General features: G+C 33.8%; 72 protein-coding genes, 1 non-coding gene and 2 pseudogenes across 93 annotated transcripts in view; 34 read left to right on the top strand and 41 right to left on the bottom strand.

Moving 5' to 3' along the window:
- The window catches only part of LOC125811939 (subtilisin-like protease), a 2238-nt gene extending 1209 nt beyond the window's left edge, over positions 1 to 1029 (bottom strand). Inside the window, exon 1 of the mRNA XM_049491483.1 lies at positions 1 to 1029. This exon is cut by the window's left edge and continues 1209 nt beyond it. Within this exon, the coding sequence (XP_049347440.1) occupies positions 1 to 1029 (1029 nt within the window).
- Positions 1030 to 2730: 1701 nt separating this feature from the next.
- LOC125811720 (uncharacterized) lies at positions 2731 to 9696 on the top strand. Of its 2 annotated transcripts, XM_049491258.1 has the most exons (8): positions 2952 to 3092; positions 3765 to 3858; positions 4533 to 4760; positions 5076 to 5149; positions 6859 to 7018; positions 7164 to 7283; positions 7395 to 7503; positions 9264 to 9696. In XM_049491258.1, the coding sequence occupies exons 2-8, from the start codon at positions 3841 to 3843 to the stop codon at positions 9443 to 9445; spliced, it is 891 nt and encodes a 296-aa protein (XP_049347215.1). In that variant the 5' UTR covers positions 2952 to 3092; positions 3765 to 3840; the 3' UTR covers positions 9446 to 9696. The 2 variants fall into 2 exon arrangements, with proteins under 2 accessions (XP_049347214.1, XP_049347215.1); XM_049491257.1 differs by lacking the exon at positions 3765 to 3858 and having other exon boundaries at positions 2731 to 3092.
- Positions 9697 to 12919: 3223 nt separating this feature from the next.
- LOC125811938 (uncharacterized) lies at positions 12920 to 15285 on the top strand. Its single transcript, XM_049491482.1, has one exon. The coding sequence runs from the start codon at positions 13169 to 13171 to the stop codon at positions 15110 to 15112; it is 1944 nt and encodes a 647-aa protein (XP_049347439.1). The 5' UTR covers positions 12920 to 13168; the 3' UTR covers positions 15113 to 15285.
- Positions 15286 to 18287: 3002 nt separating this feature from the next.
- LOC125811937 (protein FAR1-RELATED SEQUENCE 5-like) lies at positions 18288 to 19671 on the bottom strand. Its single transcript, XM_049491481.1, has 4 exons — positions 18743 to 19671; positions 18602 to 18665; positions 18426 to 18500; positions 18288 to 18338 (listed from the first exon to the last, which is right to left on the bottom strand). The coding sequence occupies exons 1-4, from the start codon at positions 19669 to 19671 to the stop codon at positions 18288 to 18290; spliced, it is 1119 nt and encodes a 372-aa protein (XP_049347438.1).
- Positions 19672 to 19831: 160 nt separating this feature from the next.
- Positions 19832 to 22262, bottom strand: LOC125811936 (protein FAR1-RELATED SEQUENCE 5-like). The gene is made up of 5 exons (XM_049491480.1): positions 22205 to 22262; positions 21806 to 21895; positions 20590 to 20964; positions 19942 to 20528; positions 19832 to 19840 (listed from the first exon to the last, which is right to left on the bottom strand). The coding sequence occupies exons 1-5, from the start codon at positions 22260 to 22262 to the stop codon at positions 19832 to 19834; spliced, it is 1119 nt and encodes a 372-aa protein (XP_049347437.1).
- Positions 21755 to 29716, top strand: LOC125811624 (uncharacterized). 5 transcript variants are annotated; one of them, XR_007441928.1, is made up of 4 exons: positions 21755 to 21909; positions 23849 to 24308; positions 26374 to 26497; positions 29345 to 29716. XR_007441928.1 is itself a non-coding variant. In XM_049491148.1 (3 exons), the coding sequence occupies exon 2, from the start codon at positions 23872 to 23874 to the stop codon at positions 24280 to 24282; it is 411 nt and encodes a 136-aa protein (XP_049347105.1). In that variant the 5' UTR covers positions 21755 to 21909; positions 23849 to 23871; the 3' UTR covers positions 24283 to 24308; positions 29345 to 29716. The 5 variants fall into 5 exon arrangements, 3 of the variants coding, with proteins under 3 accessions (XP_049347105.1, XP_049347106.1, XP_049347104.1); XR_007441927.1 differs by having other exon boundaries at positions 26334 to 26497; XM_049491148.1 differs by lacking the exon at positions 26374 to 26497.
- LOC125811623 (UDP-glucose flavonoid 3-O-glucosyltransferase 6-like) lies at positions 26716 to 29714 on the bottom strand. Its single transcript, XM_049491146.1, has 3 exons — positions 29285 to 29714; positions 27890 to 28584; positions 26716 to 27393 (listed from the first exon to the last, which is right to left on the bottom strand). Exons 1-3 carry the CDS (start codon positions 29625 to 29627, stop codon positions 26977 to 26979), a joined length of 1455 nt encoding a protein of 484 aa, XP_049347103.1. The 5' UTR covers positions 29628 to 29714; the 3' UTR covers positions 26716 to 26976.
- A 1199-nt stretch (positions 29717 to 30915) lies between the features above and the next one.
- Positions 30916 to 32804, bottom strand: LOC125811837 (putative pentatricopeptide repeat-containing protein At3g15200). Its single transcript, XM_049491389.1, has one exon. The coding sequence runs from the start codon at positions 32776 to 32778 to the stop codon at positions 31309 to 31311; it is 1470 nt and encodes a 489-aa protein (XP_049347346.1). The 5' UTR covers positions 32779 to 32804; the 3' UTR covers positions 30916 to 31308.
- Positions 32805 to 60255: 27451 nt separating this feature from the next.
- Positions 60256 to 70715, bottom strand: LOC125811682 (uncharacterized). Its single transcript, XM_049491210.1, has 10 exons — positions 70053 to 70715; positions 67740 to 67817; positions 67024 to 67065; positions 66832 to 66937; positions 64095 to 64159; positions 62492 to 62530; positions 62308 to 62412; positions 62116 to 62203; positions 61797 to 61843; positions 60256 to 60592 (listed from the first exon to the last, which is right to left on the bottom strand). The coding sequence occupies exons 1-10, from the start codon at positions 70602 to 70604 to the stop codon at positions 60515 to 60517; spliced, it is 1200 nt and encodes a 399-aa protein (XP_049347167.1). The 5' UTR covers positions 70605 to 70715; the 3' UTR covers positions 60256 to 60514.
- Positions 70716 to 72004: 1289 nt separating this feature from the next.
- Positions 72005 to 89970, bottom strand: LOC125811654 (serine/threonine-protein kinase EDR1-like). The gene is made up of 16 exons (XM_049491178.1): positions 89567 to 89970; positions 86566 to 86769; positions 84830 to 85021; positions 84415 to 84668; positions 84057 to 84176; positions 83810 to 83899; positions 82315 to 82410; positions 78072 to 78149; positions 77164 to 77284; positions 75503 to 75719; positions 73831 to 73954; positions 73726 to 73745; positions 73444 to 73600; positions 73050 to 73338; positions 72868 to 72940; positions 72005 to 72286 (listed from the first exon to the last, which is right to left on the bottom strand). The coding sequence occupies exons 1-16, from the start codon at positions 89816 to 89818 to the stop codon at positions 72204 to 72206; spliced, it is 2370 nt and encodes a 789-aa protein (XP_049347135.1). The 5' UTR covers positions 89819 to 89970; the 3' UTR covers positions 72005 to 72203.
- Positions 89971 to 98246: 8276 nt separating this feature from the next.
- Positions 98247 to 102269, top strand: LOC125811789 (uncharacterized). The gene is made up of 3 exons (XM_049491332.1): positions 98247 to 98416; positions 100278 to 101310; positions 101437 to 102269. Exons 2-3 carry the CDS (start codon positions 100303 to 100305, stop codon positions 102262 to 102264), a joined length of 1836 nt encoding a protein of 611 aa, XP_049347289.1. The 5' UTR covers positions 98247 to 98416; positions 100278 to 100302; the 3' UTR covers positions 102265 to 102269.
- A 3208-nt stretch (positions 102270 to 105477) lies between these two features.
- LOC125811935 (uncharacterized) lies at positions 105478 to 109763 on the bottom strand. Its single transcript, XM_049491478.1, has 4 exons — positions 108644 to 109763; positions 108477 to 108577; positions 106490 to 106715; positions 105478 to 105767 (listed from the first exon to the last, which is right to left on the bottom strand). The coding sequence occupies exons 1-4, from the start codon at positions 109761 to 109763 to the stop codon at positions 105478 to 105480; spliced, it is 1737 nt and encodes a 578-aa protein (XP_049347435.1).
- Positions 109764 to 110559: 796 nt separating this feature from the next.
- Positions 110560 to 119678, top strand: LOC125811433 (sec1 family domain-containing protein MIP3). The gene is made up of 7 exons (XM_049490915.1): positions 110560 to 110772; positions 112822 to 112965; positions 113644 to 113793; positions 115758 to 116267; positions 117318 to 118853; positions 118926 to 118994; positions 119410 to 119678. The coding sequence occupies exons 1-7, from the start codon at positions 110725 to 110727 to the stop codon at positions 119536 to 119538; spliced, it is 2586 nt and encodes an 861-aa protein (XP_049346872.1). The 5' UTR covers positions 110560 to 110724; the 3' UTR covers positions 119539 to 119678.
- An 896-nt stretch (positions 119679 to 120574) lies between these two features.
- On the bottom strand, positions 120575 to 126149 carry LOC125811934 (uncharacterized). The gene is made up of 13 exons (XM_049491477.1): positions 126124 to 126149; positions 125813 to 125910; positions 124795 to 124907; positions 124466 to 124703; positions 123967 to 124193; positions 123718 to 123873; positions 122876 to 122942; positions 122630 to 122739; positions 122388 to 122534; positions 121941 to 122096; positions 121187 to 121303; positions 120893 to 121090; positions 120575 to 120724 (listed from the first exon to the last, which is right to left on the bottom strand). The coding sequence occupies exons 1-13, from the start codon at positions 126147 to 126149 to the stop codon at positions 120575 to 120577; spliced, it is 1803 nt and encodes a 600-aa protein (XP_049347434.1).
- Positions 126150 to 128139: 1990 nt separating this feature from the next.
- LOC125811599 (protein yippee-like At5g53940) lies at positions 128140 to 131381 on the top strand. Its single transcript, XM_049491120.1, has 5 exons — positions 128140 to 128320; positions 129648 to 129691; positions 130749 to 130857; positions 131047 to 131102; positions 131215 to 131381. The coding sequence occupies exons 1-5, from the start codon at positions 128225 to 128227 to the stop codon at positions 131291 to 131293; spliced, it is 384 nt and encodes a 127-aa protein (XP_049347077.1). The 5' UTR covers positions 128140 to 128224; the 3' UTR covers positions 131294 to 131381.
- Positions 131382 to 132814: 1433 nt separating this feature from the next.
- LOC125811803 (PRA1 family protein H) lies at positions 132815 to 137621 on the top strand. Its single transcript, XM_049491346.1, has 4 exons — positions 132815 to 133447; positions 133796 to 133932; positions 137018 to 137089; positions 137185 to 137621. The coding sequence occupies exons 1-4, from the start codon at positions 132990 to 132992 to the stop codon at positions 137271 to 137273; spliced, it is 756 nt and encodes a 251-aa protein (XP_049347303.1). The 5' UTR covers positions 132815 to 132989; the 3' UTR covers positions 137274 to 137621.
- Positions 137622 to 140692: 3071 nt separating this feature from the next.
- On the top strand, positions 140693 to 142310 carry LOC125811933 (FK506-binding protein 4). Its single transcript, XM_049491476.1, is given in 2 exon segments — positions 140693 to 140943; positions 142297 to 142310. Coding segments are annotated over 2 exon segments (231 nt in total). The 5' UTR covers positions 140693 to 140726.
- A 2703-nt stretch (positions 142311 to 145013) lies between these two features.
- On the top strand, positions 145014 to 146927 carry LOC125811835 (early nodulin-like protein 2). The gene is made up of 5 exons (XM_049491387.1): positions 145014 to 145329; positions 145428 to 145670; positions 145829 to 145858; positions 145990 to 146115; positions 146228 to 146927. Exons 1-5 carry the CDS (start codon positions 145161 to 145163, stop codon positions 146701 to 146703), a joined length of 1044 nt encoding a protein of 347 aa, XP_049347344.1. The 5' UTR covers positions 145014 to 145160; the 3' UTR covers positions 146704 to 146927.
- A 6715-nt stretch (positions 146928 to 153642) lies between these two features.
- LOC125811931 (protein RALF-like 19) lies at positions 153643 to 154008 on the top strand. The gene has a single exon (XM_049491475.1). It carries the CDS (start codon positions 153643 to 153645, stop codon positions 154006 to 154008), a length of 366 nt encoding a protein of 121 aa, XP_049347432.1.
- A 5110-nt stretch (positions 154009 to 159118) lies between these two features.
- On the bottom strand, positions 159119 to 176053 carry LOC125811716 (uncharacterized). Its single transcript, XM_049491252.1, has 12 exons — positions 175759 to 176053; positions 174032 to 174096; positions 173442 to 173540; positions 172884 to 173016; positions 171646 to 171705; positions 170506 to 170565; positions 169918 to 170040; positions 162555 to 162626; positions 162341 to 162478; positions 161781 to 161936; positions 160592 to 160699; positions 159119 to 159227 (listed from the first exon to the last, which is right to left on the bottom strand). Exons 1-12 carry the CDS (start codon positions 175981 to 175983, stop codon positions 159192 to 159194), a joined length of 1275 nt encoding a protein of 424 aa, XP_049347209.1. The 5' UTR covers positions 175984 to 176053; the 3' UTR covers positions 159119 to 159191.
- Positions 176054 to 178054: 2001 nt separating this feature from the next.
- LOC125811712 (origin of replication complex subunit 3) lies at positions 178055 to 189542 on the top strand. The gene is made up of 17 exons (XM_049491244.1): positions 178055 to 178111; positions 178213 to 178395; positions 178513 to 178693; positions 178991 to 179160; positions 179268 to 179398; positions 181248 to 181521; positions 181663 to 181740; positions 182182 to 182273; positions 182367 to 182457; positions 183276 to 183475; positions 183781 to 183850; positions 184493 to 184578; positions 185186 to 185275; positions 186775 to 186850; positions 187693 to 187820; positions 188781 to 188948; positions 189273 to 189542. Exons 1-17 carry the CDS (start codon positions 178055 to 178057, stop codon positions 189376 to 189378), a joined length of 2181 nt encoding a protein of 726 aa, XP_049347201.1. The 3' UTR covers positions 189379 to 189542.
- A 441-nt stretch (positions 189543 to 189983) lies between these two features.
- Positions 189984 to 196899, bottom strand: LOC125811797 (uncharacterized). Of its 2 annotated transcripts, none has more exons than XM_049491338.1 (10): positions 196726 to 196899; positions 196005 to 196159; positions 195762 to 195893; positions 195610 to 195683; positions 195409 to 195514; positions 194041 to 194109; positions 193694 to 193758; positions 193498 to 193596; positions 192131 to 192230; positions 189984 to 190588 (listed from the first exon to the last, which is right to left on the bottom strand). In XM_049491338.1, exons 1-10 carry the CDS (start codon positions 196886 to 196888, stop codon positions 190526 to 190528), a joined length of 1026 nt encoding a protein of 341 aa, XP_049347295.1. In that variant the 5' UTR covers positions 196889 to 196899; the 3' UTR covers positions 189984 to 190525. The 2 variants fall into 2 exon arrangements, with proteins under 2 accessions (XP_049347295.1, XP_049347296.1); XM_049491339.1 differs by having other exon boundaries at positions 190405 to 190588; positions 196050 to 196159.
- A 785-nt stretch (positions 196900 to 197684) lies between these two features.
- On the bottom strand, positions 197685 to 203001 carry LOC125811839 (proton pump-interactor 1-like). Its single transcript, XM_049491390.1, has 8 exons — positions 202938 to 203001; positions 201004 to 201414; positions 200348 to 200542; positions 199955 to 200134; positions 199654 to 199848; positions 199177 to 199275; positions 198315 to 198908; positions 197685 to 198241 (listed from the first exon to the last, which is right to left on the bottom strand). The coding sequence occupies exons 2-8, from the start codon at positions 201355 to 201357 to the stop codon at positions 197954 to 197956; spliced, it is 1905 nt and encodes a 634-aa protein (XP_049347347.1). The 5' UTR covers positions 201358 to 201414; positions 202938 to 203001; the 3' UTR covers positions 197685 to 197953.
- Positions 203002 to 205855: 2854 nt separating this feature from the next.
- On the top strand, positions 205856 to 207951 carry LOC125811642 (beta-glucuronosyltransferase GlcAT14A-like). The gene is made up of 4 exons (XM_049491166.1): positions 205856 to 206453; positions 207035 to 207110; positions 207205 to 207320; positions 207443 to 207951. The coding sequence occupies exons 1-4, from the start codon at positions 205856 to 205858 to the stop codon at positions 207940 to 207942; spliced, it is 1290 nt and encodes a 429-aa protein (XP_049347123.1). The 3' UTR covers positions 207943 to 207951.
- A 343-nt stretch (positions 207952 to 208294) lies between these two features.
- Positions 208295 to 216005, bottom strand: LOC125811808 (protein SPA1-RELATED 4-like). Of its 3 annotated transcripts, none has more exons than XM_049491353.1 (7): positions 214877 to 216005; positions 214609 to 214766; positions 212579 to 213587; positions 212355 to 212501; positions 211913 to 212224; positions 211013 to 211072; positions 208295 to 209067 (listed from the first exon to the last, which is right to left on the bottom strand). In XM_049491353.1, exons 1-7 carry the CDS (start codon positions 215606 to 215608, stop codon positions 208879 to 208881), a joined length of 2607 nt encoding a protein of 868 aa, XP_049347310.1. In that variant the 5' UTR covers positions 215609 to 216005; the 3' UTR covers positions 208295 to 208878. The 3 variants fall into 3 exon arrangements, with proteins under 3 accessions (XP_049347310.1, XP_049347311.1, XP_049347312.1); XM_049491354.1 differs by lacking the exon at positions 208295 to 209067 and adding an exon at positions 210763 to 210907; XM_049491355.1 differs by lacking the exons at positions 208295 to 209067; positions 211013 to 211072 and having other exon boundaries at positions 211940 to 212224; positions 212309 to 212501.
- Positions 209934 to 259248, bottom strand: LOC125811821 (stem-specific protein TSJT1). 2 transcript variants are annotated; one of them, XM_049491370.1, is made up of 5 exons: positions 258968 to 259204; positions 257789 to 258032; positions 257343 to 257463; positions 256777 to 256970; positions 209934 to 209946 (listed from the first exon to the last, which is right to left on the bottom strand). In XM_049491370.1, the coding sequence occupies exons 1-4, from the start codon at positions 259171 to 259173 to the stop codon at positions 256777 to 256779; spliced, it is 765 nt and encodes a 254-aa protein (XP_049347327.1). In that variant the 5' UTR covers positions 259174 to 259204; the 3' UTR covers positions 209934 to 209946. The 2 variants fall into 2 exon arrangements, with proteins under 2 accessions (XP_049347327.1, XP_049347326.1); XM_049491369.1 differs by lacking the exon at positions 209934 to 209946 and having other exon boundaries at positions 256612 to 256970; positions 258968 to 259248.
- LOC125811825 (metallothionein-like protein type 3) lies at positions 218034 to 219974 on the bottom strand. Its single transcript, XM_049491378.1, has 3 exons — positions 219848 to 219974; positions 219170 to 219211; positions 218034 to 218348 (listed from the first exon to the last, which is right to left on the bottom strand). The coding sequence occupies exons 1-3, from the start codon at positions 219895 to 219897 to the stop codon at positions 218249 to 218251; spliced, it is 192 nt and encodes a 63-aa protein (XP_049347335.1). The 5' UTR covers positions 219898 to 219974; the 3' UTR covers positions 218034 to 218248.
- On the top strand, positions 225591 to 231769 carry LOC125811809 (uncharacterized). 4 transcript variants are annotated; one of them, XM_049491357.1, is made up of 8 exons: positions 225591 to 225741; positions 227618 to 227720; positions 228647 to 228736; positions 228858 to 229985; positions 230065 to 230128; positions 230339 to 230478; positions 230623 to 230934; positions 231310 to 231769. In XM_049491357.1, the coding sequence occupies exons 1-8, from the start codon at positions 225701 to 225703 to the stop codon at positions 231607 to 231609; spliced, it is 2178 nt and encodes a 725-aa protein (XP_049347314.1). In that variant the 5' UTR covers positions 225591 to 225700; the 3' UTR covers positions 231610 to 231769. The 4 variants fall into 4 exon arrangements, with proteins under 4 accessions (XP_049347314.1, XP_049347313.1, XP_049347315.1 ...); XM_049491356.1 differs by lacking the exon at positions 225591 to 225741 and adding an exon at positions 227050 to 227120; XM_049491358.1 differs by lacking the exon at positions 225591 to 225741 and adding an exon at positions 227050 to 227218.
- On the top strand, positions 233010 to 235382 carry LOC125811824 (uncharacterized). Its single transcript, XM_049491377.1, has 2 exons — positions 233010 to 233310; positions 234950 to 235382. Exons 1-2 carry the CDS (start codon positions 233085 to 233087, stop codon positions 235261 to 235263), a joined length of 540 nt encoding a protein of 179 aa, XP_049347334.1. The 5' UTR covers positions 233010 to 233084; the 3' UTR covers positions 235264 to 235382.
- On the top strand, positions 236429 to 238953 carry LOC125811822 (E3 ubiquitin-protein ligase RMA3-like). 4 transcript variants are annotated; one of them, XM_049491372.1, is made up of 2 exons: positions 236429 to 236547; positions 238145 to 238953. In XM_049491372.1, the coding sequence occupies exon 2, from the start codon at positions 238150 to 238152 to the stop codon at positions 238900 to 238902; it is 753 nt and encodes a 250-aa protein (XP_049347329.1). In that variant the 5' UTR covers positions 236429 to 236547; positions 238145 to 238149; the 3' UTR covers positions 238903 to 238953. The 4 variants fall into 4 exon arrangements, with proteins under 4 accessions (XP_049347329.1, XP_049347332.1, XP_049347331.1 ...); XM_049491375.1 differs by lacking the exon at positions 236429 to 236547 and adding an exon at positions 237735 to 238023; XM_049491374.1 differs by lacking the exon at positions 236429 to 236547 and adding an exon at positions 237735 to 238027.
- Positions 243177 to 246734, top strand: LOC125811820 (vicilin-like seed storage protein At2g18540). Its single transcript, XM_049491368.1, has 8 exons — positions 243177 to 243705; positions 244699 to 244744; positions 244997 to 245046; positions 245168 to 245209; positions 245449 to 245562; positions 246145 to 246223; positions 246325 to 246396; positions 246475 to 246734. Exons 1-8 carry the CDS (start codon positions 243185 to 243187, stop codon positions 246520 to 246522), a joined length of 972 nt encoding a protein of 323 aa, XP_049347325.1. The 5' UTR covers positions 243177 to 243184; the 3' UTR covers positions 246523 to 246734.
- On the top strand, positions 250499 to 252206 carry LOC125811815 (mannan endo-1,4-beta-mannosidase 1). Its single transcript, XM_049491365.1, has 5 exons — positions 250499 to 250816; positions 250910 to 251104; positions 251179 to 251301; positions 251384 to 251586; positions 251677 to 252206. Exons 1-5 carry the CDS (start codon positions 250499 to 250501, stop codon positions 252029 to 252031), a joined length of 1194 nt encoding a protein of 397 aa, XP_049347322.1. The 3' UTR covers positions 252032 to 252206.
- LOC125811814 (protochlorophyllide reductase-like) lies at positions 253400 to 255933 on the top strand. Its single transcript, XM_049491364.1, has 5 exons — positions 253400 to 253552; positions 253847 to 253942; positions 254055 to 254583; positions 254930 to 255288; positions 255631 to 255933. Exons 1-5 carry the CDS (start codon positions 253499 to 253501, stop codon positions 255784 to 255786), a joined length of 1194 nt encoding a protein of 397 aa, XP_049347321.1. The 5' UTR covers positions 253400 to 253498; the 3' UTR covers positions 255787 to 255933.
- Positions 259249 to 260755: 1507 nt separating the features above from the next.
- On the top strand, positions 260756 to 331306 carry LOC125811818 (NAC domain-containing protein JA2). The gene is made up of 4 exons (XM_049491367.1): positions 260756 to 260763; positions 328621 to 328803; positions 329458 to 329729; positions 330275 to 331306. The coding sequence occupies exons 2-4, from the start codon at positions 328623 to 328625 to the stop codon at positions 330863 to 330865; spliced, it is 1044 nt and encodes a 347-aa protein (XP_049347324.1). The 5' UTR covers positions 260756 to 260763; positions 328621 to 328622; the 3' UTR covers positions 330866 to 331306.
- Positions 263769 to 266757, top strand: LOC125811813 (monooxygenase 2-like). Its single transcript, XM_049491363.1, has 6 exons — positions 263769 to 263898; positions 264330 to 264476; positions 264619 to 264684; positions 265212 to 265377; positions 265523 to 265754; positions 266082 to 266757. The coding sequence occupies exons 1-6, from the start codon at positions 263822 to 263824 to the stop codon at positions 266618 to 266620; spliced, it is 1227 nt and encodes a 408-aa protein (XP_049347320.1). The 5' UTR covers positions 263769 to 263821; the 3' UTR covers positions 266621 to 266757.
- Positions 271596 to 274490, top strand: LOC125811930 (receptor-like protein 6). Its single transcript, XM_049491474.1, has one exon. It carries the CDS (start codon positions 271596 to 271598, stop codon positions 274488 to 274490), a length of 2895 nt encoding a protein of 964 aa, XP_049347431.1.
- Positions 274849 to 302469, bottom strand: LOC125811816 (mannan endo-1,4-beta-mannosidase 1-like; annotated as a pseudogene).
- On the bottom strand, positions 303782 to 304843 carry LOC125811817 (ethylene-responsive transcription factor ESR2-like). Its single transcript, XM_049491366.1, has one exon. It carries the CDS (start codon positions 304841 to 304843, stop codon positions 303782 to 303784), a length of 1062 nt encoding a protein of 353 aa, XP_049347323.1.
- LOC125811823 (uncharacterized) lies at positions 308059 to 310112 on the bottom strand. The gene is made up of 3 exons (XM_049491376.1): positions 309932 to 310112; positions 308482 to 308687; positions 308059 to 308404 (listed from the first exon to the last, which is right to left on the bottom strand). The coding sequence occupies exons 1-3, from the start codon at positions 310019 to 310021 to the stop codon at positions 308140 to 308142; spliced, it is 561 nt and encodes a 186-aa protein (XP_049347333.1). The 5' UTR covers positions 310022 to 310112; the 3' UTR covers positions 308059 to 308139.
- LOC125811812 (ABC transporter G family member 9-like) lies at positions 313753 to 317079 on the top strand. Its single transcript, XM_049491362.1, has 4 exons — positions 313753 to 313851; positions 314703 to 315498; positions 315764 to 316101; positions 316423 to 317079. Exons 1-4 carry the CDS (start codon positions 313753 to 313755, stop codon positions 317077 to 317079), a joined length of 1890 nt encoding a protein of 629 aa, XP_049347319.1.
- LOC125811811 (ABC transporter G family member 9-like) lies at positions 318131 to 320997 on the top strand. The gene is made up of 4 exons (XM_049491360.1): positions 318131 to 318257; positions 318875 to 319670; positions 319906 to 320243; positions 320331 to 320997. The coding sequence occupies exons 1-4, from the start codon at positions 318162 to 318164 to the stop codon at positions 320985 to 320987; spliced, it is 1887 nt and encodes a 628-aa protein (XP_049347317.1). The 5' UTR covers positions 318131 to 318161; the 3' UTR covers positions 320988 to 320997.
- Positions 331307 to 334738: 3432 nt separating the features above from the next.
- Positions 334739 to 335515, bottom strand: LOC125811589 (uncharacterized). The gene has a single exon (XM_049491110.1). The coding sequence runs from the start codon at positions 335513 to 335515 to the stop codon at positions 334739 to 334741; it is 777 nt and encodes a 258-aa protein (XP_049347067.1).
- Positions 335516 to 338522: 3007 nt separating this feature from the next.
- LOC125811590 (uncharacterized) lies at positions 338523 to 352526 on the bottom strand. Its single transcript, XM_049491111.1, has 14 exons — positions 352385 to 352526; positions 351237 to 351776; positions 349041 to 350234; positions 348612 to 348939; positions 347776 to 348031; positions 347475 to 347691; positions 346670 to 347022; positions 346034 to 346573; positions 343977 to 345171; positions 343428 to 343769; positions 343063 to 343300; positions 339836 to 342501; positions 339254 to 339399; positions 338523 to 338799 (listed from the first exon to the last, which is right to left on the bottom strand). The coding sequence occupies exons 1-14, from the start codon at positions 352499 to 352501 to the stop codon at positions 338523 to 338525; spliced, it is 8409 nt and encodes a 2802-aa protein (XP_049347068.1). The 5' UTR covers positions 352502 to 352526.
- Positions 352527 to 355993: 3467 nt separating this feature from the next.
- Positions 355994 to 370344, bottom strand: LOC125811929 (uncharacterized). The gene is made up of 15 exons (XM_049491473.1): positions 370228 to 370344; positions 368282 to 368821; positions 366726 to 367919; positions 366290 to 366617; positions 365606 to 365861; positions 365306 to 365522; positions 364234 to 364586; positions 363625 to 364137; positions 361740 to 362934; positions 361191 to 361532; positions 360826 to 361063; positions 357560 to 360243; positions 356983 to 357128; positions 356260 to 356528; positions 355994 to 356019 (listed from the first exon to the last, which is right to left on the bottom strand). The coding sequence occupies exons 1-15, from the start codon at positions 370342 to 370344 to the stop codon at positions 355994 to 355996; spliced, it is 8418 nt and encodes a 2805-aa protein (XP_049347430.1).
- Positions 370345 to 373392: 3048 nt separating this feature from the next.
- Positions 373393 to 379156, bottom strand: LOC125811660 (peptidyl-prolyl cis-trans isomerase CYP37, chloroplastic). 2 transcript variants are annotated; one of them, XM_049491185.1, is made up of 12 exons: positions 378954 to 379156; positions 377769 to 378029; positions 377573 to 377662; positions 377040 to 377135; positions 376581 to 376688; positions 376214 to 376263; positions 375757 to 375859; positions 375211 to 375264; positions 374451 to 374609; positions 374235 to 374357; positions 374088 to 374137; positions 373393 to 373986 (listed from the first exon to the last, which is right to left on the bottom strand). In XM_049491185.1, exons 1-12 carry the CDS (start codon positions 379098 to 379100, stop codon positions 373872 to 373874), a joined length of 1356 nt encoding a protein of 451 aa, XP_049347142.1. In that variant the 5' UTR covers positions 379101 to 379156; the 3' UTR covers positions 373393 to 373871. The 2 variants fall into 2 exon arrangements, with proteins under 2 accessions (XP_049347142.1, XP_049347143.1); XM_049491186.1 differs by having other exon boundaries at positions 377769 to 378037; positions 378954 to 379091.
- A 1221-nt stretch (positions 379157 to 380377) lies between these two features.
- On the bottom strand, positions 380378 to 382484 carry LOC125811662 (protein PLANT CADMIUM RESISTANCE 12-like). Its single transcript, XM_049491187.1, has 4 exons — positions 382370 to 382484; positions 382217 to 382288; positions 381240 to 381449; positions 380378 to 380478 (listed from the first exon to the last, which is right to left on the bottom strand). The coding sequence occupies exons 1-4, from the start codon at positions 382446 to 382448 to the stop codon at positions 380399 to 380401; spliced, it is 441 nt and encodes a 146-aa protein (XP_049347144.1). The 5' UTR covers positions 382449 to 382484; the 3' UTR covers positions 380378 to 380398.
- An 826-nt stretch (positions 382485 to 383310) lies between these two features.
- On the top strand, positions 383311 to 383434 carry LOC125811998 (U11 spliceosomal RNA). Its single transcript, XR_007441948.1, has one exon. It is a non-coding gene; the product is annotated as a U11 spliceosomal RNA (small nuclear RNA).
- A 672-nt stretch (positions 383435 to 384106) lies between these two features.
- Positions 384107 to 390228, bottom strand: LOC125811771 (PAP-specific phosphatase HAL2-like). Its single transcript, XM_049491313.1, has 4 exons — positions 389866 to 390228; positions 385512 to 386196; positions 384665 to 385026; positions 384107 to 384212 (listed from the first exon to the last, which is right to left on the bottom strand). The coding sequence occupies exons 1-3, from the start codon at positions 390029 to 390031 to the stop codon at positions 384723 to 384725; spliced, it is 1155 nt and encodes a 384-aa protein (XP_049347270.1). The 5' UTR covers positions 390032 to 390228; the 3' UTR covers positions 384107 to 384212; positions 384665 to 384722.
- Positions 390229 to 406229: 16001 nt separating this feature from the next.
- On the top strand, positions 406230 to 406436 carry LOC125811928 (uncharacterized). Its single transcript, XM_049491472.1, has one exon. The coding sequence runs from the start codon at positions 406230 to 406232 to the stop codon at positions 406434 to 406436; it is 207 nt and encodes a 68-aa protein (XP_049347429.1).
- A 3526-nt stretch (positions 406437 to 409962) lies between these two features.
- LOC125811784 (uncharacterized) lies at positions 409963 to 414709 on the bottom strand. The gene is made up of 4 exons (XM_049491326.1): positions 414522 to 414709; positions 412870 to 412940; positions 411000 to 411089; positions 409963 to 410198 (listed from the first exon to the last, which is right to left on the bottom strand). Exons 1-4 carry the CDS (start codon positions 414646 to 414648, stop codon positions 410193 to 410195), a joined length of 294 nt encoding a protein of 97 aa, XP_049347283.1. The 5' UTR covers positions 414649 to 414709; the 3' UTR covers positions 409963 to 410192.
- A 765-nt stretch (positions 414710 to 415474) lies between these two features.
- LOC125811778 (uncharacterized) lies at positions 415475 to 418489 on the bottom strand. The gene is made up of 2 exons (XM_049491320.1): positions 418146 to 418489; positions 415475 to 415858 (listed from the first exon to the last, which is right to left on the bottom strand). Exons 1-2 carry the CDS (start codon positions 418420 to 418422, stop codon positions 415590 to 415592), a joined length of 546 nt encoding a protein of 181 aa, XP_049347277.1. The 5' UTR covers positions 418423 to 418489; the 3' UTR covers positions 415475 to 415589.
- Positions 418490 to 421199: 2710 nt separating this feature from the next.
- LOC125811777 (uncharacterized) lies at positions 421200 to 422080 on the bottom strand. The gene is made up of 2 exons (XM_049491318.1): positions 421716 to 422080; positions 421200 to 421534 (listed from the first exon to the last, which is right to left on the bottom strand). The coding sequence occupies exons 1-2, from the start codon at positions 421999 to 422001 to the stop codon at positions 421200 to 421202; spliced, it is 621 nt and encodes a 206-aa protein (XP_049347275.1). The 5' UTR covers positions 422002 to 422080.
- A 1058-nt stretch (positions 422081 to 423138) lies between these two features.
- LOC125811779 (uncharacterized) lies at positions 423139 to 423788 on the bottom strand (annotated as a pseudogene).
- A 330-nt stretch (positions 423789 to 424118) lies between these two features.
- On the bottom strand, positions 424119 to 425168 carry LOC125811927 (uncharacterized). The gene is made up of 2 exons (XM_049491471.1): positions 424838 to 425168; positions 424119 to 424391 (listed from the first exon to the last, which is right to left on the bottom strand). Exons 1-2 carry the CDS (start codon positions 425166 to 425168, stop codon positions 424138 to 424140), a joined length of 585 nt encoding a protein of 194 aa, XP_049347428.1. The 3' UTR covers positions 424119 to 424137.
- A 393-nt stretch (positions 425169 to 425561) lies between these two features.
- LOC125811782 (histone H2B.3-like) lies at positions 425562 to 426077 on the bottom strand. The gene has a single exon (XM_049491323.1). It carries the CDS (start codon positions 426032 to 426034, stop codon positions 425600 to 425602), a length of 435 nt encoding a protein of 144 aa, XP_049347280.1. The 5' UTR covers positions 426035 to 426077; the 3' UTR covers positions 425562 to 425599.
- A 1268-nt stretch (positions 426078 to 427345) lies between these two features.
- On the top strand, positions 427346 to 429102 carry LOC125811786 (uncharacterized). The gene is made up of 2 exons (XM_049491327.1): positions 427346 to 427578; positions 428677 to 429102. The coding sequence occupies exons 1-2, from the start codon at positions 427351 to 427353 to the stop codon at positions 428734 to 428736; spliced, it is 288 nt and encodes a 95-aa protein (XP_049347284.1). The 5' UTR covers positions 427346 to 427350; the 3' UTR covers positions 428737 to 429102.
- A 3817-nt stretch (positions 429103 to 432919) lies between these two features.
- Positions 432920 to 433945, top strand: LOC125811926 (F-box protein At3g07870-like). The gene has a single exon (XM_049491470.1). The coding sequence runs from the start codon at positions 432920 to 432922 to the stop codon at positions 433943 to 433945; it is 1026 nt and encodes a 341-aa protein (XP_049347427.1).
- Positions 433946 to 443129: 9184 nt separating this feature from the next.
- LOC125811781 (histone H2B-like) lies at positions 443130 to 443723 on the top strand. The gene has a single exon (XM_049491322.1). The coding sequence runs from the start codon at positions 443138 to 443140 to the stop codon at positions 443570 to 443572; it is 435 nt and encodes a 144-aa protein (XP_049347279.1). The 5' UTR covers positions 443130 to 443137; the 3' UTR covers positions 443573 to 443723.
- An 89-nt stretch (positions 443724 to 443812) lies between these two features.
- LOC125811776 (chlorophyll a-b binding protein 13, chloroplastic) lies at positions 443813 to 512891 on the bottom strand. Its single transcript, XM_049491317.1, has 4 exons — positions 512886 to 512891; positions 444965 to 445108; positions 444553 to 444714; positions 443813 to 444401 (listed from the first exon to the last, which is right to left on the bottom strand). The coding sequence occupies exons 2-4, from the start codon at positions 445088 to 445090 to the stop codon at positions 443892 to 443894; spliced, it is 798 nt and encodes a 265-aa protein (XP_049347274.1). The 5' UTR covers positions 445091 to 445108; positions 512886 to 512891; the 3' UTR covers positions 443813 to 443891.
- LOC125811780 (60S ribosomal protein L18a-like protein) lies at positions 446193 to 448880 on the bottom strand. Its single transcript, XM_049491321.1, has 4 exons — positions 448589 to 448880; positions 447587 to 447668; positions 446605 to 446719; positions 446193 to 446423 (listed from the first exon to the last, which is right to left on the bottom strand). The coding sequence occupies exons 1-4, from the start codon at positions 448836 to 448838 to the stop codon at positions 446376 to 446378; spliced, it is 495 nt and encodes a 164-aa protein (XP_049347278.1). The 5' UTR covers positions 448839 to 448880; the 3' UTR covers positions 446193 to 446375.
- LOC125811775 (persulfide dioxygenase ETHE1 homolog, mitochondrial-like) lies at positions 449352 to 452689 on the bottom strand. The gene is made up of 9 exons (XM_049491316.1): positions 452477 to 452689; positions 451230 to 451358; positions 451017 to 451124; positions 450532 to 450666; positions 450344 to 450385; positions 450180 to 450239; positions 450043 to 450096; positions 449681 to 449705; positions 449352 to 449588 (listed from the first exon to the last, which is right to left on the bottom strand). The coding sequence occupies exons 1-9, from the start codon at positions 452687 to 452689 to the stop codon at positions 449500 to 449502; spliced, it is 855 nt and encodes a 284-aa protein (XP_049347273.1). The 3' UTR covers positions 449352 to 449499.
- Positions 453960 to 460364, top strand: LOC125811769 (C2 domain-containing protein At1g53590-like). 3 transcript variants are annotated; one of them, XM_049491310.1, is made up of 13 exons: positions 453960 to 454027; positions 454168 to 454346; positions 454441 to 454515; positions 455372 to 455515; positions 455751 to 455846; positions 455937 to 456068; positions 456957 to 457109; positions 457196 to 457237; positions 457481 to 457529; positions 457893 to 457988; positions 458060 to 458249; positions 459069 to 459192; positions 459419 to 460364. In XM_049491310.1, the coding sequence occupies exons 2-13, from the start codon at positions 454218 to 454220 to the stop codon at positions 460346 to 460348; spliced, it is 2160 nt and encodes a 719-aa protein (XP_049347267.1). In that variant the 5' UTR covers positions 453960 to 454027; positions 454168 to 454217; the 3' UTR covers positions 460349 to 460364. The 3 variants fall into 3 exon arrangements, with proteins under 3 accessions (XP_049347267.1, XP_049347266.1, XP_049347268.1); XM_049491309.1 differs by lacking the exon at positions 453960 to 454027 and having other exon boundaries at positions 454110 to 454346; XM_049491311.1 differs by lacking the exons at positions 453960 to 454027; positions 455372 to 455515 and having other exon boundaries at positions 454141 to 454346.
- On the top strand, positions 471611 to 473923 carry LOC125811768 (pentatricopeptide repeat-containing protein At1g53600, mitochondrial). The gene has a single exon (XM_049491308.1). It carries the CDS (start codon positions 471684 to 471686, stop codon positions 473847 to 473849), a length of 2166 nt encoding a protein of 721 aa, XP_049347265.1. The 5' UTR covers positions 471611 to 471683; the 3' UTR covers positions 473850 to 473923.
- On the bottom strand, positions 473978 to 475057 carry LOC125811925 (glycine-rich protein 5-like). The gene is made up of 2 exons (XM_049491469.1): positions 474748 to 475057; positions 473978 to 474021 (listed from the first exon to the last, which is right to left on the bottom strand). The coding sequence occupies exons 1-2, from the start codon at positions 475055 to 475057 to the stop codon at positions 473978 to 473980; spliced, it is 354 nt and encodes a 117-aa protein (XP_049347426.1).
- On the bottom strand, positions 480659 to 481087 carry LOC125811783 (uncharacterized). Its single transcript, XM_049491324.1, has one exon. It carries the CDS (start codon positions 481085 to 481087, stop codon positions 480659 to 480661), a length of 429 nt encoding a protein of 142 aa, XP_049347281.1.
- On the top strand, positions 493341 to 495447 carry LOC125811770 (cationic amino acid transporter 8, vacuolar-like). The gene has a single exon (XM_049491312.1). It carries the CDS (start codon positions 493428 to 493430, stop codon positions 495282 to 495284), a length of 1857 nt encoding a protein of 618 aa, XP_049347269.1. The 5' UTR covers positions 493341 to 493427; the 3' UTR covers positions 495285 to 495447.
- On the bottom strand, positions 496331 to 498636 carry LOC125811772 (interactor of constitutive active ROPs 4-like). The gene is made up of 3 exons (XM_049491314.1): positions 498392 to 498636; positions 497727 to 497797; positions 496331 to 497625 (listed from the first exon to the last, which is right to left on the bottom strand). Exons 2-3 carry the CDS (start codon positions 497738 to 497740, stop codon positions 496620 to 496622), a joined length of 1020 nt encoding a protein of 339 aa, XP_049347271.1. The 5' UTR covers positions 497741 to 497797; positions 498392 to 498636; the 3' UTR covers positions 496331 to 496619.
- A 5339-nt stretch (positions 512892 to 518230) lies between the features above and the next one.
- Positions 518231 to 526076, bottom strand: LOC125811773 (polyadenylate-binding protein-interacting protein 8-like). Its single transcript, XM_049491315.1, has 10 exons — positions 525301 to 526076; positions 523483 to 523593; positions 523352 to 523396; positions 521196 to 521268; positions 521005 to 521117; positions 520763 to 520822; positions 520522 to 520569; positions 520383 to 520451; positions 519449 to 519510; positions 518231 to 518552 (listed from the first exon to the last, which is right to left on the bottom strand). The coding sequence occupies exons 1-10, from the start codon at positions 525631 to 525633 to the stop codon at positions 518495 to 518497; spliced, it is 972 nt and encodes a 323-aa protein (XP_049347272.1). The 5' UTR covers positions 525634 to 526076; the 3' UTR covers positions 518231 to 518494.
- An 8443-nt stretch (positions 526077 to 534519) lies between these two features.
- Positions 534520 to 544233, bottom strand: LOC125811767 (ethylene receptor 1). Of its 2 annotated transcripts, none has more exons than XM_049491305.1 (7): positions 544046 to 544233; positions 539017 to 539934; positions 537230 to 537598; positions 536821 to 537087; positions 536562 to 536689; positions 536222 to 536419; positions 534520 to 535161 (listed from the first exon to the last, which is right to left on the bottom strand). In XM_049491305.1, exons 1-7 carry the CDS (start codon positions 544073 to 544075, stop codon positions 534807 to 534809), a joined length of 2265 nt encoding a protein of 754 aa, XP_049347262.1. In that variant the 5' UTR covers positions 544076 to 544233; the 3' UTR covers positions 534520 to 534806. The 2 variants fall into 2 exon arrangements, with proteins under 2 accessions (XP_049347262.1, XP_049347263.1); XM_049491306.1 differs by having other exon boundaries at positions 534520 to 535152; positions 544046 to 544134.
- Positions 544234 to 545467: 1234 nt separating this feature from the next.
- Positions 545468 to 546877, top strand: LOC125811594 (glutathione S-transferase U25-like). The gene is made up of 2 exons (XM_049491115.1): positions 545468 to 545868; positions 546227 to 546877. The coding sequence occupies exons 1-2, from the start codon at positions 545548 to 545550 to the stop codon at positions 546563 to 546565; spliced, it is 660 nt and encodes a 219-aa protein (XP_049347072.1). The 5' UTR covers positions 545468 to 545547; the 3' UTR covers positions 546566 to 546877.
- Positions 546878 to 547642: 765 nt separating this feature from the next.
- Positions 547643 to 548670, top strand: LOC125811633 (probable glutathione S-transferase). The gene is made up of 2 exons (XM_049491158.1): positions 547643 to 547978; positions 548347 to 548670. Exons 1-2 carry the CDS (start codon positions 547664 to 547666, stop codon positions 548668 to 548670), a joined length of 639 nt encoding a protein of 212 aa, XP_049347115.1. The 5' UTR covers positions 547643 to 547663.
- A 649-nt stretch (positions 548671 to 549319) lies between these two features.
- On the bottom strand, positions 549320 to 550774 carry LOC125811641 (probable glutathione S-transferase). Its single transcript, XM_049491165.1, has 2 exons — positions 550451 to 550774; positions 549320 to 549854 (listed from the first exon to the last, which is right to left on the bottom strand). Exons 1-2 carry the CDS (start codon positions 550766 to 550768, stop codon positions 549510 to 549512), a joined length of 663 nt encoding a protein of 220 aa, XP_049347122.1. The 5' UTR covers positions 550769 to 550774; the 3' UTR covers positions 549320 to 549509.
- Positions 550775 to 552676: 1902 nt separating this feature from the next.
- On the bottom strand, positions 552677 to 558444 carry LOC125811787 (kinesin-like protein KIN-14Q). Of its 2 annotated transcripts, none has more exons than XM_049491329.1 (18): positions 558278 to 558444; positions 558124 to 558201; positions 557971 to 558021; positions 557314 to 557882; positions 557051 to 557219; positions 556871 to 556932; positions 556574 to 556775; positions 556422 to 556498; positions 556238 to 556340; positions 556045 to 556143; positions 555785 to 555961; positions 554975 to 555254; positions 554568 to 554729; positions 554271 to 554486; positions 554149 to 554186; positions 553903 to 554066; positions 553680 to 553805; positions 552677 to 553590 (listed from the first exon to the last, which is right to left on the bottom strand). In XM_049491329.1, the coding sequence occupies exons 1-18, from the start codon at positions 558363 to 558365 to the stop codon at positions 552769 to 552771; spliced, it is 3483 nt and encodes a 1160-aa protein (XP_049347286.1). In that variant the 5' UTR covers positions 558366 to 558444; the 3' UTR covers positions 552677 to 552768. The 2 variants fall into 2 exon arrangements, with proteins under 2 accessions (XP_049347286.1, XP_049347285.1); XM_049491328.1 differs by having other exon boundaries at positions 557971 to 558025; positions 558125 to 558201.
- A 1292-nt stretch (positions 558445 to 559736) lies between these two features.
- LOC125811413 (chlorophyll a-b binding protein 8, chloroplastic-like) lies at positions 559737 to 561336 on the top strand. The gene is made up of 3 exons (XM_049490890.1): positions 559737 to 560027; positions 560458 to 560519; positions 560594 to 561336. Exons 1-3 carry the CDS (start codon positions 559884 to 559886, stop codon positions 561207 to 561209), a joined length of 822 nt encoding a protein of 273 aa, XP_049346847.1. The 5' UTR covers positions 559737 to 559883; the 3' UTR covers positions 561210 to 561336.
- Positions 561337 to 561659: 323 nt separating this feature from the next.
- On the bottom strand, positions 561660 to 570673 carry LOC125811412 (elongation factor Ts, mitochondrial). Its single transcript, XM_049490889.1, has 9 exons — positions 570538 to 570673; positions 568569 to 568891; positions 568299 to 568471; positions 567426 to 567506; positions 566930 to 567104; positions 566351 to 566535; positions 565656 to 565781; positions 563055 to 563143; positions 561660 to 562181 (listed from the first exon to the last, which is right to left on the bottom strand). The coding sequence occupies exons 2-9, from the start codon at positions 568867 to 568869 to the stop codon at positions 562136 to 562138; spliced, it is 1176 nt and encodes a 391-aa protein (XP_049346846.1). The 5' UTR covers positions 568870 to 568891; positions 570538 to 570673; the 3' UTR covers positions 561660 to 562135.
- Between the last annotated feature and the right edge of the window lie 597 nt (positions 570674 to 571270).

The following is a 571270-nucleotide window of genomic DNA, read 5'->3' as shown; positions in this document are numbered from 1 at the left end:
GCCTTGAAACATTTCCTTGTTTCCGAGTACTGCAGTAGCCTTGATATTCCTATCAAGGGTACTTGCACCAACAGTGAGAATCCATGGGGCTTCATTTGCAACAGATTTAGGAGTTGGACCTCTGTTACCTGCAGAGCAGCTAACAAAAATCCCCTGTTCCATTGCACTATATGCACCTAGTGCAATTGCATCATCATGAAAAGATTTAGTACTTCCACCAAGCGAGAGGGAGAGGATATCGACTCCATCTTCAATTGCAACATCCATCGCAGCCAATATATCACTCTCCGAGCAACCAACACTAGTACATACCCTATAAATAGCTAAGTGTGCAAGAGGTGCAACACCAACCGCTGTGCCATTAGCATTTCCATAAACATTAGCATTCTTAACAAAACTTCCAGCAGCAGTACTCGCGGTGTGAGTACCATGACCATCATCATCCAATGTTGTACCCTTTCCAAAGCTAAAAGACCGCGCTCCAATCAACTTGTTGTTACAAGTCGTAGAATTGAACTCACACTTTCCCTTCCATTTAGCAGGAGGAGGAGGCATTCCTTCATCGTTAAACGAAGGATGATCATGAGCAATACCAGTATCCAATACACCTATGATCACACCTTTTCCATAGTTAGAATCTCTCCAAAATCCCATATTTTGTTGCAAACCAAGAAAACTCGGAGTATGAGTAGTGTGCAAAGACAACACCCTTTGAGGTCGCGCTGAAATGAATCCTTCTTTTTTCTCCATTTCTTTCAATTCTTCGTCTGATAATTTAGCTGCAAAACCTTTGATCACATTGTGGTACGCGTAAACCATACGCGTATCTTCAATTGAATTGGCAATAGTTGTTGGCAAAAATGAATGGTACCAACTATCTAAATCCATTGTTGATGTCCTATGAGTAGAAATTTGACTATTTGGAGATTCAACTTGAACAATGTAAGTTTCCAAATTAGTGGCCATTGTTGAAAATAAAGAATTAAAGAATATGAAGAGTAAAAAAGGGATTCTAATTAGAAATTCCATCTTTAATCAAGAATTGATGATTTTTGTAAATATTATGTATGAACTAAGAAATTTTTTGTTGGTGGAGTTTGAATTTTTTTAGCTAGTATATATAGTGTTTGGCATTTTAATTAACGCGGTAAATCCACCATCATATAGTTTTAATTGGTCAATTAATGAAACATTCTTAGCAAATTAAACATCATTAATTAAAGTTAAATGGAAGAAGTCTTCTATAGAAATAATATAGTATCTATATATTACCAGGGTATGCTTCTTTTGAACAGCTCAAAATTAGAGGGAAGACAAATTATATGAATTAGTAGTAGTCTAATTGGATTTTCTTAGAGAAACTACATGTCATTTCTTGTTTTGATTTATAATGTATCTTTATTTTGCATTTTTTTGAATTTGTTTGTCATACATGACCATTTCTTTGAGACTATCGGCTCTAAGGGTATATTTGGTACGGAAGAAAATGCTTTTCTCGAAAAAATGTGTTTTTCTTGTGTTTGGTGAGTAAGTAGAAAATATTGACGGGAACATGTGGGGACGACGGCTATGGAGGGTGGGGGGAGTATGTTCCCGAAGACATTTTTATCATTTTTAAAGAACACGTGTTCAGCGCAGACAAAAAATACTAGGTGATTCTTTCCATCTGTCCTAGCCTTGGTGGTTAGAGTTACCAGATATCTATTAGGATGTTACTTGTGGAAGGTGATATATATCTCGTGAAATTAATCGATGTGCGTGAAAGTTGGCCTGGACACCACGATCATAAAAAAAACCATGTTTTCTACTAAAAATAAATATTCTCTGAAAAAAAGTTGACCAATCATGAGAGAATTAGTAAAACATTTTTTATTTTCCTCCCTACCAAATACACCCTTAAATGCCTTGTTTGATTTCTTTTGATTATTATATTATAAGAGTATTTGACATAATTTGAACATAAGTGTTATTATTATGAACTAATGTATGTTGAATTATTTAAAAATCTAAGTAGTTATAGTTAGACTTTTATCCTTTTCATTCTTGGTGGTCGTATGAGGTTGACTGAGTTGTAAAATTGACATTTGGAGTTAAAAACTTAACCTTTACTAAATCAGTTGATAAACTACGAAATCAACTTGAAAATACACAGAAAAATGCTTCGATCATCGGCAGAAATACTTATGCAAATGGAGAAAACGAGATGAAAAGGATGAATTTTGGGTTTCTTACGTTTTTAGGAGGGAAATGGAGGAAAACCAAGAATTGGGGGTTGAAGTGGGTGGGGGACCCGCGCGTGCAATCACGTGATACAATTTATTTGGTTTATGTGAACATGTCAGCGTGTGTAGTAAATAGAGAAATAAAATGTTCAGGGGTGATAGAATACCCGTGCAGTTGAAGTGTGTAGTTGAGATTTTGGATATAGGTTGGGAGGTTTTTAGACCGTTTCCTCTTAGAAAAACACACAAAGAGGATTAAAAAAGAATTACAAGGCTTATTCATATAAAATTGAAATATAACTCTTTAAGTTAGTAATCAAATTAAAAGTTTAAGCCATAAGCATTTTCAACCATCTTATTTTTAATTAGAAATTTTGAATTCTAACCATGTTCGGTGTTAGGAAGGTTTTATTTCTAATACGAAATAAAAGAGAAAAAGACAAATAAGCCCCTAGGTTGCAATACTAGCACTTGTGAGAAGCAGCCACGGTGCCAATATTTGTCTGTGCGGATAAAATAGCAGACACGTTCACTTCACTCTCCCCTTTTTTGCATGTACACTCTTTTACTGAACATTGAACAATATGCATCCATTTTCCCCAAATCACTGAATTTGCTGTTCAATTTCTGTGCAAAACAATGATCCGATTGATATCTCGGAGGATTGAGATTGGTACTGGTGATGGAGGAATTTCGAATTTAGGTTTTGACAAAAGAGGTATTGTTACGAGCTGTAGAGCTGTGTTGTTGCCGCGATTTGGTGGACCGGAGGTGCTTGAGTTTCGTGACAATGTAGCTGTTCCTGATCTAAAACCTAATCAAGTGCTTGTTCGTGCTCGTGCTGTTTCAATCAATCCACTTGATACCAGAGTTAGTTCGATTTTTTTATTTTCCAATTTCATTTGTTTATTCTGATTGGTTGGAAATGTAGAGCGAAATCGACCTGTAGTATAATTTCGTGTTGGTATTTGGTGCTTATGTGTTTTTCAGTTGAGAAATCGACTTGTCTCGTTGGGATAATTATATGAATCCTATCTAATTTAGACTATTTTTATGTTGGCTGTCATTTGCCTCAGCCTATAGTTAGTGCAATTGTCATTTGAGTGAATGGTCAAAAACACACCTAAAATATTGAGTTTTTTTGAGTTTCATAACTATCACCAAATGTTTATTGAAACACATCTCAGTAATCCGTTGCACTTTTTCTATTTGAAATATCACCATCATTCAGGTAGGAAAAGTGAAAAACTGATAGTTGAGGTGTGTTATAATAAGCATTTGGTAATAGTTCAAGTAGGGAACTCACACGCCTAATAGTTCAGGTATGAAACTCAGAAAGTCGTTTGACCCTTCTGATTAGAAATGTTGCCTAATTGACCTATAGTACAATTCTTTGGTTGTAATTGGAACTCAGTGTGTTTTTCAGTAGATATGTTTAATCCGTTATACCTCAATTTCTGTCTGGTTAGGATGATTATATGAATCATCTCTTATTTAGACTATTTTTTGTGCTGGCTGTCATTTCTGCTTTATTTTGCGTAGGACCAACTATACTTTTGAGAAACTTAAATAGGTGGAATTGTCTGACAATCTCAGAAAATTCAGGCGTGTCCATACAATGTGCTTGAGGTTGAAGGTGAATAGAGGAAAAGGGGATATGTGAGAAAATTGTTCAAGTTAGGGCAAAATTTTATGCCTTTAAGACCTAGCGATCTATGGTTTTCATTTCTTTCTTCCTTTTGTTTTTCTCTGAGAAAGCATAGAGACTTCCATTTTAGAGAATTCTTGAAGAAATGATCTCTTAAACATAGTGGAGCATCTTTGATCTATGTTATTGATCCCTTTATTTCTTTGTTTATGCTCCACATGGCAGTTGTTGAATAAGTAAACTGCTTCTTAAAGTTGATTATGAACAAAGATTTTTCTGATCATTCATTTATTAATAAAAATGAAGCTATAAGAACTTGTTAAGTGAAAACCATGCTTCCGGATGAATACAGTATTACTGTGAAGTGAATGCAATGCAGATAACATCTAAAATAAAATAAAATGTGTTATATTTTTTTTCTCTTTTTTTACAATGGAAGAATTTTTTATACATGCGTCAATTCAATGTGGATACGATATTAGTTTGACGGATACAAATTTTTCTTATTATACTATTAGGAACAGATAATAGTTATAAAGCTCATGCAAATGTTTCCTCTAAATCTATTGGACTTATTTGTTCCTGGGAAGCTATGTCATAGAAATTGTGATCATCACATTATTTTGCATTGAGCATTTAGTAGATGCTTTAATATGTTTCAGATGCGATCAGGATATGGACGTTCAATTTTCGAACCACTTCTACCATTGATTTTGGGCCGAGATATAAGTGGTGAAGTTGCAGCTGTTGGAAATTCTGTCAAGTCACTTACAGTTGGGCAGGAGGTATTTGGTGCTCTGCATCCAACCGCTGTGAGGGGTACTTATACTGACTATGCTATTCTTGCGGAGGATGAACTTGCTCCAAAGCCGGGATCACTTTCACATGCAGTATGTTTTCTGTTTGGTTACATTTAGTCAGACCAACTTCCTAAGAATACTTTTCTGCTCTTAAAAATTTTTCTGGCTATTTGTGATCAATTATAAAATCAGCGTCTATCTTGTTTCCTACTCCTTATACTGTTACTTTTATTAGATGCCCTCCCCACCCCTCAGCCTGCTGATTAAGTTATCAATTTCTGAAATTCATTGTTGTTGGATTAATATCCCTGTCAATTTTCACACTTGTTATCTGCATCCTGTCACATCACATATCTTGTTTTATTACTACTTTAGCATGCTAAGGTTCTATATGTTGTTCTGCAGGAAGCCAGTGCTATCCCTTTTGCTGCGCTAACTGCTTGGCGTGCGCTAAAAAGTACTGCCAGAATAAGAGAGGGGTATGTTTTTATCAGATAGGTTAGATTTTTTCATCAGTGAAACGGTTTTCTCTTTCTCCCTCTCTTATCACCCTTTGTGAAGGAGAGGCAGGATGGAAATAGTAGTCTGTACTTCTACATTCAGTACTGGAGATGTGCTTTATACGCGCAATGTATGAATCTGAATTCATCAGTTAAACTCGAATAATTACCTCTGAGAAAAAGGAACTGGAAGTTGATGACTCAAGAGGGTTTCGCTATGGCCTATGCAAGTGTTACCATGCCATGAAACTAGTAATTTAAGAAGGTTTTCCTCTGCAACTATATTGCTGAGTCATAAACATTTTCTAAAATTGTTGTACATTTAAATTCTGAATTTCTGTTTTCTTGGTTTTGGCAGCAGACTATCTCCACTTATAAAGAGGTTAACAGCTTCTAGTAAATTATGATCATTGAACTTTTTAAGCATGGTATGTGAGTGAGAAGTATTTAAAGGGATTGAAATTTTAGGACTCTTTAGTGTTTTTCTTTATCAAATTATTTTTTTACCCTCAGTTTTGGCAAAATACTGAAGTGATCAATAGATAAAGTTATTTACTGGGGGCCTATGACCAACATTATATTCTTTTGAATGTAATTGTGTAATAATGATTCTTCCGTTGGAGCGTATATAAACTTTTGTAACTTGGAAGTGCATAAAGAATTAAGTTTCAAGATACATTTATGTTGGCGTAATGGAAAAACATGGAGTTGCTCTAAATTCTAATGCTGCTGAACAAGATTATTTTGTCTAGAGATGAAAATTGGTCAAAAAGATGGCTTTTCCTTTTTCTTTGAGAAACAGGATGTTGATTCATATGGATTGAAAACCTTAGCATATAATACTTGCTATTTATTGCTTATGTATATATAAAAAGATATAGCAGCTTACCTATTTATTGGGGGTGGCTGTTCAGTTCTTAGGTGTTTCTAAAACAGTTTTCTCGGTGTGAGTGAGAAATAAAACATCCTTATTTGCTCTTTTTTTAAATTTCATGAAGCTGGAAGAATAGATGCTTAAGCTACTCTTTGCTAATATCAACTATGAGTATGATCTTTTTGTTTTTGATCTCCCTTTCTTCATCATCGACCCAATCTATGCACTAGTACTGTGATTTTAACTGTCTTGATGAATGTAGAAATTGCACTATAGATAGGAGTTTTGACAGGGAAAAATTGAGAACACCATTATCGTGCCTGTCATTTGATACTGGCAACTGGAATACAATTAGAGCCCCATCTTGTCATCGGGAGAATTATGTACCTTCAGGTCTATAGATACCTTGAGGATTCTGAAGGAGGTTAATCATGATAAGAAGAATAAAAATGAAGAAAACAAGAAGGAAAACAGAGTTGGTATAAAATTCAGTTCTTCGGTTTACTGAAGAACTGCAACCTTTACACCGGACCCGAAAGACCGAATTTTCGGGGAAAAAATCAAAACTGAACCGAAGAACCGAATTAGTTTGGTAGTGTTCGGTTTTTTCGGTAGTCATGGCCATCTGAACTCGTTAATCCTATTTGAGAGGTCAAGGCACATTTAGATAGTATTCCAACTGTATCCTTTTACTTCATATTGAGCTCATGATAGTGAATATATGTTGATTGGAAGAGAGATAATATGATATCTCAAAATGATATCTGTGTTTTGTTTATACTGATATCATTATTTCTCAATCAAATTACTTCAGGCATAGGGTATTGGTCATAGGTGGAGGAGGAGCAGTAGGTTTCTCTGCAATTCAGCTTGCAGTGGCTGCAGGCTGCCATGTTTCTACTACGTGTGGAGGAGAGAGTATAAGTCGCATTTTAGCAGCCGGTGCTGAGCAGGCCGTTGACTATACCATTGAGGTGACCTTGCAGTAGTAGTTCACGTGTTTATCCATCATGTTATTTTATTTGAACATGATATGCTTGATTGGTTTTTTTAATGGCGTTATTGGGGTATTCTGCCCTCTGTCCTTTTGCCAGGGTTGACATGTTTGCTTGTTTACAGGATGCTGAAGTAGCACTTAAGGGGCATTTTGATGCTGTCTTGGATACAATTGGTGTGCCAGATACAGAGAGAATGGGTATTAGCCTTTTAAAGAAAGGTGGACACTACATGACGTTACAGGTTAGGAGCTGTCTTACCTTCGTAACCGTGAATCTTCTACTATTTTTTCTTATAAATGCCAAAACATTTGCCGTGCGGTCTTTATCAAGATTTCCTGTTCTTTGCTCATAGGGGGAGGCTGCATCGGTGACTGATAGGCACGGACTAGCTATTGGTCTTCCTATGGCAGCAGCCATCTTGCTGAAGAAACAAATCCAATATCGATATTCTCATGGAATAGGTATGAGATCTTCTGAAGTTTCTATGAACTGTTCGGCAGAAATGGTTTTTTCCTGGGTATTTATGAAAATTTTAGAACACCCTTTATCCAAAAACAGTAAGGGAAAAAAGTGAACATGAAATTTTAATTCACCCCTAACAATATGAGATTTTTTTTAAAAAAATTTCTTCTTTCTCAAAAAAATAGATATGTTCTTCCTATATGGCAGTGAATTTCAAAACATAGAATGCATAACAGGAAAAATAGAACTGTAGGTGAATTCGTAGGTACCATCTCACTATTAGGTGCAACTCCTACAATCAGATTGCTGATTTAGAGCCTGTTTGGATTGGCTTATTTTAAGTGCTTTTAAGCACTTTTAGAGTATTTGGGTAAGTTAAAAAAGTGCTTATAAGCACTTAGTTTTAAGCTAAAATTTCTAGCTTATGGCTTTTGGCGTACAAGTCAAATGAAAAGTCAATCCAAACAGGCTCTAGCTTGATTCAAGACTTTTTGTTGCATTATCTCATAGGTTGGTTGTTTCTTGTACTTGGACTATTGGTTGAAAAGGTAGGCAGAGGTTATTATCTGAATAATAGTAGATAAAGCAATTGGAGAGCCGTTTTAGATTGACCTGGATTGTTATGTTAACACATCTTTTAAGGCAAGAGGTAAACCAGGGGATGATACCTTCTTCATCTATTTAAAAAATTGAGATGCTCTTTTCAAGTGTATAGTATAGTCAATTCTGATATGGCCATGACCTTATTTTTTGGAATAGTGTAAATATTAGCATATTTCATGCATATTGACAGGTTTTAGAAGGACTTTTCAGTGAGAATGACATACAGATCACTGATCTTCATTGAAGTAGATAAGATGAAGAAACCATCGTCCATTTAGTGACATCATATACTTTATTTAAAGTAGACGGTAGAGTCATTCTGATATTGTATGACCTTAACATTTAACAGGTTTTAGAAGGTGTAAGTGAGAATAACATAACAAGCCTGACCTCCATTCCTTGTTAATTGGGCTCTCTCTCTCTTTCTCCTCCTCCTCCTTCACAAAGGTTTTCTACAAGGAATAACCTTTAGGTAGTTCAGGACAAATTCCGTATGCATATTTGTTAAGGTGATTTTGGTCCTAAATCCTATTTGATAGTTCTCTATTTCTTCTGTTGATAAAAGCAATTAATTTTATTGATATATTAGGAAACGGACCTGCTGAGTGGACGGAATCACTATGATTGATAATTGTCTAATATATTGTTCTCTGGAGGAGATAGTCTAGCTTTGACCAATATCTAATCTAGATTCCATTCAAATGAACTGCTGGGTGGACCGAATCAGTTTGGACTGACCTTGGTCATCTTTTCACATTTTTTAATTTATTTTAGAGATATTGATCTCTTTATTATGATAGGCTAATAAGGATAAAGTATGCCCAGGGTAACTCTCACTTTAGGTTTCAAAGTGCAGAAACTTCATTCCCTTGTAGCGTGTGATCACTTTTTTTAAAAAAAAGCATGTGACTGTGTTTAGAATGCTTGGTCGAGAGTGGCCGTAGTGATCACCATGAGAGCATCCTACTACTCATCTGATGTTTCAGTTGGAGAGAGAGAAATGTCTTTTTTTGGTCATTCATGAGTTAAATTTTGTGGCTTGTCTATTATTTGGTATTTATTATTGTTAATAGCGTGAGACTGACGTGTCAAAAGCTGTGCTATTGAGCCTTATAGGTGCTTTAACTATTGCATTTCTTGTGTTTGCATGATACAGAATATTGGTGGAATTATATGAGGGCTGATGCTGAGGGTTTACATGAGATACGCCGGTTATCTGAGGCTGGGAAGCTTCAAGTCCCAGTAGATAAAACTTTCCCAATTTCACAGGTGAGAGAGGCTCACAAGGCCAAGGATAGACGACAAATTCCTGGCAAAGTGGTGCTAGAAATTGACTGATTTAACTGGACGATCTTAACCAACGGGACTTGGATTCAGTGCACAAGGCTATAATGTCCCATGCAATCTGGTATTGCACTGAATTCTTGATGCCTATTGCCTCGTATACGTTATCATCTCTTTGCAGAATAACCAGACCCAATTTACACACTGTTGGAATATATAGGATTCAGAAGAAAACTGTGCAACCTGTAAATTCTCGGGACATTCTCATTTTTTTTCTTTTCTATATCTATCCGTGATTGTTTCTATGTCTCGTCTCGTCTTTAACCGGTAGCCATGTTGAACTTTTAGGGGTTCGTTTGGTGTGAGTTGTTAAAATAACATGCTGGTGCCATGGGATATGGTAATACATCATAGGAGATGTTTGTTTTTTTGGAAAAATAGATTATGATGTTCTGAACTTAATTACAGTTTTCAAATATACATACTGGTGAATTAAGGGTAATTGCTCAATATCCAAGTATGTGCATAATTTGTCTATTTCTAAAATTGATTAGATCTTAATTTAACAAAAGTAAATAAATCTGTTTGTTTTTATTGAATGTAATTACTTTAAGATCTACATTATTAGTTGTGCTATTACAAGATATCCTTTCCAACTTGCTCTAAATAGAAGATCCCTTTTCCATGTGCTTTTTTTATAATTGACAATACAACAAATGTTTCAAGCTGTCACTTTTAATATTTACTTGGCTTTTTCTAGAGATAATAAGCATTTCACTGTTTCATTTTCCTTCTAAAGGCAAAAGTAGAACCTTTTTTTATTTACGTGAAATAAAGGGAAACAAAGTGCTTTTGGTGAAATATCTCTTTTTCTTTATTATCCTATCATCAATCAATGGTGCATTTGTCCTTTTCTGAAGTAAATGTTGGTCAAAGTCCTTTACTTACTTAAACAAACTCACTCTTGGTAAGGCCAAAAGCACTCTCATTACCCCCACTTTCTCCCTATGCACGAAATATTTATTTATTTTTAGTGAAAATATAAAAATATTATATCCATTAAATTTAACTTTTGTATCCACCTATGTCCCTCCCTCTTGCCCTATAAGGCAACTATTATTTGAAGATTAAAGACACATTTTTTAATTGACTAATTGAACTTAAATATACCTTGAATTTGCAATATGAGTGAAATATACTCCTATATTCTAGGGATGTTTTAACACTTCTCTCAACTTTTAATTAAGAGCTTTATGGTCTGAGACCACTTGTTATATTATGTTGTAGATCAGGGGTGATTGAGGGTGTACCTAATTTTAGTTAGTCAAGTAATTTTAAGCTGTCAATAATTCGAAAACAAAACTAATAATTCGCGTCAAGTTTAAGAATATTTTCAATACTTCTCTCAAAATTTTTAGATGGTCTAACTCCAAAAACATTCTTATAAATTACCCACTACTAGTGAATTCTTAATGCATATACCAAAGATAGACTAAAGTTATTGAATTCACGTGAACTAACATTCTCGATCTCTCCCTAGAGCCTAGAGGTGATTAAAATTTATAACGGATAATCATAATTCACGCGCGGTCTAATGCTCACCTTTTTATGTTGTGCATAGAAGCATCTAGCTCAGCTAACAAGTCAGACAACGAGGTACTTGTTTTAGTGAAAAACAACTCCTACTCTCATTTGAGAGCGTGCTTATTCTTATTTTCTCGTTCGATATTAATTTGACACATTTTTCAAGGAATAACAAATAAAATATATCATATACTAAATTTAATAGTTTGAAAATTGATTGTAGTTATTAATAAGGGTATTAAGAATTTAGTGAAAAATATCTCTTGATTTTTAAGTTAAAGACGTAAAATTTAATAAAGTGAACAAGTAAAAGTGAACCGCGTAGACGTTGCCGGCAATTGTAGTGCACGGTCATAGGTGAAGCGTGAGACACAGTTATGCTTCTTTTAGAGAGGACTAGCAAAAGTCACGTGCACTCTTGGATTCTTTTGTTTTCACTTCCTTCTTTTTCCATGTGAGCTTCCTTCAAATTCACCCCAAAAATGCCGTTTAATCACGATTATACCACTGCCACGATGACAATACTTACCATCTGAATAACTCTCTTTTATCACCATACGAGAATTGACTCGTACATATATGACCTTTATTTATTACTCCCTTTGTCCCAAGTTATATGATTTATTTTTTCTTTTTAGTCAATCTAACAAAGAATAATATATTTCTATATTAATAACAATTTAATTTTAAGATGTTTGAAATGATTTATACTCATACAGACATTCATCATTTATTCACACCACAAGTTTCATCAGTCCTTTTATTTTAAACTTTATGTCAAATCAAACTAATTCATATAAAATAAAACAGAGAAAATATTATTATTATTAATATACTCAAAGTTGACCATCTTCTGATCTAGTGAAATATGACAACCAAACTTAGAAGCAGCACATGCTATGCAAGCTAGACTGAAGAGGACGTTTTAATGTGCTATACTAGTCGGGGCCGGAGCCAATATAATGTAAGAGTTGCGGGTTTATGGATTTTGGCTTAAATTATGAAACCACAACTCATAAATTAATAATTTTGATTTCGTTTTTGGAAAATTACACTTTGTATTGTTTGTGGGATGAGAATGATGAGAAATTAAATTGAGGTTGCAGATTAGAGTAGAAAATTGATAGATAGGGGAGTATTTTCTTACTTTTTAATAGAATTTAGACTTTGTGATAGGCTGAAGCATTGTATCTATCATAGTATAAACTTTATTTATATGATTTCTTACTTTAGTTATATGTTGTTTATTATGTTTTGGTGATTGCATTATTTCGTTGGTGTAACTGTGTGAATGTTTTTTTTTTATTACTTGTCATGTTTTCTTTATTGATGTTTTGATATTTGTTACTATTTTGATTTGCGACACTTAAAATCGAAGATTCTCTGAAAATAGCCTCTCGCTAATGTTTATGTGTTACACTCTATTGTTGTTGGCGAGTTTACCTTTGAGAGACCTCATGTTATTTACTTAATCTCTCTAATTATGGCTAATGTTTTGGGCTTTGTTTAATCGATTAGAGTTCCCTTTTTGTCATTACTGTGAATCTGGCAATATTAAATTGTACATTAGGCAATTAGCCCTACCCCATCAATCATCTAAAAGACAAACAACATTTCAATCATTTTCCGTATGGTATGTTTAAGATCATAAAATTATATGATATTTTGGTGTATTTTTACATATTTTTAACTTAAGAACATAAGATTCACCAATTTTATTTACTTTCTTAAATTTTAAGTCAAATCAAAATACAACATACCTAGTGAAGTCTCACTAAGTAGGTCTGAGTAGGATATAATATACGCAGATCTTATATTACCTCATGGACGTAGAAATATTATTTTTGAAAGGTTATTTGTGTCATGTCTAGACGAAAAGAGTATTACATTGTACATTAGACAATTAGCCCTACCCCAATAATCATCTAAAGACGAACAACATTTCAATCATCTTCCCATTTTCCCCCATAGCTTTTGCTTTCAACAAACTCCACACGCACATCTCCTTTTGCTACATTTTCTGTTTCTTCTGCCACAAAAAACACAGCTTTTCTACACTTTCAAACCCCACATGGATCCCCAATCCATGGCTACCTACAACAACAATGTGCTGAATACAAAGAAACCATTATCCCATTACTAGTGAAAACTCTTCATCTGTTTTATTGTACCCTTTCTACTTCTTCTTCTTCAATGAAACTAACCAAATCCATGCTTAGTCCTAGCCATGGTCGGCATGATCCACCTCTTACTCTTCCCACTTCCCTCAGCCGGAGGCTGAAAGCTAATGGCAGCATTAAAGGTGGACAATCCCCAGCTACTTTTCCTACTACCACCGGAAAGAAACGAGGGTCGGGTTTTGATAACCCGGAACCTTCGTCTCCGAAGGTGACTTGTATTGGTCAGGTGAAAATGAAGACGAAGAAGAAAGTTAGGCAAACACGGAATTTGTCTAATAGAAGGAGTGATATAAGTTTCAGGAAGTTGGAAGAAGAAAGGGGAGTTTTGATTCAGAATCAGAGGAGTTCTAGTGTGCATTTACAGGCGCAAGATCAATGTGCTGCGGCGGTGGCGGTGGCGCATAGAAATCAGAGATGGGTACATTTGCCAGTGACGATATATGAAGCTTTGAGAGAGTTAAGCTGTTTGTTTCCATGTCGGTCTTCGTGTTTTTCGAATGAGAAAGGAAAACAAGAGGATAAAGTTAATGGATCTAGAGAAGTTGATAATAATAATGGGCAGAGGAGATGTGAGGATGTTGTTGCTAGATGGCTAGTTGCATTGCAAGATGGTGAAGCAGATGAAAAAACTAGAGGGATTGAGTTGGTGGTGACGAATAATGTGAAGGAAGAAGAAGAAGGGAAAATGGAGGAAATGCAAAGTACAATGAGAAGCTCAAGAAGGCATGTGTTTGAAGGTATTGAGTTTAAGGATCATGATGATGAGAGTGTTGAAATGAATGAAGAGAAAGCCAGAGTTAGCATTTGCATTCCGCCTAAAAATGCTTTGCTTCTAATGAGATGTCGATCTGATCCTATGAAAATGGCGGATATTACTAATCGATTCTGGGAATCACCTGCTCGAAAAGAAACTAATGAAGAAGTTGAAGTAGATGAGAAAGAAATCGGAGAAAATGCGGATGTGGAAGAACTAGTAGATACAGAAAACACCGAATGCAAAGTACTAGAGGAAACTAGTTGTGTTTCTGTAGATCTTGTGGAAAATGAAGAGAATGCAGAAGCAGAAAGTAGTAAAGATGAAGAAAAGCTCAAATGCCATGAATTAACACCAGAAACAGAGGAACAAGATGAAGAAGAGAGTGTGATAAAGGCACTTGTAGCAGCAGTAGCAGTAGAAGTAAACTCCATTGTTGATGAAACAAATAATCAACCCCTTGAATCAGAGAAAAAAGAAGAAGAAGACAGCAGCATTCAGAGTTTTTCCTCTTTCTCAGAAAACGAAGAAGATGAAACATTGGACGAAGAACAAGAAGAAGAGAGATTCAAATCAATTATTAAAAAGGTAATTGAAGAAACACTTTTGTTAGAACACATTGATAGAGCAGATGCAAAACAAATTCAACACGAACACAGAGAAGAAGAAGAAGCAAAATCTGATGCAGCATTTTCAAACAATGAAATCGAAAAAGAATCGCGAAAACAACAGAACGAATCAATTCTTCCAGATTGCTTGCTACTAATGATGTGCGAACCCAAACTATCCATGGAAGTTTCCAAGGAAACATGGGTATACAGCAGCACTGAACTGAAACAAGCTAAAACAGTGACGAAGAAGAAGAAGAAGAAGAATGAAATTCCCGAGGATCCAAAGAGAAGGCGAAGCATTGACAAGAGTAAACAACAACACCTCCTTCTACAACCACCAAGGTCATCGTGTTCTTTTCCGGCGACCGGAGTTTCGCCGGCCATGTCCATGGCAACGATGATAGAGCAGAAACTGGTAAACGCAGTGGCGTACGAGCCGTTAGTGTTGACAAGGTGCAAGTCGGAGCCGATGAGGACGGCGGCAGGGGTAACGGCTAAGCTTGTGCCGGAGACTTGTTTCTGGAAGAATATGAAGATTGAGCCACATCGACGAGCTACATTTGGGTTCGGGGCGGCTGGAGTCGGGTTTTGAGCTGACCCGAATTGTTCAAGAACTTACGCTGTGATCAGTTGTACTTGCTCATTTACTCAGGTTGTACATTTTATTTTAAACCTTTAATCAGGAATGTATTTTTAGTTTTTGTAGAAGAAGTAATCCTTTTTCAGTTTTTTTTTTTTAATATTTCATGATCTAATTCGAGATTATCCATGATGTTTTTTTGTAATTTTATTTTTGCTTGTAATTTATCAGTTCTAACAAATTATTTTTTGTTCATATGATTACAGTAGATATTTAGATTTTTTTTAATTAGAAGCGTCACCTTAGAAAAAAGTGTTAAAGTGTAGCATGTAGCCTCCTTTTTTCATACTAAAAGTTAAATGTTTCTCAAAGAAATGGACTTAGGCTAGAAAATTTGACCATATCTAAACCAAGCACTATTAATTGTATTATTTCTAAATGGAATTAATATTAATCTATAGTTATAGATGCGTATTATAGACATGTGACACAGCCTGGTTTTGTGTGCTAATTAGTGGCTTGTTTATTAGTGTGTCATGTGACACAGCCAATTCCCAACTAAAAACAGATCTAGAATTGGAAATTAATACAAGTAAGATGAACAATGTGTCTTTGTAGGGAACTATAGATTTAAACGCTTGGACTTAAAATTGATTTCTCATGTTGTGATATCGTAGGCAAAAGATAAAATGATAATTCATCATCGAAAATGTATCACATACGTTGATTGTAGGAGATTATATATACTTGTTGAGTGGTTTAACAAATTAAGTCTTATATATTACTGATTCAGCTATAAAATACATTATTAATTAAAGAAACATCGATCAATTCAAGTATTAAATACGTTGATATTACGAGGTAATCAATGTCTATTACTATATTTGGAGATTATATATATTAAACTTTATATTGATAAACCTCTGTTAATCTATATATATTATTTTAATTAATAAAATTGACCTCAAGAGGTCGGTATATTAAAATAAATTAATAAATGACCTTTTGAGGTCGGTATATTTAGATTATTATTTAAACAATATTGATTTCTTGATGTCCATATTTATTAGAGTTTAAGTTTTGTGCACTGTCAGTGTAGTAAATTTCTACACCATCATGTAATTTTAATTTCTCCCTAATCTTTTTTAAGAAATATAAAATTAAAATTAACTTTTTTTTCTCTCTCTCCTAGAAATTAAAATCCTGTCTTTATCCCTCTAAAATAGCTGATATTCAGCGGCAGTTACTCCTTCTTATACGCATTTGACCTACTTCCTCTTTATGCTTTTTTTTTCAATCTGCATATCACATTTGACCTACTTCCTCTTTATGTTTTCTTCCGATCTGCATATCTTGATATTCCAATTTTGTTTGTTTATTCGTACTCATGGAGGGTTATGATTTTGTTTTTATTTTATCATTTTTCACTCTAATTAACTAATGGTTATTTTATTGATTAGTATAAAGAAAGCATTTGCAGGTGAATTTGCAGAATCAAAGTGTCAAATTCAATAACCTATTTTGCTATGTGAGTACAGTAGATCTATGTTAGTGAAACTATTCTCTCTTTATTAATAATTTAATTTTAGAATTATTATGTGATTAATGTGTCTTATTTGCACAATCAATTTACTCTAATAGAATTTCATTGTTTATGAGTAATTCATTCAATCTTCCTATAGATGATGGTGCTCTTCATACCATTTATGTGGGCATAATTTATCAATACCCTGATCTAACAATAGATGGGAAGAGAAAATAGAATTAAGTTACTAATCCTATTTCTCTGTAATGCTTTCAACTTTAAGAGACATAATTTACCTAAATTATTTTTGGACAGATTGATCATATTCTGAATTAATTTTATTGTTATGAATGAGTTACTGATTCTCTTTCTGTAAATTTTCACGTAAGGAGTCTATTGAGTTTTGTTTTTTGGTTGGTTGGTGGCTCATGGAACATGATTTATCGATGCTCACGGAGCATATTTTTTCATCATCCCCGAGTGGCGTCAGAACACCAACAAGCTCCTCGAAAAGCCTTGCAGAAATACTTGCATTTGTGAACCCCTTTAGTTCTCAATATTGGGAATAATTGTGTTCTGTTCCACAGTGAGTTGAGCTCTCATGAACCATACTAATCAGCCAAATGAGCTAAGATCATTCATGTCGTCTGCTTTGACACGACTAGCAGGGATATGAAGATCAATAAAGCTATAGTCGTTCTGCTTCTGTATGCACGCCAAGGTAACCTCTTCTTTCCCATTGTTTCTGAACCAAGTCATCCGAAGATGCTCCTTCTAGCTCCTGCTGAGACATATTTCTATCTTCACAATGATCGATAACGATGCATATACAACTCCTCTTGTCCACCCCAAGCAACATATATACTATATGGGGTAAAAGGAATGGAAAATGCTTCGAAAAGAAAAGAGAGACGCTTTATAGTAAATGTATTTCACAATTTGTACTATTGTATGAAATTTAAGTTTCATTCTATGTATGACAAACTTGTTGGACTTGTTAGAATCTAAATTCTAATATAAGTTCAGATTCATGTATATCATTCTGATACTATTTATCAATAAAAATTTATCGAATAAGTGATTTTAATTATATTTATGATCTTTGACATATATATATCTCAAGTTTTACATCTTTGAAACTAAGCAATGAAGAGGAAACTCATAGACTCATGATGCTATTAACAGCTGGTTGGGGAGGAGGATGAGGTAAAAAGTTCAACCACATCTGGAGCATCATATAAGTTTGCATATCGTAAAGGAACAAGTTTTCTACACCACCAGAAAACTATTTGTATATAATTGTATTATGGCATAGCTAGTTTTTATTAAGGTTTTCGACAACACATGTTATAACATCAGCTATTTTTAGAGTAAAATTTGTTGATTTGTAGAGGAATCTTACATTTTACGCTCATTTTCGAATGATATAAAGTGCATCTATTTTCACACGTAACAAAAAATATAATTGATTTGACCCAAAAATAGAGGACAAACTGCAATACAAGCATATAATTTTATCCCATATACATGTCAAAATAAACAATGAAAGTACTATTCAAAAGTTAAAAAATTTCAAAGAAAACTAATAAACTAAAATCTAAATAACTGCTTCCTCTTATTTCCTATATTCTCAAAGCTCCAAATCCTTCATCTTCTTACTCACTAACTAGGATGGTGTTGCTGGAATGGAGTTGAAGCTGCTTTCATCAACTCCTGAAAGGAAGAGTTATAATTCATCAACACACACTTTAGCATGTACATAATATATAAACGATAGAATAAAAAATGAATAGTTCTTACCGTAAATGATGTGGCATAAGCACAATCAGTGTTCTCAATAAATCCTTGATAATATTCTGGATATCGTTGAAACTGCTGACAAATTAAATGATAAAATTTGAAAGAATTCTGTTAGTTGAAGAAGAAGGTATATGAAAAGTAAGCCAACTGACATAAGCTAGTATACAAAAAATTACCATTGAATGAGCCTCGTTAGATATTGTTGTACCATTCTGCTCGACTTCGACATTATAATTTGAACTGCACATAAAATGTTAGAAGTTATAACAACAATAACTCGCAATAGAAATAATATTTATTGTGTAAAGTGAAATTACCTTGTTTCCTTTCTCTTAAATTTCATACTTTTCGTTTGCCTTTTTTGCTTCTGAGAAGTAACTTTTTTGGTCTTTTGAGTAACTTCCAAAGCACCTTTCATTCTCAAAGATCTTGGACGCCCTTTAGTTGCCGCTACTGGAGGGTCAAGCAGAGTAGTATCTTGACTTTGTTCACATGATATTATTTCACAATATTTTTCACTACCTGGACCACCTGATACAACACAATCTTCCTCTGATTCATAAGGAAGTTCATCAAGTTCTTCACACAATCGCAATAATCTTTGATGTGCAAATTGATAATGTTTTTCAGACTTTGTAGCTCGTTCAGATAGCCCAATAGAATGTATCATAATGTTATTAAACCATAAGGTAGAAGATTTCAAATTTTTTGTTTCATTTGGTGGATCATTAGCTCTTTCTTTGGTTGCATTTCTACTCCATCGATCTAATAAATAATATGTCGGAAGTGAGTGAATCTGCTTCTTTATAAATACCATTAGTACATGTCTACATAGAATTCCCATGAACTCAAATTTGTGGCATGAACAAACAGCTCTTTTCAATGCAAGATCCAAACTAACGATGTATGTCGGCTTTTGTCGTTGAAGTTGATGCACTTTATAGATGTTTCTTCCGTCCTTAACCTCAATCTTTTCAGAGATAAATTTTTGAGATTGAATTAGTTCTTCTTGAAAAATCTGAAATATCTTTCTTGTATATTCCTTCGCCACTTCATCCTCCATAGGATACAAAGTTTTCAAGATAGGCCTTGAATGTTTTGTCTTGTAATCCTTCTCTCTTACTTTATCATATCTAGCGTCAATAGCCTTATCATATTGCACCACAAATATACTCATTGGAGTACTAGAATTCAAATAATCTTTAAAAAATTTGTTCATACTCTCACTTCTTTGACTTGTTGACATGCCTGCACAAAAAGTAGTACGCACATATGCTGGTATCCATTTTTCACGAATTGCATATATTCTCTGCAACCAACTATTTTCTCCTAAATTATACATCTCCATTATTTCTATCCACATTGTTTCAAATTCCTCAGGAGTGGTTGTACCATGAATACACCAACTAAACTTGCTACTAAAATCAACATACTGATGATAAACATGACTTAAATATTCTGGAATCTTCTTTGTTATGTGCCACATACAAAAATGGTGTTTAGTGTTAGGAAATACTGTTGCAACTGCATTTGTTATGGCAGAATCTTGATCTGTTATGATTGTATGAGGCGCAACTCCGAACATTGCCTCTTGCCAAGTACGAAGTAACCACTCAAAAGTGTCTTGAGTTTCATCCCAAAGTAGAGCACAACCAAACAAAATAGACTGATAATGATTGTTAACTCCAGTAAATGGAACAAAAGGCATCTTATATTTATTTGTCAGATATGTAGGATCAAAAACAACTACTTTCCCAAAATTCTTATAAGCAATCCTAGATCTAGCATCAACCCAAAAACAATTAGCTAAATGACCATCTACATCCATTTGAATTGCATAAAAGAAACCTGGATTTTCAGATTGACGCCTTTGGAAATATTGTAGCATTAATTGTGCATCTCCTTTTTCAAGATTTTTTTGTCTTCTAGTTTGCAAATAATTCTGGATATCTTGACTTGTTAAATTCAGTCGATCTATACCCCCAACTTGATTCATCAACACTGATGCTATTTTACTTGGACGAACTCCAGAGTTATCAAGTAAATCAATAAGATTCTTTTGGGGCATCAAATTTTTTTCTTTTTGATCGCAAGAATTTTTGACTATTTGGAGATGCAAGTTCATGATTGTGCTTAGCAACAAGCCTACAAACAACCCAATTACCTTCTTCTTTCTTTGACATATATAACAACACTTTGCATCCTTCTCTGGTTTCATCTCGTGGTTTATTACTTTCTAAATTTTTCTTTGAACGAAATCCTTGCTTTGAACAGACAAACTCTTGACCAATTATTGACTTATCTTTTCTTGACTTAGTCATACGACCTCGACGTACACTAAAACCGCTACGATGAGCATATTCGAGATAAAATTTAAATGAATCATCAAGTGACTGAAACTCCTTACCGATATAGGGGTCTCTCGAATTTCCAACTCCTATTTCGGAAACAATCTGTCTTGTTTCTTCCCTATCACTTTCTTCTAATGAAACTTCAACTTCTGTATGTTGCTCATCTAAATTTGAGTTTTCCATTGATGCTGCAAAATACATTTATGAATGTTAGATAACTTAAAATTATGAATATGTCTATTTATTATTCAACACTTCCTTTGGAAAATATATTCAGTAGTGGAAGTTAAACTAATAAAATTTCTTCCCAATAACTTGGTGTAGAACAGAAGAATTAGAGACGATATGACAATACTTTAAATGCAATATTCACCTCTCTCGACGCTATATTCACCTATTTTTGGTACATTGAATTATTTTGCTAATGAAGATTTGTTCAAAAGGAGTTTTTTCATGCTTATAAACAAGAAAATATAAGAAATTTGTTCTCGCGACATACCGTTGAGTAGAAGAAGCTTGTCAAGTTTTAGAATGTTTGAAGTTCTAAAAATTATTTCTTACTAGGTTCAGAAAGTATGATGTTTGAAGAATTACATGAGCGATGATCTTAAGGGAAAACCTACGATAAACCTAATTATTGTATTAATCTTGGAAAGAAAATAATTTAATTACGGAATTATATTTGGTTAGAATCCAAATAGGACTCAACTATCGATATTCTTCTTCTTCTCTTTTTAGTAAATGGTTGATATTATTTTCTTTTCTTTTTTATAATTATAATATTTTATTAAAGTAAGTTACCTGATGGTGTAGAAATTTACTACACTGACAGTGCACAAAACTTAATCTCTATTTATTAAAGATATTTAATAATTTTAATTGATAATGAGGTCGATATTTAATATATATATATATAAAAAAAAAAATTTTAAAGAATTTATTTTCCCCTTCCCCTCATTAAAGTGTTACTCAGGTGAAACCCGTCCCTCTTGAGTCTCAGTCTCACGCTGCTCCCAACTCGCAACTCACAGCAGGTCGCCGTCGCAGAAGCAGCAGTGCCGCACGTCGCCGTTGCAGCAGCAGTGGTGCCGCACGTCGCAGCAGCGCCGCACATCCATTCTGCAATTTCAAAGGTAATGAAAGTAGTTAACTAATTTGTTGGATCCAGAGACTTCAATTGCAGTAGTTAACTAATTTGTTGTGAAGCTTAGCCTCAAACAAAAACTTATTCAAAAGAGTTAAACCAATTAGAATTTAGAAGGGCATTTTTTTGATTATACAAGTGTGTATCTTTGTCAATTAGTTTTTTTTTTGGGCTAGTGTCGTGTTATGCTCTTTTGATTCATCATCTGTGGATATACTAATAATTTTTTATGGGTGATACAGGATTACTCTACTTTAATAATTAATAGTATGTCTTTATCCAACTTAAATAGATCTGAGGCAAAACTAAACGAACTCCACTGCATTCATTCATGTCAGTCATTTTCACAAGAGATTGAAGTAGCTAAAGAATCATATGAGCTTCATATATCACAGTTGTAATTGTGTGTATTACAGCTTAGTCTATGCAATGGTAAATCTTGTTTCATAAAGTTTGTGTCTTTTAGATGGTTTTTGAGTTTAAATTGATGATTTTGGATCCTCTCTGACTTTTCGTGAATTGGGTTTCTGTTTCTTGGTAGAATAAGTATATAAACATTGAGGAATTGTGTAATATTATACTGGGAAATTCTTAGAGTTTGTATTACGGCTTATGCTATGCCATGGTAAATCTTGTTTCATAAAGTTTGTGTCTTTTAGTTAGTTTTTGAGCTTCCATTGATGTTTTTGGATTTCTTTTTTGATGAACTTTTATTGACTGGAGTTCTGTTCCTTAGTAGTTGGGATTTGAACATTGAGGGAGTTGTGTGATATTATACTAAAAAATCGTAGAATATGGACTACTGCTTATGCTATGCAATGGTAAATCTTGTTTTATGAAGTTTGTGCCTATAAGTTGGTTTTTGAGCTTACATTGATGGTTTTGAATTGGTTCTTGGATTTCCTATATTGGGTTTCTGTTTCTCAGTAGTTGGCATTTGAAATTGGAAGTTGTGATATTATAGTTGAAAATAACATTCTATTTCTGATCAATTGACGCCTTCAACCATGTTTAAATACTAATTACTTCTATATGCTTCAAACAATAACCTACTATTGGGGTAATAGTCTCAACAATAAAGTATGTTGTTTTCTTCTTTCTTTCTAATAGAGAGCCTATGTACTCCATGCGTTTGATAAAATGCCCTAGGAAAAATAGTTTGTCATTAAGGGATCCTTTGGTAGCTGGTTAGAATTATGCAGGTATTAGTAAAATATGTATAAGTTATGCGGGTATTAGTTATTTCATCTTCTATCCTTAACAAAATAATATACAAATTCCCTCATACCTTGCATATCAAATGTTATACATGAATAACTTACTTCCTAACTTGCTACCAAACATTGTATAACTTAATGCATAAATTAATACTTGAGTAAATTGCTTCTTTACTAGCTACCAAACAACCCTTGAGTGCTCAGTTCGATTTGACCCATTCTTTCTCATTATTAGTAAGAATGTAAGTCCTTTAACAAGCATGTTTATTTGATGCCTTGTATTCTTTATATGATTCCTAGACTTGGTTTTCAAGAAATATATGCTTACGTATTACACTTCATGCTAGAAATTTAGGCAAATCTAGGGAGGAGGGTGTCCTTGTATTTGTTTTCTAGATTTTTTTAGATGGGGTGGGTGACACATAGCTAGTTATTTGGACCGTAACCAGTAGATGAAGGTAAGAGTATATGGTTGTTAAGTGATGGTTGTGTTATCTTCTTTAAGAAAAATGAGTGAAATGCAAACAATTTTTATAAACAAAATGTACCTTTCAAGCGATTACATATTACGTAATCAGGAGAATATAGTAAATATGACCAATACATAGTGAAAAAAATCATTAAATTTCTTGATTGGAAAAAGAGTGCGGAAAAGTTAAATTTTTTGTTTGCCTGTGGTGATTAGGACAGTTTGGAAATTTTTGGTTGCAGATATTGTATCAGATTGTCAAAGGATGCAGTTTCTAAAAGACATCGTACCTGCTGCATTGAACAATATAAACACAAAATTTATTGTTTTGGACAAAGGGAGGATAGATTTAGAAGGGCAACACAAGACGTGTTTGGCACTAGTTGCAGATGAGACAGCTGCGGTTCACTTTCAAATGTGGGGTGATGAATGTGATGTTTTTGAGCCTGGGGATATCATCCGGTTAGAAAATGGCATCTTTTCTTATATTCGCAATAACCGCAGTAACCATGTACTAAGGGCAGGTAAGCGAGGCAAGGCAGAAAAGGTGGGAGAGTTTACCATGGCCTATGTGGAGAAACCAAACATGAGTGAGATACATTGGGTCCCTGATCCCAAGAATCCTAAGATATATTTGCCAGTGGATTTTACTTCTCACATTTCACCAACACATTGAGTATTGGGCAAACTTATATCTGACAGGTACTCTCCTTTAAACTCTCTTCCTCGATGGTTGCTTAAATATGATTCAATCGAGTTTATGTTAATCTATTCAGTTCAGATTCTTTGAAGGGTCTTATGATGCAGTATACTGATGATTGTGGGGATTGGTTCCTGTGGTTTGTAGAAAGCAATGCCTCTATTTATCTAGTTGGATTGACCTGAAACTCATATTGTGTGTGATTGTTTGATTATTATCAACTTCTCTGCTTCAATGTGCAAACAGATGAGAAAAGAATCCTTATATTTAGGTAAAGTTTTCCTATCTTGATCAAGAAAAAAGTTAATAAGTATGGATGAAGGGAAAATAAATACATAAGGAGTGGGAAAGGAAACTTGGTTAAGGCAATGGAAGGTTAGGCTGATCACCCTAGTAACCGTTTACGAGATGGCTTGTGCCCGTGTGCCTAATATTTCTGTACAAAGAAGATCCGGCACTGAGAAGTAAGTTTAACCAGTTGAAACTTTGTTCTTTTCATAAGTCAATAACTGTAAGTAACTTGTAGCTAAGGCTTTTTGTTGCTGTTTCTCCTCTTCATACACTACTCTCGACTTAGTAAGCTAACTTTACATCGTGGTTTACAACCAAATTTACCCTTTGTTTCTATCAAATGTATTCAACCAATTTTTCCCTTTTGTTCTCAAGTGTCTGAAATCCCTAATGAGACTACTGTCTCCCTTAGCTTTTTTTGTATGGTTACTAAGATGAATATATTTGTCAACTAATGAACAATGAAAGCACAAACAACAGATGTGGAAAGAAAAAAATACCTCGTAAAAAGTTGTGGCAATAAAGTGAAAGGAAGGTATTTGTCATTTTTTTTTCCAGATATGACCTTACAATAGTGGTATCCATTTATGAGATGACATTCGTGGCACATCTGTCCCTCTTACGGAACAAAGGAACTCTTCTCCCTCTTGAAAATGATGATATACCTTGATTTTTACTCCCATATGATAAAGTGACCCATAAGTGCTTACGAAGTGTATCCTCTAATATAATAGCAATGTTCAACACTCTAAAGAACCCTAAGTATTCTCTTGGACATATCAAATAGAAATGGAACCACTTATAAAGGACCAAAAGATGATATTGAAAGCCTACATTGAATGGAACACATTTACCTGTTTCGATTGGAAGATGCAATTCTCCTACTAGCACTTCTAGCTAGCCATCTTTAACAAGCTTAAGTAAGCACAAAATCTGCCATTAACTCATGATTTCCGTTGTTGATCATTAATGATTATTGGTAACGTTTGTTTATTTTTTGACCTACCAAAAAGCCTAAACTAATATAAATTAACATGCTTCAGCTGACAAATGGAAAGCTCATATGAAACATGCACTATGAAGAATGATTAGAAAGTAGATTCCTTGGCAGTAACTGTCAGATCAAACCACTGCATAGATTTGATGTTTAGAAACAATTAGATGAACTTAAGTGGAAGGGGGTATGATGAAGAATCAAAAATGAAAGGAACTATGTGTCATTTTCATGCAAATATTATAGAAACAACATCAAGCTGTAGATTTTCAAGGAAAACCAGCAAATTATACAACTTAAGCTTCTGCTATGTAGTTGATAAGAAATCAAAAGTAGAGCAACTTAGAAAATAGCTTCTTTTTTTTAACCATTAGACTTGGCTCTTTAAACTAATACTATGCAATAATTCTTTAGTATAGCCTGACATATGTATAGTTATTGGATTATATGTAAGGTCTTGAAATTAAAGAATGTAGTAAGAATTCTACCTCATCTCTATCTTCGTTTTGTATGTCCGTGGAAACTGAAAGTGATGACACATCAAACCATTCATATGGTTTAACCAGACCCATCCATTAACTTGTAAATAAACTTGTTTGCTGAGTTGCATGCCTTTGCAGATACTTCTTAATTGTAATATAGAAGGCTTGAGAAGACCATTTATATAGGTACAACATAAATATCGAGATCAAGTAATTAAAAGTTATACACAACAATTTTAAAAGCACAAAGTTTTTTTCAGTTAAGACTTGGAAGTAATATCAGCTTGATCATAACTACAGAGAGTAGAGATTAACTACTCTTCAACAGAAAGCAGGCTGGAACATCGGTTGAGTTGCTGCTTTCATTTGATGAGCTGATTCCATGACAATTACAGCTTACAAAAGAAATTTCACTCTTTCTATGGTGAGTTCTTCTTCTCTCTTTCAATTTTGTTCACTCTTTTTTTCTTAAATATTTTGTTTTCTTGTTATTTTCTGTAACACTCTTTTAAGTGGGTTCTTCTTCCTCTTTTCTTTTTTTTTTTGCTTAATTTTTCATTTTGAATGGGGATGCTGATCTATATGTGCTTGGGCGTGTGAGCTAAAAAATATTTGAAATATTTGTATGTCATGTGAAACAAATTGAGCTAAAAAAAGATATTATAACAACTAATACAATCTTGGTCGTGCTCAGCACGGGCAACCTTTACTAGTAGCTTAGAAACGAGGGTACAGAGCCAACTTTATTGATCAAATTACAACAACAACAACATACTCTACGTAGTCCACAAGTGGGGTCGGGGGAGAGTATAGTGTACCCAAACCTTACCCCTACCTTGTAGAGGTAGAGAGGTTGTTTCTGATAGACGCTCGGCTCAAGGAAAAACATAGCAAAGCAGCTAATCATTGAGTATTCTCCATGATACTCTGGATGAAACCTCCAATAGAAGTGTAAGAAGAGCCACCTTTCATGGTTGTTGCTCTGCTCTTCTCCTTCATCTCCGTTACTTTCATCCGGATTTTATTTTCCGGGTCCATAAGTTCCCTTATTGCTTTCTCAATCTCTTCTGCTTTCACTATAACTTCTTGGCCCATCGTCCCTGCCGGTTCCTTCCTGTAATCCATCTTAATCTCGACTGCCATTTCCAAATCTTTAACCAACTGAAATGCATTTGCTTGCTGCTCTGCGTACATTGGCCAAGTAGCCATTGGCACTCCAAAATAGATGCTTTCCAAAGTCGAATTCCATCCACAGTGCGACACAAAGCCACCCACTGCTTTGTGAGATAAAATGGCCAATTGAGGTGCCCATCCTATCACCTGTTGAAAAATTGTAGAGATGGAATAATAAGATGCAATGATTAGTAATACAAGATAAAATGAAGTTAATGGTACACTATGAAAGGTGTTGTCTTCAGAGTAGATTTTATATCTAGATAACAAGTGACAATGTACTCCTAAAATACAATGCATCATCCAGAAATTTTGTAGTGTATACTCGAATAGAAGTTCGGGGAACTCTTAAATCTCTCAACTGTTATAGGAATTTGGAGTGAAAAAAAGAAAGAACAGGGATTCTTGAAGAGGGTGAGAAAACCAGGAGCCAAAAGATAAAATTATGAAAAATTGGATATGTTTTTTTTTTTTTAAATAAAATAAAATGTTATTCTTTTTAATACGCTAGGTTTTAAATCATTCAAAATAAAATCAACGCGCCTCCAGTCTTAACCAAAGGTTTCAGGTTCGAGCTTTGAATATGGATTAGGGACCTGGCTCTATATGAAAAAAAGAAAAGAAAGAAAAACAACAACAATACCTTTCCAATCCCTTGTGTTCTTTGCAAGAATCCTTCTGGCAATACTTCTTCAAAATTTTCATAGTCACCTGGAAGTCTTGCATCTTTCTGTGGTGGTTGTCTCAATGCCCACAAAAACCGACACCCACTATTCTCGAGAGCATATGTTATTTCCTTAACTTGCTCTACCGTAAAACTTCCTCCGCTACCAAAACAGAGGAACACTACAGATGAAGGGGGTTGTTCATCTAACCATTTCATCATGTTCTGGTCTGATGAACTCAAGTTGTCACCTTGAGCATTATTATTAAGGTTCAACACCGGTCCCACAGGGTAAACCGGTGGTATATTCTTGTCTCGTGAGAGGGAGTTTATCGCGTGAGAATCCAGTTCAGGAAAGGTATTAATCATTATACCTTTGGTTTCTCGAAACCTTCTTGTAAGGTCAAGACACATGGTGGAACCTCCTTCCTTATCTAACGCGACAGAGGGCAAACATTTTGCAGGAAATGGATTGAAATATGTTGTTATAGAAAGTTCTGCTTCAGGGTCATCTTTATAATTAGTAATATCTCTTCCAAAGTCATCACTAAGGCTCTGTATATGGAACTGAAGACCAAGAGTTGCTGCACCACAGGTGTAGAAAACATAGGTTGGTAGCTCGAATTCATTGGCCACGTCTATCATAGAGGTGCAAAATAAGTCGATGACAATACCTGCACGTTAATATCACATATAATTACTAGAACTTTACCCATCGAAAGACTAAAATTTCAAAACTGTCATTGTAGCATAAAAAATAAAAACTAAGCTTTACTCTACCCACAATAACAATAAAGTCATTGAAATACTTTTTCTAGTCGCGTTAAATTGAGAAGGTTGGTGTAGTGGCGCAACACCCCTTTCAACTTAAATACTCCCTCTGTCATAATTTATGCGGTATCATTTGGATTTGGATAGTCAAACTTTTAAAATTTGACCATAAATTCGGGTATAGAATCTTTAAGCTTTTGGAAATAAAATTCATATTCAAAAATTACAACAAATCATAATAATTAATAATTTTAAATAATTAAAAGGCACATTAAAATATCATAGTTAAGAAAAACTATTTGGCTCTCGAAATTCAAGAAGTATCATAAAGTTTGGATGGAAGGAAGGAAGTATCAATTTTATTTTTTTTTGGCAATAGTGGTCGAACTCATGACATGCATCTAGTCTATAAATCACAAATTGTGTGCTGATCACCTATGCTGCTCAAACTCTCCCAAAATTTATATACATTACTTTTGAAGTATCCGACACACACCCGCCAACATTTTTGAATTGTCTAAGTAACATTGCTTATTACTGAACCAAAGCTTTGGACAGATAAAGTTAAAATAATCATACATGGAATGAATTTGAAATATATACCTGCTAGTGTAATATTTGATTGTGACTTGATAATTTCAGCTACAACATCTCTAACTGCAGGCTTATGAGCAGGAATAAAGGAGGTGAAAAGGTTACTTTTGAGTAGCTGCAAAACAGTGTCATCTTGAGGGAGTTGAATGAATTTCAAACTTGAGCTGAAATTGGTTAATGATTGAATATAAGAAGGGAGTTTGTTGTCATGAGGTGATTGGATAATGAGAACTGTAATGGACATGTTTTTTTCTCTAGTTATGAGAAGCTTTGCCATTTCTACTGTGGATACTAAATGACCAATTAGTGGACTAGGAATGAAGATCAACTCTATTTTCTTGGTACTTGTCATTTTTTCTTCTTTTTTTTGGGTACAAACTTGTACTTTTGATATTGCTTGAAACTTAAAAGAGGAAAGTGGAGTTTGTGAATGGAGTGTAATATTGGTATTGATAATAATGACCCTTGTGATTGGTTATATATAAGGCCAAGATATGTAAGAAGTATGTGGGGACAAAGAGTGAGTTGTCTTGGTCATCAAGAGTGAGAATGATGGTGCATTTGATGTATAGCCTAATGGTCAATAAAATTAATAAAAATAATGTAGATGAGTTTTAAATTCAATAGAGATGAAAAAGGAAAAAATTAAGACTTGCTTAAGTTTTGGTGGATGATGTTCAAATATATAATTGAAATGCACGTAAATTGATTCGAATTGTTACCATTATGAATCCCAAAAAGAATGATAATGATGAACATTAGGTGGTTCTTTTTATCTGTTCTAAACTTGGTAGACAGAGTTATCATATCTCGTGAGATTAATTGAAATGCGCAAAAGCTGATAGGGACAGCACAATCAGTAAAAAATTTTTGGCAATGACGTCATGGCATAGGTGGAAGAAATTTATTGTATAAGATAAGAATCTAGAAGGTGTTAAGACACTGGAAGTATCCAAGTAAGAGGATTGGTGAAAGAAAAAGTGGTTTTGTCGTGGTGATCAATTAAATGATGTCATGGCTTTGCTGATTTGTCTTTTGGATATGAAACATTTGTTTTTTATTTTTTTCTAGCGTTCGATCATAGATTTAATTGAAATATAGAAAAAAGAAATATGATAAATTTTCAAAAGTAATCGAATTTCATGGATAAACAATATTTTTAATATTATTTCTTTTGAAATTTACTTTTAAAATCTATGATCAAATAAAAGTTTTGTTTTGTGTTTATGATTTTACTTCCCAAGAAAAGAGGATTTTGGCTGTTGATAAAATTTATTGATATGTCATTATCATTATATGAGAAATATAGTTGTAACGTGTAGAATACTGCACCAGATAACCATTTATTTGACAAAAAATGATTATGTTAAAAAAAAATTACTGTATGGTTTTTGCTGATCAACAAATTTCTTCTCTCTCCAAAATTGAAGCTCAAGTAGAAAATTATTTTAAATTCTATCTGTGTTTAATTAAAATGTGGACGTATGTATACACACTTTCCATAGGTTATAACTCGTTCTATAGACCTATCGTTTGGTCTACAAACAAAATTATCTCAGAATTATAGTTTTGAGATTATAATTATTTTGTACAAGTGCATTGCTTTAAGAAATGACATGATAAGAAGGAAATGCTATCAAGTTTTCATGTCTCCAAGTTTATTTCAACATATATCAGCATAAGAACACAGGAAACTTGTTACAAGCCAAAAGTGCACTCCAAATTCCTCATGGCCATTCCCGAGCCCCTGACAAACCTTGGAAAAACTTTATTACGTGCCTCACACGATTGATACTAGCTGTGTGAGGCTTCGTTTTATCTCACAAAAAAAGTGAACCCAAATCTTATACTGTTTGGTCCACTTTTTTCACAAAAGCCTCACACGACTAGTGTAGTCGTGTGAGGCACATAACAAAAAAAATTCCTGACCTTAGTTTGCTAGCATTCCGAAGAATCCCCTCCAAGTGCTTGCATTTCTCAGTTTAACGTAAACACATAGCATGCCAAGAGAAAAATAATTAGCTGAGCATGTATTAACCAGTATTCTTGGCCTTCCTTCCCCTTTTCGTTATTTCCATCTTCTTCGATTCCTTTCCTTTCTCCTTTAACGTGTTCATAGCATCCACCAACTTGTTCGTCTGTGGCTCGGGCACCATACTCTTTGATATCATCTCATTAAAATAAGACAAAGCATCCTCTAATCTTCCCCCATCATAAAGACCGTGAATCATAATTGTATATGATCGTTGATCGGGTCCTAGTCCACTCCTCTCCATCTCATCCCACGTACTCTTTACTTGATCTTGATTATCCCAGCTCATAAACAACCTTAACAACAAATTGTAAATATCTCCAGTCATCTTACACTGGTTTTCGTTCATCCTTTCCAAAATCCCAATAGCTTCCTCAGGCGTCTTGGCAGAATTCAACAAGTAACCATAAGTTCTAGCATTTGGCAAACAACTCTCTCCCTTCGTTTCCATCTCGTCTAAAAGCTCATAAACTTTCTCCATCCTCCTAATCTTGCATAAATTTTTAATCAACGAATTATAAGTTACAACATCAGGTAAACAATCTCTCTCATTCATTTCATGAAAAATCTCAAGAGCTTCAGGAATTCTCTTCTTGAAACACAATCCATCAATAATACAATTACAAATTGCAACATCTGGCTTACACCCTTTTTCCCACATTGTCTGGAACAACTCTACCGCCCTGCTTATTTTCCCTGATTTACATAGTGAATTGATGAATATCCCATATGTAAATTTATCCGGCTTACATTTTGAAGTTACAATATCATTCCAAAACCTCTTCGCCTCTCGTGAATTCCCCAAAACACACCATCCATTCAGAATAATATTCCGCGTTTTAATGTTATCCTTAAACTCATTTATCTTATTATGGAACAAGAATTCAGCATCTTCAACATGTTTGTATCGGCATAAACACACAAGAAGAGTCTGAAAAGCAATAAGATCAAGCTTCAAACCAAAATTTTTCCTCTTATAGAAAAACTCTTTTGCATCTTCAACTCTATGAGCTGCAGCATATCTATTAATCACAATACCATAAGTTCTTTCATTAACCAAATTTCCTCTCTTAGACATTTCGTCGAGCACTTGGTTGAGTTCATCAAAATGTCTCATACGACCAAGAATATCGAGAATTTCATTGAAAGATTCAGTATTTGGTGAATACCCACTTGGATTTTCACCAGCTAATACCCATTTGAAGAAGGTAAAAGCTGGTTTCCAATCAGAACGGTGCCGTTTAAGCACGTTTGGAATGAAATCTTCAGATAATGTGAAATTGCAATTACTTAGAGATTGAAAAATGTCACTCACTGATTTATCTGCTTTATTCTTGAGAAGGGTCTGCACTTTCAACGCGCAGTTTTCTTCGTCGGATATTGTGTGCATTTGGCGATGAAAGTGACTCGCCATTTTGGGTTGAAAACTGTACAAACGCTGAATTCTCCGGTAGAGTTCTTTAGTTGACATTCCGATGAACTTTCCGGTGGAACGCCGGGAAAGCGGATTTTATAGGAAAGAAAGCCAGAGCAAACAAGAGTGAGTCATAGTAACTTATAATTTGACTTATTTTATTATTAGTAAAATTATCCGCGTATCGCGCATAAATTTAATATCATGAAATTTATAAAATAGTACTTAAAACATATCCGTAAAACTTACGTAGTATAAAACATTAATAATGTAAATGAAAATAAAAATTATAACATCTTATCATTTATCCTTAATAACATAAGCATAAATTAATTACTATAAAAATACATATCAGGATCTGTGACATAAGTAATGGTGTCAGTGAGCCACTCAACGGGAGAAAATTACACGAATATTAAATTGTGAAAAAAAAGGAGATTTAGAATTTTTGTTGTTTAAAATAAGAGGAAATCTCTCTATTTATAGACAATAAAAGGTAGTGTGAATAACTGTTTATTGTACCTTATCGGAAATGTTACAACTATTTGAAAAAGTTGCAATCCTTCAAAAAGGTCACAACCTTTCATAAACGTCACAACTTTTCATAAAAGTCACAACTTTTAATAAAAGTTGCAATTTTGCATTAAAGTCGCAATTTTTCATAAAAGTCGCAACTCCTAATTAAAGTCACAACTTTTCATAAAAGTCACAATTTTTATGAAATGGAAAGGCTAGTTTTGAAAATAAACAAATTAAAAGGGAATCTTGGTTTGTGGTGGCGCCTCGTAGGCGAATTTAGGGTTCTCTTTTATATATACTAGGTAATTTACCCGCGCTTTGCGCGAGCATAAATAATCTTTCTAAACTATTGAATAATTTTTCCAATAATCGACTGTTAGTAGGCTTTAAAAACATTTCATCAGAAATTAAATGATTTGATATTATCACATATCTAAAGAATTGTAAATATATACTGAATGATTAAAAATATCTTGAGATCTAATCATTTTTATCTTTTACATAATTTATCATAATATATGTTTGATGATATAATTGTGTTGTTAAAACAAAGTGATGTTTTTATGCAGCAATTAAACATAATTTTTTCTATTTTTTTGTACATGAAAAATATAGAATCTGATAATTTTATGACTAGAATAACACCTTGTGAAAAAAAAATATCGTAAACATTTTCGATAATCAATATTAGTTATAAATAAGTTAAGACCGTTAAAAATGTACACCACAACTACATAAATAATTGTTTTTAAAGACAATCTATTTGTCTGAGGTCAAACGTTCACTACTTTTCATTATTGTTACTTTGTTACTCTAACAAAATTTATAGAAGGAGAAAAATTAATTTGAAAGAACAGCAAAATAATATTGTTGACCTTTTTAGAAATTCATTCTTTATTAAACTGCTTATTTGAAGGCCCTTCTAGATGCTTCATCAATGCACCTTTACAACTTTTTCAGAAATATGTATGTATAATTGTTGCATTATAAAAGTACAAGTAGATCAAAATGTTGCATTCTAGACTCATGTTAAAGAAATATTCTCAAATATTAAAAAATTAAAAATGAGTCTAACCTAGATAAACTCAAATGCTCAGCAATAACTTGAACAGAAAAGACAACAAATCTTCTATGTTAATAGACATATCTTTTGTAGCTTAAGATATTACTTTTATTTAAAGTAGGTTTTGTTTTATATTCTTCAAATTAAGCTTGCCGAAAAAAGTCATAACTCACACCGAAAATATTTAGAAGAGTTGAATGACAAGGAAAAAAAGAAAAACATTAAAAGGACGAAAGTTTTGTCCATCTTGTCACTAAAACAAACTATTAGTGACAACTATTATCGATATTAGCAGCAGCTAATTTTGCCACTAAAACATTATTTTAGTGGCGACTATTATAGGCCAAAAATCCAGATCACAAAAAAATCCATGGACTATTGCATACGAAAATCGGTAAAACGGGGGATTTACCTGCCCCACAGCTCGTTTGACCTTGAAAATGGGCCAGTTTGCCCGTTGGACCAACTGACTCCGTAGATAAGGTTTTGAAGGACGTTTATGAAAAATTTATGCTAAAATGACGCCAAATATCTGGATCACCAAAAAATCCATGGAATATAGCACACGAAAATTGTCAAAACGGGGAGTTTATCCGCTCCGAGGCTCATTTGACCTTGAAAAAGGGACGATTTCCCGTCGTGACCAATCGGCTCCATAGCTAAGGTCTTGACGGACGTCTATGAAAAAATTCGGCAAAAATAACGTCGAAAATTCGGATCACCAAAACATTTATGGACTATAGCACACGAAAATCGGCTTAACGAGGAGTTTACCCTCCCGCGGCTCGTTTGACCTATAAAATGGGCCGATTTGCTCATCGTGACCAACTGGTTCGATAGTTATGGGCTTGATGGATGTCAATGATAAATTTTGATAAAAATGACGTTGAAAATTCGGAACACTAAAACTTTCAAGGACTATAGCACACATAAATCGGCAAGTTTGGGGGTTTACCTACTCCGGGGACCGTTTGACTGAAAATGGGCCGATTTTCCTGTCGTGACCAACAGGCTCCATACATAAGATCTTGACGGATGTCTATGAAAAACTTCAGCAAAAATGACGCTGGATATCCGAATCACCAAAACATTCATTGGATATAGCACACGAAAATCGGTAAAATGAGGGGTTCACCCGATACGGGACTCGTTTGACCTTGAAAATGGGCCGATTTACACATCGTGACCAACCGGCTCCATAGCTAAAGGCTTGATGGACATCCATGACAAATTTCGGCTAAAATAACATCGGAAATCCGGATCACCAAAACATCTATAGACTATAACACATGAAAATCGGTAAAACGGGGGGTTTACCTGCTCCGCGGCTCATTTGACCTTAAAAATGGGCCGGTTTTCTCGTCCGAACCAACCGGCTCCATAACTAAGATCTTGACGGACGTCCAAGAAAATTGACTATAGCAAAAATGATACCGGAAATCTGGATCACCAAAACATCCATGGACTATAGCATACGAAAATTGACAAAACTTGGGGTTTACCCGCTCCGGGGATCTTTTGACCTTGAAAATGGGACGATTTGCCTGTCGTAACCAATCGACTCCATAGCTAAGGTCTTGAGGGACGTCTATGAAATTTTTTGGCAAAAATGACATCGAAAAATTCGGATCACCAAAACATCCATTGACTATAGCAACCGAAAACAGGCAAAACGGGGGGTTTACCCGCTCCGGGGATTGTTTGAACTTGAAAATGGGCCGGTTTGCCCGTCGTGACCCACCGGCTCCATAGCTAAGGTCTTGATGGATGTCCATGAACAATTGTGGCAAAAATGACACCGGAAATCCGGATCACCAAAACATCCATGGACTATAGCACATGAAAATGGACAAAACGGGGTGTTTACCCACTCCGAGGCTCGTTTGACCTTGAAAATGGGTCGGTTTGCCCGTTGGGACCAACCGGTTCCATAGCTAAGGTCTTGACGGACGTCTATGAAAAATTTCGACAAAAAAGACGCTGGAAATTCGGATGATTAAAAAATCCATGGACTATAGCACACGAAAATTGGTAAAACGGGGGTTTACCCGTTTCGGGGTCGTTTGACCTTGAAAATGGGCCGGTTTGCCGGTCGTGACCAACCGACTCTATAGCAAAGGTCTTGACGGACGTCCATGAAAATTTTCGGCAAAAGTGACGTCGAAAATCCAGATCACCAAAACATCCAGGGACTATTGCATACGAAAATCGGTAAAATAGGGGGTTTAACCGCTCCGCAACTCGTTTGATCTTGAAAATGGGTTGGTATGCCTGTCAGGATCAATTGACTCCATAACTAAGGTTTTTACGGACGTCCATGATTTTTTTTTGCAAAAAGACGCTGGAAATTCGGATCACCAAAATATCCATGGACTATAGCACACGAAAACTGGCAAAATGGGAAGTTTACCTGCTCCGGGGTTCGTTTGATCTAGAAAATAGGCCGGTTTACCCGTTGTGACCAACCAGCTCCATAACTCAAGTCTTGACGGACGTCCATAAAATTTTTTGTCAAAAATGACACCGAAAATCTGGATCACCACAAAATCCATGGACTATAGCTCACAAAAATTGGCAAAACGGTGGGTTTACCTGCTTCGGGGCTCGTTTGACATTGAAAATGGGCCGATTTGCTCGTCGTGACCAACCGACTCCATACCTAAGGTCTTGATGAATCTCCATGAAAAATTTCGGCAAAAATGACATCGAATATTCGGATCACCAAAACATCCATGGAATAATTCACACGAAAATTGGCAAAATGGGGGGTTCACCCGCTACGGAGCTCGTTTGACCTTGAAAATTGGCCGGCTTACACGTCGTGACCAACCAGCTCCATAGCTAAAGTATTAATGGACGTCCATGAAAAATTTCAGCTAAAATAACATCGGAGATTCGGATCACTAAAACATCTATGGACTATAGCACACAAAAGTTGGCAAAACGGGGGGTTTACCCGCTCCGTAGTTCGTTTGACCTTGAATATGGGCTGGTTATCCCGTCTAAACCAACCGGCTCTATAACTAAGGTCTTGACGGACGTCCAAGAAAATTTTCGGCAAAAATGACATCGAAAATCTGGATCACCAAAATATCCATGGACTATAACATACGAAAATCGACAAAACTTGGGGTTTACACGCTCCGGGGCTCTTTTGACCTTGAAAATGGGTCGATTTACCCGTCGTGACCAACCGTCTCCATAGCTAAAGTCTTGACGGACGTCAATGTAATTTTTTGGTAAAAATAACATCGAAAATTCGGATCACCAAAACATCCATGGACTATAGCACACGAAAATGAACAAAATGAGGGATTTACCCTCTCCGGGTTCGTTTGACCTTGAAAATGGTCCAGTTTACTCGTCGTGACCAACCGACTCTATAGCTAAGGTCTTGACGGACGTCCATGAAAAATTTCGGCAAAAATGACGTAGGAAATTCGGATCACCAAAAATCCATGGACTATAACACACGAAAATCAACAAAACGAGGGGTTTACCCGCTCCAGAGATCGTTTGACCTTGAAAATGGGTCGGTTTGCCCGTCTGGACCAACCGGCTCCATAGTTAAGGTCTTGACGGACGTCCATGAATTTTTTTAGAAAAAATGACATCGAAAATCCGGATCACTAAAAAATCCATGGACTATAGCATACGAAAATCGGTGAAACGGTGGTTTCACCCGCTCCGAGGCTCGTTTGACCTTAAAAATGACCCGATTTCCCGATAGGGACCAACTGGATACATAACTAAGGTCTTGACGGACGTCCATGACATATTTAGGCAAAAATGACACCAGAAATTTGGATCACCAAAAAATCAATGGTCTATTGAATACAAAAATTGGCAAAATGGGGAGTTTAACCGCTCCGCAGCTCGTTTAATTTTGAAAATGGATTGGTTTGCCATTCGGGACGAATCGACTCCATAGCTATGTTTTGACGGACGTCCATGAAAAATTTCATCAAAAATGAAGTCGAAAATTCGGATCACCAAAAAATCCATTAACTATAATACACGAAAATCGGCAAAATGGGAAGTTTACCCGTTTCGGGGTTCGTTTGACCTAGAAAATGGGCCGGTTTACCCGTCGTGACCAATCGGCTCCATAGCTCAGGTCTTGATGGACGTCCATGAAAATTTTCGTCAAAAAGGACACCATAAATCTGGATCACCACAAAATTCATAGACTATAGCACACAAAAATTGGCAAAACAGTAGGTTTACCTGCTCTGGGGACCATTTGACCTTGAAAATGGGCCGGTTTACCCGTCGTGATCAATCGGCTCCATCGCTAAGTTCTTGACGGACGTCTATGAAAAATTTGGCAAAAATGACAACGAAAATCCGGATCACCAAAACATCAATGGACTATATCACACGAAAATTGGCAAAACGGGGGGTTTACCCGCTCTAGGGCTCATTTGATCTTGAAAATGGGTCGGTTTGCCCATCGTGACAAACTAGCTTCATAGGTAAGATCTTAACCGACATCCAGGAAAAATTTCGGCAAAAATGACGCCGAAAATTCGAATAGCCAAAACATCTATGGACTATAGCATACGAAAATCGATAAAATGGGAGGTTTACCCGCTCTGTGGCTCGTTTGACCTTGAAAATGGGCCAGTTTGCCCTTCGTGACCAACCGTCTCCATAACTAAGGTCTTGACTGACGTTCTTGAAAATTTTTGGCAAAAATGACGTTGGAAATCTGGATCACCAAAACATCTATGGACTATAGCACACAAAAATCGGTAAAATGAGGGGTTTACCCGCTTCGGGGCTTGTTTGACCTTGAAAATGGGATGATTTTCCCGTCGTGACCTACCGGCTTCATAACTAAGGTCTTGACGAACATCCATGAATTTTTTTGGCAAAAATGACCTCGGAAATACGGATTACCAAAACTTTCATGGACTATAGCACACAAAAATCGATAAACAAAAGGGATATACGCAATTCAGGGTTCGTTTGACCTTGAAAATGGGCCGGATTACCCGTCGGGACCAATCGGCTCCATAGTTAAGGTCTTGACGAACATCCTTGAAAGTTTTCAGCAAATCCATACAACCAAAACATCCATGGACTATAGCACACGAAAATCGGCAAAACATGGAGGTTTGCACGCTCCAGGGATCGATTGACCTTGAAAATGGGTCAGTTTTTCTGTCGTGATAAATCAGCTCCATAGCTAAGGTCTTGACAGATGTATATGAAATTTTTTAGCAAAAATGACGACGGAAATTCGGATCACCAAAACATCCATGGACTATAGCACGAGAAAATGGGTAAAACGGGGGGTTTAACCGCTTCGGGGGTCGTTTGACCTTGGAAATTTGCCTATTTTCTCGTCGTGTCCAACCGGCTCCATATCTAAGGTGTTGACAGATATCCATGAAAATTTTTGGCAAAAATGACATAGGAAATACAAATCACCAAAATAACCATGAACTATAGCACACGAAAATCGGTAAAACGGGAGGTTTACCCGCTTCGGGGCTCTTTTGACCTTGAAAAAGTGTCGGTTTACCCATCGTGACCAATCGGGTAAATATCTAAGGTCTTGACGGACATCGATTAAATTTTTTGGCAAAAATGACGTCGAAAATCCAGTTTACCAAAACATCTATGGAATATAGCACATGAAAATGGGTAAAACGGGGGGTTTACCCGCTCCGGGGATCGTTTGACCATGAAAATGGGGCAGTTTGCCCGTCGTGACCAACTGGCCCCATAACTAAGGTCTTGTCGGACGTCCATGAAAATTTTCGGCAAAAAATGACGCCGAAAATCCGGATCACCAATAGCACACGAAAATCGGCAAAATGGGGGGTTGACCAGCTCCGATGCTCGTTTGACCTTTAAAATTGGCCGATTTACCCATAGTGACCAACCGACTGCATAGCTCATGTATTGATGGACGTCTATGAAAATTTTTGGCAAAAATGACATCGGAAATCTAGATCACCAAATAATCCATGGACTATAGCGCACGAAAATTGGCAGAATCGGGGGTTTGCCTAATCCAGGGCTTGTTTGACCTTGAAAATGAGTCGGTTTACACGTCGTGTCCAACCGTCTCCATAACTAAAGTCTTAATGGACATCTATGAAATTTTTTTGGCTAAAATAACATCAAAAATTTGGATCACCAAAACATCTATTGACTATAGCACACGAAAATCGGCAAAACGGGGGGGTCTACAAAGCTCCGCGGCTCATTTGACCTTGAAAATAGGCCGGTTTGCCAGTCCGAACCAATCGGCTCCATAACTAAGGTCTTGACGGACACCCAAGAAAATTTTCGTCAAAAATAATACCGGAATTCGAATCACTAAAACATCAATGAACTATAGCATACGAAAATCGACAAAACATGCGGTTAACCCGCTCTGGGAATCTTTTGACCTTGAAAATGGGCTGGTTTCCCCTTCGTGACCAACCGGCTCCATAGCTAAGGTCTTGACGGACGTCCATGAAATTTTTTGGCAAAAATGACATCGGAAATCCGGATCACCAAAACTTCCATTGACTATAGCACATGAAAATCGGCAAAACGGGGGGTTTTCCCGCTCTGGGTGTCGTTTGAACTTAAAAATGGGTTGGTTTACCTGTCGTGACCAACCGACTCAATAGCACAGGTCTTGACGGAAGTCCATGAAAATTTCGGCAAAAATGACGTCGAAAATTCGGATCACCAAAACATCCATGGACTATAACACATGAAAATCGGCAAAACGAGGGGTTTTACCCGCTTCGGGGATCGTTTGACCTTGAAAATGTGCCGATTTGCCCGTCAAGACCAACCGGCTCCATAGTTAAGGTCTTGACGGATGTCCTTGAATTGTTTTTTAAAAATGACATCGAAAATACGTATAACCAAAAAATCCATTGACTATAGCACACGAAAATCGGTAAAACAGTGGTTTAACCCGTTCTGGGGCTCGTTATACTTAAAAAATGGCCCGATTTTTTGGTATGGACCAACCTGGTCCATAACTAAAGTCTTGACGGACGTCCATGAAATAGTTGGGCAGAAATGACGCCGGCAATCTGGATCACCAAAAAATCCATGGACTATTGCATACTAACATCGGCAAAATAGGGGGTTTAACCGCTCCGCAGCTCGTTTGACCTTGAAAATGGGTTGGTATGCTAAAGTCTTTGACAGACGGCCACGATTTTTTTCGGCAAAAATGACTTCGGATATTCGGATCACCAAAATATCCATGAACTATAGCACACGAATATTGGCAAAATGGGAAGTTTACCCACTCCGGGGTTCGTTTGACCTAGTAAATGGGACGTTTTACCCGTCGTGACCAACCAGCTCCATAACTCAGGTCTTGACGGACGTCCATGAAAATTTTTGGTAAAAATGACACCAAAAATCTGGATCACCACAAAATCCATGGACTATAACACACAAAAATTGGCAAAATGGTGGGTTTACCCGCTTCGGGGATCGTTTGACCTTGAAAATGGTTCGATTTTCCCGTCGTGACCAACTAGTTCCATACGTAAGGTCTTGACGGATCGACATGAAATTTTTTGGCAAATGTGACGGTTTGCCCATCTTGACCAACCTGCTCCATAACTATGGTATTGAGGAACGTCCGTGAAAATTTTCAGCAAAAATGATGCCGGAAATCCAGATCACCAAAACATCCAAGGACAATAGAACACGAAAAAAGACAAAACGTGGGATTTACATGCTCCGGGTCTTGTTTGACTTTGAAAATGGGTCGGTTTTCCAGTAGGGACCAACCGGCTCCATAGCTAAGTTCTTGACGGACATCTATGAAAAATTTCATTAAAAATTACGTCAGAAATTTGGATCATTAAAAAATCCATGGACTATAGCACATGAAAATGGGCCGGTTTGCCTGTTGTGACCAACCGACTCTATAGAGAAGGTCTTGATGGACGTCCATGAAAAATTTTGGCAAAAATAACGCCAAAAATCTGGATCACCAAAACATCCATTGACTATAGCACACAAAAATTAACAAATCGGGGGGTTTACACGCTCCGAGGATCGTTTAACCTTGAAAATTGGCCGATTTGGCCGTCAGGACAACCCGACTCCATAGCTAAGGTCTTGATAGACGTGCATGTTTCGGCAAAAATGACGCTAGAAATCTGCATCACCAAAACATCTATGAACTATAGCACACGAAAATAGGCAAAACAGGGGCTTGATTTGCTTTGGTGCTCGTTTGACCTTGAAAATGGGCCGATTTGCCCTACGTAACCAACCGATTCCATAACTAAGGTCTTGACGGATGTCCATGAAAATTTTCGGATAAAATGATGCCAGAAATCTGGATCACCAAAAAATCCAGGGACTATAGCATAAAATCAGCAAAACGGGGGATTTACCAGCTCCGAGGATCATTTGACCTTTAAAATGGGCTGGTTTACTTGTCGTGACCAATCGGCTCCATAATAAAGGTCTTGACATACGACCATGAAAATTTCTGCAAAAAAATATTGAAAATCTGGATCACCAAAACATCCATGGACTGTAGTACACGTAAAAAGGCAAAACGGGGGTTTTACCTGCTCCAGGGATCGTTTGACCTTGAAAATGGGCCGGTTTTCCTGTAGGGACCAACCGGTTCCATAGTTAAGGTCTTGACGAAAGTCAATGAAATTTTTTGGCAAAAATGACCCCGAAAATCTAGATCATCAAAAAATCCAAGGACTATAATACACGAAAATCAGCAAAATGAGGGGTTTACCCGCTCTGGGGTTCGTTTGACATTGAAAATGGGCCGACTTACCCGTCGTGACCAACCGACTCCATACCTTTGGTTTTGGTAGACGTCCCCAAAAATTTTTGGTAAAAATGACGACGGATATTTGGATAACCAAAACATCCATAAAATATAGCACACGAAAATCGGCAAAACGGGGGGTTTACCCGCTCCGGAGTTCGTTTAACCTTGAAAATGGGATGATTTATCCGTCGGGACCAACCGGATCCATATATACGTTTTTGACGGACGTCCTTGAAAATTTACAACAAAAAAGACGTAGGAGTTTCGATTCACCAAAACATCCATGGACTATAGAACACGAAAATCGACAAAACGTGGGGTTTACATGCTCCGGGGATCGTTTGACCTTAAAAATGGGTAGATTAGCCTGTCGTAACCGACCAACTCCATAACAAAGGTTTTGACGGACGACCATGAATTTTTTTTGCAAAATTGAAGCCGGAAATCCGTATCACCAAAACATCCATGGACTATATAGCACACGAAAATGGGCAAAACGGGTGATTTACACGCTCTAAGGCTCGTTTGACCATGAAAATTGGCAAGTTTGCCCCTCGTGACCAATTGGATCCATAACTAAGGTTTTAACAAAAGTCCATGATAAATTTCGGCAAAAATGACGTCGGGTTTCGAGATCACCAAAACATCCATGGAATATAGCTCATGAAAATCGGCAAAACGGGACGTTTACCCGCTCCGGGGCTTGTTTGACCTTCAAAATGGGCCGGTTTGTCCGTCGTGACCAACCAGCTCCATTGCTAAGGTCTTGACAGACGTCCATGAAATGTTTTTGCAAAAATGTCGTCAAAAATCTGGATCACCAAAATATCCATGGACTATAGCACATGAAAAATGGCAAAACGGGGGTTTACCCGCTCCGGGGATTGTTTGAGAATGAAAATGGGTCGGTTTTCCCGTCGTGACCAAACGGCTCCATAGCTAAGGTTTTGATGGACGTCTATAAAAAATTTATGCCAATATGACGTCTGAAATACGGATCACCGAAACATCCATGGACTAGAGCACACAAAAATCGACAAAATAAGGAGTTTACCCGCTCTGGGGATCGTTTGAGCTTGAAAATGGGCCGTTTTTCCTGTAGGGACCAACCAGCTCCATAGCTAAACTCTTGACAGACGTCCATGAAAAATTTAGGCAAAAATGACGTCGAAAATCTGGATCACAAAAAAATCAATGGACTATTGCATACAAAAATTGGCAAAACGTGGGGTTTACCCGCTCTGTAACTCGTTTGACCTTGAAAATGGGTTATTTTGCCCATCGGGACCAACCGACACCATAACTAAGATTTAGACGGACTCCCATGAACAATTTCTAGAAAAATGACTGCGGAAATCTAGATCACCGAAAACTCTGTGGACTATATCACACGAAAAATTGGCAAAACCAGGGGGGATTTACTGGCTCCGGGGCTTGTTTGATGTTAAAAATGGGTCGGTTTACCCATCGTGACCAACCAGCTACATAGCTAAGGATTTGACAGACGTCCATGGAAGTTTTGGCAAAAATGACGTCGGAAATTTGGATCACCAAAACATTCATGGACTATAGCACATGAAAATCAGCAAAACAGGGTGTTTACGCGCTCCGGGGCTAGTTTGACCTTGAAAATGGGTCGGTATTCCCGTCCTGACCTACCGACTCCATAGCTAAGGTCTTGACGGATGTCCATCAAATATTTTAGAAAAAATGATGCAGAAAATTTGAATCACCAAAAAATTCATGGACTATAGCAGACGAAAGTTGGCAAAACGGGGGGTTTACCCACTTCAAGGATTGTTTGACCTTGAAAATGGGTCAGTTTTCCTGTCGTGACCAACCTTCTCCATAGCTAAGGTCTTGAAAGATGTCCATGAATAATTTCTGCAAAAATGATGCGGTAAATCTGGATCACGAAAACATCCATTGACTATAGAACACGAAAATCAATAAATCGGGGGGTTTACCCGCTCCGGGGATTGTTTGACATTAAAAATGGGTTGGTTTGCCCATTGTGACCAACCGACTCCATAGCTAAGGTTTTGACGGACGTCCATGAAAATTTTCGTTAAAATGACGCCAAAATTCTAGACCACAAAAACATCCATGGACTATAGCACACGAAAATTGGCAAAACAGGGGGTTTCCCCGCTCCGGGGCTCATTTGACCTTGAAAATGGATTGATTTACCCGTCGTGACCAACTGGATCCATAGCTAAGGTCTTGACGGACGTTCATGAATTTTTTTAGTAAAAATGACGCTGGAAATTCGGATCACCAAAACATCCGTGGACTATAGAATAAGAAAATTGGCAAAACGAGGGGTTTACCCTCTCCGGAGATTGTTCGACCTTGAAAATGGGGCGTTTTGCCCATCGTGACCAACCGGCTCCATAACTAAGGTCTTTACAGATATCCATGAAAAATGTTGTCAAAAATGACTTCGGAAATGCGGATCACCAAAAAATCTATGGACTATAACTAACGAAAATTGGCAAAATGGGGGGTTTACCCGCTCCGGGGTTCGTTTGACATTGATAATGGGCCGGCTTACCCATCGTGACCAACCGGCTCCATACCTAAGGTCTTGGCGGACGTACATGAAAAATTCCAAAAAAAATGACGCCGAATATCTGAATCACCAAAACATTCACGGAATATTGCACACAAATATTGGCAAAACGGGGGGTTCACCCACTTCGTGGTTAGTTTGACCTTGAAAATGGGTCGGTTTACCCATCGTGACCAACCGGCTCCATAGCAAAGGTCTTGACGGATGTCCATGAAAAATTTCAGCAAAAATGACGTCGGATATCGGGATCACCAAAACATCCGTGGAATATAGTACACGAAATCGGCAAAACGGGAGATTCACCCGCTTCGGGGATCGTTTGACCTTGATAATAGGTCGGTTTACCTGTCGTTACCAACGATTCCATAGCTAAGGTCTTTATTGACGTCCTTGAAAAATTACGACTAAAATAACATCAGAAATCTGGATCACCATGACATCTATGGACTATAGGACACGAAAATTGGCAAAACAGGGATTTACTTGCTCCGCAGATCGATTTACCTTTAAAATGGGCCATTTTTCCGGTCCGAACCAACTGGCTCCATAACTAAGGTCTTGACAGACGTCCATGAAAATTTTTGGCAAAAATGTCGCCGGAAATCCGGATCATCAAAACATCCATGGACTATTGCACACGAAAATTGACAAAACATGGGATTTACCCGCTTCGGGGTTCGTTTAACCTTGAAAATGGGTCGGTTTACCCATCGTGACCAACCGACTCTATAGATAAGTTCTTGACGGACGTCCATGAAAATTTTTGGCAAAAATGGCACCGGAAATCCGAATCACCAAAACATCATGGACTATAGCATATGAAAATTGACAAAACTTGGGATTTACCCGCCCTGGGGTTCTTTTGACCTTGAAAATGGGCCGGTTTGCCCGTCGTGACCAATCGGCTCCATAGCTAAGGTCTTGACGGACATCAATGAAAATTTTTGGCAAAAATGACATTAAAAATCTGGATCATCAAAACATCCATGGACTATAGCACACGAAAATGGACAAAACGAGGGGTTTACCCACTCCGGGGTTCGTTTGACCTTGAAAATGGGTCGATTTACCCGTCGTTACCAATCAACTCTATAGCTAAGGTCTTGACGGACGTCCATGAAAAATTTCGGCAAAAATGACGCCGAAAATCTGGATCACCAAAACATTTATGGACTATAGCACACCAAAATAGACAAAACGGGGGGTTTACCCGCTTCGGGGATCGTTTGACCTTGAAAATGGGCCGATTTGCCAGGCAGGACCAATCGACTCAATAACTAAGGTCTTGACAGACGTCCATGAAATATTTAGGCAAAAATGACGCCCGAAATTTGGATCACCAAAAAATTCATGGACTATTGAATACAAAAATCAGCAAAATGGGAAGTTTACCCGTTCCAGGATTCGTTTGACCTTGAAAATTGGCCGGTTTACCCGTCGTGACCAACCGGCTCCATAGCTCAGGTCTTGATGGACGCCCATGAAAAATTTCCGCAAAAATGACACTAGAAATCTGGATCACCATAAAATCAATGGAATATATAGCACACAAAAAATGGCAAACCGGTGGGTTTACCCACTCCGGTGATCGTTTGACCTTGAAAATGGGCCGGTTTGCCCGTCGTGATCAATCGGCTTCATAGCTAAGGTCTTAACGGACGTCTTCGGAAAATTTGGCAAAAATGACGCCAAAAATCTGGATCACCAAAACATCAATGGACTATATCACACGAAAATTGGCTAAACGGGGGTTTACCCGCTCTGGGCTCATTTGATCTTGAAAATGGGTCGGTTTGCCCATCCTGACAAACTGGATCCATAGCTAACATCTTGACGGACATACAAGAAAATTTTTGGCAAAAATGACTTCGAAAATCGAGAATAACCAAAACATTAATGGACTATAGCATACGAAAATTGGCAAAATGGGGGGTTTACCTTCTCCGTGGCTCGTTTGACCTTGAAAATGAGTAAATTTGCCCTTCTTGACCAATCGGCTCCATAATTAGGGTCTTGACGGACGTTCATGAAAAATTTTAGCGAAAGTGATGTCGAAAATCTAGATCACCAAAACATCAATAGACTATAGCATACGAAAATCGGCAAAACGACGAGTTTACCCGCCTCGGTGCTTGTTTGACCTTGAAAATGGGATGATTTTCCCGTCGTGACTAACCGGCTCCATAGCTAAGGTTTTAACGGACGTCAATGAAAATTTTTGGCAAAAATGACCTCGAAAATACGGATGACCAAAACTTCCATGGACTATAGCATACAAAAATCGATAAAATGGGGGGTTTAGACAATCCGAGGATTGTTTGACCTTGAAAATGGGCCGGATTACCCGTCGGGACCAATCGACTCCATAACAAATGTCTTGACGGACATCCTTGAAAGTTTTTAGCAAAAATGATGCAATAAATCCAAATAACCAAAACATCCATGGACAATAGCACACGAAAATCGGCAAAACAAGGGGTTTGCACACTCCGAGGGTCGTTTGACCTTGAAAATGGGTCGATTTTCCTGTCGTGACAAACTGGCTCCATAGCTAAGGTCTTGATGGACGTTTATGAAAATTTTTAGCAAAAATTACGATGGAAATCCAGATCACCAAAACATCCATGGATTATAGCACGAGAAAATAGGCAAAACGGGGGGTTTACACGCTTCGGGGATCGTTTGACCTTGGAAATTGGCCTGTTTTCCCGTCGTGTCCAATCGGCTCCATAGTTAAGGTCTTGAAGGATATCTATGAAAATTTTTGACAAAAATGACATAAGAAATACAAATCACCAAAATATCCATGGACTATAGCATACGAAAATTGGCAAAACGGGTGGTTTACCCGCTCTGGGTTCGTTTGAACTTTAAAATTGGTAGGTTTTCCCATCGTGACCAACTGGCTCCATAGTTAAGGTCTTAAAAGAAGTCCATGAAAAATTTGGCAGAAATGACGTCGGGAATCCGGATCACCAAAGCATCCATAAATTATAGCAAACAAAAATTGCCAAAACGGGAGATTTACCTGCTCCGGGTTCTTTTGACCTTGAAAAAGGGCCGGTTTACCCGTCGTGAACAACCGGGTAAATAGCTAAAGTCTTGACGGACATCCATAAAAAAATTTGGCAAAAATGAAGCCGGAAATCCAGATCACCAAAACATACATGGATTATAGCACATGAAAAAGGGCAAAACGGGAGGTTTACCCGCTCCGGGGATCCTTTAACCATGAAAATGGGGTGGTTTACCCGTTGTGACCAATCGGCCCTATATCTAAGGCCTTGTCGGACGTCCATGAAAATTATTGATAAAAAATGACGCCCAAAATTTGGATCACCAAAACATCCTTGGACTATAGGACACGAAAATTGGAAAACGGGGGGTTTACCTGCTCTGAGGCTCGTTTGACCTTCAAAATAGGTCGGTTTACCCATCGTGACCAACCGGCTCCATAGCTCATGTATTGATGGATGTCCATGAAATTTTTTTGGCAAAATTGACATCGGAAATCTAGATCCGCAAAAAATCCATGGACTATAGCACACGAAAATTGGCAAAATCGAGGGTTTGCCTGCTCTGGGGCCTGTTTGACCTTGAAAATGGGCCGGTTTACTCGTCGTGACCAACCGGCTCCATAGCTAATGTCTTGATGGACGTCCATGAAAATTTTTAGCCAAAATAACATCGGATATCCAGATCACCAAAAAATCTATGGACTATAGCACATGAAAATTGGTAAAATCGGGGGTTTACCTGCTCCGGGGCTTGTTTGACCTTGAAAATGGGCCGATTTACGCGTCCAGACCAATCAGCTCCGAAGCTAAGGTCTTGACGGACATTTATGAAAAATCCATGAAAAAAATATGTCGTTGGAATCTGAATCACCAAAACATCTATAGACTATAGCACACGAAAAGTGGCAAAACGGTGGCTTTACTCGCTCTGGGGCTTGTTTGACCTTGAAAATAGGCCGGTTTCACCGTTGTGACCAATCGATTCCATATCTAAGGTCTTGGCAGATGTCCATGAAAAGTTTCGGCAAAAATTATGCCGAAAATCCGGATCACCAAAACATCCATAGACTATAGCACACTTAAATCGGCAAAATTGTGGGTTTACCCGCTTCGGGGTTTCATAGATAAGGTTTTGACAGACGTCCCTGAAAACTTTTGGCAAAAAATGACGCTGGAAATCTGGATAACCAAAATATTCATGGACTACCTGCTCCGGGGATCGTTTGACCTTGAAAATAGGTCGGTGTGCCCGTTCTGACCAACCGACTTTATAGCTAGGTCTTGACAGACGTCCATGAAAAGTTTTGGCTAAAATGACGTCGAAAATCCAGATCACCAAAACATTCATGTACTATAGCACACGAAAATTGCCAAATAAGGAGGTTTACTCGGTCCGAGCTTCGTTTGACCTTGAAAATGGGTCTGTTTGCCCGTCGTGACCAATCGGCTCCATAACTAAGGTCTAGATGGACGTCCATGAAATATTTCGGCAAAAATGAAGCCGAAAATCTAGATCACCAAAACATACATTGACGATAGCACACGAAAATCAAAGAACGGATGGTTTACCGGCTCCGGGGTTCGTTTGACCTTGAAAATGGGACAGTTTGTCTGTCGTGACCAACCGACTCCATAGATAAGGTCTTGTCGGACGTTCGTGAAAAATTTCGACAAAAATGACAGTGGAAATCCGGATTACCAAAACTTTCATGTACTATAACACACGGAAATCAGTAAAATATGGGTTTACCTGCTCTGGGGCTCGTTTGACCTTGAAAATGGGGTGGTTTGCCCATCGTGACCAACTGGCTCCATAGCTAAGGTCTTGACAGACGTCTAAAGAATTTTCGACAAAAACGACGCCGAAAATCTAGATCACCAAAACATCCATGAAATATAGCACAAGAAAATCGGCAAAACGGGTGGTTTACCCGCTCTGTGGATTGTTTGACCTTGAAAATGGGCCAGTTTTCCCGTCGTGACCAATCAGCTACATAGCTAAGGTTTTAACGGACGTCCACGAAATATTTCAACAAAAATGACGCTGAAAATTTGGATCACCAAAAAATCAATGGACTATAACACACGAAAATTGGGAAAATGGGGGTTTTACCTGCTTCGAGAATTGTTTGACTTTGAAAATAGGCTAGTTTTCCCGTCGTAACCAACTGGCTCCATAGCTAAAGTCTTGAAAGACGTCCATGAAAAATTTCGGCAAAGATGATGCGTGAAATCTGGATCACCAAAAAATCCATGGACTATAGCACACTAAAATCCAAAAAATGGGGGGTTTACCTGCTCCGGGGAGCGTTTGACCTTGAAAATGGTCCGGTTAGAATGTCGTGACCAACCAGCTCCATAACTAATGTCTTGACGGACATCCATGAAAAAGTATGGTAAAAATGACGTCAAAAATCTCGATCATCAAAAAATTCATGGACTACAGCACACTAAAATTGGCAAAACGGGTTCTTTACACGCTCCGAGCTCGTTTGACCTTGTAAATAGGCCAGACTACCCGTCGTAACCAATCAAATTCGTAGATAAGGTCTTGTCGAACAGTCATGAAATTTTTAGGCAAAAATGACAGTGAAAATCTGGATCACCAAAACATTTATGGACTATAGCACACAAAAATCAGCAAAATGGGGGTTTAGCTGCTTCGAGGTTCGTTTGACCTTGAAAATGGGCTGGTTGGCCCATCGTGACCAACCGGCTCCATAGCTAAGGTCTTGACGAACGTCCAAAAAAATTTAGGCAAAACTGACGCCGAAAATCTAGATCACTAAAATATCCATGGACTATAGCACACGAAAATTGGCAAAACGAGTGGTTTTCCCGCTCCGAGGCTCGTTTGACCTTGAAATTGGGCCAGTTTGCCCGTCGTGACCATCCAGTTCCATAGCTAAGGTTTTGACGTACGTCCATGAAATATTTTCAGCAAAAATGACACCGAAAATCTAGATCACCAAAAAATCCATTGACTATAACACACAGAAATCGAGAAAACGGGGGTTTACCCGCTCTGAGGATTGTTTGACTTTGAAAATGGGCCACTTTTCCCGTCGTGACCAACTGGCTCCATAGCTAAGGTCTTGAAAAACGTCAATGAAAAATTTCGACAAAAATGATGCGTGAAATCTGGATCACCAAAACATCAATGGACTATAACACACAAAAACTAGCAAAATCGGGGGGTTTACCCTATCCGGGGATTGTCTGACATTAAAAATGGGCCGGTTTACCCATCGTGACCAACTGGCTCCATAGCTAAGATCTTGACGGACGTCTATGAAAATTTTTGGCAAAAATGACGTCGGAAATTCGAATCACCAAAACAACCATGGACAATAGGATAGGAAAATTGGTAAATAGGGGGGTTTACCCGCTGCGGGGATCGTTTGACCTTGAAAATGAGCCGGTTTGCCCATCGCGACCAATCGGCTCCATAGCTAAGGTATTGACAGACGTCCACGAAAAATTTTGGTAAAAATGACATCGAAAATATGGATCACCAAAACATCCATGGACTATAGCACACGAAAATTGATAATACAGGGGGTTTACTCATTTTATGACTCATTTGACTTGGAAAATGGGCCAGTTTTCCCGTCGGGACTAACTGACTCCATAGCTAAGTTCTTGCCGGACGTCCATGAAATTTTTTAGCAAATATGACGCCGAAAATCTGAATCACCAAAACATTCATGGACTATAACACACGAAAATCGCCAAAAAGGGGGGTTTACGCGCTTCGGGGATCGTTTGACCATTAAACTGGGCCGGTTTACCCGTCGTGACAACCCGACTCCATAGCTAAGGTCTTGAAGGACGTCCATGAAAATTTTTGGCAAAAATGACGTCGAAAATCCGTATCACCTAAACATCTATGGACTATAGCACACGAAAATTAGCTAAACGAGGGGGATTACCCGCTCCGGGGATTGTTTGATCGTGAAAATGGAACGGTTTACCCATCGTGACCAACCGGCTCCATAGCTATGGTTTTGACGGACGTCCATGAAATTTTTGGCAAAAATAACGCCGAAAATCTGGATCACCAAAAAATCCATGGACTATAGTACATGAAAAATTGGCAAAACGGGAGATTAAACCACTCCGAAGATCGTTTGACGTTGAAAATGGGCATGTTTTCCCGTTGTGACAACCGGCTCCATAGCTAAGTTCTTGACGAACGTCTATGAAAAATTTCAGCAAAAATGATGCCGAAAATCCAAAACCAAAACATCCAAGAACTATAGAACACGAAAAAAGACAAAACGGGGGATTTAGCTGCTCCAGGTCTTGTTTGACCTTGAAAATTGGTCGGTTTTCCAGTAGGGACCAACCGGCTCCATAGCTAAGTTCTTGACGGACGTCCATGAAAAATTTTGGCAAAAATTTCATCGGAAATTTGAATCATTAAAAAATCCATGGACTATAGCATACGAAAATTGACAAAATAGGGGGTTCACCCGCTCCGGGGGTCTTTTGACTTTGAAAATGGACCGATTTGCCCGTCGTGACCAACCGATTCCATAACTAAGGTCTTGACGGACGTCCATGAAAAATTTTGGCAAAAATAATACCGAAAATCTAGATCACCAAAACATCCACTAACTATAGCACACGAAAAATTGACAAACCGGGGGGTTTACCGGCTCTGGGGCTCGTTTGACCTTAAAAATGGGTCGATTTGCCCATCGGGACAACCCGACTCCATAGCTAAGGTCTTGACAGACGTCCATATTTTGGCAAAAATGACGCTAGAAATCTGGATCACCAAAACATCTATGGACTATAGCACACGAAAATAGGCAAAACGGGGGCTTACCTGCTTTGGTGATTGTTTGACCTTGAAAATGGGTCGGTTTGCCCGTCGTAACCAACCGACTCCATGACTAAGGTCTTGACGGATGTCCGTGAAAATTTGTGGAAAAAATGACACCAAAAATCTGGATCACCAAAAAATCCATGGACTATAGCATACAAAAATCGGCAAAACGGGGGATTTACTAGTTCCGAGGATTGTTTGACCTTTAAAATGGGTTGGTTTGCTCGTCGTGACCAATCGGCTCCATAATTAAGGTCTTGACGGATGTCCATGAAAAATTTATGCAAAAAACATGCTGAAAATTTGGATCACCAAACATCCATGGACTATAGTACACGTAAAAAGGCAAAATGGGGGTTTTACCTGCTCTAGGGATTGTTTGACCTTGAAAATGGGCCGATTTCCTGTAGGGAACAACCGGTTCCATACCTAAGGTCTTGACGGAGGTCCATGAAAATTTTCGACAAAAATGACCCCGGAAATCAAGATCACCAAAAAATCCATGGACTATAACATACGAAAATTGGCAAAATTGGGGGTTTACCCACTCCGGGGTTCGTTTAACATTAAAAATGGGCCGGTTTGCCCGTCGTAACCAATCGACTCTATAGCTAAGGTCTTGACGGACGTTCATGAAAAATTTTGGCAAAAATAACGCCAAAAATCTAGATCACCCAAACATCCATTGACTATAGCACAGGAGAATCGACAAACCAGGGGGTTTACCCACTCCGGGGCTCGTTTGACCTTGAAAATAGGCTAGTTTGCCCGTCGGGACAACCCGACTCCATAACTAAGGTCTTGACAAACGTCCATGAAAAATTTCAACAAAAATGACGCCGGATATGGGGATCACCAAAACATCCGTGGAATATAGAACGTCAAAATCGGCAAAACGAGGGGTTTAAGGTCTTGACGGACATCCATGAAAATTTTAGGCAAAAATAACGTCAAAATTTCGGATCGCCAAAAAATCAATGGACTATTACATACAAAAATCGGCAAAACATGGGGTTTACGCGCTCCGTAACTCGTTACATCTTGAAAATGGGCCGTTTTGCCCGTCGGGACCAACCGACTCCATAGCTAAGATTTAGACGGACGTCCATGAAAAATTTCTACAAAAATGACTGCAAAAATTTGGATCACCGAAAACTCCATGGACTATATCACACGAAAAATCAGCTCCGAGGATCCTTAGACCTTGAAAATGGGCCGATTTGGCTGTCGTGACCAACTGACTCCAAAGCAAAGGTATTGACGGACGTCCATGAAAATTTTCAGTAAAAATATCGTCGAAAATCTTGATCACTAAAACATATATGGACAATAGCACACGAAAATTGGTAAAACGGAGGGGTTTACCCACTCCGGGGCTCGTTTGATGTCGAAAATGGGTCAATTTTCCCATCGTGACCAACCAGCTACATATCTAAGGTCTTGACGCACCTCCATGAAAATTTTGGCAAAAATGACACCGAAAATCTGGATCACCAAAACATTCATGGACTATAGCACATGAAAATCGACAAAACGAGGGGTTTACCCTCTCCGGGGATAGTTTGACCTTGAAAATGGGCCGGTATTCCCATCGTGACTAACCGGCTCCATAACTAAGGTCTTGACGGACGTCTATTAAATATTTAAGAAAAAATGATGTAGAAAATTTGGATCACCAAAAAATCTATGGGCTATAGCAGACGAAAGTTGGCAAAACGGGGGGTTTACCCGCTCCGAGGATTGTTTGACCTTGAAAATGGGCTAGTTTTCCCGTCGTGACCAACCTGCTCCATAGCTATGGTCTTGAAAGACGTCCATGAATAATTTATGCAAAAATGATGCAGGAAATCTGGATCACGAAAACATCTATTGACTATGGCACATGAAAATCAGCAAGCCGAGGGGTTTACCCGCTCCAGGGATTGTTTGACATTGAAAATGGGTTGGTTTGCCCATCGTGACCAACCGGCTCCATAGCTAAGGTTTTGACGGACGTCCATGAATATTTTTGGTAAAAAAGACGCCAAAATTCTGAATCACAAAAACATCCATAGACTATAGCACACGAAAATCGGCAAAACGGGGGGTTTCCCCGCTTCGGGGCTCGTTTGACCTTGAAAATGGGTTGATTTACCTGTCATGACCAACTGACTCTATAGCTAAGGTCTTGACGGACGTTCATGAAATTTTTTAGCAAAAATGACGCTGGAAATTCGAATCACCAAAACATCCGTGGACTATAGAATACGAAAATCGGCAAAACGAGGGGTTTACCCGCTCCGGGGCTTCGTTTGACCTTGAAAATGGGGCAGTTTGCCCATCGTAACCAACCGGCTCCATAGCTAAGGTCTTTACGGACATCCATGAAAATTGTCGTAAAAAATGACTTCGGAAATGCGGATCACCAAAAAATCCATGGACTATAACACACGAAAATCGGCAAAATGGGGGTTTACCCACTCCGGGGTTCGTTTGAAATTGAAAATGGGTCGTCTTACCCGTCGTGACCAACCGGCTCCATACTTAAGGTCTTGGTGGACGTACATGAAAAATTTCGGCAAAAATGACGCCGGATATCCCGATCACCAAAACATTCATGGAATATTGATTATAATGTAACTTTTCATTTGAGGTCTTTCCACTTGTAATATGATACATGTTTTATTATTTAATGATTAATTAAATGATTTATAATATTATGATTTAGTGTAGCATTTTAAAGCTTCCTACTTTGGGCACGTGTGTTGCACATGTACTCCATAACGATGTATATGAATTATTAAAAATCACATAATTTGTTTTAAAATTGTGTTTGAGTTGCAACAAAAATATGAAAAGTAACATGATAAATGTTTATAATGTATCGTCAACTCATAAGAAGAAACTCTTTTGTATTTAGTCATCCCCTTATTATAATTTCAATATATAAATTTTATATTTATTTTAAAAGACAAAATAAAGTAGCAAAAACAAGCATATAGGCACACTACCTTATGATTAACTTTCTTAAAATATCTCTCTTGTCTTATAGAATAGAGTAAAAATATTGAAATTAAATTAATAGTTATACATTTCAGGAAGATAAAATGTTTTAACATTAATTAGTAGAAGATGAAATTCTTCTTATTATTAAGTAGAATGCAATTAAGTAATTCAAATTTATAACTAAGGAAACTTAATTAGAAGGAAATAACTAAAGAATTTAAGTGTAACAAAGATGACAAATTTGTATTTGGTAGTGGTATATATTGATTTAGCTACAACTCTTCATATTCTTTAATTTAAGATTAAAAGAGGGAAAACCTTGATTCATGTACTTATTTAAAATTCTTGAAATCCTAATTGACTCTTGTTCTTCCACATTCCTCTTTTAATAAATAACTTACAAGTCAAAAACTAATTAAAATAATACTATTTAATTAATTAGAAAAAATGAGCAAACCTTGATTCATGTACTTATTTAAAATTCTAGAAATCCTAGTTGACTCTTGTTCTTCTACATTCCCTTTCTAATAAATAACTTACAATTCAAAAAATAATTAAAATAATATTATTTAATTAATTAGATGTTTAATTTAGTCTATGGGTAAAATGGTAATCCAACTTTTCATCTTTGGAGCTTCCCACTTTTAGTAAAACTAAATGTGCTTTGCACATGAGTCCTGTGAAAGGTAAGAATTACTGTCAAAATCACATTTTAATCAGTATCTCAAACTATTCAAAAAAATACTATATAATTTATAATAGATGAACAATCAATGTATTCAAATAACTTCTTTGTTGTATGTCAAATGATTAGACATTTGATGAACCTGCAAAATTTAGTTTGGTAACTAAAATAATGAGCTACAAGTTATTAGGTCCAAACATATGATATATTAGTATGTGCAAAAATGAATAACAAAAATGATTAATGTTTCTCATTTAAATGCAAAATTAGAAAATTTCTAAATATACCTTAAATTGATATCTATGCTTCAAGTTCAACACCCATACAATTTTGAATGCTTCATGAAAGAAAAATTATATAATGACGAAAGAAAGCAAGAACGAAAAGTTGAAGATATTGCAAAGAAAGACATCATGCTCTGAAAAGAAAACTTTGTTATTGTTAGAGACAATATATCAACATAAAATTGTTCACTGTTTAATACTACACATGTATTAAATTTACTCTCTTTTTTCGCTGCTATTTTTTCTTCTTGATTACCAATTTTCAGCTTTTTTTTGGTTATCCACACTTGCAACTTCTAACTCTCTCATCTTCTCATGTTGAATTGTGCAATTTCCATAATTTGTTTTTCTATTGTGGGCTTCCATTTTTGTAAGTTGGTTCTTAAATAGCATTAAGAAATGACCCTTTAAATTCAAATTTTAATTCTGAAATTGATTTCTACATTAAAATGATGAATGACTTTCCATATCATAACTTTACAAATTCTTCCATTATGAGATTTATGATTACAATTTAAAGCAATATGAATGTACTCATTTATCAAGAAAATGATAATTTAATTATTAAAGGGCTTAAGAACTTCAAATTCTACCATTATATAATTAAAATATTTATATTTGATCAAATTTTAATTTAGTAGAGGGGCAAAATGGTAATTCAAATATTTGTATTTAATTAAATAATGAATTAAATTTTAATTTAGAAGAAGGGCAAAATGGTAATTCAACTTTTTACTTTGGAACTTCCCACTTATAATAATACTAGTTACACGGCACGTGCGTTGCACGTGTGTATCACATATATAGTATATGATGTTGTAAAATAGAATTAATATTACTAAATTAATGTTTTGTGGTAAATAATTATAATTGAAAGAACATGGGACCAATTTTTAAATGATTAATACATATTGTCATAGAGTTACTTGTATTTTTAGATCATATTGACCAGATATCATTGTAACATTTCAAAATACATTCAGAATTTAAATATGGTGAGAAAGTAACATTTCTTTAGTAGTATTATTTTTACTTCACTCAATTTTGTAAACAAATCTAATCAACAAATTTATTTATTTTAAAATATCAATAGCCTTTCTCCTTGAGGTTATGAACATAAATGATGGACACCATTTAAGTATAATTATTCTCTTAAAAATTCATACTTGAAATTTAGTAGGTGCATGACACTAAGAAGGATTACCATAAATATTTCAATATTTTATCTTTATACGTATATTTTTTATAAAATAGTATTACTCAATAAATATTTGAGTAAGACTATCATAGAGAGGTAATTTTACAAAAAAAAATAAGAGAGGGTACTTTGTTGTTATAACGAATGATGGTTAAATAGAGGCTTGAGTGTATGTCAACTATTTAGTTTGACCAACACTTTGTTATATATATACATTTAAGTAGCATAATTTAATTTTAATATATGAACATCATCTTTGGTGAAAAATATTTCATTTCATTAAGTTTCTATCTTATCTTTGTACAATTGTAGTCTTTTCATTTTTTCTGCCGCATACATATCATATAGTTCTGGTCTAATGAAACTATCTAGTATCTTATAGAAGTTTTATCGTGATATAAAATATTTACTTTTTTCGATAATAAAAATTAAATGATGAATAAAATTTAAAGTGTTATTTATAGAATCCTTAATTTGATTTAAGAATATTTTATGACCAATCACTATTTTCTTATCTATTTTTATATAACTATCAAGGAGTATATCTTGTGACATAACATTTTCTAAAATTAAAATGAGCACAAAATAACAGGAAATTCATACTTAAAAAATTGCATACTCAATAAAAATATAAAAAAGAAAAAACATATGGAACAATACATAGCCAATGAAGAAGGAAGACGAAAATATATGTTCATGCACATTCACTATAGTGTTCCATTTGATTGAAATATCTTCCCACCAACACATTACTTTCTCCGTTCATTTTTACTTACATATGTATTCAAAAATAATATAATTATTATCATGATTATATTATCATATTATAAGTAAAAGTGAAAATCTATTTTTGAAATAGTGGATGTAACATCAAAACTAATAATTCAATGGACTATGTTGATGCCCGTTGTTTTAGTAAAATTAGAAAGAAACTCCTTTGTTTGAGTGTGAAAGAATAAAAAATGAAAAAAACAAAGAAGAAATATCTACCCAAATCATGTGACTTTTTTCACATTTGTTTATTATTATTGTCTTTCCCACAACTTTTCGTCACTATTAACTCATGAAAATCGTAAGAAAAAATATGAGTGGGAATTGATGAATGATTTGCTACAGTTTGTTCACAGACTCTTTCTTATGTGATACCTCAAATTTCGTTGAATTTTTAACTTAATCAACTGTCCAAATAACCCTTTAGTTTTATTAAGAAGAAGAAGAGTAGAAAACTTAAAAAATAAATCGTAGTTTAAAAGTGAGAGGAAACCCTCTATTTATAGCTAACAAATAGTAGTATGAATAGGTGTTAATTGTGCCTTATCATAAAAGTTACAACCTTTCGAAGAAGTCATTGCTCATCGGAAAAGTCACAACTCATCGAAAAAGACACAACCCTTTGGAAAAGCCACAACTCATCGAAGTCACAACCCGTCAAAGAAGTCACAACCCTTTGAAAAAATCACAACCCTTTAATGTGAAAAGGTATTTACTTTTAATATTATTAAATAAATAAATAAAATAAATTGATTTTTTTTAATTGGGGTATTATAGTAATTTAACATTCAAGTTTGGAAGTTCATGCTTTTAAGGTAGTATAGATATATGATATATGATGACAGAACGATAAAAATGTAAAGCAACAGTAGTGAATTTTGTGTTAAAAGGAGTTTCAAGCAGGGCTGGGCAAAGATCATTACAATAAAGGGGAAGAAACAAAAATAACTAGGAAACACCCTTTTCTAATGTGGGAAAATCAAGAAATTTAAACAAATGAGTACAACAAAGTACTAAGTTAAAATTGGATCTATTAAGAGAGGGTATCAAGTCAATAAAATGTGATCTTCTACTCAGATACTATCATTGAACATACTTCCTTGCATGGCGGTCTGCTGCAATCGATAACGACTGTATTGTAACAGGAAATGATGGACCCATCTGTAAATTTCAAGAATCATCATGCAATTAAAATCTTGAACACGAAAGAACACCAGGTACCAAAAGGACTAACATATTCAAGCATATCAACATTGCAATGCATCCCCCAGATATGAAAATGGCATATGGGTACCAAAATGGAGAACAAGAGATTACAACAACATATACACAATGTAGTCCCCCACTTTGGGGTCTAGGGAGGGTAGAGATTATGCAGACCTTATCCCTACCTCAGAGGTAGAGAGGTTGTTTCCGATAGACTCTCAGCTCAAGAATGTTGAACAAGAGATTCTAAGATTCAAATTGTTTTTTTGAGAAAAAATTTCAATTCTCTACTACTAGGTCTCGAGAAAGAACAAGTGCAATGTAGAGCTAGGACGAGATTTTTGAGCTCTGATGCACCCAAAATGACAGATCTTTGCATCCCTCCGGCTCAAGGTAATAATGAAATTCAGGCCACTGAAAGATCATTACATGCCTTGTCCACCATCAATCCAAATAATCAAATGTCAAGGACAGATCTGCATTACACTTCTAGTCTCATCCAAACGTGGAATGTAGCTATGAGGTTTTGGGAACAGCAGATCATTGTCAAAGCATATGAGGAAAAATCACTCAACTACAAGCAAGAACAAGAGAATACCACATGTCTCTTTTATGATTCCCCCACCTACCACAGTTACAGCCAGCAACAGAAGCCTAGATAGGTAAAAGAGTAAATGAAGTTGCAGTCGGTTCTGATGATTATGTAGTTTCAAATGGCGAATAAACTGCAAACTAGCCAATTCGATGGTTACGTACCCATAAAGATATGTCGATGGAACTATGAAGCAGATCATACTACCTAAAATTAAGCATTGAAAATTCCTACATCTTAAACCAAGCTGTAGTACTACATGACCATAAATTTTGAGGTATTTTTTTGATAAAAGTTTTTTTAGGTATTTAATGAGGGACCTTCGTAAGCCATACTTTACACAAGTAATGTAGGCATAAGCAGCTTGAACACTAACACCAAGATATTTAAGTATAGTCTAAGTAGGGAATCCCTCAAACGGGAGAGCGACAAAGGGTCTACCAAGAGGCAACATTTGAAAGGTTATGGTCCGTTATCTCACATTTCTATTTTTAGTTTATAAATGTACTTGGAAATATATTCCTGTGAGGCATCAGATTTACGAAGAACGTAAGTCAGGGAGCTCACCGTACTGCAGAGATGGACTGTATTCACATAACCAGCATATTTTGAGCCTGTATCACAGAAAGAAAATTGTTACCGACAAGTGTAGATGACAAAAAAGTTGCTGCCACAAAGTTAGATGACACTCGTGTATAATAATGTGTACTTTTCCACATACAGGGTAAAAAAGACTTTTGGACAACCACAAAGTCATGGAAAAATATAGTTTTGCATACTTTTCTGACAACTACATGAATCCTAAGCGGGGGAGAAGAGGAAGTAAGCAGGATTTGTTGCTGACATTCCAAACAAATCAATAAGGATATAATTAAGAGTTGCTTACTCTTTTTTAGACCAGCAGGCTTCTGACGCAAAAGTTCATGTACAAATGCACCAATGTTTTCACACAATGCCTCTTCTTGAAAACTTACCTGCAGAACAGTGTTTTCAGGAAGAAAATGTCAATAGGTGCATTCCAGTAGTTTATATCCAATGAAGCTTAAGAATCTCTGCATGAAGAGAGACGCAAGTGTACCTTCCCAATTCCTACATGCACAATTGCAGTTTTATCTTTTTTGAAAGGTACACCTCGCTTAGCTTCTTTCACTGCTTTTGTGATATCTTTGGTAACAGTACCTTTCTGCATGCATTATGAGGAAATAAGCACTAATTCCTAAAGAACAGCCTAAATTAAGAGCCGAAAGATGCAGATTACTTACCTTAGTATCTGGCATCAATTGCCTCAAGTACTTCGCAATCTGCAAAATCATGCGATGTTAGTCACGGAGAAGCACTAAAGCATACTTATGTTTTCCCTCCCCGCCTTTATACGTTCAACTTTTACCAGTCGTCCGATAGGGCTCATATTAGCATCAACCTATACTGGTATTAAAATTGAAATTAAAGGACTGCAATAGCCTCCCTTGTTACAATTAGGGTGTTGCTTAGCAAATGAACCTTGTACCATGTGTCATGGACTTCACTATCTATACACACCCTCTATTGAGATAAATGCATACTAGGGTATGCTAACTAATTCAACCCTCCATCCCTTCCCGGCCACCTTCACCTCCATATTTAACTAAAAAGATCAATTCATGTATAATTATTTTTACATAATACTTCCACACAGCTTCTTCAATAACACTTCATAACTAAAATTATCCTAGGATAAAGAGAATGTCAATCACTAGGAAAAAACTATTCTTGATGTAAACATTAATCACAGCTGTCAATCCTATATAGGAAAAATACAAAACCATATTTCTTGACCAAATACAAAATATAGGAAGACTAAAATACAACCTGACATCCTAATTACCCTTGTCTGTCCACATAACAATCGTAGCATATAAATTGTTGCCCCCAAGTGTTCTTTTACTTTTATTTCAGAAATCTTTCCCATGTGACTAGTTTTTGTAGTTTCAAACATCGAATCTCCAATTCATCAACTTCTATTCATATGTCTGTTTAAAAACTTTTGAAGAAAAAAACTAGTCACTCTTTTTTTTTACAAGGAGAAAAAACAGTCTCTCTTTTTCCTCTAATTTTCACTTTCTTCCGTCGCTTTGTTCTGCTTCCACAGAAGGTGTTAGCTTGGAAAGAGGAAGCAAAAGCATAACAAAGAAATGATGTGTCCGGCAGCAAGCCGGAAAGGATATTCTCCCCTCCTAAGTAGGAGAGAGAAAAATCTGGGGATAGTGCCTGAGAGAATTTTTAAAAAGAGGAACCCGTCTTATTTGATATCAGATATATCATCAGTTTTTCATTCTCTTTTAAAATATATATCTACTTCCATGAAAATGACTACTTCTTTATTTAATGAAGTAAGAAATTTTATTTAAATTTCACTTGAAACTGACTACTACGTTCGCATGAAACTTTTTATTTATTTCTTACCCTCTTTTTTTTATTAATTAAAACCCATCTCTTTTTGTCCTGAAAAGTATAAGAACTCACATAATCACTCCTATTTTTTAATTAACTTTAATAGAATAGATATCTTGATATTCTTTTTAGAATTGAAAGGTAGAAATGTACATAACTTTGTGAGCCAAATGCCAGCACTACACCACTTAAAGGGGGCTATATTGCACTCTTTTCCATGTTAATCTCTTCAAGTTCATATATAACTTAGAAGTTTCAAATCTTAAAGGACTAGTGGGGATCCAATACGGGTACCAGACACCGGGTGGGAAAACCAAACCAAAAAAATCTTTCTAATCCACCTTTACGCTAGTAGCAAATCAAATGACCTCTGAATTTACGGTGTACTCGCGGAAGAGATGTCAATGAAAAGTATGGATAGTCAATTTAAGAAACCTGTCTCAAGTTTGGCATCATTGCATGAGTGGAAAAACATTTGTCAAAATCAATCTTCACATTTCCTGCATGTATAATCACATTAAAAATGTTAAGGACATGATAATCAATGGCAATAGAAAAAATCAATCTCAAAGGAATAACATTGAAACAACATATCTTCTTGAAGGGTTAGAATAAACATGTTCAAAAGAAAAGAATGGTCTCAACAACATATCTTCCTGAAGGGTTAGAATATACATGTTCAAAAGAAAAGAATGGTCTCATCATCATCCCCAAATGTGTGGATGAAATTGCTGATCTTTTTATTTCAGAATGAAGTCCTCTAAAACCAGATTTAATCAGCATTTGCAAGGGAATAACTTAAATGGTCATTCAACTATAACAAATTATTCACTTAAGTCACTTTCGTTTATTTTGTATCAAAAAAGTCACTCAAGTAATGCTAATTTATCTACAAAGTCATTATAGCCAAAACACTAAAGGATAATTACATAAACATCCCCTCAAGTTCGACTTTGTAACACTTACTTCCTTGTGGTTATGCTTGCCCATCTTATTTTATTTTTTAAAACTAATTATTATAGTCACTTATGTTTACTTTGTATCAACAAAGTCACTCACGTTATGCTAGTTTATCTACAAAGTCATAATAGCCAACAAAACTAAAGGGAAAATTACATGAATGTCCCTCAAGTTTGGCTTTGTAACACTCACTTCTTTGTGGTTTTGCTTGGCCCTTTTATTTATTTTTTTAAACCTAATTATTATAATTTTCTTTTAATAATAATTAGGTTAAAAATATAATAAGAGCAAGCATAACCATAAAGGAAGTAAGTGTTATAAAGTCAAACTTGAGGAGAGGTTTATGTAATTATCCTTCTACTCCCTACATACACTTTTACTTGTCCACTTTGGACATTGCACGCCCCTTAAGAAACAATAATTAATATGAGTATTTTACCATAATACTCATATTAATTGATGTATAGTCTTAGATCTTGGAGAATGATTTGGAGAATAAGTAATTATGTGGAGGTACAACAGGAAAAAATAATAGTCTTCTCTTGATATGTTAAAAATGACAACTTAAAATCTATTTTTGAAATACTGGACAAGTAAAAGTGAACAGAGGGAGTAGTGTTTAAGCTATAATGCCTTGGCCTGTAAACTAGCAAAATTAGAACGACTTTGTTGATACAAAATAAACATAAGTGACTTTGGTGAAGAACTTGCTATAGTTGAATGACCATTTACTCCCTCCGTTCATTTTTCCTTTTCCAAAATTTCAAAAATAGTTTTTCACTTTTACTTGTTACTTTTAACATATCAAAGAGAAGACAGTTATTTTTATCTTTTACTGACAACATTAATTACTTATTTCCCAATACCAAAGACTATACATCAATTAATATGAGTATTGTGGTAAAATACTCATATTAATCATTGTTTCTCAAGGGAAATGCAAAAACCAAAGTCGGCAAGTAAAAGTGAGCATAGGGAGTAAGTTTTTCCCTCCAGCAATTGCCTAAAGCTAGTCCCATCTTTGGCCCCTTGATTTTGAAAAAAATTAGGTCAAAATTCTTCCAATGCTACCAGGCCAAGACAGTGTAAACTTTACGAGAAGTACAAAATGTATTTGAGTATTCATCCAGCCTCCCAGAAGTCTAACCTAATATCTTCCCTTAATTTGTAAGTAAATCTAACCTGCTATCTTCAAAGAGGGATATTTTTTTACACTAAAATACATATATATGAAACAAAGAGCATTTGACTGTCAACAATGGATTCACAAATCTTCGAGATGTTTACTATACCTTTCCCTACAATCATCCAGAGCATACTAAGAGGGACTTTCATACATATTCCTCTCACTAGCTCACCAACTCATCAGTGCTTCCACCACCATTCTACGAGAAGCCCATAATAATAGGAAGTATACTGCACAAGTGCACGTTATACTTCTGGGGCGAAAGTAAAGTATAAGGTCTTTTTTTTGGCTCACAATTCATTTAAGCCCCTAACATTCCATGATATTAATTTGAGCCTCATTCAACAGATTGAAGACTCCCCTTCCCATTAGATCTATCACCATTACTTTTGAATTTAACATCAAAAGTGATCAGATTTTCAACTTTTGTGTGCCTTTGAACCTAGGTCTTTTAATATCCATGGTTTGTTCCATTCTTCTCGGTTTCCTACATGCATCCACCTCCAAAAAATAAAGTAAACTTTTTGCAATTCCAAGAATTAAGTTTTTGATGAAATACGAAGGATATCATTAACAAAAAGCATCAAGAAGATGCAAGCATTACAAAGAGATTATCAGCTCCTAGGAAGGCAAAAAAAAGCTATCACAACTATCAACATAGATCTATGGAGCTGATAAATTCTAGGAAAGATTCAACAGTAATTACAGAGGAGTGGTTGACCCAACTAAAAAGACCAATCAAACATCTAGCCTAAGAATTAAGTTGAAAAAGAACATTGGCTTCTGAATAAGAAAAGTCTGCTTGGATGAAAATTTATCAGCTTCACTTCACTCCATATGTGGAAGAAGGCTATGAATGTAAGCCTCCGAAGTGGTTATGAATGTAAACCTTAGAGAGTTTACAGACTGGAAGGAGTAAATTGACCTCATAACTTGCACCATTTACAGCAGCATGTAAGTGGACATAAGAAGTACCATGACAGTTATAAATAATTGCAAACTTAAATAAGGAATTTAGTGGCATACCACTCTTGATATTCTCTACGAGCTCCAAACCACCAACAACATCAGCCCCTGCTTCTCGGGCTTCATCAGCAGCAGCTCCTTCAGCAAAAACAGCAATGCGATATACCTGAAAGGAAAATATTTAGTCAAACAGTATATCTATAACAGCATATGATTATCTAACCTTAAACTTTATGAAGAATGCATTAATACCTTTCCAAACCCATGAGGAACAGCCACTGTACCTTCAAGCTTCTGCAAAAGAAAGAACTATGAGCTAGCACTAGCAAACGAACGAGATTGCTTTAGACTAGGGTCAAATTAGCTACACTAGAAGAGGTCAATCAAAACGGAAGAATTGGTAATGAAACGTGATTGTAATCTCACTCTGCTTATACCACCTGTGCAGGAGAATTTATATTTCTTGAGGCTTGCACGGGCAATATTCCAGCAAAGAAAAGGAAAATTCACTCTTAATTAGGTGGCACTAGGAGCATGATTCTACCAATAAAATTTGCTCTATACACTCACGAACAACAAAAGGATGTGGAATCAGCAAACCCCTAACCAAACCGTGATAAGGATATAGAATGTTGGAGCTTGGTTTTAAATATAAATGAATTTTCTGTCAATTGCTAAATCTATGAGACTGCATGCAGAGCAAATTCTGGAGAGTGCTCCCAAATGTTCAGGAATTGAGATTTAAGTTTGAAAGGTTTAAGGCCCTCTATGCTCTCATGATTTATGAGCTCTTTCTAAGCGCAATTATTTAATACCCATTCACCATCTGATGAATAAGCTTTAGACATATAAACCAATAACAATAGAGTGATAACAAGAAGTTTTTCTGTTCAAGTATCACGTGACGAGTGACGACAAGCTCGGATGGTAAGCTTAATGTGGGCCAGAAAGAGGACAAAAGCACGCACCAGGTCACTTCGGCGCATATCAGGAGTCAAAACAACATGAGCTTCCAGAGTTTCATCAAACCTCTTCTTGGCATTAGCCTGCATAATCACTAAAAATACAATGAATCATGACTCAGTCTGTAACCTCTGAAGAAAACATGACTAGATAGAAAGACAAAGCACCAAGGAAAAGCACACAAGAAAACCAACTAATGGTAAGCTACAGCTAAGAGTCACTTAGATTATATACTATATATAGAATGACAAAGCACCATGCAAAAAGCAGACAAGCAAACTATCTCAGGCAAGCTATGCTTAAGAGTCACTCAGATTACATAATATGGACTTTGATCCATAATCACTATTTTCAACTTGAATAGATGAATAAAAAAATATAATGAGATTCTGAGGAAAAATAAGAGTTGAATTTTTGAGTCATGCATATGACTACCCCTAATTGATGGAAAAGTTGAACTTGTCTCTATCTTTCACTGTGATATTATCTATAAACACTTGAGACTCCTCAAGGAAGAAGCCTAACAGTTGAAGAGATGAAGTGACAACCTTGGGAACCAAGAGACAACACCACGTGGATTTTTTCCACTAGCCTAAGGCCCTAAGTGTTGGTGGATAGAGTTACCCGATACTAATGAAAAGTAATAGGTAACGACGGATTAGCAGGTTCCGACACCACCACTATCCTAAAAGAAAGCAAAGACAAAAAGAAACAAAAAATTATCTAGAAATACGACCCTAGAGAGTGGCCTAGTAATTAATGGAAGACAACTGTCTGAATCTAGCATTGTCAAAAAAACAAGATGATTCCTTTCTATCTGCTGAAATGTTGATGAGGTACCTTGATGAATGGAGTTATATAGTACTTGTATTAGTGAAAGGATGCAGCTACATGGTGGAACAGTTGAGGTGCACGCAAACAGGCTCCGACATGATTATTATCGAAAAAGATTATCTAGAAATACCTTGACCATTAACTTATCTAGAGATACATGGAAGTTATCCAAAATATCCTCTCTCTTTTTTGAGAAAGGTATCCAAAGTATCCTTAGATGCACTTTACTTCAGCATGTGACAGCAGCTCCTTATGGAAGGAGGTTATGCAAGTATTTCTCATTATTAACAAATAGTCTTTAACCTAGAGAATATATTGGACCATTCCTATAGTTTTTTAATGATATCCAATTGAGGATGTGGGACATACCAACAAGGTGCTCCAAATAATTTAACAAAGCAATAATATTTTTTATAAAGTTAATTCTTCACCAATATGTTGAAGAAAACCACATTTACAGACTCTAGACAAAAAGACAGAGATTTTTACATCAAAACATGATAAACTATGGCGAGCACCCAATCATCCATGTTCACTAGGATACCATATCGACTCCAAATTAGTAATGTAAGCAAATCGTGAGTATCACAACAAGGTTATCTAAGTATGATATTTTTTTACCTTGAAGGATACACTGTAACTTATGAGAAGGTTATCCACATGAAACCTAAGTAAACTGCTAGAAGTGTATTTTCTTCAGTTCTTACTTTTATTCTTTTCCTCAACTCCCTATTTTAGGGCTACCTTGAAATTTCACTGTCCACTTGAAACAAAGTTATCAGACATGCAAGTATGACGATGAAATAATAATATTCCAGATATTCTTTACTACATTTAGAAATCCAGCAGAAACACATCCTGTGATTGTTTTCTTATATTATTACTATTATTTAACTTTATAACAAGTCAAAATTTCGTACAAGAAACAAAAAATGCTAAAAAGAATTCATATAAATGACCTCAACTAATTTGGGATCTCTACACACAGTTGATTGAAACAAAAAAAATCTGACCTTTACAAGCCAAATGGCCTCTTTAATGGGAATCCTTTAATTGTTTTCTCCTCTATTTTTCATTTAAACTAATAATGGGCATCCTGTTATTGTTTTATTCTTCTTCTTTTCAATATATTATCCAATTACTACTGCCTTTTAACTTTACAAGGAGTCAAAATTTTGTACAAGAAACAACAAATGCTAAAAAGAATTCATATCACCAACAACAACAATATACCGGTGTAATCTCACAAAGTGAGGCCCGTAGAAGGTAGAGATACTCAAACCTTACTACTACTACCTCACAGAAGTAACTCTTACCTCAGAGAGGTAGGTCGAGAGGTTGTTTCAGATAGACACTCAGCTCAAGAAAAACAGTCCAAAGCAGTCCAGCAAAAGAAGTATCAGAAGTACAAAAAGCAGCAGCTAATAACAGAACAGAAACTCCAACAAAACAATACACAGTTGATTGAAACAAAAAAATCTGACCTTTACAAGCCGAATGGCCTCTTTAAGATCATAAACAGCTTTTTTCTTCTTTTCATCACTCTTCACATTAATCAATGTTGGAAACGAAACCATTTCCTCTTCAACATTCATAACTCTCCTCATTGCCGCCCGTTTTTGCGCCTCGATTCTTCTCCTCTCTCTCTCCATCTCCTCATCACCCATACCTTCCACTTTCACTTTCTCCTCTTCCGGCAAATCCTCCGGTAACGGCGCCACCCTTGTCGGATAAGAAATCGGAGCTATTTTCGGTGCATCCTTCAAGTACCGCAGATCCTCCCGGGTCCACAACCCACCATCCGCTTTAACCCCATCTAGGTTATTTGATTCGAGTCGGGTACTACTCTCCGGCGGGTTCTTAGGGGTGTAGGAGACGGGTTGAATTGGACTTGGGTTATTCGGATTCGGGTTTTCTGATGATGAGGATGAGGAGAGTAATCTGTGAAAATGAGAACGAATAAGAGGAGAAAAGTGAGATGGGGTTCTGTATGAGCAGTGACGACGAGCTTGGTAGAGTAGTTCAAAGGCTGCCATTGGAGCTCTTACAATGGTGAAAGGTGACTGATAGTAGTTTTGTTTGCAAGATGTAAAGAGGGTTTAGGGAAGAGAGAAGAGACATGAGGGCTTTAGCATTTTTTTTTTTCCACTTATATGTCATTTAAATTTTTTTAAGTTTGGATATGAAAATTATCAAAATTAAATAAAATTAATTCTTATACAATCTTATTGAACAATAAATTATATTTTATTAACCAAAATATTAGAATATTCTAAGATATCTTATTGAATATTGATAAATAGTATATTTTTATGTTTCTCTTGTAAATAAATATTTGCGATTACAAGATTTTAAAGATATATGGTGTTTATATAAAATTACTAGTCAATAATAATAGTAACTAGTTATTCTTCTATATAATTTTTTCACATGGTACGAAAAATTTCTTCACGCTAGCAATGAGTCTTTTTTTGCAAAATTTAAACTGATAATTTTTTTTTACAAAATATAAATTTTAAATTTACGAGTCAAGTTGTATATTTTAAGAAAAATAAAATCATGATTTGAGTTCATAAATTCTGATTTTTGTTTAGAGAATTTGGGATTTGAAATAATGATCTCTCATCGCGTGTCCAAATGCTTATTTGAAATCATAATTTCATATCATATGTTTAAAGCCTAAGCTTACAGTATATTTGTCGTTACACACCTTCGTATATTCTCTCTATAATTTATTTTTGTTTTGTAGTTTATATGAATTTTTTCAATTGTCGTAAGTTTATAATTTCTTTTGGTTCAATATATTAATTTAGGACTTTGTTAGAAAACTACTAAAATACTAACCAAAATGTTTTTCTCTATAAAATCAATTTATAGATACGTATATATAGTGAAATAGATTGCAAATACTTCTTATATAGAAGAGGATCACATTGGAGTTGAGTTCGATTTTACAGTATGATTTTTGACCTGCTCTAATTTGGAACATTATTATCCACAACCCTATCCATAATTAACTACATCTTCCGATTTAATTTATGTGAACTTATTTAACCGGATATGAAGTTCAAAATTATCTTTTTGGGGGAGGGGGAGGACAGAGGGGGTTTACAATGGGATTCAAACCCACACCACTAGATGAAGGTGCGAACAGCTCACCAATTATGGTGTTTCTGATATACCCTCAAGCTCAAGAAAACTCACGTTTCTATCCTTCAAATGATACACATTGCACAAACTGTACAAAAAAGGTTTCCATTTTTTATTTTACTTTTCATTTGGTATCCGCATTGAAGTCCAACCCGTCCAGATTCGCACCGCATAGAATCTATTTCTACCAAGGATTTTTTTCACATCAACACTCGAAACCAAAATCTCTGATTAAGAGAGGAACAACCCCATCCGCTCCACATACTTAGAATGTGACAAAGAGATCATTACTTCTTATCATTGCTTGCTGGTATTAGAAATGGGTAAATGATCCCAATAAAAACAGGACTATTTCTATATTTTGAGTACAGGCAAAGCATACATGTTTTCTAAACTAGAAAATCATATGAAAGTAAAAACTTCAGCCGCACATCAATTAACGCCTCTACAATGTATTCCACTATACAAAGGAAAACTGAATTCACTTAGCATAGTGAGTATTCACAGTCAAGAAGTCGAGAGAAAATTTCCTCACAACTAGGTCTTTCGTTTGGCTCTGCCCAGCAATCTGCAAAAATAAGTTTATGGCTAAACTCATCACAAAAAGAAATAGTGTAAAAAATATTTATGCAATCACATCACTTAGGTATACGTAAGCCGTATAAGTATTGGGGAGAGATGATTAGACCAAACATGACACACCTACAACTTACCAAGAACATCATACTAGATAGAAGGAATGGGGGTCGAGAATTAGGGTACAAGGTTAGTAGGTAGTCGAACTTTGTCTAATTTTTCTAATTAGTCTTATTATTATTACTCTCCTAATTTCTTTGGAGATTCTCATAGAAGCATGTGCTAAAATCCACTTAGCTACTTGCTACTCACTCAACTTAAAATAAAAAATGAAATGGAATTCCCAGAAACGGTGCGTGTCAAATCCTCCAAAAGTAGTGTATTTTTGGAGGATCAGAAACAGGTGCGGTAACATCTTTGGAGAGTCCAAGCAACACAGATAATAAGTAATCTCTATGATAAACATTAATTGATAACCTGGTAAAAGTGGTAACTAACAGGTTATCAGCTAAAATATATTGATAGTGTAAAAAATCTATAGGGTGAATGTAACTTATATCCAACTGCGATTACCTACTATTAGTCTGCCGAGGGGTCCTTCAGGTATCTCTAACCTTGATCCTTCATTGGCAACAGCATAAACGACCTAAAAATAAGCACAATGCATTACTAGATGCAGCAACGTAGAAATATACCAATGTCAATTTTCTATAGCTAATTAACCTGTATCAAGTTACAAGGTCAAATTAACATACCCGATTGGGTGGTATACCCTCCCATGGTCTGTTTAGGGTACAAAGCTCCCACATTATCACACCAAAGCTAAAAATGTCACATTTTTCTGTGAAAGGCTCATTACGAATGAGTTCTGGAGCCATCCATTCAGGAGTACCAGCAGACGTTGAGTCTCTCATAGATGCATCTGTCATTATTCTTGAGAGGCCAAAATCACAAATTTTGACAGTCCAGCGCTTATTCACAAGACAGTTTGCACTTTTTAAATCACGATGGACAATCTTCATTCGATGTAAGCACATGAGCCCTCTTTAGATCCAACAGAAACATGAATCAGTTAATATTATCATAAATCCTGTCAGGGTATAAGTAACATGTCAGGTGTATTAGTTTCAGAACATTTGGTAAACCAACCTGCATATATCCCGAAGCATATTGAGCTTCTTCTGCCAGCTAAGCCTGTTCTTTTGACCACTTACATGGATCAAATGATATAGAGATCCCATCTCCATGTATTCAGTAACCATTGATAAATGTGGGGGGTTTGCACAGGCACCCAGGAACAATATAACTGTGAGGAATAGCATTAGTTAAATCACACTGGCCTAAATCCTAATTAGAAATATCATACTTCTAAGCAATACTGGGAGTAAAACTAAAAACCAATACTTGAAACAAACAAGAAGAGAGATGTACCATTTGGATGTCGAAGTCGGCTGGGAAAAGTGACAAGAAAAGAATACAACAAGTTAGAACTATATAAAGCTCAAAGTAACAAAACCCATAAAGCAGATACAACACCTAAGGATAGAGATCTCATTGCAGAAGTCCTCCATATTTTCAGCAGTAAGATCTTGCTCCAGAAAAACTTTAATAGCAACCTCAGTTCCATTCCACTTGCCACGAAAAACTTCTCCAAAGAACCCTAGAAATATAACCGGAGTGTTTGAGAACTCAAATTTTAATATAGCATGGGGTGGTGGAACCAGATCTTTCATTAGAAAAATAGAAGTCAGCGTCATATTCTAAAACTCACATTGATTCTACAGGTCACTGTACAATCATTTCTTTGATACAGATGAAGTGAGTTAACAAAATGTAAAAAAAAATACATATCTGGTCTTTGATCATTGAAGAGACAAGTGACTTTATTTCCTCAACAGGTTATGTACAAAAATTTCCTATATGTCCAATACAAATCCTTCTGGCATCTATCTGTATCCATATCTAGTGTATCTTTCCACTTCAGTGACATGACGCAATTTGCTTCTTATTTGGGAAGGGTGTTAAACACTGTAAGGACCTCTTTCTAGTACAAGAGGACTGTATAGGACACGTCATCTAGTGAACATTCAATCTGCAAGATCCACATCCAAGTTTCATAGATTTTAGTTTGCATCCTTGTCCCAAGATCATCAGATCAGTATAAGCTCATAGCAGAGGCTCATGTATGGAAGAACAAAAAATATTATTAGAGATGTAAGATTTAGATAGGAATCACGAGATTCTGTTTGTTATAAATCTATATTGAAGTCGAAACGACTGAATACTTTTAAAAAGATTTTAACGGAAAATGGGAAATTAGAGCTGATAGTCACAAGGGACAGAAATTAAAGAAAACAAATAACCACATCTCCATTTCTGGTGCCATTTTTAGTATGTCAGAACCATCAGAAGAACCTATTTCACCCCAATGTCCACACACTAGTGTTCTTTTCTGCCATAGAAAGCCACAAAATGTTGTCCTTTTGTACATGAGATTCGGGAGGAAAACAATTAGCAGAACATCTCAGGGTCAATACTAAACTCATCTTTCACATAGAGGTGCAAAAGCATATTGGACTATTGGAGAATCTCTGATCAGTGTAGCAAAACCCAACAGGACACATCGGCAGATCAGTAGATATCATCATTGTGTTCCTAATCTTCAATATGGTCCACTTTCTTGTCTTCAACTCTTCAAAGATGTTCTAAACTTAATATAGACTTAGGCTAAATGGTAATTTAGATGTAATTTCCTTCCCTCCCTCCCTCACACAACACATATGAACCCACATTTGCCTAGTTTTACTTGGATACGGTCCCCAGTTAGACATCCCTCTCTGTAGAATCCTCCACGGTCTTAAGTGAAGCAGCTAAATCCAAGTTTAGTTGATATCATAATTTTGATGACAACTTAATATCATAATTAAAGAACAATAATCAAGATTTCATGAACTATTATGATGAAAAGGATAAACCTGGCTGCCTGGGTTGCTCCTACAATAAAGTTGGCAGAGCATGATCCACCAGCAATAACATTCTAGTTTACAAAGCATGAGACCAAGGAGCAAAGGGAGCAGACTCACCTAGCTCATTGCAGCCCTATAAGTGGCACTAAAGAATATCTAATCGATGCACTTAACAAAGAAAGAAAGAAAAGAAGCTGAAATACATCAGCATTACTACAAAAATGTTTAAGAACAATGCTTACCTATCCCAACTCGAGTGCCAACAGTCAACTCTGAGAAGTCTATATTCCATTCTTCAAAAGGTAGAAGAGGCTTATTCAGATACATATGTGATTCTAGAATCCTGTTCCAGGTTGAGACCAATTCATCATTCATCCTGTCTGGCCCACTTTTTTCTGGAACCTGTCTCCTCAACTCGTGGGGAGATGAGGGTAATGACATTGATCTCTGTGAACTTATCTGCTCGCTTGAAAAAGCAAAACAGTTAGAATGCAGATCCGACATTTCATCATGGTCATCATGGTGAAACCAGGGACCTAAAAGGGACTCTAGTAAGTAATGACTGAAACAAGTACAGATTCAAACAAGATATTAACTTTCACAAATTGATGAGTTTTGGGTTCTAAACTTATTTTGGATGGGAATATGACAACCTCTTGATTTAAACCTGAATTGGAAAACAAAAAGATAATGCCTTTTCATTTATTTTCCACAATTAGAGTCCCCACAAATCAGAGTTAAGAAGAAATTTCAACTAAATCCAAAATTCAATAGTGTTACATGGGGAAAACATCAGTGTTCTTAACACATAGAAACTATTTTAACACAGCCTAAATATTTTTATTTTTTTTGATGACCGTGGTGTCCGGGGAGCTTTATCGCACCTCGCCTAATTCCACAGATACCTGCCACCTCCCACCAGTAACAGGTAACAGTTTAAATATTCATCCTCTTACAACGCATTTGCAACAGTTCTCTTCCTTCAAGTTCACCAGACCACCACCAACCGCTGACATCCTCACAGAAAAGGCAGAAAGAAAATAGAATATTTGATTACTCAAGTATGAGTATCATGTGTGTAATTATATACAACTAGATTAAAAGTGTTGTAACTTGTTCCCTCCAACATTTGATAAAATCTATCGTTTTGCTTTACAAATAAAAGTAACTTTATTTCAGAGATGGCACCTAGCAGGTAAAATTATACATGGCAAATATTTAGAACTTCCCTATTTCAAACATCTCAGGTCTGAGGAACTCATATACATCTGTTATCTTACACCAGAAAGCCGAAATACAAGGATCTGTATCGAATTTTATGTACAGGGCTTAGGTAAGCCTTCAAACTATCTTCTGTTCCACTCCAGCCAAATTGTCCAAAATATGCATGCCGGGATGGACCGATGGTGCATGTTTCTTACTCTATACAACTTAAAATGATCAACTTCATCAACATCAAAGCTGATATATGAACTTAGAAGTTAGAACTAACAAAGTAGAACAATTATTAATGTTTGAGATCCAAGTTATTATTAGATTTAAGAAAAGATAGTCTCCTATCTATGGTCACACTAGGGGTTTGTATGCAGGAAACTTTCAATTTCCTCCACGTTAGGTTGGTCAAAATGTTTTGGAAAACAACTTTCTTCCTTGTGGAATTGGAGAAAACTGTATTAAGACCACAAGATTCAAAAGTCTTATATACCTTCTTAAACTCCATATCAAGTCAAACCAAATAAACAAATTGAAACGGAGGGAGTATTCCTTTTCATTCTAAAAAGGGGGAAACTGAAAAACATAATTTTACCGACCACTGGTATCACGCATAAAACCTAACTGTTACCAGAGCAAAAGATATCAAAACTAATACAGGTCCTCAAACCAGAGAGAAAAGGTAACATACATCTTTTTTCAGATCTGAAGCACCATCTCTGTTGGTTGAGGCATGATGATATGAACTACTTTCTTCTTGCTCTTTCAAGAGTCGGTTCTGCTTGAATGCTTCATTCATAGCTATAACAGCCCTGGTATGATTATGACCCAAAGATGAAATAAGTACACGAAAGTGGCACATAAAAAGTCTTTTAACAATCTTCAGGTCAACACCATATTATGATAAAGAACTTCCAGGAACCCTTTCTAGGTAAGATATTCTTTTTTTAGCTGTAAGTGGCCCTAAGTGATGTTTGGATAGTTCTATATAAATGTATATTGTTATTCATAAGTTTGTTTTATTTTTACCATACCACCCATATTATTACTTTCACCACCATTATCTAAACGTAATAACATTTTCAATAAAATAATATGTATTAGACAAATGAGTTGGTAACTAGCAACATTTAAAAAAAGAAGAGTATTGAAAAAATAACTAAGCTCAACAAGAAAAATAAAGTTAGAGAAAACTTTAGGAAACTTTAAGCAAAATATGGAAGATAAGTACTAATAGAATAAGATAAAGAATTATTGCAAAAAATTACAGTGAAATGGACGGGGAGGAACGAAAAATTAAAATTTCTTTAAATTTCAGAAATAAGGATCAAAGTGGAATCAATGACATCTTGGTTTTTTTGGAAAAAGAAAAACACTTTTTCCTTGAAAGTTATCAAACAAAACGCAGCTGAGAAACTTCTTGAAAAAAATTTTGAAACTAAGAAACTTCTTGAAATCTGTCAGGAAAATAGATATAATGACACAATGGGAATCAAGCAAGTTCAACTTTGTACAAAATTAATACAGGAAAATATGAGCCAATGTATAGAAGTGCTATAGTAAGGCTGTTGATATGATTATTGTAGTAAAAATATTGACCTTACGACATCATCACCAATTTCTGGAGTTTTTCTTCTTCGTATTCTCCGTGTTTCTGATGTCGGTGCACCTTCTGACCTGTGAAACAATAGGAAACTCAGCAAACATTTGCACGAATTTTATTTATATTTGAAAGTTTTGAAAAGTTAATTCAGTTATTAACAGAAAACAGAGTACATCTTAAGAGTATAGAAGACAAGAACCTGCACATATTTTAACTTAGATGCATGCCAACATTTTTGGTATTACCTATCTACATAAAAATATGGAAGGGTAATGCAGTTTCGTTCAGAACACCAAAGATGAACAAACTGTACATATTTTTTCCATTTCAAAGACGGGTTAAATTTTATTCTGAGATGCTCTGCAAAAAGGGGTAAATAAACCGAATTAGTGGAGCATCTCATTGCAAGAATATCACCTACTGTTTCCTATTAAGTGGCTTGATTTAGCTGCAGACTATCTAAGAAATAAACTTTTCCTGTTAAGATATTACATGATTTGCATTAACCGGGGATCTGATTGGAGATATAATTACGAGTTTATATTGCAAGTATACATTTGCTGAAATGTAAAACTGTAATCTCTATAAATTTCCAATCAAGCTTTTAAGTAATCTATACTACAATTTTTTTCATGATATAGGGAGAACCCCTGCTTTCTAAATATTTCTGAGTCTCTAAAAAGCTACAGTGTTGCCATAGGGATCTCTTCACTGCTGGAGTCGGATCTCTCCTTATTAGGACTCTTCAAGTCTCACCTTACACCTCGAAAGATTCACAGACTCCTGGCGATCCTTCCCTGAAAAATCTACTGCCAGAAGACCAGCCATTCACTCCCATATGCTGACCCATCTCGCTACCTGACCCACACATCCCCACATACCACAATTTCCCGTGACCTTTTCCGTCGAATCTTTTATCTACAGGATTGCTAGAGAAAGGACACTCCAGCCCAGAATATAACACTATCCGAATCACTTCCTTTCACCTTCAGAATCCAACTCCTTTACTGTCAACCAGTTGAACCTACTGATCCGGGATCCTTTCCACCCATATCTGGTACAAGTAGCTCGCCTCAAGTCATTAAGCCATCTAGGTTTCAGGTTACTGTTGCAAGTTGTTTTTTTATTTTTTGGTTCTAGTATTTCCTCTTCTCGTCATAGAATCATACAGAAATAGCAAATATGACAGGGAAAGATGATTCTTCAAACATAGGTGATATCAAACCTCTTTCCATCCATTTCAAATTCTTCCACTATTACCTCAGTGAAATTGGAAGGCTGTAGTAAACTACATGTTATGGTCCGCTTCAATTGAACTATGGTTTATTGACCAAGGTCCTGATGACCACGTAGTTAAGAATACTAGTGTGACATCTGTGGGACTCAACCTCGCTTGTTCAAGACTAGACATCAGAAGCAGAATTTTGAGCTATGGCTCTTGCAACCTGTGAACTTATCTGGTTAAACAACTTCTCCAAGAGTGAAGGTGTGTAGAAGTAAAGCAAATAAAAATATGTGACAATCAAGCTCCCCTTGACATTGCCTCAAATCTTGTTTTTCATGAGAAGACAACATATATAGGTGGATTGTCATTTCATTAGACAGAAGATTGAGTCTAGATGCATCGCTACTAGGGGTGTCAAATGGGCGGGTTGGGTTAACTATGGGCTGGTCAGAGTGGGTTGGTACAACAAATGGTCGTGATCCAACCCACCCAAAGGATACTAAGTTCAAGATGGGTTGAGCAATGGGTTATAACCCAACCCGCCCAATTCTACCCAATGTTACAATTACTTTTCCTCCACCTCGTTTTTTGGATTATAGGTTTATAACATAGATGCATCCTTCATTGTGATATAAAAAACCATCAGTCAAGATTTTATTATTAAGTCAGAATAGGAAATACTTTCAGATTTTCTATTTTAGTTATACATATACTCAGTATTTTTTGTGCAGATTATTTGAACTCTAGCCTTTTTAGGTCTTATTATGCATAACATATGGTGATTTATGTGTGCTTCTCTTTGACATAATAAATGAACTTCTCTCATGATTTGTCAAAAATCAAAAACAGCCAAAAAAATCAATTGAATGATACTAATCTAAGTTGCTTGGACTCTTCACTTTCGGTGTCGCACCTATGTCGAATCGATGTGGGTGCGGGATCCGTACCCATTCTGGTCAACTGATTTTGGTTACTTTGATCAAAATCAACAGAGAAATCCCGGACAAATTCAATGATTTCTGTAATCAAAACAAAAGCTAAGGTGAAATTGAAGAAAATGGTTACCTTGTAGATAGAAATTTCTATGTCACTCCTTTTCCTTTATCTCCTCCAAGGATTCTCCTCTTGATCAATATTTTCTCCTCAAGTTGTCCACATAAGATCTCATAATTTAGATTTCATAACTTGATTTTTAGATGTTCAAATTATTTTTAGCCGAATCCCCGCACCCGTATCCATATCTAGATGCATATCCCCGAATCTTAAAATTTGATCATGAAGGATCCGACCTCTAGATCCGCACTTATATGGGACACCTCTAACCGGGCAACTTAGATACTAATATCATTAGCTAGACAAATTTCCTCCATCAAATTGCTATAATTAATAGTATCAGATAAATAAGGAGACTTTGTGAATCATCCAATTGTCAAATGCTTTCTCACTAAGCTTTGGGTCCTCAAACTCTGTGCCAGATATTATTCATTTGCTTTAGAACAATTTCAACCCAATGGTTTGGGTTGTCTACTAACCCGTTGAGTTACATCTCTCTAACCCATCCTAACCCACTCTTTCCAAGGGTCAAAATGGGTTCTACACATTTTGACCCATCTGCTTATTACTCTTTAACCCGTCTAATCTTTACTGGGTTGGGCGGGTTGGGTTCAGAAACCATCTCTAATCTCCACCAGCTTTGTTATCTTAAATGATCAGTTAGAAGATGTTCTAACTAAATCTCTCAAAGGACCTCGGGTCTAGTACATTCGTTACAAGCTCGAGCATTATGATACGTAAGTCCAGCTTGAGGGAGAGTGTATTGTATGGTTTGCATTAATCAGGAATCTAGTTAGGATTTTATTTTGTAATTATACACTTACCAAATTGTATACATTGTAACTGCTATAAATTCCCAGTCAAGCTTTTCAGCCAAGTATTCCCAAATTTAGGCACACTCTACTGCCTCCATGCCGGGATTCTTAATAATAACTGCTCTTTCCATGAGTTGCAGTTGTTCAATACCAATACACTCCATCTGCAACTGAACTCTTGAAAGATCCTTCAATTTTGTGAGGGTCACCACTCATGCACAAAGGAGATCACTAGTTCAAGATGAATATGTTACTTTATCAAATGCAAATCTTTGTTACCTTTGGCTGCTGGACAAGAGCTCCTCTATAAGCTATAAGAATGATGCATCAAAAAGGAGTTTATTAACTATGTAATTATGGTTTCAGCTTGTAACTTTTTGGAGGTAGCCAGCATACCTTTAATGCTGAAGAATACAACTTTAACTTTTATAAAAAAAAAAAAAGGAGTTTATTAACTCACCAGTTCTAGCTTAGATAGTTTGTATAGTTAGCCAGAGATTTTTTGTAAGCTCAAATGCCATATATTGTAATTCTTGCATCTTCTTGATGTTGTTATTAATACCACTTACTTTATCCAAAAAAAAAAAAGAATAATGCATCAAAACACTACATCCATGTAAAGCTTGTGCATAGAGAGGTTGTTTCCGATAGACCCTCGGTTCAAGAAAAACATTTTCCATAACAGGTTTTGAAAATTAGTGTTTGTCCATGAAAATTCCAAATTCAACTTGAAGTTACATTTTTTTTATTTGCAAAACATCTTTTAACTTGTTTTCAAACTCACTTTTCAATTTTGAAGTTGTATTTAAGTACATTCAAGCATGAACGTTATTCCAAGTATTCATTGCAAAAAGTATAACTAAAAACAATTCAACTCCATAAATTCCTTTAAAAAAGTGAAAAATATTTGGAATCTAAGGACAAATGCCTACTAAGATTCAGAACTTTTATGTAAGCATCATTGACCTCTTTTATTACTTTTAGCCTAAGAGTGTAAACTGGGAGCCACTAACCGTGAATGAGAAAAATACCTGATATAGATGAAATCATGGGAAGACCAATAGTAATAATATCATTGATTCACATATGTAAATCATTAGCAGTTATACTATCAGAGGAAACAAAAAACAGGCCTACATGAGATACCTTGAAGTAGAAACATCATCTGAATAACCTCTGAAAGTTCTGTTATCACCACTAAGCATGGACCGTCCATGTGCTCTAAATGAAGGATGCTCAGGACTGAAAGGATATAAAGCAATTGAAAAATGAGAAAAAATAACACAGCTACACATTAAGATATTGAACAGCTCATTTCAAGTAAATGTGGATAAAAGACTCACTTTGATGTTTGCTAAACACAGATTAAACATCTAAGTCCCAATTAATTCATTACATGCATTAAAAGAAATTCTCCAAATAATTGTCAGGAATTGAAAACAAAAACCATGACAAGCACTCAAAAATATATACATACTTATTTCCATCTATGGATCAATAAGTTATATCCAAATCTCACAGGTGAAGATAAAGTAGAAATATGTGAGAAGTTAAAGTAGAAACTAGTCATTCAGGAGGTACCCCGAATGTAAGCTCCACCATGAGCATGTCAAACACAAGTAGCAACTTAATGTATTGTAACTTGTAACCATCATTTGTCCAAACAAAGCCTGGAAATTCCTTTCTCAGAGTCTTCTTTTAAACTAATTCAGGGGGTAAGTTTTTTTAGCTTAGCACTTTCACATAAAGGTACAATTGTATTCTTTCATGTATGCTTGTCCAATTGCAGAATAATTCCAGAGAAACCAGAAAATGCGTCACCAAATAAGATTCTGCTTTTTCAAACTCAGAATAAGAACTTAGCAACAGCACCAAGGATCACAACGTCCTCATCTTGTGCCAAGTGATTTATCGTATGGAGTAAAAGACAATAGTATAATACTGTCTGATATTAAAATGGAACTAAGTCATATAAAGCCGAACAATCATATCTGGAAACTTTTCAAACTCAGAATAAGAACTTAGCAACAGCACCAAGGATCACAACGTCCTCATCTTGTGCCAAGTGATTTATCGTATGGAGTAAAAGACAATAGTATAATACTGTCTGATATTAAAATGGAACTAAGTCATATAAAGCCGAACAATCATATCTGGAAACCCAACATTATGCAATGTGCAATACAGAAAGTACCTTAATCTCAAAACACAGACCTCAAACATTCTGTTTCAAAAGCATGTTGTCCTTTACGCTCAAGCTACCCAACATGATGAATTTGTGTTCATCTTATGCCCTACATGGCCTGCTTGGCAGCATTTTTCTGATTATCCAATCAAGGATATGTTCACCAGAACAAAGTTTGGTAACATTGAGTTCCATTAATGTTGAGAAGCGATGAAACCAGAAAACCTTACAAACTGAATACATATACATGTGTCTGTTCCTTAACCATTTCTATTACTCACACCCAAATTCATGTAACATACAGAGACATGTGCAAGCATGAATAGACCCTAACATCACAGGACTTTGAATAAGTGCATTATTAGAAGTCCAAACGACTGAAAAACTTGTAAACAAAACGAAAAATATGTCAAGGAAAACATCAGAATAGGAGTCTGTGCCATCAAAAAAAAAAACCTTGAACTTGCAGTCCTCGGTTCTGTTATAACTTTGCTGCGACCTCTTCTCCAAACCGTTGTAGCAGTATTAGGCGCACTATGCGAGAAACTGGTACAGAAATGATTTACTAAAAAGCAAGCAAAATAACCTTAGTTTTCAAAAGTAATCTGACAGACGGACATCACAATGTCTTACACTCAAAGATGGGTCTTTTAACCATCTTTCAAAAGCTAAATCATGGCTTTAAGGATGAGCAAAATAATACCCCAATTTTCTGTCAATTGAAGTGTTAGCGCGCAACATCGTATTCCTCAATGAAGGTCCTGCAGCATTTGAAGAAGCTTCAAATCTCCTCTGATACTGGAGGATGTCATCTTTCTCAGAACTGTAGAAATAGAAGATTAGTTAAAACAAATATGTAAGTAGGCAACGAACTGTTTCTCCACCAAAGAAAAAAAAGAAATTTCTAGGGGGAGATATAATATGTCTATGAAGATTCTCATCACACAACAGAAGAAGAGTACAGAAACCAAATGGAAAATACTCATCACACAACAGAAGAAGAGTACAGAAACTAAATCGAAGTTGAATATATTAAAAATAAATAATAATTTTCTTCTAACCTATCAGTATCATTTCTCTCTGAAAACCCATAGAGGGGGCTGTTAGGCTCCAGAGGCGAATCACAGGAATCATTTTCTGCAGAATCACTCTCCCCAGCAGCCATGTGGGTGAGGAAAATCGCCTTGGTTGTTCGTGGAATAAGTTGACCAGGAAAACGCATAAGGTCAACAAGTAGCTCCACAGAATTTAGCACAACAAGTATAGACATGTGCTTATAAGATTCTGCACACTCAGACCCTTCAGCAGGCAAACCCTGATTTGAGAACCATAAATTTATAATAAGTAAAATATAAGTAGGTATGGAAATGAAAGAAATGGTAGCAACAATTCATAGTAGCAAGCAGCAAGATGATTATTAGTCCTAATTTTAGAGATAAACAGAAAAATCCAAGCAAAAATAAGCTTCAAGCTCACCACAACCAGCCGGCATTCAAAACCTACAGTATCTGCAAGCAATTTGAATAATATTGCTCGAGAACGAGATGAGCTATGTTTTATTTGACCCAACATCTGGACACCTTGATTGTCAGAAATCTGAGAGGCTTCCTCAAGTGCAGCTTTAGCATGACTTATTTCCGAGTTTGGTCGCTTGTAAACATCCGACACCTGTATAGGAAGGCATGCAAGCAACGGGAGAAATCACAAATGTCCATAGATTAAACTTCAACCTTTTTCCCTTTTATAACTGTACAGTTCAAAGTGAAAAAATACAGACATCATATGCTCCACTAATTTGGCACCAAAAATATTTCAGTTTGATTGCTTATGCTGCCCCATTTACTACGTAATTCAGTAAGTTGAGTGACCATATGAGGAATTATCTCTCAAAAAATTCGAATAATTTCCTCTTTGCTGATTTTTGAAGATCCACTGGATGGAAATTCAGCATCACAGACAAAAAAGATTTGAGGATGTTAACCATCTCATGGAGTATGTACTATGCCTGGGAGAGTCATAGAAGCTCTCCTGAGCTGGGAATAAGCAGGTACACAGACAAAGGATAGGATTAGATGGAGAATTGTCCCAGCTAGTATCTGGTGGACAATTTGGAAGGAGAGGAACCTTAGATGCTATGAAAGTAAACTGAATAGTATGGAGAAAGTCAAATTGAATTGTACCTTGACCTTATGTTTTTGGTATAACCAGTTGTATCCCAATGATACTGTCTCTATCATTGATGTTTTAGATGAATACTCTTGTAAATATGGTTTCAGTGCATAGGTTGCACTGTTTTGGTTTATAATAAATACAGAAACTGGTACCATTGTCCAAAAAAAAAATGAGGAAGTCAGCAGAAAAACATGCAAGTTACAAGAGAATTTTGCAAACAAGGCATATTTTGATAAAATATTATGGATGTCAACATAGTGTCAGGAACTTTTTCTTTTTAATAAGTAACACAAGTTTAGGAATGAGAAAGGAGGTTCGGTGACTAAGTTAAATCAGAGGGAAAGGTAACTGTAATTTTATAGGAAACATAAAAATCACATACAAAGGGTTTATGAAGCATACATAACATAGTTGAACTCAAATGAAAGAACAAAATTTGGGATGAACTGCAAAGACAAGAAAACAAGGGGCAAACTAAAAAGTACTAATCATCTCTATACAAAATCCCAAAACCAGAGATCAATTTTCACAGAGCCACCAATAATGCAATATCCCAAAATCAGAGATCAATCCATAGAGCCACCAATTAATATATAAAAAATGAAACAAACAAGAAATAATTACAAGGGAAACAAATTGCTACACAGACATCAGGAAAAGAAAAGGTCAATATGTATGTCAACTACGAGTCACTTCCAAATTAGTTGGGATAAGCTACATGACATTATTGTATCTACATTGCTCCACAGTCCTTATCATTTTCAACTGTAAAGAACTTTAGTGTAATGGCCTGTTTTGACAGTAGAACGGGAGAGGGGGAGTCATACCCATTCTTCTGAAAGACTAAGACTGGATATCTGAATTGACTGTATTTTAGGCAACCATAATCCTGTCTAATCTCACTTTGTCTGTCTGCTTATACGGGCTAAATGTCATCCTTATACCATTAATTAACTTATCAAAAACTAGGGCAAACAAGTATGGACTCAAGGAACAAGTGATATATATTGGGGGGGGGGGGGGATATATAAGTCACCCACCAATCCAGCTATCTTTTTTATCATTGCTGCAGGACTTGCGTTCAAACCTTTCACCAGTGTAATAGTCAGTTGCTTTAGCATTGTAAGCTTTTTGTCTTTCTTGGCATCCACAAGTATAACATCTGCTCCAAAACCCTCAAGCTCTAAAGCATGAAGCTCATCCAACGTAGGAATGTCTTCAAAACGTTCCTTTAGCCTTTTCTCCTGAGCCAAAATAGGAGAAACAAAAGAGTGCACATTAAAATTTTAGCACTGCAATTTCCTATCATAAATTTTTTTGAGAAAAGGTAACTTGTATTATAAACAAAGGAATACTCAGGACGTATTCCAGTAATACTTACAATCAGAAATACAAAAAGTGTTGTTGTTTTCCTATGAACTCGTTAAGAATTCTAAGATACTAGGATATCCTCATCTTCATGAGGATATTCATGTTTACACCAAAAATAGAAAAGAGCTATAAACAATTCAACTTCATCTTCTCCATAGAGCAGCTCTTGTTCTCAAAACATCTCTGATTCCTTTCCAGCCGAATAGTCCACCAAATGCAGGATGGGACACTATCATAATTTTGTAGCAGCACCCACATTAGAAGATCTAAAAAGTAGGAAGGGCACTGGAAAGATAACACCCAGAGAAGTGTGTCCTTGACAGAATGTAAAGGTTGATTTTAGGTATATTCCTTGGGAAATATAAAGGGCCAGATTATTCAAACAAGTTATAATCGAGGCAATTGATGGACCTTGAGAAGACTGTAATCATACGGAAATATATACTCTAGATTAGTAATTACAATAGTGAAGTTAACAAATATTTGCCATTCATGCAACTAGCCAGTGCAGTAACTTCCCTCAAAAGAGGAAACATAAGTTAATAACAGCTTAAGAGTAGAGTTTTTTCTAATAGAAGTAGCAGTGTAAGAGTTTTTTTGATCAAGTAAAAGGTTTGTCATAAAGGATTTAATCACATTGACATCATAGAAGCTCATGGAGAGACCATCGCAGATCCAGATAGAATCAAGGAAGAGATTGTGGATTTCTATAAGAATTTATACTCTGAGACAGTACACTGCAGACCTTTAGTCAACTTTCAAGAAGGCTCAATAATTAGGGAAGATGATAATGATTGATTGCAGAGAGAATTTGAATAACAAGAGGTGTTGGAATGCTTAAAGTTATGTGCTGCTGACAAAACTCCAGGCCCAGATGGATATTCTATGGGATTTTTCCAATGCTGCTGGGAAATTGTGAAAAAGGATGTGATGGACACTATCAGAAACTTTCACAGGAGTGATAATTTTAAAAAGAGTTTCAATGCAACTTATGTTGCCTTGATTCCTAAGAAAAATGGTGCCAAAAGTCTTAGAGATTTCAGACCTATAGTCTGACTGGGAGTGTGTATAAAATTATCTCTAAGCTCCTTACTGAAAGGCACAAGAGAGTGATTGATATACTGGTGGATAGACATCAAATGGCTTTTATTTAAGGCAGACAATCATGGATGTGGCATGATAGACAATGAGTGTGTGGATTCTAGAATCAAATAGCAGACCCCTGGTATTCTCTGCAAACTTGACATTGAGAAGGCTTTACGATCATGTTAGTTGGAATTTCCTCCTAAAAGTTCTAAAAGACATAGGCAGGATCTATTTAGCTTACTATCACACATTTACTTGTATTTGAGGATATTTATCCACCTCCTGGGTAATTTAACCTTTTCCATAAAAGAAAATGATCATTTTCATCTCACCCTTAATCTAAAAACTGACGTTCTAACTTCTAAGAGCCTTCCTGAACTCCTTACCAGCTCTAATTAACCTCCAAAGGTATTTAGAATTTGTAACATATGGATCAAACACCACGCACAAAAACTTTTATATCCATTTACAACAAGGACCATATATCCATTTCTCAGACTACAGAGAAGTTCAGTTTTCTATTTATGAGGTAGAACACATGAGAAATTTTAATCTCACTGTTCACCTCAAACCTTCTATAACATGAAAAACTGGAGAAATGGAGCACAGGAACTAACAGCTCCTATTTGAAGTTTATCAGACGTCACCGAAGAAACAGCATAGAAACAAACAGTTAGAACGCATTTTGTTGGAAATTAAAGAGGTGTCGACGCACTTGTTTTGGAATAGTCACTTCAATCATATTACCATAAATCTAGGAGTTCATTTATATAACTATGTCTGTGACCATAAAATACCCAATGAGCTCAAAGTTTGATTTTCCTTTGATTTCATTTTTTGCCAATTTAGGAAGTAAGGCAGTAAGCAGCAATCAAAACAAGGATGAAACCACCAGAATGGATACACATGGCAGCTACTTAGCACTTCTCACAATCAATGAAGACACAATTTATTTTCCAATTAAAAAGAAAATCCTACAATCTAAAATCTAAGTTGTTGTTTTTTCTAGAAACTGGGATTTGACCATAATTTAAATGATATAAAGCCCTTAGACATTACCAAAAAGAATTAAAAGAGTAGGATTATGGCATGATATTGTTCTAACTATTTTTTCAGACTGCAAGCTCTTTATACCCCCTTCAAGCTTCCTTTATCAGTGTGATCTATTCAACAATAATAAATAACCTAGATCAAGTACTTGATAAAAGAACCTCTTCAGCTACTCACAAAAATGAGGTAGATAACTTGAAGATTTCCTACGCCTCAAACGAATTTAAAAACGAAAACAGGAAAATGGTTAAGATGAATATACCTTTTATCAATGGATAAAATAATATAGATGTGGAAGAACTACTGAGAAATCTGCCAATGCAATATTTCTTTCTCTCATCCTATCCTTCATGGCATGTAAGTTACCGATTTTAAGAAAACTCATATCATAAGTGCATCTATTATTAGAAGTGCATCAGCTGTATGCGGTTAATATCCAATTCATTCAGATCTTAGATAGCAAAAATAGTTTTTAATAAAATGAATATCGCAATACAAGCAACAATACAAAGAATCATTAGTTTCAGCACTCACAGGAACAACAGAGTAGAAACCATTTGGTATTGGTTCAGAAAGTGTTCCAGTTTTCCAGAAAATCTGGGAAGCAGTCTGAGAGGACAACGCATTATATTCTCTTTCAGTTAGTTCCTGATTCCTCATGATTTCTTCTTTGCCATCAAGTGAAACGGATCCAAACTTCTCAGCAAATTCTGAAGGCCACCATGCAGTACTGGGGTATCTATGCTCTAGAAGCCCAACTTCATCTGGTATCTCTTCCATTTCCATAGATAGTTGAATTTTAATACCATCTCATACCACTCCTACCCCATAAAGGAGCTTATAAACTTCACATATGGTTTAAGACAAAATATCATGATCTAACAGCTTCCTCCACTTGATCTGTGCAAAGCTGATGTCATGGACCTGCGAAGTAAGAATTGTTTGACTCAAATTGATGTGTTTCTTCAGCGAAAGACTATCTATAATTCCTTTTAATGTATTGCATGCACTCAAAAGAACCAGGGGAGTAGCCAGGAACGCTGCAGAAGAACTCACTAAAGCCTTGGACACACCCTTCCCCTCCAAAATAAATGTAGAAAATAGGAAAATGAAAATAAGAGAGAAATAAGGGGCCATAACAAAAGTAGAGAATTAATCACTATTTCAAGTATCAGATTACTAAAACAGACGCTCTACTACTTATGAAGAGTAGTCCTTATAAGAATAAAATTGGCAGATCCACAGCAATCAAAAGCTCAAAACCTACATAATTCAACACGCTTTTTCCTAACCAGTACTATGAAAGCAATTAAAAACTCATAACCTTATACTTTTAATGTGATTTTCAGGACGACTAGAATGGAAGTGGAGTATAATGATCCCGTTGTACAAGAACAAGGTGATATCCAAACTTGCAACCACTATAGGGGTATCAAGCTACTAAAGCACACTATGAAAGTTTGGGAGAGGGTCATAGAGATGAGGATGTGGGGTATGGTCATCTCCGAGAACCAATTTGGATTCATGTTAGGGTGGTCATCTACAGAAGTCATTCATTTACCTTGTAAGGTGACCGTTGGAGCTGTACAGGATAGGAAGAAAGACTTGCATATGACAAAGTCCTAGGGAGGTTCTATGGAGATGTTTGGAGCCTAGAGGTGTACCAGTGGCTTATATTTGGGAAACTAAGGACATGAACATGTATGATGGTGCCAAGACCCATAAGAACACTGGGAGGTGACTCGGAATACTTTTAAATTGTGGTGGGGTTGCACCAAGGTTCAACTCTTAGCCCGTTTCTATTTGCCTTTGAGGACGTGAAGATGTGGGCGCTTGCACCAGTGAGGAGGTGTGAGAGGTTGGCTATAGCGAGTGCTAAGAGAGGTAGAGGTAGGTTGAAGAAGAACTGGTGGAGGTGATATAGCAAGACATGGCACACCTATGGCTTACTGAGACATAATCCTAGATAGAAAGGTTTGGATATCGAGAATTAGGGTAGAAGATTAGTGGGTAATTGACCGTTGTAGCACCTTTACGTGGCAGAGATAGGGGGCTATCTCTTCCCCTTTTCTCCTTATCAGTAGTATTCCTATTTAGTACTTGCGTAGTATCTTCAACTTCATTTTTATTGGTACCTGTTATTTCTTTGCTTGTGTCTATCTTGCCACTTCGTTGCCGTTCTCTTTTCTCTTTCTAGCATGTCTTGGTATCTTGCTTTGTTTCTTGCTATAGTGTTTCATATTATTTTTTTCTTGCAACCCTACTTAGATTTCTTTTTTCTTTTGAGCCGAGGATCTATGAGTAACAGCCTCTCTACTGCCACAAAGGTAGGGGTAGGGACTACATAAATCCTACTCTCCCTAGGCCCTACTTGTGGGATTAAGCGAAATGATCATGTTTGAATTATTTCTCTATCTACAGATCTTGGTACTTTTTTGTTCAAGTAAAAAGGTTGGGCAATGTATTAAGAGGAGAAGGACCTAATCTAGGTGAAATGTATTAAAGACAAATCTCAGCAAGTGTTGAAAGGAGATAATGAGATCAAAAAGAGATAAAGAGGCTATTTTGATTAATTGTTTAATCCGGACCACAAAAACAACATTTTGGATCTCCATACATCTCACTGACGGAAACATTAACTACACTCACAGAATTAGGCCAACAGAGTTAAAGGATGCTATGAAAAATATGAAGATTAAAATGCAATGTCCCAAATGGAATCCCCATACAGATCTGGAAGTGTCCCGTGAGAGAGTGGAGTCGGACGGCTTACTAAGTCATTTAATGTCGCTAAGAAATGGTAGGGTGCGAACAAGTGGAGAAAGAGTACCCTGATTCTATTTTATAAGAACAAAGAAGACATTCAAAGTTGCAAGAATTATCACGGCATTAAAACTTTGAGCCACACAATGAAACTTTATGTGGCGATAAAACATATATGTAGGGACACTAAAAGAGTGAAAAGAATCTGTTTGGATCTAACCTAGGTATATCTACAACGAAGTCTATATTCTTGCTAAGAAGATAATGGAAATTTATCTTGAGAAGAAGAACGATCTACACATTATGTTCATTAAATTGGAGAAAGTATATAATATAGTATCAAGAAAGGTTCTTTTGTGGGTGTTGGAGAATAAAGTAATTCATATTAGATATATATAAAAGACGAGTCAAAAAAATAACGAATTACAATGTGGATTTATATTATCATTTCTATTTGACAATCTAAACTGTTGCATCTGCATTCAAGTGCTTCAAGAACATGATTACCAAAAAACAAGAAAGATCAACTTCCAACTTCCAAAAGACATCTGAAATTGCAACACTTAACTGTGAAATGCACCAATATTAACTCTCACTATCTGCTGCTCCTAACAATTCGTACAATTGCCTACACCAACTTGATCAAACAATTGGCAAACCAACCAGTTTACACGTTGAGCAACACAAAACACCCTCATGCTTAGTTTTATAAAATTCACAATCAATAAGAATATATCCTTCCTAACTAAGAATTGCCTAAAAATCGCCACACCAAAACAAACGACTCAAACAATCAACTATACCCTCAGGCTAGCGGTTTCTAGCTAGGCACATCGAAATTACTACAGTGCTCAAATGTTTTATCCCATTGGATTACTTTTACACTGCTTTTTTGCAATTTTCAGGACCCTAGCAAGAACATCAATTTCCTAATTCAAAATTTCCCTCCATCACCAAACTTAAGATCATCTAGGTTCTAACTTCAAGTGCTGCACACAAGCTAACAGCTTGATCACCAATTCATTTTCCACAAACTGGCATACAGTAAATTTCAGCACAAATACAGCTGTAATCCAGACACTAATATATATAGACTAAGGGGTCACTTGGTAACTGGTTTGGAGGTGAGTTATGCAGGTATTAAATCCTTCATAAGTAATACTACTTTTGGTAGCTGGTTAATAGGTAAGTTATTCATATATAAAATTGATACAGTGGTTGGTTTGCAATTTAGAAATCCGCATAACTAATACATGTATGAGTTATGAGGGAATCTATATATTATTTTATGCACGATAGAATGAAATAAGTAATACATAAATAGTTAAACCCTACATAACTAATATCTACATAAAATAATGCATAGATTCTCTCATAACTAATCCTTGCATTGCTAATACATACATAACTCTAACCAACAACCAAACGACCCCCGTTTGGTAGCTAGTAAAGAAGCAACTTATTCATGTACTATTTTTTGCATAAGTTACACAATGTTTAGTAGCTAATTAAGAAATAAATTATACATGTATAAAATTAATATGACTTTTGATTTGTAATTTAAAAAATTTCATAACTAATAGATGTATAAGTTATGAGGGAATTGGTGTATTAATCTTATGCAAGGTAGAAGATGGAACAATTAATACCAGCATAGCTAATATGACTTAACTAACACATGCATATTTCTAACCAGCTACCGAACAACCCCCAATATTACTCCCTCCATTCCAATTTATGTGGCATTTTTCACTTCCAAAAATTCAATTTGACTAATATTTGACGCTAAATTAGATTTATTTATTTTTATGACAAGGGAAACCCGCAGCAGCTACCTTTGGGTGCGCATAGGGTAAAATCCCACTCCTATACAATAGCTCACAAACCACGTAGGAGAGGTAACATGCACTAAGAAAGCCCGGTGCAACAAGCTCGACCCAGAAGGTGTTACCCTTGCTTTCACTGTCAAGGGGTTTCGAACTTGAGACCTCCAACATGGAAGTCCCAAGCCCAGTTGCAATTTTTCTAATGTCAAATAAGATAAATTATATAGTTCGAATCTCATAAAAACACAAAATGTCACATAAATTAGTACGACGCAGGGGAGTAGCATTTTAGCACGCATTGCATTGGGGAAATATTACTCCCTCTGAAGCTAATACTGTATCAGTTGGGACGGAGTAACATTTAGCAACAGAATTATATAAAATTGAACAAAAACTGAGCTACAATATACAGAAATGCTCGCATATAATGTAACTATTTACGAAGAAATCGAAGCAAGTAAAAGTAATTAACAGAAGTGTGCTCGGAGACTTTACCGGAACTCAGCAGATCTTAAGGAAGTGAAAATCTGCAGGTAATAGAGTAGCAATGGGCAAATAGCATTTGAATCGCTATATATCGTGAAGAGTGAAGAGAGAGAAATAGAGTGATGCAAACCAGGCAAACTGAAACGGCAGAGGAAGAGAGAGAGAGAGTAATACAGTACTCCGAATAGTATTTTTGTATTCCGACTATCCGCTTACGTATGTTTTTTTTTTTTTTTTAGTACTCCTACTATATTTGAAATATTTGATTTATGAATTTTTGCTTGTACTATCACTAATTATTTAATTCGAAATTTTCAAAATTGATTAAATTAATAAGTGTTTGAGAATAATAGTCAAAAAAATGCATGACAATTTTGTTTACTATGAAAATAGTATCGTTGAATTTATATTAAATTCAGGAAAATGTGTCTTAATTTAATTCGTTATTTTTAATTTTTATTGGGGGTTGCTCCTTATCATAATATATAAAGTAGTGAGTTGATTAAATATAAAAAGCTTGGATAACAAGAATAAGAGTGTGTTGCTTTTGTATTGCCTAGTATCAATGTCTAACAATGGTGTTAAAACTATTATTAATAGGTTACACAAATAAATGTCTAACAACCAATAGAAAAACTCGTTCACATGAAATTATTGTTAGTAGTGTCAGCCAATATTCCTTTGTAATGATAGGGGATTGCAAATGTGTGTGGCCTACAACAACAAGAACATCAATGACAAATAATCACCCGACTAAGTATCTTTATGAATAATATTTTATGTGCACGGTACACCCATAATGTATTTGTAGGGGGAAAAGATATGATGAAGAAGTCCCTGCATGTCAAGCCGAGGGTCTATCGATCCCAACATGTACCCACATAGATAGGAGTAAAATTTGCATATATTCTATTCTTTTCAGAGTTTACTCGTGAGATTCCATTAAATATGTTATTGTTATTATATTATATCCCAAAAATGAATTTATACACATTAATTAAAAGAAAATGACCAATTCTTTTAGTAATATAGTAAAACCTCACTAGAATAATATAGTTGAGACTATAAAATATTATTATTTTGTAGAGATATTATTTAATCAATAAATTAATATTTATTAATTTAAAGAGTATTTTGAGATTCAACCTTATGATACTGGGATAATAAGAGCTTACAACATGTATTATTGCAATAGATTTTATTGTAGTATATTAAAAGGCTATAAAGTAGGATAAACCAATCCATAAAAGATTAATGATTTGGTATGTTATCAAGTTTGCAATCCCGACTTGGACGACAAATGTTCAACAAGAGACAATATCAAATTATTTTCGACACTGCAAAATTTGTTCGAACTATGAAATCTCAGAGAATTTGAATGAATCCACTTGTAAAAACGTCAATCATGAACTTGAAGTCGTGATTAATGATTTCGGTTACCCCAATAAAATAGACGACAACAACATATTAGATTACCCAGGTGAAAGTGATACATGTTAAGAGATTCAGAGCATAGAATAAACTGTGGATATCATAGAAAAATAATGTTGAAGATGATACAATACATTTGAAATCAGTTACGCGTAAGAAAACACTTATCACATCTAGAACTCTTCACAATTTTATGGTGCAGTTCGAAAAGACAACTCTGAAACTTTTGAATGCAATAAGAAAATGTAGAAATGAACTTCAACTAGATTTAGAGTTTAACAGGACACAATAACATCACATTTCACTAACTTGTTTTAGATATATTTTTTTTTAAAAAAATTATTCATTTATAATATTAATGAGACCATATATTTATATAAGGGTCTTCTGAAAATATATCATCTTATTATTTTATCAAATTAAGTAACTTTTTTCATTAATCTAAGTCAGGATCAGAGAAAAATATTATCTTAGAGAAATTATCAATTATCGAGTATTAATTTAGTGAGGTTTTAATCCTGTCTTTTGGATCCCACAACTCATTTTCTTCTATTTTCTTGATCTGTCAAATCTTTGGTGACGACTGACGAGGTAAGACTTCTATTCCTTTTCATTTTCATGAAAATGACATTCAAAAAAACTTTCAAAATATTAATAATGTATTACTTTCGAAAATTATCATATTTTGCAAAGTCATTCATTTTTTCTAATTTTTCATTCGGCGTGCATACCTTTTTTGAGGTCCTAATAATTTAGATCTGTGCCGAAGAGTATTATAAGAAAACTTAATTTTTGAACATTTTTGTAACAAGTCTATTAGATATAAAATCAATAGCAAAATTTAAAAGTGTTTTTCTAATTTAAAATATTTATGTTAAAAAATTAAAATATTTTATCAGGCCTCAAGAAAAAAAAAGTGATTTCTTAGTAATTACAACAGAAATTGAATTTATCAAATCGTTTGGTTGTGATTTGTGAATATTTGCTAGAATCAGAATGAATCTATAGAAAATCATTAAATTATTCATGTTAGAAGGTGGGTTGTAATATATTACCCCAAGATTATAATTCCTAATATTTTTTAAAATTAGAATTAGTGACCTATTTCCGGAAAGAACCCCATTTGTAACCTATAATGATCGTTGAGATGTTGTTGTAACATGTGGTATTCTAATTGATTATTTTTTTTTACATTTTTTAAGTTGAGTTCATCACACTGATTTACATAGACGATTTATATCTTTTATTTGATTCACAAGCTATTGCACATGAGCAAAATTATTTAGCGTATACTCAAAACATAGTGATAATAAAATTTTCTACTGTATAACAAGATCTCAAAAAATTGGATAAAATCCATTTTTAAGGCAAATCATATGCCTTAATCACCGACAATATTCCTACTTTTTTATACTCTTAATTTTAAACATCACAAAACCATGTAGGTAGATGATGAAGTATTCATTTGGATTTGACAAACTCATTAAAAATATTTATTGATATAATTATTTTATGATGTTATCTTTATTAATTGATATTTTAGTTAGATATTAAATAATAATATGAGTAATTAATGTAAGGATAAAATATATTTAAAAAAAATTATATTTTCTTGATATATTAAAAGTGACAAATAAAAATGATTTTTTTAAAAAATAACAAATAAATAAAAAGGATAATATATAACATTAGAATTTAAAAAAAAAATTAAATTATTATAATAAAATGTCGTTATGACGAATAATTATTATAAAGAGGCTTGTGGATAAAAAGATGACCTTTTTATTTGGCAAAAAGTGTTGTTATTACACAAAACCATGTAGAATGATGAAGTATCCAAAAACTCAAGAATAACACATTTATGATGAATATTAGTAATATATCAATGATTAAATGGACAAGTTGGTGAGTCACAAAAATATCAAATTACTAGGTAGGATGACTTTTGTGAGGATGAGGGCCCTTCTCCTCCCATCCCCACACTCTTTAAATAAAGAAAAAGATTTTATAATCTTTTGGTAATTTTTTTTAAAATATAATTCAACATCCTTTAAATTATTGTTACTAATATTTAAATGCTATCTCTTTTCTAATAGTTCAATTTAACATTCTTTCGTTAAAAAATTACATTATATAATTGAGTCCATAAAGTTGATAAGGGGTAAACTTAGATTGTTTTTCCCCCCTCAATGAAGACAATTAAAGTTTTCCGTTTCATGTTGGAATTTTGCTAATGACAAAAATAAATATGAGATAATTTTATAATTAAAAGAGTAGAAATGGACAAAAAATATATAACATGAGGACAAAATTGAATAACTTTGAAATATTTTATCGTTAATATTTTTCTTCTTGTGAACTTTTTACTCATAATTTTAAAAATGTTTACCTTACTCCTACCTCTTACGTCGTAAAAATAAAAATGTTATTTCTCAAATATATTCAACTTAAATAATACAAATATATTATTATATTATCATAGTAAATTTAGATATTTTTGGTCAAATAAATGTTATCACATGATTTAAGCCTATTAATCACGAGGCAAATTGAAATGCATAATAACTGAAGTAAACGCTAGTCAAAAGAAACGTATTGATTCTTCTTATATAACTAACTACAAGACTTAATTATTTTATTAAAAAGAGCAAATTGGATTTTTTCCATTGAAGCAAAGCTCAAAACTTGTTCAATTGGAAAATCCAAAAAAACTTTATTCTTTAACTAATCTCTGTTTCTCTTTCTTATCTCATTTCTCACTTTTTTTTTTCTTTTTTTCTGATATTGTTTTTTTTATATAGTTATTTTAAACACTTAAATTCAATCATTCAGCCAAGGAAAAGAATTATTTCAAGTCAAGATCATCTATTTTCTAAAGGTACACTGTGTTTTTTACTCAGTTTTAATTTTTATTTATGTTATTGCATGTGTTGTTTTTCTCTGTTTTTTTTTTTTAGAATTTTTAGAATTCTGCTGGATTTATATGCTTATTACCGCTCCATTGGATTTTTTTTTTTCTGGGCTTATGTAGCTGGATTTCAAGAATTCTTCAAGTTTCAATCTTTCCAACAAAGTTTGTAAAGATTATTTTTTTTCCTTTCCAGAAAGTTTTTTTTTTTTGGAAAAAGAGGTTAGTACTATCTTCTTAAAGAAAGATTTTACAAAAAAAAAAAAAGAATTTGAAAATAAAAAGGTAATTTTTTAGTTGAATTTCAAGAATTCCTCAAGTTTCAATCTTCTTAATAATCAAGCTATTCAAGGAAAAGTTACAACAAAGTTTGTAGGAACATTTTTGGGTTTTTCTATAAAGTGTTGATTTGAACTTCTTTTTTTTTTTGAGAAAAAAAATTACTACCTCTTTTTGGAAGATTTTAAAAACCTGAGTGTGAAATCTTGAAAAAGAGAGTAACTTTTTTTTTTCCTTCAAAAAACAGTTGAAACAAACACTTTTTTTTAAAAGCAAAACTAATTTTTGCAAAAGCTCAAAATTTTCTTTTGTGAGTTATGTTGTGCTAGGAAATAGAGGTTATGGAGTTTGGAGAAGCTGGCTAGTTATTTGAAGGAAAGTTTAGATTCTAAATGGCTATCCAAATTAAGTTTCTTGATTTTGCCTATGAAAATTGAAAATTATGAAGTCTCTTTATTTATTCTGGTTAAAGATTTGTAATGTCAATGTAGTTCTATGATAATGTGAAAGAAAAGCCAAAAGTATCTAGTTTTGAAATGAATTGGACATGAATAGAGTGAAATTTTGTATAATGAAGTCATATAGTTGATTCTAAGTAATTCGGAACTCGGGCTACAAGTCATGTAGAACTCAGTAGTTTTGGCTAGACCTTGTATTTGTGTATAAAAATATACTTAATATGTATAAATAATTTATACAAAATCTAGTAAGTTGCCTTTTCTAGAATCTAGACTCAAAATCCTAGCTCCGCTTCAGGGAGCACCTTGGTTGGAAGTTCGAGTCAAAACTATCAGGTAGGAAGTTTGGCGGGGTGGAGTTTACCATAAAAGATTTATCTACTTGGATCACGCCATCAAGTCGATCTTGATATTCCGAATATGAGAAGTGTCTTAATCGCATTGATGAATGAATGATGTCCTCAAGATTTTATAGTTAGGCATGTAAAATGCATGTTTCTCTTCACCTGCTTTCCTCTTCAATCTTACTGTTCTTGGCCAATGGAATTGTTCTGAAGACCGACGTATGTTGCTTGGACTCTTCTGCCGGACCTGTATCAAAATCTCCAAAAATGAACTACTTTTAGAGGAACCGAGATACACTTTCCGGTATATTTGAAGAGTGTCTTAAGCAACATAGTTGAAGACACTCTTATCGATCTAAAGTGTATTTCACTTTGAACTATTTACCCAAGGTTTCCCCATAAAGTTCTCCAGAAAAATGTTTCTGATTTTTGTTGATAGTAATTGTGAATAAGCAAGTAGGGGCCGAGAGGTTGCGAGATTTCAGGAATAGGTTGACTTTCATTCATTTTGTTATGAAAATGAAAGTGGTTTCGTTTTTTTAAATCTGTATCTATTTACATAGAGTTGATCTAAGCTTTGAAGACGACACAACATCATTTCTATAAGGACTTAAGTGATCTTAGTTTTTGTTATAGTTAAAAATGAAGGCACTGGTGTAACATCATAGATCAGCTGTCCCCTGTTACGTTATCGTTTTGATGTTGTCATACATTGAAGAAATATTCACAATTTGATTGTTGAGTGTGCAGAAATAAGGCGGTATCAAATCATCTCATGGAGGGCAAGCAATTGAAGTTTAATCAACCTCTTTTGTCAGTGAGACGAATCTCTCCGGCAATGATTTCCCAGAGAGATGAGAAAAAGAAATTTGACAATTCCTTTCCCACTATGACACATCCTCCTCATTACAAATCAGAACTGAGCTCAGGCTTAGTGGTAAAGCCAGGAACTGTTCCTTTCCTCTGGGAACAGACCCCCGGAAGGCCAAAGGATGAGAGCAGACCACAAACTCATTTCACGGAAAAACCTCCTACCGCACCAAAGCTTCCACCTGGGTGGAAGTTAAGAGATAACCAGGATTTCGATCAAACAGGAAAATTTCAAAATACCATGCTGAGTTGCACTTCTTCTTTAGATGAAAATGTAAAGAAGATGGGGAGTTTTGACAGCTCAAAAGAGATGATGCACGATAAGGAAAAGATTGAATCGGAGGATGACGATGAAGCCTATTTGGATGCCTTGGATACACTTTCAAGAACTGGATCATCCTTCCTAAATTGTAGTGTAAGTGGCTTAAGTGAATTTGATGTGCCGAATGCAAAACAGTTTCGAACTTCTTCAACGAATCCGCAAACTAAGGATTTCATGATGGGTCGATTGCTGCCAGCAGCTAAGGCAATGACTTCAGACAAGACTTCAGAAACACCTTACTATGTCCGCAAGAAGCAACCACCTGTCGAGGATCAACGAAGACAGACGAAGAATATAATAAATGGGGATAGACAGCCTCAGTTGCGCTACGGACCTAGTTTTACACTTTATCATTCCCAAGCTCATGATTATAAAGAAGAAGAGGAAGAAAGTGATGATGACTGTTATGAAAGAGGAAATTTATCTACTAATATTTGTGGATTGTTGCCTCATTTTTGCTTGAAAAGTTCTTTTCGTCTTCTAAATCCTGTACCTCCAATGAGTGCTAGACCTCGAATACCCGTCTCTCCTGTCAGTAGAACACAAACTGGATCCTTTTCTACTACTTCTTTTAGCGGAACAGAAAATGAGGTATGAACTTCCATTCTTTTCTTCCTGGCACTCATTTCTTTGCTTGATCCACTCGCGTTGTGCTAACTTTCTTGTCTAGATTTACTTTGACTAAACTATAATTATAATTTTTGTTATCTTTTACAGCGGTCAACATCTGATGTAAGTGAGCAAAAGTCTGTCGTTGGATCCATAACAACTCAACTACATGAGGATAAGAACAATGTTAAGGGCAGGACCTATTCAACTTATGCCAATGAACCTTACAATAATATGACAATGCTTGGCACGAACGCGGAAGAAAATAATCCCGAGCTCAAGTGCTTGTCTGATCAGAACAATAGCAGGGAAGTAGATGTTTTAACTCCTTGTGTAGAGAAAACTCTGTACATAGATATTGTGCATAAAACAGATTCATCAGTTAAGATATCATGTTCTCTAGATAAAAAACCATCTAAGTTACAACACGAGGACGTTGAGATACTTGAACAGATGATAAAACAAAAACCATTTGTAGATTCTTCACTTTATTCGTCTGAGACTTCATTAAAGCCATATCTTCAAAGGAAAGCTGACTTCAATCCACCACGTTCAGCGGAAAAACTGAACAATGGAAGGGAGATGAAAACACAGACATCTACCGGTCAAGCTCAAGATTGTTACCAAGATGCAATGACCTTAGAAAAGTCTGACAGTGATGGTGAAGAAAAAAACAGAAAGCCAATTCCGAGAAGAGAAAAGTTAGAGAACTCATGCAAAGTGCACCCAGAGTTTCTTGCTCCACCACCTTTACCGAAATCTCCATCAGATTCCTGGCTTTGCCGCACTTTGCCTTCTTTATCCACAAAGAATGCATCTTCACGGGCTTATATCGGGACAGGACTGAATCCTAATAACCAGTCTTCTAAGCCACTACCTAGTGATTCCAAGTGGGAAACAATTGTTAAAATGACAAAGAAGCAACAGCATCTGTGAAACTCTTGAGGTAAATTCTTTATTTCTTCCAATGTACAAGTTTATGCATTTGTCTTCCCCCTCCCCCTCCTGGAGTTCTGAAAGAGTCCCACATCGCGGCCCTTTAAGGGATGAGTGGTCTCTTCAATTTGACTAGGGAAATCCTCACCTCTTGAGCTAGCTTTTTGGGGTTGAGTATGGTCCAAGATCCATTTTATTACGAGAGTGAAGGGAATGTGTATGCTGATTGTCTGACCCCCCCCGACCCCCCCCCCCCCCCAATTCCAGTGTATGTGGCAACATTTTTTTTTTTTTTAATCTGTTCCAATAACAACTTTCTAAACTTAGAAACAATTCAAGTTGAACATCCGTTTTATCCTTGATGTTATAGCCACACAAATATCATGACATGTTTATGATCACAAGCCTCAACAGTCTTCATTTATTTCTTGAACTCCGTGCCTATTCTTTAAGTGTTCCTTAATTTTTCCAGTTTCTTAGTTTCTCTGCTTAGAATTTCACCATTCTGTCAGGAACTGGCTTGGACATATATAGAAGAAGCTCAGTAGAAGATGTAAAGGCTTTTCTGAACTCCGCTGGTTTATTTCTCATGCTTTCTTATGCATATCGAAAAGTAAGATTGGCGCGAAGGTGGCCGATCATATATTGTTTGCTGTATAGACTCTATACTTTCTTCAGTTGTAATGGCTTTATAACTGCAAACTCATATCCTGTAATTACATGATGGAATAAGAGTTTACTGTACAGATGATCCTAAAATTCAATGTAAACTTTAATCCCTTGCATGTTGGGATTTCTTGTTTCTGAGAGAGGTAAATGTATTGATATTTGGACGAAAACTCGAAACTTAAGTGGAGAAAGGTAGAGGGACGTAACCTTACTCCTACTTTTACTTTGTGAAGGATTGCCAAATGGCACAAATTGCCAGCATCTGTCTGATAAGAAATCATAATGTGGATCTAGATTTGAGTATCATATTTTCTTTCTGTACTGACAAGATATTAATATTCATCATTTGTCTAGTTATCAATCTTCTATATGTAATTTAGTTATCTTTAATGCAAAAGTATTGAGATACATAATTCTGCAAGAATATGTGAACCAAAAACTCTTGTGCCTTGCTATAGTCTAATGATGAGAAAATTAAGATCTCACAATGTATAAATTTCCTTTCCTTTATTTCTGAATGAATCCATCACTGTACAAGGTCCTATATTTATACAAAATGAAAAGCATCTATTCTGTAACTAACTATACAACTGTCCATTTCTTATTGAATGAAGTGTAACTAATTGCAAAAATAAATAAAAGATAAGAGGAATATTAGACTTCCATATTATCTTCAACATTGGGCCTAATCCATTTGATATCAGCTCAAACCTGAGCTCAGGCCCAAAGTGAGAATGAATATCTCAGGTCCAATGTGAGAATGAATGTTGACACCCTACCTCGAGTTGGAGGGTTATTAGAAACACCCAACTTGCCAAGAAGATTATGATGAACAGGTCCTGTAAGAGATTTCGTAAAAATGTCGGCTAGTTGTGAAGTAGATCGAACATACGACAAGGAGATGAGTCCGGCTAGGTATTGTTGACGGACAAAGTGACAGTCAAGTTCGACGTGCTTCGTCCGTTCATGGAATACCGGATTCTTCGCGATGTGTATAGCTGCAAGACTATTCGAATGAACAGGCACAGGTACAGAAAGGTCTTCGAACAGACGAACTAACCAGGTGAGTTTAGCAACAACCCTTCTCATTGAGCGATATTCAGCTTCAGCAGAACTGAGGGAAATGGAGGATTGTTTCTTCGATTTGCAAGAAATAGGAGAAGTTCCAAGAGAAATATAGTAGCCACTAACTGATCTGCGTGAATCTGGACAGGTACCCCAATTGGAATCACAAAAAGCTGTCAGCTTGAAGGAGGAGGATGAGGAGAAAAATAGACCAAGACCTGGATCTTTCAGCAAATAACGTAGCACCCTCAAAGCAACAGTTAGGTGTGGCTGACGAGGATCCTGCATGTATTGACTTAGGTGTTGCACAGTGAAAGAAAGATCAGGCCTTGTATTAGTCAGGTAGTTCAATTTACCCAATAAATGTCGATAGAAAGTTGGATCGGTGATAAGCTCTCCATGATTAGCCAATAACTTGATAGTTGGATCTAATGGACAAGAAACAGGACTTAGATGTAGAGAATCAAATTCTCGCAAAAGATCCAATGTGAACTTCCTTTGTGAAATAAGCAGACCTTGAGGTTCTCGAACAACCTCCATTCCAAGAAAAAAATGTAAAGAACCAAGATCCTTAATCTTGAATTATGTGTCTAAGAAACTCTTTAAACTGTGTAATTCTGCTTCATTATTTCCTGTCAAAAGGATATCATCCACATAAACAACAACAATAGAAATAGAATTGTCTGATTTTTTAACGAAGAGTGAATAATCATTCAAAGAATGACGAAATCCTTTGAAATTAAGAGCAGCAGTCAACTTAGCATACCATTGTCTGGATGCTTGTTTAAGTCCATAAATGGACTTCTTAAGCAGACAGACATGGTCAGAAGTAGGAGGTGAAACACCTGGAGGAAACTTCATATACGCCTCTTCATTTAAATCACCATGTAAAAATGCATTGTTAACATCTAATTGGAAAATACCCCAACCATGCTTAACTGCTGTAGCTAAAAGACACCTGATAGTAGTCATCTTGACCACAAGTGAAAAAGTTTCATTATAATCCACCCCTTCCTTTTGAACATCTCCTCTGATCACCAATCTAGCCTTTAGTCTTTCTATACTGCCATCAGCATGTTGTTTTACTTTAAAAACCCATTTAGAAGGTAAAGCTCTTTTACCATTGGGTAAGACAACAATATCCCAAGTTTTGTTAAGCTCCAAAGCTGAAAGTTCATTGTCCATTGCTTTCTGCCAACCTGGATGATGTGCAGCCTGCATATAATTGATAGGTTCTTGTATACTAGAAATGGAATTGAGCATAATTTGATTGGTAGAAGACAAATCACTAAAAGATAAGTGCTCAGGAGTAACAGGACTCAAGAAACAACTAGAAGAAACATCTGTAAAATGCAGAGCATTGCAGACATATGATTCTAAATAAGCAGGCTTCTTATGGTTCCTAGTGGATTTTATTAAAAGAGTCTCAACAATAGGTGAAGGAGTAGAAATAATAGAAAAATTATCATATGAGAAATTCTAGGAATCAGAAATAGGAGGATCAGGAGACACATCCTCAGGAGGATCACAACTATGATTAGAAAGTATAGCATTATCAGTAAGATCTGAACAAGGATTAACAGGAGAATTTGGAGGGAAATGAAAAGGAACAGACAAATTAGGTAAAGAATTAGAGGGGAAATAACTGGTAAAAGACACATGTTTAGAAAAGGGAAAATACTCTTCATGAAAAACCACATCCCTTGAGACTGATATTTTCTTAGTTTGAAGATTCATGACCTTGTATCCCTTTTTCCCATAAGGATATCCTATAAAAACACAAGGACAAGCTTTTTGATCAAACTTACTTCTGTGAATAGGTAAAGTAGACACAAAACAAAGACATCCAAAGCATTTTAAGTGAGAGTAAATAGGTTTAGTTTTAAACAAGATTTCAAAAGGTGTTTTGAAATGTAAAACACTAGAGGGAAATCTGTTGATGAGATAAGTTGTTGTTAGTAAGCATTCACCCCAATAGCTAATAGGAAGATGAGACTGATATAAAAGGGCTCTTGAGGTTTCCAACAAATGTTTGTGTTTTCTTTCTACAATCCCATTTTGTTGAGGAGTGTGGACACAAGTAGTTTGATGGATAATTCCCTTGGAAATGAAAAATTCAGATTGTATTTTACCACTACCCAATTCAAAAGCATTATCAGTTCTAATTATTTTTATTTTTGAATTGAATTGCCTTTCCACCATATGAATGAAAGATTGAAGGATAGTAAAAGCATTAGACTTGGTGCTAAGAAGATTGTCCATGTTGCTCTACTATAATCATCTACAATGGTAATGAAGTATCTAAAACCATTATGAGTAGCAGTTTTATAAGGCCCCCAAGTGTCAACATGAATTAGCTCAAAAACAGAGGTAGTGGAAATATTGCTAGATGGAAAAGGTAACTTTGACTGTCTAGCCATAGGACAAATAATACAAGGAGAAGAAAATTTGGAACAAGATGTAGAAATAGGAAAAACTTTCTTCATATTACTCATTGGCATATGGCCTAATCTATAGTGCCACAACTTTTCTTTTACATTGGAATCAAAATAGCTGGAACTAGAAGTAAAGACATCTGCTAGAAAAGTAGAAAAAGAGAAACTATTAAACTTGGAACTGGTAGGATTGTTTGTAGCAACAACTGGATCACTGGTCTTGAGAATATATAAACCTTCTTTTTCCTTACCAAGCACCTGAGGGCTCTTCACTGAAGGGCCCTGCAAAATCAAACAAGAATTAGGGGTAAAAAAAATGGATTTCTGTAGTTGTCTGCACAACTTGTGAATGGATATAAGATTGAACTTAAAATAGGGAATTGATATACCGTGAGTTTACGGTATTTCTAATACATTTCATTTACAAGTTGTGTGTGTCTAGGGCCTTTTTATATTGGTTTTTATGTATTTTATCATGTTTTGCAGGAAAGGTGTTCAGGCGCGGAAGTTTAGAGACAGCTGAAGGAAATGCAGAAAAAGGCATCCACGGAGGTCATCTACGGACCGTAGGTCCATTCACGGTCCGTAGGTGATGACCGTAGATCAGCAGGAATGTGTTGAGGACAAATCAGAGAAATCTGACCAAGTGTGGAACCACGGTGCCCATTGACGGTCCGTAGATTGATCTACGGACCGTACTGTTGATCCGTAGAGTGAGACTGCGAGGGTTCCAGTACCTGATTTTTGAAGATGTTAAGTATGGAGCTACGGAAGGGATTGACGGACCGTCGGTCGATCTACGGTCTGTGTTGCTGGTCCGTCGTTTGCTTCAGAGAAGCTGATTTTTGGATGCTGAAATATTTTCTAAGTCCCGAGTGACGGAAGGGACTTACGGACCGTAGATCAATCGACGGTCCGTAAGTCAGTCTCGTGGATCGAAGACGCGTACCTGAACAAAACTTTCCTTAATTTGTTTCTTTTTTTATTTAGGATTTGTTTTCTATAAATAGGACATGTAAACTTCGTTTTTGGGGGTTAGAGACTATTATTCTATTTTTGCTTTGTAACTTTGGAGATTAATTTGCAACCCTAGCAATTATTGATTTCCCAAGTTCGTTTTTGAAGATTTTGGCTTTGCAATTCAAGTTAATTCTCTGGGTTTATTATTCTCTTTACGTAAGTTCATGATTTCTCCATCTACAATTATGAATTGTGTTCTTGCTAATATGAGTAACTAAATCCACAACTAGGGTTGTGGGAACCATGGTCGATTAACAAAGTATGAATAGTAAATAAGCAATTCTTGACTAGTATTTTGCATGCATCGATAATTCTTTCATTTAGAAGTCTTTTTAACGGTGGCCAACATTAGAACTCGCCTTGTTACTACTTGCCGGACCAAGGAGGTAATTAACAAGAAAAGAATTATCAACATAGATTGAGTGTGATACTATCTAATAGGCTAGTGTCGATTGGTGCGAAGTAATAACTAAGCCAAACATCGATTATGATGTCTAATATGAGGTAAAGGTAAGGGTTAGTAAATTATACACACGTAGCCGGACCAAGGTGCGGGGTGAAATTCTCTAGATGCCGGACCAAGGATTTAGAGATACCTAACTTATCACTTTGCATGTAATATACTAAAAAAGGATTGCTATTACTAGGATTACTGCGTTATGAAATTATGGGGAACACGTGTACCCTAGTTATTTCTCTTATATTGATAACAACCAAAGTTGAATCTAATTATTGATTACAATATTAAGTCTTGCTATTTGTTTCACACAAGCACAACCCCCCTTTTTATTACCTGTTTCTGGAAATAATTTGACTAATTGAATATAATTGTTGGTTAAAAGTAAAGTCTAAACCATTTTCCTCGTGGGATCGATCCCAACCTACAAGTTGGGTTCTTTACTTGATAACGATCGCTTATGCTTCTGAAAGGAGGTGTAATTTGAGCGTGTCAGGAATATAGAGCACATTTTCTAAAATAAGATCAGAAAATAGTTGGACAGAACGTGTATGAGTTACACTAACTTTATGAGAATTAGGAAGAGTGACAATTATAGATTCAGTAAGAGGATTAATGTTAGAGAAGAAACTTCTATCAGAAGTAATATGCTCAGAAGCTCCACTATCTAGTATCCAAGAACATTTATCAATTTTAAGTAGACAAACATGAGATTTAAGAGACTTAGTTATACCAGAGGATATCATATTTGCAGATGATTCAACTTGATCTTTTTGATTCATCTTTTGCAGCAGTCCTAGTAGTTGACTAACATTTTCTGGTGATAGACTGTTCAAAGCTACATGATCATAATTTCCTTGTTGTGATGCTTCCCCTATGCTAAAAACATTTCCAGCAACAGGTCCCTTTTGGTACCTCTTAGGTTTAGTAAACTTAAAATCATCAGGGAACCCATGGATCTTGTAGCATTGGTCAATAGTATGTCCTGTTTTCTTACAGTAATTACACACCAATGAAGATTTCTTGGCATAATTTCCTTGATTAGACTTATACTCATTGTTCCTCCTTTCCCTTGCATTACCTACTAGAAATGATGTTGAATCTCCTGGATAAGCAGGAGCAGCATGGATCTCTCTCTGTTTTTCATCCTGAATTACAAAAGAGTAAGCTTGACCAATAGTGGGTAAAGGTGTAGATAACAAGATATTGCTTCTAACACCTAAGAAAGTATCATTCAAACCCATTAAAAACTGGAGTAGCCTTTCATCTTGATGAGCCTTAAATCCCTTTTCCTTTGCACCACAGGTACAACTACAAGAACAAGCAGAAAAAGTGCTTAAAACATCTAGTTCATCCCATAAACTTTTCATCTTAGTAAAATAAGCAGATATGCTGGAATTTTCTTGAACAACAACATTAAGATCCTTTTGAAATTGAAATACCTTAGCACCATTTGCTTGACCAAATCTATCTTCTAGATCTGACCACAAAATTTTGGCACTTTGAGAGTACAAAACTGATTCAACAATTTCTTTTGAAAGAGAATTTAGCAACCAAGACAACACCATATCATTGCATCTTGGCCAAGCTTTTTTCATTTTCAGGTCTGTATCAGCTGGAACTTCTAGAGATCCATCAATGAATCCTAGTTTGTTCTTAGCTGAGAGAGCAATAATCACAGCCCTTCTCCAACCACCATAGCTTCTACCGTCAAAAACAGTAGATACAAGGTTCATGCCTGGAATATCTGAAGGGTAGATATAGAAAGCATGTGAAGCATCTACTGTATTGTTTACAATAACTACTTCAGAATTTTCAGTAGTTTGAGAAAGAGGTATCTGAACACCAGTCATTATTCAGAAAATGAAAGGAAGAAGAAAAAGGAAGAGTGAAGACTACGGGGAAGAAGAAAATATCACATCTGCTCTGATACCATGGGAAAATTTAGAGCTCACAATGTATAAATTTCCATTCCTTTATTTCTGAATGAATCCATCACTGTACAAGGTCCTATATTTATACAAAATGAAAAGCATCTATTCTGTAACTAACTATACAGCTGTCCATTTCTTATTGAATGAAGTGTAACTAATTGCAAAAATAAATAAAAGATAAGAGGAATATTAGACTTCCATATTATCTTCAACATTGGGCCTAATCCATTTGATATCAGCTCAAACCTGAGCTCAGGCCCAAAGTGAGAATGAACATCTCAGGCCCAATGTGAGAATGAATGTTGACAAATGAACTAACAGTGATTATTTGTGAAATGGAATACAAATTCTGCGTAGAATCGTTGAAAATCTTACGGAATGTGTGTGTATATATATATATATAATAATGTTGATACAAAAAAGTATACATTATAGATCGATTTTTTTCAATCCCAACTAGTTCAAATACCCTTTAAACAGTTCCAAAGTCTAGATGTAATCTCCTCTTAATATTTTGAGTCTTTTGATTTATTATTCATCCGAAACGGTTCAAGTTTGACACGTTAATTTTTTAAGTCGATTTTTTGTCTAATTTTCCGTTACTATATCCAACTTCGAACTTGTATATCTAAAGTTTGAAACTTTAGACCAATTTGATTTTTGATGCGACTAAACTTTAAAAACTTTATTAAATTTGGCTATTAATTAAATAGAGCATCTTTTTTCCACATCACAAGAGAGAGCCCACTAGAAGCCCAGCGGGTCCGTCATTATGCTGCCTTCACAATCCAGTTGATCCGGGCCATCGAACTGTGATTGAAGTGAAATTCGCCGGAAATATATCTTGCTCCGGCACCGGCTACATCGCGTGAGAGGAATTATGGCGACGGTTGATGTGATCAAGTGTTGTATGGATTCCATTAGACAAGTGAGTATTCTCTCAATCCCGGAGTATTTTCCCGTTAATCATACATTGTTCAATTTATTAAAATTGTCAAGTTTGAATTGTTTACTCAGTTCTACTACTGATCAAATTGAGCAGTCGCAAATTTATCTGCTTTGAAGGTTGAACTGCATCGCTAGAATTTAGGGAGGAAATGATTTTTAGGAATTGATAGCTAAGTAGCTAAGGAGTTCAGGCTAGTGTCTAACCATGCTAAAGAGATCACGAATTTCTTTGTTTTATGAATATTTTGGTTATATCAACTGTGCTTCAATCCCAAACTAAATTGTATAGGCTACATGATTCCTCTATATCCATTCTGCTCTGTTTTAGGCCCAAAGATTCTGAGATTCATCATAATATGTACATCAGTACTCGGACCGATAGTCGTTATGCTTTTCTCATAGGCAGATATAATGCTCCAAAATCTTTTTTTGAAACATATATTTTGTTTTATTGATTGACATTCAGTCACTCGACTATCCTATTGGGTACCCTGATCCTCCCACTAACACCAACAAGGTAATTTACATGCAGAAAAATCACCTAAATTCTGGTTTTGTTGGGATTCTAACCATTTTCTTTTGTGATCCTCATTCCAGTCTTATCAACTGCGAAGCCACACACATGGATGTTAATAGTGCCTGAAAGTTTTATAATACTTTGGAGAATAGATTGAGGGAGAACTTTGAATTCATGACATGTAGATTTTACATGTTCTACTTTATGTTATGCTTGTGAGGTTTTCTATTTGGTCGGTTGACTACGTGATAAATAAAATGCAAGGGAGGAAGAAGGATAATTTCGTGTTAATTTGTGATGGTAGATTATATTGGTAGAAATAGCTAAACTCAACAATCACTTCTCCAATTTTATTATTATTGTCTTCTTATGTTTAAGAAGGAACAACGTTGATACCCTATTTTTTCCCTTTCTAATTACTGAGGAAACTCCAGGTTGCATATACTTAAAGCGAAGGAAAAAGGTCATATTCATTTAATGCCGTTTCTTTTCCGATAGAATTTAGAAAAGAAACATATCCCTATAATGAGCGTTACATAGATTCAAATGATAAGATTAATGGTTGATCATACAAGATTAAAAAAGATTAAAGTTGACAATATTTGTTGGAAGGTGCAAGTAATACACATAGATCACTTGAGGTGGTTTAGTCATGTTCTACATTGGCCTCTGGAGCTAAAATTACATGGAAGGAAGTAGTCTCGAAAGATTCACAATCTCTTGGGGTCCATGCAGACCTAGCGAAAAATAGGACTAACATGGAAGAACAAGATCTATATAGGCGATACCAATTAGTTGGTATAATTGTTGTTACACTTTAGGCATGCTAGTCTATTTACTTTAGGTCCAATGTTTTTGAGGAGTCTTAGTCTGGTCATCTATGGAAGAAAATATTATTAATAGTGCTTCTTAATTTATTTTTAATCTAATTTTTATGTAACATCATACTTCGATAAACTTAAATGGAGCAACATGGGCAACGAAGATTCATATAGCCGATCCCTACTTGTTTTGGGTTGAAGCCTCATAATTGTAGCTCTTGTTGTTGTTATTATGATAGATTCTAGAATGTGATGAAAATTTAATCTAGTCTCTTTACCTTCTCTTCTAATAAAATATCCAGAAAATTAGAGAATTAGGTCAACTCTACTTTTATTGAAGGCAAAATAGTTTATATGTTATTTCTCTTCTGTTTTTCCTCACCTATGTACTTTTTTTCTAAAAACTATTTTATTGCACGGGGGGAAGGAGGAGGGGAGGAAAGGGGAAGGGAATGCTATCACTACTGGGGTTTGAACTCTCCACCTCAACTGTGGAAGCATGGAGCTCACCAAGTGAGCGAGTCCTCACCTGTACTAATCTATATAATAAGAAAAAGGCACTTCTGTACTTGTGTAGTTACTCGAACTTTTCTTTGAAGGCAGCATGGTGAATGGTTTTAACTTGATTTTTCTCCTGAATTTTGGGGAGCAATTAGTCAACTTAAAACTTTTTCTATATTTTTTTTTGCAGATATCAGATGAAATTAGAGATGCCATAATTTATCTGGATGCAGGGTGTACCGAAAGCTTTGAATATGTTGGAGCATTCTCTCTGTTTTTGGAGCTTGGTGCACATGCCATTTGCAGCTTGGAGAAAATGTCTCCTCTTGATAAGGTAACAATAGTTATACTTATTTTAGTTGAGTTGGAATTTGTTGCTTGAATTATCTTTTAGTTAATATCATGATATAGTTTAAGTTGCATAATCACAGATGAGCACCATACTCCGTAAGTAGTAGGCTAGTAGCTTCACTTCACATTGGAAAAGGAAACATGATATGCTTCCACTTCAGGAGAAGTAGTTTGTGTTTGAAAACTGCATGTTATTGTTATGTGTCTTAAATGTAATATGATTGTAAATATTTAGTTTGAATTGTCATGAAGAATTCCTAACTCAGCGTTAAGAATTGCTTGTGAAAAAAATAAAGGAAGTCCTCATTAAGAGTTGAAAAAAAAGAAGCTGTAGGCTTTATTCTCTTTTCTCTCTCTCCCCCGTCCCAAAAAAAAATAAAATGAGAGGGAATACATTGATTGATTTTGTATTAACAAAAAATATCTCCTTGAGAATAGTTAAGGAACGTATCACTTACTGTGAATCATGCACATGGCTAGCGTGTAAGCATCTGCAGTAGATTATTGGACAGAATGTTAAAGTGTTCATAAAATTCTTACTACGAAGAAAAGAAAACTGCTATATATATACACAACCACAAAAAAGGAGCCTCTTGTATTGATTCTTTTCCAGTTTTTGATCTACTTTTGTTTGAACCAGTCGTCAATGTCTTCCTTGTAGGTGGTTGATTGGAATTTGACTTCTGGGCCTGCAAAAAAAATTGTTGTCATCACGTCACGTCTTCTAAGTGATGCACATAGATACATTTTACGTTGCCTGAGTGCATTTCAGACTCTCTGCAGCTGTGCTATATTTACATGCATTTCAGAGGTACTTTTTGTGCCTGTGGATAAAATGTTCTTCTGAGATTTTCTACTCATTAAATTCAATAATGATACCTGATATATATTGGTTGTATTACCTGTTGTTTTACTTGCATCAACCACATTATTCTTTATTAAAAGATAATATACATATATCCATCCATTACGTCTGAATCAATTTTAAGCTTTAGGAAAAATGGGAGACATGCAGATCTTTCTTGGTTGGTACTCAGTATATATGTCTCTATGAAGATAGAATAACTTACTGTAAGATTTTTAACTTTTATATGTATGCTCGTCCAGAATTTCATGCAGATTCTCTTTCCTGTTCCTTTACAAGAAAAAATGACAACAACATACCCAATATAGTCTCACAAAGTGGGGTCTAGGGAGGGTAGAGTGTACGCAGACCTTATCTCTACCTCAAGCAAGGTAGATAGGCTGTTTCTGATAGACCCCTGACTCAAGGAAAAAGACAATAGTAGCAGGAGCAACCCAAAGCAGTTCAGAAGAAGAAATAATGAAAGTACAAGAAACAATAGAACAAGAGTACTATTACTCATATGATATAATAAGCTACACAACACTGGACTACCCACTAACATTCTATCTAATCCATGTCCTTCATATCCAATCTAAGGTCATGTCCTCAGTAAGCAGCAGCTGGGTCATGTCCTGTCTAATTACCTTTCCCATTACTTCTTCAGTCTACAACCACCTCTCCTGAAATCATCCATGACCAACCTCTCACATCGGGACATCCGTACACCTCCTCTTCACATGCCCGAACCATCTCAGTCCTGTCTAATTACCTTTCCCATTACTTCTTCAGTCTACAACCACCTCTCCTGAAATCATCCATGACCAACCTCTCACATCGGGACATCTGTACACCTCCTCTTCACATGCCCGTACCATCTCAGTCTGGTCTCTCACATTTTGTCCTCCATTGAAGCCACTCTCGCCTTGTCCTGGATAGCTTCATTTCTAATCTTATCCTTCCTAGTATGGTCAGACATCCATCTCAGCATATTTCAACCACTTTCATCTTCTGAACGTGATAATTCTCAATTGACCAACACTCCACTCCATACAACAATGCCATTCTAATTAATTGAAGGCGAGACTACTAGATGTTATCTCAAGATATATTTGTCATTATGTACTGATTGTGAATGAAAGGATAGTCATATTGTTATTGAAATGTGTTGTGGCCAAGGTTAGTTTGTCCTCTTGGTCTTAGTAGGACAAAAGAAAGCTTCCGAGCACTGCTAAGTGAAGGTACTGAGCATATTACCTTCACTTAGGGGGTTCGGCAGAGAATACAGGATGGATAGAAAAGTTTCAATGGAAATCATTTTCTTTCATCCACGAGTGGCTTCCCCATTCTAGATGAGATTTGCTGGTCACCACAACTATAACTTAATTTGTTTAGTTTCACTGAACTCAGTGTTAGACTATTTGTAAGGCCATGTTTTCAAGTTAGTTACAGATATAATGGAAAATTACTTCTTACCAGGATAACGTCTTTTTCTTCTGACCTTATTTCATGTTATTGATGGTCTGTCTCTTTGTAATCACTGTGTCACTTTTCTATTAGTTGCGAACATAGGTCGTCAATAAATCCTGATGAAGCTAATGTATCACATAAGTTCAATATTGGCACTGGAGTTGCTTGTCATATCAAATACTCTCTGTTCACCAACAGAAATATCTCAATCAAAGAAGGCTGCACTGTGAACTGAAAGTACTTTTATCTGTTTTAAGAAATTTAGTCTAGTGCTTTTGGACTAATGTCCTACTGCAATGATTTCGAGGTTGTCTATTTTACTGGTATATGTTAGGTCTTAAATATGTCATTGGCATTCCCACCCAATGTACATAGGAAATTGTCACTTAATATCTTCTTGTAAGATCAATCTGCAATGTCTTACCTCAATTTAAGTGTATGCCCAAATTCACTTATTTCAGACAGGTCACTCAGCATATCCTGAATCACCTTTAGGACCGGATGCATATCGTGAATATGAATCTTTGCTTGTCCAAGATTATGAGGAGCTTGCCAGAAAGTTTCTGATGAACTCTAGTCATACCGGAGAAAGCATACTAAAGGAAAGTACGCCCGCTGAAGATGAAGGATGGTCACAATTAACCACCAGTGAAGAGGAGCCTTTTAATTTCAGTTCTGTTGCAAGTGCACAAAATTCATATGAAGACAGTGTAATTGACCGGACCGAAGATGTACGGAAAAAGTTGAAAGTTTCTGTGCATCACTTCCCTTTGGTCTTGTGTCCTTTTTCACCTAGATTCTTTGTCTTGCCTTCAGAAGGATCAGTTGCCGAAGCGTACCTATCCGCTGAACATGATAACTCTATAAGCTTTGGGTTACCTCCAATAAGTACTGGGACAACTGCCGATGGTGAGGATGTCCCTCCTGGGGCAACTCTTACCGCTCAATTTCTTTATCATCTGGCGGCAAAGGTAATCATGCTTTCACTTGTCTGAAAGTTTCTTTACCGATTTTGAATGTTCTCTTCTATCGTGATTCATATATTGAAAATAAAAAAGATGTCCACCAATTGGCATCCTTGTTATCCAGAATGGTAGTGAAATTTGACTACACCTTCTCACTAACAATGTGTTTAGGATGGCATATCTCTGTCTTGGTACAAGCCTCTGCAATGCACCATTTATGTGTATTGAATACTACTTGGATTATACAAAAGTACTATATAATTGGTAATTTTCTTAAAACAACACACACACATAACAAACACTAGTTGTTGGATTCCATTATAAAAACAAAAAACAGCAGTTAGATTTAAGGATAACGGTCATTTAGCTGTAAAGTTGTAAAAAGGTGAAATTCCTAAAGGAATAAACCTGCTTTCCACTGAATATTTAATTTTAATAAACAAGATTAATTAAATTAATAATAACAGATGAAAGGTACAACTAATGTTCTTTAGTTAAAAAGGGAGAATTTACCATGTATTATGCGACATTGAGCAACTTTTCCGTCTATCGGATTTTTTGTCTAATCTTACCCCCGCGGCCTTGCCATCAGGAAAGTCTCATTTTTTGCCCTTGATTCTACAGAGCTCCAATCTGAAGTTAATGTTAAACCATAGTCAATTCAGAGCTAAATTTGGACACGTGGAGGCCACCAATTTCATGTTGGAGCTCTGTTAATGGCAAGAGAGTATGAGACAATTTGCTAATGGTAAGGGTATGAAAGGACCAAAGGTCTAGTGGAGGGAAAAATTGAGCAATTTCTAATAGTATTTATAGGATCAAGCTTGGACCTTTTCTTCTTTTAAAAAACATGAGGATAAACACAATGTTAAGCTCTTTGTGGAAATAAAAGGTAAATAGTGGGACATTTTCATTTAGAAAGTAAAAATGTATCGCAATAATCTATTATGGATTTTGAACGACTGATATATTGAATTGCAATCGTGTTATCTATGTTTTTTTTAGATTTTGCCTCATTCAGCCTGTATTTTGAAAGCTAATATATTCAATTTGTAGATGGACCTGAAATTTGAGATATTTTCCCTGGGTGATGTTTCAAAAACTGTTGGAAAGCTTCTAACAGACATGTCAAGTCTTTATGATGTTGGTCGACGTAAGAGATCTGCAGGGCTATTACTCATTGACCGCACTCTTGACCTTCTTACTCCATGCTGTCATGGGGATTCACTTGTGGATCAAATGTTTTCATCATTGCCTCACAGAGAACGGATGGCATCCTTAAGTCAATCTAAAAGCTCCCAAAGCCAGGTTAAACTTGGCCCTGCTTACTTGCAACGTTCTCCCCTCACCGTTCAGATACCACTCAATAATTTCCTAAGAGAGGATACTTCAAGTTCTTACAACTTTCAGCTGGTGGAAAGCGTTGAAGCATTTCTCCGTGGTTGGAATTCAAGAGACTCAACTTCTCAGATGGTTGAGTTGGTGAATTTTAGCACTAAACTTAGTGGTGAAATGTCCTCACAAGATTTTCAGAGTGACCTTTGTGGTTCTTTCGTCTCTACGGAAAATTTTCATGGAACACCGTACCTAGAAGCCATACTAGAGCGAAGAACAAAAGATGGGGCTGTGCTGATCAAGAAATGGCTGCAAGAAAGTTTACGTCGAGAAAATATATCATTGAATGCAAAAATCCGTCCTGGTTATGCTTCAAAATCAGATCTGCAGACTATGGTTAAGGCATTAGCTAAAAGCCAGTCATTGCTGGCGAAAAACAAAGGAATTATCCAGCTAGCAGCAGCAGCACTATCTGCATTAGATGAATCACATAGTGCTAAATGGGATGCATTTAGCAGTGCTGAGAAGATACTGAACGTAAATGCTGGGGACACAAGCCAAAGTCTTGCTGCTCAAATTAGTGATCTCATAAATAAAAGTGCGTTAGTTAGTTCACAGGGTAATAATAAGATGGATGCTCAACCGGGGCTTCTTACTCTACAAGATGCTCTGCTACTCACAGTTGTTGGATATATATTGGCAGGTGAGAATTTCCCATCTTCTGGGACTGTTGGTCCTTTCTCTTGGCAAGAGGAACATTTTATGAAAGAAGCAATTGTTGATGCGATTGTTGAGAACCCAACAGTTGCTAAATTAAAGTTTCTGAAAGGTTTAACTCAGGATCTAGAAGCCAACTTTAACAGAAAATCAGAAGAGAAGAAGGAAAATCTTTCTAATACCGAAAGCATTGATTTTGATGATGACGATTGGGGTAGTTGGGGTGATGAAGATTCTGGAAAAGATAAAAGAAAAGAGCAAGTGTATGATGACATGCAATTAAAGTTAGAATTACGTGATAGGGTGGATAATCTATTCAAATTCTTTCACAAATTGTCCAGCTTAAAAAAGAATGTTTCATTCAGAGAGTGGTCACAGGCTCTGAGTAAGTTCAATGATGATCCTTACTCTAACAAAGGACTGCTTTATAAAGTGCTATCAAGGGTGTTAGATAAGCATGAAGTACCTGGCTTAGAGTATCATTCATCTACTGTTGGCCGCCTATTCAAAAGCGGTTTTGGGAGATTCGGCCTTGGGCAGGTATGATTCAATTAGATATCAATATTTTCATTGCTAGCCTAAGTTGCTGATTTGATTCTGGAATTTTTGCAGGCTAAACCAAGTCTGGCAGATCACGATGTTATTCTCGTGTTTGTTGTGGGAGGCATAAATGGTGTAGAGGTTTGTTTTCCTTGAACTCTTAGTGCATTTCATGTTTCTGCTTTCATATTGGTTTAATGAATTTGTAACACATATGCAACAACGGTTAAGATATTAGTTAATAAAGCGAAAAGACTATAAAACACTGCTAGTATGCTCGTTGATGGGCAACCAAGAGTGTGGCCTAGTTGTCAATGAAGTGGTTGAGAACCCTGAGGTCTTAGGTTCTAAACTCATCGGAGACAAAAAACACTAGGTGATTCTTCTCATCTGTCCTAGCATTGGTGGACAGAGTTACTTGACATCGTTGATGCTATATGAAATAACAGTCCCTCCTTGTTCTATCACTATAAAACACTGTTATCCTTTCTCTTTCAATTGAAGTATGCTCGTTGGTGCTACGTGAAATAACAATCCCTCCTTGTTCTATCAATAGGTTCGAGAAGCTCAGGAGGCATTATCCGAGAGCAACAGGCCTGAAGTCGAATTAATTTTAGGTGGAACAACTTTTCTTACACCTAAAGATATGTTTGAACTACTGCTGGGCGATTATTGTTGTGTTTAAGGCTGTGTAGTTTTCTAGTTTTGTTCTGTAAAATTTAAGGTGAAAAGTTCTGTCTAATGTCTGATATTTAGAGAATACAAAACATATTTTTTCCTTAATGTAAACAGTATTGCAATTTATATGATTTTCAATATATTTTTTCTTATATACTTCCTAAATAAAAAGGAAATACAATGGTTGTCAACAAAGGAGTCAATTTGCATCCTATATTTTATTATCTCATTTGCATCCTATATAACTTTAAAGATGAAGAGATACACTTATTAGAATATTGCGATTCATAAAGAAACAAATTGTTATTTTCAGTCAATTCAATTAACTTTCCCTATATTAAGGTAAAACTCAATATAAAATTTCAGTTACAAAATATTAGTTATTGGAAATTTTAGACACTTTTCACTTGAAAAACGAGAGAAGAAAAAACACGAGAAAAAAGAGATATAGGGTCACCTTCCTTGATATGAAATACAACCTTATTTGGTACGTATTGTATTATTTTAATGAAGACAATGTTTAATTAGATTGTATCGTTCTTTGTCGTTATATAATGTCACACATTCATAATTTGAATGATAAACCTATGGGAAAAAGTAGGGTACGGGGTAGAGCTACAAAGAAAAGGTAGGATAAAAGATGATTATTCAGCAATAAATAAAGACAAAATGAGAAAGAAAATTTTAAGGTAACGATACGATCACACCAAGTCGATCGTTACATAAAATGGGTCTTTTCATCATTACCTAATGATGAATTTAAACAATACGATACAAATAAAATTTAAGTAACAATCCAAACAAACATTGTAATTAAATTACCAACACAATCCAATCCAATGGATAGCAACCATCCTAACAAGGGGTAAGTTATTGATGCAATTTTGATAAGAAAACAAAAATACTCTAAGTTTTGGGTCGTGGATCGCTCATGTGGACCGACCCAATCCAACTTTGAAGCAATTATTTTGATAGCAAAATCAAAAACTTCTGCCTCAAGGTACACAAGCCATCGATTTTGCTCTCAATTTCTCACAGATACATTATGACCATATCTTGATCCATCGATCATGACTCACTGAAGCTATAATACCTTTACCACGTAAACCTGCTAATGAAGAAATTATACCATCATGTGCTCTATATGATGAAGTTATGTTTGCTTTACACATTGGATTCCACAACTCCAAAACCTGCAAAAACATTTGACATGTATCAAATAGGGTGAAAAATAATAATCAAGAACTATACAATAGTTACTTAATCTGGAGATCTAATAATCCTAAATTTTCCTCAAATAAAAAGTTATTAATTCTTCGAGAGGATTTAATATCTAAAACATTCTAAGGTTACGAATATACCTTATTAGAACCAATCACCAACGCTAGAATTTGGCCTGGGTGATAAATGCAGGATTGAAACTTATTCACACCAGAGAGCAATTCAAATATCCACATTCCTTCACGAATAGACCAAATTCGTGCGCTATCTTCGCTCACAGATGCAATGTATTTTCCAGTTACGTCCCAACAGATTGAAAGAATGTTTCCATCGTGTCCCTATAAATCATAGAAAATGAAATCGCAGTTATACAATATAGTTATGCAACATGTAAGTTTGACTAAGAATGAAGAATATATATATAAGCATTTTACTTGTAATGTTTTCTGGATGGTTTGAGTCTCAATATCAAAAATATTTATGATATTATTGGTAGAACTTGCCAAAAGGCTCCCAAGTTGAGGTTGAAATCTAACTTGTCTACTCCCTCCCTGCATTGACACGGAGTTTAAGAATAGAAATGCGTTAATATTTTTGGGACGGACTAAAAAGAAAAGTAAATCATATAAATTGAGACAATGAGTAGTTAATTCTCTACAAATCACTATATTTCGAAAATTGTATAGTATATATGTTGTTTAGTCTAATAAGAATATTGGTTCAAATCATTTTATTTTCTAAAACATCTTTTTGCATGTATATTCACATAATAATCCACTATGAATGTTTAAAATCTTGAAATTGCTTGGAATGAATAAGAAAGAATGGTAAGAAAACTATTTACTACAATTAATCCAGGAATTTATGAAAAAACAAATTCAACAAGATTTCAAATCAGTCAATTAATAAATCTCTAAATTTAAATATAAACAACAAAAGCAGATAACTATCAAATTATGAGTCTCCACATGTTAAATAGAGGTAACGGTCTATCCCGCTAGTGATATTACTCAAGACCTGCACGATTTTAATACGCGTCACTAATTGATAAGACATGCTTACTTATATATATGCCCAACATCTCTCCTATATTTTTATTCATATGAAACCCTTTGTCTTAAGTTGGAGCGTTAACATTTTATGAACATCTAAAATAAAAATAAAAAGGAAGAAAATAGAGATACCAACCTTAAGACTGAGCATGCAATCACCCCCATTGACATTCCACAGTCTAATCTCATTGTTGTAATCACAAGAACTGAGAAGATCCACCATTGTTGGATGATAATCAACTGACATCACATGCCCATGATGTCCTTCAAGGTTTCTATAAGTCTTTGTTGGCTGGATAATGATAAAATGATGACAAATGTACAATATCATGGTTGTAATAATATAGACAATTTTTAAAAAAAATGGAAGAATATAATCAAACACATAGTTTACAGAATCATTGAATTTGTTTTACTAGTCAGAAAGCATAATCACATACAAATTAAAGACGAATTATACCATGTAAAATCACAATCTAAAATCGTACCTTGTTACAGATTCGTTCCAACACTCTTCGGAAAATAAATCTTCACAAGAACTTTAAGCGAATAATTTTTTTTATTATGGAAATAGAGATTGTACCTCAGCTGCATCCCATATTTTCACAGTTTTGTCAAGGGAAGATGTTGCAAACATTGTTGAGTTTGGTCTAAAACGAATATCTGTAATATCCTGACTATGACCTTCTCTACTACTAAAATCGTTATTTCCCAAATTCCAAATCATAACCTAAAAACATAAAAAGCAATACAAATTAATTAACAAAAAAAGTTAGAGATTAAAAAAAGTGTTTTCCCATTTGACAAAAAGTAAATAAGACAAACCTTATTGTCATGTCCACCAGTAGCCAAAAACTCTCCTTGTGTATTAAAGTGACAACATAAGAGCTCAATATTTGTAGCACGATAGTTATGAATATTTTTTAGAAAAAACCCTGTAAAGTAATATAAAGTCAATTATATTGTGGTTAATTTATTTCTTCAATATAAGAATATTAAATACACAACATATCTAGGTGAGTATTGACCCTAACAAAAAAAGTATGTGGATTAACTATTTTTGTTACATACCTTTTTGTTTATCTTTTTGCGTCGATACGACGATTGAATTATTTGGACCTCCAATTTCTTTCTCAACCTACAACTCAGGAATATATATTATATATATGCAAGAATAAAATATTTGAAGATTTTATATAGAGAGACAAGAAAAAACTAAGAAAGGGAAGTTCATTCTCAAAAAAAAAATGATGATGTATGTTAATAGGGATGGCAAACTAATGAGTCGATTCAGGGTCAGATCGAAAATGTGTTATGTGAAAATAAATAAATTAAAATATCTAAATTGACTCATATTTTATATGGATAAATCAAATAGATATCCATATTATCCACTCTTTTAGTATGTAAACAAATAATTACAAGATTTTTTTTCTTATACCTTTTCTCTGTTTATGGTGGTTGGTATGAAGGAAAATATTTCCTTCTTTTCCTAGAAAATATTTTTCTGATTTGACAAAGTTTTGAATATTTTTTTCCATACAGTGTAGAAGTCATTTTTCTTAAATTAGAGGAAAATATATTTATTTTTTAAAAAAAAATTCCAAAAAATTAAAATTATCTAAGCATGAAAAAATTTGAATTTTAAAAAAATAATATATTTCTTCATACTAAACACACCCTTATAATAAGTGTACTTTTTAGAAATTCTTACACCCTTACACACTTAAGGGGAGTGCAATTAATGAATAGCCATGTATAATATGGATTGATCCATATTTAATCGATCATTTAAAATGAATTGAATCGAACAGATAAATCATAAATTTTACTCATTTTACCACCCCTTTATGTCAATAACATAGCAAAATGAAAACACAATCACATGAAAGGATTCAAGAAGTTGTTCTTACTAATCCCAGAGAACTCAATGGAGATTTCCTCTTTCTTCCTGCAGTCTCCACCATAGGTTGTTTTCCCTCTCTTCTCAAAATTCTTTCAGGAGAATCCATTGTTTGTTGTTCTGCTAATTCATTCCATGAGTTTCTTTGATTTGTATCACCAAACACCTATCCAAAAAGAGAACAAAAATAACTTCTTAATCAGTATAACATATATTTTGTCTCTTAAATACTTAAAAACGAGTATTATATTCAACTTACTCCTGCATGGTTTCCACCTTCAATGTGACTAGGAAGGAAATCTCCAACACTTGTAAGAGCATGGTAGAGCTTATTACCATAGTAATATTCAACTGCTCCCTCAGGTAAAACTACTTGTCGCGGAGATGATACAGTAGTAATTCCCGGAAATTGTTCCTCTTGAATATGCATTGTTACATTAGATGGCCATTCTTGATGAAATGCTTGTTGAATAGATGTATTATTCCCTGTACGTAGGTACAACACAAAAGAAGATCCTTATTGCTATAAGACTAAATAGTACTAAAGAAAACTCTTCGTTTGGTTGGAAACAAGTTATCCCAGGATTAGTTATCCTGGGATTAGCTATCCTGGGATAACTTATCCCACCACGTATATGGGATAAATGGTGGGATATTATATAAGTTATTCCAAACATGGCAACCAAACCAGATATGAAAATTTTATTAATACTTGTGTCAAAGTAATTATTTTCATTAAAGCTAAATTAGAAACAAACCTGCATCTATAAGTTCTGGTGAAGCAAGCAAAGCATTTGCAGGTCCTTCAAAATCAATCTCATTCATTCGTTCAGAAGCCTCTAAAATTGGTTCTTTTTCCAGCCACTCTAACATATCAGGTGAAAGCGGTATGTCCATCACATTATTAGATGTATTTTCCATCGTATGATCATTAGAAGCATTTAATTGATGTGTATGAACGTTGTTAGTAACGATGTCTTCCACTACTAATGATACCTGGAAATACAAAATCGAGTATTTAGTTTGGAAATAATATTTTGTATCAATTTAAACATGAATAAGTATAGAAAAAGTTCTTGGGTAACACCTTATCAACGGATTCAACATTGAGCATAGGAACGTTTGGGTACACAAAGTTATATGTTTCATAGAATTTATTCCACCACATTTGCAGAAATGCTTCTTGAGAAGAATTGACAGCTGAAATGAATCAAAAAATCAAACAATTATTACATCAAAGTTTGATATCACATTATCACATCACTTTTTTATTCCACATGCATTAAGAATTTATTATTTCACATGTATATGAATAATAAAGGATAGTTAACACACTAAAAACCTGTTTGGATTGACTTAAAAGTTGGTCAAATATAATTATCAGTCATTTTTAGCTTTTGATCAGACTGTTTGACAAAGTTAAAAATAAGGAAAAATCACCTAAATTATTTTACCCTATTCTCTAAAATTCTCAACCATTTGAAAAAATTACAAAAAAATATATTCTAGTCTCTCCTATTCTCGGAGATATCACTTTACGCGATATATCGGCCGGATACATCACTTTACGCAATATATCGATTAGATACATCACTTCACACAATGTATTGGTTGGATATATCACTTTACGCAATGTATCGGGACGTACACGATGTATCGAGACATTGAGTGATGTATCCGAAATCGAGACACTGCTAGATGTATCCGAAATCTGGATGCAATGTATCGAGCTGTATCCAGATTCCACCAAATTTAATGGGTTTTTGTAATTTGGAAAAGAATAGGGATGAGATGGCTCTTAACACTATCAGATCTGTGTAAAATAAAATAACTTGAAATGACTTAAAAAAGTTTTATAAATCAAAAATAGAACCCTCCCTACTTTTTATTTTTTAACTTAAAAGTCATCTAAATTACTTTTTAAAAACTACTTTTTTTTTTCCAGTCAATCCAAACGGACGCTAAGTACCATATATTCATATGTAAGAATTATCAAATAATTTAAGCATACGAATATATATACAACCATTTTAGTAAAAACATCCATTACTAAAAACACATATATAAGTTTTTACTAATAAAATTCATTAAAAAGACTTTCTTACCATAAAAATTTTGATTAGCAAAAACTTCACGGCGGAATGTCTCTATAGTCTCATGTAAACCTTTTATAAACATGTAATCAAGAATGACTTGATCAAGTCTGAAAAAATACAACCAAATTAATGGATAAACATGATTAAAAATAGTCAAACAAAAGGAAAAAATTCACATACAAAAAAAATCAAAACAAAATTAGGGAAACAAATATAATCTTCAAGTGTATCAATCATCATTCATATAAGTATAAAATAACACTAAAGTTTAATAGCTTTTGCTATAAATAATTGGTGATATATCACACATAAACACTTACAAGCGTTGAGCCTCCAAATTGGCCATATGATCATCAAAAGCAAAACCTTAACTTATCATAAAAGAGAGAAGAATTGAATTTTTGAGCAAGAACAATTGGGAAAAATGAAGAACTTTTTTATTTTATTTTTGTTATATATACTCTATTTATTATTAAAACAATCAGATTTCAAAAAGAAAAGAAAGGAAAGGAGTTAATGATCAGATACAAAAACGAGAATAAAGTTGAAATATTTGATATAATGTAATCTATTTTAAATTTGCTTTTGATTGTTCCACCAACTTACCATATATTGATTTGTCAATTTTTTTATTTTAAAAAAAAAAGATTAATCCAATTACTTAATCTCATTAGAAAATGAGAAGCATTTCAAAGAAATTAAGGGCTTTGAGATAATGTAACTCTTATTACCAAAAAAAAAAGAATGCAACAACAAAGATTTGATTTGATAATATAGTCTTGGTGAGAAATTAAATTATTGTTGACTAGATACCATTTTAATTAAGTTATTGGATTATCTACTAAATATCAGGGGATTTGTTGATATCAAACGGTAATTTAATAGTTGTTAGAATGGTCTAGTCAAGTTATAATAACCCAAGACTTCATTAGCTCCACTCATGCATATCATGAATTTAGACATATATGATAAGTTAGTAATATAATACACTGTCTTTTAATTTGGTCTTACGTGATATTTATAGACTTTCATGTTGGGTTTGTATAACTTTAACGTTTTAAATTTGTATAAAATTAAACAAGTAGATACATGTGTTATATGTGGCAAAATACATGTAAGACGCTTCGTAGAATGTCATGTAGAACTCCATGTAGGACGTATGTGTTTATTTGTTCAACTTTATGATAGTTTAATAAATATTTATTTTTACACACCTAAAATTAAAGGGCATAAATATCAAATAAGATCCAATTAAATGCATGTTTCTGTATGCCTAGTGTTTATATATACTATATGCAACTTTTAAGAGACTAGAGAGTAGTTTTGTTGAAGGACCATAAACTATCCATGACTGATAAATTACAGTCAAAAGATTAAGGCATAATAGATAAATGTGTCTTTTAACTTGACTTCAGTTTGTATGTATGATCTGTAATTTTGAACATAAGTAAATACTTAAACTTGTATAATGTTGAACAAGTAGACATACGTGTGCTATATGGCGTCCTATGTGGCGTCTTATGTGTATACGTATGCAATTTTATTCAAGTTTAAGTATCTACTTATGCATATTCAAAATTGGAGGACATAGATGTCTGGTGCAACTAAGTTGAATGGAATAATTATGTATGAGAAACATTTTTTTTTTTTAAAAAGATCAATGAACAATATTCGGTTTCTTAAATTTATATAGATTTATAATTGTAACATCCCGCAACTTCTAATCAAAGATTCGAATCATCCCCAGCATGCGTATAGGCCCAACTTGATGATTTTTAAGTTGTACATATATGTTAAGGTCCTTTACTAAGTGTAGTAAGTGTATTAGATGTGAATTAGAGTCATAAGGAACCTCTAACACCAAGTCAAGTTCAAAGCATTTCTATCGGCTAACTTTTTTAATTTTATTCAAATACTACAAAACTACTTAAAATAATTTAACTTTAAAACACGTAAAATAATAGACTCTACCATTTTTTTTTTAGGAAAAATGGGTAGAGGCTAAAAAAAATACTATCTCTGTTCTTTTTTATATGTCATCCTTACTATAAATAGTTGATTCATAATACTTGTCATTTCATAAAATTAATGCATAAATCATAATATTTTTTTCTATTTTACCCTTGTGAGTTATTAGCCTTGAAATATACATTTGACCAACATAGAAAAACTAAGTGAATAATTCATGTTAATTTATTAAATTAATTAATTAAAATAAATTAATTCATATTCATTAATTGAACAGTTAACTTTGAAAAAATTTAAATAAGAATAAAATAATAAACTTACTAAATTAATGCATGGAAATAAAAAATTGTGACATAAACGGGAACCCCAAAGAGTCCTCCCACAAGCTCACTATCACAACTGACCAAAAAATTCAATTCTTGTTTTGTGGGTTTTGTTGATTTTCCATTGAAAATGGGAAGGATATTTGTTGTAGATCTTGAAGGCAGGATTTACAAGTGCAAATTCTGCAAAACCCACCTTGCTCTTGCTGATGACCTTGTTTCTAGGGTAACCATTTCTTCAATTTCCCTTTCTAGCTAAGTTTTTATAAATAAAAATCTTATCTTTGTTATAGAGCTTTTCATTGGGTTTTGGCCTTTTGGGGCTTGTTGTTTCTTTGAGTAATTAGCTTTTATTTACTTGTTTTTGCATATTAGATGGTATTTTTTTGTTTTGAGAAAGAATACTTAGATGGTGTTTTCTTGTTTTTGCATAATTAGATGGTACTTTTTTTGTTTTGATATAGAATAATTAGATGGTATTTTCTTGTTTTTGCATAATTAGATGGTGTTTGTGCCTACACATCCTCCAAAAGTATAACCAAAGGAGAAAACAGGGCAACTAGAAAGAAAAGAAATGTTCTTGCATGATCATTTGCTTATGCTAGTTTTTTTCGGCACGTGTATGTCAAGTCATGTAGAACGTAGGCGTTTAGCCATTTTCACTGTGAAATTTAAAAAAGAAGTGTATTTTTTTTTTCAAAGTGAAAATTGATATTGTTTGGCCATGAATAAAAAATGGAGTTGTTTTTGATAATTTAGAGTGAAAAAAGTGATTTTGTGTTCCTGAAGAATTTTGTGTCCAAAAAGTGACTTGAAATTCTAGAATTCAACTCAACTTGAAGTTGAGTTCCTGAAGAATTTTGTGTCCAAACATGTTTTTTGGAGTTCAACTCTAGTAAAAAAGTGATTTTTTTTTAATAATATATGGAAGAATGTGTGGAGAGTAGTTATGCTTTTTGCTTTGTTTGTTTGTTTCGTTCTGGGCTGTGAAGAAAGTGATTCAACTTGATAATTGGAAGACTAGGTATGGACTATGGTATTCATGCTTATTACCCTTCAAGTTGGAAGTGATTTGGTTTCTATCATTAGTTATGTGATCTGTACCAATTTATAATAAATGTCACCTAGCTTAATTGTTATTTTATATGGCAGAATAAAGTACATTTTTGTGTGGATGATCAATGCGGAACAAATCTTGTAAATGGATTTAAGATTTAGCTCATTAGTTAATTTCTACATTTTGAATATAATTATTGATTATCGTTCTGTCAAATATGTCTATCCCTAAAATCAATTAAACTCAAGTCTTTCTCTTAAATAGCTATAAATGGTGACATGCCATTTTCATGCAAGTGTTTATAAACTTGAAGAACACAACGTAAAAAAACATAAAGTTAAATTACCAAATGCGCAAGGATTAGGCTTGGAGAGTGATTCAACATTTTAATCAATCTTTATCCTTATGGAAATTTTCTGCCACGATTTCTTATTCATAATATTGCACTTTTGGCTTGCTTGGTTTGTAGTTTTTTAACGGTTAGTTTTATGGCCAGGGATTTCATTGCCGCAGAGGAAAAGCCTACTTGTTCAATAAAGTGTGAGTGCCTATTAATTTCTGAACTACACATTGAGCATAACCAGTTTTGTTTTATGACTTGATCTGCTTGTTTCACACCTGAATTGACTTTGTTGATAATCATGCATTCATTTGAGACTGATATCTGTCACATTCTTTTTATATCCTATCTTACTAGTTATGGTATTGGGAAGAGGATTGAGATTTATTAGATTTAGTCACATAAATTGGGATAGAGGGAGTAACACGTTATTTTATTAAAAAAAAGATATTTTCTGTATTAACTTTATGTCTTCTCTCTGTATGATATATTCATGATTGTCAGTGTTATGGAATTGATCTATCCTTCATCCCTTGTATCAAATTCTCAAAATTTACCATGTCGACGTGTCTGCAACTAATCATATGCATTTACATCCATCTTCATACTTTCTAAATTGTAATGAATTGAGGAACTCCCATTGTATGAACTGTAATATAACTTTAACCTCTAGACAGATGTTATCTGTAGAAGAAAAGACTTCCTTTCTAGCGACAACGACTTATTAGTGAATCCAAAAGAGTTCCCAATTTCAATATTGCACTCATATAGATTTCACGTAAACTGAACAATTAAATGCTAGCAACAACATCCAACTTAACCGTACCACTTGAAGGCACTAAAGATCAGCAACTTTGATTTTATGTATTGAACATTGCTGTTGAGCTGAAGATGTATTTGAATAGAAATTAGTGTTTGCTTTTTCTAGTAGTGGAACATGTATATTTTCTCTTATTCATCCTATCTTATAGATTTGGGTTCCCAAGAGGTATAACTAATAAGAACATGTATATTTTCTCTTATCCATCCTTAGTTCTTTGAAAAGAAAAAGAAATCCATTTTACAGATCAAGTTGGTAAGGACTAAGGATTACCGCTTCATTTCTGTTTCTATGGTCGATGATCATAGAAGCCTTGGCAGTGTAATAGATGATATATCTACTAACATCATTTTCTCTGTCTTCCCAACACTTTGCAATTGTGCACCATTCGATATATATGCAGAGGTCTGACTGGTCCGCCTGATTTTGTGATTCAGGGTGAACGTAACTGTTGGACCTCAGGAGGAGAGAGCGATGCTTTCTGGGATGCACACAGTATCAGATATATTTTGTTGCTGTTGTGGGCAAATTGTTGGCTGGAAATATGTATTCCTTTTCGTTCTCTCTCTATTTCTCGTGCATGTAGAAATAGACACCAAAACAAGCTCGCACACTAAAAGAGGAGGAAAATAGTTACTCCTCTCGCCATATAAATATGTTACCAATTGCACATGCATGATATACCTACACCGGAAATTTTGTTAACTACTAGCACTCTACGTTTCTATCATGCAGGAGGCTGCACATGAGGAAAGCCAGAAGTATAAAGAAAAGAAGTTTGTTCTTGAAAGGTGCATCTTTTTTCTTGTTGATTTCACATTCGACATGTATACTTGAAACCATCCATCTGTTTTGAATCTCTTCCATATAACATTACATGCTCTTCTGGTTGTTTGTTAACAGGGGGAGGATCGTTGACGGAGTTGACACTGAATTCTACATCGATACTCGTCCAACTATCAGTGATACTGAGGATGCATAGGCTTTGTTATGTTATGTATCTATCTAAACATGTGTGATTGTTGTATCTTGTAAGTTTAGTTTGCTAGTATATAAAGAAGGTTATGCATAAGTTTTTGGTCTACAATACCTGATTTTTTCATGATGTATAGGAGCTATATGATTATTAGCTACCAAATTGGTTAAACTAAAAATAACCTGGTAAGTATTCACTCATCCTTGATACGGAATCTTTAGGAAATGCTTCAAATATACAATTCGATGCAACAAATTTTTAACTCTTTTTTTATTTTTATTGTCTCTTCAAAATTTATCTTTTGTTTTAATTTTTTAAGAATAAAATAAACAATGAAAAAGTAAAAGTGATTTGGATTCTATTCATTTTTCGAATATAAAGCTACAAAAGCAAAGAAAGCATAAGATGCTTTTCGAATAAATAAAAGATCCAAATTGTTCCAATGTCAAAATTGTTTTTTTTAAGTAGATATTTTATTTATGGCATAATACATAAATGTGCTCTTTAACTTGACCTCATTTTACGTTTATGTCCTCCAACTTTGGATATGCACAAGTAGATACTTAAATTTGTATAAAGTAAAACAAGTAAACGCATGAGTCCTACATGGCACAATACATGTCGGACACCGTAGGATAAAAAATGACATTTTACGTTTATGTCCTCCAACTTTGGATATGCACAAGTAGACACTTAAATTTGTATAAAGTAGAACAAGTAAACACACGAGTCCTACATGGCACAATACATGTCGGACACCATGTAGGATGTCATGTAGGACATGTGTGTCTATTTGTTCAACTTTATACAAGTTTAAGTATCTACTTGTGCACACTCAAAGTTGAAGGACATAAATGTGATTTAAAGCCAAGTTAAAGGGGAATATTTATGTGTTATGCCTTTATTTATTCATATCCTTGTTGTTGAGATGATTTTACTATTCTAATTTCTAATTGTACAAGCTTGCACAACTAATTCTTTCATTCTTAATCAAACTTTGATTTTGAGTTTGGGTAAATCACATTATTATAGGTACTAATTATATGTTAAAACAATACGTTTTTTAATTATATATTTTTAAAAAAAATTAGTGTTCTGAATACATGTATTTTAGATATACGCAAGTCAAATTAGGTGTAATTTATTTCAAATACATTATATTCAAGCTTGATTCACATGTATTTAGAATACACCGACTTTCTTGCTCATTCACCCCCCTCTCTTTATGTATTTGTATTTCAAAATGTATCTGAATTTCACAAAATTTTATATATCTATGTTCTCAATGTTTCTTTATATGTGATCTAAATTTCATCCCATGTATCCAATATCAATTTAGTGTTTCCGCATAGATACATGTAGTATCCAAATATGCACTGATACATTCATGAGTGTATTCGTATAATATACATGTATTTGATATCAAAATATACACTGATACACATCATAAACCGAGCAAAACGAGGAAGAGATCAATATAATCAGAGATGTTTGTTAAATTAGGTAGTTTTTCCAAAAAAAAAAAAAAAAAGCCTTGTTTGGAGTATTGAAATGAACCTGACAACACACGTAAATCTGAATTTAATCGGATTTTAATCCGAGTTTCTAACCTACCATGAATAACCACAAGCTCATATGATTTCCCACCAAACGCTACAGATAAATACCTGAAAACAGATTCCTTTGAAGAAGGTAAATAAAAATGGCGTTCTCAGCTAACCCGTTATCTCTGAGTGTACCCGAACCCGTATTCGAAACCTGGCTCCGAGATACCGGTTACCTCGAAATTCTCGATCAACGGACTACCGATCTCCACCGCCACTCCTCCACCACCGCGGCGGCGGCGACGACCGCTTCCTCCGACACTGCTGTTACTAATTCTGCCGCAGCCGCGGTTTCAATCTCAAATGGAGTCTTCGTTCTCATATTTTCACGTATTGGAACCTTACTGTCGCTTTTAACGCTTAATCCGTTTGCAAAACTCACCTCTGATGACTTTTCCGGTGATACCCCGTCGTGGACCCTCCAATTCGTCGGGTCATTTGATTCCTACTCATTTCCTTCGTCGCCGTCTCAGGCTCGGCTTAGAGTACACGAGAATGTGAAACGCTATGCTCGGAATTATGCCTCTCTCTTCGTCCTCTTCTTTGCTTGTTCTCTGTATGTTCTCTCTCTCTACATCTATACACAATGACATATTCTATATGTATGTATGTGTATTCGTGTCTGCAAACATGTATATGAACATTGGCATGTATCTGTTATGCGATTAGAATTATTAATAATTAACTTTTGAACTTGTGCAATAACTTGAATGGTTGGCTTTGTTTTGAACACTATCTGCTAAGGCTTAGTATGAAATGAACCCGAATGGAGTGGATTAAATATACATTATTCATATAACTTACTACAGCTAATTTAGCTGAAGGATTTCGATTTCAGTTGCTTGATTTTTGTGCTATTTGATTGCTTTGGTATTGATTGCATTTTGATAAATTTGGGTAACAGGTACCAAAAGCTGTTTGCCCTTGTTGGTTTGATATCATGTTTAGCACTTTGGGATGTATTAAAGTTATGTGGAGATCGCTGGGGATTAGAGCAGCGCCCAGTTATCAAACAAAGCTTGATTCGCATTGCTCAGTGTGGTGAGTCAATATTCTTGAGTACCTCTCCCCGCCCCCTCCCTCCCTCCCTCAAAAGTATAAAGACGCCTAGGGTGTTGCTCTCTTAAATGATTCAGGTCCAGCATTCTATCAGTGTTTTTGGTGATGGATGATATGATCATAGCTTTGACTGTTTTATCATTTGCCATATATTTATCCTGTGTATATTGTAAAAGTGAACACCAGGAAACAACAATTGGCTGATCCCTGATCTTTTAGCTTCTAGTTAACCTTTTGAATATTGTCTATACTAGTGTTCCTTTTCATAAATAGCACTCTGCACTCCTCTAGATTGGAGGCTCTTATGCCAACTTTTGGTCGAGGCAGAGAGTTTACGTTCATACCAAATGGAGACACTTAATAGCAGGACATGTGTAACTTAAAAAGTATTCATATCTATAATAACACTTATGAGACCTATGTGTTATAAGATCAAAGAATTATATGGAACAGTTGGCTGGCTGTTTCTACATCCAACTTTATCCACGTCATCATTTGTTCTAATTATAGTTTTCCTCATGTTGGGAGACGTTCATTACATCCTAAAAGTCCTGCTCCTCTTTTGCTTTCTTGATAATCTGATCTATAAGATCGCTACCCATCCATCCAATTTGAGACCAAATGTATTTTCTTTCTTCCTATTGCAAATTAGATGCTAGAACATCAGTAAAAGAGTTTTGGACAGCATATCAGTGGCAACGGATGTAGATTCATGTGATGGTCTAAAGAAAAACATTGTCAAATAATTGCTTATAGAACTACATACTCAGGAGTCAGTCAGGACTATCCAAAACCATCATATGCCAGTCTGTTGAGGTGTTGGATGACCACATATTTATAGGTTACTGATATTCAGAAACATTGGATTTGCAATGGATGCTCTTAAGATGTTTCACCAAAATTACTGGAAATCAGGATCAAGGACAAATGATCCAACAACTAAGCTAAAGTATATAATGAGTTGGTACTACAAAATAGATGCAGATGTGAGGAATTACATACAAATTGATCATGGAGCAGGGATATATGATTTGACTATATTGTTCCCTAAACAATTGTACATGCGTATAAAATGCAGTAAAAAGTTCATATATTAGCTGCTTGCAAGACAGTGAATGCATATTTTGTAAAATCTGTTTCTTCATCATTAGAGAAGAATGTCATGTCACTATCTCAAATCAATTTTTGTGTTCAAAGTTTCACAAGTTCTCACAATGATAGAACCCCCAACCCAATTTGGAGAAAAACTGAGGCGTGGATGGTGTGGGGATGATGAGGAAGGTACTGTATCTTTACTCAAAAGTATTATAAATAAGCAAAATATGGTAGAAACAGCTTAAATGCTTTAGTCCACAGATATTGTAGTGTCGATGGGCTTGAAAGGAAAAGAAAAAGGTGGGGAATATTTGAGTATATTCGTTTCCAAAAGAAAAAAAGAAAAGGGGAAGTAGAACAGGCTTATGATCTCTCCATTTCATCCTTTGTTGTACCTGCACCTTGTCTTTTACTCAAATATTGTGAAGAAGCAAAATATGGTGGAAATAGCTTTAAATGGTTTAGCCTCAGCCAGATTAGTGTCGATGAGCGTAAAAGTAAAAAAAGTGGTAAAGGATTTCTGGGAAGCTCTTTGGCGAGAAATTAAAAGAAGAGGGAAAAGTAAAAATGGAAGGTTTATAAACCTCCATGTCATCTGTTGTAGGAAACCAGTACCAGCAAAGTTAACGAGATATTGGTATCTCTTCTCCATATCATCTTTTTGCAGTACCTGCGAAGTTAATTATTATACATTGATATCTCTTACAAACAACGTAAAGGATGCTTCTGCGATAGAAAAAGTTAATGGGCTGTAGTTTCCCTGTCCCTTAGCACGATCTTTTAACCAAACATAATTTATGAGATGGGGTGAGTTCTACATCTCTACCTTCTTGTTCTCAGTATTTCTAGAGGTTACTGTTTCTTCACAAGTGATGTGAAGGTACGGATTACGACTTCATAGTTGAAGTGATGCGCTTCTGAGAAGCGCGTTCTTCAAATAGTGAATTGCAAAGTAGCTATACCTGGTATTCAGGTATTTACTTCAAAAGAAACTTGTGTGGAACTACCTAGTTATAATCCAATTTCGGCAGAAGATTGTTGATTGAAGAATCTAACTAGAAAGGATGAGAAAAAGGAAAAAAGGAGGGGAAGATAGGTTTCTTTTGGGTACTGGGATACTAGGACTACTCTTACATGCATGTTTCAGCATTCTTTCTGTAGTCAATGTCTTCTTCCACTTCTTGAGTTTATAATACTTCTTGACTTCTCTTCTACTCTGTTAGTAGAGTTCCATATAAAAAAGGATAAAGGGGATACTTTTTTATGGTAAAAAATTCTGTCATTTCAGTTATTTCTCAAGAAGAAAAGAGGGGATCTGTTGTACTTAAGTATTCAATTCACCATCACCAATAAGATATGAAGGCTTACTTCACATTTAGAATTTGCACAAAAACGGACTATTTTCTACAAACTATAGATGAAGCTAAATGCAGACTATTTTCTACAAACTATATATAAAGCTAGATGCTGTGGATTGATTATGTTTTATGGTTGATTAGGTGAAACTGAATAATCATTCCGTGATTGTATGTTATGTTTTCAGTGTTTAGTTGAAGTTACATTTCAAGATGTTTATTGTTAGATTAATATTGTCTGAGATTAGATGTTGAAATTAGAATTTTCATTGCAGGAAGTACCAATTCAACAAAATAGGAGTAGTAATTTTCATTGCAAGCTTTTTATAAGTTCATGTATGTTAGATCAATTTTGTGTCTCTAGTTATTGTACACTTTGTTTCCATTTTCCAGTAAGCATGCATGTTAAATCTTGATTCACAGTTTTTGTATAAAGCCCAAATGATGTTGTTGCTGTTTTTGTGCTTCTAGTTCTTAGAGACGCTTCCCAGTCTTTTCAAATGTATATTGGACAGTTTTTGTTTCCCTAGATAATTTTGAGCTCTTATTTATTTTGGCAAGCAGAATTTTTCTGATACTGTATAAATTTGCGAACTGAGTCAGCCTTTCTTGTACAGCTACTGCAGTTATTCTCTTCTGTACCAATGTTCAAATGGCTCTCTTCTCAGCTCTTGCGGTCAGTTATGTAGGTAGGTTATCTTTCGTGCCTAATTTGTTATCTTACTCTTTATCTTCTGTTTTATTCCCAATTTCAAGAGCTTATGGCTAATCGATGCATTTGCAGTGATGATTCTGCATGCCTCATTTAGGAAGCTGACCCCCTCGAAACAATCAACTTCAAAAGATGGAAACAGAAGGGTCCTGAGAAGTTGATGAGTGGTTATTATTGTCAAGTCATACAACCACATAGTCGTCGCCTGGAGAGAGGGTAAACCGTGTTTACAAACTATAGCATACGAGTCTTGGTTCATGAGTACATCTCTCGGTTTGAACTCAGAAAATTCTTCGAGTTACAATGTAAGAAAAGCTTCTTCTTATTTCTTATTTTAAGTATAGGTTGTATGTATAAGTCTATACAGTGGAGAAAAAAAAGACTAGATAAGATTTTAGATGGCTGTAGAACCCTAAAAGAGAATTGGCACTGCTAAAGGCGTTGCTATTTTGCTATATGAATTAGTATTAGTAACACATTTGTTTATCTTCGACTGAATGATTTGCTTTCCTTGACATGCCATAATTAATACTTAATAGTATAAACTTTGTCTTTGCACTTAAACAAATGAGCTAATATTGCTTTAATAAATCATAGTTTGTGATTGGCTTAATACAAGCCCCTTAAACTTGTTAGGATATTTCATTTAGACATTCGAACTAAGTAATGTTTCAATTGAACATCTCAACTCCTTCTATGTGTTTTAGTTAGATATTTTTAATTCAAATTTTGAATTATTCTTTTCGTGTATATAGTTAATCACATAAAATATATTATTTCCTTTAATTATATGCATTTGCCTCTATTAGCTATAAAATTTCAAACATTTTTCTACTTGAGGTTGATGCTTATAATTAAAGGAGTTGTTATATTTTATGTGGTTAACTTAATTATCTAATAGATAAATTAAAATACACGTAAAATTTGAAGCAAAAATGTCTATTTGAAACACTTTATCAGGAGTTGAGGTGTTAAGTTAGAACAAAGCTCAGTTCAAATGTTGAGGTCTTTTTGAATAATAATAATAAGGATTAAAGTGTTTTAAGTTACTAGCCGCCCATGTTGACTCCCTCCCACCGGGGGCGGATTTAAAGGGTCAAGAGCGTGTTCATCCAAATCTCTTTGATAAAAAATTATATTGTATATACAAGGTAAAAAAAAAAAATTAAACATTTCAAGTTTAGGATTGAAATTTATTTTGATATTTCAAATTAAAATTCTTCGCACTATATTTTTATTTTTCAAATTCTTTCTTGTAATCTATTCAAACACCTTAAAATTATGATTTACTATAGTATGTCCAGGTGCAAACCAAGAGCAGAAGATCATATTTGGTGTAATTTTTGTTATATTGTTTGTACAATCTTTGCTGTTGCCAAGGTGACTTTTTGGTGCCAACTTTAACTTTACTTTGAGATAATGCATTGATTGCAAGTAAAAAGACAGAGGAGTTAACAGTGAACTTTGTCTCTTTATGGAGTACCCCACGATGACTTTTAGGACAATTTTGCTATGATTAAAATGCTAAATGATGATTTCCATTTCAACTTTTTAATTTTACTATATAAAAACTATTTTATTTTGCATAAGTACTATAGAAAGTTTATCTTTTTGAAAAAAGTATCATGCCTAGATAGTTATCTTAAGCTAAATATGTCAATTTTGAAAATGTACATCTAGACATCATAACTTAGTTTAAATTGTTCGGTAAACACACTTTCTCGAATGTGTTTTCTCAATGTTGGAGTGTTAGCTGAGCAAACTTAAATCAAGTTAAATTTACCTAAAAGACATGTAATCTTTTTTTGGGTAACAAGCTTAATATGATATTCTAAAATACTGTGTTATGTTATAATCGATTAGATTGTGTTAATAATATAAAAATTATTTAACTTAAGTCCATTTTTTATCAAATGTGATCATGATCAGACTTAACTCTTGTGCTTGCCAGCCCATGACATCTATTGAGTGGGGAAATATGTAAAAACTAGACTTCCTTTTCAATACAAGTGGCCAAAAAATATATGGTCCCATCCCATTAGCAATAGTGTAATAAACATTGCCCAATCCTTAGGGTTCAATGACTCCATCTTTTTATACTGTAATTTTTCAATAATTTTGTTCATAATTTGCAACTACGTTGTTTAGATGGTGGGATAAGAATAATAATTTTATGATAAAATATAAAATTATTTTATTTTGCATTCGGTTACGGGTATTAATTAGTCGCAAAGTTGTTTTTCCTTGTTTTATTCCACTATTTAAATTAAAATAATGGAATTAATTGTCCCATATAGAAGATAGGACAACTAAACCCAATTTATAAAATATCCTTATTTATCCATCACCAATCAAACGACCTAACTTACTAAACTATTAAGTTTTGCAGGGGCGTGAGAAAGAGACAATTAATTTGAAATACTACTTGTAAAATTTATTTTCTCTAACCTCGATTGAGGAGGTCATTTTCCTCTTCTTTTTTTTGAATTAATCTTATTTTTCCTAAATAAAATGTTCTTAAAAAAAATTGAATAACCAAATATGAAAAGATGTTTTCCTTTGTATCAAACACACTATACACTGTTATATGTATTCGACAGAATTCAGTAACATTAATTCAAATCATATAATAAATATTTAGAAATTCACTAATTAAGTTCCTATAATGAATTGTGAATCCAATAACATAAAATGGGTTAGAAGTTCAACAACAAGCGAGGAATCTAAAACACATGAAACTTAAATTTTAAATCTGCCTCGACAATGTATATACCGAAAACTTAGAATGCCCCACCTCACGTTTTTATGCTATATACATCTTCATTATTGAAAGTGATTGAAATGGAATCTGTGAAAGAATTATTGCAGCTTTGTTCATTTCAACAAATAAAACAAATAATTGAGCAGAAAGGATGGCAAAAAGAAAAGTTATAGTACTATAATAAAGCGTATATTTTTTTATACACAAACATAGTGGACTAATTTAATCTTGGGTTGGATTAGTTTCCCATATGATCACTCTACTTTTATTTTACCACACTAAGATCAAAAATTAATTTTACTATTAAAAAAAATATTCAACTTTTTTCTTAAATAGCACAAAAAAAATCACTTAACTATTTTCTGTAAGAACACAATCACTCTAATATGCCCAAGTATCACAAAGAGTCACTAAGCAATTCATTCATAACAAAAGAAAAATCACTCAACTTGTTTAATTAAATATCATATAAAATATATCTTTATTTTTCCCTAATGAGTAATTTCAGCGATACATAACGAAGTTAAGTGATTTTTTTATACTTTAATCACCTAATTTGATTTTTTTTCGTCATGAACGACAATTTAATGACTTTAGTATGATAATTTAAAAGTTCAGTGATCATACATAAAACTAATCTTAATTATGTATCTGTGAAAGTGGTCACTACTGCTTACATTAAGATAGACTATATTTACATCACTCCTTAATATGCAATATTTTTCAAACCCTACTTGAACGTGAAATACTTTGTACATCAGACTGTCTAATTCCAACTACTAGTAGTTCTTACTTATTTAAGACAAGTAGAAGGGGTGAGGTGAAGAGAGAGAGATAGAGATAGAGAGAGAGAATGAAGTTCTTGTTCCAATGTCCATGTTGTTCTTGTTTTTGCTTCATGAAGCCCCAAAAAGGTAAACCAAAAGCCAAAGAAGAACCTAAATCCAAAGTTGAACCAAAACCTGAAGACAAGAAGGTGGAAGAAGCAAAACCAAAAGAGAAGGAAGAAAGCAAGCCACAATGAAAGAAGAGGAAATGGGATAATGCAACTATATATTATTCTAATACAAGTAATATTGTTCTTCATTTACTTAAATTTACTTCTAGTTTGAAATATTTATTGTGTGCAATTGCAATCTTAACTCTTTGGAGAAAAAACTCATCCTAAATGTATTTTTATAATAAAATATTTGCACTTTATTCACTATGATATGCAAACCTAGTCTTCATTATTAACTATGTTGCTTAGATCCTTTGAATATATCGTCATCACTCATGTCAAATTCTAAAAATATGTATAACTTTTAAATGATTTGATGTACGTACATTCAAAAGAAATTTTGAAGGATATGAAAAACATAATGAGGTTAAATTTCTCTGAATTAATTTCTCAAATATTTATCGAACTTGGAGTTTTTTCTATATAAAAAAAAAAACTATTTTTTTGTCGGTGTAAAGTCACTCAACTTAAAAATATGCTCTCAGAAAATAACTTGACCCAGAAAAACCATATAAGCAAGCCAAAATACCATGTTTGTATATACGAGTGATTATTATTTTTATACAAATCAAGGCGATAAAAGGCACGCATTAATATTTAGATAAATTCAATTAATTTATTTATATAATTAAATTAATTTAGATCAATTTCAATTAGTTTTTTTTTTTGGATATTACTCTACACTAAATCCTAGTTCATGCCTATTTAGAGGTAATATATTCCCTTGAAAAAGGCATGCATTTAGAATATTTATTTTTTGGGTATTCACAAAGAGAGCAGGAAGATATCAAATTTTGTCTTTCTCAAGGAAATCTTGAATATCCCATAAACTCTGGGAATAGTCCTAAAGATCATTTCAAGATGTGGTCGAACTCTTCTTGACAATCAAATACTTCAAGAAGACCCACAAAATCCTTTCATGGAGATCAAATATTAAGATATGGTCGAATTCTTCTTGACAATCAAATACTTCAAGAAGATCCACCTTTCATCGAGATCTAATAAATCTTAAGGAGATCCAAATTTGAGAAATACACTATTAAAGCCATCGATTCACGGAGAAAATTCAGATAGGAGAATCAAGGGAACAAATAGATTTGTAATTATATTGTTTTATCAATAAAACTATGTTTCTTGATATATATTTCATTTGTAATTGTAGTTTATTTTTTATCACTTTAAAATTAGGTGCAACCAATAATCTTTCCACATAACGAACTATCTCCTCGCATTTTGAATATGAGTCTTTTTTAGCAATCATTTTAGTAATTAGTGCTTACAATTAGTTTTTGTTTCAAATTAAGAGTTATTTTAGCAACAAAAAAAACTCAAAATAATTATCACCAAATATCAAAGATAAAAATTAGTATGTTTCTCTTACTAAACTATTGTGCTTTATCTTTTTAACGGTGCTCAATTTCAGAAAATATTTATTAGATAGAGATGACTTAGTAACTTATATATCATATTTATTAATTTTTTGATAAACATAATTGTTTTGAGAATAATATTTTGGGACGGAGAAGGTATTGAAGAAAGAAGAAAACAGGAGAATAATCACATTTCGATTGTTGTGAACAACTTTTTCAAATGCCAACAATTTTGTGGACTGTGATAAACACACCAATTTGAAAAATTCAAAGCCCAATTTTTGGTGGGTCTTCTAAAATAAATTTGAGTTCACCACTCAAGTCCAAAATAAAAAATCTCAAAAGCCCAATTTATGAAATTTTTATATATATCAAGTAATATAAGTGAAATATGGGAAAGAAGAATAGAAAATAAAAAGTATGATAACTAAATGAATAATGCTAGAAAATAAATGTAAATGTAATAAATAAATTAGGCGGGAGAGCAGATCATGCGTTAAATAAAGCAAATAATTAATTAAAGATAGGTGCTAGTACCAACCATATGAAATAAAGGCAATAAAAAGATAAATTCGTAAAGAAAAAAATAGTTTTGAAATTAAAATTTGATGCTATTATCAAATCAACTTTAAAGACTACAAAGAGGAGAGCAAACTCTCACCAAGTTTTCTTATGAGAGAGAACGTTGTTTGAAAGAAAAATAATGTGTCTTATTATAAAATAGAAAGGAAGGCTATTTATAACCAAAAACTATTACAATAAGTTATAGTAATGCTACAATATTACCCACAATAATTTTAGTCCATATTTGTTATTGTATCATATGACATCCTTGTGATATCGAATTAGCCTAAAATTTATATCTTCTTTTATCCTCATACTTCGATTTCTTCGACTCCTATGAATGATTGTTAGAGAACTCAACTTTGATTTGTTGGAGAATTTTTCCGGTTATTAGATGAAATCTCTTTTGCTACTCGAGCTAGCTAGTTGTGCAGTTACAATTGATTTGTCACATAAGCTTTCGATGGATTCTAACTCTTGTACCATTTGTAAATGACATTGGAGAGATAATCTACAAACTTTTGAAAATATATCCATGAAATATGAAATCTATGTAGATAAATCATTCTTGTTCACAATTGAGATTTGTACATATATATATCAAATAAAACAACAATATCTAAGATGATAATTTGTTGACTATTATGATTATACTAATATGTTATAATTGTTTGAAACTTAATATGCACATGTTAGTTAAGTAATAGCCTTTTAGGGTATTTAATTGATCAAACTTAATTTATTCGAGATGTTGAATATAGTTGAACTCAGTTTTCCATCATATTCAATTCGAAACTTAAAAATCGATTATACATGCCGTTGATTGTTTATTCTTTATGGGACGAGTTTTAGACATGATCAGTTGACAATTTCTTAAATTTCAAATCTCATATAAGATATTTAAAATAATATATATATATAATTTAAGACCATAAAATTATATATTTTTATTAAGTTGAGTAAAAATAAACAAATTAAAATGAATATTTTTTTTAATATTTATAAATACCCATAGCACTATTTTTTTTTTGATAATATTGTGGATAACTTTTGTCCAAGTAGATATTCTATCCATTTGATTCCAAACATACTCTAGAACATTGCAATTGGTACACACCTTATTGGTCCTCACAGTTTCCCAAATTGTTTTTCTTATCCTACCTTCGCTTTTCATTATTATTGGGATAATGCAAAAAAAAAAAAAAAAAAAAACCATTAAATAAGTTTACTGAGTAAATAATATCAAAACAATAATTTAGATGTGCAACTAATAATTTCACTATTATTTTGGAGTATCTCTATATCTTATCCCTTTATTTATTTTACTTTTCGTTTAGTTTTATCGCTTAATCTAATTACACATGAACTTCAAAAAATGAAGAAAATAATTTAGGATTTATAATTTTAAATATTTCATGAGATTACTATGATTATAAAAGTATTTAAATTATTTTAAATATAAAAATGTAATTCTTTTTAAAATAGAGTAATAAGAATATAATGTAATATAAAATAGATTAATAGAATAAGATCTATTGCCTTACTTAGCTTCAAATTTCAATTTATATGACATAATTTGAATCAATAAAAAATTAAAAGTTTTATTTAAAATCTGTAGGTTTAAAATATCAACATTTATTTGATGATAAAATATTTCATTAAGAGCCAAATAAGTGTAAAGTTAATAGAGTCCTTAATATTGTTAACACAAAATATTTTCTTTATTTTAACACAAATTTAATTATTTGCTCTATTTCAATTTATGTGAGCATTTTTTTTTACTTTATCACAAAAAAATAAAATAACTTATACTTAATATTTTACTATCCTAACTTACGTCACACACATTTTTTTAATCTATTCAAAATAATGACACATTACTATAATCGAAAATAATTTTATTTTGAGATTTGTTTTGAACTATAAATTTCAGCCACCGCGTTCATCCTTTTTATAAAAACTTTTTTGTATCACTTAAATAGTGTCACATAAATTAAAATCGAAAGAAGTAACAATTTAATTTTAAATTCTCATTTAATCCTTTGCTAGACATAATAATTGAAGAAAATAATATTTTGGAGCAGATATTTTTTCCTCATTACAACGGTAACCATTATCTTAAGTAGTGCACAACTGCACACTGCACACAAAGTCTATATAAACTTTGTTGTCTCCCTTTTAACCTTTCATTTCTTTCCACTTTTTGTTTTTCTAGACTTCTCGTGAAGAACTATTTCCTTTTCTTTTTTTTTCTATTTCTCGTGACTCTTTTTTAGTGTATACTTTTATCACCACACAAAAAAAGAGTCATATTGAACTCCATTTTGAAACAAAGAGAAGAAAAATACTGCCCATGGCTCAGCAAAGACATGTTGTAGTGTTACTTGTGTTGGCTTGTTTGTTTACATCTTCATATTCTTCTCAATATACTGTTGGTGGCAAAGATGGTTGGGTCCTTAACCCTTCTGTTGATTACAACACTTGGTCTCAACATATGAGATTCATAATCAATGACTCTGTTTGTAAGTCTTCTCCTTCCTCTCAAAAGTCAAAATACTGTTATTTTTGAAGAGTCCGAGCAATAGTATTTGATGATATTTGTTATTTTTTGTGTTTTTAGTGTTTAAGTATAAGCAAGGAGCAGATTCTGTGTTGGAGGTGAGTAAGGATGATTATGACAAGTGTAACACTGGCAATCCAATTAAGAAAATGGAGGATGGAAACTCCATTTTCACGTTGGATCGTTCTGGTCCTTTTTACTTTATCAGTGGCAACAAAGATAACTGTGATAAAGGCCAAAAGTTGCAAATTATTGTTATCTCTGTTAGGAACCAAACTCCGGCACCGGGAGTTGCTCCACCTAGTAACGGATCAACTACACCGTCACCCACGGGTTCACCACCATCTACTGGAGGTATGCGGGATCAGAATTTTAATTTTATTCGTTCAATTTTTTAGATTCTTAGTATGTTACATGAGTCGATTGACCTTACGAGATCAATGCAGGCTCCTCTCCGGCAGCTTCTCCGCCTAAAGGATCGTCTACACCTGGTACACCGTCACCCACGGGTTCACCACCATCTACTGGAGGTACGCCGGATCAGAATTTTAATTTTATTCGTTCAATTTTTCAGATTCTTAGTATGTTACATGAGTCGATTGAACTTACGAGATTAATGCAGGCTCCTCTCCGCCTAAAGGATCGTCTACACCTGGTACACCGTCGGCACCTTCAGCTAATGCTCCGGCAGGATCATCTACACCGGGTGCGTCGTCACCTAATGGGGCACCAGTATCTACTCCTGCAGGTAAATTATAAATGAATTTAGAATTTCAATTTGATAGATTCAATGTTTAATTTCGTTCGATTTTTAACGTATTGAACGTAAATTGAATCATATAGTTTATCAATCTGTTCAGGTAAATCACCAACCTCATCACCTACACCTTCCGGTTCAACCGCATCTCCACCAGCACCTGCGACCGGAGGATCCGTAGCTCCGGCAATGTCTCCGGTAGCAAATGGACCGTCAACTAGTACTCCAGGTTCTTCTTCACCGGTGGCAGGCGGACCATCGTCTGGAAGCGGTATTGCACCGTCGGCAGGCGGACCATCTGGAAGCGGTATTGCACCGACTGCAGGCGGACCAGCTGGAAGTATGTCACCGGGACCATCGGCAGGAGGATTAGCAGGCGGACCATCGGCGGGAGCGCCGGGAAGTAGTGCTTCAGGTTCCGGCGGCAGCAATACTCCGGCGGACATCAATTCGCCAGCTGGTGCACCAGAAAACCCAAATTCATTTGCAGTAAAGGCATTTACTCCATCAATTGTCCTTGTGTCAGCCGTTTCACTCGTTTTGACTGTGGCTTTGGGAGAATTTATTATTTTACCTTAGGGTAAAATTACTGGATATTACTATATTTAATTTGTGCTTTTTTTTCTTCTGTATTTTGTTTTAAATTTCTTGAATAATTCGGAGATTATTGGAGTGTGTTTAGATATACAAGAGATGTATTTAATTTTTATTTTTATTTTTTTGCTTTTAATTTTTGTGGGTGAGACTTAAAATTTGAATTTATGTATGTATGTATCAGTTTAATTCTAGTTTTTGTTTTGTGATGTTTTTTTTTTCAGAGAATTTTTTTTATGTTGCTCAAAACATGCACAAATATAACTTATCATCCTTCTTTAAAAAAAAAAGTCTATTTAAGTCTTGACTATCGAACTACGAAGCTATCAAGTGTTTCCTCCTTCAAAAAACTTGAATTGTCTATCAACAACCCAAAGTCTCTTGTGAAATTCTTAAGCGAGACAACTCCTTCATTTTTATTGCCAAAATCAAAATCTCGATTCACATCGTCATAATCTCCCTGAAACATCTATTAAAATCTCTTCTAAATATCTATTGCTTCAAAATTGAAGGAAAAGAAATAATTTTTAAAATAATATCAAAGAATATAAATAATCCTCATATAAAAAATTAAAAATATAATAGATTATCTGAGATGTGCGTAAAAAATATTGCTTAATCGACAAACGATCGTAGTACAACTACTTCCCCATGGGAGTTGTAGAAATTCGTATAAAGTCAAAGTCATGCAATACGTTCCAATATAAATTCATTAACGTACGTAATTTTTGGTGTAATAATAATAAGATGACTTGACTTGACTTGAAGTGGTTATTTCCATTATCTTAAAATAAATAGAGGGAGTATAATTTTTTGTTGACTAGCCTTCCAAAAATTAATGTGATTTATTGCTGATATAAATGGTCCAACTACAACAAAGGTGTAGTATGAAACTGCTCCATCTGTCACAACGTTTTGGAATTTAATTCTTCTCGAAAAAATTAAAGTGAACATTGTGATTTTTCTTTCAATTTTATCGTTAAAGTTATTAGCCTTGAAAATATAAATTTGATCAATATAGGAAAATTAAATGATTAATTCATAATTACCAGTCAATTTAATTAATCAAAATAAATTAATTTATGTTCATCAATTGAAAATTTGACTTTAAGAAATTACTAAATAAGGGTATAATAATAAACATACATAAATTTTTTTTAAAAGAATTAAAATCTAAAATAGTGACATATAAATAGAAACTGAGAAAGTATTAAAAATATTTTGCTGCTTTAATTAACCAGCCACTCTAAATTTAATGTTGATTAATTGCTCACATATGATGTAGCAAAAAATAAAACGGTGCAAGAATTACTCATATTATTTCTTCCTTGTACTCCTTCCTTTTCATATTATTTGAATTATATTAAAAAAGATATTTTATTTGTCTAATTTAAAAACTTAAGTAAATGTTACTTATTAATATTTATCTTTTTACAAGTTTTAGCATATATCTTTTCTTTTTATCCTTAATATTACATAAAATACTACTCTTTTCGTTCATTTTATATGTCTATTATATTTTTATTTGTTTAGTTTTAAAAATTAAGAGATAATTTATCATTTATTTCTTAATTTTATTTTTATTATTAATTATAATTATTTATCTAAGCATTGAATTTATTATATTCAAATGGTGATATGATAAATTGTCTAATTGATCCTCGAATAACGTGTCAAACAAATTGGAAGGGAGGTAAAACTTTTCTGATTTTCTCCATGGAAGGTGCTTATCAATTTTTCCATACCACACACTTGTTAGTTGGTAAGTAGTAACATTAATTAGCCTATACATTGATTTTTTATTAAAAAAAAATAAAATTGATGTCTGATATTTATATTGGAGTCTGACTATTTAGAAGTCGTGTCATGTAGTGCTTCATTCGGAGGGAAGCGTTCGCTAACAATATTTTTTTCATACCTAGAACTTGAATTTGAGATCTTTGATTAAGAGAGAACCAGTTTCATGATTCACTATACCACATCGTTTGGTGGTATGTTTTTTGCATTCACTTCTCTACTTACCCTATCTTACTATTGTATGAATTGATGTATTTTGCTGTAATTTCCATTTAGACGTAAGAAAGTACATTTTAAAAAAATTGGTAAGTAATGTGGTTTATAGCCTAGGTTTATATGCAATGACGGATCCACAAATTTAATTAAGAGGGTTTGAAAAGGGATTTCTAGATAATTTTTGAAATTTCTAATCGTTGAGACAACATTATATATATAAATTTTAAAAATTACGTCATATATACAACGTAATCTCTACCTAAATAACTTTTTTATTTTTTATGTTACACGAGGAAGGAGAATATATGCTACTTGTATATAATGGAATGATATTCCTACCTTTGTGGTGGAACTTGGATATCAACTCAATATTAATATGAAATTATCTAAAAAGAATTATCAAATCCTTGAAACTTGACAATTCAAGGGGAATCCAATTCTCTGCTCTATAAAAAGGTATTACAAAGCATTTATAAATGAAAAAGAATATTTGTTAATTAAAAGTTAAAAAAAAAAACATTTTTAAAAAAGTAAGTAAAAGTCTAAAACATTTACTTAACTTTAGCAGGGAACATAAGTAAAAGTAGAAAAGCACTAGAGAAATACCATTTTTTCTGTATTATTAATTGTCTCAAATGAAAGTGGGTGCTAATAAGATCTTTTCCAAAAATATAAACCCCCACCTAACACCCTTTGCACCAAATTTGGATTTCAAAGTGTATTTATTTGGGCTGTCTATCGATTCGATTTTGAAGTTTATCAATTTGACTTATCGGTTATTGATTTGTAGATATACTAAATTGTTATAAAATTATTAAGATATTATTTCATCGGTTATTAGTTATTTCATCTTTTATCCGAGATAAAATAATACATAGATTTCCTCATAACTTGTACATATATAAGTTATGAGGATTTCTAAATTGTCAATCAAACATTGTATTAATTTCATACATGAATAATTTATCTCCTATCTACCTACCAAATATTATAGATATTAAAATTTTCAAATAAAATAAAAAAATGACCAAACGTCCCCTAATAAACATTTTGAATATAAAGAGAACTAGACAAACGGCTCATATTTATTTATAACCAGAAGCAATAATATCTTTGTACTCGACATGCATCCTTTCAATGATTTGGACATTGCAATGGGACTGAGTTTGTTACACATGGTAGCAACAAGGTCCATAGAATTACTAATATCAACTTTACAAGTGGACAAATATAATTTTTTTTTAGCTAATTTCGAAATGAATTTTAGAATAAATTTATTCCACATTTCACAAAGATAAAATTACTGAATAACTTATTTCAAGATTATAGTATTATTTTTATTTTATACTGACAATGAAATAACAATACTTGAATAATTAATTTCGAAATAATTCAACGTAAAATAATTTATTTTCGACCAAACGAGCCTATGGGTAATAAATGGGGCGTCTCGACTTGACGAATTGTCATAAATGATACCCTTTGACGTGTTCCTTCCTATTTGAACTGTCATACACTATTCATTCATCTATAACACAAAAAAACAACAATGGGATGTGTCAATCAACAAGAGGTCCATATATGAAAGGGAGAATGCTTGTATATATGTAAACAAAATGACAAAAATGGTACATTATGTTTGAGGCATGTTTTAAGTAAGTTACCTAATTATAAGTTTGATAAAAAATTTAGGTGTTTAGAGACGAAGGCGAAGCCATGAGGTTTATGAGTTTAGAATTCTAGATCTTTTAAAATAATGGCCTCTAAATTAATAAATTAATTATGAAATGAATTTTTAAGACATGTTTGAACTAAACATAAGTTAACCTAGACACCCTCAAAATATGTATTTCATAGAAGAAAACAAATTCACTAGAACTAGAATACTGATGTGATACTGTATTAATTAGTAATGAACATTATTGTTTACTAATTAACTTAATAGATTAAGAATGATAGTTTGCAAAAGCCTTCACAATAGTTGAAGATGAAAAGCTTTCGTAAAGAAAAGAATATAAAAACCACCAAATAATGTATTGCAATATATGAGGCAGCTGCTTTCTTAATAAGAGGTTTCAGGTTTGAGACTGAAGTATAGAAAAATTACTGATACGAAATACTTTCCTCCAAATTAAGGTCCTATATATTACGAATTTGAATTAATCAAAGCTTTAATACATATATCAAATGAGAAAAAAATAGTTCCCAAAATAGTATATAAAAAAAAAAAATCATTTTCTCAAATATGTGGTATTGGTTAGTTCACAAGAAGAAAATATCTCAACTTAAAGTAGAACTTTCCACCCACAGGTCACAGCCACACAACAGTGTACGTGACCACGAGGTTTTTCTTTTCCTCTTCCATCTTGTTTTGTTGTGCCAACGCAGATTTTGCGAGTTCAGTAGAATTTAATATATTTTTGATTGACTCATATATTTATATATAGTAGTAAATAGACAAATTTGATTGAATTTGAACGAATCAAAAAAAGGATATATTAATGAACTCAAACTTAAACAAATTGAACGAGTTATAATTTCATATCTATTTTTGTCGACTATGCTCAAATGTCTTTACGTACCTACTAAGTTTAAGTTCAACGTGTATATGCATTAAATTTGGAAGTGGGGACGATAGAATATGTTGACTGCTGACTAATTGTTTAATATTGACAATTTGGCAAAATCTAAAAGTTCTTGCTGTCGGTAAACCAAATAATTGTGTATGTATGTGTTATTATAAAAAGAAATTTTTATTTTTATTTGATCTTTAACAATGATAGTATGAGACATATATTTGGGTTCTTGAGATTAAAAAGATATTAATTTGTAGGGTTCGATATTCATTCCCTACTCAAATAGTTTGGATTGTGATAAAAAGGTCACAGTATCCATGTAAATAATATAATGGAAAAACTATATAAATTGGACATAATCCAATATATTTATTCTGATTGAAACCACAGCCCAAACTATTTACATGTATGTAACCTTCTGCTATTGGTATCTATATACTTTGATGATATTTATAACTATGATAGTATCAAGCAGTAATAATTGAACAGTCTTTACACTAAAACATTGCATCTTCCTCCTTGATGCCATTAGAGTATATATCAAGGAGTAACTGAGTAGTATGTTCACTGAAGCACTGCATTTTTCTTTTTGATGATATCAAAAAGTAATAGTTAAAAGTCGAAGGTATGAAAATAAGGAAGGTAGCCGCTTATAAATAGTTTTCCTTTTTTAAGTACAAGTGTGTTTTTCCCTAATATAATTGGATTTATTGTCTAATCTCAAACATATTGGGCTAGTCCATTTTACAAAAGATGAGCCCACTTTATTTGTCTAAAATTCAAATAGTTATCAGTCCATTTTAAAGTCCAAATTTATGTCACGTGTTAAATAATGTGGTAATTTATTAATTAAATGAGCCATTAAAATTATATCACGTATCAAATGAAGTGGTAATCCAAGTTAAGTTAATAAGCCGTTGAAATCATATCATATGTCAAATGATGTGATACTCCATATCAAATAAATGAACCAATGAAATCATGTCAAGTGTGCAGATGACATGTTCAGACCAATCAAATTGGAGCTTGTCATTGAATAAATGTGTTTGGCAATTCAATCTTCAAACCGATCAATCAAACCACACAACTACACCACTTCCTACAACTATAAATAAGGATTCATAATTCACAAAAGAGGAGAAATTAAGAACAAGAAGTAAGAGCCAAATACTAAAGTTTAAAATAAATCAAATCACGTTTATAAAAATATGTTCAAATCATTACATGTGAGATTAAGAAAATTGGATCCTTGTTATTTACTTTCGTTTTGGCTCCAATATTACTAATACGAAAAAGGTAGAACAATAAACAAAGGAGCCCCATTTATCATTTTAAATGTCATGCTCTAGATTTGATAAAAGAATGTGGTTTCATAGGAAAAAGGGGGTCAAGCCATGAGCTTTTACCTAAAGGCAAAAATAATGAACACATCATGTGCCATGTAAAAAGAAAACCTAGAAAAAGATGACAACACGATTAGCAATCTATGGTGTTATTGGTCAAAATCTACAATGTAATCTACGAATTTATGTAAATTTACTATCTTTTTATTCAAACTTTATAATGTGTTAGGAAATTTACTTAAATATCTATAAATATTTAACTGTGAACAAGTTCTTGACAGGGCTTTAGCACGTAGGTCAATAACTTAGGAAGGTTAATTAAATTCATAAAAATATATTTCAATAGAGAAAATTTATACTAGGTAATCCATGAAGTAGTTTAAAGAGACGTGGCGCTTCATTTATATTATGTTAGGGACATCATACACATAAAGAAGAGTGGTTACTTTAGTAGATTCTTTATACAAAAATCATTTAATTGAAATAATATATGTCCAATGAAGCTTTAATTATGCTAAAAATATAAATGCACTCAAATTATCCTAAGGTAAATAAAAATAAAAGGACCATAGTTGAGTATTTATATTTTGTCTCGATTTCTCCAATTATGAATATTTTACATTTATCGTTTTGAATCTTACTGATATTTTCAATAGAACCGAGACCGCCCATTAATTTATCCTTTAGCCCATACTTGCACATTTGCCACCTCGTTATACTTACGTGATTTACTCTACATCACATAAATTCCCAAACCACAAGTTTGTAACTTAAAACACTCATCATGCCACAACAATAAACTTCACCCTCTTTCCTCTTTACCTTCACTCTTCCTTCCTCCTTTCCCAATCTTTCACCTCAAAAGGAAAGGAGATAGAAAAAAATCCACAAAAAAAAAGAAGAAGCAAAACAAAAAAAACTCTCGATCGAGTTGATTTCACACCTCTTTCCATCGCACTCACACATTGTTCCATTACAATCCGGCCTAAAAGATGGCTACTAGGTCAAGATTGGCGGTCGTGCTCCTGTTAACCCTGGCTATGGCTATGGTAGCAGAGTCATCGTTCTCACACTTAGACTCTACCACCATGGCCTTTAATGTCCAAGGGAGCAATGACAACAACATTGGACATGTTGGAGACATGTTGTATGAGGATGAAGAGATGATGATGCCATCCGAATCAGCCCGTAGAACACTCGATTCGCGCGATCACATCGCTTATAGAGCGTTGAGGGCCAATAATATTCCATGCAACCAACGTGGTGCGTCTTATTATCAATGCAACCGCATGTCAAAGATTAATCCTTATAGACGTGGTTGTCAAAGAATAACTAATTGTGGACGCACAAATAGTTAAAATTAATTAACGCAAACGCATGCATAGAATTAATATTCTATGCATGCATGCGTTCACATAAAATATATTTAGAAAACATGGGTTGGTAACTTCTTTTTGATAAACTAATATATATATTTTTTTCTTATTTTAACTAAATTCGTAGAGAATGATATATTAAGAAGATTACCAACAACAAGGAAATAATTAACTTTTTAAGTGTTTTATTTCCCTTTCTGTTGTTTAAACTATGCTGTATACCATCATTGAAGATGATTTTTGTAATTAAGTATATGGTGAAATAAATTACAGATTGTCATTTTACTTTGTTATTCCTTTCGTTTATTTTCAATTTTGTACATCTTATTTAATTTATTATGTGTATATATGTTTGATAGACCACCAGATCGGTCAGTAATGGAAGAAAATATACAATCATCATATCATATATATATATAAAAGAGAACTTTATGCCCGTCTACGTGGCGCCACCAGAATTCAGGATTTCCTTAATTTTAATTTATTTATTTCCAAAACTAGTCTTCCCCTTTAATGAAAAGTTGTGACTTTTATGAAAAGTTGTGACTTTTTTGAAGACTTGAGACTTTTATGAAGAGTTGCGATTTTTATGAAAAGTTGTGACTTTTATGAAAGATTGTGACCTTTCCGAAAGGGCTGTGACCTTTCTGATAAGGCACAATAAATATTTGTTCACACTACCCTTTGTTGTTTATAAATAGAGAGATTTCCTCTCATTTTAAAAGAACAAAAATTTTGAACTACTTCTTCTTCTTCTTTTGCACAATTAAACATTCGTATACTTTGCTCCTATTGAGTGACTCACTTCACCGTTGTTTTTGTATCAATAAACTGGTGAATATAATTGTCCTATCATGAAAGAATATATTCCTTTAAACCTCGGGTATTATAGGGGAATCATTTTTGTAAGGGTACACTATGCATTTAGTAAACTCGATTATTTATTTATCTCTACACCAACGATTATTTATTTATTAGAATATTTAATATTACCATTTGATGCATTTGATTCCTCAAAAATATCGAATAGTAACACTTGCTGGAGCAAAATGATAAATTATAAAATCAAATTAAAGATGATTGATTGAAAAATAAATAATAAGATGTTATAATTATCACTTTCTTTGTAGTGTTTTACTTTAAATGACTAATATGTTTTAAGTATTATTTTATAAATTTCGTAATATTAAAATTTCACGCGAGGCGCGAGTAATTTTACTAGTATATATATAAAAGAATGTTTTAATGGCAACATAAGTCGATGCTAATACCTATAAAAATCACCACTAAAAGAATGTTCTAGTGGCAACATTCATCGCTGCTAATATCCATAATAGTCTCTACTAATACCTATAATAGTCGCCACTAATAGTTTGTTTTAGTGACAAGATTAATCGCCGCTACTACTTATAGTAGTCGCCACTAAAAAATGTTTTAGTGGCAACATTAGTTGTTGCTAATGCCTATAATAGGCGCCACTAAAAGATTGTTTTTGTGACAACATTAGTCGCCGCTAATGCCTGTAATAGTCGCCACTAAAAGTATGTTATAGTGGCAACATTAGTCGCTGCTAATGCTTGTAATAGTCGCCACGAAAAGCATACTTTAGTGGCAACATTAGTCGCCGCTAATGCCTATAATAGTCGCCACTAAAAGTATGTTATAGTGGCAACATTAGTCACTGCTAATGCTTGTAATAGTCGCCACGAAAAGCATACTTTAGTGGTAACATTAGTCGCCGCTAATGACTATAATAGTTGCCACTATAAGAATTTTTTAGTGGCAACATTAGTCGTTGCTAATGCTTATAATAGTCGCCACGAAAAGTATGTTCTAGTGGTAATATTAGTCGCCACTAAAAGATCGTTTTAGTGGCAACATTTGTCGCTGCTAATTCCTAAAATAGTCGCCACTAAAGACTGTTTTAGTGACTATTAGTCGCCGCTAATGTCTATAATAGTCGCCACGAAAGTATGTTTTGGTGGCCACATTAGTTGCCGCTAATGCCTATAACAGTCGCCACTAAAAGAATGTTTTAGTGGCCACATTAGTCGCCGCTAATGCCTATAATAGTCACCACTAAAAGAATGTTTTAGGGGCAACATTAGTCGCTGCTAATATCCATAAGGCAACATTTGTCGCTGCTAATGCCTATAATAGTCGCCACTAAAAGTATGTTTTAGACTCATTTTTAATTTTTAATGTTCGAGAATATTTCTTTAACATGATTTTAGAATCCAACATTTTGATCTACTTGTGCTTTCATAATGCAACAATTATACATGCATATTTCTAAAAAAATAGTAAAGTTGCATTGATGAAGCATCTAGAAGAGTCTTCAAAGCAGCAGTTTAATATAGAATTAATTTCTAAAAGGGTCAACAATATTTTTTTGCTATTGTTTCAAATTATTTTTTCTCCTTCTATAAATTTTGTTAGAGTAACAAAGTAACAATAACGAAAAGTAGTGAACGTTTGACCTCAGACAAATAGATTGTCTCTAAAAAAATTTATTTATATCGTTGTGGTGTACATTTTTAACGGACTTAACTTATTTATAACTAATATTGATTATCAAAACCTTTTACATAATTTTTTTTTCACAAGGAGTTATTCTAACCATAAAATTATAAGATTCTATATTTTTCATGTACAAAAAAATAGAAAAACTATATTTAATCGCTACATAAAAAATCACTCAGTTTTAACAACACAATTATATCATCAAACATATATTATGATAAATTATGTAAAAGATAAAAATGATTAGATCTCAAGATATTTTTAATCATTCAATATATATTTACAATTCTTTAGATATGTGATAATGTCAAATCATTTAATTTCTATTGAAATATTTTTAAAACCTACTAAAATTTACTTTTTTTCTTCCATCATTGGAAAAGTTATTCAAAAGTTTAGAAAGATTATTTATGCCCGCGCAAAGCGCAATTAAATTACCTAGTATAAACTAAAAGAAGATGATTATATCATTTAGGCGGAATACTTATCAGTTATTATAAACATCCTTAAACTTGATCGGAATAAATTAGACTATTTGATAGTCTTTATCCTCTAAATGATGCAATCCGAGGGAAGTGGTATACACACACCTGCCATGTGGAATGTTTTCTATGTGACATTTTTTAGGAATAATAATAAAAATATTTTATACCTTTTTAATTTTTCTAATTTTAAAATAATCTTTTTTGGGGGTCGATTTGTAAAAACTATTGTAAAGATCCGTTCAATTATTTAGAGGGCTAGGATTCCTTTCCTCTAAAAAGATATTTTTCATAGGTTTAAAATGTGATTTATGACTTGTGGAAATGAGTGACATGATTTTTTCGAGGCAGTTGAATGTGTATCAGAGAAGGAAATCTAAAAGTAGGAATTTGAAATTTATGAGCTCAGAATTGAAGTTTGACAATTCCAATAGATTCAAAGTTGATTTATGACTTAGTTGGATAGTTTGTTCCAGGCCCAAGGGGCTCGGAGGAGTGGTTCAGTCACTTGAGTCGGTTACTGGTCAAAGTTCAAGAATTGAAATTGAACATGATCAACAATGCGTCAAGATGACCATGGATCAGTATTTTTAGCATTTCAATAGATTTGTAGTGTGCTTCAAGAGCGAACACACTACATACTTTCAAGTTTTAGGGATGTTGTTCCTATTTCTCGCATTTTATGGCTATTAGTTTGAATTTAGGATTGAGCTTGAAACAATATTTCCAGCATTGTAATAGGTTTGTAGTGAGTTTCAAGAGTGAACACACTACATACTTTCAAGTTTTAGGGGGTGTTGTTCCTATTTTCCGCATTTAATGGCTATTAGATTGAATTTAGAGTTTCTCTTATATTTTTCTCTTAATCGTTAATAATGGACTAAAATTAGTTAAGGTTCACCTTATCGCCTACCAAGCTTAGCTACCTCATGATTTGTAGATGATCACCTAAATAACATTTATACGTAATTGTCTGAATTAGTGCTGGTAAAATGAGCTTATTTGGTAATCCGCTCAATCTATCTATATTTTAATGGGTTGGGTGAGTGATCTTTAACATGAATAAAATATGATTCAAACTCATATTCAACCCATAAAAATATGGGTATTCATGAGTAAAATATGAATTAGTCAAATTGATTAAACTTTCAACTTTATTCACTTAAAATTCATGATATCACTAAAAATGTTGCAACTTCTTTTCTCTTTTATGTTCTTCAGCAAAACTAATTATTCTTCTCTATAATTAAAAAGGTGCCCACCAAAAAAATATTATTTATTTTTAAATAATAATAATTATTTTTTAATTTGTTTAATTTTATATTGGATAACAAATATTTGTAAAGCATGAATTAGTATTGATATTGCTTAAAGTGCATTAAGTACATTTTACTCCAAAAATGCAAATATTTATTTACTTGGAAATTAAGAATATTTTACCTTTGTTAGTACACAAATTTATTTATATTGAAAAGTTATAGGATTTTTTTTTTGACTTCTATAATACAATAAAACTAAATAAAGTATTTCTACCATTTTTCATCAAAAAAAAAAACTAAAATATTTTCTCCAAGTTGAATTCCAAAGTTCAGTACTATTTATTCATGAAAATATGGGTAAATATGGATAAACTTATATTTTACCCTACCCATTTGTTACCCAATTCATTTACCCATATGAAATATGGATGGGTTGAATCATTACTCATTTTATGTTGACCAATTTTCAACCTGCCAATTTGCCGCCACCACTTGTCTGGATGAAACTTGTTGGAATAGAAGGATCACGATAACAAATCAAAACAAGTATAAGGGTCTCTCGGGTCATTCTATCGAATGAAAATACTAGCCAACTTTGAAAGCCGTCTATGTTTTTCCACTTAAAAACAACAGCAAAACAAAGTGTGAATTGAGCCCCATCAACCACTTGTTGAATCTTAATAATAATCTTAAACATTTGTTGTTTTGTATGGTGACATAAGATAAATAGGGGGGACAACTTCTCTCTGCAACGTACAACAAACACTTGAATAGAAGAACATAAAGGGGAAGGAAAACTAAAAAGAAAGAGACTTGTGCAATCTACAAAAAATAAAGAGCTGCTATAAGCATTAGATTTCCCATGAGTCTAGTAGCAATTGTACTGGCAAAGCAAATACAATCAGAACAACCACCATCTCCTTCGTCCATGCTTTCTCTGCACATAAAGTTAATATATATTCTTTAAGTGACTGCTTTAGAAAACGGATTATGGGACATGAAACAAAAAGCTACAAAGTGAAGTGCACAATTAATTTGGGTGTGCACAGATTAAAACCCCCGCGCCTATGCAATAGCTTGCAAACCACACAGGAGAGGTAACTCTCACTAGGCAAGCCTGATGCAATGAGCTAGACCCAGAAGGCAACATCTTGCTTTCGCTGGCAAGGGGTTTCGCTGGTGGGCTTGGCATCAGGAATCTGAAACACCAGTGCAAAGCCCTGAAGATCATATGGCTATGGAGATATGCACAAGAGCCTTAAACCCTATGGAGTAGTGTCATAAAAAGCAAGTATGAGGAAGAAGATTGTTGGGTATCCAAGGAGGTCACCACTCCATATGAGGTCAGTTTGTGGAGATCCATCAGAGCCTTCGGACCTTTTCTTAAAAAACACTCAATGATCAGAGTGCACAATGGAGTTAGGACCAGGTTCTGGAAAGATAAATGGATTGGGACAAGGTCATTGCAAGAACTGTTCCCAGATCTTTTTGACCTTGCCCAAGATAAACACAATACAGTAGCTGAGATGTGGACTCAACAAGGATGGGATATGAGATCCCAAGAGTGGTTGAACTATTCAAATAACTAGAGAGCTTTCAGGGGATGCAAGAAGGTGTAGATTGTTTGTGGTGGAATGGACACCCTAAAGGACTTTATAAAGTCAGCTCAAGGTATAAGTTGTTGAATCAGATAGAACCAATGAATACTTTTTGGCCTTGGAAGAAGACTGAGATTCCTTATAAGGTTGCATGTTTTACTTGGCTTCTAGCTAAAGAAGTTTTCCCAACTCATGAGAATTTGATCAAGAGGAGGATATCACTATGCTCAAGATTTTTTTTATGTGAAAAGGAAACTGAGACAATAAATCACTTGTTCCTACACTATAGTATCACAGATCAGCTATGGAAGATTTTCATCAATCTTAGAGGCATAGCATGGGCAATGTCAAGCAATACTCTTTTTGGCTGGGAGGAAGCGGGAGCTGGAGCCAGTATCAGAGAGAGATGGAAGATCATCCCTTCATGTATATGGTGGACAATTTGGAAAGAAAGAAATGATAGATGTTTTGAGGATAGGTGCAATTCAGTACAAAAGATTAAGCTAAATTGTATTTTGTTACTTTGCTTTTGGTGTACTAAATTGTACTCTGGGGATACAAAATCAATCCAAGATGTGCTAGATACCATTTAGGTTTGATTAGTTTTTGGCATACTCTGTATCTAATCTCTCTTGTAAATATGGTTTTTCAGTACTTAGGATTCAAAAAAAAAAAAAAAAAATTCTCAAAGAGGCAAAAGTACCTTTTGATCCTGATTCCTTTCTGACTCCATAACAATAGGTTGAGGAAGTACAGTATTGTCGATATTCTGAATGTACGGTCGTACCTTCTCCTCCAACATTTTGTTAAGCTGAGATATAAACAGACGATCACAGAGGAGAAAACATATCAGCAACTAATATCAGTAATATAGATGTTTATTTGTCCAACAAAAGATATTGGGAAAATATATGAAATAATTGTTAGTTCAATCACACAAAAAATATGAATCAAGATGCATGTTTCAGATGCCAGAGAAAGCTGGTACCCGTACCACACATACAGTATTGTCAGTCATCTGCATTCCAGAGATAGAGCTTTAAGGGGTCGTTTGGTAGAATGTATTAGCAAAAGTAATGTATGCATTAACTCTGTGTATTAGTAATATCTTGTTTGGTATATTTTTTCATGCTATGTATCATTATACACTCTATTGTGCATTAAGGTGTGTATTACAAATACCATGGATTTCTAGGTATTAGTAATGCAAGGGGTTTTAATGCATGCATTAGCATGGTTAAAGACCCCATTGCTCCTAAAATTACATCTTTTCCGCCATAATTGTGAAGGGTATCTTTGTGAATAAATATTTTTATGCAATGCATGCTATTTTTAATACACCAAACCAAACAAAGCATAAGAAATCTATGTATAATCAATGCAAACATTACTAAGCATTACTAATACACTCTATTTAGCATTATTCTTATAGACTCTACCAAATGACCTCTTGAGGACTGCATGTCTAGACACTCTTTAAAACATTGACCCAACCATACTTTACAAAGCCAGCAAAAAACCAAAGCAGACAGCGGGTAAAAAATATTCAGAAGCCGCATACATTTATGGATCTTTGAATTTTTTTTAATGAAACTGGAGCCATACATCTAATATGTTTTTTTGTGCTTCTGTGATTGAACAAGAACATCAAATTCTATCCTAGCAGTTTTATCAGTAAAATCATGAGGGAAACTAAAGTGTCCATGTTTATGGGAGAATGCCAAATTTGTCCAGATGAACAGGGTTAAAAAATAGTCAGAAACCCATACGACATTTTTTCCCTTCATAGCTAGACAAACAGCAACTAAGCCTTCGTCTTAAACAAGTTGGGTTGGTTAGAAGTTCTCTATACTTTCTACTGACATTTCAGGAAAAGAAATCTCTGGGCCAACCTTTTCTTCTCTCCATTTCGCTTCCCACTGAGCATCCAGCATCTTTTCAGAAATTTCTCTCTGTGCATTAAGAAGAACTGTCATCTCATAGAGCTTTTTTGGGTCTTTGAGGTCCTTCTCACTCCAAGAAGATGCGTTTAATGGAAGGTTCAACTCCTGCAAATGGTTGTATTATCCCATATGAATAAGGAAAATAACAATAACAATAGAAGAGCAAGAGAGAACTTCCTGACAAATCAACAGCATGCTGCCTTCCAAATTAATCACTTAAACTAAGATGCGGAGAAAATTTTAATACACACTTAAGACAGCCAATATAAGCAGAGCTTTCCTGTCTTTTGCTAGCTTCTTTAAGGGGACTTTGTCAGAAAAACAAGTCATCTAATGTACAATGGTTATTCACAATAACTCCAAGATAAACTTCTAACATCTTTCCAATTTTACTTCACGATTTAGATAGGTTGTTGGTTACAGACTGATGAACCATACAGAAAATAGCGGGCATTTAAACAATAATGTAACCAGAAATAGTACAAAACTCTAGCAAAGATAAAACACACCCCCCAATTTTGAGGACGCGGCGGAGGGTCAAGCTTCATGACTTCTGCCTCCAGAGCTTTCTTTGCCTTGAAGTAAGGAATGTTCTTCACAATAACAGGATCTTCTCTTGCTCGGGCGGGATCAATAGAGACCAAGGCCTGTAAGATAATTTAGTCAAGAAAGTTGATCTGGCTATTATTGAGACATATTTACCACAAAAAAAATATGTCATACTTCTTGCAAATACTCCCATCCAGGTTTTCTCTTGGCCACCACATCTCGAAGTTGATCATATCGCATAGATTCCTGGAATGCAAACATGACTACATAAGCTGTCAGCGAAATCTGGCTCACAAGTGTTCTAGACTTCCAGACTGTGTGAAACCCTCAAATAGGTAAAAGATGAAATAAAATAAGGCAGTCTATGTCATCTGTCATTTTTCATAAAAGCAGATGCCGATGAATTTAGTTTGAATAGATTGGATCTATATGTTGTCTTTTGTCAATATATTTTACTTGTGAAAATGCTAATTTCTCAACAAGAAGACAACTTCAGAACTTCATTATAATCATAGACGAAAACTGAAAAGTCATCTCTTCAATGAGTTTAACAGTTGAAATGGCTTTTCTCTGAATGTCACAGCCAATTGTACAAGACTCGTATTGTGAGATTCCTCCATAGCTAAAAGAACTTTGATTATGCAGATTGAAGGGAATTGAGATACATTAATCCTTAAAAGGAGGGAAGAGGATGGGAAAAACAACAGAGATGTCAATAAAAGACCTGATTACTTGACATGGAGTGGCGGATGTTTGTAGATAAATCTGAATAAAGCAAACGGGTTCCTGACTTCCTGTATCCGAACCCAGCAATAGGATAAGGCTGACTGGTGACTTAGGTTGAAACTCTACCACAGTTAATCTTTGCATAGGAATCTTGGGATAAAATAATCATCTGAATAGAACATATATGATTATGAAACATTAACTTCTTTGCCATTTATGGAGCCATGAACTATAACAAAGAGTCAAAAATGTAAAAATGATTTTTTATCTACATTTTCCACTACACTGGAAGCTTCTTTTTTTCACAGGGATTCGAAAAGTTATATATATATATAGAAACATTGCTTTTATCCTATTGCGTAGAGTAATTTTTGGATGAAGGGGATTCAATTGAATTCCCTTCTTTACACGTGGCTCAGCCACTGTTCCTTACCAATATATCATTGTTCAATTTTTACCAGAGTGAACTTAGATGAAGCACGTTTCCACAGAAAGAAAAAGAATATGAAGCATCCTTGAAAATCAAACAGCACAAAATTGAACTCCCGCCATTCCAATTTATGTGGCAAAGTTTGAATAGGAATGGAGTTTAAGAAAGGAAGATTTTTGAAACCTATGATCATAACCATGTCACAACATTTACGATATGTGTGGCTATAAGGCTTTAGAAGCCTGTGGTTTTAAACATTCCATAACATGTGTGGCTATAAAATCTTCTCATTAAGGGTAAAATTGGAAGTATAACTTCAATCATTTCCTAATTTAGAAAGTTGTCATTCTTATAGGAACAGACTAAAAAGGAAAGGTTGCCGCAGAAACTAGAAGGGAGAGAATAGCATTGATCACAGGGCATAGGTATGTAGCTCTATGTACAAGTCCTAGATTCACAATCAACTAGATGATGAACTCTCTTGATGTTAAGCTGATTCCAAAATTTACTTTTGAGCATTAAAAAAGAAAACCAAAAGAAATCACGTGACTTGAACTTGGATATTTTGAGAAGATTCCATAGATTACTTTCAATTTATGTTGCTTGGATTCTTCAAAAATGTCGACGGGTGCATGTTGGATTCTCCATAAGTAGTGTATTTTTGGAGAATCGGACACGGGTGCTGCATCGAAAGTGAAGAGTCCGCACAACTTAGCTTTCAATCTTATTGCTAAGTTCAGAAATTTCCTGTGTATACTTGTGCTCAAACTTCATTCTACCAATAGAGTGAATTGTGTTTGAAATTTTTGTTAGTAATTGGTATAAATTGAGTTCGATGAGTTCTGTGTTACCCCTTCCAATCTTGCAAACTCTTTTTTTAGCATTAGGGATATAGGAAGCCAGAAGACAAAAATAAAAAAAAGGTATACTTTGGATTTTGGTTGGATAGCATTGGTTACTTAGAAGTTCTCTGGTGCACTACCTAGAGGAGTGGCATTAGGAAGTAGAATTCAATTATTAGTGTGAGAAATATATACGAAAAATATTATTGAATTGTGTATCTAAATAGTTACATTGAGACCCTATTTATAGACACTACATTGGAATCCTTTTCCAACTAGGATTCCTATTCTTATTCCTATCCTATTCCTATTCTTATTTCTATTCTAAGTAGGAAATACTTATTTCTATTCTAACACTCCCCCTCAAGCTGGTGCATACAAATCATATGTACCTAGCTTGTTACAGATGTAATTAATACGAGGACATGTGAGGGACTTGGTGAAGATATCTGCAAGCTGATCATTTGACTTCACAAATTTCGTAACAATATCTCCCGAGAGTATCTTTTCTCTGACAAAGTGACAGTCAATCTCAATGTGCTTAGTCCTTTCATGAAACACTGGATTTGATGCGATATGAAGAGCCGCTTGATTATCACACACAAGTTCCATCTTATCAACTTTGCCAAATTTTAGTTCTCCCAGCAACTGTTTGATCCAAACTAGCTCACAAGTTGCTGTCGCCATTGCTCGATATTCTGATTCTGCACTAGATCGAGCAACCACATTCTGTTTCTTGCTCTTCCACGACACCAAATTACCTCCTACTAAAACACAATATCCGGATGTCGAACGTCTGTCAGAGGGTGATCCTGCCCAATCAGCGTCTGTATATCCAATGATATGCTCATGGCCTTGATCCTCAAAGAGTAGTCCTTTACCGGGAGCTGACTTTATATATCGCAGAATACGAACAACTGCTTCCCAATGACTATCACAAGGGGAAGTCATAAACTGACTTACAACACTCACAGGAAAAGAGATGTCAGGTCTAGTCACTGTGAGATAATTCAACTTTCCAACAAGTCGTCTATACCTTTCAGGATTACTAAGTGGCTCCCCCTGTCCTGGAAGAAGTTTAACATTCGGATCCATAGGAGTGTCAACAGGTCTACATCCCATCATCCCTGTCTCCTCAAGAATGTCTAAGGCATACTTGCGCTGAGAAATAACAATACCTGATCTAGACTGAGCAACCTCAATACCTAGAAAATACTTCAATTTGCCAAGGTCTTTAGTTTGGAAGTGCTTAAAGAGATGTTGCTTCAAATCGGTGATACCATCTTGATCATTACCGGTGATAACAATATCATCAACGTAAACAACCAAATAGATACATCGACTTGGTGCAGAATGCCGATAAAACACAGAGTGATCAGCTCCACTACGAGTCATGCCAAACTCCTGAATTACTGTGCTGAACTTCCCGAACCAAGCTCGAGGAGACTGTTTTAGACCATAGAGTGACCTGCGCAATCGACATACAAGGCTACTAGACTCCCCCTGAGCAACAAAACCAGGTGGTTGCTCCATATAGACTTCTTCCTCAAGATCACCATGCAGAAAAGCATTCTTAATGTCCAACTGATGAAGAGGCCAATGACGAACGGCAGCCATAGATAGAAAAAGACGAACAGATGCAATTTTAGCCACAGGAGCGAAAGTGTCACTATAATCTAGCCCAAATATCTGAGTATACCCTTTGGCAACAAGGCGAGCCTTAAGTCGATCAACCTGACCGTCTGGACCAATTTTGACTGCATAAACCCAACGACAACCAACAGTAGATTTACCTGCAGGAAGGGAGACAAGCTCCCAAGTACCACTCTTATGTAAAGCAGACATCTCATCAACCATAGCCTGCCTCCATCCAGAATGAGAAAGTGCTTCACCTGTAGTCTTAGGAATGGAAATAGAGGACAAAGACGACACAAATGCATAATGGGGTGATGATAGACGATGATAACTTAAGAAGGTATAATGTGGGTTAGTATTTCGAGTGGATCGTATACCTTTTTGAAGTGCAAGCGGTTGGCTAGGAGGAGGCAAGTCCGCAGTAGGAGCAGGGTCTGGCGCATGACATGAATCATCTGGGACTAGGGTTGGACGTGGACGGCGATGATAAGTTAGTAGTGGTGGCACTACAACTGGAGATGTAGAAGTAACCGTAGATTCCACAAAGGTTGGCACAGGTAAAACCTGAGGTATGGGTAAGACCATAGAGACATCAGGATGATCAGAAGATGTATAGTAAGGCTGAGACTCAAAAAATGTAACATCAGCAGACATAAGGTATCGATGAAGATCATGTGAATAACAACGATACCCTTTTTGGACTCGAGAGTAACCAAGAAAGACACATTTGAGGGCACGAGGAGCTAATTTATCTTTTCCTGGGGCTAAGTTATGAACGAAGCATGTGCTCCCAAAGACACGAGGAGGGATAGGATAGAGATGTGACTGAGGAAACAGTATGGAATGGGGAACCTGATTCTGAATAGAAGAAGAGGGCATTCTATTTATCAAATAACAAGACGTAAGAACTGCATCTCCCCAAAAACGCAATGGAACATTGGATTCAAGGAGAAGAGTACGAGCGGTCTCAATAAGATGCCGATTTTTTCTTTCAGCTACACCATTTTGTTGAGGGGTGTATGGACAAGTAGTCTGGTGAATAATGCCTTGGTGAGTCATAAACTCCCGAAATTGGGAGGATAAGTATTCTAAGGCATTATCACTACGAAAAGTACGAATAGAAACACCAAACTGATTTTGTATTTCAGCAAAGAAACTTTTGAAAATAGAAAATAACTCAGAACGATCTTTCATTAAGAAAACCCAAGTACATTTTGAATAATCATCAATGAAACTAACAAAATAACGAAATCCTAAGGTGGAACTGACTCTACTAGGACCCCAAATATCAGAATGAACTAATGAAAAAATAGACTCTGAACGACCCTCAGTACTACGAGAAAACGTAGCACGAGTGTGTTTCCCAAGTTGACACGACTCACAATCTAATGTGGATAAACTAGACAAACTAGGCACCATCTTTTGCAGTTTGGATAGACTCGGATGTCCCAAACGTTTGTGAATTAAATCTGGGGAATCTGTAACGGAGCATGCTGCTAAGGAATTTGAAGAGGTAAGATAGTAAAGGCCTTGTGATTCATGTCCTGTTCCAATCATCTGTCCCGTACTGCGGTCCTGCATGAGAAAAAAATCATCGAAAAAAGTTATGCTACAATGTAGGGCTTTCGTCAAACGACTAACAGATGCTAGATTAAAAGGAGAACCAGGGACATAAAGAACAGAGTCTAGGGTGACAGAAGATAGGGGTTTGGCTTTTCCAACCCCTTTTGGTTTGGTTTGGATCCCATTGGCTAAAGTAATAGCTGGAAGAGATTGTGAATAAACAATATCGGATAAAAGTGATTTATTACCAGAGATATGATCAGAAGCCCCAGAGTCCATGACCCATGTTCCAAGAGTACTAGATTGCGACACACAAGCAAAAGAATTACCCGCAACAGAGACATCAGGTTGTGCAACCGAAACTACTTGTGGAGACGTTTGCTTATTTGCACGATACTGAAGGAACTCATCATATTCTGTCTGAGCAATATGAGCATTATTGGATGGTTGATTAGGTTGAGCACCATATGCTACTGGTGGAGATGTCTGTTTACTTGCGCGATTTCGAAGGAACTCATTATATTCCTTTAGAACAATAGGATCATAACTGGGTGGTGGACCATGCAAAATATAACATATATCACGAGTGTGTCCAGGCTTATGACAATGACTACACTTGGATCGAGGTTTCCCAAAACGCCCTCCTCCTCGCCGATTCTCCATAGATTGATATGTACGCTTTTCAAAGGTTTGAGATGCAAGAATAGATGAGTCAACAGTGGGTGATGAAACTACCTTGTGACTGGGAGGTGCCGCAAGACGAAGGAGACGAGAGAATAATTCATCGATTGTAGGAACTGTAGGGCTAGCTAAAATCTGATCACGTACAGAATCATGATCAGGAGGAAGTCCAGCAAGAGTAAGAACTAGAAACAATGTTTGTCTGTGTTCTTGTTGTTTTTCCACATTCGTAGTAACTGGCATTAATGTGTCAAATTCCTCCATGACTGCCTGTACCTGTCCTAAGTAAGTAGACATATCGGATTCTTGTTTCTTTAAGTTGGTCAATCGAGATATCACATCATAGAATCGAGATATGTCATTAGTGTATAAAGCACGAGCCTTTTCCCAAACTGTATAACACGTCTGGAATGGGCGAAACAAGGGCATCAACTTGAAATCAATAGAACGCCATAGGAGACTACATAATTGAGCATCTACTTTCTCCCATTGTGCTTTGGCTTTTGCATCTTCCTCACTAGTCTTTGCCTTTACATCTACCTCATAAGCCTTGTTCGTTAAGTGATCTTGGACACCTTGACCCTTGCACCACAACTCAACCGAGGAAGCCCAAGATAAATAGTTTGAACTTCCCAATAAAAGTTCTGAAGTGATTATAGGGCTAGAACTTCCAATCCCCATATTTTTGGAACCAAAAACATCACACCCAAAAGACATTATGCTAAATTTGTCTCGGAAAATTCAAATCTCGAAGAAAAGTCGCCGGAAACTGCCTGGAAATAGCTGGAACTCTAATTCCGGCGATCGGATCTGGTCAAAAACAGTATGGGCCTGGTCGGATTGGCTGGACGACCCCAACTGTCAAAAAAATCTCAAAAAAATATGATCAGAAAAGCCCTCACGCGCCGGCGCGTGAGACAGATCTCGCCGGAAACTGCCACCTCCGATAGGCGCGTGAGAGCGCGTGGGGTGGTGTTTTCCGGTGGTTTTGGCTGGGGTTTGGTCGCGGGGGCTTTCCGAGCCTCGTGGTGGTGTTGGTTTTCGCACAACACCCACAGAAAGAAAAAAGTATAACAAAATCAGACCCAACAGTCACCGGAAATTGACATAGACATACGGTGACTTGTTTGTTCTCACCAATGCTCTGATACCATGTGAGAAATATATACGAAAAATATTATTGAATTGTGTATCTAAATAGTTACATTGAAACCCTATTTATAGACACTACATTGGAATCTTTTTCCAACTAGGATTCCTATTCTTATTCCTATTCCTATTCCTATTCTTATTTCTATTCTAAGTAGGAAATACTTATTTCTATTCTAACAATTAGTTTCTTCCTTTTTTTTAGCATCTCATCCTTTACTGATGTGAGTAACTTCCATAATAATCAAAGTTAAATAGGTTGCTAACCAGTTCAAGTTTGTTTCTGGTGCACTTGAAATAGGGTGAGCACATTTATCTGATTAATATAGAGTTTGCCTCTTCTTTTTATTTCCTGTTTCAATGTGTGCACTAACAGAGTTCAAAAGTTACAGATATTTAATTTAAGCATGTGTTATGGGCTCTGTAAAATGCTCAACATTCTCAAAATAACAGAGCAATTATGAATAGCAAGAAAAAAACCGTCTTTGACAACCATAAGATAAAAGTAAACCTTATATTGCCACCAAATCTTCTTCTTGACATCATCATCATATTCAAATCCACCCACAATCTGAGGCAAGGTAAGCAACCAAAATGCAGCAATGCTGGGGTCCTTCATACTATCAACAATATGCTGTAACAGTAAAGAAGAGGGAAAATGATAAAGTGCAAAGTTGTAAGGGGCTTCTTATACTTGACTTTTCTATAGAAAATATTTGAGAAGCCACACACTTATAAGCAAGACAATCTGGTGAATAGGATGATCACTGACAGCTATTGGGAAGTAGGCAATGAATAGAAAATGAGAATTTTCTCTCCCAAATTTGGCTGTCATATAAAAGGAAAAGTAACTAGAAAGAAGAAACATATTTCCCTTGAACCCATTCTCCATAAAAAATAGGAAGGAAATCAATTCTTCTTTATTTAAAAATCCTTGTCCCACTTCCCAACAGCATGAGAATCTTTCCTCTCATCCTTTGACATATCGAACAAAAAAAATAAATCAAGCAATGATGGACGAGATGCAGTGAAAAAACCATATTATAGTAAGCAGTTATCCATTGCGACAAAATAGAAACACGGATGACAAAGCACTAGCCTCGTAAGGATAATCCATCTTTCTCATGATATTATAAGCTTTCCAAGGAGGCTCCATAATCTGTAGCATTGAAAGATTACACAGACATGAGAATGACTAAGTAAATCAAAACTGAAAGAAAAGGGGGAAAAGAAATTCTTCCTAGAATGGAAATTCATGACATCAAGAATACAAATGGGGAAAAAGGACATTATCTAGTGCTCATTTTATTTGCCATTCCTCTTTACCATACTCCAGAGTGTAGAAAATGATTCCTGGTTCACTAGATTTCTAGGTTTTCCCCATGGATGCGTTTTTGTGACTCATTACTGACTACTTCCTCTCGTTTGCAGATACCTATATTTTTCCATACTCCATTTCAACGGCATTAATCAATATAGTGGAACAGATTTATGCCCAGAGAAACCATTTAAATGAACATCTATCAACTGCGAAGAAATTAAGCATAGATATCGTTCTTGTTCATACACTTTTACTTTATTTAGAGGCAGATGAAATGGATGAGCGAACCAAGTGAAATATTTTGTCAAGATAAAACTCCTCACTTATGGAAGCAGACATCTTGACAGGTTGCAGGTTTTCACAGTCTCTAAGTCTTAGCATGAGTAGGAAAGGGTTATGACTAGAATTCTAAGCAGTGTCAAAACTATAATCAAAATATCACACACTGTTTCTATGAAATGACTAGAAAATGAAAAGATCGGGAAGTTGCATTTAAAAAAATTATTGAGAAGTAAAATCCACTGCCATTAGAATTCTTCTTCCTTTTATTGTTTTTGTTAATAATGGTGGCGTTCGGGCCTGCACCTCGACTATTCCGACGGATACCTCTCACAAGAACATGTATTGGGTAACTCTGTCCGTCAAGGCTAGGGAAGATGGGAGATGAGCATGTAGTGTTTTTTGCCTCTACGGGGATTTGAACTATGGTCTCTAAGGTTTGCAGTTTGCACCCACTTCATTGACCACTAAGTCACTGCCGTTATGATTCTAAAATAGTACCAAATATATTTGCATGATGTTAGAAATAACTCTCAATGGTAAATATATTAGCTTAATGTAAAAAAAAAACCTCAATGGTTTTTAAACAGTAGAAAAAGAAATTGGAACAAAGAACAGTAAAGACTGGATAGAACTCACATCATCTGCAGATATCCTTATTTGCAGCTTGTCTTTGCATTCCGGGCATTTCATCACACCCTGCAGAATAAGTGGTATCATTAGCAACAGCCATTGCTAAAGTTTCAAAAAGTTTGGAGAACAGTTCTTACTTAAGAGTTAAGACCAGGCCTAGGTGGATATGAAAGATCATGTGAAGCATAATGACTGCATCCATCTTTAACACAATTGACACAAATCCAACTAAAGGAAATAATGAAGCTGGTGTGTGCAAGAAAGAAATACAGTTCTTAACTCATAACATACCAGATGAAAAGGAAGCATCATGCATCGTTCAAATTCATTGATATAGTATCAAAACAGCCTCTCTTTAACAAGATTACTGAATAATAGGATGAGCTCCACGTCTACTCAGGTGTGCTAGATTTCCATCGTGCATATCGAGGTGATATCAAAGCTCAAATCAGGTTTATAGATAAAGGTCTAGTTCTAGATTATCTGAAAACTATCTTCATGAGCTAGGGCTATGGGTTCTTTAGCAGGATTCAGCCTATTTACCTAAGTGATTGAACTTAGGTGCTTTTAAGTCGTCTTCGAAGTCAATATCATCTGACAAATATTACCTATTACCTAGTAGAAGCACAGGAAAATACAGTTAAAATCAAATGAAAAAAGTGTTATCAAAGGCGAAAAGTACAAAAAAGCTTAAAGGTCAGTCAGATATTTAAGCATAAAGAAAAAATACAATAATATATGTGTAGTCAAAGACTAGTAATTCTGAAGCACAAATAACAAATCAATGGACAAAGAAATTAAGATAAAGTAAATATCAATTGTTTAATGTTGCCTCTTCAGGATAACACTCATTGGTAGGGAAAAGTATCAAGTATGCCTTGGAGCCTCAATCACTACACCGAAGCGCCCACTAAGCGAGGCAAAGTGCTCAGCATGTTTTGTTCGTCGCTTCAGGTCTTAACACGCTTCAGCCGAGCCTTTGACAACACTGAATGAAAATACATATACATGCCACATAAATAACATGAGCCAAGTTGATTTCTGGTTAGGCTTGGCTTTACTTATTCAATAAGCCCTATTCTCAACTTGGCTTTCCATAACGAATGAAACTCTATTTTCTTTACCTTGGCATTTTGGATAGTTTCTCAAGCCAAAAGAACTACCGGCATGACTCACTCAGTTCATTTTCAGCCTTTAAGAAGCTATATTATGAAAATTGAATAACTTCCCAAAACAGTTCTCACCGATCCATCACAACTGGGACATTCTTTAGATGGCAGTGGCAAGTGAAGGTCCACTGTGGTAGGAAGGTGCACCAACTCAGCTCTGTTATCAGCTATCGCATCAGCAATGGATTCAGCTGTGGCTTTTTCTCCCCTGTAGCAGTAGTTTGGAAGCTTTAAATAGATATAAATATTCAGTGTGTTTGACATTATCTTCCTGTCCTAGAGTAATTTATGATTTTTCACAACTATGATGATTAATAACATAAAACAAGAAGGAGGTGGCTCAGTACACCAACATGATGATGGTGACACTTTGAGCTACCAACAGCAATTACACGAGCTACTGTCATTGCCAAATCCGAAATAAAAAACCTGAAGACTAGAGTGTGTTTTTAACAGTCACATAGGACGTGGGAGAAGAAGGGGGTGAAAGCACCTCAGTGTATCTTTTAAGAGTTTGCAGTTTAGACTATGACAAAGACCACAATATTGTTCAAGAAATTGGATTAATACATAAAATGTGAACATGATGTTCATTTTAACAGCAAGAGCACAAGTCTATCAATGATTACCAACCTTTTCAATGTATAGTTTTTCACTTGGTAATGCACTTTGCCTGATCCTTTGCACATTGTGCACTGTAACGCCTGCCATCCACTGCATGTCTGGCAGTCCCTGCAGTCAATGAACCAAGCATCTTCTTTCAACTACACATGTCAAGACATGCCAGTTGACTATAAATTTAACAAGCATTTCAGCTTCCCCTCAGTAGGGACAAATAAGATGCTCTCTTGCTTTCACTTCAATTTGTGATTACCACATCAGCTTTTGCATAAGGACACGCGACCACCAATGAGCACAGAAAACAAATGTCTGATATCTTTCAAGCTCATAGTCCATTGTAAAGTAAAACATGGATTGACACACCAAACCTATGAAGGAATGTGAGCATCCAAACCTATTCCTTAAGGTAATGGATGGAGTGGCCCCAATACCTTTATAAATCTTTCGATGACCTTTTACGCACAATGTGCATAAATCAGCAAAAAAACAAAACTTTTGACATGGACGATTTATCAATTTCATTATTTCTAATTTAAGACACTTCAACTTCAGGAATATAAATTCTAACAAAAAGTAAACATGAGCTGAGACTATAAGGGCACCTCTGGCTGATCACCTTCTTTCCGAGCTCCATTGCAATGTCATAAGTACCCAGAGTAGCCACCACCTGCAGTAAAACACCAAATATCTCTGTTAGGAGTAACCTTCATTGAACAAATACTTTCAGCTTAAAAGTCCTTGTATTAATCTCAGGCCATCACCTCTCTTACATAGACTCAATCCAGGGAATGCTGGAAAAAAACTTCCTATTCATGGGCTCCTAGTGATATATGAACAAACATTTAAAGACACAGTTCTGAAAAATGGAAAAAGAAAAGGGTAGGCTTTCCAATTTATAGCCTCACAGTTGACATATGAGTAAACCAGTTGAAGACCCAATTCAGAATTTTTTTAAAAATAAAAAAAGCCAACTAGATTTCCCCAGTGCCTCTCTGTGGCATATGAACAACTAAATTAACGCCCCATTACATAAATGATAAAAAACTGACAATTGGCTCCCCCATTCGAGGCCTTCCAGTGAAATATGAACATATATTTAAACACCCAGTTCAGAAATTTTAACAAGTAGACTCTCCCATTCATTCAAGGCCTTCTGGTGAAACATGAACATATATTTGAATACCCAGTTCAGAAATGCTAACAACTAAATTGTCCCATTCATGGTCTCTTAGTGACATATGAACAAAGACCCAATTCAGGAATAAATGCAGACAATTATGCTTCTCCAATAATGGACAATAAAGTGTGGTGAGCTTACAGTGACATATGAACAACTAAATTAATGCCCCAGTTCATAAAACACTGACAATTATCTTCCCCGTTCGAGGCCTTTCAGTGAAACATGAACATAAATTGGAAGACCCAGTTCAGAAATTCTAACAAACAGACTGTCCCATTCATGGTCTCTCAGGAACATATAAACAAACATTTAACAACCCAGTTCAGAAAACACTGACAATTAGCTTCCCCATTCAATGCTTTTCAGTGACACGTGAGCATATATTTGAAGACCCAATTCAGAAATTCTAACAACTATACTGTCCCATTCACTGTCTCTCATTGACATATAAACAAACACTTAATGTCCCATTAAGTAAAAAAAATGCTGACAGTTACACTTCTCCAACTTAATTAACACCCCAGTTCAGAAAACACTGACAATTGGTTCTCCCATTCAAGGCCTTTTCAGTGAAACATGAACATAAATTTGAAGACCCAATTCAGAAGTTCTAACAATAGACTGTCCCATTCATGGTCTCTCAACGACATATGAACGAACATATAAAGACCCAATTCAGGAAGAAATACAGATAATTATACTTTTCCAGTTATGGACAAGAAAGTGTGGTGAGCTTACAGTGACAGTTGCACTTCTCCAACTTAATTAACAACCCAGTTCATATTCATAAAACACTGGCAAATGGCTCCCCCATTCGAAGCCTTTTCAGTGACACATGAACATTCATTTGAAGACCCAATTTAGAAATGCTAACAAATAGACTGTCCCATTCACGGTCTCTCAGTAACATATAAACAAACACTTAACAGCCCAGTTCACAAAACACTGACAATTACCTTCCCCATTCAAGGCCTTTTTCAATGAAACATGAACATAAATATGAAGACCCAGTTCAGAAATTCTATAAAACATACTATCCCATTAACAGCCTCTCAATGACATATAAACAAACACTTTACGACCCATTAAGTAAAAAAAGCAGAAAGTTACACTTCTCCAATTACATACAAGAAAGTGCGGTGAACTTACAAAGATGGTCGAATAAGACAGCTTAGAGATGAATTCAGGTACACCGAACCCCCTCGGAGCAGAGCCGGCAATGTCATAAGCAAGTGTAATAGGTGAGAGAACAAGCTTTATTGGAAATTCGAATATGTCAATGAGTTGCTGTCCATAGCGGCTAGTGAAGTACTTGTACTGAAGGTCAGTAAATTGCTTCAAATTCTTCAGTAACCGATCAGTCCCTCGAGACATTGCTCAAACATTCAACTAGTTGAAGAAGAAGAAGATGAAAAAATGATATAAGAGGGAGATAGGCGTATTTCAAGCTGGGTTGTAAAGGGATAGGATTTGGGGGTATATTTTTTATTTTCTACTATATTATTAAGAGGAGTCTTGGAGCAACCAGTGAATTAACACGTCACGAGTTTAAGTCGTGAAAATATTTTTTTGTAGAAATATAAGGTAGAGGTATTTATATATAGTTGCATGTTGAACGTTTTTATGAATACAATTTCACTACACAATTTAAAAATATTGTAGTTCTCACTTCAAATATTTTGCGATTTCTTATTTTAATAATTTTTTAAGATAAATGATAATAAGGTAAGAGTTTATGTATATGAGGAAAGTTAAATTTTACATGAAATTGGTTGTATGAGATATAGTGATCTTATGTAGTGGTATAATTATTTTTACTTATCTCACAAATATGAACATTTACCAAAAAAATAATAATAGAAAACAATGGATATTGATGATCTCGAAAAATATAGTGATTATATATGATTAATATCTCTGAAGAACATTTCATATTAGGCGTAACTGATATTTGAAATTGTGAATCTTATTTTTATTCATTCGTAGTTTTGAAACTTTTACTAATCGCACCGATTAACAAACACTTGACATGTTTGGTTAGTAGAACGATTTCTTATTGTTTAAGAAACAATGAGTTTGATCTTTGTGATACAATTTTTTTTCCAATTTGAATATAGATTCTTTAAAGGTAATGTCCAAAAACAAATTATGAAAGACATGACCCGCAATCGATTGATTTTTCTAACTTGGCTACACAATTTGATGACTTGTTTAAAATAAACTATCAAAATTTTTCCGTCTATGTGAATAACAATGTGTATGATTAACAATATCCCTCTCCGATGAAGTCAATATGTAATAAACTTATATTTTAAATTAAACTAATTAACATTTATTTTATAAGGTTATGCATAAGGCCAAATATTGTAGAAACTATATAAAAAAACATAAATATATCAAAAAAATGTAGAAATTTCAATTCAATTTTCTTTATCCGAAAATTCAGTCTTCAATGTAAGGATCACAATTCTTCGATGCAACGAATAATCAAAATTTTATTAAATATATTTTAAATTACATTTAATTATATATTTTGACCCAAAAACATTTTAATTTAAAAAACCTAACCCATTTAAGATTTAAGTTTAACCCAAGCCCTATTTGCATTAAGAGAAAGAACTCATCTGATTCACTTTTCTGTTCTCACTTCTTTTCGCGCGCTCAGTAGCAGCCAATAAGAGCCAACAACCGCCTCTCACTCTCACCGGAGCAGCAATCGCCGGTGACCAGCAGGGCAGTGTATCTCTCAGTCTCTCTTCTCAGTACAAGTAGGAAGAAATTGTGTTGCTACCTGCTGGATTGCTGCCTGGTAGTGTTCTTTTTTTTTGGATTGTGTTGTTGAATGATGCTACTACTACAAGTTATTGATTGTTGGCACTATTGAATGTATTAGTTTCATGTTAAGTTAAACATTATGATAATTTTATTCTCATTTTATTTCTCACTTGCACCGAAAAAAGTTTGAACTTTTACATAACCGAACCGAAGAGCTGAATGCCCATCCCCAGCAGAAACCAGAAATTGCCACATTTGATTTTTGTGTGTTGTTAGTTTCTGTCTTCTCGCTCGACTTGATTGTTTGAATGTTCATTGTCGTTTTGTTTGTGCACAAAGTAATTTCACAAAGGGAAAAACCGAATAAGAAATTGCGATCCAAACTTTCGGTTAACATTTTCACCAACCGAAAACTGAGAAACCAAACTGAACTGACTGAATGCCCAGTCCTAGCAGTCACCCTTCTTTCAAGGAAAAAATTGTTACTTGATAGCTCTTTCCTTTATTAATATTGTATTGAAAATCATTACTTGTTATCGATTTTGTTTGGTGGTTGTTGTCTAACTTGTTACTTAATTCAGTAGTTGTAGCCTTGAGGTCACTGTTAACTATAGTAGACTTTAGCCAGCTTACTCTAATCCTGAATACTGATGTCTACTCTCTTTCAGAAATGTATTCACCAAATGAACATCCTCATACAGTCCCACTTGCAGAAAACAATCTTCAGGTTTATAGCAATACTACTTATCCAATTTCCACTTTTTTTTGTAAGATTTTGTTTAGAGAATGTAACCGCTTTTGGATGTTTGCTCCTGTGGAAATTCATAGCCATTCTTCGTGCTGCACAAGGCATCAAAGTCTTCAGAGTCTACTGCAATATCTCCTGGAAGACCCACCAAAAGAAGACTTGACTCTTCACCAAAAGTATCATTAAACAATGAAAACAAGAATGAGAACATAAAAATGGAAGCTTTCCAGTGTGTATGGTCAAAAATTGAATCCAAGATTAAGGTTCTTCTTCCCCAATTTTGTTTCCTGAAATGTTATAGATATTTTCGTTAGTCCAATTGAGTGTGAATTAAGTGATGCTAAATTGCTTGTTTCTTGTTGTTTGAGAATTGAATTTAGGATGTCTTGAGGAGTATAAATGCTGACGTGTTTGATGAGATAGGACAATGGGTTCGTGAATCTTTTAATGAAATTTGTTCGTGTAGAGGGCCTGTTGATCCATCAAAGTCAAGTCTTCCATACCCTTTTGTTCATAATGGTGGTTTAGTTAAAAAGCTCTTCACTGGTCTGGTCTTCACCAGTAAGTTCATTTTTCATTTCTTTTAGATGTTTAGTTTGCAAATATGAAACTATGCTGATGGTAACCAATATCTGAAATCTTCTATTTTGTTTTTCTAAAAGACTTCTTATCTCAACTCCTCCCATAAATTTGTCGTGTTTCTTTTCAAGAATGTTGTTCAATTGTGTGAATTATGGCCTGACCATCTAACCCTGATTTCCTATTCCCAACTCTACCTGCACTGTTCCTGTTGATAATATTTTATCAACGGGTAGTAGTTCATTCGTGTTGATCAGTACATTCTTGGACTTTTTGCAGAGAATATTGAAACTGTCGATGACATATTAACTTTTGCTGAACTTGGTTTAAACTTGAAATCTCGTGGATGCTATGTGGCTAATATTTCCTCCTTGGATTTTTCTACCAAGAATGGCATTGGGGGCTGTCTCAGAGCGTTTCTGAGACAATTGCTTATGGTTGACATTGAAGTAAGTAGACAATTTAAGTCTATAATTATGCACATATTTAAGTAGAACTAAATCTTGTGTGACATCTTTATTGTTATTCACTATCATTCTTGTTTTTGATTCTTAAGGCAGCTGATGTTTCGCTCTTAGCATCATGGTATAGTGACCATGGCAAGTATGAGAAACCAGTGGTTGTAATTATTGAGGATATGGAGAGGTGTTCTGGGGATCTCTTATCAGATTTCATCAATATGTTAAGGTACCGTCATATATTGTCAGCATATCTCCTTTTTACACCATAGCTATCTACTTTTCAAGCATAATTAAAGCAAGAGTTGCACAGAACTTCTTCGAGATGGTGTATTTTACAATTTTAATTACGGAAAAGGGTCATATTTTCCCCTTTACTTTCAAATTATTTTCATACTTATCCTCCGTTTCACTATTATACATATCCTTACTGTTATGCTTAGAGCCAATAATATCCCTTATCGGCTTATCCATTAAATGTCCGGGTCCCAGCCTTCAAATAGACACGTGGAGATTTGATATTAATTTAAAGGACCCAGATCATTTTGCCCATCCTGCTTTTGTTTTTTAGTTAAAATTTTGTTACTAGAATCTGGTTTCTGCAGGTATGTCATTAGAATTTTGTTGCTGAATTTTGGAACTTGGAGATCTGATTCAATTTTTGTGAAAGTTTTGTTGGTTGCTGCCTGTAAGGTTTCTCTTTCAGTATTTGTTTTGGCTACTGTAGATTTGTTTAAAATGGTGGATAACAAGTCTGTGTGTCAAAAATTACAGAATATAGACTATATGGTTCTAATTATTTTCAACTAAGACTTAAGTTACCAATTGCAAAAAAAATAAAATTGATTGAGATGAAGTAAGACTATTGGGTTTATGACCATTTGGTTGAAGGCCACCTACAAATGAAACTAAGAGCCTGTTTGAATTGGCTTATTTTAAGTGCTTTTATGCCAAAATAGCTTTTAAACACTTTGGTAGTGATTGGGTAAAATAAAAAAGTGCATATAAGCACTTGTTTTGCAGCTGAAAAGACAAAAATAAGCCAAAATCTATAAGCCCATCAAACAGGCTCTAAAATAAACACAGATGAGAGATGATGCATGATTACAACAACAACAACATACCCAGTGAATTCCACTAAATCTTATTGATAGTGAAGTTGATTTGACTATGCATTGTGAACTTCTCAAAGGATTAATGGATTATTTGGAGTTTGTATATTCTAACAAAGGGAATGCGTCTCGAGTTTATGTGTGCAAGAGTTTCTATTGTGTTGAGAAAAGGGGATTAATATGTGACGGCTTTTTTCATGGACTTCTAGAACTCCTATGAGGAACTGATGTTGATTGTCATTATTCTTGAGGATATTCCCATTTGCTACATAAAGACAACATAGCAACTAGTTGATTTGTTCACAAAGGTGTTGATCAGAACTCAAGTTGATTACTTTTGTAACAAGCTGAGTATGATCAATATTTACGTTACATCTTGAAGGGGAGTGTTCTAGATGTATGTATACGTCCTTTGGTATAATGTACATAGTAGCAAATATTAGAAGATTCAAAGGATTTGTATTTTTAGTCTTCCCTTAGTTAGAACCCAGTATCAACTTATTTATACTGTACATCTTTGAATAAGAAACAAATTATTCTCCCATACCTTGTCTACTACATTTATCAAAGCTATGTGACTGGCAATAATATATACTCCAAATTAAAAATGGAGTTTTCTGCTGCAGTGCTGACAAAAGCTGGAACAAAAGTATGAGGCATCAAATCAGAGTTATGCATAAATTATCTCTAATTTTGATGCATTTTAAGTACCTTAAGAAAGGGAAAGACCTTTTCTTAGTTTGGTCAAGGGAGGAATATGCTTGTTTTTGGGATAAAGTTGATTTAATTGTACTTGCTACAAACAAATTATTTATGGTGTGTACGTATTGATGCATGATTTTGTGCCTGAGCTTTACCTCAATTTCCTTTCTATTTTAAAGTTCATTTACCAAAGTATGTAGCTGTTCTGACATATAAAACCACTTTTGTATTATGATTCTTATAAGTAATGTCTGCTTTTATCAGTGAATGGTCTGTTAAGATTCCAATCATCCTAATTGCTGGTGTTGCTACAAGTGCTGATGCTCCCAGAAATGTGCTCACTGCCCGTGCACTTCAATATTTGTCTACATCAATATTCTCTCTGAAATGCCCAGCTGAAAGGTTGGATGCAATCATTGAGGCTGTTCTAGTAAAAAATTGTGCTGGCTTCAGTGTTGGCCACAAGGTGGCGACTTTCTTGAGGAGCTATTTTTTGAGACAAGATGGAACAGTTACTTCATTTGTTAGAGCCTTAAAGGTCTGAAACATATTTTTGTTTTCTTGAAATTATACATTAGAACTATACCCATCATGTGTTTTTCGGCTCTGCTTGATTAGAAATCTGAATGTACATATGTACCCAATCATATACTTACAACTAACATAATGGTTTCTCCAGATGGCAATAATCCAACAACTTTCCATCGAGCCTCTTAGCTTTGTGCTCAAGCTTTTAGTTGATGAGGGAGATAGTAAGGTGAGAACTACTTCTCAAACTTTACATTTGCTTGGTTCTATTATATTTCTGTTTGGTTGGTGTCTTTATCTAAATGGGGGATCAAATATTTCCTTGAAAGAGATAAACTTCCGTACTCTGACTTCTATAGGATTTACTCCATATTTTTTCCTTGTTTTTCAAAGTGCCTTCGTAGTTGTTGAGATTGAATAGGTGAAACATCCCAACTTGGTTAGAATGTTTCAGGCTGTGACCTAAACCAACTTACAATTGCAGGTTATGTCCATGATGTCAGATACTGTGGAATGATAGTTAGGCCATTTTGCTATTGATATTCTGCTCTAACACATATTATTTGTGGTTTTTACATTAACATGGTTACCATGTGAAGATCAAGTTGCATCATATAAGTGACAACTTTGTATAATTATTTTTTTCCCTACGATTGTTAATCCTTTACAGGGGTCATGGTATGAGGATCTTGCTAATTTGCCAGAGGAATTGATAAAGCATTCTTTTGAGCTTCCATCTTATAGGAAATATTCCTCAAATCGGTTTGTAACATTATATGCCCCTTTTTAATGATTAAAAGTGTGCTTCATATTTGAGGAGAATATCTCTAAATAGCTCATGAATCATCTTACCAGGAATAATCATGTAGAACTAAATGCAATGAGTCTAGGCCATGGACTATCAGAAATGCAGAGGCTGCAGGAACTATGGAGATCTCGCCTTATGGTAAGATTTTATTATACATTGGGCCTTTACGATTAATGTAGTTCATACTGGTTCCTAATTCAGGCGATGACAAGATTTGGAAAATTATTCCACAACTTTTCAATGCTCCATGTCTTTTTGTAGGTTACTGTTTTGGTATACTTCTTGTATACGGCCGACTTTGGCCTTGTGAATAATGAAATTGTTTACCTGATAAAAAAAATGCCCCTGTTAAAATTTCTCAATAACCTAAAGGTGGAATGGCTTCATCATTTTTTTTTATCAATAAATGTAGCTAAATATATCTGGAAGTAGAAACTGCTTAGTTCCTTTGCAGCTCTCAGTGTTATCAGTGAAGTTCTCCAAAAAGTTATGATGTTATCCCACAGTTGCCCGGTGAACATGTTATCTAATACCACAGTTATGGAATTGAAACCCCATTCTATATGGTATTAGTTAGTTATTGGTTGAGTTCTTCAAATAAATGGCTACATCTTTTTTGAATTTTCTTTAATTTTCTCTAGATTCTACTGTTTGGTGTTGACAGCCAGAAGAAAGATCGAAGTTTGCGCTTCTTTCATTATTTCTTCCTTCAAGACTTGCCACCCCCTCAATATATGCTATCTCTTCTTCCATTTTCTCTTCTTAGATTGTTGGAGTCTCTTACAAATTTTAAGGTCTGATAGCTAATATCTAATGAATCTCTTTGTTTTTCTACAATTGTTTCTATTTGCTTCCTGAATATTATAGACATGCCAAATTATGGCATTGAATGAAAAAGCTAGTTATTTGTGCAATATGGGGAAGATTTCTATTTCGTGACTAAAATATTATTTTAGTGTTTATATGAAGCTGGAAGGTACCATAAAGTTGCATTGCTGGACTTGTATTTGGAGGCATTAGATCCTGAGTTATACAACTCCAGGTTATCTAATCAAGGCTGTGATAGTGCAAAAGATAGGAGCTTGTTGTCAAATAATGATAAACTTTTCAAGCTACAAAGGGCTGAGGTTACCAATCAAGTCATCCGCAAAATAAGGTAGTTGCAAGTCTTACCCTTATTTCTACACTCAGCATTAACTTGTTCTTTACTTCACCTGGAAAGTAAACTAAGAAATTCCATGCAGATGGAATTTTATTCCAGTACTCTATTCTTTATGGCTGTAAGGAGAAAACTACTCCATCCATAATTAGATTCTTTAGCGAAAATGGTGTTTGCAGAAAAACTGAAAAGGATTCAGATGATTCCTTGTGTTAAAAGTTCCTGTATCTTTTGTCTTATTCCTCCAACCCTTCTCCTCCAACCAAATGTTGCGCATGATGCTTGAGTTTTTGATGAACCAGGGATCTACCAGCTGTGAAGCTATCCCAGTTGCTTAAGAGTTGGGAGAGGCTCACCAAAGGGACAATGGAGGTATAATCACTGCCAGTTCATTTTAAGCGGCAAACCCCTTATAGCAGTTATAGGAAACAATGCAATTTGGTTGGTGTTCATATGGATTTTATGTTTATAGGAATAAATATGGAAAAATGTAATTGGTCAATGAGACATGTTAATACTTAAGAAAAGGAAAACTAAATGCCCACGCACTAAGGGAAAAAAGTTAGAAAATAGAAGCAGCTAACCAAATGTACTGTCATCAAAAAGCATATGAAGAGGCAAACATATTTTATTTTGGAGTTGAAGGAACTGTTTTCATGGTTAGGAAACGTCTTCAAAAGTTTTCCCAGGTCATGCAAGCCTTAATGATCTTTTCTTTCTATCCCATCTTTCCTCATTGGTGATTGAATAAGATTTCAATGATAAGTAGATTATTGAATTGCCTCTGGATGGAAAGGATACTGAGAAATCTCATCTTACATCAGAAATCAGATATTTGGATTAACTTATCTGTTTGATTTTCCATGTTTATCTTGTAGTGAATGGCCTAAATTTTCTGATGCTTCTGCAGCAGTTTCATCTTACCAATTTTACTTGATGCTGCAGCTTACATCGAGTGAGTTCTGATATACTGCTGTGCTCAGTCATTTTATAACTCTCTGGTCATTGCTTCAGGTTCATGAGAAGATTATGGAGCTACAGTCTCAAATGGTATCAGAGGATGTCAAAAGTCACAAAGCAGAATTAACTGATATATCAAAGTATGTGGTGAATCCATAACTGTATGTGTTCTATCCTTGCGGCATTGTAAGGATAACTTGACACAATTTGTTGAGTTGTAAGATTTTGTTTCCGCTTTCTGGCATGTCATTTGTCCTTGGGCTAGATTTAATATATAGGAGTGCCACTTATTGCTAGATAATTGTATTAAGGTTGTTATAGCCAATGAGTTAGCATCTCTTGTAATTTTATGACTGCGTGTTGGAATGCTGTTCTCCTGCCAAAAAAAGTTTTGCACTGTGAAGTCCAGATGGCCAATTTAAGTCCATTAATCTGCTCTATAGATTTTGGAACCTTATGGGTGGTGACTTGGGGTGAAGGTTGTGAGGAAAGTTATGTGTATAAGCAAGTCAAAGAGGAGAGAAAGAAAAAGTGAAGGGGTTAGTACCCTCCATGTCAGCTTTTCCACCCATTGGATGTATATGCCTTATACTCCACCTAGGGAGGTAAATGCATTAATTTCCTCCTTTACCCTTCCACGTTATGGAACCAAACAAGTAGAGATACTTCGGTACAAGTAGTTGTGATTCTTCTGAATATATCTTAAATCTTTTTCTTCAATTTACGATGTTATGACTTGTGTAACAGGAGACATATCAATCGACGCTGTTTAAATGTGGAGAAAGATGCATGCACATCAAATGACAAAGCTGTGACTTTAGCAGGTCAAATGATAAGGTAGGGAGGGGCACATAACCTGTATTCCTCTACCTTTCTGTCATTGCTGTGCTTGATAATGGGAATAGCGGGGATGAATTTCTCCTTATCTTGCTTTCCTTTCTGTCCTTTGGAGGAAAAAGTCCTTTGTCTAACTACATCATGGTCCCTTTCTGTGATGGCGTGCCAGATAGGAAAATATTCTTCTTACACTTCTTTTTAAGCAGAATATGTTTTTTAGCCAGCAAAAGATCGTGAATCTGTATGAATTTACCACATGTCTGCTTTTAGACGATGTGTCGGTTATAATGCAGGTTTTGTAAAGAAGCATTAAGAATACTTTCTGATCATTTGACTAGAAGGCATAGGTGCTTGAATCATGTCAGCCATGAACATAGACATAGTGATACTCTAAGATTAAACTTTTGGGGCATGATACAAAGGAAATTAAAAATTCTATATTTATGTTTTTATCTGATTTATGAAAAAACATTTGAACTATTTAACACTACTTCAGGTACATACTCCGTCACTTTCATAGGTTGTAAAATAGCTCTAAGTGCGGTAAAGAGTGAATACATGTGTAAATCTACATAAGAGAATTATCCTCCTCTGCTCTCTTATTTAGGACTTGTTAGAATGGTAAATAAAAGATAGGGAACTTTGTGTTTCATGAATGTTGTGTACTATTGTTAGAATATCATGAGAATTATTTGTAAATGTAGGCTGCAATTGTCTAGATTCATTGTTATCAAAATAGAAGAATATGTTTAACGATAACTCATATGATATTCTAGAATACTCTTTGCTTGATTGTTCAGAAATATTACTTTGTAGATTAATACTCCTATATAAAGAGTGTTCCTTTTACAAGAAAAACTCCTTATACAGAGAATCCTTCTTGAAATAGCTGAACCTGCCTTTTACAATAAAGATATATAAAGAATCCTTGTAATGTCAACAACTAAGTCGATAGAGGTCCATCGAAAACTACATCTCTACCCTCACAAGGTAGGGGTAAGGCTAGTACACCAACTTCTCACTACTCCTCGTACAGTTTATATACCGAAGGTTTTCATTAAAAATAAAATTATATTCCTTATCAAGAAAAAAACTGTTATCGACAGTAACTTAATCTCTAGCGACTTCTATGATGTCCTTCACCACTGTTAACTGTTACAGCTGTTTAACATCATTTGAAAAAAATGAGCTAGTTGCTTGCCATAGTGGTGCTTCTAAATCTAAGTCTCAAAGTTTTAAATTTTTCGAGTCTGAAAGTGCTGCAAATTATATTTTGAAGTCTTACTAAGATATTGTGCTGAAGCATTAGAATCTGGAAAATAAAGAACCCAAGAAGTGATGTTATCATGTGCCTTCGTGTTCCAGACCATGCTTGATTGTCCTTTGCCTGTATCTGTGAAGGTTTATGACTCAATTTTTAGGATGATGATTCTTTTTCAGCAGATAAAGTTAAGTTTCTTCACCACTACTTACCTGTTGTTGAATTGCTTACGAAACAGGGACACCATGCAGCCCATTGAGTGTATACCATTTCATGAACTTATTTGCTTCAAGGATGTTGACAATCTCCAATCAGTTAAGTTCCCTGATTTTCATTTAAGACATGACCGATCACAGTAGTATGCTTCTATATTTATCATCTACACTTCAATCTAAAGACATGCGTGCTTACTTAAGGGTTTCTGGTAATTAAAATTTCCTTTGTGCTTCATTCACCTCAATCTTTTTTCCCAGCAAGCACATGGTTACCTAGTAAGTATACTATTACTATTTGAAGTGTGACAGTTCTTGTAACCTGGTAAAGTTTTTAATGCTAATTGCATTATACTATGTTTAATAGATATCTTAACTGTAGCTATCAACTTTGTAGTTAGTCAGACCAAGTTTCAGGAATACCTTTGTATTTTGATCTCATATGTGCAAGAAGTTAGATAGTTCAACTTATGGTACTATCGGTAATTCTAAAATGATGTGTTATTACTTGCTTTGCATTTTCCATAGTTTTCTTTTCTTTTTCTTATTTTCTTGTCGACGGTGAACCAGAAATCAAGGTTATTAAGATAGGGTAAGTATGATGTTTTTGTGAATTTATAAGTCAAGATCAAATTATTTTGGCCGTAATTCTTTGATAACAAGGGATAGCCTAGTGGAAATGAACCTCTACCTCCAATCACAATGCTGGGTTCGAGTCAACAAGAGAGCAAAATGGGAAAGAACCAGCCACCCAGATGAGACTCCTGCTGAAAAACTTTCTTTTTCCGGGGAAAGAACCAGTATTTGGCTCCTGCCTTGGGGGGTATGGCTTTGCCATGTCACCTATGTATGCAATTCTTTCAGTGGTATTTAACATCAAAAGCCTTATTGTGAAATTACAAGTTGATTCATGGACTTACAGTTGTTTTTATGCTTCTATGTAGGCTTTGGCTGGTGATCCAAGAAGAAGAATTCAAATTGATCTCTTGAATTTCTACAAAATTCTCAAGTGTGGATGTTGCAGCAATAGTGGTGGTACACTATCACCATCTATGCATGATACCTCAATAATGTAAGACTGCTCTGAGCACCTCTACTCATTGTTTACAATGATGCCCCATTAGAGCTTTTACATGCCAGGTGGCATGTTGCCTAAGTTTGGTCACATGATCATATACCAAATACAATGCAGACTAGTTTATACTTTTTTTCCTTCATTGACGTGCTATCATTCTAATGTTATACTCATCCTGATTTACTAGGCTACTTAGATGGACATTTCGTGTCCCTTTTCCAATAATATTGTATGCTTTCCTGCCAATGAAAGAAGTGCTGTGAGTATTCTGGGTCTGTAGTCTCTTGCAGGGGAAAACATTACCTGTTCTATTCTTTTTCTCTGCATGCATCAGATAGACTTTGTTTCTGAATATGCATAAATGACTTCAGTTAGGAAAATTTCTCACTGATGTGAGGTTTACATGACTTCTTTTTTGGTGTGCACCATTTGGGATTCAAGTCATACCCAGCGCACCACTCCTGTTATGCCAGTGGGCTTTTTTTTTTACATAAAAAGGTTTCTACAAGTACAGTGGAGCTTAAATCATCTTTCATAATTTACCACATCCAAAATAAAGGTGTATAATATACCAAAAATGTGCCTTGAATATTTGGTTTTAACATGCCATCTCGTTTGGTTAAATTGGAATGAAAAAAAAAACTAACTAAATATAGAAGGCGGCGTCTTTTTATGGACAAACTTAAAAATAAAGTAAGAGAAATTGAAATGGAGGGAGTAGTATATTCTTGGGGAGAGTCAAGTTCATATAAGGTTAAGTACTCTGATGGCTGAAGTCAACTTGATATTATATATTGGCACCATTTGTAACTTCGGATTGCATATTTTTTTGAGTGATGAAGCTGCTATGCTATATTTTTCTCATTAGAACTAGTTTTTATATTCAAATGATTTTTATTTTTTGCATTCACATGGCTTAATAGGAGAGCTGAAGTTGTTTTGAATTCTCTCACACAGGTATACACTGGCTCAAGAGCATGGCGATCTCATTAATCTTCATGACTGGTTTCAATCTTTTAAAGCATCTATTTCAAGCTCAGGAAAGAAAGGGTTGAAGAAGTTGGCTTCACCGAAGAAAAGAAAGGAGAACACCTCTTCTCAAAACAATTCTGATGCATTGTTGCAGTATCCTTTTATCTCTTCAGCATTTTCTTGGCTGTTAAAACAGGTGCCATATTGATGTGGTTGGTATATAGTCCTCTTGCTCTCTACCAACAATTTCATTGGATGCTTATCATGATTCTTATATGGTTTTACATCATGTTAGTATCCCTGGTTTATGTTTTGTTGTAGTTCTGTATAAATTCCATGAAGCCTCTCATTCTCATTTGCTGGCAACAAGTGTTAATATACCATTTAGGTTCATTCAGGAATTGTTTGTTTCAGATTTTGTTTCATAATTGTATGTTATTGTGGGCTATTCTGGATCCTTGACTTAATGTTGCATAGAGCAAGATTTTGCAGAGCTGTGATGGAGCTGCAGATTACAGGGTTGCTTCGTATGCCAAGCAAACGGCGCCCTGATTGTGTGCAGAGAGTGGCTTTTGGAGTGTAATCATATTATATTAAAACTGGAAAGTTCATTGGATTATGTTTTTGCCCCTCTATAATTAAAATGTTGTAAAACATATAATTATATTATCATTTGAAATACATGAATCTGTAATGATTTTTTGACTTCATTCAATTAATTTCTAATTTGATATTTTATTACATAGAAGGGTGAGTAAACAAAAAGTCATGAAGTTAAAAAGTTGAATTATGTACTCATAAAAACTGGATCAACTTTATACTCTTATAACCCCAACTTATTTCTTAAACAATAACAAACAAAATGCAAATTAAAAAAGTTTGTTTAGAAATTTTAAGTTTTGTATGTCATTGAACCAATAATATTTTCGTATAACCAAATAAATATATATCTTACGAAGTAATAAATATTGTCCTTAGACATAAATCTTCAAGATAAAAACATATAAGAAAGTAAATGGTACTTTATGGTGCAATAAATAAATAATATTGTACTCAAGTCTTTTTATCTACTTTTATTGGAATTCTTGAAGACCAACTTACCAAAACAAAGACAGAGAAGTACTTTATGGAGTAACACATTATAATATATTTCTCTAAGAAGAAATTTGACGGCTTTAGCTCTTCAGATAAAATTAACAAATAAGGATATAGTTTTTTATACATATTATTCTTTAATCTTTAACATTTAAAACAACAATAATGATACACAAGCACATTTAAAAGATTTCTTCCTAAAAAATAACTATCTCATAGATTTTTCTGAAAAAATAAAATTTAGTGCTAGCTCACATGCTTGCCCGCTTAGAGCTCAATTGAACTAGTATTTTGGAGGACCTTTCAAATGAATAGTTGGGTTGAGCTAGGCCGTTGAAATCTATAGCCCGCTCAATCCGAGCCAGCCCGTGTTAATAGCTCAACTCCTTACACTCACATTTGTTTCAAAGATCAGATGTCTAGGCTTGAATTATTTACATCTTAAGGTAACAAATGAGCAACAAGGATTGTGGTGGAATAGTAAGTACTTCATCCTTAATCAAAGGTCTCGGGTTACCCCTGGTACGAAGTTGCCTTTGGTTAGGGAGTGCGGTGGCATGGCAAATGAGGGCTTGATAAGTATCAATAGCAGCCTTTAAGTTGTTGGAATCAATATCGCCAAATAACTTCATGCTTTACAAATACCGGATGAGTTCAACAGCGAACTTTCCCTTCCTTGTGGAGCTTATTTCTCCAATCTGTAAATGAGAGATCCATTAGTGGCAGAAACAGCAATCTCATTTCATATTAACAATTCTCTAGAGGATGTAAGACAGGCCATTTGAAGCCCCAAAATGAGCTAGCATTGGTTGACTGCATATGCTAGTTTCGCGACAAGTAATTTTCACAACATAAACCCCCACACCTCCAAAATCACTGAACATACTCTTATTCATACTAACAATATCATAACACCAAACTTAGCAGGAAAATGAAGTCATGTCATCAATCACACTAAGCATTTATCTGAAGGAAGTCTTGATAGACTCGATAAAAATGAGAATTCTTCAACCAAACCTAAATATTGCCCCAACTAAAATTCTCTAACAACAAGAAGTTCAATCCCAAACTAGTTGGTGTCTACTATATGATACCTCACCAACCATGTTGCTCTATTTTTGTTTTAATTTTATTTTGAATCAATCAAATATTTGAGGATTTAGGTTCTCGGGCACTAAAAGTTCTCTATATTTTGTATTGGCATACACATCTCTAGCAAGATAAAGGCTCCTTGCAAACTAATCACAACTAGTTAGATCACCTGTATGGATCTTTTTCTTCTATTGTTCTATATATTGCGCTAAGTCTACATGGATTCCAAGAAGATGTAGGTCTATAATTTATTCTATCTAATTTTATGTCTACCTTGTCCCTTTTAACAACTTAAATTACCATGGTTTCACACCTACAAATTGATGTGTTAGAGCATGACTAATCTCGGGTGACTTGTTTTTCATTTTACCCTCCATGTGTGCTACTGCACCTTCAGCCAAATGTGATAATTCCTAATCTTGTACCACCGCACATCCATCTTAACAGACACATTTCTGCAACACTCATCCTATGAATATCCTGAAGAAATTCTCTAAATTACAATCACCTAATTAATCTAAAAACTATAATAACAAAATTGGCATTATAGCAAGGCATCCAAAAATTTAAACCAAAGCTTTACTATTTGACCTTTTTCTCTAGTCACTTTTTATTTGCTAGCTTTGTTTGTAGGTTAAAGAGAACTTTCAAACTTGAAACAGTGTTTTTGGTTGCACTTAGTTGAGTGATAATATTGGCAAATGATACTCCAGTAGTTAAGGAAATGGGAGTTCACATTTTAAGTGAAGTCCTGAAAAAATGGAATTTCAACGTCAGAACTTATAGGAAGAGATAAGTATATGCCCTTTTGGTCGGCCAACCAGAGGCGGATCTAGCCCTGTATCTATGGGTTCACGGGAACCAGTAGCTTTCACCCAAATCTTGTATATGTATGAAGAAATATTCTAAATATCTATTCATATTTGATTGTAGGAACCCATAAGCTTCAAATTCGTCTCTGCAACCAATGAGCCAATGAGAAGAGAATATTTAACTCAATACTGAAAAAGCATTATAAAATTTAAAGCAAAAACTACTTCTATCCATAGGTTATTTGTTGTGTGTGTGTGCATGCGATATGGGAGGGGGGTTCATTCTGATTCATTCACTTTACCAATTATGGAAGAATTTTATGAGAAGTAACTTACTTTAAGTCTTCCTTCTCCGCTAACTGATATCATGTCTCCAGTCTTAATGGTAGTATTGCTTTTTGTCACGGTGCTCCAATTGACACGAACATCTCCATTACTAAAAGGCCAGCAATGTAGAGTGAGACAGTATCAACTTAGGCAACAACGTATTCGGCCAAATACATCTGTATTATCAAAGCAGTAAAAACATATAGAAGCTGTAACGAAATCAACACTTCTTTTTATGATGGTAATGTGTGTGCTAGCTTGCGCGCAGCTCAACTATTCCACCGATTACCTGCTACCTCCCATTAGCACAGGTACTGGTAAAGACTTGCAGGTGGAAAAAAACCACCTAGTATTTTTTGCTTCCTCTAAGATTTAAACCATAGACCTCATGGTACTCCTCCTACTTGTTAGTGATTCATTCAATTTTTGAGACTACAACAGCAAACCTAAGTTGCTCGGACTCTCCAAATATGTTGCCACACCCGTGTCGGATTCTTCAAAAATAAACTATTTTGGAGGATTTGACACGCACCCAAGAGTGGATAATATTTTGATTTGTACCCATGACTATGTTTTTCGATAAGTTACTGGATCTTTTTTTCTTTTCGATTTCTTTTTTAGGAAGTGATTAACAAATAACAACTTCCTTCAAGTTGTTAATTATTCACCTGATCTTCTACCAGTATAATGCATGAACTAATCTATGTCTATGGTTGTGCATCCTTTCCTCACACAGAAAGCTTCTTCTAGAGGCATCGTCCATTTATAATTGCCGTGGAGCGAGCATCTACTTCGAGGAGAAATAAACCCTTCCTAACAGCCAACTCAAGCAGTACACCATAGCAAGAGATTCTTCAGTCCCTTCAAGAAATTAGTTTTGCTTTTATGAAATAAGGGAGAATGCACAGCAATGCAGTGAGATTCCCTTTATGGCAATTGTCATAGTTGTTGAACCTAGTAAAGATTATGGGTTGTGGATCTTTTCAATTACCTCGCTCTTTTGCAGGTGACAATCAAAATGAAACCCAAATTTAAAGCCTATAGGGTATAGAGAAGGCCTAAACAATGTGGGAATCAATGAAATGTTGAGGAAATTTCATAGAAGGGACCCATTTGAATACCATATATATAATTTCAAGGTCATACTGTACTGGAAGGACAGCTTATCTGCAGATCCTTTGTTTTTGGTAAGGATAGCTTATCCACCAATCTATGACAATGATTACGGATAGCATGTGGTTATTGAGGCAAGAACCATTTTTAATTATCCATATACGAATAACTAATGTAAGGATCATTATGTAGTCATTCACCACGCAAAGCACACATCAAGCAAAATATTTTGGACAGAGAAAACATATACAAAGGGGGATTACCTAATCAAACTGGCCATTTTAGTTCGTGAAACTTTGAATCCTGCACTAGCTACAGCATCAAGTCTCAATGATGCCTCAATGGATTTTGAGGACTTTGTACTGGAAAAAGTAAAATAAAAGTGGAAATTTCCTAGATCAAAATGTGTTGCGTATGAAGGGAAGAAACCAAAGGAACTATAAGTGTAACACTTTCAACCTTGGTGGTTCATATTCAAGGGCAAGCAATGGAATCTTCTTGCAAGAGACAGAAACATTTCCAACCTACAAAGAAAATATTAAGTGGAAAGCCTTATCATTCCAATTTTTTTAAAATTACGACTGTTCGCTCCTTTGGGATTTCTGTAAACTATTTTTTACGAAGAAAATCCACGCTCAGTCATTCTCCAATTCAATGTAATATCATGTGATAAGTGGATGATGGCAGTGAGTACAGTATTTGTTGATATTCACAATAACTTAGAATTTCACTCTAATTGGCTAGTAGAAGCTAGTGGAGAATTGGGAAGATACTGTTAGAGGAAGCAATGAGCAAAGTACCGTTACCTTGTCCAATGCTGATACAAGGAAGTCAGAAAGTTCTGGAACAACAAGAACATGAGCTCCCTTTTCACCCTAAACATCAGAAAGAGATGTTCAGGATAACCCAACACTTCGAAGAAATGGGAAGTGGAATATGTTACAACAGTTACACAAATACGCACATAAGACCAACACCATGAAATTACTCAGAACGTGTGAAAGAAATTAAGAATAAAATATAGTTTAAAAGAAAAAAATAATTCAAAAACCTTAAATAATCTGAAGCGTAACTTTGATGTTAGTTTAAAACAGCCATTTAACAATCTCCAAAGAAGCTCAACCATTGTTCTGTTTTAGGAGGCAGTTTGCTTTTAGATAGTAGCTAAGCAAGGATTCTTTGTCATGCTCTGGTTCTTTTTTTTTTTTTTTACGACGGCAGCATTCAGGCCAACTTGTGGGCACCTTGACCATTCCATCAGATACCAGCTACTTCCACCAACACAAGTATCGGCTAACTCTGACCCCCAAGGTTTAGGTAGATGGAAAGAGATCACCTAGTGTTTTTTGCTTCCGCTAGAATTTGAACCTTAGACCTCATGGTTCTCCTCCCACTTTATTTTACACTAGGCTTACACAATTACATGCATTGTCATACTCTTATTTTTTATGTGCCTAAGCTAATTTAGTGGTATGTTCTCGGTGCTGAAGGGATATTTCAATAATCTATCTTGGATGTTGCTTCATTCACCAAGCTTTGTGCTACTTCTACATTTCGTTGTTGGTGTTTGAATCACCACTTCCACACTAAAACAAAGGACTCATTAGATATCAAAGTATTGATCAACAAGTTTAGTTCTTAACCATACACTACCTCCACATATAAGTTCTGACTCATCTTTTATGTTCCATTGTACTTGGCCCTTGTTGATTTGACATTTCTCTTGAGAAACTATTTATTAGGAGTTTGTTTACTAAATTATCCTTATAATTGTACTTTAATAATCTAGGTTTGACAACTATTACTTCATATACTTATCTAATGATAAGGACATAAGGTTAATATGAGAAGAAAATAATAATCTCTCTTGATTTGCTAAAATTGACAAGTAAACAAGAAAATCTATTTTTAGTATAAGGGTCAAGTAAAATGGAACGGAGGGAGTACATAATAACTCAGTTACAAAGAGGTGGATCCTCTCTTAGGTGTAATGCCCACAACTCTCTGCCCAAGAGCCTCTATTTGATCAACAATTTCTCACCCTCTGTCACTTCTATCTTTCTTTTACATATTTTTTTTTGTAGCTGAACAAACGATGAAATCAACTAGATGTTGCCAAAACTTGCAAGAGAGAGATAGAGAAAACCTCCAAAAAAAAAATTAAAAAAAAATACCTGCAAGAGTATATCTCCCAGCTTATTCCTTGCAATCCCTGTACCAAGGATTGCACCAAGGAAATCACCGTGAGAACAAGGTTGAAATGAAAAGTTCCCTGAAATACTGGAAAGAGGATCCCTTTTCACAATAATAAAGAGGATTTTTTGATTGGTTGATTTAAACAGCAGACATAACTAAACAATGACAGGAGGACCTACCTCAAGGCTGCAACATTATCTGGATCACTTGTTAATGCCTCTGCGTGTCCAACTGAGAGTCGACATCGTTCGGCCTGTTTAAGGAGACAGTAAATATAAATTCAAGCAGCTTTATTGCTCAAACAAGTTTTGTAAAACAAACTGTGTCCAACCTCTGGGTATCCTCCTTGTGCAACTGTTTTGAGATCAGCTAACCTTTCTAAGACTAGCATTGACTCTTTTAAGACAGGCGGAGTCAGAAAATCAGTATGTAAAACTTCTCGTCTTAATGATGCCCGTTTTGCCTGAGAAGAACACAAGTGAAAATCAGTTTAGATTAAGACTTAGGACAATGTTTTGGAGCTTTTTCTACAACAGGGACCAAAGAGGTGAAAAACTAGACAAGACTTTTCAACTGTTAATTGAGAGGAGAGTGATTGGTCTGGTAGATGTATAAGTACCAGTTCAACAATACGTTTCACATCTTCAATGGTGTTCTTATCTCCCACTCCTTTCAGTAAAATATCAGCATCACCCTTAATAGCCTGTGGTAGGCTGCATATTCCAAAAGCTGTTTTGAAAGAGGCCATAAATATACCATTTAGCTTGGCCTTTATGCCAATGTTAGCTGACTTTGAGTGTGCACAAATAAGCACTTAAACTTATATAAAGCTGAATAAGTAGACACACACGTTCTACGTGACATAATATGCCAATGTTAGCTGACTTTGAGTGTGCACAAATAAGCACTTAAACTTACATAAAGCTGAATAAGTAGACACAAACGTTCTACGAGACAAAATACATATAGGATGTCACATAGGATATGTGTGTCTACTTGTTCAACTCTATACAGATTTAAGTGTCTACTTGTGCACACCCAAAATTGGAGATGATACCAAGTTAAATGAAACATTTATGTATTATGCGTACAAATTATAGAACTCAATAACTAAACAAAAGATGACAAAAATCAAAGCTTCAAATTCTGTTTCCGCTTCTGTCCATAGTAGATACACCATTTAACAAGTAGTCAGGTATTCACATTGCACTCAACTATTTCAGCTAAAATTACCATACAAATTGACACAAAATCATCAAAATGTAGACACGCAAGAAATAAGGAAATTTCCATACCTGAGGGGTGTAGAGGTGTTCGGAGGATGAGGTTTGTACCGGAAAAGAAGTCTCCGACGACCCTGGTGGGGCGAGTAGATAGAAATGAGGGAACTACTCTTCGGAGAATCGATTGTGCGGCAAAGCCAGTGGCAGCCATGGCCGGTACACGTAGTGCGCACATTGGTTCGGGATTTTGGGTAGTAAAAAATAAGGCAATACTTTGGATGAATGGAGATAATTCAATATTGAAAAATCACATTATGGAAAAAATAATACATTTATTTAGTTAAAATTTGGAAGAAAAAATGAATTTTTGAATTTGTGTTGAAAATTAGTTTTTGGAAAGGGAACTTTAAAATATTTTAAATTTTCGTGAGTCGAGGCGAAACTTATTAAAATCTGAATTTTTTTTCCGAAACTAAATTTTATGAACAAACAATATTTGATTTTATTTCAAAAAGTAAAAAATCTACTTTCAAAATCTATGAGTCAATGGAAGTGTTGAGCTATCAGGAGCTACGTCGTTGATCTCAAAATCTATGAGCCAACATTCAAGATTATATAGTTTTTGGGTGATCAAAAGTGCTTATAAAACGTATTTTTAAAAAGTTGAATGTTTGACCAAGCTTTTGGAAAAACAATAAATATTTCTAAAGAGTATTCGAGGCTGTTTTTTAAAAGCCAAAATGTAGTTTTTCCTCAAAAGTACTTTTTTTTGAAAAAAATACACTTGAGAAACAATTTTAAAAGCTTGACCAAACGGCAAACACTAAATTATCGTGTATTTCTTAAAGTTATTGGTCAAACACAAACTATTTCTCAACAAGAACACTTTATCAAACCAACACGAAGGCAAACTAGACTTCGAGTAACATAGCTTTCTTTTCTATGCAAACCAACATGAAGGCAAACTAGAACAATAGTCTAGGCATACTTAGCTTCACTCAACATAACAGAGAACATACTTTGTTTCAATGAACAAAATGTAGGCAGATCATAAAGAACTTAGATGTTTACAATTAATGCCAAAGATGAAAATCTTTAAGCAAATGTCAAAACTTGAAACTACTACACCAACCAAAAATCAAACATGCTTAGTTACTCTTGAATGCCTTATCTAACCAGCAACATTATGACTGTGAAAAAAATAGGCATGATTTGAGATTACAAAAAATAGACCTTGATATTGCAACACTCTAAGCAATACCAAGTTTTCCCCCCTCTACTTCTTAACTTTCATATTATCCTAGAGAAGATGTGAGAATGCTAGAAGAAGTAGCGGAACTACAAGCGCAGCAGGAGCAGCCAAAAGCCAATAGTTAAACGCCTGTTTGCGCTTAAGTATAGTTTTAGGAATTTCTGTGCTTTTTGCTCGTGTTGCTCGATGCTTGGCAGCTTTCCCTTTAGGCTCCTTAATCTTAGGTGCAGCTGATGTTTCAATGTTTTCCTCTAACTTCTCTTCTTCAGCAACTATTTCAACTGGTTCCTCAGTAACTGAATCCCCAGCGTTCTTCTTCGCCATCTTCTCAAGTTCCTGAAATGAGTAAAGATGTGTTATAAGTCCACAACTAATGTAAATGTAAATTCTACGACGTAAAAGCAAAAACAAATGGTAGAATGATAAGAATAATTTCCTTGAGTTTCCTCTTTTCAGCTTCTTTCTGAGCTTTTATTGCTGCTTTAGCAGCTGCTTTCTCTTTCAACTTCTTTTTCCTCTCCATTGCCTGTCGATTTTTCACAATCTCCTCCTCTCTCTTCATTTCCTTCAATTTTGCCTCATCAGATTCCTTGTGTTTTGGTTTCACATCCTTGGGTTGCTTTTCTAAACCATGGATCTCCTCTTCAACATCAAAGATGTAGTTAGTTTCCGTAACTTTGCTACTTGCATCTTTCGGCTTCTTGGTGTTCTTCTCTTTAGTATCTGTAACGTTGCTACTTGCATCTTTCGTCTTCTTGGTGTTCTTATCTTTGTTTACTTTCTGAGCAGGCAGTGATTCTTCCTTTGTCGGTTTCACAGTAGCTTTCTCAACAATCTCAGGCTGTGAAACAGTCTGCGCCTGTGGTAACACAAGACGCTTCTCATCAGGGTTCCTCATCCTGCCATCCCTGCTCAACTGCCTTATATCAAGTGATGCCAAAATTCTCCTCTCATAGTCATCCCTAAAGGGCTTGCCACTCCATAGGGAGATGAATTTATCAACCTGAAAACAAACGAAGTTACTGTCTGCAAGAAACATGCAAAACTTCAAATTTAGCAACTAAAGACAGATCTAAGGTCTGTCTAGCCTTTGGTCAAGAGTCTCGCTTTGAATGGCATTCACACATGCCTTCTAGTATTTTTTGGCATGCTGCAGGAGATGTTATTGGGATCTTATTCGACTGCTTAGTTTCAGACTAGTTGATGTTTTAGCAACTAGTGTCAAAATTTTGATATGTTTAAATTCAGCAACTAAGACAGATCAAAGATACCTCAGTAAGTGAGAGTTCTTTAAGGGCATCAACATCCTTCTTGTCTGCTAGCAATTTTGCCTTTTGCAACAGTGCAACATTTTTGTAGAAAGGCGCATTCTGAGAAAAATGAAACGACATTGATTATAAAGACTTTCAGAATGCTTTGATTTACATTTGAATAAACCAACTACCATCTAGAAAATGCCATGTAAAGTTGGCCAGACAAGTCTGAAGGTAAAGTACTTGTTCTGAATAACCAATTTACACAACGATATCACTGGGAAGTTCAAACCTTTGTATCAGTAGGAGATGGATGCTTTTTCAGCTCGTGTTATGGAAATACATAGTATTGAGGTGTTTCATGACCAAATAGATCTATTGACCATTCAACAACGGAATAAATGAGATTTAATCAGATGCATAGCATATATATATCATAATTTCTTATCTAGTAAACTTAAGAATAATGCAATTGACATGGAAAGAACATCATACCGCTTCTTCGCGTTGATTTCTCAATTCCTGAACGCGTACAAAAGCAGCGTCCCTCTTTTTTGTTATTTCCTTCAATTCCTCATCCAATGATTTAATCTGGCTGGTATTGGCATCGAGCTGTTCATCTAGTATCTTCCTCTTGGCCTTAACTGCCTGTTGCTCCTTATGAACCCCGTCAAGTCCACCACTTATAAGCTATAGTACAACAAAGTAGTGAGTGTTGTTAGTTAACAATGACATTCTAGGAAAATGAAGTTAATATCATCATTTGTACATGTATACGACAAGATCTGACCGTTACCTTGACTTGCTTTTGGATCGATTCTTTTTCACCCATTGAATCCTGAATCTGTGCCCTCAGAGCTACATTTTCTTTAATCTCTCCCCTTGTTCCTTCAAGTTGTTTAATTTCTCTTAGAATTTTCTTCTCTTCTGTCAGAGGAATGCTTTCATGCTGAATGCGGTACTGCAGACTCTTGATCTAAATGATTTCCATATAAAAAGTTAAACAATGAACGTTAGGTAGTTCTCAATTACCGAGCTGATGAAGAAACGAAGAAAATGAAGGATATGCACCTCTTCAGAAATGAAAAAAAATCGATCTACTTTCATTTGGTATTTTGGCCTAAATTCCTTGACTCCTCGATAGTAAGTAATCGTAAGAACTTAAAAGAACAAAGAGACTAGAGCTTACAAGATTATCAAGCTCCGCCTCAGATGAACACAGACCAGCACCTCCTTCTCTCCCATCTTTCCTAGGACCACGGAGCTTTCCCAAGGCATCCTGCAGAGGTTTCATTTCCTTTCTCTTCCCTTCGATTACTGTCCAAAACTCCTGATTCTCAGCACTCACAGATTTCCTTTGACCAAACAACTCTGATCGTTCTGCCTGCCAAAACACAAGTTTGGACACATCCAAATAATCTTTTAAAGTCCTTGATAAACAGGTAGCATCAAACTACCACTTAGATATGAAAGTTCTCATCATTAGTGTACCCGAACTTTTAAGTCAAATCAATGGTTCGCACAGATAAAGTATATAAATGATGCTTACAGGAAATGTGCACGCGTTCAACGCAATGCAATTAACCACACCAAAGGAAAATAGTATATCTAGAATGCTTATGTGCCTAATAAGCAAAAGACAAGACAAGAGAACAGGATGATATGATTAGAAACTCTTCAACTCATAAGAAACTGAAAGGAAAAGGCTTCTTGACTTGATTATAGCTCTCTAAGGATACCATAGCCTCTAACATTTTCTTGTTTTAAATTTCTTCTAAACACATTAAACAGAACAACGAACAATGTCAACGTTCAACTGAAAGAAGATTTATAGACAAAACTTACCCTCCTGGCTCGCAATTTTTCAATAAGCTGAAATCTAGCTTTGTTCATTTTTTGTAGCTCTTTTTCTGCCAGATCAAATTTGGGCTTCAGGTTTTGGTCTTCAAATCTCCGATATCTTACAATGTAGAAAGAATGGATCTGCTTAGGTTCAGGCCAGTCCTCAACTGCATCCTTCCGGAGGGCGGTAACAGGAACTTTTTTCCCTTCCTCCTTAATTGGTTCTTTAGTACCATGAGAGCCAAATTTAATAGGCTCATTAACCTTTGCACCATTATTCATCTTCTTATTTTCCTTCGGAAGGTTCTTCTTTTCGCTTACAGTTTCAGCTGGAACACGAGCTGACTGAGATGCCATATCTCTACCAACAATTCACTGAGAAACAAACCAAACTCAGCCTTCAACTCTAAAATCCTGAAGCAAGCGAACACAGAACATATTAGCATAAGATACATACTAATTACTAACTCATTGGATAATAAAACTGTGCCCCGGGGACACAGAGCACTTAATGGAGAAAAGACAATGTGAACAAAAGTTTCTAAGTAACAGAACCTATTCACAACAACAACATACTCATGTGTAATCCCACAAGTGGAGTTTAGTGAGGGTAGTGTGTACGCAGCCTTACCCATACCTTTGAACGTAGAGAGGTTGTTTCCTATAGAGCCTCGGCTCAAGTAAAGCATATCAAAATCAAGTATGGAAAGGAAATACAATAATGAAGATAACAATAATAATGCAGGAGAGTCATAATAACAATACAAACGAGGGAAACTAGAAAATGCTCGCAAACTATACTAACCTTCTACCCTAATCCCCGACCTCCATATCTTCCTATCTAGGGTCATGACTTTGGTAAGTTGCAGATGAGTCATGTCTTGTCTAATATCCTCTCCCGTCAATACTTCTTCGGCCTACCTCTTCCTCTCCTTATACCCCACCATGATAGCCAACCTCTCACGCCTCCTCAATGGGGCATCTGTGTATCTCCTCTTCACATGCTCGAACCATCTTAACCTCGCCTCCCTAATCCTATCTCTCCTAGTATTCTCATACATCCAACTCAACATCCCCATTTCCCCTACCTTCATCTTCTGGACTGCAATTAAGGTCTTGACCGGCCAACATTCTGCCCTATTCACACTAAATTTCATATGTAATATTTGTTAGTTACTACATTCATCTACAACTAACTATGCCAAACTCTAAGGACAATACAACAACTACGGTGGTTCAATATCTAGCAAGTTGGAATCGGCTAGCTGAATCTTCACTTATCATGTCGGTCAATTAGGCTTATCTTAGACCAATATTATAAAAAATTAAAATAAAGATGAAACAAATACTAGGAGTTTTCTATATCTTTTATATGTCTTTGACATGACTAAAAGACATAGGACCTACAGTAAACATACTTATGTCCCTAACACATAATTCCAACTAATTGATATATCACCTATGTATCTTTTTCTTCCATTGTGCCTATTTTCACTAGGTTATATGGAATGTCGTTTATAGATCCTTCGAGTCAACTTTTTTCCATATACATTTATCTTATCCCATTTTAACACCTCTAGTCACCATAAATTTTCACACCTACAGACCGGAGCATCTAAAAGTCGAAAACAGACATGACCAAATCATTTCAAGCGACCTTCTCGTATTATCCTCAATGTGTGTAACTTGCACCTTCTAACCAAGTCAATATCAAAAACTTCACACAACCATATATCATTATGCTACTTAAATAAAAATTGTATAGATCCCATAAAAACCTTAATGTATTTACGAATCACATCGTAAATAACAATAAAGATTATATATATACATGCATTAATGCAAAACTAAAAAGATTGATAATATTGTTGTCATTCAATAATGTTACATTCCAATTTCCAAATAAAATTCAATTGTCAAAAAGGTACGACGATCACCTTATAAGATCAAGATCAACACAGATTGAAAGTAAAAAAAAGGAAATAATCAAACACCAAAAGATTTTTTTTTTAATTTTTTAATTTTTTTTGCTTTTTTTTTTTTGTTAGAAGAAAAAAAAGAGAAAAATGTGATAGGAGTGAAGAAAGGGAGAAATGAAAATGGATTTAAAAATGAAGCAATGTATAAGGGAGAGTGGAAGGGTAAAATGAAGGTAGAGATTTTTAAAGAGAGTGTACCTTTCATTTGGAACTAAATTTTAGAGGGCCATTAGAAAGAGAGATTGTGAGAGAAACAAGTGACACCCCCCACATATCTTCACCCCCTCCCCCACCCACCCTTCACTTTTTTTTTTTTTAATATATCGTGTTAAGATATATGATATCTGAAATTAGATATAATAGGACATTAGTTATTTTATCTTAAAGTCGATCATGTTTATCTCACTTCATATATCAACTTTCAAGACCAACCTACTTTAGGCTCCAAAGTATTGATGTGCGCTCAAAATTTTATTCTTGACTTATTCATAGGAACCCTTATTCTTAATTTCTTTTATACATATAGTATTAGATATATTCAACATAAATGTAAGATCGACCTTGATAATAGAATACATAATTTATAAAGATTTATAAGATAGACTAGGGTACCTATTTGAGCTATTGCAAATTGTAGAATGGATTAGACCTTCTACTTTATCTTTATTACCCTTATCGTTAAACTTAGGGATAAGAGTTTGAAAAATACCTCAACTTTGGTTGGATTTGCTGTTACGATACTAAACTTTCATGAGAACTTATTACCTCCTTAGGCTATTTAATACCGTATTTTTTACCCCATGAACTATTTAATAGTGTATTTTAAAGGTATATATGTGCCCAAGTGGACACATTACTATTTATAATTTTGCATTATTTTTTATGTCCACGTGGGCAAATATATATGTTTAAAATACGGTATTAAATAGTCTAGGGAGGTAATAGGTCCTCATGAAAATTTAGTATCGCAACAGCAAATTCGATCAAAGTTGGATATTTTTCAGACCTTTATCCCTTAAACTTAAAAGAGTGTCAATGACACAACAATCTCACACTCTCACATGTCTCTAGTGAATAGCCAAAGAGATGCTATGATTAGAGGAGGAAATCTAGCTGTAATTTATTGAAAGAAAAATTTCTTGGAAAGATAGTTTTTAAGACTTAACTACATAAATAATATTTTAAATATTACATATATTAAAGTTATTTTTTTATATATAGAAGTTTTAAAAATCAGAAAATAACTATAATCCCTAATTTAATGTTATAACAAATTATAAATCTACCTTAAATTGAGGAATTATATTCTTGTCATCCTTTAATAAAATATCATAAAAAGAATATCAAATTTTTTTCTCTCTCTCTCCCTGTATTTAAAATATTCTAACCAATATTTTATCTCTACTACTATCAATATTAATAGTAGTTATTTTAATATCACTTCTTATTTTCATGTAAAAATAGTATTAATAATAATATTACATATTTCAATTTTCAGTGTAACTGATCTTTAATTTCCTCCGTTTATAAATTGTTTTTGGTTACAAAAGCAAATAGTTTATTGTTATATTTGTTATTTTGATAATATTGCTGTGTTTGTAATAATTTCTTTAAACTGAGCTACTTATATTTTTGAATCTATTTATGTATATATAACATGAGTTGAATTTTTTAAAATATTTTTCTAATCTTATTCTCCACCCAATGACAATTCAAACTCAATTAACTTAAAATCTTAAATGTATTATAATATTTATATCATTATGCTGGGATTAATAATTGTATTTTTGTTATTTTACATACTTTATTTTAGAATAAAGGGATAATTAATCTCAGTATAATTATTAATCCTCAGTAAATTATTCCATCTTTGTAACTAAACAAATAATTAAAAACACTTAAAAAAATTTTGAGATTAACTATTCTTATCCCTCCTATCAACCGATCGGAAAGTAAAATTGCCGTCTTGGGTCCAAACTAGAGGAAAAGTGATTTTGTCTTTTATTTCAAGAAGTATACACACATGTCAGCTCATGGCCAATTACAATTTTCAATTATTTTTACTCTCCTTGATCTAAGTTTTTATGTTTTCGATAATTCTAATGCTAAGTCTGACTTTTTCCTTAAAATAAATTAATTATATAATTTATAGTACTATATACTTGTCTTTCTTTTCGACCTCTCTTGTATAATTTTATTAATATTTTATCTTATCTCCAATTATACATTTTATATTGTCTTCTCTTTTGTAAGTACTTAATAAATATCAAATGATATCTTAAATATACTATAATTAAGAATGAAAAGATCTTTCAAATTTATTTATTTTAAATATGTTGCGAAAATTTGTCATCAAGAATAAATATTCCCTTTTTTAGATTATTATTTTAAGTTGTGTGAATAATATCGTTTTTGGGACTAACAAAATATTAGATTATCATTTTAACATATACAAAAAATTTATATCATGATTTATTATTTTCTCATAAATTCTCAATGTGTTCAAAAGGGATATTTAGAAATATAAAAAGATGACCATTTACTAAGCAACCACGAAAAAATTGTGTAAAAAAACTTTACTAAACTTTATATCTATAGCTTTTGATTGAACAATTCTATTAGAAAAATCAGTGAACTTTTAGTGATTATAAAAAAAAGAAGGGAATATTGTGAGAAAATATTTATGTCACATAAGTTTGTTAGTCGATTTAATCATCTTATATTTGTGTATAAATGCCTTTCATATACTATTATACACTTTTATATAAGGTCAACATATTATGTATAAGGCTTTTCCTCAGATATAATATTATATATTGAACTACGTAGCGATGTAGATAGGATTTCCTATAAAGAACTCATGACAAGGTTCAACAATGGTATCTTTGAACATGGAGAAAACATGTGCAAATCCTCTAGCTATAACCTTTCTTATTTGTCTTTTCCTTCTTGGTACCTCTTTCAACATGACTCTTATTTTCCCTTTCCACACAATCACTTCAATAATCTTCTCAATATTCCCATCTTATATTACTATTACAAATAATCAACATAGTAATTCATACTTTGTTGAATCAAAAATCAATCAATTATCTCAATATCCTCCTATTATTAATAATAATCCTTCGATACCGCGATTCGCTTACTTGATTTCGGGATCAAAGGGTGATCTTGAAAAGTTATGGAGGTGTTTGAGATCAATGTATCATCCATGGAATTACTATGTTGTTCATTTGGACTTGGAGTCAAATGTACAAGAGAGATTGGAACTTGCTTTAAGATTGAAAAAAGATGAAATTTATACACAAGTTGGAAATGTGTATATGATTAGTAAAGCAAATATGGTGACATATAGAGGACCAACTATGGTTGCTAATACACTTCATGCTTGTGCTATTCTACTTGAGAAACATAAAGATTGGGATTGGTTTATCAATTTGAGTGCTTCTGATTATCCTTTGGTTACTCAAGATGGTTAGTACTCTAGTCCTTTAGCACACTTTTTATTTTTGTAAGCGATGTTCACATAAATAGTCAGACAGATTTACTGTTTACTTTTTTAGATGATATACATATATTATACATCTGCCAGTTGTTTTAAATTAAATCAGTTTGATGGATGACTTTTTATTTTTAGTTCCACCCTAGTGAAGGGCGGAGCTATATTTCATGAAATGGAATTCCTTAGTCGAAAAATAATATTGTATAACATAAATTAAAAAATAAATTTAGTCTGTTTACTAGAAGGATGGTCGTCCAATTCGAGGTTTCTTCTGGAAAGTTTCAATCTTGTTGACTATGTTTTTGTATCTATATAAATTGTTAAATTCGGTTGATATGAGGGAATCTTCTATATAACTTAAATAAAAGTGGTTTAAAAGTGTATAGATTGTAAGTCCAAATTTTGGGAATTAAACGTTAAGGACTGTGTACACTCTACTATTCTTCTCAGACTCTACTTGTGGGATCACACACTAATATACGTTATTGTTATTGTTCTCTCTAACAACTTAAACGTTTAAACGGGATATCTCTGATTTTCCTTCTTTATACAGATCTACTCTACACATTTTCTGATTTGAAATCAGACTTGAATTTCATTGAGCACACAAGTGAGCTAGGTTGGAAAGAGTATGTGTCTAACTTAATCCTCTTGTGACTATGAATAATTCACTATTCAAGCTTTACTTTTAATGTCATTTTATATTTTATTATCAATTTGCAGGGCCAAAAGGGCAATGCCAATAATTATAGACCCAGGGTTGTACAAAACCACAAAGTCTGATATATTTTGGGTCACACCAAAAAGACATGTTCCCACAGCCTTTAAACTCTTTACTGGTATTTTGACTTCATAAAATTTACTTGTAGTTACCTTTATAACTGATTTGATTGTGTAAATATTACGCACGACTTCGATGCATAGAAGTTGAACTCTAAAGCATGTTACAAACATGACACAGGTTCAGCTTGGATGATCCTTTCACATGCATTTGTGGAATACTGCATATGGGGATGGGACAATCTCCCTAGGAACCTACTTCTGTACTACTCGAATTTCGTGTCCTCTCCAGAAGGCTACTTTCAGACTCTTGTATGCAATGCACCAGAATTCACTTCAACTGTTATTAACCATGACATGCACTATATCTCCTGGGATGTTCCTCCAAGACAGCATCCACATACACTTACCCTGAATGACACTGCAAATATGATAGCAAGTGGAGCAGCGTTTGCGCGCAAGTTCAAGCAAGATGATCCTGTTTTAGACAAGATTGATATGGAATTACTTAGTAGAAGTAATGGTAGCTTCACACCTGGTGGTTGGTGTGCTGGAAATCCTCCTTGTTCTAAAGTTGGAAATCCAACAAAACTTAGGCCAGGTCCAGGGGGTCAAAGGCTTCGACGTCTTATTGGTAAACTAGTATTGTCAGCTAAATATAGTCAGAACCAGTGTAGTTAGATTTCTGTTGTATTTTCATCCATGCTGATCCACAAAAGCAGGAGGGGACAAGAATGTAACATTAAAAGAGCCAGACAAAAAAAATATCAACAGTGAACTCGGCCATTTGTCGAATAAACAGGCCAGTAGATAAGAATATAACACTATAAGATCACCACCACCAACTGATTTGAACAAAAGTTTAACTTCTATGCACCGGCAGTGTACAAGTTCTCCACACAGTCAGGTAAATATGACCTGCAATGATAGGTCTGTCTATGGTATATATAGTTTGGTAACATAATAAACAGTCTCAGACTAGAAACAGAAAATAATCCAAACATGTCACATTAGCCATTATCTCTCACTGAAGTGATGGAAAACTTTGTATTCATAATTTTGCAGGTTTTTTTCTGTCAAACAAGTTGGCTAGTCATGAACAGCATACATATCTTAGACAGAATGTACTCGAAAGTGAATAATCTGAAATGTTACCTCTGCCTCCTTGCACTCGCGTGTTTAGCAACTGATCAGATCAGTGTGAACTAAATGAGATACAGCATGGATTCTAAGACACTGCTTGTATACTTCTACTTACTGTCATCAGGCAAAGATATAACATTCTGAAATTTTCGTTAGAACTCAAAATTACAGAATATACAAAGAGAATAACACTTGCATCGCTTCTTCCCACACCCCCTAACCAATATCTATTTACAGCACATTCCACCATGAGAAAAATCTCATGCTTCCATTGAGCTGCTTCCGCTATGAACTAACTACAAAAATATTTGTTTCTTGATGGCAACTTCCTTGTTACCATGGCATCGTATCGAGTTTATCTCTTCTACGACAATATCTTGGTGTAACCCCCTCATGTACATTTACCGAACTCTTCTCCTTCACACCTTTCCTCATCTTGAAGTAACTAGTCAACCTTTAGGGAATTTAACCACATCATACCATCTCCAAGAGCTTGATATTTCCCATAGAATTTGCGGCAACTAAGGTAGGGGACTGACCACGCCAACACACAGATGAGATGAACTGTGCACTGTCATCCACTTCATCACCAGAAAGCGGATCTGTGCAGTTAAATTTAAATGACAATGCTGGCATGGGAAAAGCTTTGTGGTAGATGACAACCTGCAGCATAACACAAAGTACCAATTACACATTAATAATGGAAAATTGAGCAGCGATCAGCACTAATAGTCACCAGAAATGGCATCAGATGGTGGAATATATTGTTCGGACTCTTTGAAAATATTGACGGGTGCGTGTAGGATCCTCCAAAAGTAGTGTATTGTTGGAGGATCAGACATGGGTGCGGCAACACTTTTGGAGATTCCGAGCAATATACATATAAAGTTCAAATGCTTATAAGATGGGGACTCCAAAAGAAACCTGCCTCAATTCAAAGATGAACTACACATACTTATTTATTTCTTTTGCGGTGGGGATTGTGGGAGGGGAATGATTACAGAAAAATCACAACCTTTTCGAACCAAATTTTCTTTCTCTGTGTGTACATTATGTGAGGAGAGAACCAGATTAAAAAGAACTACTCAAGATACAGGATAAGAAAGTAGTTTCTTCCTGTTGGCAGACTGTTAAATAGTTAAGGTTTGGAGTTGGAGGTCGATAGTATGGACCGAAGCTTTTCGCACATAAGGTATCTAGAGCATTATCTAAGTACTAGATATTCTGCTCTGGGATGTACCAGTCTATCACTTCATCTCTTTGTATAGTTATATATACTTCAAAAAAGAATGAGCGCTTCATTCTTCAAAGGATCAATAGAGGCTCAACAAATACATGAATCAGATTATAAATATATTTTTTTGATCAAGTAAAGGTATTTTCATTCATAAACATGGCCAAACTGGCCGTATACATGGGGTATACCAAATTAAAAGGTGAAGATTCTACAAAATATGATTCTCTACAAACTCCGCCCAATCATCTATATAACAAAGAACTTTCTATTTACACCAAAAGAAAATAAGGGAGCGGAGACTACTCCTCAACTGAGGGAGACTCGACTCTACTCCTTCAAAAGCTCTCCTATTACTCTCTCTCCAACCTACCCACATTAATGCAAGTGGAACCACGTTCCAAACCCTTCGTCTTCTCCTCCTTCTCCTGCTCTTCCAACTGAACATCAAATCTTTAACAGTTCTTGGAATTGCCAAGGGAGTGTGAAACCACTTAAAACATATCAAATCATATATATATATATACTTCCTCCCTCCCATTTTATGTGGCACCGTTTGACTTGGCACGGTATTTAAGAAAAAAAGGAAGACTTTTGAAACTTGTGATCTAAACAATCCTTAGATATTTGTGTGGTTGTAATATTTATGTGAATTTAGAGCCATAAAAAGTAACTGAAATCCTTTGGTTTCCTCTTGAAGCCAAGGAGAACATCGTCTGCAGACTGTCTATGAACCTCCTTGTGCAAAAGATCAACTTAAGGTACCAACTGACAGTCTGAGGCAAATAAATGATAGCCATCACAAGGATACATGTAAGGATTAATTGTTTGATTAGGGCTAGTGAGCCTATTGATGTGCACATCTCAATGCCGTTTATGCACAATATAATCTAAAGACAGATCTATACATGTCTAAATAACGACGTGTAACATATTGCACAAGTGGCAACTGGCACAAGGTGAACATGCTCAAGACCCAACGTGTCGTCTAGAACATGCAGACTACACCTAGTGTTGATGGTGCCAAATTCCATTCCATAGAAGTGAGTTTTGACCAGTTTGTACTTTTTTCATATTGTATTTCAGTATGACTGGTCATATTGTATACCTTCTGGTAAAAAAATTCATTTCATGATAGTCATTTTGAATTTTTAGCATAAAATACTTGCTTTCTGTACCTTTATTGTAAACAGCTATCTGGAACTTTAAACAAAAATTGCAGCCGCATGTATCTTGATGCTCAAGGAACCAGTTCTAGTCAACTATTCCCTTTAATATGATGTAAACATTTTCGGTGCAATTATTGCTCATAACTCATTTAAAATGCACTCAAGTACGCAAGTACAGATTCAACTTTGTGGTAATAAATGATACCTCATTTGTCTCTGAGCCCGTTGCTATGTAACCATCAGATACAGATAGGCCAACAAAGTTCTGAAACAAAGAAATTCTTTCATCAGTCGCAAAGCACATTCAAGCACAACTACATTATCACGGGAAAGGGAAGATACAAAGCACAAATCAGGAGTAAGTTGTACGCAAAAACTAGAGACATGATTTGGTTACTTTTGGTCATGTCTCAAAAAGAAGAAACTGGTGACAGTGGCTGAGAATTACTTTGTAGATGCATAAGCTTCTATGTACTTATATAAGTTACGTGTCAATAATCCATCATTTGAATAACTACAATATAGAGAGAGTGAAATATGACATAAGAATGCTTGAAGACATGTCTAATAGGCTAGACTGGAACTTGATTGTCTACCTATCCTAGATAAGCTTGAGCATATATATTAAATTTATGCAACATGTACACATATTTAATCCCTTCCTTTCTCTGTCCACCTCTTCTTCATCTATTCACTCTGGTTTAGTCCCTGTTGCTGCTCCCACCCTACTTTTTTTTTGTAAGCCTCTCTCCTCTCCATTTCTTTAACCCGCAATAAAAGCTATTCAAATTCATTTGCACTCAATCTTGATTTCACAAATCAGGTGAATAGAATTCACAAAACATAGAAGATATAGCATTTTTTGGATATCAGGGGTGTCATACACCTAATTTTTCATTTTTTCCTAAGAAAGAAAAATTAGAGAAAATTGAACTCCCGGAGGACGGAACTCAGATAGGATTTTAGAATAATGGATTTAATTAACTGTATGGGCAACTTAGATCTCTCTTAACTATATCACTGAGAATGTTACAAGACAACACACTGTTCGATGAGATCACAGAAGCAAAATCTTTATTCAGGTGATAGGATCAAAGTATGATACCTTTACATTCATATGTCCAGTAAATGACTGAAGAGGAGAATCGAGAATACGAGACGTGCATGTTGACAGATCCCACAGCTTTATTGTATTATCCGTAGACGCAGACACAAGAGTTGTTGAATCTATGAACTTGACATAGCTCACTGTCTTGTTGTGCCCAATTAATGTGCATAGAGGCAACTTTGAGTTTCGTAGGTCATAGTAATATATCTTATGATCTGCTGAACCAAAAGCAAGGGCCCGTCCTGAATCAACAGGGAACTGAACACAGCAGACATTGGCTTTTGTTTTTATGGTTCCAACACTGACTCCCTGTGGCAAACAGGTAAGACAAACCAACTTATTACACATCCACATTCAATTAACACAGCAACAATAACTAGATGACTGTAGTACATTTAGTTTTAAAGCTGACATCCACCAAGTGCAAAAGTAGAATTGCCTGATTGATATTCCAAAGCTTCACAGAACCATCATCGCTCCCGCTTGCCAACATGGTTGGATCTGCTAAAGAAAAATCAACAGACCAGACGCGTTTCTCATGCTCTCTCATCTCCATGAAAAGCTGACTTCTTGTGACATCCCATACCTGTATTATGTTTCTAAGCAAACGTCTTTCTGCTACTGCTAAATAAACAAGATTGAATGATCATGCATTTGACGTACCTGCACCACACCTTCAAAGTTACTTGAGGCAAGCTGGCTTTTGATATAGCCATTCCAGCATATACTGCTTAACTTTGATCTATTAGCCATTTCAACGACTGGATAGTGTATATCACGATCCGCATTTAGAATTGAGTTATATTCAAAAACTTTGATCTTCTTATTTACACCAGCAGTTGCAAAAAATTCACCATCACGATCAAAGCTGAGAGAACATACAAGATTGGAAGGGTTTAGAAGATCCCCTTGCTTTAAATCTGCCTTCACTTCTAACTTGCTAAAAGAAAAGTACTTGCATAGACCCTCCAAGTACGAATTGATCCATCCCCTCTGTCTATCACCATTGCACCCTCCCTTTGATGACATATTACTAAGAGAACTCCTTTCAGTAGCTGTAGCAGAACTTTTACATTCCAGACTTGTTTGACAGTTTCTACTCATAGATTTGTCCCTTTTAATAACCCTGCGTCTCGTCATGAAATAAGCTGCCTCCAATTTTCTGAAGTTTTTCATCAACCGGGAACTTTTTGCCGAAATGCTGCTTTTATTTTCAATATGCCTTTCGAATTTCTGGCTTTCATCTGGATGGCCATCAGACTCCTCACCTGTGCTGGGCCTAGACCTCTTTCTAGATCCAGAGCTCCCTGAATCATGATCTTCAGTAATATTTGTCCTCCGAGAATTCAAATGCTTAGCTGGTTCTAAGCTTGAGCCTCCTTTCATCTTAAGGGGTGTCTGCATCTCAGTGGCCTCTTCTGCTGGTTCTACGCTTGAGCCTCCTTTTAACTTGAGGGCTGTCTGCATCTTAGTGGCCTCTTCTACATCAGACGATAAAAAAGACACGATTTCGTGCAAATTTTCCACAGCCTCCTGCTTTTTCTGTTGGATTAGCAAAAGGAACTCCAGCAATAATTCCTGCTCATCTATTTTTTCTCTAAGCTCTATTGCTGCTTCACGTTCTTCCAAGTCATGTCTTGGAGTTTTAAGGAACTCACTTTCTAGCAACTCACTGTCATCAATTTAAAGTAAGGAATGAGGAAAAGAGTGGCAAAGAGTCAAGGATATTGATGTTAAGATGATCAATTGCATAATATTCATTTTAATGAAAACCAGCTGAAAGCAGCAGAGGAAGTAGAAAGTTCAGGAGAACAGTGAGATGTCTGAAATGAATTTCATGAATAGATAAAAGGGACTCATTCAGTCAGATAGTACTCATTTGAAGATAACTTTTATGTCATTACTATCTATTTCATTTTACCATCAATATTAGAATCATTTTCCCTTACCCTCCTTTCCACTACAGATGTAATTAATAAGTTTCAAAGATGGAAATTGTCAAGGAAATCAGCAATGATATTGCAGATTGTATTGAGACAAAGCTTTTAGAACAGATTGCAAGATGCTGAAGAGGCAACCATGGAACTGCAGAATCAAGCCGTCCGCAGAGGACGATAGAGCTGCTTATTGGTTAGCTAGTTATGCATGAAATATAATGCTGTCCATTATATTGATCATATATAAACACCCTCCCCTCGGTGGATGTAACTAGTTTACTTCTTACAATGAAAATGTTCCTACTCCCAAGGCACTAACCTAGATCCATTATATTGATCAATTCTTAATTAAGAAAAAAGGATACTGCTGTTGCAAGACATGTACTATTTTTTTTTTCTAGTTTAATAGCAAAAAGATAAGTTCGCATTGCTGCATTTGCCTTTGTTCCTGCGGCTAGAATCTTCATTCCTGCATAACCTAATACCCATGATTCTTCCCTTTCGAGTTTTGTGCCACACAGGGAAATAGATACTCTAACATAAACCTTAATAAGTAAACACTTCGGAAATCAAGAATTATAGGACCACAATCAAGGTTCTCAAGGATAATGTTATATATCAGTAAGCATTACTCCTAGAAGACTTCAACAACAAACTGATCAGATTGCAGACAAATAAAAACTGGCATGCCTGAAGGAAAACTCTCTTTGGCAAAAACGAATAAACCAAGTGGAAGTAAAAAAACAGAATGCTCACCCCACTTTTGGCCGACTACTTGGATCCGGATGTAGTAACCATAAGCAAAATGAAGCTTCCTTAGGCCATTTCAACAACAACTGTGGGGGTAGGACACGATGTCTTAGACATGACATATTTGCAATTTTCGCATCTGATGAGTTGAAGGTGCAGTATAGCTGCTCACAAATTATAAGCATCATTAAGACAGCATCATCATGGAGGATACAGTAAAATTTAACTGAGCACACACCTCAATGCCACGGAGTTGCTAACTATTGCTACTAACCTCAAACAGAAGCACTCCGAGTCGATAAATGTCTGAAGCACAAGTGCCTGGAGCATCATTAACCTCTTCTGGACTAGTATACCAATTAGTTTCCAAGTGCAATATCTGTTTCATTGGAAAAGTATGCTTGTTGTTTTCCTCCTCTTGTCTATTCTTACTAGCTTCCAAAGTCTGCACCATATGACCTGAACTTGACTGCAAGCAACTGCTTTCAGATGCTATAGCAGAGTCCTTCCCAGGAATCATCTCAAGTTGCAAAGGTGAAGATGAATTGTTTGGTTCATCTTCACATGAATCCGATCCCGAATCAGAACAGGAAGCAGATTCAATAAACGCAACACGGTTAAATGAAGACATAACAAAACATGATGGCCGCACATTATGAACAGCTATCCCTTGAGTATGTGCGAGTTTTACAATCTCTACAATTTGAGTAAATATATGCATACATTCAAGAGCATCAACAGTTCTCTCTGGATTATCCAACCAATGCCTCAAACTAACATCTTTACGATCGATTCCTCGAACCCCTTGATCTTTAAAGCAATTAACATCAGATGACTCAATTCTTTCCCACTCTTTTGAAACAAATCCAGAATCATGAGATGCATCACTAGACAACCTGATAGTACTTGCAGAACGAAATCTTGAATTCCAATTCACAACACCTGAACTATTCAAACCCCTTGAACTCTCAGACCTCTCCATACCAGACTGAGATGAACCTTCCATTACTATCCATATAGGACAATGCACATAACACCCACACAATCAAGAAACTGGAAAATCCTCAAACTCCTAACACAACCCCTTACTTCCAACATAGCCATATTGAATCAAGAACTCATTTTTACAACACAAAAATATCAAAACATAACCTCACACAACTCTACTAGTATCACCTTTCGAAACACCAACCTGTTTTCCAACATAAGATATCTGAACAAAGACTAACAGCACCGCTCAAAATAATATCAACAGAGAAAAAAGCATTAACCTGAGCTTGTATATCAGCTAAAGAGCAAAAAAACAAAGAACCACAAACCACACAACAGATAGTCAGATACTGCAGCTTTAGGAAATATACAAAACAATAGTATATACTAATACTATATTTTATTGTAAAACAAGTACAACCTCACAAAATTGGTGATAAAAATCAAATCTTTTTCCTCTTTAAACAGGATGTGTGAACAGGAAAACGGAAAATGAAAAGGGGATTTTACCATTTAACATTTCCTTTTAAGGGAAAAAGAGTGAACTACTATACATTAATTTAATGATGTCAATTGATTTTTCTATTGCTTAAAGGGTCCACTCATTATCTACAACTCATTGATTTTTAGGTTCTATTACATCTCAGATACGTGGCACGTTCACATCCTCAAAACACTGAGAGTAAGCAGAGATGCCAAATACTCACTAGTAATGTAGCTCATCTTCCTGTGGACCAAATACCAAGAAAAAATGTACTTATATAAATAATTCTACAGAAAAAACATCTACAAGAACAAGGACCATTGATTTCCAAGATGACAAACTACTCATTTATTACCTTGACTATACTTTCTACTTTAAATATTATTATATAAAATAAATAAATTCTTTTAGCCACATTGCAACATACCAAGCAACTCAAAAATAATATATACTCAAAAACATGGTATATAAAGATTAAATTTTGCTTTAATACGCGGTTGTAAAATTCCTTTAGGTTATATGTCAAGTCCTATTAATCTCATAATTATTATTTTTACTATAATTATTGATAATCTTTAATAAAAATTTCTGAATTCACTACCTAATACAGTATATGAATTAAAGATTAGAAATAAAGTACAAACCTTAACATCATTTCAAAGATGGGAACGTTACAGCCACTTGGAAAAAAAAACCCCTAAAGTTGACGTAATTCGGAATTGATTTATCATTAATTTAAACTGAAAAAAGAGTCTCTTTTCCCTCAAAAACGCTTGTCAGCAAATTAGGGCATTTAGAATGTTTACATAACTTCAACCCAAAAATCGATTCTGAAGTTAGGTTTGAACCCTAAATTGGTCCAATTATATGAAATTGGCCCAAATTATATAAATTTCTTTCATCCTGGAATTTCTGTAAAAAAAAACACATTTGCTCGTAAAATTCTTAAAATGTCAGAATTCTTAAGAGTTTAAATACTAACAAAAAGTTTTTTTATACTAAATTATTCGGAAAAAGTAAAAACTAACTTCGATTTGTATTTATGATGAAAAATAAAAACTTTATTTTTCAAGATCAACTTTTACTATAACAATAAAGGTTTACATTTTTTTTTTTAATTTCACAATGAAATATAGTTAAACGCCCATAAAGATTATGTGGAGATGGATACGATCGGACTATAGAAAGTTGGAGACATCAGATTGGGGACACGGCCAGTTTGTGATGATGGGTTTATTTGAAAAAAAATCGATGAAAAATTATATTATTTATACATAGTTAAATATATATACATAAAAATTGTTGTAAATAATATGGATAACTCAGATAATTCTTATGGGCCATTTATTTGGACAAAGGTTGGCCAAGTTGTTGGGCCAAACCATAAAGAAGCCTGATAATTAGATAGGGAGCATATCAAAATTCCACTAGTTTAAGATATTATTATTTAGATACACTTTAGTTTACAATTATGAATTTTATCAGATTTTTGAGCATTCAGATACGTCCAGATATATGTATCTCGAAATATATGAGGTCAAAATTAGGTATAAGTTATTCTAAATACATTGTATATTTGCATATATTAGAAATACATAACAAAATTCGTTTGTCTCCCTTGTCACTCTTTTATGTATCTAGTATCATAAATACATGTGAATCATACCAAATACATATATCTAGTGTGATTCTCATATATTTGGGATATATGACTATCTTACCTCCCATCTCACTGGTCTTTCTCTATTTTAGTATATTTCGTAGCAAAAATGCATATATCTAGGTAAATCTTTTTCAATATATGATATTAAACTCTTAATTAATGAAAAGATACGGAGTTATTTGAAAGTATAGGTGGAAAGGTGACATTAAAGAATCATTTATAAGGGAAATAGTTATTTTTTATGAAGTAGACTAAAAAAATTTAAGTAGGTTAGATAAATTGAAACGGACGGAATAAGTAAAGTAGTAGTAGTAGTAGTCTATTTAACAATGAAAACTTGTGCTACAAACTTGACCAAAGAAACAAGACACTAAGTAGAGTACTAACTCCTTTACATTTTGTGTTTAGCACAAGGAACTCTTATTTCACCATAGATAACAAAGTAATATTGTTATTTTATTTAAACACATATCACTCATATAGTTTTAGATAAATTGCTCTTGACATTCTTAATGAGCACAAGTGCAGTTCACACAGGCACAACTACTGCCACATTTGCATTTTCCATCATGTTCTTCAGCTCCAACATCCATCATCACCACCGTCTCGCTGTGTTAGCAACATAGGCGAAGTCAGAATTTTAATTGTATAGATATTTAAAAATTTATATAATGATTATTTTAAATAGTAATAACTGTATTCTAAATTTGATATTTGAATATATTTAATAAAATTCTTATATAAACACATTTTTTGAGTAAAAGTTAATAAATTTGACGAATTTATATTCAGACTTGTAGCTCCACACCCCGGACTACAAGAGGAAGAAAGACAAAAAGACAACGTATACAACAACAAATTTGATGACAATTAAGAGGCAAGAATTTCATAGAAAGAATTAAGAAAATAATCTACTTTGCTCTCCCTTTGTTTCAATTTACAAGCCTATGAAGTTTTTTCCATTACGAATCAATAAAAAATTGTGTGACGAAATATAATTTTTTTTCATTTATTTTTTAAAATCACTAGAAAAGAGCATGGTAAAAATAGATCTTCATTTAACTATTTTTTTAGTGGCAAATTTTAATGAAAAAATAGTGACTTTTTTTAATAGTGTTTTGTGTTCTGATTCGAAATATGAGAGTAAAAAATCAACTAATTTTGGGTGTTAATTCGGCAAGTATTTTTTTAAAAATTATCATAAAATAAAATTTATATATTTATAAACTATCTAAAAAGTTTTAGAAGTCACAATAATTAATAAATCATGATTAAAAAAAATCATTTGACTTTGGAAATAGAAACATCAATAGTTAAAATTTAAAATATTAGTACATAAATTTATCTTTTGGTATAGAAAAAATGAATCAATATATAGGGGTAATTTTGTTTATTTCAAGTTATATTCTTGTTTTCGGGGAGTTAATTACCTCTTATCTACGATGATGATACCATATTGGTTTTCCTTCTTCCTGCAATATTTACAAACATTAATTTACATCGCTATACGTTATTTTTTATTTGAACTATATATAATTAAAAAATTTAAAAAAAATCAAAATATATAGTTATATGCATTGACATAAATTGTGATAAAGAATTAATGGACGTGGTAGTCATGTTTGTGAGATACAAGTATTACGGTATATCATTTGTGTACCTTTTTTTAGTTTGAGTAAAATTTATGAGGTTATTTCTCTCAATATTTTGTACTCGTTTTTATATAGTGGATTACTCATCTTCTCTTGTGAATTAGATCGATTGATTGGACCACGTTAAATATTTATTTCTCTATTGATATATTTCTCTTTTATCTTCTTACGTATTGTCTTTTGATGCTTATTTTGCTAGCTTCATGACACCTAATTATCTTGAACAATGTTTCACACCAATAAACTTAAAATATTAAATCCACCTCTACCTTTTTCGAAAGTGGAAAGGCATTTTTCTCTTAGATATGATTATACACGAAACTTAACTAATATTAGAAGAAAATTGATGACACTTCCATCCATTCACAACTTTTAAAAGTAGTATTTTTTTTTCTTTGTTAAATTCGTGCTCAGTTAAACTACGTCACATAAATTTAAAGGTCAATAATTACTTACACGCATTGGCTGACGTCAGCGCAATCGCAACTACCACACTTGTTCGACATGTTTAGGAGATTGAAGCTAAGGGGGGATGAAATAGAGTTTTTTAGTTATATAGGAGAGCAAGTATATATTATGAATTTGCTATGCCTTGAATTATAACTATGAGATTGAGTTGCTATTTATAGATGGAAATTAAGGACAAGTTGGCATATAGGGCTAGAAAAGAGAGCACAAAGCTTTTAACAAAAAAGTTGGACAAAGGAATCTACAAAAGGGGAGGAGGGCCTTATTTATCGTCAAATGTTGTGGTGGAGTGGTAATTAGAGATTTTGAGATTGAACTTCAAATATGGAATTGTCTTTGGTACAGAGAACATTTTATCATTCAAAGTGAGACTTTTTTTATGGAAATTCGAATTAATCAGACCCCAAAACGAATATCGAATATCGAATACCGAATAGTGCCTTAGGCCTGGTTTTTTTCATCCTCTCATGTCACCTTCATGTTCTCCAATATTCTTTACTTGATCGAATTTACTACTCAAATCACTATTGATTCTTTTAGATATGGGAGTTTAAGCATTTTTACATTTTATATCAGCCTAATAAGTAATAAAATTCATAATATATTTACGAGCAACTTACATAAATCTCACTAGTTTAGGAGTTAATTACTTAGATTCACGACAGTTTACAATATTATGAACTTTATTAGATTTTGGACTTTGGATACATGTATATGACACGTCCAAATACGTCTAGATACAGGTATCACAAATATATGGGGTCAAAATTAGATCCAATTTGATCTCTCTCTCTCTATATATACATGGTATCCAAGTAGATTCATAGGTACCTGACTCTCTCACTCGCATCTCTCCTATCTTACTTGTCTCTCTTCCTATTGTAGTGTGTCTTGTAGCAAAAATACATATATCTGGATGTATGCAACTTAAAATCTGATACTATGCAATTATTAATTAGCTAATAATAACAATCCATAGTTTAAGTATTAAATTGATAAAACAGAAATAGTTTAGGGGTTCTTTTAGGTATTAAATCAGTATAAAAAATGGTTATTCTCAACCTTCAGCTCATCTAGATTCTTGAAACTCTTTGTGAAAAATGCCTTTTACCTTTTAATCTATTTAAAGGAAAAATAATTTATTCGATGGTCCTCAATAATCCACTGATTTTTTTTGGGAAATAAACAAAATTAACAAATTATGTATATCTACATTGGACATATGGAAAATTCCAATAATCAAATTATCAAAAAAGAAAATTCCAATATTCTATTTTTTATTTGTCATTTGATGATAAAGTTTTTCATGAGATGAGAGTTCAAAGGATAGTCTCTTTCATCAGTGGTAAAATCAAGAATTCTAACAAGGGGAATAAAAAATATGTTAATATTACGAGATGATCGATTGAGTTGTTTAATGTTATTTTTAGGATATTAGAAATGTTTGAAAAGTGGAGATTGAGTATAATAATTTTATTATATAAAAATAAGAGTGATATTCAAAATTGCAATAACTATAGGGGTATCAAACTGCTAAGCCACACTATAAAAGTTTGAGAGAGGGCGATGGAGATAAGGATAAGGCCAATTGTGTCTATTACCAAGAATCAATTTAGATTCATGTTGAGGTGTTCCACTTTAGAAGTCATTCATCTCTTTCAGAGATGATCTTGGAGCAGTATAGGGAGAGTAAGAAAGACTTGCATATAATGCTTATATTGACCTAAAAAATTATACGATAAAGTCCCTAGGTGTTCTATGAGATGTTTTGAGGCTAAATGTATACTTGTAGTTAGGACGATTAAAGACAAGGGTATATGATGAAGTCAAGACTCGGGTGAGGACAATAGAAGGAGATTCAGAGGCCGGAGCAATTACCGAGATGGAATTGCAACATGGTTAACATGTTTTGGTGATGAATAACATATCCTATGATATCATAGTATATTCTATTTGTCAATAACATATTATAATTGACGAGACACACAATGAAGTTAACAATAGACCGAAGGTTATGGATGACTAGTGCCAAATTCCTTCAATCCACCCTTCTCTTTTTTTACCAACTACATCTACTTCTTCCAAGTTTGGATCTATTCTTTTCGTGATGCTTTTCTCATCATTTATTAATCTTTTTCTTCTACTTCGTCCTTCTTCTGCTCTTTTTAAAAAAATTGATGTACTGTAAATGTGAATCATTTTAAGTAAATTATATATCAAAAAATTGAAACATAGAGAGGATTTCATATTTAAAATTTAGAATTGTTTAGAGAAAATTTTGAGTTAGTCAGAATTGAATAGTTCGTATATACTTCATGTATAGTTAGTGTACACCTCACGTATAATTAAGTTATATTCAAAGCCACGTGACGAGCTCAATGTGATAGCCAAACTCGCCTCACTCTCGCCAAAATGGATAGATTTGAGTTGAGGGGTAGGCGGGAAGGAATAGTAATATAATTTTGGCTATATTTTAAATAGTTTGAATAAGTCATTTTTGGGCTATTTGTATAAAAAGACTACTCTTGTAAGAAACATCTTATAAACAAATTTCTTTGCCATTTTGTTCTTTAGATTGTTTTGAGATGATGAATTGAGATATTGATATCTTGTAGATGATGAAATCCCTATTTTAGGATAACTTATTGTAGCTTAGTTTGATGGATCGATTTTCATTGTTGATCGAAAATTACTTGCTCTTGATTTTATATTGGGTCACTCATTTGTAGATTTCAAGTGAATTTCTCTTTTATATTGAATTCAAGTTTTTTTTTCCTTAATTAATTTTGGATTCAATTAACCATTCTTTCGTCTCTTCTCTTATTCCTCTCTATCTTTAAATTTCGTGTTTGAATCGATATTGATTGAATTTACTTGATTAAAATTGTAGTATTTATTTTCCGTGTCGATTTGATTCTAATAGTCCAATTTAGATCTCATCAAATGTATTTTAAACTTATAATTTTTGAATTGTAGAAAATCTGATGATTAGATTTTGAATAAATTATTTATAAATAAAGAATCTATATCTACTTAATGATAAATACAAATAGAAAAAATTATTGAATTTTGCAAAATTCGTAAGATGAATGGTAGCTATTTGCCCCTTTAAGATGACTTATTTTTATAACTAAAGTAATTTTTTTTTATTGATATGAAAATTCACAATTGTTATTCTTAAAATGTTGTTTAAGGTAAACTTTGCTCCAAATTAATTACCTGAATCAAAACTTTAATATTTGTATTAGTTCAAGATACAATTTTTTCTCCTTGAAGTTCCAAATGGTTAATTACTTTATCCTATGTCGCTGGATAATGCAATCTGGGACCCACATATTCCATTGTCGCCAAGGAAGATAAAACCATAACATTTGCGACCAATGAGAGGAAATGACAAAAATATCCCTCGTGTTTAATAGTTGTAAATTTAAAATGCTTTTTAGAGCTGATATAAATATCGTTATAAAAATAATTCAGATATACATTTACTGTTACACAAAGAACTCATATATGTATATATCTTTTTCCTTTAACAGAGTTTGAAAAAAAATTAACAGTGATTAAGTTCAAAATAAAATTTGACATTTACTTTATTCCGTTTGCGTATCAAATATTCCCTATTTTGATAAATTTAAATAATCAAAATTGTTCAATACTTAAGAGGCTATTTTAAACCTAACTTAAGAGGCTATTTTAAACCTAACTTCTAACATAATAGGCTTATATATGATTGTTGTTGAGATTTTGTGAAGATGCTTGGAGGCTAGAAGTGTACCCGTGACTTACACTAAATTGATCAAGGACATGTACAATGGAGGACAAGATCTGAGTAAAGAAATTGAAAGGATACTTAGAGCACTTTTTCATTTTGATGGGGTTGTAACATAGATCAACCCTTAGTCTATCTTTATTAGCCTTGGTGATGAATGCACATGACAAATTCAAGATGATATGTCATGTTGTATGTTATTTGCGGATGATGTAGCTTTGATTGATGAGACTCGCGACGGAGTTAAACACTAAGCTAGAAAGTTGGAGACAAATCATAGAGTCTAAAGATTTCGGGTTGAATTGGACCAAGACAAAATACGTGAAGTGCAAGTTCAGTGATATCATACATGAGGTTGATGTAGAAGTAAGATTTGATACACAATTCATTCAAAAGAGAGGCAATTTCAAATATCTCTAGTCGATTATCTAGGAAGATATGGAGATTGATGAGGATATGTCATTCACCGTATTAGTGCAGCGTGATGAAATGGAGGCTCGTATCCGATGCCTTATGTGATAAGAATGTGCCACTAAAACTTAAAAGTAAGTTCTACGAAGTGGTAGTTAGACCAACTTTGTTGTATGAGGAGTGTTTGCAACTCAAGAACTCTCACACTCAGAAAATAAGAAAATAGTGTTAGAGTTGAGAATGTTGTGTTGGATGTGTGCGTATACTAGAAAAATATAATAAAAAATGAGGAAATCCGAGACAAAGTGAGAGCGACTTCAATGGAAGACAAGATGTGAGAAGTGAAATTGAAATGGTTGAGACATGTGATGAGGAAAAACACATTTACCTTAGTACGAAGGTGTGCGAGGTTGTCTATGATAGATTCAAGAGAGGTAGATATATGTAGATCGAAGAAATATCACAAAAATATGTGATTAGACAGAATATGACACATTTATAACTAATCGAGGTTGACACTAGATAGATAAGTGTGGAGGACATGAACTAGAGTAAGAAGAATAGCAGGTAAGAAAGTGTTCATACTAATAGGTAAGAGGTATCGTCTTGCTATCCATACTAATATTCATAGTACTACTCTTATAGTTTTTTGTTTTTCGACTTCAGTTACTATTATTTTGTTTCATATAGTTTAATTATAATATTATCTTGTTGTCGTATTATTCTACTACTCTCTATCTCATGCTTTTGTTTCTCTATTTTGTTTCTTATATTCTTCATTACTTCTTTAATTTCCTAGACTATTTTTTTATCTTAAACTTAGGATCTATCGAAAATAGTATTTCCATCTCTGCGATATAGATAAAATCTGCATACACTCTAATCTCTATCCTCCCCAAACTTCTACGACGTGGTATTCTAACTAGATGTGAAGATGTGTCGAAAATGTTCGATACATATATAAGGGGTATTTTAGTCATTTCAAGAGTGTTTACTGTTTACTTGCCTTTTCAATGTGTTTTATCTTAATAAGCTTAGGATCTATTGAAAACAATCTCTCCATCTCTGCGATAGAGATAAAATCTGCATACACTCTATGCTCTCCAAACTCTACGATGTCGTATTTTAACTAGACGCGAAGACGTGCCAAAAATGTTCGTTACATATATTAGGGGTATTTTAGTCATTTCGAGAGAGTGTTTACTGTTTACTTGCCTTTTCAACGTGTCTTATCTTAAGCTTAGGATCTATCGAAAACAGTCTCTCCATCTCTGCGATAAAGATAAAATTTGTGTACACTCCATGCTCTCCAAACTCTATGACGTTGTATTCTAACTAGACGTGAAGACGTGTCGAAAATGTTCGTTACATATATAAGGGTATTTTGGTCATTTGACAAGTATGAAACATTGAAACCGAGGTGGAGGCGCGAAGGCGTGTCAAAAAGGGGAAGACACGTTGAAAAAGCAAGTAAACAGTAAACACTTAAAAATTGTCAAATCAGCCATAAAAGAGTTTTTGGTTTTTCTGTAGAGAAGAGATTGCAATAACGTAATTTCTATATATAAAAACAAGATTTTGATCACCATAGTAGTTAAAGCCCTAGTTGCCTCTCCTTCCTCTTCATTCACATTTCTTCTTCTGAAAACTGCAGTCCATTAATGGAGTTACCGCCGTCTCGATACATCTCTCAGAATTCCAAGTAAAAACACTGATTCATCACTTTTTTTTCTGGATTTTGTTGATATGTAGATAAAGATTACCTTTTTTCAGTAAAATCACATACCCATTTGAATCTTCTTCTTTTTTATACTCAGGTCTATTGAAAACAGTCTTTTTACCTCTAAGCTGAATACACATCATCCAGACCCCATTTGGGTATCTGGGTTTTGTTGATTTTGATGTGTAGATAAAGATTAGTTTTTTTTTTAGTATAAACACATACCCATTTGGATCTTTTTCTTTTTTTATAGTTTTCTTAATTGAGGTCTATCGAAAATAGTCTTTTTAGGCGTAAGCTGAGTACACATCATCCAGACCCCACTTGGGTATCTGGGTTTTTGTTGATTTTGATGATGGTGATGAAGCCAAAGCGATTTTTGAATAAAAAACATACCAATTTGGTATTTTTTTTAAAAAAAGTTTCCATTTTTATTTTAATCTGTGTTCATTTTGATTTGGGGGATTTTTATTTTTTAATCAGGTATATAAAAAGAGAATTCCGAGTAAATAGCAAAGTCTCAGAAAGTTAAATTTTTTCCCCCTTTATGTGGTCCCTGAATCTAAAAATGTTGCATAGAAACAAAATGATTTTTTTTCTTTTTTTGTATGTAAGTGGAGAATTTTGATTAATAAATCATACTGCATTTGATGTTCTTCTGTTGTTTGTATTTTGTTTATGTTATTTTTGACAGGAAAGAGAGTGTTTTACTAGAATTCTGAGTAAAAAAAATTGCATGTTTGATGGTTTTTTTAGATTTTTTTTAATCTGGTGACTGTGATTTTGATGATACTAGTGCATTAGAAAAGGGCCATTTGGTATTTTTTGACTGTTATTTTTATTTTCTAGTGTTATTTTAATGGTGTATATGCATATGAAATGAGTGTTCCACCTGAAGTTAGAGCAAAAAGATAGAATCTTTTTTAGTTTGTTTCCTTTATTTGTGATTCTGATGCTTTAATGAAGTGTGTTTCACCAGAATTTTGAGCAAAACACAGAACCATTCAATGCTTTTCATTTAATTTGGTTCTTTTTTTTTTTGGTGTGATTCTGTTGATACTGTTATTCTTTTAGGATTTTTTATTCACCTTATGTGGATTTGTGTCAGGTCGGAGCCAGGTAGGGTCTCGAGGTGGGTTCATCCGTAGTCGGAACCTCTATTGACAGAAAATTACATTGTTTATACACGAATAAAAATTATTTTTTATGTATATAGTAGACGTCAAACCTTCTTTGGCCTTTTCGTGTGTTTACTTCCTCAGATGTCGAACCTCTTGGTAAATTTTTTTGGCTCCGCCATGGTTTTGTGTGATTCTGATGTTATTAATGCACAGGAAAAGAGTGTTTCCACAGAATTTCAAGTAAAACACATACCAATTTGATTATTTTTCTTCTTCTATTTTGTGTGATTCTTGATATTATTGATGCACAGGAAAAGAGTGTTTCCAAAGAACCTCAAGTAAAAAACATACTAATATGATTTTGTTTTCTTTTATTTTCTTTTCATTTTGTGTGTCTGATTTGATGTTATTGATGCCCAGGAAAAGAGTGTTTCCAAAATACTTCAAGTAAAACAAATACCAATTTGATTTTCTTTTCTTCTTATTTTTGTTTTCATTTTGTGTGTCTGTGTGATTCTGATGTTCTTGATGTACAGGAAAAGAGTGTTTCAGCAGATTTTTATGTAAAACACATACCCATTTGATTTTCTTTGTTTTTATTGTGTGAGTGTGTGATTCTGATGGTATTAATGCACAGTTAAAGAGTGTTTCCCATAATTCCAAGTAAAACAGACCAATTTGATTTTCTTTGTTTTCATTGTGCTGGTCTGTGTGATTCTGATGGAATTAATGCACAGGAAAAGAGTGTTCCCTGGTGGGAGCTCAACCGATGCGCAGGTGGCGGAAGTCTCGGCCCCGATTGCTTGGATTTCAAAATCAGAGAGTGCTAAACAGAAGGAGGTATAAAATTCTTTTATTTGGTTCCTTCTCTAAGATAAATTGTACTGTGAAGGTTCTTAAAGAAGCTTCCGCCATTAACGTAAATAGCCGTCCACCCAACTGATTAAACTAAAAATTGCCGGCGGATGTATAATACGTATAATCTATGTATACCGGCTAGAAAAAGTAAACACTAAATCTGTCCAGCTATTTGTGTGAAGATCCCAATAATTCTCTGTATTAGAGATGTACAGTTTCTTGAATCACAATAAAAGTTAGATTATGTAATGCAAAAGTCCCGTTTTTTCTTTTGAAATACTGAAGTCAAGTTAATTAACATCACAGGTTTCCTAAGATTCACGAATTAGTGTGAAGTATAGCAGTGATGAGTTTCAAATCTGTTGAGAATATGGGCAAGTCAGTTTAGGAGGTTGTAAGAGATAAAATTTTGTTGTTGTTGGTTTTCACTTATCATTCTCTTTAAACAGGGAAATATACACACAACCTAGTAAAAGAAACGCAAACTAGCTGTAGACTTAGGCTAGAATCAGGTTTCTCAAGTTTTTGTCTGAATGGTGCACGAGTGTATTCCTTCAACAGATAAACTAATGTTGGGGCTTGAATAGAAACAAACGAGAAGCATAATTATCGATTATTGACCTAAAAACAAATGCACATTGTTAATGGCTTAATGCTATATAGTCATGAAATAGTCTTTTTCATTACTAACAGCGTGCAATGTGGCCCACTAGCCTTTCGTTAAAAAATTACATACAACTTGCTATGTGCAAGACTTCTGTCTTTATTTTTCAATTTTTTATACAGGACTTGCATAGATATTTTGGTTTGAATCTTTATTTTTTTGTGTTTTGAGATTATTGCGTGCAGGGGTAACACTTGATTGTAGTACATGGTACTAACGCTGATGAAGTGTGTTCATTTTTTAGCCTATTCACCATGGAGATGTTGACATGAAAGGAGGTGATAATGATGTGATGTTCATTGATGGGAATACTGGATCCCGTGGCAAAGGGAAGGTAATCAGAATTTACCATAGATATTACAAAGATCTTAGCATACTCCTGAAGTACTGATTATCTCTGTGTTTTATGTGTTTTCTGTTGGGGGTTATTTTGTAAATTCTTGCCTCATTCGCAGGATTTTCTCGAGCTATCCCTTGGTTGTGGTGGTTCAGAATATAGTGTTGGACCGAGTCAAGTTCAGTCTTCGAAGAAGCACTGCCCTTCAGAATCAGGTGAAGTGCCTGCGAACCTTTTTTATGAAGATGATCCGTCTATGGACATGTACTTTAATGACCTAGCACATCACGACTATGCCATTTTGCAATCACATTTTGATCATATGGATACTCCACCCGGAGTTGAGGTTCCAATCCCATGGATGTCTGGTTTTGCTAAAGCTAAAATGGCATCAACCACTACAAGCACATCGTCCACTTCAAAAGCTCTGAATTCTCCTTTTGGAAGAGAAACCCCTGAGGTACCAAAGTACCCGTCCACTTCATTTTATGACTTAAATCATGTTTTTAAGCCTACACCATTTGAGCTATCTTCGTCATCTCTGGGACCTGCTGTTGTCAAGGGCAAATTTTCTGCCAAAGCAAACTCAAAGGGGATATGTTTTAAAGAACAAAATGGTTCTACAAATGTTTCGCCCGGGGTAGAAAAATCTCTTAACATTCAAGGGTCTCGTCTTAGAAGGAAGATCCATTTATCGCCTGGAACAGTTTCTCATAGTTGGCGTACTCCATCTATTCCTGGTGGAGCTCCGTTCCCTACAGCTCACTTTGTACCTCCACCAATGCCTAGTTGGATGAATTGTCCCCCTAATATGCCAACTGCTCAAGCTTCTTCAGGGTTTATGCTCACACCAGGTGCTATGAACCCTCTCCCTCTGCATCAGGTTCATCCAGGGTTTATGCTTGCACCAGGTGATATGAACTCTCTTCCACTGGAACAGGTTCATCCAGGGTATATTCTCCCACCAGATGCTATGAACTATTTTCTTCCAGAACAGCTTTCTACGGGGCCTGTTCTTGCACCAGGTGCTATGCACTATTTCCATCAGGAAATGGATCATGAACTCTGGACGCATGGTCCGCATAACAGTGCAAGTCTATCACTCCAATGTGAATCAGCTCCTACTATGGAACAACATGGAGATTTAGGTGAAAGTCTGAAGAATTTCCGTCTTTTCAAGAAATTTGATACTGTTCAAGATCATTCAGGCAATTACTTTTCTGGACTTGCATCTCATGACAACCAGGTTGGTTTAACTGTAGGTGGTTTATAGTTTTGAATAGTCGTACATTATCTTATTTCTAAATGTTTGTTGTTCTGTATAGGCCTCTAAGGGTTGTGCCAAGAGGATACAGGAGGAGTGGAAGATACTGGAGAAAGATTTACCTGGTAACATGAACAAATTTTCCAGTCTTTCTTAGCATTCCTACCTGATCTGTGATGATTGTCTTGGCATCAAGTTATTGAAATTTGGCATACATGCTTACAAAATTTGTTCAAGTAATGACTTTCTGAGGAGCTCATAATGTGATCAGCGATAAAATTCTGCTTGTCGTATTTCATATAACCACACTCATCTGAGTGCCTTTTCATGAGCAGATACCATATTTGTCCGGGTGTATGAAACAAGAATGGATCTGTTGAGAGCAGTAATTATTGGAGCTGATGGAACTCCTTACCATGACGGTTTGTTCTTTTTTGATGTTTACTTCCCTAGCAACTATCCCAATGTTCCACCGGTATGTGTCTCATTTCTTCTCTGACTACTTTGTTTTTGCCTTCTTTTTCGCCTAAGATGCCTCAATTTATCTGTGGAACTGTTCTATTTTTTTTCTTCCTCTTTTTAACCTCATGCCTAACACCTTGCTAATTATTGCTGCCAGCATGTACACTACCATTCTTTTGGCCTTCGGATCAATCCAAACTTGTATGAGTGTGGAAAAGTCTGCCTGAGCCTTCTTAACACTTGGGGTGGTAGAGGGAAGGAGAAATGGATCCCTGGTGAATCAACTATGCTGCAAGTTTTGGTTTCCATACAAGGGCTAATATTGAACGCAAAGCCCTATTTCAATGAGCCTGGATATGCCAAGATGAATGGCTCAGCCATAGGGGAACGAAACTCACTGCGCTATAACGAGCACACTTGCATTTTTAATCTAAAGACAATGGTCTTTTGTATGAGGCGACCACCACAGGTATATCGTTCATGACCATCTATAACTTAATAAACTTTTCAATTATGCTTTGCGATGTTTTTTCCTTGGGATTTATCTGTTGGAACAGTAAAGTTACAAAACTAAATTTTAATGTCTCGTTAAAGTAACTGAACCTTTAACATTGTAACAACAAAGTGACTAAACTTTCCCCCTGTAACAACAACAAAGTCATGACTATTTTGTCAATAGAGATGCTGAACTTCACCATTATAACAGTCTAGTCACTAGACTTTTCCTTATAACAACAAAACTTAATCGTCAAGGTGACTTTATTGTTATAGTTGGTATAGTTTTGTGACTTTTTCGTTCTAAATCAAGTACTACAAATTTGAACATTCTGCTTTCTTGCTGCAGCACTTTGAGGATTTTGTTATAGGGCATTACTTTCAAAGTTGTCAAGATATTCTTGTGGCATGTAAAGCATATATGGAAGGTGCTCGTGTGGGTAGCCTTGTTAGAGGCTGCGTTCTCGAGGATGGTGGTGATAAAGGTTGTTCTCGGAGTTTCAAGGCCATGTTGGCGGGATTCATCGAGGTACTTGTAGAGGCATTCAAAAAGATTGGTTGCGAGGATTGTGATAAGTTTCTTCCTTTGGCAGAAAAGGCGTCAACCAGAGTAACTCCAGTTAAGATGGAGACTGCTGACCATATATAGACTTCAATACTGTTATACACCTTATGTTGACAAACTAGTTTTCAGACTTGAATCATGCAGCAGAGTGTCCATGTTTGTGGATGATAATTTGTATATGGCTGCTATGACATAGTTTTTCATTTCAACTAATTGATCAAGTAACTGTTTGTTAACTCTTGGTATCAAAATTGTTAGCTTGTTCAAGATTTCTTTCTTTTGTATCTAGCTTTGTCTATAGACATATTATAAGAAACCACTAGAGCCAAGTATCTGCATTTCATCAGCAACATATAAGCTTGTGGAGCTAAAATTTCAAAATCTGCTTATTTTGGTAACTGTTTTCTAGGGAAAGTACCTTGGGAGAACATCTCCCTTAGAGGCATTCAATCATATCGTCGCTTTCAAGTGGTTATATCTTTCTTTCGTGCTTTTCCATAAAACAAGTGGATCTTTAAATATATGCTCTAGCTCTATTTTATTTTGATACTTTATTTTCATCCTTAATTGTGTTTGCATCCAAAAGAATTTCAGCATCCAACATTCATGAAAGACAGTTCTTGTCTGATCTATGAAAGGCAATGAGTTAAGTTTGAAGGTTAATGTATTATTTTTTTATTTTTTTTTAATATGGCTAATCTTGAGTTCGCTACCTTTTATAATTCAGACAAAAACTATCTTTCATCAGTGTTAGATGTTGAAATTCATTTGGATGCTATGAGACTTGGAGACATCATTTAAGGATGAAAATAAAGAATCAAAACTAAATTGTGCTAAACTTGTGATATTCTTATGTTCATCGTGATCAAATTCTCTACTTATTTTTATAGAAAGACATGAAAGAAAGATATGACCACTTGAAGATGATCATATATCCAAAAACACGATATGAATGGATGCATTTGAGGCTACAAGACTTTAAGTCTATTCATGAGTACAATTCTGCCTTGTTCAAATTACTTCTCAATTAAACTATGTAGAAAAACGATCGAATAGTGATATTGATATGTTGAAAAGACGTTCTCCACTTTTCATGCCTCGAAAGTGCTCCTACAACATCAATATCGAGAGAAATATTTCAATAAGTATTCTAAAACATCAATACCGAGAGAAAGATTTCAATAAATATTCTAAACTGATTTCAAGGAGAACACTTCTTCTATAGGAAAAACTGACTCGATCCCTAAGTAAATCCCTAGCTTTTCTCCAAATGAATCCACGCAATAGACTTTCACTATAATACAAATATGTTTATGACATAATTTTTTTAAAAATAAGTTTTTAAACTCAAAATCTATTTCTATTTATCAAAATTTTCCAAAAATAAAAATTGAAGTGAAAGTGACACGTGTAATGGTGAACATTAGCTCCTCCTCATCCAATCAACTAACACACATTCATCACCTCATCCATTTTATCAACAAAATACCCAAAACCAAAACTCTGAAAAAACAAACAAACAAATTCTACTCAGCCACACAAATTTATCAACTCTGCCCATGGCTGGTTTGCTGGAAACTATCGCAGTTCCTCGTGCCGCCGCCGGCGCTGCTTTGCCGTCGTTGTCTCCTGTTTCCAGTCGCCGGTCTTCTGCTAAATTCTCTGTATTCAATGGTCTTAAGATCCAGTCGACTCGTTCATCAGTGTCCTTAAGCTCATTTTCGAAATCGGCTACCCGTAGAGGAGGAAGAATCGTTTGTGAGGCTCAGGATACTGCTGTTCTAGGTACTTATTTCTTTTTTCATCCTTATTAATTATATACTAGCTACTTGAATTTTGCCTGTAGTTTGAGTTATTTGGGGATTTTTTTTGTTAAAGCTTAAATTATGACCAAAAAAATGATTAAACACGCAATTGAAAGTGGGAAAGCAAAGATAATTCAGGATTTGAACTTTACGAGTTCGAGTTTGGGATTCTTCATTCTAGCATAGCAGGTAGTTGAGTATTGTCTTGCTTTCCAGCTGGATGGGGTTGATGGTAGTTTGGTGCACTGTAGCTGTTTCTATGTTCATACTAGTTGTAGTAGCATTGTTCTCGTAGTTTCTTTTCAGATGATTTCTGTTACTATCCGTTATTTTCTGTGTTTTGGTTATCATATTATTTGGCTATTGTTGTTATTAGTTGTTTCTGAATTATGTTATGTAATGTTTTCCCTAATATTTGTTGTGTCCTCTTTATTTGTGTATTTTTATTTTTAAACTTCTTTGATGTGCATTACTCGAGCGAAGGTCTATTAGAATCAATCTCTCTACCTCTTACGTAGAGGGGTAAGGTTGTGTACACTCTACCCTCCGCAATTATCTTGGGGGTATTGCTATTGTTTGTTGTTTTAAATTATTAGCTATGTTTACTTATAGTGTGTTTTCTTATTTATAAATTTTATTTGTTAAAATTTTTAAGAATTTATACGTGAATTCATAGTTAAAATCAAATGTTTTGACCTTCGTATGTTGTACCCTTTCACATATTGGGCAGAGTGAGTACTGACTACTGACTAGTGAGCAAAAGCTACCGAGTTTGGACAAATCCGTAACATTAACACTACATCCACCCATATGGCAGAGTAGTCTTGTTGTCATGATTCAAAGATATTCAGCTATCTACTGCTGCGATTGTCAATTATTTACCAGATTATCATACTATCTTAAATTTGATGGGAAGTCAGTTCCATGACATTCGAGTTGGATATTCAACTGCACATTAAAGAGTAAATCAAGTTTCTACGAACAATGTGGAAATCAAATGAGTGGAAAGACTACTAGAATCTATGTTGTTTGGACTCTCCATAATTGTTGCCGTATCCGTGTCAAATCCTTCAACAATGCACTACTTGTGGAGGATCTTACACAAACTCGTCCATATTTTTTAAGAGTCCAAACAACATAAACTAGAATTGCCTGATGCTTGTAAAAGCATTGAAGTAAATCCATTAATGTGGAATGAATACATATTTGGAGAGGGTAAACGCTAATAAAACCTACCCAAGCTTTGAACTTCATTTACTGTTAAATATTTGAACTCCTATGAGGTACATTACTATTCTAGTAAAAGCGTAAAAAGAGGATGAATCACTTGTGCATTTTTGTGTGAGAACACAGGCGTTGCCCTTGTAATAATAACAATCCTAGTTAGAAAAATGTAACCCTCTGTTGTCAAATCTTCCATGCTAGCCAGCACTCTGACTAATCACAAGGAATAATGCAACAAATATGATGCATCGGTTTCTTATGTTGTAATTTTTGGTTGTCGAGGTATTACATGAAGTGGAATACATATTAGGGTGTGCTAAAACCATAGTTTTAGCAGCAAATCCATCAATTTATCAGCTTCTTTGTTTATTTAACATAGTTATTGTAAAATGCAGTGCCTGGTGTTAATGATCAATCATGGGAGACTCTTGTAATCGGGTCTAAGTTACCTGTTCTGGTTGAATTTTGGGCTCCATGGTGTGGTCCATGCCGAATGATTCACCCGGTTATTGATGAACTATCACAGGAATTTGCCGACAAGTTTAAATTCTTCAAGGTGAACACGGATGAAAGTCCTGGCATCGCGACCAGATATGGGATTCGAAGTATCCCAACCGTCATGATTTTCAAGGATGGAGAGAAGAAAGATACAGTCATTGGTGCAGTCCCTAAAACAACGTTGACGGCCTGCATAGAAAAATTCTTGTAAAATGGTACAGATGTAGCTCTTTTATATTTTCCCTCTTTGCCTTTGGCACTGCAAGAATTATAACTTGATAAACCTGAGATTCGTCTGTATAGTTGTGTTATATGCTATGTTTCTTCTTTTGGCATTATGTTTGTTCTTCAATGTTTCTGAAGTTCAAATTTCAGTGGTAAAATTGTCTCTATATTGGCTTCATTTCACCATCAATGAAGATGGTCTCCCCGCTAACACTTTTTTTTTTTTTAGATATTTGGGGTGTCACCATGGGCGGAGCCACCTTAGGTTAAAGATGGTTCAGTGTTCGCTCTTCGTATGAAAATTATATAGTGCACAAAGGGTAAATGTTAGCTATTATGACTGTATATTTGATTGTCATCCCCTTTCTATGAGCTCTAGTTTAACTAATCAACATCCACACATTAATCTTTCACATAAAATCTATGGCTTACCTTACAAAGCCTCACTCCTATTAAACTAATATTATGAATATAAGCAAAAAAAAAAGAAAAAAGAAAAAAAGAGAGATATTTTAGCTTCTAATCTCAGTCATGTTGACTTTATGAATTAAATGAAAGGGAAACAAAATTAAAAGATTAGGAGATGGGCAAGACTTTTAATTTTAAATAGGAGATGGGCAAGACTTTTAATTTTAAATATCTACATAAATAGTATTTACTTAAAAGGTAGTTGTAATAATTAATAAGCCTTAAATTTTGTACTCCCCCTTCAATCGAATTCACCATAGGTGTCAACATACACTTTCGAAAAATTTAACCACGCGATATCTCAATATTAAAACTCGATAGGAGAGCCAAACAAATTCCATCTATCGCTCCACATTAATCACAGATTTTTCTCTATTCCTCTCGTATATCATCGTAACACAATTATTTCATAATCAAGTTCAAGTAGCCAACTAAAAAAAACATGTCACTACAGAGTTGTTTGAGTGTCAGTACTCCGATCCATCTCGTATTCAACTAATACTAAACTCTGTATCAAATCAAGATCAAACAAATAAACTGAAACGAATGAAATACCTTACTTGCCCCCATTTAGTAATATAGAATGAATTCAATTTTTTTTTGAATAAAATATTTCATCAACTATTAAAACAATTATTTTTTTGCTTTTTTTTTGTCATATTTGTCTTTAAGAAGCTTTTTGCTTTTATGGGGTTCACGCTATAAATCACACCCCATTCAGTATTTTTGGTACTACTCGTTTCCTTTATCTTTTTCCTCTCTAGCGGTTCTTCCAATTCTCCTTTGGGGTTTTCATCTGTCGGTATGATTTTTCTCTTTCTCAATAAGTTTTCTCTATCAATCGATTGCCTTTTGCCAATGTGTATGATTTTTTTTATTTTTTTTTGATGCTTGAGATCGATTATAGGTGTTTAATTTCAATGAAAAGGGGTTTAGTGCTCTTGATTTGCTTGAGAAATAAGGAAGAAACACTGAAAGAATCAATTTTTTGAAAAGTTACTGGATGATTTTGAAAAAATTGAGATTTGGGTGTTTGATATTCGTTCTAGTTTCTCTTTTATGTGAGTAAATTTTGGATCTTTTACACTTAGTAGGGTTTTTGTTGTATGGGTTTTTGATTGTTATGGCTTTTTATGGAATCTTGTGTTGCTACTATTTTGGTTTACATTCGAAAATGGTGTTTAAGATGTTGCTGTTTTACTGTTTCAGTTTGTTGCTTATCACTTGGGAGCTATGTTGCTTGTACTCTCAGAAAATGTTGCTGCACTTGTGTCGGATCCTTCAAAAATGTGTTACTTTTTGAGGATCAGACATGTATCCGTCAACATTTTTGACGAGTTCGAGCAGTATAGGTTGGGAGAAATGAAACCAAACTTTAGGTTCTGTTACTGATTTAACAAGTATATATCCGTTCTAATCAGCTGACTGCAACTAGCTTGGGTTTGAAACGTAGTAGTTGTAAAATTGTGATATTTTAAAGCATCATTGTAGAACATAGGAATGCAAACAGTATTGATACTTGGGTTGGGTTTGAGCTTTGGGAGGTTTGAGTTAGACACTGGTTTTATGTTATCTGGTGTTATATTTCCATCTGATACTTTTCATTATTACGTGGGACTAAATGATGTTGAGAAAAACCTGCAAGGGTTGGCTAAGTTGATTGGGTGAGTGGTTTCCCACGTGGGAGCCTTGGATCGATCCCCCCCACCAGCAGCCTTCTCAGTGAGAGCTCGTCGCACTTGTCTTGCCTAGTGCGGCTTACATCTCCTGTGTGGTTAGCAAGTTATTGCACTGGAATGGGTTTACTCAGTGTGCACTTGAAGGGTAGCGTTTGTGGGTTTCCAAAAAAAAATGATATTGAGAATATGACTGGGAATACATGTCAATTATTTTATTCAAACAAGTTTTCCAAATCCATGGATCCTAATGGATGTTGGAGTGTTTTAACCCAATTAATAATCCAGGTTTATATATTCAAATTTTGGGAAGCAATCATAAGTTTATTTTTCTCTTTTTGATAACTTGAACTACTATATTTTTTCACCGAATGGTTTCGAGATAGGACAGACTCAAGCTAGTGAAATGAAACTTTGTAGGGCATTGTTTTAGTGCTTGATTAAAGAGGCGTTCAAATGGACATGATTTTGTATCCAATCCATACTACTTGCTTTCATACTCTCACTCCCATTTGATTCTTAAACAGAAAGAAGAAGGAGAAAACAATGAGATGCTTTTCTGATTAATCCGCGAAGACCAAACTAATTATCATTCATCAAAAGTTTGTTAGTCCCATTTGTGCATTTCATGTAGTTCGCTTGCTCATACACAGATGTTTGATTTCTATAGTGCATTTTGTGATTGTGAGGTCTGTGATTATTTGTGAATTTCATCTTTAACAGATTTCATGACTATCACCCGCGTTGGGTCTGATGAAGATATTTCCGTTGATAAGAGAAACTCAGTTCCATTTCCAACAGCAGCCTCTGAAAATGAAACTTCCTGTTTTGATTGCAACATTTGCCTTGACTCAGCACATGATCCTGTAGTCACCCTCTGCGGTCACCTCTACTGCTGGCCTTGCATTTACAAGTGGCTCCAGGTTGAGAGCTCTGGACCAGGATCAGTAGAAAACTCTAAATGTCCAGTCTGTAAAGCTCACATTTCAAACTCCTCGCTAGTGCCTCTCTATGGTCGTGGGGTATCATCATTGGAGTCTGAACCCAAGAAGGCTCAGGCAGATGTAGACATACCTCATAGACCTCGAGCAATTAGGACAATGACACTGCGTAATTCAGTGTCTCCAATTCCTCGCTTACATCAGAGACTTCGTCAAACTTCTCTCCACCCTCCACGACCCTCCACATTTCAACATCACCGGCAATACTTCCCCCAAGCCTTTGGTAGCTATGCAGCTATGGCTCCATCTAGCTTTGGGAGCACAGCAATGACCAGTTTGTTCAGCCCAGTGGTTGGTGTGTTTGGAGAAATGTTTTCTTCAAGAATGTTTGGAATTGCTTATCCTCATCCTAGATCTTATTTCATCCGAGGACGCAGTGGTCTTAGAATGAGAAGGGAAGAAATGCAGGCGGACAAATCTCTCAACAGATTGTCCATCTTTCTTTTCTGCTGCTTTATCTTGTGCCTACTCCTGTTTTGAGGTTCATATAATGTTTATCTTCATCATATATATCATATATTATTATAATTAGGAAGCTCCAAAGTGAAAAATTGAATTACCATTTTGCCCTTTTACTAAATTAAAATTTGATCAATATAAATATTTTAATTACATAATGGTAGAATTTGAAGTTCTTAAGCCCTTTAATAATTAAATTATCATTTTCTTGATAAATGAGTACATTCATATTGCTTTTAATCGTAACCATAAATTTCATAATGGAAGAATTTGAAAAGTTAAGATATGGAAAGCCATTCATCACTTTAATGTAGAAATCAATTTCAGAATTAAAATTTGAATTTAAAGGGTCATTTCTTAATGCTATTTAAGAATCAACTTGTAAAAATGGAAGCTCACAATAGGAAATCGAATTATGGAAATTGCACAATTCAACATGAGAAGATAAGAGAGTTAGAAGTTGCAAGTGAGGATAACAAAAAAAATGTTGAAAATTGGTAATCAAGAAGAAAAAATAGCAGCGGAAAAAAAGAGAGTAAATTTAATACATGTGTAATATTAAACAGTGAACAATTTTATGTTGATATGTTGTCTCTAACAATAACAAAGTTTTCTTTTCAGAGCATGAGGATTTTCTTTACAATATTCTCAACTTTTCATTCTTGCTTTCTTTCTCCATTATAAAATTTTTCTTCCATGAAGCATTTAGAATTATATGGATGTTGGACTTGAAGTATAGATATCAATTTAAGGTATATGTAGAAATTTTCTAATTGTGCATTTAAATGAGGAACATTAATCATTTTTGTTATTCATTTTTGCACATACTAATATATCATATGTTTGGACCTAATAACTTAAAAATGTAGCTCATTGTTTTAGTTACCAAACTAAATTTTGCAGGTTCGTCAGATGTCTAATCATTTGACATACAATAAAGAAGTTATTTGAATACATTGATTGTTCATCTATTATAAATTATATAGTATTTTTTTGAATAGCTTGCGATACTGATTAAAATGTGATTTTGACAGTAATTCATATCTTTCACAGGATTCATGTGCAAAGCATGTTTAGTCTTACTAAAAGTGGGAAGTTCCAAAGATGAAAAGTTAGATTACCATTTTACCCATAGACTAAATTAAACATCTAATTAATTAAATAATATTATTTTAATTATTTTTTGAATTGTAAGTTATTTATTAGAAAGGGAATGTAGAAGAACAAGAGTCAATTAGGATTTCTAGAATTTTAAATAAGTACATGAATCAAGGTTTTCTCATTTTTTCTAATTAATTAAATAATATTATTTTAATTATTTTTTGACTTGTAAGTTATTTATTAAAAAGAGAATGTGGAAGAACAAGAGTCAATTAGGATTTCAAGAATTTTAAATAAGTACATGAATCAAGGTTTTCCCTCTTTTAATCTTAAATTAAAGAATATGAAGAGTTGTAGCTAAATCAATATATATCACTACCAAATACAAATTTGTCATCTTTGTTACACTTTAATTCTTTAGTTATTTCCTTCTAAATAAGTTTCCTTAGTTATAAATTTGAATTACTTAATTGAATTCTACTTAATAAGAAGGAGAGTTTCATCTTCTACTAATTAATGTTAAAACATTTTATCTTCCTGAAATGTATAACTATTAATTTAATTTCAATATTTTTACTCTATTCTATAAGACAAGAGAGATATTTTAAGAAAGTTAATCATAAGGTAGTGTTCCTCTATATTTGTTTTGGCTACTTTATTTTGTCTGTTAAAACAAATATAAAATTTATATATTGAAATTATAATAAGGGGATGAGTAAATACAAAAGAGTTTCTTCTTATGAGTTGACTATACACTATAAACATTTATCATTTTACTTTTCATATTTTTGTTGGAACTCAAACACAATTTTAAAAAAAATTATGTGATTTTTAATAATTCATATTCATCGTTATGGAGTACATGTGCAACGCACGTGTCCAAAGTAGGAAGCTTTAAAATGCTACACTAAATCATAATATTATAAATCATTAAATTAATCATTAAATAATAAAACATGTATCATATTATAAGTGGAAAGACCTTAAATGAAAAGTTACATTATAATCAATCATAATATCATACTTGTACATTTTTTTCACCATTTTTATAAATATTTACTGCCTTAATGACTTGATAAAATGCCCACACCATAAATGTTGAAGTAAATTTCACTAGCAATATCTCTAAGAGAAAAGACCAAATAACCACTTAATACCACATATAATACTAATTCAATTGATTTGCATTTAAACACATGAATTAGGAGTTTTTTTTTTTCTTTTGCCTTATCTTTTTTATGTAGAAAAAAGTGTAAATTACTATAGGTAGACAAATATATCTCAAATCTAATATAAAAATTATGTGGAATGTTCTATAATTTTTAAAAAAAAAGAAATATTGTATTCTTTTACATCATAGAGAAACATGTATGCATGTTTAATATAAAGTAACTAGTATATAAATAGTATCAAAACTACCTTAATTTATATTTTAACTTTACAAATATTAAATCCATTTTGAATGTAAGTGTAAGGAGATTAAAATATAAGATTAATATTCATTATGCTTAGAAACTTATATTTTTCGATATACTTTAATATCTATTTTTATCATCTAACATATCAATTAAAATTGTATATAAGATTTTGATACCAACTAATAGAAATATACGTGCAACACACGTAACCAAAACTAGTATGTATAAATATGTGGCTGTGCTTACAACAGTCATGTAATAGGTCATAGTAGAAAAATATAGACTAGTAAGAGATTTAGTAGAAATAGCTTTATACACCATGCAAAGGTTGCTTCATTTCCTCATCTTTATGCCTCTTTTGGCAAAACAATAATGTTTCTTCAGAAAGTGGCAACAACAAATAATACATGTTAGCTTATATTGTTGATACTTTGAGTTGCTTTGTGCATGGAATGACAATGTGTTCTTCGCATTTGACATAATTTTCATTCATAGTAAATGGTTCTAAAATATGTATTAGTGGCCATCACAGATGGAAATGATGATCATTTTGCTTGACATAGCTTAAACTTTGTTATGCTTGATTCTCCTGAAGACCTGATCTGATTCTACTACTAATACATAAATATATGTCCAAGTGTCCATGGCAACAACCTACTTAGTAAAATTTCACAAGGGGGTCTGGAGAGGTAGAGTCTACGCATATCATACTCCTACCTTGTGAAGGTAAGGAGATTGTTTTTAGAGGATCTTCGATTTGAGTATTACATATCAAAATAATGAAAAAGGGAAAAACATACTGGTGAAACAAAACAACTAATATGGAAACAATAACAACCACAAAATAATGTGATAACCTAAATGCAATAAAAAACAAGTGCCAGTGGAATCAAAAGCAAAACACTATAAGAACCAACTAAATCCCTCGAAAATCAAGACAACACTCCATAATATTTACTAATCTTCTATATTAATATATGCGACCTCCATACCTTTTATCTAGTGTTATGTCCTCTGTAATCTGAAATAATGTCATGTCCTGTTTAATCACCTCTTCCCTATACTTTTTTAGTCTACATCTACCTCTCATTGTACCCACTACAATCAGCCTCTTGAATTTCTTAACTAGGGCATTTGCTCATCTTCTTTTCACATGTCCGAATCATCTTTAATCTTGCTTCCCTTATCTTGTCCGCTACAGAAGTCACTCTCACCTCATCCAGAATATCCCCATTCTAATCAGTCTAGGGTGAGAAAAGTAGTAGGTAGTTCTAATTATCATCCAATTGATAATTACACTCATGTTGAAGAAACACCTAATTTTCATGATATAATCTACAAACATACTATGGTCATGATTGTGAATTTGTGATAACATGAATGTGAATTAAGAAGAAGAATTAGATGAGGCTCGTATCCTACTAGTTCAAAACTTCATTCTAGACTTAAATCTCTAATCGATCCTTCTTTTAGGCTCCTAACTGATCATCTAGATATACTTAATTTCTTAATTTCAAGATTTTGAACCTAATACTTCTCGTTAAGGGTAAAATGATCTCATCCACTTACATGCTAACTTTGATTAAATCCGTCAAGGTTCCATAATCTTGGACCAAAAACGCCCCACTTTGCACATTTAAAGGATCATACTTGTTGATTCTCATATAAAAAAGGACGAATAAAATCAATCCCTAAAACTTAAGGGGTCATAAGTGACCAATATTATTAGTTTTAAAGATTAGCTCAACTCGATTCTTCACTTGCTTGGAACCTAAACCCCTACAATGGCGAAAGAGGAAGCAAAAGCTTCAGAAGACGAAAATGGAGCAGCTCCATCTAAGCGGCAACACAAATCAAAATCCAAAAGAGAAGATGAATCTGAATCCGAATTCAAATCCGGATCCGAACCGGAGCGAGAAGTGAGAAAACACCGGAGAAAGAGAAGTCGAAGTCGAAGTCGAAGTTCTAGGAGAAGATCGCGGGATGATTCGTATTCGTCATCATCTGGAGAAGATTCGTATTCGGACTCTGAAGACTCGTATTCGGATTCGGAGTCGGGTAGTAGTTCGGAGTATTCGGATTCAGAAGAGGAGAGGAGGCGTAGAAAGAGGAGAGATAGGAAGAGAAGAGAGGAAAAAGAGAAAGAGAAGAAACGAAAGCTGAGGAAAGAGAAGGAGAAGAAGAAGAGGAGGAAGAAGGAGAAAGAGAAGAAGGAGAGAAAGAAGAAAAAGAAAGAGAAGGGGAAAACTGGTGCTGTTACAAACTCTTGGGGAAAATATGGAATCATCAAGGAAACTGATATGTGGTGAGCTACTTTTCATGGCTTTCATATTTTAACTTTTTGAGTGTTTACTTCTTTGAATTATGAATTGATTAATGCTTAAATGTTGGTCTGGAGTAGTGATTTGAAGTGTATTAGTAAAGGAAATGACTTCTCTTTTGGTAAAAATGTTTTCTTTGGCTAATATTTTCACATATCACTTGTTATCCCAAAAGCATGTTCTGAAAGACTTAAGTACTTGATTGTAAGCAAGCTACAACAACAAAAACAACAGACCCGGCATTATCCTTACCTTTTGTATTGGAGTTATCCGTCTCTTCTCGTTTGTATGTCTTGTTTCTTATGCATCTTCTTGATGCCTTTAAAAGATATAATCTTACTTCATAAAAAAAAGGAGACAATGCTGTCTTTACAATCCCCCACCCTACACATCTTTGCTTGTGATAAGTTTTATGTTGGCTCCTTTATCCGTCCTTGAGACTGGCTTTGTGAGCAAGCTCACACAGGCGAGTGATTATTCTACAAATTTTAGGCTTTACCTCTTAATGTAACTTGAATGCATTATTCAATCTATCCTCTGTTCCATTATATTGGTCAGAACATATGATATCCAGATAGAGCCTTACTTTTGGATCATTTTCTGGCATAATTCTTAAGAGGATGCAGCATTTTGAGTAGTGAGAGTACATGCTCTTGACTCCTATATTGTCCAGAAAGAAGTCAGTCATATTGCTGTAGATGAAGGTATACCTTTTTTTATATTGTGGCTGGACCATTCATTTGCGCAGATATACCTTTTATTGATATAAAGAAGAGTGAAACTTTCTGAATGCATGCATCATTACAGTGATAATTATTGATGCTTGAACTAATTACTATGGATTCTCGTCACCTTCTTGTGTGTTGCGATTTTATTTCAGAAGGTTGCAGGAAATGCTTTACTCTTCACTTTGTTGTCAGTTTTAATGATCAGATTGTTCTTCTATAGATTTCAACTTTAGTTATTGCTTATTGTAGGAACAAACGGCCAGAGTTTACCGCATGGTTGGCAGAAATAAAGAAGGTACATAGTGGCTCTTTAAGCTTATGCATGTTGATCATCCACACAGGAGTTGTTGCAGGATATGCCAATTGTTTTGATAAATATTTTTGGATAGGTCAAGCATTTTCCTGTTAGTGCACTATAGTGCATTTCCAAAGGTCTTCATTAAAAAGCTTCCATTGCATAGTGCTTATCTACATTCTCTTTCTATTCAATTTTGTGTAAGATATTACTTCTAGTTGTGGAAGTTTTCATTTCTTGTGTCATTTATAGGTGAATCTGGAAAGCCTGCCAAATTGGGAAGAGAAGCAATTGTTCAAGCAGTAAGTAAATCGAGAAGGGTTAAGCTAGTTCTTATTAGCACCTGTTCTTCCCCTTTCTCTACCTCTGTTTAAGCAATATATGCAAGGAACTTCCACTTTTTTATAGTCAGCCATTGTGCAGATTCATGGAGGATCATAACACTGCAACCTTCCCTTCTAAAAAGTAAGGCTACTGCACTATTTCAATCTTAACTTTTTTTTTCTGGTTGGGATGGGGGTTCTTTCTATATTGATAATAAATATATTGAGTTTGGTTGTTTTGTGTGAGGCTTCTAGTTCCTTGCAGGATGATATGTGTTTGTACACACATACACACGCAAAGAGATAGGTATACAGATGCTTGATATTTGAGCTATGTTTATAATCATCTAACAGTACTTCTGTTATTCTTCATTTTTGCAGATATTATAACCTTGATGCCTATTACAGACGTAAAATGGAAAAGGAAAGCAGAAGAGGTGTCAAGAAGGTCGTGGACGATGAACGTACCGTCTTCGATGATGAAGAACAGCGCAGGTAAGTTATGGACACGGTTGCCATTTCGTTGTAAAAAATTGTTTTTTGCTTGAGTAGTATGAAGTCAGTTAAGGGCATGACACAAATTCAAATACTGTTAGAGAACCAAGTTTGGTATTTAAGTCTAGAAAGATACACCTATTATCCACCGAATTTTGAGTCTCGAAGCTGAAACACTGGATTTCTTATTTAAAGGAAATAACTTTGAAGTCACTTAGTGAACTTTCAAATTTCTAATGTGGTCCTGGCTCTCTTTGAAACTCTTTGAACAGAGTCACTATCCTGCTGTGGCGATATAGATTATTGCTTTGCTCTAGTTTATTCTTTCAGACCCGAAACCACATTATAATGCTAAAAGATGGTGGTATTAGGTGTGCATAAAATTCTAGCATCCTGGAAGCTATAGGATCGCAGGTTAAGAAGTACTATATAGTTAACACAGTAGAGTATTTTTTTTCTTAAAGACAAATTGTAGAGCATAGCTTTTGTCATTGAAAGGGAAAATAGGGAGAGGAGATTTTCATCTTTGCAGTAAGTTGGTATAGTCTGGTTTTTGAGTTGTTACCTATTATGTTATTGTAGACAAGAATTGATGCGAGAACGTGAGAAGCACAAGCAAGAACAGGTGGAAGCATTGAAGTGTGAGATGCAGAGTGGAATGGTATGTATTCTTCTACCTTTGCCCTTCTCCATACAACAGGTGAAAAGTATATATAATGTGACCAACTCCTCTCTCTTTGTTTGTAAATTTGAATCACTAAGGCGCAAGCAATGAAAGAACAAGCTCAATTAAGAGAAGAGATGGCTTATCAATACAAGCTTGGTAACTTTGAGGTGAGAATGAGCCTGAAATTTCATGATACACTATCTTCTTTTTCCGCTCATTGATCTTATTTTCCGTTGTCCTGATAGGCTGCAGCTGCTATTCAAAGACGTTTGGACCCTGATCTCCCTATGTAGACGAGGTCCTGCAAAATTTTGGCCTAGGCTACAACGGATTACATTAGACTACATGTTTTAGTTTTACTCGCTCCTTTTCGCTGAGTAAATATGCTTGCAGATTCATCTGCAAGTCTACGCTTCTTACTATATATCACTAGGCTAGATGAGTTGAAATCTGGTCCATGTATTGTTGTGTAATATCATCTGCATTCCCATCTTTTTACTCTGTTCTCCACCTTAATGATGTTAAGTGACAAATTAACCTTGCATTAAGACTGATGTCGAATGTCCTATAAAAAGTTACCTGTTTAACCTTTTCAAAAATTGAATTTGATGGGTTAGATTACTGTTGTTTGATCATTTCTAATCTAAGTAAACTTGTAAAAGATAAGAATGTACACCAAGAGTTAAGAGGTAAGTTTTCCAAAGTGGTGGTTAAACCAATTATGTTGTATGAGGTAGAGTGTTGGCTGGTCAAGTACTTGCACGTTCAGAAGATGAAAGTAGAGAAAATTAGGACATACATATGGATGTGTGAGTATAATAGAAGAGGTAGGACTATGAAGGAGGATATTCTGAACAAGGTGGGAGTGGCCTCATGGTGGACAAGATGAGGGGTAGGAGTTTGAGATGATTTAGACATGTGAAGAGAAAATGACCAGATGTCCCAGTGAGTAGGTGTGAGAGGTTAGTTACGATGGGCTTGGGGTAGGGGTGAAGAAGTACGAGGAGAGATGATTAAACAGACTATGATTCATCAGCTTATCAAGGGCATGACCTTAGATAGGAGGACATGAAGGTCGAGGATTAGGATAAAATATAAGTAGGTAATTGAGTATCGTCTAGTTTTCTCACGTTTAGGTACGTATACACATACATACAACACTTGTATTTTCCTATCTAGGGTGCAATATTCGGTCTGCTTTGCCTAGTAGCACGATGGTTGTACATGAAAAGACATGTTTAATTACATATATATACAATCTTATATAACTTTATCCAGCATGGTACGTATTTGATGTCGAATTTTGAACCGCTTCATCAAAAAGATTAAAATGTTCGATAAAGTATAATTTATTTATTTTCAAATATATTTCCAATAAGCCTCTTCACATGTGAGTCTAATATCTTTTGATGGGATAAACACATGAAAATTCGTTTTGATGAAATTTTAACCCAAAATCTCGTCTTGCTTTAATTTGTACTACCCCCATCCTAATATAAAAATAAACTTCGACCAAAATTGTTGAGTTTTGTCGAACCCCTAGTTTTAAGGTTGTCTCCGCCCCTGATTGGATGCATGCACTATACATTATTCTTCCAAAAACACTAATATTCTTTTGACTTATGATAAAACAGCAACGCAATGATTGATTACATGAAAGAAATGGACAAGCTAGGAATGGTTATATTTAAGATGTTGGCACATGGATTAGGCATTGAAGATGACTACTTCTTTAGCAAAAATTTTGAAGAAAAAGAGGCAACTTATTTTAGGGTTAGTAGACATCCTCCTTGTCCTCTCCCAGAGAAGATTGTTGGTATAGGGATCCATTCAGACCCACAAACTTTAACTATATTGCATCAAGATCAAGTTGGTGGCCTTCAAGTCCTCAAAGATGATAAACATTAATGGATTGGAGTTAGACCTCTTCCAAATTCATTTGTAATCAGTATTGGTGACACCCTTGAGGTCATATTCTCTCTCTTAAGTTTACTAAACAGCAAAATTCGTCGCTAATCCTATTTATCGACAGAAAGCAATAAAAAAAAATGTTAGCTTCGAGCAATTTGACGATGTCTTGATGATAAAGTTCATAGCTTATTTCATTTTTTCTAGTAATTCACCCCTCTCTTACACACAAGATAGGAAGTTAGCGTTTGATACCTGAGTTAAAATATCAAATGTTGACTTCCTTCACTCGTGGATAAAAGTCATTTTCCTTGTAATTATTTTAACTTATATTATCTTACATAAAATTTAAGAAAAACTAGTGAATATGTATTAATGTCATTACTAACCAAACATCAGAGAATATGTATTTTATTTTTATGAAAAAAGACTTTTTATAGTATGTTTGAGTAATTATGATTAAACCTTTGTATTTCTTGTAGGCTTGGACAAATGGAAGGTTAAAGAGTGTTATACATAGGGCAGTGGTGAATAAGGAGAAACAAAGGCTATCAATAGCATATTTTATGAGTCCAACAAGTAATGCAATTATTGAATGCCCTCCTCAATTAATTCATCCAATTTATAATCCAAGAAAATATGTACCTTTTACCTGGGCTCAATTGAGGCACCTTCTTATGACTACCAAGAAGGTTAGGGGTAAATCTGTTGCCCTCAATAAATTTCTTATTTCTAATTGAGACTTTTGAGAATCCTCAGCATTTTACGCGATTATGAGAAATAAATAAAATGTGATTGAATAAATTTCTTATTTCTAATCGATACTTGAGAATCCTTTAATCATTGAAATATGTGGACCAAGTTTGTTGTTGAAGTAGTGAAATTTGTTCGCGCTTTATGCGAAAAAATAAACAAAATGTGACTAAAATAATTAATGTTATACAAGTTTTTAATATAAAGAAATAAACATTTGTTAATTAAAAAATCAGCCTAAAAGATAGAAATACAAATTTGTTGGGTAATGTCAACATCATGTTAATTATGACAAGGCTCACGAGGGGCTGGAGTGGTCTGGGTAGGCGTCATAATCGAACATGCATAATACTTGTTTGGTGGACTAAATTAAGAAATGAAGTTACACCTTTGCTATCAGCTATATGTTGAGATAGTCCATGAAGTAAAAACTTTAAAAGGACAAAGAGATCGACATCCTCAAGATTGATTATAATATAGTTATTGTAGCGTGTAAAACTAACACACAAAGGTGAAATTAAGATTTCAATTTTATGAGTTGTGAATTTTAAGTGAAAATAACTGAGTTCTAAATTTAATATAGATACATATTTAATGAATTTATTAACATAAATTTACTATTTAAACAAAATCTACTGAATTCAACTGAACTTGTACGTGGCCTACTAGCTCCACCCCTGTTTGTACGGCAAACATATTACCACTTATATACTTTCTTTCATTGTCTTTGAACTTGAGCTATCTTGATTCATTTTATTGCGTTAATGAAGCATGGTACGATCGATCGTGGATTGAGCCTTATAAAAAATTAAACAGTGTGTTGAAACGGAGACAAATATTTTTTGGAAAATAGTTTCTTATTTTCCTATGTCTCATTGAACAATTTTTTTGAAAAACATGTTCTCTAAGAAAATAAGTTCATTTAAAATGAGGTAAATGACTTTCTTAGCTAAAGTAGGAAAATCAAGTTCTATAAGTAACATTCTATGTTTATTGTATCCTTCCCACCCACCCGCCACTCCCGAGGCCCCACTCCTCGCCCCTTCTCACCTCTATATAGTGTTTTGTTCCGTTACTATACATGCTTTTGAGATAACAATTTTTCTTTTTTGCTTTCTTATCAAACACTAGAAAATAAGTAAAAAAAAATCAACTTGTTTTCCATGAATCAGACTATTGATAATTTAATATATGAGGTTTGGTATTTCATTATTAATACTATAGTTAAGTGTACATGATTTGTATTTGTATTTGAAATTAAAATTTATGGAAGAGTTCATTGCATTAACTATAATACTATGAGTACACGTTTCCATATATTATTTCATCATCAAATCTAGTACTCAACAAACCTTAAAAACCAATCAATTAATGTTTCCATATTTCCCTTTTTCATTTACCCTATAATTCTTTCAACAGACCTATCTTTCTATCTTTATAACTAAATAACTGCCTTAATTCTTCTATCAACAATCAACATGTCCACTAGGAAATTCTTTTAGTTTTTGCAAGTTTTGCTATTTTTAGTAAATTTCCTTATCTTCAACACACTATAAAAGCTGACATCTAACATATCACACATATATCTTCTATAATTCATTATACAAAATGTCTTATACAAAAAGAAGTTGCATTTCTGGGCTCTTTCTCTTGTTCTTAGCTCTTGCTTGCGAAGCGAATTCGGGGTTTATAGGAGTTAAAGATTCTCATTTTGAACTCAATGGATCCCCTTTTCTATTCAATGGTTTCAACTCATATTGGTTGATGCATGTTGCTGCTGACCCTACTGAAAGATACAAAGTCACTGAGGTTCTTAAAGATGCTTCTACTGCTGGTCTTTCTGTTTGTCGTACTTGGGCTTTTAGTGATGGAGGTGATAGAGCATTACAAATATCACCTGGTGTTTATGATGAACGTGTTTTTCAGGTAAAGGTTTGTTATTATAGTTTTGATAACTTTTACATTATCGCGTTGTAATGCATGTGAGTCCCTTAATTAGATATACTTGTTCTAAATTAGGGTTTGGATTTTGTGATCGCGGAAGCTAAGAAATATGGTGTTCGTTTAATATTGAGCTTTGTAAATCAATGGAATGACTTTGGAGGAAAAGCTCAATATGTTTGGTGGGCACGAAATGCAGGAGCTCAGATTAGTAATGACGATGAATTCTATACTCATCCTATGCTTAAAAAATACTTGAAGAACCACATTGAGGTATATATGGGGTAATTATTATTTAATACATATAAACAACTTTTTTTATTAATAATATTATGAATTTGTTACAGAAAGTGGTTACAAGGTTGAATAGTATTACTAAAGTTGCTTATAAAGATGATCCAACAATTATGGCATGGGAACTCATGAATGAGCCACGCGATCAAGCTGACTATTCAGGAAAAACTGTTAATGTAAGTCCCAATTCAAGTTTAATTAGTTGAATTTTAGAAATATCAAATCTATGATTGACGTTTTTGACTAATATTGTTATAGGGTTGGGTTCAAGAAATGGCAAGTTTTGTGAAGTCATTAGACAACAAACACTTGCTAGAGGTTGGAATGGAGGGATTTTATGGTGATTCAATTCCTGAAAGAAAATCAGTTAATCCTGGTTATCAAGTTGGAACAGATTTCATAAGTAACCATCTTATCAATGAGATTGATTTTGCTACTATCCATGCATACACTGACCAATGGTAGTTACGTTTTTACATTTTTTCTCTACGTACAATTTCATGTGTTTTCATTATATAGGTCTAAATATTTATTTATATCGATCGTTATAGGGTGTCTGGACAAAGTGATGAAGCGCAATTGGTGTGGATGGAAAAGTGGATAACAAGTCATTGGGAAGATGCAAGAAATATATTAAAGAAACCTTTAGTGCTTGCTGAATTTGGAAAGTCTAGTAGAGGTCAAGGATCAAGAGATATATTTATGAGTAGTGTATATAGAAATGTGTATAATTTGGCAAAAGAAGGTGGAACAATGGCAGGAAGTTTAGTATGGCAACTAATGGCACATGGAATGGAGAATTATGATGATGGTTATTGTATTGTTTTGGGACAAAATCCTTCAACTACACAAATTATTTCAGATCAAGCTCATGTCATGACAGCTTTGGCTCATTCTTTCAATTGAGTGAAGGCATGAGATGACCATTATACAATAATCAATTTATAAGTGGATTTGAATGATCTTAAATCCATCATTTTTAATATTAATTATTTGAGATGATATTACCAAACATGTTGAAGTTGATTAAACTCAAGAATGTAATTGAATAAATTGTTTTAGTAAAAAGGAAAGTTATGTTTTATGTCCTCTTGTTTTTATTTTGAGTTTAAATTTTTTACATATGCTAAAGGAATAAATGATTGGAGACATGCAACACACATAGGATCAGGGGCGGAGCTACCCTTGACTGAGGGGTGTCTAGACACTCCTTCATCATAAAATTATATAATTATTGTATCGATAGGTTAAATTTTAGTTTTGTAGGTACATACATATAGTATGATATATCGGTGTTGATAACTCTTGACTCAAGTTAAAGGTTCAATGTAGTGATTAAGATATCAGAAAGCTTTAATTTATTAAAGTTGTGTTTGATCCTAGCTAACGACATAATTATATTTTTTTGACACATCTTAATGAAAATATTGTGTATATCAAAGATCTACCATGTTATGAAACTTTTGAGAGAAGTATGTGTAGTGTTAATTATAGAACCTAAAAGATTGACACAACAAATTATTATAGCATTGCTTGTGACAAGTAAACTCTAAAGTATATAATTTAAACCTCAGAATTTAATAAAAGTTTAAGTTTTATACATCATCATCGATATAAAAAATACAATCACAATTTAAGTTACTTATAAGGTAATTACAATTATTTTTAGTAGAACTCCATGTGACAATGCAGTTTAATTCAACTGCCCTTTATCCCTTGTCCCTGTCACTTAATAGATTTCCCATGATGAAGCCCATGACTATTGTAAGTGGATTGCCTTGGGTAAAGAGCCAAATATATATCTTTTATCTTTCTGGACTATGTAGGAGTTTAATCATGTTTCATTATAAAATTTTAAAAAATATATTCTCAAAGTGAAAAATATTGTTTGAAAATTGAAATTGTGTTTTGTCATAAATACAAATTGGACATTCACTTTTACTTTTTGTGAGCAAGTTCTTAAAAATTCTAAAATTTAATTTAGTATTTTATGACCAAATGTGTTTTTAGAGTTTAACTTCAGAAAACGTGATTTTTTTTTAATAATAATGTGACTTTCTTATTGAAATGAACTAAAAAAGAAAAAAATATTACATAAAATAGGACGGAGGGAGTACTGAAGATTGAGCATAAGGATATGTTTATTTATTGTAGAAATATCAAAAGGAAATCTAAACATTGAAGCCTGATTGGTGGCATACAATTGACACAAATCATACTAGTCTGAAATATTTATCTTATCCAAGTAACACCCCATAGTATCTTACTGTATATATATGTGCCCCAAATCCTTACAATTCTCACACTATCAGTCCAAAAATCATTTTTAAAAATCTACAATATTTTTAGAACAAAACTCAATTCCTAATATTCATGGCTCTTCAGGCTGCTGCATTGCTTCCTTCTACTTTCTCTATTCCCAAGGAGGTTTGTATTCCATCCTATTCCCTCCGATTCAATTTACATGACACTTTTCGTTTTTTGAAATTTGAATATCTCTGTCTCAATATATTTTACAGTTAAATTACTACTAGATATAAAAATGTGTGATTCTTTTTTATATTGGCAAAAAATAAAAGTTTGTCGTGTAAATTGGAATAGGGAAGGTATATATAAATTTTGATCAATGATATTAAGTTGATCTAATTCAATTTAGCTTCGAGTCAAATTGACCCTTGAAAAACAAAAATTATTCTTTCACTCATTTCTGTTATGTTGCAGGGGAAAACTAGTGCAACTTTGAAGGATTCTAGTCTCTTTGGAATCTCTCTCTCTGACCATGTTAAATCTGATTTTGGCTCTTCATTCAAAATCAAGGTATAATTTTAGCTTCCATGTGGTTTAATTCGATGTAACGCTAAGAAATAGCTTTCATGTGGTTTAATTCAGTGACCATACGTGAAATTAACCTGTTGGAATTTCGTTACAGAGCGGAAGAAAGTCATCCCTCGGAGCTATTAGAGCCGAGACAATGGTTGCATCTCCCAGTGTAACGAATACCCCTGTGACAGGAAAGAAAACCTTAAGAAAAGGTTGTGTAGTAATCACTGGAGCCTCTTCAGGACTAGGACTAGCAACAGCAAAAGCTCTGGCTGAGACAGGGAAATGGCAGGTGATTATGGCATGTAGGGACTTTCTTAAAGCTGAAAGAGCAGCAAAATCAGCAGGGATGCCTAAGGAGAATTACACTATCATGCATTTAGACCTTGCATCGCTTGACAGCGTCAGACAATTTGTCGATAACTTTAGGAGATCAGGCAATCCTCTTGATGTATTGGTTTGTAATGCAGCTGTTTATCAGCCTACCGCGAAAGAGCCTTCGTTCACAGCTGAAGGATTTGAGCTTAGTGTTGGGACTAACCATCTTGGTCATTTCCTTCTTTCAAGATTGTTGATTGATGATTTGAAGCAGTCTGATTACCCTTCAAAGAGACTCATCATTGTTGGTTCGATTACAGGTAACAGTCAAACCTCTTGATAACAACATCGTTTGTCTGGATAGTTTTTGGTTGTTTTAGCAAAATAGTGTTTATAGTGAAGATATAATATAACATAACACGAGAAATCAGTCCCAAGAAAAACTTGGGCGTTCCACTGACATATTGTTATTGAGAGGTCTGACTGTAATTAGAGCAACCAATCGTGTATCCAACTATGGGTTCAATAGTTTGGTAGAACCTAGAGTTTCGTTGTTGAATTCTATATATACGTGCAAAAAACAAGTGTAGACTATGTGTAAATTTTCGAAATTTACTAGTCGTGAAGTCAATTGGATTAACCGTAGTTATTGAAATCACTTGTCAGGAAACACTAACACATTGGCTGGAAATGTACCTCCAAAAGCCAACCTCGGGGACTTGAGGGGTTTGGCAAGGGGGCTCGATGGACTTAACAGCTCGGCCATGATTGATGGTGGTGACTTTGATGGTGCCAAAGCATACAAAGACAGCAAGGTTTGCAATATGCTCACTATGCAGGAATTCCATAGACGATACCACGAAGAGACTGGCATCACATTTGCCTCTCTATACCCTGGCTGCATCGCGACAACAGGGCTATTCAGAGAGCATATCCCCTTGTTTAGGCTTCTTTTCCCTCCATTCCAGAAGTTTATCACCAAAGGATTCGTCTCCGAGGCAGAATCTGGAAAGAGACTTGCACAGGTAATAATAATCAGTGTCAGTTTCACGTATAATCACTGAACTTTATCCACTATAACAGTGAAGTCTGTAAAGATATGATACCTGGGTCTAACTTAACCCCAATAGCTAGCTCATGAGGGGAGAATTGACCAAGTCCATATAAGGAGACCACCAGTGTGGGACATTTACCCACTCTAACACCCCTTTCACGCCCAGGCCCAACTGGAGCGTGGACTGGGACCCCAAACAGGGATGGATCTAGCTCTGATACCACGTAAAGATGATCTTAGGCCTAATCAAGAAATGAATTTTTGTCACACTAAAGTTACTAAACATAAGATGTTGTTTGTTTGTTTTTTACAGGTTGTAAGTGATCCAAGTCTAACAAAATCAGGAGTGTACTGGAGCTGGAACAAGAACTCTTCCTCTTTTGAAAACCAGTTGTCAGAAGAAGCTAGTGACGTTGAGAAAGCGCGTAAAGTGTGGGAAGTAAGTGAGAAACTCGTGGGGTTGGCTTAGATTTTGCGGATTGAGTTTAACCATCGCCAAGACGAACAAGAAAAGGGAGTTGATGAGGGAGAATTTGAATCAAGAGTCTGTTTTGTTGTAGTTAAGAGTTGTCACCTTGTAAAATTTGAGTTAGGAATAAATATCACTCATCCTGTTTTCTTCTGAACCAAAAGTGTTACCAATTTATTTCCAGTATGATTTTGATTCCTTATTCACTACACAAAAATAAAAATTAGCAACGGACAACTTTTGTCGTTAAACAAAAATATGTTGCTAGTTCTATTTAAGAGCTATACCTGAAGTCGAACTAATTGCATAAGCAGAGGGGAATTTCCCTGAAAAGCCTAATGACAATCAACTGCATAGGAAATTTTATGCAGTAGGGAGTACTTGTAATATTTCCACCATCCCAAAACCTGGCTAATTTTAGTACGAAAAAAGCTCAAATATGTTATCGAATTATCAAAAATGACTCATACATATAATCCGTTGACCTTGAGCTTACTCTTATGCCATCACTGTAACACTACATGCACATTCGTGCCACTCTTCACTAACAGCTCAAATAGCCGGTTTCAAAATACCTGTGGCCTCTAATTGAAGGTCGACGTCACTTCTAATAGCTCGATGACATATTTATCTGGCATATTTGGTTAAGGTTCTCTACAAAATGATTATTCAATGTGTCAGGGCACCAACTTCAGACATTTCCATTCAGTAAATTTTGTGGTTCCTGAATCCCGAGTGTCATGGATTCCACTCTCGTGATTCATATTGATCAATAGATTTATCTTAACCTTGTCGTTTGAATAGCTAAGGTCGAATGCCCGAATAGAAAGTTTTCAAAGCTGAATCATTTCTGATGCTTCATTTATTTTTCAAGAGTTATACACAGGTGCAAAGCACGTACAAGGAAGATACCAAACCTAAAACAAACTCGAAAATGGAACAAAAACAGAAGAAACACTAAAGGAAGTTCGAAAATCGCTGAGAATCGACTTAGTAAGAAGTGTTCCAATCAGACCAGTTAGCTTCACTGCCAACTCTAGGGATGCTGTTAACTCTGGAATACATATCCACTTTGAAGTTAGCTCCACACATTACCCCTTCACTATCTACTCTTGGCATGGCCCTCATCTTGTTCATCGGGTGCTCGAAATTCATTAGTCCTTTCTCACTGTGGAACATACAACCTGTGCATTTCAAGGAAAAGTTATCATGTCAAATTGAAACGTAAGTAGACGAGGGGGCGGATGTAGCCAAGTGAATCAAGCCAGTGAATCAAATTTTGTAAAATCGAAGAACTAAATTCAACTCCCTCTCCTATTTACTATAAGACGAAGAATACAACTGTATTTATTCTTTTTTCTACTACTTCCAAGTGCAATATAACGTCAAGGGGGGTGTCGATTCTTCCTTCATCATCCCCGACTGGTCTACAGGGTTCATAACTATTGCTCTTACTTTGATAACGCGGCTCAACTATTTCCCCCCTTTCGACACATCCGACACTACTTCACCAAAATATTTCATCTATTAAATATGAAACTCCTTGTAGCTGTTACCTGTGGGAAAGGGTGCAAATGACTTAGCACATCCAGCTTTAATAACCTCTACATCATCAGAAATCACAACAGATCCATCAGCAGCAATACCCCAGAATAACTTCACCCCACCATCTGAACCCTGCACTTATACGACAACAAATTAAACGACATTTTGATACATATAACATATCTTTACTTTAACGTAACAAGATTCAAAAGTCTATTCTATTTTCTTAAACTCCATATCAAGTCAAAATCAGACAAACATATTGAAACAAAGCTTGAGTAAATGAACAATCAAATAATACTCCCTCTATCCCAAATAAAATGATTTATAGCCACACAAACATATATCACTTATTCTAAACTACAAGTTTCAAAAGTCTATCTTTCTTTCTAAAACTTCGTGTCGAGTCAAACTAACTCGTATGAAACAGAACGGAGGGAGTAATACAAATACTTACCAAAGCAACAAATACAGTTCCAGTCTTACTATCATAGATAACAAAAGCAAAACTTCCTTCAAAATCCTTAATAACTTGATCAGCTGGATAAGGTCCCCTGTCTCTAAGTGTCCTGTAGGCTTCAATAACTAGCATGGCTTCATTTGTACCTTTTGGTGATAGCCCATATTGTTTGATTTGTGCACATAAGTTGTTCAAACTCCCCATGAACAAACAGTAAATATCATCATAACCACAAAAATACCTACAACAACAATAATAATCGCGCTTCAATTTCAAGAAATTCAAGGCTAAAAACGTTTTTTTTAGCTAAACAACAAAATTCGTATTCAGCAAGAAGTTAGCTACGAGCTACTCCATCCGTTCATATTTAGTTGTCTTGTTAGGCTATTATTTTATACAATTCTTCAGAAAAAATTAGTTAGGGGTGTAATTTGACTTATATATATCTTATTAATTTTTTTTAGTCTTTATTTATTTCTCTTCTCTAAATTCGAAAATAACTAATGCTAAGGGGGAAATTCCGTCCCATTTTATGTGGGATACTTTCCTTTTTAGTACATCCCAAAAAGAATGTCACTTTACTAGAAACAATTTAACTTTAAAATACCATTTTTACCCCTAATGAAATGAATTTCAATGGCACAAATATCTAAAAATTATTTTAGACCACAAATTTCAATAGTTCATTTCAAGTCAAACAGGTCACATAAAGTGAAACAAAAGGAGTATTTTTTTTATCTTTTGATTTATTAATTGACAAATATTTAAAAATAATTACTTTTAATATATGTGACAACTAAATGAAACGAAGTATTTAGCAATGAACAAGTGACCAAATTTGTAGCTAATTTGGGGTCATCGTTAGTGTTCATATCAGTCCATTTAAGCTTATCTTAGTTTTTAATAATATAAGTACTTGAAATACTCTATATCTTCGTGTATAAATCTCTAACAAAATAAATAATCTACTAATTAGGCAGCATAATTCACTAAGCATTTCGAGTTCACACAGAATTTGACAAAAATGACTCACTCCAACTCCTAAGTGGTGCGATCTAAGCCACCTATACCCTCATACAAGGATATTCATAATACAATTTTGTCGTATCATCAAATCAAACAGTATCACATAAAATAAAACGAAGAAAGTACTAAAATTTGTAATAATTATTTTACCTTTGTGTGTGATTGAGAAAAGAAGTGCAATTTGGACGAACAAAAGCAAGAGCAGCAGCATCTCCAAAGGTAACATAAGAGGTGTCAAATGGACGAGTCGAGATGAATTTTTGTAGTGTTTGTTGAGGAAGTAAACATTTTTTTGATGCAGGACTATTTAATTCTTCAGGAGGATGAGCAAATGCTTTGTGAAATATAGCCAACATTGTATCTTTTTTTAGCTTCAAGATGAATATCTAACAACAATATAAAAAAAATGGTTACTGAAGGAGGGTATATATATAATAATAAACTTTTTACACTAATGTTTTTATTTTTATTTTTATAGTATAGTAATAATAATAAAGGATGCTAAAGATGAAATATGTCAATTTTATCTTGTAGTGATAGAGTGTGACGTGACAATGATGAGGATGGATAAGGTTTCTCGTATTTCTATAATGTCTTTATCCATTTAGATTTTACTATAATATTTATACCAAAAAATTAAATTTAAACTATATTAAACTGAAAAAATAATTAACTTAATCTAAAAATATCTCTCTTTTATCATAGTTTTGATTCAAAACTATCAGTATCATTAATAGCTTATCCAAAAATGCTCTATTCTTTATTATGGTGTGTGTCTATATTAATATAATATTAATTACAATAATCAATAATTTAAACAATATATCAAAAACGTACGATCAATTTTTTAATTTCATTTATGTCACATAAATTAAGACAATGGAGTAAAGACATATATTTACAAATTTTGTTTAAAAAACTATAAATTGCAATATAAATTTAAATCACAAATTTTAAAAAATATTTTTAAATTTTGACGATTAATATATTGTATAGAAATTCACATTTTTTTTTATTAATGTACATAAGTCATATCCTTATCCATATAGTTATTTTTCTATTTATTCCTCCAAATATTTTCTTTCTGATTATATTTTTCTTTTTGTTAAGCTTTATGTCAGCCAGCCGAATTGTTTTTTCTACTAAAAGAAGAAAAAGTGAGCTTTTTACCACTTGATATGGGGCCAACAAGCTTTAACAAATCTATGGGTGATTATAACAATTTATTTGATGGTATTAGAATCGCGCAAAAATCAATTTAATTAATAAAGTGAATCGAAAATAATATTAGTTTATCGAAATTGAATTGTTGAATTTACAGAAAAGGATTAAAATTGCTCATGAATTATATAAAATAGATTACTTATATCTTTTGTTATATATTAAAATAAAAAATATTTTTGCCGTTAGTGATGTGGCAAAACCACGTGGATTAACTCTCCAACCTAAGTACTGTGAACTAGAATTTACTTATAAAAACTGGATCTTTAGTGGCAATAACCATAATCTCTCACTATTTGCAAAAGCATATTAGTCATTTTTGTTGTAATTTATGCAATATTTTCAAATTGTTTTTTTAAAGTTTAATTGAATCAATTCTATTTAATATTCATATTCTATTTAATGTAAGAAGCCATGTTATATAACATTGCTTGGATTCCTACTTTTGCTAAAAAAAAAATTAACTGGGAATGAGGTATCGAATCCTCATCAACAAGGTGAGAGTTTAAATAATCAACCAACTGAGTTACTATTGTTGGAATTCAATCGATATTATTACATTATTTAAATCTTTTAAAACCTTTATATCTAGTTTGTTGGCTGCCAAACTATTTATTTAATAAAATATTTATGTTACGGTTTCACTCTTTAATGCCACGCGTCATTTTTTATTGGCTGTGTCATCATTGATACAATCTTGTTTGTTTATTTAAAAAAATATTGTACTATTATATTTGTTGGTTAGATCTATTATCATTATTATTTTTGGCTTTAATTGATATTTATGTTCTTTAATTTTAAATGTACATACATAGATATTTATATTTGTGTACTCGCAGACACATACATTCTACTTAATGTTTTATATGACAGTTCACATCCTACGTAATGTCCTATATATATTATATCATGTAGGATGCATATATTTTATTTATTCAACTTTATACTAGTTAAAATGACTATTTGTGTACATCCGAAGTAATTGGAGGACATAAATGTCAACTGGAACTAAATTGAATGACATATTTATGTAATATAGATGTCTTTTAAATTTAACATTACTCCCTCTCATCTAATGTTAAATGGATACCTTCAATATTACACAGTAATTAAGAAAATATTAATAAATTAATCAATTTTTCTATTTACCCTTTGTCCATATCAATGTTTATAAACATAAGTTGGAAAAAATATACACAGAATATAGAAACATATTTGAAAAAATAATACTCTGCTCATCTTTACTTATTCAATATTTTCGCTACAAGACCCTTTCAAAAATAACGCTCTATAAGATTTCATACTCTATGCTTGAACTCGAAATCTCGGGTGAAACAGTCTACTGCACCACGTTGATATATGATATATATATATATATATATATATATAATAATGTAGTACTAGTCTGTTTGTGTTAAAACGTCCGTCAATGGCGGTTAACGTCAATATTGACTAATGTTGAAAATGCTAACGTAGGAGCTTGCGTCATTTATATTCTTTGGACCCATTTGTTTAATGAATAATGATTGGCTGCACTAATATATATATATTGAGGATTTTTGCATCTATTAATTAAAAAATAAATTGGGAGAAACAGAGAAATAATGGAGACTGAAGAAAACTACGTGGACTAATTCTCCAACCTAAGTAATGTGAACTAGAATTTACTTATAAAAATTGGATCTTTAGTGGCAATAATCATAATCTCTCACTAATTTGCAAAAGCATATTACTCATTTTCATTTATGCAATATTTTTAAATTGTTCTTTTAAAGTTTAATTGAATCAATTCTATTCAACGTAAGAAGACATATTATAATGCTGTTCAACCATATATTTAATTTAAAAATTAATTTATGCTATTGTCATAATTGAAGGATATTTTTAGTTTTAAAAATAATCTCAAGAGCATTTAATTAATTAATATCTGAAAATAGGACATCTTTTGAGCCATTTACTATATGTTGAGGATGTTTTTAATCCTTTCCGTTTAAATTTTAATCCATAATTATTTTAAATGCCTTTGCAAGAGGGGTTATAATAACATTAATAAGGGGAAAAAATGGAAGGAAATTACTTAATTAGTTGGGGAAGAAGAAGCAAATTGCTTCTACTGAGAAATAATTAGTTTTAAAGCTTATGTGGTTGTTTAAAAAGGTTTATGTCAGAATCGAACCCTCATCAACAAGGTGAGAGTTCAAGTAATCAACCAACTAAATTACCAGAATTTCAAAGAAAATCACAATTAATAGAATTTTTGTTGATTTTGGGGTTGGAACCAGAGGTGAATCTAGAATTTCAAGAAGACGGGTGCACTATTGTCAGGGGCGGCTCTGTCCTTTTAAGAAAAAAGGCAACTAATTTAGGCTTTCAAGTTTGAGGGGCCTTATTTATTTTAGCAATAATAAATATTGTTTTTCATAAGAAAAATATTAAATACATTTGCAAAATAAATTAATTTTATTATAAGAAAAAGTCATTAGAAGAAGTTTAAAAAAGGCTGAATGCAGAAACTCTTTTGTGAATAAAATAAAATGCAAGGTTGTGAAAATGCAGCATCTGGGAATCGATCCCTCAACCTCATAGTGGAAAACTGACACTCAAACCAATTGTTCGTGTTCATGGATTCCTTCAGTTGCTATTTGATATATTTTAAGAATTATACAAGTAATACATCGAGTTTTGTTGGATAACCACAAGTTCAAGTGACCCATTTTTTAAGCTTAAATTTGCCCCTGGTTGGAATTCAATCGATATTATTACATTATTTAACTCTTTTAAAACCTTTATATTTAGTTTGTTGGTTGCCAAAATATTTATGCTACGGTTTCACTCTTTAATGCCACGCGTCATTTTTTATTGGCTGTGTCATCATTGATACAATTGTTTGTTTATTTAAAAATATTGTACTATTATATTTGTTGGTTGGATCTATTATTATTTTTTTCTGCATCAATTGATATCTATGTTCTTTAATTTTAAATGTACATAAATAGATACTTATATTTGTGTATTTATAGACACATACATTCTACTTGACGTTTTATATGACAGTTCACGTCCTACGTAATGCCCTATATATATATTATATCATGTAGGATGCATACATTTTATTTATTCAACTTTATACTAGTTAAAATTACTATTTGTGTACATGCGAAGTAATTGAAGGAAATAAATGTCAACTGAAACTAAATTGAATGACATATTTATGTAATATGTCTTTTAAATTTAACATTACTCCCTCTCATCTAATATTAAATGGACACCTTCTATATTACACAATGATTAAGAAATCATTAATAAATTAATCAATTTTACTATTTATCATTGTCCATATCAATGTTTATAAACATAAGTTGGAAAAAATATACACAGAATATAGAAACATATTTGAAAAAATAAAACTCTGCTCATCTTTACTTATTCAATATTTTCGCTACAGGACCCTTTCAAGGATGACGCTCTACAAGATTTCACACTCTATGTTCGAATTCGAAATCTCTGATTAACGGGTGAAACAGTTCCACAACTACACCACGTTTGATATATATGATATATATGATATATATATAATAATGTAGTACTAGTCTGTTTAAGTTAAAACGTCCGTCAATGGCGGCTAACGTCAAGATTGACTAATGTTGAAAATGCTAACGTAGGAGCTTGCGTCATTTATATTCTTTGGACCCATTTGTTTAATGAATAATGATTGGCTGCACTAATATATATACTGAGGATTTGTGCATCTATTAATTAAATAAAATTGGGAGAAACAGAGAAATGATGGAGACTGAAGAAAACATTGTAATTGTTGGTGCTGGCATAGCTGGTCTTGCTACTTCTTTGGCCCTTCACAGGTAATAATTGCTATTCTAAAATACTTGTTCAATAATTACATCATCTACTTACAAAAGTTTGATTTAGAAGGGCATATGCATTTGAACGAGCATTTATGCCCTCCACTTTTAGATGTGTATAAGTAGTAATACACTTAGGATGCCAGGTAGATGCAGAACTGTCACGTAGGATGCCAGGTAGATGCAGAACTGTCACGCAGGATGCCACATGGGATGAGTGTGTTTACTTAGCTTGTTCAACTTTTGAATAATTTAACAGTCTACTTGTACCGGCCCAAAGTTGGATGACATAGATGTGGAGCAAAGTTAGATGATATATTTATGTATTATGCCTCTCTAGAATATGATATTTATGATATAATAGCGCTATTAGTTGAGTGACGATTTGAGAAATAACTCGATGGAAGGCGTGTCTTGTATGTAATATGTAGGTTGGGGCTGCGGAGTATTGTGTTGGAATCAGCAGATTCGTTGCGAGCTACTGGATTTGCATTGGCATTGTGGACTAATGCCTGGAGAGCTTTGGATGCGTTGGGCATTGGGGACTCTCTTAGACAACGTTCCTTATCAATTACTGGGTAAGCTTCCTCTTTATTATTAGTTAGGATTTAGGATTACGAATTGAAGTTCATATGTGGTCATATGTGTTTTCCGGAGTTCTAGCTCTTGAAAAAAAGTTGAAAAATTGATCGTCCAAAATGCATTCGAGTTGATGTGCAGGCTTAAAAGTTTCTCAGCGGATTCAGGTGCACCTATCAAGGAGGTATCATTTGTGGGGAATAACAGGTTAGCATTATACCAATTTTCATATTAGTTGGGGTCGGTTATATAAGTCCTTTTATCTATTCGTGTTTATGTATGTTCATTTTGTTCCAACTAGATAATATAGCATGTGAGACAAATTAGGAATTCTCTAAAATTAGAGGTTTTTTGAGTATCGCAATCTATAGAGATGTATAAATTTCTAACCATTGATATAAAGACTCCTCACAAACGTTGAAGTAATGCAAACCTCCGGTTTTCACAACATCGATCTTCGTAGAGAACAATCACATTTGTTTACGAAGGACTTAAGTATGAATAGCATATTCAGAGGATGCTACATACCCAATTTTTTGTATTGTTCACAAGTACAGAGCGGCGTGGTTTTAATGTCCAAATCCCTATGATTTCAACAATGAAATTAAGTTCATTTTGAATAACGTGGTTGAGTACGTCTTCCTTCCGACTATTGGATGGACTGATCATTCGTCAGCCAACATTTTTATTTTTGAAGTCAATAGTCATCTAAAGTCAGTTATATTACGTTGCAGTGTTGAGTATGAAAGTCGTTGTGTGAGGAGAAAAGATCTGTTGGAGACATTAGCTAATGAACTGCCTCAAGGCGCGATTAGATATTCTTCAAAGGTCGATTCGATTGAAGAATCTGGACCATTGAAATTGGTACATCTTGCAGATGGTTCCACTATTAGAACCAAGGTAAATCTTTCTCTGAAATCCGTAACTTGGAATCCCTATTATTGGAAACTTCAACCAACGTGATAATTCAAACGTGTATTTGACCATTATCTCAATTCCTTTCGTTAGTCTAGTACGTGACTAACTTTGATAAGCTTCAATTAAGGCCTTAATTGGGTGTGACGGAGTCAATTCTGTGGTGGCAAACTGGCTTGGGCTTCAGAAACCTGTCTATTCTGGGCGCTCTGCAATTAGAGGCTTTGTTGAGTATCCGGAAAAACATGGTTATCAGCCTAAGTTCCACGCGTATTTTGGAGGTGGAGTTCGGTTTGGATTTCTTCCTAGTGATGAGAAGAGTTTGTACTGGTTTTGCACATTCACACCATCTGTTGTTCATTGTAAGCCACCTCCTACATACTGTTTCTTTTGAAGATTTACTTTTTGAAGGATATTTTTGTTGGCTAAGAGAGCTTACCTCTATGAAGGGGGAGCCTTGACGTAATTGGTAAAGTTACTGTCATGTGACCTAGAGGTCGCGGATTCGAGCTGTGGAAACAGCCTCTTGCAGAAATGCAGGGTAAGACTGCGTACAATAGACCCCTGTGGTCCAAGCCTTCCCCGAACCCTGTGCATAGCGGGAGCTTAGTGCACCGAGCTGCCCAGATAGCTTACATTTCATAAACTAGTCATGTTTAGTTGTTCATTTTAATTGGGATTTTATGCAGTTGATGGAAATGCAGAACAAGATCCAATGAAATTGAAGCAATTCGTGTTGAACAAGGCTACTAATGTGTCTAAAGAACTCTCCACCATTATAGACAGAACTACGCTCGACTGTATATCTATCGCTCAGCTGAAATTGAGATTGCCATGGAATGTTCTGCTTGGGAATATTTTGAAAAATAACGTTTGTGTGGTAGGTGATGCACTTCATCCCATGACTCCTGATCTTGGTCAAGGTGGATGTTCTGCTTTAGAGGACAGTGTTGTTATTGCAAAGTGCCTCGGAGAAGCCTTGACAAAACCGATAACAGAACAAGAAGATGATGAATCTACGAAGATTAGAAAAGGACTCGAGAAGTATGCTAAAGAGAGGAGATGGAGAAGTTTTACATTTATCAGTGCTGCTTATTTATCTGGTTTCATACAAGAGAGTGATAACAAGATAATCAGTTTCTTAAGACAACAATTTTTGGCTGGAGTCACTATATCAGTTACACTAAGAATTGCTAACTTCGACTGCGGAAGATTAACTGTTTCTTAGTAGCTCAATTGGATCCTTTAGAAGCTATGAATATCCTTATGGACTTTGTTTAATATCTATCTAGCATACATGTTCTGGTTTAGTTGTGTCTAAGAATTGTAATACCGAAACGGATCCTTATTTTGCAATAATAAAATACAAGTTGTGAGCAACCAATTCTGTCCTTCATCGAAGATATCCAACAACATCAGTTGTTTAGAAGTATTGAACAAGTGTTTTCTTATCTGAGATCATTTCGTGCAATTAGATACTACTCCCTCTGTTTCAACTTGTCTGTCTGGTTTTGACTTGATACGAAATTTAAGAAAGTAAATAAGACTTGTGTACCATGGACCGCTACTTGGTTCAATGACTTCCAATTTCCACAAGGTATCATTGTTTTGTTACATACTCTTGAGTAGATGTAGGAGGAAATGCAGGAGTCAAATCATGTCTTTAATTGTTTTTTTTGTTTTTTTTTTTGGATTTCTCACTTGACTTGTCAGGCAATAGTATCTCTCATTGGAAATTTGTTACAAGTTCTGCAGCAAAATTTTCTACCGTTTGTCTTACATAATGGGACCAATTCACATTGTCTTAGGTGACACACACTATAGAGATAGTCGATGATCTCGAAATGAAAACAACATTTAGATGGGGGCGCAATCACCCCCATTTTTTTGTTTGTTTTTCTCTCTATTAGACTACTTTAATTTGATTTTATATCAATTTATGAATGTCGTAAGTATGTATTTTTAATTGAAATTTTTCTAGTAACTAAACTTTAAAATTTATAGTTATTAGCGTGAAAGGAATTGATTTTAACATTAAAATACGACCCTCATTTGATGTTTCTGGTCATAGTACTGTTAAAAAATTACTTATGATTGTTACATTTTATTATTCATTATAAGCTTATTTTCACAGAAATTACACAAGTGTAACTCATAAACTAGTATATATATATATATATATATATATATATATTACTAAAAGTGGGAAGAATCTAAGACAAAAGTTAGATTATGAAAATACCCTTAAGTATTAATTTATTTTCTTAAAATCATTTTTAAAAATTGCTTTTTCATTTAATAAATAACACAATAATCTACTTTAAAGTATTTTTAATCTATATATATGTAACAATATTAAATGGCTCAATAATTAATACTTCACTTTTTCTGATAAAAAATAATAATAGTATAAACATAGGTTACAATAAAATTTAATATTTACCTATAACTCTAAATTAATTACCAACGAAGAGTAGTATATGCAGTAAAGAATTATGATAAATGGGGATAGTGAAGAGTCATAGGTTCATTGCATAAGGAGTCATTTTGTTCAAGATAAAGGTATCACTTTCTAAAACTTTTGAGTCACAAAGGATTTTTTTTCTGGGGTAACTAAGAAATCTATCCATGACTGTTGAATTTCTTTTTTTCTTTTCTCATGATTATTGAACTTGTGACTTGTCATTTTATGGTGCAAAGTATTGTTAGAGGTGCGCAGGAATAGAATACTATTTGGCCCTTGAAAAAGGAGACCAACACGGTTTAGATCTTTGGTGATCTATCAATAAGTTACACATCTTCTTAATAGATAGGTGAATCGTCTTACTTTAATATATGTTGTTTATGCTACTTCAATCTTTCCATAAAAGCTAAAATTGTGTGTATTTTGAAGTTTAAACTTATTGTAGTGTTAACGAAATTTATTTGTTTCTTTTTGTGAGAAAAAAGAAATGGTTAAAGTTAATATCTAAATGTTATTGCAAACTATTTCAGAGAATGCAACTCCTACTAAGTGATGGAACATCCATACTTGTGGATCCCTATTTTTATCAAATCTATATATCATACAAATTTGGATAAAAGAAGGGGGGGGGGGGGGGGGGGGACAATTTTCCCTATTTATTTATTTTAAAATTTTTACAAAAAATGAATGTGTCAATTACTACTCATTTATTTATTTATTTATATTCTGTAATATAAACATTTATTTGCCTTTATTTCAATTATTCACATGAATTTTGATTATTATAACTCCTATATTATATTAATAGTCATGTTCATAATATCATTTGATATTCCATATTATTGTCCTATAAATAGAGATATTATAAAGGTGCAAGTATTACACAATTTAGTTTGACTTTGCTACTTCTCCACCATTGGTTATGAGGGTGACACATATTCCCAACTTGTGAATCATTTATGTCTTGAAATATGTACCATTCAATTGCTCATTTGAATTTGAACAAATAATTTTATAAAACAGAATAACTTTAGCTAAATAATTATAATGGATAAATGAATATAGTGTTTGATAAATATGATATTATTTATGCGTTGCACGTTTATTTCTATTTTTTATTATAAAGTTCGTAAAATAAAATAGTAAATAAAAAAAAAGCACTTAAAAAGCTACACAACTTGTAAAATTTATGGTCACCAAAGCAAGAATTATTATCAACCATACAAAGACTCAAATTTTAAAATTTGAAGTCTTATCGTGTATAATAATTTTTGATTTGTAGTTATTTATTTGTTGAATAAGAATTATACTAGATGCATATTATAATTATACATATAACCACATATTTAGTATCTCATTACACATAATACCTACTCCCTCCGTCCCTATTTAGTTGTCCATATTTCCTTTTTTAGTTGTCCCTATTTAGTTGTCCATTTTGACAAATCAAGAAAGGACAACAAATTTTTTCCTATTATACCCTTATTTACACTTCTTGAAAATTGTAAAAGTGTATGTTGTTTCCCTCCAATTTATTTCACTTGAATTCAAAGAAGTGGTTGTAATTTTGAAGTGAAAAGTTGTCATAAGGATAAAATTGTAACTTCACTGTGCTAATCATTGTTGCCTTAATCTGTGTGTCATTTCTAAAGTGGACAACTAAAAAGGGACGGAGGGAGTATTAAGCTAAATTTAATTGTTCAATTTTGCAAGTTTAGAGTACATTCTCTAATATTTTGTATGTATTGAACAATCAAGTCATTTGTGTAGACTAATTATTTATCAAATTGAACTTGTACTTCTTTCTTCTGATTTATATACTCATTATACACATGTTTTAATATTGCCTTATAATTTCAAAAAAATCTATACAAATTGGGATACACGTGCCCAAAAACTAGTATATGGATAATGATGATTGATTTGTAAGAACAGAACATTTTGTTATTTGCTGAATACAAAAAAAGATGTGACTTGTTAACTGGTCATGTTATCGGATTGGACCTTAGTTGCAGTCGGCTTGATGGAACTATTCATCCCAATAGCAGCCTCTTCCAACTCCATCATCTCCGGACACTAAATCTTGCTCACAATGACTTCAATTTTTCTTCAATCCCACATAACATTGGCCAATTGACGAATTTGAGACATCTCAACCTTTCTGGTTCTTTGTTTGAAGGGGAAATCCCAACAGAAATCTCATACCATTCCAATTTGGTTTCACTTGATATGAGTAACAAGTTGTTAGAAGTGACTAGTACTCATCCATGGACCGCTAGTTGTGTATTTAGTGATGCCAAAGTTGTATTATTTTCTCTCAATTTATGCCAAAGTTGGAAATAGACTTATCAGGGGGAAAGTATCCCATTTTATTTGTCTAGATATCTTTTCTTTCTTTAATTTAAACCACACACTTCCATATACCCAGTGTAATCCCGTAAGTCAGGGTTTAAGAAAGGTAGAGTGTACGGACACCTTATCTCTATGAGGTAGAGATAGAGAGGTTGCTTTCGAGAATAAAATACAAGTTGTGAGCAACCAATTATGTCCGTCATCAAAACTACCCAACAACATCAGTTGTTTAGAAGCAAATATGGTAATTGGTAACAGCTTAAGGTAAATCTGAAGTATTTTATAAGTGTTGGCTTATCTGAGAATTAGATGCTACTCCCTCCGTTTCAATGTCTGTATGGTTTTGACTTGACATGGAGTTTAAAAAAGTAAAAAAAAAATTGTATCTTGTGGTCTCAAATTAAAATACGTAGAATGTACCATGAACCACTAATTGGTTCAATGACTTCAAAATTCCACTGTAACATTGTCTTGTTAAATCATGTCTTCAATTATTGTTCTTTTTATTTTTCTCACTTGACTTAGTCAAGCAATAGTATCTCTCATTGGAAATTTGCTGCAATTCACATTGTTTTGCGTAACACACACGGCAAAGATAGTGGATGACCTTGAAATGAAAACAACATTTAGAGAAAACAAATTTGGAATAATTGGTACTGGCCACCAAGAATTAAAGACTCGAGTCTTTATGGAAATTGACTTAACATTTGGGACAAATTTTTTTTGCAACCACAAATTAGTTTGTGGTAGATCATGAGGGGCAAGTACCCCATTTTATTTGTCTGGATGTTTTACCTCACAGTCCCATAGACAAGTCAACAACAACAATAACATATTTAGTGTAATCTCACAAGTGGGGTCTAGAGAAAAGTAGAGTGTGTGTGAGAGGTTGCTTTCAATAGACCCTCGGCTAAAAATAAAGCATGGCCAAGCATTTTGAAAAAGGGAATACAAAAGTAAAAGTAATAACAACAATAAAATAATTTGAAAAGAAGAGTAGTACAACATACAGATGAATGAATAATATGACAATAAAATAAAGCGATATTCGAAGCACAAAATACACAGGTGATACCCGGGAAAAAAAAACTACGATCGAATATAACACACGATAGACAAGTCAACAACATATTCAATATAATTTCACAAGTGGGTGGGGTCTAGGGAGAGTAGAATTTGTGCAGAAATTACAGGAGCGTAACTCAGAAACTAGTATATATATATGGATAATGATGATTGATTTGTAAAAACATAACATTCTATTATTTGCTGAATACAAAAAAAAAAAAAAAAAAAGAGAAAAAAGATGGGACTTGTCTTTTTCTTTTATTCACTTGTCTGTTTTTTGTTGGTAATTAGTGAAAGCTTTTCTTCTTCCTCTGTGATGATGCATCATGTTTGCTCTCCCACTGAAGCTTTTGCTTTGCTTCACTTCAAACAATCCTCTCAAATCTCTGATCAACCTAGATGTTGGGATGAGACTGATCTGCAATATGAGAGATATTTTGATATCCCAAAAACAAAGTCTTGGAATGAGAGTAGGGATTGCTGCAGTTGGGACGGGGTAACTTGTGACATGTTAACCGGTCAAGTTATCGGATTGGACCTTAGTTGCAGTCTGCTTAATGGAACTATTCATCCCAATAGCAGCCTTTTCCAACTCCATCATCTCCGGACACTAAACCTTGCTCACAATAACTTCTATCCTTCTTCAATCCCGCGTAACATTGGCCGATTGAGGAATTTGAGGCATCTCAACCTTTCTCAATCTTTCTTTGAAGGGGAAATCCCAACAGAAATCTCATACCTTTCCAATTTGGTTTCACTTGAACTTGATTGTTCTGTATGTGAACTTAATGAGAGAACATTTGAAACAATTCTTCACAACTTCACAAATCTGGAGGTAGTTTCTCTCCTTGGTGTCAACATCTCATCTTCAATACCTGTGAATATTTCTTCATCCTCATTACGGTACGTGGATCTTGGACATACTAATCTGCGAGGTGTTATCACAGAGAGCTTTTTCCTTCTGCCAGAATTGGAAAATCTCAAATTGAATGGAAATGATCTTCTCAAAGGAGTTTTACCAAAGATCCACCCGAGCAACAGTCTGTTGGAGTTGGATATTTCCTACACAGGAATCTCCGGTGAGCTGCCTGATTCAATTGGCACCTTGAGTTCCTTGAATCGCTTGAACATGTATGGATGCCAATTATCTGGCCGCATTCCTGATTCCATTGGCAATCTTACACAAATTAGGTATTTGGATTTCAGTAATAATCATTTCACCGGCCATATTCCTTCCACAATCTCTAAATTGAAGCAGCTCACATTTCTAGGTCTTTCGTCCAACTCCTTTTCAGGTGAAATTCCCGACATTTTTTCTAACCTCCAAGAGCTACGTACTTTATATCTTCGTAACAACAGCTTCGTTGGTTCGTTTCCTTCTACAATTGTAAGCTTGACACATCTTCAAGACTTAGAATTGTCGAGTAATTCCCTATCTGGCCAACTGCCTAATAATGTAAGCATTCTTCAAAAGCTAACCATATTGGATCTGTCGTACAACTCACTGAATGGTACCATACCATCTTCGGTGTTTGGCCTCCCTTTGCTATCTTCATTATTGCTCCAACATAATCAATTTAGTGGACTAGATGATGAGCTCAAAACAAACCCAACATTAGCACGCCTGGATTTAAGCCATAATCAACTCAGTGGTTCTTTGCTTCAATCACTTTCGAATCTCACAAACCTTTCTATGCTTGACCTTTCATCAAGTAACATCACCGTTCATGTGGGAAAACAAATCACTTTCCCTGGCCTAGAAGTTTTGCGGTTGTCATCTTGTGAACTGAAGGATTTTCCACATTTCTTGAGAAATGTGAAGACACTTGGGGTCTTGGATATTTCTAACAATAAGATTCGTGGCCAAATCCCAAACTGGTTTAGCGGCATAAGGTGGGACAACTTGTTGTACCTAAACCTTTCGCATAATTCTTTAACAGGCCACCTACAACAATTTCATTTCCATAATCTAGAGTATCTTGATCTTAAATTTAACTTCCTTCAGGGTCCACTACCTTCATCCATTTGTAACATGAACAATTTTCAATTTCTAGATTTATCACACAACAACTTCAGTAACTCGATTCCAAGTTGCTTGGGAAGCATGACTAGTCTAACAGTGTTGGACTTAAGAAAGAACAATTTCACAGGGAGTCTTCCATCGTTATGTGCGCCGAGCACTTCATTGAGAACCATTGTCTTGAATGGTAATCAATTTAAAGGAACTCTCCCTGTGTCGTTGCTCAACTGTAGTGGTTTAGAAGTTCTTGATTTGGGGAATAACGCTATAAATGACACATTTCCTGCTTGGCTAGGAACACTTCAACAACTGCAGGTCTTAATATTAAAGTCCAATGTGTTCCATGGACCAATTAGTACTTGTCAGACTACGTTTTGCTTTCCCAAGTTGCGAATTTTTGATCTTTCGCGTAACAAATTCAGTGGCTCACTCCCTGCAAAAGTTTTTGCAACCTTCAAGGCAATGATTAAATTAGATGGTGAAGACACAGGACAGATCAAGTACATGAAACCATCTGATGATCCATTTGACACATCGTATGAGGATTCAGTGAGTTTGGTGATCAAAGGCCAGGATATTGAGCTACAAAGAATCAGCACAATTATGACAACCATAGACCTCTCGAGCAACCATTTTGAAGGTGTCATTCCGAAAACACTAAAGGATCTCAGCTCACTTTGGCTACTCAATTTATCCCGTAACAATCTCATAGGTGATATTCCAATGGAATTGGGGCAATTGAATATGCTTGAAGCGCTAGATCTCTCTTGGAATCGGCTCACTGGAAAGATTCCGCAGGAATTGACAAGGCTAACATTTCTGGAAAAGTTAAACCTTTCTCAGAATGTTCTCGTTGGACCAATTCCTCACGGTCCACAATTCAACACATTTGAAAATGACTCGTATGGTGGAAACCTTGATTTATGTGGTCCTCCTTTATCAAAGCAATGTGGAACGAGTGATCCATCCCATGTTCCTCAACCATTGGAGTCTGAAGACGAGTCATATTTTTTTAGTGGATTTACGTGGGAATCAGTAGTCATAGGCTACAGTTGTGGACTAGTTGTTGGAATTGTTGTGTGGAGCCTCATGTTTAAATATCGTAAGCCAAAATGGTTTGTCGAATTTTTTGAAGGCATTTATCCCAAGAAAATGAGAAGGTCAATGAAGAGAGCTCAGAGACGACGGACTTAATGGAAGATTGCAAGAGTGGACTTCTCTGTTTTTTAATTTTCTTTTTGTTGTTTGTATATGTTTGATTGCAATATAATTGCATGTGTTATTTTGTGAATTTCCACTGGATTAAAATTAGTGTTCTTGATCTTTGCTTTCAAACTAAAAAATTAAACTCAAAATAAAAACAAGAGGACATAAAACATAACTTTCCTTTTTACTAAAACAATTTATTCAATTACATTCTTGTTTAATTAATCAACTTCAACATGTTTGGTAATATCATCTCAAATTAATAATACTAAAAATGATGGATTTAAGATCATTCAAATCCACTTATAAATTGATTATTGTATAATGGCAATCCTCATGCCTTCACTTAATTGAAAGAATGAGCCAAAGCTGTCATGACATGAGCTTGGTCTGAAATAATTTGTGTAGTTGAAGGATTTTGTCCCAAAACAATACAATAACCATCATCATAATTCTCCATTCCATGTGCCATTAGTTGCCATACTAAACTTCCTGCCATTGTTCCACCTTCTTTTGCCAAATTATACACATTTCTATATACACTACTCATAAACATATCTCTTGATCCTTGACCTCTACTAGACTTTCCAAATTCAGCAAGCACTAAAGGTTTCTTTAATATTTTTCTTGCATCTTCCCAATGACTTGTTATCCACTTTTCCATCCACACCAATTGTGCATCATCACTTTGTCCAGACACCCTATAAAAAAAATATTTAGATCTATAATGAAAACATGTGAATTTGTGAGTAGAGGTAAAAATTACCATTGGTCAGTGTATGCATGGATAGTGGCAAAATCAATTTCATTGATAAGTTGGTTACTAATGAAATCTGTTCCAACTTGATAACCAGGATTAACTGACTTCCTTTCAGGAATTGAATCACCATAAAATCCCTCCATTCCAACTTCTAACAAGTGTTTGTTGTCTAATGACTGTTGACACCCAATTTTGACCCTCCCCAATATAAATTGATCATTGAGCTTCCTAAATTCTAAACGATTTGAAATAATTGGCTTTATAAAATTCAAAATAATTTTCAAGTCATTTAAAGTAGTTTTGTCATTTATATAAATTTTTAAATAATATATATGTTTTAAATAATTATGTATATAATTAGTATATTTTATGAATATTCGAAAACCATCTCAAAAGATGTTGTTTGATTAAATATTTAGTTAATTAGTTTAGTTATATAATAAGTTTATATTTTAAATTAATTAGTTTATAACTAAGTTAATTATTTTTATTTCGTTAAGATTAATTTTGTTTTGATTAAATATTTAGTTAATTAGTTTAGTTATATAATAGTTTGTATTTTAAATTAATTAGTTTATAATTAAGTTAATTATTTTATTTTGTTAAGATTAATTTTGTTTTGATTAAATATTTAATTAATTAGTTTAGTTATATAATAGTTTATATTTTAAATTAATTAGTTTATAATTAAGTTAATTAGTTTATTTCGTTAAGACTAATTTTGTTTTGATTAAATATTTAGCTAATTAGTGTAGTTATATAATGGTTTATATTTTAAATGAATTAGTTTATGATTAAGTTAATTATTTTTATTTCGTCAAGATTAATTTTGTTTTGACTAAATATTTAGTTAATTAGTTTAGTTATATAATGATTTATATTTTAAATGAATTAGTTTATAATTAAGTTAATTATTTTTATTTCGTTAAGATTAAGAAGCTTGTTAATTAATTAATATTAATTCATCTTGTTTAATTACTAGTCGAGTTTATCCTAATCAACTAAGTTTGACTACATTTGGCTATAATTTAGATTCATATAGCCAAAGTTTAAATCCCATTCTAGCTTATTCAATTTTAAAGGGCCAAATTTTGGGCCTTTTCTCAAGATCCAACAATCAGCCCAACTCCATTTATTCTCCAACCCAACCAATTTCTAATAACACAATATTCACCCACCAATAATCCCAGCACTTCCTTTTGTTTTCCATTCAGCTGATTCGGCCCACCCTTTCAATTCCTCAAAACCCAACAAATAATAACAACACAGCATACACCAAACCGACCCCCACCTGCAACGTTCTTCCTTTTCTTCTTCGCAGAAACGAACAGCAACCCAGAACGAGCAGCAGCCCACTGCGTCCAGCAGCCCAGAAATTATCGCAACCCATCTGTGAAATCCAACAAATCGCTCCAGTCCAGCAACGCGAACCCGAACCCATCGCGTCACCCCCCTAGTTGTACGAAGACCGTTGCAAGAATTGTGAGGTGTCAAAATCCCACGCCTCAAGTGTCCTTGCTCCTCAAATCGACGGTCCCCTCTTTGAATCCGTTGGAGATTTGTACCAGAGTAAAGCTGGCAACCTTATCCTTGGAGAGCAATTCAAATTTCAAATTCGGATGGAATCCCGGTTTTTTCCTTTTTTATTCCAATCTTTCCTCTTATAAATACCCACCTCTTTTATTGTTTTAGGGGATTTTTTTTGACGATTGGAAAATATACAAACTGTTCATCATAAGTGATTTTCGCTTGAGAAATTAAAAGGCTCTCCGAATCCCTAAATTTTGAGAACTAGAAGATACAGTTGAAAATTATTGTTCATATTGATTTCGTTTCCGGCGACGTTAAGCTCATTAATTGTGGTGGGAGTTGTGCTCTTCCCGTTTGTCTCAGTTCGCTGCTCTCAAAAAGGTGATATTCTATCCAAATCTCGACTCATACATGGCTTTGCTTATGTATTTAATTTAATGGTATTTCTCTTCTTATGTAGTAATGGATTTTAAAATGCTTTCAATGTTTAATTCTTTCAAAAATAATTCATCATCATAGACTATTGTGAATTCTGTTGGTTTGATTTTTATTTTATTTTTACAGATGAACATTGCCTTTTTGCCCATGTCGTTTGCTTGTTTATTGTGTATATTTGGTTTCAAACCCAATTTCCGTTGCTATTTTAGCCGGATTGAAAAGCTACCAGTACTAATCTTGATTTATTATTCGTTGTTTGTGTATCTCATAGGTGTCTGTTAAAGATTTCGGTTTAAATTTATTTGAATTCATAATTTGGTTGGCTCTTGATTTTATTTTAATTTTTTCGCTGTTGTTCTACTATCCGCTTTAAACAATACAAGTTGTGCTTTGCTAGTCTTAGCATTCGAGTAAGTGTGATGTGTTATAATCTAAAATGCCGTGAGTTATGCGGTAGTATATTATTCCCTGTAGCATATAAATAAATTTAATGAATTCCTTAAATGTGACTATCTTCTCTTAATAGCTGGTCATTTATGAGTCCTTAAGGAGTTATGTGATTTGTTTTCACTTGTCTCTAGCTTATCAAATTGATCATATTTGTAATTTCCTATCCCAGTTGGTTAGTTAAGGATCATTTAAGTTAAGTTCAATATTTTGTTGTAAATGGTGTTCAATGGTTTCTTATTTTATTTTCGGGTTATTCTACTAATTTTCTCCCTTTCTTTTGTTACATATGACACCAATTCGAGTCTATTCGGACTCCACCCTTGCATATCTTTGAGTCTTTCGAGTCATCCTCATCTTTGCGGTGAAAAGGAAGCTAGCGTACAGATCTCGGAAGCGAAATAACAGTCTGGGAAAGCTCGAAAAGGAGCTGTATACAGTAGTATACACTTGTATACAGCAGTACACATGATATACAGGTCAAAGGACAGCGTATACATGGTTAAAAACGGAATTACAGGTGTTCGGGAGATGAAATGGAGTGTATGCATTTAGTGTATGGGCTGGTATACAAGAAAACAGTCCAGTATACAGCCTATATACGACTGTATACAATCAGTGTATACGCTGTTTTTGGACACGAAAATGGGCCAAAGTCCCTTATTTTTTGGGTAAAATTTAGAATAGAACAGGTCCAAGATTTGGGAATTTGGGCCAAAGGCCCGAATTTAATATTTCCTTCCTTGGCTTTTTATTTGTATTTGACTAACGCTTTTATTTGGTTCATGGTTTAATTTGATTAAATTCCCAAAGATAGTCATTTCACTTATTATATATATATATATATATATATATATATATATATACACACACACTTAGCTTTAATTTTATTTATTTATCTTGTCACTTAGGTTATTTTCCCCTTAGAAAAACCCCCCTTTAGTCCTACTTTCCCTAAGATAATTAAGATGATAATAATAAAAATAAAAATAAATGATAATAATAAAAAATGAGTTTCCTTTTACTTGGTTAAACTTTCAAAAATTAGTCAAAGTCACTTTTAGTCAAATCGTCGGTCAACCGCAAGTTAGCGGGCATTCCGAGGGCCTAACACCTTCTCGGAATGTACATTGAACTTCGAACCCTTTTATTTTCAATTGATTTTATCTGTTTAAATCTTTTGAAAACCTTTGATTTTTTCTTGATTTTTTTTACTAAAAATTAAGTGGCGACTCTGTTCTTTTCGAAATTCGATTTCTCTTAAACCATAAGTTTAATCGACTTTTTAAAAACTCAGTCATTTTCCTTGTATATACATTTTTTTTAAATAAAACAGAAATGGCGACTCTGCTGGGGAGTATTCAAGTTCTAACCATAAGATTTGACTTGTTTGACTAATTGTATTAATTGCTAAATTGTTTATCTGCTCTCAACATGTTTAAATTAATATAACTGTCATTGCATTTCATGGCATCTTCTTATTATATTATAGTATATTAAGGACGGTTTCTGCATAATCGCAGTCGAACTTTTTATACTCAACCCTTTTTCGGAAGGATCGGCAATTTATTGGTACGTCATGCGTCCAATGGTTGTCGTGAATTCCAGCCTAAGTTGTCCACTTGGGTTCCCGGTCTTTCAAAGCCACTCTTAGTCAACTAGCGTAGAGCGAAACCAAATCCCAATTTTTAGCGCATTTTGAACTAGGTCGACCCAACACCCAAGGCGTGTTGGGCCCATTAGAAGCCCACCTTGTGTCTATTTGGCCCATTTGCCAATAAAAAGACAATCATACTTATATGTTTTAATTGAAGGATGTATATGTCATTTTTAAACAAATCAATTATCAGGTGGGGGTGGGGGTTTAATTACCTTTGTTTGTTTTTCTTGTAGGATGAATCCGACGTTTGAGCCGTTGAGAACCCGAATGGTGACTATTCCTGATCCTTACCTCCAAGTTTGGTGGAAATTCATGAACAAGGAAGATAAAAAGAAAGTTCAAAGACATATAGGCCATCTCCCGTCATTAATGGAAATGGTGGCTTACCCCGACTTGATTGGAACGATGGTGAAATTTTGGGACAGAGACAACATGGTATTTCGATTTGGGGAAGTAGAGTTGACTCCAACTATAGATGAAGTTCTTGCCAGTTACGAGAGTGTTGGCATGTGCAACAAGAGGAAACACCAACCCGATACTGATCTTCTCTTTCCAAAAGTATGGGATTTTGTCGAAATCAAAGAAAAATTGTCACTCGTCAAAGCTGAATGGATGGACAAGCTGCTCGGGTCAAATATTCCACTTCGGAAGTTGTATTATCGATTTGGACGCGCAAGAGCTCATGAGAAGTTTAAAGATGAGTTCGTTTCAGAAGAAAAATGGAAGGAAACACGCCCTCTCGCTTTTGCGATATGTCTACTTGGGACAATGGTGTTTCCCCAAGGACCAAACTACACCATCCATCCAAGTGTAGTAATGGTTACGCATGCTATTTTTAATGGAGTAAGCTACGGGCCTGTAAGAAAGTACTACAATTTAGCTCCTATGATCCTTGCTGACATTTACAGGGCATTGGATAGGTGTAAAAATGACACACGTTTCTTTCAAGGGTGTAACCTGATACTTCAATGGTGGATGATGCGACACTTGATCAAAGCTCATGATCCAACAGAACCAGATCCCTTGGAAAGACCGAACAGGCTCGAAAGTCACGATTGGTGGGTGCAACGTAATCATTTCAATAGGACTGGAGGCCAAGAGTTTTGGTACCCGAGACTTCAGAGTTTGAGAGAGGAAAATGTGCAGTGGTCTATCCAATGTTTGGTAGTAACAAAACAAATTGTGATCCGAAGTGGAAAGGCCCCCTACTTGATATTTGCTGGGTTGAGAGGAACTCGGCCATATGCTCCTTCTCGAGTACTTAGACAGCTAGGAGGGAAACAAGAGCTTCCTCAGATAGAAGACATGACAAGATTTGTGACGGATCATGAAAATGGCGAAGTCGCTTTTACTAAAAAAATGCTTCAATTATGGAAGACTCGAAGGGTATTGGGCGAGCCGGTGCCAAATAGGTTTCGTCCGGAATGCTCTAAGGATTACAAAGAATGGTTAAAGAAGAGTCTCGCCGGAACTATCGAACCCGATCCAAACGTTCCCCATATTATTGCAGATGTTGGAGCCAAGCATCAAATCCGACTTCATCAACTCCAAGAGAAGTTTGATAGGAATGAGCTGGAGTATCAACGTCGACACTCAGAAGACGCCAAAGTCATAGCTCAGTTGAAGCAAGAGTTAGAAAAATCCAGGTAATGTATGTCAGAATTAGATGATAGCATGGAGCAGCAGATTCAGTCGGTCGAGAGGTTCAGACATCAAGAAGGGGCTCGGTTGGCAAGAGATCACCTATGGGCGAACAGATATGCTATGTGGGAAGAGGTCAGCATCGCCAAGAGGGCCAGACTTGGTGAAGGATCAGGAGAAGCTTGAAGTTTGTTATCATCCCCTGCGTGGGATTGCTTTATTTGTACTTTGTTTTGTAATTTACTTTTCGAACTCTTTTCCCAAATTTTATATTTGTCCAACATTTTTGAATATTATTAATGAAATATTTTGGGGATAATTAATTGGCTTAAAAAGACATATACATCCTTCAATTCGCTAGGCCTATCCTTGGCACAAAAGGGTCACATGCATGTTTAGGACGCGATATTTGTCTTTTTACTTGTGTGCTTTAACTGTTTATGTGGTACGTTGCTTTGAATGAGGACATCTTTAGCCCACTCCTTTTCAAAAATTTCTGAAAATCTCTACAATGCTAAATACAATGTAGGGGTAGGGGTACCAATGTCCTAAAAGTAGGACAGAGGGTATCTGCATACCATTTACGATAATTTGGATATATTTGTCTCTTTTCCCTATTAAAAATTTCATCAAATATGTAATTGTGAATTCAGTAATAACTAAAATAAGCTATGAATTCAATCACTAGTTCCAAACTCATAAATTTCAAATTCTGATTCTACCTACGACAAAACAAATTAAGCTCTCGAACAAGAACAAATTTTCAAGAATTGAACATATCAAAGGCCAAAACCAGATGTGGGAAATTAAGACGTGCATCTGTTCCTCTGAGCCTAGAGGCCTTGACATCGTAAGCAAAAGCAGCTTCTTCAGTACTTCCAAACGTGCCTAACCAAAATCTAGTTCTTTTACGAGGAAAGCGAATCTCTGCTACCCATTTTCCCCAATGGCGTTGTGAGACAGTGCCATAAACATTCATCATCGTAGTCGTCCTCGTTCCATTGTCAGTGGTTCGACACTGATTAAAGCAACTTTGAGGTGCAAAAGAAATCATTAGTTTGATTTTGAGTAAGTGATTGCCAATTAATGTGACAATTACTTGATGGAGGATCATCTAGAGCAAAAGGAGAAAGAAACCGTGGTTCGTAGCCACGTGCTCTAATCGTCTGAGCTACAGGCTCCACCCCGTCTTCACTTGATCAAAGGCTATAATGTTGTGATGATGGGCTAATTTTGAGCTTTTTCAAAGGTTTATACATTGACATAATGGATTGAACATTATCAAGAGTACTTTTTTTCTTGATTCATTAAATTGGGAAATATATAAAAATAATTATTTTTAATATACACGACAACTAAACGAGACGAAGTATTTAGCAATGAACAAGTGACCAAATTTGTAGCTAATTTGGAGTCATCTTTAGTGTTCATATCAGTCCATTTAAGTTTATCTTAGTTTTTAATAATATAAGTACTTGAAATACTCTATATCTTCGTGTATAAATCTCTTAACAAAAAATATAATTTTCTAATTAGGCAGCATAATTCACTAAGCATTTCGAGTTCACACAGAATTAGACAAAAAAAGACTCACTCCAACTCCTAAGTAGTGCGATCTAAGCCACCTATACCCTAATACAAGGATATTCATAATACAATTTTATCGTATCACAAATTAAACAGTATCACATAAAATATAACGAAAAAAGTACTAAAATTTGTAATAATTATTTTACCTTTGTGTGTGATTGAGCAAGGAAGTGCAATTTGGACGAACAAAAGCAAGAGCAGCAGCATCTCCGATCCAAAGGTAACATAAGAGGTGTCAAATGAACGAGTCGAGATGAGTTTTTGAAGTGTTTGTTGAGGAAGTAAGCATTTTTTTGATGCAGGAGTATTTAATTCTTCAGGAGGATGAGCAAATGCCTTGTGAAATATAGCCAACATTGTATCTTTTTTTAGCTTCAAGATGAATATCTAACAACAATATAAAAAAATGGTTACTGAAGGAGGATATATATATTATTATAAACTTTTTACATTAATGTTTTTATTTTTATTTTTATAGTATAGTAATAATAATAAAGGATGCTAACTGAAATATGTCAATTTTATCTTGTAGTGATAGAGTGTGACGTGACAATGATGAGGATGGATAAGGTTTCTCGTATTCCCATGATGTCTTTATCCATTTAGATTTTATTAATAATTTTACTATTAAAAAATCCAAACTATATTAAATTGAAAAATATAAAAATATCTCTCTTTATCACAATTTGATTCAAAACTATCAGTAGGGGTGTTCACGGATGGTTTAGATCGGTTATTGATTAAAATTAAAATCAAATCAATTTAATTGATTTTTAAATTATTAAAACCAAACTAAACCAAACCAAATATAATATTTATTTATCGGTTTGGTGGTTATCGGTTTCGGTTTGGTTTGGTTCGGTTATTCAGTTATTAACCATACATAAAAATAAAAGAAACAAATCATTCAAAATGTGAAAAAAGTGACAACAATCCATTCAAAATGAAAAATAATTAGAATGACTTAAATTGCTGAATTTTCGATCACTAAATTTACTATCAATAAAAGCTTTAAAATTCACTATATTGGCCTAGAAGGAAGAAACAATAACATTTTCAGTCTCACAAAGAATTGTCATAGACACTCATATACATGAAATCAATAAGATAAATATTTCATCTTGGGCATTTTTGTTTTTAATAAGTAAATTATAAAGAAATTTTAATGAAAATATGTATAAGATCTTTAAAATTGTTTATAAAAACAATATATTAAGTATGTATATTAATAAAATATATGTATATAATTCATCGGTTCGGTTCGGTTATTTCTTCGGTTTTTTTGAATAAATCATATCCAAACCAAATACTATCGGTTTTCAAAAATCTAAAACCAAACCCAAATAAAATCGATTTTATTTTATCGATTTGGTTCGGTTTTTCGGTTTGGATCGGTTTTTATCCAAACCGTGAACACCCCTAACTATCAGTATCGCTAATAGTTTATCCAAAAATGCTCTTTTCTTATTTAATGGATTAGTTTTTTAAAAATATATTTATATATATTATATACTATTAAACACATTTTATTTATAATAAAATAAGTTAGAAATAAATTTTTCTTTAGTCAAAATTAAAATAACATAACTAAATGTACCTTTTTTTTTACTAATAATATATATTATACATTACATTATATTATATCATATATTATATTATATTATACATTAGTATAAGAGGCTAGAACACACATGTTGACGATGAAATGTGTGTTTCTTGGAATTAAATTTCTTATTAAAGGGCATTCTTGTCATTTAATATTAATAGAATTTTAATAATTTTCATATTTAGAAATTATGTAATTAATATTATTAATTATAATAATTAGTAATTTAAAAAAAATATAAAATGAATATCAGTCAACTTCCCAAATTTTACTTATGTCAAATAAATTGAGATAATAGAGTAAAAACATTTTAAATAATTTATATATTTACAAATTTTATTTAAAAAATATAAATTGCAATATAAATGTCTCTAAATTAATTTTTCTATGATTAATAGCTATTAGTTGCTCAACTGTAGTGGTTTAGAAGTTCTTGATATGGGTAATAACGCTATAAATGACACATTTCCTGCTTGGCTAGGAACACTGCAACAACTGCAGGTCTTAATATTAAAGTCCAATGTGTTCCATGGACCAATTACTACTTGTCAGACTACGTTTTGCTTTCCCAAGTTGCGGATTTTTTATCTTTCGCGTAACAAATTCAGTGGCTCACTCCCTGCAAAAGTTTTTGGAAACTTCAAGGCAATGATTAAATTAGATGGTGAAGATACTGGACAGATCAAGTACATGAAACCATCTGATGAGGGTCCATTTGACACATCGTATGAGGATTCTGTGAGTTTGGTGATCAAAGGCCAGGATATCGAGCTAGAAAGAATCAGCACGATTCCTCACGGTCCACAATTCAACACATTTGAAAATGACTCGTATGGCGGAAACCTTGATTTATGTGGACCTCCTTTATCAAAGCAATGTGGAACGAGTGATCCATCACATACTCCTCAACCATTGGACTCTGAAGAAGATGAAGACGAGTCATATTTTTTAAGTGGATTTACTTGGGAATCAGTAGTCATAGGCTACAGTTTTGGACTCGTTGTTGGAACTGTTGTGTGGAGCCTTATGTTTAAATATCATAAACCAAAATGATTTGTGGAATTTTTTTGAAGGCATTTTCCCCAAGAAAATGAGAAGGTCAAAGAAGAGAAGGCCGGGACAGCGCATTTAATTGAAGATTGGAAGTACTAAGTGTCTTTGTGATGTATTTTAGTTTGTTAACTAACTGAACTTTTATTTTTATTTTTTCTTCTTAATTTTTTGTTTGTTGTTAGTATATATTTTGATAGCAACTTATATGTGTTATTTTAGTAGAATGAGCCACCTGTTAACCTGTGACTTAGTGATATGGAGGCGATTCTTTCCCAAAAACGATCTCTTGGAATGAGAGTAGGGATTGATGCAGTTGGGATGGAGTCGCTTGTGACATGTTAACGAGTTTTGTTATCGGTCTAGACCTTAGTTGTAGTTATCTTTCACGGGACTATTCCTTCAACAATCTCTAAATTGAAGCAACTCACACTTTTAGATCTTTTGGAGGAGAATTTTTGGATGCATTCTCGAACTTCCAAGTGCTACCTGAATTGGGTCTTTCTAATAACAGCTTTATCGGTTCATTTTCCCGTCCATTTTAAGCTTGAAATGTCTACAAAGATTAGACTTGTCGAGTAATTCCCTATCCGGTCCACTACCTAGCAATTCCAGAGAAGCTAGCTGAACTGTATCATATTTCTCCCTTTGTTTCCCAGTAGTTTTTGCAGAGATAGTCGATGACCTCGAGATGAATACACATCTAGAGAAAAATTAGAACATAGGTGAGTATTAATTATTTTCTCAAGTCTTCTCCGTTTTCTAAAAAGTCTTGTGAAACACTACAAAATATGAGTAACGAGTTGTTAGAAGTGACTAGTACTCATTCATGGACCACAAGTTGTGTATTTAGTGATGCCAAAGTTGTATTATTTTCTCTCAATTTATGCCAAAGTTGAGCAAAACAAATATTGTATAATTGGTACTATCAACCAAGACTGAAAAACTTGGTCAGTCTTTTTGGAAAGTGACAAATTATGAGGGGGAAATTAAGTACCCCATTTTATTTGTCTGGATATTTTACTTTTCTTTCTTCAATTTAAACCTCGCACTTCCATAGACAAGTCACCAACAACAACAATAGCATACCCCATGTAATCCCTTAAGTCGGGGTTTAAGAAAAGTAGAGTGTACAGAGACCTTATCTCTATGAGGTAGAGATAGAGAGGTTGCTTTCGAGAATAAAATACAAGTTGTAATGTGAGCAACCAATTATGTCCGTCATCAAAAATATCCAACAACATCAGTTGTTTAGAAGCAAATATGGTAATTGGTAACAGCTTATAGGTAAATCTGAAGTATTTTATAAGTTTTGGCTTATCTGAGAATTAGATACTAATCCCTCTGTTTCAGTATGCTTGTATGGTTTTGACTTGACATGGAATTTAAAAAAGTAATTTTATTTTTTTTGATATCTTGTGGTCTCAAATTAAAATATGTAGAATGTACCATGAACCACTTATTGGTTCAATGACTTCAAAATTCCACTGTAACATTCTCACTTGACTTAGTCAAGCAATAGTATCTTTCATTGGAAATTTGTTACAAGTTCTGCACCAAATTTTTCTACAGTGTGTTTACGTAACGGGACCAATTCACATTGTTTTGCGTAACACACACTGCAGAGAAAGTCGATGACCTCGAAATGAAAACAACATTCAGAGAAAACAAATATGGAATAATTAGTACTAGCAACCAAGATTTATAGACTTGATTGAGTCTTTCTGGAAATTGACTTAACACTGGGGAGAATTTTTTTGCAACCACAAATTAGTTTGTGGTAGATGGGGGGCCAGTACCCCATTTTATTTGTCTGGATGTTTTACTTCACAGTCCGATAGACAAGTCAATAACAACTATAACATATTCAGTATAATATCATAAGTGGGGTCTAGAGAAAAGTAGAATGTGCACAGACCTTATCTCTATGAGAGGGCTCTCGACTCAAAAATAAAGCATGGCCAGGCATTTTGAAAAAGGGATTACGAAAATTAGAGTAATAACAACAATAAAATAATATGAAAAGAAGAGTAGTATAACATACAGATGAATGAACAATATGAAAACAAAATAAAGCGGTATTTGAAGCACAAGATACACTTGTGATACCCGGGAAAATAAAACTACGAATATAATACACGATAGACAAGTCAATCTCCACAAATTCTTTGGGAAGTGATAGAATTTTGAGTTCAAATCATGAAGGTAGTATCCTAGACATGTGTAATACACAATTGCACATAGTATGGACAAGAGGGGGTTGCTTAGGTGGTAGCACCTTCCACCTCTTAGCTTAATGTTAATTATATATACTACTTTTTTCATGTTTTAGTTTGACTCGGTGAAGAAGATTCTTGAATTTTGATTGATTATGGGAGAAGGTGTGGAAAAAAACTCTAAAAATTATGTACTGATGTTGTATATCATTTTCCATCTATATTGTTATGATTAAAGTCCTAACAAGAATGTGTATGTTGTATTTTTTTCTTCTCTATTTTTTTTATTGTTTGTTTTTCTTTCTATTACTTTAATTCGATTTTATATGAATTTCTGAATATCGTAAATATGTATTTTTAATTGGTGACTTGATTGAAATTTTGCTAACTAGTAACTAAAATTTAAAATTTACCGTTACTAGCATGAAAGGAATTAATTTTTTAACAATAAAATACGACCCTCATTTAATGTTTCTTGTCACAATACTTTAAATTATTATTTTTATAGTTATTGCATTTTATTACTCATTAGAGGCATATTTTCACAAAAATTACACAAGTGTAACTCATAAACTAGTATATATATATGTAGATAATGATGATTGTTTTGTAAGAACGAACATTCTGTTATTTGTTGAATACACATTTTTTTAATTGGTGACTTGATTGAAATTTCAACTAGTAACTAAAAATTTACCGTTACTAGCATGAAAGGAATTAATTTTTTAACAATAAAATATGACCCTCATTTAATGTTTCTTGTCACAATACTTTTAATTTTTTTTTTTTTATATAGTTATTGCATTTTATTACTCATTAGAGGAATATTTTCACAAAAGTTACACAAGTGTAACTCATAAACTAGTATATATATGTGGATAATGATGATTGATTTGTAAGAACAGAACATTCTGTTATTTGTTGAATACAAAAAAAAGATGGGAATTCTGTTTTTCTTTTATTCACTTGTCTGTTTTTTGTTGGTAATTAGTGAAAGCTTTTCTTCTTCCTCTGTGATGATGCATCATGTTTGCTCTCCCACTGAAGCTTTTGCTTTGCTTCACTTCAAACAATCCTTTCAAATCTCTGACCGACCTAGATGTTTGGTTGAGACTCATCTGCAACATGAGAGCTATGATACTGATATGAAATATGAGAGATATGTTGATATCCCCAAAACGAAGTCTTGGAATGAGAGTAGGGATTGCTGCAGTTGGGACGGGGTCACTTGTGACATGTTAACCGGTCATGTTATCGGATTGGACCTTAGTTGCAGTCTGCTTACTGGAACTATTCATCCCAATAGCAGCCTCTTCCAACTCCATCATCTCCAGACACTAAACCTTGCCCACAATGACTTCTATTCTTCTTCAATCCCGCATAACATTGGCCGATTGAGGAATTTGAGGCATCTCAACCTTTCTTATTCTTTCTCTGGAGGGGAAATCCCAACAGAAATATCATACCTTTCCAATTTGGTTTCACTTGAACTTGATTGTTATGGATGTGAACTTGATGAGAGAACATTTGAAACAATTCTTCAGAACTTCACAAATCTGGAGGTACGAACTCTCTTACTTGTCAACATCTCATCTCCGATACCTGTGAATATTTCTTCCTCCTTAAGGTATGTAGATCTTACATGTACTAATGTGCGAGGTGTTCTCACAGAGAGCTTTTTCCTTCTGCCAGGATTGGAAAGGCTCTATTTGAGTGACAATGATCTTCTCAAAGGAGTTTTGCCAAAGATCCACCCGAGCAACACTCTGTTGGAGTTGGATATTTCTTCCACAGGAATCTCTGGCCGCGTTCCTGATTCCATTGGCAATCTTACACAAATTTGGTATTTGGATTTCAGTAATAATCATTTCACTGGCCATATTCCTTCCACAATCTCTAAATTGAAGCAGCTCACACTTCTACGTCTTTCATTCAACTCCTTTTCAGGTGAAATTCCTGATATTTTTTCAAACTTCCAAGAGCTACGTTATTTATATCTTCGTAACAACAGATTCATCGGTTCGTTTCCTTCTACAATTGTAAGCTTGACACGTCTTCAATACTTAGACTTGTCAAGTAATTCCCTATCTGGCCCACTTCCCAATAATTTTAGCATGCTTCAAAAGCTAGCCCGACTGGATTTAAGCCATAATCAACTCAGTGGTTCTTTGCTTCAATCACTTTCGAATCTCACAAACCTTTCTACCCTTGACCTTTCATCAAATAACATCACCGTCGATGTGGGAAAACAAATCACTTTCCCTGGCTTAGAAGTTTTGCGGTTAGCATCTTGTGAACTGAAGGATTTTCCACACTTGTTGAGAAATGTGAAGACACTTTGGGTCTTGGATATTTCTAACAATAAGATTCGTGGCCAAATCCCAAACTGGTTTAGCCGCATAAGGTGGGACAACTTGTACTACCTAAATCTTTCGCATAATTCTTTAACAGGCTACCTACAACAATTTCATTTCCATAATCTAGAGTATCTTGATCTTAAATTTAATTTCCTTCAGGGTCCACTACCTTCATCCATTTGTAACATGAACAATCTTAAATTGCTAGATTTATCACGCAACAACCTCAGTAACTCGATTCCAAGTTGCTTGGGAAGCATGTCTAGTCTAACAGTGTTGGACTTAAGAAGGAACAATTTCACAGGGAGTCTTCCCCCATTATGTGCGCAGAACACTTCATTGAGAACCATTGTCTTGAATGGCAATCAATTTGAAGGAACTCTCCCTATGTCGTTGCTCAACTGTAGTGGTTTAGAAGTTCTTGATATGGGGAATAACGCTATAAATGACACATTTCCTGCTTGGATAGGAACACTTGAACAACTGCAGGTCTTAATATTAAAGTCCAATGTGTTCCATGGACCAATTACTACTTGTCAGACTACACTTTGCTTTCCCAAGTTGCGAATTTTTGATCTTTCGCGTAACGAATTCAGTGGCTCACTCCCTGCAAAGGTTTTTGGAAACTTCAAGGCAATGATTAAATTAGATGGTGAAGACACAGGACAGATCGAGTACATGGAACCATCTATGATCCAATTTCACACATCATATGATGATTCCGTGAGTTTGGTGATCAAAGGCCAGGATATTGAGCTAGAAAGAATCAGCAAAATTATGACAACCATAGACCTCTCGAGCAACCATTTTGAAGGTGTCATTCCGAAAACACTAAAGGATCTCAGCTCACTTTGGCTACTCAATTTATCCCATAACAATCTCATAGGTCATATTCCAATGGAATTGGGGAAATTGAATAAGCTTGAAGCGTTAGATCTCTCTTGGAATTGGCTCACTGGAAAGATTCCGCAGGAATTGACAAAGCTAACATTTCTGGAAAAGTTGAACCTTTCTCAGAATGTTCTCGTTGGACCAATTCCTCACGGTCCACAATTCAACACATTTGAAAATGACTCGTATGGTGGAAACCTTGATTTATGTGGTCCTCCTTTATCAAAGCAATGTGGAACGAATGATCCATCCCCTATTCCTCAACCATTGGAGTCTGAAGACGAGTCATATTTTTTTAGTGGATTTACATGGGAATCAGTAGTCATAGGCTACAGCTGTGGACTAGTTGTTGGAACTGTTGTGTGGAGCCTCATGTTTAAATATCGTATACCAGAATGGTTTGTTGAATTTTTTGAAGGCATTTATCCCAAGAAAATGAGAAGGTCAATGAACAGAGCTCATAGACGACGGACTTAGTGGAAGATTGCAGGAGTGGACTTTTCTGTTTTTTTAATTTTCTTTTTATTGTTTGTATATGCTTGATAGCAATATAATTGCATGTATTATTTTGTGAATTAAAATTAGTGTTCTTAATCTTTGCTTTCAAACTAAAAAATTAAACTCAAAATAAAAACAAGAGGACATAAAACATAACTTTCCTTTTTACTAAAATAATTTGTTCAATTACATTCTTGAGTTTAATCAACTTCAACATGTTTGGTAATATCATCTCAAATTAACAATACTAAAAATGATGGATTTAAGATCACTCAAATCCACTTATAAATTGATTATTGTATAATGGTGATCCTCATGCCTTTTCACTCAATTGAAAACATGAGCCAAAGCTGTCATGACATGAGCTTGGTCTGAAATAATTTGTGTAGTTGAAGGATTTTGTCCCTAAACAATACAATAACCATCATCATAATTCTCCATTCCATGTGCCATTAGTTGCCATACTAAACTTCCTGCCATTGTTCCACCTTCTTTTGCCAAATTATACACATTTCTATATACACTACTCATATATATATCTCTTTAAAATATTTCTTGCATCTTCCCAATGACTTGTTATCCACTTTACCATCCACACCAATTGTGCTTCATCACTTTGTCTAGACACCATATAACGATCGATATAAAGAAATATTTAGACCTATATAATGAAAACATATGAAATTGTATGTAGGGAAAAGATGTAAAAACTACCATTGGTCAGTGTATGCATGGATAGTAGCAAAATCAATTTCATTGATAAGATGGTTACTAATGAAATCTGTTCCAACTTGATAACCAGGATTAACTGACTTCCTTTCAGGAATTGAATCACCATAAAATCCCTCCATTCCAACCTCTAACAAGTGTTTGTTGTCTAATGACTTCACAAAACTTGCCATTTCTTGAACCCAAACCTAAAACAATATTTGTAAAAAACGTCAATCATAGATTTGATATTTCTAAAATTCAATTTATTTGAACTTGAATTGGGACTTACATTAACAGTTTTTCCTGAATAGTCAGCTTGATCGCGTGGTTCATTCATAAGTTCCCATGCCATAATTGTTGGATCATCTTTGTAAGCAACTTTAGTAATACTATTCAACCTTGTAACCACTTTCTATAACAATTTCATAATATTATTAATAAAAAAAGTTGTTTATATGTATTAAATAATAATTACCCCATATATACCTCAATGTGGTTCTTCAAGTATTTTTTGAGCATAGGATGAGTATAGAATTCATCGTCATTACTAATCTGAGCTCCTGCATTTCATGCCCACCAAACATATTGAGCTTTTCCTCCAAAATCATTCCATTGATTTACAAAGCTCAAGATTAAATGAACACCATATTTCTTAGCTTCCGCGATCACAAAATCCAAACCCTAAATTTAGAACAAGTATATCTAATCAAGGGACTGATCACATGCATTACAACGTGATAATGCAAAAAAGTTATCAAAACTATAATAACAAACGTCCTATACCTAAATAACACGTTCATCATAAACACCAGGTGATATTTGTAATGCTCTATCACCTCCGTCACTAAAAGCCCAAGTACGACAAACAGAAAGACCAGCGGTAGAAGCATCTTTAAGAACCTCAGTAACTTTGTATCTCTCAGTAGGGTCAGCAGCAACATGCATCAACCAATATGAGTTGAAACTATTGAATAGAAAAGGGGATCCATTGAGTTCAAAATGAGAATCTTTAACTCCTATAAACCCGGAATTCGCTTCACAAGCAAGAGCTAAGTGTGGGGTTCCAGCCCCCATTTTTGTTAAAGTCTTAAGTTGGTACAACTACATACCAACTAATTCTTACCAAGATAACTACATAGTTGCAAAGCTTGAAACTTTGGTATTTTCATGATGTCATTGGTGACATAATTAGGAGTAGGTTGTTGACACCCAATTTTGACCCTCCACAATATAAATTAATCATTTCGAGCTTCTTAAATTTCAAACAATTTGAAATAATCGTCTTGAAAAATCCTAAAAAATATATGTTTTAAAATCTCTTTCTAATTAGTTTTGGTTAGTTCTTATTTATTTATTATTATTATTATTTTTTTTTTCCAGAAATAATTATATAATTTTATATGTTGGTTTATATAATTTTCATCTTTTATACAAATATTTAATAAATAGCCTAAAAATAATGTTTAGCATAATTACACAGTTATTTCTTTGAATTAGTGAATTTTATGATTTTCTATAATTAGTTCTCTATTTTAAATAATGAATAAGTCTTGATAATTATTTTTTCTTGTTTTAAATTAAGAAGCTCAAATAATTAATCGATAATTATTCATCTTATTTTAATGTTGACTCGATTTGGCTATATCTAAGTTTAATTCGGTTAGAATAGCAATTAAAGTGGCCAAATTTTAAATAAAAAAAAGGACCATCTTTTTGTTCTTAAAACCTGTACACACATCCACGCTCAAACGTTCTCTTTCACCTTTCCCAACCCTCACACACGCCTCTTCTCCCCTTTCTTCTTCCCAAAAAACTCTAAAGTCAAGCAAGAACCTAATTTCTTCATTTGCCCATCACCCCTGTCAGTCCCTCTCCTTATTTTCAAAGATTACAGGCCTCGGAACAAGGTTTGTTGACTTTGGCTAAGATAAATCTCACCTAAATCTGATGCGAATCAAGATGTATCACATCGAATCCAGATCTGTCGGGGTAGGTTATTATCTTGCTTGTTTTTCCTTCCATTCTCTCCCATCAATCTCTCATCTCCCGCTCAAATGGCTATTAGAATTCAAACCTTTATTTTCAACTATAAATACATGGTATTGGTGCCATTTAGAGGGGATTACGGACTGAATATAGAAGTATAGGTTTCTATTTATTTTCGTTCGCCGCTTAACTGAAATTCATCGGAAACTTTGTCGGAGTTTATCGAAATCTCACTTGTGGTGTTGATATCGCTTGTTTCAGCTCGTCGTCCTAGTATCGCTGCTCCGGAAAAGGTAATATTCTCGTCCTTTCCTTTCAGACGATGTGCGTTCTGTTTTGTTACTATTAGCTTGTCTTGTTAGCTGTGATTAGCAATTCAGATTATTTTTTTTAGTTCGAAACCATCTTCCATAGATAGTTCATCTCTAATCTGATATATGATGTTCGTAACTTACTTATTACTTCCGTTAATGTAAATAATATAAATTGAGTGCTCACTGTCTTATTTTTTTTATTTTATTTTATTTTATTCTTTCTTCATGGCATTTGTTCTTTAGGGATTAATATTAGCCGTTGTATTTATAGAATCTGTGTTCTAATAAACGTTTGTTGCGTAGGCTATGTTATTTTGCATTTGCGAGTTGATGTATTTCGACTTTCTTACTAACTAAGGCCGAGTAAAAGTGAATCAATAAACTGGTCATTTACACTCTGTTGGAGCATATGTTCTTCTATTAAATCCTCCATGTAAAGTGTTTTACCATGTTAATTTTACATATATGTCCTTATTTTCTACACCCTTAAAATGAGCTAAAACGAAATTGTATTGTTTGTATCTAAGTTAGCTTGAATTCAATTAATGTTTAGTCGTCCTCTTCCTCCTTTCTCCATTATTGTTCGAGTTCCGTTGCTTTGATGCCTAAGATTTGCTCAAATCTTTACCTCCTTTACTTAGTAATTTTGTATAAGTGAATAGTCGTTTGCCATAAAGTTAGTATAGAATATCTTATTATTTTTCGGGTTTTAATTTGTTAAAGTTTCATCCTTGAAATTATTTGGAAGCATGAATTTTTTTTTAGTATTAATCGCTCATTATATGGCTTGCTAATTATTTAAGCCCCCATGTTAATCCCTGTAGCTCTGTTATGTCGTGTTTATGGCCTTTTTTTTTTTTAAAGCAAAGGAAAAGATCAAATTATGCCTCATTTGTTTTCCAATAACGTGTAAAAAAAAAAAAAAAAAAGAGTTTATAAGAGCCTCTGTGCCACGTTGTGTTATCAAATTTTACTATCTTTTTGTCCTAAAAGTGAAGATTTTATTGCAAGCAATCTATTGTCAACATACATAGTCATTCATTGATTAAAAGCTAATAATAATTGCATGTTTTATTTCAGTGGCTATTGTCAAGAATGCCTCCTTTGATTGTTGTTGTGATTGTGTGATCTAGGAATTTAATATATTTAACAATATTCAAGCATGCAAGATCATAGTGTTGCCCCCATACGGTTGATTATTAATACCAATGTAATATTTCCTAGCGGAACGAACAAGTGTGGTTGATCCCAGGAAGTTTGGTTTCTTTTTAGCATTTGGGAAATGTCATCTTGTTAAATGAGTTAATTTTAAACTAAGTGCATTTGTTTTACATTTTCTTGTTAACTTAAGCATATTCGGTTGTGTTATGTCTTCTTAGTTAGCATAGTTTGATGTTTGGATGTAGATGAATCCGTCATGCTTGATTTGCCAAGGTTTCAACTTCTCCCATCTGTTCATCACATAGCTAGTATATAATCTTCAAATAAGCTCAAAAATTTAGAAGTGTCCAATGTGTTTTGGAATAATACCATGTGCTGTGATTGATTTCCCTAGATGATAATGCAATGTGATTGGAAATTAATAATGCTCACATGTGGTCTCTTCCCATTCTTGGTGTGTAAGGTTAGCTGCAATTGAATTTGCAATGAAAATGCCAAAGTTTCCTTTAGTTTAAAATGGTACATCAATCAATCTTCTTATTCCATTTGCTAATTTGTATTTATTTGTCCACTTTATGTATGTCCGAGTGAGTCCTATGTATTCATGTCTACACCTCGCATTTCAAATGGGCCTCGGAGGCCTAAAACTCCCTCTTATCGAGTCAACCTCGTCATTGGGAGCATATGGAATTCGAAGAGGAAATCTATGTTATAAAAGAAGCTGAAACAGATCTCAAAAAGCCCAAAAAGAGGTTGTATACAGCTGTATGCACTGATATACAGGTCGAAAACACGAGGACACAGGGCTGGAGTGAAATACAGGTGTTTGGAAGCAAGAAATACACGAAAAGAGCTGATATACAGGCTCGTATACACTGATATACATGAGCTGTATACCAAAAACGGGTTTTGTTTAAACCCCAAAAAAATAGCGAATTTGGCCCAAGAAAGGCCCAAATTCAATTTTTCCCTTACGCTTTAATTATTTAATTGCGATTACTTATTATTTGTTGTTTAACTCTAACTTTAGAATTTTTTAATTAACTTAGTTGAATTCCCCAAAAGACGAACTATTCATCTGAGTTGTTTTGTTTCTAACAAAACTTATTTTATCAATTCTTGTATTTTCATTTATAATCTTTAGTCAAAAAAAATATAAAAATAAAAAATAAAAAAAATAAAATATATATATATATATATATATATATATATATATATATATATATTTTAGTTTAAAAATAGTTTTTTTCATAAACCAAGAATGACTCAAATAAAAACCAACTCATTTAGTTTCGTTAATATTCTAAGTACTTGTCTCTAATTCAATTATTTCAATTAAGGTCCCATTTTCTAAAAATAATAATAATAATAAAAATTGCTATTTGTTAACTATTTTCTCAAAATTAATCTAATAGTATAAATTATTATTATAACTACTTACTTAGTCATTTTCTCAAAAAAGGTTAACCAGCTAATAAGAAATGGTTGTCATGTTTATTAAATTGGTTTAATTTATTCTGAAATGAATTAAATAAATTAGTCTAGTTTTTATTAATTTTCTAATCACTTGCACCTTAATTCAAATATTTTTTCATTTTAGGTCTCTTCCTCTAAAAAGATAGAATAAAATGGTTCATTTCTTAGTTATTTTTCAAACTTAATCGATTAGTGTAAATTATTATAGATTTTTTATGTTATTTCTAAAAAATAGTCAAATATATTTTAAGTCAAGTCGCAGGTCAACCGCATGTTAGCGGACACTTCGAATGCTTAAACCCTTCTCGAAGTGTAAATTGAACCCCGAACCCTCTTTGGTATTTTCAAATGATTTTTTCTGTTTAAATCTTTGGAAATTATAAGTTTTCTTAATTTCTTTAAAAAATTAAGTGACGACTCTTTCTAAGTATTTCTCAAATTGTTTTATACTTAGAATATTTCAAAAAAGTGATTTTTCTAAAGATAGGACAATTACGACACAACATAGATTTCTCCTATAAATAGAGAGCTCTTTGCTCATTTGTGAAATACACCAAGTTAGAGAGAAAACACCATTTTGAGAGCAAAGTGAGGTATTCCATAGACTATACAAGAAAAGTAGTCTGTGAAGAAAAATAGAGTGTGAGGGATATTTTAGTAAGGTGGAAATCAAAAGAGTGTTATTCCTTTTGAGTGTGTAGTAGTCACTTTGAGTATTGTATTCGTGACTATACAGTGTAAAATTCCTTACTATAGTGATATCAGTTGCTCCTCTTGACCCGTGGTTTTTCCCTTATTTAGAAGGGTTTCCACGTAAAATTCTTGGTGTCATTATTTTTCCATTTTATTTCCATTACTTTTACCATATATATTTTTGTGCTTGTCCGCATTTTTTCCCAACAAACTGGTATTAGAGCCAAGGTTTTATCTGAGTATGCTCTGTGGTTGCAGCACAGTCTGAACTTCCACATCAGAAAAGATTTACTTTGGTTTGCAATAACTATTTTTTTGGGGGGGGGGAAACGATGGAAGCCAACACAAGTAGAATGGTCACTTTGAATGGTGTTAATTATGCCATTTGGAAGGGGAAAATGGAAGATCTACTTTATGTCAAGAATTTTTATCAACCAGTCTTTACCACTGTAAAGCCTGATAATAAAATAGATGAAGAGTGGAATCTGTTGCACAGACATGTTTGTGGATTCATTAGGCAATGGGTTGACGATAATGTGTTGAACCATATTTCTGAGGAGACACATGCTCGATCCCTATGGGAGCATCTTGAAAGTTTGTATGCTCGAAAGACTGGCAACAACAAAATGTTCTTGATAAAGCAGATGTTGAGTTTAAAGTATCATGATGGTTCTCCGATGACAGACCATCTGAATAATTTTCAGGGGATCATGAACCAATTATCTGCTATGGGCATCAAATTTGATGAAGAAATTCAAGGCTTGCTTCTACTTGGTTCCCTACCAGACTCTTGGGAAACATTTCGAACTTCATTGTCAAATTCTGTTCCGGATGGTGTGATCTCAATGGATTCCGCCAAGAGTAGTGTCTTGAACGAAGAGATGAGAAGAAAATCCCAAGGTTCCTCTTCGTCGGAGTCCTGATAACTGGCTCCAAGGGGAGAAACAAAACTCGTGTTCTCAGAATAGAGAACAAAATAGGAGCAAATCCAAAGGCAGGCTTAAGGATATTGAGTGCTATCATTGTGGCATGAAAGGGCACACAAAGAAGTTCTGCAGAAAGTTAAAGAGGGAGAATAAAAACAAAGAGGAAACTAAAGAAGATGGCAATGAAAATTGCCTAGCCACCGTCACCACTGAAGATCTTGTTACCGTCCTTGATGCATATATGATAAATATTGCTTGTGATGAGTCAAGCTGGGTTGTGGACACTGGTGCCGCTTCTCACGTGACATCAAGGAAGAATTTTTTCTCTTCCTATACTCCTGGTGATTTTGGAACCTTGAGTATGGGTAATGAGACTGTTTCTAGGGTGGTTGGTATTAGTACAATTTGTTTGAAAACTAGTGTTGGACTAAACTAGTTTTGAACAATGTGAAACATGCTCCTGATGTTCGTCTACACCTGATTTCTGTTTGTGTTTTGGATGATAAAGGATATGTTAGTACCAACGGTGATGGAAAATAGAAACTCATTAAGGGTTCCTTGGTTGTGGCTCGTGGTAACAAACGTCGTGTTCTATACTGGACTACGGCCTCTGCTTGTGTTGATATGGTGAATGTGGTTGAAAGCGATAACTCTTCAACGTTATGGCACAAGAAGCTTAGCCACATCAGCGAGAAAGGACTTAATGTTCTAGCCAAGAAGAAATTATTGTCAAATTTCAAAAGTGCTAAATTAGAAAAGTGTGAGCATTGCTTGGCTGGTAAACAAAATAGAGTTTCCTTTAAGTCTTACCCTCCTTCAAGAAAGACAGAGTTGCTTGAATTGGTGCACTCTGATTTATGTGGTCCAATGAAGACAAGGACATTGGGTGGTGCACTCTACTTTGTCACTTTTATTGACGACTGCTCAGAAAACTTTGGGTCTATGTCTTGAAGACTAAAGACCAAGTGTTAGGTGTCTTCAAGCAGTTTCAGGCTTCAGTTGAAAGAGAAACTGGAAAGAAACTGAAATGTATTCGTACTGATAATGGTGGTGAATATTGTGGACCATTTGACGAATACTGCAAGCATCAAGACATTAGACACCAAAGACTCCTCCGAAGACTCCTCAGCTAAATGGTTTGGCTGAGAGGATGAATAGGACCTTGATGGAAAGAGTTAGATGTTTGCTTTCTGAAGCAAAATTGCCGAGCTCATTTTGGGGTGAGGCTCTATTGACCGCTGCAAATGTTATTAATCTATCTCCTGCTGTTGCTTTGCAAAGTGATGTACCAAATAGTGTTTGGTATGGAAAGGATGTTTCCTATGACCATTTGAGAGTATTTGGTTGCAAAGCTTTTGTACATGTGCCGAAAGATGAGAAGTCAAAGTTAGATGCCAAGACAAGGCAGTGCATCTTTGTTGGATATGGTCTTGATGAATTTGGTTACAGGCTATATGATCCAATTGAGAAGAAACTTGTGAGAAGCCGTGATATTATTTTCATGGAGAATCAAACAATTGAAGATATTGACAAAGCGGAGAAGCTAGAATCTTCAAGTTTTTATGCTATAATTCATCTAGAAGAAGTTCCTCACACAAGTATGCATGATGTTTTGGGTTTGATGATCACGGTGACGCCCATAATCATGTATCGAATCAACATGTTGATGTTGATAATAACAATGATATTGTTATTGATGATCCTCCTGCTCATGAAGTTGTGGACGAATCAAATATTCCGCTCAGGAGGTCCATAAGGCAGTGAATTCCCTCATCTCATTATTCACCCAATGAGTATGTGTTACTCACTGACGGGGGAGAACCTAAATGTTATGATGAGGCCATGGAAAATGAGCACAAGGATCAATGGATTGAAGCCATGCAAGATGAGATGAAGTCTCTGCATAAGAATCACACTTATGAGTTGATAAAATTTCCCAAGGGCATGAGAGCTTTGAAGAACAAGTGGGTGTTCAAAGTTAAAGTTGAAAACACAACTTGAAGCCAAGGTACAAAGCTAGATTGGTTGTTAAGGGATTTGGTCAAATGAAGGGTATTGACTTTGACGAGATATTTTCTCCTGTTGTGAAAATGTCCTCGATTCGTACTGTTCTGGGTTTGGCTACTAGTCTAAATTTAGAGATTGAGCAGATGGATGTGAAGACGGCTTTCCTTCACGGTGACCTAGAAGAAAATATTTATATGGAACAATCTGAGGACTTCAAAGTAGAAGGTAAAGAAAATTTTGTGTGCAAACTCAAAAAAAGTTTTTATGGCTTAAAGCAAGCTCCTAGACAGTGGTACAAAAAGTTTGAATCTGTTATGAGGGAGCAAGGCTATAAGAAGACTTCTTCAGATCATTGTGTATTTGTACAAAAAAATTCTGACAATGATTTTATCATCCTCTTGTTGTATGTGGATGATATGTTGATTGTGGGAAAGAATACTTCCAAGATTGATGAGTTGAAGAAAGAGTTGCGTAAGACTTTTGCTATGAAAGACTTGGGTCATGCCAAGCAAATTTTGGGCATGAGAATTACTCGTCTCAGAGATGAAAGGAAGATTTATTTGTCACAGAAGAAGTACATTGAACGTGTACTAGAGCGCTTCAATATGAAAAATGCTAAGCCTGTTAGTACACCTCTTGCTGGTCATATGAAGTTGAGCAAGAAGATGTGTCCTACAGTTAGGGAGGAAAAAGAGAGCATGGCCAAAGTTTCATATTCCTCCGTCGTCGGAAGTCTAATGTATGCAATGGTATGCACTAGACCTGATATTGCTCACGCAGTTGGTGTTGTTAGCAGATTTCTCGACAATCCGGGAAAAGAGCATTGGGAAGCTATGAAGTGGATACTCAGGTATCTTAGAGGAAGCTCAGATGAATGTTTGTGTTTTGGAGCATCAGATCCAATCTTGAAGGGCTATACAGATGCTGATATGGCAGGTGACCTTGATAACAGAAAATCCACTACTGGATATTTGTTTACTTTTTCAGGGGGAGCTATATCATGGCAGTCGAAGTTGCAAAAGTGTGTTGCATTATCTACAACTGAAGCTGAGTATATTGCGGCTACTGAAGTCGACAAGGAGATGATATGGCTAAAGCGATTTCTTCAAGAACTTGGATTGCAACAGATGGAGTATGTTGTCTATTGTGATAGTCAGAGTGCAATAGACTTGAGCAAGAACTCCATGTACCATGCAAGAACAAAACACATCGACGTCAGATATCATTGGATTCGTGAGGAAGTGGAGAGTGAATTATTTCACGTCAAAAAGATCCACACAAGTGAAAATCCTACAGATATGTTGACTAAGGTGATACCGAAAGACAAGTTCGAGTTATGCAAAGAACTTGTGGGTATGAGCTCTCTCTAAAGAAATTGGAGATACCTCCTTCTGGTAAATGGGACTGGAGGGGGAGATTTGTGGGGTTCCAGCCCCCATTTTTGTTAAAGTCTTAAGTTGGTACAACTACATACCAACTAATTCTTACCAAGATAACTACATAGTTGCAAAGTTTGAAACTTTGGTATTTTCATGATGTTATTGGTGACATAATTAGGAGTAGATTTCTCCTATAAATAGAGAGCTCTTTGCTCATTTGTGAAATACACCAAGTTAGAGAGAAAACACCATTTTGAGAGCAAAGTGAGGTATTCCATAGACTATACAAGAAAAGTAGTCTGTGAAGAAAAATAGAGTGTGAGGGATATTTTAGTAAGGTGGAAATCAAAAGAGTGTTATTCCTTTTGAGTGTATAGTAGTCACTTTGAATATAGTATTCGTGACTATACAGTGTAAAATTCCTTATTATAGTGATATCAGTTGCTCCTCTTGACCCGTGGTTTTTCCCTTATTTAGAAGGGTTTCCACGTAAAATTCTTGGTGTCATTATTTTCCCATTTTATTTCCATTACTTTTACCATATATATTTTTATGCTTGTCCGCATTTTTTCCCAACACTAAGAACAAGAGAAAGAGCCCAGAAATGCAACTTCTTTTTGTATAAGACATTTTCTATAGTGAATTATAGAAGATATATGTGTGATATGTTAGATGTCACCTTTTATAGTGTGTTGAAGACAACGAAATTTACTAAAAATAGCAAAACTAAAAAAACTAAAAAAATTTCCTAGTGGATATAATTGGATATTGAGATTTGATGAAAAAATAGAAGAAAAGTATGGAAACATTAATTGGTTAGTTTTTTTTAAGGTTTGTTCACTACTAGATTTTATGATGAAATAATATTGAAACGTGTACTCATGGTATTTGATAGTAATATACTTGAATATTTAATGCAAATACATGAAGAACTCTTGCATAAATTTAAATTTTTATGTGGATGTGTTATGTGTCTATTTTAATCTTATTTTATTGGAAGAAATTGAGCCAAAATAATAATAATAATGTTTTTTAAAAAAGTTAAAGAGAAATGAAGAGAGCATAACATTTTTTGGGTTTATTCAAATTAAGATCATCTGACCACTTGTAAAATGAATAGAAAAAAGATGACAGTTTTAAATGGGCTTCTTATATCTAAAAATTAAGAAGTCTCCTAAAAAACCATGAAACTAAACAAAAATAAAACTGTAGTGGCCTACAATTTACAAAAACTCAAGTTATATACTTGAATATAAAATATGGGGACTTTGGTTCCATGGTTTGAGAAGTGGAGAAAAGGAATTTAGGGGTAAAATAATTTTTTTGGAAGATATATTCTTAAAAAATAAGTGAATTTCTTATTTATTTTTTGATGTTAATAAGTGGATTTCTTACTTATTTTCTGATGTCATATTTGGGATCTTTAATGTTTATTTCATGCTCATTTGACAAATTTCATAGTCCATATGAGAGCGGCAACCATCACTAGAGATGAATTTAAACTTAGAATAGGTGAATTTAAAATAAGTGTGATCTTATCATACGTAGAGGCAGATGCAGTCGTTCAACTATGGGTTCAATCAAACCCAATATTTTTGTCACATGACATATATGTAGAAGTCAAAAAAACAAAAATAAAAAGATATTCTATATCCATAATTAAAAAGTACAATTAATTCAGTTTAAATTCTAAATTCGACTGTAAAGTTGTAAGTTGAAATCAATAGGTTCACTTCAACTCAGAACTCGCCCTGAATCCGCCTCTGGAAGTTACTACCTATTCCACGGCTATAGAGGAATAGTTGAAAAGATCGTCCCCAAAATGCTATTATATATCAATATAAAGTAAGATTTGATTTATACAGTGTAATTTTCCGACAAAGAGTATTCAGCCGACCCAGGAACCCCCGTAGCTCCGCCCATGGTGCGTGGAAGTAACCATCTATTCCAGGGGATTGGAGGAAAAGTCGAAAACATCGTCCCCGAAGCCTGGATCAGTAATAGTGAAATCACACTGCTGCTGCTGTTGCTGCAAATTATCATCAGTGCAAATACTGTAATTCCCAAATGGACTAGATTGAAGTACATTTTTCCCTATATCACTATTTTCTTGTTGTATACTACAAGTATATTTTGGTGTCGATTCATAAAAATCGCTCCCATCTAACATCTTTATTTGGAAAGTCTCGTGCACTAAACTCTCGTTATGCACAGATTCCTGGGAAGGGTCATACCACAAGGGTTTATTGTACGCTCCCTTAGCCTGCATACTTATTTCTCTGTCTAAAACAGAGGTACTCTGTTCCATGGCTGAAGGTACCCTGTTTTTGTTCCGACATTGCCTGATGCACCGTTTATTGTGTTGGATTTGAGAAGGATTTTTCGCGAATGAAGTAGTACTTGACGATGCTGAGTTAGTCATGTCTATGTTCTTATCAGACGGGGCCAGGACTCCGAGGAACAGATGTGGGAAATTAAGACGCGCATCAGTTCCTCTGAGCCTAAAGGCCTCGACATCATAAGCAAAAGCAGCTTCTTCAGCACTTTCAAACGTGCCTAACCAAAGTCTAGTTCTTTCACGAGGAAGGCGAATCTCTGCTACCCATTTCCCCCAGTGGCGTTGTCTCACTCCCCTGTACCGTTTAGGTGCAGGGGAGGAGACAGTGCCATAAACATTCATCATCGTAGTCGTCCTCGTCCCACTGTTAGTGATTCGACACTGATTAAAGCAACTTTGAGGTGCAAAAGAAATCATAGTTTGATTTTGAGCAAGTGATTGCCAATTAATGTGACAATTACTTGATGGAGGATCATCTAGAGCAAAAGGAAAACGAAACTGTGGTTCGTAGCCACGTGCTCTAATCCTCTGAGCTACAGGCTCCATCCCGTCTCCACTTGATCTAAGGTTATTATGTTGTGATGATGGGCTAATTTTGAGCTTTTTCAAAGGTCTATACATTGACATAATGGATTGAACATTATCAATCGATTCGATATTTTCCATTTTTCGTGTGCTCGTACGAGGTGATTTTCTTGAAGTATGTATGAATGAAAATTTGAAAAAACATCAACATGAGGGGGGAAGAAAAGGGCACTGAAGCAAAATATGATAGAAATATGATGACGAGTGAGCTTAGGTTTTATTTGGTAAAGATGACAAGAAATGAAGAAAACATGGATGTTGACATTTTATTGAAGCCTTCTTTATCAACTACTTCCTCCGCTACTTGGCATGAAGTTTAAGAAAGTAAAATAAAAAAATCGAATCTTATATTATTAATAAAGTAAAGATACGTATAATGCAAATATTTTTTAATCGTGTCCTTTAAACATATCATATGAGATGTTAAAATTAAAGAGTTGTTAAATTAGTAACGACAGAAAAGTAAGATAAATAAATTGAAAGAGAATAGTAAATTAAACAATATATTCTTTTCACATATGTACACCAAAAAGACAGAGAAAAAAGTCATTTGTGATTGCATGTTTTCATTAACCTAGAAAGGCATGACTCTTGCAATTTAGTAGAAGCCAACACAGTATTGCTTGTAGGTTAAGAGATAGATTTGTTTTACCTCACTACTTGCTTTTGTGATTAGTAATGAATTATTATTTTTTATTTCAAAGGTCAAATACATTAATCTAGAAGTTTTATTTCAAGAATAAAAATAAAAAAGGATATTTACGGCCCTAAACACTTCGCCTTACGAATTTATAAAATATAAGCAAAAAGAAATGCTTAGATAATATATACTCCCTCCGTCCCATTTTATGTGTGGTAGTTTGACTCAATAGGGAGTTTAAGAAAGAAAGGAAGACTTTTAAAACTTGTGGTCCAAAATGAATGATAGAAATTTGTGTAGCTGTAAATCATTTCATTAAGGGTAAAATAGACATTTCATAGTTAAATTATTACTTAATATGAAAGTGTGTCATTCTTTTTGGACTGACTAAAAAGGAAAGTAAGTTACATAAATTAGGGCATAAGGAGTACTATTTTATAGGGAAAAAAGGACAAATATACCTCCAAATTATCGTAAATGGTGTGCAAATACTCTCCGTCATACTTTTGGAACATTGGTGCCACTGTCTTCCAAAAACTAGAGCATATTTGTCCTTCACTCTAACGGAAGACTAAATAAGGACACGTGGCGCAATCTTATCTATCGATCCGATATTTAATAAATGTCGGGTCAGTGGATAAGATTATAACATGTGTATGTTCGTTAGTATAAAGGGTATATATGCTCTAGTTTTTGGACGGCAGGAGCACCAATGTCCCAAAAGTATGACAAAGAGTATCTGCATACCATTTACGATAGTTTGGGATATATGTATCCTTTTTCCCTATTTTATACTATATATATATATATTAGTAAGAAGTCAAAAGTCAAAAGCACTAAAATGGTGAAGTCATACAAGAACAAGCGTGCTTTTTATAGCTTTGTTGCTTCTTGATTGGGTTTCTCCACCAAGAAGAGTGTGTTTAGTAGGGACGAAACATGTTTTTTATTTTAAAAAATCATGGTTAGTTGATCGAAATTTAAAAATTATATTTTTTTTATAATTAAGAAATCAAATTTCTTAAGAATAAAAAAATAAATAGGAAAATGCATAAGTACCCCTGCCCAAAATCTCTGAAACACACCTAACCTTTAGTAAGGTCCTATTACCCCCGAACTTATTTTTTAATTAATTTTATACCCCTTTTCGGCCTACGTGGCACTATCCTTGGAAAATTGTCAACACGCTTTGGGCCCACAAGATAGTGCCACGTAGACCGAAAAGGGGTAGAAAATTATATATAAAATAAGTTCGGAGGATAATAGGACCTTAGTAAAGGTTAGGTGTGTCTCAGGGATTTTGGGCATAGGCTGGGGGTACTTATGCATTTTCCCAAAATAAATAAGTGTTACACGCGACATTTTAAGCTCATTATATCTTCTGTACGATCGCACCCCCAACGCCCTCCACGCTCCACCCCTGCTCCTGATCCCATCCCACGTATCTATAGTGCTTTTCAAGATTATATATATGTAATTGACGATAGATAAATTTTGTAGCTAAACAAATGTATCGAAGCGTGCAGAATAGTAATGCAGTTTTTCTTTCCAAATGACGCCAGAGTTTTAACCCTTCAAGTGAGTACTGTGTCAATTGTCAATTTACATTATAAATTATTATATAGATTAATGTGAATTTACATATTGACAAAATCCATTCGAATAACGTCTACATTACTACAAGCAACACCATTGGTCAGGAATTAATCACGCTTTCTATTTTAATTTATTTATTTTATATTATTTATTTACTTTTTCAAAAAGAATATCTAATTTCTTGAAAGTGAATCATTCTGTAGACTTAGGGGTGTTCATAGAACAGAATGTCTCACCCAAGGAGTAAGATTTGGATGGAGTCTCACTTTTTTAGAATGATTTGATCCATCAAATCTTGTCATAAATTCTATGGTAGCGATTCTTTCAAATAAAATAAAGGTACTCTTTCCATATTTGATGATGTGAAGTATGTTACAACTGCTATTAGAGTCTGTCTGAGTGCATCGACTCTCTAAAAAAAGGATTTCCGATCCTTGTAGTTTTTTTATAGAGACAGAGTAGGAGGCCTACTACTACTTCATGGGATAATAAGATGTTACTACTCTCCTTCTTGCTTAAATTTGCCTATGCAAAACTGTATAGAATAGCAGAAGAAAAGTATAATCCAGGAACCAGCTTCTGCTAGCCCAAGATCGTTAACTAAGACTGGAAGATTCAATCAAAGAAGAGGAAGCTAGAAAGGAGAACTTGTTTATGGTGAAGACTCTTGAATTGTCTTTAGTTTTGGTTGGCTACAAATGTACAATACCATGATTCTCTACAAATATCTAATTCCTCAAGAACATCTACAAGAAAAATCTAGTGAACTTTATCTTCTAAATATCTAGATATTTCTATAAGATAATTATTCTAGATACTATTCTAGAAACATTACTAGAACAACCTATCATATTCCAAAAAATCAACTTTAACTTTTTCACAAAACCAATTTGCGCGAAGGACTCTCTTTATCAAAATGACATCACAATTAGATACTTATTAATGGTTTTATGTCTTCAAAAATACTATCTTATAAACACCAATACCAAAAAAAAAAAAAAAAAAAGGATCAAACACCTTTTGAACACCTAAACATTCTCAAAAAAAAAATAAAAAATCCAAGAGTACCAAAATATGAAGTCAAGTACAACTAAAAACTGGAAAAAATTGTATACATATAAAACTTCATGATTGATCACACTCATTTGTAGGCTGCCATTCCCACACCAGCTTCTCCACCATATGGTCCGGCTCCACCCTTAGCGTTGGAGTAACTGATAAAGTAAAACTTATTGATTATGCTAGTGAAGAAAATAAACGCGGCTCCAGCAGCAAAAACGCCTTTTCTCACAGTCTCACAAGATACAGGTCGATCATTAAACAAGAGCGATGATCTATACTTTGTATGGTACGCGTTCCTAACTGAACCAGCCAACAAACACACCTCCGCGATGAAAAATGTAACCCTGAAACATAGGTTAATAACTTAATTATTATCACATTATATCGAGTCTGAAAAAATATATTGTGTTGAATCATATACCAACACATGATGAATAACAGAACAGCACAACCCCTTGAACCACCGGGGCTCAAAGGCTTTCCAAAACAGAAGCAACGACTCGCCACCATTATAAGGATTTGTCCGGCCATGAGAAATAAGAAGGCGCCAACGCCAAATCCAGTTGAAATATCGGAGTCATAGACACAATAAGTATACACTTGTTCATTATCTGTTTGAATTGTGGCCTATCAATCAATGAAACGACGAGTTGTTAGATCAAAATGAAGTACATATACTAGTAGAATTTGAATAAAAAACGAAAAGTGTGTGAAATATAACTTTCGAAATAACAATATGATTGAGGCTGGTTTATTCAAATAAATGCTAAGAATAGGCATAATGTAATAGATATTTTTGTAGTTATAAACAGGGACGGAGCTATAGTACTGTCTACGTCTTGGACCAAGTTAGGAGTGGGCGTTCGGTTCTTCGGTTCGGTTTAATCAAATTTCGGTTCGGTTCTGTGGTATTCGGTTTTAGAAAAGTGTGCACCATATTTCAAACCAAACTAGTTCGATTCGGTTCGGTTTTTTCTACTTCGATTCGGATTAGTTCAATGTTTTTAAATTGATTTTTCGGTGTGAATAAAAATAAAGAGGGAATATGATAAAGTAACAATTGTTGTTCACTTCACACTTCAAACTTCAAAGTAACAACTAACAGTCTAACAATAAAAAGTAATAACATCAAAATAGTTTTGTTTAGGCTGGGTGCCCTATACTGTTTTGAAGTGTAAATGATAAAGTATTCCCTTTACTGTTTTGTTTAGGCTCCAAAATTTAAAAATTGAAATGGTCCAGGTAAAGTTAAAAATTGAAATGGGTCAGGTAAATATTTTGAGTCAAAATATATAAGTATTATTAAATAATATAATTTAAAATATTTTTAAATTTATTTAATAAAACTTCGGTTCTTCGGTGCATCGTAGTTTCAGGACCTTTACACCGAACTCCAAAGTTCCGAAAAAAAAGAATCGACACCGAACCAAAATACCGAAGAACCAAAATAGTTCGATTCGGTTCGATTTTTTGGTATTTATGCCCACCTCTAGACCAAGTTAATAAAATTTTGGTTTGATCATATATTAAATTTTTTATCAAATATGTAATTGTGAATTCAGTAACTAAAATAAGCTATGAATTTTTAATCACTAGTTCCAAACTCATAAATTTCAAATTCTGATTCTACATCACGACATATAAAGATCAATTTTTCAAGAATTGAACAGATCAAAGACAAAAAACCACAAGTAATTTTATGATATCTGATCTTAATGGATCAAAACAAGGAGCGGAGCCAGAGATCAAGTTACAGGTTCTATCGAACTGATAAATTTCAAATTCTGACTCTGCCTCTGATCTAAAACAGACAAAAATATGGATGATATAAAAATGAACATAACATAGCAAAAAAATTAATAGATACATACAGTGCTCCGTCTCTGTTCAGCAGCAATAGCCAAAGCAAAAGCAATTACATCGAAAACGAAGACACTGATCATTAACAATTTCGAAGCCATTGTTAATGAAATTGAAACACTTTTTTCACACACAATTTTTTATTTTTCTATGTTGTTTCAGTTTCAATGTGTGTCTATATACAATGTAATAAAAGTCTTTTTTGAGTAATGAAGAAGAAGAGTAAGTAACAATAAAGAAGAAGTATATTATTTATTCGAAAAAATTAAAAGTGAAAGGACACATCAACAAAATGTAACGACATCTCAACTTTCACCACACAATATATATACCTAAAGTTGATGTTACTACTCTAACCTTCCATATTCTGGTAACCTATGTTGCTCGGATTCTTAAAAAATGTTATCGAGGTGCGTGTCAGATATTTCATAAATTGTATATTTTTGGAGGATCTGACACAGATGAGGAAACAATTTTGAAGAGTCTGATCAACTTAGATGTTAACTACCTAATATTATTGAAATTTAATATGTTATTGATAGATATTTCATATTTAGATGACCCTCTTTTTATTTCTCGTGCAACTTATGAACAATTTAGATTACAGTATAAATGTTTTCTTTTTAAGTAAATTGAAAAATCTTATGAAAAAAATGTGAAATCATGATCTGAAATATTATAAATACTAATTGCAAACGTTAATACGAGCAAATATTAGACATAAGTTTAATGTTGTCTGGAAGAGTACTTTTACAAAGGCTATATTTGCAATTTAAAAAAAAAAAAAAAGGAACAATATCTAAATAAATAGGAATATTTTGCATAAATTAGCTTAAACACTCATTGAAGGATATATACTACCCTTAATTATCCAAAAGCTAGCTAATGAAACTATCCCTAAGTGTTCACTATGTATTTATTAGCACTAATCTAATTACATAAATGGACATAATTAAGGACCATAATTAGGAATTAGTTGAATCTAACCATTTAACTTCAATTACATTTTGAAGCTTAATCCGCGGAAACAACCTCTTGCAGAAATGTAAAAGAACTCTACTATAATAGATCCTCGTGGTCCGACTCTTCTCTGAACCCAGCACATAACAAAAGTGTTAGTGCATCAAACTGCTTTTTTTTAATCCTTGATTGCTTGAAGTACTCCAATTAATAAATGCTCTTAATAACAAAATACTCTTTAAGAACAAAAAAGCAAAGGAATATGGTAACTAAAATTCCAAAGGAAAATGGCCTAACAAAGCAAAAAAAGAAGAAATTTTTTTTTGGTGGGGGTTAAATTGAGCTGTTGATATGAAACCTAACGAGTTTAAATTCCACTCACTAATACTTAATAGTATATACTTCCTCGATTTCAATTTATTGGTCTTACTTTTCTTTTCCAGTTAGTTTCAAAGAAAAATATTTCTTTATTTTTTTGATAGTTCTTTGATTCTAACTTTTCATATAACATGTTTAAAACCACAATATTAGAAGACATCTGATACATTCTATGTATCTTTAATTTAAGACCACAAAATTGAAAAATCTTAATCTTCTTAAATTCCATACCAAATTAAAATCAGATAAACAAATTAAAATAAAGAATAATTTTGTCGGTCTGAAAAAGAAAAAAAGAGATCATATTAATTCCTTATACTATAAGTTAAACCCAACACGTAGTTATTTTTGTCTAACGGTTGGTGTCGTTGTTATTATGACGATAACCATAGGAAAAGAATAGAATAAGATTCATAGAATAAAAATAATGCATTTATTTGGTCCACCATTCACCTTTTCCAATTTTCTATTTTGTAAACTAAAATCGCAATATCAAAAATTTCTATTTTGATATAATAATTCGATGGTGCCATGATTTTAAGATCGAAATTTTTTATATTATGATAATAATAATTTTAAATTATTTTTGATATAATAATTCAATCGTGCTTTGATTTTGATACAATAATTATATCTAAGTTTTCATTAATTGGATTTATTTGACTGTCTACAATTTTATTGCGTGTGTTTGGATAGAATTTTTGTTAGAATATGTTGTTTAAGTTAAAAGTCAGGATATGTTTATTGGAAAAGAAAATCTTTAAGTTTGCATCAAAGGAGTCCAGAATATAATGTTGTCATATTGTGTTGAGTCAAAAAGATCGTGTATGGTTAGTTGTTACCTACTCCCTTCGTCCATTTATATTTGTCATGTTACGTTTTGTGAAAGTCAATTTGATTAATTTTAAAAGTTAAATTAGATTATATTAATTTGATATTTTAAATAAAAAATCTAGTTATTCAAAAACTATACGAAAAATACTATAAATTGCAAATTTTTTGCATATCAATGTGATTAAAAAAATATATCATAAAATGTTAGTCAAATATTTTATAGTTTAACTCTTAAAAAAAAACTATGACAATTAAAAGTGGACGGAAATAGTATGTCTTTCTATGGGTCATGACAATAGAGGCAATACTAAATTTTACACCTTGAAACTAACAAATATATATATATATTGCATCTAATTTAATTGATCCATTTTTTTCATGACAATCCAAGAATGGGAAATGATAGTCTTTTTGGTCAAGGTTTTGACAAATTTAAAATACATATTATTTAAATATTATTTAATTTAGAGAATTGTGATGGCTCTACGGAAAAAGATTTTTTTTTTGGGGTTAGTAATTACTTTAATTTTGAGAAGTTGAAAAAATAGCTTTGCTTGAAAGTATTTTTGGAATGTTGGTCAGATACGAATTACTACCTCTGTACACTTTTAATTGTCATGTTTTCTTTTTTTAGAGTCAAATTATAAGAACTTTGACTAACATTTTAATTTTTATGATATATTTTTTCATCATATTGATATGCAAAAAAAATTGGAATTTATAGTACTTTTCGTATAGTTTTTTAATATCTAAATTTTTTTATTTAAAATATTGAATTAATGTAATCTAATTTAACTTTAAAAAATAGTCAAATTGACTTTTGAATGTACAACATGACAATTAAAAGTGAACAGAGAGAGTATTATTTTAGTATCAAGAAATTATTTCTCAAATTGATAGTCAAACACATAATACTACCTTTAGTCTTTGCCATTTTTAAAAAAAATGGTAAATTTAGTCTTTGCCACTTAAAAAAATGGCAAATTTGAGTCCTGGATTTCTAACATTCAAACACATTAGAAATTGTTAGAATAAATTTATGTGTCCATCATTGTCTACTTTTTTTTTCTTTTTTTTAATCTTTACATATATATGTGTCATTTGGAAGTAATATTTGTTGCACTATTTTCATTATGTGATATTTTTTAGTTTTCCAAGTTACCAACCAAAATATGATAGAATTAGACTAAAAAGGCATATAAATCATTCGAAGAATATTTTGGTCAATCAATATTATTATTCATACTTTTATAATATTGTAATATAAAATTACAACTTATAGTACTATTTTTTAAATAGTTTTTGAATATCTATTTTTTTATTTTAAAATATCAAATTAATATAATTTAATTTACCTTTGAAAAAATTAGTCAAACTGACTCTAAAAAAGACAACTAAAAAGAAACGAAAGGAATATATAACTTGGATTTGAAAATTCAAATACAATGAATCTTTGACCATGACTCTTTAATTTTTATTTCCTTGTAACGTTTGTAGAGTCTTACTCCTCTTAAAACTATTAATTAATTTCTATTGTCTCTATACATTAGTCCATATATATTCCCAAGAATTCATTATAGAAAAATGAAATTCATCAAATTCATCTATAATTGCTTCTTGATTTTGAAATATATCAGTATTATTATTTATAATTCTAAACATGGAACAAGAGATGGAGAATATAGAGAGTCCTCTACACATTGATCATTCTAAAAGTGAAGTTATCTTTGACAACACTAATCGTCCTATCACTCTTAAGGTAATTCTTTAAATATTTCATATCATTTTTTGTTTTATTTTTTTCTTGGTGTTACTCTAGAAGTTCCACATTAGGTTTTTTTCGTAGACAAGATGATATATTATAACTTAATATGCATGGCTCTTACTAGTAATGCTTGGGGAAGCTAGTGGCAAATTAGCTCAATTAGATAAGGAACGAAGCGGGAATCACAATTTGAAGTTGGCTTCTAGGGCTGAAAATTATGTGTCAAAATTTGCGCTCTCTACTGGTGATTTGATTCTCTTGTGTATCCGAAATAGGACCTAAAGAGGTCTTACATATGTACCGTATGGACAAGAGTGAGCCGATCCAAATTAGGCTTTTATTTATCAAAATTCGTAATAAGGATTCTTAGCTAATGTTTCTATAATAAGGATTTGTAGCTACATGTTAGAAGAGAGAAAGAGGCGAGCGAGATCTAGGAGAGATGAGAAAAATACAATTGATTTGTATATTTGATCGATAATTATATCATGACTACAAATATACAATTGATTTGTATAATAAACTAGCTACTAAGCAAGAGTCTGATACCTCAACTTAAGATAAGAAGTTTCACATCAGCAAAACACAACAGAGATGTTGGTATACAAGTAAACAGACCTGACACACTAGTGACACATTTTAAAACCGTACGGATCTAGGCCCAAATCGAACAATATCATTAGCAGGATGGGCCGTTACAAATGGTATCAGAATCATTCAAACTGATTCAATTTTGTATGATTGTACATAGTTTAGATGATAAGATTGTGTAAAAATTATTGAATGTGTAGAAGTTGAACACTTCAAGTTATTTGCTAAAGATAATGCATTGGGTGTTTTTGCAGTTTGAGAATGTTGCTTACAAGATTAAGCTTGAAAAAGAAGGGTGTCTGAAGAATTCATCAAAATCAGAGGAAGAGAAAATAATCTTGAAGGATGTCTCGGGGATCGTGTCTCCGGGTGAAATGCTGGCGATATTAGGCCCTTCAGGATGTGGAAAAACAACTCTGCTAACAGGACTCGGAGGCAGGCTCGTTAAGGGCCATCTAGATGGCGTTATAACGTACAATAATAACCCCTTTTCTAGCTCCATGAAGCGTAGTATTGGTTTTGTTACTCAAGATGATGTTCTTTATCCTCACCTTACAGTGTACGAAACGCTTGTGTTCACTGCCCTCCTCCGTTTGCCTAAAACTTATTCAGTTGAGGAAAAAACCGCGCATTGTGATGCAATTATACCTCAACTTGGATTAACAAAGTGCAAGGATAGCATCATTGGAGATTCGCTTTTGAGAGGGATATCCGGTGGGGAGAGGAAAAGAGTAAGTATTGGGCAAGAAATGCTTATCAATCCGAGTTTATTGCTCTTGGATGAACCAACATCTGGGCTTGATTCTACTACTGCTTTAAGGATTGTGTCTACGTTAAAAGATTTAGCAAACGGTGGCAGAACGGTTGCAATGACAATACATCAGCCTTCTAGTAGGCTATTTTACATGTTCGACAAAGTGTTACTGTTATCCGAAGGAAATCCCCTGTATTTTGGCAGAGGTAAAGATGCAATGGGATATTTTTCAGGCATCGGATTTCCCCCGTTAGTTGCTATGAATCCATCGGACTTCTTATTGGATCTATCAAGTGGTATGTTTATCTATCCTTCTTTGTTATAGATAGTAATTTCATGTAGTTAGACCTGTTTGGTCTTTCATGAATCGGATAGACAAGGGGTTGAATCTCCGTGGATCATGTCAGCAAAGCCACTCTGCTATTTACAATACCCATCGTCATGTGTGGTTTATTATCTTCGTGATTGTATATTTCTAAGTTCTAACTCATAATATACGTTCTCATTTAGGCAAACGGTATGATGACTAGCTAGTAAACTTGTGTGATTTTAATTTCTTAGGTATACTATCCGATGATCCTCGTGTATTATCTGATGCTCCTAGAGAAGATCCAGCATCAATCAAACAAGCTTTGGTATCTGCTTTCAAAACCAATCTAGCGGAGAACTTGACTGAACAGTTGCAAGAATCTATTGATCACCAGGCAACTGAAAAATTACCTGAAAAGAAATTCAGTCAATGGTCGAATACATGGTGGCAGCAATTCTCAGTGTTACTGAGAAGAGGGATGAAAGAACGAAAACACGAGTCCTTATCTACCCTCAAGGTTGGAGAAGTCTTGGTGATGTCTTTCTTCAGTGGATTGTTATGGTGGAAATCTAACAACATTCAAGATCAGGTAACTGTTAATTTTACGTGAAGTAAGCCGTTGAACTGATATAAAATTGTTATATATACTCTACCTCACGAGGTACGGGTAAGGTCTGCTTACACTCACCGTCTCCACCCCACCTCTAGGATAACACCGGTGTGTGTTGTTATTATAAAATTGTTACTAACCAGTGTAATTTAACCTGTTATAACTAGGTTGTTATTAATGACTACACGTTACATGTAGTCTTCTTATAATTAGGTGATCTGATAGTGTAAAAAACTCTTTTTACGATGTGATTGGTGCATTTATCAAAGTTGAAGTAATGTCATTTGTTAACTGTTGCAGACAGGCCTTCTGTTCTTCTACACAAGTTTCTGGGAGTTTTATTCTGTGTTCCAAGGTATTTTTACCTTTCCACAAGAAAGGATGATGTTGGAGAAAGAAAGATCATCTGGCATGTATAGGCTCTCCGCGTACTTTATGGCTATGACTGTAGGTGATCTTCCGATGGAGCTAGTCCTTCCGACTATTTCCACTGTTATAACATACTGGATGGCTGGTCTAAAACCATCCGCGGGGAGGTTCATCTCTACTTTATTCAGCCTCCTCTACAATGTATTAGTCTCCCAAAGCCTTGGACTTGCTATTGGTGCAATGGTCATGGACGAAAAGTCAGCTACTGTACTCGCTTTAGTCATCTTGATATCGTTTACCTTAGCTGGAGGGTTCTATGTTCAGCATGTCCCGAGGTTCATTGCCTGGATAAAGCACGTATCAATAACTCAGTACGCGTACAAGCTCTTGTTGGGGTCTCAATATAGTCCGGGGGAAACGTATTCATGTGGCCTAAACGCGACGTGTCTAGTTGAAGATTCTCCTTCCATAAAAACTATAGGGCTTGGAGGTGAAGGCATCTCAATTGTTGCATTGGCTGTTATGCTTTTTGGTTTTAGGTTCTTGGCTTATGTTGCTCTTATGAGGATTGGTGTGACAAAGAAATAGATTTTGCTTTACTCAAAGATTTTGTAGGAAGTGTTTCCATTTGTAATTTTAGTTTGTTTTCTGCCGAGATATGCTAGTCAAGTTCCTTTTAGTGGTGACTTTTATTGCCGCAAAAACACTAAGCGGTAATTGAGTTAATGTTATTGTACTCAGAGTTATTAAAGTCTTTAGTAACATTTATATAGATTACTGGCTATAAATACTCATATTTATTATTGTCGCTAAATCCTTTATTTGTTTTAGTGTGTTATACAAAGAACATGCAATTTATGTAACTCTATTTGGTTTCTCGACTTTTTTTTTATGACGACGGAAATCTGCAGCCGCTATTCTTTGGGTGCGCACAAGATAAAACTCTTGTTCATATGAAATAGCTTACAAACACAGGAGAGGTAACCCGCACTAGGCAAGTCTAGTGCGACGAGCTACATTGTTTGTCTCTTTTGTTTAATTACTCCAAAGTAAATGCAGACATCCCAATTGTGGCCTAATGAACGAAGTGGTAAAATCTTGACGATTGAGGTATGGCTTATTTGTCTATAAAGTGGGTGAAAACCTTTAAAATATTGTGCACACTTCTTTAATGTTTAACTTGAGTAGTTGGAAACAATTGTCATGAACTTTATTCTCGAATTTTTAAAGTAATAATTATTTTGTGACGATTTTTTTGAGCAAAAAGGATACAAAATGAGACGAAGGAAATATTTATTAGAGGTTTGTTTTGCTAAATTATCTTTATAAATAATTATGCTTTTGGAAATGACCAAATTTTGACAACCTAATCAATAAATTCATCACTCTCCATTTCCTCATAAATTGTTTTTTTTTAATGTTTTTTTTAAATGGGGAAGGGGGTAATGGAAGCGCACAAACAAAGTGAAAATCAGATAATCAATCAACTGAGCTACTATGATTCTCTTCGTAAACTAGTCTTAATTACTTTCGATTGCCTCTATATATCAATCAGTTCATATGTATTTCCAAGAATTTAGGAGAGAAAAAAGAAGTCATCAAAGAAGTCTTGATTTTAAATTCTATTAAATAGAGAACCCCAAGAGTTTCTAAACATGGAATAATTAAAGATGGAGAATATATTGTCCCAACAACAAAATCAACACACTGATCATTCTAAAATTGAAGTTATTTTCAACAACATTAATCGTCCTGTCACTCTTAAGGTAATTCTTTAATATTTCATGTGATTTTTTGTTTTGTTTACCACTTCGTGTTGCTCAGGAAGTTTCATATTACGGGTAAAGTGCTCTCTAACAAAACTAAGTTAGGCTCGATGAGACCTAAGAAATACTTATTACTCTTCATTCATATTAAATGAATTTTTGAGGTGTGACTAGCTCCGCCCCTAGTCTTTACTAGCTCCACCCCTTATCATTGAGTCCTTACTAGCTTCGCCCCTTATCCTTGTGCCCTTACTGGCTCCGCCCCTTATCCCGGAGTCCTTACTAGCTCCGCCCCTTATCCCTGTGCCCTTACTGCCTCCACCCCTTATCCCGGAGTCCTTACTAGCTCAGCCCCTTATCCCTGTGTCCTTACTAGCTCCACCCCTTATCCCTAAGTCCTTACTAGCTCCGCCCCTTATCCCTGGGTCCTTACTAGCTCCGCCCCTTATCCCTGAGTCCTTACTAGCTCCGCCCCTTATCCCTGAGTCCTTATTAGCTCCGCCCCTTATCCACAAAGATGTTATATATATACATGAATTGAGCATGCCAGAAGTTAATAAATAGTTTCTCTCTTTTATGATATTGCTAAAAATGTAATGGCTTGAGTAATATTGCAGTTTGAGAATGTTGTTTACAAGATCAATCTCGCGAAAGAAGGGTGTTTCAAGAATTCACCTAAATCAAATGAAGAGAAAATAATCTTGAAGGGTGTCTCCGGGATCGTTTCTCCAGGTGAAATGCTGGCGATATTAGGCCCTTCAGGAAGTGGAAAAACAACTCTGCTAACAGGACTCGGAGGCAGGCTCGTTAATGGACATCTCAAAGGCGTTATAACATATAATAACAAGACATTTTCCAATGCCATGAATCGTAGCACGGGCTTTGTTACTCAAGATGATGTTCTTTACCCTCACCTTACAGTGTCCGAAACACTTGTGTTCACTGCTCTCCTTCGTTTGCCTAAAACATTTACAGTTGAGGAGAAAACCGCGCATGCTGAAGCAATTATAACTCAACTTGGATTGACAAAGTGCAAGGATATCATTGTTGGAGGTCTGTTTTTGAGAGGGATATCGGGTGGGGAGAGGAAAAGAGTAAGTATTGGACAAGAAATGCTTATTAACCCGAGTTTGTTGTTCTTGGATGAACCAACATCAGGGCTTGATTCTACTACAGCGTTAAGGATTGTGTCGACTTTAAGGGATTTAGCAAAGGGTGGAAGGACGGTTGTGCTAACGATACATCAACCTTCGAGTAGGCTGTTTTACATGTTCAAGAAAGTGTTGTTGTTATCCGAAGGAAATCCCCTGTATTTTGGCAGAGGAGAAGATGCTATGGGATATTTTTCAGGCATCGGATTTTCCCCGTTAGTTGCTATGAATCCCTCAGACTTCTTGTTGGATCTTTCAAATGGTATGTTTCATCTGCATTTATATATATATATATATATAGTAATTTCATGTATGAAGACTTTTGCTTTTCTTTTACGAATCAGAGTCACAAAGGGCTGAATATTATGGATCACGACAGCAAGGCATCTCTGCCACTAACAGTACCTCATCTCGTTGTGCTGAGACGGTCATGATGTACATTGTCTTTTAAGCAAACAGTATGATGACTGATAAACTGGTGTTATTTGATATGTTAGGTATACTATCGGATGATCCTCGCGTATTAGTAGATACTCCTATAGATGATCCAGCTTCAATCAAGAAAACTTTGGTAACTGCTTTCAAAACCAATCTAGTGGAGAACATGAAGGAGCAATTGCAAGAATCTAACGTTCATCAGGTTGCGGAGAAACTACATGAGAAGAAATTTACTCAATGGTCGAATACCTGGTGGCAGCAATTCTCAGTGTTATTTAGAAGAGGGATGAAAGAACGTAAACACGAGTCCTTCTCTAGCCTCAAGGTTGGAGAGGTCTTGGTGGTGGCTTTGTTGTGTGGATTGTTATGGTGGAAATCTAACAACATTCAAGATCAGGTAATCGATACTTCTCCTCGTTAGACATGTAGTTATCTTTGATTAGATGATCTGATAGTATACGATGTAATTGTTAACTTGGTGCAGGTTGGACTTATGTTCTTCTACACTGATTTCTGGTCATTTTTTCCTTTGTTACAAGCTATTTTTACCTTCCCACAAGAGAGGATGATGTTGGAGAAAGAAAGATCATCAGGCATGTATCGACTCTCCGCGTACTTTATGGCTAGGACTATAGGTGACCTTCCAATGGAGCTAGTCCTTCCAACTATTTTCACCGTTATAACATACTGGATGACTGGCCTAAAGCCATCCGCATTGAACTTTTTCTCTACCTTATTCAGCATCCTCTACAATGTATTAGTCTCCCAAGGCCTCGGACTAGCTCTTGGTGCAATGATCATGGACCAAGAATCAGCTACTGTACTCGGTTCAGTCATCATTCTATCGTTCACCTTAGCAGGAGGATACTTCGTTCAGCATGTCCCGTGGTTCATTTCCTGGATAAAGTACATATCGATTAGCCAGTACACGTATAAGCTCTTGTTGGGGTCACAGTATAGTCATGGGGAAACGTATTCATGTGGCATAAACGCGACGTGTCTGGTTGAAGATTTTCCTACCATAAAGACTATAGGGCTTGGAGGTAAAGGCATTTCAATGGTTGCATTGGCTGTTATGTTTTTTGGTTATAGGTTCTTGGCTTATGTTGCTCTTATGAGGGTTGGTGTAACAAAGAAATAGATTTTTCTTTACTCAAAAGATTGTAGAAATGTTCCATTTGTAATTTTGGTTTCTAGACTATCTACCAAAAGTTTGAGAAACATTTACTAGTACTACATTGTTTGACTCTTTTGTCACAAGTAAGTGTAGACATTTCAAGTTTGTCGTAGTAGTCAATGAAGTGATTGAAAATTTTGATAATCAAGGTTCTAATTCTAGTAGAGACTGAGACGTGTCGTTTATTGGTTAATATAGTGGATGAATACTTGGTGATCAAGGTTCATCCAGGAGAGACAAAAATACGTTTGATTATGTTTTCCGATTAAGCCAAATTAATCTATTAAATCTTTAAAAATTGAACTTTTTAGTATTGAATACATTTGATATTGATAGGGTTGATATAAGTCATAAAATATTCAATTTTTGGATATTTAAAACTATGTAATACTAAATCTAATATCCAATTTGAAATTCATAAATTTAAAAAATAAAATTTTAGTTCGATTCATAATTCAAAATTCAAAATTCAAACCAAATAACCATATATTTCTTCTTTATATAATTGTATATTTTAATTTTAAAAATTTGTCTTATGAATTGTAGCTCATCAGGTACCCAAACAATTTAATCAAAACCTGGTAAGTTACCTTGTTAAAAATTTAAACTTTATAAACTCAAAATTTCAATTTTGTGTCTAATCAAATACCTTTAACACTATAAAATAAGCATCGGGAATGAAAGAGGTAAAGGTGGCAAAATCAGACAATAAAATGGTAGTGTTAATAACCCTCTCATTCTATTAATTTGGCTCATTTTGATCCGTTTAGTTCAACTCATTTTACAATGGACCAATACGTACCCTAGATTGACCATGTCTCGATTTTTAGCTTATTTCATCACAATCCACTTCTCTGAAATAATATTTAAGTGGGTCAATGACTTACAATTTTGAAATCCAGTTCAATTTAATCCGCCTATTTAACACCTCAACGGCAAATGAAAAATTAGTTGGCCTATTTATGAATGGCGCCCCCACGAACACAATATTTTGTTTCTTCTTTGTGAATGGCCATAATATAAGTCATAACATAGACGAATGTCTGCGTCTTTATTTGAATTTGACTATAAATCCATCGAATATGCCATTCTTATAATTATTATATACCCATAAAAAAAAATATAGCACTCACATCATAGCTTTCACGTGTGAGAATGAAATAATGTCTTTGACAAAATTTGTCTCTTTTAATCTAATTAATACATCGTCAACTGATATGGTGCAGTAGATGAGGTTGTTCTTCTCTGAATCAGAGATCTCAAACTTGAATCCTAAGTATGGAAAAATTCTTGATAGAGAGCGCATTCCCTCGAATATGGAGCCTTACGTGACACAAATTCGAAATAGTTAGATTCAAATACGAATATCAGATACTGAACGAAAAAATTGATCGTCATCATATGATGATTATAATAAATAACTACCAAAACAAGTTAGGTAAGAATATAATTCTTCACGTTATCAGTAGTTTAAAGCGCGTTGGCAACATAACAATATTAAATATATTATGTTTGTGTGTATGCCAAGAAAAGTTATGGACCAATAGATACTCATTCAATATGATGATAAGTATACAAGGTGTGTTGTAAGTAATTTAGGGTCTAAAGAGATTAGACCTAAGACCAAGTCAAGTTGGAAAAACATTACCATGGACTAAAGTTTTTGATGAGCCTAACTTAAAAGGAAAGCTACGTACTCCCAATTATTAATAAGTTATATGTTGTAGATAACGTATCAAATTAAAGCCTTTTGAATCTAGTTTTTAACATTATAAGTCATTCATCATCATTTGGACATATCTACTCCAAGATATGATGTTTTTGTTTTACTAATAAGTGAAAGATAGGACAATAATAAGAATAGGTCAAAAATCGAGGGTCAAAATAAATTGACGGGCATCTGTTATTTATAAGTAAAATTGAGAAAAAAATTGATGGACTTGACAATTTTGAAAAATGGAGTGTCGATAAGGAAAAATCGACGAACTATTTCAACTAATCAAATCGAAGGTCGTTCATTGGTTAGATAAATATTAAAATACTGATATTTATTGAAAAATAGGTATAAAAACAAATTTTATAAAGTTAATGAAGTCCCTAGTCGAGTGATATGATTTTCGAGATGATAGGATGCGTTGCAAGATAGATTTCAATTTTGAAGTTTGAAAGTTGAAAAGTTAGACCAAACACAACATTTTGAATTGACGAAGCGGGATTTGAATTTTGATAATTTCACTATGTCTGGATGATTATTTATGGATTGGTTGGATGATTTTTCTCTTATTAAGTTTCTAAAATTGATATTTTCTTTATTTGAAGTTCGGTTTGTGGTTGCATTTAGCTGATTTTTGGCGCATAAGACTTTTACATTATGGGTGTGTTTGGTACGAAGAAAAATGTTTTCCTAGAAAATGTTTTCCTGGAAAATAAGTTGATTTTTGACTTATTTTCTCATGTTTGGTTGGTGAGTAGAAAATATTTTTGAGAAATATCGTTTATTTTTATTAGAGTAGAAATAATTTTTGAAATTAAAAATATTTTTTAGAAACAAACTTAAATTTTTTTGAGGGATGGGGGGTGGTAGGGGGTGGGTGAGGGGGCGGGGGGTCGAGGATAGGGGTGAAAAATTGAAATTTTGAAGTTGAAATTTTTTTTTTAAAAAAATAAACTTAAATTTTATTTTTGGGGGGTGGGGGCTGGTAGGGGGTGGGTGGGGTGGGGGGCTGGTAGGGGGTGGGTGGGAGGGTCGAGGGTTGGGGTGAAAAAATAAAATTTTGAAGTTGAAAATATTTTTAAAAAACAATCTTTAATTATTTTTTTTGGGGTAGGGGTGGGTGGGTTGGGGGGAGGGTCGAGTGTATGGGTGTAAAAATAAAATTTTGGCGTTGGAAGAGAGTTTTGGAAAATGTTTTCCTTAAGTTTTGAAGGGAAGTCATTTTCCTTAAATTTGAGAAAAATGAGTTGATTTGGAAAACATTTTCCAAAACATTTAACCCAACCAAACAAGAAAATGTTTTCCTTCATACCAAACACACCCTATGTGTAAATCAATTTTGAAATCAATGTTGACTTTTGACCTCAGTAGCTGATAGTTGATTTTTTCACTTAATTTTTGAATTAGAGTTTTATATATAACAATATGGATATAAATAGACTTGTATACTCACAGAGGATGATTTTGATAGAGTGAGAGCTTTCGAGAGTGATTCAAAAAGAAAGGTGATCGTATGATGGTTCATGAAATATTTGCTCGACTTTCGATGTAGGTTATGACTCTCTTAGATTAGCTTGGGAAGTGATTTATGTATCAAGTGTGATATGTGTGGGAGTATTGGTGGATTCGATAAATTAGGAAGAATGACTTTATGTTAAATCTAGGTTGGGACCTAAATAATAGACATTAATTATATAGCATGTTCCTTGTTTTCCATGAGTATTATGTTTGAGGCTTTTGAATTGGTTTAGATTCATTTTATTTTTAAGATTTAACTATCTAATTCTTGCTCGCGATTGGTCAATTTATGATGTCTACTGAGTACATGTATTAACACACTTATACTACTCTTGCTGCATTTTTTTTATGTAGCTCCTAACACTAGTTGCATGCCTTATTGATTCTGTTGTTTGAGGTAACGTTTATTTGAAAGTTTGGGTGAGCTACTTGGCGTGAAGAGCAATGTATGTATATATCTATCTTATTTTCCAGTCTTTTGTTATTTCAGACAGTCTTGTAAATTTTGGACTATACGTATGTTTTCAGTTTTAGATGCTCTTGTATCGATGACATTAATTTTGGATATATACAATTATTTTACATCCTATCAATATCTATTAAAATTCGACTTTAAAGCTTATCTGTCGCTATTAATTTTTATTGCTTTGATCTTCCACTTATCTTTGAGGAGTACTTGACTTACATATCGATGAATTAATATAGATATCGTTATAACCTTTGATTTTGGATCGTGACATATAGCGTATGTACAAGTGTTAATTACTTCGACATTTTCTTAGCCCTAAACAAGAGAAAGAAAGTTAAGAGTTTGATTATTGGGAGAATTTTCACCCAAGATCAACTCCATCCAACAACCCAAGTAAGTATATTTATAGTTCATAAATACTATACTAACCCTAAAGATTAAAAAAAAAATTGTCAACATTTTATGAATCTTTCAAGAATCAATCATTAATGAAAAATGAGATTATTAAACCAGCATTACATAAGCCTTACTCAACTAGTGACAAATATGCTCATTTGGATCATCATCAAAACATACACATGGCATAAAATAAACAAAACAAAAAAAAGTAGGTTAATATATAGTATTAAATTTGCCCTACTAACAACTTTCTCCCATCCCCCTTTGATGTTATTTAATATTTTTCTTGCCGCATTGGCAATTCCCTTTCACTATACGTGGCAACACTTAGCTTACTCCATATTTTATTTTATATTTGGTTGTATTCTATATGTTTTTTTTTTTCATAAAATAGAAAATGAAAGTAATAACAAAATATAATATGTCATCCCATTTATATGGGAGTAATAATCATAAAATAGAAATGGAAGTAATAAAAAAAATACTCTTATGTCATTTTTTATATTATAGTATACTCAATTCCATTGTGTTCCTACGTAAGGCAAAAAAACCTTTTACATATAGAGATATAGTGAGTGTGTGTGAGAGATGTAATTAAGCAGCGTTAGTAGAATTTGAAAAATGATCGCATCTCAAGGGTTGTGATACAAATAGTTGCTTTCACAGTTTATTAAAAGATAAAAAAGAGTATGGTAAAAAAATAAATATGTTTAATCTCAAAATTAAAATAAGTCACATAAATTAAAACGAAGAAAATCAAAAGACATTTATATTAATAGTATCTTTTTCCTTTCTATTAGATGAGATAAAATGATGATGAAATGAAAGTGAAAAAGATATCTTGACTTTATGTGAATAACAAAAAAAATACAATTAACTAAAAGACATGTGGCAATTGAGAAGTCGAAAACACAACAAAATAAAACGTTATCAAATACGAATCATTGAAAGAAATCAACGTGGCTATTTAGACCTACCAAATAATAAATATTGTCATCTTAATCCAAAAAAAAATAGCACAATCAATATACACTTTGATTTAATTTATTAGTGACACGTGAACTATAGTATAAAAGGTTATTAGCTTTGACCTTACTTGTTTGGGGGTGGTAGTGTACCTAAATTATTGGGAAAAAGAAGGAAAATACCCTTTAACGCTATCAAAATTCAAAACTCAATTGTTTTTTCTTAATCAACCAAAAAGTGGTTGATTTTTTTATTTTATTTATTTAAAATAATTGAGGGTGTGGGAGGAAGAAAATTACGTAAGACATCAAAATTCAAATTCGTCAATCAATAGAATTATTAAACTTTACTTTATTCACAAAAAAATAGTAAAAAGAAATAAAATATGGTAGAGAAGCCGAGCAAAAGGGTTATATTCACAGAGTTTTTACTTCAGATCGATCAATTTGATATTAAAAAGGCGTAATTTAATATATATAAAATATTTTACGCTCATATAGTGATCGAAAAAGGATCAATTTCAAGGAATATTACATAAATAGTCTATTTTGATTCGAGTATTATAAGTTGATTTTATATTTTGAATAGATGATCTATAGATTAGATGAATAAATTATTCAGTAAATTTTTAAACATTAGAAGTGACAAATAGACTGTCGACAAAGTAAGAGGCAGAAGCACACAATAAAAAAAAATCTGTTAATCCAAAAATATTTAAATATAATTAGAACTTATCTCGTTAAGCAATTCCAAAAATCAACCTAGCTCCCATAATACTAAACTAAAAGTTATTATACTCCCCCCGTCTATTTTTATTTGTTATGTTGTGTTTTTTTCAAGTCAATTTAACTAATTTTCAAAGTTAAATTAGATACATTAATTTGATATTTTAAATAAAAAAATTAGATATTTAAAAATTATATGAAAAGTACTATAAATTGTAATTTTTTTTATCTCAATATGATGAAAAAATACATCGTAAAATATTAATAAGAATTCTTATAATTTAACTCTTAAAAAAGAAATTATGATAATTAAAAATCGATGGATAAAATAGTATCAATTATTAAAGATCTATATATATGCATGAATAATTAAATAGTGTAAATAGAAAAAGATGCACAAATGTCAAATGTCATTTTTCACTTTTTAGAAAAAAGAAGAAAAATGAAAAATGAATGACAAAAAACGTTATAAATTTAATTTTAAAAAATGCATACGTGTTGTCCATAGATGACATTTTTATAAGATTTTTCTTCTGTAGTCTCTTTCACATCCCAATTATTTATTTTTTTTAAAATACCACTCAATTCCAAAAGACAGCTAAGTCCTTTTTTTTTGTCCACGTATTTGCACGTGTCCCACACTCTATGAATCCTTAAAATATTTACATTAATCGACTTATTAACAAAGTAATAAAAACGATATGATGTTAGTAAGCTAATATAGTTATTATTATCAAAAAAAAAATGTGACACACTGGTGAAACTATTTCATTCTTGATAAAGATATTTTGAATTTTAGCTCTAATTATGTTATAATATAACTAAAAATATTAATTTTATTATAATAACTATCTCAAGCTAAAATGATTGTCAATGAATGAAAAAGGACCATATTACATGAAGTTGGACTAATGTAATCATTCAATTGTCACATGTTAAAATTTCTAGTGATAATGTAATAAATTTCCAAAATCAAAATTCAAGCAGCCTTTACCTCTCTCTTCTTCCAAAAAAAAAATAATAGTAATACTACTCACTCCGTCTCAATTTATTTATCATAATTTTTAATATAAAATTTAATTTGAAAATATACAAAATACACTAAAATTAATATTTTAATCTAATAATTTTAAATATTTATATATAAAAAATAAAATATTATAATTATCAATAAATTAACAAGAACTTTTTTAATGGACTAAAAAAACTACTTCTTCAATCTCAGTTTATTTGACATATTTTTATATTAATTAACAATTTAACTTTAAAAATGTTCAAATTATCATTAACAAAATAATTTATAGTTACATAAATATCTATCTTTATATTTATATCATAAATTTCAAACAAAAAAAATCTTCATAAACTTCGTATTCAGATAAATTAACTCATATAAAATAGAACGAAATCGAGAAATATTACTTTTAATCTAAGATAAAAAGTGGGCGGAAAAACAAAAAGATTCAATCTTCTAGAAGTTACATGAGAGAGTGCCACGTAGTAGGGGACCTCAAAGACTTTTTAAAATTATATTTTTGAAACTTGTTTTTTTTATTTAGATTCATGTATTTGGTCCAAAACTTTACTGCTTGATAAGGTCGGCTATTAAAATGCCTAACTTTTTAATACGTGTCACATTTTAGAACTATCAAGATTTTAAGAAAAAGACAATAATACTTATCTCTTTTTCCAATTTCGTCCATATATAAATCCCCCTACTATCCCAATTTCCAAAAGAAAAAAAAGTTTAGAAATTTTGAACAAAATATTTTTTTGATAAAAAAAAATAGTTTGTTAATAAAAAAAAAATGGGTGTTCAAGAAAAAGATCCACTTTTGCAATTAAGTTTACCACCAGGATTCAGATTTTATCCAACTGATGAAGAACTTTTAGTTCAATATTTGTGTAAGAAAGTTGCTGGACATGATTTTCCTCTACAAATTATTGGAGAAATTGATTTATACAAATTTGATCCTTGGGTTCTACCTAGTAAGTTTCTAGTTTTATTCAATCTCTTATGTATATTTTTCACTATAGAATTGAGTTCTAACTAATTTGAGACTTCTGGTTAAGAATAAATGAAATTATATTTATTTCATCATGATCTTCGTGTGGTTTCTAGTTTAGTTAATGTTTTACTCCAATTGTTTTAGTTTTAATGGATGGATTCATAATTAAAGTCAATTTGTATCTAAAATATAGAATTGAGTTTTAGTTATTTTGAATCAATTCATAAGAAAATATTGTTGTGTAATAATAAAATGATGATTTATGTGTTGGAATTTTGAATGAGGAAGAAAAAAAAATCAAACTTTTGATTCCATATCATGAAACTATATGACGAGATAGAGTTGCGCACCCTCACTTTCAACTCAAAGGTTGCGAATTTGAGTCGTCAAGAGAGTGAAAAGGTGTGGGAGTTCCCTCCTAGGGAGGGGTAAAAAAATTAAAATAAAAAAATCATGAAACCATATCGCATGGTCAAACGGGCCCTTAGTTAGATTTGGAAGTTTGTCATTAAGACTTGACAAGAAAATTTAAGTTAAATTATTTTTAATTACGAGTTGATGCACACCAAATGATATTGTACTATTAATCATTTGAATTTGATAAATGATGGATTATGTGTAATTTTTGTTATAGGTAAGGCGACATTTGGAGAAAAAGAATGGTATTTCTTCAGTCCGAGGGATAGGAAGTATCCGAATGGATCTAGACCGAATAGAGTAGCAGGTTCCGGTTATTGGAAAGCAACGGGGACGGATAAGATCATAACTTCACAAGGAAGAAAAGTTGGAATTAAGAAAGCCCTTGTGTTTTATGTGGGTAAAGCTCCAAAAGGATCTAAGACAAATTGGATTATGCATGAATATCGACTTTTTGAATCATCAAGGAAAAATAATGGAAGTTCAAAGGTAATTTAATTCAACATTATTCTCTTTTTTTGTTTTTTGGATAAATATTTGCACTTTTAGTCCCTCAAATATTCATTAATCCTTGATTAATTGAAATGTGCACTTTTAATCCACCTTTTTGTGAATATTTGCAAATTTAGTGAATTACTAACAAATGTACTTAATAGCTAAGCTCTTTGTTTCTTAGCCTGTCAAAGATGTTTTAACTTCGAACTTGAATAGTACTGAATTGATTTACAGCAACAACAATTTGTTTTTTCAAAAGCATCTGATAGTTTTTGTGTTCAATCAAGCAGCTTCACATAAATTGGGAATTACTAATATTTGTTATACTATATGATGAATCTGTACTTGATGTGCTCTAAAGGGACCAAGAGTATACATTTTAGTGATTCGAGGTCAAAATGTGCTTTAGTCAAATACTATAAGGGCTAAAGTTTAAATTCTCAATAATTTAGAGGACTAAGTGTGAAATTATATCCCATTTCAATTTGGCTAATTGCATTTTTTAATTTGTATCTGATTTTTTTTTTTGTATATTTCAGCTAGATGAATGGGTGCTTTGTCGAATTTATAAGAAGAATTCAAGTGGACCAAAACCACTTCTGTCTGGTTTACACAGCAGCAATGAATACAGCCACAATTCTTCGACTTCGTCCTCATCCCAATTCGATGATATGCTCGAATCGTTACCAGAAATGGATGATCGATTCTCCAATTTACCGAGATTAAACTCTCTTAAGACCGAGAAATTGAACCTCGAACGCCTGGATTCAGCCAATTTCGATTGGGCAATCCTTGCTGGGCTCAAACCAATGCCGGAATTGCGCCCAGCAAATCAAGCTCCAGGCGTTCAGGGTCAGGCTCAGGGGAATGTCAATAACCACAACAACAACAATATGAATTTTCTCAACGATGTTTATGCCCATCCTACTACGAATTTCCGAGGCAATACCAAGGTTGAAAGTATTAATCTAGACGAAGAAGTTGAAAGCGGGAACAGAAATCAACGGATTGATCAATCGAGTTACTTCCAGCAGAGTCTGAATGGATTTTCCCAAGCGTATACGAACAGTGTCGATCAATTTGGAATCCAATGTCCGAACCAGACGTTAAATCTGGGGTTCAGGCAGTAGGACACGCTGAAAAGTAAAAAAATTGTAACTTGAAATCTGAATGCCAGTATACTGTATGTACAGAAGATCTGGATTTAGATTTCCTTGCCCCAACGGATTCGAAGAAAGAGCAAGTACAGTTTCACGGCCAAGGGAATTAACGTCTTCGAATGCAAGTGTCTGAAGTCATTAGGCTGAGGGCACGTCCGCTTGGAACTTATTTGCAAGTTGTGTCTGAAGTCATTAGGCTGAGGGCACGTCTGCGTGGACATTAAAATAACGTTATAATGTACACAAACAGGAAATATATGCAGGGGCATGTATATTCTTTTAGGTACTGGGCTTATAGTTTGTTTTATTTTATGATACATTTCCAGATTTGGATGTATTTTGTAATTCTTACATTTCTGTGTAGCAAGTTATAGAAGATATATAGAAGTTACTTTTAAAATATTTTTAAAATTTATCATCTAATAAAATAAGCAATATTTATGTGGGTAGATATCATTTTATCAAAGATAGAATTAAAAATTTAAATTAGTTGTTTCTAAGATAAGATAAAGATAATTATTTTTTTAATCATCTTCTACTCACCCTTTTTTCACCTAATGTACATCAACTTATATGGGGCTATATTATTTAGAGCAACCTAAAATATGTGAGACTAATTCATATTATCCATATTCTTTTGTTCACATTAATGTATAGGTTAAATTGAAAATTAAATCAATCCCATTAATATTCAATTAAGTAATATGAGTGTTTTTTATCCTTTGACTAACGGAAAATAAGCATGGCTTAAAACTTGGTATTGAAGTCGATGCGTTAAAAATAAATATGAGTTGAAAATTGATATTGGAGCTCATGCGTTAAAAATAAAAATACAAGTTAAAATTGAGTTAAAAATAGGTACAAGTTAAAAGTGGTTGAAAGTTGTTGTTCTTCTTCTTTTTCAATGAATTCACATATCCATTGAGATTAATGGAAGGGCTCAATGACGATGCATATTGAGTACGTTTCTTATTCCATCACTATTTATTTTTATTCCTCACAGCAAACGATCCCTTGGAGTTTGGACAAACATGTTATTAGAGTTCACTTCTGTTTTATATGCGTTCTTAAGTTTTTTTTTTTTTTTTTGATTTCTCATTTAGCATAAAATATTTGTAATGAAGTCCAACTAATCTGGATTCTCCCAACATGATATTTTTCCGTTCTCATAGTTTGAGCTCAAACCCAAAACCTTTATTAAAGGTGAAGGAATCTCAATTATCCCACCACAATTTATACCGATCATTATCAAGTAATTATCTAGATTATTTAACTATTAAGGATTTGGTTAGTGACAACCTCCTTTTTATCACTAATTCTACTAGTTAGTGAATATTGAACTACAAAGAAAAGAACGGTTTACAAGTTAACTTTATTAATTGAAGCCTAGCCCATTTTTTTATTTTATTTAAATGATAATAGTTATGTTAAAGTTTTACTTTTAATAAAGGAGTAGCAATTCTTTGACTTATCAAATAATCAGCTATAACTTTCCAAAAGTACGTGGAAATAGCCAATATCTAAAGCATTACATATGCATTTGAAGTTAAGAAGAAAGTAAAAAAGTTAGTAGGAAAAAAAATAATATATTAATACACACACAGATTGTTTTGTGCATATGCACATTTATTTTGTTTATACAATCAAACCATTTTATAAGGTAGAACTCATTGGTAGACCCTTAATATTAGCACCATGTTTCACTTAAACATTTTAAATAAGCTTAGTGCCTTTTAAATATCTATAGTAGGATCCGACTATGTCATCTTTGATGCTTTTTGACAATCAACAAAAAATATAATAAGAGTATAATACACTAACTAATGATAGTTTGTAAGGCTATTCAAAATTAAATCGAAATCGATATCTCGAATCGAAAAAAAGTTATTGATTTATCGATTATGGATTATTGATTTTACGGTTTCGGTAACGGTTTTAATTTTTTTTATATCGGGTTATCAATTCTTAACTAACCGATAATCCGATAGTAAATTAAATAATTATATTTATATCATTTGGTACATAAAGTTCTTGACTTAGAGTTTAGTTTCATACTTTTATTTTAGGTTCTCTCAAACTTTCGGTTATTCTACAATGTGATAATGTTTGCTTTTGAGCAAGATGCATTATGATAACTCATGTGCATGATTCATTTGGTTTGTCACCTTGTTTCTAAGTGATTTTTCATGATTTTTTTTGGGCATAATACATAAATGTGCCCTTTAACTTAACCTCATTTTCTATTTATGTCCTTCAACTTTGGGTTTGCACAAGTAGACACTTTAACTTGTATAAAGTTGAACAAGTAGACACATGAGTCCTACATGGCATAATACTAATAGGACACCACATAGGATAAAAATTGTCATGCAGGATGCCACATAGGACGCGTGTGTCCATTTGTTCAACTTTATACAAGTTTAAGTGTCTACTTGTGCATGCACATCCAAAGATGGAGGGCATAGATGTGAATTGTAGCCAAATTTAAGGACATATTTATGTATTTTGCCTTTTTTTTAAATCAAAACTTAATGGTTAAATCGATAACGGTTAATAACCGACAAACCAATAACCAATAAGCTAATATCTTAACGATTCTATAACAATTTCACATGTCAACAAACCAATAACTAATAAATCAAATCAATTAACTTTAAAATCGAATTGAACTAACCTATACACAACCCTAATAGTTTGGGATAAATTAATTAGTATGTTTGCCAAAGTCAGCAAGTGGGCAAAATCTCATCAACATTTACATGTAAAACAAAGCAGTATAGCTATTGGTACCTCACAAGTTGACAACAAGGGTTGGGGCTACCTCACAATTTCCTTTCTTTCTTTGTTAACTTTAATTATTAGGGTCATATCATTGTCAATAAAGGGAATCATTATTATCTTAAAATCACAAAGTTTTAATTATCACTCAATTATTTCCTTTCCAAAAGAACATGTGTACAAAACACCTTTGAAAAAAAAAGATATCTTTTTACTATTTCAAATTTAGGAAATCCATATATAATGCCAAAGGATTGAAATGTATGAGGTCACATCATTTTGCAACTTGATATATGAGTATACATATCATTTTTTATTGAGTTATAATACATAGTCAGTCTCTTAAATTTGAAAAAATAAAAGATAAAGGGAATTTACATAGATTCCACTATTTTAAGAATTAATTACTTATATCCATTCTAGTTTGCAATATTACGCATCTAATCAGATTTTGATGCCTCTAGATACATGTATCTCAGATACATGGTTCAAATTTAGATGTAATTTGTTTTAGATACATCATATCCAAGTGGATTTACACCTATGTAAGATACATAACAAATCTCGTTCGCCACCCTCGCCTCTCTCCCATCTCGCTCGTCACTCTTCCATGTATCTAGTATTCCAGATACATACAGAAACATGTATCTAGTGTATATCTAGTGTGATTCACATGTATTTGAGATACATACGAATCTCTCTCGCCTCTCTCCCCATTTTTGTGTATCTGGTAGCAAAAATATATGTATTTAAGTGTAAGATGCGTAGAAAATTCATAATTAAAACATGTAATAATAGTATATATAGTAGTGAAATATGTTCAATTACATATTTCCATTTTTTTTCCGAACTCTTTACGAGCTCAATAAAGTTAAAGTTGAGTTCTTTCTAATAATCAATAATGACACTTCCTTTTGAAATATTATTCACAACTTCTTATCAAAATGAATTCAGCGCTAATAACCTTAGAAATTAAACTCATCAAGTTCAAATTCTACGGCAAGCGAAAATGTATATATCAAACAAATATATAATTACACATAAAAATAATTATATTATAAACTACTAACGAGGGGACATGTACATTGAAATTGTATCATCAAGACCATAACAGCCATGCCAACCAAGAACACTTTGCTTATATGGTAAAAATGTTTTCTTCTTCATATCTTTCAACACCTCCCTCTTCATCTTATAATGCAATTCATGAGCCGAATTTGATCCCATCTTCCTCCTCCTCGAGCTCGAGCTCGATCTCGATCCCTCCTTCTTAACGTCTTCTTCACGAGCTTTCTTCACCAACGCGTACTTACTCATCTCTTCCGTATTACTACTAGCTCGACTCTCAGAAGCACTTCTAAACAACAATAAGTCTTTCAATTTCCATCTTCTGTTCCATAACGATATCAATGATGAAACAGAGGACTCTGTTTTTTCCGTATCATCAATAGTTTCATCTTTTTCCTTGATTAACAAAAGATCTGATACTCTCATAGAAGAATTTAATTGAGAATTTAGAATATCTTTGTTCTTTTGTTTCATTTTCGGCGACTCAATGGGTACTATTACTTGCTTTAGCTTGATTTTCCCGCCATCAAATAACTCGTCAGCTGCTATTGTACTTTTCTCCATTATTTCATGTCCGCTAAATTCAAAAGCGAAATCATTTGTATCATCATCATTATCATTATCATGAGTAACGTTAGTATCTCCGTAGAGAGCGGAGATACGAGTAGGGCTAGTAGGAGCACTAAAAAAGAATGTTGAACCAAAATGTTGAGGACTTGAAGGTGCACTTATAAATGGAGAAGTACAAGTACTGTCGAAGTTGAAATCTGACATTTTTTTGTAGTAATTTAATTTATGGGAAAGAAATTGTGAGAGAAATGGGAAATTTTTAGTTTGAGAAAAAGTGGAGAAGTGAGAGTGATTTATATATAGGAGAAGGAAAATACAGAGAAATGGAGGAGGGAGAAGAATGGAAGTTATAGGAAAGAGGAAGGAAAGTGAATGATTTTGATTTGACTTTAATTAGAGATATTTAATTGGTGACTAAAATATGTTATTGTTTTTCATTTGGTGACTAATTACAAAAGAAAATTCATTGAACATTTGACTGGTTGTTTGGTTGCTGGTTAGAGTTATATAAGAATTAGTTATTTATGTATTTTTTTTAATAATTTGGACATGTATTAGTTATGTGGAATTCTTAATTGCTAACTATACATCGTATTTGGTGTGTTAAAATTTAGGTATAATATATAAATGTGTCTTTTACTTTACTTGATAGCATAAGAAGGAATTTTTACTTGATATAGTTGAATAAATAGACACATGTGTTTTACATGACATCCTACATGGGTAATCTGTTTTTTATATGTATTATTTCACGTAGAATTTGTATGTCTACTTGTTCAATTTACACAAGTTCAAGTGTCTACATGTGCATGTCCAAAGTTGAAGAGCATAGATGTTAGTTGAAGCTAAAGTAAAGGACACATTTATACATGGCATGACATAATACAATATAACACATAAATACACCATTTTAACTTGACTTCATTTAGTATATATGCCCCCTAACTTTGGGTGTGCACAAATAGACACTTAAGCTTGTATAAACTGAACAAATAGACACAATCGTCGTACATGGCATAATACATGTAGGATGCCACGTAAGATGAATGTGTCTATTTGTTCAATCTTATACAAGTTTAAGTGTTTACTTGTGCACACCCAAAGTTGGAGGGCATAGATGTCAGTTGAAGTCGAGTAGAAGGCACATTTATGTATTATGTCATACATAAATAAGCCTTTAACTTGGCTTCGGCTAACATCTATGCCCTTCAACTTTGGATGTGTACATGTTGACACTTAAACTTGTATAAAATGGACAAGTAGACACACACGTCCTACATGACATAATACATGTAGGATGCCACATAGGACAAGAAATTGCCATGTAGGACGTCATATAGGACGAATGTGTCTATTTGTTCAATTTTCTATAAGCTTACTTGTGGACACTTAAAGTTGAAGGACATAAATGTCAGTTGAAGCTAAGTTAAAAAACATGTTTATATATTATACTTTTTTCAAAAGTATTGCCCAACAAAATACTGGAAAAATCCAAAAACATTTCAGAAAAATGGCTCCTTCATTCATACCAAACACACCCTTAGGTTATTATATTTAGTTGGTTTAGTTAGGGTCAGAGATGTGGTGCTGCTATATATATAATCACCAATTGTACCCAAAATATATATATATATTCTCACCAATAACCCTTAAGCTTTTTTTAAATATAAAATAAAAATTTGGGATTATGGATGATTAGATAGACATTAATCTTTCTTTCTCAATTAAACAGCTAGCCAAACAAGACAACAAGGGAAATTAGAAAATAGAAATTTTAAAATTTTATTGTCACGGTTTTCAACCAATTTATATATATATATATATAACAACAAAAGTTTATGAGGTAATGAGATATTAACATTACAAAAAAAATAAAAATTCTTGCTTGTGTTTGGGTCAACATAACACGTGAGATATTTACATTATAATACAGATAAATTTATGTTTTTTTATTAATAAACACGTTCATGGTGGGTATTTCCTTTTTATAAATAATTTGGGACAGTTGACATAGACAAATTGTGTTGTTGTTTATTTAGATTCTAGATGGCCGATCATTGTTGATTTCCATTACTATGCAAATACCAATATTAAATCACATAGATTGAACACTACGATAAAAACAGTTTTTAGCGACAATAAATATAGAGTAAAAAGTGCTAAAGTCTTTACTAACATTAGTATCTAATTAATGTTGTTATAGACTTAAGAGATATTTATAAAAAGTACTAATTATCATTAAATAATTACCAATAAAAATCATTTTTGATATAGTGATCATGATTTTATATATAATGAAAAGCCATCGTTTCTAGGGATTAAAGTACAATTCCCTTTTTTGCACGTATGATATATTATACCGTTTACTCACTCATGTTTTTATATAGAGAAAAGGGTTCGAAATATATTTGAAGATCGAAATTGTTGTAACAATTTCAAACTTTGAGCAGGACCTATTACCCCTGCATTATTTAATAATGTATTTTAAAGATATATATGTGCCCACGTGGACAAGTTACTATTTATAATGATGCAATATTTATGATGTCCACGTAGACACACATATACCTTTAAAATACACTATTAAATAGTGCATGGGTAAAAGGTTCTTCCCAAAGCTTGGTATTGTTACAACAATTTCAGTCAAAGTTCGGATATATTTCAAACATTTTTCCCTTTTATATATATTCAAACCAAGCAACAACAAAAAAAGAAGAAAATCACTAGTATTTTAGCCTCCAAAAGAAAGTACAACACACCAAGTACATAAGAGTTTTATGATACTTTGGCTACTAGATTTCCAACTAGACTAGACCTGGGACTAGGCTACATATGCATTAGTCCTATTTCCTAAGTACAATATACTACAAATAAATGAATCTTAAGTTGAATATACTATCTTGATATCACAATAAAACAACTCTCGCAAATTATGGATCTTTTTGAGTAAACTGAATATCTTACGAGAAAATATTAGACCATAGATGACAAGCTAATGTTTTATCTGTGAGGTTGAACAACATACGAGTAAACATTAGCAACCTAAAAAATGACATTTAAGTAAATCAGCCCATATCACATTTATAACACAAAACATGTCAAGAACATAAAAGAGTTCACTTCACCTTAATTCCTTGCATTCAAAGCAACAAGATTGCATAAAAAGTGAAGAAAATCATAAAAGTGAGGACTATATTGTTAGCATGATTTACTACTTTTTTCCTTTTCCCTTTCTAGATTTTTTGGACTTGGCCTTGGCCTTCCCCTTTGGCTGCTTCTTTTCAGTGGCCTTGTTACTGCTTTCAGAATAGGCCGCGATAGACGGTGACTCTATCTCTTCATCTTCAACACACACTGTATTACCTTGTTCCTCACATGAATCCTTCAATGTTGTTGGTACAATGCATTGACTCAATAAAGCTTCAATATTGGGCTTTCTTGACAGCAAACTCTTCAATAGTTGTTCAGCTTTTGCTACTTCCAAGTTGCTGTATAGCATCAATGCAACAATTCATCATCAAGAGTTTTTATTCCAAAAAAAGAGAAAGAAATGGAACTATTGCCTCAACAAACTTATAAATGTATGTGTAAGCGTGACGACAAGTAGTTGGAACAAAACATTTGTTAATAGGATGACAACAATGACATACTAGTGTAATCACACAAGTGGGGTCTAGGGAGGATGGTACGTATGCAGCCTTACCCCTTACGTTGTGGAGGTAGAAATGTTGTTTCCGATAGGACATTACTATAAAAGAAAAGGGCTCAAGAAAGGATTACATCAGGAGCTAAAGCCATAGTTCCTAAGATGGAATGCTTTTAGCATGAAAGAAACTTTTCGAAATGGATATATTTTGAACGTCCAAAACAACTTTGGAAGTGTACATCTAAACAAGAGCGACCTATAAATGCAAGTAGCACGATGGTAAGAAAGCATCATACCTCGTATCCAAAAATGAATGGAGCTGTTGCAGCTCTTGAAGCATACGTTGCATTTCCTCAGCCATGTCCTCACCAGCGTCAGGCTTCTTCAGCTCAGGCAGAGTAATGGCAGCAGTCAAGAACTTTATGTGCATATTTATTTCCTCCTAAAAAAAAATAAGTTTAGTACCTTAATAATAATTATTCATAAACATACACTCAAACTTGGCCTATGCGGGCAAGTAAGCACTCCAACATTGAGAGACACGTCTAGAGACATTAACTCGGTCACATTAGTAAACACTCCAACTCTTTCCCACTATGTCTCATGGACACCTGACACTAACGTGACATATAAATTTTGGAGATGCATGTGTAGATTATCATTTTGTAAGTTGAGTGTTCAACTGACACAGTGGAATCAATTTGAGTTGAGGCGTTTAGATGTACACTCTCAAAGTTGGAGTTCTTTACTTGCCATCTAAAGGCCAGGTTGAGTGTCTATTTACGCGTTTTATGCCTAATAGTACTGTAATAATTTAATCCTTACCTAGTAGACACCTTTACAAGTTCCAAGTTATAATTAAAGAGAACTAGGATTACCTTCATCTTCTGAGCGACAGTCGAGGTAGTTCCATTGTTTTCACTGCCAATAAGCTTCAAAAAATCAGATACTTCTTGAAACAAGTCCCAATTCACTTGTTGCAGATTCTGCTCCGACGGAGGAGAGACTTCAGAACATGGCACTGTCAAAATCTTTGGTTGGTCAGAACAATCCGAGGAAGAAGTAGCATCCGGATTAGTCATGACTTCCGAAACTGTGGAATTAGGAGCTTGTGACTCATTTCTAGCCGGAAACAGCAAGTCAAAAATGTCTTCTATATTGCAGTTTGTTCCCAACTGCACATGAATGACATTAGGAAGCTTTCTGGTGGTATTCTCACGCAGGTTAACACACAAAAGAGGATCTCCAGCAATTTGAAATGCTTCCCCGATTTCACTGATCTGGAAGTACCTCCGCTTCAAACATGGAAAAAGAATGCCATAGAAATACTTTGGAAGCTGGTTCCTAACATCGTTGTTTCTGAGCACAAAGGAAAGAACATCATAGTATTTCCCACTGTTCACACACAGCAAACATAGGACAACAACCAATCTCATAACCAATAGCTTATAGTATGCCTCAAAATTTATCCCCGATCGTGTAATCCAAAGAGCTGTATTGCCTTTATTGAAAAGGAATTGTTGTACCATCGTAAGAACAGACTGATAAAACTTTTCCAAAGACTGTTGGTTAATAATAGCAACCTTGGAAGTGTGTAGGACCTCAGACTTCTCGGAAATCAGCCATTCCACCAATGATGATTTTGTAGTGAAAAAGAACCCTTTAGACTGTGACACCAAAATCAAAAAGCGCTCAACAAGATACAAGAAACAACCAGGGGAGATATAGTCACTTAGTCTGCTCCAGTTCACAATATAGGTATCTTGTAATGCTTCATAAAATTTCTCAACTAATGTAACCTCCATAGCTTCACTTGGAACAATATCTTTAGCTAAACGAGACTCGGAAATTTTGCCTCCACAAGCATTGCCTGATTGATATTCTTCCATTTTTGTCGCTCTAATGCAGCTGAGAATTTCCATGAATGATTTCCATGATTCTGTTGGAACTCTTCCAACAATTTTCTTGTACAAATCTTCAGATAGTTTTCCGGAGGCCAGCCATATGATCATCACTCTTCCAATCTGTCCATAGCTCAAAGGACCTCTGAAGTTAACATCTTGATGGATGAATTCTTGCAACAAGTCACGGGAAAGCTCGGTTCTCCTTAGAGAAATGATATTCTCCATCAACGATTGTCGGGGGTCAAGGGGGAAGGCTATCTCAAAGTATTTTGTTGACAGTGTCAAGAAATTCCGTAGTCTCCACTGAGAACTCTTAGAATCAAGCTCCTTGGACTCACTTAAAAATTTAGCAATCTCATATATGTTTAGAAGGCACATGCTTTGCCGGAAATGAGACATTGAAGTTGCAGCCGACTTATAGATGGACTCGAGAGTATCCAGAACCTTCAAGCCAACAATAAGTAATTCGGTATGCCAGTGTTGTCGAGCAGCATAAATAAAATGCCGAGCATCAACAAATACAATCTTTTTGCTCCGTCGGATGAAGCTTTGGTGAATTTTTTTCACCCATTCAGCAGCAGGATGCAACAGTGCATATGTAACATTAAGATCATTCAATTGCTGCCTAGCACCAAAGTAATTTACGCAGAAATTACATAAGATGTTATACTTTCCGAAGTTTTCAATCTCAAGGCCCTGGAGAGATTCTATTAGATCAAAGATAGTCTTCTTCCACAAATTCCAAAAGTGAAGCAGTGTCCTTACACTGACTTGGCTGCATAAAACCAATTCTTCTGAACTCATCACATTGGCTGATAAATTATCATCCCAAATATACTTTGCCACGTTAGTTTCACAATGAACATCCAATATTTTTCTACAACTCAAAATTTCACCGATTGGACTGTTACATTTCTGAGACGCGACATAACCGTGCTTCAAGCCAGACCAATCACTTGACTCGTTTGATAAAACTTTAATCACGGTGCACGTGGTTTCAGAATTGGATCCATGCATCGCAAACGACATGGCCTTTTCCAAAAGTTCCTTTTTTTCTGAAAATGACTTCAAAGGCCAACCTTTACCTCCTGAGATCCACAGAGAGTTAGAGAGAACATAAAGAAGAACAAGTGATGATGCCTTGCCAAAATCCCCATCCTTTGCTGTTATATCCGCTTCACGAAGAATATTCCCTTCCAGCCGGGCAATTTCTGCAGCTTCAGTGAAGTTCCCTAACTCTTCTTCTAACAACAGCAACTCATCAAGGCACCCCAAAGACTTCAACAAATTGCGTTTCATGTCAATTCTAGGGAATGCTTTCACAAATCTCATCATGGAAACTCGGTCGTTGAGCTCAAAATAATGTAACCCGCAATTGCTCAGGAACTCCTCTTCCATTTTGTCAATTTCAGTCTCTCTTTCCCCCACTGTACTACACTGAGCAGCATCGTGTTTCCAGTACTCAACATATTGCAAACCCAAGTCAAAACACTTTCCTTTGGTGCAAACTGATAAGCACTCTGAGAAATGACTGCCTTTTGCATAAACTCTGGCAGCCTGCTCATAGCATCCAGCCAGTGTAAAACACTCAGCGGCTTTAATCAGCTCAGGTTTTCCACACTTCTCCAAATAAATTTGTCCTGCGGGTAAGTTTAGAAAGTTAAGAAAACGATCAAAAAACAACATTATTTAGTCATGATGTAAGGTTACCGTGATGCAAAGAAAGACCAGGAAAAGATTCTCTAGTCATCAACTCAGAACACCATAAAAAGAATGTGAGTGAAGTAAAAAGTCCATAGAGGTTCTTTTTTTATGACATAGAAATCTGTCTAGAGCAAAACCTTTGGGCCAACCATATTCTTCTCCACTTAATACTAGACATAGTTCATTTAGCACAAGACTCGAACTTAAATAAGTCACTCGAGGTCTACCTAGCATAGCAGTACAGTTCATTATTACTAACAGAAATCTTCTGAGATGTATATAACTAGAGCTCAAAATTCGATACAAGTATTTGATACTCCCTCCGTTTCAATTTGTTTGTCTGGATTTTGACTTGGCACAAAGTTTAAGGAAGTAAAGAAGACAAAAAAATAATTGAAAACGGAGGGAGTAAATGGAAATGAAGAAATGTTCTAATAAAACACTAGAAAATGCCTAGCAAAGAAGGAACTCTTGAGAAAGTAAACACCAAATGTTACCTGCCCGTTCATACTCCCTCAAATCATAAAAACATTCTGCTGCTGCCTCAAACCTCCCAATCGAGTCAAAAATTTCAGCCGCTTGACGTAGGTAGGTGGAAGACTCTTTGGAATTTGAATCATGAATTCTCTCAGCAGCTGCCCTGAATCCAGCTGCCTTTGCCCTTTTCTCCCAATTCCTTTCTCCTGCTTTTTCAAAGCACATGATTGCCATCTCATAATTCTTTTCCCAAAAGAGCTGCATGATAACATCAAAGCACTTAATCAGGGCCAATTAATGCTCAGATGTAAAGCAACACAAGAGTGAGACTTGAACAGATGAATTTGTTAATAGAAATAAGACGAGGCAAATCAACTGGACCGACCTTCACTCCCCTCGACTTCCACTCCTCCGGGGTGCTAGAAGTTTGCATTGCTTGTGCAAGTGAATCATTTATCTCCCTTGTTTCCACTAGACACAATCCTCTCCAGTAGTCAAACATAGGCTTGGAAAATTCTTCAACACTCTCACAAATCCATAACCTTTGTCTTGTTCGAGTGATAGCAACATAAAGCTGTTTTAGTTCAGAACACAATAGACAATGTCGTTCTTCACAGAAATTTGGGCAGGATATATCTACTACAACTTTTCCTTTCATAAACTCATATACCACTCTCCACTGATTTCTAAGTGGCGATGACCCGAAAAAATTGTACAGCAGTACATCCTGCAAAAGATCAAAGAAGGAAATAAGATGATAAAAGTAAAGCTATCAACCAGTAGATGGGATGGGTAAATGAAGCAGTTATATCGAATATCATTAAAAACCTTGGCTACACATAAATATGTTGAATATCATTAAAAAGAAAACAGATTTGATTGATACTAACAATTGAAATCCCAAGAATAATAATTAAGCAAATTTAGGACTTGCCTGAAATTCCAAACCCTTGCATTCAACAATAGTCAAAATAAGTGCTTGCCTTCCAATATAACCGGAGATTTCCTTCTTCGCAGATTCATCCCGCACTAAGATTACCTGCTCTGCACCAAAACCTATCATTTTTTCTCCAATACGTCCAGTATTCCCAAAAATAGTTAGAATTGCATTTTCATCAGCTCCGGGCTTCAACAATACCGGAGCCTCACCATAAATAAGACTTGTTTCAGGTTTCAAGAAATCAACAGAGTGAGGGAAATAATGGCAAAGCAAATCAACTACACTCTGTGCTAGTTTGAGTACACCGGCATGTGTCCGGAAGTTCTGAAGCAACTGAAAAACAGGTGATAAATGTCCCTTGTCTTTTCTATGGGAAACTTCATCACCCTTTGAATCCATGACAAACTCGGTATAGAATAGATTCCTAATGTCTTCAAACCTGAAATCTATCCCCCTAGCAATTGTTTGTGCTGTATCACCAGAGAAAACAAATCCTTCTTCGACATTTCTACAAATATATTTGAACAACGCTATCTGTCTCATTGTGAGATCTTGAACTTCATCAATATACACAAAATCTACTTTGTCACCATCGAGATGCTGATACTTTAGCCGACTATGAAGATCATTAACCAAATCAGCTATATCATATTCAGCACGCTCCATCTTCATCTTTTCATAATCCTGAAAAATACCATATATTCTATCTCTTTTTTCTGCACTTATCGAAGAGACTCGATGTTCGGACATTGAAATATAATCCTCTTTGCTGAGTTTCCCATCATGAAAATCTCCTGATTTTAATCCTCCTTTTATATGAGAAAGAATTTCAGTAAACACCCTTGAATGATCAAGATTTTTCGTCAACACAGTATTGAAGTGAGGCCAATACGAGCTACAGAAGCATTCGTAGTTGACCTCCTTCTCTCTTATGAAGGATCTTAAAGCAGCTGACCTCAAACTTCTGTCTTCAAACAGGTCCCACTTCAAATGGAACCTATCAAAGTAGGAAGAACCTATTGTTCCATCAAGCATCAATAAGAACTTGTGAAATGTGATCACAAGAGGGTATTTCATGTAAGGAATGCCAATAAAAGAGTTCGGTAAATCTCTAAACTGTGTCGTCCCATCCAAATCATCAATTTCAAGCAAGCTGTTTTCTGCTGAGAAACTTCCACCACAAGCAAAGCTGCAAAATTAAGAATGCACACCTCTAAATTGGATAAAAATAAAAACTTTGTTGAATCTTATAGCCGCAACACTAACTCACCTGAAAAACATGTCTGAACTAATAAATCATAATAACATAAAAAACAAGCAATTAGAAGTGTGAAAATCTACGACACGCCCAGCTACAATTCATTTAAACTAGCTCACCAAATTGTCAAGTTTATGGGAAGAGTTGTTATCATGTGAATACCTTAACTACCTACCTGCATTCCTACTTGTTTATAAAGCTAAGAGAAATTTGGAAATGCAAATACTATGTGTTAGTAGAGGTTAAGAACACCGACTTTTATAGGTTGCAATTTGACAATAAAAGATTTAGGTAGGTCACACAGCAGCAAATGTTTTCAAAATATAAAAGGCAGCACTAAATCAATTAAACTTCATTCCGAATATCAATAACCATGGCATCTAGCTCTCATTAGACATATGCAAATACAAAACAAGCAAGCATATAATTAATTGTTATGAACTGTTTTAATAACCTAGAAATCTCGATGGCCAGTGGCGCACTGAGTAAAACTCGGTGGAGAATGGGCCACCCTCCAGTCCTCCTCCCTTCTTAAACTTAAGGACCAGGTGGGGTTCAAACCCCTGACTCATGCCTAGACGACATCACACTTTGCGCTCTTACCCCTAGACCAAAGCCCTAAAGCTATAACTAAATGTTCCATAATTGCAAGTACATATGATACAACGGAGATTATTTTCCAATATTAAACATTACACTTTAGTTCAAGGTTTCATTAGTCATCAAGGATCAAGCATGCAACTTATTAAAGCAAGCAGCTCCAGTAAACTCAGACAACAAGATTAGGACTCACCTTTTCAACTGAGAAATCTGCTGTTTGACAGCATAACAAAGTTTCGGACTAACAGTCACGAAAAGTTGACGCAGGGTTTCACTGCTAGCCTCTCCTACACATTGATTATCCTCATCTGCTTCCCCTTCAAATCGATTTACTTCTTGCTTCCCTGCTTTATTTAATCCTTCAACAGAACTGTGATGTTGTTGCTCCTTCTGCAATAATTTCATGGTCAAAACTGTGGTTTTCCCCGTGCCTGAGCGACCAAGGATGAAACTGCTTCTACTAAATTGGATTATCTCCCTCTCTTCATTAGTAACTTCAAAAGGGAGATCTAATGCTTCACCATGGTGATCAAAGAGCAAATGATTGACAACACCAGATGATAATGAGTAAAACTTCATCAATAACAAGCTTTCGCTGACTCTTGAATGTTCAACACAATTTCTACCATCTTCCGCACCAGTTGATTCATGATTCAATTGGCTCTCACTAGAAATGCTTTTATACTGACTTATCTCACGACAAAGCATCCAAATCTTCGGAACTTCCAAGTCCCTGTACAAACATGAGAAGGTTAAAATAAAATTTACAAGAAGCAATTGTCGTTCATCGTAATACTTGAATCTACAGAGCACAAAAGAATTAGTTTACCCCTCAAGATACTTCTCCTTGCAAAGCTTAATGAATTCATCAGTGTACATTGAAAATATGTTATCAAGACGTTTCAACAACTTTGCAACCTCCTCCAAGGGTAATACATCCCAAACCTTCAGCACTTGAGTATAGGTGGAGTATTTCTGAATATCAATAGAGCAAACAGCATACCGCCCTTCAACCTTAAATTGTTGTACAATTTGAGATGAGCTCTCAGAAATTGAATCCACATTCTTTCTCTTGGGACGCCATCCACTGGCCAGCTTAACCAGAAGACTTATCACAGACTTCCTCAACCGGGAGGATGTTAACTTTACAAATGACTTTCTAAAATTGTCACTGAAGAGTACCTGAGCAACCATGCGGAAGAAAATACATCATGATGGCCAAGTAAACTCACAAGTACAGGAATCATGTATTTATGTGTGACAAATAATACTGACCAAAGTTTAGCTTCAATGAGTGAAGCAGACACTAAGAAAGAACAAACTTATAAAATGGACAAAGACAGATGTTTGCCATTGACTATAACTGATGCAAGTAGAACACACAAAACTTAGAATTATAGGTGCACCGGGCCAGGAGCAAGTGTCGTGGTAATGCTAATGCAAGACGACACTTTAGAAGTGAAGCACAATTGTTCCAAATAAGGAAGTAAACCATAAGAAAAACAGCATGCATTACTCATTAATGTATCAAAAGCTTAACATAAAACAGCCATATGCAACCTTTGGACTGTATCTATGTGAGTGACACAATTCTAAAATTTACAAAGCAAGAGAACTAAAGCACAAGATTTTACCTTCCATCGTTGAGATTTGAACAAAATACTGTCTGCATTAAGTAAATCATCCAGCTGATCATATTGTTTCTTAACATCTAAAATTGTTGTCCTCATGTCATTGTCTTCATCAGCATGAAAGAAGCATTGACGTTCCTTGGCGTCCAGAACTAATGCTTCCCACACAGAGTTGCTATTAAGTAATGTTGGCTCATTGCCAAGAATCCATAGACAGTGCCTACCAAGAATAAAACCCTGAAATGTCAGCATAGAAGAATAAAGATCTAGATGTCATGAAACAGCAACAAAGATTGATCCATACCGAGCCCTGGTCAAAGCAACATTAGCCCTTTGAAGACTAGACAAGAAACCAATTGATCCGCCTAAATTAGATCTCACCGTAGATATTATAATGATATCTTCCTCCCCTCCCTGAAATCCATCTACTGACTTCACCTTAACTTCAAAACCCTCAAGGTTATCATACCTCCGCCCAAGTTTACCTTTTATAGCCAAAACTTGTGCAGCATAAGGTGATATAACACCAATGCTGAGTTTCTTCCTGGAGCCACCCCAACCTGTGTAGAAGAAGATAACAAAAACTAAAATAAAAAACTGGAAAAGCATTTAAGCTACAAAGAAGCTCCCACTCATGCAAAACCGACAATAATAACATACCCAGTGTCATCGCACAACTGGGGTCTGGGGAAGGTAGGATGTATGTTACCCCTACATTTGTGGGGTAGAGAGGCAGTCGTCACAATTAAAACATTAATTAAGAGAGCACAAACTTGATATTTGAAAGAGTGCAGTCGTCACAAGCAAATCAAGTTGTTGCACATCACTCAATCAAGTTTGCTAGTGGAAATTTTGTAATCAAAGACTCGATGACACAAGCCCAAATACAAAATTTGGGTCAGAAGCAACAACAACACAATAATGAATAAACCCAGTATAATCCCACAAGTGGGGTCTGGGGAGTGTGGAGTGTACGCAGAACTTACACCTAAATTTGGGATTAAATCATTCCCTTCAATACCCTGATACACCTATCGGTACCATCTTACATCATCTTTTGAACAAGAAAAAAATTATCGTTGATTTCAAGTTTAAAGACAAAAGAGCATTTCAGGAAATATTCTAACCATAAAATTGTACCTTTATACAAGTTGTCCACTATCTTCATCACTAAAGCCACCTCAACCATATTCCTTCGGCTATGTCCAACATCATCCATTTCTTCTTTACCCAACGGAACATTTATAAAGGAATACGGGCCAAAACATCTTCCTGGAAGATACCTTTTCTCATATGTTTTATATTTTACATCAGGGGAATCACAAATTTGCTTACGATAGAAACTTGAATTTGGAAATTGGCTAATTGATGGATGCATTCGGTACTGTATGTTAAGCAAATGTCTAGAATGACCCAGAGAACTGAGTCTTTCAAAAAGGCTCCTTCCAAAGTCAGCTTCTTCAGAAACCTGTAGAGTAACAAAATTGTGTAAAAAGAAGTTATAGTGACAAGATATCAGTTGAACTTGCAATTCCTTTAAATTGCACACATGAAAGGCAGCAAACTTACTCGACTCATGACTGCTGCGGGCAGTTGACACTCATCGCCCATCAACACAGTATGCCTCAGACATGGTAGTTGAAAGGGTATGACAGATTCACACTCCTTCAACTGGGCAGCTTCATCAACAATTAATAAGTCAAATGGCTTTATATCCAGTGGATGAAGCTTATACGAACTTGAAGCCGTACAGAAAACCAAGGAAGCCTTTTGTATACAGAATTCCCTAATCGACTCCTTGCTCATTGCACGAGGAAGACTCAGTTCTCCGAGAGATTGGCAAACATCTTTCAGAAGAAATAGGCACTGGCTTCTTAAACAAGGTAAGGACCACTCATCCAAAAATGAGTCGGAAGAGACTTCAATTGGTTGTTGACAAGAGAAGAGTTGCTCAAGATCTTTAGAGCCAAGATTGTCTTGAAATAACATTCCCTCCAAACAATCAAGTAGGGAGATAAAGCGTACCATTTTTTCAAAATTCTCCTCCCGAATAAAACTTAATGGTAGATGAGTACAGAATGTAAGCAAGCATCTTCTCAAAGATGAAGCTGTAGATTTGAACCGGGATTTGACAAAATCAATCAATGAGCTGATTTTTTCTTCTTCCTTCTGAGCTTCCTCTTGATCAGAAAGCTCCTTCAGTTTGATCAACTCATTGTCAACATATATGTTATACTGAGAAATACAATCTTCCAGAAACCCGCTCATGGAACTTATACAGTGTTTCCAACCAGTCACGGGTACGAGGCACTCCACCAGCCTATCAACACGATAATCAAGGTATATCTCCTCAATATCTTGACCAACTTTCAGACGGTACTTATTCCCAAACAAGAGAATGTCACCCAGAGGACAAATATCCATTTCTGCAGAAGGATTATTAAATGACTCACTGATCAGTTTAACTAACCGCGAAGCCACTTGTGTTATTGCTACATTTGTTGGGGCACAAGTAAGAGTTCTATACTTCATTTTCAATAGTATGAAGAGCATGACACTCATAGTCTTGGTCTTGCCTGTACCAGGTGGTCCCCATATGAGTTCAACTGAAGGCTTGTGACAACACTTCAACGAATCAAGAGAGGTCAAGATCGCCTCAGCCTGCGAATCATTCAACTTAGACAGCAGATTATTAACAACTTCTCCAGATAGTCCATCATTATTAGATGCAGAACAAACGTCACATTTATCCTCATCCTGTTTCTGCACACAAACAAGTGTCTTTTCATTCACAAAATGAACTAAGTGAACAGATGTTGATAACAGGAAAAGACAAGCATACAGTCCAAATCCATATATCTAAGGAACGAAAACAGCCGTTGAGGCTGCATGTGGAAAGAAAGAGCATGTTTCAGTTTTTGAGGAACACATAGTATTCCTTTTGAGGTCTGAACGAAAAGTATTGATATTAAGTTATCGAAACCATACACTGAGAGACAAGGCGTACAGTAGAGCATAAATTGTTTTTAACTGCTTAAGGGCACACATCACATTGCTTTTCATTGTTTAAGAGTACATATTTTCTAAAATAAAGAGTAAAGGTTTAGAAGTAATAAAAATGAAAGGAAGTTCAGTCAATTCCGACCCAAGAGACCAGTGAATCTACATTACATCTCTTAGACACAAACACAAAATTGAAAACTAACCATCAATAAAAAGATGAAACTCATTAAAAGATATCATACAACTGTTGTATATCGAAGAAGATAAATATTACTTAGCATTAGAGTAATATTATCACAAGCAACACATAACTTTTATAAACATACATACACTGCCATTTTTGTCTTTCATTTCTAAAAGAATGCTAATGTCATCTCTGTTATGTATTTTGTTCAGTCACACTTGAGAAACAAGATGACCATCACACATTAACTTGAAATATAATCTCATCGATCACTTCACACCTACGAGGCATCTAAAAGGTACTAACATATTGTACTTTATTATTGCAGCCAAGTATCAGAACCTATGTTGCTCAGACTCTCTAAAAATGTTGTCATGCCCATGTTAGATCCTTCAAAAATGCACTACCTTTGGAGGATCCAACATGCACCTAGCAGCATTTTTGAAGAGCCCGAGCAACATATAAAAAAATAAGGGATACCACGTTTGTTGATGATCTAGGATATATTAAGTACGTTAAAAGGCAGGGAGACTCTAGATGATGCTTCTAAAAGGACGTAAATCAGTAAGATTATTTACCTCATTCTCACTGCACAGAACTTTCTCAATAAGGTTCAAATTCTTTCTCATCCTCAGTGCACTCCATACTCTCTTACTTGGTAGCACATTTACCAAATACACTATATACAACGATTTTTGCTTTCTCTCAGAAATCACAATATCTCTAGCAACTTTGACTGTAAAACTAGTGGATGCATTTGAATCATCACTCTCACCGTCACTGACTCTCGTTACAAATGCAAATGTCCAGTTCCATCCAAGCCGTAGCAGGTCAGAAGCAGTTTCCAGTTTGTCACCTGAGATAATGACAATATCTCCAGGCAACGTTCGATAAGGCTCCTTTCCGTCACCAGACAGTTTCCTCCAATAGTCAACCTGAACTTTAAAAAATAGTGATCCAAGTGGTTTCTCATCAAAGGAGATCAATTCACCAAAAGGTGCTTTGTCTATGACTTCCAAAGAAGCACTAATATCAGCCCGTATTTCTTCCAGTAACGAGTAGTGAAACGATCCCAAGTAATGACCGACTGATTCAAATGATTTTGGAATCTTCTCCACCTACAAAACAGGAAACTTTCAATTAAATGAGAAACAAGTAACTTGTTCTGGCATTATGGGAAGCCATGCATTCCATTAACTTGTTGGTAGCAATCATATATAATATATATACTCCCTTCAGTTCAATTTGCTTGTCTTAATTACGTTTGTAGTCCGTTTCCAAAACAATGTCTCTTTCCTTTAACTTTTCAATGTCAACTTTTCACATGACGTGTTCAAGACATAAGAAATTTATGGAAAACAATTTTCTAGAAACACGAGTTCGAGTAAAATGACTACGAAAAACAAGTTTCACAAGTGACATTCCACCTAAGTGCCCCCTCTCCACACAACCTACCCCACACCCATCCTCCATAGCCCCCATTGCCACCACCCCACACCTTACCCCTATTCTCCATCGCGTTAGCCTAGATTATATACAAATACTCTTGAAACAATACTTTATGTGTGCTTATGCACCAAACACAAGATAAATAAGTTCAAAAATCACTTATTTCATTGAAAAATATTTCCAAATAAATATATATTTCCATAAAAAACATTTTCCTTCATACCAAACACCATTAACGAAAAATAATCTAGAAAATAGGCAAAAAAAATAAAAATACCTGGTTTTGATATAGAGTATCATCAAGAATATCTTGAACAGACCATGAGAAGACCAAATCAATGAAGTCATCTTTAAGTCCTCCTTTCTTTTTCCTAGAATTACTACTTCCTTCCATACTTTAATCACTCAAAATAAATCTTCACAATATATATTTTTTTATATAAAATAAATGTCACTGTACTCCAAATTGCTGCATACAAGGGAAAATCATTAAGTTAAATTTTGTAATAATATTATATACTCCCTAATGTGCCTAAAAAACTAATAAATAAATAGTAAATCAACTATGGAAGTCTTCATCATGAAGTAAAAAAAAAAAACAATGAACTTTAACAATATGTACGTACCAATAAAAAGATGAGATCAAATTAACTTTTTTTTTTTTTTCAAAGTTAAAAGAAATATAATGAAGCAAGCAAAACAAGAACTATTTGTACGACAAAGAGGAAAGGTGCTATAGAGATACGTGTGTACGTTTTTTGGGAAACCAAACAAACAGTCTTTTCATCTTACAAAGAAAAAAGAAGTTTCACTAAACCAATGAGAGGTATGTTTGGTAGCATATATAAAAATACATACAGTATATATTATGATTATCTCATTTGTTAAATTTTTTAAAGTTGTATACAACACAGTCTATTTGATATTAAGATATGTCTAATTAATCTATGGAGATATATGATATTAGTAATATAAAGGATTTATGTACGTATTAGTATGATTAAATTCACAATTATCAGTTACAACATCCTTTCCACTATATAAACCAAACACTCCATACAAAATACAATACATTAATCTCAGTATAGCTAGTACAAGCATTAAAAATACATCATTTAATATTATTCTTATACACCCTACAAAATAATCTGTAAAATTATTTCGAGATTATAATACTGAGACCATTTAGCTAAAATAATATGTAAATTCAATCTCCAACTTAATTGTAGATTGTATTATATTATCCCATGAATCAAACAACCCTTGAATACTTTATGTTTATTTTTTACATATAACATTATTTTTTATTAATTATGATTAATTTATATGTTCTCTCATACTAATAAAGTTATCTTATGATAAAGTGATCTCATGATTCATTAAGAGTTGGTATTGAAGACTTGAAGGTGCACTTATATATGAAGAAGTACAAGTACTGTCGAAGTTGAAATCTGACATTTTTGTAGTAATTTAATTTATGGGTAAGAAATTGTGTGAGAAATGGGAAATTTTTAGTTTGAGAAAAAGTGGAGAAGTGAGAATGATTTATATATAGGAGAAGGAAAATACAGAGAAATGGAGGAGGGAGAAGAATGGAAGTAATAGGAAAGAGGAAGGAAAGTGAATGATTTTGATTTGACTTTAATTAGAGATATTTAATTGGTCTTAATATTTTATTTTATTTTTCATTTGGTGATTAATTACAAAAGAAAATTCATTGAACATTTCACTGGTTGTTTGGTTGCTGGTTAGAGTTATACAAGAATTAGTTATTTATGTATTCTTTTTAATAATTTGAACATGTATTAGTTATGTGGAATTCTTAATTGCTAACTATACATCGTATGTGGTGTGTTAAAATTTAGGTATAATACATAAACATGTCTTTTACCTGACTTCTGATAGCATCTATGTCCTCCAACTTTGGGCGTACATAAGTAGGAACTTTTACTTGTTTAAAGTTGAATAAATAAACACATGTGTTTTACATGAGATCCTACATGGTAATCTGTTTCCTTCGTGTATTATTCCATGCATGACCAAAATTGGAGTGCATAGATGTCAGTAGAAGCCAAAGTAAATGACACATTTATATATGGCATGACATGATACATAAAGGCATAACACATAAATACACTATTTAACTTGACTTCATTTGACATTTATACCCTCCAACTTTGGTATGCACAAGTAAACACTATAAAACTGAACAAATAGACTCATTCGTCCTACATGGCATAATGCATGTAGGACGCCACGTAGGACACAAAATTTCTATGTAGGACATCACGTAAGATGAATGTATCTATTTGTTCAATCTTATACAAGTGTAAGTGTCTACTTATGCACACTCAAAGTTAGAGAACATAGATGTTAGATGAAACCAAATTGAATGGCAAATTTATGTATTATGTCATACACAAATAAACCTTTTAACTTGACTTCAACTGACATTTATGCCCTCCAACTTTGAGTGTGTACAAGTAGCCACTTGCATAAAATGGAACAAGTAGATACACACGTCCTACGTGAAATAATACATGTAGGACGCCACATAGGACACAAAATTGTCATGTAGGACGAATGTGTCTATTTGTTCAATTTTCTATAAGTTTAAGTGTATACTTATGGACACTCAAAATTGGGGGATATAGATGTCAGTTGAAGCCAAGCTAAATGACACATTTATAAATTATGCCGGTTTCAAAAGTATTGCCCAACAAAATATTGGATTTTTAAAAAAAAAATCTGAAAAATGGTTGCTTCATACCAAACAGACCCTTAGATTATTATATTTAGTTGGTTTAGTTAGGGTCAGAGATGTGGTTGCTGCTATATATAATCATCAATTGTACTCAAAATATATATTTTTTCACCAATAACCCTTGAGCTTTTATTTTAAATATAAAAATAAAATAAAATTTTGGAATTATGGATGACTAAATAGACATTAATCTTTCTTTCTCAATTAAACAGCTAGCCAAACAAGACAACAAGGGAAATTAGAAAATAGAAATTTTAAAATTTTATTGTTACGTTTTCAACCAATAATTTTATATCCCAACAACAAAAGTATATGAAATAATAAGATATTAACATTAAAAAGAAAAAAAAAATCTTGCTTCTGTTTGGGTCAACATAACACGTGAGATATTAACATTATAAAACAGATAAATTTATGTTTTTTTTATTAATAAACATGTTTATGGTGGGCATTATATATCCTTTTTATAAATCATTTGGAACCGCTAACATAGACAAATTGTCATGTTGTTTATTTAGATTCTAGATGGCCGATCATTGTTGATTTTCATTACTATGCAAATACCAATATTAAATCAAATAGATTCACTCAGTAAAAACAATTTTTTAGCGGTAATAAATATACACTTTTAACACTAAATTGACTGACATTGGTTAATTGTCATTAAATCTAATATTGGTATAGGTTTTAGGAATATTTACAAAGAGTACTAATTGCTTTAGCGACAATTAAATTATTATTATTATTATTAATTAATTGCTGCTAGAAAATCATTTTTAATACAGTGATTATACAGGATTTTATGTATGATGAAAAGCCATTGTTCTTACGTATTAAATTACGATTTCTTTTTTCTTTTTGCACGTACGATATATAGCAAAATAACCCTCAAAATTAGATGTCACGTATAATGTTTATTCAATCATGTTTTTATATATTCAAATCAAGTACTTTAGGCTCCAAAAGAAAGTACAATATATATACTACAAATAAATGAATCTTAAGTTGAATATACTATCCTGATATCACAACAAAACAGTCTCATGCAAAATATGGATCTTTTAGACTATGGACTTAAGTTTCCTTTCGAGTAAATTGAATATCTTATAAGAAAATATTAGACTATAGATAACAAGCTAGTGTTTTATCTGCAAGGTTGAACAATATACGAGTAAACATTAGACCCGTGATCCAAAAAGAACAAATAAGCCCGTATCACATTCATAACACACAAAGCAACCACATAAAATAGTTCACTTAACCTTCCTTGCATTCACAGCATTAAGATTGCACAAAAAGTGAAGAAAATCATAAAAATGAGAGCGCTAATCCTATACTCCCTATATTATTGCATCATGGTTTTTATTTCTTTTTTCCTTTTCCTTTACCTCTTCCTTTTCCCTTTTTGGAGTTGTTGAACTTGCCCTTCCCTTTTGGTTGTGGTGGCTGTGGCTGCTTCCTTTCAGTAGCCTTGTTACTGCTTTCGGAATCGGTGGCAGCCACAGACGGCAACACAATCTTCTCATCAACAACACACACTGTATTGCCTTTTTCCTTCTCTGTTGGTACAATGCATTGGTTCAATAAAGCTTCAATATTGGGCTTTCTTGACAGCAAGCTCTTCAATAGTTGTTCAGCTTTTGCTACTTCCAAATTACTGTAAAGCATCAATGCAACAATTCATCATCAAGAGTTTTAATTCCAAAAAAAGAGAAAGAAATGGAACTACTGCCTCAACACACTTAAAGATGTATGTGTAAGCGTGACGACAAGTAGTTGGAACAAAACATTTGTTAATAGGATGACAACAATGACATACTAGTGTAATCACACAAGTGGGGTCTAGGGAAGGTGATTCGTATGCAGCCTTACCCCTTACGTTGTGGAGGTAGAGATGTTGTTTCCGATAGGACATTACTATAAAAGAAAAGGGCTCAAAAAAGGATTACATCAGGAGCTAAAGCCATAGTTCCTAAGATGGAATGCTTTTAGCATGAAAGAAACTTTTTGAAATGGATATATTTTGAACGTCCTAAACAACTTTGGAAGTGTACATCTAAACAAGAGTGACCTATAAATGCAAGTAGCACGATGGTAAGAAAGCATCATACCTAGTATCCAAAAATGAATGGAGGTGTTGCAGCTCTTGAAGCATACTTTGCACTTCCTCAGCCATGTCCTCGCCAGCGTCAGGCTTCGTCAGCTCAGGCAGAGTAATGGCAGCAGTCAAGAACTTTATGTGCATATTTATTTCCTCCTAAAAAAAAATAAGTTTAGTACCTTAATAATAATAATTCATAAACAGACACTCTAACTTGGCATCTGCGGGCAAGTAAGCACTCCAACATTGAGAGTCACGTCTAGAGATATTAACTCGGTCACAAGTCCCAACTAACAAGTAAACACTCCAACTCTTTCCCACTATGTCTCATGGACACCTGACACAGATGTGACACATAAATTTTGGAGATGCATGTGTAGATTATCATTTTGTAAGTTGAGCGTTCAACTGAAACAGTGGAATCAAGTTGAGTTGAGATGTCTAAATGTCCTATGCTTACTTGCCAGCTGAGGCTAGGTTGAATGTCTATTTACGTATTATGCCTAATAATACAGTAAATATTTAATCCTTACCTAGAAGACACCTTTACAAGTTCCAAGTTATAATTAAAAGAGAACGAGGATTACCTTCATCTTCTGAGCGACAGTCGAGGCAGTTCCATCGTTTTCACTGCCAATAAGCTTCAAAAAATCAGATACTTCATGAAATAAGTCCCAATTCACTTGTTGCAGACTCTGCTCTGGCGGAGGAGAGACTTCAGAACATGACATTGTCAAAATCTTTGGTTGGTCAGAATAATCCGAGGAAGAAGTAGCATCTGGATTAGTCATGACTTTCGAAACTGTGGAATTAGGAGCTTGTGACGCATTTCTAGCCGGAAACAGCAAGTCAAAAATGTCTTCTATATTGCAGTTTGTTCCCAACTGCACATGAATGACATTAGGAAGCTTTCTGGTGGTATTCTCACACAGGTTAACACACAAAAGAGGATCTCCAGCAATTTGAAATGCTTCCCCGATTTCACTGATCTGGAAGTACCTCCGCTTCAAACATGGAAAAAGAATGCCATAGAAATACTTTGGAAGCTGGTTCCTAACATCGTTGTTTCTGAGCACACAGGAAAGAACATCATAGTATTTCCCACTGTTCACACACAGCAAACATAGGACAACAACCAATCTCATAACCAATAGCTTATAGTATGCCTCAAAATTTATCCCCGATCGTTCAATCCAAAGAGCTGTACTGCCTCTATCGGAAAGGAATTGTTGTACCATCATAAGAACAGAATGATAAAACTTTTCCAAAGACTCTTGGTTAATAGCAACCTTGGAAGTGTGTAGGACCTCAGACTGCTCGGAAATCAGCCATTCCACCAATGATGATTTTGTAGTGAAAAAGACCCCTTTAGACTGTGACACCAAAATCAAAAAGCGCTCAACAAGATACAAGAAACAACCAGGGGAGATATAGTCACTTTCTCTGTTCCAGTTCACAATATAGGTATCTTGTAATGCTTTATAAAATTTCTCAACTAATGTAACCTCCATAGCTTCACTTCGAATAACATCTATAGCTACATTGTTTGATGAAAGAACTTCACGAGACTCGGCAGTTTTTCCTCCACTGGCATTGCCTGATTGATACTTTTCCATTTTTGTCGCTCTAGCGTAGCTGAGAATTTCCATGAATGGTTTCCATGATTCTGTTGGAACTCTATCAATAATTTTCTTGTACAAATCTTCAGATAGTTTTCCGGAGGCAAGCCATATGATCATCACTCTTCCAATCTGTCCATAGGTCAGAGGACCTCTGGTGTTAATATTTTGATGGATGAATTCTTGAAGCAAATCATGTGAAAGCTCAGTTCTCCTTAGTGAAATGATATTCTCCATCAACGATTGACGGGGGTCAAGAGGGAAGGCTTTCTCAAAGTATTTCGTTGACAGTTTCAAGGAATTCTGTATTTTCCACTCAAAACTCTTAGAATCAAGCTCCTTGGACTCACTTATAAATTTAGCAATCTCATATATGTTTAGAAGGCACATGCTTTGCCAGAAATGAGACTTTGAAGTTGCAGCCAACTTATATATGGATTCAAGAGTTTCAAGAACCTTCAAACCAACAAAAAGTAATTCGGTATGCCAGTGTTGTCGAGCAGCATAAATAAAATGCCGAGCATCAACAAATACAATCTTTTTGCTCCGCCGGATGAAGCTTTGGTGAATTTTTTTCACCCATTCAGCAGCAGGATGCAACAGTGCATATGTAACATTAAGATCATTCAATTGCTGCCTAGCACCAAAGTAATTTACGCAGAAATTACATAAGCTGTTATACTCTCCGAAGTTTTCAAACTCAAGGCCCTGGAGAGATTCTATCAGATCAAAGATTGTCTTCTTCCACAAATTCCAAAAGTGAAGCAGTGTCCTTACACTGACTTGGCTGCATAAAACCAATTCTTCTGAACTCATCACATTGGCTGATAAATTATCGTCCCAAATATACTTTGCCACGTTAGTTTCACAATGAACATCCAGTATTTTTCTACAACTCAAAATTTCACCGATTGAACTGTCACATTTCTGAGACGCGACATAAACGTGCTTCAAGCCAGACCAATCACTTGACTCGTTTGATAAAACTTTAACCACGGTGCACGTGGTTTCAGAATTGGATCCATGCATCGCAAACGACATGGCCTTTTCCAAAAGTTCCTTTTTTTCTGAAAATGACTTCAAAGGCCAACCTTTACCTCCTGAGATCCACAGAGAGTTAGAGAGAACATAGAGAAGAACAAGTGACGATGCCTTGCCAAAATCCCCATCCTTTGCTGTTATATCCGCTTCACGAAGAATATTCCCTTCCAGCCGGGCAATTTCTGCAGCTTCAGTGAAGTTCCCTAACTCTTCTTCTAACAACAGCAACTCATCAAGGCACCCCAGAGACTTCAACAAATTGCGTTTCATGTCAATTCTAGGGAATGCTTTCACAAATCTCATCATGGAAACTCGGTCGTTGAGCTCAAAATAATGTAATGCGCAATTGCTCAGGAACTCCTCCTCCATTTTGTCAATTTCAGTCTCTCTTTCCCCCACTGTACTACACTGAGCAGCATCGTGTTTCCAGTACTCAACATATTGCAAGCCCAAGTCAAAACACTTTCCTTTGGTGCAAACTGATAAGCACTCTGAGAAATAACTGCCTTCTGCATAAACTTTGGCAGCCTGCTCATAGCATCCAGCCAGTGTAAAACACTCGGCGGCTTTAATCAGCTCAGGTTTTCCACACTTCTCCAAATAAATTTGTCCTGCGGGTAAGTTTAGAAAGTTAAGAAAACGATCAAAAAACAACATTATTTAGTCATGATGTAAGGTTACCGTGATGCAAAGCAAGACCAGGAAAAGATTCTCTAGTCATCAACTCAAAACACCATAAAAAGAATGTGAGTGAAGTAAAAAGTCAATAGAGGTTCTTTTTATATGACATAGAAATCCGTCTAGAGCAAAACCTTTGGGCCAACCATATTCTTCTCCACTTAATACTAGACATAGTTCATTTAGCACAAGACTCGAACTTAAATAAGTCACTTGAGGTCTACCTAGCATAGCAGTACAGTTCATTATTACTAACAGAAATGTTCGGAGATGTATATAACTAGAGCTCAAAATTGGATACAAGTATCTGATACTCCCTCCGTTTCGATTTCTTTGTCTGGTTTTTTACTTGATACGGAGTTTAAGTAAAGAAGAAAAAAAAATAATTGAAACAGAGGGAGTAAATGGAAATGAAGAAATGTTCTAATAAAAAACTTGAAAGGTACACAATTGAAGAGGGAAAGAAAATGCCTAGCAAGGAAGGAACTCTTGAGAAAGTAAACACCAAATGTTACCTGCCCGTTCATACTCCCTCAAATCATAAAAACATTCTGCTGCTGCCTCAAACCTCCCAATCGAATCAAAAATTTCAGCCGCCTGACGTAGGTAGGTGCAAGACTCTTTGGAATTCGAATCACGAATTCGCTCAGCAGCTGCCCTGAATCCAGCTGCCTTTGCCCTTTTCTCCCAATTCCTTTCTCCTGCTTTTTCAAAGCACATGATTGCCATCTCATAATTCTTTTCCCAAAAGAGCTGCATGATAACATCAAAGCACTTTATCACGACCAATTAATGCTCATATGTAAAGCAACACAAGAGAGAGATTTGAACAAATTAATTTGTTAATAGAAATAAGACGAGGCAAATCAACTGGACAAACCTTCACTCCCCTCGACTTCCACTCCTCCGGAGTGCTAGAAGTTTGCATTGCTTGTGCAAGTGAATCATCTATCTCCCTTGTTTCCACTAGACACAATCCTCTCCAGTAGTCAAACATAGGCTTGGAAAATTCTTCAACACTCTCACAAATCCATAACCTTTGTCTTGTTCGAGTGATGGCAACATAAAGCTGTTTTAGTTCAGAACACAATAGACTATGTCGTTCTTCACAGAAATTTGGGAAGGATATATCTACTACACCTTTTCCTTTCATAAACTCATATACCACTCTCCACTGATTACTAAGTGGCGATGACCCCAAAAAATTGTACAGCAGTACATCCTGCAAAAGATCAAAGAAGGAAATAAGATGATAAAGGTAAAGCTACCAACCAGTAGATGGGATGGGTAAATGAAGCAGTTATATTGAATATCATTAAAAACCTAGGCTACACATAAATATGTTGAATATCATTAAAAAGAAAACAGATTTGATTGATACCAACAATTGAAATCCCAAGAATAATAATTAAGCAAATTTAGGACTTACCTGAAATTCCAAACCCTTGCATTCAACAATAGTCAAAATAAGTGCTTGCCTTCCAATATAACCAGAGATTTCCTTCTTCGTAGATTCATCCCGCACTAAGATTACCTGCTCTGCACCAAAACCTATCAATTTTTCTCCAATACTTCCAGTATTCCCAAAAATAGTTAGAATTGCATTTTCATCAGCTCCGGGCTTCAACAATACCGGAGCCTCACCATAAATAAGACTTGTTTCAGGTTTCAAGAAATCAACAGAGTGAGGGAAATAATGACAAAGCAAATCAACTACACTCTGTGCTAGTTTGAGTACACCGGCATGTGTCCGGAAGTTCTGAAGCAACTGAAAAACAGGTGATAAATGTCCCTTGTCTTTTCTATGGGAAACTTCATCACCCTTTGAATCCATGACAAACTCGGTATAGAATAGATTCCTAATGTCTTCAAACCTGAAATCTATCCCCCTAGCAATTGTTTGTGCTGTATCACCAGAGAAAACAAATCCTTCTTCGACATTTCTACAAATATATTTGAACAACGCTATCTGTCTCATTGTGAGATCTTGAACTTCATCAATATACACAAAATCTACTTTGTCACCATCGAGATGCTGATACTTTAGCCGACTATGAAGATCATTAACCAAATCAGCTATATCATATTCAGCACGCTCCATCTTCATCTTTTCATAATCCTGAAAAATACCATATATTCTATCTCTTTTTTCTGCACTTATCGAAGAGACTCGATGTTCGGACATTGAAATATAATCCTCTTTGCTGAGTTTCCCATCATGAAAATCTCCTGATTTTAATCCTCCTTTTATATGAGAAAGAATTTCAGTAAACACCCTTGAATGATCAAGATTTTTCGTCAACACAGTATTGAAGTGAGGCCAATACGAGCTACAGAAGCATTCGTAGTTGACCTCCTTCTCTCTTATGAAGGATCTTAAAGCAGCTGACCTCAAACTTCTGTCTTCAAACAGGTCCCACTTCAAATGGAACCTATCAAAGTAGGAAGAACCTATTGTTCCATCAAGCATCAATAAGAACTTGTGAAATGTGATCACAAGAGGGTATTTCATGTAAGGAACGCCAATAAAAGAGTTCGGTAAATCTCTAAACTGTGTCGTCCCATCCAAATCATCAATCTCAAGCAAGCTGTTTTCTGCTGAGAAACTTCCACCACAAGCAAAGCTGCAAAATTAAGAATGCACACCTCTAAATTGGATAAAAATAAAAACTTAGTTGAAGTTTGTAGCCACAACACAAACTCTATTTGATGAAAAACATGTCCGAACTACTAAATCATAATCACATAAAAAAAAAACAAGCAGGTAAAAATGTGAAAACCTACGACTCCACCAGCTTCAAATCATTTAAACTAGCTCACCATATTGTCAATTTTATGGAAAGAGTTGTTATCATGTGAATACCTTAACTACCTTCCCACGTTCCTTCTTTACTTGTTTATATACAGATGAAAGAAATTCAGAAAGGTTAAGAACACGGACTTTTCTAGGTTGCAAATTTCTTTTTGACAATAAAAGATTTAGGAAGGTCAAGCAGCAGAAGATGTTCAAAAAAATAAATGGTAGCACTGCGTAATGGTTATGTCTTGGAATATTACGAGCACCTATAATTCAGATAGGATAAATGAACTAATGCCTGATGTGTAACTAATCGACATTACATTTTGAACTCTTACCCCTAGATCAAAGCCCTAAAGCTATAACTTCATGTTCCATAATTCTTAGTACATCTGTTCCAACGAAGATTATTTTACAATATTTAACATTACACTTCAGTTCAAGGTTTCAATACTCATAACTCATTAATAGTCAGCAAGCAGCTCCAGTAAACTCAGACAACAAGATTAGAACTCACCTTTTCAACTGAGAAATCTGCTGTTTGACAGCATAACAAAGTTTCGGACTAACAGTCACGAAAAGTTGACGCAGGGTTTCCCTGATAGCCTCTCCTACACATTGATTATCCTCATCTTGCTTCCCTGCTTTATTTAATCCTTCAACAGAATTGTGATGTTGTTGCTCCTTCTGCAATAACTTCATGGTCAACACTGTGGTTTTCCCCGTGCCTGAGCGACCGAGGATGAAACTGCTTCTACTAAATTGGATTATCTCCCTCTCTTCATTAGTAACTTCAAAAGGGAGATCTAATGCTTCACCATGGAGATCAGAGAGCAAATGATTGACAACACCAGATGATAATGAGTAAAACTTCATCAATAACAAGCTTTCACTGACTCTTGAATGTTCAACACAACTTCTACCATCTTCCGCACCAGTTGATTCATGATTCAATTGGCTCTCACTAGAAATGCTTTTATACTGACTTATCTCACGACAAAGCTTCCAAATCTTCGGAACTTCCAAGTCCCTGTACAAACATGAGAAGGTTAAAATAAAATTTACAAGAAACAATTGTCGTTCATTGTAATACTTGAATCTACAGAGCACAAAAGAATTAGTTTACCCCTCAAGACACTTCTCATTGCAAAGCTTAATGAATTCATCAGTGTACATTGAAAATATGTTATCAAGACGTTTCAACAACTTTGCAACCTCCTCCAAGGGTAATACATCCCAAACCCTCAGCACTTGAGTATAGGTGGATTCTTTCTGAATATCAATAGAGCAAACGACAAACAGGCCTTCAACCTTAAATTGTTTTACAATTTGAGATGAGCTCTCAGAAATTGAATCCACATTCTTTCTCTTGGGACGCCATCCACTGGCCAGCTTAACCAGAAGATTTATCACAGACTTCCTCAAGCGGGAGGACGTTAGCTTCACAAATGATTTTCTAAAATTGTCACTGAAGAGTACCTGAGCAACAATGTGGAAGATGATTCACCAGGAAGGCCAAGTAGACTAATAATACTGTTGTATAAATCAAAAGAATGTATTTATGTGTGACAAATAATACTGACCAAAGTTTAGCACCTTCAATGAGTGAAGCCGACACTAAGAAAGAACAAACTTATAAAATGGACAAAGACAGATGTTTGCATTGACTATAACTGATGCAAGTAGAACACACAAAACTTAGAATTATAGGTGCACCGGGCCAGGAGGAAGTATCGTGGTAATGCTACTGCAAGATGTCACTATACAAGTGAAACACAATTTTTCCAAATGAAAAAGTGAGCCATAAGAAAGACAATATGCATAACCCGTAAACGTATCAAGCATACTACATGAACAAACAACCGGAAGGGGGTGGAAACACATGGGCCACCTGTGACAATAATAGTAGGTACAACAATCCAAAAATGAAATATTCCATCCTTAGTTAAAAACACTTTTAAAGATGAGATTGAAAATCAACTACTAATTTCTTCAGATTTTACTCGTTACAATAAACAACAGCAACATAGAATAAGGAAACATTATTTTCATGAAAATAGGCCATAGCAAATCCCACTTGGGGTTCAATATACAAGAAAAATAACAAGAAATGGAAAAAGGAGTGTTGCGGACCAAACACTCAAGTGTTGAATGTTCATGGTGCCATAACTCAAGAGAACTAAAGCACAAGATTGTACCTTCCATCTTTGAGATTTGAACAAAATACTGTCTGCATTAAGCAAATCATCCAGCTGATCATATTCTTTCTTAACATCTAAAATTGTTGTCCTCATGTCATTGTCTTCATCAGCATGAAAGAAGCACTGACGATCCTTAGCGTCGAGAACTAATGTGTGCCAGACAGAGTTGCTCTCAAGTAAAGTTCGCTCATTGCCAAGAATCCATAGACAATGCCTACAAGAATAAAACCCTGAGATGCCAGCTTATAAGAATAAAGATTTTACAGAGATGAAACAACCAAAAAGATTGATCCATACCGAGCCCTGGTCAAAGCAACATTAGTCCTCTGACGACTAAACAAGAAACCGATTGATCCACTTGAATTAGATCTCACAGTAGATATTATTATGATATCTTCCTCCCCTCCCTGAAATCCATCAACTGACTTCACCTTAACTTCGAAACCATCATGGGTATCATACCTCCGCCCAAGTTTACCTTTTATAGCCAAAACTTGTGCAGCATATGGTGATATAACACCAATGCTGAGTTTCTTCTTGGAGCTACTCCAAGCTGCAAACAAAGTATAGAAGAAGTTAACGAAACCAAAATAAAAAAACAGAAAAAGTGTTTAAGCTACAAAGAGCATCCCACCCATGCAAACCCCACAACAACATACCCAGTGTAATCCCACAACTGGGGTATGGGGAGGGCAAAATGTACGTGGACCTTACCCCTATGTTTGTGGGGTAGAGAGGATGTCGTCACAGATATATTCACTAAGCCTATGTTTCTTTTTGGTGGTTAAGAAATACAATTTAAGGATACCTCATGCACAATAACACTTGCTTATTTTTGCTACTCTTGGGACTAAACCATTCAGTACCATAAATAATGTTGATTTCGAGAAAGGTAGATGTGGTTATAAAGAAAATAGACAAAAAGAGAATTTCAGGAAAATTCTAACCACAAAATTGTACGTTTCGTTAGTACGACTATACCTTTAAACAAGCTACGCACCATCGTCATCACCAAGGCCACCTCAACCATATTCCTTTGGCTATGTCCAACATCATCCATTTCTTCTTTACCCAACGGAACATTTATAAAGGAATACGGGCCAAAACATCTTCCTGGAAGATATCTTTTCTCATACGTTTTATGCTTAACAAAAGGGGCATCAAGAATTTGTTTACAGTAGAAAGCTGAATTTGGGAATTGACTAATTGATGGATGCATGCGATATTGTACATTAAGCAAGTGTTTAGAATGACCCAGCGAACTGAGTCTTTCAAGAAGGCTCCTTCCATAGCCAGCTTCTTCAGAGAGCTGTTTAAGAGTAACAGAATTGTGTTTTTAAAAAAAATTATAGTGACAAGATATCGGTTGCACTTGCAATTCCTTTAAATCGCATGCACAAAAAGGCAGCAAACTTACTTGACTCTTAACTACTGCAGGCAGTTGACACTCATCACCCACCAAAACAGTATGCCTCAGACATGGTAGTTGAAAAGGTATGACAGATTCACACTCCTTCAATTGAGCGGCTTCATCAATGACTAATAAGTCAAAGGGCTCCATATCCAGTGAATGAAGCCTATACGAACTAGAAGCTGTGCAGAAAACCAAAGAAGCCTTTTGTATACAGAAGTCCCTAATCAACTCCTTACTCATTGCACTAGGAAGACTCAGTTCTCCGAGAGATTTGCAAACATCTTTCAGACAAACAAGGCACTGGCTTCTTAAACAAGGTAAGGAACACTCGCCCAAAAATGTGTCAGAAGAGACATCAATTGTTTGTTGACACGAAAAGAGTTCCCTCAGTTCTTTAGATCCAACATTCTCTTGAAATAACATTCCCTCCAAACAATCAAGTAGGGAGATAAGGCGTACCATTTTTTCAAAATTCTCCTCCCGAATAAGACATAACGGTAAATGAGTACAGAATTTGAACATGCATGTTCTCAAAGACGAAGCTGTTAAATTAAACCGTGATCTAGCAAAATCAATCAATGAACTGATTTTTTCTTTTTCCTTCCGAGCTTCCTCTTTATCAGCAAGTTTCTTCAGTTTGATCAACTCATTCTCAACATATATGTCATAATCAGAAACACAATCTTCAAGAAACCCGCACGTGGAACTTATACAGTGTTTCCAACCAGTCATCGGTCCGAGGCACTCCACCAGCCTATCAACACGATAATCAAGGTAAATCTCTGTAATATCTTGACCAATTTTTAGCCCGTGCTTATTCCCAAACAAGAGAACATCACCCAGAGGACAAATATCCATTTCTGCGGAAGGATTTTTAAATGATTCACTGATCAGTTTAAGTAACCGCGAAGCCACTTGTGTTACTGCTACATTTGTTGGGGCACAAGTAAGAGCTCTATACTTCATTTTCAATAGTATGAAGAGCATGACACTCGTAGTCTTGGTCTTTCCTGTACCAGGTGGTCCCCAAATGAGTTCAACTGAAGGCTTGTGACGACACTTCAACGAATCAAGAGAGGTCAAGATTGCCTCAGCCTGTGAATCATTCAACTTAGACAGCATATCACTAACAACTTCTCCAGATAGACCATCATTAATAGATGCACAACAAACGTTACATTTATCCTCGCCCTGTTTCTGCACACAAACAAATGTCTATTTCATCCTCAAAATGAACTAAGTGAAACAGATACTGAAAATAGGAAAATACAAGCACACATTCCAAATCCATATGTACACTCCAAGGGAAAAAAACAGCCATTGAGGCTGCATCTGGAAAAAAGGGCATGTCTCAATTTCTTTTCCAAGATGGACAAGGAACACACAGTTTTTTTTCCAGGTCCGACAGAAAAGTAAATATATCAAGTTATGAAAACTGTACAATGAGTAGTAGAGTGATGTAGTTGTTTACAGAACTACCTAAACTCGGGAGGTGACTCTGCATCGAGTCATTACGAAAAACGAGTTTTTTTTAGTAATTAAGAAGCAAAATTACTTACCTCATCCCCGCAGTACAGAACTTTCCCAATAATGTTAAAATTCTTTCTCATACTTAGAGCACGCCATACTCTCTTACTCGGTAACACATTTACCAAATACACTATATAGAAAGATTTTCGCATTCCCTCAGAAATCTCAATATCTCTAGCAACTTTGACTTTAAAACTAGTGGATGCAGTTAAATCATCATCCTCATCGTTAGTAATGCTAATTACAGATGCAAAAGTCCAATTCCATCCAAGCCGTATAAGGTCAGAAGCAGTTTCCGGTTTAGCATCTGAGATAATGACAATATCTCCAGGCAATGTTCGATAAGGCTCCTTTCCATCACCAGATAAATTCCTCCAATAGTCAACCTTAACATTAAAACATAGTGATCCAAGTGGTTTCTCCTCCAAGGAGATCAATTCACCAAAAGGTGCATTGTTTATGACTTCCAAAGAAGCAGCAATATCAGCCCGTGTTTCTTCCAGTAAAGGGAAGCCAAACGATTCCAGGTAATGATCCACTGATTCAAATGATTCTGGAATCTTCTCCACCTACAAAACAGAATTCATATAAGCAGACTCTAATACATGTAAAGATACGGCACATAAGTCTAACTCAACCCCAAAAGCTAGCTCATGAAAAGAGAATTTCCTAATCCCATATAAGAAGACCACCAGTTCATTCAGCAGTTAATGTGAGACTCTGACCAACTCTAACACTTGCAAATGAGTAAAATGATTTCCCTAGCTGAACTAGAAAAAACAAGTTCCACAATTGGCACCCACATCCACTCTTAGTGGCAGAGCTAGGAATTCTCACTAAGTGGGATCTGAAGAATTAAACATAACAACTAGTTGAAGGGGGTTTGACATCTTCTATATATACATAAAAAAAAATTGACCATGTATAAATAGTATAATTTTCTACCAAAGGGGGTTCGAATGAACCCCTTGACCACAAGCTGACTCCACCCCTGCCATCCTCTATAGCCCTTTTCGTCACCACCCCCATTCTCTATGGTGTTTGATTAGATTATATACAAATACTTTCGAAATAATATTTTCTACTTACACAACAAAATAAGTAAGAAAATCACTTATTTCCAAAAAAAGAACATTTCCAAATAAATATATATTTTCGTGAAAAACATTTTCCTTCATACCAAACACATTCTTAGAGAAAAATAATAATAAAAATATCTCTCTTATCCTTTCTTTTCACTAAAAGAGTAGATGAGTGACAAAACTATCAAAGATCAAGAATATCATAGGGAAAAAATGTCTCTAGAGTACAAAGAAATAAGAGACTGATGCAACTTCATGAGGAATATATAACATCTAGGCAAATTCCCTCTTTCCAAAGTGCAAACAGAACATTGTGCAAATCATCAAAAAACAACAACATATATACATAGTGTAGTGGGGTCTGGGGAGGATAGAGTGTATGCAGACTTATCCTACCTCGAGGCAGAGAAGTTGTTTTCGAAAAAATGCTCTCAACTCATGAGTCATGTGCAATGCAAAACATCAAATATGCAACATTCTCAATAATTTTGACAATAAGTTTCCCAATCACTAAACTTCATAGGATACTAAAATGCAAAAAAAACTTGTTGGTCATAATGAGCCTACAATCACGAAGTGGAAATTATTAAAAAAAAAAAAAAAAAAAATCTCCACTCCATTCTTTAGAGAAATAATCCCCCAAAAATAGTTGAAAACATATCCTCTTTTTTTTTTGTCTACGGTTTCAGCTTTTCACCTAACATGTCTAAGACCAAAATATTCATACACATTATAGTACATTCTACGATTTTTTAGCTAAACACCGTAACATTCAAAAGTTTTGTACTTTCTTAAATTTCGTGTCAAGTCAAAATCAAACAAACAGACAGTACTGAAACTCTTTCAAGATCACTTCTAAACCAAAATAAGTAACCAAAAAAGAAAAAAAAAACCTGATTTTGATATAGAGTATCATCAAGAATATCTTGTATAGACCATGAGAAGACCAAATCAATGAAGTCATCTTTAGGTCCTCCTTTCTTTTTCCCAGAATTACAACTTCCTTCCATACTTTAATCACTCAAAAGAAATCTTCACAATAGATAATTTTTTTATATAAAATAAATGTCACTGTACTCCAAATTGCTGCACTACAAGAGAATCATGAAATTAAATTTTGTAATAAAATATAGTACTACCTAGTGTGCCCAAAAAACTAATAAATAAATGAAAAAGCAAATATGGAAGTCTTCATCATGAAGTTTTTCAAAAAAAAAAACAATCAACTTTAACAATATGTACGTACCAATTAAAAGCTAGCTACTAGCAATATTAGTCAATAAAAAGATAATCAAATCAACTTTGTTTCTTTTTTCAAAGTTAAAAAGAAATATAATGAAGCAAGCAAAACAAGAACTATATGTACGACAAAGAGGAAAAGTTACTATAGAGACATGTGTACGTTTTTTAAGGAAATAAAAGAGGCAGTCTTTTCATCTTCTACAATAAAAAAAAAAATGAAAGTCTCACTAATCCCGAGTAGTTTGATTCGCAGACTAAATTATAGTACTGAGAGATAAATTTAATTTCGAACTTAATTGTAGGTGTTTCATATTATTTCATGGATCAAACAACCTTTGAATATTGTATATGTTTATTTTTACATGTAATTTTTCTTAATTATGATTAGTTTATATATACTTTCATAATATTAGTAAAGTTATTTTATGATTATATACAGTAATTAGCAAAAAGTGATAAAATATTTATTGATGAACTTACATAAATCTTATTAGTTTAGAACATAATTATTTAGATAAACTCTAGGTTGTAATATTTCGTATTTTATCAGATTTTGGTGCCTCCAGATACGTCCAGTACATGTATAGATACATGAGGTCAAATTTAAGTGTAATTTATTCTAAATACATTATATCCAAGTGGTTTATTATTGTTTCTACGGTTTAAACTCATAACATTTAGATCACGTTAAGATCTGGAATTTTAATGTTTGGAAGACTAGAGATTATAGTCTTTGAAGTGTCTATCAATTGCAGGAAACTAATGAGTTGAGGTACTAAAGTTAGTCTCTTTAATTAGCGAGTTGTAATTCATAATCGTCCTTTAGAAATTAGTAAAGTTTCTCTTATTTAAAGAACCTGGTTCCTTTAGATAGTAATGAACTACTTCATGGTTACGTAAGATGAAGGGTGTTATAGTATTTCATCCATATTATATTCATGATACCTATATTGATATTTCTCAATTCAATCATAATTATAGAGGTATTCAGAATTATATTGGTAAGCTATAAAAGAAAAAAAAATTATCTTCCTTTTTACGTGATTTCTGGTCAATCTCATATTTCATATTAATATAATTTATAACGAGCTATGTAACGTCATATATTTTATTATAACTTTATATTGTTTTGGACTGTTTTTTTCTTGATCTGAGGGTCCAACGAAAATAGCTTATTTACTCAGATAGAGATACGATCTGCTTACATTTTAATCTCTATAGCTCATTTTATGGGATTACACTATGTTATCGTCGTTGTTGCATACATTATGTGAACTTATAAAGATTTGAAGACCATGATTTGTTACTTGATTTTGAAACTCCAGAAAATATTTGAACCTCATGAATCATTTCTTGATTTTAAATTTATAAATGTTTGAAGTTCTCGATTCACTTTTTGGTTTTGAAACTCTAATAATTCTTTAACCCCATAATGGTTTATTGGTTTAAAACTTGTAAAAGTTTAAATCCATGATTTTTTTCTCACTTCCTTGATTTTGAATTTATAGTTAAAGGTTTGAACGTCGTAATTTAGTTAAGAATATGTTTATTATTAATAACTTTTAAAGTAATGATTAATACTTCCTCCGTTCAACAATACTTATTCACTATTGATTTTGCATATTTTTTAGAAAAATTATAAATAGAAGGGTATTTTTACTATATCGTCATTTGAATATAATTTTTCCTAAAAATAATGTCTTGAAAAATGTAATAGAGAAATGACTATAATTAAAATGATAAGGGTAAATTAGGAACTAAATGTAAAATTATGCATTTATTTCATAAAGAGGACAAGTATTGTTGAACATCCTAAAATTATATAGTGAACAACTATTGTTGAACGGAGGAAGTATTTGATGAAAATAGTTATTTACCCACTTCATCCTGATCTCCTCAGATAGATAAAATGATTGTTATTTTTGGACGCCTAAAATTAATTTAATTTTTTTACTTACTCTCACTTAGCTATTTTTGAAATCATGAATAATATAGATATTTTTATTATCCGTCAATTAACCCTTTTTTTATTTATACTATTAAATATAAATAAGTTAAATATTTAATTTATTTTTATTTAACTTATTTTCAATCCGTACAAATCCGATTCAAGTTGTTTGCAATCGTCAGTATTCAAGTCGTAGACTGGAGTTAAAGATACATTCAAAATTCAAATTGGAAGACAATTCAAAAGTTGACAAGTCAACATATGACTACTGGACTACCCGCTTATTGCCATGAATATAATCAATTCTTTAAAAATAAAAATAAAAAACTCAAATTTATTTTTAAAATATCTTCTTCTTTTTTTGCAACTTTTTAATTTTAATTTTTCACATAATATACTCAAGATCACAAAATAAAAAAAAAACATTTTTATAAGTTTTACTTATCTTTAATTTAAAATCACAAAAATTTAATCGTGTCAAAATCAGATAAATAAATTGAAACGGAAGGAGCGTTACTCCTCCTTTCTGGAAGCTTGCCAGGAAAGAAGTCAAAATATTCCAAATTGCTAAATTGCTTACAAACTACAAAGTCTCCCATACTCAAATGAATTGGTCAAAACACGTCTAAAATACCAACACCACTATAAAAAGTTGTATCTCAAAGTTAACAAATCCATCATTTTTTCTTCTTCTTATTATCATTCTTGAACAACAACACTTACCTCTTGTGTTCACATTTTCGAGATACAACTTCCGTCCTGTAACTCCTTCCCTCGATAGTCTTGAGTTATTTGAAAAAACTCGAACAAGGATATCAACATGGAGGTTCTCCTTTCCAATGAAACCAATATCACTGCAAAGTCACCACTTGTTAGCAGAACCAACAAGCCCGAGAAGAAATGTAGTAAGTTTCCAGCATCACCAAGGTTTCAACGGAGAGATTCATCACCACACATTACAAGACGCGTAGTGAGGACAACAGCAACAAGTCATTATAGTCTACGAAAACTTCATGGATCAGCTAACAAAGAGATCATAAAGAGAGCATTAACACCACCAGCTCGTCGACCAACTTTGAGATGGTTGGATTTTAAACCAACTCCAAGTCGACTTTGTAACATGTCTGCAGCATAGTTGTAGCTACTTGGATGTACAAAAGAAACTCAATATAACAGTTTTTTTATTTGTTTACTCTATAGTCTATAATATCCAATTTATTATCATCAGGAATCAAACATTTCATTTGTTCTGTTTTACAAGAAGCAGCATCCATATTTGGTACTAATAAATGATGAGCAACGAAGAATGACATGTTGAATTTTCAAAAAATTGAGGATATAATAAGGTTAGTTATCCTGTGGTGGTAAAACGAGGCGGTCTTGTCCTTCCACCAGCTTTGCAGATCGAATTATGTCACCAGTTTTGATCTGAGGAAGGATATCTCTCCCAACAGTTGTATATCTGTGAATCATAACACGAGTTATCATTAGAACGACTACAATCACCGATTTGTTGAAGATACAATAGGTTTTCATAGATAGCAGAGTTGCAAGAAACCATACCCGAAAACTGAAAATTGGCCCTCATCAAACGACAATCCTCCCAAGCCAGACTGAGAAACAACATATTGATTGGATAAGTTAGGTGGCAAAGAAAAGAATAACAAGAAGAAACAAAAGAATAGTCTATACTGATGAATTGCTACTTACATTTCTCTTATCATAAAGGTAGAAGAAGAACTGACTTGGTGATGAATTCTCGTCTGATACATCACTGTGAGCCATTGCAACTGCACCATAAACGGATAATGGAAGCACAGGCAGCTCCCCATCCTTCCGTAACCAAAGGAATAAACCATAAGCACAAGCACAATAGAAATAAACTCCAAAGATTGGTCTGTTATTATCCATGAAACATGTGGGTACCTGAATGCTTAATGTTGTTCTGTAAAGAGGCTCAAATTGTCCGGCTGGCTTGATTTCCAAGGGAACACTGTACCCGGTAGTCTTACCCACCTCGCTGTCTGAAAGAATTGCTTGGTTTGCACAAGTTAGCTTCATCCCATCATATGCCCCATCAACCACCTAAAGAATTATAGATTTGTTGTTACAAGACAAATCCTTATTCAAATAAATCTAAAGATGAGACGTCTTAAGAATGATGGTTTTCCATATTTTAGCACAGTGGCAAGTTAATAATCTAGAGCTACGGAAAGGAAACTATAAGCACATACTCTTCAAGTAAAGTAGTTATCAGGGCCCAGCAAAAAAGATGTGGGAAATGAAAGAAGAAAAAGCCACCTTTACGTGTCGACCATGCTTCAATTGAAGAAATACCTGAATTATGATCAATTTGTCTAACGGAAGTAGGAAGTCATCCTCAAAAGGGAAAGAAGGGAGAAATTATTGGAAGTTGTTAAGAGTCCCACATCAGTGTGGGATTGAGTTGTTTTCCTCCTTATATGGTCGTGGGCAATCCTTACTTCATGCCCTAGCTTTTGTAGTTGAGTTAGATCCAAAGTTCATTTCTTAATTACTGATATTAGAATGAAGCGGGCCTAAAATGGACCACAATTATATCAAGGATCATATGGCCATCCCTAACTAGTTTGGGATTGAGGCATAGTTATTGTTTTTGTTGTATAATGGGTACCTACAAGGATGATGTGAGATTTCACTACCTTACCAGTTTTGCGAAGTTTCCTGCAGTCAGTGGTGCTGAAAACCCATCTATAACAACCTGCATCATGTCATTATACAGTTAATACTTTTGTGTTCGACGAAATATCTATCTGAGGAATATTAGAAGTTATAATAGAAGAATATTAAAAACTCTTCTGGTGCAGGATCTATTATACAACAGAAATTGTCACTCCCTCAGAAAAGAAGAAGCAAATGTTTAATTGGGGAATACGTCATCATAAAAACGCAACACACTTTTATCTCAAAGCACGATATAGGACAGGTGGTTCAAAGAAAGAGAAAGAGAGGGTACAGCCATTTCAGGATTTGATTAAATTGCACTAATGTCTCCACGATGAAGCTATTGCATGAGATTATGACCATCAATGACAGGTTCAAGTCATTAGCAAATAACTTTCCAGAAGGATCAGTCTCTTAACTTAAAGGTCTTGATTGATGCTTAATCATCAAGTTCAGAACAAAGGATCAAACAAAGAAATGGGCAGTGCAAGATATTTTAACTGATTCTCAAGTAAAGGATTTAGCATACCTGAATTTTAGCAGTGCTTTTGGCTTCACCAGCAGATTCAGGAGAAAATGCTGAACCATCTACTTTCTCAACTGTAAATTCAACTATTCCTCTCCCTGTGAGCCTGACGCATTTAGTAGAAGAATATAACACAAACCATCTTCCTCAAAGAAATCATTAAGTAGTTATTTTAGCATGGTTGTTGTAACTTGAACACAGAGTGCTTTAAAAGGAACAGCCCAACTCAAGTTTTCCTACATAGCAATGCAATAATGTTGCTGCTGAAGTGATAAGAAACCATAATCTGAACATTTGGATATACAAAGGCACCATAAGTATCAAAATGGCACATTTACTATGCAAGATGTAATCATCCTCGGATTTAATAATCGATGTACGTACATGTTTGTCATTAAGCAACTCGCTTTTTAATAAGTAGAAATGCTATATTTAGAAGAGAAATCACAAGAGCCCTTACCTTGGGTATTTCAAGTACTGCTGAGGCAACAAAAATGATAACCCTGGGGCCTGTAGAGAGATTACGTCTTTGAGATATTGTTAACTACATCAAAAACTTTACATTGAAAATGTTATTGGAGAATGTATAATTGTGAAAATTGTAATGCATGAGAGATTTGGATAGTTTGAAGCTACGGGCTCTTTGCCTTCAAGCTTTATCCTTTGCTATATTCTTCAAAGCACAGTATCACTTCCTAAGGGCACAAGTCGAACCTTAGTACAATTTTTTTTTTCTTGTGAACTATTCAATCACAGTAACTGTACTTTCCATTACCGATTTGCCCCCTTTTCACCACAAAAGAATGTACAAAGGAGCTCATAAATACCTGTAACAACTCCAGCTGTGCAATAGTATCCAATGTAGATGCAAGACACGCGGATACTTTATCTGGATCTTTATCCTTTATGTACTGTAGAAGTTTCTGTAATCCACCCTGACAAGATAAAAAGAAAGTCATCTTGATTGCAGTAAGGTTTGTGTTTAAAGATATCATCTGTTCAGATAATTTATTAAGAAATTTAAGAAATCTGTGAGATAGCCAAAACATCAATCCTTGCGACCCTGACTGGTTGCATTGACATAATATCATACATTCAAGCATGATAAAGAGTATTACTGGAATATCATCATGCAAACTGGTAAATGTACTATCACAAGTGCATAAGATTTCACAAACTTCTGCAGCAAAACAATATTGTAAAGTAACAACAGATGTGCTCCTGCGTCAGATAGCCATCACTGATATGTACTTTTAAACTAAACAATCTAAGTTGTCTCATGTTACCTTTCCGTCTACAAGAGATGTGTACAAGACTGAACCCTCTTCTTTCAGTTCAGCTGGGATGCTAGCCAAGATGGATGCCTTTTCATCTGTTGCAATCTGAAGAGATATTGAAGCATTAGAAATATGTACTTAAAGACACAGAATAAGAGTGTTTGATAACTTCACATCCTTTCATTATAAGTGATTTCATTATTTGTTATTTGCAGAATCAAACAATCCGTCACAGTCAGTTAGCATGCAATGTTAACATCTTTGAGACTCTTTGAATTCTCTATACTATAACTCTGTTTGATGGATAGTTTAAAAGAAAAACATGAAAGGGAAGATTTCCTCCTTGTATCACAGGGTATCTTTCTGAAAAAAACACATAAATGAACAACTATTTTATTCTTGTTACTGTATGGAAATGGCCTGATATCCAACACGTCTGTTAGATGGCTGAGATCCATGTCGAAGAATGATTACCTTGCTAGAGGATCAATCATCAAGTGTCTTATATCTAGTTTGGTTGCAACAAAAATATCATGCAATACCTTAAGCGCTTTCTTCACATTACCCTCCATTGTTCCAAAAGGTTTTCGCTGTGGAATCCTGAGCAAGTATGAGATATCCTCAAGAGAATCCTGCGAGAAAATAAACGAGGAGTAGTGATACTTCATGACTTACTCTCTACACCACCAAATAGGAAAATAGTATATAAAATATATAGGCAGAACAAAATAAAACTACCTGTATAGTTTTCATATTTGTGTTGGCTGGGATAGCTCTTCTGAGAGCTAATTCTCCTGTTCTAGGGAGAGTTTTTGTTTCAGGGGAATAAAGCACTGCCTCAGCAGGAGAAATGGACAAATCTTGCAAACCATACAAAGGTATTGGAGATGCAATTTCAGTAAAGATAATGATCACCGCCATTAAACTCTGAAATTGCTTGACTGTACTCTCCAAATGTGTTGACAAAATGGAAGGAGCAGTTGGCCTCTTTGTCAATTCCTGCATGACTGAAAACCCATCAAGGAGCTGAGAGGGTTATAAAAATTGTATTTTGATCATTTTTGAAGCAACATTGAATAGTGAATACGAGTTCTCTAATAAGATGTTTATGCAGGTGCAAATATGTATGTGAGACGGAGAGACATACAGATCTCAACAGTTCTATTCGAGATAACGAAAAAAAGAAAAGATAAGCCCAAAATATGGTTTCAAATGCACTATGCTAGTGTCACAAGGCAAATCAGAAAAGCCATAGCTTATGTTACAGTTTGCATTTTCTTCATTAACTAATTTTATGGATACGTTTACCTTTGAAGACAAACTCCGCCTGTGTGAGTTCGTTCACATTGCAAGACTTACATTTGATGATCCAACAGTCGTTTTAATTTTTGGTAAGGATCAAACTTTAGAGGTGAACCAGCATTCTTTGCCCAAACTAAATATCAGAAAACAGTTCTGTTCGACTAGATACCGCGTTTAAGATAGAATAAAGACTATTGAAACTTACGATCTAAAACAAGTCTTACACATTTGTGTAGCTATAAATCATGCCATTAATTGTTAGATTGTTCCTCAATATGACAAAAAAATGATATTCTTTTCGATACAGACTAAAAAGGAAACGTGTCACATAAATTAAAACAAATAGAGTAATAAGTAAAATCATACAATCTAACTATTCATAATTCTATAATGAATGACACAAGGCACAATACATCTAGACACCTCAACTTGATCTCGTGGACAGTTAATGCTGACGTGGCACATAAATTTTGAAATGTATTTGGATGATTATTTTGTAAGTTGGAGTGATCGCTTGCTAGAGTGTCTGTTTATGTATTACGCCATTGCACAAAAGAATGATGAAATTTCAACAGAATTCACTCTTGAGAATATCTAAATTTTGAGCAGAATTGAACTAACCATGGAAGCATTCTTCTTTGAGGCAATGCGAGTGAGTGTAGCATAAATTGAGGAACGAAGTGGAAGATGATTACGGAAGAAAGCCTTATTTTGGAATAAATGGGTGAAATTTGGAGAGAAAATGGAAGAGGATAAAGGGGAAGCCATTGAAACAGAGTTGTAAGGTTCTATCCCTATCCTCTTTTATCTTTCTAGCCTATCTCTCTTTTCTCTCTCTCTCCTCTCCTTTTTTTCCCCCTTATTTTATATTTGTCGTGTTTGATTGCACAAATATAATTACACAGTTAAAATGATATTTAATTTAATTAATTATAAAAGGTAAAAGTATATATTTTGTAAGAACAATATATAGATAGCATGTTTGACAAAAAAATTAATATAGTAAAGGTGTCTGTTATAAATATAACGTCATAAAGTTAATATAACTACACATTTAAATTGATATTTAATTTAATTAATTATAAAAGCTAAAAATACATATTTTATAAGAACAACATGGAGGGTATGTTTGACAAGAGTTCATTTTGGGCATTTAGGACTAATTTACGAGAACTAGGCGATTTTCTCAGATTTTCGTGTATTAGCCCATGAATATTTTGGCGATATAACTTCCGGATAATTTCTTTGTGAAACCTTTACGGAATCCTCCGTAGGGAGTTAGGGGAGCAGTATATATAGTCTCGCAATTTTTAGAGTCCATTCTGGGCATTTAGAGGCAAATTTAAAGAAATTAGGCGATTTTCTCAATTTTTCATGTGTAACGCCCATGAATATTCTGGTGATATGGCTTCCGGACGAATTCTTTGTGAATCCTTTACGAAACCCTCTGTATGTAGTTGGTGGAGCAATACGTACATTCTTACAATTTTTAGAGTTCATTTCAGGCATTTAGGGGTCAATTTATAGGAATTAGACGATTTTTCAATTTTTCGTGTGTGTTAGCCCATGAATATTTTGGTGATATGGATTTCAGAAGATTTCTTAATGAGACCTTTATGTAACCCTCCGTAGAGAGTTGGGGGAGCAGTACATACAGTCACACAATTTTTAGAGTCCATTTTAGGCATTTAGGGGCCAATTTTTTTAGTTTTTAGTGTATATTAGCCCATGAATATTTTAGTGATAAGACTTTCGATCAATTTTTTTACAAAACCTTTATGAAACCCTCATGAGGGAGTCGAGGAAGCAATATGTGAAGCCTCACCATTTCTCGGACATATTTTTATGACATTTAGGAGCCATGGTAATCAGAGCGACATAGTTCTCAAAATTTCAAAATGAAGAGCTTTTAACAAAAATAAAACAAAATAGAAGTTGTGGCTAGCTAGATGAGGCAGGTTTATGTAGGGCTAGTTGAAAACAAAAAATCTACTACGTGAGACAGAGTAATTTAGGTTAAGCTTGAGTCTACTCCGATTTATTTTGTCCACCATCTCTACAAAAGCCTAGCGCATCATTTGTGGTTCAAAGAATGGAGGAACAGTTACCACTTGACTTCTCCAATTCTCTACATTTGCTTTCCAACCTATAGTCGTACCATCACCAAACAATCAAACAAGTTAGTAGGCATTTGAACATAAGTTTGATTAAAATTCAAAAAGAGAGAAGCATTTTTGAAGTTGAAATTAATATAAAGGTATTTGAACAAATATTTCACTTGAGAAAAAGTAAAAAGTTTTATGAGCCAAAAAAAAATATTTCATTTGAAAGACATATCGTAAAAAACAAATTAAAAAAATGAGTGCAATATATAATCAGGCAATGCTTTGAAAAATATTGTAAAAGGTATTTTTTACTAATCAAATAAATTAAGTCATTAATTATTAGTGAAAGACATTGTATAAGCTGATAATATTTTTGAAGGATCCGAATAATATATATATAGGTTGACATTGAAAATCAAAGTCCAAGTTATACTTATATCATATATGTGTTGTCGGCTTATGTTGTTTAGACTCTTTAAAAATAGTCAAGTGCGTATTAAATCCTCTAAAAATAGAATATTTTGAAAAGGTCCGACAAGAGTACGACAACATTTTTGAATAGTTCGAACTGCCAGCGCATATAACTTAAACTTTGCTCATCACTTCATGAAAGTTTAATTATTACTTATATTGTTCAGACTCTTCACAAATAATATTATCGGATGTGTGACAAATCTTTCAATAGTAATACATGTTTAAAAAATTCAACACAAATACATCAAGTATTATAGAAGCAATATAACAGTGTCAGTGCGTATAACTTAAACTCTGGTCTCGACTAGATGAAAGCTCAAGTAATTACCCATGGTGGGATCAGCTCCATGGAGTTTAAGTTCTCTATGCTCTTGGCAAATTGCACAAAAACAACAACATCCATGTACTATGTTATCTTTACATGTTTCCTTTGGCAAACCTAACAATTTTCTCAATTTGGATCTGTAATGAAATCCATAACCACCTTGGCACCCTATTGAGCACAGCAAGAAGTAAATTGTGGTTGCTGCTACACAAGCTGCAAAAAAAAGGAGGTAATTTCAAATTTCACATATAAAATTTCGATATTCTAGAGTTTTTTCAAGTTAAGTAATGTGGACTTATAACTCAAGTAGGGGCGTCAAGGTGGAGGTATATTTGGCCGTCCTTGAAAAGGGCGGGCTTGGTGGGCTAATCTCTGGCCTGCCCTATGGAAGCACATAGCTAAATCGCGAGGCTCAAGCAAAGGCATGGGCTTCTTGATCGATCTCTAAAGTGGGGCGGACTCTTTGAGGTTGATTTTACATGACAACGTTCTATAGTTTACCAAATTGAGTATCACATGATAGGATGCGCTCCAATATACCACCACCTTTTTGCTTTACTAGCTAGGTCTAATTATTTTTCACACAGATATTTTAATATACTAAATTTCACTTATAAAATTAAGAACTTCAGGACAATGACAATTTTATTAAAATAAGTAGATGATATTTCTAAAAATAAAGAGATTAATGCATCATTCTCCCCCATGGTGATGGGGCATATCCATAGCTGGCTAATGTAACCACTTAGTTTGGTGTCCAATATATATTTTGGAACTCTATTTTTGAATTTACGCTGGAAAATCTCACTTTAACGGTGATTCTTTAGCAAAGATGACCTATTCTTTGAGCTCGAATCTAAGATGTTAATTAAAAATGAAGAGGAGGTACTTACCACCTAAGATTTATGTTAAGTTTTCAACAACAAATATGCTGTATAATCTCACAAGCGGGATTGAAAAAAAAGGAAGACTAAACTTACATGTTTCTCCTTTTGATATAATCTCAGCATTCTCCCCCATGGTGATGCAAGGGAAAAAACAAGTAGTCACACCTTAAAAAAAAAAAGAATTATTTTAGAAATTGGAGTTTGCAATAATAATGAACACACACAAAATGCAAAATCAAACTATACAGTTTATAGGATCATTGAAGCAATCACAAAGACCACTTGACCATTGACCCTCCAATACATGCATCTCTGTTGATGGCATCTTGCAAAGCAAAAATAAAATAAAATGGAGGAGTAGAAAGGGTTATTTTCAAAATAATTATTTAGAATGTAAGATAGTTTTTGTTGGAATCTTGTCTTTATAATACATTAAGATCATAAAGAAGGTTTTAATTAATTAGGTCAAGATTTAATAGTGTATAAGCTACATTGTTTCTTTCCATATCTATTCTTATAGGTGCCTATAGCCAACTCTATTTTTTTTTTAAAATTCACCAAGTATTTGTTATCATACTGTCGTTTGACTAAATTCAAAATAAAATCAGGAGTAAACCGTTTTCTACCAAAAGCAACTTCATATCCAATAAGACTTAAATTCAAAATCTCGAACTAATGATGTACTTATCATTTGTAAAAAAAAAAAAAAAAAAACTACACACTTCTTATTTTTAGGTCTTATTGCGATGACTCTAGAAAGTACAGAATGAGGGACAACTAGAGAAGTAGGGTAGGTTTACATTAATGATATTTCTCTCTCAATTTCATTTCAATTTATTTAATCTTAGTCCATCTATATTTGCAAATAAATAACTTTATACATTTCATTTACTCTAAAGTCTAAACTAAAAAATCGCCAAACATTTTTAAGATCACAAGTACATTTTTAAGAACACATTTTAAATTTTTTAAAAATAGATCTAACCCCTGAATATGAAGTCATTTTTATTTAAAAAAACATGTTACCTAGAATTTTTCGACGTAAACTTTAATTTTGTCAGACCCTAATATAAATATTAAATAAAAAGAAAAATAATCCATTATACTCTCCCACATCGACAAGTGAGCAAAGTATGAAGGGAAGTAGATGAATATAAAATCAAAAGTTGTAACTCATTTGAAGACTTAAAAAGGGTCGGTTGGCTAAATATGCCACTCTTGCCTGCGTGGCGAGTGCTGTATGGCTATCAAGACATATGGCCGACATAATTTCTGGAACTCTATAGGGTTGGCTCCCTGGCCGACCCTCCATTTCAATATTAAAATTTTTAATTTTTGCCAATTTATAATTTGCTTCCTTAAAATAATTTGTGTTTAATTAATATATTTTAAAAATAAATTTGAACAGTAAGTATTATATAATTCATATATATTATTATATAGTATCAATATAAAATAATTATTTAGACATTAGAACTTCGACTACTTAACTTTGATTGAAATGTTCAATGTGTAAGATTAACAAAGAGAATTGAACTTGTACTTGTATTTGAATATTTCTATATGAGCAGGGCGTTAGTATGATATAATCGAGAAGTTCAGAAGTCATAATTTTCTATTATATGCGTTAGTATGATATAATTGAGAAGTTCAGAAGTCATAATTTTCTATTATATTTATATATGTAAGTCAAAGTCCCGTACCGCAAAATACTGTAAATGAACTTTAAAGTATCAAACCATATCAAATTAATTTGGCGTGATGATAATATAGTATTTCCAAAAATCGAAAACTGAAATTACTGAATTTAAAGGGAATAAAAGAGTGGAAAGTATATGTACTTTTAACTTGGTTGTTGAAGCAATGAAGTTTCCCCTTTCACTGTCCCTGAACAACAAGCAAACTCTTCTCTGCAGTAGTAGAATCAGAGTGCTCCTTCGAAACCAATTTGCCAATTAGCAAGCATTTCTACGTGACATTGACCTCAGAAATACCTGTCTGTTGGGAAACCAGTCCGCCATTATGTCTTCCCCGAGCAAACGCGTATCTCATGAACCAATTGCAATGATGTAGAAGTCATGTTTACCACCTGCAGTCGCAATAAAGTTTCCTATTAATAAACGACCTTTTCAAAAACAATTTTGTAGAGGGCAGGTATCGCACAATAGAATCAGACTTTGTTATGAGACTACCAGACGAGTGAGCAAACACAAATCTACTTGCAGGAAGCTACATTAGGATGAATTAACACAAGCAAGAGTTGGGCACCGGAAATATGAGAATGGTTAAATGAAACTTGATGTAGAGAAGAAATTTGCCTGTGTGAGCTTGCTCATGTTGCAGATCACAAGCCTGTATAGAGGAAGGTTGCAGTAGGTTGACATCCTACGTAAAACTAGTCAATTATGGACTAAAATTGGAGCGACATAACAATGAGGATTCATATGGCTAACTACAACTTAGTTGGGATTGAGGCATAGTTGTTGTAATGTGCAAACAAAAGCAATGAGTGAGACGCCCAATTACAGCAAAGGACTTTACCTGGGAGTACGTAATAAGACAAAAACCCGTCACTGTCCTTGTAGCAGATAAGAAAGATTCATAGACTAGAGGACTCCCAGCTGGCATAAACAGCTCCAATTAATTTCTCATGCAGCTTAGTGCCAGAGCAAGCAACTATTCCCCTATCAAGACTTTCCAAGTATATCCCTTTAGAAAAATCAAGTGAACGCCCTCCTGCATCAGTCACCACACCGCCGGCCTCTTGTACAATTAGAACACCAGCTGCATGGTCCCAAATCTTCTCTTTGTACCCAGCTCTAGCAAATTTCATGAAAATTTCAGCATCTCCCTGTGCTATGGCAGCATATTTTACCATGCTATAAACACGGAGGGGCTTGTTTCTGCCAAGGGAGATTAATATGTTAGCGAACACAACTTATCACCCTGAGAAGGCACACCCCAACATGAAGTACAAGAGAACAGTGGAAAGATCCAATTGTCTGATGAAAAATATAACAGGATAAATAGATAACCAACAGTGGCAGAATTTTGGAGTCAAAACATTTGAAAATAATTCACAAAGGTCAAATAACATATCAACATGTTTCTTTTTCTTTTCTTATTTTTTTCCCCGTTAAGTATGACATCAACAATTTTTTCCTTAAGCAAGTGTACAATGCTAGAAACAAGTTTACATTTTCAAGAAGGAAGAACATTGGACTTCCTGGTGCAGTTAATGAAGCACCTGGTTGACGAGCAGTTATCTATGCAATTACGGTATTTGCTGGCCGTTGTTTTTGCTGTTTAAGCCTTTTATAACTAAATGAATTCTTGGAGGCCAGCTGTAGACTGGCAGCAAATTACTAGAGATAGTTTATCAACAAACCTAAGCCCAACAGAGGAAGCAAGTCCAGCTGCAAAGGAGTGGTTTGAATTAGCTCTCTCAACTGGCTCACAAAAAGTTGCCAATGCTGGATCATCAATTGGAGAAACACGAACTTGTTTGGCAAAATTTGGCCATTCATATTTACTATCACCATAAACCGTTGGCTGCACCCAAGCTTCACCAGTACCTTTTTTTGAGTACATCACACATCCTTCTTCCAACATATCAGGTGAGGGCACTGAAACTTCTGATGAAATATGATTTTGCTGTTGCTTATTATGCCTGTCCCTTTTCATATGATAATTAGGGCATCCTAGCACTCCAACTACAACCTCCGCATTATCAATCAACGCTAAAGCTACAGCATATTGACCTCCACGCACAAACCCCAGTGTACCATCAACCGGGTCAAGAACCCAATGCCTGCCAAGAGGGCCCCCATTTGAATTGCAGCGACTAATAGCCTCCAGAATTTCTGAAGGCCCCAGGGTTTTATCTGGACCTTTCAGACCATATCTAGAAGCTTGTGCTAAGCATTCATTGGCAGTGCTGACAACTTTACCCAATAGACCTGCTGATTCAGGCTTGGAAAGAGTTTGAACGTCCTCTTCAGCTACTATGGAGACATTTTCGCTACCAAAAGTATTTGAAAGGATCCAGCTTACAGTTGCTTGCACACTCCAATCTATCCATGCAAAGAAATTGCAGGAAATACTTAGTGTGCATTGTAGACAATCTATGCAATAACTTTAAAAGATGCAAACTTGGAAATAGTAAGAACTTCTTCCACCCTGAATAATTGAAGGAATAAAAACAAACATTACAAACCAAGCCCCCTTTTTTTTTATAAGGTAATTTTATTAATGAAGCACAGCACTAAGATAGTACAGCACAGATACAAGAAGCAGAAAAGCTAGCCAGGGATCCTATTGTATTAAGGAACCCAAAAAATCCGGCATTATATCAACATCCAGAAAAATCAGCCTTATACCAAATTTTTAAGTTCTGAAAACATTTATTCTTAAATAATAATACTTCCTCTGTCCAACAATAGTTGTCCACTATTGACTTTGTACACTTCTTAAGAAACTATTTAAGGGTAATTTTACTATATCACCCTTTGAAAATAATAAATACAATGTCTTGAAAAATGTAATAAGGAATGACTATAATTAATGATAAGGGTAAATTAGTAACTAAGTGTAAAATTATTCATTGATTTCATAAAGTGGCAACTATTGTTGGACATCCCAAAATAGTATAGTGGACAACTATTGTTGGACGGAGGGAGTATAATGCTTTCCTCCTTTCCTACAAGCAAAACCGAGTCCGTTTAAGTGCAGGTTTCTATTAAACACTATCAGAATCCAAAAACAATCTAAACAGTCTGAGCAAACAATCAGAATATGCTGTTTCACTCCTATAAAGTAAAAAATGAGATATATCATTAAGCAGCCAAAATAAAACCTCAAGCATCTGAACTTTTATCAAGCAATGGAAAAAGAAAAAAATTTACTAATATCTCAAAATTCCACACGCTGAACATTTGCAATCCATGTATACAATGAAAATACTTGTTGAATAATTAGGATTTGATATCCATCAATCAGTACGTCCATAAGAATCTTAATCAGCATAATTACTTCACCACAGCCAACTTTCTCAACAATTATTCAAATGATAATATGTTGAAGACATGGAATATTGACCCTAAATACAAAATTTAGCAGCTGAAAGTGTCACTAATCCTGTTAACTAAACAAGGTGAAGAGATTCAAAAATGCACCTTCTTACCTGACATTTTGCCTAATCGTATGATCCCTTCACTAGTCAAACTGAAGACACAACATGAGTGGCTACATGAAAATTATTCATACGTCAAGCAAGGGAAGTCATTTTTATGGGTGTTCTCTTGCATATTAGTGAACTCAGAGCAGCTGTATCAACTAAGACAGAACTTGAGACTCATAACTGAAACTAATCTACTGCTTGACCATTGGCTTTGAAGCTGACCATATGGTGAATACCTCGTGGAAAATGAGAAAAGAAATAAGAGGTTCAAATTATGTGACCATAGAGTGTCTCTATTGATAATTTATGTTCCTTATTTAAGTTAGGAGTCGAAAGATTGAAAAGCTTCGAACTAGATGTGAGTATCAAAGTGATCCTTAGGGTTACTGCTACTGCTTCTTAACATAACAATCACAACTGCTCGCAACCCCAGTGAACTTAAAGTGCTTGTTAAGCATAAAGATCAGATATAAAGTATTAAGCAAAAGACAACGGAGTGAAGTTTTTGTGTCTTGTAAGAATTCCAAGGATGTGACCTAAAGATCAATGAAGAAGGATGAAATCAAGGGAGATCAGGGTCCAAATCCCAGTAAGGGCAAAAAAATGTAGGTGATTCCATTATATCTACTAAGTCTTGTGGATAGAGTTACTCGATATATGTGTTGGGAGATAGCAAGTACCTAGTGTAATTGTTGAAGTGTGCACAAGTTAATCCAAACATCACCATATTAAAAGAATAATTTGGACTTGCTTTTTCTATTAGGCTTCTAAAACCAAGCATGTTGAGACTAACCAACAGTTCCCATGATTTAAGAATTATGAAATAAGTCGAAGTAGAAACATCATCATTTATCCGCCATCCAAGAATTTTCAATTGTCATGTGAACCCCATTTCTTTGCAGATGATTAGTGAACAATGAAGATGGATAGGCAATATTTTATGTTATCTAAGGAAATGAACTTCAGAGATTTTAAGGTCAATTTCCACTTTCCAACTACTTAAAAGCATGTACTTGCCTCTGAAAAGGAAGTTTCTCCTTTAACAGTTCAGGAGCACCACTGCCAGATAAAGATACATTAAACTTTCATCAGAAAAGGAACATCATTTGTAGCCCTTGTAGTTGCACAATGTAAGCTAGTATAAGAGGGTATTTGTTTCAACTATACAAGCAATGTAAAATTTATAATATCTTAAGAGTAATGAGAGCATTCTCTACATAAAATTTTATACCAAAAGAAATGCTAATTCCACTCTTTTGCTACTTCTTACTTTCTTGTTTGTCGCTGAAAGAATGGTATTAAGAAGTAGTAGTTTAGACCTTCACTTCTGCACAATTCTAGATTTATATTCCAACGATTAAATGAGGTAGAGAAGAGGATTCTACTTCTCTTCTGGACTCAATAAGGCATCTTGACTAACAAGTCACGAACAAAATCTTTGTCTTTGAAAAGTGGACTTAGACTAATATTTGGCTAAGGTGAAGCTAAGAAAGTTGTGAAGGAATGTTTCAAATAACGCAAATAGATAACTGAGTGATAAAGAATAACTGAAAGATATTGATTAGTTGGTTGTATCACAACTGTGTTATATCCATTGTTGTAGAAGATGCGTTATTTATAAAAGTAGCAGTTGGTACCAGGTTCAACTCACTATCTAATCGTGCTAAAAATTATATTTCTAAAAACAGGGCAAGATTTACTGAAATGGCATAGTGTGTGACTCATTCAGCGACTCCTATTGCATGTCAACTAATCGTGTTGCGGATAGTGTTCGGCCAATGTTTCTTGCTTCCTACTCAAAGGGTAAGGGAAAGCAGTTACGCTGACAAACAGTGGCAGAGCATACTTTAATAAAGTGTGTTCATACACAATTCTTGTATATGTGTGTAATAGGCCAACACTGTTTAATAGTAAAAATCAATTTGAGACCGGAATTAAATTCTTAAAATCACCACAGTAAATGGTCACAACCACATACAAGTTGAATTGTGGACAATAAGCCAACATTGCTAGCATAAACTCCTGCATACACCACTACTGTCAAAGTCACTACAGTGAAAGATAGTCAAATTCAGTAACTTCTTTAACTCGTATGGTTGTGGTTACGGGGTTCAAGCTGAATCATTTTTTCTTGGCAAAGCCAATGATGCATCATGCCCTTAATGAACAAAGGCCTAATCGCATGTCCAATTCAATTTGAGAACTTAAATTTTACTATTAACACCCTTTTCCACTACAACTTATTCCTACTTTTAGCTCCCAGGTATATGAGAAAGCAAGTAACAAATTCCCATAATCCAGGGTACTTTCAACACCTAAAATTAGCTGTAAATTCCTAGTGAAACAAACAGCAGCTTAGGGTATCGAAAGGGGACACCTTTGTCAAAAAAAAAAATTACTTCTTTATATTTACAATCCCTTTTAGTAAAAATCCTGATTCCGCCACTGCTCCCAATGTAAACAAATATGCTCCATCTCAATGTGATTATCTACCCATACTTACGAACTGTCGCATCCATACAATTCCCCATTATAAAACAAAATTGCAAAAAATCAAAAGTACCTGCAATAGTAACAAGAGAATCATCATCTTTAGACTTAACCTCATCATCATCCAATGCGTTACCAAGCAAACCCTTTTGCACCTTTTGACAGAGACCACACGCCATATGCACAACCCTCACAGCCACATTCAATTCCTCCGAGTACTTCTCCTTCTCCTTCTCCATTGTTTCTCAATACAACAAATTTGAATCAAAATCCACAATTTCACAACCCAGAAACAACTCCACCGGCAGATTTCACATTCATATTTTAGTTTTCTGATAGTAAAAGAGAATCTCTTAGCTACGCTACTCCACCGGAAAAAGTGCCTTTTGTATCTTCTTTCTTTTACGGCTTAATACATTATGCTCCACTTTTTCTGCGATACACACCAATAAAATATGACACGTCTTAAAACATGAACGACTAATTAAATTTGTTAGTAAATTTCATATTTTGTTGTTCAACCCGAATAATATACTCGTTAACTTAGATTTATCTATCATCTACATCCTCTAATATTGATTATGCACAAGTACATATTTAAACACACATGTTTATGAGATATAATACACATAGGATACCATATATGTCATAAAAATTGCTAGGTAAGATATCACGTAAGACTGTGTTTGTTTTTTTAATTTTATATAAATTTAAGTGTTTAGTTTTTCATATTTGATTTTAAATCTATTTGATAAAAGACTGATTTGATGTTACATTGATTAGTTACTTGATTTATGTTTCTTTTTTACTAGTCATTTAATGAGTAGTTTAACCGCTCTTAATTGTTTCTTTTTTATTTGGCTTATACAAAATTTAAATATCATAGTTCGAGTTTGGGTTGTACCACAATCCATTTAATTAGTTGGATTCAAAATTCATTACTCGTATATTATTTAGTAATAATTTAAACATAGTTACATCATTAGATCGGGGTCGATAGGTGGTAGTTGGCATACCTCAGTAATCTCAGTCGTAAACGATGGATACTAGGCGTTGTGTGTATCGACTCGCGTAGTGTTGTAGCTAACGTGTTAAGTATTCCGCATGGAGAGTACGCAGGGGCGGAGCCACGTAAGCTCCAGGGTGTCCAATTCGTCGAAAAGTTATACTATACATACACGTAAAATTTTGACTTTATATTGGTACATATAGAATTTGAACGCCCTAAAAATAACAAAGTAATGCATAGTGGAGTTGGCAATAGCCATCGCAATGTTACTCTATACCTCAGTTTGATTCCCCACATGAGTGTTTCATTTTTCTGTAATTATTTTGACTTCTTGAATTTTATTAAGTAAATAAACATGTGTATCTTTAATATAAATGTTCAGTAGCATGGTGGTTAACAGTGTCATGATTGGTTTTAGGGACTCAAGTTCGAATCTTATTAAAATTAAATTATTTCCTTAAATTTTAAAACATTTTCGAGTACAATTGTAATAATATATTTAAATTATATTTTCAATAGTAGTTTATTTTGTCTTTATGTTAGTTTTGAATTATACACTTGTAATTTTATTTTAAAAAATTCTTATATTTAATTAAATATTGCTTAACTTGATTATTTGTTTTGATAATTTAAAAAATCTTTTTTTTTTTTTTTAAAAATACTATTAAAGTTTGGACACCCTTCATGAAATTCCCGACAACGCCATTGAGAGTACGTTCGCAAGAATGAAACTCAAAAAAATTGACGGGGGGCGCATAAGCGATGGAGCATGTTATTTAATTTGATACAACGCGCAAAATCTTACGAGGACTTGGTATTGATCCCCAAAGAAAGGAGAAACTGCGATCGAACTCAAATTCTGAAACATGTTATAGTAATTAGATATCAATTTATCAACATTGCATCATAAAAACATGTTGTTGGAACTTCTTATCAAATTCACACTGTTTAAGTTCATTTCACTCTGATAATAAATTATTTTATTCTAATTCATTTCAATCCAAAATAATTTAGTTATGAGGCAAATATGAAAAACTAAAGTCTATATACTAAAAATGATATGAACTATACAAAGTGGTGCTACAAATAAAAATTAATTAGGCCTATCAAATCTGGTTTTTTTAATTAAAAGTCTAGTCCTTTAAATTTGAGGATTTCTTAGAGATCGATTTATTCTAGGCAGAAATTGAGCATAGAAAATCTTTCATTGAATATAATTATTTCTATATATTTGGAAAAAAAAACTAATTAAATGTTTGAATTACGAAAAAAGGAAAAATAATATTTGACTATGACCAATATGTATTAAATATTACGAAAAAAGAAAAAATAATATTTGACTATGACCAATATGTATTAAATGTAGCGTTATTTGGTCAACTAACAAATGGTAATAATTATGACAATCTTGATTAGTAAATGTTCATCTAGTAAACAAATTAACAGATAATTCACAAATCAATGCATCTTTATCCCACATTAATTGTAAAGTCACTTGAATTTTTTAAAAAAATCTACCAATAAAAAAGGAAATATACATTTTCATACCACTTACTACCTCCGTCCACTATTAATTATCATACTTTTCCATTTTTAGAGTCAAATTATAAAAAAATTGACTAACATTTTATGATATATTTTTTTTATCATATTGATATACAAAAAATTACAATGTATAGTACTTTTTGTATAGTTTTTGAATATCTAAATTTTTTGTTTAAATTATTCAATTAATGTAATCTAATTTAACTTTGAAAATTAGTCAAATTGACTTTTGAAAAGCACAATATGACAAATAAAAGTTGACGGAGAAAGTGCTTTTCTTTTCTTAAAAAAAAAGATAGAGGAGGCAGTAACTTATTTTCAATTTATTATTGTTTAAATTTTTTAAAAATATATAACAATTACTATGTCTTATTAAAAATAAAATACTTAATAACTTAGATATTTACCAAATTTTCAATCAAAAATGAAGGAAAAAAGAAGATTTTGTAAATTAATGATATATTTTTAAAATTATCAAACTACAGAGTTCTTAACAAGTGGTCGATTCTCCACTATAAATAAGACCACCTAGTGAAGTCTTTTCATTGTCACAAAATTCACATTTTTCATTCATTTTCTTCTTGCAAAGAAAAAAATGGCCATCAAATTCAATCCCATCCTAAGAACACTCTTAGTGGTGGTTACCATCTTTCTCCTCCATGTCTCCGCCACACAAGGCGGTCGGAAAGAAGTAATTTCAGGTGGTTGGAGAAAAACTATAGGTCTTTGGAAGCCCATAACCAATACAACGGACCCTAAAGTGGTGGAGATAGGAAAATTTGCGGTGGATGAGCATAATGAAGAGGAAAAAACAAAATTAAAGTTTCAAGAAGTAGTAAAAGGAGAATATCAAGTTGTTGATGGACTAAATTATCGACTATTAATCTCTGCCAAGGATGGTAATTCACTACACAACTACTTGGCCGATGTGTGGGTCAAGCCAGGGGGGAAATCTAGGACCCTCACTTCTTTTGAAGATTGTAATTTAATAAACGGAAACAATGTAACATGTAGTTTTAATTCATTTAGTTAATTGAAATCAATGAAATGAATCTCCAATTGGTATGAGTATATGTTTTCATGATTTATTTGATTTTATGTTGTGTGGTCTCTTGATAAGATTAACATTTTAATTACTATTCTATGCTTGTTGCATTTTCCCTTATCATCAAAAATATCTCAATTCTGATTAATAATAATCTATTATAGGAATTTCTATCTAGTTCACACTATTCAAGTTTATTTCAATTTAATAACAAATTATTTGTTTTTTTTAAAGTACTTTTAAGAATTCTATATATGTCATATATAATAATTAATGTAATAAATTTTATAAAACTTGATTTTCTTGAACTTCTTTTAGAGACAATTTGCAGGTCTGTTCTATAATTATAGTTGTCATCGAGGAATATGAGTAAATCTTATAAAAAGGTATTTTATTTGACCGTCCTCATTCAATTAGTACTTTAGTCGCACACATCTGAAGTTATCCCAACGATATAAACATGACAAAAAATACATTAAGTATACATTGATTAAATGATAGCCCCAATACTTGATTCGGAATATGATGCAGATGGATCCCTTCACCTTTTAATAAGAAGTTTCGCGTTCGAACATTGAGTATTACAAAAAAAAATTATTAGAAAATATTTTATCTCTCTAAATTAATCTTACACAGCGTGAATTTGAATTAGTCAAAACAATACGTATATATATATATATATATATATATACACACCTGCATTTTGTGTTTGGGCTAAATGACTTGCATATGCCAGACAGAAACTTGGACCTAAAGCCCAAGTTGTCATCAGAATAAGAAGCAGATTAAAAGAGGAATTAGTGGTTGGGCTAAGCCCAATTATTAATTATAGCATTATTTGGTCAAAGCAAAAACAAATCTATCAAATTGTAATAACTATGACAATCTTGATTATTAAATGTTCATTATATATATAAATAAATCAACAGATAATGTACAAATCAATGTGTCTTTATCCCACTTTGATTGTAAAATCACTTGAATTAAAGTTCCTTCAGAAAAAAATAAAATTATTTACCAGCAACAAAGAAGGAAAATATACATTTCATATCACTTATTTTCTTTTTCTATTAAAAAAATAGAATAAAAGAGAAAGTAAGATAAAGGAGGCTAACTTATTTTAAAATTATTATTAAAAATAACAACTTACATAATTGTTGACCAAATTTCCAATCTTAAACAAAAATAAAGAAAAAGGAAGTTATTGTAAATTAATGATATTATAATTTTTGAAAATTTTAAAAAATTTATGTCCCTTGACAAGTGTGAGTTTTCCACTATAAATAAGGTCATTTTATTGTCACAAAATTTATATTTTTCATTTCAAGAAAAAAATGGCTATCAAATTTAATTCCATAATTGTGACTCTCTAAGTGGTGGTTGTCATCATTCTCCTCCATGTCTCCACCGCACAAGGCGGCTCATACCCACTCAACATAACGGACCCTAGAGTGATCGTGCTGGGACAATTTGCGGTGGATGAGCATAATAAAGAGGCCAAAACAAAATTAGAGTTTCGAGAAGTAATAAAAGGATTTGTTCGACCTCATCAAATGTTGTATTATGAGCTAATCGTCTATGCCAAGGACAATGATTCACTACATTACTATTTACCCGATTTACAGAGGGAAATAATAGGGTCGAAACCTTTTGTCCTCACTTTCTTCTAAGAATGTGACTCAGGAAATGAAAGCAACATAAGATGTAATCGTAATTAATTTAGTTAATCTGGACAAAGAATCTAATCTTTGAAAGAAATTTAATGTAACTTATAGAAGTTAGTGGCATCAATGAAATGAATCTTCAATTGATAAGAATCTTAAGTAAAATATACATAAAATTTAACCTTGTCAAGTTTATAATTAAAATAAAAAATATTTGAAGTTGGTCTTAATAAGCCATACTGAATTTTAAGTAAAAATATTTAATGTTTCACTCCATAAGATCACACTTCAAATAAAAGTATACAAAGTAATTTTCAATTTCAGCGGCATACATCTGAAGTTGTCCCCAAGCAGCAAACATATTTTTCCCTTTAATTTATTTGTAACTATTAAATCCCAAGCCATGACTATCCAATATTATTTATGAGTAATCAAACGTATATAATATATAACTATGTTGAATATAACATATAATCATGTTTATTTGTCATGATTTTAATGTCACAATTCATCAATTTTGATTTGTCTTGCTTGCATTTCTTAATTATTTTCATTACTCAATTTAAATGTATTTCAATTCACAATTTTTTCCCTTAAACTTAAAGCCAAATATCAAATCAACAATTCCCCAATAGAGAAGGCTTGGACTTGAAGTGGCCAAGTTGGAATTTACCACAAGAAAAACGCAGTCCAAATATATATATATATATATACACACTAGCTTTTCGACACATGCGTTGCACGTGATTATCAATCAGAAAATTTATGTCACGACCCAAATCGTCGTGATTGGCACCCACACTAACCCTATGGTGGGAGAACCATTACTACAACCCAACTAAACAGCTTAACGAAAACTAGGCATTTAAAGATACGAAAGCAAATTTAAATGACAAAAGAAATAAGGAGTTCCCATCAACACCGGGAGTTCAACAAAACAACTAATCAACTATTGCGGAAGGTAACCCCTAGAACCAAAACATCTAAATTCAACAAATCTAAGAAAAAAGGGTACAACCCCAACCAACATAAGAAATAGCTAAATAATCTAAGTCTGAAGGAAATGGACTAAACAATAGGAAGGACTCCATGGTAGCCTGAAAGAACTGGCTCACCCTTGAAATTCGGTCTCGGTCACTGATCTCATAGTTGAGGTCTATCAATAGCCGCTTGAAGATGCTCTGTACTCAACAAAGAACAAGCAAATGCAGTATCAGTACACAATCATTGTGTACTGGTAGAATTACACGGCTATTCCAGTAAATGAAGCATATAAAGGTAGTCACAACATGACATGTACATAATATAAATATACATCAGTTATTATTTCAAAGCAAGGTACAATTCCACATTCTCAATAACATGTAGATATGACAAATCAATGGCCCTATCATGGAACCCATACCTAAACTGTTAGTGTGCCAAAACGTGACACCTGATCCCAATTAGTGTGTCGAAAGGTGACACCTGATCCAATATATGTGCCAGAACGTGACACCCGAGCCAATGTATGTGTCAAAACGTGACACCCGATTCAATGTATGTGTCAGAACGTGACACTTGATCCAATCAACACAATCACATTCACACTCATAATGTATATACTCATAATCATACAATCAAGTGTTGAATCATGACATACATTTGTTCATTCATACTCATTTCATTAGGTTTGATCGACAATGTTTTATTCACATACATACATGCATTACAGTGAAGCAATTACTAACATACATCACATAATCATGAAATCAAACCATCACCTACCTCGAAATCAAGCTTGAATCTCCTTGAGGCACTTGAATCTTCCCTTTTCGGATTCTTTTCGCTTGTTCGTGATCTAAAAACAACAAATTAATGCAATGATCAATAAGCGAGGCCTAATTACCCGGATTACAATCCAAATCATAAACCCTAGGACAAACCCGATATACCAATACCCAACTTAGTACATTTTCCACCATTATTTTCATGTCAAAACCCTCATCCAATGATAATCACCCAAAAATCTAAGTTCTACAGATCGAAAACGGATTAGGGGAGTAAAAATCTTATCTTTCGTGCTAGAAGAGGTGGAAAACTGTCAAGAACTTGTCCTGGGTCATCTCTTAGCTCTCAAGAACGAAAGTTGCAGAATAAGAACGTTTTTGGGGTTTAATCCCGACTAATTTGAGACTGGGCCGCTACGACGAACCCTATCCCGCCACTGCGGCCCCGCCCTCGCAGCTTGCGCGGAGACAGAACATCGAAATTAGAGTTTCAAAACCCAACTTCACAACACACCTTCAACCCTTGACGTTCAAAAACTACCATTTCACGTCGAGATCAGTTTTGGGAGTTCTACTTGCTTGAATTCGATTTTGTAAAGCCGTATGGGATCCTTAACGTCTTAGATACCCACTTATGTAATGAAATTCATAATTAGATCCCCCATTCATTACTAGATTTCTCTAGACCTCACCTGACTCAAATTTCGTCCAAATATGGATTAGGCTACAAATTCCAAGTTACTACAAAAAGTTTTTATGGCCCTAATACTTTCCCCATTGGCTTTTCCCTAACAACAAAAAAATGTCGTTACAATAGATATCAATTTACCCATCACTTGTCCCCGAGTGATCAACTAGGAAAAACTGGCTAAAGTAAGAGTAGAGTAGTACTTGAATCGTCGAACAACTGGGATACTTGTCTCGCATGTCCTTCTCGGTTTTCCAAGTAGCTTCCTCAATCGGATGATGTTTCCATTGAACTTTCACTGATTTAATCTCCTTGGTCCTCAACTTTCGTACATCACGATCAGGAATTACAATCGGTTTCTCCTCATACTGAAGGTCCTTATCTAACTACACTGAGTTCCATTTTATGATGTAATCCCCGTCCTCATGATACTTTTTCAACATGGACACATGAAACACTGGATGAACTCTAGATAAGCTAGGGGGTAAGGCCAACTTATAAGTCACTGGCCTTACACAGTCAAGAATCTCAAATGGTCCAATGTAGCGAGGACTAAGCTTGCCCTTCTTACCAAATCTCATTACCCCCTTTATGGGTGACACCTTTAGAAGAACTTGTTCACCAACTTGAAATGCCATGTCCCTTACCTTGCGGTCCGCATACTTTTTCTGTCTACTCTGGGCTGCTAAAAGCTTGGTTTGGATGCTTCTTACATTATCCCGAGCATCCTTCACCAAATCAACCCCCAAAGGTCTCACATCTCCAGCCTCAAATCACCATATGAGTGATCTACATCCCCTCCCATAAAGTGCCTCGAACGGTGCCATGTCAATGCTGTAGTGGTAACTGTTATTATAGGAGAACTCACACAAAGGTATGAACTTATCCCAATATCCTCCAAAATCAATCACACATGCCCTCAACATGTCCTCTAACACTTGAATAGTTCTCTCTGACTGCCCATCCGTCTGTGGATGGAAAACTGTACTAAAAGTGAGTTGAGTACCCAACTCATCATGCAATTTCCTTCAAAACTTGGATGTGAACTGCGTACCACAATCTGAAATGATAGAAAGGGGCATCCCATGCAACCTCACTATCCCTTTCACATTTTTCTCCCATGCATTGCCACTAGCCAAATAAATAAATAAATTATTGCAGTCACATTATCACTGTTAAATATCATGTACAATCATCATTATCATAATAATTATTAATTGCCGTCGATAATTATTATTATTATTATTATCAGTTAGTAATATATGTCGTTAACCACTATTATCAGTCATCATCATCGCTTTAGGTATCGATATATATCATCCAACATAATCATTAACAACAACAATCATATTAATTATTACTATCAATAGACATATATAATAGGAATCAATAACAACAATCATTATATTAACCATCACTATAATCCAACATAGGTATTAACAACCACCACCGGTGATCACTAGCTATTTATTACCCATCATTAATCAACATGACCATCACCCCTTTATCGTTATTTAGTATTAAAATCTTACTATATTCAAATGTATAATATTTAGATTCAATCATGTTTATCTTAATACACATCTTAGCCAGATGCATATTCATATTCAAATGTCTTAATCTTAACAAAATAAATAACATGTCAAAATACTAGGTCGTCGTCTGAAATTACCACTACGTACCCTACTAGTATATTGTACATCGATATTTAATTTCACACACGATGTGTGATCAGGGGCGGATCTAGGAAGACTCGCGTGAACGCTCTATGTACATATGAATATCAAATCCCTTAAATTCAAGATTAGAGATTGACTCAGTAATTTAGACGGTCAAATTTTATATTTTCCTTTGTCTTCCCCCAAAATAATATAATAATAGAAATATTTGAAAGAGTAAAAACAAACCACACCTTCTAGTATACATATAATAGTCGTGACTAATAGTTGGTTTTAGTGGTAAAAATTATCACCGCTAATGCTCATAAAAGTCGCCACTAAAAGAATTTTTAAGTGGCAAAAATAATTGTCGCTAATACTATAATACTCGCCACTAAAACAATTTTTTAGTGGTAAAATTAGTCGTTGTTAATACTGATAAAAGTAGCCACTAAAAGAATATTTTAGTGGCAAAAATAATAGTCGCCACTAAATTAAACTTTTAGTGGCAAAATTAGTCGCTACTAATAGTAATAAATGTCGCCACTAAAAGAATGTTTTAGTGGCAAAAATAATCATCGCTAATACCTAAAAGTCGCCACTAAAAGTAAATTTTAGTGGCAAAACTAGTCGCTGCTAATACTCATAAAATTCGCCACTAAAAGTATCTTTTAGTGGCAAAATTAATCGCTGCTAATACTCATAAAAGTCGCCGCTAAAAGAATGTTTTAGTGGCGAAAATAATTGTCGCTAATATTTGTAATGGTCGCCACTAAAAGATTCTTTTAGTGGCAAAAAATAATCGTCGCTAATACCTATAATAGTCGCCACTAAAAGTATCTTTTAGTGGCAAAATTAGTCCCTGTTAATCTCATAAAAGTCGCCACTAAAACTATATTTTAGTGGCAAAATTTATTGCTGCTATTACTCATAAAAGTCGCCACTAAAATGAAGTTTAGTGGCAAAGTTAGTCGCTGCTAATACTAATAAAAGTCACCACTAAAAGAATGTTTTGGTGGCAAAAATAATCATCGCATTAACCTATAATAGTCGTCATTAAAACTATCATTTAGTGGCAAAATAAGTTGCTGCTAATACTTATAAAAGTCGCCAGTAAAAGGATGTTTTAGTGGCAATGTTAGTCGCTTTTAATACCTTTAATGTCGCCACTAAAAGAATGTTTTGGTGGCAAAATTAGTCGCTGCTAAACATATAGTTGTCGCCACTATTTGTTTTAGTGTCAAATATAGTCATTCTAATTCATAAAATAGTCGCCTCTAATATTTTGTTTTTTAAAAGTATAATAGGAATTTTATATATGTCATATATACTAATGCAATAAATTTTATAAAACTTGATTTTCTTGAGCTTTTTTTAGAGACAATCTGCAGTCTGTTCTACAATTATAGTTGGCATAAGGGAATATGAGTAAATCTTATTAAAAGTGTCACGCCCCAAACTCAAGGGGCGCAACTGACTCCTAAAGCTAAAATTCAGGCCCGAGCCGATCCTGCTGAATCATTTGCTATTAGCGCATGGTAGTCACATGCAATTAAGAAAACAAACAAGTATATCTCGGCTTAAAACTAAGCCCTCGGCCGGCAAGGCCCCTGTCAACAGATCTACAAAAGAACCAGCTACTCCCAAGAGTTCATTTAAAGAAATATCCAACTAGCACAGAAGTCCTGATTGGGCCGTCGAGGCCACCATGATATCTATACCAAAACTAAAAACAAGTAAATATTAGTATAATACATCAAACAACTCACAAGCTTCAGCAAACCAACAACATAGGCCAACATGGCCATAACATAGCTATAAACCCCACACACTAGTCTGCAAGCCTCTAATAGTAGTAAAGATTGGTGGGACAGGGCCCCAGCCTACCCATGAGAATATATACAACAAAAGGTAACAAACCTCCCAACTCTGGTAGCTCCGAAGGAAAGGGGCTGACCAATCGGATAAAAGTCAATCCTGCTGATATGGAGGTCTATTCGGTCATCTGTCAGGACCTGCATGCATGAATGCAGCGCCCCCAAGGCAATGGAGCGTCAGTACAAAATAATGTACAGAGTATGAAAGACAATAGACTATGATGAGGTATCCTAATATACTGGAATAATCTGATAAATAAATTAAGGATAAGATAATTGTACTGACCTGCTTCTAAATCTAAATTTATCAAAAATAATAAAACAACAACCTAACCAAGCCCCCATAAGCTCGGTAGGTACAAACAGCACACAAGACCACCTACTCAGGCCCCCATAAGCCCGGAAGGTGCCAATCAGCCTGTATACCCCTATCGGTAGTCCCCTAGCCCCGCAGGCAGTCGCATAGCCCTCTTAGGCATCAACATATCTTATAGACAACTCATAGCCCTCTTAGGCAACAACATGGCCCTGTAGGAAGCACATAACCTTCTTAGGCGTCAATATATATCCCTGTAGGCAACTCATAGCCCTTCTAGGCATCAATATAGCCCCGTAGGCAACTCATAGCCCTTTTAGGCATCCATATAGCCCTGTAGGCAAAACATAACCCTGCTAGGCATAAATCACATTCCTGCAGCTAACAATAATAGCCCAAAGGCAACAAGAACAATCCAACAGCTAAAAGTGAGCAATTTAGTTATAGGCAACCTATACAAATAACCTCTAAGTCGTGTCCAACATACGAATGTTACTACTGAATAAGAATCTCGATAAGAGAGGATTATACGCACTCGAGCAGCTAACAATCAACAATAATAGCTATAAGTATAACAACGATAGCAACTCAATCACATTGCTCCTAAGCTTTAAGGAAACATGTCATAGGAAGAGAATAGCCTTAACATACCTTTTTCACTAAATTCACGTGGCCTAAAGACTTTAACTCATAACTCCCTTGATACTACAACAAAGTAGGACCATAATCAACACACAAAATAAAAGATACCATGACAATACAATAAAAGATATGTATTTCCGTCGCAAATTGCTATTTGCTGCTTATAAAAGCTAGAGTCAATGAAAGAAGGGTCTTACCTCGATCTTAGGTTCGTAATTCACCTCAAAACCTTCAAATATATTCAAACCCCTGCTGTCCCAACACTAAAATGTGATATGCTACGCAATCGATAAAACAAATTATACCACGATGTTGAGCCCAACGCGTAGAACAACTTTCGTCAAGGACTTACGTCGAGAAAATCTATATTTCACTTGATCCTAAAAATGGGTTTCTATGTTTTCTCTGTATATTTAGCTTAAAATGAAGAAAAAACTCGAAGAAGAAGATATATACAACTTTCCACCGACCTAGGGCCCCACCTCACGTGCCTGCTTGCGCAGTCCCACGAAAATGCGAATATCTCTCTATTCTGAAGTCGTATGAATGAACGGTTTGATGCGTTAGAAACTAGACTCGTAGACCTTCGATTCGATAGTTTGTGGGTCCCATAAATCTTTATAGATTGGGAGAAAACCTCCAAGACATTTGACCCAAATTTCAGAGAAATCTTTAAGAAGGAACTTACGATAACTTCCGCCAACTTTTATTTTGCCACTTACCTAACTTCAAAACTTGAGATGCAACACTTGAACACTTAAAATAGGACATACCACATCATTCTTAATTTATTACTCACCCTCCTTGTCTTTCCACGAAGATACGAGTTAATTTAGACGTTTTGAAAAGTCGGGGTGTTACAAAAAGTATTTTATTTGACCGTCCTCATTCAATTTGTACTTTAGTCGCATACATCTAAAGTAATCCCAACGCTATAAACATGACAAAAAATACGTTAGGTATACATTGGTTAAATGAAAACGAACGTTTATGCACTTGATTCAGAATATGATGCAAATGGATCCCTTCACCTATTAATAAGAAGTTTCACGTTCGAACGTTGAGCATTAAAAAAATGTTATTAGAAAATATTTTTTTTTCTAAATTAACCCTATACAACGTGAATTTGAATTAGTCAAAACAATACGTATATATACACTTGCATCTGGTGTTTGGGCTAAATGACTTGCCCATACCAGACACAAACTTGGACCTAAAGCCCAAGTTATCATCAGAATAAGAAGCAGATGAGGAATTAGTTATTTTATTTATGTATTAATTATAGCATTATTTGGTCAAAGCAAAAACAAATCTATCAAATTGTAATAACTAATAACTATGACAATCTTGATTATTAAATGTTCATTATATATAAACAAATCAACAGATAGCTCACAAATCAATGTGTCTTTATCCCACTTTGATTGTAAAATCACTTGAATTAAAGTTCTTTTAGAAAAAAAAAAGATTATTTACCACAAACAAAGAAGGAAAATATACATTTTCTATCACTTATTTTCTTTTTTCTTTTTTAAAAATAGAATAAAAGAGAAAGAAAGATAGAGGAGGCTAACTTATTTTAAAATTATCATTAAAAATAACAACTTACATAGATGATAATCAAATTTCCAATCTTAAATAAAAATGAAGAAAAAAGAAGTTATTGTAAATTAATGATTTTGAAAATTTGAAAAATTTATGTCCCTTGACAAGTGTGAATTTTCCACTATAAATAAGGTCATTTTATTGTCAAAAAATTTATATTTTTCATTTCCATGTCTCCGCCGCACAAGGCGGCTCATACCCACTCAACATAACGAACCCGGTAGTGATTGCGCTAGGACAATTTGCAGTAGATGAGCATAATAAAGAGGCCAAAACAAAATTAGAGTTTCGAGAAATAATAAAAGGATATGTTCGACCTCGTTATTCGATACTGTATTATGAGCTAATCGTCTATGCCAAGGATAATGATTCACTACATTACTATTTGACCTATTTGCAGAGGGAAATAATAAGGTCGAAACCTCTTGTCCTAACTTCCTTCGAAGAATGTGACTCAGGAAATGAAAGCAACGTAAGATGTAATCTTAATTAATTTAGTTAGCAAAACGTTAGATCTGAACAAAAAATCTAATCTTTAAAAGAAATCTAATGTGATTTATAAAAGTTAGTAACATCAATGAAATGAATCTTCAATTGATATGCGTATATTTTGTATGATTTATTCGATGTTGTGTGAATAATGTTAGCATTTTAATTATTTTTTGCATTTTTCCTTTTTATCAACAACATCACAATTTCTGATTAATAATAATTTATTATAGAAATTTCTATCTAATTCACAATATTCAAGTTTATTTTAATTCAATAACAAATTATTTATCTTTTAAAGGTATTTTTAGAAATTTTATACATGCCATATATACTAATGCAATAAGTTTTACAAAACTTTATTTTGTTAAACTTCTTGTTATCTAGTATTTTTGGGATGGTTAGATGTTTTTTATCCATTAATCACGAATTTGAAATTAGTTTTACATGAAACATTAAGTTCATAAAGGTTGAAAATAAATGGATGTTATTAAAAAAAACTTAAAACAATGACAAACCTTCATTGTTTCAGAATGAATTTGTTAGATTTGTTGTTATTTTGAAAAATTAATTAAATTTATCCAAATGATAATTTGGATAATTTGATGAAAGCAGTCACGATAATATGCATGATATAATTCTAAAATATATATTTCCATTTTTTAATTTGTAATTTTGAAATTCCGAGTCATGACTATCCGATATTACTTATGAATAATCAAACATAATATATAACTAGGTTGAATATAACATATAGTTATATTTATTTTTCATGATTTAAATGTCTTAATTCATCAATTTTGATTTCTCTTTCTTAACTATTTTTATTACTCAATTTAAATGTATTTCAATTCCCCCAATAGAGAAGGCTTGGACTTGTAGTGGCCAAGTTGGAATTTAAACAACCCATTAGGCTCTGCATTTTTAACACAAGAAAAACACATTTCAACTATATATAAAATAGACATATATTATTGTATATATATCGCAGTCTTTAATTAATTATTGAAGCGTAACACAATTTACTCCCACCACCCAAAAATATTATAGTTTATATTATCACAACCTTCATAAGTATTATCATCATTTATTATCATCACTATTGAATGTATAATCATCATTACCACAATAATTGTTAATTGTCATCGATAATAACCACTACTCCCACCACCCAAAAATATTAAAGTTTATATTATCACAACCTTCATAAGTATTAATCATCATTATTGAACATCATGTATAATCATCATTACCACAATAATTGTTGATTGTCATCGATAATAACCACTATTATCCGTGATAATCATCAATTTATGTATCAATATATATCATCCAACGTAATCAGTAACAACAACCATCATATTAGCTATCACTATCATCAGACATAGATATTAACAATCAATTACAACAACCATCATGTTAGTTATCACTATCATTCGGCATAAATATTAACAACCACCATCAACCACCACCAATGATCACTAGCTATTTATTACCCATCATTAATCAACATAACCATTAACCATCACCCCACTATCGTTATTTAGTATTAAGATCTTAATATATTCAAATGTATAATATTTAGATTCATGATGTTTATCTTAATACACATCTTTGCCCCATATATAGTTATATTCAAATATCTTAATTAATCTTATCACAAAAACAAATGAGACATGAAATACCAAGTCATCGCGTGTCAGTAGTAGCTACTACGTATACGCAACCTAATAATCGTACATCAATATTCAGTTTCACACACGATGTGTGATCAAGAGCGGATCTGGGAAGACTCGAGAGTGTTCACTCAAACCCTCTACATACATATGAATTTCAAATTCCTTAAATTTTAAATTAGTGATTGACTCAGAAATTTAAGACGGTCAAATTTCATCTTTTCCTTGTCTTCCTCCAAAATAATATAATCATAGAAATATTTGAAAGAGAAAAAAAGAACCACACCTTCTAGTACTTATATAAAGCTTATTATAAAAGCCACCACTCTTTTAGATCCTACAAGCCCAAGGTGACTTGACTTTATCAAAAGTATAGAATTTTTTTGAAATTGCTCTTCCATTTACTACTATATACTTTTTATATAGCAAGTAAATATATTAAAGTTCTTTTTTGATGGTGTGCTTTTGTTTTTTGGTGGATCAAAAGAGAATAATGAAAAAGAGTAAACCAATAGCTTGTTCTTGTTCAAGATGCAATTGCAGTGCCCATGTGGCTGATATGTGTACACTTACAAGATTTTGTTACATCCCTTTTTATTGGAGATCTTGGAAGGCAATTGTTTGTTGTTTTTGTGGTGCAATTCTCAAGTCTTATACATAATTATATATTAGTTATTAGTTATATCAATATCTTTTTTCTCTTCTCTTTCTATTTTAATTATATAGATTCATGTCGTATATATGAATTAATGGTGTTTCCAACTTCAATTTTGTAGTAATATATGTATGTGTGTGGAGTAAAGTCATCATCAATCATCATGGTCCGAAGGGGTTCAATTGAATTTCTTTATTGAAGAATTACATTTTTATTATTATATGAGTAACGAGTTCTACTGAATATTATATATGAACTAGTGATTTCTGATTCATAGAAGAGAAGCTTTCAAGTTTAATGTCTAAGAAGTTCATGTGTTAGATCAAGACGATTCACATTCTTTCTTCAAGGTGCTATTAAATCGTAACTTTAACTTTCAAATTAATTAATTATCCTTATTTCAGAAGTCTAAAGGACATGATCTACAAAGAATACACAATCAAAAAGTCACGTCCCCCTAAAACCCCCTCCCCCCCCCCCCCCCCCCCCCCCCCCCAAAAAAAAAATCATTTTATTATATATTTAAATAATAATAAAAGAACATATATAAACAAGTGTAGACCCGTAGGTAGGACTTTTCAAACTTAACACTTAAATTCCATTTGATAATTTGAGAGATAAGAATTTGTAAGACTATTCAATTTTATTATTACATTTTACTTAATTTGCTTTAATTATTTTGCTATTTTATGATCGTTATCTTCCTTTTTAATTTATCCTACTTTAGTTACACATTTTTTATCTGAAGGTCTATCAAAAAACAATCGTTCTACCTATAAAGACAGAATAAGATTTGATCTTGTGTATATCATATTCTACTCAAATTCCACAGGTAAAATTATACTGAATACGTTGTTGTAAGAATTTGCAAGGCCCTTCAAATTAAAGATATAGTCAAATCATCAAAACATCATACAGAATAAATCAAGTTGATATAATAAGTTCTAATTGTGTATTTGAGTAAGTCATGGATTTGTTAGGACGTCTGAATCAAAGAAGAGTTCATGTCAATGTATGGTGCATGCAAAAAGAAATTTGGATAGAGTTTAATGAAAGTTTCACACTTGAGTTGAATGACTAATTTGGAAAAAATAACCAAAATAGATTGTGATGAGATCCGTTCGGGTCCCTCCACTTTTAATCAGAGATCATCTCATGTTCGAATTTCTAGAAATGAAAAAAATTCTATTGAAAGCATCACCTACAAAAATGAGCCCTATAGTGCAAATCTGAATTTAGTCAGCCTCCAATGGAATAACAAAAGAAAAAAATGAGAAAAATTATGTTTCGAATTACAGTCTTAAATAAATTTTACACCATTTAAAAGTATACAAGATAAAAAACTAAACGCATATATGTGTGTCTGTGTGCATGCTCACTTGCAAAAAGAAATTTTTTTTAGGAAAGTTTAGAAGAAAATATATTTAGTTTGTAAAAGTGTTGTTTGATTTATACATCAAGTACACATAGGGGTGTTCACGGTTTGGATAAAAACCGATCCAGATCGAAAAACCAAACCAAACCGATAAAATAAAACCGATTTTATTTGGGTTTGGTTTGGTTTGGTTTTAGATTTTTGAAAACCGATAGTATTTGGTTTGGTCATGGTTTTATTCTAAAAAAATCGAAGAAATAACCGAACCGAACCGATAAATTATATACATATATTTTATTAATATACATACTTAATATATTATTTTTATAAACAATTTTAAAGATCTTATACATATTTTCATTAAAATTTCTTTATAATTTACTTATTGAAAGCGAAAATGCCCAAGATGAAACATTTATCTTATTGATTTCATGTATATGAGTGTCTATGTCAATTCTTTGTGGGACTAAAAATGTTATTGTCTCTTTTTTCTAGGCCAATATAGTGAATTTTAAAGCTTTATTGATAGTAAATTTAGTGATTGAAAGTTTAGTAATTTAAGTCATTCTAACTATTTTTCGTTTTGAATGGATTGTTGTCACTTTTTTCACATTTTAAATGAATTGTTTCTTTTATTTTTGTGTATGGTTAATAACCGAATAACCGAACCAAACCAAACCGATAATCACCAAACCGATAAATGTATATTATATTTGGTTTGGTTTGGTTTTGATAATTTTAAAACCGATTAAGTTGATTTGGTTTTGGTTTTGACCAATAACCGATCCAAACCAACCGGTGAACACCCCTAAGTACACATGTGATTCTGCTCTAACAAAAAATATATACGCATTTCAACTTTGGAAAAACTCCTTGAGGTCCAAAGAGAGATGAAGTTTACTGCCAATCTCTATCTTTCAAATAGTTTATTTCTAACATTTCTACGTGGAAATGGATGTAACATTGATATGATTGATTGTTCAAGTTTTCTGTTTAGAATTTTATTATGCATTTATGAATTTGAATAATTCTATGTCTGAATATAAGCCGAGTATTAATAAATTCACATTGTGAAGTCATGAATTAGTTAGGGGGTCTGAATCAAAGATTGAAAAGTCATATTCAAAGTATGTTGCAAAAATAAATTTGGGAAGAGAGTTTAATTGAAGTTTCAATACACTTTGGGGGTTGAATGATGAGTTTGAATCAATAAATTATCTTTCACCACCATAAGGTCCAGTCTCCCATAAACTTTAAGGTACATAAATATCATAGAAGGATTGAAAGAGAGTTTGAATACTCCCTCCGCCAAGATTACTTGTTCACTATACTAAAAATAATTGTCCAACAATACTTATTCAGTTTGAAAAATAAAGAGATAATTTACCTTTTTGTGTTTGTTTTCCCCTTCTTATTAAATATCTAATACATTTTTCAAAAATCATTAAACAGACAATTACCCCCATTATCTATTGTTTCATGTGTGTACCAAGTCAATAGTTGACAACTATTGTTAAATAGACGAAGACAAAGAAATAATTTGTTGAAAGAATATGGGTAAATTGTGCCTCACAAGTCATAACCAATATAGGGGAAATAGAAAGCTTCAACTCATTTATTTCTCTTGCATGTGCTCTACTTAAATGTCAAGACTCAAATACTTAATGAGATTATAACTCCACATATAGTACTTATGTTTTGAATGTACTTGAAGTACACAAATGATCTCTCAATTGAATTTCAATTGACATTTAATAACCAAAATGTACTTTTTTTTGTTCTCGTTTTAATGTAAAATACACCAGCCAAGACATATATTATACGCTATGTATACATTTATTATGCACATCATAAACATTTTTATCGATAGACTCATGAGGATGGATCAATAAAAACATCTCAACCTGGCATATTTTCTTTGAACAATGTAACATAGTGTCACACCTTCACAAGATACGGGGTAGGCGACATACACACCACACAACCCATATCCTACTTGCAGGATTACACTAGTTATGTTGTCGGTGTCACACACCTCAGATGCATTTGGCTCACTAGGGCATATTGAACTCACGATAAGAAATTCAATGTACCGACGCAGGAGGAGGAGGGGATAATGTATAGAACGATTATGAACATAATACTGCGTTATGAATCTCCTCAACATACTCATGGTGATGGTTATTAAATGGATTAACGATTCAGGAAAGAACTCATAGTTGATTGTTAGACCAACATTTCATGTACAACTCGAAGTTCAAAGCTAGAATGGAATGGATAGGGGACGACAAATTACATCCTCATATTGGCTTGAACAAGGCCACAATGACCTAGCAACTTACACTACTTTATTGCCGGTGAATAGAGACAACCCGACGTCCGTGTGATCATTTCTGCAAAGAGATTTAAGTAAATCAGAGGAGGTATATAGAGAGAGACCAAATTTCAAGTAGCTTGAGAATATTAGTTCTTCTCAAAGTGAAGATGGTACACATATTTATATTACATATACATGATGTAAGATTGGCTTTGATTGCATTAGCTCTAAGTTCTATTTTTTAAGGTTAAATGACTTCCCTAATTAGAGTAGGGGAAAAAAGTTCGATAAATGGTATTCCACTGATTATCTTCTCCCAACCCCCACCTGTCACTTAACAATTTCTATCCTATTGTCACTGTTTCAAATCCTAAAATGGATCAAAGGGTGTCCGATAAGGTTAAATGTAGGTTAATATAATTGTTTTGTGTAATATAATTGTTTTGTGAGTCAGATACACACTACCCGCACCAATACTTCCACCCCACCACCCTGCCCAAACACGCCCTTCTTAGTGTTTGCTTAGATTATATAGAAATGCTCTCAGGAATATATTTTTTACTTATTTACCAAACATGATAAAATAAGTGAGAAGACCACTTATTTACCAAGAAAATATTTTCTGTGGAAAAAACATTTTCCTTTGTACCAAACAAACCCTATGTGGTGAATACTAGACCAGATTTCAGTCAGCTGGATGCTAGCAAAATAGTTTAAAATAGCTTTGAAATTCCAAGCATATTCTACAGCCATTTGACTGGACTCAGTATAAGAACATAGAAACTAAACTTCCTAATTGGTTCAAACAAAGTGTTAAATAAATATTAATAGCAACAAAAAATTCCAAAACCCTTGTTTAATAACAGACGAAGTGTACCTCTTCCTTCTTCTCTTTCTTTCCTCCTGTGAAGAGCTTATAACCTCCATAGAAGGCCAAACCCCAACCAGTAAGAGAGACTATCACAAACTGCAAAAGATGTAAGTTCCTAATCAATCTTACAAGTTTATGATGTACACCGGAGGTGTTTGTATTAGTATACACTCGGTCAAATTCTGACCCCAGTAACACCGGAAGACTATAAAGAGTAATGTAATCACCATAACAATGTGTACAAAAATGTGACAGAAAACCCATGATGTTGACAATTTGGTAATATCAGAGTAGCAAATGGCTTAACATTCAGGACGCCTTCAACTAGACCTCTACAACAAAAGGTTAACACTTGACCAATTAACCTGTATGTTACTGCACTCTAAACTGTCTTATTTGTTCTGTAAAAGTAAATAAAATAGTACCATGTGTGAACACCGGCAGCATACAACTCCACCGAGTATACTGACAGATCGAATCACAAACAATGGATAAGGTAATTTCAGAAAAGATGATGGAGAGTTGATCAAAACAATAGTATATCAAATCATTAATCTTTATGTATGACATTCGTTTTTTATATAGTACCCAGCCCACTAAAACATTACACGAAAACACACAAATTTCACGGGTAAAATTGAGAAAAAAATCTCCTAAATAACGGTCTGTAACAGAAGTCCAACCTTCAACTAACATTACTGGCATCGCCTCTTTTCTCTCCGCCTACAACTCCCTATAGAGAATCTGGCATTGGACACCCCCTACATCAACCTCCTCAAGGCCATCACTAACTCTTCTCTCCCTCAAGCTGTTTCTGTCCCCCATTTTCAACAAGCATCCCCACCGCAGGACATGTAGAAGGCTAGAAGCTACCAATTTTTCCCAACATATTAAATACAAGTGTCTTTTTCAATTCCAACAAAATTAAGAGGAGGCACTCATCCACACAAATGTTCAAAGCTCCTGGATTGAAGGTTTACGGGCTTTTGGAAAAAGCCTGGCAAATTACTTGTGAGATTTTGGAACCATAAGTTCGAACTGGCTAGCAATCATTCCCCAAAAGATTCTTTTTTCTTAGTTTATTTAATTGGCAATGTATAAGAATATAGGCTTTTGGATAGTGGTCTTTTGTGCCTTTTAGCCTTTTTTGTAAAGATCTCAACTTAGCGCTTTTTTGGAGTGTCTAAGTTTTGTTTAATAGAAATAAAATTGTTAGCTTCCTCAAAAAAAAAGGTTCTTTTTTCTTCTTGGATACAATAGTGTTATCCCCATTTCTCCGTTTTTCTTCTTGGATACAATAGTTTTATTCCCACTTCTCCTCCAAAGCATTTTTCACCGCTGCTGCAAAATCTATTCCAAAAACTACCACATTGCCTATCTCGAGAAGTTAGGTGTTGTGGTGGGTAAGAGGGCTAGGGCTCATGAAGCCTGAATACTTACGGTACTGGGACTAGAAAGATGCAGGAAATGAGGAACACAAGTTGTATGCTCATTTGTAAGGCTTCTGCCTTAGTTCACAGATGACAGATGCAGAATTACCGCACAGATGTACCATTGATCATACAAATAGGATGTAACTTCCACTTCACACGGCACAAGCAACGTCACAAAATATCACTAGAATTAAGGTCAGAAGCCACCACGAGACAGAATAGTTCACGTCCATAAAACGTATTCAGCAGTCAAAAGGCACTAAACAACACAAGCATGACGATAAGATGAAAAAGTAACAAGAAAAAAGTCATAAACAGTGAACAAGAAGAAGTTCGACAGTTTCAGAGCAGGCAAGATGATAACATCAAAGACAACCACCAAACAAACCTAAGACAGCTTAAACAAGTAGAAAAGAGAACTGTAAATATTCAGAAAAACTCACATGCTCTTCTTTCCATTTTGATGGGCTCATTGGATCCTTCCAAAAGTCCACCTTTGGAGGACCATGATGGTCTGCATAACAAAGAATAACTTAGCTATGAATATGCTGAACGGTACAATTGCATTCCAAATGCCATTAGGGCTTGCATTGTTTACACATGACAAACAAAGCCAGGAACCTGATAACAGATTACTACTCACCATTTTCTTCACTTTTATGTCACATACCAATTTTCTCAATTTTAAATTGTTGAAGATAAAGTTCAAATAAATTATTTCCATTCTATCTTACCTAAGTAGCTTTGAATGAGCATATGGGTTAAAAAACTAAATTCAAACATGAACTAATATACAATAGAAGCAATAAAGCTAGAAGATACATATAGGCCAATTAAGACAGTAAAATGTAATATAACTACTACTCTTCAACACCAATCTAGTTGGCTCAGCTATATGAACCCTCTAAGTCCATCAAGACCCCTCTACTCAGTATTTGTCCTCTAAAGAAATTAGGGGTTTGCTAAAACAGGAGTCCTTCTAGTTTGGTTAGAGGTTCTCTAAATCTCAAGCCTATTGTACATTGTCATACAACCTCCAACCAACTAGAAAAACTCCTGTAAATATAGCATATAAATCTGAATATTAATTTGAATAGCAGAAAACATTGCACTTCAAATCATTTATGTGAAGCTGTCAGTCCTTCAGTCTCTTCATTGGCCAACGAACTAAGTCACACTACATAGAAAGGAGCACTGAGCTAAGCAGTTCTAAACCACAGTATCCTGCTTTGTCTGGTTGTTGGCAAAGGAAGCAGTTCTAACTCAGGACAATGTCATAAAGAGGGGAATAACCTTGTGCTCTAGATGTTTTCTCTGTGGATTAATAAAGTGAGTACTACCGGGAGTAATAAGGTGAGAGAAAATAATAAACAAGTATTGGTAATTTACTAAAAATTACACTATACATAATATTTTTTAAAGGGCAAGCTAAAACCTTAGCCAACACTTAAAATGGGAAGTAAGGATTATCAATCACTTGTGACATCTTCAATAGTAAGGGTAAAATTGAAAAGAAACTTCATCTTGGTTGTCAAACATATATTTTGAAACACTCCCTCCATTTCAATTTGTTTGTGGTTTTAACTTGAAACGGAGTTTAAGAAAGTAAAGAAAACTTTTAAATCGTGTGGTTTAAAACTAATGATACGTAGAATGTATGTCTGTCTTAAACATGTAAGATGAAAAGTTGAAATTAAAGAGTTGTAAAAAAATGAAAAAAACATTATTTTTTAAACGGACTAATAAGACAAACAAAATGAAACAAGGGAGCATATCTTTTGGGCTCTAAGACACTTAAAATGGGATGGAAGGAGTATGAATTATCATTTAGTAATTTGATAAGCAAAGCTAACCAAAGCCAAATCTAGTGTGTCTACGTTCTAATAAACCAAAATAATACTAATTAGCAAGTAATTACAACATATTTTTAACTTGAGATCATATATATAAGTCCTATATTCAATAAGTTCCAGAAATCTAAAGGAAGTGCGTAAATCAATCAATTAAACTCGCATTTAGCAGTTTTCCACTTTTCATGCTCGTTTCATTTCACTGCAATTTTTTTAAAAAATTATATAAAAAGGGGAAAAATTACCACCACCGCCGGATAGACCGCGCCGCTGGATGAGGAGTGCGCCTTGGCTGGTTGAATTCACTGATTTGGAAGCCGAGAGCCGAGAGAGGGCTGAAGCTTGACGCGCCGCCGCTGTCCACGCCGCCATCTTTGTAATTTGACGATCGGAGATCTTCTCAATGAGGGTGACACAGTGATTGAAGTTACCAGAATACGAAAAGCTGCATTTCTTTTCCGATGGCTATTAAGGAGCATCCTGGGCTTGAGATTTGGGCCAAGGCCCAATCCAATTTGAACTAGCACTAGTAGTGAACCCACCCAGGTAAAAAAAAAAAAGTATCGAAAACACTTCTAAACTTGGCACAAATTATTAGTTTCGTCACCAAACTATTGACAACCTTAAAAACACATTTCTACTTGACTAACTAAACTTAGATACACCCTCGATCTGTCACATGACATGGTATGTGGTCTTCTACTCTTGTAAGAGCATGAAACTCTTGATAAAAATCTGAAAAAAGTGTTAAAAATACCTCTAAACTTGACGAGAATTTAGGGATGTATTTCACTCAAGTTGCAAGATACGAGAGGTATTTAAGTTCAGTCAGTCAAGTAAATAGTGTTTTTAAAAGTTACAAGTTATATACCGTTCTGCCTATTAGTTTCTATTAGTTTATAAACATGATCGAAATCTATCTATATGTTGAGTATAGATATGTATATATTATATGTATCTTTAGTACAAATAGACATTACCGATACACTTTGCACATATTTCGTAACCTAGTTGGTCCAAGCACTTAGTATTTCATAATAGTGTTTGATAGTTCACAAAGTTTAAAATATTAATGATGATGAAAAATAATACTGAAGTATTGTTGAAAAAAGAGTAAGCACGATGCGTGTCTAAGTAACATCAGGCAATGTGGTTAAGCACATCATAATACCAGTTCAATACTTCTATATGATAATATAATACATGTATTATACAGTTATAATACAAAATCACAAGAAAATTACAGAAGCACAACCTATATTGTCAAGAAAGATGAAAGTGCAGCTTCCTCATTGCCATGATTTTACTGTTTTCTACATTCGAGAACGAATTAAAACCTTTTTTGGTTTAGATTTTGTAGGCGTTGAACTCTTGATAGGCTCGTCAGAGAACTCGAAGGAATCTAATCCGTTGGTACACTTAGCTGACACCTCATTTTGCTGCTTCATGTTGTTCATGTCATCCTGAAGTTTCTCCATCTTTGCTTGCATCTCCTCCATCATAACAGTAAAATCTTGTTTGTCAAGTCTAGGACGTGAAGGCGATTTATCCTTTGATCCTTCCTTAACGATTTTACTCCCACCTGCAGAAACAATTGAAATCCAATTAGTATATCAATCCAAAAGGCAAAGATTATCATCTCGACTTGAGAAAAGTATTAAGTAGAGCAGTTCCAAGGACGAATGGGTCAGCATATAGCCGTTTGCATTATCCAAAATCCCAAACAACTGGTCAATACCAAAAGGACCTCAACAAATCAACGGAGGGGTGACACCATTTTGGGTGGGACTATAATAACATTAAGGATGGTCTATGGAAGTGCTGAAGTGACCAGGAATCCTGGAAGAGGTTGGAAAAACAAGTATCACATGAATTGTGCATGAGCTTAACAGTAATAAGCATTCCAATCTTGTGACCATCGATCCAAAATCAGTCGTAACATTAGATTACAAAAGTTTAAACGTAGTGTGATCAAAGGGAAGGGAGGCTGTGCTGGATGGGGTATAGAGTAAGATGTTTCTCAAGATCAGCCAGGATAACAAATCCACGAGCTTTTTATTTGGAGCAAAAGATTATTTGCACCTAGTGCCCTTCCCCATACATATACCAAAGATGGGACTAAGCAGACTAAATTATCATTCTCCTACTCAAACCCCATTCCCTGACCTACCCCCTACCCCAGACATCAGATAAGACACACTTAAACTAATTTTTTTACGAAGTGAGTAAAAAATATCACATGCTCGATTCGTGTTCTCTATTATGTTTAGGTCCTTCCAGACAAACTCTAGGAACAAGAACTTCCTGTGTTGACCAAGGACAATAAGTATGGAAGAATCAATTACAGCAAATGGCATTGAGATAAAATGATAGAAACCATGCATTCACTGGATTCAACATTATTCTAAGCATCCCAGCTTCTGGTGGTTTGTCAGTATTGACTATCCGACTTTAATACTGAACTAAAATGAAAGAGAAGAAAGAAGAATTAATTGAAAGAAATTATTCCAAGGAAACATAGAAAAGTGGACCACCATATTTGGAGGAATGTCATTGACAGTAAATACAACATGACATAGGAAACAGGAAGTCTTAAAATAAGCTAGGCGCAAATTCAAACACGAGGATGTAAGCCAAAAAAATTAAATAAGCTAAGCAAAAATACAAAGAAGAGGAAGCAAACCAGAAAACTTCAAGCTAGGGGAAAATACATACACGAGAGAGTAAACGAGCAAGCTAAAATAAGCTAGGCACAAATACAAGCGCGGAGATGTAAACCAAAAAACTTAAACAAGCTAAGCAAAAATACAAACACGAGCAAGTAAACCAGAAAACTTAAATAAGCTATGCACAAAATACAAAAACAAGGATGTAAACCAGAAAGCTTAAATAAGCTAAGTGCAAATATGTAAACTAGGAAACTTAAAATAAGCTATGCGCAAATACAAACACGAAGAAGTAAACCAGAAAACTTAGATAAGCTAGGCGTATATACAAACACGAGGATGTCAACCAGAAAACTTAAATAAGCTAAGCGCAAAATACAAACACGAAGATATAAAAACCAGAGAACTTAAATAAACTATTCACAAATACAAACACGAAGAAGTAAACGAAAAAACTTAAATAAGCTAGGTGCAAATACAAACACAAGGCAGTAAACCAGAAAACTTAAATAAGCTAGACTCTGTTATTAACTTATAGTACTGGATTTGTAGGGTATATGTAATAGTCCGGAGGTACTTTCAAACACATTGCATATACAATGGCACCAACAGAATTAGTTTTGATCTGAAAATTAGTGTAGAAAGTTGCCCAATCTTAACAAGTTCCTTTTCTTTTTAATAAAAGTGGTATCACGGTCAGCTTGCATGCATGTAGACTAATTCCACAGGATACCTATCCCCTCCCACCAACAAGAAGTACAGGTAACTCTGTCCACTAAGGCTAGGACATATGAAAGGAAACCACCTAATGTTTATTTGTCTCTACTGGGGTTTCAACTTGAAATCTCATAGTTCTCAATCACTTCATTAACACAGGAAATATTAACAAGTCTACGGGCAGCTGTTTTCAGTTGTCAGTCACAAAATGGCCTGGATCTCACATTTACACAGGAAATATAGCGCACACACTCAACAATATATTGCATAACAAAACTGTATGACTTTCCCCTAACACACAAAGCTCACAAAGCTTAGGAGATGAAATCAATTCAACCAATTGACAACCTATTTACATAAAATACAGCTCAACCTTATCAATTCTTCTATCAAAGAGCTAATAGAAATTGAGTCAACACCAAAATTGAACAATATAAATGCCGAATTGCTAAAAAAAAATGAGCAGAGAGAGAAATGGATTCTAACTGGCGACAGTTTTGAGAGATTCGTCAACGGCAGAGACAATAGCGAATTTACGGAGCTTGCAGAGAATGTCGCTAATCTTCTCCCGGCCATCCGGGTAAAAAACGTACTCATCGGATTGAGTTCCGTCATACTTGACCGGGCTGCTGGTTTTGGTCACCGGCGATGAAACGCCACCACTGTACTCACCTTCTGAAGCATATGCATCTGACGGTTTCTCTTGACCTCTCCGGTTGAAAAGTTTCCCGGCGACTGCTCGGAATTGTTGTATAATGCCCATTACCTGTTATCCACAAGAAATTTTGCTGCTATTTCGTCCCCTCTTTACCTAATATATGAAAAAGACTATTTTTCCATATTTATCCGTCTGACGTTTCAATAGATGTTTCAGCCCGTTATTTATTTCACTTTAATTTTGCCATCGTTGGTAGAGTGTATTAAAAAAAAAAAAAACATATTTATGTATAATTAATATTTTATTTGTTATACTGTTTCAATTTATATATATTATTTGGTATTAAAATGTGTATAAGTAATATATGGAAACTCGTGATATTAGTAAAAGGATTTTAATGTCTATATTAGCATGGTTAAAAATATATTTATTCTTCAAAAAAGATTTCACGTTTTGTCCACTATATTTGTCGAAGGTATTTTTGTAAGAAAATATTTTTAAAAAAATTAGAAATTCATATTATTTTTAATACAATAAATCAAATAGTGCATAAGAAATAATCTCAACATAAAACATATTTAATATAAACATTACTAATACAAAGATTATTAATACACCATATTTAACATTATTCGTATACATTCTACCAAATAACTTATTCGAGTTAATGAAAAAATATCACTAAACTATTATTAATAGTACTATATTTTTGTTAATTTCATACTTAAATTATACCTTATTTTTCGTTTCCTCCTAAACTATAACTTTCAAAGATTAAAATTCTCTAACTCAATATCCATAGGTGTATTTTGAACTCCTAAAAATAATTTAAAATGTGCTAAATGGTAGTGTCATTTAAACTTAGAAATAATGCATAATGTCTATCTAAACCATTATTATTTTACAAATTTCATATTTAAACTATCAAATATTTTTATTACCTCCTAAATTATAATTTTTAAACTTCACACCCACCCCACCGCTAAGAATATTGCTTTTGTGCCTAGTAATAAATTAGTTCAAAATAAAAACAAAAAATAGAAAGGGATCAATTGTTGACACGTGAGTTGCGTAAAAAAAAACCTTATTTTACAAGGTGGAATTATTTTTTTTAATTAAAAACAACTTCATATTCAAAAATTAAATTGGCATTTTTAATTAAAAATAATAATATGCATCATTCCGCCACAACTTTTAGTGGTAAACCAAAAAATCACTCATTATTATTTTACCTAATTAAAAAATTAGGGGAAAAAATGTAGTTCAACCAGATTGTCATGCTATTTCACTGAAATGTAATAAAGTAAAATATTCTGTTATAAGCTCTAATTTTATTTTTTTTGGTGAGTACAAAATTGCAAACGCCAGTTCTTGCCATTTGTGTTGTGAAAAATCCAATAAACTCAAGCAAATCGAGTCAATTTTATTTATTTATTTTCAGAGTTATCTTTTGTGACATATGGAGAGAGTGACAAAAATTATGTTTTGAGGGTAGTTTTAAAAAAATGAGAGGAAACGAGATTTCTTTGTTTTCTTATATAATTTAAATAGAGAAACATAATTTTTTAAAGATTTTTTAACGTGGAAAGATGAAAATCTCTTATATGTAAAAATTAAAAAAATATTTCCACATTATTTTTGTCAAATCTAACAAACATAGTTCGATAAATATTTGATGAACTTAAAATACTAACCAAAAATTGCTCAATGCATATTTAAGGAATTATTTTAACCTGGCCATCAAAATTGTCACGTCCAATCCTATACCTCAAAGTGAAATATAATATGATCGTAGCAATAATAAGCCTAACAAAAAGTTGAGGTTGATCCCAAGAGGAGTATGTGTGTCAAGGTATTTGAGAGTGCGAATTTTCTAAATTAATTTCAAACAAGGGAATGATCGAATAATTGCTTTTAAAACTAGACTATTTCACTAAGCTACGAATTTTAATCGGACACTAATAATTTTATTTTCAATTATAAAAGAACTCGAAATTGTTGCCTCAATATGACATACCTAATTCATGAGCACAAGTATCTTGCTCAAATACATCTTTTCCATTCACAAATGTTTAAAAAGTCATCTTTTGATTCGTTGGTCTATTGAGCTTAAGGCAACATTGCATATAGTGTTTTAGATGGAACGATTAATAAAAAATAATTCTATTGATAATTACTTCTTGGAGTTTATCAACATTAGCAAGCTAATTTCCAAAAGTTCTTCACGTTGGGTTTAGTGTTGAAAATGAATAGATGTTGGGGATATTATTTGCCTTGAGCTTACGCCTGCACGACTTCTTATCTTAAGTTGAGGTATCACACAACTCCAGCTATAAAGTAAGCTAATATTGTTTTTGGAATTTGAAATGAATACTTTAGTTTTATGTGTCTGGTAGTGTAAATTCTCAAAGTTTCAAACTCCAAGAGGCATTAATAACGTCCAAACAACAACATATTTCGTGTAGTCTCATAAAGTAGAATCTGAAAAGAGTAGAGTGTACACAAATCTTACACCTACCGCAGAGATAGAGAGGGACTAATTCTAAATTCTAATTACAAGCATATTCAATAAAACTCGTCATGATTCTACAATTCATATTACAATACAAGCGTAGAGTCATCTATGAAGTTTGCTTCCTGTCATGGATTTTGCAAAGGAAGCAAAACAAAGAGGTAACACATATTCAAACTCATAATACTAAGAGATCCATCATGGATCGCAAAACGTGATAAACTACATGATGGAGCTTCTCCTTAATACTGCAGTTCAAATTGTAGTTGCATAGATGAAATAACTATATAAAACTTGCTTCCCAGCATGCGATTTTCAAAGCAAACATAATATATATATATATATGAGAATGTCAAGATACATACAAGAATCAATTACCTCTCTTCTGTTGTCGATGATCAGGAACCAGCAAATTGTCCAGATAACGAGAGCCACTAAATTCCTTCATCATGAAAACTCGTAGGACATCTTCAGGTGTTTGATGTGCAAATGAATCAACCTGAACTTTATTTTCAGAACTTAACTGCAGTTTTCTGTTTTCCAGTATCTTTGCCCCATCGAGCAATCCCGGAGGAACGGTACTACTGGTATCCTTACTCGAATTGCCAGTTATTTCCTTGTCGCACAATGTGTTTTGATTCTTCTTAGACTCAATTTCCATTTCGCGGACTGTTTGAGAGTAAATTTGGGAGACTGCTCTTCCACCTGCACACATGAACCACATACTCCAGAATTATAAAAGAATTCTATGTAACAAATTTCACCCGATTAGCTAGGCAAATCGGTGTGTCTACTTGTTCAATTTTATCTTAATACCTAAAATCTCATTAATCTGCCTCTAATTTGGTATAAACATCGACTTATCATTAGTGAGAAGGGAGCAAACCAGGAATGAAGATGTTGGCTGCTTCTTTGACGGCATAAACGGATGCATTTTTGACGAATTTTGAACTGAAATTGACGATTTTAGCCCTGTCTTCTTCATCAGGCTTGTAAATGTACTGACCCAGCTTCTGCACGCCGTTAACTCGAACGACGTTGTCGATCATTCTGACGGCGGGCGCACTGTAATAATAGGTACTTTTGCATACCTTCGTCACCGGAGTTGCTAGATCCGGTGAGTTCCGTTTCACCGATTCTGTGCCGGAGCTTATAAAGTCCCAAATTCCCATTTTGCCCTTTGCTTAACTCGGAAACTAGAAAAACTCGAAAAATGCTACCGCACTGGAAAGTGGAACCAAACTTGTGCTTTTTCGCTTGCCTCCTTGTATTCTTAGAAAATGGCAACAATAGTATTTTAATTATATATTACTCCCTCCGTCTCATTTTATATGTCATCCTTTCTATAAATAGTTGATCCATAATACTTGTTATTTCATAAAATCTATGCATAAATTAACATATTGTTCTTTTTTTACCCTTGTGAGTTATTAACATTGAAAATATAAATTTGACCAACTTAGAAAAGTTAGGTAAATGATTCATATTCATTGGTTAAATTAATTAATCAAAATAAATTAATTCATATTCATTTATTGAAAACTTGAGTTTCAAAAAAATTAAATAAGGGTAGAAGGGTAAAGTTACATCATTTCTTAATGCAATTGCAAAGTACAAAAGTGACATATAAAATGGAACGATGGGAGTATAATTTTTTTCATGATCAAATGTCCATTAAAGAGTTGTCAAAAAAGAATACGAATAACAATAAAGTAGATGGTTTTAGACATATATGGCGTGGGCCATATTTAGGCATATACGGGGAGAAGTGGATTTAGACATATATAATTGTTTGATTGATTTTGATTTGACACGAATTTAAGAAAAATAAATAAAATTGAAACTTGTATCTAGAACAAATATACGTAGAATGTACAAAAGTGTCATTTAGCCCTGATTTAAGTATGTCATATGGAAAATTGAAATTAAACATGTACCCAAAAAGAAAAAAAGACATTCATTTTAGGAAAAAAAGAGTTTGATATACCCCTTAACTTTGTCATGCAGAGCTGATATACCACTCGTTATGAAAGTGACTCATACATACCCTAACCGTTATATAAATTGCTCACATATACTCATCGTTACAAAAATAGCTCACATGTACCCTTCATCTAACGAAAATGAAAAGAAATAATTTTAATTTTATTACTATGATTACTAAAGCATATTTATGAGATTTGTTTCCCATCATGAGAGTTTCAAAGGAAACAAAACAATAACCAAGATTTGACTAGCAATCCAGTAATACTAACTAACATTTACGAGATCGATCGATGCCTCGATGTCCTAATACATACTAGAATAAACTACACTTTCTTCTGTTGACGATTATCATGAACCAACAAATTATTCAGATAACGAGTGCCCATAAATTCCATCATCATAAAGAATCTCAGGACGTCCTCAGGTGTTTGATACGCAAATGAATCAACTTGAACTCTGTTTTCGGAACCCAATTTAAGCTCCCTTATACTTTCCAGCTTCTCTGCCCCATCAAGCAATATCACAGGACCAGTATTACCATTAGTTATCTTACTCAAATTTCCAATTATTTCGTTGTCACACGACCTGTCTTGTTTCTCTCTAGACTCTGTCTCTATTTCACGAACCGTATCAGCATAAATTTTGGAGATATCCTTTCCACCTGCATAAAAAGAAACTTTACGTTACCTAACAATGAATTTAAACATACGATACAATCAAGAATTCGGACATAGAAGTTTTAAATTATTTGAAATGGAGCAAACCAGGAATTAATATGTTGGCTGGTTCTTAGAAGGCATAAAATGAAGCATTTTTGACGAATTTTGCAGTGAAATGAACGATTTTGGCACGACCTTCACCATCACCAATGCAATGACAGACATACTTCACCTTTTCTTTGCCGGAAGTAATGAAACCCCAAATTCCCGTCCTGTCTTCCATCCCCCGGAAGAGTAGATCGGAATTATATGAAGTAGCCCCTCATTTCCCATTTGACACTCTTAACAGTTTCAAGGAAAATTTCAACTTTATACTACTACAAGGCCACATTATTCTCTCCGTCTCAAATTATTTATGTTTTTTTGTTCAAAATAAATGAATAAATGGCATAATACTTAGGGTCCGTTTGGAAAGGCATGTTTATGTATTATTCAAAGCTATACAATGACATAATTTTAAGTATTTTCTTTTATTTTTTTGAAATAGTAATGCCATATTCATACTTTCGAAAACAAAGAGGTAACTTGAATTTAACTTCTTACAAGCATATGAAACTCATAATACAAGAATCAATAAGTGAAATTTTACTTCAATTATACGTTTCATTGTCCATGATCAGAAACTAGCAAAGAGTTGAGATAACGAGTGCCCATAAATTCCATCATCATGAAGAATCTCAGGACATCTTCAGGTGTTTGATGTGTAAATGAATCACCATGAACTCTGTTTTCAGAACCTAACTTCAGCTCTCTGCATTTCAGCATCTCTGCCGCGACATTGCCAGTGGCATTATTTCGAGACTCACTTTCTATTTCACGAACTGTTTCAGCGAAAATTTTGGCAAATGCCCTTCCACCTGCATACACATGAAAATAAAGCTCACATTGCCCAAATCTCTGCCTTTGTTTTCACCTAATAAACATTATATTACATTTCTCTAGAGCTTAATAATTCGTAATCATTCATTGCTTTAACTTCTATACACTAACGATGTAAAGAATTTAACACTATTTACGCGTATTTACATGTTGTAACATAACATTTAACCATTTGACCTCTAACACCATTTTTTAAAAATAAACTGTCATATATGAATCAGCTTGTGTTTTCTCCTAGAACAGATGACAAGAAATAACTAGTATTTTTCACCTCTACTGAGTGCTGAGACTTAAACGTAAATCTTATGATTTTCAATCCACGTCATTGACTACCAGGCCATATACAATTACACATTTTTAACAACTAGTAATTCCGTAACTGAATTTAAAAAGTTGAGCATCGGAAAATGAGAGGGAAGCTAACCAGGAATTAAGATGTTGGCTGCTTCCTTGAATGCATAAAGTGAAGCATTTTTGACGAATTTTGCACCGAAATAAACCATCTTAGCATGACCTTCATCCGCCATGTACTCACCAAGTTTTTCGAGGCCTTTAACTCTAACGATTTCGTCCATCTTTCTAACAGCCTCCGTGCTGTAATCGTAGGAAATTTCACATACCTTCTTCACAGTTTCTTTGCCGAAATTCACCAAGCTCCAAATTCCCATTTTCCCGCGCCTTTGCTTAACAGGCACGGAACAGTTTACAGGTTCAATAGAACTCAATAGCTTTATGGATTCCTGCTTTCCCTTCATCGAGTCTCAAACTGAACTGCTTCTATGAAAATTGCAGCATTAGTTAGTATTATTAATCAGGTAGGCATAATACCAAACTATTTCTAAACTTTTAATGCTTAATTTATAGGCCTAATTACCTACACTTTAAACCATACCAAACAAAATATAAATATTTTGTCGGCTTCTCAATGATGTCGTAGTATTAGCCTTATTCTTGTATCTTCTTATTTTTGACATACCACCGTATTATTTATTGTGTTTTGGTTATCGAATTATTTTGATATTGTTTATTGTTATTCAATATGTAATTTAAATCATACTATATATAAAGAGTAGCGTCAATTTCATAAAATCTATTTTATATTCAATTTTTCTGTTCTTTACATCACCAAAACGCTAAATGAAAATCTTAAACCCAACAGAAAAATCAATACAAAACTAACACATCTCTAAGAGCTAGTGAATTTGGTAACTGCCTTAGTACCCTCAGAGACGGCGTGCTTAGCCAATTCACCGGGAAGGACCAATCGGACGGCGGTTTGAATCTCCCGAGAAGTGATGGTAGGCTTTTTGTTGTACCTAGCAAGCCTTGAAGACTCTTGAGCAAGCTTCTCGAAGATATCGTTGATGAAGCTGTTCATGATTCCCATAGCCTTGCTTGAAATTCCTATATCTGGATGAACCTGCTTCAATACCTTGAAGATGTAGATCTTGTAAGTCTCGATCGACTTCTTCGACCTCTTCTTCTTCTTGTCTCCGGCAGCAGCGGCTCCGCTGTCCTTGGGTAGCTTCTTGCCGGCCTTTGATTTCTCAGCGGCAGGAGCAGGAGCCTTCTCAGCTGCTGGCTTCTTCTCTGCGGGTTTCTTCTCTGCCTTTGGTGCCATTGAAGGGGAGATTTCGTAAATTAGTAAGAAATTGGAGGGCTTTTGAGTTTGAATTGTGTGAAGTGAAAGGGATGAAGAGACTTATTATATATGAGTTTAGGCTTGCTGTTCATTGGTTACTTTTGAATGACGCGGATCTGAGTTTGAGCCGTTTGATGTTATTGTCAATCAACGGTGTAGATCAAAGTTGAACTCCTTCCTAATTACTCCATATTTACACTTATTAAAAAAATTATTCGAGAACATAATTTAAATAATAATTTCCATTATTGTCCTTTGAGAAACCATATATATAACTTTGTGAGTAGTGCAATATTTTATCTTTTAGAAAATACCGAATTTTATTAAAGGAATGGAAAAATATAATAAAAATAAACATTCATCTTGAACTTTGAATAATTTAATTATTTAGAACAATTAAAAAAAAAACCCAAAAATTCAGTTAATATAGAACAAAGGAAATATTCTTTATTCACTTGTATTATTTATGACAATTTTTAAGACAATAAACTTTTGTTTTGTACTTCGTAATCGTAGTTTATTAAGAACTTAACTTAAAGTCTAACAATGCTAATTAGAGAATTTGACATGTGATTTTAGTAAACTGTTAAATGAATCCTAAAGCGTTGAGCATTAGGTGTACCTGAGACGTACAATGGGTATTTGGAAAGTAAACCTCACAGAACTAAATTCAACGTGAGCCTCAAAACACTCTACATGTATGCTGCCCGAAGTGAGTCCCAAACAATGTTCTAAATAGTGTTTCTAAGACGAGCATCGGGGGTTATTTTGAAAATTTTCATATCATATAAAATGTCTCGACTCACGCCTTTTAAAACACCGATCCCAACATCGAATAAGGGTATATTGGAGACCATACAATTCTTAAGGGGTCACTGTGAAATTTTTCAAACTTTGATCGTTTTCTTTTACTCTAGAGAGAATCTCCGGTTTTCTGGAAACCCGAAATATTCTGGATTGTTCGATACGGTCGCTACGTTCTCTTGACGCAAAAGATTTTCCGATCGGCAACCGGAGACGGCAGTGAATTTCAATTGCCGCCGTTTAGGTATTTATCTTGTTTTCTGAAATTCCGTTTCGCTTTATCTTGTTAAACAAAATATACCATGTAATTTTTCTCCGAACTCTTGCACGAATGGGGTGTAGCTAGATGTTAGGAAGTTCAATTCCCTTTGCCTATCTAGGTTTTTTTAGGGAGTTCAACTTAGAGCCTGTTTGAGTTTGACCTAGCATTTGTCTTGTGAGGTTCTGCTTTATCCTTGCTTAAGTATGTCATTTTATATATAGGTGGTTCAATGGATCCTTCCTATCAAGTTAATCACAGTTGTGCCCTAAATCCTCCCAAAGACGGCCTCCCTAGCACCCAGTCTTCTAATGATGCACTTAGGCAGATGGGATCTGAAGGGAAAATGGGAGCAGTTCATGAAGAAATGAAGAGAGTGAGTAGACTTCCACCAAGCAGTGCATATGCAACTCATCGGATGCGTGTCCTAAACAAAATTCTGGAACTTCTGTCGATTCAGGTACATGGTACATACATTCAATGGGGGTGGGGCGGGGGAGCGTATGCATGTTTAAGATATATATATGATCATTGTGATCTCTTTTGCTTGTGTTTTATAGTAGTTGTATCTTACTGTACTACAAATAAGTAGCTATGGGAAAAGGAGACCTTTTTAAACATCCTACTCGAGCACACGACATATCATGCTTGAGGTCTCATTACTGCAATGCTACATTATCCAGGGTTAAATTCACTGATCACAGCCTATTATTGTTTATCTTGGAGGGTCTCAAGCATTTGATATACTGCTAGTGACTTTGTAGCATGTGGATGATGACTTCTATTGCTATCCTAGAGGGTACTCTGTATGGGGAAAATGCAAGCCATTTACTTTCTCAATGTGTTCCATGCATAAGTGCCACCTTAAGTCGTAAGATTGTTGGCATTAGGCTCTTCTTATAATTTTGGGTATATTCAAGGAAATAACGAGAGATATTCCTGTATGAATTCTGGTCTACATCAGTTGTATAACATTAACAATTACTAGTTTGATTTTGTGTGTGTTTAAAAGAACAGTATGACTAGAAATTGGCCTCATATCTAGAGATTTAGGAATCCTCTTGATCCTTTGAAACAGATTGGCCTATTACTATTTTCCTCTCCCTATAACATGCTCAGGCCCTTCTGCTCCTATTGGAGAAGAATGGTTCGGTTGAAATTCATACCACACACAATCTGTAAGTCTTCTTGTGGATGTTTTCTCCTCTCTCCCTCGTGAAAGTTTTGGCACATTGTCTGATCATTAGTCGGTCTAGTCAACCAATTTGGTGATTATACAATGCCAGGCTACTTGTTTATAGGGTAATTGTTGGAGAAACTGTGATAAAATTGTTCTGATGTTTGCTGGTCTAGCATGCTTTGTTTCACCATCATGATTAGTATAAGAACAAGTTTGTTTTTAGGAGGGAGAAGAACTACATCTCTATAGTCACTTGACAACTTGCTCGGGGATGTTGTATTGTTTATAAGTGCATCATAGATTTCTTATGGCTTTGAGTTTATTATTAAGCATTTGAATTGGGGGTTTTATGTTTACATTGTCTCACATTTTATGCAGAGAACCACTTCACAGGATGAGGAGTTGGAATTGCTGTTTTCTGGGCTCTCTCTTGGATGATAAGAAGCAAAAGTCATATTTTCAGCGGTTGGTTTATCAGATTATGCAGTGGATCATTTATGTTGCTCACTTCGTCTTGGTCTTCAGCTGCATCTTCGCAAACCTTTTCTTTTTGATGTTGAGATGATGTTCTGATTGTTAAATAAGTTATACTTGTTATATAATAGGTCTATAGATACACTTGTTATCTCAATTATCTAGTGCATAATCTGGCCAGTCAAAGTTAGTTGATTTCATCTTGAACTCTTATCCGGAACCTTGGGTTCCAGGTGAATCAATGCTCAAAAGTACCAGAGCATAAACACTACTCTAATCCAATAGTGGCTCTGGCTCTTCATGAATAGAACTCCTTTGATGACTTTTTAGCTAAAAGATCGTTCAATTTACAGATTTTTCTTTTGGTTCGCTTTGATATTTGGTTCCTCTGTCTGCTTGAGTGTGTTTATTTTCCTCGTATTTTGTTTTGTACATATTCTTCTTGGAGGCGTGACTAGAATTGCTGCAATCCATTGCAGGTGGATTTGTAATGCTACTTAAACTTTTTGTTTGTCTGGAAGTTGAGCATTGAAGAGTGTGGTTTCAAATCTGATGGTGAATCCTACCTTTAGTGTTTATGGTTTAAAATCTGATGGCGATGCTTTACGTAATGGGAAAAAATGTAAAGGTTTGTGTTGGTTATGGCTTTAGGAGGTGTATTATATGCAAGGAAGGTTCACACACTAGTATCGTAGGTGTGTTGCGTGCGTTTTATAATGCATTTTCTGCACATTGTATTTGCTGTTATGTTGTTTGCATCAGAAACAACGCCCTTACTATAACTAGGTAATGTTTCAAGTCTTGCATTTCTGAGCCAAGCAGACTGTAAGTCCTACTATATGATATTGTAAGTTCAGTAAACACGCCTATACATTTAAAAGTTATATACAAGTCGGTTCTATGTTTGGTTTGATTTGGTTAATAAATTGATGTGGTTTTCGGTTTTTATAAGTGGATTCTGGATGGTCCCAACACAGTTCACACATAAATATTTGTATTCCATGTTTAAATTATTGTGTTCAATTGAATCCGTAGAATAGGGACTAGCTCACGAGAGCCTTCTTAAAACTATTTTGACACTATTTACCCATTGAACTCCAAAATGTTTAAGAACGTACTCTATATATCCTGGTTACCATAGTGCAATATTTCCAGCCTTTGCCAAAACATATGGCAACTTTTAGTAGTAAAAATTACTCCTGTAATTCCCATAACATGATTCCATCCATTCCACCTCTGCAAACTTTCCTGTTCTAGTTTGTCTAATAGTCAAGCAGCTGAGTTCCTGAATAGCATAAGTTTGTAAGCACCAAGTTTTTAATACAGCTTACTGTCACGGACTTAGTCTTCTACAAAGCACACGTGCGGCACTTGACAATTTGCTCACGTTCTCGCGTCACTTGCTCACGGTCATGCTATGCCAAGTCAGCCTAAAACTTTAGAAATCGCCAAGAGAGAGAACACAAGAGGATTGTTAGCAACCATGATCAACGACCACCACTGGTGCATTCACGGGCAAAGTGACTATCCTCACCACATTTGTAGCAACCATGATCACTAGTGGTAGATACTCTGGCGGTGGTTGCTACAAATGTAGTGAGGATGGTCACTTTGCCCGTGAATGCACTAGTGGTGGTTGTTGATCGTGGCTTGAATCCCTCTTATGCTTTTATCTTTTAAATTGTTATGTTTTTCGGTATTTATCTCTAGTTGAGATGGTTGCTTTATTTTCTACTCTTTATTAGTATCATTTTAAAGCTTTTTAGTAATGGGAAGCCGTATTTTTGTTCGTATGGCAATGGATACTCTATGTACAACTATACAATACATACAATATTTTCAAAACAAAAAAATCAAAGTTCTCTACAATAATAATTTTCCTAGCAATCGTCTTGTGTTCTCTCTTCCATTCTCTTAGCAATTCCTAGAGTTTTAGGCTGACTTGGCATAGCAAGATTGTGAGCAAGTGGTGCAAGAACGTGAGCAAATTGTCAAGTGCCTCACATGTGCTTAGTAGAAGTCTGTGACAATTTGGTATTAGAGCAAGGTTACAGCTAAGGTAATGAAACAACGGAGAAATCAATGTTGCGAATACCCAAGCCAACGTCATTTAGGATGTCGTCTGCAAGAAGGGCTATGGAAAAATGAGGAATGCTTACAACAAATAGTCTTAATCATTTAGTATTCAAATCAAGATACAATATATTAATCATTTAGATGTGCATTTAGATTCAGACGTCTATATTTTAATGAAAACAAATAAAATCTTAGTGGTCAATGAAATGGGTTGAGTACCATGAGGTCACAGGTTCAAATGCTACCAGAGACAAAAACACTAGGTGTTTAACTTAAAAGCACTATTAATACAACAAATACAGTCGCATGACACCTAAAAAATATAGGAATACAGAGAGGGGTGGACATAGAAAATATAGTGAGGGGATGAGAGAGGGAGAGAGAGAGAGGATACAACCTAAATGCACATATGAATACAACAAATACATTCGCATAATACCTCAAGAAATATATATATATATATATATAAAGAGATAGAATGACGAGAATACAAAATACAAAGAGAGGCGATAACACTAAGAGGAAGAGTAGAGAAAATACAAAGAGATAGATAAAGAGGTAATCAAAATACAAAGAGGGAGAGGGGGGGGGGGGGGGGGATATATATAGAGAGGGAGAGAGAAAGAGAGGCGAGCCAGATTGAGGAAATAAGAGAGAGAGCTTTTTTTTTCCGCGTAGCAATCCAAACAGTAGCTATGAATTGTAAATACTCAAACTAAAGTTATAGATCTCTAAGATGATAAGTCATTTTTAAAGGGAAAAAGGACAACATATATCCCCGAACTATCGTAAATAGTACGCAGATATTCTCCATCATACTTTTGGGACATTGGTGCCCCTGCCGTCCAAAAACTAGAGTGTATATACCATTTATACTAACGGACATACACGTGTCATAATCTTATCTACCGATCCGACATTTATTAAATATCAAATCAACAGATAAAATTGCGTCACGCGTTCTTATTTAGTCTTCCGTTAGAGTGAAGGGCATATATGCTCTAGTTTTCTGACAATAGGGGCACCAATGTCCCAAAAGTATGACGGAGGATATCTGCATACTATTTACTATAGTTCGGGGATATATTTGTCTTTTTTCCTTTTTTTAAATTCTCTTTTTGAAAACCACGTGACATTTTTGGAATTAAGCAAACAGTTTTAGGATTATTTTTTTTAACAATCTGTTAAGGAAAAGGCCAAATATGCATCATTTGTTAGACAACGAGGGTATATATGCATCACTTTTTTAACGAAGGGGTATATCTGCTCAAAATTGCATAGTTAAGGGGTATATTTGCCCGTTTCCCCTAATTTTTTTGATTGCTAATCTCAAATAAATTTTCAAGATTTTGTTACCTAAATGTGAGGAGAGATCTTAAGCAAGTTATTAAAGAATTTTCTTTTCTAGATGAGAATCCAATTGTTGTTTTTGGTACATAAGTTAGTCTTTAGATTTTGTTACATAAATGTGAGGAGAGATCTTAAGCAAGTTATTAAAGAATTTTTCTTTTTAGATGAGAATTCAATTGTTGTTTTTGGTAGATAAGTTAGTCTTTAGATTTTGTCACCTAAATGTGAGGAGAGATCTTAAGCAAGTTATTAAAGAATTTTCCTTTCTTGATGAGAATCCAATTGTTGTTTTGGGTACAAAATCTAGTCTTTTCTCTATTTACCCTGTATAAATAATGCTTCCTCTGACTTCTTATCATTGCATTGAAGCTCTATTCACTATTGATACTTCAAACACCTGCCCACACCCAACAAGTAGTCTCTCTTTCCAGAGCTCTCCCTAGCCCACTCAACTTCATAACTAAGAAAAATGTCAGAATATCTCCCAATAGAGATGATGGTCCTAATCTTCTCAAAGATCCAACCCAAATCTCTCCTCCAATTAAGGTGTTTATCAAAATCTTGGAATGCACTAATTTCTAGCCCCGACTTCATATGGCTACATACACAACAATCGGTCCTCCTAAAACCCCCTACACATTTATTCAAAAGGTATTTCAGCATAGGTCTCAAGAAGGAAAAAATTCGACTCGCTGATGTATCAAATTTTGACACCCCTGTAATGCGATTAAGATCGCCTTTTAATGTCGGATTGCCAGATTATTTCTATTGTAGGATCATTGGTATATGCAACGGTGTTCTCTGTATGTTAGATGATTTATTAGACCATAGTAGTCCTGTGGTACTTTGGAATCCTAGCATATCCAGATGCCTCACCCTCCCATTGACTCCTCTTGGCTGTGACAACTCAGGGACTTACATGTTTGTCCTTGGGTTTGGTTTTGCTGTTAAAACAAGAGACTACAAGGTTGTGAGGATGGCCTATGCTCATGGTGATGGTCAATACTTGCTGCCACCTAGGGTTGAGATTTATGCTCTTAGTTCAGGAATCTGGAAGGATTTTGATGGTTTTATTCCAGATATTGGTATCGTAGAGTATTTCTGGACACAAGTTGAAATTTGTGGGAAAGTCTACTGGACTGCATACAAGAGAAATGGGGAGAGAAGGGTGGAGAACTTGATTATGATGTTTGATCTCAATGAGGAGATTTTTCAAGAATTATCATTACCAGAAATTTTGGTTAATGAACCCCCTACAAATTTAAATGTTGCACAGCTTAGGGAATTACTTGTTGTGTATCAGTATGATACACGTGTTTGGAGCAGCAGTTGCTCTATTTGGGTAATGAAAAGGTATGGAGACATAGATTTATGGAGCAAAGAATATAATGTTGCACTGGGCCAGGGGAATTTGGGCATGGTACTAGCCGTTGCTGATTGTCGTAAAATATTGTTGACAGACATGACAGGGATGCTAGCTTTGTATAATCCTGAGATGCAAACAACACAAAGAACCACTATTGCTGGTACTATGTACTCTTTTTACTATGAGAATTACGAGGAAAGCCTTGTTTTGCTAGATAAAGGGGAGTTACTGCCTCCAGTTGATTTAGCATCTGAGGAGTCGACAGATGACGACGACGATTATGATGATGATGATGATAATGATGATGCTAATGATCAAGTACTTGAACTCCTGAAGCATCATGTTATGCATGAGCGTGTCACAACTTTACTTGGAGCCTGAAATAGTAACAAACAAATGTTATGAAGTTTAAGCATACTTATAGGGGAGATGGAATATTTGCCTTCTCAGTCCTTGCCAATTTATTTTATCATAGTTATTTGTTGTTTGGTCTATTTCAATTGTTATGATTATTATTGGGATTTTAATAAATTTGAGTGTTCCTCCAGTTGTGGTTTCGTATTTGACTAGATCAACTAATCTGAATGTTTAGAATCTTTTAATTATTTTTTATATGTTAACCTAAATCTACCAACCCAAGACCCCTCTCTCCCTAGGAGTCAATACTAGTCCTCTCCACCCTGCTAACTCAATCATCCAACGGCCCAACCTCAAGGTTGGAGGTGGAGAGCTCTTTCCACTTGAGCTAGCTTTCTTGTCAGATGAAATTCTTCAAAATTAATTGTGCTAGTCATTGCATTTTACTTAAGATAATCAAATTTTGGTAATTGCTGAGAATCTATTTCTTGATTAGTCATGAACTTCTTAAGCAACTAAGCAAGTGAAAACACACACTTTCATCGGCACTTTTGGTATCCATATTGCATTATATGGAAAATCATAATCTAGACATGCTTTGTAGATGATTAAATTTCTGCTTACAAGTAATCATGATTTTTTGAAGCCTATATATTATTTTAGTTCAAGCTAATAAATTCAATACCATTGAGCCCTTAATTTGTAATGAATAATGAATGTTAACACCAGAAATAACAACTTAGTGGATAATGAAGAAATACGAGATTAGTAATGAATAAGTGCGGCGCTCTAGCTCATCAACAATATCTTCTGATTCATTCAAATGTTTTAAATTCACTAGTATTGTTGTAGATGTTTCAACTTTTTAAAAAAAATTGGTAACTTTTGTTGTAGATGTTATTAACTTCACTTTTTGTTGTTGATTTTGGATTCACTACTTTAAAACTATGGTAAATTAAATGATACACAACAAGTAATTTCCCAAGCTGTGCAACATTTAAATTCGTAGGGGGTTCATTAACCAAAATTTCTGGTAATGATAATTCCTGAAAAATCTCCTAATTGAGATCAAACATCACAATCAAATTCTCCACCTTTCTCTCCCCATTCCTCTCGTATGCAGTCCAGTGGATTTTCCCACAAATTTCAACCTATGTCCATAAATACTCTACGACACAAATATTTGGAATAGAACCATCAAAATCCTTCCAGATTTCTGAACTAAGTGCATAAATCTCAACCCTAGGTGGCAGCAAGTATTGACATCACCATGAGCATAGGTCATCCTCACAACCTTGTAGTCTCTTGTTTTAATAGCAAAGCCAAACCCAAGGACAAACCTGTAAGTCCTTGAGTTGTCACAGCAAAGAGGAGTCATTGGGAGGGTGAGGCATCTGGATATGCTAAGATTCCAAAGTACCACACTACTTCTATATTCTAATAAATCATCTAACATACAGAGAACACCGTTGCATATACCAATGATCCTACAATAGAAATAATCTGGTAATCCAACATTAAGAGGTGATCTTAATGGTATTACATTATCAAAATCTGATACATCAGCGAGTTGAATTTTTTCCCTCTTGAGGCTTGTGCTGAAATACCTTTTTAAAAAATGTATTATCAAAATCTCAAGGTTCCCACCCAAATCTCTCCTCCAATTAAGGTGTTTATCAAAATCTTGGAATGCACTAATTTCAAGCCCCGACTTCATATGGCTACATACACAAAAGTCAGTCCTCCTAAAAACCCCTACACATTTTTTTTGATATAGCAAAAAAATAAAATAAAAAAATGTGTAGGATTTTTTAGGAGGACCGACTGTTGTGTATTTCCAAGATTTTGATAAACACCTTAATTAGAGATGAGATTTGGGTGGGAGCCTTGAGATTTTAATAATACATTTTTTTTAAAAGGTATTTCAGCAAAGGTCTCAAGAGGGAAAAATCAACTCACTGATTTTTCAGATTTTGACAATGTAATACCATTAAGATCACCTCTTATTGTTGGATTGCCAGATTATTTCTATTGTAGGATTAATATTGGTATATGCAACGGTGTTCTCTGTATGTTAGATGATTTATTAGAATATAGAAGTCGTGTGGTACTTTGGAATCCCAGCATATCCAGATGCCTCACCCTCTCAATGACTCCTCTTTGCTGTGACATTCAGGGAGTTACACGTTTGTCCTTGGGTTTAACTTTGATATTAAAATAAGAGATTACAAGGTTGTGAGGATGGCCTATGCTCATGGTGATGGTCAATACTTGCTGCCACCTAGGGTCGAGATTTATGCACTTAGTTTAGGAATCTGGAAGGGTTTTGATTGTTTTATTCCAGATATTTGTGTCGTAGAGTATTTCTGGACACAGGTTGAAATTTGTGGGAAAGTCCACTGGACTGCATACAAGAGGAATGGAGAGAGAAGGGTGGAGAACTTGATTGTGATGTTTGATATCAATTAGGAAATTTTTCAGGAATTATCATTACCAGAATTTTTGGTTAATGAACCCCCTAAGAATTTAAATGTTGCAAAGCTTAATGAATGACTTGTTTTGTATCAGTATGATACATGTGTTTGGAGCAGCAGTTGCTCCATTTGGGAAATGAAAAAGTATGGAGACACGGATTCATGGAGCAAAGAATATAATGTTGCACTGGGCCAGGGGAATTTAGGTATGGTACTAGCTGTTACTGATTGTCGTAAAATATTGTTGACAGACATGACGGGGATGCTAGCTAAGTATAATCCTGAGATGGAAACAAATGAAAGCATCAATATTGTTGGTACCATATATACTCTTTTAATTATGACAATTACGAGGAAAGCCTTGTTTTGCTAGATAAAGGTGAGTTACTGCCTCTAGTTGATTTATCATATGAGAAGTCGATAGATGACGATGACGATGATGATACTCAAATAAGTGAACTCCTGAAGTATCATTTTATTCATCGGCGTGTCAAAGCTTTTCTTGGAGCCAGAAATAATAACGAACAAATGTTGTAATGTTTAGGCATACTTATAGGGAAGATGAAATATCTGCTTTCTCAGTCCTTCACAATTTTTTTTATCAAGCTATATGTTGTTTGGTCTATTTTTCAAGTGTCATGATTATTATTGCGACTTTAATCAATTTGAGTGTTCCTTCAGTTGTGGTTCTGTATCTGACTAGAGATCAATTATTTTTTATATGGTAACCTAAATCTACCAACCTCAGGCCCCTTTGTCCCTAGGAGTCAATATTGGTTCTCTCCACCTTGTTCCTTTGGTGATTCAATCCCCCAACCTCAACGTTGGAGGTGGATAGTTTTTTCCACTTGAAATAGCCTTTCTGGTCAGATGAAATGCTTCAAAATTAAATGTGCTAGTCATTGTATTTTACTTAAGATAATCAAATTTTGGTAATTACTTGGAATCTATTTATGAAACACACATTAAATTGCACCCTACTTTATTAAAGGAAATCTTCAAACGTTCACATAATTGGACAAATATGAATTTAGGAAACTTATTAGCAACTTAACATGATCTAGACCCAAAGGGTAGCGGCTGCGGTTTCCCTTGTCATAAAAAATTATCTAGATTCTAAATCATCTACTTTTCACAATGTATAGGCAACAAACCCAATGTGTTCCTACAAGTAGGGTTTGGGGAGGATAGAGTGAACGCATACCTTGCCCCTACCTTTGAGAAGGTAGAGAAGTTGTTTTAGAAAAAAAACTTTGGCTGAGCAAACAATGAAAAAGAGGCAATAACAACAAATAGAATCAAGATAATAAGATATTGAAGCAGCATCTAGTGAGAGAAATCTAAAAAATAAGGGAAAGAAACGAATAATACTAATACTCCCGGAAAGTGAACGAGAACTCTTGCCAACTAACTAACCTTCTAGCCTAATCATCAACCTTCACACCTTTCTATCAAGAGTCATGTTCTTGATGAATTGGAGATGTTTCATATATTGTCTAATCACCTCACTCAATACTTTTAAGGCCTACCTCTACTACTCCTCAAGCTACTATGACCAACCAATCACACCTCATAATCGTAACATTTGCACCTCTCCTCCTCACATGCTCAAACCATCTCAGGCTCACTTTTCACATCTTATCCTGCACCGGAGCCACTCCTAACTTGTCTTGAATATCTTTATTCCTAATTTTATCTCTCTTCATACACCACACATTCTCCAAACATCCTCATCTCCGTCGCTCGCATCTTCTGAGCATGAGAATTCTCAATAGACCAACATTTCGCCTCATATAGCAGACTCAGTCTATCCACCATTCGCCACTCGGTAGAGCTAACTTTTATGTTTAGGTAGTACATTCTTATCACACAGAACACCGGATGTTAGCCTCCATTTCATCACCCTGCCCCAATACGATGAGTGACATCCTCGTCAATCTCCCCATTACCTTGAAACACTGATCCATGTTCTTGAAACTTCCTCTCCTAGGGATGACATGTGTGTCAAGCCTCTCACGTCCACATCCCCTTCATAAGACACGTCATTCAACTTGCACTCCAAGTAATCAATTTTGGTCATGCTCAACTTAAAACCTTTTGACTCAAAAGTATGTCTCTAAACCTCCAATCTTGTGTTAAGTCCCCCTCATGTCTCCTCAATCAGAACTATGCCACATGCAAATAACATGCACCAAGGCACCTATCCTTGAATGTGACGCTTAAGTATATCCATAGCCAATGCAAATAAAGATGGACTAAAGTAATCCTTAGTGCAACTCCATCACGACCTGGAAACGTTCCGAGTCACCTCCCATAGTCCAGACCCAAGCCTTAGCATCATCATACATGTCCTTACATGTCCTTAATCACTCTAGTGTAAGTTAGGGGAACAACTAACACATTTTACAGGAATCTAAGTTATTTTACTTCTGATATTTTTAGTATGTAAATTCCATAAGCTTTTAACAGAAAAGTTCCTTATTTTCTATTAAAAGGAGACTTATAAACAAGATGACATCTTTTTTATTTGGACAGTAACACATCATTTGATAAATTCTTTTCCTTTTATCTACTACTTCACTATACATGAAGGGATCTTCATTTATTATTTAACTAAAATAGGACAATTCCATAGATAAACTAATTTTACACCCATTCCATCTCCCCCACTTATCAAATTTCACAGAAAACACACAGATGCTGGCAAAAAGAAACAGTAATGGGTCATTTTGGAATTGCCATAAGTTGGAAAAAAAAAGTGTTCTTGAAATCAAAAGCTCTAAGATATCAGATTTTTTACCAGCAAAATTAACAATAATAAAAGATTTTTAATCTATTTAGGGATCAAACATGTGAAGAATGCAAAAAAGCAGAAGAAGCAAAGGGCGTACCGTATATATATATATATATATAAGTTGGGAAAGCCGCAATTTTTATTTTCTGTTCAATCTTCCTCTTCCGCCACTAGTCACAATCTCTTCCATAAATACAAAATCAGCAACAGTAAGTGGAAGAAGGTGAGAAGAATTGACCCTTCAGGCTGGCTTGATAGTTTGGGCGTGGGATTTTTGATATCAAGTTCGAAATCTCTTGCTTTCGAGGAGGAAAAAAAAGAGAGTCATTTCTTCATGGTCCTATCGAACGAGACACTGAATACCTGGGGACGGCTAGGGCTTTCGAATCAAAGCATGGGTGTCTGCTATTAAGAGGGAGCAGTAGATCGATTGAAGAGCTTGAAAGCAAAAGATTTACCTTCTGAATCGAGCTTGACTAGTGTAAATTAGCTCTGTGTCATTTGCAAACTACTGCATAGGAGTTAGGGTTAGCTAGGGTTGTTATCTATGCGCAGCCAAAGAATAGCTGCAGGTTATTTCTTATCACTAAAAAAAAGTGAGAAGAAGTAGGTTTTATTCACTTAAATACATACTTAAGTAAAATAGGGTTCAAATTATGGCATTTAAAATTAGGAGTAGAGACGTCAAAATGGGCTTAGCCCATGGGGCCGGCCCAACCTAATCCGTTTGTTGGGATAGGATTTTTCAAGCCCATTTAAAATTATGGATTATAAGTCCGACCCATATAAGCCCTCGATCCTTGAGGCTTGATTGAGGCTGGGCCGGGGTCGTCTCATGGGCCAAAACTATTTATTTAAGGGTAACTTATAGAAATATCACTAGTGTATGAGCTAATTAATTAGATGTACGCTATATTGTAATATTACGAATCTTATCAAATTTTGGTACGTCAGATACATGTATCTTGGAATACATGAATTCAAAATTAGGTGTAATTTGTTCTAGTTACATTCTATCTAAGTGGATTCACATGTATCTTGGATACAAAGACAAATCCCACGCCCTCGCCTCCCTCTCATCTCGCTCGTCACTCTGTTTTCTCGTTCGCGTATTTGGGATGCATCATATAGATATATGTATCTCACGCAGCTAGTATCCTAGATACGTGCTAATCACATTAAAGTTTTACTAATAATATTGAAACACCACCATTGTTTATCATATTTGATTTGAAAATCTTCTCTTTTTCTTGATATTATAGAATTTTAAGTTTGAAAAAAAAAAAGAAAAAAAAGAAGAAGAAAGGCTAGCCTGCCCCAGCTTGTGGCCCTTCTTGAGTTGGGTTGAGCATTTTCAGGTCCTTCCAAATAAAGGATCGCCCCGCCCTAGCCATCAAATTCCTTGATCCGCGAGGCTTGGGTCTGGTGAGGCTGGTTGACCCTTTTTGACAACTCTAATTAGGAGAAACTTTATATTTATGTAAAAAAAAAATACCCTTTCTCTCTCGACATGACTCAAGCTATGGTAATTCTCTAATCTTATGATCAAATATTTTTTCATAAGATATTTAAAAAACAATAAAATAACAAGTATAGGATTAAGCTCCACTCCTTCTCATTTTCTTTCTTTCTCTCTCATTCTTTCATCAAGTAAATCTTCTGAGCCATAAATATATATTAGTTATAAGGACTTGGATGTTTCATTAACAACCACTAATGTATTGTTGGAGCTTAGATGTAAAGTGATATACCCTACACATAAGATGCATACATATATGTATGGCATACAAAATACAACAACACAACTGTATACAAATTATATGCAAGTTGTATATTTTGACCAGATTGTATACATCAATAAATTTGTGTATGAGTTGTATGTCTTGATTGTTCATACAAAATTTTGTGTGTTGAATATTAACTACGGCCAAAGAAAAAAGATAATTTTATTAGTGAGTCTTGTTGAGAACAATTATGTTGTTTGTTTGATTCTTCTCTGCTATTTTTTTTTTTGTGATACGAGGATCTTTAGTATCATATTTTTCGAATTGCACGATAATTCGGACCTCTTAAAAATGTATTTCGATCATTAAAAATATCGGATAATACTTAATTATTTTGGGTTAATCCTCGAAAATAACCTTGTTGATGCTCATTTTGAAGAACTATGTGGTCGATAATATTTTTTTCAAATGTTTAATGGATGTTCTCAAAAAGTTATGCAATCTCCCGCAATTTATAAATGTTGGGTAGACAGTTCAAGTGTTAATGAACTCTCTTAGCGCATTTTGATTGGTTCATGCTTATCACAAATGCAACGTGATAAGACTATTTTTTATTGGCAAAACATGTCATTTTGGATACTACACACTTTTGATTGATTCTTGAATTTAAACGGCATAATCTTGTTGATCTTGAATTTAAGTGAAATATCAAGTCACTTGACATATGTCATGACTTTAGGCTTCAAAATGAAATAAATCTTGATTTTGATAAATAAAATAGATTACTTAATTTATAAAGTTCAAATAAACCATTGTACCAAATAATTTTTAATTAAGTTCAAATTTTATATGGACCAAACTCAAAATTTTTTACATGTATATATTAACTAAATTGTAAATATTTTGTTAAATTTTTTTTTTCTACTTTTTGAAAACTCAAAAATCATGTTAAAGCAAGTAATTAGTGCCAATTTTTGAGGAAATTTGGTGAAAATTAGAATTGTAGTTTTAATTGAATTTCTATATTGAAAGAGGATGAGGAGGTGATGGAGGAGGATGTTACTTTGTAAGACCCCTATATATACAATATGTTGTATGTTATTTTTATGACTAATGTATCATGATGCATATAGATGGCATACAAAATATAACAACATAATTGTATACAAATCATATGCAAATTGTATATTTTGATCATATTATATACAACAAAATTCGTTTCCAAGTTGTATGTCTTGATTATTTGCAATAAAATTTTGAGTGTTGAAAATTAACTATAGTCAAAAATAAAAATAAAGGAAAAATGTAACTTTATTGATTAATTTTGTTGGGTACAATTATGTTGTGCTTTTGATATTTTGGTAGTTTGAGGACCTTTGAAGCATATTTCTCGAATTACACGATAATTGTATTTCAATCATTAAAAATGTTAGACAACACTTTGAACATGTAGTTGATGATAATATTTTTCCGATGCTTGACATATGTCCTCAAAAAGTTATGTAATCTCTCTATTTATATTGTTGGAATAGGCGGTCTACGTGTTAATGAACTCCTCTTACCACATTTTGATCGGCTAAATATTTATCACAAATATTATTGTGATAAGACTATTATCATATCATTTAAACACGTGACATGATCTTGTTAGTCTTGAATTTGACTGAAATATCAAGTCAACTTGACACGTGTCATAAATTTTGGCTTCAAAATAAAATAAATCTTAATTTTGAAAAATAAAATGGATTACTTAATTCATAAAGTTCAAATAAATTATCTAACCAAATAATTTAGAATCTAATTCAAATTTCATACACTCAAATATCATGTAGATATATAAAAAAATAAATTAAAAATGTATTAATATTGCTGAAAAGCTTTTAAACACAAAATAACCCTTAAGAAATATTTACTAATTCCGCTATAAAAATTGAAATTATATTTATTCCTTTTTAAAACCAAAATCTTGATATTAATTATAATCATATGCATACCCTTTAATCTTTAATTATTAGGAAGGAAAATCCACTTTAATTTAATTCTTCCTTCCTTCTACACCGTTGATTGACTATCACATCCAACGGTTCAAATTGACGATCCGCGTCATCCAAAACTAACCAATAAACATCTAGCCCCAAACTCCTATATAATAAATCTCTTCATCCCTTTCACTTCACTCAATTCAAACTCCAAAATCCCCCCAATTTCTGAAATTTTCCCTTCAATGGCACCAAAGGCAGAGAAGAAACCCGCAGAGAAGAAGCCAGCAACTGAGAAGGCTCCTGCCGCCGCCGCTGAGAAATCAAAGGCCGGCAAGAAGCTGCCCAAGGACGGCGGAGCTGCTGCTGCCGGAGACAAGAAGAAGAAGAGATCGAAGAAGTCGATCGAGACTTACAAGATCTACATCTTCAAGGTGCTGAAACAGGTTCATCCAGATGTAGGAATTTCAAGCAAGGCTATGGGAATCATGAACAGCTTCATCAATGATATCTTCGAGAAGCTTGCTCAGGAGTCTTCTAGGCTTGCTAGGTACAACAAAAAGCCTACCATCACTTCTCGGGAGATTCAAACTGCTGTTCGATTGGTCCTTCCCGGTGAATTGGCTAAGCACGCCGTCTCTGAGGGTACTAAGGCGGTTACCAAATTCACTAGCTCTTAGAGATTTGTTAGTTTTGTATCGATTTTTCTGTTGGATTTATGATTTTCGATTAGGTTTGGTGATGTAAAGAACAGAAAAATTGAATATAGAATAGATTTGAGTGAGTTCAGTAAATGGAATTGTTATATCCAATTTTTCTATTCTAATAGTTTGGTGTTGTTACTGCTTTCATTTTCGTGCTCATAACCTCTTTTATCTCTACGAGTTAGGAAAAATGTTAGTAAACAAAACTTGAAATGATTTTCATCTACAAGATATTTGCATTTCTGAAGATTTCAGTTACACAAAAGTAGTACTTTCAATGAATTGAAACATAAATCTAAGCTCCAGGAACAAACTTAGTGGCGTAAACCCAAGCATTGTTAGCAACAGGGTTGTCAAGGTGATCCAATAGGTTCTCAAGAGGGCCTTTACCGGTAACAATAGCTTGAACGAAGAAACCAAACATGGAGAACATAGCTAGTCTTCCGTTCTTGATTTCCTTCACCTTGAGTTCAGCAAATGTGGTAGGGTCATCAGCAAGGCCGAGTGGGTCAAAATATTGGCCACCGGGGTATAAGTCGTTGCCTTCTCCAACTCCTGGAAGTCCATTGATTCTGAAACCTTCAACAAGTCCCATCAGAACCACTTGGAAACCTAGCACAGCTAGAATACTCTGAGCATGGACAAGGTTTGGGTTTCCCAAGTAGTCAAGTCCACCGTCACTGAAGATTTGTGCTCCTGCTTTGAACCATACTGGTTCTTTGAAGTCTACTTTCACCCATTTTTCAAGAACTTCTGGGAAAATGCAACCTAGTGCACCAAGCATTGCCCATCTTCCATGGATAACCTATATAGTTCAACGTTAATCAGCAAACAACCAAACAACATATCCAGTGAAATCCCAAATGAGTGAGGTCTGGAGAGCATAGAGTGTATGCAGACCTTACTCTTTTTTGGTAAGTGTGTCGAAATTTAGAGAAGTGTACAAATAACTGTACCTCAAGAGCTCTGTTCTTGGCAAAGGCCTCAGGATCAGCAGATAAACCAGCAGTGTCCCATCCGTAATCACCAGGGAATTCTCCGTTCAAGTATGAAGGAGTTTGAGCAGAAAAGGGTCCCAAGTACTTGACACGGTCAGGTCCGTACCACAAATCATTACTCTGATAAGATGAGAAAAAAGAAACAGGTCACATAAAAATCTAGTAGGAAAAGAAAAAAAAAAGACAGTCTGGTGCACTAAGCTCTCGTGTGTGAGGTTTGAAAAGGGCCAGACCACAACTTCACAAGAGTATTGTATGTAACCTTAAACTACATTTCTGCAAGAAACTGTTTCCAGAGCTTATGAATACAAGATAAACTCGCATAAAAACTAAAACATGGAAAAGAAAAGGGGATATAATGTATATATACCATGGTGAATCTGGCAGAGCCCATGGCAACAACATCTCTAAGAGGGTTAGCATTCTTGGTTTGGCCCAAAAATGGTGTTGCTCTAACAACTGTGGTGGAGCTTGCTGTTGCTGCCATTGATGCCATTTTCTTCAACTTCTCAAAGTTGAGTTTTTTTAAATATATTTTGTGCTTGGCAAATGTGGATGGTTCTAAAGAGGGAATTGGTTGTTATTTGTATAGAGAAAGTGAGAATCCTACGTGGGTGGCTAATATTGCACAAGTAGAAATTGTGGTTGGAAATATTTTGTGTTGTGTTTGATTAGCCAATCACAAGGCTTGAGAAGATTTGAACTATATCTCCAAGCTATATCATCCTATCTTGATTTTTTATCCTATTTTATATTGCAAAAATAATTGAGGTCTAAAATGGAGTATACTAATTACTAGAGTATCCTACATTAAAAATTTAAAAATAATTAATTTTCAATTTCTATAATTAAAAAAAGAGATAATGGTTTTAAAAAATAATACACTTGAAGTATCATTTTTTTTGCGAGTTTTTTTCTGCTGAACTATGAACAAATATTTATCAAAACACGCATCAGAATTAATGAGTTAGCTGCCATATGGACGAAATTTTATGGGCGAATAAAGTTGTCACACACTTTTTGGGATTGTATTCAAATACTTGGTTTAGTTAGTTTTGAGGTGTTTTTTTGATAAATAGTTAGTGATTACTTAGATAGGAAACATAAACACATGATATTTTAGATATGAAACTCATAAAAAGTTGATACTTCAATTGTTTTTTTTAATCATTATCTCTTAAAAATAGTAGTCGTTCTGAAGTTTCAGATTTTACAACTCACAAGTAAACATCCAGAATACCTGTAGAGTTTGAAATTCAAAGAAACTACAAAAGAAAAGGTTAAATCTTTATCTCAAAATGTTAATCCACAGATCTTTAAGACTCAAGTAATTGAACATTAACTAATATTTCTGAAAAATATATATTTCAATTAAAAGACAACATTTGTTCAACTTCTATGTACAAGGCCATAAAAGTGGTTATTGGTACAAAACAAACACATTTTATATAGTCAAAATAGTGATCAAGTTGCACTCACATTGACTATAACATCGGATACCTACTACTTCCCACGAGCATATAACACTGCTCATCACAGAACACAAGTAAGTTCTAACCCATTGGTAATACATGTTATCGGAGAATTCTGGTGCGATATAATGTAAATTCAATTTAATTACACAATGCATATACTCTTAAAAGCACATATCACTACTCACAAGCAGATCTTAAAAATACAAGGTATCAAAGATATGGAATTTTTACTGAAAAAAATGCAAATTAAGCAAAGCCAGATAACGTTCCGATATGAATACAAACAGATTGATCACCACTCTCCAGTCAATCCTTCGACAAACCAAATACGAGGACAAAAGTAGCAAGAACAGCCTGCAATGCAACACAGAATAGTATTATTACCTTACATGAGACATTAAGTTGCTATACGCAAATTGGCAGAATTGTATGGTTTTGTTTTTCATATTCTGATTAAGTCGAAAAACCTTGACTTTGTAGGCAAAAGCACATCATCAGTTAATACATTTGCTGCCTAAGAAAAAAGATGACTTACAGCAATGGTGGACGCGATGTATCCTGGTTTCTCTCGAGGATCAATTTGTGCACAAAGCAGGACAAATGCAGCTAGATACCAAGGGATGCCAGCAAGAAGGAAACCGATAATGAACCTTCAAAAAAATAAAACAAACAGCTAAGTATCATCGAATGTGAGACAACTTGAATTACATAAGGTCAGATTGCAGGATTCTAGTATCTTACTTAATCAATTGATACTAGTCAAGATAAACTTTCAAACGTCAATCTTACCAATGTTCCTTAAACATCAACAAATATAGTATAGTAACTATCAAGAAATCCAAATTCAACTCACTTTTTTTCGCGAGTTTCACATCCACCACTATCAATTATTCCTTTTTTATACTTGAACTATCACCATCTATATATGAATGAAAACACACCTCAACTATTAGTTCTCTTTTCCTACTTGATAGTTGAGGTATGTTTTAATACATAGATAATGATAGTTCAGGTAGAAAAAGGGAACAACAAATATTTGGGTTGTGAAACTCACTAAAAAACGATAGTCCGGGTGTGTTTTTGATCATAAACTCAAAGATCAAGGACACAATTTCCAGCACCCTTTCGAGGAACATTCAAGAAGTGTTTGTTTACTTTTCATCGAATTCCTTGGACTTTGAAGGTATGTATTTGGAGATTGGATCTGTTAGCACTAGATTTGCAAGGCACATTTACCCTTTACTAATCAAGACAAGAAACAACAAATAGTGCATCTTCCTTGTGGAGAAAGGGCAAGTGAATCAAGATATTAGAATATAAAAGCAGTGGGATAACAAAGACAGACCATCACTTAGCCTCTGTATATATTTGAGCAAGTCTATAGACTAGTATTACTCGTATGGTAGATAACTAGTACACAAGAAGCATATGTTACTAAAAAGCACAAAGCATTATGAACATCTAATAATTCAAGTCGAATGCTGATTGATTGAGGGGAAAAGAAAAAGGGAACTTACAAGAACCATCCGAGACCAATGCCACAGCAAGGAAGGCGATGATGTCTCTCAGGTCTTCCCTCAGGATCAGGAGCAGTATAACCTAAAAAAATAGGAAAAGTGGAAGAAAATTGTAAGTGACAATAGTTCGGAACCTCTAATTAACAAATAATACTGATGCTCCAAATGATAGAACTCATCGATAGTCTCATCATAGGCCCTTAAAAATATAACAAAGTATGATCTTGCAAGACTAGTCCCTCTTAATAGGATATATCATGTTCTGTCATTTGTAACACCAGGATGAACTGTAGCTAATCAATAAATCAACTAAGCTTCAATCGAAACTATCTGAGGTCAGGATAGGCACAAGCATATCTAGTATAAAATCAATCGAACCCAACATTTTCGACATGGAGCATGAATATATATATAAAAAAAAATCACTAAAATCAACAAATATAAAGGATAATGAGTTCACCGGTAAAAGCCTAAAGACTGAACCATCAAATTTAAATCCTGGATCCGCCTCTGAGTTATGAATTCTTTATAATTATGCTTCTATGAAAAATCATCATTTGACTATTTGTACAACCTACCACAAGTTTCTTATGGCTTCATTTCAAGTTAGTTCAACTATATTGTCCATATCAAAGTCAAATCCGTCCTGAACCATGAAAATAACATCAAAGACAAAGCCAAGATTTTTAATTTACGAGTTCTGAATCACAATCGTTTTTGCTTCATGAGTTCTAAATAGATTATAAGTTTGAGCCAAAACTATTGAGTTCTCCGATCTCTTATTTATAAGGGTGGCTCCACCCAAATCAAAAACAATTTTTAAAACCCTGTGTAGACTAGTTTTTGGGAGAAATTTCAGTTTCACTTACAAAAGTTCAATTTTTTTCCAAGCATATCCAAACACAAACTCAAATTACAAAATTCACAACTTTAAAAACTCAAATTTTCGAGTTTCAACTTCAAAATTTATAGCCAAACAGGACAAAGTATAGGAGCAACAACCTGGAACAGCTTGATAACCATGAGCATAGTATTCAGGTGTAGGTGCCCCCGTAGCGCCAGGCGGCGGAACCGGCTGAGGAAATCCCATCACCGGTTGAGAAGATGCTTGAAAAGTTCCATATTCCGGTGGCGGCACCGGTACCGACACTGCCGCCGGTTGGTCTTCTCCGTGGTGGTGATGGTGGGGGAAGTGGTGGTGATGATGGGGGAAGTGGTGGTGATGGTGACTCTCCTTGCCTTCTTCACTCATTGAATTGTTGAATTTTTCTAAGTTTTGAGTTGGGAATTTTGGATCAACATTTTAGTGAGCTGGTATTCGTTGGCTATGTAGTTATGATTGACTAATTATGAGCCTCCACGTGGATATGTCCAACCACATTTCAAATTATTAAAAAAAAAAAAAAAACTAATCTTGATGGTTTCTAGATAAGTATTGACAATGTTGAAAAGTGACCCTCATGTTGGAGATAGCAACACACTAAACTATTTTTTTATTAGAAAAAACAAATCACTAATTAACTATGGCATATGAATAAGTATTAATAGAGAAATTTATTCTATTGACCTGCTATTGATCGGATGGTAAACATCAATCACTTCCAATCTTAAGTTTGTGGTTCAAGTTATTAAGAAAACGAAAAGGTAAAAGCTCCTCGACAAAATATGATTTGGTGATATTTTGGTAGAGTAGAGTGACTCATTATGAAAAAATATGTGATATTATGATGTATCATATAAACACTCATTATTCATATTATATCACAACAAAGCTCTTACAAACTCATTGAATAAACCATTATTAAACATTTCCATCAAAACATACATAGTATGTTTGCACTTCTAAATGTGTATACATTGCTCTAAATTTACAGTTTCTGGCACAATGAAATGATCAAACCAGAGATCTGAGATTAGAGATCAGATTTCGTCTCTTGCAATCCACAAACCATGTTAGATGGAACCGCGATATCGATCATTTTTGGATATGACAAATTCAAATCTGTAGGAAAGAAGTGATTTTCATCAGCAACTAAAGATTAGAGAAAAGCTGTTGAGAGGGAAAAAGGAAAAAAAATTGAATGGCTAACTCACTTTGCATGATATTCTTGAATGTTTCCTGCAATATTGGTAACAAGAATCAAACGAGGTTTTCTTAGTAAAAAGAAGAGAAATTAACAACAGACGCGTATAGTTAGAACTTTTTGTAAACTATAGTCAGCTCTATGATGCAAATGAAAAGACGCGAGATGTGACTAATGGAACAACAAGTGAAAACAGAATAAGATTATCTAAACTCCCATTTTTGTCCACTTCGGTAGCTAAAGACAGATCTTGTCCAAGTTTTTTCGACCACAGAGGAAAGTAGATTGAGCATGTCCCTCACACTTTAGCCACAAAGGGATGTGCTTCGCGTGAAACTAAAACTAGAGTAAGAACTACTAGTGTAGAAGTACCTTATCTTTTGACAGTCGTGGATTGTAAAGCATCTCCTCCCCCACTGTGCTGACCTGAAAAATGAAATGGCACAAATGTAAACAGGTTGAGAGCCACAACCTCAAAAACTGAAAAAAATGAATAGATATATCCTTACGGTGAACCCCTTGTAGTCATGAGCAGGATATACTAATGTATCTTTGGGCAATGTGAAAATCTGTTCACACAAAATGATAATGAATCAGCAACAGTAAGGATAGGAAAAGAATCGAGCATTCGTGTTATTATATTCATAGAAGGAAACAGATACTATATCCTTGCCTGCGAATGGACAGAATCATATAATTTGTCTGAACTTCCACCCTGCAGGAAAGTAAGAAAATGATTAAAATTTGATACTAATAGACAGAAAACTTTATTTCATTTCCTGAAGTCCATCTCGAACTACTAACAAGTAAAGGCTTCCATTTAATTCGACTAAAATCACGCACTACACCAGGAGGATGTACCTGAAAGTCTGTCCTTCCACATCCCCTTATCAATAGAGCATCACCAGTAAATGCCATCCTTGGCTGATGCTGATTGACTCCATCTCCAGTAACATAGGTAAGACAGCCTAATGTATGACCGGGAGTTGCACGAACCTGTAATGAAGTTTATCAGCTTGAAGATGGAAGGTAAATTTCCGCACTACAACCAAATATTCATGAATATTTTGGTAGGTGTCTCCATATAACTGATGGAGAATTATAATGAGTAACGACCAACTAAGAGAGTTGGTAGCTGTTCTTCTTGTACTCCATTGATCCCACATCTGTACAACCGAGGGATGATTATGATGGTCTAAATGAATCTACCCTAACAAGATTTGATGATTCAATTGCACAACAAACTGTTGGTAATTGTCTGTGTTTGCAAGTCTATCAGACATGTATAACAACAACAACAGCACGTATGACATGATTATTTCTTATAACTATATATGTATATGTACCTCCAAATAAATATCTCCAATGTAGATTTTATCACCAGGTTCAACAAAAAGATCAGCTTTTGCATTACTTGCTTTAGAAATGATTGATTTCACGCCAGGCACCTTAGTCTGCAGCATCGGAAACAATAATGAAGCACCAGAAAACAGAAGATGCACAATTTTGATAAAAACATAGGCAAATGAAGTATTATGTTCAAAGAAAATAAGTCCGACCTTAATCAAGCCAGAGCCAGTGACATGATCAGCATGAACATGCGTGTTAATAGCGTATATAAGCTTCAATCCCAATTCTTTAACAAGTGCAAGATCACGATCCACTGTTCTGTCCACGGGGTCAATCAACTGCAGTTGGATTATATGTTACCATAAATTGAACGGAGCAAACCAATGAATCTCTATGCCTTCAGTTCATAAGGCTAAGGTAATGTTGATTTAAGTTATAGAATTCATATTTTGATGGATAAATCAAATTGAACACTAAAAAGAAAAATGGATTCTAGAGCTCCATGATGCATTGCTCGACTTTGCATAGTTGGACATAAATTATCTATTTTTGAAACAGGAGTTGAAGTGTGACTCCAACACACGACCCATACGTTGAAGACGAGCTACCTCACCATTGAACCAACCTCTCATTCTTATTTCTTTTTGCTTTCTAAATCCGCCTTCTTTAAGCTTGTGCGACTAATTCCATAGGGATATATGCTACCTCTCATCAACACATGTACCTAATAACGCTCTCTATTTGGTGTTCGAGCCAGTTAACATATTGTAGACATCAAATATTTACCGGATTCAAAATAACACTCTACAACATGATTCCACTCCATCTTCAAACTCTTTAAGTTCTAAGCTCATACCTCTAAAAAGGGAACATATTTTATCGAAGAGCATCTCAAATATTCCATAAAATTTTACATATATTCACAAAAAAGATCAAAACATCAAATATTATCTGGCGAATTCCATGGGGATACATACGTGCTACCTCCCATCAACACATGTACCTAATAACTCTCCCTATTTCTACTTTTCTTTTCTTTGATAATCGTGGTGTTTGAGCCAGCTAACATGTTATAGACATCAAATTTTTACCATATATGGTCAAAATAGCACACTCTACAACATGATTCCATCCATCTTCAAACTCTAAGGTCTAGCTCACACCTCTAAAAGTGCGGTATATATTCTATTGAAGAACATCTCGAATATTCCATAAAATTTTAGGTATATATTCACAGAGATCAAAACATTAAATATTATCTCGCTAACAGTTCCATATATATCATAGGGATAAACAGAGTTATACTCACAAATATTCATTAATAAAACACATACACGTGGATTAATTTCACGTGATACTTGTTACCTCTCACCAGTCAATCGAAATACACATTACCCAAGATTATACAAATTAGAAGTTTGAACTAAATATAAAATAAAAAAAATAAAAAAATTACCAGTGCTGGTTTATCAGGATGCAATGAATCAGCAAGAAGGTAAGTATAGGTAGATGATTCCTTCTCGAATAATTGACGAAAAATAAGTTTACAAGGCATGATTTGTGCTGAAAACGACGTCGTATAAGATTTAAAAGGAAGAAAAATATGGGGTTTTGGCAACAAAATGGAGAAGCTAGAAAATGAAGAAGATGTAGAAAAACGAAAAAACATCAGATAATAACAGTAAATGATTTTATATTATGATGAAAATGAGAAAATAAATTTCAGAAGCAAAGAAAATTTAATAGTAAAACGACAATTTCTAATTGAATATGCAATTGATAGTGATTTGACAATATTTAGTGCTAACACGAAAGGTGATGCCACCTATAATTTCAAACTTTTACACGTCACAGATCATAAAATTAAAATATATTTTCATATATTAAAAATAATAAAATTATATTTTTTTATTTTTTTTAAATTCTTGTTAAGTCAAACTAATTCATTCGTTTTAGACGAAGGAGTATTACCTTTTAAGTTGCCTCCACGTTGATTTTATTAATATAACCACTTTACTTTTTCTTCCTTTTGAATTGTGACCACGTCTCTTTCAACTCAAATATATAAAAAGTTTAAATTTCTTTTCTTGTTTTCTCACTCTTTTTCTAGTAGTTGAAAGGGACTATCGCATTTATATATTTGAAAAAGGCAAAAAGATAAATATATTCTCAAACTATCGTAAATATTATGCAGATATCTTCTGTTATATTTTTGGGTAATTAGTATTATTGTCGTTAAAAAACTATAGCATATATGTCTTTTACGCTAACGAAAAACTAAATAGAGACACGTGGTACAATCTTATCCGTCGATTCGATATTTAATAAATATTAAATATCGAATCGATGGATAAAATTATGACACATGCATATCCGTTAGTATAAAAGGTATAAAAACTCTAGTTTTTGGACGGCAAGAGCATCAATGTCATAAAAATATGATAGATAGTATCTGTATACTATTTACGATAATTCAGAGATATATTTATCTCTTTTTCTCTTCGAAAAAACAAATATGTAATGTTTATATTCTTATTTTTGTCCGTCCTATCTTTAACTTGATACAAAACTACATACACTATTCATTAGTCTCTTTGAGACACGTGTATTCTACGTGCCACCTACAAATGGCAATTCTAAACTGGAACGAAAACTTCAAAAATACGGATCTCCAGCAATTCTCCAATTCTCTTGCCATGTTGTTCCAAAATTTTCTTGAAAAATTCACCTGACCCGACCCGTATTGACATTTTCAATTGCTTTCAAAATCAGTTACTACTGTACTTTACTTACGTGTAAAAAAATGGAAAACCAAATTAATGGTTAAAGAACAATGCAATTAATGAGTTAGGGTGTCATTATTAACTGCAATTAATAAGCAAAAAAGAGTTTTTTTTTCAAGATTTCTTAATGGGTGTGTTTATTTTTTATCAGTGACCCAAAAAAGAGTTTTTTTTTTTCAAGATTTGGTGATGGGTGTGTTTATTTTTGATCAGTGACTGTAAATAGGAAACAAAAAGAGTTTTTTTTTTCATTTCATGATGGGTGTGTTTATTTTTGATCAGTGACTGTAAATAGGAATCAAAAAAGAGTTTTTTTGTCAAGATTTGGTGAGGGTGTGTTTGTTTTTGATCAGTGACTGTAAATTGGGAATAAAAAGGGAGTCTTTTTTTTCTGGGGTTGGAAAATTTTAAGAAATGGCAAGTATAACGGAGGTTACAATTCTACATCATGTGGGCATTGTGTTAATTGTAATATGGTTGCTTAATTCCTTCAATTATGGTCACCCTTTGGTTTATTTCATCTCCCTAATCTATCTTTATCTGGTATGTATTACAAGATTCTGTTTTTTTTATCTGTTCTTTAAGGTTTTGTGGTCTTATGATGTCAATTTAGGCTTTTGTTGTTGGATTTTTGAAGGTTAATGAGCAGTATGTAACTAGATTAAAGAAGAAATTGCAGTTTGAGGAAAAAAGACAGTCGAATCAACGACGAGTGAGTATTTGGCAGCTCAATTTGTAATATCTTTATGTATTTCTTGTGTTGTTTGATTTAACAGGCCCACAAAGAATATTGGTGGGCAAAAAGTAAAAAAAATTCCAAGATTCAAAAAGTTGCAAAGAGAGATTTTTTGGTTTTATTAGTGAAATATGGAGGATTCTGTTTTCTTGCAGTTGTTAAAAGTCCCAAGCTTTACGTTTTGTTGAAGGGTCCCAGAATGTTCATTTTCTTTTGCACTATGATTCTTTATGCCAAATTACATTGAATAGTTAACTAGGTCTCACGAGTAGCATCTTTACACCAGAATCTGTACTACTTTACAAAAGTCACTAAAATGAACTTGTGGAGAAGTGATCAAATAGGACATGACAAACCACATGCTTACCGAGGACATGACCGGAGGGGAGGTGGAGGATATGGGTAGAAGGGTAGTAGTAATAGTTTCTTATCTTGCTTTTCCTACTAGTAGTATTAGTATTATTTCTGGTATTTTTTGTTATTTTATTGTTTCTGCATTTCTCATTTTTAGTTTTCTATTACTACTTGTTGTCTCTTATGCCTTGGTTTTCTTACTATCCTGCTGTTGTTACTGCCTATGTTTCCATAAATGTTGTGTTTTTGCCTTCTTGAGCCGAGGGTCTATCGGGAACAACCTCTCTACTTGCATAAGGTAGGGATCTCCCCATTACACTCGGTATTTTGTTGTTGTTGCTGTTGTTAGATTATGCCAAGCAAATTAGATTTTTTAAGTTTGAATACTGATGATAATGGTAGTCACTTGCTATAGATCTGGTATTTGAGTCAATACAATTTTGTTTATTTTTATTTCTTTTTTTTGGGCTTTTCTCAGGTGCTTTCTGATTCTGAAACAGTGAGGTGGTTAAACCATGCTCTTGAAAAGATTTGGCCTGTATGCATGGAGAATATCGTTTCACAGAAAATTCTCCTCCCTATCATTCCGTGGTTTATGCAGAAATACAAACCTTGGACTGTGGTAGGAATACTTATGTACCAATTACCATTTAGTTGTAAAATGGCTTTGGTTTTGATTTTCCCCTCTGTTGTGTGCTTTGAATTATAGTTGTGTTTTAGGTTTAATTGTTGGCTTCTTTGTTAAATACATTAGTTATTAATCATTGTAACATAATCAGCATTTTTCATAACTTCAGTATGAGGATTAATTTGTTCTGCAAGATAAGTTACTAGGATGCTTTTCTGTTAACCTACAGAAAGACATTGCAGTGCAGTCTCTCTACTTAGGAAGAAACCCGCCTATGTTCACGGAAATGAGGGTTCTTCGTGAATCTACTGGAGATGATCACCTTGTATGTAATCCTGACTTAAGAAAGTTGTTCTATTCCATCAGTATGGTTCTGCTCGATTTGTGCTTATTTGCTAAGATATATTGAGTGCAGGTATTGGAGCTGGGAATGAACTTTCGTTCTGCAGATGACATGAGTGCGATTCTTGCTGCGAAGCTGAAGAAGAGGTTGGGATTTGGGATGGTGACAAAGTTGCATCTGTTGGGAATGCACATTGAGGGAAAGGTAAATAACTAATGCCAACTCATAGATGTGAGGGGGCCAGATTAGGAGTATCGGTATATATTTTAAAACTCCATTATCAGATTCATTTTAGTTCTAAAATATTTGTGTCTGGTAAACTTAAAATCTTAACTAGATGTAACCTTAGATTTTGCATGACTGCTTTTTAACTTACAATACAAGTGCTTTGCAGATCTTACTTACTTTGGCAACATTTAGCTGAAAAGTTGATTAAAAGGCTACTTTTAAAGTTCTAGGACTTATGCAACTTGTGTATCGTGTCCCTCATATATTCTTTTTCTTTCCCGGACAAGGACAAAGAGCTCAGATGTTGATGTTGTCTTTTATTAGAAGATTGTTTAAGGGGGCCTAAAGAAACATTTTGATGATAAAAAATTCTAGACTCTAGATATCAGTATCTCAGATGAGTTGATTTACGTAAATATGGGATTGCATGATGGTATTATCTGACAGTGACGGGGTATGGATTAAATATTTACAGCTAATTTCAAAATGGTACTGACAGATCAACTATATGCACCATGATTCTTTATATTATTGGTAAGCAGCCTTTTCCAGATACTTAGCATCACATGAGTATGTTCTGGTTCATCCTTTAGTGTTGTTTGATCTTTGTGGCTAGTAAAAGAATCATTGATTTATAACATTCTAGTTCTAGTTATAAAGTTGTATGCTAATTCTCTTATGGAATTTCAGAAAATTTTCTCCCAGTGGTAGTTTAGCCACTGTGAGGTTGAGATATTTAGTGGTTTGCTAAATTTTGTTTATCAATCTTAATCTGATGATTTATCATTGATGTGATGGATGTTCATAATCTGATCCCAGCTATTGCAAAATAAATTTCTTTGGGGCTAAACTTTTTCCATGTAGGTCTTGATTGGTGTGAAGTTCCTAAGGAAGTGGCCGTTTCTTGGTCGTATGCGGGTGTGCTTTGCTGAGCCTCCTTACTTTCAGATGACTGTAAAACCAATTTTTACACATGGGATTGATGTGACAGAACTTCCTGGAGTTGCTGGATGGCTGGTTAGTTAAATTGGTCTCTCTCAGTATCTGGGTAAATGACTCGGCAGTTGTGCACTTCCTCTAAATTTGTTTTGCCTTCTTTTCAGGATAATCTTCTTTCTGTTGCATTTGAGCAGACACTTGTTGAGGTGTGGTTCCCATTGTCTTCTTTACTTTATTCCTCTGTCATGCTTGGAGTATTAAGTGTCTTTTGTGTTGACCTTGATCCTCTTTATATTGTGATAAATGTTTCACATTAATACACTCTCGGCCTTCTTTTTCACTTGCTCAAATGGTGTGCATAGTTCACCAACTGGTACTATGGTTACCAAAAGTCCTAATTAATGATTCGCAAGGAGTTTTTAGACTAAAGTCTGGATGACATTTTGCAGCCCAACATGCTGGTAGTTGATATGGAGAAATTTGTCTCACCCCAACAAGGTAACAGTTACTCTAACCTGTCTCTCTCGCTCTCTCTTTTCTCGTTGCTCAATATTATCAGGCCCAAATCAATAATGGATTAGTGTGAATGATGTCCTAAACCACAACACATGAATGGATATTTGAAATCATTTTGTATGTGGAGGTATTTAGTATTTACAGAATTGGAACATCAAATCTTCATGCGGAGAATTTCCATGAATCCTCTTCATTCACATTGTTTATACTACAGTAATTAATTAGCGATTTGTTCATAACTTGTTTGGATGGAAATGTAAGGGAATAAGAGTTGGTTGGCTTCAGTTTGGGATAAATAAGTTTTATTTCTGCTACTTAATTCCATATCGTTTGTTTTCTTTTCAGACAAAAGCTGGTTTTCTATCGATGCCAAGGAGCCCATTGCCCATGTTATTTTGGAAGTCCTTGAAGCAGAAGACTTGAAACCAGCAGATTTAAATGGTTAGCTGACAGGCTTCTTACTGTAATCTATCTAATTAGGACATGCTAAATACCTGAGAGATCATTTTCAGGACTGTCTGATCCATATGTTAAGGGGCATCTTGGGCCCTACAGATTCAAGACTAGGACTCAGAAGAAGACATTAGCTCCACAGTGGCAAGAGGAGTTCAAGATTCCAGTCTGTTCATGGGAGTCTCCTAATGATATGCTCAACATAGACGTTCGTGACAAAGACCATTTTTCTTCGGATGAAACATTGGGGTCTGTCCTATTCTCTTTTACCTTTTACTGCAGGAACATAGAGTCATAGACTAATAATAGGATATTAGGATATACTATTGCCCAGACACCATCAAAAAGAAAGAAAGGGCAGCTTGGTGCACTAATAATAGAATATTAGGACATACTATACAGCCTTGCCCTGTATTTTTGGAGGTGGCTGTTTCCACAGCTTGGACCTGTGACCTCCTGGTCACATGACAGTATAACTTTATCAATTAATCCAAGACTCCCGTCCAATGGCCGAGACATCATTATCATCCCCAAAAAAGGGAAAAGAAGGATATACTATGAGTGAGTTGTTAACTCCAACCACGTAAGGGTCGGGTTATGCTGAGAGATTTCCATGTTTAGGTGGCTTCTATTGCTCTTTGCGAGTTATCTCTTGCTTTTAGTTCCTTCTTCCACAATGCTTGATTCTCAGCTTTTAGTGTGCTTATCTTAATGCTTCAGCTATCTCCTGCAAAGCTAATACTCGTAGTAACATCATATTCCTATCTATTGAGGTATTATGATGACTTGGACAAGTAGAGATAGATTTTCGCTGTCTTTTGTGTTTCTCGTCCCTGTTCATATCTTGAGTTCTTTTGTATTTGAAGATGAAAGTAGGATCTTCACTGGCCACTGGAAGAATAAAACTTCCCCTTGGTGCATAATCTATTTGCTATCATATTCATTTTTTCCCTTTTGAAGAATCCTTTCAGCATATTCTCTTCTCTTGAATGTTATGCAAAATGTGCCTCAGTAAATGCAAATGTTTTTGTGTGCGCTTTATTAACTCAACATGTTTCTTTTTGGCAGAGATTATTCCATAAACATCTGTGATTATAGGGATGGCCAGAGGAATGATATATGGTTGTCTCTTCGTAATGTTAAAACGGGGAGATTACGTATTGCCATAACTGTAGTTGAAGGCAGCGAAAAGGTACATACTTCTTTCCTGTGAGTTACAGTGAACAAGTACTTAGGCTGTCACGAAGCCAACACTTCTCATGAGATCACTGTGAATTGCTTCTGGAAATGATTCAACTTCAATTTATTCTGTTTTCCAGATGATCCCATTAAATTAATTAGGCCTAGTGACAAGTAGGCCATATATTTTTACTAACGAAAGCATAGATGGTTGAAAAGTTATGTGTATTAATTTTCAGTGTACAGAGCAGTCATACGAGCAGGCAAAAAGGGACAACAAACAGGACAGCAATTCTGATGAGATGGATACAGCCGAAGGAGGCTTCTTACCCACCGAGATGGATAAGCAATCGTCAAAAGTTGCAGATACATATGAACCAATTAACATAGAAGGGCAGAAGGAGACTGGCATGTGGGTACACCACCCTGGCAGTGAAGTACCACAAGTTTGGGAACCGAGAAAGGGAAAGAGTCGGGTTGTCGATGGAGAAGTTCTTGGTTCTGATGCTGATTCCATGGGAGGAAGTTTCAAGTTAAGAGGGGGAGGATCTACTCGGGGTGATGATTCTGATGAAGGTAGTGGATCTAAGAAGTCGAATCTAATCAGCAGGGGTATAAATAAGATCGGGTCCATTTTCCACAAAAGTCAGAAAAGCGAGGACAGGTCTGGAAATCTTGGAGATCCCGTTCCATCTCCTCAAGCTAATCTAAAGGCAGTGAGCGCAACGGAGACCAGGGTGAATCTTATTATGAATGATTCGGTGGAAACAACTCCCCGAGATGATAGTAAAGAGGCTCATGAGGGATATGTTCAATGTAGTAGCTCCAACAAGAGCAGAGTCCGTGACAAGGCGAAGAATATCCTAAGACATGCAGTATCTCGGAAATCATCACGAAAATCTAAAGGTGAGTTAGAACCAACAGCATCAGAGAGAGATCTATCCGTGGAATCTGACTCCTCCTCTGATGATTTTACTCCCTCAGTTGGTTCACCTCTAGGCCGTTCAGTTAGCGGTCGTTTCATAGCCAGCACTGTCATTGAGAATCTCAATGGCAACACAGTGAAGAGTAGTGAATTGGTAGATGATAAGGGAAACCTGAAAACTAGTGAGGAGGTAGTTCATGATAAAGCTATGAATTCAGCAAGTCCAAAAGTTTCAAACCTTTGAGGTGAATGGATCAATGTGTTAAATGAATATGTTTGTTGTACATTTTTCTTAATGCAGAGTTACTGTTATAGCTTTTACTGTACATGAATATATATATCATGTAATAGTTCCATTTTGGCTTCTGTTTGTACATGTTGATCCTCTTTTTCTGTCAACAATGCATGTACTTCTTTGTGAAACTACTGACATGGTGTGACATTGTCTGCTTTGAGCAAAGCTCGAATGATTTGTCTAAAAGCATCACATCATTATTAGGAGTATGCAACCTTAAGGCACTAAGTCAGGCTTTTTCATGTCATCATTCTGTCATCTTCATACTCTTCTCGTTGAAACAAATTTGATAATTAATCTTTCTAAAATTGAGTTTTTAAGAAATGACATAAGATGATCATTTTCATTTCTTTGGACCTCAAATATTCATTGTTTACATATCTAAGATCTTTTTTTTTTTATTTGTGAAAGTAAAAAGATGGTGGAAAAGCTAACATATATATACAAATAGATACATGAGTCCGTGTTAGCATGAACCTAATATATACTATTATTTTTTTGGTTTTAATTTATTTGACACATAAAATTTGAAAAGTCAAATCAATTTTTTAAATGATTTTTAGATATCTTAAGTTATAGTAGTTCATTTTACATAATATTCAAATAATATATGTCACTTCCTCCATTTTAGGATCGCATCAAATTTCATAGTTAATTTTTTTATAAACGGTGATAAATAAATACCCTTCGTAGATCTCCTATAAATAGAAATAGTATTGTACTTAATTAGTTACTATACATAGATCAAACCAATCCATACAATTCTAAAATTATTCTATACCTAAAAACAATTTAATATGAGTAATTTATAGATATTTTCTTAACTTTATCTTAATTTTTATTTCTTATGGTACAATTTTGGTATAGCACACAATATCCTATAGAATTAGCCATCTCACCTTTTACATGTGATAGCTAACCTCATCATTTCAACGTAAAAGTTATTCTAGGATTAGCTAATATCCCAAATTAAACACATGATAAATTTTATTTTAAATTTTATTTCAAAATTATTAACCATATTCCACGTATCAAACAACTCCCAATATTCTAACACTATGATTGGTCTAACAATATTAGCCCACTGTCTATAGCAAATCAACACAATTAATACAATTTAATAAATAAAAAACTCAAACCAAACCGATTTATGTACCCCTCTGAAAAATTACTTGATTTTTAGGTTACCTTTTGTATGTACTAATTTTTTAACTCTATACCAATCAAACACCAATATTAATATTGACATCCAAGGTTTAGGAGCATGATAAGTGAAGTTAATGTCTTAAAAGGTCATTGAACTAAGATAATTTATCTTGTAAAATCATTAAACTTTATTTTATATCAATAAAATCACTCAACTTAAAGTTTTTATCTTCAAAAATCACTCAACTATATTTTTCATTAAATAAATTCAATAAGACATAATAAATTATTTTATATGTCAGGTAAAATCCCCACAAATAAATAAAATTTCAGAAAACACATTCTGCTTTTTAAAAAAAATTATCATTAAAATAAATTTACCATAACAAATAAATTTATTTTATATGTCATGTAAATATGAATTTCACAAATTAAAATTTTATATTTTCAACCCGCTCAACATAAATCCGCATTATACCCACGTTGCTTCAATATTCGTTTTCTACATTTTGTGTCACTGTTCGTAAAATATTTTTTTGGCTGAAGTAATTATGTATTGATTACTTTGATTAGATACTCCAATCCAGGGGAGGAGCTACAATGTTAAATGAGGGTTCGGACGAACCCACTGACTTTTATGTAGATCCTATATATGTACTAAAAAATCAAGCACACATATATGTAAATATTGCGTGTGAACCCACATCAAACTAAGGTCGATGGTGCAGTGGTAAGCGCGCGGGCAACTCTAATTTCTTTGGAGGGGGTTCAAACCCCACCAAGCACAATTTGATTTTTTTATTTTTGCTCTGTGCCTATCTTTTATCCTTCTTTAATTCATTTTTTTCGGATTTTTAAAATTTTGGATTAATAATGTGCTTTGTGCCTATCTTTTACCCTCCTTTAATTCATTTCTTTCTATATAGATTTTTCTAAATTCTTTTTTAAACAATAAAACAGAAAATTGATAATTGAAAATAATAAAAAAAGTAGTATCATACTCCAAAATAACATCTGACTATTAATTTCAAAATAGATAATTGTAAGTAACAAAAATATAGTGTAATACTCTAATACAATATCTCATTATTGATTTCTTTTGAAGCATTCAATAAAACCTTAAACCCAAAATTTAATCTAAAAAAGTTAGGGTTCTAATTTTTATTGCCGACTTCATTACTGCTGCTGGTTGTCAGAGTGCAGACCTCTTCCCCGGTAAGTACTATTTACTCTTCTTAGTTCCTCCTCGGCTCTCCCTTCTTCTTCTTTTTAAATTTGTGTTTACACTATATAACAATTTATTCAAAGATCTTATTTTTAATCTTTGATTTTAGGACTGTTCCACATATTAATAATTGATTATATTAATTAAGTTATTATTTGCTTCTCGAAACTTCAACTTTCAAGGCAAGAGTGGTTTAAGGGTGAAGCAAGTAAAACCTTCCCTTTAGGTCCCAAAAATATTAATGATGAATTTAATAATTTTAATTTTACTTAAAATAATGTTGAGATTATCGAAAAAATGTTCAAAATATATACTAAAATATAACACTTATCTAGTGTCTACCTTTTACCAAATAATAATTTAGAACTTTGAAATAGATAATCTTCATATTAATAAATGAAGTATTTGAAAGTGTACCAAATTAAATGATGCATCATTTACCGTTTTCAGAACGTAACAACTTGTCGAGTGTAATTGTAATGATATGCTTATATGTTTGTGGCTATATATATTTGTTTGTAATTTAACGATTGTTATATTAAACTAATATGTTATTTTATTTTAAAATTTAAAACCCACAAACATCAAATCTTGGCTCCACCTCTGCCAGTCTCCATATACAAATATATTAATTATAATATAAATAAATGAGTAATATAGTGCATAACCCAAAACAATTAATGAGTAATAACATATAGTTTTTCTTTTCAATTCCTTGACAGCGGATCTTAATTTAGCAATGTTGCTAGCAGGTTGTAATGTGACAACGAGTCTCTTATGAATATGGATTTTACACCCAAATTTTAATTATTTTCATTTGTGATTGGAAACAAAGAACTGAATCATTGATAAACAGGATAAAACGAGTTTTTTAAAAAAAATATTATTTATGGCATTCATGTTTATATGACCTAAAAATATTTTATTTTTTTTGTATTAAATTGATTTTAATGATAAATGTAGTTGAATGATTTCTGTAGATAAATATCTTAAGTTAAGTGATTTTATTGATATAAAACAAAGTTTAAGGACTATTCTCATATTTCAATAACCTTTTAAGATATTAACTCTGATAAGTGTTGTCATTTTATTGATTTCCCCCTCACTAATACATCTAAATTCAAGTACAATTAACCTCTAGCTAATCAATTACAATAGAAGTTACAATTTTTGGCACAAACTTTAACCTTGTGTTTTTCTTTTTGGTTTCTCACCCGGTGTCGAGAGCCCATATTGGAACTCCGACTTAGCCTTGTGTTGTTAAAGCTGATGAATTGTGATCATTTTCCTCTAAGGGAAAAGTACCATAGTCATATTCATACACATCATGATCTTGTCCATAACTATTGTCCATGCACCAAAAGTTCATCATGTCATCACTAATGGTATTAGAAGGAGCAATCTCCATCTCTATATCCATCCAATTCAAATCAAGACTGTCCGATTCAAAAAACTCTTGACTTTGGCTTTGATTTTGACCAGATTCCCACGACTGCCAATCTTCATCGTTGGTAGTACTCCCTTGATGGCTATTCTGAAATGAATCATGATCGACGTTGATTAGGTGTTGATCATCAATTTCAGCCTCGAGAGATCTAATCACACTCGATAATCTCTCATTATCATGATCAATATCGTCTACGCCTTGCGAGTCATCAAGCAATGACATGAGAAGGGAACAATCGATTTGGGAGTTATCAAAATTGGTCAAATCATTATTGCAACCATTGATACATGCCCAATTCTCAACCTCAGGTACCAAAGTTGCCATAGTATTGTTTGATTGAAAAAAAAAAAACTCAAAACACTTGAACTACTAAAAACTCACAATGGTTTCTCAAGAAAATTATCATACCTTTAAATAGCCAAAGAAACCATTGAGCCCCACAAACTAAATAAATGCTAAAAATATATCATATCTCATAGAATCCCCTCCCCCCACCCCCACCCCAACCAAAAAAAAAAGGGTATACAAGTGGCACATTTGCACATGGTCCATCACCCACTAAATAAATCAACCAAAAAAAAAGTGAGTACTAACCAACCGATAATGTGGTTATTAAAAAATAATTGAATACAATAGTTGATACTAGGCAATTAATATTCTGTTAAATGCCCTTGTCATGAACAAAGATAAAGTTGAAAAAATTGCCCTATGTGTACAACACCTATTGAATGAGATCCTATATTATTGAACTATGCACAAGTGAGTTTATATGGTCAGAACTCATTATAACAATATTTTTATATAATACTATCTAGGAATTTGAAAAGAATATGAAAAATTGATCTAACCTAATCATATCGAGCTAATTTATATCATTTTTTAAAATAAAATCGTAAACTTTTGTTTAAGTGTATAACCGTCCCAAATATCGGGATCATATTTTTAATTTATAAAAAAAATGAAAAATCTTCAAACCAAATAACCTTACATGTATGTAAATATCAAATTTTTCACGAAATAGAATTTTTATGTTAAATTTTATCTTTTATATAACGACTTTTCATCTATAACAATAATAACTATCTTTAAAACGATACGCTCTTTAATTTATAATATTACCCCTCTATAACAAGTATTTCTTTTTTGAGAATATATTAATTAACCATCTTTTTAGAAATAAATCAATATTTGCTAAAATTCAAACGTGAGAACTCATGATTTCTTACTCATTTTGTTGATTACCAAGTCACACTAGCTCTTGTATTGTGTGCTATGTTAAAGTGACATGCAAGGCAAAAATGTATATTAATTGTACATAATCTTAATTTGGTAAATTAGACAACGAAATAATTATTGCATGAAATATATATACTAATTGTGTAAAAAAAAATCTTTATAATATCAAAGTATGATGGGATCATAAAGCAAAAAAGGTGGATGAGACCACAACCATATGAGAAGACATATATTTGAAGATAATATATATAAGATCAAATGGGAAAATTGGTAAGTGGAAGGGGGAATTTATCCCTATAGGACCACTTATAATTAATTTATTTAAGTTGATATATATATATATATATATATATATATATATATATGTTTAATTACTCATCAACATGATGAGTGATTCAAGGAATACATTTTAGATATCATAGTCCCAGACATGTTTGATTTTTAAGAATAGTATGTTTGAACTCATGTGGAGGCATCAATCACTTAGCTTTTAAAAAAATAGAATATAGTATACAAGTCATATAAAATCTTGAGGAGAAAAGGATTCCATAGATTAATTGGAGGAATAGGAATATAATAACTATAATCAATAATAATATTTTATTATAACGATCATTTTTTAAAAAAAGAAATCGACATCCATATCATGTTGTATCACTTTCTTTATTCTAATTTAAGTGTCTTAATTTGATTGAGTACGAAGTATAAGATATAAAGGGAAACTTTTAAATCTTGTGGTCTTAAATTAAATATATGTGCAGTCATTTGAATATATCTTGTGCTCTTAAGTTTGTCATGTAGAATGTTGAAACTGAAAAGTTTGCTACAATATAAAAAGAGATTCTCCTTTTAAGACTGACTAAAAAGAAAAATAAGATATTTTAATAGGGATGGAGCTAGGGTTTCTATAAGTTATAACAATATATTGCTATAATAGATTAATAGTCAAACATATTTGTACAAACAACGCCATTATATAGAAATTCGAGTATACTTAGTTTGTAATTTTAAATGTACTATAATATTTATGTAATTGTGAAAATTTTAAAAGATGTACATAATCTTAAAAATATTTTAACATTTATATTATATAATACTTTTAAAAATACTTTTCACTAAAAAAAGTATAACATTCCTCTTGAAAAGGAACTATAGTAAAAGAAAATAGTATCATACATGTATGTAGCATTTTCACCTTTTTACAAATACAATACAAACCACAAGGAAATGGAATCATTCAAAACTTCACTATCTTACCTTATCCAAAAACCTTTTATTCTTTTTACATTTTTTTTATCTAATAAACTTAGCTTTTAGAATAAAGTCATGTTTGAAATTGTCCAATACCATTTGTGTACTTTAGACTTTATGTGAAAAAATTACATGGTGCAATATATTCAAAGAATAAGTATTGTAGGTAAGTGAAGGCGAAATCAAAATTTAAAGTTTATGATTTTTTAGATTGTCAACAATTTCAAATTAATAATATATATATATATATAATAATAATTTTTAATATAGAATTAAAATTATTAATTTCTATGATACAGATTGCTAAAATTCTGAATTCACCCGTCGAGTCATGGAAAAATATCATAGCCACATGGTCCATGTCCAATTGGTCCACCAAGGCAAAAATGGTGATGCATTTTGGTGGGTAAAGGATTGGACATGTGTGCCCAGTAATGGCTTCAGAAAGTGGCAGATACAATTATATATGGGCTCACCGATTCGATAGAATTCAATATATATCCTCAAAAAAGTAAATATATATATATATAAATTATATATGTATTTAAATTGATCTTTTCAACTCAAAATTTATAATGTCTAAATTTAAGATGTTATTAAACTACTCAGGAGTAGAGTTAAGGAGCCGATATTTATCAAAAAGCTATATTATATATACATAAATTTATTTTTATGTATATAAAATAGGTTTTAAATCTCTTTAATTTTAGATATATTTATTTATTTTTAAAATTTTCAAAATAAATTTTGTGACTCCGTACCGTATAATTGACTAACAAAATTAAGAGTGGTCTAGGTCAGCAGATGAAAGTGGAGAGAAATATTGTTTGCCACCTCTAAGTTTTTTGATGATCCAACACAAGATTATGTGATCTAATATTAATTAATGCCACCATATATATGTGTTGTTGTGTTTTATTGATTTTTTATCTAGTGTTCGATATTCATATTGAAATTTGATTAATTTAAATTCACGTTGTGTAGGGCCTCATTCAGAGGGGAGAACTCTTCCTATCAAAGATCTGTCATGCATCCACTGCATCATATCCATTGACGGTACCATATATATGTGTTAGAGAGTATGAGCTTTGCTTTATCTTTTAAATAGTTAGTACTATTTAACTCTCCCTATAATTCCATGCAAATCTATTATTATTTGAATAAGTACTCCCTCCCAATTCCATTTAGTGTAGTACTATTATTATTTGAATAATGAAAATATTTTTAATCATGAAAATTATGTATTAATTTGGTCATTATAGTCTAAACCTCATGGTATATAAATGGAACCAAGGGACTATTTCGTGATTTTATATTATTTGGCCTTTATATTAAAATTAAATACTTAGGTTATTCAATTTATAATTATATTTTTTCTTATTTATCTTTTGTATTTAATAATTATATAAAATAGTAATGGTTAAATTTAAAATTCTAAAGCATTATCAATAAAATTAGTTAAGTAGCATTCACTTTGAATTAAATTATACTATCAGATCAACATGAGTCAAATAATATAAACACCATAGAGAGTAAAAATAAGTTGAAGAAGTGGTCATTGGTGCTCCTCCATTCATATTAATGGAAACCTAAGCAACCAATATTAGTCAACTTTTGGTGATTTTATTAAAGTAAATGTCACTCAACTTCATCAACTATGGCCACACGTGCATTTCAATATATTGAAGATTCTTTGTTTTCATAATAATCTCTTGTGTTTGGCTAATTAATTTTAATTTTTTTTAATCAATTTTAAAACAATAATTTTTGGTCAAGTTTTCAAAAATACTTTTGAGGATTTATTTTCCTTTTTAAAATAATAATACTCCATCATATGTATTTTAGGATGACTCAGCTGGTTCGGATTAATGGTGGTTATTCATACGGATGATCCAAGATCGATCCCTTCAAATCTCAATCCTTATGAATCGAGTCGGTCACATAGAATTTGTCTAGTGCGGTTTACAATTTTTGTATGATTTACATGCTATTATACTCGAAGAATAAAGAATGTGACAGAAGTTATAGCGATCGAATATTATCCTGAGATTTAAAAAAAACAATATTAGGAGTATCTAGCTTCATTGAAATTAGAAATTGAGAGTTCACACCCTTATATAGAAACAAAGAATAAATATAAGAATTAGAATAAGAATAACGGCAATAAGATCTAACTATGGATGGTCCAAGAAAGACTTAGAAGAAAAGAAGAAAAAAAAAGATTCCTCCACTTCCACTTTCTTGTGTTTGTTCGAAATCGTCAAATGATACAATTTTATTAATCAAGTTAAACTGTATTTCAATAGTTCTATAGATCAATCAATAAAAGCTAAAATAAAAGGGAGCTTCAACATATAAATATGTACGTTTTCATCAAAAGATACCGTGCATTGAATGAGATTGTTCCTTTATTTATCAAATATAGTGCAGTGAATAAAATTGTTTCTTTATTAATCAAAAGATTTTGGGTTTTAGTCCAGAGTATGAATTTTTTTTTAGTAGAAAGCATTTTTTTTGATTGGACCCTACATGACACAAATTCAGATATATTCGGTCTTCAATACGAATACCAAACACTCTATGAAAAAACATAAAAAAAAAACATGTCCGCCTAAGCCTATATTAATTGTACAAGACTTCAAAACTAAACTGGTGTATATAACCAACAGTAAGTTAATCAAAGGACAAATCGATGTACAAAGCATATCATGTTAGTAAGATTTGGAGAGCTGCACTCCAAGAGATATGATGCAGAGACAATCTATTCCGACCCTAATACAAAAATAAATTATTGCTTCCACGACTCTAACAATAAGATGGAGAAGGATAATAAGGTGGACATGAAAAATGATGGGTAAATAGCTAGTTGCAGTGGAATCCTAAAGCTAGTGTTTTGTTATAGGTTCTAAAGATTATTTAAAATATCATTAAGTTTAATATAAAATTATTATTTTATAAAAATGAATTAGATAATACATTATTTAAAAATTATAACACGATATTTTAATAAAAATTACTAATAACATAATTGTCAATTAATTTATCAAATTACAATTAGTTATAAATATTATAGATATACTATTAATCATGCGTTTAGACAAAATTTTCTAACAACAGAGAACGTTCAAAAATGTCATCAACATATAGAAATTGTTCAAAAATGCCCTTCTTCCACCAAATGGATCAAATTTGCCCCTCCTTCCACCTATTGGATAAAGACACCCTTAACCTATTAGAAATTGTTCAGATTTGCCCCTCCTCATTACACTTATTGGATCAAATTTGAAACATTTCTAATATGTTAAGGACATTTTTGACTCAATAGGTGGAAGAAGGGGTAGATTTGATTCAATAAGTGGAAGGATGACATTTTTGAACTATTTCTAATACATTACCAATAGTCAATGTTAAATATCTATGTGAGAGGTTGTTAGGGTGTATACTATTAACTATGCATTTAGATATAATATATTATACCAATCGTGATAGTTAAAATTTTAAGTGAAAGATTATTGTGATATATACTATTAATCATATGTTTAGATACAATATTTATTATAGAACAATTGTTTATTCATTTTAATTAAAAAATCAATAGATGATTTATTTGTTTATGTGTCCGTTTACTTATATAGTAATAGGTGTATAAAATTTTAGCTTATATACAGAAGATTAAATCATCGATTTTATAAATATAATTTTGGTGTACTCCAAAACATGTAGGGGAATACTATTTATGGCTATCCAAATAGCCCATAGAAAACACAATCTATCTCATATGAAAATGAAAAAGAAAAAAAAAGTCTAACTTGAATTAATTCAAAATATAAGGGTGTTTGACTAAAATGCAAATTCCAAAATCCAAAAAATTAAAATAAGATAAAAAATCATTGATTGTGTTTTCCTAAAATATGTCTATAAATAATAAAGAATATCAATTTCTGATTCACAATTCAGAAAAATCCGATATTGAATTAATACAACGATAATCATATAATGTTGATTTATTGACAATATTGTATTATGTCAATCCCACAATATATGTCCATGAATTTTGATATGATAGTAAAATTTTCACATAACTCGTTAGTCAAACTACTCATTTAATAGTTTGGCTAAATGTCTTTTTAACTAAAGGTTGTGATTTCGCGAAGTCATTACAAATCAATTTGAATGTATCTTTAAGTAAAGTACTATTTAGGACGTGTATATTTACTTGTTTAATTTTAATACGTTTAAATACATAATTGGTGCACATTCAAATATAAAAGGCATAAATATCAAGATATCAAATTAAATGACACATTTATACATTATGTCTTAGCCAAACTACTAGTAAATTAGTTATTGAGTTAAGAGTCAAAAACACACCTAAATTATTTCATTTTATCAAGTTTCTTTTCACTAGTAAGAGTATGAGTTTCCTTTATGAACTATCACCCAATGATTCCCGAAATACACTCAGACATTGACTAGACCAAATGTTTTTCTAGAAATGCTTCTAGGCGCGTTTGTACCTAAAATCTTCGTCCACCTACACATATAACGACTCTATTTGCTGATACATTAATTCTTTAAAATATATTTTATATTGACTTCTTTAAACTCTGAACTCTCTCCTTCAAGTCAGAGATATCGATATAACGACAGAGTCGAGACCACAAAGAAGATGGTGGATGCCACGGTTGGAATAAATTAATTTATATGATGATAATTTTAACCTTTAACCTTAACTTTTAATCTAATATTAATTTATTTTGATCTACAATAGTGAAATTATTTTTTCACGTGAAGTACCACGTAACAAAACTTTTAAACAAACGAGAGAGTTTACCCACCCTATCAGAAATTAGTGTCTCGCTATGTTTTGCTAACTATTGAGTGATAAATTTTAAAAAGGAAGATTTGAAAAAACCGCGCTTTCCTTTCTCCTTCAAAGTTCAAAGTTCTCCAATGGAAGCTTTATTGGATTCTCAGTAATGATAACAAAGCTGAACCCTTTACATGGCTCCCTTCTTCTGTCTTTCTCAGAATTTTCACTTTCCAACCTTAAATACTCAACTTCTTCGAAGACCCTTTTCAACGCCGGCACTAAAACGAACAAATTCTTGATTTACTGTAACACCCAAATCGCAGAAAATGGCCGAAACGGGGACATTAAAGAAGCTGAATCCATTTTCTACCGTATGCCCAGCAAAAATATCGTTTCTTGGACGGCAATGCTCACTGCATACTCACAGAACAGACAACTCAAGAATGCACGTGAAGTGTTCGATAAAATGCCTGAGAGGAGTGCTGCTTCGTGGAATGCAATGCTGACTGCTTACATGAGGAATAGAGTTGAAATTAATGAGATTTTTAGTTTCTTTCAGCTTATGCCGGAGAGAAATTCGGTGTCTTTTGCTGCGATGATTACCGGGTTTGTTAATGCAGGGAGAGTTGATATGGCAAAGGATTTGTATAATCGGACTCCTATGGTTTTTCGGGAACCTGTTTGTTCAAATGTATTGATTAATGGATATTTGAAAGTTGGGAAGTTAGATGATGCAGTTCGTGTTTTTGATGGTATGGTGCGGAAAGATATTGTTTCTTGTAGTGCAATGATTGATGGGTACTCTAAGAATGGGAGAGTTATTAAGGGTCGGGAGTTGTTTGATACGATGAAGGAGAGAAATGAGGTAACTTGGGGTGCTATGATTGATGGGTATATGAAAGTTTGTTGTTTCGAGGATGGGTTTGATTTGTTTCTAAGAATGAGAAGAGAAGGTGATGTGAGACTGGAGCCTACTATACTAACAATCGTTTTAGAAGCTTGTGGAAGATTTAGTAAGCATCAACAAGGTTATCAAGTCCATGGGTTGGTATCTCATGTGGGATTTGAATTTGATGTTTTCTTGGGTAATTCATTGATCACCATGTACTCTAGATTTGGTTGTGTAGATTCAGCTAAAAGTGTGTTTGATTCGATGTTAAGGAAAGACGTCATTTCATGGAATTCACTTATTAGTGGTTTTGTTCAAGCTGGAAAACTTGGAGAGGGATATGAGATTTTCAAAAGAGCTCCGGAAAAGGATGTTGTTTCGTGGACAGCCATGATTACAGGGTTTTCTGAAAAGGGGTTGACTGAAATTTGTGTCGAGCTATTTAAAATGATTCCCGAGAAAGATGATGTTGCATGGACAGCTCTTATCTCTAGTTTTGTAAATAAAGGGGAGTATGAGGAGGCTTTTCGCTGGTTTGTTAAAATGCTTCAAAGTGCAGTTAGACCAAATCCTCTAACTTTAAGTAGTATGCTTAGTGCTTCAGCTGGTATGGCCATGTTGAATCAAGGACTGCAAATTCATGCTCTTGTTTTGAAAATGGATATGGAGTTAGATTCGTCTATCCAAAGTTCTCTTATCTCAATGTATTCGAAGTGTGGAAGTTTAGATGATGCTTATAGGATCTTTAAATTCATAAATTACCCGAATATTGTTTCTTTCAATGCAATGATTACTGGATTTGCACAAAATGGCTATGCCAGAGAAGCACTTAAGTTGTTTCACCAGTTGCAGAATGAAGGTGAGCAACCTAATGGTATCACTTTTCTAGGGGTTCTATCAGCATGTATGCATGCAGGGCTCGTAGAAGAAGGATGGAACTACTTCAAATCGATGAAATCACTATACAGCATTGAACCAGAGCCTGATCATTATACTATAATGGTTGATATCCTAGGACGAGCTGGTTTACTCGATGAAGCAGTTAGTCTAATCGATTCTATGCCATTCAAGACACATTCTGGGGTTTGGGGTGCTCTTCTTGGTGCCAGCAAGACTCACTTGCGCCTTGATCTTGCAAAGCTTGCAGGTCAAAAGATTTTGGACTTAGAACCAAGTAATGCAGCTCCATACGTGGTCTTGTCTGATCTTTATTGTATTGTCGGAAAGAAGAAAGACGAGGAACGAATTAGGCTGGCAAAGAAATTGAAAAGAATAAAGAAAATTCCAGGTTGCAGTTGGGTTTTGTTGAAAAACAATATTGGTTTATTTCTCTCTGGAGATCAGTCCCATTTGAACTTTGATGAGATCAGCTGCACATTGTGGACGATTATGGATGACACGAAACAAGTAAGTTGCATGGATCATGACTTGTTATCACCGTAAAAAATGTTACTCTCTCCGTTTCAATTTGATTGGCACAGAGTTTAAGAAAGTAAAGAAGACTTTTGCCATCCGGACATACTGAATCAGTGAGATGATGTACCCAAAACCTGCTTAATCGAAAGGTATTTCTAGTTATCATTTCTTGCAAGGTCCTCCTGGTGCTTGCTACCTCCTACCAACACAGATACCAAATAACTCTATCTACTAAAATTTGTTAAAGTGGAACACCTTTGGTCCAACAAACAAAACGGACTTAAAAACTAATGGTGTCTATCAAAAAATACTACTTGGCATGTCTCATCTAGTCATGTTAAGTAGTTTAAGAAGAATGCTCAAGTACTATTGTATTAATTTTAGCAATAATAAGATCATGTATCAATTTGTTCTTGAGATAATAAATAACTACCTCTAAAACTTGGCCTATCTTTCGAACTACACCACTCCCTAGACTAGTTCGAATGGTATTGATAGCACCTTTTTGCACTCATGTAGATAGTGTTTGCACGTACAAGAAGTGTGTGAGATGAAAAAAAAGCTCTTTGTATGGGTCATGGGTTGGAACTGTGGAACGAAGCTCTAATGCTTGTGTTAGAATAGGTTGTCTACCCTGCTAACGCAGGACACCCTTTTCTTTCAATAATTTTCTTCCATATATGGTCCAATGGACAGTTAACATAGTATCTCAATATTGACATGTCTATCCAACCCAACAAACTTTTAAAAAAAAACATGAAGGAAATTACAACTTGAAATCAAATGATTGAAGTACTTAAGAATAGTAGTTACACAATTTAACCAATTCAACATCCACCACCTCCTCCACCACCACCACCTCCTCCTCCTCCTCCTCCTCCTCCTCCTCCGCCACCACCACCTCCTCCTCCTCCTCCTCCACCACCTCCTCCTCCGCCATCACCACCTCCACCTCCTGCACCACCGCCATCACCACCCCCTCCTCCACCAAAACCACCCCCACCTCCACAACCATCACCACCACCACCCCCTTCTCCACCAAAACCACCACCTCCTCCTCCTCCGCCACCGCCTCCTCCAACAAAACCACCACCACCACCCCTTCCTCCACCAAAATGACCATCACCACCTCCACTACATGTTATGCTAGTGAGAGTAGCCATGCCAATAGCACCATCACCTACACTATGAATGTTTCCTCCTCCACCCACAAGACTCTTTTTCTTTTTCTTCATCTTGCTGGAAATAATTACATAGCTCATAATGAAGACAACAAACATCGCAAACAAAGTTAGGACCGTAAGGAGTATGATAGTACCTACCTTCATGTTAATAATTTCTATGACTATCCTAAGGAGTTTATGCTCCTATATATATTGTATGTATTTCGACAACAACATGATGAGGAATATAAACCAAAAAAATAAAGGAAAATATGTCAACAATAACAACTTCAAGATGCGTCTACCATAAGAACGCAAATTTCCAATGAATTTTCAAGCCGAAATATGAAATTTCTAAATTCTACAACTTTTTACATGCAAAAATTATTACCTGGAGAATTATTTGGGTCGACTAATCTGTTGGTACCATTTTCATAGGTGAATTCGTAAAGTAATGAATAAACTAATTTCTATGTTAGTTTGCAAGAAAATGCCTAGATAAAGTTACTTGCAGATTTAGCTAAGAATACTTATGTATGGATTTATCTAAGGATTCAAGTTCTAAGAATTTTGTTGGGGATTTATTTATTGAGGATTTACTTGAGAATTTTATTGATACAAATTTGTTAGGAGTTTTTTTTTTTTTTTGGGATTTACTTGGGAATATGTATACTTGAAAATTTTGTTGTTGCAATTTTAAGTGGAATTGTTTTTCTTCAAAATTTATCTAAGAACTTTTTTATTTGGAGATTTACCAAGTAATATTTTCTTAGAAATAGGTTTAAGAAAATTAAAATTATAATAATTATAAAAAACTATAATGACATTACAAAATGAATTTTATCGTTAAATGTTGACTTTTTATTTTCAAGTCAAATAAATTATTAGAGTAGTAATCTCACTTTGATACGATATTGGAACATTACTAGGAAAAAAAGGTGTTGAAAATAAAAGTGTAAAAGAAACAATTGAAATTATCATTTATCATAATTAGTTAATTTTTTTTATTTGTATAAATGCCATGCACATTTTTCAATTCTATAAATGTTGACTTTTTTTTTTCAAGTCAAATAAATTATTAGAGTAGTAATCTCACTTTAATACGATATTGGAACATTACTAGGAAAAAAAGGTGTTGAAAATAAAAGTCTAAAATAAACAATTGAAATTATCATTTATCATAATTAGTTAATTTTTTTATTTGTATAAATGCCATGCACATTTTTCAATTCTTTTTAATATACATGTTGTTAAATTTTAATCCCATGTAAAAATTAATGTGTCAATTTGTTCTTGAGATAATAAATAACTACCTCTCAAACTAGCATCCTCCCATCTTTCCAACTACATCACTCAACTTTGCAGGGTCCTATTACTCCGTTGCACGTATAAGAAGTGTGTGAGAAGAAAAATAAATTTATCTTTGTATGATCTATAGATCAATGATTTGAACCGTGGAAACAAGCATTAATGTTTGTATTAAGATAGATTGTCTATCTTAACTATAACTCGGGATGCTTAGTGCACCAGACTACCCTTTTCTTTCGTTAATTTTCTTCCATATATCGTCCAAACAAACAAGTATCTCAACATTGACACTTCTATCAAAAACCAACAAGCTTTAAAAATAAAAACATGAAGGAAATTACAACTTGAAATCAAAACATTTTACTATATAGAATAGTAGTTACATTTTTGACCAATTCAACATCCACCACCACCTCCTCCTCCTCCTCCACCACCACCACCACCACCTCCTCCACCACAACCACCACCACCACCACCTCCTCCTCCACCAAAACCACCCCCACCACCAATACATGTTATGCTGGTTAGAGTAGCTATACCAATAGCACCATCACCTATTCTATGAATGTTCTCTACTCCACGAGAATTTCTACTTCTTTGGGTTGCATTGTTACCAGCAGGACTCTCATTGTTCTTCTCTGTCTTGCTGGAAAACGCGATAATAAGAACACTAAGAACCACAATCACAGACACAGGTAAGGCCACAAGGAGTAACATAACAACTTCCTCCATGTCAAAAAATAGAAGACTAAGACGCGTAATTATATATACTGTCCTTAAGGAATTTAAGCTTCTACTATATTAACACGATGAGAATATTAATCAGAGCAAAGAAATAAAGGGAAATGTGATTATAGTAAGATGAACACGTACAAAACAAGAACTTTAAATGGTATAACTTCAACATGACTTTAATGTGTTATATATTGAGGTATTTTGGTTTCTTAACTTTACGTAATTTCTGCATGAAGACATGTGTTTGCACATGAAAATTTGAGAATATTAATCCAACTTGTGTTGAGTCTTCATTGACTTTATTGAAATTTACTTGGAATGTCACAACATGGGAAAGAACAACCTTTTAATATTATTTATTAACAGATCGTTTCAAAATTAAAGTGACGTGAGAAGAAGATCATCACTAACCGTCGTCGATTTGAGAATATAATTAAATAAATAAAATGTGTTATTTTAAACCGTATAAATTTTTAGATTAGATGGTCACACACTTCAACATAGTATTAGAGCAGACGTCCCGCACGCTTTCTCTAACAGCTTGTCAGAGGCTAACCCATGTTTTGAAGACTTCGGATGCACAAATATTAGGGAAAACTACATAAATGGGCCATAAAATCAAAAAATAATTACAAGTTCATACCCAAATCCAAAGTAATTCCAAAAATACCCATTCTCTCATAAATAATTACAGTCCATACCCTCATTCATTAAGGGTGATAATTTTCGCTTAAGTGATACTAAATCGGTATCATATACTGTATTGGTATCATTAAGGTTGATAATTTGGCTTAACTGATACTAAATCAGTATATATATACTGTATTGGTATCATTAAGGTTTTTTGTTAAAAAATTACTTATTAGTCAATGATACTATAAGAGTATATATGTATATTGTTGTGGTATCATTAATATTTCTTGTTCAGAAATTACTCATTAGTCAATGATACTATAAGAGTATATATATATACTCTTATAGTATCATTTTCTAATGAGTAATTCTTGACAGCAAACCTTAATGATACTAGTACAATATATATATACTGATTTAGTATCAAGTCAGCGAAATTATCTGCCTTAATGATACCAATATAGTATATATGGGGTATTTGCTTATTTTCCCCCAAATATTACCTTAGCTCAAATATGAGCTCTAAGATAAACTTAAAAAATAAAAATAATAAAATAGCATTGTAGCTAGATTCAAATCCATGTCTCATGGGTACTGATTCCTCTAGTTTGAACCAGCAACACAATAGCAAACCTACACTCTTCATGGGTGCACGGTTATCTATATCCTAATTTATGTCAGTTTTCAAGATAGATATATAGTTATACTGACATGATTTTTACCCGAAGTTATTATAGGGTGGGTCCGCCTCTGCAGCTTATAGCTTTTAGTCAATCACATAAGTTTGTTTTACCACCATTAATCACTATTTACAAATTACAATCATCATCATCAGCCACCATTACAATAATAAATCACTAACGACAATCATTACAATCTTCCCGAAAGCTTGTATATAGGAATTAACATCCATAAACACGAAGAGATAGACTATATACATATAATTAACTTGTGAATGATTGTCATCCAGAATTAGTGAGTGTAATTATGTAAATCTTTATGCTACTTTAAGGTGGAAAATTAAAAGATTAGGGACAAACAAATTTTTCATAGCTAAATAGCAAAAATCTCATACTTATCCAATTTAGCTATGAATTAGCGACAGATTTGTCAAGGCTCAAATTTCTTAAGAATAGATATTACTCTATTATATATTATCGAATTATTATTCAATTTCTATATAGTAAGTATGTGAAATTGCACGTCTTGGAATTTTTACATTATTTCCTTCACTTAACTTTTATAAGAAAGTTCTTCTCCTATATATACTAACAAAATACTCACAACTCTTCAAGAACAACTATAAATTATACACACATATTCAACTTTCAAGAACCTCTTTTTAAGTTTCTTGAAACCTATTTTTCTCCTACATTGTCCAATCGGAGACGTAACACAAAATAATAGAGTAATTAATAGTTATTATTTCAGAAAGTTACTTTCTTTATTGAAGAAAAGTAGAATCGAGTAACTAAAAGGATAACTCAGATAATAACTTATTAGTTGAATATCAATACTAGAAATGAACTCCAAACTTATATCTACTTTGACATTTCTAACAAAACAACAAGATTTTATATAATATAACATGAGCGTTGAGTGATATATATATACATTATAGCAATTTGAATTATTTAAGTACTAAAGAATAGTAATAACATGACTTTGACCTATTCAAAATCCACCACCACCACCTCCGCCACCCCAACCACCACCACCACTATGACCAAAACCACCACCACCGTCACATTGAAAACCTCCGAACATATTACTTGTATCACACGTTATGCTTGTTAGAGTAGCCATAGCAAGAACACCAACACCAACACCAGCACCATCAATATTATTGTTCCTTCTTCCACCAGAAACTCTACTTGTTTGGGTTGCATTCAATATTCCACCACCAGGAATAGTTTCAATATTCTTCAACATCTTGCTACAACAAATACAACAAATAAATGACATAACAAATGCCACAAATATACCTAGAACCAAATATAGTACCATAATAGATTCATTATCCATCTTAATATATAACTATTTTTCAAATATTGTACATCCTTAAGAAATTTATGCTTTTACAAAGTTTAAGTAGAGAAAATTTGTATTTGGATAAGAGCACGATGAGTATATATATTTCAGAGCGAAGAAATAAAGGAAAATGTGATTGTATTTAGGAACTTCAGTACGACTTTTGTGTGTTATATATTGAAGGCATGTGCTTGCACATTTATTTGATTTGTGGAATATAATTAATCCAACTTGAGTTTGAGTCGTCGTTGACTTTCTTGAAATTTACTTTGGATGTCAACTATGTGCAATAGACAAATTCAGTACGCAAGTTCTATCGAAAAAATATGTAAAATATTTTAAACTTGTGACCTTCATTTGAAAAATTACATGTTCAATTAACTCGATCTGCCTCATAGATAGACAACCTTTCAATGCTATGATTTTTTTTAATCATTAACAAATCATGTCTAAACATTGTTGAGACATATCAAAATTAAAGTGACGTAAGAAGAAAGATGCAAAAGGGTCTCTTACTCGATCAAGGCCTCATTTGTTGTATTTAATTAAGAAGATCTTACAATTAATTATTCATATATCAATTGTTAAATTTGTTTGTTTTTTAAATCTGAATCTTAATTATTAATTGTATTTATTGATCTTATAATCCTACAATCATTTATAATTAATAAATTTAAATAATTACATACTATTTATAACAAAGTCTTAATTAATATAGTATTGAAAGAGATGATATTCAAAAATTTATCCAAAGATCATGACATGTATTTATTGCTGCTCCATCTATTTTCACCGGTACACATCCTTAAGTAAAACAACATACACAACAAAAATAAATAAATCTAAAACAACAAAAGGAAAGAAAACTACAAGAAGAGGAAAAATCCAATGTGCATTACATCTTACAATTATCAACCATAATAAAAAATTACATGGTTAGCGTCCAAATCGAAAACTAGTAACTAACTAACCTCCACATCCACCACAACCACCACCGCAACCACCACCATCACCACCACCACTGCCACAACAACACCCGTGATTCGTATCGGAATTATCCATACCACCACCACCATCACCTCCAACTACAACTCCACAACCACCACTAATATTACTATTACCACCCTTATTATCACGATCACGTTTATCGTTCATGACACCACTAGCTATAGCCGTGCCAACTACTGCACCACCCGCTCCAGCCAAAACAACCATATTCCCATCTCGTGTGGCACGACTACCGGTGCTAGTGGTGGTCTTTTTCATACCTTTTTCTACGTTGGGTGACTTCTTCGATCTACCTCCACCTCGGCCTGCGCATAAGCAGCATAATAAATTACATGTTATGAAAAACACAGAAGCCAACACAATGAACACAATACCGATTACTAACATTTTCTCCTTTGTTTGAATTGGAAGACAATAATTGCCTTTCTATTTCAAAGAACTTTTATAACACAAAATTAGTTAAAGTCAACAATAATTGAGGTTTTTTTTTATTTACTCCATTTTATTTGTTTGATTTTGACTTTTATGGTCTTAAACTAAAGATATATAGAAATTAGATTGTACAAAAATATTTTTTAATGGTCTTAAACATATCACGTGAAAAATCATAATAGATTTTTAAATAAAAAGTCTATACAAAGAGTTGAATATCAAGATTCTTTTTTAAACTGATAAAAAAAAACAAAAGACAACTAAATTTGAATGGAGGGAGTATAAAGCTAATTTATTCGTCCCATTTCTAGCTTTTATTGTAAGTTTGATTGGTCACTAAATTTAAAATGTGAAGTTATTTTGTGGACTTAACGTTATCATGTAAATTAGAATGAAGAGAGTATTATAGTTTGGATTTTACTTATAATATATAAGGAAAACAGTTTGTTTTTCAACATCAGTTATACCAGATTATACTATTGAGTTTCTAAATTAAATTCACCTGAAATTAAGTAACTTGGGAATTATTCTTAACCAATTCTTAGATCAATTCATTTGCTACTATTCAAAACATTATGCTTCTTTTTTTCTTCTTCTTAATTTTCCATTTGGCTACATTTATGAAGTCAAAAGTCAACCATGATAGGTCCCTTTAGGGTTTCACATTAGTTGTCTATATATTGCAAGGTTTATTTTTGGAGGCACCATTTTTAATAAAAGAAATTCAATTCTCGAGATTTGAATTCAGATGTCTAATTAAGGACAGAGAAATCTCAACTATCTCACCTCAATTCATTTTCAGATTCCTATGATATGGTTGTTGGTTGATAAAGATCATTGTAATTGAAAGGAAAAAAGAACTAGAAAAAAGTCAACATTATTAATGGGTATAGAGGTTTCCAAGCAATTTCTTTCAATTTATTAAGAAATATTGATGGGGATGCTAGTCTCATTTTATTAGGCTCTTAAATTTTATTAGCAACATTATTAGGAACATAAGGGGTCGTTTGATTGGTGGGATGGATATGTGAAGATATTTTATAGGTTGAAATTTGAGATATTTGTGAGATAGGTTTATTTTATTAATTTATTTCATTATTTATATTAAAAAGTAGTGAGATAAAATAATTATAACTTTTAACAATTTGTCTGTCCATTATTTGAAATGGAAGTTTTTTAAATTGTGAATTAATGTAATTTTTTTGTTATAAAACAAATTTTTTTTTTTATCGAATCAGGTCACTGACAAAATGTTTTCGTGGGGAAAACAAATTCTCACTGATATACAAACTTTCTATATTTTTTTTTATGAAAACACAACTGTTTTTTCTTTGTTCACGACTTCAATCAAAATTAGTGTGTGGGAAAAGCCTTTGAATATTTTTCAGTGAAAAATTTCAATTCAACTTTCCACGTGACATATTTAAAATCACAAGATAAATGGACCTTTTGATACATTCTACATATCTTTAATATAAGATTATAATTTTTTAAAAAAAAATATTTTCTCAAACTTCTACCAAGTAAAACTAGATAAATAAATTGCAACAAAAGGAATATTCATTACCAAATACAAAATAAGATAATCACATAAATTTCATATATTCCAAAATTTATCTTTATCTCATCAATCAAACGATCAAATCGGAGTAGTTGACCGAAATAAGTCATTATTTAAACCAATTCACCAAAACAATACATTTTTTAAAATTTTTACAAAACTAGAATAAACGTATTTGGCAGTAACATTTTAGGTATTATTTTATTAAAAAAAAATCAATGGAAAAAAGACAAATATTTGACGGAGTAAACAGACATGAAACGTTATTGTCAAATTTGTTTTATTAATTCGTTACTCACAGCCACATTTTAAGGCTAAAACGTTATTGCCAGTAATGATTCTTTAAAATTCAATCACGAATACCTTATAAGGACAGTACAGTTTTACTTAGGAAGAACTTATTCATCTTTCCAAGACTTTCTTTCCAGTTAGATTTTAAATTTTTATCTTGTCAAAATTGAGGATTAATATAACCAAGTTATATATTTAGCATCATTAACCTTAGTTTGCCTTTGAAAACCTGTAGATCTTTTTTCTTTTTTTGGGATAAACGAAAACCGTAGATCTAAATGACTTCAAGAACTCATTCTTTTTGCTTTTTTTTTTTTTAATCTAGCTGCCCATTCTTTTTCCTTTCTAGCCGTTTACAAGTAAAAACAATAGCTATTCTTATGTTATTATTCAACGTTCTTTTGCTACAAATTACTCTGTTTGCAAAGCATGTTGGGTTTTGTGTTATTAAAGAGTCGTTACTGCAGTAACATTTTAGCCTTAAAACCACCACCTCGAACTACAACTCCACAACCACCACTAATATTACTATTACCACCCTTATTATCACAATCACGTTTATCGTTACTAGTCACGGCACCACTAGCTATAGCCGTGCCAACTACCGCACCACCCGCTCCAGCCAAAACAACCATATTCCCATCTCGTGTGGCACGGCTACCGATGCTAGTGGTGGTCTTTTTCGTACCTTTTTCAATGTTTGATAGCTTCTTCTTCGTTCTACCTCCACCTCGGCCCGCGCATAGGCAGCATAATAAATTACAAGTTATGAAAACCACAGAAGCCAACACAATGAACACAATACCGATTACTAACATTTTCTCCTTTGTTTGAATTGGAAGACAATAATTGCCTTTCTATTTCAAAGAACTTTTATAACACAAAAGTTAAAGTCAACAATAATTGAGATCTTTTTTATTTTCTCCATTTCATTTGTTTGATTTTGACTTTTATGGTCTTAAACTAAACATATATAGAAATTAGATTGTATAAAAATACTTTTTAATGGTCTAAAATATGTCACGTGAAAAGCCATAATGATTTTTTTAAATAGAAAGTCTATAAAAAGAGTTGAACATATATCAATATTCTTTTTTTAAAACGATAAAAAAATAAAACACAAATAAATTTGAATGGAGGGAGTAAAGCTAATTTATTCGTTCCATTTCTAGCTTTTTATTGTAAGTTTGATTGGTCACTAAATTTAAAAATGTAAAGTTATTTTGTGGACTTATGGGAATTATTCTTAATTAATTCTAAGATCAATTCATTTGCTACTATTCCAAAACAGTATGCTCTTTTGCTTCTTTTTTCTTCTTCTTAATTTTCCATTTGGCTACAGCCTGCATATTTATGATAGGTTAGTTGTCTGATATTATATTGAAGTTTGACTAATCGATGTATTGCAAGGTTTATTTTTGGAGGCAATATTTTCAATAGAATTTTTTCAATTCTCGAGATTCGAATTCGAGACTTCTAATTAAGAACAGAGAAATATCAACCATCTCACCACAATTCATGTTGATCCATATTCGTATGGTATGGTTGTTGGTTGAAAGGAAAAAAAAAACTAGAAAAGAGTCAACAATATTAATGGATATAGAGGTTTCCAAGCAATTTCTTTCAATTTATTAAATATTAATTATTAATAAATAATTATGGGGCTGCTAGTCTCATTTTATTAGCTACATTATAAGGAAAATATGGGGTCGTTTGATTGGTGGGATGGATATGTGAAGATATTTTATAGGTTGAAATTTGAGATATTTGTGCGATAAGTTTATTTTATTAATTTATTTCATTATTTATATTAAAACAGTGAGATAAAATAATTATAAGATTAACAATTTCTGTCCATTATTTGAAATAGAAGTTTTTTTTATTAAGAATTGATGTAAATATTTTGTTATAAAACAAATAATTCTTTATCAAATCAGGTCTTTGACAAAATGTTTGGTGGGAAACAAATTCTCACTGAAATACTAAGAAACTTTCTATTATTTTTTTTATGAAAACACTACTGTTTTTTCTTTGTTCACGGCTTCAATCAAAATTAGTGTGTGGGAAAAGCCATTGAATATTTTTCAGTGGAAAATTTCAATTTAACATTCCACGTAACATATTTAAAATCACAAGATAAATAGACTTTTGGTAAATTCTACATATCTTTGATTTAAGATTATAATTTATTTTAAAAAAAATATTACTTTATTAAACTTCATACCAAGTAAAACTAGATAAATAAATTGAAACAAAAGGAATATTTATTACCAAATGCTAGATAAGATAATCACATAAATTTCATATATTCCAAAATTTATGTTTATGTCATCAATCAAATCGAGCTCGTTGCAGTCATAGTATAGATATTTGATTAGTCTTTTGCAGTCATATTATTACTCTCTAATTGATTTTATGAAAAAAGGTTTAAGAATCCAACAATCCTTGTTGCGGATGATTCTCAAAGTGTTCATCTTATTTAAAAAGTGAATAATATTGAACAATGTATAATATTACTTTGATGTATTTTTAGTCATTCTAAAATGAGATTTTACTCTTTTAATCACTTTACATTTTCTTATTTAGTAGAAGAATCATCATTTGTTATATTTTATTTCATTTTAATTTTTACCATTAAAGTTTAAGAACAAATTACATTGAATTCTAAATCAATATAAAAAAACTGAAAAATGAAAGAAATTAAAACATGTTAGTAGAATAAAAATCAAATTCGATAATATGAAATGGAAAAATGAGAGAAAACATGTTGGTAGAATGGGAAATAAAATTAAGAAAGAAAGCATTTTCGGGATAAAAAGAATTGAAATATAATGATAAAATTAAATGAGAGTTTGAGTCGTCGTTGACTTTCTTGAAATTTGCTTTGGATGTCAAATGCACACTGAGCATAAATTTTGTAAGACAAGTTCGATCGAGAAAATATGCAGAAAGTTTTAAATTTGTGATCTCCATTTTAGAAATTACATGTTCAACTAACTCGGTCACCTTTGTTGCTCAAGAAAACCTTTCAATAATATGATGCAAAAGGACCACTTGATCAACGGATCATTTGTTGTACTTAATTAAGAAGATCTTAAAATTAATTATTAATACGGAAAAGGGTCAAAATTGCTCCTGAACTATGTGAAATAGACCACTTATACCCTTCGTTACATTTTGGGATCAAAAATGCCCCTGCTGTTATCCTAAGAGACCACAAATACCCTCAAGAGTTAACACCCCAAATTTTTATTGACGGCCACGTGGGACTAATCCTTCCACCTAGCGTTGCCAACTAGGATTCACTACAAAAGAACTAGACTTTTAGCGGCAACAACAGTCGCCACAAAAGCCCAGAAAACTGTCACTAAAAGTTTTTAACATTAAATTCTAATTTTGTGTTTTTTTCTTCATTGTTTTTAAAAAATAAAAAATGATATCGATTAAGTAGGAGTTTGAAGACACTGTATGTTTTATTTTTATCTATTTTTTTAGATGCGAATCTTAATTATTAAGTGTATTTATTCTTATAATTAATTGTACAGTCATTTATAAATAAATTTAGATAATAAAGATTTACAACAAAATCTTAATATATATTCAAAAAATTCTAAAAAATGACATAATCGGTTCATCACTACTCCATCTATTTTCACCATTAACCATGTACACATACTTAAGTAAAAGAACATACACAAAACAACTTACATTATCAACCATAATAAAATAAAAATATAACATGGCTAGCGTCCAAATCGAAAACTAACTAACTAACCTCCACATCAACCATCATCGCCACAACAACACCCATAATTCGTACCCGAATTATCCATTTCAACTACCACACCACCCACTTCAACCATAGTGGTGGTCTTTTTACCTCTTCCTAGGCACGCGCATAGGCAGCATAATAACTTACATGCTGTGAAAAGCACAGAAACCAACACAATGATGATGAGCACAATAACGATTACTACTGGGAATTCCATTTTTTTTTTTAATTTTGAATTGGAAGAGAATAATTGCCTTTCTATTTCAAAAAACTTAATATTTATAACACAAAAGTCAAAGTCAACAATAATTGAGGTCTTTTCTATTTTCTCCGATCCGTTTCAATTAGTTTGTTTGATTTTGACTTTAATAATCTTTAACTAAAGATATATAGAAATTAGTACAAAAAAGTATTTTGTAATATTGTAATCTTAATTATCAATTTTTTAGGGTTTCTGATCATTAGCTATCTCATATTATATTGACATTTGACTAATGGATTTATTTCGGGAGGCAACATTTTAATAGAATTTTCTTAATTATCGAGATCCAAACTCAAGACCTCTAATTAAGAACAGAGAAATCTTAGCCATTTCACCACAATTAATGTTGATCGCCAAATCCCTATCATATGGTTGTTGGTTGGTTAATTCAGATCATTGTAGTTGAATGGAAAAAAAAAAACTAGAGAAAAGTACTCAAGAATATTAAATGTGAAAAGTCTTGGAAAACAACACAAGAGACAACTAATCGGAAATTTCTCATAAAATTTTATCTAATTTTGCAAGAAATTAAGACACATATCAATCAAAATTTTGAATAAAAAGCAAATAAAAGAATAAAAATAATATTCCACACGGTATTATTGTTCAATTTTTTTCCTCTTGTGAATTGAAGGATTTTCCACACTTCTTGAGAAATGTAAAGACACTTGTGTACTTGGATATTTCTAACAATAAGATTTGTGGTCAAATCCCTAATTGGTTTAGCGGCATGAGGTGGGATTCGTTGCAGTTCCTAAACCTTTCTCATAATTCATTAACAGGCCATTGTAGTTGAAAGGAAAAAAAAAACTAGAGAAAAGTACTCAAGAATATTAAATGTGAAAAGTCTTGGAAAACAACACAAGAGACAACTAATCGGAAATTTCTCATAAAATTTTATCTAATTATGCAGGAAATTAAGACACATATCAAACAAAATTTTGAATAAAAAGCAAATAAAAGAATAAAAATAAAATTTCACACGGTATTATTGTTCAATTTTTTTCCTCTTGTGAATTGAAGGATTTTCCACACTTCTTGAGAAATGTAAAGACACTTGTGTACTTGGATATTTCTAACAATAAGATTTGTGGTCAAATCCCTAATTGGTTTAGCGGCATGAGGTGGGATTCGTTGCAGTTCCTAAACCTTTCTCAAAATTCATTAACAGGCCATTGTAGTTGAAAGGAAAAAAAAAAACTAGAGAAAAGTACTCAAGAATATTAAATGTGAAAAGTCTTGGAAAACAACACAAGAGACAACTAATCGGAAATTTCTCATAAAATTTTATCTAATTATGCAGGAAATTAAGACACATATCAAACAAAATTTTGAATAAAAAGCAAATAAAAGAATAAAAATAAAATTTCACACGGTATTATTGTTCAATTTGTTTCCTCTTGTGAATTGAAGGATTTTCCACACTTCTTGAGAAATGTAAAGACACTTGTGTACTTGGATATTTCTAACAATAAGATTTGTGGTCAAATCCCTAATTGGTTTAGCGGCATGAGGTGGGATTCGTTGCAGTTCCTAAACCTTTCTCAAAATTCATTAACAGGCCATTGTAGTTGAAAGGAAAAAAAAAAACTAGAGAAAAGTACTCAAGAATATTAAATGTGAAAAGTCTTGGAAAACAACACAAGAGACAACTAATCGGAAATTTCTCATAAAATTTTATCTAATTATGCAGGAAATTAAGACACATATCAAACAAAATTTTGAATAAAAAGCAAATAAAAGAATAAAAATAAAATTTCACACGGTATTATTGTTCAATTTTTTTCCTCTTGTGAATTGAAGGATTTTTCACACTTCTTGAGAAATGTAAAGACACTTGTGTACTTGGATATTTCTAACAATAAGATTTGTGGTCAAATCCCTAATTGGTTTAGCGGCATGAGGTGGGATTCGTTGCAGTTCCTAAACCTTTCTCATAATTCATTAACAGGCCATTGTAGTTGAAAGGAAAAAAAAAACTAGAGAAAAGTACTCAAGAATATTAAATGTGAAAAGTCTTGGAAAACAACACAAGAGACAACTAATCGGAAATTTCTCATAAAATTTTATCTAATTATGCAGGAAATTAAGACACATATCAAACAAAATTTTGAATAAAAAGCAAATAAAAGAATAAAAATAAAATTCCACACAGTATTATTGTTCAATTTTTGTCCTCTTGTGAATTGAAGGATTTTCCACACTTCTTGAGAAATGTAAAGACACTTGTGTACTTGGATATTTCTAACAATAAGATTTGTGGTCAAATCCCTAATTGGTTTAGCGGCATGAGGTGGGACTCGTTGCAGTTCCTAAACCTTTCTCATAATTCATTAACAGGCCACCTACCACAATTCCATTATTATAGTCTAAAGTATCTTGATCTGAAATTTAACTCCATTCAAGGTCCACTACCTTCATTCATTTATAACATGAGTTTGCTTATCTTATTAGATTTATCACGTAACAACTTCAGTGACTTAGTTCCACATTGCTTGGGAAGCATGGTTTTACTAACAGTGCTGGACTTAAGAAGGAACAATTTCACATGGAGTCTTCCTCCATTAGGTGCACAGAGCACTTCATTGAGTACCGTTGTCGTAGATGGTAATCGATTTGAAGGACCCATTCATGAGTCGTTGCTCAAGTGTAATGGTCTAGAAGTCCTTGATGTGGGGAACAATGCTATAAATGGTAATCGATTTGAAGGACCCATTTATTAGGCTCTTAAATTTTATTAGTTATATTATTAGGAACATATGCGGTCGTTTGATTGGTGGGATGGAATAACTGAAGATATTTTATAGGTTGAAATTTGAGATATTTGTGAGATAAAGTTTATTTAATTGATTTTAAAAAATCCAACAAACCTTGTTGTGGATGACATTCTCAAATTGTTCATCTTTTTTAAAATGTGAAGAATATTGAACAATGTATAATATTACTTTGATAGATTTTTTTGTCACTCTAAAATGAGATTTCACCCTTTTAATTTCTTTACATTTTCTTATTTAGTGGAAGAATCGTCATTTGTTATATTCTATTTCACCTTAATTTTTACCATTAAAATTTAAGAACAAATTACATTGATTTCTAAATCAATATAAAAAAGATTAACTGAAATATGAAAGAAAATATGTTAGTAGAACAAAAATCAAAATCGATAATAAGAATTGAAAAATGAAAGAAAACATATTGGTAGAATGGGAAATAAAATTAAGGGAAAAAGTTCTTAAATATATCCGAATTCTGATCGAAATTGTTTTAACAATACCGAACTTTGAAAAAGACCTTTTACCCCTGCACTATTTAATAGTGTATTTTAGAGGTATATATGTGTCCACGTGGACATCATAAATATTACATCATTATAAATAGTAACGTGTCCACGTGGGCACATATATACCTTTAAAATATACTATTAAATAGTGCAAGGGGTAAAAAGTCCTCCGTAAAATTTGGTATCGTAACAACAATTTCTGCCAAAATTGAAGTATTTTTAGACCCTTTTCTCTAAAATTAAGAAAGAAGGCATTTTCAGGGTAAAAAGAATTGAAATATAATGATAAAATTAAAAGAGAATTTGATCAATTTTACTTTTACCTTCTTAACAAATATCGATATCGAAATCACTAAGGGCCTATTTGGAAGGACACCCTGGTAATTGGATTTGGTGTAATTGGTGTAATTACACTGTCTTGTCCTGTTTGGAAGGACAGGTAATTACTTGGTCAGTACGTAATTAGTGTAATTGGCAGGGGGTAATTACACTCTACAATTCACAGGCAGAGGCTGTGAATTGATGGTAATTACATGGTGTAATTACCACCTGATTACTTTTTAATTTCTTTTTTTTATTTCTATTTTAATTTTTTTGTTTTAATTTTTTTTACTTCTATTATTTTAAGTTCTTTTTTTAATTTTATTATTCTAAAAATTTAAAAGTTTATTTTTTATTTTATACTATTATATTTCATTTTCTTCTTATTCTCAACCTTACTTTACGTGATTCTATGTAATTTTTTCGTACTATCTATTTCTTTATGCCATGCTTATTTTCTCATTAGCATAATTTTATTATATTCTAATTTTTAAATTAAAATAGAATTTATTGTTAAGTAAATTATAGACTTACATTTTCTTTATTAAGAAAAACTAAAACTAAATCATATTTATTGCTATGTTGAAATTTGTTATAAGAGTACTATGTTAAAATTTTTGTTTTGAATTTATAACTTATGTTATATTTTCAGTTTCATTTGTTTTAGTAATATTGAATCCACATTGCACGTCATTTTTTAATTAGAGTTGATAAATTATATTTTTGTCAAACATTTAATAATTTATGACATTTTATTTATATATTATTCTTTTTATCAAACATGCATTTCACGATGTTCGTAGAAACTTCATACTTTTAGTTGTTACGATCAATTCAATTGAAATATATTAATTTGAAAAAAATATAAATCAATTATTTTTTCATAATATTAGTTACAGAAATTATGTTTATTAATTAATATATTTTCAAAAAAGAATATATATCTTAAATATTTAATTTAATACCATTTATAAAGTTTCTTATTTGTCTAGTATAAATTTTAAATAATTAATTTTTATTTTAAAAATTTATTATAATTTAATGGTTGCAATTGTGCATCCAAACAGAACATGTGTAATTACACTGTGACATCCAAACATGACATGTGTAATTACAGTGTAATTACACTGTGGCAACCAAACAGGTCAGTGTAATTACTAGACAGTGGAATTACTAGGCAGGTAATTACTACCCTAGTAATTACACCAATTTCAATTACCAGGTGGCTTTCCAAACAGACCCTAAGTAAATAGTTAAAATTTTCTTTCAAGTTTGTCACCTTTACTTTACCTCAAATTAAGGGTTATGAACTTGAAAGACATGTGCAATGAAAGATTAATAAAAGTATGAGTTATGAAGAGGATAATAAGTGAGTTAAAGACATAAAATTAATCGATATTATTCGAACAAAAGTTATAAAAATGATGTAAATTATGTAGATGACTTTTTTCACATAAAATATTTAAGAAGAATAAAAAAATTATATTAAAATATTGTATAATCAAGTTCAAAACAATATAAGTATAAGAAGAAGAAGACATGATAGGTAGATGAAAGAGAGAACATTTCTTCAATAATCCTGCTAGCAAGGGTGCACCTAGAGGTAGTCGAGGGGTTCACCCAAAGTCCCAAACTCCCTCGAAAAAAAATTACCGTGTATATATAAGGTATTTAAAATAATTTTATATTTATATATTTGATTTTGAACCTATTAAATATAAAATTAGTCATTATTTTAGTGATTAAGCAGTCTCACGGTTCCTTGTGTCTTTTCTATTCAACATGTTTAAGCCCAGATTCATGTGTGATGTGACTAATAATTTCTATTCGAAAATGTGGTACAACAATAAAAGCTAGCAATTTTAATTATTTTTAAAAAAAAATGAAGAACCGTCGTGTAACTCGTTTGTTCTTTTTATATAAATTTTTTTTTGGTAAATAATAATTCTTTTTTTCGTTTTACTTTCAATTGTCCATATATTATTTTGACAGACTCTTAAAAAATAATAAATAAATAAATAATTTTGATAATCATCTCTATTAATTGTAAGTCATTTAAATATTAAAAAATGATCCATCTCCAATAATAAAGGTAAAATAAATAAAAGATACTCCTAGTTCATCTTAATTAAATTATTGGGATATGAGATATTCCAAAAATATTTAAGGACAAAATTTTCCACTAAAATTCTTTTAATTATTTCTGTATTAATCTCCTAAAAAATATAAAATTATTAAAGTCTTATTAAATGAAGAATAAATATTTAAAAAAATCTTCAAAATCCCAACAAATATGGAAAATAGTCAATTATCTATTGATTTTTATACTCCTTCGTCCACTTTTAATTGTCATGTTGGATTTCTCGAAAGTCAATTTGACTAATTTTTAAAATTAAATTAGAATAAATTAAATTTAACATTTTAAACAAAATAAATTAGATATTCAAAAACTATATGAAAAGTACTACAAATTAAAAGTTTTTGTATATCAATGTTAGTCAAAGTTCTTAACATTTGACTCTAAAAAAAAAAATCACGATAACTGAAAGTAAACGGAGAAAATATTAGATAACATAGTTGACCAATTGTTTTTACATGAACAAATAAAAACGGGGGGAACATTAATGTGTATTTTTTACCTTAATGTACATCAATACATGATCTTGTAAAATATTTTATTCTTTTATTATGCCAACATGTCCGTCCAAATACATTTTGATAATTAACTTTACCTCTAATTAAGGAAAATTCATAGCTCCACAAATCTTGGAATTCCAAAGAAATTGGTCTGATTCGATTCATACTAAGATGACAATTTCAGAACATTCTCAACAACTCAAAATTCCCTTAAATTCTTCCAAAAAATTCAGTGTCACTTCTCCTTCTCCTTCAACCTCAACAAAAATGGAGTCTTTACCAAAAACCCAACAACCCCATAAGCGTTATTGGCGTTTCAGCAAGCAAGATTTCTTCCCTGAACCGTCTTTTCACAATTTGGGTTCCTACAAAAATGCCCTTTCTCAAACCCCAAATCGTCTCAAGAACCGTCTTTTTGCCCGTTCATCAGATAGCAGTGAATTGGTTGAGCTTAAGAAAGAATCGGAAAATGAAATGAAATTATGTCTGACTTGGTGGGATTTAATTTGGCTTGGATTTGGATCTGTTGTTGGTTCAGGGATTTTCAGCATTACGGGTCAAGAAACCCGAAATGATGCTGGACCTGCTATTGTGCTTTCGTATGCAATTTCTGGTTTATCTGCTTTGCTTTCTGTGTTTTGTTATACTGAATTTTCTGTTGATATTCCGGTTGCTGGTGGGTCTTTTTCGTTTTTGAGAATTGAGTTGGGTGATTTTGTTGCGTTTATAGCTGCTGCTAATATTCTATTAGAGGCTATGGTGGGTGCTGCTGGGTTAGGACGTTCATGGTCGTCTTATTTTGCTAGTATTATTAAGAATAACCCGGATTTTTTGAGGATCAAGATTGATTCTTTTGTAGAAGGGTTTAATTTGTTGGATCCAATAGCTGTTGTGGTTCTTGCACTTGCTAATGGGGTTGCTATGACTGGGACAAAGATGACATCTACTTTGAATTGGGTAAGTTCTATAATTAGTGCTGGTGTGATTGTTTTTATTATAATTGTTGGGTTTGTTAATGGGAAGACTTCAAATTTGGTGCCTTTTTTCCCTTTTGGGGCTGGAGGGGTGTTTAGAGCTGCAGCAGTTGTGTATTGGTCGTATACTGGTTTTGATATGGTTGCGAATATGGCTGAGGAGACAAAGAGGCCGTCGAGGGATATACCGTTAGGGTTGCTTGGTTCGATGTCTATGATTACTGTTGTTTATTGTTTGATGGCGTTGGCATTGGCAATGATGGTTAAATATACTCAAGTGGATGTTAATGCAGCTTATTCAGTTGCATTTGAAGGCATAGGTATGTATTGGGCAAAGTATTTGGTGGGGATTTGTGCACTTAAGGGAATGACTACTAGTATGCTTGTTGGGTCATTGGGACAATCTCGATACACAACTCAGATTGCAAGAGCACATATGATTCCCCCGTGGTTTGCTTTGGTTCACCCGAAAACTGGAACACCTATTTATGCTACACTCTTGACAACTATAACTAGTTGCATTCTTGCTCTGTTCACGAGCTTGGATGTCTTGTCAAGTGTGTTCTCATTTAGTACACTTTCCATTTTCATGCTTATGGCTGTTGCATTGCTTGTTAGGCGATACTACGTTACCGATGTTACTTTGAAGCATGATTTGGGTAAATTTCTTCTTTGTTTGTTCATTGTTTTTGGTTCATCAATTGGGGCAACAGTTCTTTGGAGTACTGATGTAAAAGGTTGGGTTGGGTATGCTGTGACTGGCATTTTGTGGTTGTTGGGCACTTCAGGGATGGCGCTACTTCCAAAACAAAGAATTCCTAAAGTTTGGGGTGTACCTCTTGTGCCATGGGTACCATCATTGTCAATTGGGATGAATATATTTTTGATAGGCTCTTTGGGTAAGGCGGCATTTTATCGGTTCTTCATATGCAGTGCTGTGATGCTAATTTACTACGTGCTTGTTGGTGTCCATGCAACATATGATATAGCTCATCCCGATAAGCAGAAGTCCGTTAATGAAGAGGAAAAAGAAAGTTCTGATCAAGTGTTATAGTTGGTATGATCTTTAGACTGATCCATGAACTTTTGCAGTTATTTGGTTTTAGATTCTCTAGGAATCGAATGTACAGCTAATGATGTTGGCAAAGTAACTGAATGTTCCTTTTCTTTTTCCCCTGAATGTTTAAAGTTATTTTTCCAGTTATTGCTGAAATCCCATGACAGGAAATATGCTTTATAAGTTAGAATAGCAATGTTGTCTTCACATCCCGTATCTTCCATATTTTACTTAATTTGATTTATCATTTGTGCAGCACCATATGCATTACAAGATTCTCCATTTTCATTGTCGTTGTCATAGAATTCTATTTGCTGCTAACCTTTGATACAAAATTTGACCATGGCTCATGAAACTTTTTGGCTGATTCGAAGTTACAGTAAAGCAAATGAAAATGCTATAGGAAAAAGAAGGTACTAGAATAGCTTGTCTCTTTATCTATTAAAAATTTGTCTGTTTTAGTATATTCCATTAAAACAGTTGCAGCACAGTTCCTCTCCTATTTGATGACTGGTAGTATACTCATTTATGAGTACTAAGAAACAAGATAAGCACATGTAATTCTAGGTGATTCCTCCCAATTTGCCTCAGTCTTGATGGGGCAAGGTTATCATGAGACCGGTACTTGTATTAGTGCAGGTAACAGATACTCAATTGAGTAGTTAAGGCGGGCACTAGCAGGTCCAACATTATTCGAAAAGAAAAAGGAAACAAGATAAGCAATACATGAAGCTCTAATGTGGCTCAAAACAGATACTTTTGCTCATTCATTTTGGTGGAGTAAATTCACAATTGGAACTTCAAGATAGAAACTTTCAGGAGTATGGCTATCTTCCTTTGTAGTATGTGTTATGCCTCCTCTTCGGTTGAAAGGTTTGAAACTCCCATATGACGTTCCATATTCCATTTTAACTGTTACTTGATTGTTTTGTGAGGATATTTTCTACTAGACAATAACTGTTCATCCATGATTTTGTTGTAGACTCGTAGGTTATCATTTCATCTACTACATTTGTAACAATGATGAATGAGTAAGCGAGATCTAACACAAATTTGTCAATAGGAATGACTGCTGAACCTCAAGAATAGTTTCCAACAGAAGCTACTAAGCATCAACATATCAGATTTTGGATCCAATTACTCCTAAATGACAGGTCTTTACTCTCTTGCATCAAGCTAGACTAGGATACAAGAAAAACTAACCTAGAAATCTAAATGCAGCATATTAGATTTGGTTAGATGTCATGAAGAAGATTCAAAAAGTTAGCCAAGAAAATTGAAATGGTGAGCCACCATTACTGACATAAGTCTTTGTAAGTGTTAAGAAATCGCTTATTTCTGTCCCTTCTTTCTCCACAGGTCTCCAAGCTTCTTAATACCAGAACCCTTTCTCTTCACACGACCAAAACCATCATCAGAGTCATCGATAAGTCCTGGTGAACCCATATAACAACCATATCCTCCAACTGTTGGTTCAAATACATTACCATAGCGCTTATAATCCATTGATCCACTCCTCTCAGAGAGCCTTCTCTCATTCAACTCCACTTCCCCAGCTAGCACAGCTGCAGCAGCATCTGCAGCTTTCTTCCATTGTTCTGTTTGGACTCTGAATTTCTTCATCTCACTTTCTAATTCCTCCTTTGCCTTTTCGGTGGCTTCAAGTTTCTCATTTAGCGTAGAAGCATCGTTCTTAGTTGTTTCCAGTTCTTGAGTAATTTGGTTAAACTTGAGATTCATTTCCTCTGTTTTCACCTTAGTGGATAAAATTTCCCGAGTCGTTTCATTCAGTTCCTTCTTCAGGTTTTCATTTTCTTGGGAAAATGCTTGGAATTCTTGATCTTTCTCTGCTAACTTGTCTTTCAGCAAGCTTATTTCTTCATTCTTCAAAGCCAGCTCCTCAGGTGATGGTTTATCAGGTTCAGCAACTGATAAAGTTGTGATTTTTTCATTTGTTGGCTGGCTATTTTCAACATATGGGACTTCAAAAACATCAATTTCTTGAATTTTTAATTTGCTCTTAGATTCTTGGATTTCCTCAGGCTCTAGGACAGTTGATTTCTTGGTTTTCTCAAGCTGTTCTTGAACTGCTTTCTTTGCTGCTTCAACTGAAGCTAAATGATCCTTAAGATCTTTCAGCTCTTCTTGTGCTTGCCCAAGTTGAGTATCCAAATCTGCAATTCTTGTACCAAGTTTCTTTTGTTTTACTGGATCAGATTGAGCGCCTCGTGGGGATTTACGATCTCCTAACTTAGGACTTCTCTGATCAGAATCAGAATTTGATGTTCTGAGTTGCGACGGGACTCGAGGTGATTGCCTTTGAAGCATATCTGATCCCCTATTTGACATGAAATGGATAAACTTTGTTGTCAAAACAATGAGTTGGAATTGGAAAAGAGACTATTACTCAGGGAGATTTAAATGATGCCAAGAACTCACCTTAATCTTGGCATTTCAACTTCTTAATAAAAGTGTTTGACCAAAGGTTCCAAAAGCTTTAGTCTTGATCTCTGTAAACAAGTTGTTTGATAGCTGGTTAGAATTATTCAGGTATTAGTTATGCCGACTTCTACCTCACATAAGATAATACACTAATTCCCTCATAACTTATATGATTTCTAAAGTGCAAACCAAATATCGTATTAATTTTATACATGAATAACCTATTTCCTAACTAGCTACCGAACGTTGTATAACTTATAAATAGACTAATACATGTATAAGTTGATTCTTTACTAGCTACCTAAAAAGTTGGAAATGTTTTGTTTGTTAATGATAAAGGAAAGAGTTTTCTGCTTAAAGAAGACACATAAACAATCCATAGATACTGGTGAAGCATGCTTATAGAGCAGAGCAAAAGTAGATTTTCTTGTCCACTTTTCCCTCATGCATATGTCAATATTATTAAAATATACCTCCAATATTATAGTAAGTGATTTTTTTTCTATCTGTTTAAGTCTTGGTGAACAAATACCAAGTGAAATAGTTGATGTGCAAGCCTGACACTATAATTAGCAATTTATTTGTGAAAGTTAAAGAAGAAAATGCAAACATTAGGAGATAATATTGAATCAAGAAAATGAAAACATATATAGTGAACTTACTTGTTTGTTTACTTAGATGCTCCTCTCCAAAGCCCTTAAAATTTAAATACTATAGTATATATAATTAAAAGAAACATCTACCTTAAAAGAAAAAAAAGAACCAACAAAAGTGGATTTTTGAGAATTGAATGTTATAGGACACATTTTTAAGATTTGAAATTGAATATTTGAAGTTTTGAATTAATGATGGTGGCCTTGCAATATTTTGAAGTTGCAAGTGTATGTGTGTAGGACAAGGACTTTTTGAACGTTGAAGGCAGCGAACACTATAAAATATGTTCTTGGGGAAACAAAGGTAATAATGTCTTCCTTACGTGTTTCGTCTCAAATTATTTGTCGTGATTCCTCTGATTTAAAATGTTTTTAACTAGTATTCGAACAGTCATCAACGTATTCATAATTGAGGTGTTTCTAGTTTTTACAATTGATATGCTCTCCGTCTTATATTATGTGTTCACTATTCTCTAGTTTACAAGTTTTTTAATCATAAATAAAAAGATAATTTTACTCTTACGGATCATTTTGTATTTCTCTGTTCCTGAGTCTCAGAGCTCATGGATAGCAGTGCAGGCATTTAACCTTTGAACTTCTCCCAAGTAATATAAAGCAAGAAACACCTTGAACTTTGAATCCGTGACCAAATGCGTCATATTCTATGCTTTCTCATCAATTTTTTTTATTTTTTTTTAAAAGATTTTTTTAAAAAAATTATGATATTAAATTAAAAATATGTACTCTAATCTATCAAAATGTTTCTTGAATTTTGCGGTATTAATTTGTCAGGTGGAGTGTTGGATTATTAAAGTTACTAAATCTAAAAAATACCATTCTTTTTTTTAAAATCATATTAAGAAGGAAAGTAAGACATGGAGTCAGTTGGTCCCGAGGAGCAAATAGACACATTTTCAAGTTCAAAAGAGCCCCAATGCGGGAAAGATCGAATTTACCCTTTTTCGTATGCTATAGTCCATGAATTTTTGGTGATACGTGATCCCGACTTGTTTTTTTGCTGAAATTTTTATGGACGTCCGTTACGACCTTATTAATGGAGTCAGTTGGTCCCGAGTGGCAAACAGACGCATTTTAAAGTTCAAAAGAGCCCCAATGCGGGGAAGACTGAATTTACCATTTTTTGTGTACTATAGTCCATGAATTTTTGGTAATACCTGATCCTAACTTTTTTTTTTGCCGAAATTTTTTGTTGACGTCGTTACGACCTTATTAATGGAGTCAGTTGGTCCTGAGGGACGAACATATGCATTTTACAGTTCAAAAGATCCCAAATGCGAGAAAAACTGAATTTACTGTTTTTCGTGTGCTATAGTCCATTAATTTTTGGTGATACGTGATCCCGACTTGTTTTTGTCGAAACTTTTGTTGGACACTCGTTACGACCTTATTAATGGATTCAATTGGTCCTCAGGGACAAACATATGCATTTTCAAGTTCACCATTTTTTTTGTTGAAATTTTTCATGGACGTCCATTAACACCTTAGTAATGGAGCTAGTTTGTCCCAACGGGTAAACAGACCCATTTTCAAGTACAAACGAGCCCAAAGCAGGTAAACTCAGATTTTACCGATTTCACGTGCTATAGTTCATGGATTTTTTGCGATTTGTGATTCCAGCCATTTTTTGTCGAAATTTTTCATGGACGTCTGTTAAAACCTTAGTAATGGATCTAGTTGGTCCCGACAGGCAAACGGTCCCATTTTCAAGTTGAAACGAGCCCCAAAGCAAGTAAACCCAGATTTTACCAATTTTTGTGCGTTTCAGTCGATGGATTTTTGGTGATCCGAGATTCCGGCCATTTTTTGTCAAAAATTTTTATGGACGTTCGTTAAGACCTTAATAAGGGAGCCAGTTGGTTCCGACGGGCAAACGGAACCATTTTCAAGTTCAAACGAGCCCCAGAGCAAGTAAATCCAAATTTTACCGATTTTCGTGTGTTATAGTCCATGAATTTTTGGTGATACGAGATTTCGGCCATTTTTTTGTCGAAATTTTTCATGGACATCTGTTAAGACCTTAGTAATGGAGTCAGTTGGTCTCGACGGGCAATCATGCCCTTTTTCAAATTCAAACGAGCCCCAAAGCAGGTAAACCCAATTTTTATTGATTTTCGTGTGTTTTTAGTCCATGGATTTTTAGCCTGTATTTCGGCTATTTTTTGCCAAATTTTTTTATGGACGTCCTTTAAGACCTTAATAATGGAGCCAATTGGTTCTGACGGGCAAACATAATCATTTTCAAGTTCAAACGAGCCTCAGAGCAAGTAAATCCAGATTTTACCAATTTTCCTATGTTATAGTCCATGAATTTTTGGTGATCCGGGATTTCGGCTTTTTTTTTGTCGAAATTTTTCATGGACATCCGTTAAGACCTTAGTAATGGAGTCAGTTGGTCTCAACGGGCAACCATGCTCTTTTTCAAGTTCCAACGAGCCCCAGAGCAATCATAATTTATCAATTTTTGTGTGGTATAGTCAATGGATTTTTGGTAATCCAGGATTTCGGCCATTTTTATTGTCGAAATGTTTTATGGACTTCCGTTACAACCTTAGTAATGGAGCTAGTTGGTCCCGACGGGAAAACGGATCCATTTTCAAGTTCAAACGAGCCCCTAGCAGGTAAACCCAAATTTTATCGTTTTTTTGTGTGTTATATAGTCTACGAATTTTTTGGTGATCTGGGATTTCAGCAATTTTTTTGCCAAAATTTTTAATGGACGTCCGTTAAGACCTTAGTAATAGAGTTAGTTGGTCCCAACGGGCAAACGAGACCATTTTCAAGTTCGAACGAGCCCTAGAGCATGTAAACCCAGATTTTACCAATTTTTGTGTGTTATAGTCCATTGATTTTGGGTGATTCGGGATTCCGACCATTTTTTTACCAAAATTTTTCATAGACGTTTGTTAAGACCTTAGTAATAGAGCCAGTTGGTCACGACAGGCAAACAGGCTCATCTTCAAGTTCAAACGTGCCCCAGAGAAGGTACACCCAGATTTTATCGATTTTTATGTGCTATAGTCCATGAATTTTGGGTGATCTGGGATTTTGGGTATTTTTTTGCCGAAATTTTTCATGAACATTTGTTAAGACCCTAATGGAGCCAGTTGGTCTCAATGGGTAAACAAACTCATTTTCAAGTTCAAACGAGCCCTAGAGCAGGTGAATCCAAATTTTATTAATTTTTGTGTGCTATAGTGCATGGATTTTTGGTTATCTGGGATTTCGACCAATTTTTTGCCAAAAATTTTCATTGACGCCCGTTAAGACCTTAGTGGTGGAGCCAGTTAGTCCCGACGGGTAAACGGGACCATTTTCAAGTTCAAACTATCCCCAGAACAAGTAAATCCAGATTTTACTAATTTTTGTGTGCTATAGTCCATGAATTTTTTGTGATCCAGAATTTCGTTCGGTTTTTTGCCAAAAATTTTCATGGACGCCGTTAAGACCTTAGTTGGTCCCTTTTAAACTTGAAAAAGGGCTTGTTTGCTACTCGAGATCAACTGACGGCATTGTAAAAAATTTCAGCAAAAAAAGTTTTTGGAATCCAGAATCACCGAAAATCTATAGACTATAGCACACAAAAATTGATTAAATCTGAGTTTTCCTTCTTTGGATCTCGTTTGAACTTGAAAAAGGGCGTGTTTCCCCTTCCGGACCAACTGACGACATTCATAAGGTTGTAATAGATATCTATGAAATAGTTCAGCAAAAAAAGTTTTGGAATCCCGAATCACCAAAAATTCGTGGATATAGCACATGAAAATCTATAAAATCTAGTTTTTCATGTTTTGGGGCTCGTTTAAACTTGAAAATGGATCCGTTTTCCCCTCGGGACCATCTGGCTCCATAAATAAGTTCGTAACGGACATCCATGAAAACTTTCGGCAAATATTTTTTTGGAAACCTATCACCAAAAATATGTGAATTATACACGAAAATTAGTAAAATTTGGTTTTTCCTTCTTTGAGGCTCGTTTGAACTTGAAAAAGGGCATGTTTGTCCCCTCGGAACCAACTGACGGCATTAATAAGGGTGTAGCGGTCATTCATGAAAAATTTTGGCAAAAAAGGTTCTGCAATAACGAATCGCCAAAAATTTGTGGACTATATATAGCACACAAAAATTAGTAAAATCTGATTGTTCCTGCTTTGAGGCTCGTTTGAACTTAAAAAGGGACTTGGGGCAACTGACATCACTAATAAGGTCGTAACGGACATCCATGAATAAGTTTTGCAAAAGAAGCTCTGAAATCTCGAATCACCAAAAATCAGTGGACTGTAGCACACGAAAATTGATAAAATTTGCTTGTTAACCTGCTCTGGGGATCGTTTAAACTAATAAATGGGCATGTTTGCCTCTCGGGACCATCTGGCTGCATTCATAAGGTCATAGCGAACGCCCATGAAAAATTTCGGCAAAAAAAGTTACGGAATCCTCTCACTAAAAATCTGTGGATTATAGCACCAAAATTGATTAAATCTGCGTTTTTCTGCTTTGGGGCTCGTTTGAATTTGAAAAAGGGTATGTTTGCCCTCGGGACCAACTGACGACATTAATAAGGTCGTAACGGACGTCTATGAAATTTTTTGGCAAAGAGAGTTCTAGAATCTCGGATCACCAAAAATTTGTGTACTATAGCATATGAAAAAATCAGTAAAATCTGGTTTTTCCTGTTTTGGGCTCGTTTGAACTTGAAAATAGTCCCGTTAACCCCTCGGGACTAACTAGCTCCATTACTAAGGTCGTAACTGACGTCCATAAAACATTTCGACAACAAAAAATCTGGAATCTTATCGCTAAAAATTATTTTACTATAGCATACAAAAATTAGTAAAATCTGGTTTTTCCTGCTTTGGAGTCGTTTGAACTTGAAAATGAGTCTGTTTTCCCTCGGGACAAACTGGCTCCATTAATAAGGTCATAACGAACGTCCATGAAAAATTACGGCAAAAAAAAATTTGGAATCTTATCACCAAAAATCTGTGGACTATAGCACACGAAAATTGGTAAAAGCTAGTTTTGCTTGCTATGCGGCTCGTTTGAACTTGTAAAAATGACTTTTTCCCCCTCGGTACCAACAAACGACATTAATCAGGTCGTAACGAACGTCCATGAAAAATTTCAGCGAAAAAATTCTGGAATTCTATTACCAAAAATCTATAGACTATAGCACATTAAATTTGGTAAAATGTAATTTAGTTTGCTTTGGGGTTGGTTTGAATTTGAAAAAAGACATTTTTGCTTTTCGGGAATAACTGACGGCATTAATAAGGTCATAATGGATGTCCATCAAAAATTTCAGCAAAAAAAGTTTTGAAATTCCAAATCATCAAAAATTCATGGACTATAGCACCCAAAAATCAACAAAATCTCGTTATTTTTGCTTTGGGACTCGTTCGAACTTGAAAATGGGCTTGTTTGCCCATCAGGGACATTTGACTCCATTAATAAGGTCGTAATGGATGTCCATGAAAAATTTTCGGCAAAAAATATTCTAGAATTCTATCACAAAAAAATTGTGGACTAATGCACACAAAAATGGGTAAAATCTGGTTTTTCCAGCTTTGGGGCTTGTTTAAACATGAAAAAGAGCTTGATTGCCCCTCGAGAAAAACTAACGACATTATCAAGCTCGTAACAGACGTCTATAAAAAATTTCGGTAAAAGAGTTTTAGAATCTTAAATCATCAAAAATTTATAGAGTATAACACATGAAAATTGGTAAAATATAATTTTCCTTCATTGGTGCTCGTTTAAACTTGAAAATAGTCCTATTAGACCCTCAGGACCAATCGACTCCATTAACAAGGTCGTAACGGACATCAATGAAAACATTCGGTACAAAAAATCTGCAATTCTATCACCAAAAATACGTGGACAATAACACATGAAAATTGATAAAATCTGGTTTTTCCTACTTTGAGGCTCGTTTGAACTTGAAAAAGGGCATGTTTGCCCCTCTAGACCTACTGAAGACATTAATAAGGTCGTAATAGACGTCCATAAAAAATTTCGGCAAAAGAAGTTTCGAAATTCCGAATCACCAAATATATGTGGATTATAGCACACGAAAATTGTTAAAATAAGATTTTTCCTACTTTTGGGCTCGTTTGAACTTGAAAATGAGGTTGTTTTCCCTTTGGGACTAACTGGCTCCATTAATAAGGTCGTAACGAACGTCTATAAAAAATTTCGTCAAATTTTTTTTTAGAATTCTATTACCCAAACTCCACAGACTATAGCATACGAAAATTGGTAAATTTTGGTTTTTTCTTCTTTTGGACTCGTTTGAACTTGAAAAATTTCATATTTGCCCTCGGGACCATCTGATGGCAATAATAAGGTCGCCACGGACGTCCATAAAAAATTTTGGCAAAAAAAGTTCCTAAATCTCGAACCACGAAAAATTTGAGGACTTTCACTCGAATATCGATAAAATTTAGGTTTGAACTTCAAAATAGGCATGTTTACCCCTCGGGACCATCTGGCTCCATTAATAAGGTAAAAACGACCGTCCACTAAAAAAATTTGGCTAATAAAATTACAGAATCCTATCACCAAAAATCAGTGGAATATAACATACGAAAATTGATAAAATCTGATTTTTCCTACTTTAGGACTCGTTTGAACTTGAAAAGGGTCTGTTTTCCCCTTAGGATCTACTAACAACATTAATATGGTCGTAACAGACGTCCATGAAAATTTTTGACAAAAAAAATAACGGAATCCCAAATTATCAAAAATTGGTGGACTAGCACACGAAAATTTGTAAAAATATGAATTTTCCAAATTTGGGGCTCGTTTTATCGTGACTTTGGGACAGTTTACCCATCGGGACCAACTGAATCTTATAATAAGGTCGTAACAGACGTCCATGAATTTTATTTGCAAAAACAATTCCAAAATTCTATCACCAAAAATTCATGGACTATAGCACATGAAAATTGGTGAAATCTTGGTTTTCCTTGTTTACCCCTCGGGAACAACTGGCAGCATTAATAAGGTCGTAAGAGTCGTTTATGAAAAATTATTGCAGAAAAAGTTTTTGAATCACGAATCACCAAAAATTTGTGGATTAGCATACGAAAATTAGTAAAATATGGTTTTCCTATAATGGAGCTCGTTAGAAATTGAGAATGGGCCCGTCTACCCCTCGGGACCAACTATCTCCATTAATGAGGTCGTAATGAACGTCGATGAAAGATTTGGAAAAAAAATTCTGGATTCATATCACCAAAAATACATGGACTATAAGCATACGAAAATTGGTAAAATCTGGTTTTTCCTGCTTTAGAGCTCATTTGATCTTGAAAAAAGGTTTTTTTGCACTTCGGGATGACCTGGCGGCATTGCTAAGGTAATAACGAACGTTCATGAAAATTTTTGGCTAAAAAAGTTCAGGAATCCCGAATCATCAAAAAATTGTGGACTATAGTACACGAAAATTAGTAAAATCTGATGTTTCCTACTTTGGGGCTCGTTTGAACTTGAAAATGAGCTTGTTTTCACCTCAGGACCAACTGAATCCTTTATTATGGTCAAAACAGACGTCTATGAAAAATTTTTGCAAAAAAAATATGGAATCCTATTACCAAAAATCTATGGATTATATCACACAATAATCGATAATATCTTGTTTTCCTGTTTGATGCTTGTTTGAATTTGAAAATTGGACCGTTTACCCCTCGAAACCAACTGACTCTATTAATAAGTTCGTAACGGACGTCCATAAAAAAAATTTAGTCAATTTTTTTTGGAAATCTATCACCAAAAATTTGTGGACTATATCACACGAAAATCGATAAAACATGATTTTTCCTTCTTTGGGGATCGTCTGAACTTGAAAAAAGGTTTGTTTACCCCTCAGGACCAATTGACGACATTAGCAAGGTTGTAACGGATGTCTGTGAAAATTTATGGCATAAAAGATTTTGGAATCCTATCACCAAAAAATTGTGGACTATTGCACACGAAATTTGATAAAATCTGCTTTATCTTGCTTAAGGGCTCGTTTGAACTTGAAAATGGGCCCGTTTTCCCCTCAGAACCAACTGACTCCATTAATAAAGTCGTAACGGACATTCATAAAAATTTCGCAAATTTTTTTTTTTGAATCCTATCACAAAATATCTGTGGAATATAACAAATGAAAATCAGTAAAATATGATTTTTCTTTCTTTAAGACTAGTTTGAACTTGAAAAAGGGCATGTTTTCCCTTTGGGACCAAATGAGAGTATTAAAAAGGTCGTAATGGACGTCCATCAAAAGTATCGGCAAAAAAGTTCTGCAATCCTGAATAACAAAAATTCGTAAATTATATCACACGAAAATCGATAAAATTTGGTTTATCCTGCTTTGGAGATCGTTTGAACTTCAAAAAGGCATGTTTGCCCTTCGGGACCAATTGACGGCATTAATAAAGTCATAACAGACGTCTATGAAAAAATTTTGCAAAATAAAAATTTGAAATCTTGAATCACCAAAAATCTGTGAACTAGCACATGTAAATTGGTAAATTTGATTTTTCCTACTTTGGATCTAGTTTGAACTTGAAAAAGGTCACGTTTTCCCCTCGTGACCAAATGACAACAGTAATAAGGTCGTAATGGACGTCCATAAAATATATTAGTAAAAAAACTTTTGGTATCCCGAATCACCAAAAACCTGTGGACTATTGCACACGAAAAGTTGGTAAAACCTATTTTTCCTACTTTGGGGCTCATTTAAACTTGAAAATGGGCCCGATTACACCTCGAGACCAACTAGCTCCATTAATAATGTCGTAACGGACGTCTATAAAAAATTCAGAATCCTTTCACCAAAAATTCATTGTATATAGAACACAGAAAATCATTAACATCTAGTTTTTCTTGCTTTGGGGCTCGTTTGAACTTGAAAAAGGGAATGTTTTCCCCTCGGGACCAATTGACGACATTAATAAGGTCGAAACGGACATCCATAAAAAATTTCAACAAAAAAGGTTCTGAAATCCTGAATCACTAAAAATTCGGAGACTATAGCACACGAAAATCGATAAAATCTAGTTTTTTTTGCTTTTGGACTTGTTTGAACTTGAAAATGGGTCTGTTCACCCTCGGGACCAACTGACTCCATTAATAAGGTCGTAACGAACGTCAATGAAAAATTTTAGCAAGAAAAAATTTGGAATCATATCACCAAAAATCTGTGGACTATAGTACACGAAAATTGGTAAAAATCTGATTTTTCCTACTTTGGGCCTGTTTGAACTTGAAAAAAGGCATGTTAACCCATCGGGACCAACTAACGACATTAATAAGGTCGTATTGGACGTCCATAAAAAATTTCAGCAAAAAAAGTTTTGAAATCCCGAATCACCAAAAATTCGTGGACTATAGCAAATGAAAATAGATAAAATTTGGTTTTTCCTGCTTTGGTGCTCGTTTGAACTTGAAAATGAACTTGTGTGCCTTTCTGGACCAATTGGCTCCATTAATAAAATCTTAACGGACGTCCGTGAAAATTTTTGGCAAAACAAATTATGGAATCGTACGACCAAAAATCGGTGGACTATAGCACACGAAAATCAATAAAATTGGTCATGCTTTCGGGATCGTTTGAACTTAAAAAGGGTCTATTTTCTTCTCGGAACGAACTGACGGCATTAATAAGGTTGTAACAGATATCTATGAAAAAATTTGGTAAAGAAAGTTTTGAAATCCAAAATCACCAAAAATTTGTGAATTATAGCACACGAAAATTGATAAAATCTTGTTTTTTCAACTTTGAGACTCGTTTGAACTTGAAAATAGGCATGTTTTCCTCTCGGAACCAACTGACTCTATCAATAAGGTCGTAATGAACGTCCATTAAATATTATGCTAATAAAAATTCCAAAATTCTATCACCAAAAATCTATGGATCATAGCACACGAAAATTGATAAAATTTTGTTTTTCCTGCTTCGGAGCCCGTTTGAACTTGAAAATGGATCTGTTTACACCTCAGGACCTACTGTTCCATTAATAAGGTCGTAACGGACCTCCATGAAAAATTTCAGCGATAAAAATTTTGGAATTCTATCACCAAAAATCTGTGGACTATAATAACGCACGAAAATCTGTAAAATCTGATTTTTCCTGCTTTGGGGCTCGTTTGAACTCGAAAAAGGGCATGGTTGCCCCTCGGGACCTACTAACGACATTAACAAGGTTGTAACGGGAGTCCATGAAAACGTTTGGCACAAAAAAAGTTTTGAAATCCTGAATCAACAATAATCTGTGGACTAAAGCACACAAAAATCGTTAAAATATGATTTTTCCTGCTTTGAAATCATTTGATCTAGAAAATGACCCTGTTTTCCCCTCGATACCAACTGACTACATTCATAAGGTTGTAACAGACGTCGATAAAAAAAATTTGGCCAAAAAATTTGGAATTCGATCACTAAAAGTCCATGCACTTTAGCACACGAAAATCAATAAAATCTAGTTATTCTTGCTTTGGGGTTAGTTTAAACTTTAAAAAGTGTTTGTTTGCCCCTTGAGACCAATTAACGATATTAACAAGGTCATAACGGACGTCCATGAAAATTTTGGCAAAAATAAAGTTCCAAAATCTTGAATCATCAAAAATCTATGGACTATAACACACGAAAATTGGTAAAATTTGGTTTTTCCTACTTTGGGGATCGTTTGAATTTGAAAATGGGTTTGTTTGCCCCTCGGGACCAATTGACGGTATTACTAAGGTCGTAATAGACGTCAATGAAAAATTTTCTGTAAAAAATGTTCTGGAATCCTCAATCACCAAAAATCTGTGGACAATAGCATATAAAAATCGGTAAAATATGTTTTTTTGCTGCTTTCGGGCTCTTTTGAACTTGAAAATAGGCCTAATGCCGCTCGGGATCAACAGACTCCATTAATAATGTCGTAACGGACATCCATGAAAAATTTTAGCAATAAAAAATTTGAAATCCGATCACCAAAACTTTGTGGACTTTACCACACGAAAAATAGTAAAATCTAGTTTTTCCTACTTTAGAGCTCGTTTGAACTTTAAAAAGGGCATGTTTGCCCCTTGGGTCCAACTAACGACATTAATAAGGTCGGAACAGACGTCCATGAAAAATTTCGCAAAAACAGTTCTGGAAGCTTGAATCACCAAAAATTCGTGGACTATAACACACGAAAATCGGTAAACTCTTGTTTTTCCTACTTTGGGGGTTGTTTGAACTTGAAATTGGGCCCGTTTGCCACTCGGGACCAATTGACTCCATCAATAAGGTCGTAACGGGCGTCAATGATAAATGTTGGCAAAAAAAAATTTGGAATCTTATCACAAAAAATCTGTGGACTAAAGCATAGGAAAATTAGTAAAATATGGGTTTTCATGCTTTTTGGGCTCGTTTGAACTTGAAAAAGGGCATGTTTACCCCTCGGGATCAACTGACGACTTTAATAAGGTCGTAACGGACGACCATGAAAATTTTTGGCAAAGAAAGTTCCGAAATCTCGAATCATCAGAAATCTGTGAATAACATACGAAAATTGGTAAAATCTTATTTTTCCTGCTTTTGGGCTTGTTTGAACTTGAAAAAGAGCATGCTTACCCCTCGGGATTAACTGACGACTTTAATAAGGTCGTAACGGACGACCATGAAAAATTTCGGCAAAAAAAGTTTCGAAATCCTGAATTACCAAAAATTTGTGGACTATAGCACACGAAAATTGATAAAATATTGTTTTCCTGCTTTGTGGCTCGTTTGAACTTGAAAATGTGCTCGGTTACCCCTCGAGACCAATTTGGCTCCATTAATAAGGTCGTAATGAACATCCATGAAAAATTTTGGCAAAAAAAATTTCGTAATCCAATCACCAAAAATATTGGACTATAGCACACGAAAATTGGTAAAATTTGGTTTTTCGTACATTGGGGCTCGTTTGAACTTGTAAAAGGGCATGTTTTCCCCTCGGGACCAACTAACGACATTAACAAGGTCGTAACAGACGTCCATGAAAATCTGGCCAAAAAAAATTTTTAAATCCTGAATCACCAAAAATTTGTGGACTATAGCACACAAAAATCGGTAAAATCTGGTTTTTCCTATTTTGGGGGTCGTTTGGACTTAAAAATGGGCATGTTTACCCATCGGGACCAATTAGCTCCATTAATAATGTTGTAATGGACGTCCTTGAAAAATTTTGGCAAAAAATATTCTGGAATCCTATCACCAAAATCTGTGGACTATAACACACGAAAATCGATAAAATCTGGTTTTTCCTGCTTTGAGAATCGTTTGAACTTGAAAATGGGCCCGTTTACCGCTCAGGGCCAACTGGCTCCATTAATAAGGTCGTAACAAATGTGCATGAAAAATTTTGGCAAATTTTTTTGAAATCCTATCACCAAAAATCTGTAGACTATAGCACACGAAAATTGGGAAAATCTGGTTTTCCCTGCTTTGGAACTCATTTGAACTTGAAAAAGGACATGTTTTTCCCTCGGGACCAACTGACAACATTAACAAGGTCGTAACGGACGTTCATGAAAACTTTTGGCAAAAAAAAAGTTCCAAAATCTTAAATCACCAAAAATTCTATGGACTATAGCAAACGAAAATCAATAAAATCTGTTTTTTCCTGCTTTGGGGATCGTTTGAACTTGAAAATGGACTTGTTTGCCCCTCGGGACCAACTGGCTCTATTAAACCCAGATTTTACCGATTTTCATGTGCTATAGTCCATGAATTTTTGGTGATCCGATATTCCAGCCATTTTTTTGCCGAAAATTTTCATGGATGTCTGTTAAGACCTTAGTGATGGAGCAATTGGTCCTGACGGGCAAATGGACCCATTTTCAAGTTCAAACGAGCCTAGAGCAAGTAAACCCAGATTTTACCGATTTTTGTGTGCATAGTTCATGGATTTTTGGTGATCCAATATTCCAATCATTTTTTGCCGAAATTTTTCATGGACGTTCGATAGGACCTTAGTAATGGAGTCAGTTGGTCCTGACGGGCAAACAAACCTATTTTCAAGTTCAAACAAGCCCTAGAAGAGGTAAATCCAGATTTTACTGATTTTCATGTGCTATATTCCATGAATTTTTGGTGATCCTGTATTCAGACCATATTTTTGCCGAAAATTTTCATGGACATCCGTTAAGACCTTAGTAATGGAGCCAGTTGGTTTTTGATACGCTCAAATTACACCTCTCTAAAGAATTATAAGCGATTGTTATCAAGTAAAGAACTCAACTTGTAGGTTGGGGTCGATCCACGAGGAATATGGTTCAGACTTAAACTTAACTAAAATTATATCCGTTTAGTCAAATTATTTCCGAGGAAAGTAAACAGAGGGGATTTTGTAAGTAAGTAACAAATTTGAATGCTTAAGTAAAAAGTAAACAAAATTCAACCATCGAGTTATCAATATGAGAAATGTACTCCTATTATATAATTTAACCAAGTACTTGAATATAACTGCCATTTGCAACAGAAAAAAATTTGACTTGTATTTGACACACATTGCATATGAGTATGAAGTGTGTAAAAAGTGTGTATATATATATATATATCCTTATTAATTATTGGGCTTGGGGTATCAATTTTGTAATATTAGATAGGATGGAAAATATAATTAGGGCTAGTTTGGCATGAGGTATATAAGAAATTATTAATTTTAGAATTAATTGTATGATAAGTTTATCTTATTTTTTATTGGGATAAAAGTATAAAATAATTTATTTGAAATTATAATAGTACTTCTATCTCATATTAAAAATGAAATATAAAAAACTCGGAATAACTTTTTCCAACCAAACCTAGACATATAAAGAAGTTTTGGCATTGTGAGAGATTTGAGATTCCGTAAGTAGGGGTGGGCATAATTATCAGAAAATCAAAAATTGGACCGAACCAAGGCATTCTCATCCTTATTTTTCTTGGGAAGTAGTTGGAGGCCACAATGTTTTTGATAAAGACAAATATAGTCTTTTAAGCATAATAAGTGTTCAATGACGAGATACATCATCACTTAACATGACTTTAAACTTTGGCTTAAGTCATTTGCGGCCCCTTAAAGTTGTCTGCATAATTTACTTAGACACCTCAACTAGGACTAGTACCTATTGAACACTTTTATCTATAAAAAACCTGTTCCTATTAGACCTTTTTTGATAATCAGTAAAAAAGGTAAAGTGTGTGTGATACACTTGCTATGACGTGACAAAAATGACTATTTAAAATATGACATGTGTCACTTGACCCCAACAACTATAGATTTTTTTTTTATGTTAAAAAGAATGAGAATTATTTCAAATAAATTTTATATCTATTTCTTAATAAAAATATATATGAAATGACAACCCATTTTACTCAACCCCACCCTACCCAACCCCCCTTTCTTCTTATCTTCTTATCTTCTTCTCATCAATTTTTTTTCTCAAACCACAAAAACCTTCACCGCAAATTACTTGCAGATTCGATTTAAAAAAAAAAATATATTTTGTATTCCTAATATGTGAGAGAGAAAGATATTCAAAGAGATTGATACAATAGTGTTGAAGAAGTTTGTCAATGGTTACTCATCTGAAAATCGATTGCAAAGAAAAATCGAAAGGACCCAAATTAATTTATCGAAAATTATTTTTCATTCCTAATACGTGATAGAGAAAGATATTCAAAGAGTTGGTACAAGAGTGATGAATAAAGGAAGTTTGTTAATGGTTAATCATCTTGAAATCGATTGTAAGGAGAAATCAAGAGGACCTAAATTAATTTAGCGAATTATTTGATAGTGTTTCTGATAAGTTTAGTGAGTTTACAATTTTCTCGGAATGGTAATATTTATTCGAAGGTGACCGAAAATGGAGATGGAACGTCGACTTACTTTTTTTATCCCAATGTTCAAAAATCTACTTTCGTTATTTTTCTTGCAAATTCAGTTACTTGATTCAATTTTTTTTTTTTTTTATGAATATTGAAAAGAAATAGAAAAGGAAAAAAAGAAAAAAAAAGGAGACTCTTTAGTTGTCTTTGAAAATTTAAATTTGGGGAAGAAGATGACTTGAAGGGGGTAGGGCTGCTCTTTCTTTTTTGAATTAAGAATTATTTTTAAAAAAAATATTTTAATTTAGTTAAATGCCAAGTGTCAATTAAAGAAGAAAAAATGTAAGTTTTTTTGGAAAAATAAAAAATAAAACAGTATTTTAAAAAATTTCACGTGCTCATAGGGAGTGAAAAACACTTCTTTTGCCATATTAGCATTTTGTGTTTAATAGGTACATTTTTTGAACAATTTAAGTGTTCAATAGGTAATAGTCCTAGTTAAGGTGTTTAAATGAAATATGCAGACAACTTTAAGGGGCCGTGGATGACTTAAGCCTTAAATTTTTAAATATCTTATACTTGATATCCTCATTTTATCTTTTCTTCGTACCCAAAAAAACGTTTTAAAAACACCTAACTGATCAAATCAAACTAGTTCAACTCGATATTCAATTCACACTTTTTTAAAAACAAAAAACCAAATCAAAATTTGATATAACAAAACTGAAGAACCGAACATCTACTCCTATCCCTAAGTAACTCAGTGGAGCCCTTAGTACTACACTAGGTGTCTCTGACTAATAATATTTGATAGTACCATTTGTAGTAGTACAATGAATGTGTGTAACCAAACAAGAAAAAAAAATTGACCTTACCTTAGTAGTACGTCAACGTCACCAAGAAGAAATTACAATGCCTTGAAATTTTTACTTGATTTTTTTGGAAAATAACCTTTTGAATTTATTTTTTCTTCATGTGCTTAATTAGGTTAGTTATTTAATCTAAGAATTATTATTCTTAATCCACCAATCAAACGCCGTTAATAACATAAAAAATCATTTTTAAAATGATTTATTAATTTTCTAAAAACTTGTCTACTCCAAAGGGTCATAGTACACTAGTAGTACAATTATATATATATTTTTTGTACTTTCTATTTTAAAAGTGTGTCTCTAACATTTTTGTGTTCAATAAAAGGAATCAAAATTGCATTTACACAAATCAAAGTTGAAGCACAAGAAGAAGAAGATGGTAGTTTGTTGGTGATTGTGGTTCCAAAATTGTTGTTGATTATCCCTTTCTATTAGCCTGATATTTCATCTATTTCAATTTGTTTGTTATACTTTTTTTTATAATCCGTTCGACATTTATCAATTTAAATTTTGAATTCGCCTCTACGTTACATAGATATATTAGACACAACATTCCAATCTTGGAACCACAGTTACCACCATACTATCAAATTTCTCAGCCAAGATTCATTAATCAATTGGGAGGTTTGAACACATTTCTCTCTCTATCATAATTTATAACAATTCTTTTCTTTTGTCCAGCCAAGGCTAGTATGGTCAGTTTCTATAATATTTATCATCTATAATAATATTTTAATTTAATAGTCTAAATTTTTGTATTATGTTAAATTATATATTCTTTATAATTAACAATATCTCACTGTAACAGTAAAATTATATCCAGACAAATTGTGTCATTATAGTGAAGTTTGATTATATTATATTATGTGTAATGATAATAGTTTTTTTTTATTCATTGTTCGATATTTACATTAAAATTATTCAAATAGTGTGTTTAACAGGTTTGGCTATAAAAGGAGCGGTCATTTTTTTCCTTTAAATAAAATAGAGCTATCCTATCATTTGCCTTTCTCAGATGAGACCCTCATTACTAGGGATGAATCAAATCCACATATTGCACGTTGTTGGACTTTCTTTAGCACCAACTGGCAGACCCATTCTGAAGAAAACATGCCCAACATAATTTTTATTCAAATCACGTATTGCAGGACTCATTCTGAAGACAACGCTTCCAACAGATTTTTTTCTATACCAAGAGTCAATTTTGATGTTTCCTACTTTATGTACTGTCAGTCACTGGACATTTGGAAGTCTGACCAAGTTCCTTCAAAGGTTGACCAAATTTAAACTCAACTTTTTTTTTCATACATATTATATGTTTATTGGTTATTTTTAGTTTAAACGATTGAATCGACAATTATCATAAATAAATTAAATTAAGTAACAAAACTAAGAGATAGATTTCACTAACAATACTCAACGATGTATAAATTTCTTACATTAACTATATATATAACTCAAACTCGCTAAAAATGTACTTAATCTCCATAGTTAGGGCAAAATAGGCTGTCCAAAGAAGGCAACTCTAGTTTCAATAAGTTATCAAGATTAGTACTAGGATTATTAGACTTAAACTTTGACATTTTCACATGATCAGGCTCCACTGATCCTGCATCCTTGCCTGTTAGTTTCTGAACTATTGATTTGAAATTCCTTGCATCTGTCTCGATATACTCCGTGTTGATTATCACCACCTTCACTTTATCCCTGTCGTTTCTGTTTGTTGACATGTTCTCTGTACTTTTGAATTAGTCGAGACAGTAAATTTTGAAGATCACTCTAGATACAAACTCAAGCTAAAATTCTACTTATAAACGTAATGATATACTTAAACTTTATCTGACTATGAAATCAAATAAATATGAAAGTCAATCACACATTTGCAATTATCTCAAAATATAGAAATATCGAAAACGAAGAATTCAATCTAGGATTCTTGGAAATATGGTTATGAGGAAAGAAAAGGAGTGGTTGGTGTTAGTTGTAATTGAGGATAAGTGATTTATATGTACATATATTTATAGTAGGAGCACTAGTACTTTGAAATTAAAAAGATTTGAGATAGGTGAATATGTTATAAAGAAGAGTTGACTGTCTAAATAAATTGAAGCAGTCAACAAGGACCAAAGATAAAGTCAAAGAATGCAATTGAGAAATAAATTTGGGATCCACCGAATTCGGAATTTAAAATTTATAAATTAATATCAAATTAATATTATAATAATAATTAAATTCGTAATCAAACTTATTGATACTTGATACATTTTTATAAATATACATAAATAGATAAAAATGATTTGGACAAAAATTACTGAGTTGACGTGAACCCGTAGAACTTATGCACATGGCAGGAAATTGCGTTTGGTTTGATTGAACAAGTTGCCAACATGCATGGAGCTAAACAAATAGGAGTAGTTTAATCTCTTTTTTTTTTCCTCTTCCATTCGAATTTACATGATATTATTTAATTTAATATGAAATTTAAAAGAATTATTTTTTTGAAATTTGTGGTTAAAACAAGTCATAGATGTCTATGTGATTATAAATTATTCTATTAAGGATAACATTAATATTTTAAAATCAAATTATTACTAAAAAAAAATGTGTCATATTTTTTTAGATTTGAACAAGAAAATTAGAACAATTTTTTTTCTCAAACCTAAACTAGAACGGAAATATGACTCATACATAGTCAAAACAAATTACATTTGAGTAATCCAAATAGAAATAGTATAAAATTAATCATCCTTTTGTCATTATACTACATAGTACACAAATGTTCAAACCTTTTTTGGAGTTTGAAGATAATTTTATTTAAATAACCTAACAATTTTGACTAGTAGATCCTTGACCATAACCCAATATAAAAGAATTTTGGTTCACATTTGATATTTAGTATTCATTTTAAGCTCTGATTAATCTAAATTCATGTCAGAAAATTTAACTTTAATGAATGAAGTGCTTTCTATCAACTTTATATTCAAATTTCAACCCGAAATCTCTAATATAAATTGAAGAATTACATATCACTCAACCACGATTTATAAAACAAAACATGACACACTACCTCGTTTGAATTAAGACCACAAAATATATGTGGTGTGAATAGGTACACATCACTCCATCGTAAACATTAAAATGCTCCCTTATTCAAATGTCTATATATTAACTCTAAAAATTTTCAAATGTGTTACATTAATTGAAATAAAAAAATAATTAAAAAGTAGAAGTATGATAAGAAAAGGATTACTCGAATGATCAGCACCCTCCACGTCTAATCTCAATTAGTTGAAATTTTTGTATAGTAAAGTGCAATTAATTGACAAGAGGGGTCAACAACAAGGACAATATTCAATACTTCCACCTTTTAGATAATTCAATAATGTTGACTATGTTAGCTTCCTGGTTCCAAGTTCATCAACTTATTCATATTTTAATGAAAACAATATTAACCTTATTAAAAATAGGTATACTTTTGAACAAATAACTATCAAGAAATATATATTAAATAAACCACAATCTTTTGGGCTACCATTTCTTGGAATGTTCCATCTACTATCTATTGTGACCAACCCATTTTTAAGCTTTAGGGTGTGTTTGATGCCAATAAAAATCTACTTTTTCCAAAAAAAGAAAAAAAAAATCATTTTTTACAAAATTAAGTAAAAAAATTACCCTTTTTTTTGTGTCAAATACAAAAACAAAATTTTTATTTACATTCATCACCAAAACAGTATAATGACTTGGGCCAAAGTTTGGTACTCTTTCTGTTTCAAAATATTTATCGTCCTTACTAAAAATATTTATTGTGATTGCGAATCTTAAAACTTAGGTTAGCAGTAGGAGCTTGGACCTAAATTGCCTATTTAATAACCCTGAAATGATCCAAGACTTCTTTGTGGGGTTATTGCAGATATGCAATCACATTTGATCACTCAGAGATCATTATATCAAATCAATAAATACGTGATATACGTCTTCTACATACACTTGCATCACTTACCTCACGTCAATATCGCACTCAACCATGGTTGAGTTCTTATAGTTAAAGACCGGGTGCGGAAATGATGCACTCTGAGCAATAAGAAACATGTAAAGCACATCCAGAGACAGATGATCAAATTGTGAACTGGTGGTTCTAACCAGCAAGAGATTCATAGAGGAACGATCGATCAAGGTAAAAGTACTAAAAGTGCGGAAATTCCAATTAAAAAAGTTCGTTGGCTCGATGGCTACGTTGTTTTTGGTAGCAATAAGTTACTGTAGGCAGGAAAGAAAGGAACATGAAAAGAAAGAACACAGAGATTACTGAAACAGAATTTTGTTTCGATTTCCCATGGTGGCCTCAAGTCTTCCGAAGGGGGTTGTCTCTGAACTCTTTCCAGGTCCATGAGCACACACATTGGCTTACTGCATCATGGCACGCGGAAATCGGGGCCTCACTGGTGTTTTTGAGGGACTCACCCTACAACATATAAATAAAGTTGCAAAGTTAGGAAAAGACTAATGGATAGAATGAACTCTCTGAAGCTCCAAGGCCCTGTAGTTCTCAAAATTGTCATAACTGCATGAGGCACAGTATTGAGATGGCTCTTATTAAAAAGTGTTCTGTTTATAGAAATGTACTATTGAAAATTGATAACAATGATCTGCATAAAAGGGCTGCATATCGCGATTTCATCATACCTACGTGCATCATTAACCCACTCAGATTGAAGGTAAATGCTATTGAACAGACAAACTAAAAGAATGTTTTGAGAAAAAGAAAATGAAGTTTTTTCAATTATAAGTATGTTTGACATTTTAATCATTAGAATTTTACAAAAGTTAGTGATCTTCCATAACTGTAAAAGACAACTCCTGCATTTTCAAATACTTAGGCGATGAAAGAGGACCTGGATTCATATTCTAGTCGCACCAAGTTAAACATAAGTTATATCCATTTATTTAATGATAACTCAGGTTGATATCTATAAGCATTTTCTTTTTTCCTGGATAAGCAACAGAAACAATTAAGAAACTTAATAACTACTAACCTCCCATCTCAACTATCGAGCATGCAACAGTCAGTCTTTAGGTCATAATCATTATTTCACTATTCGACTTTCAGATATCTGAAAGGTAGAAAGAATGTAATGGTGCAATAATAAATTGGACACAGAAAAAAAAGAAAAAAGGAAAAAGTTTTGGCAGGTCTGGAATGAGTTAAGAGGGCATGATCTGAGGGTGCCTCCTAGAAAACAACGAAGAGAATATACCAATCTCAGAAAGATGCAATACTACACGAACAATGAAACACACTTTGCAGAAAAGAATTAGTGGGGATCAGCTGAGGCCATAGCAATTTGTAAATAAGCTTACCTGATGCGTTGGGATCCCAATACCTCACCGCAACAGTCTAAAGCCAAAATTGCACTCTCAGCCTGCGCAGTTTGCAAACATAAGATTTTTTTCAAATGTCATTCCATATTAATAGACTGTTCTAAAACGCCAGTAAGCATTCAAAACACATAGTTTCTTAAGGGGCATCTAAATAAAAAATGGGACAAGTAAAGTGGTCCAGAGGGAATATGTGTTTTGCCTAACATACCCTTATTATTATCCGTAATATTTAGAATGTTAATCGCTCTTCAAAAAATGTTCTCTCATTTAATCTCTCCTCAATAAATAAAAAGATTGTTGGTGTAAATGATAAGTACCTAAACAGCCTCATTATTGTTAAAAAAATAAATGAAGAGATTGAAATCACAATATTGGAGTATGTGTACATGCTCTTTACTTACATTTTTTATGCTAATTTAGTCAATGTTTTGTACACTTCAAATAATATTTATTACTAAGGGCAAAATGAGAAGATTGTACTCAATTATATCTTGGTTTTCTAAAATGACAACTATTTTGGACCATCTATTTTTAGTAAGGACGACAAGTAAAGTGGACCGGAAGGGGTAATCTATTAAACTTTCCTTTCTTCACTAGCACTCACATGGACAAAAGGGTGGCCAAAGAATAATGCAGGCAAAGAAGAGAGGTACATTCAGAGGCAACTAAATGGAAGTTGAGTTATACATCATCAATAATCACATTACACAAGTAACCAGCCAAAAAAAAAAAAAGTAAAAAGGAGAGAGTTGTTGTATCATGACATTTGAATCCATAGGAACATGCAAAATATCTAATCCTCTGACACAAATACAGCATGGGAACAAACGCAAAATGCATGTGTGAAGGAATAAAAGGGTAATTAATGCAAAAGGCTAACACCTACATTTCCATCAAAGATAAGAAAACATACCATTACAAACTCAACAAAAGCAATGCGGGTCGAGTGCACGTGATCTCCCAAAAGCCTCAGGCGAGAAACCTGCAAAGTAAGAGTGTTGTTCAATAACACTTCTTAAGCCAACATTCAAACTTTAAAATTTCATACTGACCTCGCCACATCTTGTTTCAAAAAAATTCTTCACATCAGCCTGAGTAACCTGTTCAGAATAGAGTAATTGGTTGTGAATAATTATAATAAATGGAAACTACAAGAAAAATATTTATTAACAAACAACTGAGTATGAGCCAGAGCATAATAACTACTACAATGTGCATCAGAACAAGCGCCCGACAGAACGATGCATACAAGGAAAGAAAAATTTAATAGATCTCAATGATGAAAATGTCTACCTTCTTATCAATATTTGTACAATAGACTGTCCTGGCACACATCTCACGCTCATCCTCTGACTGCACAAAACATCAACATTGAATTGAGAATAAGTATTTAGATCCATGACCTCAATTCTACAAGGATGAGATAGAACAACATAAAACTATTTCTCAAGATCATCCACATACTAGCAAAACAAAATGTACAAGTTCTTTTTTTTTTTTGGACAAAGAACATAGTGCAAAATATTTATCCGTACCCTTGGAAGGAATGTAGGATTCACCGGTAGAATAGCAGTTTTTGAAGGTAGGACCTTCAATTGAGAGAAACCTAAAATTGTCCCACAAAGGCAAAGTGCTGCTCTTGCAGAGTCTGCTAGGATCGATTCCATGTTAGCTTTTGAATATTCAGCTGTCTTAAGAACATTTCAAGCCAAAACATCCAACTTACACTCATCAGCGAACTCCACGAAAGCAAAACGAAGACGGGAATGTGGATCACCACAAATTCGGCAGTCAACAACCTAGAAAGGAAGCAGCAAAAATGAGAAAAGAGGAAACGTTCACATTGAGCATAACAAGTAAACAAGTAAGTAAGCAAATGCTGGCGGCGCTTGAGGTTTAGTCGGTTGATTGACTGATTAGATTAACAAATCTGCTATAGCTATGAGGCAAACTTTGTAATTTTGAAAGTAAATGAATTACGACATAAAATTTAGATATTAGGCTGACAAAAATAGATATAAGCATCATGAACTTTCATTGCAACACAATCACAGTCCCAAGACAAGCAGCTCGATCTATGCCCTCCCACACATTCAGAACTTCATGGCAGATTTTGGTCCCACAATGAATAGTTGAACAGGTGGATGCAAACATAACCGCTCACAAGAAGCGCCTTTCGAAAGACACCATGAAGCCAGTTGAAATGCATCTTATATGATAAAAGTACTAAGTGCATAATAAAACATTATATTGGTGCCTAAATCACAGACCAAACTGTACACTAGCTCTTAAGTCGGTTGACACAAGTTAGCATACCACATGAACCAATGACATAAATGTTCTTGATAGGAGGCAATTGGGGATTTTTCTGATCAAATGTTACACGTCTTATATTAAATATTAATTTAAGCCTTAGCCTCACTAAACATCAGGGCAAGATTCCTCCTTTAGAAAAGGCAACAAAGCTTCCTATTTGGCAAGAGTTTACGCCCAATGATATTCTGGAATTAACAAATTTTAAGTGTAATTGCTGGCTGAAGAAAGCTATGCACAGTATTGTACACACTACGACCCATGTGATAACTCACTAAAAACCATAGTCATGCAGTAAACCACAACAAATCCCAGCCCCTTCCTTAATATGGTCAGCAACATTCACTTTAGGTGTCTTCATGCATATGTGTACACTGGATACAATGAGGAAAACTGAAAACGTATGCACCATTATATGGTGTTTTACGAATGTCGTTTTCTTATTAGGTAAGAATATTACAAATGTCATTTTCTTCTTATGTCACATTGTTATCATGAATGCCATCTTCTTATTGGTTCACATTTAAATGTTTTTCCAATCAGTAAACTGCTAATCAGGTTTAGGTTATCTGATGTATTTCTAGGTCAAGGGTACATGGGGAAAGTCTGCTTGATAGGTCCTTAGTAAGTCAATTTCATGATTTTTCTTTAATTTTTTTTAAAATATTTTAAGTCTCAAATATCCTAGAACTCAAGCTATAAAAGTTTCACTGTTGTTCAGAGTAAGCATGCAGGAGTAAGAAAGTTGGCAGCTATTAAGTACTTTCTATTTTTCGGCTTAATAGAGATATCTATCACATTGAGTTCAATGTGTTCATCTTGAAGCTTTTTTTGTTTCATTATGCTCTAAGCACTTTTACTTTGGAGTCTTTGTTTTCATTGTTTTGATCATCTGTCTCTCTTTATGTTCAAGGCAGGAATTTATGAGTTCATATCTACCATTTGTTGCAATTTTCGTGGATTTTACATATAAACTTATACTCTACGTCGAAAGTACTAGGTTTAGATGAACATGGTATCGGTATGCCACATCCACCTCTGCCAGCATTAATATGTTGTTGATATAACTTATGAAAGATATAATATTTTGTCAATGATATTATCTTAACAGATCAGATAAGTAATGCATATATGATGTCATCAATTTCATTAGCAGGTTATTAATTATCTAATGGTCAAGTATTATGAGACTCTATAATGCACAATTATGATAAATAAAAATCAAATCAAAGCCAAAAAAGGAAGTAAAGTTATATGGTAATCAGATTCCCAAGAAAAATATTTTGTTCTGCTAAAGTATGATAGTAAGTAGCGCACAAATGTATACTTATGTATCACGCTACCACTCCACAAGCAGATGAGAAAAGGAATTCATTGTTTCTAGTTTAGTTACGTCAAATTACTGAAACCATATGCACTTAAGAGCATCAAATATATAATATAGTGAATCACATCAATGTTCAGAAGAAGAAAGTGACTTTTCCAATGAAGTAGAAGAAGAAGAAGAAGAAAGTGACTTTTCCAATGAAGTAGAAGAAGAAGAAGAAGAAGAAGAAGAAAGTGACTTACTTGTCCATAAGCACTAAACAAAGCAGCAAGCTGCTCCTCAGTGACCTAGATATTGAGAAGGCAAAACCAAAGATACCATATGAGTACTAATAAGAAACTATCACAAAACATAAGTGAGAATCTATCCTTACATTGTTATCTATCTCAGAAACATATACTGTTCGCCTGATGCTATCTTCTCTTTGAGCCTTATAAGCTCTATTGTTCATTCTCCTTTTGCCCTGGTTAAAGTTGTTGCCTCTCTGTGGACACACAGAAAAGAAAGTTTAGGAGATACTAAAAGGAAAACAAGAAAATGGATATGGTTGTCCATGATTCAAATATTCTGGTTAGCATATAAAATAAGACCAAATTGATCCAGCCAAAGATACAACTGAAATGTCAAAGGAGATGGTTGTCCATGATTCAACTATTCTAGTTAGCATATAAAATATGACCAAGTTGATCCAGGCAAAGATATAACTGAAATGTCAAGTATGTCATTGACAAGTTGATGAGGCTAGGGCCTCATCAACTTGATGTGAACAACGACCAACTCTAACATGAATACATAAAAGCATTCCCAATTAGGAAACTACCATTAACCAAAGAGAAGTAAAAATCAAAGAGTAACAATATCACTGGTTTAACAAGTAAAGTATAGAGATGACAACTCTATGACTCAAACAAACAAAACTGACATTTAAACTAACCAACTAAAACCCGTTAACCCCATACTGATATGAAAAACATAAATATGGCACTGAATGTGATGGAATGCTACAAGTACAGAAGTCAAGTTCCAACAGGATAATGTAAGCTTCATTTTCAGTGGGATGAGTTCACTGTTGTATATTACTTTCTGGTAACTGATTGTGCCAGTTTATTCTAGAACTTTGTTCCCAGATTGAGGGATGCAATTTCAAGGTGCCATTAGCTTCCCGCAAGCAATCTCTTTACATGAAAACTGATGCCAATCACAATGCAAAACTTTCTTCCAACCAAATTGGCAGAGAACAATCAAACTTAGTGAAGAACTATTTAAATTCTTCGCAATTTAAACAATGAAAGAAAAGTAGCAGCTACTACTAGTGCCTGACTTCACAAAATTGATTTTATTGTCTTCATAAGTTATATACTATGAATGAAAAGGGAAAAGATGCATTACTCTAACATATGCTCAGTTAAACATTCCTCCAAACTTGATTACTTCCTTTTTTACAGCTTATTAAACGAACAAACAAAAACTGGGCTACAAGTATAAGAAAACAACAAAATATCCCCTATTTCATCCACATACAGCAAAAGGTTCTATTTATTATGTATCATCGAAAACCAAAGCAATTGAAAGGTCCAAATCATACTAGTACGACAAATTCTCACGTCATGCATTACACCAATTATACTCATCTGCATCTTACCATCCAAGTATCAGTAACGACCAAAATATCAATGATCCCATTCAACTAACTGAATGTCAAATTTCCACTTTTAGTGAATGGAATGCCAGGAATCCCCAATTAATAAACCAGGTGTAAAAATCCATTTTTGACCATAAAACCTTCATTTCCTTGATAACTGCAAACTCCGGTTAATGCGTTCAGCAATAATTATATTCCTTTAAATGATCATTACCTAAACAAATTACTGAAAAGCTCCAAAGATCAGTTCTTATCAAGGAAATGTTAAAGTTTCCTTGCTATAATATTTCAGAAATCACAGCAAATTCAACCAAAAGACAAAATGCTTAAAAAGGAAAACTTGCACACACAAAAAACACACACACAGAGATTAACACACTAAAAACCAAATGCGCACTCCATCACAATTAGTCAAGTATAGCAAAATTACTGCTAGTTATTATATCATCAACCGACCCACAATAACAAAACAGCCAAACGCATCAAAATTTTCAACGATCATACAAAAAAATCAACAATTTTAATGAAAATTAAGAAACGAATCTATACCCTTCTGTTATTTTGAAAACCATCAACACCCATAGTCTTGTTAGCTGGTACAAAGTTACTGAGAATCATCTGATCACCACCAGCGGCACGATTATAAGAAGAAGGAAAAAACTCTTTAGCCTGTGGATTCAGCTTAAGTTTCTTCAACATATCAGCAATATCATGCATATGAAACTCCGATTTCGCATTTGCGATTGAATCGGATGAATCCTTAACACCATTAGATTCAGAATTATTGCTGGTGTTATCAGTGTTTGGTGATGATAAAGACTGAACAGCAGGAGCTTCAACCACTGTTGTCTCACCAGACACTTCTTTAGCACCAGCAGCCATTGATGAAATACTCAAAACCCAGAAAAAATAAAACACACCCCAGAACAGAAAAAGCTTCAAAAATACCAAGAAAACACTAAAATTCTACAATTTCAATAAATTAAAGCAACCCCTTTTTACCAATTTGATTATTCTTTATGAAAAATTGATCAAATGGGAATTCACAGAGTATAATGGGTTTATTGATAAATACTCATTTAGGAAGAAGGTGATGAGAGAGAAAAGAAGAGAAGAGAGAGAAAGGAAAAGGCAATAGGGTTTTTGTTATATATAGCAACAAAGTTCAATAACAGAAGGCAGAGGAATTTGGTGGTATTCTTGTTTTTGTTTGTAGAGAGAAGTGAAGTTTAGGTGGTGTTGTATGTATTATGTGAAAAAAACAGAGGGAGAAAGAAGGAAATGCAGTAGAGAGAGAAAATTGAGGTGGAAGGTGGAATTATGAAAAAAATTTAATAAAAATATTTTATAGTTTGGTTCGAATTATTATTATTATTAATTTTATTTTTATTTATTTTGATGATGAATGAATTGACTCGGTAAATCAAGAAGAGGTGTCTTGATGTATTATTATATTTATGGATGACATAGTTCAGATTGTTGAAACTCGTGGCGAAATAATAGCTAAAGTGAATGTTTGGAGATATATTTCAGAGTCTATAGGGTCCAAAGTTGAGTAATACTGAGGTTGGCGTAATACATGAGGTTGGTGTGGAAGTGAGGTTTGATACATAGGTCATCTCAAAGAGAGATAGTTTAAAGTATTTTAGATTTATTATTCAAGTAAAACGAGAGATTGATAATAATGTTACATACTGTATTGGTGCAGAGTGGGTGAAATGGAGGCTTGTATCTGAGTCTTGTGTGATAAGAAGCAACCATTAAAACTTAAAGTCGAGTTCGACATTATGGTTATAATTAGACCATCTATGTTGTAGGCAGAGTATTAGCCAGTCAAGAACTTTCACGTTCAGAAGATGAAAGTTGCAAAAATGAGGATCTTGAGATGGATGTATGGAAGTACTAAAACAAACAGGATTACGAATGAAGATATTTGAGACAAGGCAAGAGTTGCTTCAATAGATGACAAGATAAAAAAACGAGAATAAAATAGTTCAAATATGAGAGGTTGATCATAACAAAACAAATTGGGCAAACAATTGAAATTGAATGCTATCTCTACAAGTTCATATCAAATACAGCTGCTAATTTTATTAATTTAGGCAACTTCATAATTATAGGTTAAAACTAACAAATATAATATAATTATAACATATATTAGATAGAAAGACTCATTTATTCTTTTTATCATACCATCTATAGATTAGATTACATATAATTTTTATACGTTAAACTTAATTGATAAATATTATGTATTGTGCATTTAATCATCGAACGTCTTCAAATGACTATTGATTTATGTGTACATCAAGTGTAATTTTATTTGCGTATTAAAGTAAGATTCTTTTAATGTGTATATTGAGTGTAATTTTATTTTCGTATTAAAGTAAGAAATTGTTGAGGTTTTTTTTATGATACATTACAATTATTATTTTAATTATATAAAAGTTTCAAAAAAATAATAAGTACTAATAATAATTAAATTAATTATTTTTTTATAAAATTATATTCTAAATTTAAATTGTAAGCAGGCGAGTTGAAAGCAACTAATGTGAAAAGTTTTATAGTTAACTAATTAGCTATTTAAACTCTCATGTTGTTTATGAAGATTCAATTTTATCACCTTGTAATTTTCTCCGACTCCTTTCTCCTCTAGAATATAATATAATGTATGGGCTCATAAGAGTACAATAATTTTTTCATAGATTATTATGCATTAAAATACTTATTAAATATTTAACTATACATTCAATTATTATTGTTATATAATATTAATTTAAAATTATTATATAAAAATCATTAATTTTAAAATTTTAAATCCACCTATTTTAATCTTTGTTTTTGTCACCTTGTGTAAAACGTGGATATTGCAATTCATATGTTTACCACATGATGTTTGTTGGTTTTTTTTATAAGATTTGTTTGATTATGAATTTTTTTATTTTTTATTTTTTATTTTTTTAATTTTAAAATCAATGTTTGATTATAAAATTCAAATACAATTTGAAGTTATTTGAAATTTGAAAATACTAAAATCTTTTTCTTTTCTTTTTCACTTTTACTATATATTTTTTTAAAATTTTATCCTAAAATGTTTATTTTGATAAAAATAACTCTATTTAAATTATATTTCATGTTTCAATTATGTTTTATATTTTTAGGAAGAGTATATTCAAACAATCAAATATTATTTACAAAAATTATAATCAAATATTATAACTCCATATTTCAAAATTCAAAATAAAGTAAAATCTTTGCAATAGTATGTACTAGCTCATATATGGAATCTAATCTATAACATTTTATAATTAGTATTTATTTTGAGAAGATTTGATTGTATAATTCAGTACATTAGTTGAGTTACAGATTTTACTAGTTTTTAGAAGTTTGACGTAAAACATATTTAGAAAAATATATATTTAAAATCTTCATAAAATCAAAGGCTCCTATATATTTTCCCTATTTTTTTCTATTATAATTTATATTATATTAAAAAAGTTGTTTGTCTTTTCTCTGCGCACAATGGAGTGCGTGATGATTGGTGAATATATGATTATTTTATATTGTTCTATCGAATCGAAAAAAATTACTAAGTTACTGATAATGAATTATTGGTTTAGTCGTTTTGATAATAATTTTGATTTTTAAATTATTAGGTTATCCGTTCTTAACTGTTTGAGATTTTTTCTCAACGGATTAACCAATAACCAATAGTGAATTAAATAATTATATTTATAACATTTGGTATATAAAGTCTTTGACTTAAAATTAATTTCATACTTTCATTTCTGTCTATCTCAAACTTTTAGTTTTTCTATAATGTGACAGTGTTTGTTTTTGAGCAAGATGTAATCTATCAACTTATGTGCATGGTTCATTTGGTTTGTCACCTTGTTTCCGAATGAATTTTCATGATTCATATATATATATATGTATATATATATATAGGAGGGAGGTATTATATTTTAGGGGAATTGTTGGTGGGGAAAATGAAAGTGATTGTACGTACTATTATAATGGTTCTTCTTGAGACAGCAATGGTGCATTCACTATTCCTTTTTCTAGATTCTTTCAATTTTTATAGATATTTTATTTTAAACACCAATATTTAATTTGTGATCATTTTTAAAAAGTTTTTTCTTTTTACAGATATCCATTTGATTTCGAAATATTATTAAATATATAATAGTTCTCTTTCTGTTTGTTTTCATAAAATTTTGTACTCTTTCTTTAAAGTATTAAAAAAAATTAATGTTAAAAATTATTTAATATCAACTAAGACATTTAGTCTGATATTGACATCAAATAAATATATTAAATTACTTCAGAATATTCCCATAGGAATTAGAATAAAAAGTTGGTCATAAATTGAAAGGAACATTATGGTTGTTAAGTATCTCTATATAGAAATTCTGACAGTCAAATAAGTCACAATTTAGGGTGAAATTATAATATTGCAAGTTTGAAATTAATCATAAGAGAATATTTTTGACCAATTGAGTAATTTCAATATACATATTAAGATTATTATTATTTTTAAAAAAAGTTGCCACTCAAAATTGTTCCACTTCGATTTCTACTTTCCTTAAGCGAGAACGAGTTTTTTCGAGTTGTGCGATAGCACTTCCATGCTAGGCAACCTGATATAACATTGTTTTAATTGGTATTTTTTCTTTCGCCCTTATTTTCTATATATAGGGGAAAATTAAAAGTTAATAGTCAAAATACAATTAAAATATTTTGATTTTTTTGAGTTTTTATACTGAACTAGTAGATGTGCGTTTGAACTATGATAAACTATTTATCAAAACATATATCATTGATCAATTGTTTCCTTTCTTATCTGAATTATCATTATCGTTCATATGAAAAAAGTGAACAATTGATAGTTGAGATATATTTTGATTATAGTTGATGATAGTTCAATCGCACACCTAATAATTTAGATAGATAACTCCAAAAATCAAAATAAAATTTTGGTATGTTTTGACTCTTCATCCTAAAATTAAAGTTATGAGGTCACATAATTTTCCTAAATTATACTACTACTAGTTAGTTTTGATTTAATACTCTAATGTACATTTTTTGAGGAAAAGTAGTTACATTTCTTTCATATCACATCATGGTAAGATAATTGGCACAAAATAATATAAAATCCTCTAATGAGGCCACAATGTCTAAATTTCATGCCATCTAGGCTAATAGGCACGTTTTCCAAAGGCATAATATTTCTAGATCAAGGAGGAGGAAGTCAAGATACTTTTTTCTTAATTAAAAGTTCAAAAAGTTCTTTTTTTTCTAGTTAGACAAATTAATTTTGTTTTATACGTTCAATATTAAATAAAAAATAATTTGAATAACTTGTTGCTTGATCTCGAGTTACTATGACCTTTTTACTATCACAAAAAGGCCAATTGGATGGTTGTTATGTATTGTTTCATAATATATTGTATTGAATTATATTGTTTCATACTATATTGCTCTAATAAATACAGTGTTTGGATAAATTGTATCGTTCTCCGCCGTTACATAATGTCACATATCCATAATTTGAATGATAAACCTACAAAAAAAGTAGGGTATATAGAAGGTAGAACTACTATGAAAAATTAGGGTAAACAATAAAAGAGAATTATTAAATATAAATAAAGATAAAATGAAAAGAATATTAAGGTAATCAATTGCACCAAATCGATCATTACATCAAATAGGTCATTTCATTGTTACCTAACAATGAATTTAAACAATATTACAATAGAATACACCGGGTAACAACTATCCAAACAAGGTGATAAGAGAAAAATAAAAGAAAAAACTAACTAATTTATGAAAATTTTACACAAATTTCATAGTGTTAAGAGTTAATTACATCTTATCCCTACTCTTTTCCAAAGTACAAAAATTTCTTAAATTTGGTGGCATCCGGATACATCTCAAAATGTTCCGATACATTGCGTTCCAATTTTCCCTAATTTATCTCTTATTTTTTCCAAAATTATAATTATTTTAAATAGTTTTTTTTAGTAATTGTGACAAGTAAAATAGAATATAAAAGTATTATTGATTCAAATTAATGGAAATCTTGATTTATATCCACTTGCTGAAAGATAAAAGAGAAAATTCTGTGTGCCGTTTTCACTTTTTTCTAAGTCTCTTTACTCTTTTCTTGATTCTCCCAACCTATATACCCATGTAAAATTAAAAATGCCTAATTTTCTATATATAATATGTTGATTTTTAAAAAAAAAATCGTATATGATAATTATTTTGTTATATTTTGACACCTTCCGACAAAAATGACGTATTCGCTACCAATATAATATAGTTCTGTGAATCGGGATAAATCAGGTCGTTAGTGGTCTTATATATTACGATAACAACTATATGAATTTAAATTAATCGAATTCATAAATAAATTTCGAATACCAAATGAATGACCAAAGAAATAAAAAGTGGGTAATAAATAAAGATGGTATGGTGTGTCGTTCTCTTTAGTGTGGTCCAAAGTAGATGCCTTGTGACACAAAATATAATTGCAAATAAATATGAGTTGTTTTTTTCTATAATGACCATTTGATCACATGAATAATGCATTTGACGTTAATTCCTATATATATATAAAGATATACTAAATTAAAAATGACAGTTCGATGTACAAAACATCTTGCATTCACACAAAGTTCATGAAAGTATATTAATGATTGCTTTCACGATTTAAACTCGTAACTCATAAATAGTCTGACAGAAGACAATTTTAGTGTTGCTACAACCCTCTCCTTTAACTATATTATATACTCATCATCTAAATTTCATATTAAATTCTTATTTATTTATTTTCTCAAATGTACAAAAAGATGTGTCACTACTCTTGAACGGCCAAACATAGAAATAAGGATTTTGGTTTACTGATAAATATTTATCATATTGATACGAAGATGTTTTGATTAGTTGGGGAGTATTTTACTTTTAATATAAATTTTTTAACGCAAATTTGAATTTAATCGGACTGAATATGTACCAAAAGAAAGTGTTGACAATGAAGAATCTAATTCTCTGCTTTTTTCATGAGCATCCTTTGAGATGTAATTCTCTTTATTTCTCTTCTTTTTTCACACTAATAATTATTATATATTTTGACCTGTGCCCTAATATTAAAGTAGCAATATTATTATTTAAAGAGTGATTGTGGGAGATATTTTTTTTATTTTTTTGTACTTTGATTTTTTTTTTCTCTTTTTCAATTTTCATGATTAGGGAAGGAAAATATATAAAGAGGGTAATTTCAGAGACCTTTTTTAATTTTTGGTTCATAACTATCATATTCTTTGGTAGGATAAGTTATGCATGTATTAAATTTTATACATGTAATATCATATTTGGTAATTAGTTAGGAGGTACATTTTTAATGTATAAAATTAATATGATAATTAGTTTGCAATTTAGAAATCTACATAACTATTACATGCAATGATGAATTTAGAGGCAAAAAATAGGGTATCAAAACTCGTGGTTGGTCTCTTCGTAAAACTAGATATTTTATATATATATTTTTATAAATTTGTATAATATTATATTCTGACACTTGTACTATATGAAGTCTAACTGATCTACATGATTAAACTTATTTTTTTACTAGCTACCAAACAATCTCGATTATTAAACTTCATAATTTCTCTCTTTTCCACTTTGATTTGAGAGATTTTTCTAATTGTTCATGCGCAATTTCAATTAGTCCAATGATGAAAATGTATAAAATCTTATGTAGATGAATTGAATCATCCAACATAATGTAATATTTTGCTGAAGGGAGTTCGATTATACATAGCTCCACCCCTATCAAATTAATATGGATCAAATAATATAAAATGAAAAAAGTAAAATACACCTTAATTTTTTAAAAGTTAATTAATCTATCATATTAATATAAATTAAATAATATAAAACGGAAGAAATATATACATTTTCAAGTCAAACATAAAACAATTGATGTAACAAACTCCTAAAGGTAGGCATGATCATCGTATGGATAGTTGAGTTACGTGATAATGATTGATACTCCATACTCCATACTCCATACTCCCTACCTTCTAATTTAATATTATTTAATTATACACGTTATTTAAGAAAATTCAAAAAAGAACTTTCCAAACTTGTGATAGATCATTTATTAAGGATAATATATGATTTTTTTAATAAAAAAAATCCTTTTTTTTTGGAATCTCGTAGCCGCTATAACTTCTATCACAACTTTTTAGATGAGCATGTTATGTGTACCGAGTAAATTCTTCACTTTGGAATAGCCGATAAACCATATCAGAGATGTAAACTGCATTAGCAAGCCATATCCGACTTACTCAACTAAGAAGACATGGAAGAGGACCAAATCATGCTTGTGGATAATCACCCTTCAAATCAACCGAACTTTCCCGAAAGACAAATTAATTAAATTATTTAAACAAACTAAAAAAGCATACGACCATATAAATTGAAAAGGAGTACTACTACTTTTCCTTGATCACGGTTTCGATTGTTTGTTTTAATTTTTTTAGCTCGTTTCAAAAAGAATATTTTTTTTGATGATTCTTAATTTCAACTTTCAATCTGATATATTTAAAATCACAAAATTAAAAAGTATTTTGATATATTATTCTACACATCTCTTATTTAAAATTATGTATCAAATCAAAATCCAACAAACAAATCGAAACTAATAGAATATATTCTACTTTGGCGGTGTTGTTCATGCATTTTAATACTACACCATATACCTTCCAACCAATTTGATATTGAATGGCGAGCCTCAACAATAGTTTGTAACTACGTCTTACATCACTTATATGCATTGTTTATGCCTTGTTACATCACAAAAAAAAAAGAGTCTTGACCTTATCTAGAAACATTTTAGGACCCATTTGGTTATAAAAAATATTCATTTATTACAAAATATTTTTTCACTTTATTTGAAAATTAATGTTTCATGATTGAAGTTCGATTAAATTTCTATTTGGTATTTGATACTCACATTGGAGCACCACTACATTCAACTTTGCTCCAGGAAGTTCCATATTGTAGGTAAAACGCTCCCTAACAAAGATGACTGACTCCATACCCAGAGAAACTCAAACCCAAGACAACTGATTAAGGATGAAGAAATACTTACTACTCCACCACAACCTTTGTTGGTAACTTCAATTTGTATTTCAAATTTGAAAAAGAACAAATTATATCTTGTTTGCCCCATTTACTTTTCACTTTTAAAGTTGTATTTAATTACAAAATATTATTTCAATATTCTTTGTTAAAAGTACAATCAAACACAACTCCGACTTCATAAATTCCAAACAAAGTGAAAAAAATTGAAATATACGGTCAGACACCTACTTAGTAGTCCAATTAGCTAAGTTGGTCGACTATTTGAACTTTTACTTTATTGAAGAGTTTAATATTCTACCTTGTAATCCACTCCCCGTTCCGCGTTCCCATTCCCCCATTTATAATAATGATTAAAAAAAATAGAAGTCTACCTTAATCTCAGAAGAATATATTTTGATAACTTTCAACTAGAGAACCCCAACCCCTCCTCCTTTTGAAAGACCAGTTAGTTTTGTTATTTGCTGTTGCTTCTGTGATGCATAGAGTCAAAACACCCCTTCAGTTCAAGCTCTTTGCTATTTAGTAAGGTCAGAAAACACTATGGATATTAAAAGGCAATAGAAAAAACAGAAAAATAAAACACAATCTATTGGCCAATCATGTTTTTGCCCCAAATGTTAAGCCAAGGCAATAAAGTTTCTAATGTTTCAAGTAAATGAAGGGATGTGTCAAATATCAGATCTTATACAAAGTTCCATGGAATATGAACACTTCTGCTTAGTGGAAAAATCAACTCCTTTCTACAAATTAGTTGAATGCCTCGAGCAACGTCGCGTTACATACACCTTCTTCAAGTGGCATATTGTGTTATCACCAAGAACCCAAAGACGAGAACTATATACAACGCCTCGTGCATTTGGGTGAATTTTTCATATGGGCTGCACATTTTCCTCCTACATTCACTAAGATTCAAGTACAACTCCATGTTCTAAGAGCTCAGATAAAACACTTCTCATTTTATCCACTGACACAGGTTTTAGGATAACTCCATCCATACCAACTCTCATGCAGTTTTCTTTAGTAACTCTGTCTGTGTTCCCAGTCAGTGCCACAATAAGTGGCCTACCGTGACGTTTCCCAAACCTTTCATGTATCACTACAGCGACTTCATAACAGTTTATACCTTGCATGCTGACATCCATGAAAACTACCTTGTGTTCATGTGTAACAACTCTCAAGCACTCATCACGTGACCCAACAGTAGTTACATCACATCCAAGGTGTGTAAGCAGACCCTTGGTTACCATCCTGCTAACCCTGCATGAAGGAGTATAAGAAACAGAAACAATTCTGATAACTAATGTCAACTAATCATGTAATCAGGTAGGATAAATAATAATAATAATAATAATAATGAGGTAAAATCAAAGAGAAAAGAAAAGCAACGATCACACAGAGTCGTAGGGTTACCAATCATACAAATTCGTATCCGACAATAAAACAACTACCTTCAATTTATAACTACCTCAGATTAAAGATATCAATAGCAGTCATCAGAGAGAAAAGTGGAAGGCAGGGGTGGGGTGTGTGGGCGGGTGTGTGTAAGGGTAAAAGAATAAGAGAAAAGGGAATCTGTAACTGGCTCTAGTCTAAGAAGTCTCAGGAAAAAAACATATATATATTAAGGTGAACCAGATTGACTGTGACATCCTTTAATTCGATGCATATATACCAAAGACTTGTATTAAGACATTTATGAAGTCACTTCTTCCTCCATTGTCTATGTCTTGAAGAGCAGTATACCCTTTTATTGGATTTGAAAGCACTACTTCCAGTTGGTCACTCCCTTCTTCCAACTAGAGATAACGATGTGAGCTCCTAGGGTCAGGCTGGTCATCTCTCCTTCCCTTCTCTCGATCCTGATACGGTAAATCCTTAACTTTTTTTTTTTGATGAAGTAAATGTTCCATTGAAGGCATCAAGAAGATGCAAATTAGTTACAAAAGTAGAAGCAAAAACAGTTGGTCTGCTGGCTCAAGTACAATTATGCTAAAACTAAATCCTTAACTTTTCCACCACTTTTCCTTCTTTTCATTAGAAAAAGGCATATACTCCTAAGTACATGTCACCAGCACATCCACATATAGTTGTGAAGATTCTAATTTCAGTACTCTTATGTAGACTTAGCAGAAGCAATGGTCTTCTTCAAAATGTGGCATGCCATTATTACCTCTTGTTAAGTATTTACATGTTCAGTCTCATGTGAGAGTGAGTAAGACAGCTCAATACATATAAGATGAGAAACTCATGAACTAGATGGATCATTAACCAGTATGACAAGACGAGCTGGGGATAAAGGGGTCCAGATAGTACTCACCCATTCTCATCCATCACCAAAACCTTTAATCCTTGAAAACTCATCTGCATGTGATTTGCTGGCAATTTGGTCACAAAGGGGAGCTTAGATTCATTTGCACGTCCAGGAATGCCAAGTTTAATGATAAATATAGCAGTAGATCCCTTGCCAAGACCTTCACTTTCAATCCAAATATGTCCTTCCATAAGATTCACAAACCTGTTTTGTGGCCCATTAGAAGATGTGTCAATATTAAATACAGTATGAGGAAAGAAATTGAATATGAAGCAGTTACCAAGTTCACATAGCAAAATGAAAATCAGAGTTGGAAAAGAACACCTAGGAACTGGGTACCCCGTACCTCTTACAAATTGCAAGGCCAAGCCCAGTGCCGCCGGAATTTGTAGTTGCTAGCGTTTGGCTTTGTGTAAACTTGCTAAACAGGTTGGGAATATCCTGCGGTGTAATTCCTATCCCCGTATCTTTTATCTACAGAAATTATTACTTAGAATATTAGAAATATCAAGAACAAAACATCTGACAGTTTTAAGTCTAAAATGTCAAATTTGTAACTATCCTAACCTATCAAAGAAAGTATATCAAGCTTGTAAAAATTATACCTGCACCCGAAAATAGAAGTGATTTTCACTAGGCACAGCAAAAAATTCAGGGGCTCTAGGATCTCTTAAAGAATCTGATTTTGCAACAAAAGCGGAGATTGACACGCTGCCTTCCTTTGAGAACTTTACAGCATTGCCAACAACGTTTAAGAGAATTTGCATTAACCGTTTTTCATCCCCAATTACATATTCCGGCAAATCTGACGACAAACTAAGTGTGACAAACAGCTTTTTCACAGATGCAATAGGCTTGATTAAGCTAAGGACCTACAGCAATAAGCAGACACATAAATCAGTCAGTAGGTCCAGCAAAACATAGTGAAGTGCAAAATATCAGTAATGACACTTTTTTTCCTGACGGTAATCTAGAATTTGCAAGTAAAAAAGAAAAGAGGGTGATGAAGGGCACCTCTCTAAATAGAGCATGGAGATTAAAAGTGTCAATATCAAGTTGAAGACTTCCATCCTCTAGCCTTGAAAGATCCAAGACATCATTGATGAGCGTTGCTAAAAGGTTGCTGCTTTTGAGGATTGTTTCAACCATCAGACGTTGCTCTGGAGTTAGATCAGTTTCTTGTAGTAAGGAAGAAAGTGCAATTATCGCATGCATGGGAGTTCTCATTTCATGATTCATAACAGCCAAGAAATCATTACGTGCACGAACAGCCATTTCTGCTTCTCTTCTCGCCAGATCAAGAGCCACATTCTGCTCCATAAGAAGATCCCTAGCCCTCATTGATTCTTCTAAAATAGCAGCATGTGAAAGAGCAACAGCAACCTGAAATGCCGACGAGTAGATTAAATCACACTGGGCACTCAAGGATAGCTCTTATTAAATCAAATAAGACATATAAACACCTAAAACTAGTTGCGACCAGACACTGACCACTAGAATAGAGTATTTCCCTATATGTCTAGAAATAGAACATCCAAAATTAGGAGAAAGGAGGCGGATTCCAATATTCAGAGTTTTCTCAAAGAAACTTTTTTTGTCTTATTCAGGGCAAGGGTTGGGGAGAGGAAGCTGACATGGATGTCTTTTCTTCAGTTGTTCCTTTCTTTAATTAATTGTCAATTTTTCCCATAATGAAAGCATAATAGCTGGTGGCCTGTCTGGACAAATGAGAATTATTGTTGGTTAACAGCAAGCCTATAGTTGAGTTATGATGAATTTCTTTGAAATCTGATTTCTGGATCTGAGTTGGAGTGGTTAGATACAGAGGTTTCATATTGAAGACCCTAACTAATTGATTGAGGCATAGTTGATTGAGTTGAATTTTCCATTGATAAACAGGAGAAATCCAGGAAAAACTGAAATATTTTTAAGACTCTGCAATGCAAATAACAAAAAGCAGTAAAACTTGGACACTTCACTGTAACTGATGATACATCATGATTTTTAAACAAGTCAAACAAAGACTAGGTGTGCTACTTGCTAGTGAGTTAATTACATTCATCAGAGAACAGTACACTACCAGAGACAGGATGAAAAAGTTAACGTTCTCTAAAGTCTCTGATGGAGAAGTAAGATGCCAGATATGTAAAAAAATTAAATGGCTTCCGTTGAATTATTTTTGTAAAACTCAGTAGTATTTACTTTTTACACACCTAAATACATTATCGCAAACGTTATTTTCACTTCATATGATAAAAGTACTTAGAAAACTACATACACTACAAGAAGTTCTATGTTCCATGAAAGGAATATTCAAATAATTCAGAAAGGCTGTTCCTAATATTTCTATATACCATCGATCCTATTCCCCGTGCTTCTAATATAAGGGATCATCTATAAAAACAAAAGCCAAGGAGTTAAGGTCCTATCAGAAAATCTACTATGATACACTCATACGCAACCCGGCCTAACTATTCAATCACCAAAAAACAATCAGCAGACGAAGTATGCAAAAAAGATCATTATAGTTCAGCTTTTGATTTATCTTTGAAAAATTTAACAAAAATAACAGTAATAACAATTCAGCTGTGCAATTCCAATGGATAAAACCAATAATACTACGAACAACTAAGCCATATGATTCTGCTTGCAGATTCTCAGATTTTTGTAATTGGTTTTCTCCATGTCTAATTTTACACCCAACACTCAGTATGTCAACATGGTTGTGTTCAATCCATAAATATATAAAAGGGAAACTCTAAAACATTATGTTAAGAAATTTTCAATAACAAAAATCAAACCTGATCAGCTACCACTTCAACAAGCTCCAGCTCATGAACATGCCATTGTCTTGCACTGTCCGAAGGAAGCATCAGAACCATTAAAGCATAGCGCTTTGTTGAAAGTTCAGGCCAATCATTAATCTGAAAGTTTGACAGATGCAGAAGTGGAACCCTGACAGCAACCACCTCACCAGGCATGTATTTCCCAGCAGGTCGAAGTTTTGCGACAGGAGAATTTGGTGATATTTTCACGACATGATTTGTACCGAAAACTTGATTGATTACAGGAAGTTGAATGGGTACAGTTAATCCAACTGGATTTTGGTGACGTAAAGTGTAAGAAAGCTGAAGCTCAAGTCCAGTACGTGTTGGCATCCATAATGCACACTCTTCCAATGCCAATGTTCTTCCTAGTTCAACAAGTGTAGTCTTTAAAATAGTATGTCTATCAAGAGTGCTTCGGATTTCATGAGTTAGCATTCTAACATGTCTACCTGTCTCCTCTTGAGTCCGAATAATACCCATTTCACGGTCAAGCTGTGCAGCTTTCTTTTTCAAGAACAGTTCCCTAGTTTTGACACTTAATAAATCAGGAATGATGTGGACAAGCATGAGAGCGGTTACACATGACACCAGCGCAGTCAAGGCCTTTGCAGTAGTCATTACTATTGCCACATTCCTTGTATGCATATTAAATGTCCATAAGTTGATAAGATGAGTTGCTCCACAAAGAACTATGAAAGCACCGAACTGCACAAGAACCCATCTATATGGAAAGACAGCAGACTTCTTAACGAAGTATATCAACTCCACTGGAATGGAGAAATAAGCAAGTGCTATGAAAAAATCAGAAATGTACTGATACTTCATTAGCAAGTCGTCGGCAGGCAACTGTGGGTCGATGATGCAGTTACATGACTCCACGATGGAAGATAACTGCAGCATAAGTTAGCAAATAAGGAAAAGGAAATATGCCTCAGAAGAATAACAAGCTGAACAAGAGTTAAACAACCTGAATATAGTTAATTGCAGCATAAGTTATGACATATGTTTGTGAAAAAGGAATTATACCCAAGAACAACAAGGTGAAGAAGAAGCAAAAATTGAAATTAACAGCTAACTTATAGTGTAAAAAATAGTTCCCTTGCACCAAAAGAACAGCAAATTGTGAATTTCATCTTTATGTTATGCACTTTATATATGTCACAACTTTGCTGATTTAATATGTTAAAACCTCTAAAGAACTAAAAGCATAACATGTAGGATGAAATCGTAGGTCTAAATGTTTCTCATGTCTTTGCCCCAACTCCTTTTATACACTGGTACATTCCTTTGTTCCTTTCTATTTTCTTTTTATTAAACTCCTCTAGTCAAGAATACATTAAAAGATAAGACACTCCTTCAACAATCTTGTCGAAAATTATAAGAACTGTTTTCAAACATGATATAGTTCTTATAGCGAATTCCAAATGCTACCCACAAATACAAGAAACTAGGGATCTTCACTATATCTTGGAAAAAAGTAGCACCAAATACTCTGCGTAATTAGTTTTATATTTAAGGGAATAAAGATAGATAGAATAGTTCGACAATTAGTTGTGGAGGTTGAAAGAACAATTATTTCCCACAGGTATTGTAAGTGGAGGCCATGCATGGATTAATTGGATACCTTTTGGCAGTTCCAGATCTATGGTGCCACTTGCATCTAAGAATATACATCTTAGTTTTGGTCACATAATGCATCCCTCTGTCCCAATTAATGTGACGCTCTTTCCTTTAAAATAAGTCCCAAAAACAGACATATTTCTATATTTAGTAACAATTTAACTTTAAACTTCACATTTTACCCTTAACAATGGCTTACTTTGAACAACAAGTCTCAAAAGTCTTTCTTTCATTCTTAAACTTCGAGCACAGTCAAACACCTTCACATAGATTAGAACAGAGTAGTAAAGTTCCTCTTTTCTTCCTCTCCCAGTTTCTCTCCTTTCACCTTCCTGCAGGAGTGGAGCTATTGTTGACATTGTAGACATCCTTGTTTCCTCGATTCATTCTGGCATGAAATTGATCATTGGGTAAACAACACTCAATTGATGGAGTTACCTCTTAATCCCTTTCTCTTGTATCATCTCCCTTTTGATTCATTGTACTGAGAGCTTTACACAATTTCGCCAATTAAATGAACTTTTCCTTTTGCTCTCTATAGATTGCAAGTTTAGTTTATTGCAGTTAATATTAGAGCTCCTTTCTGAGCCTTGCAAGTTTAGTTTATTGCAGTTAATATTAGAGCTCCTTTCTGAGCCCATTATTGATCATAGCAGAGAGAATATGATCACAGTAGCCTGTCTAGTTTATAAAGATAGTGCTGCTAGTCCAAAATGATCAAAGTCGAAACGTGAAAGATGGTTTTCAATGTAGGTATCCAGTTACAGATGCAATTTTATAGGCTTTCACTTAAGTGTTTCTCTAAAGTAGCAGTCATGGTAAATCTTGTTGTATTTAACCATCAGGGACTCCCAAGAACATAAATTTTCTATGAATAAAAATATAAAACGAACAGCTTGTTATACAAAATTATTTATCATTATCATTTTTATCATCTATTTCTTTTCTTATCGGTATCTATGGCTTGATCACAAGTCAAATTATCGTTAGAGCCCGATCTATATAATATTGAAAGCAGGAACTCAAAAACTTAAAAGTTATTACCTAAATACTCTATAAAATTTAAATTACCTAAATAACCTACTTTAAAAGACACCTAATGCAGCCAACGGAAGAAAAGAAACCGCTTTGACAATAATTTCTCCCAATGAATAGTTGCCACCTTACAGTATCCTAAACATGGTATTATTAACAATGCCAATTTCACCTTCATTTTCAGGATATTTCTCACAAAAAACAATGGAAGCCCCACACTAAGTCCTTCAAGAAGAAGCAAAAATTTAAACTTGTAAGTCTAGGTAATGTTTTCCTACTTCTAATGATTTATTTTAAAAACTTGAACTGAGTACTTGATTTTTATGGCATGTATGGAGGATAAGTATAATGAGAAAGAAAGAAACATATTTACATCTATTTCGTAGTTCTGCTGCATCTGTTTAATAGTTTCGCATCTATAATCTGATTTTCATTATCTATAATTTGATTTTCACATGTGGTGAACGACAAACAACAAGAATTTTTGTCTTATGCGTCAACTAATGGCTAAATACACTAGAACGTACGAATCGTGTTCACAAAATAAATTATGAGGTCTCTTCATCAAAAATAAATTATGAGGTCTTGACCATCTATCCTAACATTTATTATTATTGAATGTCATAAAATATATACAAAATATAGAGAAAGAAGAAAGAAAATATTTAGGGCCCGATTTGGTCACTTTTTTCTTCTTGATATCTTGGTTTGATGTGTTCCCTCTTCTAAACATCTATTGTTACTAGATCTGCCTATGGTGAATGAGGAGCATACTTCTCCACATCTGTAGTTTCATAGCTTTTCATAGGAAAAGCATTGTGATGAGGTCAGCAAATAGAGCATATCATTCACGTGTATTTGTCCATTTTTTGTACTAATAATGAAGAAGCTCATGACCTCTTTAAAAAGAAAAAAAAAAGGCAAAATGTATAGGTTACCGAACGTATGACATGCACATGCTTGGTCTGAATGTTCATTATTTTGTGGGACAAAATAAATACAAATTCTGAAAATAGGTTATGTGGTTAGAACTGTGAAATAAATTTGATTAATATAATGATGCTATAGGAACCAACATTGCAATAGAAAAGAACATATGATGTAAGAAAGCATGAATCTACTTAGATCCTCCAAATTTCAATGATGTCATATTCACTTTCAGTGATAGTGCATTTCAGAACAATTTGTTCCCTCAGAGTTATAGCCAGACAATCATTATTCAGCACTTAAAAGATATTATTTCATCATCCAAATATTATGCTCATTTTATTAGTACGTAACATCCTCGATATTATTCATTTAAATGTTCACTTCCGCATTTTTTGAAGATTTGAGTTAGTTTGAGTTATATTTTACTAGTATTAGATTTTCTTAACTTGGGAAAACTGTGGCATATGCGGTTAGTGCAAAGTTTTCACCGTATGTGACATATTTTCCTTGTGCATACTTTACACATGAAATTATTTCTCAATTTGCACTCTTCTCCATTAGCAGCTTTTGGTTTGTTTTTATCACTCTCGCACGCCTTTAATCTTCATTTATTTCTTCTTTGATACCATCCTGAGATATGTTTAGCGAATGTGTTTACGATAGTCTTCTTCCAGGAATTATTCCTCAAATAGTGAACCACTAGAGATGAGGGATACACATCTTATCCCAAATCCCATTTGTGGTAAGGTAGGTATAAGGTCTGCTTACACTCTACCCTCCCCAAATCCCATTTGTCGGATTACAGTTAGCATGTTGTTGTAGACTAACTGATTTGAGCTAGTTAAACACCGAAATCAGTCTTTCGGGGATAAATAAAACGAACATGCAAAAATGAGCTGAACTTCACATTCATCCCACAAACTCAAACCACAAGAACATATTCCGAAAAAATGATCAAAGCACCATCACAATTATGAAGACATTATCACAACAAAAGCAATTAAACTCTAAAAATCGTTAATCGATTGCAATTTCAGTTCATTTACATATTATTCATTCTTAAAAATCATTCCAAACCCCACTCTCCACTAATAACCTTGCTCCATGAAAAATCAAACCTCAGTAACTGCCTGGAAACTTCAATTATTCAGTTTAGGTTATTCTAAATTAATCAATTTGAGCTAGTTAAACACCCAAATCAATCGTTATTATAAACAACACAATCTGCAAAAATGAGCTGAAATTCAACATTCAAACGATTCATCACGAACTTTGAATACATTATTACAAGTGAAGCTAATTAACAACAAGTAAACCTAAGAAAAACACTTCAATAAGACTAGTTTTCAGCAATTAAAAGTCAAAATTGGCAAAAAAAAAAAAAGAAAAAAAAGTAGTTAGGGTTTATGAGACTTACAAGGCGATTCATCCGGAGAAGAGATCCCATCGTGGCCAAAAAAAAAAAAATGGAGCGAAAAAAAAGTGATGAAGATTGATAATGAAGATGATGATCAAAAGGGAAAGTGAAACAATGGAGTTGGCTAGAAAAGGAAATGACCCAATTTGTAATTTCACGGGTCAAACAGTTGGGTTTTTTTTGTCAAGTTGACTGAATTGGACTCCAATGGCAGACATAATTGAATTATTTTCATCTCAAATTTGATATATTATTAAAAATTTAAGAACTTTTTCACATGGAAATGTTTTTTTGGAAAAAAAAGATAAGGAAAAGAGATTACCTTGTAGATGGGGTATCAACAAGACTAGTCATATTATAAATTTAGCATAATAAACAAACAAACTTTTTAATTTGACTTCAGTTAATATTTGTGTCCTTTGACTTTGAATGTATACAAATAGACACTTTAACTTATATAAAATTGAACAAATAGACATATGCGTTTTAGATGACGTCATACATGGCAATTTGTATCCTAAGTGGAGTGCTACAGGCACACTACAAAAATAACCATAAACTCTCATATTCTATCCTCTTTTTCTTACAAATCTTTTAATTGTGCGTGATGGTGGAAGTGATTGATGATTAAGACTGACCGTAATGGTAATAATGGTTGATAGTAATAGTGGAGGTGATGGTGTTGGTGGCAATGGTATATAACTTATAATGATAAATGTGGTAAGTGTGATAGCGACTGAAAGTAATGGTTGTCAGTTTGTGATATTTATCAAAAGCAAGTACGAAATGATATATTATTTATGTTGCTTTTCAATGTGTTATGTCCACTCCTATATTTATATACAACTATGGTGGTATAAGTTATATATGACCTAGGAAATCTAATCATACTAAAACTAAGCTATCCTTGTCCGTAGGATTATTAGTTAATATAGGAGTCAAACTCTTTAAAGGAGTAGTAAGAGTAGTTCCAATAGTGGTTGACATCAATATATAATTATTGTAATGATAGAGATGATTGATGATGGTAGTTGATAGTTATAGGTGATAATAATAGTTATGAGGATAAAAATAATTAGTAATAGACTAATAGTATCTAGTGAATGTAGATAGAATGAAAGTGAAAACTATCCCCATAAATTATCTAGTAAACGTAAATAGAGTGTTAGACTACAAATATTAATATAAATGAATACACCATTATATATTCAGATTCAGATCTTCGTCAAGCACAAACAAATAACCTTCTAATTGATTAGTATAACACAAGGAATGATAACAATTAATTTTTTTTTTATAAAAGACTCAATTAGTAAAAAATTCAAATGATTACATAATTGTCCCTTTCTTGTCTCAATCAAATGGTAAATCTCTCCTTAATGACTCCTAGCACACCACAATAAAGAACCACACAAACCCTCACACTCTTAATCACCTCTTCTTCTTACAAGTCTTCTACTAATAGTACTATTCCTTTGATATTTCCCAAACTTTCAAAAAACATGACACAAGAAGAAGAAGTTGTACTTTTAGATTATTGGCCTAGTCCTTTTGGAACAATGGCAAGAATTGCCCTAGTTGAAAAAGGAGTCAACTACATCCACAAGTTTGAGGATTTGTCTAATAAAAGTCCTTTGCTTTTGGAAATGAACCCGGTTCATCACAAAATACCGGTTCTTGTTCATAAGGGTAAATCTATTTGTGAATCAAATATCATAATTCAATATATTGATGAGATTTGGAAAAACAATTTTCCCTTATTGCCCTCTGAACCTTATCAAAGAGCAAAAACTAGGTTCTTGGTTGACTTCATCAACAAGAAGGTAAAGGACTTTTTAACTCTTCCTTAATTCATTTCATATGTAAAGTTGTATGTTTGTGTGATTTGACTAACTTGTATAGACTTGGGGGTTGTTTGAACGGTGGTTAGAGTTATGCAGGTATTAGTATCATTGAAATTAGTTATGCAGTTATGCAGAATTTAATTATATTCAGGTATATATTCTGCATAAAGTAATACTCTCTTTGTTTTAATTCGTTTGTCTTTTGACTTGACATAAAGTTTAAGAAAATAAAAAAGACTTTTGAATTTTATAATCTTAAATTAAAGATACGTGAAATGTATGGAAATAGTTATTAATCTTATCATCATATAAATAACCCTACAAGCATTAATTTTAGGTACATGGGTCAAGTGTAAAGGTATGGATGGGGCAAAATGAAGAACAAGAAGATGGTAAGAAAGAACTTGTAGAATGGTCAAAGTTTTTGGAAGAAGAACTTGGAGACAAACTTTATTTTGGAGGAGATGTATTTGGATTTGTAGACATTGCACTTGTTCCTTTCTACAATTGGTTTATTGTCTTCAAGACCTTTGCAAATTTCAACACAATTGAAATAGAATGTCCCAAGTTAGTGATGTGGGGAGAAAGGTGTTTCAAAAGAGACTCAGTATCCAAGTCACTTCCTACTTCAGATCAAGTCTATCAAGCTTATTTGGAATTCAAGAAAGGTTGGTGATCACATGTTTAATTAGTAAACACAAAGACAGATTCAGAATTTTATGTTTTAATGATCGAACATGTCATCTTGTTTGAGGTGGGACCATCATGAGTTAGATGGTCTAATGATTTAACATCTTCTTCATCAATTGATATGTTTGGATGTTGAAGTCACGTATAAATTATAAGTATGAGTATTATATAGATAAAAAGTATATCTATATGAAAGAACACGAGTTCACCTATGTATTCATATTCCTTGTAATAATACTAGTCGATATGTTTGGATGTTGAAGTCACGTAAACGATAAGTAAGAGTAGTGTATCTATATGAAGGAACATAAGTTCACCTATGTATTCATATTCCTCGCAATAATACTATATATATATATTATTAAGACTACTTAATATATGTGTGTGTCCATACTCAAAAGTTCTATAATGAAACGATTATTGAATGCAAATAGTACAGTTTCGAAATTTAAATTATACGTCTATATATATACTATTTTTCATTTGATATTAATATTGAAATTCGACTAAATTCAAATTTATGTTAGAAAATTTCATATAATTAAGGAGTAAATCATTCCTTAATAAAAGCAACTCAGTACCCGAGAGATAAATTTAGACTTACTTAATACTAATTTACATTGTCTTAGTAATCACGATTTTGCTGGCTAATCGGCTGCATTAGACTTTGATGACACAACACATATATATAACTTAAGATAAGATAATGATGATCCAGTTTTTATTTTTATTTTCCAGATTAAAAGAGAAGGTCCAGAAAGATGTGGGGCATTCTTGATAATAAAATTAATTAATTAAATTAAAGCCTCATCAACCTATGACTAATCATATTTTCTATTTATAGTAAAGTCATTCATATCTTTGAGATAATGATGATCAATTAAATTTGTTCTTTTTTTTAAATTTTATTCGAATGTAAAATAAAAGAAAAATCCCTCTAGATTATAAGAGAAGTTCCTAGAAATATGTAGTCATTCTTGATAGTACAACCAGCAAACTCTATTTATAGACATAATTTTCTATTTAAGTGTTCATCACATATATTTTAGTTCCACTTTAATTTTACATCTTTTAATTAGCAAAAATGAGTAATGAAGTTGTTCTTTTGAGTGCTTATGTGAGTATGTTTGGTATGAGGGCAAGAATTGCATTAGATGAAAAAGGGATTAAATATGAATACAAAGAGGAAGATTTGAGTAATAAAAGTTCACTTTTACTACAAATGAATCCAATTCATAAGAAAATTCCAGTGTTAATTCATAATGGAAAACCAATTTGTGAGTCACTCATAATTGTTGAGTATATAGATGAGGTTTGGAAGGACAAATCTCCTTTGATGCCATCTGATCCTTATAAGAGGGCTCAAGCTAGGTTTTGGGCTGATTTTATTGACAAAAAGGTATACAATTACATCTATATATTATATATTTTCTTTAATTACTAAAATAGTTGGTGTATATGTAAAGATTTTAATATTTTACTTTAGCAGGTTAGTAGGTAGTCGAGGTAGTAGGTAGTCGAGGGTGGTTTCACTAATTTTAATTAGTTAAATAAAAAGTTTACGTTCAATTTTGAGATCACCATCTAAGTCATATTGACATCAGTATATAGAGTTTTGAAATTTCATATAACTGAAGTTTAAGTACATATTATTGAAATTTAGTCATTTTTGCATGAAATTTAAAATTGAGATCAGAGAAAAATACAAATTTACTTTCAAAATTGAAAATGAAGAAGTTCTTAATAGAGAGCGTTTTCTCGTTACAGGTTTACGAGAGTGGAAGGAGAATATGGACTACAAAAGGGGAAGATCAAGAAGCAGCCAAGAAAGAATTCATAGAGTGCCTAAAGTTATTGCCATATTTCAATGGAGAAAATTTTGGGTTTGTGGATTTGGCTTTAATTCCTTTCTATAGTTGGTTCCCAACTTTTGAGAAATTTGGGAATTTTAACATAGAAAAAGAGTGTCCAAAGTTTGTGGCATGGGCCAACAAATGTATGCATAAAGATAGTGTCTCCAAATCCCTAGCGGAGCCAAATAAAGTTTATGAGTACGTGTTAAAATTGAAACAACAACTTGGCCTTCCATAGGTCTTTTCGTTGTATTCGTACAAACAGACTTGATGGAGTTAAGCTGTGAGGATGTTATGTGTGTGTTAGTTATTATGTTTTTTCTTTTTGAAAACTTCCCAGGTAGTTATAAAATAAATGTTGTTTATCTATATTTATGTATATATAAAGAATAAATAAATGTTTTTATTATGCTATTAAGGGGTGGATTTCTAGTAAGTCTTAGTGTAATAAAACTACTTCAGGTAGGAAATTGTAGTAGGAGATTTTATGAAATTGTTGAATGGTAAGCTAGCAAACAATGAATCTTTGTGTAAATTTGGGGTTTATGGACCTTCTAAATGCTATTGTTGTCCCCTGTTCCCTTCTCCAAGTGTGTGATCCACCGATTCACTGAGTGATTTTTTCTTATCGCTGCGCTGGAGTCCCTATCTCTTAAAGGGTTGATGTGGCAGACTTCCCCCTTGTTTGCCGAATCAATTTGACGATAATTTTTACGAACAATTTTTTATCATCCTTTTTTAAATCGAGTGTCTATTGAAAATCGTTCCTCTATCTAAGTACATTTTATCTTCACAGCCGGAACAAGAAATTGCTAAAAGAAGAGCGTTACTCACTTCCAAAGTAATAGATTTCCACTACATTCTACTTGTTGGCAATGAAATCAAGAAAGCCAAAAGATCCATTCTTTCATCATATAAGGAGAACATTTATTACATAAGTGAAATCCACAAAAACAAAAACACTAAAAACAGAATCCAACAAGAGACATGTCCATGTCTTCTTTTTATTTTTTCTCCATTCGATACATGAAGCCTCCTGACTAAATACTATTTAACAAAGACGACTCTCGTGTCTTATCATTCCAATCCAAACTCCTTCCTAAGGTGAAGGACAAACTCACAAACTTTCTTAGAATCAGGAAGTGCCTTAGAAACACTATCTCTTTCCAAACACCTTTTCACCCATGAAATCAATTTGGGACATTCTAATTCAACATTAAATTTTCCAAATGTTTCATAGGCAAGAAACCAACTATAGTAACCAATCAAAGATACATCAAGAAATCCAAAATTATCACCTCCAAAATATGGTTTGTCACCAAGTACTCCTTCTAGCAATTTAAGTCCATCTAAAAAGTCTTTGATTGCTTGCTCTTGTTCTTCTCCTTTTGTTGCCCATGTCTTTCTTGCATATTCATGTACCTTCATTATTTTGCACAATTGAAATTATTCAATCCAACACACTTTTCTTTTTTTGTCTACACAAAATATATTACTCCTTCTGTTCCTATTTAGTTGTCGTTTTAGTTTTTTCTTCTTTTTTCTTGAATGAAAAAACATTAATTATAAGAGACAAGTGAGACTTGCTCAAGTGGTTGAGCATCTCTACCATCGATCAGTAGATTGAGAGTTCAAGTCGAGCTAAAGGGTGAGTGAAAACATTATTGATCCTCTTTGAATTAAAAGATGAACATTATCTACCCTCATTTACTGCTCCTTAATTATATCACAATTTATATTGTTGTTCAAATCTCAAGAGTCAAACTAGTAATTTTGACCGTAAATTCAGATGAAACCTTGAGCTTTTAAAATGAACAGTACAAATTAGTAATTTCAAAATCAATAACTTTAAAAGACTAAAATCCTAATTTCTCATTGCCTTCAAATCCTAATTTTCACCTCTAAGAAAAATCATATTATAACTAGTACTATAACGACTATAAAATCAAATCTCTCCTTTCGAGCGCGAATAAAATTAAAGCAAAAAAGGAAATAAAATTAATTTTTTTTTTACTTACAGTATTGTCCATATAATCAGACCAAAACCAAGCTTGAGCTTTCTCATAAGGATCTTTAGGAATTAACAAAGGACCAATTCCCTTCCAAACATCATCAATATATTGAATTATAACAAGTGATTCACAAATTGATTTTCCATTATGAATTAATACTGGAATTTTCTTGTGAATTGGATTCATTTGTAAAAGCAAAGGGCTTTTATTCTTCAAATCTTCTTCTTTGTATTCATATTTTATACCTTTTTCTTCAAGTGCAATTCTTGCCCTCATACCATACATACTACACCAAAAATCTAATAAAATCACTTCTTCTTCCATTCTATTTTAGAGCAAAAGTATTGAATACTAATGTTATTGATGAGTATTGACTATTGATATGAAGCACTATATAAAGAGTTTTTTTAGAGTAACGTGCATCATCAGTGTAAATAATTTTTATATAATATTATAATCACCTTTTTAAATTGTATTAGATAACATATTTTATTTTCAAATGTCGAAGGACATATTTTATGAAGGTTTATTTATAGAAATTATTTTAATGATATGATAGTATAAAAAAATATTTATATAGATTGTGTACAAAATATAAAGTCATATATCATTGAGTCCTACATCGATGAGATATTGTGGATTTTGTAACCTTTTATATGGTTTTGATAAATTTCACTTTATAAGCTAGTGTTTAATATTTTATCAGATTTAATGTACAATTTTTATCATGTATCAAAACTAAGTACATTCCAAAACTCTCTTCATCTCATATTAGTTATTCACTTTTTTTTTCTATATATACTTTAATAAATCAAAAATTGTAAAGATTATATTCACTCATAAAAATTTCCTATGATATATTATTATAATCTTTGGTCACTAATTGATCTTGGCATTCTTTATTCGTTTTTTTTTTCTGCTTTTACATTTGTTTAATGCAATTAGTGACTTGTTATAATTAATATGATTTATATGTTTTGCTTTTACAATATTCTTTATTGAAGAATCCCAAATATTTTCTTAAGAGGTCAAGAAACATCATTAGCGTCACAAAGATTTGATGAGATTCAATTACATCTAGCTACAGTTTCACTCGGTGTTTAATATTTTTATTACATTTTTTATTTATATAACCCTTGAAATTTGAAACTTCAATATGCTAAGTTTGTCTTCATCCAAAGAAACAAAGTGGCAGGTAAAATAATTTGATCTCAAATTAGTATATTTGTTTTTGTCTTAATTTACGTGATATTATTTGTTTAAATATAAAAATTAAGAATGAGCAATTTTTTCTAATATTTATAATCTAAAATAAGTCTTAAATATTTATATAATTTAAATTATTTATTAAAAGTAAAATAAAAATATTAAAATATTTGTAAATATAAAAAAATATTTTTAATAAATATAGACATTTGATACTGTTTGTATAATATTGAATATTGAAACTTTTTCTTGACGTTAGTGGTGTCGGCAAGTTGGGCTATAATTGAGTGAAATAAAATAAATTGAATAATAAATAAATAAAATCATACCCCACTCAATATTTAATCCAATTTAGGAGTGTTAAATAGGTGAGTTGAACTGAATTTAAGTGGATTATTCGCCCAAATATCTCTATATTTGGTAGGGTCTTTAATTTTTGCACCTCAAAATCATAATCCACTCGCCTCTCTCCATCTCTCGCTCCTTTTTCGCTCTTATACGAGTGAAATTAGAGCGAATGAATACACTCCCTTGCATTTTTTTGTGTTTATATCTTTGTATACTCATGTATTGTATTTGATGATCTAGTCTAAATGTGTGCATGAATACAAGAGCGAATGAATAACATAAATGTTTAGATAGATTGTATCGTTCTTCGTCGTTGTATAATGTCACACATCCATAATTTGAATAATAAACCTATAAGAAAAGTAGGATACGAGGTAAAGCAACTATGAAAATGTACGGCAAAAGATTAAAAATAATTATTAAATAACAAATAAAAACAAAATGAGAAGAAAATATTAAGGTAATGACGCGATCACAACAAATCAGTCGTTACGTAAAATGAGTCTTTTCGTCATTGTCTAACCATTGATTTAAACGATATGATACAATAGAATTTAAGTAACAATCAAAACAAACGTTGTATTTAAACTGACAATACAATACAACGGGGAACAACCATCCACAAACAAGGTGTAAAGTGGCTTTAGGTTGAGCAATCAACAAACTTTTTTCCTTTTTTTTTCAGTTTATGTGTTGCTGCACAATGCATGCAAGAAGCATCTTCAATTAGTTAGTTCAGAATAAACAAGTAGTAAAATAAAGAATCAGAATCATAGAGCAGCTTTGTTGGCTGTTCCAATATTCCATCTTTGCTTCAGCTGATTTTCTTTTGGAACTCTTCTAGCATTACCAAGCATCACTCTTTGAGCCATTCTTCCCCTGCTACCAATAGAGATCCTAACTTTCTCCATTCCCACGTTTACGCCAACTCTTCTGATGTTCTGCTGCATAGGAGACTTGAACTGCATTTTCTTCTGAAGACTTCTTCTCAAGACACTGTTGAGCTTCTTACTGGCTGTCTTAAGCTCTTTAGGACTGTCCTGTGAAGTTGGTTCAGGTAAGCATTTTGAATCAACTCCATCAGCATCTTCCATCTCCTCTGATTGAATTGATCTCAATGGAAAAAGTGGAGGAGGCAACTTAGGTACAGCTGACAGAGTGCGTATAGGAATTAGAGAGTTACGACGTGGAGCAGGTGTAGGAAGAATCCTGTGTGCAATCGGGCACATAGAAGCTCTCCCCAACCTCTTTAGAACAACTGGTTGTTCATCAATATCTGGATTGTTTTCCTTGTTTTCTTTTTCTGTCAGGTCATTGTGCTTCAAAGGACAATCTACAGTAGCAGAAGGCACCGAGAGTTTGTAGGAATTGTTTTCAGTAAGTGGTCGAGGTATATTAAGTGGAAACTTGTTTTCATCACAAGTCTTTAGAGCAGAAATTTTGCTGGCAAGTGGTAGCCTCGTAGGTGCTGCATCTTCCTCCTCATTCTGTTGTCTCATATGCTGTTGCTGAAACTGTTCAGCAATTTTAGAGTCAACGTGCTGTCGAGCAAGCTTTCTCTCTACAAGAAGTTGTGATTCTAGTTCTTTAATCTGCACATCATATTAACAGTCTAATCAGCTAAAATGTGATATGTAATAATTTCAAACTTAACATGTCTGAATAAAGTTTGAATTCAAACCTTGTCCTGAAGGCTTTTGTTTTTCATATCCTTTTCTTTCAACTTAATATCCAAGCCATGAACTGTATCCTCCATCTTTTTCATCTGAAAATCTTTGTTCTTCATATCTTGTTTGCCCTTTTCAACCTGACAAGGTAAATAAAATTTTCGAAAGGCAGGGAGATTAGTTTAGAGGAAACTTTAAAAAAAAGTATGTAAATTTCGAAACAGAAATTTATGCTACCATCTGTTTGTATTTCAGAAGCTCCATACTATCCACTTGCTTCTTTGCTGGACCTAGCTCTATACCTCGAACTCGACTTGCAAAATTTAATGAGCAAAGAGTCTCACTCAAGTCATTCTCATTTGGACTGATCTGTACAAACATTAATGTTTTTGAATCTCCTCCTGTAAAATAAAAAGCCTATCAGGTCCTAGTTGTTTATAGTTTCTTCTGAAGTTCATGAATCAAGCAAATCAAAGATAATACCTAGTGAGTCTTGGAGCAAATGAGTAAGTTTTGAGTTCCTATTAGATGATGAAAAAAACAAACATCAGAAAGGAAGATATTACCAAATATATTGAGAATGTGCGCAAGAATATTGCAAGTACCGGAATGGAATATGTGCGCTTTTTGTTGCAAGTGAAGATATCACATCTCCAAGGGCAGAAAGAGATCTGTTTATATTTTGGGTTTCTTTTAACCTTTCACCCTGTACTTCTGTCTTAGCTATCCTCTCACTTCCTGCTAGATCAATTAGCCACAGTTTGCTTCTTGTGCATTCCCCATTTAGTAAATTCTCCCCCTTTACCATTACACAATGTATGCTACATACAATGCATCAGATTAGTAATAGTGACATAATGTGTACACAAAAGAAAAGCTACCATAAATTATGATGCACAAACCAATGTGATCGGCTGCTGTGCTCATTTGCATTGGTTGATCCAACTGCCCTCGCATTGCTACCAGTTCGTAAGGCTTCCCAAACCTCGTTCATATTATTCACGTGGGCCTCAACTAGCCCCGGAACATGATGCATTCCTTCTCCATCTTGCTTTATTTCAAGCCTAAAATGAAATCATGGAACCAACATGAAATTGTCATATGGTAGTTTACTATTAGACTCAAATTTTCTGTAGTCCACCATAAAGAAATACTTAGTTGATCATTCTTAGCCATACAAGTATCGTAAACTGACATACAATCATATTTTACTAGCTACATTGTTCTCTTGTTCTTAACAGCTTGGCAAGTATCTGAAGTATTATTCCACTAGCTTGTAAACAAAGTGAGCAAATTATTTTGTAATTACCTTTTCACGCCTTGTTGGGATCCTGAAACTAGCAAATCTCGAATCTGCTCATTGTATACTTCCAAGACGCTCACTGATATTTCGTAACGAACTGCGTTCTTTCGCTCCTCAATAATGCGGAATAGCTCCTCAAGAGTCCGGTAATTGACCCCACGAGACTCTTCTGTGCCCTCCATTGTAAATGTCTTGCCAGTTCCTGTCTGACCATAGGCAAATATGCAGGCATTGTACCCATCTAGAACTGAGGTTGCCAGGGGAGCAGTGTCCTCAAAAACTTCAGCTATTGTAATAACAAGTAAGAGGAAATCGTGTAAATAGGGAGAAAATGACTTTTCATCAAAATATTTGGTTCCTACAGTATCTTAGATAAGTTGGCGACAACTTGTTTAACTTTGTTTGGTGCTTACACTTATCCGGAGCAAAATAATGAATCCTTTTCTGTAAATGGTATTTAGACGCAATAACTTCAGATATGTTTTAAAAGGACTTCTTTCCTGATAATGCCTCCAAATTGGATGGTTTTCTAACCCCGTGAACTTCTTTTTCTTGAGAACGGATTACATTCCTTGTATTCAAAATCACTTGTTGACAACAATCATAAATTTAGTTTAAGTGAAAGTCTAGCATTATTCTTAAATTAGTCCCGTAGAGGGTCTTTTAGTACCATTGAAGATGCTCCCTTAGATCATGAAGTACTCTTTCTAGCACTACTCTTTCAGCCGTATCCTTAACTTAGCACTATGCTCCTTAGCTAAAGTGATTGCTTGCACTAGTCTCAACTTACATCAAGACTGATTGTGGTGTAGTTACCTTGGTTGGCTTGGGGGCTAAAAATAGCATCAAATTTGAAGGTCTTTTTAGATGTGCCGTTGGACTTCACATTGAGTTCCCCATCCTTTGCAGCTTCAAAGTCAATCGTCATTGAAGCTCCTGAAGCTGTCTCTTCGGCGTTCAAAGGCCTACACCGGCAAAAGACCCGAATGTTCCCTGAAGCAATCCAATAGAGTTAAACAAGTATATGATAATGAACTAACTGCTCTTATAAGTGTTATAACATACTGATCCCCTACCTTTTAAATCCAAAACCTTGTTATAAAGTTCCTTCTGTTCCTTAGCACCCTTGATGAACTTGATCTTGAGATCTTCATGCAATTCAACTTGTTCCTTTACTGTGATCATAAGAAGAGGAATGACAAACTCATAAACTTCACTTCCAACGAAGCTATTAACATAAGTGAACTCCAGTGGCTAAAACATATTTACATTTGGACTGAATAGTAGAGCTCATATCTGCAAAATCTGCTAGGAATTGCTGCTTATATGTTGAAGCTTCCTCAGATACTTTAATCTGATCCATTTTCAAAATCTGCAGAAAAATACAAATAAAATCAATAAATTTCCTTATAGGGTACGAGAAACATATGAAACAAGCCTAAAAATTAGTTACCTTCAAATTCCTTGTCAGATCTCTCAAGGATGAAAACCACTTGCTCTTTTCTTTCACTTGGCCCTCAATTGCAAAAGCTAAAGACAAGCAATATTAACATATTAGTTTTAGAAAAGTTTAAGCAGTTCTATTGAAGAGAGATATTTCTGTACCGAGTGATCCAACGTGCATTGACTTGCGCATGAGCTCATTCTGAAGATCCTTTAAAGACTTACAAGCTTCAGCACATTCTTTGCATTTCAGTTCATTCTCCCTTTTAAGTTCCTCCACCTGCCTCTTTACTTCTTCCAGTTCCTTTTCATGAGATACATTTGCTAATTGAAGCTCTCCATCTGCCTTAATATCACCACTAACCTAGATGATAGCAAAACAAGCATATTAATTCGAGTTTCTAATGATTCTTAGTCACACTCCTCTTTTATAATAAAGAGGCCATTAAAGACTCAAACCTCTAGTGAGTTTCTTTGTGGAGAATTTTTTGAAAATTCAAGTACTTCACACTCTCCGGTACCTGATATACAAGCATACAAGTTACTCTAGTTTATCAGTATGTCAAGAAAAAAATAGCATGGAATCAAATCACAAGATGTTAAAAAATAGCTACACATTCTAATAATTTCCCAACTTACATTTTGAAGAATGTTTCCTTATAGAAATGCCACAAACAATTGGCATTCCTATTACCCCTTCAAATCTTATGGAAATCCCTTCTTCACCATCAACATGAGCTTCAAGGTCAGATATCAGCAGGGGTTTATTTGCTCCCACACGAGCAAAGATGTCTAATGACGAAATAGCCTACACAAAATTTCAGCTCAAATCCAACATTAAAACTGCAGCATTTGCATAACATGCAAGGACGATAATTGGACTAAAGGTCACTGATTCTCACCTTGTGCTCTTGAATGTAAACGTCAAAGACTCTATCTCCAGTAGAATCATCAGTCAAGACTACCTCCACAAAATGCAGATCAACTAGATAAAATCCAGCACTTATATTGTTAAAGTGGTACGAAAAATTCCCAACGCGAGCAGTCTGATATACACTAGCACATATACTCTCCTCAATTCTGGTGTCAGTACTCAGAACATTGCCTCCACAGAAATATTTATCCTCCGAAAATTGAATGCCACTCTCAGAACTGATACAATCTGTTGATCCAACATTAATGCTAACTATAGGCACTGAAAGTTCAGATGAATTCTCTTCAACCCCTGGTGGAGAAGGAAGCTCAAAATGAGCTGGTAGACACAAATCTTCATCATTTGATCCCTGCCAATCTGTTAACAACTTTGTAGCAGCTTGAACCTCTTCAGAACCCTTAATTCCATTTTCTAGAGAAATGGAGCAACCCTTCAAAAACTCAGGTGAATCTCCATAGCTTCGAGCAGGAATATCCGGTGATCCAGTGCAAATCACCAAATCAGGAGATGTTAATGAAAACCCCAACACATCTCTACCTAGAAAAAATTTCAAGAAACAATCAATAATTCAAAATCTTGAAAAAAAACCCAAGAAAGAAAATCAAATCTTTTTTAAATATCCCACCATTAATCACACTTTCTGCAACTGGGTCCTTGAAATCTCCAGCATTACACCCTTCGAACAACCAAATCAATACACATAAACCACAATCAATCAACAAAAAAAATCCCATTTTCAAGAATTAAGTAATACTCCAAAAAGGGGTTGCATGATTACCTTCAATCTTGATTGGGGTACAACAATCAGAATCTTCCATCACTGTATTTCCTAAATCACACGACGACGAAAAGGGGTCTGCCAAAATACAGAATAACACAATAAGCTACAAAAATTAACACCAATTTCTGTGTATACAAATCAAATAGCTTACAGTATTTGTTAAAGCTAAGCGATAGTTGTTGTTGTTGGGAAGAAGCGTCAGTAATAAGAAGTGGATCATGCCAGTCATTAACATCCATTGATAAAAAGGGGGGAAATCTGAGAGTTTTGAAATGGAAAAAAAAGGGTAATGGGTAATCAAGAAAAAGGGAAAAAAGGGATTTTTGATGCTTTTTTCAATCTTCAGAGAGAGAGAGAGAGAGAGATGAAGAAAGAAAAAGGTTGCCTTTGAAAGGCCGGTGATTTCTCCAGTTTCAGTGTTATGATGAAAAACGAACGTTGCTCTGTTTTTTGAAATTTGAAAAATGGTAGACCGGGACAATAATAAAATTCTAAATGGGGTTAGCAACCTAGGATTCTAATTAAACTTCCATCGGGATCTCGGAGATTTGATTTTGTAGTCTTTTATCGATTTTAGTTTTATATTTTTTTATAAGAGATGTGTAATTTTTGGTGTAACTCGTAAGAAGTTTTTATTTTCTATATATAATATAAAAGATCTGAAAATAATATTTACTTCTATATAATTTTTGATAAGAGATTATTTCCTTCAAACTATATCATAGGTAAGTTTTAAGTTAAGGTAAAAATGTTTATTAATTAATTATGATTTATAGTCAGTTTGACCAAGATTTTGAAAAGTTAAAAGTGTTCTTGTTGGAGTTTTTATTTAGAGAATCAAGGTGTTTGACTATATTTTTAGAAATAAAATAAGTGTTTTTGAATAGTAGGAGAAACTATAATTCATAAGTTTCCATTGAAGCGTTTTTAAAATCTTGGTCAAGCACAAATTGTTGTTTTAATATTGATTACCGTAATTTTCAAATTAATTAGTTTAATATCGATTGTATTCTTCAAAAGTTTTTTTTTCTTTGGATAACCACTTGTGATAAAAAGCACTTTTCAAGATACGTTGATTTTGAAAGTTATTGCAAAATAAACTACATTTGTGATAATCTTTTACCTTGATAAAATTTATATATCCGGGTACATGTACTATATAAACCAATGAAGATAAACTTAAAGAGTTCAAAATTAAAAAATCATTTTATTTGCTCCATAATACATGCTCATTAAGCACATAAATACAATGATAATACATGTAAATATTTACTCTTGGTTGGTCAATAATAGAAGTGAGTGTTCATTTTTATATGCTATTTCAACTTTTCATTTACCATATATTAATGTTATTTCAACTTTTCATTTTTATATCCTTTGTTATTCTTTTAATTTATATCTATCCCATTGTTATATATTTTTTAGTCATATTTTCAAATCTTGGAGCAAGAGTGTTGCAGCCAACTAGAGTATCTGAAAATTCATTTCTGAGATTAGGAGTGTATAAAATCTTCTATCCAAGTCATAATGCCACATGTGCTCTTTTCATTTGACAATATAATCCTAAACTTTATCTGAGAATTCAAGATTTCTTATGTCCACCACAACTTCTCTGTTTTCCACTAGCCCCACACAACACTTGGTGGCCTATACCTTTGTCCCTTATTTTGCTTGCCACCTTGTGTCTACTACTCTTGGGAAGCTGAGTGCTTATTCTTCTTCAACACAAGTCAATTGTTTTAATCAGAAAACAAAAAATGGCAACACAGGCATTGATATCCTCATCATCTATTGCATCCTCAACAGAGGCTGCCAGACAAATTCTAGGAGGAAGACCTTTCCAATCTCCAATCAAGAAGGCTTCCTTTGTTGTAAGGGCTACTGCCACTCCACCTGTTAAGGTAACACCCCTTTCTTCTTCCTTTCCTATATAAATAACAAGTACATTGACATACATGTATATATAATGGTCGTGTTGTTCGAGTCAGCATATAGCACTGTTTGCATCTCTTGAGGTTTTCATCCCACTTCATTTACTACTAGGACACCCATGTGGACTACATTTGGTTTTTGTGTGTACGGTATATAACAGTGGAGTTTGAGTCAGCTTTGCCTTTTGACTAGTCCACCAGGTACTCGTTACCTCTCACCAGCATAAGTACCATGTAACTTAACACACCAAAGCTTAGGTAGATGAGAAGAAAGCATATGGCATCGTTCGTCTCATTTGAAGCCTAGAATCTGGGGTTTTCAACTCACTTCATTTACCGTTAAGCTACACCATTGGGTCACATTTGGTTTTATGTATTGATATGCTTTTGTGTTGAACAGCAAGGAGCAAATAGGCCTCTCTGGTTTGCATCCAAGCAGAGCCTTTCATACTTGGATGGCAGGTAAGACTTATGAGACTCTCACTTAACCCTTCTACCTACATTGCCTTGCTAACTTCATTGTATGTAATCCACAGCCTTCCTGGTGACTATGGATTTGATCCCCTGGGACTGTCAGACCCTGAAGGTACTGGAGGTTTCATCGAACCAAAATGGCTAGCATATGGAGAGGTCATCAATGGAAGATTTGCTATGCTGGGGGTAGTAGGAGCCATTGCGCCCGAGATTCTTGGGAAGGCTGGTCTCATCCCAGCAGAAACAGCCCTTCCATGGTTCCAGACAGGAGTGATTCCTCCAGCTGGAACATACAACTATTGGGCGGACGGTTACACACTATTTGTACTGGAGATGGCACTCATGGGATTTGCTGAACACAGAAGATTCCAGGACTGGGCCAAGCCAGGTTCTATGGGTAAACAATACTTTTTGGGGCTAGAGAAAGGCTTGGGAGGCTCTGGAGACCCAGCATACCCTGGTGGACCTTTCTTTAACCCTCTCGGGTTCGGAAAAGATGAGAAGTCTATGAAGGAGTTGAAGCTCAAGGAGATTAAGAATGGAAGACTAGCTATGTTGGGTATCTTGGGTTACTTCATTCAAGGTTTGGTAACTGGAGTTGGACCTTACCAAAACCTCCTTGACCATTTGGCTGACCCTGCAAACAACAATGTCTTGACCAGCCTCAAGTTCCACTAAACAAGGAGCAAATCACTCTGTTTTAGCTACCCTGTTCTGATATGTAACATTATGTGCAGATATTATTTTGCATATCATTGTAATCAGCTAAAAAGGACATGTCAACTCAAAAACCTGTTTTTCCTGAGTTTTAGCTGTTAGCTTCCTGCTGCAGTTTCTGCAGCATTCTTTAGGATCATGTGTAAACTCGATTCTCTAAGACAAAAAAAGAGCAAATACTGGATTAAACGTAGCATTAAAAGACGTTAAACTAAAATTTGTAGCAGAGAACCATGGATGAAAGCACGAAGGGATGCAACTTTCATGACGAATAGTCAGACTAGTAATAAGTAAACAGCATACTCGCGCAGGCCTCTTAATTATCAGTCTACTATCCTCAGTTGGGTCCAAATCTGACAGGTATTCCATCAAAGGGGGAAAAAAGCAGTCGCTGAACAAAACAGACAAGACAAGGACATCATTTGACATTATAAATCAACAATCATGGAAGAATAATCTGTCTGACCAACCAAACAAATTAACTCAGTGAAGACTTTATTCTATTTCATTTCTTTTTGATGACCAAGAAGTCCAAAATGGCTAGTGACGTGCAGTTTGGAGCTCGGTGGATACTGCTCCTCTCCACTCTTCTCAACTTAATATCATGCTTTGTCGAACCCATGACATGCAACTAATCCACCATCAAGTGTTGCTCTCTTACCACTAGACCAAAACACTAGAGCAATGAAGACCTTATTCTCTTACATTACTGGCTATGAAAATTCAAACTGTAATACAAAACCTCTTCAGGGTTAGCTAGCGTATGGACTCACGTTCAGCAGTGCCACCATGAAGACTATACTCAGAAGATCAAAAACTAGAAAGTAGAGGCCTAAAGTACAGTGTCTTAAGTAGTTCTCTCACGATCGTGACATAAGTTGTTCATGTTAAGCAGCATTAGCCAAAGGTTCACTTTCATTTGATGCTTCAAGCCTGCAAGGTTATAACCAATAATACAGGAGTCAAACAATGCAAAAATGAATTATAAGACAAGGCAAGTAGTGATGGCCTAATGGCATCCCATTTACAGCCTGAACTACCTACTTCAAAGAGCATAATAAACTCTTCCTTCTATCATATTTTCCTGACATTTTATGACAGAATGTGTAGTAGTAGTAGTACAATAAAGGTTTTGTTACTTCATTTCGGAGTTATTTTATTCGTATAATGCTTGTGCAACATCTCGCCAAAAATGACAGGCATTCAAGAAAAACAGATAATTGGCTTTTATAGATGCTTAGCTTTTGCTTTTACCATTTTTGCTAGCTTTCTAATGACAAATTAGTGTTTGACATGTGTGCAAACTATTTTAAACCATTAGGCAGATATTATGAAGAAAAAAAATCCACAAATTATTGTTAAAGCCCCCATGGCCATCTGCTAGACAGTGGTAAGCTCATATATTGCTTAGTTTCAAGAAATAAACATTGTTTTGCACCAAGATCTTATTGTCGAGACCTCTTTCAAGGTTGGATCTCTTTCTAGGTGAACTGGTTCAACCCATGGACTGTGTGAATGTGCAATTGGAAACAAAATCATTATTTTACTAGAAAGTAAAAGAAGCATGTATTCTAGCTAAGCAGAAGTGAAATATGCAGTTAGTGGTAGGAAAGGAGGAAAGCACTCATCAACAGAAGAAAGAACCCACAACATTGTGAAGCTTAAATAATATTCCTGCTTGAACTGGCAGGTTGCACAATCATCACATTAAATTCAAGATGGAAATTCAAGGAAGCATATATAACTTTTTCTGAGATATTTAACCCGGAAACTAGAGAATTACAGGTCATAAATATGTGTAATTACCCCTGAAGTCCTTCGCCAACTTCCACTCTTAGAAAGCTTCCTATCTTAACTGGCGAACCAACATCCTTGGACAGATTGCTTAACAATGTCTGCAAGTTTTTCATAGATGAGTCAACTAGTTAGTTATCTATGTAAACAACATATGAGAAGGCAATATATGTAAGAAACGATGCAAATTAGAAGCTGCAATGTGGTGGAATCTAAAACATGATTTTAGAACCAACTAAAAAAATAACATCCTCAGAAATCCACAGCAAAAAAGTAATTTGATGTTTATAACAAGCATTTACTTTCTGTCAGGATGGAATAGTCAGACAATTGGCAGGTGGTACTAAGTTATCTTTCTTCCTTCAAGGTGATACGTTAATTTAGACTTGAGCCTTGCACAAATCTCCAAAACATATGTTGATACAGAAATATATATAGATAGGACCCAACACAACATAAAAGATTCAAATTAAACAAGAGATGAGAATATGACCAAAAGTATGTTTGTAACTTCCAGCCTAGCCACTAACTCCATATGTGCAACAGTAGTTGAGCCAATAAAAGTGGAAGTGCTTACAACTCTTTAATTTTCAAAAGATGGGCTCCCAAACCAAATTACACAAACTGGTTTAAGTTTTTAGTTCCACAGATGTAAGAGCCTTGTTGAAATTGTCGAAGGAGCGCTAACGCCCTAAAACGTGATCAGGTTGAGTGTCTCATGTGCTTAAAAAAACAACCAATCAAATGCCTGTTCTTTATATAAAAAAAAGGGGGTTCATTTATGAGGTCATTGTGTTCTCTGTATATTCATCAAAACAATGTATTAATAGTCAAGAATAAATTCAACTGATAAAGAATCTGGAATAAAAACAAATATGCAGGGACAAGTCAAAGTGATAAGTAACCAACTAAGCATTGCAAAAGGGTGACAAAGAGGACCAACAAGAGCTATCAAAAACCAAGCTTCAAGATCCCATTCGGGGCATAGTTTAGAAGAAGAGCATGTTGATTTAAGAGTAAGAGAAATAAAGGGTCGGTTGGTAGGGTGTATAAGAATAATGCTAATTAGAGTGTATTAGTAATGTTTGTATTAGTAATGTTTGCATTAATTATACATGGATTATTTCTCATGCATTGTTTGGTTTGATTTATTAAAAATAACATGCATTGCATAAAAATATTTATTTACAAAGATACCCTTCACAAATATGGTGGAAAAGATGCAAAAAAAAAAAATTGAGGGGCAATGGGGTCTTAACCATACTAATGCATGCATTAAAATCCCTTGCATTACTAATACTTAGAAACTCATGGTATTAGTAATAAACACCTTAATACACAATAGAGTGTATAACAAATACTTGCATTAGTTATACATAGCATTGAAAAGTGTACCAAACAAGGTATTACTCAGACACAATTAATACATGCATTATTTTTGCTAATACACGCTACCAAACGACCCCTAAGAGATTGAGGCCTATAACTCTACTGATACCTATTAAAGTTGTGGAGCAGTAGGAGAAAATTATGGATGAACATCCTAGTATATAAACAGGCAATTTCTGAACTTTAGTATAAGAAAACCAGATATATCTGAGTTTGAAATTAAAACTGTATATTTGCATCTGAATCAAAATTATAAGATGGTTCCTCAGCTTAATCTAATATGGTTCCTCGACACAACTGACATGCTATTGTATTTTAATTGACTGAAACAAAAGTAACAAGTTCGTCAGTGCTTCCTCTGATGCCTTCAATTCATTCTTCTTCATTTTGTCGTTTTGTTGTGGTGTTCTTTTTCTGTAGTTACTCATGCAGTGTTGGTACCAGAAAGATCGCCTAAACTTGGATAAACTCCATAAAAAGGTGGATCACCCAAAAAATGGACGAGCTCAAAGACGGGAGGAAGACAGGAACTATGCTTTCAGAGGTGTCGGCCAAAAATTATGACATCAGGGATATTTTTAATTCCTCTGCCCAGCTATTATTCAATATAGTAATTTTTATTCTCCTATTTTGTATACATACATAGAGCAACATGATATTATCTGTCTTCATTCTGCATTTTTAGTCACTAACGTGTGTATTTAGTTGCATTTTGCACTTACAGCATCAGCAGACCTTGGCCTTTTTCAATGGCTTTCGCTCATTGCCATAAGATCATGGAGCTGTTTGAGTAAAAAGCTGGTTGTAAAAGGTCAAATCTGATCTTATGTACCCACACTTTCAGTTTGTGGCCATTTTGATTTAGGGACTGCCACCCAACCCCACACGAGCAAGATTAATGGTGCATATTTTGTGAAGAGTTATGACAGTCCAACCCATAACTCTAAGGAAGGATATATCTGATCTATTTTCATACCAATCCTAACACCCAAGCCATATCAAAAGCAATTAAAGTAATAGGGCTCCTAAATACAGAGGTGTTACAACTACCTCTAGTCTGGACTTTCACCTTGGTCCTGAATGCACACTAACAAGCATCAATTTATTCCAATATCCGGTATTCAAAAGAGAAGTTTGGACTATGGCGAGAGCGTGACCTTGTGAAAGGAAGTAGAAACAGAAATCTAACAAAATGACATCCCAACTAAAAGATTACTTTCTTACCTTCACATTCATTGTATCATTCACAATAAATTTCTGCTCCATCAAAACTACTTCCTCAAAATACTTGCGCAAACGACCTTCAACCATTTTTTCTATGGCAATCTGAGGCTTCCCAGAACTCTCTGCCTGTAAAGGAAAACATAATAAGTACTTTGAATTTGAATTTAGTCAATTTACAAAACCTTACAAGATGATGAAACATGATGAATGCACGCTTCATAATTGATCAAAAGATAGGGGTTGCTGCTGACGCTGATGAAACATATTGAAGTGGTGGAATAATCTTCTGGGCCCAACAGTTGATTTAGTGCAACTTCTAGTTACCAAACTTCTCGATACATTACATAGCATAGTCTTTGTTTTAAAAATAACAAAAAAAACCTATCTGAGCATTACTAAAGTAAAACAAAAATGACGAATAGCACATATCATATCGTTGATTAAATAGAAAGAAACATAACTATTAGATTACAAGATAATAATGCTCCAACCACATTCCACCCCAACCCTCAACCCAAAAAAGGAAAAATAAAAAGAAAAGAAAGAAAGGAACAATGATGTATAACAAACAGTTTTTTTCTGAGCACAAGCATCGTAGATCAGATTTTACTGGTCTGTTAGTCTTTCATTTCATAAATCCTATATCTTCACATGAACCCATCAGAAACAAGTCATAACTTTGCATTGACAAGTACCTGAGATTTGAGAATCTCGCGTTCATTGCTTAGTGCATCAGAGGAAACATCTTCTTTTGTTAAGAACAATGGCTTTGCAGCAACTACATGCATAGCTAATTCTGATCCAACACGCTGAAGTGCATCTTGTGAGACATTCTTATCTTCTACTTCAAGTGATAAAATTCCGGCAATACGTCCAACACCTGCATATTTTCACAAGCATTAAATCTACTATTACTGCAAATATCCAAAATTCCAGTTCTTTTATGAAGTGATATATTAATAGCAAAAGCATCCAGAAGATGCATAGAGTACAAAATAAAAGAAAATACCAGCTCCTAAGAAGAACGCAAAAAATCTATCATAATACTAGGGAGTTGATAAGATCCAAAAAATGATCAGGGTTATATGCACATTACCCAAGTCAGAGAGAAAGGGGTCATTTTTTATCAGGGAAGAGGAAGTTTTTCTACTCAAAAGCACTGGTATGCTTCATATCTAATTATTTTTATAATATTATTTACAAATCCGAATATACAAAAAAAGTAGGTGCAAAATATGCCTTGGATACATCAAGGCATCTCATAAGAATTCTACCTGGTTGAGGGCTTGTATGTAGATACGTTGATATCACACCAAGAGATGGAGCAGACATTGCAAATCCCCTTCTTAGTTTGACATTCTCCCCCATCATTGCAGCTACTTCAGTTATTGCATTTTGAACACTTTTTTCTCCACTCAATTTAGGGTGATCAAGGTTCAGCTTCAACTCCTGTAGAAAACAAAGAATTTAAAGGATTCTGATCTTTGACACAGAGGCAGAGCTGCACAAACACAAGAGGAGTTGAATTGCAATACGAAAACTAGACAGCTGTAGTTGATCAGGATGCTTCTACATGAAAGCATAAATCAACAGAAAGCAAAACTCCTAACAATGGTTATTAAAAGTACTAGCATACTTGTACAAATATCCATCAAAATGTTAAAGTGGATACTCTGAGGTCCTAAAACTAGTGTAAATATATACCATATACGAGAATAGAAAAAGACATGGATTAGCCTCAAGTGGAGAAAAATTATGAAGACCACTTACCTCCAGATGTCCAATAGGAAAAGCAGCAAAAGACTGTTGTGAGCCCTCAAGCAGCAATGCCAATTTTGCCAATGATAAGGCCTATTCATGATGCATATACAAAATAACAACTCCATGAGACAGTATCACATGGGAGGGTAGAGGAATGTCACTACTAAATTTTGCCAAAGAGAAACTTATCAGAGGACAACAACAACTACAATATATCCACCGTGATCCAATAAACGGGGTTCGGAGAGGGTGGGGTGTACGCAGACCTTATCCCTACATTGGGTTGGGTAGAGAGGTTGTTTCAGAGAAGACCCTCGGCCCGAATAAAGCGATTTTACAAGTTTGAAAAATACAAGAGTAAAAAGCTATGAAAACTTATTTAGAGGACCATTAATGTAAATACAATCTCCAAAAGCATAAATATGAGGATTGTCTTGCAAAACCCAAGCTTATTGCCTAGCAAAATATGTACTCTCTTTTTGTTTAAATTACATATTATGCGTTTCATCCAAGTTGTACCACAACTAAAATCCACTTCCCTAAAATGGAGTATCCTTACTACGTATCACAAGTTTAAAAGAGTCCCACTTTCATACTTCCCTACATCTAAATAAGGATGACAGCAATCTAGCACTGCACTCGTGGACCCACTTATCATAATAATCCATATTCCAAAATCCAACTTAATAAACTATTCCAAGTTAAAGTTTCCTATAAAAACTGGGTATATTCAAACTTAACATTCAATTTGAATCTGGAAAGTATTTATTATACAATAAGTATCTAGTGCAGCTTTGGTATTTCATGTTCATCCAGATGCAATAACACCGTTCCATAGAACTGTCTCAAAATTTACTCTAACCAGAAAAAAAGTACACTAACCAAGTATTGAAAAATTTCATTCCTTGCAACAAAGTCTGTTTCACAGTTTAGTTCAATCACAGCTGCCTTCCTTTCATTCTGTGCCAAGGCAAGCAACCCTTCAGCAGCAGTTCGAGAAGACTTCTTTGATGCAAGAACTATCCCTCTTTTTCTTAGGTCTTTCTGAGCAGCCTCTGCATTGAAGAGATATTATCACTTCATTCTATGCCAAGAATGGCAATGAATAATAGGAAGTTGAGTAAGGAAAAAGTAAATGAGTTGCACACTTGCCGATATCCCAATTGCTAGTGACAAGAGCAGCTTTAACTTCTTTTATGGGAGCACTTGTTCTTTCTCTCAGCAGTTTTATTAAGTTCATCTGCTCAGAAGAGGAAATCTCGGTAGAATATCTCCTAATAGAGACTGCAAATGTTCTAGGCCCATTCCCATGTTTGTGAAAATATCCTCCAGACTCAGCAATGGAATTTCCGTAACGTGTCAAAGTAGAGTAGCCATGTCCACAACATATAGAACTATTTAAACTCTTGTATATGATCGCAATAGGGCGTTTTACACCACGATAAAACACCATCTTCCAGTTAGTGGAATGTGATCTGAAAATTAAGGAACATGGATATCCTCAGGTATGCATGACGATCTTAAAGTGTCTGAAGAACAATTTATTTGTATCCAATAACATAAATACGCACACACAAAGAACACTGAAGTTCAGTTGTTAGAAGATTTACAACTGAGGATTCAGGACTCCATCGAAAAGGCAAATTATATGCAGAAACAGCGGAGAAAGAGCGGAAGAGACCTAAAAGCAAACACAGGTGGGAAGAGAGAAGACTAAGATCCATGGTAAAGTTTGAAGCATAATGTGAATAACTGCAACAATAAGGTAGATCTGTATTGCTGCAGCAGAAGTACATTCTACTTGCATAACCTGAAAATTAGGTTAATTCTGTTTCCTGTACATAGTTATTTAATACAGGATATCCTTCCAATAAGATGAAACAGTTAATTAATCTATGATATTTATTTCATAAAAACTGAAGCACATTTAATAAATTCTGCTATTTCCAGCCAAAGTGCTAGGGCACTTTAGTCCATCTTATAGTCACTGAAAAGTGCATTCTCCCTTTGTACTTCTACTTCCAGACCATGTTATTAAATTGCAACAAATATCTACAGTGAGATCAACATTCCTTGAGCATGAGTAACAACAATGTTTGTTGACCAGGAGGGAATTAAACATACAACTTTTTGATGAGTTAAGAATCTGACATAATTAACAAGATGATGCATGACCTTGCAGGAAAAGATAATTATAACGACATTCGTGACAGTTTAGAGGCCATTAGATAGAAGTGCTTCCTTTGTGATCCAATCATTCTACATCACATAATTACAAGGCATGGCAGTGAATTGGAATGTTTCCATTGAACTCATAACACCAAGTGGGAGAGTGCTAGCAATTGGAAATGCTCAAAATTTCAGGAAACCATCCAAGGCAAAGAAAGAAACTAGGATATCTTTAAGAGGGCAGATCACCTCTGTCAAACTGAACCTAATTTAACTAAATTCTATCTAGAAAAAACATAGCTTTTTTTATGACCGTAGTGTCCAAGCCAGCTTTTGCCCACCTCCCACCACCAACAAGTAACTCCGTCCATCAAAGCTAAGGCAGATGAAAAGCAATCACCTAGTGTTTTTTGTCTCTACTAGGGTTTAAATGAGAGCTCACACCATTCTCAGCCCAATTCATTGACCACTATGCCACACCTCAGTGTAGAAAAAACATCGTTTAAAAGAGGTAAAAACAAATGCAGGAAAACTGAAAGGCACATAGGACTTAGGAGCACCCCTGGCGTGGAAGTTCCTCAAACATTTAATGTGTTAAAGTCATCTATTCATACACTTGATCAAGTTCATATTATAGCTGATTAACTCCATAAATTCAAAAAGAAAAAGAAATGGGTATACACAGACATGTTTAAACAAGTGGAGTAAACTATTTTTGGCTAAAGCACACTTTTTTACTTGCATTTTGGAAAAAATTCTAAACAAATTAAATCCACCAATTCTTCCAACTCATTTTCTAGTTAACAAATATGAATTCAAACAACTACAGTGTTAATTTAATGAACTAAACGAACGAATTCTCATTGTTTGCGGAAGATTTGGTATTTGCAGCGAACAGTGAATTGAAGGCTGTTTGTGTGAATTGGTAAAAGTTTAGTGCTAAGAATTTGACCTGTTATGCTAATCAGGAGGAAAATCGGCCGGAGATCAGTCGCCGCCGGTAACTGAGTTCGTCCTGGTGGCTAGCTGGCTGCTACTAGTGCTCTTCTGTGGGTTTTAAGGGTTTACCTTCTTTTCTTTAGACTGATGACTAAAAGGGGCAAATATGTCTCCATAAATTTGCGATTTAGAATTAATATATCATTTGTTAACAAAAAAATGTTATAGGCCTATAGGTATATATTTATCGTCTAACAAATAGAGCATAATTACCTTTTCGTTAACATACACACATATTTATTGAACTTTAAAATTAGTTTTTATTAGTTTCAAAGATATTACGTAACTTTAAAATATTAGGAGTACTTTATTATGTATATATTTAACTTCTTCAAATTTGATCCAACTAAAAAAAAAGTGAGGTGATTTTTAAAACCATATGATTATCTTTGAAATTAAAGAAAGAAAATTAATTTAATTTGTATGAGTCTATTAATGAAAAGATAAATATATTTTATTTATTAGCCGACGAGGATAAATATACTTTGTTTATATGTGTCATCCTTTTTGACAAGTGTATAAACTTATTTTGATTGTTATTTATATTTAATTATATATCATATGTTAAATTGATCATTACATAATGAATTTTTATTTTGTGTAACGATTAATTGGATGTGGTCGTATTATTACCTCTTTTTTTCCTCATTTTTTTTCTAATTTATGTGTCTTTTATACTACCTTTG

This window comes from Solanum verrucosum, unplaced genomic scaffold (assembly GCF_900185275.1).
Source record: "Solanum verrucosum unplaced genomic scaffold, falcon-dt-bn FXZP01000238.1, whole genome shotgun sequence".
Taxonomy (NCBI): Eukaryota; Viridiplantae; Streptophyta; class Magnoliopsida; order Solanales; family Solanaceae; genus Solanum; species Solanum verrucosum.
This window is presented reverse-complemented; position numbering and strand designations above follow the sequence as displayed.

Bases quoted from the DNA above. Each gene is read 5' to 3' on its own strand.
- LOC125811623 (XM_049491146.1), bottom strand. From the start codon at position 29,627: ATGACAAGTACCAAGAAAATAGAGTTGATCTTCATTCCTAGTCCACTA. The intron at 28,585-29,284 runs GTATATATTTCA...ATTAACGTGCAG, and splicing joins ATCAAATATTACACTAGCAG to GTATTGTCATCGACTTATTT. The intron at 27,394-27,889 runs GTATTGTTGTTG...ATTTTTCAACAG, and splicing joins GAACACAAGGGATTGGAAAG to GTGATAGGATGGGCACCTCA.
- LOC125811769 (XM_049491310.1), top strand. From the start codon at position 454,218: ATGGCAAGTATAACGGAGGTTACAATTCTACATCATGTGGGCATTGTG. The intron at 457,530-457,892 runs GTAACAGTTACT...TTTTCTTTTCAG, and splicing joins ATTTGTCTCACCCCAACAAG to ACAAAAGCTGGTTTTCTATC. The intron at 458,250-459,068 runs GTCTGTCCTATT...TCTTTTTGGCAG, and splicing joins TCTTCGGATGAAACATTGGG to AGATTATTCCATAAACATCT.
- LOC125811784 (XM_049491326.1), bottom strand. From the start codon at position 414,648: ATGGCGGCGTGGACAGCGGCGGCGCGTCAAGCTTCAGCCCTCTCTCGG. The intron at 412,941-414,521 runs GTAATTTTTCCC...TTTGTTATGCAG, and splicing joins CGGTCTATCCGGCGGTGGTG to ACCATCATGGTCCTCCAAAG. The intron at 411,090-412,869 runs GTGAGTTTTTCT...CATCTTTTGCAG, and splicing joins CAAAATGGAAAGAAGAGCAT to TTTGTGATAGTCTCTCTTAC.
- LOC125811782 (XM_049491323.1), bottom strand. From the start codon at position 426,034: ATGGCACCAAAGGCAGAGAAGAAACCCGCAGAGAAGAAGCCAGCAGCT.
- LOC125811633 (XM_049491158.1), top strand. From the start codon at position 547,664: ATGAGTAATGAAGTTGTTCTTTTGAGTGCTTATGTGAGTATGTTTGGT. The intron at 547,979-548,346 runs GTATACAATTAC...TTCTCGTTACAG, and splicing joins CTGATTTTATTGACAAAAAG to GTTTACGAGAGTGGAAGGAG.
- LOC125811812 (XM_049491362.1), top strand. From the start codon at position 313,753: ATGGAACAAGAGATGGAGAATATAGAGAGTCCTCTACACATTGATCAT. The intron at 315,499-315,763 runs GTATGTTTATCT...TTAATTTCTTAG, and splicing joins CTTATTGGATCTATCAAGTG to GTATACTATCCGATGATCCT. The intron at 316,102-316,422 runs GTAACTGTTAAT...TAACTGTTGCAG, and splicing joins CTAACAACATTCAAGATCAG to ACAGGCCTTCTGTTCTTCTA.
- LOC125811771 (XM_049491313.1), bottom strand. From the start codon at position 390,031: ATGGAGAAGGAGAAGGAGAAGTACTCGGAGGAATTGAATGTGGCTGTG. The intron at 386,197-389,865 runs GTACTTTTGATT...TTGCATGGATAG, and splicing joins TTCTCTTGTTACTATTGCAG to ATTGGAGTGTGCAAGCAACT. The intron at 385,027-385,511 runs GTTTGTTGATAA...CTCCCTTGGCAG, and splicing joins GCTTCCTCTGTTGGGCTTAG to AAACAAGCCCCTCCGTGTTT.
- LOC125811817 (XM_049491366.1), bottom strand. From the start codon at position 304,843: ATGGAAAATATCGAATCGATTGATAATGTTCAATCCATTATGTCAATG.
- LOC125811930 (XM_049491474.1), top strand. From the start codon at position 271,596: ATGCATCATGTTTGCTCTCCCACTGAAGCTTTTGCTTTGCTTCACTTC.
- LOC125811837 (XM_049491389.1), bottom strand. From the start codon at position 32,778: ATGTCAACTAAAGAACTCTACCGGAGAATTCAGCGTTTGTACAGTTTT.
- LOC125811814 (XM_049491364.1), top strand. From the start codon at position 253,499: ATGGCTCTTCAGGCTGCTGCATTGCTTCCTTCTACTTTCTCTATTCCC. The intron at 253,943-254,054 runs GTATAATTTTAG...ATTTCGTTACAG, and splicing joins GCTCTTCATTCAAAATCAAG to AGCGGAAGAAAGTCATCCCT. The intron at 255,289-255,630 runs GTAATAATAATC...TGTTTTTTACAG, and splicing joins CTGGAAAGAGACTTGCACAG to GTTGTAAGTGATCCAAGTCT.
- LOC125811928 (XM_049491472.1), top strand. From the start codon at position 406,230: ATGGTGTGCTTTTGTTTTTTGGTGGATCAAAAGAGAATAATGAAAAAG.
- LOC125811936 (XM_049491480.1), bottom strand. From the start codon at position 22,262: ATGACTGACATGAATGAATGCAGTGGAGTTCGTTTAGTTTTGCCTCAG. The intron at 21,896-22,204 runs GTTGGATAAAGA...TTGAAATTGCAG, and splicing joins TTTGCCTCAGATCTATTTAA to AATGGATGTGCGGCGCTGCT. The intron at 20,529-20,589 runs GTAATTGGGTTG...ATCTCCAAATAG, and splicing joins TATGTCAAAGAAAGAAGAAG to TCAAAAATTCTTGCGATCAA.
- LOC125811822 (XM_049491372.1), top strand. From the start codon at position 238,150: ATGACTATCACCCGCGTTGGGTCTGATGAAGATATTTCCGTTGATAAG.
- LOC125811773 (XM_049491315.1), bottom strand. From the start codon at position 525,633: ATGGCTGCTGGTGCTAAAGAAGTGTCTGGTGAGACAACAGTGGTTGAA. The intron at 521,269-523,351 runs GTAAGTCACTTT...CTTCCTTTCTAG, and splicing joins TGTTTAGTGCTTATGGACAA to GTTGTTGACTGCCGAATTTG. The intron at 520,452-520,521 runs GTCAGTATGAAA...CTTACTTTGCAG, and splicing joins TTGAAACAAGATGTGGCGAG to GTTTCTCGCCTGAGGCTTTT.
- LOC125811412 (XM_049490889.1), bottom strand. From the start codon at position 568,869: ATGGTGTTTTATCGTGGTGTAAAACGCCCTATTGCGATCATATACAAG. The intron at 567,507-568,298 runs GTTAGTGTACTT...CATCATGAATAG, and splicing joins ATGAAATTTTTCAATACTTG to GCCTTATCATTGGCAAAATT. The intron at 562,182-563,054 runs GTAATTACACAT...ATAACCTTGCAG, and splicing joins GTTGGCGAAGGACTTCAGGG to GCTTGAAGCATCAAATGAAA.
- LOC125811787 (XM_049491328.1), bottom strand. From the start codon at position 558,365: ATGGATGTTAATGACTGGCATGATCCACTTCTTATTACTGACGCTTCT. The intron at 557,220-557,313 runs GTGAGAATCAGT...AATTTTGTGTAG, and splicing joins TTTACATTCAAGAGCACAAG to GCTATTTCGTCATTAGACAT. The intron at 554,067-554,148 runs GTATTATCTTTG...TTTATTTTACAG, and splicing joins TTTGCTCCAAGACTCACTAG to GAGGAGATTCAAAAACATTA.
- LOC125811770 (XM_049491312.1), top strand. From the start codon at position 493,428: ATGACAATTTCAGAACATTCTCAACAACTCAAAATTCCCTTAAATTCT.
- LOC125811777 (XM_049491318.1), bottom strand. From the start codon at position 422,001: ATGGGAATTTGGGACTTTATAAGCTCCGGCACAGAATCGGTGAAACGG. The intron at 421,535-421,715 runs GTTTGCTCCCTT...TCATGTGTGCAG, and splicing joins AGCCAACATCTTCATTCCTG to GTGGAAGAGCAGTCTCCCAA.
- LOC125811599 (XM_049491120.1), top strand. From the start codon at position 128,225: ATGGGAAGGATATTTGTTGTAGATCTTGAAGGCAGGATTTACAAGTGC. The intron at 129,692-130,748 runs GTGAGTGCCTAT...TTTGTGATTCAG, and splicing joins GCCTACTTGTTCAATAAAGT to GGTGAACGTAACTGTTGGAC. The intron at 130,858-131,046 runs GTATTCCTTTTC...TCTATCATGCAG, and splicing joins AAATTGTTGGCTGGAAATAT to GAGGCTGCACATGAGGAAAG.
- LOC125811811 (XM_049491360.1), top strand. From the start codon at position 318,162: ATGGAGAATATATTGTCCCAACAACAAAATCAACACACTGATCATTCT. The intron at 319,671-319,905 runs GTATGTTTCATC...TTGATATGTTAG, and splicing joins CTTGTTGGATCTTTCAAATG to GTATACTATCGGATGATCCT. The intron at 320,244-320,330 runs GTAATCGATACT...AACTTGGTGCAG, and splicing joins CTAACAACATTCAAGATCAG to GTTGGACTTATGTTCTTCTA.
- LOC125811776 (XM_049491317.1), bottom strand. From the start codon at position 445,090: ATGGCATCAATGGCAGCAACAGCAAGCTCCACCACAGTTGTTAGAGCA. The intron at 444,715-444,964 runs GTATATATACAT...TCATCTTATCAG, and splicing joins GCTCTGCCAGATTCACCATG to AGTAATGATTTGTGGTACGG. The intron at 444,402-444,552 runs GTACAGTTATTT...TGAACTATATAG, and splicing joins CCAAGAACAGAGCTCTTGAG to GTTATCCATGGAAGATGGGC.
- LOC125811839 (XM_049491390.1), bottom strand. From the start codon at position 201,357: ATGGCATCTCAGTCAGCTCGTGTTCCAGCTGAAACTGTAAGCGAAAAG. The intron at 198,909-199,176 runs GTATCTTTGATC...GTTTGTTTTCAG, and splicing joins AAGAACTCTCACTTACTGAG to GTTGATAAATTCATCTCCCT. The intron at 198,242-198,314 runs GTTTTTGCTTTT...TACTCATTTCAG, and splicing joins TTCTTATCATTCTACCATTT to GAACTTGAGAAGATGGCGAA.
- LOC125811778 (XM_049491320.1), bottom strand. From the start codon at position 418,422: ATGGGCATTATACAACAATTCCGAGCAGTCGCCGGGAAACTTTTCAAC. The intron at 415,859-418,145 runs GTTAGAATCCAT...TTGTTTCTGCAG, and splicing joins ATCTCTCAAAACTGTCGCCA to GTGGGAGTAAAATCGTTAAG.
- LOC125811682 (XM_049491210.1), bottom strand. From the start codon at position 70,604: ATGGCAGCCTTTGAACTACTCTACCAAGCTCGTCGTCACTGCTCATAC. The intron at 67,818-70,052 runs GTCAGATTTTTT...GTGATTATGCAG, and splicing joins AGGCCATTCGGCTTGTAAAG to GCTAATGCCAAGAAGAGGTT. The intron at 66,938-67,023 runs GTATTAATGCAT...TTTTCCTTTCAG, and splicing joins TTCCTCATGGGTTTGGAAAG to GTATATCGCATTGCTGTTTT.
- LOC125811660 (XM_049491185.1), bottom strand. From the start codon at position 379,100: ATGGCTTCCCCTTTATCCTCTTCCATTTTCTCTCCAAATTTCACCCAT. The intron at 378,030-378,953 runs GTTAGTTCAATT...TCAGTCATGCAG, and splicing joins CAAAGAAGAATGCTTCCATG to GAATTGACAAAGAGGCCAAC. The intron at 376,689-377,039 runs GTAACATGAGAC...TTATCTTGTCAG, and splicing joins CATCTCTTGTAGACGGAAAG to GGTGGATTACAGAAACTTCT.
- LOC125811938 (XM_049491482.1), top strand. From the start codon at position 13,169: ATGAAACTAACCAAATCCATGCTTAGTCCTAGCCATGGTCGGCATGAT.
- LOC125811931 (XM_049491475.1), top strand. From the start codon at position 153,643: ATGGCTACTAGGTCAAGATTGGCGGTCGTGCTCCTGTTAACCCTGGCT.
- LOC125811925 (XM_049491469.1), bottom strand. From the start codon at position 475,057: ATGAAGAAAAAGAAAAAGAGTCTTGTGGGTGGAGGAGGAAACATTCAT. The intron at 474,022-474,747 runs GTGGTGGAGGAG...CTGTGTTGGTAG, and splicing joins TGGTGATGGCGGAGGAGGAG to GAGGTAGCAAGCACCAGGAG.
- LOC125811642 (XM_049491166.1), top strand. From the start codon at position 205,856: ATGGTATCTTTGAACATGGAGAAAACATGTGCAAATCCTCTAGCTATA. The intron at 207,111-207,204 runs GTATGTGTCTAA...ATCAATTTGCAG, and splicing joins AGTGAGCTAGGTTGGAAAGA to GGCCAAAAGGGCAATGCCAA. The intron at 207,321-207,442 runs GTATTTTGACTT...AACATGACACAG, and splicing joins AGCCTTTAAACTCTTTACTG to GTTCAGCTTGGATGATCCTT.
- LOC125811818 (XM_049491367.1), top strand. From the start codon at position 328,623: ATGGGTGTTCAAGAAAAAGATCCACTTTTGCAATTAAGTTTACCACCA. The intron at 328,804-329,457 runs GTAAGTTTCTAG...TTTTTGTTATAG, and splicing joins TGATCCTTGGGTTCTACCTA to GTAAGGCGACATTTGGAGAA. The intron at 329,730-330,274 runs GTAATTTAATTC...TGTATATTTCAG, and splicing joins AAAATAATGGAAGTTCAAAG to CTAGATGAATGGGTGCTTTG.
- LOC125811797 (XM_049491338.1), bottom strand. From the start codon at position 196,888: ATGTGCGCACTACGTGTACCGGCCATGGCTGCCACTGGCTTTGCCGCA. The intron at 195,894-196,004 runs GTTGAAAAGTCT...TGTTCTTCTCAG, and splicing joins CACTCTCCTCTCAATTAACA to GCAAAACGGGCATCATTAAG. The intron at 192,231-193,497 runs GTAATCCCCCTT...CTGGCCTTTTAG, and splicing joins AAAATGGCCAGTTTGATTAG to TAATGGAGATGTTCGTGTCA.
- LOC125811716 (XM_049491252.1), bottom strand. From the start codon at position 175,983: ATGTCTCGAGGGACTGATCGGTTACTGAAGAATTTGAAGCAATTTACT. The intron at 173,017-173,441 runs GTTGGTAATCAT...CTACTGCTACAG, and splicing joins AAAAACTATACATTGAAAAG to GGGAGAAAAAGCCACAGCTG. The intron at 161,937-162,340 runs GTGTGTTTTATC...AACCATTTGCAG, and splicing joins CGCGTCCTCAAAATTGGGGG to GAGTTGAACCTTCCATTAAA.
- LOC125811929 (XM_049491473.1), bottom strand. From the start codon at position 370,344: ATGGAAGGAAGTTGTAATTCTGGGAAAAAGAAAGGAGGACCTAAAGAT. The intron at 361,064-361,190 runs GTTTGTCCAGTT...GTTATCATGCAG, and splicing joins GGAAGTCGAGGGGAGTGAAG to CTCTTTTGGGAAAAGAATTA. The intron at 356,020-356,259 runs GTAAAGGAAAAG...TCAACCTTGCAG, and splicing joins CAAAAAGGGAAAAGGAAGAG to ATAAAACACTAGCTTGTTAT.
- LOC125811781 (XM_049491322.1), top strand. From the start codon at position 443,138: ATGGCACCAAAGGCAGAGAAGAAACCCGCAGAGAAGAAGCCAGCAACT.
- LOC125811662 (XM_049491187.1), bottom strand. From the start codon at position 382,448: ATGCCATCAACAGAGATGCATGTATTGGAGGGTCAATGGTCAAGTGGT. The intron at 381,450-382,216 runs GTAAGTTTAGTC...TTTTTTTTGCAG, and splicing joins TATATCAAAAGGAGAAACAT to CTTGTGTAGCAGCAACCACA. The intron at 380,479-381,239 runs GTAATTACTTGA...GTACGACTATAG, and splicing joins TGGAGCTGATCCCACCATGG to GTTGGAAAGCAAATGTAGAG.
- LOC125811641 (XM_049491165.1), bottom strand. From the start codon at position 550,768: ATGGAAGAAGAAGTGATTTTATTAGATTTTTGGTGTAGTATGTATGGT. The intron at 549,855-550,450 runs GTAAGTAAAAAA...AAAATAATGAAG, and splicing joins CTGATTATATGGACAATACT to GTACATGAATATGCAAGAAA.
- LOC125811775 (XM_049491316.1), bottom strand. From the start codon at position 452,689: ATGTTTTTTCGTTTTTCTACATCTTCTTCATTTTCTAGCTTCTCCATT. The intron at 450,386-450,531 runs GTACATCCTCCT...ACTTTCCTGCAG, and splicing joins GTGGAAGGACAGACTTTCAG to GGTGGAAGTTCAGACAAATT. The intron at 449,706-450,042 runs GTACTTCTACAC...CCAATATTGCAG, and splicing joins CACGACTGTCAAAAGATAAG to GAAACATTCAAGAATATCAT.
- LOC125811820 (XM_049491368.1), top strand. From the start codon at position 243,185: ATGGCGAAAGAGGAAGCAAAAGCTTCAGAAGACGAAAATGGAGCAGCT. The intron at 246,224-246,324 runs GTATGTATTCTT...TGAATCACTAAG, and splicing joins GTGAGATGCAGAGTGGAATG to GCGCAAGCAATGAAAGAACA. The intron at 246,397-246,474 runs GTGAGAATGAGC...TTGTCCTGATAG, and splicing joins ACAAGCTTGGTAACTTTGAG to GCTGCAGCTGCTATTCAAAG.
- LOC125811809 (XM_049491356.1), top strand. From the start codon at position 227,077: ATGTTATTAATGCACAGGAAAAGAGTGTTTCCACAGAATTTCAA. The intron at 228,737-228,857 runs GTAATCAGAATT...CCTCATTCGCAG, and splicing joins GATCCCGTGGCAAAGGGAAG to GATTTTCTCGAGCTATCCCT. The intron at 230,479-230,622 runs GTATGTGTCTCA...TATTGCTGCCAG, and splicing joins ACTATCCCAATGTTCCACCG to CATGTACACTACCATTCTTT.
- LOC125811934 (XM_049491477.1), bottom strand. From the start codon at position 126,149: ATGGCCAATTTGGAGGCTCAACGCTT. The intron at 122,740-122,875 runs GTATGTAACAAA...ATTACTTTACAG, and splicing joins GCAAAAAGATAAACAAAAAG to GGTTTTTTCTAAAAAATATT. The intron at 122,097-122,387 runs GTACAATCTCTA...ATCATTATCCAG, and splicing joins AAATATGGGATGCAGCTGAG to CCAACAAAGACTTATAGAAA.
- LOC125811780 (XM_049491321.1), bottom strand. From the start codon at position 448,838: ATGAGTGAAGAAGGCAAGGAGAGTCACCATCACCACCACTTCCCCCAT. The intron at 446,720-447,586 runs GTAAGTTCCCTT...ATTTTTTTGAAG, and splicing joins ATTGGTCTCGGATGGTTCTT to GTTCATTATCGGTTTCCTTC. The intron at 446,424-446,604 runs GTAAGTCATCTT...GTTGCATTGCAG, and splicing joins ACATCGCGTCCACCATTGCT to GCTGTTCTTGCTACTTTTGT.
- LOC125811594 (XM_049491115.1), top strand. From the start codon at position 545,548: ATGACACAAGAAGAAGAAGTTGTACTTTTAGATTATTGGCCTAGTCCT. The intron at 545,869-546,226 runs GTAAAGGACTTT...CATTAATTTTAG, and splicing joins TTGACTTCATCAACAAGAAG to GTACATGGGTCAAGTGTAAA.
- LOC125811821 (XM_049491369.1), bottom strand. From the start codon at position 259,173: ATGTTGGCTATATTTCACAAAGCATTTGCTCATCCTCCTGAAGAATTA. The intron at 257,464-257,788 runs GTAAGTATTTGT...GTATAAGTGCAG, and splicing joins GAACTGTATTTGTTGCTTTG to GGTTCAGATGGTGGGGTGAA. The intron at 256,971-257,342 runs GTAACAGCTACA...TGAAATGCACAG, and splicing joins ATTTGCACCCTTTCCCACAG to GTTGTATGTTCCACAGTGAG.
- LOC125811720 (XM_049491257.1), top strand. From the start codon at position 2,862: ATGATCCGATTGATATCTCGGAGGATTGAGATTGGTACTGGTGATGGA. The intron at 3,093-4,532 runs GTTAGTTCGATT...AATATGTTTCAG, and splicing joins TCAATCCACTTGATACCAGA to ATGCGATCAGGATATGGACG. The intron at 7,284-7,394 runs GTTAGGAGCTGT...CTTTGCTCATAG, and splicing joins GACACTACATGACGTTACAG to GGGGAGGCTGCATCGGTGAC.
- LOC125811712 (XM_049491244.1), top strand. From the start codon at position 178,055: ATGTATTCACCAAATGAACATCCTCATACAGTCCCACTTGCAGAAAAC. The intron at 181,522-181,662 runs GTCTGAAACATA...TGGTTTCTCCAG, and splicing joins CATTTGTTAGAGCCTTAAAG to ATGGCAATAATCCAACAACT. The intron at 184,579-185,185 runs GTATGTGGTGAA...CTTGTGTAACAG, and splicing joins GAATTAACTGATATATCAAA to GAGACATATCAATCGACGCT.
- LOC125811768 (XM_049491308.1), top strand. From the start codon at position 471,684: ATGATAACAAAGCTGAACCCTTTACATGGCTCCCTTCTTCTGTCTTTC.
- LOC125811767 (XM_049491305.1), bottom strand. From the start codon at position 544,075: ATGGGATCTCTTCTCCGGATGAATCGCCTT. The intron at 536,420-536,561 runs GTACGGGGTACC...GCCACAAAACAG, and splicing joins GGCCTTGCAATTTGTAAGAG to GTTTGTGAATCTTATGGAAG. The intron at 535,162-536,221 runs GTGAGTACTATC...TCCTTCATGCAG, and splicing joins TTGGTGATGGATGAGAATGG to GGTTAGCAGGATGGTAACCA.
- LOC125811654 (XM_049491178.1), bottom strand. From the start codon at position 89,818: ATGGAAATGGAAGAGATACCAGATGAAGTTGGGCTTCTAGAGCATAGA. The intron at 85,022-86,565 runs GTGGGTGACTTA...CTTCCTATACAG, and splicing joins TAAAAAAGATAGCTGGATTG to GTGTCGGATGTTTACAAGCG. The intron at 84,669-84,829 runs GTGAGCTTGAAG...TTCTCAAATCAG, and splicing joins TTGAATGCCGGCTGGTTGTG to GGTTTGCCTGCTGAAGGGTC.
- LOC125811937 (XM_049491481.1), bottom strand. From the start codon at position 19,671: ATGTCAACAAGTCAAAGAAGTGAGAGTATGAACAAATTTTTTAAAGAT. The intron at 18,666-18,742 runs GTAATTTCACTT...TTTTATGTGCAG, and splicing joins TTTAAGAGAAAGGAAACAAG to TTCAAATTATAATGTCGAAG. The intron at 18,501-18,601 runs GTAATTTTTTGT...TTAATTTGTCAG, and splicing joins CTAACGAGGCTCATTCAATG to CAGTTTCAACGATATCCAGA.
- LOC125811433 (XM_049490915.1), top strand. From the start codon at position 110,725: ATGGCGACGGTTGATGTGATCAAGTGTTGTATGGATTCCATTAGACAA. The intron at 112,966-113,643 runs GTAACAATAGTT...TCTTCCTTGTAG, and splicing joins AAATGTCTCCTCTTGATAAG to GTGGTTGATTGGAATTTGAC. The intron at 116,268-117,317 runs GTAATCATGCTT...TTCAATTTGTAG, and splicing joins TTTATCATCTGGCGGCAAAG to ATGGACCTGAAATTTGAGAT.
- LOC125811926 (XM_049491470.1), top strand. From the start codon at position 432,920: ATGCGATTAAGATCGCCTTTTAATGTCGGATTGCCAGATTATTTCTAT.
- LOC125811825 (XM_049491378.1), bottom strand. From the start codon at position 219,897: ATGTCGAACAAGTGTGGTAGTTGCGATTGCGCTGACGTCAGCCAATGC. The intron at 219,212-219,847 runs GTAAGTAATTAT...TAAATATTGCAG, and splicing joins GCTGACGTCAGCCAATGCGT to GAAGAAGGAAAACCAATATG. The intron at 218,349-219,169 runs GTAATTAACTCC...TTGCTAACACAG, and splicing joins ATCATCATCGTAGATAAGAG to CGAGACGGTGGTGATGATGG.
- LOC125811823 (XM_049491376.1), bottom strand. From the start codon at position 310,021: ATGGCTTCGAAATTGTTAATGATCAGTGTCTTCGTTTTCGATGTAATT. The intron at 308,688-309,931 runs GTATGTATCTAT...ATTGATTGATAG, and splicing joins CTGAACAGAGACGGAGCACT to GCCACAATTCAAACAGATAA. The intron at 308,405-308,481 runs GTATATGATTCA...CCTATGTTTCAG, and splicing joins CTGTTATTCATCATGTGTTG to GGTTACATTTTTCATCGCGG.
- LOC125811786 (XM_049491327.1), top strand. From the start codon at position 427,351: ATGGATCCTTCCTATCAAGTTAATCACAGTTGTGCCCTAAATCCTCCC. The intron at 427,579-428,676 runs GTACATGGTACA...CATTTTATGCAG, and splicing joins TGGAACTTCTGTCGATTCAG to AGAACCACTTCACAGGATGA.
- LOC125811808 (XM_049491353.1), bottom strand. From the start codon at position 215,608: ATGGAAGGTTCATCTCAGTCTGGTATGGAGAGGTCTGAGAGTTCAAGG. The intron at 214,767-214,876 runs GTTAGTAGCAAT...ATTTGTGAGCAG, and splicing joins TCGGAGTGCTTCTGTTTGAG to CTATACTGCACCTTCAACTC. The intron at 213,588-214,608 runs GTGAGCATTCTG...AATTGATGACAG, and splicing joins AGTAGTCGGCCAAAAGTGGG to TGAGTTGCTAGAAAGTGAGT.
- LOC125811590 (XM_049491111.1), bottom strand. From the start codon at position 352,501: ATGGAAGGAAGTAGTAATTCTAGGAAAAAGAAAGGAGGACTTAAAGAT. The intron at 351,777-352,384 runs GTATTTTTATTT...CCTGTTTTGTAG, and splicing joins ATACTCTATATCAAAACCAG to GTGGAGAAGATTCCAAAATC. The intron at 346,574-346,669 runs GTAAACTAATTC...ATGTTTGTACAG, and splicing joins AAGGAGAAGTATCTTGAGGG to GGACTTGGAAGTTCCGAAGA.
- LOC125811803 (XM_049491346.1), top strand. From the start codon at position 132,990: ATGGCGTTCTCAGCTAACCCGTTATCTCTGAGTGTACCCGAACCCGTA. The intron at 133,448-133,795 runs GTATGTTCTCTC...TTTGGGTAACAG, and splicing joins CTCTTCTTTGCTTGTTCTCT to GTACCAAAAGCTGTTTGCCC. The intron at 137,090-137,184 runs GTAGGTTATCTT...ATGCATTTGCAG, and splicing joins TCTTGCGGTCAGTTATGTAG to TGATGATTCTGCATGCCTCA.
- LOC125811815 (XM_049491365.1), top strand. From the start codon at position 250,499: ATGTCTTATACAAAAAGAAGTTGCATTTCTGGGCTCTTTCTCTTGTTC. The intron at 250,817-250,909 runs GTAAAGGTTTGT...GTTCTAAATTAG, and splicing joins ATGATGAACGTGTTTTTCAG to GGTTTGGATTTTGTGATCGC. The intron at 251,587-251,676 runs GTAGTTACGTTT...CGATCGTTATAG, and splicing joins CATGCATACACTGACCAATG to GGTGTCTGGACAAAGTGATG.
- LOC125811927 (XM_049491471.1), bottom strand. From the start codon at position 425,168: ATGAAGGGAAAGCAGGAATCCATAAAGCTATTGAGTTCTATTGAACCT. The intron at 424,392-424,837 runs GTTAGCTTCCCT...ATGTGTATGCAG, and splicing joins AGCCAACATCTTAATTCCTG to GTGGAAGGGCATTTGCCAAA.
- LOC125811783 (XM_049491324.1), bottom strand. From the start codon at position 481,087: ATGTTAGTAATCGGTATTGTGTTCATTGTGTTGGCTTCTGTGTTTTTC.
- LOC125811413 (XM_049490890.1), top strand. From the start codon at position 559,884: ATGGCAACACAGGCATTGATATCCTCATCATCTATTGCATCCTCAACA. The intron at 560,028-560,457 runs GTAACACCCCTT...TGTGTTGAACAG, and splicing joins CTGCCACTCCACCTGTTAAG to CAAGGAGCAAATAGGCCTCT. The intron at 560,520-560,593 runs GTAAGACTTATG...TGTAATCCACAG, and splicing joins CTTTCATACTTGGATGGCAG to CCTTCCTGGTGACTATGGAT.
- LOC125811835 (XM_049491387.1), top strand. From the start codon at position 145,161: ATGGCTCAGCAAAGACATGTTGTAGTGTTACTTGTGTTGGCTTGTTTG. The intron at 145,330-145,427 runs GTAAGTCTTCTC...TTGTGTTTTTAG, and splicing joins CATAATCAATGACTCTGTTT to TGTTTAAGTATAAGCAAGGA. The intron at 146,116-146,227 runs GTAAATTATAAA...CAATCTGTTCAG, and splicing joins ACCAGTATCTACTCCTGCAG to GTAAATCACCAACCTCATCA.
- LOC125811813 (XM_049491363.1), top strand. From the start codon at position 263,822: ATGATGGAGACTGAAGAAAACATTGTAATTGTTGGTGCTGGCATAGCT. The intron at 264,685-265,211 runs GTTAGCATTATA...ATTACGTTGCAG, and splicing joins TCATTTGTGGGGAATAACAG to TGTTGAGTATGAAAGTCGTT. The intron at 265,755-266,081 runs GTAAGCCACCTC...GATTTTATGCAG, and splicing joins CACACCATCTGTTGTTCATT to TTGATGGAAATGCAGAACAA.
- LOC125811789 (XM_049491332.1), top strand. From the start codon at position 100,303: ATGGAGGGCAAGCAATTGAAGTTTAATCAACCTCTTTTGTCAGTGAGA. The intron at 101,311-101,436 runs GTATGAACTTCC...TATCTTTTACAG, and splicing joins TTAGCGGAACAGAAAATGAG to CGGTCAACATCTGATGTAAG.
- LOC125811935 (XM_049491478.1), bottom strand. From the start codon at position 109,763: ATGACTGGTGTTCAGATACCTCTTTCTCAAACTACTGAAAATTCTGAA. The intron at 108,578-108,643 runs GTATAACTAAGT...CTTGGATACTAG, and splicing joins TGCAAATATGATATCCTCTG to ATAGTGGAGCTTCTGAGCAT. The intron at 106,716-108,476 runs GTTAGTGTAACT...TTGATTTTGCAG, and splicing joins CTCTTCCTAATTCTCATAAA to GGCCCTTCAGTGAAGAGCCC.
- LOC125811589 (XM_049491110.1), bottom strand. From the start codon at position 335,515: ATGTCAGATTTCAACTTCGACAGTACTTGTACTTCTCCATTTATAAGT.
- LOC125811824 (XM_049491377.1), top strand. From the start codon at position 233,085: ATGGCTGGTTTGCTGGAAACTATCGCAGTTCCTCGTGCCGCCGCCGGC. The intron at 233,311-234,949 runs GTACTTATTTCT...TGTAAAATGCAG, and splicing joins TCAGGATACTGCTGTTCTAG to TGCCTGGTGTTAATGATCAA.